At 40.0% G+C, this 569,553-nt stretch overlaps 2 protein-coding genes and 2 long non-coding RNA genes across 6 annotated transcripts; 2 read left to right on the forward strand and 2 right to left on the reverse strand.

Annotated features, from left to right (window-relative positions):
• The first annotated feature begins 15,322 nt into the window (after positions 1–15,322).
• On the forward strand, positions 15,323–21,762 carry FOXC1 (forkhead box C1). Of its 3 annotated transcripts, none has more exons than XR_009724455.1 (2): positions 15,323–18,038; positions 21,427–21,762. XR_009724455.1 is itself a non-coding variant. In XM_061346621.1 (2 exons), exon 2 carries the CDS (start codon positions 16,199–16,201, stop codon positions 17,873–17,875), a length of 1,677 nt encoding a protein of 558 aa, XP_061202605.1. In that variant the 5' UTR covers positions 15,323–15,677; positions 15,754–16,198; the 3' UTR covers positions 17,876–19,613. The 3 variants fall into 3 exon arrangements, 1 of the variants encoding a protein (XP_061202605.1); XR_009724454.1 differs by having other exon boundaries at positions 21,430–21,762; XM_061346621.1 differs by lacking the exon at positions 21,427–21,762 and having other exon boundaries at positions 15,323–15,677; positions 15,754–19,613.
• A 7,154-nt stretch (positions 21,763–28,916) lies between these two features.
• On the reverse strand, positions 28,917–454,007 carry GMDS (GDP-mannose 4,6-dehydratase). Its single transcript, XM_061346622.1, has 11 exons — positions 453,706–454,007; positions 387,044–387,088; positions 383,327–383,414; positions 378,919–379,028; positions 287,857–288,049; positions 286,898–287,002; positions 258,650–258,777; positions 111,837–111,955; positions 101,891–101,987; positions 30,294–30,362; positions 28,917–29,922 (listed from the first exon to the last, which is right to left on the reverse strand). Exons 1-11 carry the CDS (start codon positions 453,811–453,813, stop codon positions 29,860–29,862), a joined length of 1,125 nt encoding a protein of 374 aa, XP_061202606.1. The 5' UTR covers positions 453,814–454,007; the 3' UTR covers positions 28,917–29,859.
• Positions 46,277–49,660, forward strand: LOC133208404 (uncharacterized). The gene is made up of 2 exons (XR_009724365.1): positions 46,277–47,580; positions 49,371–49,660. It is a non-coding gene; the product is annotated as an uncharacterized LOC133208404 (long non-coding RNA).
• LOC133208617 (uncharacterized) lies at positions 442,464–448,504 on the reverse strand. Its single transcript, XR_009724456.1, has 3 exons — positions 448,451–448,504; positions 446,170–446,348; positions 442,464–443,083 (listed from the first exon to the last, which is right to left on the reverse strand). It is a non-coding gene; the product is annotated as an uncharacterized LOC133208617 (long non-coding RNA).
• Positions 454,008–569,553: the final 115,546 nt, after the last annotated feature.

A 569,553-nucleotide genomic window follows, 5' to 3' on the forward strand; every position in this document is an offset into this window, starting at 1 on the left:
TCCAGACATGGCCTGACCCACAGATTATCTTTGCAGTTGCGTGACCATGTCAATTAAGGACAGTTTACTTAGGTTTTTTTTAAGCCAGGAGAGTTAAACCGTCCAGGGGCAGGTTTATTCAGGTATAAATATGCTTTGTACAGGTACAACATATTCTCCCTCCCACATGGCAATACAACTGAAGCCAGCACCAGCCTTTTTGCTATATGTGCATCAAGTGTGCATGGCTTTTTTACAGACACAAAACCGAGGCAATCGCGTATGGGGCCTCCTCCTCTCAGTCACAGCCACTCAACAGTGGGCAACAATTTAATGCATCGTCTCTCAGCTTGCAGATGACGGTAACCAGCTAAAGGCAACTTGAACAAGGAACAGATTTACTCAGACTTCCTCCACTCCTACCTTCTACCCAAATTAATGTTGGAGTAGATAAGGCTGGAGAGCATTTCCCTTCCCTTTTTTAAACCTTTCCTTAGCTTAAATGGTCTGACTCATCAGCAACTAAGATGACAAAATGTCTATTCTCCCCACCTTCACCCCCCCCCCCAATATTTTGGCATGATTTTGCTATCAAATTAGGGTACTCAATCCATGCCAGTTGGGAAAAAAAATAAAATATGGGCTCCTAGCACACCCATTGTATATGATTAGGATTTGGGGAGGGTGCGGAGCATAACATCATCATAGGCAGAAAGTGAAAACAGCCAAAGGAAACGCCTACACTCTTCCTTTACAAAAGCTGCTTGTTGTGTCTGTCTGAACAATTGTTAAAAAACCTGGAGGCGAATTAGAAGGAAAAAGATAACTGACTTTATTAAGAGCAAAAGATTGATTGAGCAATTGATTGCACTTAATTGGAACTGTGTGAGCAAGGGAGCGGATTTCAGGGTGCTTTTTTTTCTCCTGGTCTCGCAGACAGTCCTACCATAGAACCGTACAGGCAGGAGACTGAGTTACTGAAATGAGAGCTTAGGTCTGCTTCTTTCTCCCAGCGCATTGGTTGCCTGGAAGCAACTGTCTTGAGCTGACAATCGCAACATCTGAGGCCTCGAAAAGAAGGAGGAACTTAAGAGTCACAAGGTTACTCTTTAGAGATCGGTTTGTGCATATGTTTCTTTCCAGAGCTTTTTTTCTTCTTACATTCTATTTACATTCATAGGATGCTTTCTGCTGTAACAACAAGGTCTAGAAACTTTTTAATTTATTTTTTGTTGTTTAAGAGAATGACAAGATTTGCATCTCATCCATTCATTTCAGCAGTGGAGACCTTGACAGAAAAATATTGTCCAATTCATAATAATGAAATCTGGAAGAATTATATGACTAAATCTCACTAACCAGAGGGACAGACACAATACTGTTATGGGGCATATTTTCATGAAATACAGACTTTATTTGCTGGAGTTATGTACATAAAAATGAAGCCGCAGCACAAGAGAGCGCTAGCTCGGAGTTTCATAATCTTTCTCCCCAAAACAATCCTCAACAGGAAAATGATAGTGTGCATGAGCAGTTAAAAAAAAAAAAAAAAAGCAAAACCCAAGCTAACCCCTTTGCATGAACCAATTCCTGTTCATGTATTGTTATTACCTTACAATATAGATTACCTTAATTTTCCTCTTAAGCAGCAGGAAGGACAGACATTCACACTGCACAGATAAGAGTGTGATTTCCAGTGAAAACAAAAGTTCCAACAGTTAGGTTTGGATTTGCTTTGTTTAAAATCAAATCGCAAGGTATGTGGGCCTCAAACTTATCTAAACAGTACAGTCAGTACACAGGCTCACAGAGCCATTGCAGTCAGAAGGGACCAGGCCAACACAGCCTTTGCTTGCCTGTGCAATCACTTTAGATTAATGAATATAACGCCTTTTTACCTGTGAAGGCAAGGAGTGAGACTGGATGGTCAGGATGTCCTGTGTATGGCTATGCTTGTTTCCTAGGTGCTGGCAGCCGGTACCTTGTAAAGCAGCACGCTCTGGATGATGCATTTCACATCTACTAATCTCATTTGCCTACTCTAAGAAAGAACAAAGGCTTTACCTAAGTACTTTTGGATGAGCAAACTTGGTAAGAAAGCAAAACAAGAGAGAATGCATGAGTGATGTTGCAAGAGCAAATGGCCAGTTTTGCAGATATAGGCAATAAAGGATGGCCATAAAAATGGTAGGACTGAACAGATGTCTTGTGACCTTCCTCCTCACAAAAAAAAAAAACAACTGTAGAGCTGTCTTTTACCCTTCCTGCCCACAAAATCATCTGAAATTAAAACAAACAAACAAAAAACAACAAAAACCCGACAAACATTAAAAGCAGCACCAGTTTCTCTATTGCTCCTTCTAGTTTTCCAGTGTGATGCCTTTTACTGTGAGGCTTCCCATACTAAGTTCCTTAGGACTCAGAGACAAACCAATGGAGGAGGAAGCAGCATGCCCTCATCTCTCTGTCAGATGCACACATCCTGTGCCAGCTGCCACAGCTGGAAGCCTCCTACAAGCCTCTCCACATTCACCTTCTTTACTTCTCATCTGCTAGGAGTTACTACCTTTCCTAGTTCTGCCTGCTGAGCTGCTTGTTCAAGCACTCTCTCATCCATCCCAGTCAAAACAAGCCAGGTCAGTGAACATGGCTTGTCATATAGGTCTTTCATAACCAAATTCATTTAGACTGAGATGGGTTGGGAAACAGTAAGGTGAGCAATTCCACCAACAGACCAGAGAAGTCAGTAACCTCTGGCAGGAGGGCAGTGACCAATGGTAGGAAAAATCAACCCTGGCAGCCAAGAAAGTCCATGTCACTGAGCCTTTACAGTACTGTTTGCACAGTGCATGGTGTGCCCACCCTGCACAGGACCCTGGAGCAGTCTTTCACACAACTATCCTCTTTATTGCAAACAGCCACATCTCTCTGTAGCTACAATTGCCTGTAGCTAGTGCCTGTTAAGTGCTTTGAAGATTAAAAGCTCAGATACAAGTGTTAAATATTGTAATTATTCTTACTACGTAACATTGCAGCACTGAAAGTAGGGAGGGGTTGTTTTTCCATGTTTGTATGTGGGAATACCATGACAGCTGCTCCTTTCTGTATGTGAATTGCTGCCAAGGACCTTGATAAGGGGTTGTGCTTGAAGGAAAAGGATGGAGTCTGGGAGTTTTCTTGGAGTGCTGCATACCACAGTGAAATTAAATTGTGCTATTACCAGGCTTCCCCTGTCAGAGCTTATTCCTATACATGCTGATTACCCCGAGCTGCCTCTGGCTCCAGGAGCAGCAGCAGTGACTCTCAGCAGTTTACCAGGGCTTGATCCTACAAGCAGCACACAGAAGGAAACATTTACCAGAGAACACACCTCAGACAAACAACTGCGGAGCAGCCCCACAAGCATCAAATCTTGAAGTCCATGTTTCTGTTTTATTCAGCTCATACTTGGGGCTTAGGAAAGAGCTGTCCCTGAATAAGACAAGGGCAGCCACGAGTTTGGGCTTTTCTATCAAGGACACTTTTTGACTTTCCAGCACTGCAAAAAGGTGTAAGACTGAATAGTTTCCCTGTATATTGTGCTGTTCCTCTGCAGTGCCTGCCTGGCACTGCCACCACAGAGCCCACAGGGCCATGGGGAATAGCTGGGGTAAAAACCTCTATGCTTATTCCTTTATTCTTTATTCTCAGAAACAGGTGGAAGGAGGAGGAGGTTGAGAGAACATCGTATAGTTCATTACCACCTTGTAAGTACTCCAGATTAGGTCAGGTGCTAGGCTGGCACCTCACTGGATTTCTGCAGCCAAGCACAGACAAGGCTATTTTGAATTTGGGTCATGTTTGAGGACAAAGCTGTGAGTGACCACTTCAGTTTGTGATTGCACAGAGTTAAGTGTATTTCTGTGCACCTCTGGGCTCTGTGACACAGTACATACAGCCAAGGGCTGTAGCATTTATTGAGGCAGCACTACTCTATGTGCACTGGGAACTCATTTTAGCTAAGGTTGAAAAGAAGTCCTGTGACTTGCTGTTTCCATGTTTCATACCTTCCCTCCCTTGTCCTGCAACAGCCCTGACCAGCTCTGAGCCTCCCTGCATGAAGGTGCAAGTAGATCACATACTCCAAGAAGAAATGATGCTGTAATACAACTCCTTTACACTGTCAGGCAGCTTTTGGAAACAGATGAGAACTAAGGAAGCCTGAGGAAAACAACTCTTGCAAGAGCAGGCAGCCATCACATAGAAAAACCCAGTTTGCCTCCCCTTTCTGTGCTCTCACATACAGAGGCAGTTCTGAAGAGGTGAAGCCACAAAAAAGGATGGGCTATTCCACATGAGTAGAAAATATTGACCTAAGTGTCTGAAAACTTACCCCCTCAAAGAGCTTAAGTACAAGCAACAACTGCAGGTGATGGCATATGGAGGAGGCCTGGGCAGGCACCAAGCTGCCAGGAACCAGGTCTAGAGATGCTCAACTACCTACAGCTTCCCCGACTCCCATGGGGCTTCCAAGGTGCCTGGCACCTCTCTGGGAACACGCAGTGCAAATCCACAGTCATATTCCAGCCCCACAGAAGCCCTCACCTTATTCTTATATCTACTGACAGCAATAGCATCAAATTTCACATCAGAGAGGTAATTTGTAGAAGGAGGCATGCTCTTGTACTGCTGATGTTTTGCACAGAAAGTAGATTTAGCTGAAGTCTTTCTGAAGGGGAGAGGAGGACGGTAAAATATTTTAAAAGTTATGTTCATTTTAGAACATTTTTAAGCTCATTTGATGGCATGGGAGAAAGTAGAAAGGTAGCAGACAATGAAGGACTAACAAGAAAGAATCCCGGGTGTGTCATAGGGGAAGGGAAAAGTGGAAGTGTAGGAGGTGATGCAGAGAAGCTCACTAAATTGCAAGGCAAAACATGGATTTTGTCCCCAAGCAAAACACCTCTGTACTGCTGTCAGGTCAAACTAATAAGGACAGCTCCAGAGACTCCACTCTTACTTCCTCTCTCGCCAACAGAAAAAAGAATTAATAAGCAGCTTCTGTCTGGCAATGAGCAACTATTTGCATCATCATATATGGAGATGGCAGCCTTCCTGATCATGAAACACGCCTTCTCTTTAGCAGTCGAGCTTCTGGAGCAGTGGAGCAAAGAGGTGGCTGGTCTCTTCTCCCAGGTAGCAAGTGATAGGACAAGAAGTAATGGCTTCAAGCTGCACCAGGGGGATGGTTAGACTGGATATTAGGAAAAAAATTTTCACAAAAAGGGTGGTCAGGCGTTGGAACAGGCTGCCCAGGGCAGTGGTGGAGTCATTGTCCCTGAAGTGTTAAAAAACATGTGTAGATGAGGCCCTCAGTGACATGGTTTAGTGGTGGGCTTGGCAATCCGGGGGTAATGGTTGGACCTGATGATCCTAAAGGTCTCTTCCAACCTGGCTGATTTTACGTTTCTGCTCATTTAGCCCTCTACATAGCTGCTACCTACAATACTGCACATGACTTTGAAGAAGCCCCTTTTGGAAGGGGCTGAAGGCAGGCAGCACCCCCTGTACAGGTTAGGATGTGAAACTCAGTAAGGTTTCTGAAGTCTCCGGAGGTTGGTTGCAGGCACAAAAGCTAAGCTCTGGTGTTTTCAGAGTCTTTACAACAGGTTTTGCTATAGAATATAATATAGAATATATGTGGGTGAGATACAAATTCACAACGAATTCAGTAACTAATAGATCAACTTCCTTTGTTTACTATGCAGAGGACACAAGAAAATTAAGTGAGTCTGGTGCTAGTCCAAGTCACTGCTAAAAACACTTTTGACAAAAGCTGACCTCTTTGCTCCTGAATAAATATTAGCAATTTGTTTGCGCATTGTTCAGCCAGTTTTGTAGACAGCCAAGGAAAAATGAGCAAAGAACTTATTCAGTCATTTTTTTCCCCACCAATTGTCAAATAAATTATTCACAAATACAAGCTTCCATCATTCATCTAGCACTAGACTAAACACTTTCTACTAAACTTAGTTTTCAGCATCGTGTTTCAGTTTATAGTTACATTTTTCCCTGGGCAAAGTGAGCCAGTCATTAGACAGCTCTCATAGGTTTCTACTAAACATGCTTGATTAAGTCTTTTAAGAAGGAGGAGGTGGAGGAAATTGTGCTTTAAAGTCAACGGGAACATTTCCATTCACTTCAATGGGAAGTGCATTGGAAGAGATAACATTATTTTGAAGAGTTAACAAGCACACTTAACCCTGGGGAATAAAAAAACCCACCGACCTATACTACCATTGCACACTGCCCTTTGCAATGAACAGTTTTCAAACTGAACAGAGTAAGGCATCATTTTAATGCTCAAGGGGCCCAAAGCAACAGTTATCCCTACACCACCACCCCATGGTGCTATTTGACACATATAACACATACATGAAATCTAGCAACATCCAAGCTCTAATCGTGCTCACTCTCTGGTGACTTAACTTCTGTGAGAGCCTTCACCGTGGTGGTGCTGAGCTGGCATAGGTGCTTGCCTTTAATTTCTCCAAGCCAGAGCCACAGCTGATGCAATTCGGCTTAATGGCTTGAGGATCTGGCCTCATTTGAAAGGGAAAGCAGAATATGAAAAGAAAAATAAAATTAGAAAAAAAAATCAAACATGAATTCAAACGTGAACTTCTGGACTGATTTACTGCATACCACACAGCCCTACAAGGTCAGGATGACACACACACAGGAGACCTCTGACACGAAATAACTGCATGAAACTACTACATTTGGAATTTCTATGGGTAGGCAAATTGAAAAACAGGCACACCTCAAGAGCACACCTTTGCTGCAGGTCAGCAAGAAAGCTCCATGTCATCTTTCTTCAAAGAGGTTTAGAAGGCTGTTGCCATTCTCCTAAATTTAGAAGGAACACGGACATGATGTACTATTCAGTCTATGCAAATTCATGTTGAACACCACTGAATGCAACAACTGTGTTCACCTCTACAGCAAGTGATTGTTTTAATCAAGTAGTTACCATAAGTCCTCTTCCAAATGAAATGGTTTGTTTTATCCCCGGTCAAATCAGTTCCGCATGAAACCTTCAAGAGTACCCCCCAATGATAATTATGCTTATTCATCATTAGCACATCAGCTTGAGATCCTGGGCACAGTCAGGAGCTAGACAGTGTACACATGTTGAACAGAAGGCAGTCTCTAACCTGTTGAGATTACAATCTCAGAAGTCATAGGGGGAAAAAAATAATAATAGACAAACAGGCTCAGCAAATGTTGAAAGCTAGAGGTGTGGTGGAGGGCTTGCGTTCTTTCCCTTATTCAGTGTGTAGATTCAAGACAAGCCCAGCCTCTGGAAGGAAATTCATGCATGGAGAGACACAAAACCATTCCCATGGGCCAGGAAGGCCTGTCCACTGCTACCTCCTTTCACAGAGCTCCCTGATAACCAGAAGAGTTGTTTCAGTTGTGACTGTGCCCATGGTGAATATCAAGGACAGCACAGCTAGATGTAAACCTAATACCCTTCTCTCCTTCTTCACTCGGCACACTTGGCAGGTTCAGCTCAGGGCTTTCAAAAGGACCAGCACTTGGAAGTCTTGCTGTCTGCATTTTTTTCCCTCCAAAAGCTATGCTGTAGACCTTCAAGCTCAAGGCCCGAGTAACAAGGAGAGAAGCGATGGTATAAAAAGCTATATAACTAGTGCCAAAACTTGTCACCCTGTGTCACTCCATCCAAAAACCATGAGGCTCTGGCCTGAGTTGAGACCCATAAAATACAGATATGCAGTGCAGAACTGATAAGGACTTTCCTTTCAAACTTATCCCAGAGCCCAAGACATTATCTATTGGATCAGCCCCTGTGGGTACTTAGACGCCACTCTGCCTACTTTTTGGATCCCATTGGGATTTAGGCTGAAAACAGGTGCCAAGATGCTCTGACTCAGGCAGTTGCAGGCATGCCCAGCAGCAGAGCTACCAGTGCTGAGGGAACATGCAAGTAACAGACGGAAGCATCGACCATGGCTGGATGCCTTCGAGGTTAGATGGTTGCTCAGTGTGGGGCAAAGGGGCATTACTGTGACTTCAGGCTAGGCAGTCTGAACTCCACTTGCACCCTGTTGTGAGTGACAAAGCCCCCCTCTGAAGCTGGCCTTTGTAAACACCATCCACATTTCCTCCATACTGTTCTCTCCACTTCAGTGCACCTAATCAGGAAATCTACCTAATTGGAATATCTCTTTTAAAAATCAGGGATGCTTACTAACAATGACTGCATCTTGATCGGGATGGTAATATCACTTAATTGGGATGCCTTCAGGTATCTTAGTGGTTTGGGTTTTTTATGTCTCAAGCTCAAGCTAGTCTTGTCTGTCTGCTCCTCATAAAACAGCTTTCAGTTCCTCCTTAGTAATGATACAGGCAAACGATGATGTAAGTTGCTTTAACATTTTTTGCTCCTGGCTGTTAGTTGGTGTAGGAGGGGCAAATTACCTGTTTCTGTGGGTGTTCTTGCCACAGGGATGGTTACGGTAGCTTCAGTCTCCATCCCATGTAAACCCTCCCCCTGCTTCCATGGGCCTACCTGTCATACAGGGAATGCATCGCAGCTCTCCAGAAGGCCTCAGTGTTCAGTGAAATGCTGTTCACTGCTATCTGGAAAGCCCATCTAAACTGGGGGAAAGCTACAGACCAGAATGTCCTACCACGAGTGTTCTGTTAGTAACTCTCTATTTCAGTGTTTGCAGCATCCACAACTCAAGAGAGTAAAAAGTGTGCATTAAAAGAAAGCTACATATCTGCCTATCTACCCAACCAACCACACTTATACCCCACAGTTAGACACATGCAACTATTTTTAAATGTAAACCTCAGCTAAGAATCTCTGGCTCTATTTTAGATGTTTTCCAGTTAAATAACTTTAAAAAAAATAAGTCATCAAGTGTCTTTTCCTTCCTGCTACATCATCTTGAAAGACCTGTCTTTGTATTTATCAAGTGAAGCACCCCCAAATTGATCACCTAACACTGCATAGGGATTTGCAATCCCTTCTGCTTTTCAAAATAGGGGAATTGACCTTGTTTGGCTTGGCTGATGCCATCCTCACACACAAACCTGAGCTGTGTTGCCATCACAGTTGGCTAGCCAGTCTTGCTGGGACAGGATCTAGGGCATGAGCTGCAGTGTGCCAGAGCCACACATCCAACATGCAACATGCTTCGATCGAGCATTTGAGCAAATGGGGTTAATGCCACCTGAACAAAAAGGAATGACTGAAAGCTTTGCTTTTACTTGGTCTTTGGAGAGCAAAGAAAGGATGATGTTTGAGGGGATGCTGAAATACATGCTGCCTAAGCTCTTTTCTGCTTTAGTGCAGATTTTCTGTTTCAAATCACACCTACCAACCTGATGACAGACTTGCAGAAATAGTACTGCATGTGGCCTTGTGGCAGCAGGATAAAGAATTGGAAGCTGCAGAAATCACATACTGAGGAACTGAATGATAGCTTGTTTTACCTTTAAACAGCACACTGAAGAGTTCTGAGAATAGAGACCTTCTAGAAAGGGGGACTTGCATCAGATCGTAAGCCCATAGATCTCCTGCAGCCACAAGTCCCTTGTCTTTGTTATACAGGGTGCATTTAAAACTCCATGTTTTGCATGCATTCCCTGTGTTTTATGGAAAGCAACTGATAGATCTTGAAAGCTCTCCTTTTTAAACTGTTCTTTCACTTTTTTATTATACTCTACTTTTTGCAGAGTGAGACATTGTTTTCTGTATGTAACCAACTCTAATGTGTTGCTTCCAGCAGTGTGCAAATAACTGTGCAAAGACAGCATTTGTGGCTTCATAAAAGAGCATATGCAGATACCCAAGTTTTACTGCCTGTATTACCATAGCTCCTAGGAGCCTCAAAGTAGACTCGTTCTTTGGTGCGATTGTACTTAATACCCATAAATGCCTTGTAAAACTCTAAAAACCATGCATGCATTTAGCTGTCCGTATATATTAGCTTGTGTGCGTGCTCATGTGTGTATTAACACACCTCTGTAGCCGTACAACTGTGCGAAGGCATCTGCCTCCGGATTTGCCAGTTTTATGAAGCTGTTCTTCGGAGGTCGAACACATCAGTAATTAGGCAGCAAGGGGGAGGTTAAAAAACAGAAGTGCTTTTCCTGGAAACCAACACTTTTTCGTTCACAAGTTTTATTGGCAAACCTGGCAATCGGTAATGACATTCCTTGGCAGAGCGATGGAATTACTGGCCGGGACAGAGCCGGCATCGCCCCGGCGCTCACCTCTAGAAGCAGCAAGCCGTGCCTCACCAAGGCGGCACCGCCTGGCCGCGCCTCCGGCAGCGAAGAGGCGGCGGGACGGGTCTGGGTGGGTTTTAACCCCCTTTTCCCCTTGAGGGGAGGCAGCGGCGGCTCCGCCGGGGAGCAGCCATGCTACGCGCGGCGGAACCCGGGGAGCGCAGAAGAGCCGAACGGCGCTGAGCGGGCGGCAGTGGCAAGGGTGGCCCGGGAGGGGGCGCCCGCAGCCCGCGCAGAGCCCTTCTGCCTCGCAGGTGGCCGCCAAGCGCGGGTGCGGAGCGGTGCTGTGCGCGACGATATCGTCGCCCCTTTCCCGGTGGTTGGGGGGAAACGGATTTGTGGCTTCCTTTCCCTGTCTGCTGTCCAGCTCGGGCCCCGGAGGCTTGAGGGCCGGGAGGGGCTTCCTCTCCCAGCTCTGCGCAGAGGACGGGGGTCTTTCGATTCTCCTCCACCAAGGGCCGTCCGCAGCGGGACAGCGCTCAGTGGCAGCCCTCCGCAGGGCTGCGCGCCCTCACGGCCAACCCCTGTCCCGTACCCCCGCCTCTGCCGCACACCCTCCCGAAAAACCTCTCGGCCCTCAAAAACGAGTATACAAAAGGCAGGGAATAATGTATCCAGGGGCTGATCTCTATCTGCTACCTAATGACTTGCCAAGTACTTATCACTTCCCAGACTAGGAACTGTCGCTTCATTCTAATGTAAATAAACCCTTTATACAAATAAGTCTCTCTCTCTCCTCCCGTCTTCTAAGGCAAGAGATGGAGATGGAGCAGGATAGGGCTGCAAAGGTTCACGCTCCCAGATTCATTGCTCCGTGTGTGTTTTCATTTATATGAATCCAGAGTATCCAGTGGATTCAGCCCCCCTCCGCCCTCGCTGCCCCTCCCAGGGAAAGGAAGGAAATCAGGGAGGAAAAGGAACACAAAAGGGACAAGGGACCTTGGAAAGTAAAATAAAAAGAAGAAAAAAAATTCACGTCTGGCTGTCTTCTTGTCGGTTTAAGAGTGAGTTTTTAACATCCCCAGCCCCCCAGATGTTAGTATTCTACTGTGAGATGCCAAAGCTAGAGGATCTGCCAAATTGAAGGTTTCTTACGCGCTTGCGGGATTTTTCTGTGTGCATGTGTGTGTGATAGTACTCTACCTGAATAACAGAAACAACACAAATAGTTTCCTATAGCCTGATTTCTGATTTTAATCCTGGTGCCGCGACATCTCTGGGACGCAACCTGTGTCACCGAGACAAGCCGTAGGCACAACCGCAGTGATTATCACGGGAAGACGAAACGCGCGGGCTCCGACCTCTTTATGGTCTCGGTCCTCCCTTGTACATGAAACGCAAAATTCGCTTTTAGATACCGAATGTGAAATTAAGGCATTTCTCTTGCGAGTTAGACGAAGTCGGTGACCGCTGCCGTATTTTACTGCAAAGGATAATTTAATTCTCATTCAAGACCTACAGCCTAAAAGATGCCAAAGGGAATGGAGCTCTCATTTTCGTACTGTGTTATCTGAAGATAAAAGACGCCCTAGATTGGAAAACTACCTCGGCTTATTTATGGAATTGTTAACCCACGTAAATAAATAATCACGCCTGTTGGCTTAACTGAGTGCCACGCAAACAGACCTTGCATTTAGAGCTCGGCTTAATTGTACAGGCTGAGGTGTTGGCTGAGAGTACGGGAGGGAAACAGGGAAGGAGGGAGGGCTGTCACCTATGTCCAGCGGCTGTAAACAGAGAGGGGACTTTCGGCACAATAGGTTTTTCTACTAGCGAAGCACAGATTTGATGCGCTCACTTCCCTCCCTGCCCCCCGAAAGGATGTCAGCGGTTTTCTCCTGCGGTGTTGCCCGCTGTTTAAGGAACATGGAAAGCTGCATCCTGAGATGCAAGAGGCGGGCTGGGTGGCTGGTTTCAGAGTTACAGGGACACTGCTGTGATGTTGGAGCCAAAAGAGAGGGAGAGAAGCGAAGCTCTGACTACGTCTAAACATAAACAGTTTGGAAAGCAGTTCACCTCCAGGTCTTTGAGAGGAGAGAAGAGGGCAACCCGCAGCGAATTGTGTGGGTTCACCTGGGCTTTGCCCAGGTCAAATGGTAGCCCCTGCTCCTACCGCTCCGATGTCATCTTTCTTTCTGACATCTCCGTAAATAAGGTTGCAAATGACCACACACGCGAAGCCTCAGAGGGTTTCAAGGAAAGCGCGGCTTCCCTGTACCGGCGCTGCCGCCGAGGCTCCCACCCCGCCGCCAGCGCCTCTCGCCTGGCCTCGGGCCGTGGCCGGTGCCCGGGGGTCCGCAGGGAAGGGGTGGGGGGCCACGGTGGCTGCGGCTTCCGCCGTCCTTCTCCGTTCCGGCGGCAGACCCGAGCGAGTCAACTCAAGGCGGCTCTCTCTTTCGGAGGCCGGGCTCAGGAAAGGGGCAAAGGCGAGGAGGACCGGCGGCTTCGTCGGGCCACCGGGCGGGTGACACCCCAGCGCTGAGGGCCCTTTCTGGGTGGTATCCAAACACACCGAGGGGGAGAACTTGATCTTCCCGCCCCCCTGAATCCGTTGTTTCCCCTCACCACGCACACACACAAACCCCAGATCACTCTGTGAACCTTCACAATGGTGACTTTTGTGCCTCGACGAGAGAAACCAGGGTCCTGCTGGTTTGAGGTATGTAACTCAACACACGTTAGTTGCGTCAGTTCGCAATTACAGCATCAGAGTGGCTATTACAAAATATATTAGATGCAGAACACAGCGGATTAATGCCCCCCTCCCTCCCCCTTCACTGTGCTGAAACTTCTCGGTGTGGCTCCAGCCTCTGCCCGAGAAACAGCTTCGCTGTTCTCCAGATTAAATGAAAAAGTCGGTAAAGGCTCCGCGTCCCAGAGCGAGCAGGCAGCCCACAGGAGCTGTTTTTTACGGCAGGTAACACCGTGGGAAAACAGGATGACCTGGGCTACATTGAAACGTGCTAAAATGCCTCCTTTCTTTTACATTTTCCTCCCTTCTTTTCAGCAAAGCAAGAAAGAGGTTTTTGAAAATATAAAGTGTTGGAACTGACATCCAGTTCAGTGCTTGCACACTGATTAATTCTGCCGTGGTGGGAGGAAAAGGAAAAACGTGTAATTAGGCAGGAGCAGGTGAAAGATTCCAGATGATGAAATACAACGGGCTAAACGGGATAATGTATTCACCATTAAAGGATTGACATTTATTACCAAAAAGAGACCAGTTATGTTTGGATATGAAAAGGAGCAGATACTAGGCTATATAAATTACCTCCTTCGCATTACTCGCATCTCATTTAAAATAGTTTGTTGTTTTTTTTTTTTAATAACCCATGGATTGGTGTTGCAGAGCAAAAGCCATACCTGCTAAAATACCACCAAGCAAAAGATGCGCCTTTAACACGTTCCAGTGACACGATCCCCAAAGTCATCGATCACAGTGAAAAGTGTGGAAAGGGGGTTTGAAATCAATGAAGCCAAAAGGGTCTTTTCACATATTTGTAGTGTCGCAAGATCAGGGTGGGCAATTCATTTCACAAACACACACAAGTCTTTCCCGTACAAATTTCACCCCTTAAAATAGATTTTAGCATGTTCTTTTCAACCGGGATGTTATTAACGCTAATGGAGCTTCAGAGGTATCAGCTACGAAATGAATGAGGAGCACTAGGCTGTATTTTGGATATCAGAAGTACTGGTCAAATACACTGCTGTGCAAATGTGTATCCCAACCCCTCCGTGTTTAAAGTATGGGGGGAAAAAAATCTTTCTCAAAATGTAACAGCAAATTTGAAGGAAAATTTTTAAAACAAATAACCAAACCCTCACTCTCTGCTACCTTTGAGCTCCCGTTAAAGCATAATTCTGATTAGAGCTCAAACATTCTTCCAGATGTTTAGGTAAAGGCAACAGCAATGCAAATAAATTCTTCATAGCAGAACCAGCCAGTTTAAGAAACATTCATATCATTGGACTTTTTTCCTTCCTTTTTTTTTTTTTTTCTTTTGACACACCTGACATATCACGGAGTTCACTGTGAGGCAGATTAAGAACAGAAGTATTTTCCCTCTCCATCTCAAATAAACAAATGAATTAATAAAACAAGTACCCGCTTTTCCGTATCACATCCCACCAGGTCTAGTAGAGACTACCTGAAGAAGCGAGCTAAAGACCCCGTGCAAAGGACCGCACCCGCGTTGACGAACAGCGGGGGCAGCGGTCGCCCGTTTTGCAGGCGCATGGTGGGGGGAAGCTCTCGCTGTGCCTTATTAATAAAAAGGAGCTTTGGAGGACTCGTCAAAACCTTGTCAACCAGAGGAATGCAATCTCTTCAGAGGCGTTTGGGCAGGCAGGCAGCTGGCTGCAGGCAGGGTGGTGCTGCTGGGGCAGGGGCATCCCACCCCGCAAGTACACACACACACATACACATACATATTCCCTGGTCCGGCAAGGCGAGGACAGAGCCGGCACATCGGCGTGGAGCCTGCCCGCCGACACCGGCGGCAGCCGGGAGGGGAGGGAAGGGGACGGAAAGGGAAGAAAGGAGAGAGCCCGGCCGGAGAAAACAGACCAACGATGGGGGGAAAGAGAACAAACATAAGTAAAAAGTGCGTGAGCAACACGCGTGGCAGAGCGCGGCGTGGGCGCGTGGGTGGGAAGAGCTCCGGGAGAGCATATACGTACATGTATATAGGTACGTACTTGTGTGTGTGTATATATATATATATATATAAATATATATGCGCATGTAGATACAGATAGATATACACACACTGGTGCAGGCATGCATGTCGTGAGTGTGCCCAGGACGCGTGTACAAGGGTGACCGCGCGAGTAAGGACACGAGTGGGCGGGCGGGCACGGGGCTGTAAGACTTGCGCGGGTCGGCGCGCACAACATGCGGGCACCCTCCGCTCAAGGCGCCCGCGTGTGCCGGCGAGCGTGTGTGGCCGGTCCCCGAGAGCTGCAACTCCCAGGGCTGCGGCGGGGAATTTTTTTCCCCTCCTTCTTTTTTACTCTTTTTATTTTTTTTCTCGCTCGCTCCTCTTTTTTTTTTTCCCTCCTCATTCAGAGCCCCGGGTGTCTCCCGGCCCTCATTGGCCGCCCGGCTCGGTGGGGCGGAGCTGAGGCGCCTGCAAAAGGAGGAAAAGAAAAAAAAAAAGGGAGGAAAAAAAAAAATAAAAAAAAAAAAGGAGACCGAGAGAGGAGAGGGAGGGAAAAAAAAAAGGGGGAGAAAACTGTAAGTGCGTAAAAAAGTTCTCGCCGTGGTGACGGATGCTCAAAAGTTCAGGAGTTTTTCCGATGCTTCCCAAAGCAGCCTGCGACTGAAAAAGAGACTGAAAAAAAGCGAGAGGGAGAGAGAGAGGGAGACTTTGCGCTGGGAGACCGGGAAGGTGGATTTTTTCTTCTTCTGCTCGCTTAAAAAAAGCCAACAAAACATATCCCTCTACTTTTGTCCCTCCTTTGCAGACAACTTGTTGCAGATCCCCGTGGAACAAGGAACTGGGAGCGTGGGAGCCTCTTTGCAAAGGTTTTATTTTCTTAATACTCTTTCTGCGTTTGGAAGTTGCTTTCTTCGCTGCGATTACTTTTTTTTTTTACCCGATTTCTTTTAAAAACCATTTTTTCCCCTTTTCCTCCCCCCTCCTTTTTCCCCCCCTTTTTTGACTTTTTTCCCCCCTCCGCGCGGAGTGCGGGAGCTGCCGGTGGGCTTTCCCGGGCGAAAAAGAGGAGACGTTCGGCGCTGCCGTCGTTATTCTTCCTCCCTTTTTCCGCGCTCCGCCGGGGGGGTGGGGGGGTGGGGGTTGCCCGGCCGCCCGGTCCAGCTCGGTCCGCGGAGCGGCGGAGGGGTGGAGGGGGAAGGGACGCGCTGTTTGGTCCGGCGGGGAGGGTGGGGGAAAACTGACGGGAGGACATGCAGGCTCGCTACTCCGTGTCCAGCCCCAACTCCCTGGGAGTGGTGCCGTACCTCGGCGGAGAGCAGAGTTACTACCGCGCCGCCGCAGCGGCGGCCGGCGGGGGCTATACGGCCATGCCGGCCCCGATGAGCATGTACTCCCACCCGGCCCACGAGCAGTACCCGGCCGGCATGGCCCGCGCCTACGGGCCCTACACGCCTCCGCCGCAGCCCAAGGATATGGTGAAGCCGCCGTACAGCTACATCGCCCTCATCACCATGGCCATCCAGAACGCTCCCGATAAGAAGATCACCTTGAACGGGATCTACCAGTTCATCATGGAGCGGTTCCCTTTCTACCGGGACAACAAGCAGGGCTGGCAGAACAGCATCCGCCACAACCTCTCCCTCAATGAGTGCTTCGTCAAGGTGCCCCGAGACGACAAGAAGCCCGGTAAGGGCAGCTACTGGACCCTCGACCCCGACTCCTACAACATGTTCGAGAACGGCAGCTTCCTTCGCCGTCGCCGCCGTTTCAAGAAGAAGGACGCCGTCAAGGACAAGGAGGAGAAGGACCGCCTGCACCTCAAGGACCATGCCCCGCCGCGCCCGCCGCCGCCCGCCGCCGAGCCCGAGGGCGGCCCCGCCGGAGGCAGCGCCGCGCCGCCGCCGCCCCCCGTCCGCATCCAGGACATCAAGACGGAGAACGGTACGGCCTCGCCGCCGCAGGCCGTGTCCCCCCCCGGCGCCGCGCCGCCGCTCGGCGCCGTGCCCAAGATCGAGAGCCCCGACAGCAGCAGCAGCCTCTCCAGCGGCGGCAGCCCTCGCAGCACCCTCCCCTCTAGCCGCTCCCTCAGCCTGGAGGCCCCCGAGCCGCCGCCGCCGCCGCCGCCTCCGCCGCCCCACCACCACGGCCCGGGCTTCAGCGTGGACAACATCATGACCTCGCTACGAGGCTCGCCGCAGGCCTCCTCTGAGCTGGGCGCCGGCCTCCTGGCCCCCGCCGCAGCCGCCCCGCGCACCGGCATCCCGCCCGCCCTCTCCCTCGGCGGCTACTCGCCGGGCCACAGCTCAGTCTACGGCTCGCCCTGCGGTCAGGCTGCCGCCGGCGCCGCCACCGGCACCTACCACTGCAACATGCAGGCCATGAGCCTTTACGCGGCGGCGGGAGCCTCCGACCGACCCGGCCACCTGCCCGCCTCCGCCGCCAGCCCCGCCGAGGACCCGCTACCCGATTATGCTATGCCCACGGGCGGCGGCGGCGGCGGCGGGGCGGGGGGCAGCGGCGGTGGCGGGGCGCTGGGGCACGGCGGGCTGGGCGGCGCGGCGGGCGGCCACCAGGAGGGGCACCACCCGCACCCGCACCAGGGCCGCCTGGCCTCCTGGTACCTCAACCAGGCGGCGGCAGCGGCGGCGGCAGCGGCGGCGGCGGCAGGGGAGCTGGGCCCGCTGGCGGGCGCGGCGGGCTACGCGGGGCCGCAGCAGGGCTTCGCCGCCGCCCCGCGGGAGGTCTTCGAGGCGCCGCGGCTGGGCCTCAGCGCCTCGCCGGGCGGCGGCGGCGGCGGTGGCGGTGGGGCGGGGGGCGGCGGCGGCGGCGGGGCAGGGGGCGGCGGCAGCTGTCAAATGGCCTTCCCGGGCAGCCAGCCGCTCTACCGCACCTCCGGGGCCTTCGTCTACGACTGCGGCAAGTTCTGAGCGGGCCCCGCCACGGGAAGACCGCGTGGATTGCGCGCAGCACCGCGCCGCCCGGCCCCGCCGCGCCCGCAGAGGGAAGCGGGAGAACGAGAAAAGCTTTTGTACAGAGGCAGCCCCAAATCATGTCTTGGTTTGTTAAAGGACAGTGTTACTCCAATAACACGTAAGTTTTGTTTGTTTTGTTTTTTTAATTGCTTTGAGAAGTACTTTTTTCCCGCACCCCTTCCCCTTCTCCATCTATTAAGGTATTGCCATGCCCCGTGTTTAAAAGGGGGCGAAAAGTCCAGCGTAGAGTACCAACTCCCCCCCCCCCTTCCTCTTCTACAAGGACTTGTTTTAAAATGTAAATTGCGACATAGTAATTTATTTTTAATTTGTAGTTGGATGTTGCGGACCAAACGCCAGAAAGTGTTTCCCCCTTCCATGAAAAGTGACTTTAAAATTGACTGAAACGCTGATTTTTTTTTTTCACTATATATAAAAAGGGAAACTGTATTAATCTTATTCTATCAATATTTTTCCTTTTTTTGTTGAAAATATTCTGAAGGTATTGCATTGTTTGTTTATTAATAAATTACCATTCAGTTGGAATGATCCTTTACACGTCTGTATATTTTAATAATTTCATTTAGACAGAGGCAGAGACAGAAAGAGAGGGAAAAGGGATTTTATAACTAACTTTGTCTCTGGAACAGCTCGTTCCCCTCCGCACAAATTCCAAAGACCATTTAGGAACTGCCAGGTCGAAAAATCCCTTTTCAGTCTCTTCTGCAATATGTTCCACTTAGTCAGCTCGCCTTATCCGCTAGGAAAAAAAGACTTTCCCATGGCAGCTCTGAGTTGGCAAATAAACAAACACGTTTTCTTAGCAATTAATGGGCAAGACCTGGAAACATTTGACCATGCACAGTAGTATGACAACATTACGGCTTTTTAAATAATACGCCTGTGTAAGGCTAGATGAAGCGGTAACTCCTAGGTAGAAGTACATGCACTACCTTCCTGCCCTTGTGTAATAACTGTGTATATATCGAGCTATCGATCTCTGTGTATTTCAAATGTATTTATATGTAAGATTTACATATGTTATCTATATTTAAAGAAGGATTGCATATTTATTTATAGCTACGTATAGGCGTTGCATATGTTTCTAAACTCCACAGTGTATAGTAGATGGCAGATACAGTACGTATATTCTTAAATGCAATGTAAGCGTATAAATCACTGCTTCCTAGAATCGATAGCAATGCGCACAGTCACATCCGTGAAGCCGCTTCTGTAACAGATGTTTTTTAAGAACTATTTTATTTCAGGATAGGAACCTGCTCATACAGTTTACCCTCACACCATTATAGCTCTGCTTTACTCCTGTCCTATAAGGACATTACTGGTCTGTTGGAAGTGCCCTGATTGCTGGAGCTGAAATTATTTTAGAAAGAGGTTGTGTGGGAGAATTCTTCGTATTTCTTGTACAGTTTTGTTTGTTCGTTTTGCTTTTTTTTTTGTTTATTATTATTTTGGTCTTAATCCCTCACCTTTTTTTTTTTTTTCTGAAATTGGAGGGAAAAAGGAAAATATTACCAGGGTAGCAGATGAGTGCTGCACAGACTGACGTCTTGTCAGATCAAGAATCTCACCTCCTGGACAATTTGCAATTAAGAACCTACGGGCAATGGGGATCACCTTCCCCCTTTGTAAATAACCACCAAAATGCAATAAATTCATTAACTTGAAAGAACCTGCCTTGTCAGTCAGACTTGGGAAGAAGATTATTTGATTACAGATATTTAAGGCCTAAAGTTTGCTTTCAAGATAATAGTTTCCTATCAGTATCTCTTATCTAAAAGCAACACTTAGCGGTAATTGCTGTTGCATTGTTAAGGGTTACACTGTAAATAAATACAAAGGTATTTACAGTTAAACCTTATTACCTCGCTTTTGAGCTACTCTTCCCCTCCAAAACAGTAACATTCAGAAAACACTTTCAGCAGATCGAGTGAACTGGAGGGGTGTGAGAAGTTATTTTTTTATGTTGGCTTAAAATATCCTTATTTCAGTATCGCATAGACTTTGCTCTTTTTTTGCGCTAGTACCTCTATTAAGATTACCGGCCTTATTTATATTTACTTGTTTGCTAAGTTGGGTGAGGGGAACTCAATCATCCGGTTACGGTGAGGCTGAAGTGAAGGACGACCGGAGCTGGTCGCCTTCGCTCCGGGGGCACGCTTTGATCGCTGCTCCCAGTTTCTCACCAATAAAGGGAAACACAGTGTCATCTATTCCCGTTCGGGCTCACCTTCTGTTCCAACAGCCCATCTCCCGGCACTGGGCGGGTCGGGCTGGCGGCTCCCGCCTCCCCTCTGCCTGTGGCCGGGACTACCGGGCCCAGGGCCCGGCGGGGCTCTCGCCGCCTGGCTTCTTCACTCCCCGTCCTCAGGAAGGGGGGGGGCCCGGCGGCTGCTCCTTTGGACCCCGGCTCTGCCAGCGAGGTGCTTGCTAAGTGCTAACGGCATTCCCTCCTCCTCTTCGCCCGGTATTTAAAGTACAAATTAAAGAAGGGAGAGGGACCGCATGTGTTATTTGCCTATTATTTTTCGTTGCGATGAGGCGCCGGCTTTCCTGTCTTTAGGTTTTTCTCAGAAAATCAGTAAGAGGGAAAGCAGTTGTTCACCACCTCAGCTTGTTTAATCACACATTGCATTGGCAGTGGTGCTGCTCGCTTTGAGGACTTGGAGGGGCCATGTGGAGCTCCAACAAGTGCCCTGGGTAATTACTGCTGATGTCCCGGCCGCATCGGAGCTGCCCGCTGCCCTCCGCAGTCCCAGCACGGCGGGGTGGCCGCGTAATTTGCGCTCCCTGCGGCCCTCGCTGCAAAAGGGGCACCCGGCTGGAGGGGGCTCGCAGCCAAGGAAAGGGCAAACGGAAATGCCCTGTTCGGCCGCAGGTAGGTCGTGGGGGGATCTTCTGCCTCCGGAGGAGATCCCTTTCCTGAAGTGACGTGCGTGGTGGTGGCTTAGGTCACCTCCCGGTTCTCAGTGCGACGGGCTGGCTCACCACAACGCGTGCTTGGGTTTTAAATAAATTACTGTATTATTACAAACTTTTTTTCTCCCCATCCACACAGAAATTGTTCGTAACGAAAACAAGCTTAGCCATGCTGAGAGTCCCCCCCCCCGGTAGGCAGTGAATCGTGCGGGCTTGGCAGCAGAAGGCGGCCTGGTGAGCGCGGCGCTCAGGGCAATGCCGCGGGGTCCCTGCGCGGCGCTGCGTAAAGGGGGCCGGGGCCGAGCCCCGGCCCCGGCCTCCGGCATGAATCTTTGCTGCTGCTGAAGGTGGGGGGAAAGGCCTGACGGGCCCTGGACTACGGCAGCACACCGGGACGGGTGCGGAGCGGGGCATCTGCCTGAGGGCAGCGCTCCTGTGTGTAAGGCACGAACTGCGGACATCGGGGTGCAGCGCCGGGCACGGTCCCTTGTCCCCCTTGCACTTGCCTTCCCTTAAGAGCAGGAGGCAAATTCGAGTGTCCGTTCTGACCTGTGATTGTCTCCCAGCAGAACTGGGCCTGCCCCGAACGCCAAAGGAGACGCGGTCCGACCGTGAGCGGAGCCGGTGGGCGCAGGACGTGGCCCCGCAGCAGCTGGAAGGTGCCTCCATCAGGCCACGGCGTCTTTGGTGGCAGCCCCTACAGCGAGCGGGGACGCCTGGCCCCAGCCTGGCCTGCGGAGCAGCCCAGTAGGTGCCAGGTTAGCACGGTGCTTTGTATTGTATTTTTAGGTCAAGCTGATTTCCCACCCCCAAACTATTGCTTTGCTTTTCGTCTAGGAAAAAAAAACCCAAACAAAACCGCATCACTTTATAAAAAATAATTAATTTGAGGGTCAGTTCCATTTAGCTGGTTCCGGTGGTTTCTTGTGTTTGCTCATCTCTCAAACTAAGGAAAACGTGAATAGTAGTATCCTCCCTTTTAAGTTTCCTCCCCAAAATTTATTAAAGCAGTTACAGTTCATATTATATTATGCAAAGGTCATGACCAAAAATAGCAGAGAAGTGCATGCAAATAGTTTAAGAGTTCATAGGTTAAACCCCATTCCCTACCTCCACAGGCCAGGTCTGATAGGGAATGTGGTGGTGCTGTGTGGTGCACGGGGACATACGGGAATGTTACCATACTGGCGCTTTACAGAACTGGGGCTCTTTCTGACAGCCACGAAGTTGGGGAAAGGAGCTTCGAAGTTAAAACGGGAATATTTTCATAGTCGGGCTTAATTTTGTAACGCTACTGGTAACCCTGGGGTTACACCTATTGACCAGCCGGCTGTGCTGCGGCAGCACGCTCACCTCCCTCAAAAGTACCTTGCTGGAGCAGGGCGAGCTTGAAGCTCCGCTTTGGGTTCGAGGAGAAGGGGGAGGCTTTCCTTGCGCGGTGCGGGTGAGCAGCAATTTGCGTATGCCAAGGCCGGTGTGCCGCGCAGCAAGAAGCGGCTGCGCACGGCCGGGGGCTGAGACCCCCTTGGCGCCCACGTGGAGGTGAGCGTGAGGTAACAGTGCGCACTCTGTATTATATCGTCTTGATTGCGTAGGCAAAAGCGTGCAGCGCCGATGCACGCACGTGGCCGCTCTGCGGCCAGGCTAGTCCAGAAGCGCTGCGGCTCCTAGAAACGCTCCCCCATCCTCTTCCCGAAATCAACCATTTCAACAGCAACCGCTAATTGCACATTAGCTTTCAATTAATTTCGCTTGTAAAGTAATTCAAGCCCCTCGGCGTGGTCAGTGCGCGTTTCACCGGTTCCCAGTGTTGGGGCTGGTCACGTTGGCTAAATGCTTCCATCATTTTAAGGCGCGCGAGTGTTTTTTTCGGGCAGAGTAGGTATGAGGAGTGCGGCGGTGGGCGCCGTCGAGGGTGGGCTTCCGCTGTGCGGAAGCGCAGGTGGCACGCCCAGGCGCTCAGCCGGGGCAGCGCGGAGGTCGCGCACAGGTTTACGCGGCAAGCTGCGCAAGAGCTGCGCTAACTCTAAATAGCGGCCCTAAAGTAAGGGAGCTGCTCGGTACTCCCCGGGGATCTGCACGGGTTTCGATCCAGCGGCATCGCACACACGAGCTCTCGGGCTCGGAAGGTCCCATTTAAGCTTCCCGCGTGAGGTGGTTTTTCCATTTATTGATTTTTTTGTGTTCTTTCATATCCTCATTCTCATGCCTCGCCTCCCCGGCGGCTTGTCTGTGTGGTGAATCCGCCCCGAAGGTGGTGGCGGTGCCGCGGTAAGCGTAGCCCTCCTGGTTTAATTACGCTGGGGCTCATAAAGCCATTCGCTTCTTTCCAAAGTAATAAACAAACGTCGCGTTAGGTCAAGATTGATGGTGCCCATGCAATAAAAACGGGCCAGGTCAGGAAGGAATAAAATTCAATCAGAGCTTGCGGAATCATTTTTCAGGGGACAGAAAGACAGAAAAGGGAGACTGGGGTCAAGGGAGACGATGTCGCCATTCACAGCACACCAGCCGGGAGGGAGGAGGGCGAGGGTTAATGAGCGATTGTTTTTTATCAAGCGGAGCCTAATTGAACTAAACAATAGCCTCACCGGCGGAGTGGGGGCAGGCTCTGCGGGGCCGAGACGGGCACCGGAGACCCCTCGGCAGCAATGCTGCGTGTACTCTCCTTACAACTTTACACACGCACCTGTGGCCAACAGGCTGGTCCCCTTCTATCTAGTCCAGGGGCTGGCCGTGCAGACAGAGGTAGCAAACGGGACGGTGGTTTAGTGAGAAGAGTGGAACCCCCTCATTTCGCAAGAAGGGGTCCTAAAAAGCCTGCTTGAGAGACGCGAAAGGCCAGCTCCGACTCCCCCGAGGGTCGCTCCCGCTGATCCGGCGGCAATAGCTGCAAGTGACACCGAGAGCCCCAAACTAACGACTCTTCTCGTTTAGTTTGGTGGGAACGCTGCTGGGGTCCGGAGATCTGGGAAGCGGCCACGGAGGTGGTATTTGCCGGGTACCCGGCGGGGGGGTGGCCGGGTGCGGCCGAATGGGACCGTCGGGGTGCTGCGGTGTGAGGGGAGACGGTGGCGCAGCCCCGCGGGAAGCCCCTGCGGTCCCAGGGTCTCGTTTTCGTCCCAACCCGGCCTCGGCTTCTTCGCCAGCCCGCCGGCGCTCTGTGCGGCGCGGACTGGGGAGGCAATAATCAAAGGCTCCCTCCCTCCCTTGGGCCAGCAGGCTGTTCACGGGGGTCTCTCTCTTGCCCTCTAAGCAAACGCGTCTTATGCACGCAACAGCGACCTTTTAGGCCGTAACTTGGTGCCTTACTTTGTATACGTGTTTAATAGCAAAATAGTAACAATATTAAAAAGAAGTGGGGTGGTGGGGAAGGTGGCCCGAGCTACCGGTGAGAGCTCACAAGCTCTCCGGCTGAATGGGAATTGGGTGGTCGGCAATTCTTTTTTTTTTTTTTTTTTTTTTTTTTTTGCCCCCTAAGTAAACACAGCTTGAGACGACTTGGGTGGGCAGAAGGGAACAATCTGAGAGCCAAAGAGCAAGTAAGCTGGGCAGGCAGCCGGCCCGCGACTTACCTGCTGGAGACTTTCACCTGACCTTTAGATGTCAGGGGGCTTGGGTGTGCAGTGCCTTACCCCGCTTTCGGGTCAGCTGCTTTAGGCTGTGTTCAGGAGAATTAAAACAACAATGAACCCCCCAAACTGGAATTCCCCCTCCTTTCCAGCCCCCATCACCTCTGGGGAGAATGCAGGAAAACCAACACATTTAGAATCATTAACTCTTAAAATAGCTGAATTTCCTCCAGTAGGAAAAACTCAAATTATTACACTCATGAGTTCAGGATATTTATATAGTATATGAATCGATGAATAAACAGGTCATATCGCTACAGCACTTGTCCCTCAGAAGGCAAACACTCGGTTTAGAAAAAACACCATAGCTGTTGCCCTTCCCCCCCCCCCCCCCCCCCCGTTCCTGGAATTTATTTACTTGCCAGAACATTTAAGCAGCCGAGTATATTTTTTAATTTAAATAAATATTTGAAATAAGGAAAAAGGAGACTGTTTTCCGTTAAATGATAATGTTAAAGAACTGATAATATCGTCCAAAGCAGAAGAGAATTCTTTAAACAATGTCTGTGCTTGCAGGATTGCCCAGTATAAATACATTCACACTGCCTTTTTGATGCAAGTCTCTACTGCAACTCTTTTTTCCGTGTGAGTGTATAGCTATGTATGTTCCCGCTCCGACTGTGTGAAACAGGCCTGCAGTTGCAGGCCAGCGGAAGGCCGTGTCACTTTGTCAAGCCCCTTCACCCTTGGACAAGGGTACAGGGGAGCCCAGTTGCACGGTGCTCACATACACTTCTGCCAGCTAGAAGCTGCTCGCTGCTTTCCCTTAGCTCTTCTAACTTCGCCTCTGAGGGATGGGATGGATTTAAAACCAAATAACGAATTGCATGAATATTACGGCTCTCTCTCGACGCCATTTCCCGCCCCCCAAGCGGTCTGCCGGGGAGGGGTGGGGGGGGGAACGCGGACGGAGCGCGGAACGAACCGGTGCGAGTTCATTAGTAAAGCAAAGGTTGCAATTAGCTTCTGCTGCTGCGAACCGATCTCTCTCCCGCCCGCCTCCCCTAGCCCCCATCACAAAATAATTGCAAAGTATCTGTTGATGTTTTTCTTCCACCCGTCAAAACGTTGGAGCTTTGCCTGCTCCAGCACTGCTTTCTGGGTTTGTTGTGTCTGGAGACAATGCTCCGCCAGTGAACGATCAGAGGTGAAGGGGGGTCACTAGGGGAGGCAAGGAGCGCGGCTCTGCGAGCCGGCTAGGGGCTTCCCTTCCCCTCCCACCGCTGCAAACCTGTCGCCCACAGGCAATGGGGGGCGGCAACCCCTGGTTCCCCTCTTTCTGCCCCGTGGCAGCCCGGTGCCTTCCCGGCCGGGCCGGCAAAGGGAAGAGGATGTGGCCCTCATGTCCGCCGGGGGGGGACGAGGCTGCTTTATGTGCAAGGGGCCGAGGAGGGGGAAGGCAGGGACCGGACCCCCAACTTACACCTAAGTTTTCTACATACACTTAACAGCAGTCGGTGGGTCTCCGTGCTCCATCAGCTGCCCGCGGAGCATTTCCCTCTCCACCCACCCCGACGGGTGCGTACTCGAGTAGCGGGTCTTTTCGCCCCTCAACCTCCCATTTGCTTTTACCCTTCGGGCTGACACTGCAGGCAGGAGGTGTATATTTTTAGATGGCGCTGGCGGTTTTACTCCGTGACCCCGAGGAAACTCCCGTCGCTTTGTCTCGCTGGCCTTCAGCTGCGGGGCCGGGCAGGAGGGCTCCGCCGCCGGCGGGCCCTGGGACAGAGTCGACCCCCTCCTTCTACCCTCCGGCCCTCTGGCAGAGGTAGGGCTTGTGCTCCTGTGGCGTGACCCCACCGCAGGCCTCCGCCGCGCTGTTTGGTCCCTGAGGGGATTCTGCAGCCCGCGAGTGTCCGGTGGTCCCGAGCGCCCCTGAAAATGGCCTCAGGAGAGTGATATTTTTCTTTTCTTTCTGCTTTTTTTTTCTTTCTTTTTTTTTTTTTTTTTTTACACCGGCTCTCGTGGCAGTTCTACTTTCGGCGAGACAAGCTCCGGAGGAAGGGCAGAGGCCCGCACGCGTATGGGAGGGGACGGGTTACGGTGCGAGGTGCGGGGCGGCGGGTGTGGGTATTGAGCCCTGCCTCAGCTGCTTGTAACTCCTGCCGCCGCGGAGAGGGAGCTGCAGGCAGGGCCCAGGCCGGGCGGGCCAGCTTTCCCTAGGGAGCCCCGGCCCTCCTCAACCCGCGGGGCAGGAGCTGGGCCCGCTCTTCTCTCCCTGTGCGCCTAAACCCCCTTCTCCCCACGGGGTGCACGCCCGGGGAGCCCCTGCCACCCAGCTGCCTGGGCACTGCTTTTACTATCCCGCTTTTCCCCGTAGTGGCGCAGGGTAACCCTCTCCGCTTCTCTGGCTGGCTGGGCGGCCCCTGGCCGAGACACCGGCCTTTCCCCGCTGTTGCTGCCGCTCCAGAGCCTGCGAAGTTGGACAGCAAAAGCAAAATCCGCCGTGCTTTTTACTGTTGGAGCTGCCCTTTAAATTAGGGAAGCTGCAGTGACCCCAGAGACAAGACGGGCAGAGACGGGGGTGCGTCTTTCCGCACCTACACGCACAAAACAGTTGACATACAGGTGAAACGGATGAACAGATGTACAGTTAAATAGCCTGCAACTGATGTATTCTCTGTATATACAGATATTATCTGTGTAAATAGCATTATTGTTATTGTTTTTGAGAAGTGACCTCACGGTCATTGCAAAGAGCAGTGCTTTCGGAAGAATTAAAAATTGCAAAATCGGGCAGGAAGGTGGTAGTAAGGGAACCAAAAAGCAGTTCACACCTCTGCCAGATTGTAAAAAGCAAAAAGCAGTGGGGCAGTGCTGGGACGCACATTTTGTCCTATCCCGCCCAACAGCAGTTGTAAATAATAATAATTAAAGCAAAAATACATCTGGCTCAAAGTCACCGTGGAGGGACTGCTCTGTAACCAAATTTTGCCTTCCCAGCCCTTTACCCACACACTCCCCAATGTAGAGGCTGAAAACGGATAATAAAAATGCCAAAGCAAAAAATCTGTGAGCTCGAAGGAGAACTGGCAGTTTATATAAAGGTTCCCAGCCCTCTGTAGAGATGTGTGAACTAATATTCAAATGTAGCAGCAAGCCTCCCAAGTGAATCACTGTAAGCAAGAAATAGTTCCCAGCAATATAAAAATACCTTGTCATAAGAACGCTTTAATACCTTTTTTTTTTCTAAACTATTTTATTTATTGTGATTACGTGTGCCCCCAAGGATACTGCTGCCTGGGACCACTTGCAAAGGGGACAGACTTCGGTGAAACTGGGGAGGCAGAGCTCGCCCTCTCTCCTCCGCCGACCACCGTGTCCCAGAATGGGGGATCCCCTCGGTTGTTGGGGTGTGCGGTGGCAGCCCGCAGGGCACAGCCACAGCGTGAACACTGCAGGCAGAACAGATAATGTAAAGGACACGGGGAGGAGGGGTTATTGGTATTTTACCCTTCAGGAGAAACAAAAAAGGACGCAGGCGCAGAGTCATACCCCTTCGGGGGGGGTAAAAGCGCCTCCAGCGGCTTTGTGTAAATATACCCACTCAGGGCAGTGTCCACGCCAGGAGTGAATAGCAATGTGTGCCTGCCCCGGCCCCCCGGCGAGATCTAGGCCTCCCCATGGTCCACAACCTACTCAGCGTGTAGGGAGGCCCAACGTGCCATGGAGACCATATGTGGGGATCCTCACACGTGTGGGGCGCTGCTTGGAGCGAGTGCAAGCGGGACACCTCTACCTCTCTGCTGCTCCTGCTCTTCTGCACCCCGCGGGGGTGCGGCTCCGTGCACTGGTGGGAAAGGATCCCATGCCGTGGCCAGGCTCCCTTGTTTCCCTTTCCCCGTGTCCTGCGGTGGCCGTTCAAGTTCTCACTCCTGCGGGACAGTCCTGAAGGAAGCTGCCGGTCAGCCTGCCCGCGCCAGCACCGCTCTGCGCAACGTCTGTGCTGCATATTTCTGCTTCTGTCTCGGGCAAATTCCATCTTTTGGGCCACCGCAGAAGTGGCCCTCCACTTCCTGCCGGCAGCCTGGGTCCTCACAGGGGGATCCTGAGCCCCGTCCTGTCCCCCCGCACAACTGCCATCAGGAAACCGCTCCTGGCTCTGCACTCAGATCTCCACATCCCATTGTCTCCCTTCTAACAAGGATGCCCCTTCCCCAGAGTCCAAAAGCAAGAGGTGCACTCGGAGAAGGTGTATAATCTCCTGTGTATCTACCTGCTGTATACCTTGCGCTTTGCTGATTTCGAGGCATAAAGCTAAAATGATGGGATTAATTGGTGGGTGGAAGATCCTAAACCAGCGGGAAATGTATGGGCTCAGCGACCTCTGGATAACCCGGGTACCTTGGCATGAAAAGTGTGAAAATATTTACTCACCTTGAAGCCTGGGTGTTTTTTTGGGTTTGTTTTTTTTTTTTAAGCCTTTTTATTTATTTTAATTCCTCAAGTCATCTTTTGAGATGATTCAAGCTCCCAACCGAAGACTAATTATAGTAAGCAGGAAGAGGATGGAAGTGGAATGGGTTGATTCTGGGGGGGTAAAACCCAAAACACCCTAAATCCCCAGATCAAGAAGGTGCTGGACAAAAAGGCTTTCTGTGACTTTTGCACACTCTGAAATGAAGATCTGAAAAATGCTTACAAGCCCTCTCTGACTGGTTTGAAAGCAATTCCAGCAATTAGGAATTAATTCAGCATGGTCAAGAGGCGATTCCACTGTGAGTTACATCAAGTTATCTAAACTTTTACAGAGTTCAAGTGGTGGAAATGGACCGCTGGGGTGGAGGTAGGGCTGCAGTAAAGAAAAACAAGGAGTGTTCAGGAAAGGCAGAAGAGGGGAAGCCGTGGAGCAAGGGCTGGAGGCATGGTGAGCCCATGCTAGCGCCAGAGGTTTGCTTCTGTTGTTGCTGGAAGAGAGGGGAGGTTGCAGGGTGGAGAGCAGGGGACGCTTTTGGTTTTCAAATAGAATAAAGTACTAAAAATGCACTTGCAGTCCTAGCTAATTGATGAGTTTTAATTAAAAAAGGAAATCAGTAGGCTTGTTGGCTGATCAGTACTTCCATGTGCAGTATCGGTCAGGGGTGACCTTTCCCCAGTTAATGGCAAAAGCCAGAGGTAGCCCAGGCAGGGCTGACCCTGGGGTGATCTGTGGGGTGAGAGGCACAGGGAGTGTTTGGAGGGTGGAGTGGGGGATAAAACTGGGCTCTTCAGCACAGGCAGGCCAGCAGTAAAACCATCACAGGGAGGGGCAGACAGCTGGCCAGCCACCCTGGTGGCTTATGGTGGTGCTGGTTGTGGGGTGCACCTCTGGTATAGGTCACTCTGGTATGGGTCACCGCTGTGACGCCTGTTGGGCCCAGCGAGGGATCAGGCATTGGGGTTGTTCCTCATGAGCTCCACGTCGGCATCCACCATCTCCCTCACCAGCTCCTGCAAAGAGGGAGAGAGGCAGATGAGTGCTCTAGCACAGGGGATGAACAGCAGGAGTGCCCTGGAACATAATGAGACCCTCTTGAGCCCCTGCAGCAGGACAAGGAGGGGATGAGGGTTTGCTGGGCTCTTCCTTATAGCAGCTCTGGCCCCACTGTGTGTGTCAGTATCCTGCTATGTGCTGGGGATGTCCATTGATGCTGTCATGGCTGCTGTCTTCAAGAACCTGGGCATGGTTACTGAAATGGTATTCTTCGGTGTGCCTGAGTCACCCCGCACAGAGGTCCCCCCCTCCCTTCCCTTCCCCATGGATTACTTTTAGAAGACACCAACACCTGGCAGGTGCAAAGCATGCCAGAAAGGCCACTCACATCAAACGTGACTCTTGGCTTCCAGTTCAGCTTTTGTCTGGCTTTGGTACAGTCCCCTTGCAGAAAATCCTGCGGAAAAGAAGAAACAGGCTCTGTGAGAAGCATACACCTTCCCCATTTCAATGGCTTCCCCATTGTGCGTGCTTTCCTTGTGAGCCGAGCACACCCAGGACCACCACTGGACTCTTCCTGAGAACAAAATATTTTTCTGTAAGATGCCATTTTAGTGGAAGCTCATATGCCTATGAATCACCAGGAGGCAGCATCCTTTCACCAGGCTATTTCAGACCAAAAGAGTTATTCTTTGTTTTTTGTGTGCGCTTGGGGTTTGAACTCCAGCCTTATGGCAGTATAATGGTGAACATTTTATAAGTTGTCATATGTCTTAGTCATGCCACTGAATGAGCTGTTTCAAATTCTTTTCCCCCCATTTGTTTAAATAATGTAAATCACAGAGCAAACATGGCAAGTAGTCTCTTTCAAATAAAAACGTGATCACAGACAGATGATGCTGAAAGTCTGTTATGAATGTGGGTAACCATATGCAACAGTAGTAAACATCCAGCTTTTGAATGCGTACATCTTTTTCCTGAAGTATTTTTGAGCATCCATATGCAAAGAAAAGTCTGAACACCTCATAAATGAAGTTACCTTCCATCACAGAAACCAAGGCTTTGGTCATATTCACCCTACTGTTCACGTATTTTAAAAGTGCTACCACATCAAAACAATCCCACAACCAGTCATCAAAAATAACAAAAAAAAAAAAAAAAAAGAAGGAAAAAAAAAGAAAAAAAACTTCTTTGACTGCATTTCTAATTGAATGAAAAAAATGACTGTGTCTTCCTTTAAAGTTCGAATACTGTGCTTAAATAGTTTGCTTTTTTCCCAACTGTATGTGTTGATTTAATAAAACATCATCTCTCCTCACAAGCTTTGTTTCTGTGTATCAGTAAATACTAAAATTACATTTGTCTAGGTTTAAAGAAAGCCAAACCCAACTTTTTCACTGAACAACAAGGCTAAGGTTGAATTCTGCTCTTGCTTTTGACTTTATGGTGGTAACAGAGCAGGCTTTCCAGAAAAATGCATGGATTTGCTTCTCCCTCTCCCTCTCTCTGGCCAGCGGTGGAGCCAACGAGCATTTTTCTGGCTGTAGTTTTTTAGCCATGTTGCTGCACAGTACATTTTTCAGATGCTGTCTTTTGGGCATCTGTAGTTCAGGTCATGTTAACTTGCAAAATCACCTCATCCTGTGCAGTAAAATGTAGGAAATTCTTCATAATTGTGCTCCAGAAAGCTAGACAGCTCGCTTCCAGGAGCAGAGGATATACACCAAAGGAAATACTGCACCAAAGAAAGGGATGTGGAACAAACACGTCTGCCGAGACTATTCCAGGCAGCATTTTTACTAGTTCAGTCTTCAGGCTAAAAACATTTTATCCTGCCTTCAGAAAAGAGTAAACAGATGGATCAAAACAAAATGATATGAAAATAAAAAATGCTGTGATTTCCTTAAATTAGACTAAATTATTTCCTACTGCAGCCCTGTAATGGGTTTTTAGAAACTGCAGCAGATAGTTTAGGCCAAGTCATTCAAAACCGCATCAACTTGAGGGATCCCCCGGAGGGTCGTGTGAATATGGATTGCAAAATCTGGTTTGAAACGGGAAAGACGCCCACTAACTTTGATAAAACTTGGATCAGACCCTAATGTGCTCATGGAGGTATGCCTTTTATCTGGAATTTGGTTTAATTTACATTATATACGTGTGTATGTGTATGGAAACAAGGAAATCCTTCTTAAAATAATAATTTCAGTATAAAGACAAGTGCCTTTTATTCAGTCCTCATTCAAACCACTAGTTAGAAGTGTTTTAAATACCACCTAGTTTTAAGTCATAAAAGACACAGCATAAGACTTGGAGTTCCATTTTTTTCTAAATGCTGTTTAATAATTTTAGACCCACAATCTTTTATTGAAAACGTCATTTGAAGCTTGAAGGATACCGGGTTTCCATTAAAAAAAAAAATGGATGGGGGAGAACAGAATGAATTGTCATCAGTTGCTGTATGTAGCTGCATTCTGCTTTTGAACAGCTTGGGAGCAGTCTTTTAGCTTGCTTGGACAAATGCTTTTTGTTAAAACAGTTTATCTAAAAAAATACTTTACCTAATTCCAGCCCTTCATTGAAAAACATAAACACTCAGCTGCTGAACAGGCCAAAATAAGGTTGGAGGGAGGTTGCAAATCAGTAAAAGTGAAGTTATTTGCAGTGCTGGATTATACACAGAGATAATGCAAACAACTAGGGTATTAAATCCATTTAAGCATATAAAGAAGTATTTTTCCTTTAAAAGTTCACATGCTTTAACAATGATGCAGCAAAGGTATTATGGTGTAATCTGTGACCAAAAAAAAAAAAAAAGGGAAAAGAGAAGAAAGAAGATTTAATATATATGATAATACAAATTCCCCAGCTGACTTAGGTTAAAAGATTTTAAATGGCTCTCCTGAAGATGAAGTCTCTGTACTTCTGAGAAGCACTACTTTGTAGATAGATTTATTTGAAAATAGCATTATGGACACAATGTCCCCTAAGCACTTTAAAAAAGGTTCTGTTACAGAAGTTACTAAGTGCAGAGATCAAATGAGACTGTAATATTAACACCATATTACATCTGGATTCAAGGTTTGATTGTATTCTTATTAGTGAAAGTTTCAACACTGAATGGAAATGATGACTGGAACAAAGCTATTCCTGATTAAAGGATTGTATTGCAGTCACATTTCCTGTATTTTTCTACAAGTAGCTCATAATATGAAAACAATAAGGTAATTACAATAAATTAGAATATTAAAAAAAGCTTCTCTTGGAACAGAATGACTGCTTGTTTATATTATTTAAGTCTTTCACTGAAACCAGAGATGCATCTGTTAGGCTTCCAAAAGGAAAAAATCCACAGAAAAAACCCCACAGCCCCCTCGCCAGAATCCTCTGCCGTGCCAATCATTAAAGCATATTGATTTTTTATCGTCAAAGCCTCACTCTCCAGAGGTACAACCAGATCAGAAAGCAAGGAGAGAAGAAGTGAGGTTCCACTGGAGAAAACCAAGTTTTTTTTAGGGGGGGAGAGGGTGGGTTGGGTCAGGAGGAAGGTTCTCAACAGCTGCTGTTGCTGAATGCAAACTGCTCAGTATCCCTCTTCTTGATGGAAAAGCACCTGAGGAAATGACACTGCTTCATGTTTTCTATTCCTGTGGGATAACTTTTTCTGTGGTGTTGGGCTTTAAATACTGACAGGAAAACAAAGCCCTTTGACTCTGAAAACCCCGAGGATTTAGGTACTGAGCAAGTCTGCGAGCCAGAAAACACTGATAAAGGCTTTCTGGTGTTTTTACAGTACTCAGATCATGAACATAAAATTAAGTGTCTGCTTTTAGTTATCTGTTTTGGGAGGAACAAGCCCGTACTTTCTATGCAAATATAGTTAATATAAGTGAATAGTAATGACAAGTTTTACCTGCAAGCTGAGAGTCAGAAACAACATTCAGTTAAACATTTAAATGTAAGGAAGATGGAAAAGACAGCAGTTAAATTAGCTGCTGCCACTTAATACAAGAGTAAATTCTCCTATGGATTTATATGCACCTCACTGTCATATGACTGCCTCTCAGAGAAAGGAACAAGTTTATCCAGTGAGTCTTTCTAGTTTACCTTTTCTGTAAATGAGGCTGCATAACTGTGTAGAAAATACCCCATTATTACTAAATCTGATTTCATGGTTATTCAGATTTATTGTCCAAATGCACACATACACACACATACAGATAAACAGAAAAATTTGTTATACAATGTCTTCAGGCCTTTTTAAATTTAGTTTTAAAGCCATGAGACAAAAATGTAAAAAATTTTAATGTAAATATCACGTTTCCCAAGTTCTTGCTCTGAGTGTCGTCACAATTCCTATTTTCACTTGTGCAGTGATTGATCTGGTTTCACTGTGCAATGTATCACTGTCTCATTCAATTAACTTTGACTGAAAACGTAAAGCCTCAAGACAATGTGAGAAAAAGGAGATAGCATGGCCTGAAAGAAGGCCAAGGCTTCCCTTATTACTACAGCTCAGCTGATTCCCTTTAAAATTTGCCTTCACTGAAGCCAGAGCCCAGTGCCAGCTTTTGCTCTCTCTTATGGCAGAATAAAACTGAGATCAAGTCCTCAGTAAAACACCTGTGATGGAACTGTGCCCAGATCCACTCAATGCAGCAGAGACAAGGCTTTACCTCTAAAAATAAACAGACTTGATCTAAGCACACAACAGTTTTACTGCATCTGAAAAGCAGCCAGGGTTACGTTCACAATCAGCACGACTGCTTGGAAGAAGATTTGTTACATCAGAGCTCCCATAAGCAAAGAGCGCAGACCCAGCTCGGTGGAGGCTCTGGCTTGCGTGTTTAGTCTTGCACTCTTTTGCTCCAGAAGTTTTGACAGGAAGGATTTCAAGAATCTAGGGGCCAAAGTTTCCTGCAAACCCTGTTGTGTTTTATTATCCTAATTTCCTTCTTAAAACTGTTGCTTTTCAGCTTTAACTCATCCCATTAAAATAAAAACTAATAAACATAGCTACTTGATTAGGCAACATTAGCTTGCAGCTCGTGTTTTCACCATTATCATAGAGTAGTCTGGGTTAGAAGGGATCTTTAAAGGTTAGTCCAACACCCCTGCAATGAGTAGACATATCCTCTACTATGTCAGTTTCTTCAGAGGCCTGTCCAGCCTGACTTCAGACATTTCCAGGGATGGGGCAATCTACCACCTTTATGGGCAACCTGTTCCAGTGTTTCACCACCTGCATTGTAAAAAAATTTCTTATAGCTAGCCTAAATCTACCTTCTTTTAGGTTAAAACCATTACCCCTTGTCCTGTCGCAACAGGCCCAGCTAGAAAGTTGTATCTCAGTAATGTATATATCAAAGTTTATATTATGAAATAGTCTCCCCTTTTTTGGAGTTTTTGGAATGTTTTTCACAGCATTTTTTAATGAGGGCTCATGTACTACATCTCAGCAGTAACGTACAGGTATCTGCTGCAGCTCATTGATCAGAGAACAGCCTTGTTGCAAATAGTCAGAAGACTGCATTCATTGTTCACTAGGCAGTTCTACCAACACCCTTATCCCCCACTTCCTAGCATTCTCTTGCTAGGACCACAAGGTCCTGTCTTAACCCAGATGTAACATTGGAGAGCAGTTAGTGTGACTTCAGCTGTGCTATTCTCTGGGCACTCTGTTAAGAAAAGTAGTAAGATCTTACTAAATCCGAGCTGCAGAAGCTGTAAACGTGCACATTGCTGGTGCAAAATTGAGTGCAGTGTTCAGCTAAGCTTGGATAGAACCCCAGAAGGAGTCACAGTAATAAGCACTGCATCTGCAGTGTGCTGCTCTGTAAGTACTTACGGAGATCCACAAGGCAGAGAGCACTGGCTTGATTTCCTTGTGAAGAGTAGTGTTTGCTATAATATCTATAGTAACAGGGAAAGAAACAGTATAATCAAAAAGCAAAAGGCTCCTATCTCCATAATAAATATAAGGAGACTGAGATAAAACATGTCAATGAGCAAAACCCAAGCCTAATGAGGAACACAGTAAACATCTTCAGGAATTTAAGACAAGCCAGTGTTGTCTCTCAGTTTTCATTTTTTCTTTCCAGTGTTCTTAGAAAAGCAAAGTTGCGGAGCACTTACGGTACCAAGGGAATAAAAGAATGCCAGTGAATTTGGTTCCTGATCTAAATTTGTTTTAATGCAGCATGAACAGACTGCTTTCCACTCTTGGGTCAGCAGTCTTTTGCAGAAAGACAGTATTGTTTGCAAAGAACCACAGGAAAAGGCAAAAGCAACCAATAGGCTGCAGCTCACGTATAACTAAATGCCATTTAAAATAGGAAGCATAATGTTTTTTTCCCCTAGCGTGTTTTCCTATGCAAATCCCCTCCCTATTCAGAAAGCTCTGTTTTCACTAAAACCATGTCGAGGGGGAAAAGGAGGGGAAAGAAGACTTGAGGAAAGGGCTGGTTCTGCATGGTGCTGAGCCCCTGCACATCTGATAGACCTTGGCAGGCTGCGAGTGCTGGGCATCGTTAGGATAAGGCTTTATCTCAGGATTCCACTGCACTGCAGCCATAAGGTGTCAACACACGCCACATGGTCAATAAAACTTGGGCAGAGCCTTTGCTTTTCTGCCAGGAACCAGGGGTGCTAGAACAACAGCTTTATCTTATCCGTTTGATAATCTTTAATTTGACTAGCTTCCAAAGGGTTAAAGCAAATGAACTCAGAGCAGCAATAAACATTATGGTGATAATAATGGTAGTGGAGCTCCTCTCCCTCTTCCTCGTCTTCCCCTCCTTTCCCTGTGCTTTTTCCACTTCAGTGCTGCCTATCAGCCCAAACCGAAGCTGAAGCCAGACCTCTCTTTTCAATGACAGGGGGTGATAAGAAACACGAAGAAAACAGCAAGCTGTCTGGTCTGCTCAGGAAGTCGGGGACGGGTGGTATTGTCCATCAGCGGGGCCACGCGGCGGCCGGAGGCCGGGAACAATGCTCCACTCTGGGGAAATGGGCTCGTTCAGCGCCGGCCCTGGCAGCCCCACCGACACCGCAGATAAAACGGCAAAGCAGGGGGAGCTGGCCCCGGGTGCCTCGAATCCTAATCGCTGTGGCAGAGGCGGTGCCCCAGTTAATTGACGAGTGGCTGTAGCCCACACATCCCTGGGAGGAAAACATGTGCAGACCTCAGCCATGGTGCAAGTGTCAGTGGAGCTGCAGGCGCAAGAGCCCCTTGCAGGGCTGCACAATACTCAGATCTGTCCATTTGCCAAGTGAAGCCTGAGAAAACGTCTTGGCCAGTGCCGTCCCTCGAGCCAGATAAAATTCCTCCCGAATTACAGCCCGATATCCCTGAAGCCAGTGCTGAATTTCACTTGCTTTGGATCTGGAGCTGAGCTCGCTCATCAGGAGCCATCCCACACAGGGATCAGTGTAGCTCTGTGCCAAGGCATCCTCCTGCAAGTTGGGCCATGGGTACTTTTCAGGATCCCATGTGTGAGGCAGGCTGACTGGTGTTACCCCTGCAGCAGGGAAAGCCCCGCTGCTGCAAATGGCAAAATTCCATCAGCTGGTTGAGATGAGGTGGGTGCTTCCCTCCCTCTTAGATTGCCCCAAGGCTTAATTCTGTGCTCCTAGGAAGATCTGGAAGGTGTTCTCTAGCTTGCATACAGGTGTAATTGTAACCTTAGTTCATGGCTTTCCAAAATCCCAAGCAGGCTGCTGAACGGCAAATTGTAAAAAAATAGTAAAAGCAGGGAACTTCTGGGGGAGAGGAAGAGATCACTCCATTTGCCGTGTATAGGCCATAATTATGATGACGCTGGCATTAGCACTAGACACATAAACACTTTCTTTCTGATGTGGCATAGGCAGTCATCCAAACGTACACATCACAGCTAAAAATCTTTACCATGTTAGCTAAAATGCAAACTCAGATGCTATTATGAACCAAACTAGGCTTTTTACAACTCCTCTAACAAAACAGAATTGCTCCTTGCAAGTGCTGGTTAAAAGTAGTACCACTCTCAATGGCTGTCACTGCCCTGTAGCCTGGCTGCTGATAGGAAATGATGAGTGAGTGGATGTTTGCATGCTTCAAGCTAACCTGTGCATAAAGGGGTGTCTGAATAACCTGGACTTTGCATGACATGGGTTAGAAGCATTTGAGCACTTTAAAGCAGATGTTTTGGAAAGATTGTATGTGAGCACGTTTCTACAGGCTTCCTGGCCAGGTGGTAGAGAGAACGCCCATGTGTCACCTTAACATCACTAAAAATCATGTTTCTGCAGTGGATGAACCTTTTTCATATAGGTGGAGATCATCTACAGGATAGGGAAAGCACAGGTTCTTTCTCTTTTCACTGGTACCTCCAAGTCCTGCTTTTGTTCACTATTAAATGTGTTTGCTTCTTGCTCCACTGTGGCAAGAATTTTGTGGAGGAGAGTAAGACAATCATGTCTTCATCGTGCCAAGTTTTATTGTCACAGAGTGTGTACTATTCAGGGAAGGATATGGTACCTTTTAAAATTATTAAATGTAATTATCACAATTTTTTGATCTACTCTATTTTTCTCATCACTCCCTACTCTTCACATTTCCTCCAAAGATCAGGAAATCACTCTGTGAAGCTGTTTGATTTCAGTAGGTTTTATTGTGCAGTAACAGCTGCATTTCTTACGGGAAATGGAATATGGCCCCTAGGGTTAGCTGTCTTCAACTGACTGACATGTCAAGGTGAATAGGAAAGCTGATAACACCAGAAATCCATGCTGCAAGGCTACTTAGTTTCTTATCTTCTTCCACTGAAAAACGTTTAATTTATAACAACTTATATTGGAAATGTTAATAGGTTTAGTCAACACTGCTGGTCAAGTATCAAATGATAAGCAACAAACCAGTAAGGATTAGGACAGTGATCTTGTATTCTAGCTATAGATGTTTATCTACCCTTAGAGCACTAAACAGCAATTTAATGAAGGCAGGTCTGTGACTAGTGGGGTACTACTAATTCCATAGGATAAATTCTTTATCTGCTACAGGATGGATTGTTCTGGTGATTTTATTACCCCTGTGGATATTCACATCTCTGGAAAAATCAAGGCATTATGTTAACCTCAAAATTATATGAAAAGTCTTTTTGAATGGTGTGCTCTAATATTTACTCTAATAAAAATATTAGTTTACTAAAAATGTCATTTTTCATCTCAAGAAGATGATGGAAAATTCTAACTCACCTGTAGCAGCAGTTTCTGTCTTCCCTGCATCCAGTGCTCATCTCACTACTCTGAAGGCTTGGCTGTGACTCGTGTTGAGTGGAACAGACAACACTCCTTTCTTACCTGTATATTGATATATGAACCTCTTTGCCCCTGAAGCTTGTGGTAAGACTGAGGGAGGAAAGGACAGCCTTTCACTGCTGGCTGCTTTTTAGAGCAGCCTCCCTCTACATGGTCTTAAACCTAACTTCATTTATAGGACACATCACCTTCTGTCTCTGCCCCTGCTCTGCCCTGCATTCCAGTTTCTGACTAAAACCCACACCTAATTTGAAAACCCCTTTCAAGACAGAATATACGGACAGAATTTAAGCTGTGAAAGACTTAAAGGGAGCTCATGAGCTGAGCTTTTGTTGTCCAAGGAAAAAAAAAGTAATTTCAAACACAGTATATGGAGCAGACTCAGGAGGCAATACCATGGGGATCCTGTCTGCAAAAGGGAAGCTATCTTTGCCTGGATACCTGTAGTTACAAAGGAAGCAATGGTCCACAAAAGGGTTAAATTAAAGCAAGGTAGGATAATTTCTGATTCTGAGTATGTCCCAAATGTATTCTCCAGCGCACTTGATAGAGAAGGAAGTCCAAGCAGTGGCCTTTCACATGACATCATAAAAGCCTAATTTATCACCAGCCACCAAACATCTAGAAAATCATAACATCCTTTCAGGAAAACCATGTGCAAAATAATCAGAGTTACTTTGATGAAAGCTTTAGTGCTTGAGTCCAAGTAGGACACTACAAAGAATAACCCTTTGCAGGTACTGGCATATAACGAAGCAGGTCACATTTAATGCTTCAAACTCATGCTTTATCCATGAAAAGGCTTATGCATTTCCTGCCTATAAACAAACATATTTCTATTCTGCATGTGTGTTCAACCAAGACTGCTAAGATAAAACACTGGTCTCTGATGAGTCCAGGCAAGGTAGTCAGCTAAATATTTCCTTTACAGATGAAAGCATGCTATTGCTGCAAATAAAAGCACTGTGCTCCACACTCCCTTGTTTTACAATCCCTTGCAAGTGCAATAAGGATGTGAGCTGACTACTGCCACAGCATCTCACAGCTTTTGAAAGGATAAAGCTCTCCCAGTACATTCAGCATCATGGCTATGCTGAACTGAGGGGAGCATTCCACCTGAAAACCTCCAAAACCACTTTGAAAAATACACTCCCTTGTGTCTATCCAAGGCTTTTCAGCATCATCATTTTTTTGGTGGCTGGTATAACTTGACGGTCTTTATGGAAAAATACGGCTCAGCAAGCAGTTTATCTCCGTAAAATCAATTGGTTTCACATTTGTAAATGAAATCAAACAAGTCTGCTTTTTCTGTTGATTAGGTAGACAAAACAGACCATAAAGCAATTAATGAATGGCTACAAGTATCATCTACATGGCATTCAAGATTTTTTTTTTTTGTCTATAATGTAAGTTGGTTGGTGTGTATTTAAATGTGCAGCCCTTCAGTTCACTGAGTCCAGTTCTTAATAATCTGACCCTTAGGCTCCTGCTGGTCAATGGCCACAGGTTCTTCTGGTCTGACTAGAAAAATAACCGGATTTTCCACACCATTCTTGGTAGTTTGTTGTTGCATGTTCTCTGATCTTGGTTAATAAAAATAACTTCCTATTACATTTCCTGCACAGGAAAGCCTGGGGAAAAAAAAAATCATAATTTTTCCTACTCTATCTTTCACTTTCACTCAGAGCAGACATCCAACCCACCACAGAATCTTCCAAGAAATCAATAAAATAAATACAACTATTTTGTTTCAAAGATCAGTATTTCGTTCTCTTCCATCCTTCTGTTTCCTGGGTATTTCATTTCTCTCACTTTCCTTTTTATTTGAGTCTTTCTCATGTGTTGTCTGATTTATTTTCTGGTAAAATCCCATTTATCCCTTTTTTATTGTAAGACAGTTTTCTTTCCTGATATGATGTCTCTCCCAATCTTTCACTCAAGCTCCTCCGATTTCTCTTTTGAGCATCATTCTTCCGTTTCTTACAAATATCTTCTTAAACCCGGCTTTATTTCCCCATCTTTCCTTCACCTTCAAATGTCACCTCACACTGAGATTTTGTTCTTCTCATTTCTGCTACAGTGATCTTTTCACTTGAATATTTTTCCATTTTTTTTCTCCCAGGTATTCTCTACGTAGTCTCAAAGACTTGTTCCTTCTTCTTTTCCGGTGATAGTCCATCACGTACTAGTGCCAGCTTCTCTTCACTTGGGTTCTGAATTTGGTGTAGAATAGTGCAGGGTTTGGGAGACGATTTATATTACCACCAACCCAGAAGAGTTTTGCTGATAGGGCTGAAACTATGTTGAAATAAGTTTTAAAAAGAAAAAAGATCTCCTAAAGCACTGTAAGTGCCAGTTTTAGTAGGGGAAAAAAGCAGATTCATTTACTGCTGTTACTGCTCACAGTAGCTGCCTATAAAATTCCACAGATTTGGCAGTGCATTTGTCATATATACTTAAAAAGCATGCATAATATGCTCTGTTTCTTTCCAAAGCATCACCGAATGCAAATACCACTTCTTGAAATCTGTCCTCTCAATGACCTTCTTCTCATAAACACTTTCAATTAAACAAGAAAGGAATTTTTGATCTGTTACTAGAAAATTTTTCATTATTTCACCCTGCAGCAGTCAAATATGAAAGAACATTATAGAAGGACACAAATATGAAAGAACATTATAGAAGCTAGTATTTTCTAATGGTCTTGCCCTACTTACCAACCTCCTTTAGTTCCACAACTAAAAAGCAAGCAAACTACTCAGACCATACACAGCAGCAGGCATGGGCTCAGAATACTCCAATGCTTTCACCTGTGTAACATTTAAAATGCAAGATGCCTCATCCATCACTTGAATTCTTTACAAGGAAAGTGTCTCTTGAGACCATTTACACAGAAATCATCTATTGCCAAGTTTTGGTACGGAAGACAGAGCTGTTCCTCAGACAAGCAATCCTATTTTTCATTTGTATTATGGCAGGGTAGAGACTCCAGGTAAGGGTCTCATCACACATTGCACAAACACAGAAATGGCAGCCTTTTCTCTGAAAATCTATCAAAGTCGAATACCAGCTCCTGGAATATTCTGTTAGAATTCATCTACAGCTTGCATCTCTTTTCCACTACAGGTCGCCAATAAACGTTACAACTTGGTTTACTTTGATATATTCCAATATACCAGACAATAAGTAAGAACACATAAAGCCATGAATGACAGAATCATTGTGTATCTACTGAGAATCTAAAAAGCACCTGAAGAAGCCTAGATAAACATCTTGGCAGCTTCATTTCACTTGTAACCTGAGCAAGACTTCAACTAGATGTAATACCATTTAGACAAAACAGAACTGCTTTACAGCAGCGCTGCAATGACTACGAAGGACCACCAGAGGAGAAAGATACAGATCTTATATCATTAAGCAATAGCAATAAAATCACAATGGCAAGAATGCAATGTCATCCCCATTTTACAAAGCAAAGTGAGGCAGGATGATTTAGGGACTTGACCAACAGCAGGAATCAGAGGGAGAAGCAAGAAAAGAGTCTAGGCTGAATCCCACAATTTCCCTCTGATACATAGCTTACTATACTGGTAAAACAGCCAAAGCATTCATATCAATAATCTAGCATAATTTGCCCTGGATAGGTCCTTGATGTTGATTTGTAGTGAGCAGCCCACCAGCAGCAAACTGGTCCAAGGATGAATGGACATATAGCACTTAATGGAGCAAGTGACTTATTTAGCTACATGTTGCCTGTTTTTCTGAAGTTTCACTTCTGTTTCTACCCTTGGATTTTCTTTTATAGCTCCTTTCACATAAGAGTCAAAGACTCACCCTAGTTATCCTAAAAAACTATAATTGTTTGCTCAACTTTTCCCCTCCAGCCCCCTATTATTGACTTGGGAGTAATAGTACTCATGAGTATATAGTTTTGTCTTCTGTGCTCTAAAGAGTTAATTTTCCGATTTTCAAAGATTTTCTCTAAATATAAATGTCAGAGCAAAAATTTAACATGTCGAAGAGTTGAGATTCGTTGTAATCACAGGATCCCAGCACTTTCTGTTTTATGAAAACAAGCTACCAAAAAAGATAATATTAATTACAGGACTACAAAGGTTGGCAATACAGAACAGATTTATTTCACTTTACTGTTGTTTAGGCAGGGGTTCACTCTCTCATTTCCAAAGAAGGAACCTGCAGTGCACTGCTGCTGCAGCCTACAGAAAGCAGAATGCTTTCCTTTCACCCGATTTCATTTTCACTCCGGAAGACATAAGACTTCATCAAAACTTTTTAGGAGCACATCATCCCATGAATTATTCTTTAAATTAAATATAAAAGCATTAGAACTTATCACAACAGCTGCTCAACACTTTATAAACTTTGGCCAAGGTATCCACAAATTCATAATTAAATCTCCATTTACTATTTAGAAAAAATACTGGAAAAGACTTCACATTCTGATGATGTACTATTACTTGTTCAACAGTGCTACCCACAATATCTCACTTCACTAGCACACGACTGAAGCATGAAACAACCAAAAGCTATTGTAACCAGAAAAACCCAAACCAAAATGATACTACAGCTTCTAAATGAGCTTCAAATACACTAGCACGTGGTATATGGCATAACTGGTAATTTCTGTGGTCTTGAGGTTTGATTTGACAATATAAAGACTAAAATTGTTCACTGATATATATATATTATATTAACCTAGATGGACTGTCTGGCAGTTTACACTAATAAAGACCCAAATAAACTAATTGTATCTTTTTAAAGTAATGTGGTATGTATATACTGCAGTGAAGTCTCATGAACTTACTATTTCATACAGGCAGTAAACTGAGAGAGCTCTGACTTTTCATAGCATCTTTTGGCATAGTTTTTATTTAAATAATAACAGTCAGGTTCATTTTCATCAACATGAAAAAGAAGTTCAGATCTAATCAAGAAACAGCACTGTCTCCTGACAGTGTCTGCTCTATGCTTGCTTGAGCACGTAGGCAGCACCTGGCACTTCCATGGCTTGATCATTACTATTGCTCTTCAAATTATGCCTGTCACACAGGTTAGGAAAACATGAGTAATTAAACATGAACAGCATCATAAAATAATAGTAAGAAAAAAATTAATAATCATCCAAAAGAGTGTTTGGGGCACCTCCCTAAACCACCTTGGATTTCTGCCCCTTCTGCTCAGACAGTTTTCCTCTGTGTACTTTTTAATTATTTCCTTCATGAGTCCTTTAAGGCAAAGAAGTTTGTAGAGGTGGGAAAAAAACCCCATGTATTAGAACTGATGAGAACAGTGATATGCAAAAAAGAGAAATGCCAATTAAGTCTTCTCTGAACTACTGCAGTCTGATTTTGAATTGCTTACGGCAAAGACTTATGCCTCATGATGACACTGCTAGCTCAAGATGTGTGCTATTTTAAATGCAAAATTTCAGAAGCTGTTTGTTCTTATTTGAGCCATGCACTACAGCTGGTCACTGGATGCAGTATCTCTCTTCTGATCCATCAGCTCATCATACCAAGGTCAGTATTTGAACCATATGCAGGTGAATGCAGAATTCCACAGTTCTGGAGCCCCAGCAGTACCTGCAGATGTGTGCTTTCTTTTGCTCAAGTAGTCAACAACCAAACTCATTCCCAGCTCAGTTCTCTTACAAAACCAGCATAAAACCCCACAGAAATAAAGACTGAGACTTTGGACCATGTTATTAACAATCCTAAGCAGACTGTTGCAGCCTATTTTTGTGCACATAGTTACTGGAATTGAGCACACAGTTCTGGTAATTGCATACAAAAATGACCAGCTACATGAGTAACGGGACATTGCCTTCTGCAATTATTATTGTGTAGGAAATGTGTGATCCTTCATGTTAGTAGACATGCAAATATTGGGTAAAAATAGCATTGTTTCCAGCTGCTTTACATCCAGAATAGTTATTCAAGTACCTAACCAAAAGGTGCAAGCAACTCAATTCACTCCTTCTTGGTCCGTGTTTTGCATGGGTATGAATTAGACAAAGCACACTGTAGGGGAGACTCGTGCCTGTCTACATAAAAAAAAAAAATCAGTGCAGCAACATGCATAATGTTTAACACATTCAAATCCACATATTAAAAGCACATTCAGAGATGGTTCTTGTTCTCATTGAGTAATTTTTGCTGGAGTGTGTGCCCTAAGTTACGTATTTTCATACAAACTTCAGCACCTCTCTGAGATAAAGCTCTTGCCACCAGTCTAAGTGCTTCATTTTCTATATTCAAGATCAAAATGGTTTAATTTACCACATCAGAGGTCCTAATTGGTGTACTGAAAGTGCACCAGCAGTTCAAGACACCTGCTCAAGATACCTAACGAAGTATCTTGGCTGGGAATTCCCATTTCTGGGGGGAGGGACTTGCATGTTCTCATGTAAACTCCCACTGAAATCCACAGGACCCTGGCCAAGCAGTAACTGAGTGGGTTAAATACAGACAGACTTTGCAATGTTCATTATCACTGCTGGTAGCATCCCACCAGGCTAAACTTACAAATTTGGCAGTTGGAAGAAATTAACTGTCTGCATCTGTCATTATTCCTGCTCTTTATATATCTCACTGATTTAGTCCTCTGTCCACTAGCTTGGAGTAAAGACCACTAAACTTACATGCAGATTCTCTCTAGTTGACTTCAGGGTTTAGTTTAAGCTCTTTTTTTCTCAGCATCAACAGGTAAGATAGGATGCATACCCTGCTTAGTTTGTTCTTGGACCAGGTGTCCTTGGACCTTCTTAGTATGTCCAATTTATAATTCTTTTTATCTTCCCTCTGTTGTTTTTCTACTACATTGTTTTTTCCTTTTTCACCATCAACTTCCTCCTTATCTCCTTAAAGTCTCCACCCCTGGCCTTCCTATTCACCAGCTCAGTGCAATCCCTGTCTTCTGCTTCTCCAAGTCTTTCCCACCTTTCCCATGTATCAATATATATATATATATACACGTCAGTCTTTAGTCACATCTCTGGAGAGGATGTTTGGTTAAGTTGGCTCCCTCCACTAACGAGCTTTCCAGCAGAGTTTGCTTGCCAGGAGTGAGGCAAATTATACTCAGATTCATTAATTAAGATATAATAAACTCCACTTGCTCTTTACCAATGTGCCATATGCGGTGAAAAAAAAAAAAGGGTATATGAAACCAGGAGACCCTCTGGCTGGTTTATGGGCCCAAAATCTTTCTGGGAAGGTCACAAATCTCCAGATATCTCCACACATTAAGTTTTGCACTTGGATTGCTAATTTAGCTGAAAGATGTGTAAAACCACATGCAGTCAGACAGCTCCTTGGCTATACATCTGAGGAAGCACAAAGCATAAGTTATTACTTCCAAAGTCAATTGTAACTTATGCTCACTAAATTGGCTCCAGATCCACCCTTTTCAGACAGTAGTATTGGAATAATTTATTCTTTTGGTGAAAAGCACCCATTTTAACTAAACCACACCCCCAGCTGGGAGTCTCACCAGCAGAAGTGCCAAAGGCAGAGGGATTCAGAGGCGCACAGGGCTATTGGAGGCCAGCGGAACAGGGGTGAATAAAGCACAGTATGTAATAGTGTCTGTCAGCACGCTGAAACATATAACCTCTCCCTAACATAGGGGGTCTGCAACAAAAATTCGAGAGGAAAATTTGTTCCTGCGGTTCAATCATCACGTTAGACAAAGAGGTTTCCTTGCTTTTAACATCCATGCAATTTATACCAGAACTCTTATGGATAGTGATGAAACCATTGCAGCTTTCTGGGGACCTGATGTTTTGATCTAAGCCTTCAGTGTGTATCTTGTTTTCTCCCATCAAGAAAACGCTGTACATAAATATGGCACAAGGGGGATGAAAGCTGTAAGTTTAGACATCTAACCCAGATGCCAAGTTAAAAGCCTAGCCAACGAAGAGGTACAAAATCTACATAAACTAGGAGCTTTTCTTTCACTAATTACAGTGGCAACCTGGGTTAAATGGCTTACATGAATTCATCCCCTTCCAATGGCAGCAGTGATTTGAAGCGGTTTGCTTCACCAGAGAGTTAACTTCCCCATGACAGTTTGCTTCACAAGCTACCTATGTAAACACTGACCTACATACCTTGCAAAGACTTTTCTTTCCCCAGGTGAACTGCTGCATCACCAGATACCGAACAGGAACCTCCTCCTATAAGATCCTTAATAGCAGCAGCTGCTGAAGGAAAGGGAACTGCAGAGACACACTTGTTGCCAAACTGTGCATTTAGATGGAAGGAGGAGAAACAGATGGGGAAATCACTCTTCAGACAGTGTTTACTAGCACAATCAGCACCTGAGGCAGCACTTACTCAGGTGCTGAAATTACAGAGGTAAGTTTTATGATGAGAAATCTATCCCTCATGTGACAGCTATATTTTTCATCATGGATCATTAAAAGCAGATGATCCGTCAGATAACTACTTGATTGTAATGTGCATCACAGTAAAACCGTCAACTTTCTGTTTTGTTTTACAACCCTGGTTACATCTGGACTGCTTTCAAGAAAGATGCTGATGTTCGCTTTGGGTACAGACTCAGGGCACTTGTGGACTGCTACCTATGCAGTAGTAGATAACAATAATGAGAAATGATAGCAATATTACCTCCAATTTTGCTACTAGGAAGATCCCTATATTACCACCAATATAATTTTGTTCAATATTTTTCTTGGACTGGACGACAAGGAGGATTCTTAACTGTCTGACAACTTTGTCTTCCTTTTCAGTCAAACAGATTATTCCTTCCAGTCCTACATATCCTCTTACATTACAGATCTTTTCCACAACTACTAATTCAATAACAATAATAGTAAACCAAGTATTTGTAGTAAGTAACATAGTTTCATATTTCTATAATAACATCAATAATTTCTTATCTTCACATAGTATTTGTTGTTAGGTCATTTCTAATTCTTGTCCTCTAAGAGGTAGGCAAAAAGGTGAAACTACTTTTCCAAGGTTGCAGAGCAAGCCTCAAGTAAAATTCCTGATTTATCTGAGAGTACATAGTGGAAATGTGAGCTTTGCTGTAATTGGACACCCCAAAGAGACATGTTACCAAAAGCCATTTTAAAAAAGACTTAAAGATCTGCTCTTGAAGATTGTTATCTCAGCAGAGCACTAAAATTGGAAATAAGTTGTCCTTACTGTTGTGCAGTCTGCCTTTTTGCTTGGCAAGGTTACAACCCCGTTAAACAAAACAAAACAAACCAAGCCTCTGGTCTTGCACAACTCTGCCAGGAGGGCTTGCAACTTCTCTGGACAATTGAGGTTGCTTTTAAATTGTGGGGTTGATCCATCACATGTTGAAATCAGCAACGCTGAACCATAGCTCAGTATTCAAATGAGTTCTGTATGGAGGAACAGCATTTCTGTAACCAGCCAGGCCATTGAGTCACTTCATTCTTGACCTTAACCAAACAGGTTAAAGCAATATATACTTCATATTGCCCTGCAAAGCTCAGCTGTGCTTGGTATTAGCAAAAACTTTCATTCTTTCCAAGTATGAGACTTCAGCCACTTTTGTTCTGACTGCATGATAAAATTCAGATGTTTTAAAAAGATCCTTCTCCTCTACAAATGCCCACCCAAGCAGCACCAGCAGGGTTTCTGCTAAAACCTGACAATGACATTTGCCTTTGGAGAAGGACTAAGAATGGAAAACTTTAGTGTAAACAACAATTGTTTCAGAAAATTATGAGTGCACCAGCCTGAGGTAGAGGAGTTGTAAAGGAATGTATTTTGTCAGCTCAAATTCAACAGACCTTATCAAGCACTTAAAGTCCCTTAGAGTCTCTTACTGTACAGTTCAGGCCTTCTCCACTGCACTGATGGTGGTCTGACCAGCCCTTCACCCCAGTCACACAAATGCAGTTTTCTTTTGCAATAGCAGAGATACAGCTAGCTCCTAAGGGGACTCTGTAAGTGGAAGATAACTGTCCCCAAAGCCAGCTGTGCCTATGTGTCTGCTAAATCACTAAACTACTTGAACAGATGATCTTCAAGATCCCTTCCAAAACTAGCTATTCTACAATTCTATGGTTATATGATTCTACTTGCGCTGAGTAGCTAGGAACTGATGCGACTGAGTCCATCTTCTTCCTTGATACCTTACTAGACAGATACTGGGGAGGGGCACGGAAGAAGAGAATCAAAGATTAAGTGATGGAGAAAAGTGCCATGCTCTGAATCCATAAGGACAAAATGGGCAGAAATAGGGACTGCACTTCCAAAATAATTGGGACATCTCTCTGTTGTGAGGTAGGTGTTCTCACTGAAGGTCCTAGAGATGTTTATGTGTCATTAAGATGATGAAAGGAGCTTTAACACCTGCCTGGTTGTAGGGAAACAATGCCCCATCAAGACCTAGATCATGCTACCTGTAATAAAGTACTTATGGGATGAAAACGAATGTGCTGGGGTGTGTGTGTGCATGTGTATGTGTCCGTGTGCCTGTGTGTCTGTGTGTTGTGAAGTAGGGCTTGAATTGCAGAATGAAAGACAGCAGGCAGTACACCTTCCACCCCCCCCCCCCCCCGTTTTTTCTTTTTCATTTAAAATTACTGTATTTAAACTAAGGGGTGTAACTAGAAACCGGGAGTTTAAAAAAGCAACAAGTATCTTACCTGTATCCACAGAAGGTAAGCAAGATACATGCAAGTGTTGCTACTGCATTTCCACAGTCTTCAGGTTATCTAATAAAACTATTATTTCATTTTGCAGATAAGGCATTGCTATTTCAAGTTAAGTAATATTTCTGCTTAAAAATTCATATTTCATTGTAAAAGTAATCTTTGAAAAACAGGCCTATACTTGCAAAATCACGAAATACATTGGAAGCACAAGTTTTTAGATGCTTCTGTTACTGCGAACATCAGATAGCACAAAAAAAAAAATTAGCTACTCTTTTTTTTTTTTAATATGGTTATTAATTTTTGTATTCCAGTAGCTCTCTAGAGTATGTCCTCACATATAGGAAGATAGAAGCTCCTGTGCTTTGTAAACAGAAATTCTTTTTGCCAGAGAATCAAACTGGGATTTGATGGTTGTCCTACAACACTTTTAAGGAGTTATCCTTCATTTATCTGCTTGTGTCTTTAATTGTTGGTATGATAAAAGTTTGGATAATCTCTGAGGAAGCACAAAAAAATGTAAAAGAAATTTGTATTTTATTTATTTTTTTAAATCATTATATTACCTGATAGTCCTTGCAGCTGGGGAGGGTCCTACAACTTTCCTTCTAGTACAACATACGAAATATCTTTCACGATAGTTAATTTCAGTTCCAAGACGTTCATTTAAGTATTGTGAGATTTCACACTAAGGTTTACTACTACATTTTCTCCTTGACGACCCTCTTCCCATCCTTGCAGCAATATCTCTCTGCCAAACCAGCCCGATGTTCATATTTGAATTGAGGCTAATTGAATCCATCTGCTGCATGACTCAGGGGTTCCTCTGAACCGTAGAGAAAAGTCTATTCCTATGACAGATCTCAGAGATTTCAGCCTCGCTTTAAGAGAATGTTGTTTTCTGTTAAAATTTTTTACAAAGGAAGTTTAGATTCTAGCACAGATGTTTGCACAGCAGTGAAGAGCTGAATGAGACACTTGACGCATCTCTGCCAAGCAACCTAAAGTCAAAGGTAACAAACATACGGCTACTACTCTTTGTGTCATAGCTTGCGTGCTCTTACTCATGATGCTGAAATGTCATTTTTACAACTTGTTATGTTGCTGTCCTTGAGTATAGAAATAGGAAATATGCCAAGAAAGCACTTAAAATGGGCACTAATGTGGAACGTATTTCTACTTTTCTTTGCAGCCAAAAAGAAGGTAGTATTTAATAAGTAGGATCTGTGAGTGTGTTCGTGAACAATTCTCAAATAAATTGGAGTGTATGATTACTTTTTCATTGGCAACTGAAGAATCACAGTATTATTTTGACATAGTTTGGCCACTGACATATTTTTAATTGAGGGATAAACACATAATATCATATTACTTCAACTGTTGTTATAACAGTGCATACAAGTAACTCCTGCTGATTTAACAGTGCTTGGAAAAAATAATATAGCATTTGTCTCCATGGAACAAAATTCTTCAAGATCCTGGCAATTAGTTGAATGAAGTAACAGAAGCAACAAAAGTACTAAAAGTTCTAAATAACTAATAGGAACCAAACTCAAGCAGCTTCCCCTATGCCAAGAACCACAGAGACCTGATCCTGACTTTTAGCAGTTCTGCCTTTAACAGAGCTCTTAGTGGTTTATATTGGTCTAAAAATTAGGATATGTTTCCATGAATTCAGTCTTGTCATTCTTCCTAAAATGCAGTTTGAAGAAGCCTTGAATCCAAATAAATCATACGCTGTGGGAGACACCACTGAATGATTTACTAAACGTGTGAGAGGCATCTGGTATGTCCTGCTAAATGTCTTGGTCTGGACAAATCATGGTGGAAGAATTTTCAACTCCTTGTCAAGTGCTGAACTGTTCCGCTCATCACTACAGATCTGTCTTCTATACTCTCCAAATGGCTGAAGTACAATGACAAAGCATGATGGACCTCTCTAAATATTTAAGCAACAGAGAACAATAGTATGAGACAATACTGCAAGATAGTGTTGCATGCAGGGAGTGCTGCTGGCCTTGAAGTCACCTTTGAATGTGGCAACACCCTAGGGTGTCTTCTGCCATTGCATCATTCAGATATGAACTGGAAAAAAAAGAAACCTCAGACTCTTAAAGAAACCTGTTTTCAGTGAGGAATTACTAGTAGATGGAAGCTGGTGGAGAAAGGACCTTGATTTCTGCAACTTTAATTCCCACTTGAATTTCATGTGTGTTCAAAAAGGTAGCTTCTCCTGAAGGAACGGCAATATGTGAGGTCATTGCTCAGCATACAGTCACTTCATCTTCCCAGTGGGCATGTCCCACTTTGGGTGGCATTTGCAGACAACTCCCTGAAGCAAAGTGGACTTTGGTCACTTTTCTTCTGTGTTTCTTTGCATGGCCCTTTGGCTATCTATGGCTCTGATCCACCATGAAGTTTACATTAATACTAATATAAACTCTAAGGTGAATCTAGCCAAGTATTTCAAATGTCTTAATTCCACTGAGCAAATATTTTCAGATATCATCCCAACTCAAAACTTTTCCATGTTTGATTCCAAATGAATCTTTTCTATAACAATGTTTATATTTGGCTACCTGCCGAACCAAACCAACCAGTTTTTATGGAGCTATGCTGGGAAGGAATTTGGCCTATTCTCTTTCAAACATACTGTGCCTGAAAAGATGTGACATGTGATGCCAACTGTCTGTATTTTATCTTGAGTTGTTTCAGATAAATAGTGCCTGTTTTCTAGTAGGCTGAAGTACATCCATGGGACCACTGCTTTACGGCAAGTGGAAAAGAAATGCTTCCCTTTCAACTGCAGCCACCTTGAAACCCAAATACTCTGAATAGCACTGTAATCAGAAGCAGTAGACACAAAGGTTTAAATTGTATGTCAGATTTTAAATAAATGTGCAGTGGATTGCTTTGATTAAGGGAGCCATATTTCACCTGCTAGTAACTGAGGATTGCATGCCCCATTCTTCTCCAAATACAACTCTGACTGTGCCTTTTGTTTGCTGAAATCATTTCGAGAATGCCTACTCTGATAGTGGAATATTGCATACAAACTGGGAAGTAAACTGCTGTTTCATCGTGGGTGTTCACTGCTATTCATTTGGAAAGGCACACAGCATGAAGCCCCCATTGCTGTGAATAGCACTGTTATCTGATACAGCAAGACATGACACAACCAGTCATGGAAAGGGAATAAGTGTTTCATCAAAACCATAAGTACACAAACAACATAAGTACATTTACATAAAAGTAAATGCTAGGATGTCTGTTTAAGTGTGATTTTTAAATTAGGCTTTTAAGAATGTGATGAACTACGTTGTGGTTTTTTTTTCTGATGTGACTTTGTTTCCAAGAGATGCAGGTTGACGCTTTTGTCTAAAGTCAAATGCTGATGGGACTGGTGGATTTTGCTTTGTCACCTTCATGCAACCAGGTACATCTGGCATTGTGTGCCACAGAACCAGAGCCGAACGCCATTGACTCTAACAGGTCAGGACTCTGGCTTGATTTAAAATATAAAGCTTGTTGGACTTTCAGGTATTTCACGTATATTGTAGACTAATCTTACATGATATGCAACTTCATGAGCTCTAGCAGTTAACTGATGCACAAACTTCCTTCCCTAAAACTGATTCAGAATTGCATAGACAGGTACTTCATGTTACAGATTGGCTTTTCTGAAGTCCTCAAAGTGGTTTAAATTGATACAATTTCTGTTAGTTGTGTTGAGGGTTTTTTTTAAACAACCCACAAACCAATAGGTCTTCTGTTTAGCTGGCAACATATACATTAACATAAGTTAAAGAAATACACCCTGTATCAGAGTCACATAAGGCTAAAGTCATGTACAGAGATATAATCAAAGTAGTAAAATGATACAAGCATGTTTTAGCATATTTCTGTTTCACTTTTCAGTTTACTGAACATTAGCTGCATATATAATGAAAAGAAATTGCTTGGTTTTGGTCTTCATTAGCTAATAAAGTAGGCTGTAGCGATACAAAGCTGTTGAACTGTGTGTAATACATATACTTTGTAGAGTATCAAGAAGCCAAAAAGCCACAGCACCATGACAGAAAAAGATAACTAGGCAATACTTACACGCTAAGTGGTACCAAGAAAAGATATATTCTTGACCGGGATTTGTAATGTTTCAATGCTGTTCTTTACAAGGGGACCCTAGGCACAGCTGAAATGCTACTTATTATTTGCAAATATATGTACAGTTGATAGAAAATAATTTCCCATAATAATTATTTATTTTTATGATTCTTCAATTGTAATTTGTAAATAAATAATAAACAAAACCTTGCAATATACAGTTGTCCGTGGACTCTTCTCTGTTAGCAATTAACATATACATACAGAGGCATTTCTATTTACAGAGAAAGTGCTTGAAGAAAATGGACCTGGATCATTTAATCATCTTTGGCATGAGAAAAAAAGATTGCCACGAATTCTAACATTTATTTGCAAACACGCAGGCAGTCCTGTATGACTATTATGTGTATGATGCCAGTATGCTTTTAAACTGTAAAAGATATGAATGACTTAGCATATAAAATAACCTCAAGTTGTCATTAGGAAGCTATGACAGTCATTCCCTCTTTAATTTTCCACCAAAAACACCAGCTGAAATGGTTCTGGAGCAGACAGCTATGAAAACAGAGCGGCAGTGGGAAAGCCTGCCTTTTGAACTCATGTGAGATAAAGGATAATTATACTGGCTGCACTGTTGCGTTATTTTAACTGCTTGCTTAGCATACAAATAGTGTAGTCAGAATGAGGCTTGCTGTCACCCTGGTAGGCAGACAGGTACATTGGCTGTACAAAATACACAGTTCCTGGCCTGTCTGCTTGGATTAAGATGCCTCATTGCGAGTTGAGACCTGCACTGTCTTTGGGACACACCTCTGTGTTAATGCCAAGGGTGGCAATATGCTCCATTTCATGTAAATACAATACAGCCTGTGGGCTTCTGGCAAGCTGCCAGGGCAGCCCATGGCTCTCTTACGAAGATAACACTACTGTGATATTCTACAGAAATAAATCAAACTGCTGCAGCCACTTGAGTGTCATCTGCAGCACGTGCGCTCCCCTAAACTAGAATTCTTAAGTATGTTAAGACTTATATATTTATTGTAGCCATATGCACATATGCACAAAAGAGCTGGAATGGTGTCAGTATCTTCTCCTAACTGAAAGCTGAAAAAAATGAAAAGATTAATGCAAAGACTTGGAATTGGATTTTAAATATGTTTTACATAGTGGGACCACTATCCACAGGTTAGTGGGACCACTTCCACCACTGACAAGAATCCAGTCCTGGAAATCTGTCTTGTTCTCTACAGTTTTCTGGTGGTCCCTGTGTGATCTTGTCGGGTTAATAATTTCTTTTGGCTTTTTCTCCAGGCAGAGCCATAAGTTTCTCTAACATCACAATGGGCTGTCATGGAAATTAGCATACTACAAAATAGGGGTGGCAAATAACTCCATTTTCAAATGCTATGTTCAGCAGCCAGATGTATTAGCGGATTTGGCAGTATTTGCCAACTCCTTTGCAAATGAATAACTCTACTCACATGGTTTAAACAAATGAAATTAGGATAAATGAGATTAATTTGCCAATAGGAAATTACATTCTATTTAAAAATATGAATAAGCCTGTACCGAATCCACATGCTTTTGTATATTGTCTATATAATTTTCATGCACGTAAACACTACAGCAAACTATCCAAGAGCAGAGGCTGCAGTACACTCAAGTAGCTGAAAATGAGAGGAGTGTCCTAGAGCAGGGGTACCTTTCCAAGAGCCTGGAGATCACAAACAGGTATGTCACAGGGACCTGACCAAAGCAGAGAAAGTAACCATGAACTTCTTTGGAAAGAACTATGTGTTAGACTGGCCTTAGTCAATGAGCACAGCTCACTGACTGAGGAGAACATACAGCTAGATTAACCTGCTTTGCAGATTTTGTTACGTATCTAGCCATAGCTGGGGTTGCTGGTTATGCTGTCCAGTGGAAGGCAGACGCTGCTGTAAACACAATGTGAAACGTAAACAGGCTGTGTCTCTTATTGTCTCCTTTGTTTGTCACATATTCAAACTGCTTCTCCAATCTCCATTTTGTCCTTAATGATTGCATTTCTCAATTTGCAATATAAAGTTAGTGTAAGTATGGCACTTCAGCTCTTGCTAATGGACAGTGAAGATTTTTTGATTAATATAACTTTTTAATTCAGTGCCATGAATACTCTTAAAAAATGTTCAACAAATACTCTTTACAAATGTTCCTATTTCCTTCCCACAGATCTTCATGCATCTTCCCTTTTGAGAAGGGAATCACAATCTCTCATCTTCCCTTGTCTTTTTGTTTGCATTGTTGCACACCTCTTTCCAAATTGCCATATTCCCCTTTATCTATCCCTCTCTATTTACCCCTCTCCCTCATATGCCTTTCTTTTACCATCTATTCCATTCATCCTACTTTTGCTGTTTCTTCCCCTCTCCATTTCTCTGAAGGGCTTTTCTTCATGCCCCCTTATCGACTGGGACTTCTCCCACCCTGATTTTTGCCCCATCACCCTTATATAGCAATAAGCAAGACTGTCTACTACATACTCTCTCTCCCAAGTGCAAAGCCTTCAAGATGAGGCCTAGTAACAATAGAGACAGTGGGAGCACAATGACTGCCTTCTCTCCTTGGTCCTTCACCTGGAAAGAGACACTTGGAGCACAAAACAAGAAAAGGGTCAACAAGGTCTCCTTACTTGGAGCTGACAGCATGGGTTAGACCATCCTGAGAAGAAACTTCTTCTCAGTGAGGGTGACGGAACACTGGAACAGGCTGCCCAGGGAGGTTGTGGAATCTCCTTCTTTGGAGACATTCAAAACCCGCCTGGACACGTTCCTGTGTAACCTTATCTAGGTGTTCTGCTCCGGCAGGGGGATTGGACTAGATGATCTTTTGAGGTCCCTTCCAATCTCTAACATACTGTGATCCTTCCTGCAGATAGCTGCATGGGACCATTCACCATGGGACCAGTTGCAAGACCATTCATCACAAGCTCTCTTATCCTCTTCTTTCAGGCAAGGGTAACTGAGAACATGATGACTCCCTCTAGTGATGAATCCTTCCACACCCTTAAGGACAGGCAAGACCTGGGGATGGATGACAGCTTCCCTTGATAAAGTCAACTAACTTGGAGATGGGATGGGATCATCCTTCTCTTAAAAGAAAAATAGGCCTGCTTTAAAGGTTATCACTTATCACCAGGAAAATTACATGCTGGCTATTTAAAGACTTCTTCTTCAAAAGCAATAAAAAACAAATAGTAGAAAAGTGATGTAATTTCTGACACTCTCAGTGTGGAAGACCCCAATAGGAAGTATTGTAAACCATTTCCCAATCTGCTTTTATACAGGCCTAGGAATTAAAAAGAAAACATTAGTGTTTAATGCTTAAACCAAATGTTTAATTTTGAATATCCCCATAGAGTCACACTGCAGTGTGGAGGTTGCAGTTAAAAGCCCGGATTCCTTCATCTTCCTGACATTGAATCTACAGTATAACAAAAACATTTTGAAACTAATGTAGAAATAGTTCTAACTGGAGCATTAACATAAATTACTTCAGTCATGTTCATCAGGATCATTTATATTTTACACATGTGATATGTAAGTATTCACCCTCCCTATACATATACTGTTGGATTTTATGTATTATGTATAAAAACACTCTTACAATGTATGATTCATTGGTTTAACAGTTGGTATTTTAGCTTTTCCAGTATGTTCAAAAGAAGTTTATACATTTATAAGTATGTTGTATATAATCATTATTGCTTTAAGTAGGGTCTCATCCCATCTGTATGAGAAGACACATTACACGTGCTAAGCTAAGCACTGAAAACTACGGAGACAGTTAAATAGCTGCAAGCCAAGCTTTGGCTGATTGTTTCCTGTGCCATTAGAAAGCACTTTACTACCTGATTTGTAATTATCCACAGTAAAATACACATATCCAGACAAAGAATGTAAAATGCTACTCGTTATCGTTATCGCATGCAAGAGCAGTTCTTACAACAGGGCATGCCTTGGCTGAGGAGCAGGACTATGCTACCTCATGATTAGAGAGTAGGTCTGGTAGTCAGATCCCATGATCTGTCCTGCCACTGATCTGTGGGCAAGCTGTCCAGTCTCCCTGGGTTTTGATATCTCAAAAGAGTGGCAAACTGTATCAACCTAATTTGAATGTCTGAAACACAGAGAGATCTGCTGACTGCTAAGAATTACCCTATTTTTGTTTGACATGAATGAAAGGCATCCCCACTGAATACACAGTGAATATCAGCAAACCCAATGTAAACACACTATAAAGAACATCCTTACACAAACATGGAAACAGTTCACATGCATGTGCAGAGAAAATGGAAAAAATGCATGCCCTCATCCGGAGTAAAGCTTGTGTCATATGTGATTACAAGGACTTGCAGGCTGAAATAAGGCTGGGTATGTTCAACATTTGGATCCCACATTGGCTGTTATGGATCTTCTTCATGTTGTCACTGATGGACAGCCCACCCACACATGCTCTTTAAGACAATGGAGAGTATACTCCTTGTTTTGGTGACAGATGCAAATGAGAATCTGTTTTCCTGTTTTGTGTGCAACCAAAGAAAATTTCATAGGACCTCTGCTGAAAACCTTTAGGTCAGATAATCACTAACCTGCTGGGCTTTGAGGTCTGTGATGCTCCAATGTAAGCAGCATACTTGGGAATAGAGACAGTGATTATCTTCTGTACCAAGTGGTTCCTCTAACCACAGAGAATGCCACGTGTTGGCTCAGATTCATTCCATTCAACTTGATGGTATTGGCAGGGTGGAGGGAGCATGCTTGATGATCCCCAGAAATACCACAACTCATTTAGCATCATCAGAAGTCTGAATATGTTTAACATGAATTAAATGTTCTGCTATTTTACCTGGAAAAATTAAAGACTTTTTGCTAAGTGTGTGCAAACTGCGATTTCTTTCTAAACCTCATAACATGATTTTTACAGAGAAAAAAAAAAAAAGTATGTCAATGACACACAAGCCACATCATTGCCACATTTCAAGCCCCCACCTCAAAGCAGGGTCTTACAGATGTCCATTGACAACCACCTATTTTATTTTTATTTTTTTTTTCCTGGAATGATTATTGGGAATTATTTTAGCTTAAGTTTCTCAAATCCTTCAGCTTGGGATAGACATTTAACATAGAAAATTCCAGCCAGTGTGGATCAAAATCTATAAAATTGTTCAGAAAAGAAATATAAAAAAATAGGAAATTTTGCATTGTACAAATAAGGCAAAAAGACAGTACCTTTTTGTTGACTTATTTGGCTGGCAAACCTAGATGTATTCTGTGTGCAAAAACCCTTCTCAGGCCTGAATTAAGATCAGCAGACCAGACTTGCCTATGATTGAAGTCCCTCAGGCTTTCTCCTAACAACGGTATATTTTGGGACCTGTGTAGCAGTAATCTCAAGTATTTAGGTTGCCACACACCAGCTTGGATAGTAGGAGACAGGAAATATATAATTGAACATTATGCTTTCTCATGTTAGAAGAGCAGCACAATTCATTATTCTGTCTAGCACATTTCCTCAGTGTTGTCCTGGGTCACTCAGCACTCGCTGAAAGCAATGCCTGACCAGCAATCAGCCGCACAAGTAATTTTGTCCTGGACCTGACATCCCCCGAAAGCCCTTGCAGTGGACTGCACAACTTCCCTTGAGGAAGACATCTCTGGCCAGGTTATGCTGGAGAAAGGGTCTTCATCAGGTGAATTGATAACAGGAGTGATCAAAGTCTGACAGTTGTACCTTATCTATTTGGGATCATAATTCAGGAATGAAGCTGCCCTTCAGTTTGCTCCTCCCCACCATTAAATTACATTCAATCACTGCACAGAGAATGCAGTCCATGCGCTTGCAGCCAGATGTTATCATTACAGGCCTTTTCTTATAAACTGATGCTGAAACCTGAGTGGTTGATGAGACTAGCTAAGCAGTTGTACCTTTGACCTGACTGCATTAAACTTGCCCTATCAATTTAAGCTTAGTATAAACACCATTTCCCAGAGTCCCTCATGACTTCAGTAGTGAGAAGAAGCTGACTAAGCCTAAACATTTTTTAACAGCAATCTTGTCTTACAACACCAAGGGGATTTGCCATGTATCTGGGGCTTTATAAAACCATATGAACATGCTGAAAGAATTACAGTCCTTTAAAAAAGCAAAATTGATGGTGACAGTCCTTTTAGAAAACCAGTTTGCAGAATGTCAGCACAAGAGGAGCTGGAAACAGGACTAAAATAGTTTTAAAAAAGACAACAGATTTGTGTTTATTTTACACAGTTTTTCCTGAATACTGATGTTTAGAGTTAAAAGACAAAACAAAGGAAAAAAAACCCCTCCCAAACTGAATTCACTGTGAATTAAAAAGAGCCCCCCAGCACTCTATAACTCAAAGCCCTTTCAGATCCATCCATTTGAAATCTCCCATAAAACATAGAGCATCTTTATCCTGCCATTTCAGTAATAAAATTTGGTCTATTTCACATTGATGATAATTCAGTTAATCCTCCCAAAAGTTTCTATGTAGCAACACATGAGCTATATCATATGGCATAGCATATGGCCAACAAAGCTTGGCTAGATTGAATAAAGGGGCACATGCTTATAACTAAGCATAAGAATGAAAGTAGCATCATGCGTAAGTCAGCTGTATTGTCTCCTGTGGAATGATAGAGCAGTCATTTGGTACTGCAAAGGTTAGCAAAACAACAGGAGATAAACCAGCAGAATATGGATCGTCACCTCACCAGGTTGCAAGTGCTCTGGACTTGATAAAGAAAAACACAGTTGAAGTTGAACAGACAAGTCTTCCTGCTAATTTTAGCAGAAGTGCAGAAGTTGTCAATGCTGTGCAAGACTGAACTTCTGACCCAGAATTAAAAAACAAGAAAAAACTGAAGAAATATCCAAGACTGGCACTCATTAAAAGAAAAAAAAATAATAAAAGAAGAAGCTTTGTACTGTCTGTTGGTTTTAGTAACATGACAAACCAGACAGTGGATCTGCTGCTAAAAGTGCAAAAAGGGAGTGCATTAAACAAAATGTAATGATTTAATGCTTATGGAGAACATAACTCAGAGCACTGAAATATAAAACACAGAAAGCCAACAGAAAATTACTAACTTGGTTTACTGTTCTGAAATTTAACAAAGCAAGAATACGCATGCAAAAACCAAACAACTCCCCCAAGACAAACATAAAACTCCAATGTAACCAACAACTACTGCTACTTCAGTAATTATGGAGAAGTTTTTTCAAGCACTAATTTACCTGAGCTTGTACCTCAGTTACTTTTAGCAGCAGCATCATCTGAATTTTGTTAAATTAAACAAATGATAGTATTCCCTGTGGGAAGAAAATGCAGGTAAGGAAAAAAAATATCTGGTGCATAATTTTACATAATACAGAGGAAGAAAGTAATCTAGAACTTCATGCACAGTTCTTTTGTGATTCAAATTAAAGCAGGGTCCTCTTTATGCAAATAAGTAAAGTACACATTTAAATGACAAAACCTAAACCCATCTTTTAAAGACTTGCATAAATTGCTTGCCTTACAGAAAGCATTTTTTTGGAATCAAGACAGAACACAGAGACCTTGAATCGCAATCCAGAGTAGAATAGAAACATAGAAAAGAGTATCAACACTTGCCTTTCTAAATTAATGTTGATCTACCTAGCAATGCCTTGTCACTACAAAACTTACTTCTGTCTCATGACTTACAGCACAATGTGGAAGCATCTGTGTAGCTTTCACCCTACATTTGCTATTAAGAGTGATCAAGCTGTGACGTGATAAGGCACAATACAGGCTAATACATTTTTTGAGTAACTGGAGTAACAGGTAAGATGGAGAAGATGAGGTACAGCAGAACAATAATAAAATGGAGAATGGAGAATGGAAACTGGTCAAAAAAGGGGAAGCCTTAAACCAGTATGAAGTTACTGGTTGGGTTTGTCATTACTGGTTTTAAGGATCAGTACAGGCACTTTATATAATGTCAAACATATTTCAAACAAGCTGAAAAAAGTATGTGATAGCTTGAGAAACATCAGTACACAGGAGGCTTGAGTTAGAAAGAAAAGACTGGCTCAGCAAGATGGACGCCGTCATGGAAAGGAGTTGAGAGTCAAGAGGAAAAGGCCTGAGATAATTCACTTAGAAACCCACTGTATTTTGAAATACTTGGTGTAAAGAACTTGGAGGTACCAGCTCATCACAGGTGACTGAATCAGAAGCATGATGCAACCACGAAGGGGAACACAATCTTAGTATGCATAGTATGAGGTGTTTCCAGCCACAGTAGGGAAGATTTACTGCTAGTGTATGAGACATTGATTTGTGTCCATTATTTAAAATACTGTGTAGTATTTAAATACTACTCTTGGTAGTGTTGTTAAAAGAAAACAAACTGGAATTGAAGCAGATAAGGAGAAAACTTCTAGGGATGGTCAAGGGGTGCAGAAACATCTTTGAAGAACACAAGGATGAATTTTGTTTGTTTAGTCAACCGTACTAAAACCTGGGAGGTAATATAACTGTATGCTATACAGCCACTTGGGAGAAGATGTTATAGCATCACCAGTGGAAAGAACTATTTAAGTAAAGACCAGTGGTATAAGAGCAAATGGATTTAAACTTGCCAAAAATACCAATACAGTGTGATGTTAGAAAAAAAATTCTAACTATAGAGATCAGACAGATCAGATAGATCCAACAGCAGCTGGATTAGCTAGGACTAAACATCCTCCTGGCTTTTAATGTGCAATTAATAAAAAGGATTTTGTGATGCGAGACCTGCACCAGAGATGAAGTGTAATATCTTCCAACTTGCTGTTAACATCATGGTTATAACAAGAGGATCAGCATCTGGTAATGCTTTTATTCTTCTTAACAATTTAGTATCTTAAATTTATACCATACTTTTCACCCCAAAGGATCCCAAAATACTTAAAAAATTGCAATTGATGTGCGTTCTGTGAAGAGAGGGCTTCATTCCCTGCAGAAATAGAGCTGCAGCACAGGTGAGAGGCAACAGCTGTTTAAAGTGTGGTTATACTCCAACTATAAAGAATTGTTTACATTTTATAACAGGGAAGACCAAAGTGGTCTTCTGGGGGAGAAAGTATTTTCACTGGAAAAATGTAAGTACTCTGTGTTTCCTATTTTCTTCTCCAGGCAGGATTTCTGCTGCTGATGTCATGGAAAGATCAAGATGCAGCAATTCTGGTAGAATGAAGGCAAAAAATATTTCCTCTGTTCATGCTTCTATTGCCCTTGAAAATATTTTTACTATATGTAATGTTGCAAACCCATCACTCTCCTCTTATTTTAAGGGACTTTCCTGCCTTCTTCAGGGGATATTATCTCAGGAGATTCATTAGGACTTGATCAAATTAATTCCTCTCAATCAAAGAGGATACAGAAGTATGTTTGTGCAGGGTCCCCCCTGTGGGTGAGACAACTGCAGGCTACCTTCCCTGAAATGCAAGAAAACCCCCAAAAATCAGAATGGATGATTGCAGGCCACATACAAAGGCTTGGCCAGCTGTCAAACCCAAACCTTAAAAACTCATGAGACTGGCTTATGAGTAGAATGATGCTTTGCTCCCTCCAACTTGACTTTGGGATTGTTTTGATTTGACTGCGTTAATAAAAACTGAGAATTCTGTTTTTTTTCAATGAACACATATGATCACACTGGGTAGAATACAGACATGACTCTTAAGGACTGTCATGTGGCTATCTTTCACCAAAAATGGCTGCAAAGTAATGTGTGAGCTAATATGAACAGTAGTTTAATAGTTAAAACTTAGTATAATCAGATTCTGCTTGGCTTTGGGAAACAGGACAGCATACTGGTCATCCCATTACCAGATGCAAGTGAAAAAGACATGTTTAAGTCAGTGCTCTATAAACAGAAATCCCAGAGCAATTGTGATTCTTTACAGCTATAAAATACAAGCAACATAGAAACTGGAGAGGACTATTGTTAGTGGTAATACCTGAAAAAACAGGCAGATTACTAGCAATCATAGGCTCAAGGTCTATTGCTCTGGAAGCTGCAAAATAAGCAGCAAAAGCAACAAAAAAGAAAAACTCTTCCTGAACAGTTTACAGTAAAAGCTTAGCATACTTGGATGCTCAGAACAATTTGAAACCCAGATAAAAAGAAATCAATGCCATGTCAAACTTGGAAATAACTGTCTAATAATAAGCCAAATAACGAAATCTTCCTTTTAACTGTAAGGAATGGAAGTTTCTCTACAGAACAGCTGAAATAGTCATAGATGTGTCTCTTCCATGTCTTTCCCCCCCTTTATTGTGCATTCCACAGTTTCGAACGGAGAAGTCATCCGCAGGTCATGCTGCTGCCTCAGGTGCTACTTAAACAGTTTCTAAAAATGTATCTTCACACTGGCGATACGCACAACCTGTGTAAGCTGGATTTCCATGGCAGTTGTTACCTGAGCCCCCCGCTGCTGCTCCGACCCCCCAGCCACTTCCTCCTCCTGGCTCCCGCGCTCCTGAGGCTGGCTCAGCTCAGCTGCCTAAATGTCACAGCCCTGCCATGGGGCTTGGGGAAATTTTAGACAAGCTCACTCATTTCCAGGAGGCTTTCCTCCCAGTGAACATATACTCCTGAGATGACTCCAGGGCATCGGCTCACCTGAAGTATCTGACACGAGCTTCCTTGTAAGCAGCAGTAGTTGCTAGGAGGCCCATAATGACAGTACTAACCACCGTGTCACTCAACAGATTGCCAAGAGAGCTTCTTACAGGAAAAGTGCTTGCTTGTTTTGGACTGCTGGTGGGCTCATCTTTCTCCCATCACAGAGCTACTGGGGCCTTGTCCAGCCTTTAATGAAGGCTGTCCAGTTGCATCCCTGCAGCCCTGGAGCATGCGTGTCCACCTGCACCTCCTTTTCCTCTCAGGACACTGGGTGAAAAGCTACCTCCCACGACCTACTGTATTGGAAAGGTCCCTCTTGCCACCTGGCCCCTTTTTGTCTCAGCCTGGGTGGAACAGAGGAAGAACGGGATCCTGTGGCTCGGTCCCCAGCTCCTGGGTGCCTCTCCTGGGATGTTATTTCTCCATAATGCCTCAGCTGCTGCCACATAAAAACTCTGGACTTTTTAGAAAGCTTTAGCCCTCTTGTGCTCACAATACTCTGGGTATTGGCTAGACAAATGAAGCAGCTAACGCCCCTCTCAACATACAGAGAAGAGAGCCAAATTAAGATCCTGCAATACTTGCATTGCCTATCTTCAAGCTATTTGACTTTGTAACTTAATAAATTTCTTTTAACTCACTGGTGATTTCAATTTTTTTTTAATTTCTGTTTTTCTGGTGTGTAATACTCTCTGTACACAAACAGATAGACAGACATGCAGTTTCTGTTTCATAAAGCATGAGGTTCTTGCATGCTCTGCTTGCATTACAAAGAATCCATATTCAAGAATGAACTGGCAGACAATTCAGTTTCTTGGTTCATAACAGACCTTGACTGCAAAGGGAAGATAGGAAATCTGTGATTTTGCCTAAGGGAGCCATCTTAGGTACGGAAAGAAGAGAGAGAAAAGCAGACTAAAAACCTTTAAAAAACCTTTCATTTTGGAACTAGGAGAAGAAAAGTAATCCCAAACCATCAATTACTGAAGCATGTGAATACTATTTAGAACACATTTTAAAATCTAAAAATTAAATACCTTGGACCTAATTTTAAACAGGTTTTGCATGGTGTAACACCATTGATGTCAGCAGAATAATTTCCAAGTTATAAATTTGTTAACATGAGGTTAGTGCAAGGTTGCAGTACCGTGGATGAGAATTGCTTTGAAAGTACAGTACGAATGGAAGACTGTATGCTAATGTTGAATAATCGGCCAGGAGATTATTTGCTTTCTGCCTACACAGCCAAGCTGCATATTAATTAATGCTACCACAGAGACTGTCATCTCCTAAGGCATAAAGCAAAGCAGTAATATTCTAATGTTAATAATAATTAATATTCTCTCTTAGGAATATTGTTCAAATAAAAGGATGTTGTATTTTAATACACATTTACCAAGACCATCTAAAACACAAAGCTCCTATTTTACTTGTTGTTCTTCCACCAAACACAGACAATGATTAATAAATACCTTTGAGCTGATGAACAAAGATAGGGGGTTACGTATTTAGAAAGCAATAGCAACCTCCTCAGAAATTACATTTGGCTGTAGTTCAAAAGCCAATGTAAACAGCCTGGACACCCATCTTAAACAAGGCTTATTCCCACTTTCAGCCAACAAGAGCTGATGAAACAGTCTTTAACAGGCTGGTTTTGCCTTCTCAGGTAGACACACACATGCAGTGCCAATTGTTAAATATGCAGCAACAGCCTTGGATGAGGCATGGTCAGGAAGCAATTCTGTACCATAGGCATCAACTGGGCAGGTGTTTTACAGGCAGCTAGCTTGGTTGCCTAACTCTTTCCTGGCTTTGGGTAGCTTCAGGTACACCTCCAGTTCTTGCAGACTTCTACATCAAACCAATGAAATAACATCCAAAATAAAACCTCAGCAGCAATACTGAACACTGGGAAAACTCCCAAGAGTTGAGCTGGACCATGACTCAGCTCCAGAGCCATGAGGAGATGGCTGAGCCTGGGACAAATACTAGGCCACAGAAACTAAATTAAAAATGGAAAGTGGAACAGAGTTTCAAAGCTCAGTTGTCACGTATGTAAACTAGGGCTACATTTATTACTTAGGAATGAGGAAGAAGGTGGAAGGACTGCGTCTCCATCAGTGCAACAATAAGCAGAACTGGGAACAGCATATTGACCTTGCAGGGTAAAACATGCACAGGAGCATGGAGCAGAGGGTGTTCTAGTAGGCTGGGGTGCTCACAGAAATAATGAAGGAATTAAAAATAGATAGCAAACAAAACACTAGCTTATGCAAAGTGAGAAGAAAAAGCAAAAGAATAAATATCTGACACTGATGTCATGGGAGTAAACAGTAAATCCTAGAAGAATTGCATGGTAAGATAAACTGACATCTCCACCCCCCCACCCCCCCCCGGGCTTGTATGGTATTTTCTATCATAATCTTTGCATAAGTGACACTGACATTTAAAATAAAAGATAGTTGTATTCACAACAGTACATATAAATGTAACACTTTGAGGACTTCTAAACAAAGAACGCCTTGAGGACAACTGCAACTGGCACATCTGACATGCTAATAATGTTATAGAAGTCAGGGTGGTGGAATATGATGAAAATGGAAAGACATTACCAGCAAAAAGTCATTCAGAGCAATATAAAGAACTAATAAAGAATTAACTAATATTATCTCATAAAGGAAAGACTAGGAAAAAATACCAATCTCACGGAAGATTTGAAGAAGTGGATAGTGTTCTTGGATCAAGAATATTACAATACCCAGTGCGATACACGAGATCCTCAGGAATGAAAAATAAAGGGAGATTCAAGAAGTTGTGGAGAAATATGATGAAGAATGACATGTAATACAGAGGTACAGAGAGGAACAAAGCTCCAAATCCGATAGACAGCAGAAAGTAGTGCCAAGGTTTCATTTCCACCCACTGCTACCACAAACAGTAATTGAAATAAACAAACAAACAAACCCCCATTCAATTATTCAGGCCAGTTAAATTAGAGTTGTTTGTTTGTGGCAGAAAACCAAGATCTTTTGTTGATATAACTGAAATCATGCCAGTTAAAGGTTAATTCTGCCTGCTAGACATAACTTGGGGTATGGAGAATTACTTTACATGTCTCAGAGAAAATTCAAGCCTCCAAACAGCCCTCAGAGATCCCATGGCTGGTGAGGGCAACTCATACTCTCTGCTGCACTCTCCTGAACTCATGCTGCAGCTCCTTCTTCAAGAATGCCGCCTTGAATGCAGATCTTTCTGAAGCCTCAAGATCTCATGTCCCTGTACAGAGGCTGTAGCTTCTCTTAGCACTTTGATGGTTAGAATAAATTTTGTTTTGCATTTCCTCCATTGTATTTTAGTGTGGTCTGACTTATTTTCTTTCTTCCTCATCTCTTCTATATGCTTATCTCTTCCATATGCATATGCTGCATGCTGGCTAAAATGTCAGGATTACACTGTATGTTGTCTTTGATTGAAGCACCATGCTCTGCCTTATCAATAACAAGTTCCTACTTCGTAATTTCCCATTTCTAGTTACAGACTTCTAATGCCTATCTGCTTTTACACTGAAGTATAATTTGGTGAATACACCTCAGTATTCTTGCTAGTTGCTAAAAATAGTGAAGAGTATCTGACTGTCTAGCAGAGTCATCCCACACTGGTGAGTAGTCCATCTGAGAAACCTCCTTGGAGACAAAAGAACAACTGCTATATGTTCATGATGTACTAGTTTGTGAGTGTGATTCACTATTTCCCCATTCCACCTTTACACCAGTGTAATTAAGTCAATGGAGGTTACATCAAGATAAAACTGAAGAGCATAATGCAAAGGTGCGTCAGATTCTACATGCTATAAAATGTAGAAGGACCGTTCCATAGCAGGATGATGAGAATTTGAAAATTGCTTATTAGAAAACACTCGGTGTGATTCCTGATTATTTTGGAATTGCCATTACAAAATCAGCATAAGTTGCTCCTGTTGCTAGTCACAGTTGGGCAGGAAACATGCCAGTGCAAACCTCTTGAAAGACACTTCATATTTACTCTTGAACAATGAATTGGTCTTCCAGAGGGGAGAAAAAAATACGAGATTGACAATGGACTACATTGTTCTTTGATGTTGCAGCACGGACAAATCACAGGTGTATTACGTAAATACCTGTCAAACTGACAATTAATATAAATTAGGCTTTAATCTGACATATTACATTGGGTGCAGCAAATGCAAAATCTGTTCAAAGTAGATCACAGATATGTACCCTTCAATTAGACATGAGGGCGGAGGAAATTCTACTCTCTGGGAAAGCACAGCATTTAACTCCTGAACTGCTAGAGATCTCTATGGATTAAATTATTACTTGTGAAGGTGGCCAGTCCAAAACCTTTCTGAGTTGTAGCAACTTCATGTATAAGTGACATTTAGGTAGTCAGAAGGAGCTGTTCCTCCTCTCTCTACGTACCCACATATTCAAGAGCACAGCGTTTACCAGCTTCTTTCTTTGACACATAAAAAGGACAGAGTAGAGGAAATAAGAGAGATCTCTGTGGAAAAGACCTCCTGAAACAATCCCTTTGGAGCCAGAAAGTAAGAGTACTCACAAAGCTACACAAGAGATGAAAACAGGCACTTTCATGATGTGTCTCAGAGCCAGAAACTGGACTAGAAGAACATATATCTCTTCATTTACATAGAGAAGACCTACAGACATAGCTTTCCCAGACTAGGAATGTATATATGAAGAACTCCCTGTACAACCATGTTTGACACACCTCTATTTTCAGGTTTTACAACATCAAACAGACCTGTAAAACACTACAGTCTAAATGGCAATACAGTAATCTCTCCTCAAAGTTTGAAACTGCAAATACATCACCAAAATTGACCCAGAAGATTATGCTACAATGGACTGTTGTGGGGTTAATCAGGCACAGAAGTAAAACACAGTAGCTAGCTTCTCAGCAAGATTCTCAAGCAAGCCACAATTGCTGTCATGACTTAATACCTCAAAACCTCAAAAGAAAGCAGATGTGAGTACAATAAGTTGTGGTATGTGAAGAATACATAATTGAAGCAAAAATCTCATTATTTATATTTCTTCTGAAGAAAGCATCTAATCTGTGCAGTACTATTTCTACTGTTTCATAGCATTCCTTCACATATGCTGCACCTGCTTTGCCATTTGGAATTAACCTTTTCATTTTATTATCTCATGTATTGCCTTGAAAATACAATGCTGTCTTAAATTTTATACAGCATTTTTTAAAATGCTGTTTAAAGCCTTTCTTATTTATGGACTTTCAAATAGCTGGCTGAAAAAAAAATGCCTACATAAGTTCTCACTAGTCCTCAAATATGAAGATAGAATTCTGTCTCTTGCCAGCTACCAACATAAGTAAAAAATTTAATTGATCTGACATCATTTGATGCCGCAAATTCCTATGAAGCATTCATCGGAATACTTTTAAACCAGCAGATATGCTCTGTAACAGATATTTGCAAAAGAACTACACTTTTAAATAACTCTACTCCCATTTAATAAGCATTAATCTAAATAACTTTAATGAGAGCTGAACTAATGAATATTACTGAAAATTTCCCCTTGCATTTGAGAACATAAACACCTATACTCCATCCAGCGATTTCATACTCTGAGATGATACTACATACTGCTTTCTGAACCCAAAGATGGGAATGACTTTGTATTTCCCATCTCAGAAGGAATGAAAGGGGAAATATCAGGGGAATACATAATAGTTTTATTTTTAATTTAAAAGAAGGAGGAAAAAAATGTGACTCCTGGCAATAAATTCATAGTATTTATTAGATCAAAACTAGATTTAAAAAAGGAGTAAAATTAGAACTCCACATCTGAACAAGAAAGCCACTGCTATTCAAGAATATGGGCTCACATTTTCAGGTTTGTGTTTCTACAACAGAGGCTAATTTTTGCTCTCTTTGCTTGTGCAATGAAGTGCTGTTGACTTTGGTGATCTCCTCATGTGAAGGAAGTAAAGGAGAATTCAACAATTCCCATGGTTGTCTCTAGAGAGGTTCAACTCATGTCATGGGTAACTCAGATAATCATTGTTCTGACATAACTCATGAATTCTCGTTGCACTGCTTTAGGTACATACAGGCTTTCATTCACCTTCACAATAGGCCTTCTACTGCTGCCATATCATATAATACCTTTGACAAAACATTCAGGAGAAAGAAAATCCCTCTCCTTTCTTCTGGCTGACATTCCTAACTTCACTGCTGACTTTCAGTAAGGTAGAATACCTACTGAGATGTTAATTTTTTCTGCCTTTTAGAATGTGAAGCTCTGGGATATCCACAAAGCTGCCAAGGGAGTGTGCCTGCACCTCTTACATTTCTGAACATGAATAGCACTGGGATAATTTGTGGTACCTTCTTTTGGAGATTTTTCTACTGTAGCATTTGAAAAGCATGGGAGAATCTTTTCACTTCAGTTTGCATTTTCACAAAGCATTTCAAGTTGCTGTCCTGACATGTCTGAGTGAAGCAGGAGGAGGCCTCCTGCCAGACAGCCAACCCCGTGGTATGCAGCCGCCCGCCGCTCCCTGCTCCGGGGCGCATTTACAGTCAGGTGGCCAGCTGCTGCCAATGGTGTGCACACCTCCTGAACTGTAGAGATCAATGCGAGGACAAGGATTGAGAAACAGGCCACTGCTTAGTTCTGTCATAAACTTGTATGTACAAGGAAAAAGAAAAGTAGAAGAAAAATGAGAAGAAAATGAAAAAGATAAAAGTAAAAAAGGAGAAGAAAAGAAAAAGAAAAATGAAGAAAGAAAATGAAAACAAAAAGGAAAAGGAAAAAAGGAGAAAAAAGAAAGAGAAAAAAAGAATAAAAGAGAAAGGATTTTAATAGGACCACACATGTCTTAGAGTCCCTTTTAAATAAAAATCCCATTCAACTAAACAATGAGCCACCTAACAAACATTTGCATAAATAAAACCAGTTAGAGTTAACCTCAGGATCCCAGTCCTGGTCACAGAAAAGCTAATGATCATATTTTCAGTAAAAATAGCAGTAGTTCTATCTTAGTATTCCCAAAATCTTTACTTTTCCAAAGCCACTATTATTTCTCTTTCTGTCCTTTGCCTGTTGGTGTTATTTTCCAGTATAAAGACTATGCTGTTACTGAATTAAGTTACATTAAAAAAAAAAAAAAAGAGCTAAGTCACATGTACTTTACGACCTTTAGATGTCAAATGAAGAGAAGTTACATGATACTGCACTATGACAGCAGTCTGACAGAAACAAAACTCAAAGTTTGGCTACGTTTGTTAGAGTGATGTGCAGCATCAAATATATCTATTCTTACTGTGTCATTCCATGGCCAAAAAGTAACCTGAGGAGGATTCATACTGCATACTTCACATGAAATATGAGCACAAGTCTAAGTAATATCCACCCTTCCACTCCATGAAGAACAGAAATTTTGAGAATCCCAAAGGCCTTTGAGCTTTGCTAGTGAGCCGAGAGTCCAAAGCTAATGGCATTCCCAGGAAACACCCACAACATGGGACATGCAGTCTGGCTTGATGCCTTTTCTCCCCATTTACAGATATATGCTAGGTCAAGGTTCTGACATAGGTATGTCATACACCAGTGATTGATGGTAACAAGGAGTGAGCAGTGGGCAAGTCTGTCAGAAGGAGAAAAGAGAGGATATAGCAAGGATATATTTGGGGCGGAGAGGAAATCAATTTTTCTAGGTAAAACAGACCAGAGGCCACCTATTCAAAAATGCAGGCAGATCCTTGGATAAACACTGTGATACTGCGTGGCCATTCTCCATTGTTACATTATCAGGACATGACAACACAATGCAAGGGCATGAACAGCACAGTGCACCTGAGTGACTTCACCTTAGTGTGAATTATTGCATTTATATTACTTTTTTTGGGAGGGAGGGGGGGGTTGTTTGTTTTTTTTTTTTTTTTCTGTCAGCTGTAGTGGTCATATTCTGAGTTCACCAGCTGCTGTTTGTGTCAAGCATAAGCTACAGTTCATAAAATGATGAAATCAGTTCACCAAAAACATGAACAGTCTAACATGGAATTTTTAATGTACATTACCACCAACTATGACATATAGGTCAACTAGGTTATGTCAACTAGCTCTATAACATGGCTTATTTGAAACCTTGCTACACAAGCTACTCTAACAGAGCTATTATATAATTTTTGACTGCACAGATCATAGAATCATAGAATAGTTAGGGTTGGAAAGGACCTTAAAATCATTTAGTTCCAACTCCCCTGCCATGGGCAGGGACACCTCACACTAAACCATGTCACCCAAGGCCTCGTCCAACCTGGCCTTGAACACTGCCAGGGATGGAGCACTCACAACTTCCTTGGGCAACCTATTCCAGTGCCTCACCACCCTAACAGGAAAGAATTTCCTCCTTGTATCCAATCTAAACTTCCCCTGTTTAAGTTTTAACCCATTATCCCTTGTCCTATCACTACAGTCCCTAATGAAGAGTCCCTCCCCAGCATCCTTATAAGCCCCTTTCAGATACTGGAAGGCTGCTATGAGGTCTCCACGCGGCCTTCTCTTCTCCAGGCTGAACAGCCCCAACTTTCTCAGCCTGTCTTCATATGGGAGGTGCTCCAGCCCCCTGATCATCATCATGGCCCTCCTCTGGACTTGTTCCAACAATTCCATGTTCTTTTTATGTTGAGGACACTAGAACTGCACACAGTACTCCAAGTGAGGTCTCACGAGAGCAGAGTTGAGGGGCAGGATCACCTCCTTCCCCTCTACTAGATCTAAAGACATCCAAAATGATGGATTTAAAGTAGTCCATAGATTGCCATCCACTAAACTGGCTCCCAGTAGTAGGTTCTAGTGGTTCCCAGTAATAGATCCTAGCCCACATCAACAGCTAACTGAAGTACATTCACCTAAACCACTTTCACATCCTAAAAAGGAACTGGAAAGGAAACATGGTTAATGTTGTTATAATTAAGTTCCCTTTTAACATTTAAAATACACTAGTAGTTAATCTTGAGCTACCTAACTGGTACCACCAGTTCAAAGTATCACCTATTCTGTGGTTTTGCGTACATATCCCACATCCCTCCAAAGCTTTTAACCTTTTACTAGCTATTATTTTAGAGGAATGTGATACATAAATTTAAACATGTCAGACACTGTGTTCAACACTTCTAATGATCTATTACCCTTGTATTATTGAAGTCCCTGAGGAAGTTTGGCAGACGTCATTCAATCATCAAGCTATCATTACTATGGTTTAGCTTTAATCTAAAGTGCCTAAGAGCTTTGTGCTGCTGAATTAATATTCTATCATTGTTAGCAAAAACAAAGGGGAGGGGAAGTGGGTGGAAACAGTTCACCTTAACTGGCCTACAGTTTGTCATATTTGGGGAACAGAGTCTGATTTTCCAAACTAGATTAGTTGTTCTTGTTTTAGCTATATATGTATTTCCCCAAAAGCTTTAGTGATATATCGGTAATTTACTTAATATACATCTGGATTATGACAAATATAACATACTACAGTAACAAAAAGGACTTCAAACCAAGAGAAGAGTTGATCCAAATCTTCCCAATATATGAAGAGTGCAAAGTTAAAAGCTTATGCACAATACATTATTACTTATGACTCTGTCTTGCAGTACCTCTGCATTATAGCTCAGCTTCTGATTACCTCTCCCAGGCAATTCAGAAGCAGGACATTATTAAGTAACAGGATGGCTTTATGATTACCCCACTATTTGAGTACTTTGCTGCCTCTGCTGAAGACAAGATTCAGGCTGTTTGTTGTAGGCAATAATACCTCAAGCAGTGATTCAGGATGTCTATTTTCCAGAGATCTAATTCACCCAGGCCAGTGTGGGTGTGTACGAGCCCAGTTGCACTTCTGTGGGCTGGAACATATTCAATTCACAATGAAACTCCATCTTAAGATAGCTAAGTGCCTAAATACAAGGGCCTTCATGCCCTATGGCATATATGCATGGTTGGCATGTGTTGACCAACATGAAAACAGCTCATAGCAGTTGCTGTGGCCACAAGAGATGATACTCAGATTTTGTGCAATAGCTGAACAGTTACAACATATATTAAACGACATGAGAGGTCTGGATTCAGTTCCCTTAACTTCCCAGACAACCTTGCAGAGGGGAACATTTTTTTCATATCTAAGTTAAACCATTTTTGATGCAATTTAGGCTGTTATTTTTTGTCCTGTTCAGTCAATCCAAAGAATAACCTACTCTTTTTCCTTTTATAGCATCCTTCTGCTTACTGAAAGACATACCGTGCCTCCTTTCTATACTAAACAAATCAATAACCCCATCTTTCTTTAAAATGGATGTTGTCTAACCTTTCAGTTGTTTTTGTTGCTTTACCCTGAATCAATCAATCTACACCCTTCTGCAATGCAGTGCGGAAAACCATCATGTGCCTTGCCAGCACCAAACAGAAGGATCACTTCATGTTTTAGACACAATGTTCCCGTTCATCAGTTCCAGTAGGATATCTGCTTTTCCACAACACTATGACAACACTGACAAGTTTTAGATGGAAATTCCCTATAATATCCCTAAACTCTTTTCTGGAAAATATCTTTTTAGCTTTTGGTTTTCATCCTATACTGGCAGATTTGTTATCTCCTCCTTAAGCATAGTACTCCACATGTGTTCTCATTGAATCATACCCTATTCATGTCATACCATTTCTCCAGCAGTCAAGATCACTTTGAACTCTGAGCCTTTCCTCCCAGACTGGTGTCAGGTAGTTTTCTGTCCACTAATCCCATCTAACACTCTTCAGATTCAGCAAATATGCTGCCTATCCCATCACTCTGAAAATAGTAGAGAGACTTTTGTAAAAGCCTATTTGAAACTTGCTTGTAGACTGAAACTCTATACAAAGGCAGAGTATTGCTTAAATATTTCTTTGTATAGATCTATTTTAAGATGATACAACTTCTTCAGTAAATCCTCTTCCAACCTACACCCTACCCTAATCACAAATGAGTCAGGATGCCACTTAGTCAACCAAAAAAAGATTCTGGCAAAAAGAAACAGGATTTATTTTTTCTGGATGGAGAACATTCCTATGCAGGGTAGAAAGCTAAGTCAACAAAATGGTACAAAAGCCCAGTGCTTGCCCACAGCTATCCTTTATATGCAGACAATTGACACCAGGGTGTGATTCTTGGGAATGGCCCACTGGATTTGGCTCCCAGCCGAGCCTAATAAGGTACAAACACCATTCACTCACCCCATCTTCCAGAGCAGCGTACAAACAAGCAAAGCTTCACAGATTCTCTCTTGCCACAATCACTTCCTTTCAGACAACTGTCCCACTTTGCTCTCATAACAGGTATACCATGCAGACTTGAGACATACAATTCAAAGCCAAAAAGAAAGTAATGAGTTGAGCACTGAAGATCTCTTTCCATGCTTATTGTGGATAATGACAGGGTACCCACTTACCTGACTGAGTAGTTCACAGGGCCCTGTAAAGCTAGATTTCATTTTTTAATTGCAATCTAAATGGAAAGAACAAAGCTGGTTGTGTGTTAAGAACAGCTTGAACTCCACTGAAGCAATTAGAAATAGTATGTTGCAAGAGAAAAAGCAAAATCCAAGCACAGGTTCCTTTCTAGCAGCAAACTGTGTAAGTCATGAGAATCCTTGGGGTTTTATGGTTTCCAGTACTCTTTATAATGATTTATTCAATTGGAATTTAAAGATAATGGAGACCTATTATTTCAATTGCTGAAAATCATGGAAAAGAAATTAAAAGAATAGGTTGAATTTCTTTTTCTTTATATTGATCAGTCTAAGGCAGAGTCTTTCAAAGTTGCTTCCAACATTCAGTGCCTTTCAAGTCTTCGTGTGTGTGTGTGTGTCTGTAAAAATAAGCATTTATTTTCAAACCAATTAAAATGTATTGTAGGATTATATTATTGGGAGCTGAGGCCTATCTGGGGCCACAGAGAATTTATTCGCACAGAGTGTCATTTTACCATAAAGGAAAATAATTTGAATTTAACTACAATACTTCCTGTATGTCCCTTCATATGTCACATTACCTTTGACTGTTTTCATACCAGGAGTTCTTTACATGAAGACATTCTTTACTTTTGTTTTGTGTGATGCCAAATACATTGCCAGTACTTAAAATAAATAGCAGTAATACAGGCTCATTATCATGCAATTTAAGCCCTGGCAATCTATACTTGATCCAGGAAAGCCAGTTTTTTTCTGACACTATCTGTGCTATCTGGGGAGGGACTGTGCTAATACCTTCCATGTGTGTTAAAACAGCCCTTGCTAAGAAGGTTTTCATGCTGGCTCTGAATCCGATTTCACATACCCTGCTTCACACTGATGTAACCGTTTTCTTCAGTACAGTCACACTTCATACAGGGCCTTCTCCCAGTGACCCTCCAAGAGCCAGGGTGAAAATGTGAACCATTGTTTCTTGGGCCAAAGTGAACAAAGATTACATGACTTTAATTTTAAATATTTTTTTTAATAATAGATGCTGCAGCTTTGTGATTACTTTCCAAACACTGGTTTCATACTTCCCCTGAGGCCTCAAGAAGCTTGCCATTTTTCTATTATTCCACTTCCCACCCAGTGCATTGGTAATTTAGGCAAATTTTGCCTTTGTGGTATTTAATTTAAACTGGAAATGGGTCTGTGCTGTGTAGATTTTGCTGGAGCACAAATGTGTTTGCAGGAAAACAGTCTTTACAGTGCTTTGGGTGCCCTGAAGCCACAGACTACTGAGACAGGAAATCACAAAATTAACTTGATGATCAAGCTAGAGACAGCAGCATCTATGTGCCATGGGATTCACGGAATTCTAAGTAAAAGGCAAAGGCAACGGAAATGGATTAAAATACAAAAATCTGCCAAATCAAAAGAAATCTGTCCCATGCCGCTCTGTTCACATGCACATATCAAACTTATACAGATAAACATATTCTCTTCGATATATAAACAAAAAGGAATGATATAAGTACAAATAAGTTTTCGAATTCTCACGGAAAAGAACTGCATTCTGAAATGATTCATATTACCTTGTGGTGTGACAAGGTATTATTTAATAGTAGTATAAAGTGATATATGCTATGAAGGGGCTATGCTCACAAGAAAAGCTTCTTTTCGAGTCAGTTGCATGCATTACATCCCTCGTGGCCAGTGGCCACATGTGAATGTTATTTGTGTATGTACTCTGAAACAAAATAATGGGGGGTAGACAAAGAGATGTTCCTCCCACACCCTGCATGCCAGAATCTCGTTTCCTATCCTCAGCTGGTGCTCAAGAGTCTGACTCCAGCAATAACAGTCTCCCACTGAGATTAAAGCACTGGCAAACACAGCTTATCTTGGTTAATGTATACTTAAGTTTTGTGTGTATTATACATACATATATTTACATATACAGGCACACACGCACGTATGTATATATCTTTTTCTCCCTCTACTGATACACATATTGTGTTTATATACATTTATAAATATGATATGTAAGAAATCATTTGCAGAGAAGAGAGTCCCTGGATGGAAAAAACACTAGTAGATCTGAGCCCGAGCAGATATGAAATTTGACTTCAGCAGCTGCCCCCTGTTCCTGTGTAACTCTATGGACCCAACTGCTCTTGAAGATCTCTGGCTCCCTGCCATGGGGAATGCTGGTCTCCGCTCCTCTTGTAGACCTGTGGCTCCCACTTGGCTGATCCTGGCTGTTCTTGTCAGTACTGTTTGCTCTTCTGCTTCATGCAAACTGTGCTGAGGCTGTCATAAAGCCCAAAAGGCTCAGAGACATATGGCAATCAAAGCAACAGAGAGCATTGCTGTGGGATCGTCAAGAAACTTTACCTGAAGTACACAAGACAAGCCCTGAAGATGTTGCTTGGTTATTAGTTTGTTCAGCATTTCTTGAGGCATTACAATATTTACCAAATTTCTCCATAGGGACAATCATGTTGGTAAATGTGGTTCACTTGATGATCCTCTTTAAGCTTAAATTAACCTGCCAGACTAGACATGAGAAAGTGATCCAAATTTTGTGGATCATAAATTGTTTCATGGACTGTGACCAGTAGAAGATTTAGTGGGACATGATTAACTCTTACTTACTCCAGGGTAAAGCAATAATGCTCATAGAAAAATAATAAAACACCTCTGCTAGTGAATGATAACTCATTAGGAGAATAAAGATATAGGAACATATGCCTATGCATGTATAATGGTCAGCAGTGGTGGTTTTGTACTTCAGATTTGTGTGGTATCTGTTGATTACCAGAGCAAACGAATTTCCCCTAAACCTAAATGGATCTCTACAATGTGTGCACACTGGTGTTTAGAAGATACAAACCAACCAGAAACCTTCATACAAGAGAAATGCAAAACCTGCCAATTCTTACTATTGCATCATTTTGGCACAGAAAAAGGTAAGGATGGGATGTCCATAAATAAAAGCTGATATTTTAAACCTACTGAAAAACTTGGGTATAAATATATACCAGTGAGTCAGAAAAGTGAGATGGAAGTAGGTGGAGTTTGATCATGCCCTGTTTTAGGTGGATACAAATCAGATGGAAGCAGGGAAGTTAGAGCCTTTAAGTGCCTGAAATTCCAAGACCCTAAATTGCAGACCTGTAAAGCAGTAAGCCAAAGAAACCAAGCTAATATACCTGCTGGAAAGAGAAATAGCATACAGCAAGAATACTTCTAAGCTAGGATCAGCAAAGGTTGAAAAATGAAAAGTTGTGAAGGATGCACAAAAGAGGAAATACTATGTAAAGGTACACAGAAAGGGAGAAAAAGATTATGGAAAGCAATTGCTGTGTAACACCAACAAGTGCAATTCAGGTCAATAAAACAGGTGAAGTTCTTCTGATTTTACACAATGCAACTAGAATACTTGGGGGTAAATATCTGTACATGAAGCACTTCTGTGACAAAGTATCAGCAAAATATTTTTGGTATCTGAAATACCTACATATGCATAATATATTTCAGTAAGAAGCAGTCACATAGTCTGAGAACATTTAAAATGAACAGCATCAGATGTATTGGTATAAAACAAGAAAACCAAAGGAGGAAAACCTCAAGCCCAAGCACATTATACTCTTGAAATGGTTTATTTTCAGCAGTGTGTCACTGTGCTCCTAGTTTCTTTAAATGTTTCCCTGAGCTCAGACACTAAGGGAAGCATCATTCTACTCAACCAACCATTTCAATCTGAGAACAGTATATTCACTTCAGTGGATATGTGTTGGCTTAAGCACAGACCAAAGTTTGCTTCTGGAAATGCATTTCTGAATGAAACCTGTGTTGTCACAATGATCCTCACCACTCATGAAAATTCCCAATTCCAGCACCTCGTGCTAATTCATATTTTCAACAGCATTTATATGTCTATGAGCTCATTTTCTGTGGGGCTCTGAAATCTAAACTTGGCCTAATGTACATTACTTTTCTTCATTGAAAGGTTTGTCAAGCACTGGAACAGGCTGCCCAGGGAAGTGGTTGAGTCATGATTCCTGGAGGTATTTAAAAGATGTGTAGATGTGTCACTTCAGGACATGGTTTAGTGGTGGATTTAACAGTGTTAGGTTAATGGGTGGACTCAATCGTCTTAAGGGTCCTTTCCAACTAAACGAGTCCATAATTCTACTTCTTTGAGACATTCAGGGACAGACTTTCTGAGGGTGTAACCTGAGCAGCTCCTTGACTAATACAGCTTTCTGTGATGAGCACCAGCAAAGATGCCCTCCTCACATCCACTGAATGGATTGGTTCTCTTCCACCTTATCATACAAAAGATTTTCTCCATTAGTCTACAAAGATTAACAACTATGACAAAACTTTGCTACTGATAATTTTTCAGTCTGTTCATGTTACCACGTCAATCCAGCTGCAAAAGGGGACCCTTAAGCTGTCAAGTCTCAGTCCTCATCAACCTTGCCCCTTACAAGCCTACAGCTCTTCCATCCTTTGGAATGCCCGCAACCTACTTTGAGCTCAGCAAAGATGCTCATGTAGAGACGTACTGCCAAGTTAACCTATGAAGTAATTTCTTTACACAGCTTTCCACAGGGTTTCTTTAAGGTTCTTATTCTTCAAGTGATAAAGTGAAGCTGCCAAGGAGAAAGGTCACACTATTGAAAATCCCAGCAAAGATATAGGAAAGATTAATGGCTTGCATACATGGAAATGGAATGGCAAGCTTGGCACTTAGAAGCAGGCAGATTTGGTTGTACCTTCTGAAGGCTGGAGGTGTATTAAATACAGTCTGCCTCAATCTGATCTGAATTTATCAACACACTACAATTCAAGTAAAGAATAGCTTTAACTTTTATTTTTGAGATTTGTGTTACCCTTGAACAGCATTTCACTCCAGGCTGAAAATGTGGACAGATGCCCCTCAAACACTACCATTTTACACTGATTACTTAATTTATTTCATTCTGAGAACTGGAAATCAAACTATTAGCACATTTAGAGAAATAACTGGATTAAAGCAGAAAGGGCCAGCAGGGTGAAAATTCTCTATTCTTTAAGTAAATCTTAGTGACAAAAGCAGAATGTGTGAAAGGCATTTAATGCTGCTCCTTCAGTGCAGCTGAGCCATATGAAAGAAAAATTTCAATTTTACCATGGGCATTGTGCCACCAGAAGGGATTGAGAAATGAAGTTTAGCTAACTAATAAGTTAGGGCTCTCCAGTTTTTGACTGAAAAGCTGCTGCTTAGTTAAAGATAGCGGTTATTCTCCCAGGACTGCAGAGATGAACACCTCATGAAATGAATTAGTGACATTCTTATGGTTTGATTTCTAATGATCTGTAAAATTTTAAACCTGATCCCAGTTCCTACATCTTAGTTTTTGTGCCAGATTTACCAGACAGGAAAATATTATTCTGCTGGGATTTTTCAAGGAATTTTCTGCATCTACAGATGCTGAGAACATGTTCCTTAAGGATCAAATAATAGCTATACTGCTCTCCTCCTTGCCCTCAAAACCACTTTTCACCTTTGCAGTCTATAGTGCTGTACCACTCAGTAGCCAATGGCTTTTGAAGGACAGGAGTAGAGGTAAAAGTATGCCAGCTTTTTCCATTAAACCACCCATATAGAAACCCTATTTCTCTCTTCTCGTTCCTCTCTTGGCATCAACAACAACCTTCCCTTTTTGCTACTTCTTCTCAGTGCTTAATCCATCATTGGAAAATGCTGTCTCCACAGAATAGGAGCAACTTAATTGGTATTCCATGTGATTCCTGCTTGGAACTTAGTGTCACTGCTTTGACTGCCACTTCCCTGGGATTGCTTTGCCCCAGAGAGAAATAAGAACATGCAGTGGAAAGGTGCAGCTCAGCATCCATCTCTGCAGTCCAGAACTCAAAGACAAGAGCCTTGGTACAGAAAGTGTGAAAAGCAGTGGCTAAGTCTCTGTAGCTGTGGCCATCTCTATAATCCCATAGCTACTTTGGATCCCAAATACTCTAGTCTGACTCCTCTGCATCATTCAAAAAGAGGAAAAAAATATTTGTAATAAATATGGAACAAATTGATGTCTAAACTCTTGTAAGGAGAGAACACCCAATACACCCAAGTGACACTCTAACATTTGTGCAACTGGGAGGAGGCATAAAGCGTTTAATGACAAGGTTTACAAAACTTGCTCAGCCTGTGGATATTTTCCAGGAAGAGAAGCTCTGAATGGGCTATGTCAACAAATCTATCTCAAATCCTTATGCCTGCCTTTAAATCTGCACTGAAAAACAAGTCAGAGAAGGTACAGCAATTAATACCGGCTAAAGATGCTCAGATTTCTTCAAAAATTGATTGCACTTACTTATTTGTACATAAGGTGATACTTAAATGCTACTCTCCGTATAATAGAGAATTGCTACAGAGTGGTAGTCAGGCTGACTTTTGAGTCAAACATGCCCATCTGAAAATAATACAAAAAACTAGCTAAAGGTTAATCCTGATAACAACATTTTGCCTCCTCAAGGCAGACATGATGTTATAAATGTAAAATTTCCAAGTTTTGTGGGGTGTGGGGGATTCCTTCAAACTGACGCATCCCTTCCCTTGGGCATTGTCAAATCTTAAACTGAACTGAGGAGCCAACACTACTCTTCCTACACTAGGCAGACTCAAAAGAGAGAAGATTCTGCTGGAAATATCTATGTGAAGCTTTGCTAATAAAGTGTGTTTTCTCAACAAGAAATGACACTATTTGATTGGTCTCAGACAAGTAAACAAATTATTAACTCTTATTATTTCAGATTTTGGACATGACAGCAATCACAGCTTTGATAATCAAACTCTTTTGCATTTTGGAGCTTTTAGCTTGGGGAGCCCCACGAAATGCATAATAAAATATCCTGGAGCCCATAGAGGAAATTCAGTACAGCAAATACCTGGAGCAAAGATTATAATCTATTTCCCCTCCACAGAGTCAACAAGACTAAAGACTGCCCACTTGATTGTGTCTCTTTCCTCAGGGTGAGCCATAGATGCAAGTCAAAGTTACTTGCTTGACAGAAAACACAGGAAGAAAGGCAAAAAAAAAAAGAAGCCTGAATTTACAGTCTGGATGGGTCAGGCCTGGTGGCAGATGTGGTGGTCTGGTGGTATATATGGCATTTCTAACTGTCTGATTTAGCGCGTGTTGAGGCTAAAAGCGTAGAGCCTGGACCTCTTTCTCAGCAAGTCAAATTATGCTCAACCACATAGCCACACTGCCCCATCTGTGACCTCTTCTCAATCTGTAACGACCCACCCTCTCAGTGAAAGACAGTTAATTGCATCTCCATGATAATTTATCCTGAAGACTGCTTGTAAGTAGAGGCTATCAATTGTGTTGAAGTATGACTGCTGCTTTTTGTGTTCCAGATTACTATCCACCAAGGATTTCCTAACGCTGTTGGACTCTAGCCCATATATGCAAAGACAATCTGAAGTGTTAAATGAGATGCTTGAATTGTAGCTCTTGCTACGGCCAATGCAGATTATTTCCACTGAGGAAACCACCCCCTTTCTTAATTACAGGGAGGTGTTCTACATGCTCACTTTACCGCCAATGTTTGTATCGCACACGAAGATAGCTGTGAACTGACAAATGTAAAGTAAGAATTAAAAAGCTTCCAAGACTGCAAAGAACATGGTAACTTAATAAAAACTTATTTAAGAAGCCAAGCATAAAGTATGTTATGTTACACCAAACCTAGATCAAGCATTTAGGACTGAATACACAGAGAACTTTAAAGTCACAAAAAGGTTCTTCATTTGAAAATCTTGCTGAAGCAATAATTATTGTTGTGCTTTCCCAAAGTACATTTTTATTTTGGAGAACCATTACCCCTTTCATCTCAAAATGCAAGTAACTTGGACACTGAAAAACTTCCATCAATTTAACTCTGAAAGTATGCAATGACTCTTCTCACCTGTCTGCACAAATGTCACATTTCTCCAGGCCAAGGCCAGAATTGTCACTGAGTACACGTATGACTTTTTACTTGTACAGTTCTGTGTCACCAGAGTAGAATTTGTTATTCTCAGCTCAGAGCACCCCCAAATAAAACACCAGCATTTAATCTGAAGGAAACTAAATTAGGAAATCAGCAACAGTTAGTTGCCACCTTAGTCACTGTTGAAGGCAGTCATTCTTGGGCAAGGTTACTTGCAGTAAATACACTGTTTTCCTTTATCATGTCAACAATGCCCATTAGTCAGTATTAGCTAATTTGGAAAACCAAGGTCACTTCTGACATTGCTGATATTATGGACCTTTGAATCAGATAAGACTGGTGAAATAAAATACTTGTTTTCCACAGATGAAAATTTACAGCTAAAGTAAGCTTTCACTCAGTGTCTCCGTCCTTCTGGCTGTGGGGGAGTATTTATACCACAACCCTGCTGAACTGCAGACCTTTTCATAGTGCTCCAGCTTTGCTGGCAAGCATTTCAACCCTAAGGGCCAAGACACCAACCACCCCTTCCTTCCTCTGTGAGTAACCCTGGAGGGCATGCCTCTCTCACAAATTCCACCCTAAAGCAGAAGGCAAGATCCCAGGGATCTGTCTGTAGCTCTAAGGTTCAGTGTCCCTCTAAGACTCTAAAACTGGGATGATTACTGTCAGCTACGATTGTGGAACTGAGTCTGGGAGTGAATTAAGCATGGTATCACTTGCTTTTTTTTGCTTTAAAGCTGATTTTTTATTGGCCACCCCACTGAAAACCCTCACTAAGGGGCATAAAACATTTTGCTGAGAGCATTCACTCTCCAGGCAGTGGGATCCCTTTTGTGAAAATACACTATGCAAATTAAACCTGGGCTCCACTGAAGGCTGTGGCTAGAATTTCAGCCTCCACCTGACTGATTATTTCCATACTTACCTCTTTGGCCTCTGTAGGCTGCAAGGTGGTCTATGTCAGAGCCAGCACCATAGTACATGAAAATCAATTTCACCTCAAGAACCAGTGGCTTCATTTGTAGCGTATGTCAAGAGATTTGTTTCACAGCCCACAACTCAAAACCATGCCAATTCAACATCTTTTCCTAAGAGGATGTACACCATTTGTAAGGCTAACTTCTTGTTCTCCACTAACAATAATTCCCAAGGCTCTTATTTCACCAACCTTTCGGTGCACTGACTTGGCAAAGATTACAAGTGGGAAGGGTAAATAATGGGATGTACTTAATTCAAAATGCCAAAGTCCAAATATCTTTGTATCCGGGTTATAACTCATGGAATCATCAAACATTTCCTAGATCTGCTCTGCTACAGCACAGATACCGATCGCTTTGTCATTTTTGAGCATAAAACCAAAGAAACCAGGTAGGAAAAATCAGTACTAACAGCTATGATATATTCAACACTCACCATTATTTATTGTTGTTTATCTTTTCTATTGCTGAAGCTATTGCTGCTTAGCATCTTTTTTAGTGTTCCACTCATTAGCCTATTTCCATAAACAGAGGTATTTATTTTTAATAGTGCTCCTTATTAAAATTCCCTTATAAAATTCTACAGTTTTCGACACTAACAGTCCCTAGTGCTTTGTTTTACAGAAGTGTTAGGATGGAGCTCTGGGAAATTACTCAATAGCATTGGAGTACAGGAGCTGTTAACCTATGGCTCTGAATCAGCAAAGCTATAAATATACCCTAACACATTATTTAATTAAAAGAATGGTGAGCTTCCAAACATCTGTGCTTCTTGAGATAGCCTTCTTCAAATACACCCACACAGGGACTTTAGAGATGGGTAATGGAAATACATATCAGAAATAGAGAACCAAGTAGAAATATTCACACTATTGGGAATTCTGGCAGGGGAAAAAAAACATTTCCTTCAATAAAAAGCAAAAGATTTTGTTTTTCTTTCTGTGTAGTAAACAGCAGATTTTTATAGGTGCTTGCAGTCTGCTTTGAAGCTGTGTGAAATACCTTGTCAAACAAATCTGAGAAAGTACCGATTTGGCTGTGAAGTTCCGTAATTTTCTGTTTGTAATATTGTTCGGGGCTAAGCATAAGAAACTGTACAAGATACAGACTTTGTAGTTCTTAAGAGAGTGTAAGAAACACTTTCCAAAAGGCACTGACGGAGTTCTCATGAACCCCTTTTTCCTTTTTTATGACTTCTCAGCAACTCAACTGGTTGCAGATCGCTCTGTAGAGCCGTCCCTCCAGCTGGTGTTTGCCTCATGACAGAGTTACACATGGATTACAACTCCCAGCAGTCACTGAGCACTGTTTAAATGGGGTTTAAACAGAGAAGAGAAAGAAAGAAAGCACATGTATGTGCGCAGCACATGCATCTCATCAAGAATGAACACAAAATCAAGTTCTGTTTCACTTACTAATATCTGAGAAGAAAAAAAAAGATCAAAAAGTTGGCCTCTCTCACCTTTTTTTTGCCTTTAGAGTACTTCCAGGCATGTGCTTTTTTTGCCTTTGTTCTGGATAAGCATAACCTGGGATTCTTGGGGATCTTTTTGAAAAGAATCTCCTAGAATAAAACCTAAAGTTCTGTTTCTGTAGAAAAAACAAGAAAACACTTGCATGTTCAACTAGCTGGGCAGCAACAGCAGGGAGCAGCAGTAGATGCTAGGGAATAACAGGAGCAAGGAATTTGTCTTCTGGGGCAAGAGTCCCATATTTATTTTAGGAAAAAAGAAGTTTTAAGTAATGCAGAAATATTTTAGCTCTGATGAGATGTAATTGAGTAAAAATTCAATGTCTAAATTTGAAAAGATAGAACTGAGTGATAACAATTGTGGGGAAAGAGGAAGGAAAATACTAGAATAACTAATGATGATCTAGGAAGATGGGTGATTAGATGATCACAGCACAGAGTTAAGTGGAAGGTTAGGGAGAATAATAATGTATGGTAACAATGTATCTCAATAAAGAGGTATAGTCACCCACACTCAAGGACATGGTAAGAAAAACCAGGACAGGAGAGAAGCCTCAACCCTGCAAAAATACAGTATGCTCTATATAAAACATGTGCCACTAGCAGAATTAAGCCGATACCTGAGCCTTCCCTCAAGTAGTTTAATAATAACAATAAGCTTCTCCTGTAAAGCCTATTTTAATGTAGAACTTTAGGAAGGTCACAACGTAAATGAAAATGAGTTCCCAACCTCTGTATACAAAACTTTGAGTCTTTAGCATCAGAAAGCGTATATAACTCACCCAAGGGGACACAGCAAGTAAGTGACATAAAGCCATCTTATCCTTAACCCTGAATTTTTTATTTTTAGTAGGAAAATTACAGGATAGGTCTATTTGGATCTATTAGATACTTAACTGCATCTTTTTGAAAGAAGAAAAAGACAGGCGGCATACTACCTATATAAGGGCTAGATGAAACCACATCTCCTATATTTTAGTAATTTTGAATATAAAATGCTTCTTTTTAAAGTCACCACCAGGAATGTTTGTGGATACTTTGCAACTGCTGAAAATGTGCACTGGTTTTAAATTCGTAGTAACGCAGTTACCAGTATAACACTTGTAAGATACAGCCAACAAGCCACTATGTCATATTTTCCGCAGGAAGGTAAATAACATTTTTTCCGCATGAAGATAAAACGCATAAAATTGGCTAATGAGCTGATAGTGGAGACCTGAGTGCCAGATATTCTCATTTTCTTTGGATCTTCCTTTAACTGCAGACACACAAGAGCTTTATATTTAAAAAATGTGTCAGAACAAATATGTGAGCTTACAGTTGCAGATCATTAATTTGAAGCTCTAAAGCAAAGAAAAAAGGCCTAAAATTTCAGAACAGGCTTCCATTGATCCACTGAAGAGTGGTAAGTACTAAGAAACGTACTGTAAAACATTTAAAGATGGTATCCAAGGAGTTTCCAGTAAGAGGATGAGCTCCCTGGGTCTCAGGGCACTGAAAAGCTGTCTTGATACCCAGCCAGTGCTAGGTTTGGTATGCTTGCTTCAGCTGTTGCATGCAGGTGGAAGTCTGCATTTATGGGTCAGAATCTTAACAGGTGTAATAAATGTTTTCGCACATATGTCTCTAAAATCTTTGCAAAGTTATAACAGTAATTATTACAGTTAGTGTCTAAAACTCTCTTCCATCATCAATGATCTTCCTGTTATAGCTGTGCTGCAAACCAGGACCAAAAGAAACTTTCCTGCACAAAAAGTTCATAGTCTAAGGCCATGTTGCACATTACTAGCTAACAGCATGAAGCCATACTGCTACCATGACAAACACAGAGTTTTATATGAACTCATTTTCCTTGCTTTTGCTGCACTGAAGCACTTCAAACTCTTGTGACTAGATTTTTTTCCTTTACTCAACCTAACTCATTAGGTCAAGTTGCATGCACATGCCCTGAGCACATGAGGCAGAGCACAAATAAATAGAGATACAGGGCAATGTGAGAAGACAACAACAAACAGTGGTCATCAGGATGCGTAAGAAGTCATAGCACACCACTAGTATAGTGATTTTTGAGGGCAACAAGAGTTTTCAGGAGGGATCTGAAATTACAAAAAGAGGAAGCTGCTTTCATTGCAGCAGCATCAATAGGATGCTTTGTGGAGGAGGCAAAACCCAAGCAACAAAACAGTACGCTCATAAGCTCCCTTTCTCCAAAGCATCACCTTATTAGGCAAAATAAAAATTAATTTGGGGGGATGAGAACAAACCAAAGCAAAACAATATCGGGGACATAAGCAGATATTTTTCAGCATGCCTGGAACTTACTTTTGGAGGGAGCCACCTCTATATCTATGCCTAAGGCCATCTGAATGTGTGAGTCTCAAGGCTTTATGTATTTTTATTTTTTTTTTAAGAAGCCAAAACTTGCAGCTGAAATGTACTTGAGTTGACACAAAAGCAATACAGGAACTGTTTATCAAACAAGAATATTAGTCCTTTTCACAGTTCTAGGCTTAACTGTACAAGTGTTTCTGGAAATGTTTAATAGAACAAAAGTATGTGAAAAATAAAAAAGAAAAAACTTCAGGCCCAGCTGATGTGATTATTATTATTTTTTTTTTAATAATCGGTTTTATGTTGTCTAAATCCCTAAAGTCAGTGTCTGGACTCTGTCTGGAGACTTCCCAAAAATCACTGCTTGTCAACAGCATTTCCACAGAAACAAGTCCGTTTACCTCCACCAGTGCATTGTCAAGTAATCTCTTCCCATTTGAATTACAGTTTAAATTGGTATCCTTACAGAAAAGTCTAACCCTCCCTCTCCTTATCCAGGAATCTCTTTAATATATAAAGGCCATGCTAAAATAATTTATATCAACAGAATGCCTTTCTTCAAAGTGCCTCTCTACAGAGATCACTGTAAATGCTTAGACAGTATTTAATATGAGAATGCCAAAATTTGTCTAGTTGATATCAATAAATGAAAGGGAAATTAAAAAAGTTCTAATTGCATATTCATCCACTGTGAATCCTGGTCCAAAATGACCATCTTCCTGAAGAGGAGCTTGATACAAAGTTTATTGTTCTGCCTCAAGAAGCTACTGATGGCTTTTGGAAGAGGGACATGGGTGTGGTACAGCTGATAAAGCATGTCAAGAAACAGTCTTTTGACAGGTTACACAGAATCTCTTAGAAACCCTTAACCAGTGTTTGACGGCATTCTTGATATGTCTTCTGAAGTTTTGTCCACTGGCAACTGCAAACAGTGTCAAGCTGGAGTCTCAGCAGTTAAAAAAGAAACTGGAAGACTAGAGGGACAACGCAACTTCTCTAGGCTTTACAGCAAAAAATGTAGTCAGTAACAAGGAGGAAGTTGATACACAAACCAAGGATGCCTTCACATCTAAGGCATTAGGCTCTTTCTGCCCCTAGCAGTCACTGCCATTCATTGGTGTGCAGACAATGAGTTATTAATAGCATCCCTCCAGTCAATGCACACATGCCTTCACCACTTTCCTCTTATTACCACAAATGGGACAATTCTTGGCAGTTCCATACAAAAGCAACAGCGACTCCAACCACTTGTCACATTTCTAAATGGTCCCTGCTAGCTCAAAGTCCTGGTAAGTCACAGAATCATAGAACGAGTTGGAAAGGACCTTAAGGTCACCTAGTTCCAATGCCCCTGCCATGGGCCTGGATACTTCCCACTAGACCAGCTTGCCCAATGCCCTGACTAACCTGGCCTTGGACACTGCCAGGGATGGAGTCATACCCAGATACATGAATGTCAGCTACCTATATTGTCCCAGTGCTGTAAACCTTCCAGTCAGCTGTATGTATGTCAATGTACAAAACACCCATGATGAAACCTGGCATATAATGGTGATACTCACAAAAAACATGGTAAGTACATCAACTTCTATGTACCTACACAAAGTTTCTCCAAGTTTTCCCCCTTCTTCCTCTGAAAGTGAATCACTGCTGATGTAGCTGCTTGATGCAGATGTTTGAATCCAGGGTACTCTCAGTCATAGTAAGCTATGCTATCAAGGGTATCAAAGATAATTGTTCCAGGCATTAGTCTGGAGTAGGAAATCCTTCACAAAGCCATATTCAAGAATTTAATTAAGTCAATCATGTTGTGTGGTTTGTTTTTTTTTTTTAAACTCCATTCAGCAGTAAAGCCAAAGTAGAACTAATTGCGGTTGCTAATACTAGAAGGCAAAAATAAGAATACTTCTTGTGAGCTTTCCAGCACACAAACTGCCTGTCATCCATCACAAACTCCCTTTGGCTGTTCTTCAAGTGCACATAAGTCTTTGCTGTTGTGAGTCTTTACTGTTGTGAATAATGAACTTTCCCGTATTTCTGTTTTTACTCCTGTGTCCACCTTCCCCTTGCATTCGTTATGCCGCTCAGCTATTGAATTATTATAGAGGTGGGTGGTTTACCTTTAGGGCTAGTCAGATTTTAATCATGCCAACTTTTTGTTTACAGTGCCTGAGCCACCTGATTCTTCTGGGATTCACTTCATCCGTCAAGATTAATTTTGGTCTTTATTTTAAGCCTAGAAGCCATCCAGAAGGCATCTAACAAATATGTGAAATACAGTGATAATACCAACAAGCAACCTGGGGAGAAGACAGAGAAAGAAAGGTCAGGAAAAACACCTAAATACTAACTTGGATACTGATCTGCAAGCCCTTTCAGCCAACTGTGTGTAAGATAAAAGACTGTAGTAACCTCATAGGATTAGCACTACAGAAGTGAGGAGCGAATGTCACAACATGTGATCAGTGGTGACACTGCAGTATAAGAAGAGGCCCCAGTAGGCTTTGTTTCATAGCTATGAAAACAGTGCACAGAGCAAACTTGGCCCTATCACTCACCTGAGCTCTTCCTAAAACTTCACATTTCCTCTGGTTCCAATTTCACCTTCATAACCTCCTTTTTAATCTCCCCCAACACATGGAAACAGAAACTAAGATCAAGAGGGAAATGCTGCCAAAGATTAGAGGTTTGGAAATTTACAACTGTTATCTAAGGGAAAACTACAGTGGGAGCCAATTGCTTTAGTCAGAAGTCTTTGTTATTGTAAAGAAGCTTTAATATACGTTTTTGCTTTCTAAATCAGACGGTGGAAGTGTAGTATATTTTGGGCCAAGCAGAATTAAAAATAAAAACAAAAGCAATTCAACTCCTAGTCATCCAATCTGGAAATTTGTACAACTAAGGTCTGCAGAGCACTAACGCGGTGACAGATGTAGTGAATTATAAACATGAACTTTACTTTCACAGATTACTGTAAAAAAAACAGGCAGGCATCATATTTTAAAACACATCTTTTTGTTTTCATTATTGCTAATCCACCTTTCCCCTTACAGCTATTCAATACAAAGCATGACTGCAAAGTCACACCAGTTCAGCAGTTTGAAGGAAGGAAAAAAAGGCAAGAGTGTTTTCAAGAATTACAGAACAGTGTTCCAGAAGAAAACCTGATTTAAAAACTCATTCCTGTTCAGCAGTCAAGTGGTCTGTTTTGAATTTTAATGGCTATCTATAGCACTGAGATTTCTGTGTCATTGCATACAGAAAAATCTGACAAGGAATGGTGCTGTCTTACTCCACTCCTAACCACAACCCAGTAGATAAAGTCTGAAGTCACAAGTCAGCTGAGAGCTCTACTAAGACTATTAAAATGTACTGGCAAAGCTGGAAGGAAGAAATTCAAATGAGGCTAGGTTAGAGGTTTCAAAGGGATGAGTGACTGATCCTGTTTTATGTTATGCCAGACAATGCTAATAGTTTAAACACTAGCTCTGTCAAGTGAGAAATAGATGTATTATCGTCTGTGAATTATTAAAATTGACTTCACCTACTCACCTTTAGAATTTTCTGGCTGAAAGGAAAAAAACCTAAGAAAAAAAAAAAAAAGCCTTGCAAAGGAGCATGCACTTAATCTATTACTAATGTCTTCTTGAGTCCTGTTAATATTTTTCATATTGTCTGCTTTGGTGAGCTCAGACACTATATGTGAGGAATGAGCAAAAATTCCAGCTTATCCTAGGTATAAAGCTCTTTAATGTTTAAGTCTTCTCTGCCCTGCAGATAATTACTGTCTCCTCTTTCACCCATTGAGCTGGGACATCAGACAATTTGGGAAGCATCCAAGATGGGCATGAAGAACCATTTCCTGGTTCATGTCAAGTACTGTAGATCCTTATGCCACAAACATAATTTTCTAGGGTTTTATTCAGTAACAAAAAAAAAACCCAACCAAAACCCAATAAACCCAAGCAACTTCTAAAAGTTGTTTAGACCTAAAACGCTCAGTTTTCCCTGCAACTCAACCATACAAGGTCTCCTTGAATACTATGGAAGTATTAAGGATATTAAAAATAATTAATAATGCAAAATGCTTTCAAGCTCTGATAAGCTCAGAATCATTGCTACAAGCTCTTAGTGTCACGCAAAAATGAGACATGAAGATAAGGATGGTGGTTGAGTACTCATCAACATTATCATCCCAGGGAGCAACAATAACAAAGGTCCCACCTCTTCATGCCTCCATCATGAAGCTGTTAATGATGACTCTAAAGGTGATAGAGGGGAAAGGTGAAGGCTTATTTATTTTTTAAACAACCACTTCCAAACCTTCACTTCCTTTCAACCATTTGCCTCATTGAGAGAAATTGTAAATGGTGAAGGACAGACATATGAGTCTGAAAAAATCCTCTTGTGGATTTTATGGGGGAGGCAGAAGACCTCTAAGGTCAATCTAAGAGAAAGCCTGACTACCCCTGAAAAAAATTTAAAAGCCACCTTTTTTTTCATTTTTTTATTTTTTTCCCCCTTTTTTTTTGAGTAGAATAGTTTTGGACTTTTTTTTGTTCATAGGTAAAGTTAAAACATTCCACATTTTCTAGGAGAATAAATTTCAAATAACTAAAGAACTAAAAGAAGAAAGTGAAAGAAACCTACTGTCAATTTTGGACTGTGAAACACTTGAAAAACATGAAATGTAATCTTTTGGAGACAAACCCCCAAACCCATCTGCTTCCTCAGAACTGGCTACCTTTGCATTTCTCCTAGCCTGGTCCATATGGTCCTTTCACACTGCCCTGGGACGTCTCTCAGAGGGACAAATTCATTCACTCTGATAATGCCTTCAGCAGCACCAAAGTAACACTGATAAATACTTTGTAGGAGGCGGCACAGGATTTTGAGAATCAGTGGCTTGAAGTACCACCTTTCAAGCAGGAAAAAGTATCAGGTGTCATGGCATACTCAGGCTCAAGACAGTTATGCTCCAGCATACCAGTGACTGGAAGAGCTCATGCTGAAAAGGCTAATGTCAAGGCATCTGTTGATCCAAACTCAGCAGCACATGAACACACTGTGGCTGTCATCTTCCTTTGTGCACCCACTCACCCATAAAATAAAACACAAACAGCTGAAGGCAGGCAAGCTCTTGTGAAGGCTGGAGAAATTAGACAGGAGTCTAGCCCTTAATGCCAGATTTGTTGAAGGAAACCTCACCTCTGTCTCATATCCTCTGTATTCAAAAGCCATTTTTATTTTCGTATAAATCATGTCATTTAAGGTTCTGTGCTGCCATTCTAAAATCATTGCAAGAGTTGAGTTGGCACACCACACTTAAAAGAAAAGGTTACAACGAGGTGGGAAACAGTCAAAATGTGAACAATATTGTTAACGTATTCCTTGACTTTTAAAATCCCATTGTAAAATAAAATAAACAGCTTCTGAAAGGGAGACGGATCTTCAGACATGCTCCCACTTTTGAATGTGAACCAGCAATCAGGTCTGCAAGTGACCTCAACCACCTCTGACTCCAAGGTCTTCAGAAATCCCTGGTGCGAACAGTTTCATGCTGAGCCACGCTGTCACAATTCCAGTCTCACTGGGCACTCCAAAGTGTGGTCTGAGCCACACAGATCAGCTCTTTTGAATGTCTGATCTTGTGTAGGAATGGGAAATAGGCTGTAGGCAGTGGAGACCACTGGCAGGAGGGAAAACTTGGCAGTAGTGACAAATGGGTCTTTGGTGTTGCTTGAGCCTGGACTTCTGTCATGGCTTTTGCCTGCTCCAGGCTTTATCCCACCCCCATAACTTCTTTTCACAGGCTTTGCATTTCCTACCACATCTGCTGGAGCCCAGGGAGTGTTTGTATGGGACAGGCATAGGACAGCCAGTGATAAAAAAACAACGGATGGCCCAGATGAGGGTGTGACAACAGAAAGAGATAACAAGGAGGAGGAGGAGGCCAAATGGCAGGCCAAGAGAAGAGGGAGGCAAGAGGATAAGAGGTGAGATGAAGAGAGACCTGTGCATGAATAAACATGAGTAAGTGAAGAGGGGGCAGCAAGACCCCCCACTGCCAAGAAGGCAACAGAGAATTAAGGGCAGGAAACGTCACTGCAGGAGCAGTTGATTAAAACTACAAACTGCATGAACTTGGTTGAATTCCCTTCCTGCAGAGCCACACTAAGAGAACCTGGTTAAAGAAATTGTCTTGAGCTATTTCAGCATCTCTGCTTCTGAGTACTGTGCCCATGTATGATGGGGCAGGCAAACAAGAATAATCAGCTGGCACAAATGTCTGACCATCTCAGTTCCCATCACAGATGAATTGCTTTACTTCATATTAAGATGCAGCAATGCACGTAAGCACACTCTTAGCTCCGAGTAAGGAAACTGTCCCTATTAACTATTCATGCCCTTGAAGTGAAGCACTTGCTTGGATGCTTGGCTGAATCAGGGCCTAATTAAGGAGGTAAACAGCCTCCTATCCTCATTTACCTCTGCCTCAGCCTTAATCCTCCAGTCACCTAAGTTTAATTTAAAAATCTGTTTTCAGGAGTTGAGCCTGGATCTGTCACATCCAAGATTGCTACTAATTGCTATGTGTCAACAGCATTTAGAAAAATGAGCAATGAATTAAATCCACCAACCTTTCTGCCTGGATGACAGCTTTATCTTTACACCTTAGCTTTTCAAGAGGGTTGCAATCTCTTTACCCACCCAGAGTGGAAAATTGCATTGCCCAAAGTCAGTAAGAGATTTCTTCAGATAATCCCAACATTTCTGAAGAAAAACCACTGATCTTGTAAATGAACATATGGTGCAACACCCAGGGTGCAAAAGCACGCCAACTCAGACCCCAGGAGGTGAGGACACCCTCTTCCTCTGGCTAGTCTTGTCAGATAGTTGTGGTATTAGGGGATTAGAAAGCAGACTCGGAGAAACAGGCTGCTGTTCTCAGAAAGATCAATGAAGATGTGAAGGTCACAGATGACACATGGCTGGTTTCAAAACCTCAGGAATGACAGCAGCGAAAGAGGTGGTGAAGGAGGAAGGGGAACAGAGCCAGCTGTAGAAGTTGCCAGAGAAATATTTTGTTGGAGGCACAGCAGAGGAGGAGCAGGATGACGCAAAGAGAAGCAACTGAGTAAGGCACAGCATATGAGGACTGCAAACAGTGGTGTCCAGAGGGATTCTTTTACTGGCTGAGGCTGTCTAATACTGATGCAATGAGCTAGTTATGAAGCAAAAAATCAGAAACCAGTGTGGGAGTGTTGAAGGGGCACATATTAGGTATCTGATTCCACAAGAAAGGAGGTAAGCTAGGCCTCCTGCTAAGAGTCTGTTAAGAGGATTAAACAAGACAGTGAGCAAGACTGAACATAAGCCTGCTGAAGATTCTCATGTTTAGTGACATATTGAGAGGAAAAACCTAATAGCAGAAAAAATTATCATACTATCCTCTAAGGAATAACTAAGATGAACTAAATGAGGGTGAGATAAAAAAAGTAGAAAGCTACCTGTGGAGGGATGGTTGTGTCCATTAGGAATGGCAGCAAAGTACAAAGTCATCAGGCTTCCCTCCTAACTTTGTCACTGCCTCATGATCTCACTCAAACAGCATATTCTGTCTGCTCTGCTCTGCCATATATGTGTTTCAGAAGCAGAAACACAGTAATACTGTTTAAAAAAAAACAAAACATTTCTCACATGCTTGTTGAGAAACATTTAAAGTATGTTAAGTGCTCAGTGCTTTGTCAATGCTACACAAAGACGAGTTACTACTAATCATTATTTTACTTGGCTGAATTTGCTATGTATGTTTTCAGAAATACCTCTAAAATGCCTGATACGTAAGGCCTTAACTAAAACAAACAAAATCTACAGCAGATTTTATTAGCAAGAGGGACAAATAAAAGGAAGAGGGTGGCAAAGCAATGCAGAGAGAATGTTGGGTTTAAAGTAGGGAAAGAAACATTTTGGCTGACACAGCAGCAAAGTCAGCTTGGAGAAGAACTAAGGACAACAGAGGTAATCATTTACCAAGGCAGTAGTTTTAAGATGCTGACATATATTTTCAGACCAAGGAGGAAAAAAAAAACCAAACCAGATAAGACTGTCAGAATTATGACAACTTCTTCAGCTGACTGCTAGTGAGGAAAGTTGACAGGAAAGGCATCTGAAGATTATTCTTCCTCAAATGCTCCCATTTAATTTTCAGGAGTATTAATACAGGCCACATATTGACACTGATGAGCAAAAAGATTCTTGAGGAAGGGAAGCACATGTTTCCTCGTGCAGACATCTGAACAGCATACAGTCACAGGCGGCTCTGAACTTAAAAGTAGGAAATGAAGCTTGTATGAAAATTAAAGTGGAAGTGTGCGGCATTGAGGGTTTTGTGACCATGGTTTCGTTAGACTCTAAATGCTCTTTAGGCCAGGAACACTTAGAGGAATTCAGAAATGTTTTTGACTTTAAGAAAGCTGACTTTGGGAGAATGTGATATGCCCCAAGGAATTTTAGCTGGAATCCTACGAAACATGGGAAACATAGAGCTGAATTTTTAAAAAACATCTGAAGAGACTAAAATTTAAAGCCATCCTTCTTAATTCCAAGGCGAAAAAGGGTAACTGAGGCAAATTCAGTAAAGTGCAGGTTGTGAGGATATAAGGACGAAGTTCTGTACTGTAAGGGTGGTGAGGCACTGAAATGGGCTGCCCAGGGAGCTTGTGAATGCTTCATACCTGGTGGTGTTCAAGGCCAGGCTGGACAGAGCCTTGGGTGATGTGATTTAGTGTGAGGTGTCCCTGCCCATGGCAGGGGGCTTGGAACTAGGTGATCTTAAGGTCCTTTCCAACCCTAACTATTCTATGATTCTTAAGTAAAGATGTAAAGTTTAGTGTAGGTGTCACATAGAAAATTTGAGAAATGTCATCTTCATCTCTCTCTCTCTCTCTCTCTCTCTCTCTCTCTCTCTCCATCTGTGTAGATAATTTCGATACAATTATCTGTAGATATAAATATCTGTAGATACTTCAGATACAATAAACAATAATTTGAAAAGCAAAAAACCTATGTGGGAGGGATACAGAACTTCTCAGGAGTTAGAAAGAGCACTTTTAAAGAAATGATTCCAGGAGGAATAAGTAATTTTTTTACATTGTCACACATTTTTCCTCCTAACCATTACATGGGATTTAATTTATATCAGTGCTAGAAAGACCTGGGAGAAAAATGTTTAATTGCTTAAGGCATATAACAAAAGGAAGAAGAAGTTAGCATACCCTTTTTTCTTTGAAGAATAATAAGAGGCCAGATGAAGGCTTAAATATTAGCATCACATTCTGACGGAGTTTCCAGGGCTTGCTTAAAGGAAGGAAATTTGCATTGATGTATGTACATCCTCAGAGTTACAGCCACACCAGCCCACAGCAAATGTGATGCATGAATAAAACCTGCAGTTCCTATCCTAGGCAAGCTGTATGACAACTACAGAAACAGGTGGGAAGCAAGGGGAAGAATTCTCTGCAACATATGCAGAGCTTTAGATTCAGAGAAAAAACAGTATTTAGGTATGGTTGAAAGAATTTTTTGTTCCTTTTAAAAAGTAACATAAACTTCTAACTGAGAGATATATACATCTTAAATTCTTTGGTGATAAGACAGATCAGTGAGACCTGGAGTTAATCTTCATTGTTGCAGGAAAGGACAATGCAATGAAGCAAGTTCCTGTAGAACTGTTAGCTTAATATCTACATGCAAAAATAATAGAGGTAATTTTACTCAAACACCTTAACAGGCAAAATTTGATTAGAAGCAATTGTGCAATTCTTAGAGGGAAATTTCTGCATACAAATGAATAGCAATTATCTTGTTGAAAGATAAGAAAATGAAAGATGGGCCCTAATTCTCCAAAAATTACCCAACTTCAGGGGTTGAGAGACCTGGTATTTCCGACATCCTGTGCTGCAGGGCTGCTTCTTTCCAACTGATTGAGATGTCTCATTGAATTTCAGTTTTAACTTTTAAAAGAAATTTAAAATTAATTCTCATGTAATTTATTGTAAATACCAAATAGATTATTTAAATCCAAGTATAGATAAGTAGCCTACCTACAATATGAATGTTCTGATTGCACCAAAAATAGAAAAGAGTAGTGAGATGATTTCTGAAGTATCTACATTTTACAGGTGATTAAACTGTAGTAGAAACTTATCTTTCTGTACTGAGGGCAGCAAATGAGTATAAAGTATGACCTTACTAGCCATGTGCTAAAAAAGGCTGCACAATGTATGAAAGCATCTTTCACACTGTATCAAGTTCAGTAGTTTGCTTTTTAGGAAACTTGTCATGAAGCTTCTGTGAGAAACTGTTGATTATAAGGAAGACAGAAGTAATAATTTCTCCCCAGTCCTTGCAGCAGGCTAGAGTCTCCAAATACAATTAAAAAAGGGTCAGAAAAGATTTTGATAAGAATTCAATAGAAGCTGAAAGAAATAGTACCGATTGGCTTGCACTTGGCAAGATGCAAGGAGGGAAGGAGAGAGAAATGCATTAGAAGCATTAACAGGAACAATTCCCAAGACCAGTAACTATCAGGGGGCCCCAAGGCAGTCAAAAGTAGAATGAAGAGATTCAGAGTCAAGGCATGCAAAGGGTCTACTTAGCTAGACCAGAAGATAGTCTCACATTTCAAGGTTTCTTCTTCAGTACAGCTAAGCTTTTCAATGGGAGGCCTTGACCCTAGGGATCACTAACTGAACAAAACAAATGTGTTTTCAAATAAATGTATTGGCACTGTCAGAACTGACTGTACACAAGATTAGATGATATTTATTTTCACTTTTCAGAATACCATGTTTACTTTTAGAGAGACAGACAGACAGACAGGCAGAAACGTTTCCAAAGAAGACATGAGTATCTGAACATCAGATTTTCTGTGTTAGCCGAGATTCAACAGCAGAATTCCTGCTAACTGATCTGGCTAAGCCTCCTTCCAAAATGTCAGCCTGAGGTTTTCCTGCCTTCAGGGGTCTTGGTGAGGGTGGTGGGAGGGGATGCATGCTGTGAGTCTGTTTCAGTTCTCTCATTGCTTTTCCTCGCTTTCTTGGAATGGATTGGATTTTGATCTGGTATTTTGGAATTGCACAGATGTGATTCCCTGACTGAAACACACTGAAGTTTGCCTGCCTTTGGAATTGAAGGAGGAAAGGAATGAGGGAAAGGAATTAAAAACAGAATTAAAAAAAAAAAAAAAAAGTGATTCTGGTTACCCATCCTGAGATACTTTAAAAAGGAAACTTTTATTGCAGCAAGTAGATGCCACATCTTTTCACAGAGGAATTTGCTCACAGTTCATCTGCATGTTTCTTGAGACAAAGGTACTTATAACCCCGTTTTGTGCTTCTACCTGGATCATGCTTGAGCAGCTTCATGGCCTTCTTGGGTTCCAAAGGATCCAAGTAGGGACTGTGTTAAACACAAAGCAAGATAGGGGTAACGAAAGACAGAGATGGAGCCCAAGGGAAGGTGGTCTATGACAGACCAGATAATTTCAGATAAACATCAGATTCACTATTTCAGCTGAAAATGTCTCAGCACATGAATAAGGTGCAACTACAGTGAGGGTTTCAGAAGAGCTATGTACTACCCATGAATTTTGAGGAGTGAATATGTACTCGTTAGTAAGAGGTATGACAAAGCAGGAAAGTGGGTCTCACAAAGCACAGACTTGTTGGGTCAAGTGTCCTTTTCCTGTTTGGCAAGTCCTTTTGTCTCTGTGTCCTCCTTATCATCCTGACACCTCACCAAAGGCAGAATGATGGACAGCTCTTAATGACTTCCTAGTGTTTGATTCTGATACAGGGCCCAGCCCTTTTATGCATAACATAAAAGTCTATTCCCCCCCTTGAATTTCCACCTTAGAACCCATGTCCACTTCCACACATGCAACTCTCCACTCCCACCCTGCAATCTGTGTCAAGACAAACGTGTTCTTGTCACACCTTGCTCGAATCAGGCAGCTGAAGCCAGTACTTCTGAATAGACAAACTGACAGCCAATGCTATGCCAGCAGCCAGTGCGACTGGTATCCCCCACCCCAGGAGATGAGAACATCCTTTCCTGGGCACACCCACTCCCACAGGGTACAACTGGGGCTATTGTTCCCCGTGTCCAGAAACCAGGCCCTGTCCTGTGTCCTGCATCATCTCTGTGCACTGCTACCATCCTGCCTGACTTGGAATTACGAGTGTATGTTTTATTTTTTTTGTTTTGGTGGGTTTTATTGGGTTTTTTTGGTTGTTTTTTTTTTTTCCTCTCCCAGCACGATCATTAACATCTGAGCACAGGGGTCAGTGGTTTGGTCCTGCCGGCAAAGCACCCAAGAAAACAAAGCACATGTGCATTTCTAAAATGGGTAGCCACAGCTATAAAGACCGAAGCTGAACAGCGGATACTCACGATATGGAGTTGAAAAACACTGTCATGAAGACACAGACACTTTAAAAACCAAGCCTATTAGTACCCATCTTCCTCGCTTTCCCTTTTTGCAGATGGAGGTGAGATGACCACATATCCATTCGAGACCAGAAGGAACAAGAAGTTGCTTTACACTTTTTTTCCCCAGAAGATGACGTTTCACCCCCCTAAGAATCCCCTCTGCCGTTCAGAGAGGGTGACTGAAGCAGTCATGTCTCTGTGACAGGGCAAACCAGCTCTGCCTGGGCAGTGCTGCCTGCCCGCCTGCCTGTTCCCAGGGAGCTGGCTGTGAGGAGGCCAACAAGCAGGCTAATTTAGAGCTTTAAAAGCTGGCAGCAGGAGCGCAATTAAGCCGTTTTCACAGACTGCTGGCCAAATGCAGCAATTTATTGGCTGAGTGATTGGATTATTCATTTGCAAAGCTGAGAGAGGCATTTTCTTACCACTTCAGTTGGCCTGTAGTACTTGTGATTGACTGTCACATGAATCTTGCCAGTCTCTTTGCATCGTCCTACTTCATTTTCATTCTTCCCTTCCCACCTGTAAAGAAGATAAACATTTAATGAACCCATAATTACTTTAGTGCTCTGATCTTACCAACATTTGGCCTGCTTTCATTTACTTGAGGCTGGTGTCAACTCTCCCTGCAGGACAGTCTAAACTCATTAGCTATAGGAACAAAGGCAGAGTTTAGACTTGAATGGAGCAACAATGGCTTTTGAAGTCTCTTTGTTTTGGTTTTTGATTCAGTGGAAGATCTCAAATGCAGGACTTCCAAATTAAATACATAATGTTAGGGGAAAATAAAATGTCCTGATTTCAAATGTCTCATGTATCTGCAAATAAATATGACAGTGAGGATTTTCATTTCTGGATTGGTTCAAAGTTGTTTTCTTAAAATATTTTTAATTCTTATACTTTGGCCAATACTTTCAGGAACTCTTTAATCTGTTAATTTTATGGACATGAAGCTGTGTTTGAACACCATTAAGCTGCATAATTTAATTTGTGCTTAACTAGGAAAACCAAAACAAAACCAGTTCTTGAGTTTTCAGTTCTAGCTCAACATGGCACTTCACATACCTGTACTGTAAACAGTACTTACTACCTGTGATCTGAAAGCCAGCTACTTTGTTCAAACTAGTTTAATATGTGTTGAATGGCCTGCAATTTGCTGTCATTTATGTGATCTATTTTGTTAGCAACTGTCCTGGTCTAACATTTTGGGAGCAGCAGAAGAGGAGCAGTTTGGTGGGTAACTAGCTCTGCCTTTGGTGAGGCCAGCCTGCAGCCTGGAAGCCTGAGGACAATGCTTCCTTTTAAAACAAATAGTTCAGATGACACATGTAGGGATGTACATGTGTGCATCAAACATAATCTATTGAATGCATAAAATCCAGAGTTATGATTGAAACTATCCTCTCTTTGCTTTTTACCTCCAAGTATATATCACTGGCTCTGAACCAGCTTGCCACAAAAGTGTGTAGTGATGAAGTCCTTTACTTTTTTTGTGTTTAAGTAGAATCTATGTCATTTAAATCAGCACTGTGATTTAGGCTATTTAGCTTCAGTTGCTAGCAGTGAAAGAAAAGCACCCCTTGCCTCTCACTCACTAATGGTACTGCTAGCTCTTGGGATTTTGTCACAGGTTTGACTTCTTGCTCCCCTGCCCTTTCCACCCCCCAGAAGATTCTAGAAGACTTTAATTCTTTCACAATCTCAGCCTTCATTTTTGAGTTTCTAGCCCTGAGGGCTAAAGGGGAAAGTCTGAAAATGTGACCTCTGTGTACCAATGAAGGTTAAAACACTGAAAGGCAGAAGGAAATACCAAATATGCGTTATTACTAGTTTTTTAATCCCACAATTTCTTAAAGCACAACTCATGGCTTCTGGATGACTAGCCAGCCTTTAGGATGCTTGACACTGGGAACACTTCACACTAAAATAATTTCCAACAGATAATAGCCACAGTGAAGTCAGCTGCTAACATTCAAGCCATGATGCTAAAGATGATTTATAATTTAAATTTTCTTTCTTTCTTTTTGCAGTTGCTCTGTTTGAAGCCTGAACTGCAAAGTTTTCATTCAGAAGCCAAAACTAACATTAGTCCCTCCCTTTAAAGGGCAGAGGGTAAAAATGTGCAGGACTCAAATGAGCTTAATAGAAAACTAACCGTCACCAGTAAAACAACAGGAAGCGCTTAGATCAGGAGACGTCAGTTGTTGTTGGAGGTCACTGAGCAGAGAACCCCATTTAACACCCAACAGGCTCCAGAAGGCTTGGCTGAGCCAATAAAGACTCACTTAATGTTGCTATCAAAGTTATATAACAATAGAAATAGCTTAAGAAGAAATCTCCACCCGTTCTGTTCAGCCCACTAATGTGAAAAGTTCACAAGGAAAAAGAAGTACTTCTCATTGTGAACAAAGTAGCATGTGATAGCCACACTTCTAATTACTCCTGGCACCTCAGCACTCAACAGCTGTGGACACCATACTGCTGATAAAAGGGATTGCGCAGGAGCCAGCCTGACACCAGGAGCAAGACATCCATTTAGTGAACCAACTCCCCTCTTCCTCTAACCACAAGGAAGGGGAAAAAACCCCACAAAACCCCCCTTAGTTTATAGTCAAGTTGCAATCAGAATTGGTAACTGCCAAGTTATCCTCGAGCATGAGCATTATGGAAGATGCATAAGGAACAGTCACATTCCTGTGCTTTTAGATACCTCAAGCCACAAGGACTACTCAGCTTTCTGTTCCTCAGGGTGGACACCAAAGTAGGCAAGAAAACAGCCTTCTGTAACTTGGGGGAAATGCAAAGGATCCCTGGCTAAAGAAAGTTTGGCGAATCAGGGCTGGGCTAAATTTGTAGAGGTTGGGGAATGGATCCCCCTGACTCCACCTGTGTCAAAGACCAGGGCTCCCAGGCAGGTACCTCCTGGCCTTGTGTAGGCTTTTCACAAAATGCTGATCCTACAGCCTGCAGGCAACAAGCCTCTACAGCAACACCATTGCCTGTCCCACTGTGGGAAGCTTCATCCTGTCACTGAAGTAAAGGATGGGATGCCCTCATGGGCATAGCCAGAATGCTCTGCAGACAGAGAAGGATGTATGAGACCACATGCTTGATACTGACAAGGTGGGTTTGATGCCCTCTGCAACTATGCTTCCACAAGTGCCTCACTGGTGGAGATGGCTGCTTTGGGATTGCTTAGGACAATAGTCATGGTCAGCTTTGGTGGATACCACTGCTAAGGACTTGGAGGTGCTGGTCGATGAGAAAATGAATATGAGCCGGCAGTGTGCGCTTGCAGCCCAGAAAGCCAACCGAATCCTGGGCTGCATCAAAAGGAGCGTGACCAGCAGGTCAAAGGAGGTGATCCTGCCCCTTTATTCTGCTCTTGTGAGACCTCACTTGGAGTATTGTGTGAAGTTCTGGTGTCCTCAACATAAAAAGGACATGGAATTGTTGGAAAAAGTCCAGAGGAGGGCCATGAGGATGATCAGGGGACTGGAGCACCTCCCATATGAAGACAGGCTGAGAAAGTTGGGGCTGTTCAGCCTGGAGAAGAGAAGGCTGCGTGGAGACCTCATAGCAGCCTTCCAGTATCTGAAGGGGGCCTATAGGGATGCTGGGGAGGGACTCTTCATTAGGGACTGTAGTGATGGGACAAGGGGTAATGGGTTAAAACTTAAACAGGGGAAGTTTAGATTGGATATAAGGAGGAAATTCTTTCCTGTTAGGGTGGTGAGGCACTGGAATAGGTTGCCCAGGGAGGTTGTGAATGCTCCATCCCTGGCAGTGTTCAAGGCCAGGTTGGACGAGGCCTTGGATGATACGGTTTAGTGTGAGGTGTCCCTGCCCATGGCAGGGGGGTTGGAACTAGATGATCTTAAGGTTCTTTCCAACCCTAACTATTCTATGATTCTATGATTCTATTACCTACCTCATAAATTTCCGTAAAATTAATCACATTTTAGATGCATGTGCAAGTTTACTTATTTAAAATGTTCGCTGCAAGAACTTTTACACTCTAGATTTATAGAGGAATGGACTGCATTTAATTTAAGGCTAATTCCATATCTGCAGATCACTACTGTTACAAGGCTTACTATCAGCAGTGGTGAATGCTCCTTTGCCTCTTCAAATCTGGAAATTCCAATTCTTTCTAATTTCCTATAACTATTCAGTAACACAGTAAGTTTCCAGATACAAAAACATCCACAGATACAGAGGATTTTCTGAGGGTGAAGAGCCGTGGTACCCATGCAGCTGGGTGAGGGACGGGCAGGAAAAGACACAGGGGAGCCACGATAATTGAGAGGGGGTGGGAAAAGCACTGCAGTGAACTAAATGGTCTGAATATCTGTAATGTTGAAGCAAACAAGGCAAAGTATATATATTTTTCATGTGAAGAAATCAACCAAAAATGAAACCTTTCACAAAAGCACAGATAAACTGAACAAGTATATGCTTTTCATCTCCTTGTTGATTTTTACACAGAAACAGAACTGACAGCATTTAAAAAAATACTCAAAAGCCACCAGTAGCTACAGCTGCTTGACCTCTTTATAGGAAACAAAACTATCATGTACACTTTTAAAATCAACTACATGTGAATTGAAAATGTTTTGACATTTGAAAATGAAAAATAAATGAATTAAAAATAAAATTTCATGAAAATTATGGTCTTCTTCCACAGCTAACACCGGATACCATTTGTGCAGACTTCTCAGATTTGTGACCTGATTGCTTGTACACACACAATTAAGTCAAAGCACTTTATTCTGTCTTGGCCCTTTACAAACAGCAAAACTGACACTATGTAACAGACCATTAATGTCTTTTGCAAGTAGTATTTTGTAGGGAAGCTTTAAATAGGACTCTTCATTGGCCACCAGCTCAACCACCAACCTTGCCAGCAGCTCTGATGCATCAAAGCAATCAAGGATATAGGGATTGCTTAACCACAATCTTAAATCTGAAGAACAAGTATATTATCACAGAGGGATGTACTTAAAATTTTTTTCAAATGCTCTGATGAATCAGGTCTTCAGTGTTTGTTCACTAAAGGAACACGGTAAGAACAATGCTGCTGCTGTTCTTATATTCCCAGCACTGTCAACTTCAAGTTTCTAAAATTTAAATTGTTATTCCCCACATTATGAAATTTAAAAAAAGAATACATACTAGACTCCTTTTTTCTTTTTTTTTTTCCAATTAATTTTAAATCTTTTGAAGCTCTTGTGCATTTACTCCAAATTGTAAGTTTGTGTTGAGAAGAAAATGTTTTCTCAAAGAATATTAATGCTTCTGTGAAAATCAAAACAATCTGGAAAGAAAAGTTTTAGTTTCAAGTGAGTTCCATTGCTGTCAAGCTGAAACAAAATTCTATTAATAATATCTAAAAAAGATGCTTTGACATTTTCAGAGCTTTTTTTTTTTTTCCCTCTGGAATGTGTTTAAAAATTCTTTTTAAGTTATTCTTTTCTAAAAAGAAGGTTAGAAGAGAAACAAAGCAGTCCAGCTGACCTGAAAGCAGATATTTTTCCAAACTGCATTTGTGAGAATTGTTTTCATTTCATTTTGGGGGGGGGATTTGTGGAATTTCCACTGAAACACCACATTTTATTTTCACCCAGTCTTCCTTAGAGAAACTCTTGTAATTCTTATGATGTATGAAATCCGATAATTAAATCGTTATAGTCTTCAAACCTTAATTTAAATTCTGAAACAGTCATTAGTTCTGTCTAGAGATAAAACCTTGTATCAATAAGAAAGTAATAAAGGAATGCTCAGCTGTAAGAGTTAATTCTGCAGCTGAGGTGGGTTAAATGCCTCCTAAAACATATGTTCTACAGTGAGAATGCTGAAAGAAGCAGAGCAGTCCTAGGTGAGCTCCCTTGCTTGTGTGGGTTCATCCAGGCCAGCATTCTCCACCGACATAGCTGGGTTCCTTTCAACTATCAGTCTTCAAAATGCCTCCTATTTCTGTATGAGATTCTGTTCCCTTCCTCCTCATCTGAAAGCTTCTGATTTTCTTAAGCTGTTAAATACAAGACACAATACTGGTCAGCCAGCAATTTTTTGGTGGGCAAAGGCCAGACCTGGAAACAGTAGCTGTTTTGATGATGACTTTTGATGGCTCCCCTTCCACATTTCCCCAGTACCATTACTAATATATTGTTGGCTTTCCATTCTTAACAGCAATGCTTCAAATCTCATGTGCTTCTGTAACCCAACCTTACATTTTAAGGTAAAGGGAAAAAAACCCGAACACAACAAACCAGTAAACCCCTCCTTCCTCAGTTCAATCTCAGTTCAGCCTTCACTGTCACTGAAGAGGCCACTTCTCCATTTTCTGCTAGTAGTTCACCTCGTTAGACCTTATACCTTATCTCTAAACTTCCCCTTTTTAGGGTGATCTTTTATAAGACCAACTGGCATGTTAGTTAAGATAAAATTTGTATGTAGAGCCAAATGACTAGAGTAAAATATTCATTTTTACTGAATTAATTCTGATCCTGGAAGCAATGAATATTTCTGTAACAAATGTGCATGTATTTTTAGATTAATAAAACCACAATAAATCTTTCCACTGCTTGAACTTTTTTATTCTTTTCTTTTTTTTTCTCTCTTTTCTTTCCACATTTGCAGACAGCAGTCTTTGTAGCACTCTGCAAAGAACTCTGAGTGCTGCAGTGGTTTCAGGCTATCTTTGCAATCCTGTTCTAATTTAATAAGATTAATGACAGAAAATTAGTCAAGACAAGCATTTGCCTGTTTCGTTTACCCTGCTGTAGTTCAAATTATAGGTGGGAAGTATTTCCCCCAAGTACTACTTAATTAGTAATAAGTAGAAGGGAAAGTTAAAGAAAAAAGTGTAATCCTTACAGGGAGAAAATATTTGTAGCTCTGAGGCTTTCCTGTTAGTACAAAGAACTGAATTTGAGTGATTCAGAGGACTATATAAATACGATTTGAAATTTTGTCCTTAAAAAAGAAATGTCAGAAGTAAAAACCCACACAAGGTAGATAAACTTCTGCGTACACTTCACAGTCATTTTCAGAGACAGAATCAGTCTTCTTGCAGCTGTACATTTCATTAGTTTCAAAAATGCAGTAGAGTTTCTCTCTCTTGTTTTGGCTAGAACACATATTCCTGACATGTGCTAATGACTGGGTATGACAGAGTATTATGTTATCTTCTTTTAGGCAGTCCTGGATTTTCAGCTGTATAAGTTAATGTGAATTGCTAGGAAAACAAACAAACAAATATTTAGTTGTTTGACAGGGCAGCAGAATTGCTTCTCTTCCTGTTCTCTACTGCAACATCAAGATGTGACAGCTAAGACTGTCAAATTCGCAACTTTTCCTGCCAAAACAGAAAGCAGGGATGGTTAAGAGCCCCTGCACATGTTTGCTGTGTTCTCAGATGTGCTATGAGCTCTGCCAACTGCTCATTCTTCCTGGCCATTTACTCCATCATTCCACCAATTTTGAAATGTTCATTGTATAGCAATACTGGGAAGCCACGCCATCACTTAAAATAGTGGAAAGGGCTGCTGGAAATTTCCCAGATAAGTTTTTCAGACCGCAAAATTTTGTAATACCTGCAACCCTGAAACCAAACCAAATGACCCCAAACAACCAAACAAGCAAACCAGACTTTGAGGAAGGGACATAGGCAGAAAGCAGCCAGACTCATAGAAACTCATTTAGCAATTGCACTCTGGTGTGCTGGTTCTTAGTTGCCTCATAAATTGTGAAGAAACAGATCAATAGGACTCACCAGTGGGTCCCACAATGTTAAAAGGGAGGATTTTGCTGCCAGGCTACTCCCTGAAGAAGATATATTCAAACTGGAAAAGGTGGGAGTAGAAAATCCTTGGGGGTTCTGAAGAATGTGAGAGGTTACCAGCCGGACAGCCAAGAAAGCAACGAGGGTGAGAAGAGAGTGACTGTGAGCATGGGCCAGCTGACACCTAGAAAAATTATGGAGGCTCTCAACAAAACTTTCAAAATTCTGAGAAATATTTTATATCTGCTGCAGTTTGAAAGATGAATGATGGCTACGGGATGAGTAGTGGGTCTGTGGTGACACTACCCCCACCCTGGGAGCAGGGGGAAACAAATGGCTGATTTATCTGGCTAAACTGTATTCAAAATGATCAGAATTACACCACTGTCAAAAAGATCAGCAATACAATTATCTTTAGCACCTGAATTGTCACCTCAGTCGCCATATGAATAGCTATTTATGTATCACCTGTGAATGGCTTAAGGAATTAATAACTTCTTGACAGTGAAGAAAAATTTCAGAAGAGCCACGGGGATTAGCAGCCCAAGCCCCATTTCTAAAGTGATTTAGGTTCCTGAAAATTCATGTCATTAGATGCATGTGGATTCTCATATTATTTTTGAAAATTACTTGTATTGATCGGTTAAAAAAAAAACAAAACCAAAACAAATCTGCCATTGTACACGCAAAATACCTGCCCTATCTCATCACTTGGACTTATACTCCAAAGTTTCCCTGAGAGAGAAACTTGTGACTGATTGATTCAATTCAAACACTGTCTGCATTAATCTCCAACATGAATGATATGAAGTCCACCATATGGAGCCATATGTGACCAAATAATTAAACAAATGGGACACAAATTTTTGTGTGTTAGGACCAACTAAATCTAAAGTAAACCTTTAATATCCTCTTTATAACAGAAGCTATTCATAAAAGTACTTTTATTTTTATTTGTGTAGTAGTTGTTCTTTTCTTTAGGTTTTCTCAAGGGTTTAATTTGTCTTCTGAAAAGATACATGCTGATTTGTCAGCCTTGGGAAATGCTGTGACTTCTTAGGCCAGCACCAAAGAAGGGAGTTTAATTTTAAACTAATGGATAAATTTATTGACATAAAAAGAAACTGCTATGTTGGGAACACCTCCAAATAGAGACATTCAGCTAGGTACTGAACTACAGGTTTCAGTTTCTAATTTTAGGTAATCAAAATTAAAAAGAAAAAAAAGAAAAGAAGTTGTTCTTGCTTTTGCAAACAACAATAGACAGAGACAAAAGAGTTCTTAAATCACAAGAATTCTTAATTATACTGAGCAACTGTATTCACAGCATATTCTTATCAATGCTTACTAAGGAGAATTAACTTATAAACACAAGAAGCAAAAGCATAATAAAAGGAGGGAAAATAAGAAAGACAAAGAAATTACTAGAGCTCCTAGTACTTCGCCTATACTCTGTCAAGCCTCACTACTGCTAAGGCATATGGGACAATGTGTGACCATACAGAGACATCTCACTAACAAGACATGCTAAAAATATGAAGAGCTTTGGGGCTAGAAATTCCATTTATACAGTCCCTCTCTCCCCCATCAGATTTTTTTCTGGAAGTTGATGCCAAAAATTGAAACCAGACTAAAAGCTCATTGAGGAGAAAATATTATTACCTCCCCAGCCACCCACTGGCTGTTCAAATAATATTGTATATATCTGTGCACTTCTGCATATTTACTGAATTTGTCAACTTTTTGTTCCCAAGTAAAACTTATTGGCCCTGTCAAAAGTTCACCAGCTGCACAAGTGACTTCGATGGCCCAAGGAACAGCCCTGGCTCTAGCATCATGGAAGAGCCTGTGGCTTTCCTCTCCCTTTTCCAGCTGAGATTGGTATGTTGGTGCATGGGGCCTGGAGAAGATACAGAAGGAGGGAAATTGAAAAAAGAATAAACAATAAAAATATAAATTACAGAAACTGCTCACCAAGCCATCCTGGTTTTATTATACGGCCTTGAGAAGGAATTTTGTATTTTCAATCAAACTATGTGGAATATGTATTGTAAACATTCTGCACCCACTGCTCAACATTTTTATGGCTTAGTAGTAGAAGAGCTAATAGGAATGTAGAGTGGGTTGCTACATAATCCTTGTGGTGTGGCTGATGGGCTGTCATGCAGAAAGAACAGGGTTGGCAGGTGTCATCTCTTGAAATTGCAGAGGCTGGGAGCAGGACTGTGGGGATGTGGAGGCACAAAATAGAGAATCAGGCAGAAAAACCTCTTTTGCAGCAGTGCAATGAACAGCGTCGTGGTAATAATATCCTTGGTGGGGCATCTCTTCCACGAGATGGAAGATGAATGGGAGAACAGAGAGTGAAGACTTGGAACAAAAAATTAAGATGTATACACCCACATGTTTTTTCTTATGATTTAGAGGACAACACTAGACATATCTGCTGTGGCAGTCATTCATGCCAGGAAATCTTAAAAATTAGAAAGTGAGGGGAAAAGAAGAACGTAAATAGACAATAACACAGCAAACAAAACAGACTGGAAATGTTCAACCCATGGCTGCTATCTCACATTCATACTTACACAATGGTTTTCCCGATGTGCTTAAATGACTTCTCCACAAATTCACGGACACTATGGACCTCCCCAGTGGCTATGACGAAGTCCTCAGGCTCATCTGTTTGCAACATCAGCCACATGGCCTGTGGAAAGACAAAGTAAGTCAGATTCAGTGCACATGTATGCAGCCTCTTCTGTACATGATACTACATTACTGCATTTTTATTTGGACATAGCTACACATACACACACATACCCCAAGATGGGGAAATTAGCACTTTCTTAACATAGTGGCTATTGACCAATTCAGTGCAACTCTAAAATGAGTTTAATTATTTCTTACTATAGAAAACAATCCTGTATTTGGTTTTCAATTTGTTCCATAGCAGGGGTTTCTGCAGGGGAGACTATAATATGTTTACTTTTAAACACTGAGGCTTGGTTTAATGCTCTTGAGCATGGATTCACTTGTTCAAAGCACTACATGAATTGACACAGATATGGGGAAAAGAACAAAATTTTGCAATGTTTCAGGCCAGCGTGCTGGTGTCAGTCTGTTAGGGAATGGTGTCAAACATACTGAATCATGAAAATATGGGTCTTTTTGGCTCTTTCTTCTGTCACATTTGTTTTGGCTAAGTTGAGATTTTAATTAAGAGTAAGCAATTAAAAAGGTAACTAAGAACAGTCAACAGTATATTTGACAAAATTAATCTGCTTTTCCTGCTGAATATGTGCTTAATGTTACATATCAAAGCACCATAGCAGAAACTTTTGACACAGGAACACAGAAAACACTGGTGGAAAAGTGAGACAACCATGAAGATCTCTTTCAGTGAACCATTTGCACAATGGTAAAAACTAAAATAGGTTTGGAAGCCAAACTTCACATAATTGTCAACATATCTGCATTTCAGGGGGGCAAGTTTACTTCTCACAGTGATATCTTTGACAAGTCCCCTCCCACAAACATGTAGTGATGGATGAGCATCTCAGAGGGCTGGCCAGCTAAGTCAGCATGAAAGCAGGAAAGCAGATGGAAAAAGAGGCATACAAAGACATGTGTGACTTGTCTGAGGTATTATGGCAGGTACATTTCAGGGTTTTGATGTGCAAGCCACTGCTCTAGCAACTAGACTATTTGACTACCTAGGAACTGTAGGCAGACAGAATAATTATTACTTTAGATCAATCAAAATGATGTAAACAATCCATTTCCTTTAGAGAGGCATAGGGAATACCTGTATGGCATGATCCTTATTTAATAAATAACCAGAAAAAGAAAATAAAATAATTCAACTTTTTCTCCATATGGTAAAAAAGACTGTAATCTTCTCACAGTGTAATCCACAACGCTATTTGCATTGACCTCTTCACATCAGATTTAAAGAAAACAACTTTAGTAGGTCCCTTGACGGTAGTGGATACTCTGCAAATCAGATTAATAAAAGCTTTGGGGCAGCTCAGTTTCTCTTGGTAAATACCACCTGAAATATTCAATTTTTCTCTCCATATTTTTAATAAATCAGTGTCCAGCATAGCAAGGTGATACATTCCACTTAAATGGTTCTATTTGCAAGTAATTTTTCTTCCCAGTAATTATTTTATGCATCTTCCAAAGTTTTGACAAGATTTTATTAAGATGTTCCTTTCAAACCTTTTTGCTTCTTGAATGTGCATAGGAGCCTGAGTTTTGGGAAACTGCTGTGCAAGTCCTTGACATTAATTGTACTTTAGGGATATGACCTGCTGGGCAGGACAATGGCAGCAACTTTATTTTTCCTTTCCAGAGTTGAACAACCTAGACAATGACGCAAAAATACCCAACTAGCTGATGAAACTCCTCTTGTGGGAAGGAGATGTCTTAACTCATATCTCTCATATGAGCTTTCTTGGAACACTAGGGTTTCCCTGCTGATTTGAGAGGCTACCATAAATCATCAACTCCTGTTTCTTCATGGACAAGCTTGCAGGATTCAGAGTAGTAGCAGCTTCACAGAAGGGTAAAAGGAGTATCTAAAGTAACTGATAGTTCTGGTTCTCCTAGCCTAGTCCCCGATTTCACAGATCTTCAGCTTTCATTAAGTAGCCCAGCTGAAAGCAACAAACTTCCTCAGATGAGAAGGCGCTATTTGCATAAATACAGATTTCCAAGATTAGATAGAGTCAGAATTTATAGCTGTACCCCTCCTGACTATAGTGGATGTTTGCTCTACATAAAGAATTCAAAGTCTCACTTTTGAAGTGCGGACAGCACTGCAGTGTCAGTTACATATGACAGAGGTATAATGTATAAACCTCACTGGTTGGTAAAGATTACCCCCAGCCGCAAATGGCACGTAGGTTGACTGAATATGCAATATTAGCATAAGGACTTGCTATTTACTATGCACATCTGTAAAGTAGTACTAATATGTTCAAGTAGAAATAGGATCAGACTTACAATATATCTTTTCCACTCCTCCACTTGAAAACACCTCAGTATTGTAATTTGTTGGATATGATTTAGCCCAAGTGCTTATGCTGAACCATTCACCAATCCAGTGAGAATTTAAAATATTTACACATTTTGTGTATTGACACAAAATAGCATTCAAAGTTTCTCCTTAGTCTAAAATGTGCATTATACTGAAGCAGACAGCTACAAAACACTAACAAAACCCCAGCCTTTGACAATTGGTCGTACTGAAGTGTTTGGATATATCAGCTCTTGTCTACTATCTTGAAGAAAAAGTAATCACCATCTTAAAAATCCAACTTAAAATGCAGTAGATTTCTACAGGAATAACTTAGAAACAAAAAATGCAAATAGAGTTGCTAAAAGAAATTTTTGCTTCAACTTCTACCAGGAAAGAATGTTTAGATTAATGATTACTTGAGAATCTATCACTGCTGGTTCCTTTATTTTTTTCTGGCATTCACAATTGTTGGCACTTAAAATTACCTTAATCAAATCAGGTGTGAAAACAAATTAATTAATAGTTCTTTTTGCTTTGAGAAAAGTGACCAAACATTGCTGCTTTGAATGGGTCTGCATAAACAGTCTGTAAAAAACCACAAGGCAGAAGATAGAAAAATCTTTGACCCAGCTCCACATTCAAACCTTTAATTCCACAGGTACAGTCCATGACAATCAATGAGAAGTCTGTGTACAAGCAGTAGCTATATAATTTCCCTACAACAAGTGCCAGGAATTGATGTGATTCCCCCCACATCAGACTAATAAGGGTCCTTGACCTATCAATTTCTAGGCATTTCCTTTAAGAGTTCATATTGTACCAGACTCCAGAGGAAAGGGGGACATACAGCTCCAGGTTTATTTGTCATTACTGAATGGCTTACTGGTTTTAACAGAGGGGAAAAGCTTTGTTTAAATTTCCACTGAAAGTAATTAATGGTTATTGACTGGCAAATGAAGAACAGGTGACACACTGAATTAGAAGATAAATGATCTCATGTTCTAGCATGATAATGGGTTAGTAATTGCTACAAAGCCTCAGCCTAGTGCGTCCCATCATAATGCTAGATCATGTCCAGAACACAAAGGCCTCTGTGTGAGAGGTATTCAGCAGTTCTCCTGATACAGCTGCAGAGCGATTTGCTCCATTTATTCTCTGATGGACTGCACAACTGAGGGAAAAGTTCACCCATTCTCACCTTCCTGTTCACATGCTGAACCACATGACCCATGACATGGCTGAACTGGGATAAAAACATTGCCCAGCTTTGGCTCTTGGCTACCTTTTAACCATCAGAAGGTCATATATTTTATGATTTTTTTCTGGTGCACAAATGGACAATCGTCGATTTCCCTTTATATCTTTGTAAAGACTTTCTTGGCTAGGCTGACAGAAAGTCAAGAAATTATTTATGTTCAGTTCTGCCATCCCCTCCTAATTTCTTGCTTGGTGCAATTAACAGAATGTAGGCAAGTACTGAAAAGAAGACGACTACTGTGGAAACAATTCAGGCTTGGTCTATCTTAGAATAATGCCGTTCCTTTAATGGCAAATGAAACAAAACATATTTTTCATATTTGAACTCTTTTTGGCTCTGGTCTAGTGACTCAAAGTCTAAAGGCAATACTACATTATTTACATTTAAAGACAGAAACCTAACCGGAGAGAGATACGTAATAAGTCTAGCAAGCGGACACACTTTTATGATTATGTGGACTGGGATATCTGTTCTGCATGCCTGAACTACAGCCTCTGCCAAAATCTTTCCTCTTTCATCTTTCCCCTTTTCCCTTTTCTGTTTATAAACCCCTGCCAGTAGTACACACCACTTTTAAGCACCATATCCAGAACATGAACCAGTCTTCTCCGTGCCCAAATAATATAGTTATTTGTACCAGGGCTAGTCTCCTTTGGGTAGAATCCAAGCTGGACTAACACAACCCACATACAGATACATTGTGCACATGTCACTGCAGTTATGGTTGTGATGTGTCTGGTAGTCTTGAGCATCTTGAGTATGCTGTAGATGTGTTTCACCATTAACTTCCAGTCCAGCATCCCAGTGAGAAGACATTTATTAACTGGTCTGTCATCCATGGATAACAAAGACTTCGTAGTTGAGGTTATGTTTAACTCTATATATTTGATACTTCTCTTTCAGTGTCTGCTCTAGCACTGTAAATTCATAAAATGGACTCATAATCATGTATTTGCCTATTAAATAGGGAAAAGAAACATAAATCCAACTTCTGAGACAAAGTGCAACTGATGATTTCTGCTCTCGAAATAAAAGATGATTTTTCAAGAGAATTAGTAAAGCCTTTTCTTATGTCTCATACAATGCAAGACCCAAACCAGATATGACTGAACAGACATACAATGTGATAAATGGAAAGTGATCCTGTTGGTACTAATTGCTATTACCTTGCGTTGCTACACAGTATTTTTTTCCAAGCCTTATACTGTCAAAAAAATCTTTCACACGTGTTTTTAGGTATTGTGCAGAGAACTTACGAGTTTTTGTATTTGTTACACAGACCAAAACACAAAGAAATTGTATCAGTAATGTTTACTTTAGGAGATGGAACAGATAGTTGCAGCCTGATGCAGGGTGCATTGTCCATGCATTTCTGAGACAAGCAGAGACTGGTGAATGTCTAGCTCTACTTACTTATCATTTGAAGAGGGCATGGGTTACCTCAAGGCTGTCAACAATTAGGGAGCAATTTCTGACTAAGTCAGAAAACATTACCACACAGAGAGACCCAAGAGTACATTATCACCATTTATAGAAATTATGTCTTTACAGTATTTCATACGCTATTGTCTAGAAGTGGGCAGAAGAATTCAGTGGGTTGGACATGCTACTCTCTAGTGATCCCAAACTTAGCTATCCTGCTGGGGTGACCACTGAGAAGGAGAATTGAACATTTTGGGCCAAAGCATGATGATTCTTTACAAGGATGTGGCAGCAAAGGAAAACCTTCTCCCCATATGGCAAGCACAAAGGCCTGTCATGACTGCTGTTCCAGCATGCATCATGAGGCACTGTTCCCTTTGTGCCATAGCAGACAGCTATTGTATCACCTCCCTCTCTGCACTGTTCCAGATCAATTGCACTGGAATGGAAAGAAATGGCTCGGCATCTTCTGCACTGCGCGATGTGGGGAAATGTCATGCCAATGCACTTCCTGCCTGCCTGGATGTGAAGTAGTTCCAGATGCCATCACCCAGCTCCTCCTGACACAACCCAGCTGACTGGCTGTGGTTTCTGAAGCTGCTACAGAAATGACCACAGCCAATGATTGTGCTTTAGAAAAGTGAGACTGGGGACATCGACTCAGAACTCTGAACCCAAACCGACTTCCAGTTTATCTATTTACTTTTGGAGGGGCAGGGAAGGAAGAACAGGTACTGTGCTGGCTGAGTCACCTGTATCTGATTGACTTCTGTGACTGTTAAAAGTGTAGGTGTGTACTGGGTGTACCAGAGAGGCATGACAGTGTGTTACATAAAGAAGGAAATTATATAAAGAGACAGTGATACATAAATATAATAAACAACAGAGGGGAAAAAAATCCGCTTTCATGTGCTCTGCACAAAATAGGGGCATAGCATGCATGGCTGAAAAACACTACAAAGCTCAAGTGCAGCAAAAACCTCTTGTGTTTAGAATAAAGTGTAAGCTGCCTCTGCCTGAAAGCTAACACAAAAGTGCTGGGCATGATCCCATGCTCCCTGCCACAATGGGAGTTCAGTCTAAGTAATGACTATTGCTTTAGTATTTGTTTCTGATGATATTATAAGGCAAAGCAAGCATGGCAGGGAGCCTTGCCAAAGAAAACCACATGGATGTGCTGCCAGGCATGCTGATACTCTCATGAAGCCAGTGACAACAGGAATATGGGAGTATGAATAATCAATGTACTCCTGTGTTGTTTTTTCACCCTCTTAATATACAACCCTTCTTGATCAGTTACTTAAACAGCAATGGTGCGTACCCAATAAACAACAACCTTACTACGCTGTTACAGTTTGTATTTGAAAGGCAAACTGAAGTTCATGATGGAGGTCATTGTCTACCACTGCAACAATAGTAGCACTTTCATAAACTCCCAAACCTCTCTCAAAATGTAAAGCAAATGAAGTACTGCCCAAGGAGAGCAGGACACATGCCTCTTCCTTTCTCCTGAAGACTCATCATCTTGTTTTCTCAGATCAGTAAAAATCATAGTATTGGTACAAGACCTGTTGCTCAAGGAACCTCCATTCCTGGAAAAACCCTTCTGAACACCATTTAAGTATCTATTAGGTCTCATAAGTTTAAATACATTTTGATATGCTTCTTCCTTAACAGCGTAATGCTGAACATAAGGACTCTAATGTCTGTGTACAAAGCTTTGCCTTTAGCTTTGTCCTTTCTGCTCAGGCAGAGGAAACATTGAGTACTTATGACATGGCAGCTGCTTCTATTCAGAAGAGTGATGTCTGCAAACCATAGACAGTTACATCATTGACAGAAAAGGTATAAAATGAGAACAGATTCAAGATGAAAATGTTTTCCTTCAAGAGGAAAACCACGTCATTTGAAAAAAACAATGGAAAATTTAACTTAACAATCCTAAGAAAGTAAACAAACAACAAAAAACACTTTTACTACTATACATGTTACAAGTCACCTAGTTACAGAGACAGTATGTTGCAACTCATTTTATAAACTTTCTCTGAGCATTTTGAAGTTACAGTTGGTAAATTGCCACAGAAGTGATTTGAAATATGCTTCTGATTTAGTCATATCCTATGGTTTGGCTGTAGATGTGAACTTGTTAAGAGCTGAGCTGTGTTCAGATCCACGTTTTTTTTCAAGTTAAATAGCTGATACATTTAAAGATAATAATTCAAAATTATAAAGTTACTAAGATAATAAAATACCTGATAATCTTTGTGGAGCATCTTGAACAAGAACAATATCAATGTCTTCTGAAACAAAAGCCCTCACATCTGTAGGAAATATTAGGAAATACTGCCTAACTTTTCTCTTGTAAGCAGATAGATGAATTGTTTTACAGATCTCAGGGAGGACTTATGAAACTTTAGTAGGCAGTTTTATTAATAAAAACTACAAGAATTATAATCCAGATAAAACTTAAAGGTCAACCTTCCCTGTTAACACGATGTTTCTCGTGCACCTCAACTGAATACAAAGTTCTCATTGTGTTGTCAAAACCTAGATTACTGCTTTCTTTTTTTTTTTCCCACTTTTTTACTTGTGCCACTGAGTGTCAAAATATTGTTCTTTCAATAAACAGAAGTATTTGTATACAGTTTTATAATTGATCTTTAGTTGCTAGCTGGAGGCAAAAAAGAAATAGTAAAGCTGCTTGTTGGGAAAACTCACCAACAATGAAAATTAATATAGTTCTTATTTTCTTGCCAAAAAAAATTTGAACAGATTTTTAGGTCCACAATGGTTTGTTTATTCTTCAAATGGTTAAATTGAAAGTGACATGTGTGACACAAAGTAATTTAAATGAAAAGATACAGAAAGGATGCATATATGGTCTGTTTCTTTCATTTTAATTTTGGAGGATATTGTTGCAATTGCTAACAAAGGGGTGTCTTAAATTCTGTTTAAGAAAAAAGGAAAGACATTCAAAGCTAAACAGAGAAAAAAAGAGAAAAAATTGCATTACAGAAAGTACGTGAGAGTTTTAACCATTCAGATCTGTATTACCTAGACAAGACTATAGAACAACTACAATGTTTCCCAGGCTCCACCTAGCAGACAATTCTGAAAGATATTTGACCCACTTCCCCCTCCCTTTTTTTCCCTTCCAGAATTAATTTTCCCTGCTATTTTTATATGAATGAAAGACAAAATACCTCTTCACAAAGAAGCAGGCTCCCATTTGACAGGATTACTCACCGCTAAAGTAAAGGGTTGTACTCAGGTTGCGGTGAGGGCAGAGAAGTCTTAGGGACCCATGCCAGGAAGGACTGGTTGGGGCCATGAGCTAACCACAAGAAAACAGACTAGGCTTTCAAGTCAAGTACTGGCATGTTTACTGGAGCAAAATGATCAGCCCTAAAATCATGATCATAATGTAGATATTGATCACAAAATGTTTACAGTTGAATATTTGACTATAAAAAGATCCTGGTTCGTGCTTCTGACACCTGTTTGCCTCCTATTACTTTCTTTGATGGCTCAACCACTTACAACTAAGCACAGGCTAACGTGTCTTTTGATGGGGGTCAGAGGAGTAGTATGGATCAAAGTACTACTGAACTCCACACAATCAAAATGCTGTTATTTATACCATGATTCAGGTAGTTAGTTCCTCTCTCCAAACCTTCCTTTCTTTTCCTCCCATTTGTGAACATTGCCTCTTCAGCTTGCTAGCTTCTCCACTGCAGCTTTGAGTTTTGCAGGAATCAGCCCAGTGCCTATCCAGAAAAGGGTCCTGAGTCAGGTTAAATCACTAGTAATACTGTAAAAAAGTGCTAAAAGCAGAAGAGAACTGCCAGAGCACAGGCAGATAGGCTCAGAGATAACAAATCAGTACTTCATAGTGTTTATACATGTTTGAGGGTATAATTGGAAGGAAGAAGAACAATCGTTTGAGATAGTAAAAGTAACAAAGAAAGAGCATGGAGATAAAATATATGAACTGTGTTATTTTTATGTAAAGACATATGAGAGACAGAGTGAGTTAATAATATAAAATTAACCATAATTCTATATAATAATTATGTTTGCCCCTAGATTTCCAAAATTCTGGCTTCACGCTTCTGAACACTAAGGCATTTTCTCCTCAGACTGCTACCAATTTCCAAATGATGTTACAATCCTGAATAATAATCTAAAATGACTGACTGAAATATGAATTTACTCATCGTGAGGAAAACATTTACTAATAATTAGATTCTTTTAAATTAGAGTTATTCTTGTCTAAATAGTATGTGTAAATAAGGATTGTGCTACCTTTATAACAACATTGAAACTTCACCTTCTTTTATTACAGTTTTCAGCCCACTGGAATTCCTTTACCAGAACATTTCAGGTGATAATATTTTGGAATTTGATGCTAAATTTTCTCTGTGGAGTACAGACAGAGACAAGAGCAATGCCTTGGGGATACGGTAATGCAATACCGAGGGATTTATTTTCTTTTTTATTTTTACCTCATGTCACAAGTTCAATTTTAGGCCAACAGTACCCAAAACAGCTGCCATGTGATATAGCAGCTTATGCAAAGAATCTGGTGGTTTTAACCAGAACCCTAGGACAGAGGAATCCGCCTCACAGATTTGCTGCCACAGCGTTAGCATTACTGTTGCTCTGACCAAGTTGCTCCATGCACTGGGTCAGACAGCAGCTCATGGTCTATGCCATCTCAAATCAGGGCATGGGAATTTCAGATAGAAAAAGTCAATAGTAAAATGATTCCAGAAAATAAAGGACATATTTTAGAAGTCTGTCTGTGCAGCACATATGTGAAAAAGCAACAGGAAAACTTCTTTTGAGCATGCTCAAAAATACATTTGGAGGGCACTTCACACTGACCTCCCCTTGGCTTGTTCTACTCTTTCCGATTCCATCATCATTAGTTATTACTACTTCTGCAATGGCAGTTAGCTGCTCTGAATCCTGTCAGGGGAAGGGAAGAGGCTGCATTAAAACTATAGATATGGCTGCTCTCCGTGGGCTGATGTCAAAATGGAACAGAAAATTTTATTCTGTTTGTTCCCAGCAATAAATACAGTCCTGGCATCCTGGATAAATCCTTCACATAACAGCATGTGTTCTTTTATGCACCCTGGGAGCGATTCTATTTAAAGCCATGGAATTGTGGGTGTGAGACTGTAAGCACATCCACTTACCCAAAACAAAATTAAAACCTGTCTTATATTAGAGTCAGGAGAGCTGTTACGAAAAATGCAAACCATATGAAGTTTTAAGTATACTTATGTTTTTTATCTGTCTCTGTGTAGCATATACAATTGACTTTCACTGCCTGAGATGAAGTGCTGACAAGTGTTTTACCATATTATTACAGAATACCCCAGTAGCATTATCACACTTCAGCTTTTGCTTGCAATAAATCTCTGTTACATACATGTCAGAAGTCATCGCTCATATCACATCCAACAAAGCAAGGGCCCTCGCTCCCTAATGGACATGAACAAGACTCTACACACACTAGGTATTCTGCCATTAAGGCTGGAATAACCCCCACAGGCCAGACACCAGGAACAACATTCCCACAAGCATTATTTGGTGAGGGCCAGAGGTCTATCCTCAGACAAATAACAGTGGCACAGGCATGAGTCACTGCAGAATGCAATGGATTTATCACCACAATGACACTATCATCCCTTATAGGCTGTTTTCCATATGCAAGTCTCTTTCCATTCTTTTTTTTTTTTTTCTTTTCTGCAGAGATTGTAACTCAACTGCTGAAACATATTTTCATGAACAAAATTCTCTGCTCTGGGTATTTTTTTTTTAGTAGCTATACCATAAACTGCATTCTAATTGCATGTGTCCTGTTTTTTGGTTTCAGTTTGGTGAAAGCAAATGATGAGCAGACGCAATCTCCAGTGTCCCAATCTCTGAAGTGACTGACTCTTTTTGTGCCCTTGACTAAACCACTCAGTCTTACTTGTAAGTTTCACTGTCTGTGAAACTGGAGTGATAATAGTTATGCAACTAGAGTGCTGTAAGAAAATTAAGGGTAGCACAGACATTAGTGAAAATGTGCATTATTTCTTAGAGGACAAGATGCCTTCGTATGCTCTTTTATAGTGCAAAAAAGTTATTTTCCCTCTAAAAGGTATGAATTCAAACATTATTCCTTAAGACTGACTGGACTATTAGAAATATCAATATATTAATAACTATTATTAATATATAATATTAATAATAATAAAGTTGTGGACTAATTAAAAAATAATTCAAGGAGCAAGGAAATCCAAGGATGAGAGTGCACGGAAATGACTGTTAGATTACACATTTCAAAACTCAATAAAATAGACATTTCTCGAGATGCTGCACATTTCCATTGTGATGCAAGAGCTAGGCAAGATAACTACTCAGGTGATCTAGATACTAATAAGCAAGCTACAGTGGTTTCTAGGTGTTTTTTTCCTCTCTTGCTTAACCTTCAGCATTTTTTTTTCTCTTTTACATGATAATTAAGGGAATCCTGGAAATAAACTCTGAATCTTTTTCCATAGAAATGAGCTTCACTCTACAAACCATGACTGATTCTGACTTCACATGAGAGTAATTCCATGAATTTTTACAGACTGTCAACATAAACGAGAGGGAAGTGGGGCTTGTAGTTCATTTTAGTGTAAGTAGCTCTCTGATGCTGCAGGATTTTCTGCATCAGACCCAAGAGGTGGTTGTAAACCCAGGTATGAAACAAACTGTTGCATCAAGCGGTGAAACAATAACTGAACTTACCATGAAACCTCTTCACTTAGTATTCTTCCCTTTTCCAGTACAAAGACAAAAGTTTGAGGCCATGTGGGAAGGGAACAAAACCATCTAGCTGCACATCCCAGAGAAACATCTAAAGCCTGAGATTGCTGCAGTCGGACCTCCCTCAAATCCTGCTCCTCTCTAGCTGCCACCTCTCCTCAGTCCCCATGCTGACCCCCTGAATCAAGCCAGATGGGACTGGCGGAGACATGTCAAGGAAGTGCTGAAAAGGTGACTTGGGTCTCTGGCAGCTAGTCTGGAGCTCGTTTCTATGCGAAATCTCTGGGGGCTGCTGCTTTGCAATTTCTCAGGAATGTTTAATTCTCCTCATCCCTTTGCTGAGTCTCTCTGGAGAGGTCACAGAGGCCTGTGACATCCCTGGAGGGCACTGCCTAACTAAATTAGCATGAGATAACTTTGGACTCCCTTCCAAACAAGAAAATACAAGGGAGAGAATTTCATTAAAAGCAGAAGACTAGGTGATCCAAGTTAATCCCAGCCCAGAGCTGCTGCAGAAATGTTCCCTGTTTATATTTTGTCTTTACTCTCTGTTACAGAGTTCACTGACTATAATGGAAGCTGTGTTAAGTGCACAACTTGACCTCAGTTGACCAAATCTTGGTTTCATAATAAAGACAAAAAGCGGGTTTGGCGGCTCTAAAAGGTTTGATTAGTTGCTGTTTTGCCTGTTTGTGTGTGATTACGTAGGGTGCTCAGTAAATGATACAAGACAAACACTGATGTACTTCACTCCTTATTTGAACTTCTAAATGAGGAAACATGAATTCTCTAATAAGCAACAGTATTATAATATATCCATGTAAGTGTGTAGGCTTAGCATTTGTTAGCAAAGGAAACACGACAATAAAGTACCAAACTTGCCTTTTTTTTTTTTTTAAGACCTGTGTGCACAAAGTGTTGTTTATGTTCCCTCAGTGGATGAAGGAAAATTCTACCTTGGGAGGTAAAAAGAAAAAGACAACTTAGAGAAAGAGAATGCCAACATCTGCACATGCTTCTGCAATACCGTGTTCCCCATGCAACTCAAGGGCAGAGTAAGGCAAAAAGGTAGCTCAACACACCCAGCAGTATCCCACTTCATCTTCCAGCAGTGAAAGGGATCACAGCAAACGCTACACCAAATGCCTCCAAAACAAGGATTTGATTCTCTGTGTACAAACAGGATGGGGAGCAAATTAGAAATTTTTCACTCAGGCTGAGGTTGTAATAACTGACTCAAGGAAAACAGGAGATGAAATAAAAATGTACTAGATAAACCTCTTTGCCTGAGCTTGATTTACTGGAAAAACTGCGTTTGTAAGACCCAGGAATTCATGCTTCAAAGTATTATTAAATACATTGGCAGTAATAAACTAAGACCACCTAACAGTGCAATATGAACGAAAACCATATTCTTCTTAACCAACCTGAGATTAGAAAGTGAAATCTTACTTTATTAAATGCTGTTTATAAGCCAGTTCTGGAAAACAGCACATTTTGGATATACTGGGACAAATACTCCTCCTTCTGAGAAGACAAGAAGAAAAGCAAAGGTACAAAAGTTCAAGCAGTTCACATTAAGGACAGCCCAATGTGCTCTCTCCCTTCAGGAAGGAAATATTAGCATGGCCTCTTAGCTACAATCTGAGGGCAACAATCTGCTGGGAAACATGACTTCAAGCCAACAGATCTTGGGGCAACAAGAGGCTAAATTAGGTTTCTTACTCCTGTCATAATTGTCTGTCCCTTTCACAGAAGGACTGCTGCTTTGCCATGGTTGCCACTGAGTTTGTACATGCACAGCTAAAAATCAAAGCAAATTTTCCTGCTGAGCTTTTCCAGAAGAACTGAGTGTCTGTTTAGTAAGTGCTTTTCTAGTCTTCCTCAGAAAGATAAAGAGAGACACCAAAGGAGAGAGTTATTCCAGCATGGGAGAGAGACTATGAAAATCAACTCTTCCTTACACAGTGAATACTCCTTCTCCCTCCCTAAAGCTTGTTTCATCACCAAAATCATACCACAAAATCAGGCACGTGGGCCCAAATCCTGCCCCCCTGGAGTCAGTAAAATCTTTGCTATAGACTTCTGTGAGGATGGAATTACATTCCAAGTGCAGAAGCCTGTCACAGCCAAAGGCAAAAAAAAGGGTGTTTTCCACACAGGCTCTGCTTTTCTACTTCGGAGCCCCTTGGGAACCTGGTGCAATTAGATACCTATTATTATATACTGGAAGGGCATGTTTGGCAATGCAAGTGAGTTTATGTACTTTAAAAAGTTTATGTACTTAAAAAACAGAGAGAAATTTTAGATATAAGTTACTTTCTTTCAAACACCAGACTTTATATATAAACAGTTCAGAGCTGCTATAGTCTGGTAAGTGAATAATTATGAAGAAAAATGCATGTGAAATATATGATAAGCTGGCAGAGAAAGACTACTAAATAAGATTCTTCCCCCTTTGTAATGCCAAAACAAGAGATAAAAATTCATATTTGAATCCAAAAAAAGAATCAAACTAACTTCAAACATTTGAATGAGAACCACAAGGAAGGAGACCTACATTTATAGCTATAAGCTTTTGTCTTTATTGTAGGGCTTCCTGAAAAGGTGAAAATAGAAAAAGTAATTCAAACAAATTAAAAGTGTGATCTCAACAAAACTACTTATAACTGCATTAAACACCTCCTTGGTCAGAATGAGAGTCCTCCCTTTTATATACTTGAAGTCAGGACACTTCGGTTCTGAATGCAAGCTCATGTTGGGGTTTGATGCAACTGATGTACTTTACAATTTCATCCAGGCTGATTTTCCTGGACCAGACTCATCAGTGTAGTGCACTGCAAGGAACAACATGCATGATGAGTGATAGGCTCTTGGAGTTCTTACTATAAACACTGAATTTTCCTGCTTTTATTTTCATCTAAAGATGGCTGAGTTTATGCTCTGCTTCCTTAAAAACCTGCTTTCTCCTCCACAAATTTTAAGTAGATACATTAGTTTGCATTGTTCTAAATTATCAGCAATGGGATTTTGAAGTGTTTACCAAATAGCCTGGTTTGTCTCCTAAGGAAGCAGCAAGTCAATGGTGAAGAAAATCCTCGCATTTTCAAATACAGCATGCACAGAAAGACATGCATAGACACTACATACATATCCTCGTGTATCATATGCATATCTTGGTATGTTGATTAGTGTGTAATATGCTTTCAGATTTTTCTGGGTAAAGGTACCACAGAAGCCTAAATAATTTTCATCATACCTGAGCTTTTAGATGCCTTACCAGAACAGACCTAGATAGTGAGGAAGGATTTTGTCTTTTATGTCTCAGGGCAAGAAAGGAAGATGCTTTTTTCCCAACTCCCCCAACAATGCCTGGAGGAGCAACAGGAAAGAAACCATGGTGACCTCTCTGAACTTACGGAAACAGCTGCCAGCTCAGCAGGAGAAGCCTTGCTGATGGACTGTAGTATCTATCGCCAGAAGAAGCCATTAAGCCAGATCTTTCTCTCTTTTACTTCCTCTACCCCTAAATTATACAAATGGAAGAGCAAGAGAGGACTTTTTGAAACCTCAGGAGTCAGCTTGTTATTAAACTGGATAAAGAAGTTGCCAAGATAAAGTTTCCAGTTATCCATACAAAATCAAACCAATGTAATTGCTATATTGAGCAAGCAAGGCATAACTTTATTTAAGATATGATTTATGTATTACTTCAACCTTCTCAAACACCTCAACTTTTGGAATATTAATGTCCTTGCTCTCTGAATTTAAACTTCTAAAAAAATATTGAAACATCTAAAAAAAAATTAAACTTGGCAGATGTGAAACAAACCTATGTCTCATATGTAGAGAAAAATAACACACAAAAGGAAAATGCTGACTTTTCTAATTCTAGTTTTAAAGGCACCTTTGAAAATCTTCTAGCCAGTTATCACAATGGAGTTCAGCAACAACTCATTTCCTCTACTATTGAGAAACTGAAGTTATTAAAAGAATAGGAAGCAAAAGAAGCAGAGATGGTGAGAGGAATTTTTATTTTTAAGATTGAAAGTGTGAGAATGTCCAAGAAGCCAGAACACATCTGACATCCTGACCCTGAAGAGTTTAATACACACGTATTAACCTTAGGCATCAAAGAGGTCTCATGCACATATACATGGGAAAACAGATACATGTTCTTATTGTACCAACACCAAACAGAGATACCACATGGCACTGACAGCTGGTCTGTTGAAGTTTCTTTTTTCTTTTCCAGTTGTGAAGCTGATGTAAATGTGTGGTCTTAAGATGCTATTAGAGAGCTTTAAGTGAAAGCACTTTCACTCATGATGGGTTAAGAGGACACAACAAATCTGCTATCCTGGCTCAGCAGCTACACAAGGGAACTCACTAAGCTGCAATAACTTGTACATGTAATCACCCCTAAGTGCCTGTCCCTTTATTTTTACAGCCCAAAATCTAGGACAGTCAAGCACAGGCCCTGGTTTTGCAAATACTTCAAAACACGGGGCGTATATACACCAGGAGTGGCTAAAAGTTTAGGCTCTGCAGTTAAACGAAAGAGCTGATAGAGGGTTTAAAGCAAAAGGCAGAAGAAAAGGGAGGGGGAGGAGAGGAGGAGAACATTTTCTGGCATCTGACCCAGGTTTAAAACTGTACTTAATTTTCTTAAACAAAACCAAAACACTCCTCCAACTTTGGGAAATCCCTAGAAAAATAACAGAAAACATTGTTTCAGAAAGCAATTACGGTTACTAAAATGACACATCATTTATGAATGGAAGTACTTTGAAGAGAGTAAAGTAATTCTTAAGGACAATAGCAAACATGCATTGGACCTAAATTTGCTGTTTCCTTGGCACTCTTACATTGGCAATTCAGCTACTCAAGATTTGCACTACTGTAACAAAAAAGCAGACCCAAGCCCATTATTTCCATCAGTGACAAAGAAATACTTATCTCCTAACTGTGCAAAAGTCTTAATAAGACTACAGAATGAATCATGTAATCAGCAAATGAAAATACAGACTGATCAGAAGAGTCCTAATAGTAGTAGGGGTAGTAGTATTAGTTACTGTGCAGGAACACAGTCTTTGTTGGTTGTTTTTTTTTTATTTCATTTTAAATGTTGTTGGCTTGCATAAGGACTAACACATAATAATTACAAACAGACAGGCTGAGGTTTGCTCAACACACCTGAGCAGCAGAGCAAATCTTTTTGTGACCTTCCCCAGCAGCTGCTCCCACCCTACCAAGGCAAGTGCATGAGATACTGGCAGGGAAATCCTCTCTCCTTCTAGTCATCTGGATACTGCAGCACCGGCATCCCAAAGAGCAGATTAACCTGGCAGAGGCTGAGACTATGGTTGCTCTGGATGGCCTCAACAATAGCAAATTTCTTCCTGCCAGGAGCAAGGGCTAAACCAGGAAACAAGCTGTTGTCTTACCACTGCAGTGCATGCCCAGATCTGCTGATGGCATCTGCTTGCTTGCCTCTAATTCCAGGTAGCACAGCCCCAGATTTGACACCAGAAGTGCACCCAGTTCTCTGCTTTTCTAAGTGGATTGACATCTAGATGTAAGTTTGATCAAGATGAGAAAATGTAAACAATAAAATGTAGCCAGTTCAAAATGCTTTTAATTTCCTAGCACTCATCGATGAAATTTGTTCAGAGAGACTACCTGTTTCGTACTCCCCACATGTACAGAAAACTCTCAGTCACAACAGTCTTACATGTCGTACTGTGGCTCTGACTGTGGCAGCTTGACTGGACAACAGGAGCCTGTAACATCCTTCAACCACAAGGGGAGAACAAATATCTGCCAAAGTCCCAAATAAGCTGTCATCAAGGCCCTTGTCTTAGATCAGCCCTGATCTCACCAGCAGGCATTGCCGCTCAACTGGAACACAAACTCTTTGTACATGTGCCAAGTCATTTCATCTCCTAATTGAAGTAAAAACGTCCATCTACGTGGGTCTCTAAAGGAAGCCATTCTTTCATTGTGCAATCTCAACATATTTCTTTCTAAACACATCTTCAGTCATGACTCAGACTCAGGAATGCCACTGAGGAAGAGAAAAGATGTACTGCAGCACAAACACTTGATAATCCAGCCAGATTACTGTGGCCTACTGGGCAGGTGGTTAGAGACAAGAGAAACATCTGAGAGTATATCCTGTCTTTGAGGTAACAGAAAGCTGTTGAATCTTTAGTATCACATTATGGTATCTGCCAAGATCCCTTTGGAAATTTTTACAATTAGGTACTATATAATATTTTACCATACATCAACAATGAGAACAGAAAGTATTTATAGCTGCTTGGAACTGTAAACTGTATTAGTCCTATGAAAAGCATTAAGCAGTCATCTTTCCATTATCATTTCACAAGTAGGCTTGTAAGTATTTTTCTTCAGATGTTGTCTCTGTGTGTTCAGTTTGCAGCTCCATGCCATTAAAAGCATACAGATGTTCTTGCCTCTTGGTAAACACTATGTAAATTTGTTCCTATGATTACAGTACTTGCTAAAATGAGCAAAATAATTAGGAGGCAATCTTTACTTTATGAATTTTCCATAGCAGGTTTGATGCTCCAAGATAAACCTCCAGTTCTTCAAAATAGCTATGCATGTGCTTAATTTTAAACCTACTCTTACTCCACCACAATTAAGCAAAAAACTTAAGTAAATGCTTGTTGCTTGAAGGGGTTTAAATCTTTTGACTTTAATTAGATTTATGTCCAGACTGAAGTTCTTTCCTGAATTGAGGCCTGTGAAGTACAGTGCTTTGAAAGAGGAAGTACTGAATGAAAACTAAGAGAGCCTATTCCAATTGTCATTTTAATATGAAATAATACTATTTTTACATGCTCCATATGCATTAGCTATTTAACACCTACATCATCATCCATAAAGAAGATAGTAAATGCTTTTACTTTATTTTATATTATCCAACTCCATTGTAAAAAATCTCACACTTATATCAAGCCTCGTAAATAGCAACTCAAACTACAAAAAGAAATTCCTTGTTTCCTTGTGAATTATTCCTAGGAGAAGAGACAGAAAGATTGTTACAGATAAAATAATCATATGCTTCTTATGCAATTACTTGTGGCATTTCAGGAAACTGTCTTTATGGACACTTGCATATATTTTTAATGGTTTGGTGGTAACTTTTCTAAATACATACTGCATTAAGTCTTCTTAAGAATTTTCTTTAAAAAATACCTTCTAAATAATGACTAGTGAAGCAACCTCCATAAGAAAACCAGATACTAATCATAATTTGAAATCAGACAGACAGGAAATTGCCACACCCAACATTAGTGAATGCATCCAGGTCCCATGGTAGTCTTTATAGTGAGTTTAGATTGTCTATGGGAAATGAAATCATGTGCCAAAGGCCAAGTAAACCCAAAATTAAAATTCACAGTAATGACTCCCAGTTGCATTCATAATCCTGCTTATTACCTCTTACATCATTATAAAGTGTTCTCCAGAATTAAACAACCCACTGCTGTGCTATGTATATCACTAATACACCATAGGCTGTCCAAGTTCTGCTCCAAAGGCCAAATATCACCCACTCAGATTTAAAACTTGTGTTCAGGGTCATCACTCATGTCTATGTGGTGGTCAAACTGTGGGATACTGTGTGCCTTGGAATTATTTGCTGCTAATTCCCAAGCTTGTTTTATCACAAGCCTTCTAATTCACTTTTAGATATTACATTCTGCACAATGACTACAGGAACTACAATCTACATGCTATTATGGCAATAAAGGGTGGCTCTTCAATTCTAAGAAAGTTATCACAGTAATTACTTATTGTGGTGTTTCTGAACAGTGTCTTCGTGGACACATGCATATATTTTAAATGGTTTGGTGCTAACTTTTAACTTTTATATGGATTTACATTACCTACCATCTCTCCAAAGTTCATATTCAGTGGTCTCAATTCCTTTCACTGTTATTTGCAAGAATGGGAATTAGAAACTTTGATGACCCGGTAAAGTCACTCACTCAAGAAATTAAACCAAACAGTAAAATTAAGTAGCCTAAATATTGTTTAGCAGAAACATGGCACCTGCAGTCCATTACTGAAAGAAGAACTCAGTACCATGAAATACAATGATTAGGTTTTGAGATAGTGCAAAAGATGTTAGTGGAGAATGAAAATAGAGTAAGTTTATTTTCTTCTGGCTTCTAACTTCATTTATATTTAATAGTTGGCAGCATGTCAGGACCAACAGGCTTCCGGCAGGAGATCATTATTTTAAAACATTAACTCCCATGTTAATGTTTGATTTTGCTAATGTTTAAAATGGGATATATTTCTGAGCAGGAGAATGGAGGGAAAAAAGGATCACACACAACGTTTATTCTCCAGTAAAAGTAAGTAAAAGTAACAGAGGTGGGTTACAGGGGGTGGGAGGAAATTAAAAAAAAAAAAAAAAAAATCACCCAAACCCAATTTCTTCCTTCCTTTGTAAGACGCATTGTCTGCTTAAAATTAATTGTTGAGTTTACACTCAACCCCACTTTTAAAACACACTTAAAACATACTTACTTAAGCTAATATAATGCAACACATAATACAATACACACAGGCAACTGCTAAATACAATGTGCAGGAAACACAGGAAAATAGAAAGTGTTTAGTGCTAACAGAAGCAATTTATTGGGCACAGCAGCCTTTGCCAGATTTCTGCTATCCTGTTATTTGAGGGAAGGCTCCTGCAGAACATCAGCCTTGAAGTCATGTGTCATCAGAGGTGCAGTGTTCTGGAGAAGACCTTAATCTCTGATGACTACAGGAAGTCATCAGATATCCCATCATACTTTTTCTGATAAAAGAGGTATCAGCTCCTGGTAAAACAGTACCTGGGTTAAATAGCTGGCAAACTGGCATGGTGAGTGTGGGAGTGCAAAGACAGAGGTGAATCACAAATAAAAGGCAGATTGTGCAAACAGAATTTCTTGACTCTTGGGTTGCCCTCAAATTTAGTTCCATAAAATAGATGATGATCTCACATAAGCTCACTAATGCATTCTTCAAAATAAGACACAAAGTTTTTAATGAACCTCCACTGATTTTAGTGATAACAAGGCACCAAGGGACTCTGAAGTATCTGAGCCGAGTTGGCTGTGGCAGGCACCAGAGTACACAGGATCCACTGTGTGTAGTTCCCTACTGTGTCATCCACTCCTGAAGACACATTTATTCCCATCCTCCTTGCAGTTCTGACTACATCAACAGAGAGTGCATATTTCACATTCTGCTGATGGCCTTGTGTAATACTACTGTCATGCCTTAAAATTCATCTCACAACTCATCTACTTTCCACATTTTTTCATAATAGAAAATGTGACTCATACATACCTGTAATTACACGTATCAGTGTAAACCACCAAGCTGTTGCAATAGCAAAGCCTGGGTACCAAAACTTTTCCAAAAATTCAGGGTGATTTTACAGAAGAAAGGATTTCAAGCCATGATTTTCCAGTGACACTTCATGGGCTTTTCAAGGAGACCAGGTCTCCAATATTGACATTCAGCTACCAGCAGCTGTGAGCTGTTGTCCTCTGCAAGCAGAACTTTGTTCAGAATTTCATACTTCTCTTTCAATAACAAAGCACCCTGCAGAGAGGCACTGAATTTATATACAAATTAGGCTTCATCCAGGTATAAGAAAACTTAAAAATTTTGCTGAAGCACCCTTACGAGCAATCTAACCAACAAAAGACAGTATAAAAGAGCAAATTAGAACAACTACTTCTGAGATTACATAGGTTATTCCCATTAGTATAATCAGCAGAATGAAAAACACAAAAAACTTATCTTGCACTGAGAGGAAAAAGAGCAAATACAATTTTCTTTCTTACCATCTAAAAGTAACAATGCAGATTTTCATTCCAGTTGTGCACTTGCAAAATGAGATGACTGATTTTTCACTGTACAAACCAGCAGGAAATCATAAAATTAAAAGTTAAAAAATTAGGGATCAGATAAATACAGGGTACTGTCATTTTTGAGGATTTTAATTGCCAGCGGTATAACACTAACAGGCTGTCTCTACTGTAAAATAACTGGTTTGCGTAAACGTATTCTATTAACTCCTCAGTAGCTCAATTATTACTTTGTTGTCTTGGGTCTAAATAATGGAAGTAGAAGTGTAACTTAAAACAAGAAATATCTGTCAAGCAGGAAAGCTCAAGATACCTTTTAATAACATACCAGAGAGCTGCTTTACTGTGCTGCTGCTTCTTTTGAACTCCTAGATAATATCAGCTGAGGAACATTATACTGTTCTATGTACATTTCCCTCATCACCACAGTATCTGAAAAGCTTCCAGTATTTCATTAAGCAACATGACTAACCTCTCCCATTTGCGGTTTCTCCATTCTCTCTCTCATCCTCTCCCCAAGGGAAGAAGAGCTTTCTATGTGTGTGTATGCAGTGTTTAGGTTTATTGCGTTGGTTTGATTTTTCTTTTTAATTTTAAATTTTATTATGTGCCTGCTACTTTGCACTTATAACAAAGAGATACATGGTTTTATCTCACTTAATTTCTGGCTTTGGTACTTCCGTATTACCAAACGTAACCTACGTTCCTTGCCCTACCTCTTTGTTTCAGTACATGCTACCTTCCTACTCTTCCATACACCTCAAGGACACACAGCAAGTTGATGCAAAGTACAAAAAAGATCAACTAAGTCAGACAAAAAGAGTGGAAGGGTGGAAGAACGGTCTCATAAATTATGCAGGCCATGACTTCAGGCTGCTGAAAGGTCTTGTGTTTTGTAAGATGAACTACTGAAAAAAATGCTTGTCTGTGCTATTAAAGTGGATAGTGAGCATATGAGAGTCCCCAGTAGGGGTGCACAGGGAGCTGCAGAATTTGTCTACTGTGCATGAGGCATGTTGTATAGGTTTTCTGTTGTTGTTATAAAACTGCATGAATGGAGATAGCTTTTCACATATAAAATGCAGATATGAAAAACTTCAAAAAATTAAGCCTGCTTCTCCTCCATTATGCTAGCATATATGGACCATGACTTCACTAGCTCAGCATATACCTCTGCAAGAAGAGACGACATCTTGGTAGCACGTGTCACTATTTTTTTTGAAGCCTGGACTGAAAGACATTATGATAGGTATTCAAGTTAGAAAAAGACAGCCGTAAGTATTGTGGAAAATTGTTTCAATTTTTATGCATCCACCAATTTTGTATCAAAACACCAGGCATGGTCTCAGTTCTCCTAGTCAACATTTTTGGTATCATCACCTCTCTCATTAAAATTTATAGGAAAGTCTAGCTCTAAAGAGCAATATAAAAATGCATATAAACCCTATTTCAGCAGTGCTTTTCCCCAGTATATTTTGAAACAGCTCAAGAAAAAGCAATGCTGTTGTTATTTTATTGATGGGGAAAGTGATAGAAAGAAAAGCAATGGGTCTTGTGCAAAGTCCGTCAATAGATGAGGGCTGAGACCAGAGTAAAACTTCAGGGCTTGTATATCCTAATACACCAGTCTGTTCCCAAAGCAACATAGTCACACAAAAGTCTACTAACCCAGCAGAATCTGCTTTTCAAGGAAAGCAAAAATTACTGGTGTGTATACAAAATTAGCTTAACTTTTTTATTATTTTTTTCCCCTAAAGGCGTATTTCTGTGCAAGTTATTGGAGATCTGCTCCAGCAGTATCTGCTGTTTGATTTCTGTCATTCAGAATAGTTGCAGGTGAACTGAGATCCTATCCTCTCTGATAGAAGTCAGCTAGTAAAGGACTGGATCTTTAGTCGTATATTGAGGACATTTCTGGAAGGCTTTACTAACCCAACACTTAAAAACCAGGAAAGCCAGAGTAAAGGCTAATGTGCCTTAATACAAAAAAGACTGGGAACAGAGCTAAGCTGTCTGGCTGATGAGCACGAGTGTTACGTCCTGTGAGACTCTGAATAAAATCTTCAGGGTTTGCCTGCTGCCTTCAGACAGCAATGCATCCAGAAATGACAGAGAGAGCTGGGCGTCAGCTGTCATTGCAAGGGTCTTGCTGAACGTTAAAATACTCCCTGCATCAAGCAAATGCGATTTCTGGCATAAAACCAGCCACTAAAGAGCCAGCTCAATTCCCTCTCAGCATACTGCTGCCAGTTAGAGCAGACGGAGAGGAAAAGTAAGGGGCCATTTTTTTCCCCTCATGGTGGCTTTCCTGCTTGGGACTCAGCAAACTGCAGTACTGATGTCAACAAGTTCCACAATAAACTCAAGCTTGCTCTTTCCCCAAAAGCTAACAACATCATTCTGACATTGCCTACTTCAGAACAACATGCATAAATGGCTTGTTTCTAGACAGATTTCTTAATTGCTCAGGGATTTTTGGCTAAGCCACCTGATAATTTGGCTTGCTTTTCACCTTGGAACAGTTCTGCCTTTCAGATACTCTCCTGGTCATAATTTGCTTTATCAAGTTGTTTTTTTTTATTTATTTTTTTTGTTTTCAAAGAAGTTTTATTGGCAGAAACCTTTTTTATGGTTTTAAGATGCTGCCAATTACCTGAGAACGTAAGAGTGGGTAAAATTTCAGATAGCTGCTTCTTTGGACAAATACAGAGTTTGATATGCACGAGTATGATGCAGACTTTCACAGCTTTTTCACAGACTTTCTTGGGTCCTGATAAAGTTTTCTGTTTTCCTTTTTAATGTTTTCAAAACAACAATTTTCCCCACAAGTATAACATCTCAGGCACTAACACCTTCTTTTGGTCTACACACACTGGAGAAGATAGGCTAATCCTGCCCTCTCATTCCCAGTCATTCATCAGACTTTTGCACCTAGTGGATGATAAAGAACTGCCTTCACCGAAGGTATCAGGAAAGGATGTTACAAAGGTTAAGAAAGTACAAGACAAATGATTGAGTGGGAAATATGTTGTTTTAAAGCAATACAATAACTGATGCAAGGGCAATTGTTTTCATAAATAAGTGGCAGAGAAAGGCACAAAGTTTCGTGATTAACATTCTATTATTTTTTGTGTGTGTCAGTTTCTTGTTGTTTTACTATATTTTTTTAAAGAAATAGCAAGTTAAATGTTGTCCAGACACTTGCTGGCTTAAGCTTAAGAGCTTGTGTGCAGAGTATTCACACTGGGACTCCACTCTTCTCTCTCAATAACATTATTTCAACTATTGCGTTGTGCTGCCACTGGGAAAATAGGAACATTTCAACAAAGAAAAATAAATTGCATTTGTGTTCTCACTTCAACTCCCGGTTTCTCACTGGAGTGGTGCCAGGCCAGTGTTTCAAGGTGCTGACTATCTCCTTCTAGCAAAACAGAACACATGGAACAGGGGAGCAAGGCTGGGACTTGGAGCTAGATGAAAACATGTTTAAGTCCCATATCAGAGCAAGGCTCTTTTCTCCCTTTACCCTCTCCACTTTGAGTACCTTGGATTTCAGAATATGTACATCTAAACACAGAAGCTAGGAGGGAACCATGACACATTTGGTTTATGCATTGCACCATGTGCTGCTGCAGTTGGGGCACAGCTGGGAAAAACAAGGTTTGCTTCCCTCCTTTGCCACCTGTGACCTTGGAAAAATCTATCCACCACTCCCAGATGTAGTTTCCCACCAATGCAACTGGAATAATCCCCTCTTCCTGGATACAGTTGTATACCAAAGGCTCCGAGATGGCCTGACACTAATACTTCTAGGTCATGTAAATGAAGCAGTCTCTACAATTTGTGCCTTTGTGTGTGCACTTCATGTCAGTGGACCATTCTACTCTTCCAGCATTTACAAGATGAGCACAAACAAGCACATTTGTAAAAATAACCCTAGTATGCATCCATGCAAACTACTCACAGAAGCTAGTTAAATAAAACATGGCATTTGGTGGCCATAGGCAGCGGAGGGGGGGCAGGCACGAAACATGAGCCTAACCGGAACTGGGGAGTTGAGGTGAAGAGGGCTACAACTCACATTTGCAGAACACTTTTTGAATACCAAAGCTTTCCTCTTTATAAAACAAAAACTTCGTTCAGTTCACTCACCATGAATAATGAACTGGGGAATTAAAAGCTTTAAACCTGTTAAAGAAGTAATATTAACTTAGGTATAAATATAGCTGAAATAATACAGACAGTTTTATGACCTTACACCCCCAAATGAAGGTGAAACACAGAATTCTTTCCCCAGGAATAGTGGTAAACACAGCTAACAGATGGAAGAGCTGAATGGAAATTTCAATAAAGCAGGCCACAAAGAAGCATTTGTAAGTGCAGGGGTGTTCACTTAAAAAAGGGGGGGAAAAAAAGGGAGGCTAAAAAATGGAACTTTGTTTTATTTTGATAGAGTGCCAAAACAGTACTGCATTCCTTAAAGAGCAGAATAAAGGATCGAGTTAGACTGGCCTTCTCAACACCTCAGCAAAAGCCCCCATGGGTCTCATTTTGCTAGGATGACTATTTATATGACAGGTAAGGGAATAATTTTGTTGGATTCAGTTACACTAGGCCTCCATGACCTCTGGGTCAAAAGAGCAAATGCAAAAGTGACAATGTGGATAATTGCCTGTTTAGGATAATGGAATACTGATTGAGGGTCAATTATTATAACACCTGAAAGATAAATGAGCTGATTTGAAAGGTTCAGCAGAGATAGCAAACAAGGAGAACTGTCTGTGTGCACCATGCCATGGCTAATAATACAGAGTACAGACTGCTGCGTTTGATAGGAGAGAAGCATATTTCCTGAGCTGAATTACTAAAGCCGTGCAGTTTCCAACTCCTAAAATATTTTAGTTTGTAAAACATGCCATAAAACAGAAATTCAGCTCAACTGCCTAAAGCTGCAGGATTAAAGTAATATTATTTAACATGCTACACAATTAATTTCCATTATAGCCCTTGTCTGTGCCTCACGTCCCAGACTCATTCTTTCTTCTGTCTCCTGAGTGAACTTTCTTCCATTGCTACACAAATAAAGAAAACCAGCTTTGACATTTGTGTTTCTAAATCCAAGCAAAGGGGAAACACCATTCAGGCTGCTACTGCAGAGAAGCACTGTGGTTTATGGGATTTTTGAAGAACTGAATTTTGCCCATTAAGATATTTTGAAACATCTGTGCATGTGGCTAGCCTGATTATCTTGCCCTGCATTGCTTTTGGGTGGTGTGATTCTTAAAATGCGCATTTCTCACCTTAGTTTTCTTCCTATTTCTTGTGCCCCATGAAAGACGAAGATCCTTCTTTCCTCCTCTAAACATCATGATGGTTTTGGTTTGGGAAAAGCCATTTTCAAGGGGAAAGCAGAACTGACCCCTCTTTAAGTTTACAGTCCAATAAGTTTATAGTCCAACAAGAGGCCAGTTGCCATTCTCTCCACCGCATGAAGGCACATCAACATGTGCAGTGCTTTGAGGGAGCAATATGCTTAGAAACTGTCTTCCACAGAAGTGTACTGGAGTAAGAAAATGGCTAGTGTTCAGACACCTAGAAAGCCCACCCCGAAGTGCAAAAAGTATTTCCAGATCATTTGACATTCCCATCTTCTTGTAGCATCAAATGAAGGGGCAATAGGAAACACATTTCCTTGAACAGCGGAGCGGTGATAAACAGCTCTCAAGATGAATATTCATGTCTCAAAGGTATGCAACAGCAAAAAATGTTATTTAGAAGATATCCCACGCAAGTGAGATGAAAAGGTCTCGGGGAATCTTCTGCAATAAACTCACAACTCAGTCTGAGCCTCTCCCAGTGCTCTTCCACAGTGGCATGTGAGGAGCTTGCCTGCTTTTTCTCTGCAGCCTTTGTGAGAACATGTGTCTTGGAAAGTGCAGAATAAGGCATGTCTGGATCTCTATGACAATGTCAACAGAATACACTAGCCTACAACAAGCTGCCAATGCAAGGAAAATATGAAACTATACCACCTTCAAGAAACCATACCATCTTCAACTTAAGAGCCCAAGTGTCCCGCTAGAAACACCCTTGGATGGAGAGTAAGTCACATGATTTTGGGTAAGAAAACAAAACAAAAAATCCCAACCCTGGGCCACCGATCAAACACTGTCTCACAGTGACTAATTTCTGACTAGAACCCTACTGCTTTGGTTTTCCTTTCCCTCAAACAAGATGAATCACTGTGTGCAGGCTGACAGAAAGAGAAGACATCCTTTTCCTTCAGCTGCCAAACCCCTCATGATTTTCCTGTATGACAAAAGTCTATCCAGCAGTGATGAGAGATTTCTGAAACCAACTGAAGTTTTCAAGGCTTGAAAGATTAGAAATCTCTTCCAATACAGTGTATTTTTTTTCCTCACTGCATTTAGCTTCTGCAGCAAGTACACCTCTCAAAGGTTCCACATTTCAGGAATGGCTCTCATTTTAGTCTCAAAGCTATTTATCTTCCTTGCAAATTTTCCACCTCTGTACTTTCATTATTTAAAACTCCTTGTAGCAGTAAAAACAAACAGAAAAAACTTCTGCAAGCTCAACTTATAGAAAAAAAGACACTCAAAGGAATAAATCTGAAGATGTTTTCAGTTCCCACGCAAATGAATGCTTCCTATCTCTTTTCCCCTCATTTGGGTATTGGCACTCTGGGAGGTACTCACAAAAGTTTCTAGCACAGAGATCCAGTACAAGTTTCATGAAGACCCAAAAACTCAAGGCAGGCTCCTCTCTTCCCTCCCACTTATGTCTGAGGGACCCACAGTGCTACCGGAGCTATCCTAACAAAGCATCCCCAAGCAAAGCTAGTTCCTGAAACCAGCTGTGATGATCTAAGCTCAATATTTCAAATTTGCATAACCTGTGCTAACTCTTAAACACGGGCCCAATTTCTCAGAAATTACAGGAACTGATTACTATTGAAATGCAGCACAGAGCCCTCTGGAAAGCACCATGCAGTTTCATTCTATGAAAGTCCCACAGGGGATTCTTGCTCTGAGGCTGCTTGTACAATATAACCAAGCCTTCAAGAACAGCTCTGTGCATGACTATTGCATATCATCTATTAGGTAAGAGAGGGAAAGTGACAGTTACGATTACATATGTATCTTGAAAGAAGTGTTGCTGCTGAATGAATAGAAAACCAAGTGTGAAGGCACCTTCAAAAACTGCAAACCAAATTTTCCTGCAATGAGACAAATACCTTAGCATCAAAAGAGACCAACAGTGATTTTGCAAAGGATGAGAGATTTGGTGGTGCTCTGATTTGGTGCAATAGGGATCTGGGGCCATAGGAGATGCCTCTGAGCTTTGACATTTTGGCTGGCATTGATTCCTGGCTTGACAGTTCCTCTGCATGATACAGATATTGCAAAAGAGTCACTGGCTAATGTCAGCCTGCTTGCACAGCACAAGCCTCATCAATCTGAGTGAAACTAACCTATGGGATGTTTGCTTCTTCTCAGCAGATGCCCACAATATCCCTTCCACAGGAGAAAATCTCATAAAGTCCAAATGACTAGAACTCTTATTATTCTATCAGAAAAAATTGTGAAGGTGTCTTTAAAAAGATTCAATAGATACTGTGTGGAAAAAATCCCTGCAGAGTAATGGAAAGAGAATCTGTAGTGACAGTGAACCAGAAATCTAGTATATGGATAGGTAATGAAGCAAATGAACCCTTCAGTGTTTTAAATGGAGAACAATATATGCCATTTAATTAAGAATGAAAGAGACACATGATCTGTTGTATAAAAAATCCCACTCAAATGAGTAACTTTGGAAGAGGTTGATAGCAAACACATTTGCAGTAACAGTGGATATAACTAAGTCAGACCAAGTGCTGAAAAGCCAGCAGGAAGAAAGAGACTTTCTGCATAATAGAAATAAATTTCGAATGTTATCCCATCTTCAGCTAACTTACATAGCTTGAAAGATGGGAATAGATCAAAATTGAACTGATCTTTATCAGCAAGAAGTTGATAAGTCTACTCCGTAAGTTGGCAAAATTCTGAAGATCACTCATGAGGACTTAGCTCACCAAACATCAAGTTAAAATAACCTCATATTTAAGGGTTTTGCTGAGTATGTGGCAAAAGACAACCGCTTAGTGTATTTTTGAAAGAGACTCTGCAGAATGATGGAAAGGTAAAAGGGGCTTTTTCCTTAGGTTCCCACCGCAGGCTGTGAAAATTCCTTCCCAATAATTAGTTTAATGCTGTTGGGCTTCATTGTAATGCTAATTGTCATGGGGTGTGAAGTTTGGTGGGTTTCTTTTGTTTGCTTTGGTTTTGTTTGTTTGTGGGTTTTTTATCATTTTTAAAGTGCATCTTCTCGTTTACATTTCAGTAAAGGCAAACGTCTTGGGCTGTTAAAGCTGAGATGTAAAAAAGCATATTACAGTAATTTAGGTGGTAAATAACTGAACTCAAAAGAAAACTTACTGGAAGCAACCTACAAGGCACTAAGAGCTGATCAGATGTATGTACAAGAAAATGAGAAAACATTTTTGAAAAACATGTTTTTTTCCTGTATCTTTTGTCATATATGTTTTTTTTTCTTGTGGAATAATTTTACAAGCAGCAGCAATGTTACTGATAACTGAAGCTTCACAGTCTCTACGTGAAAGCAAATTTAAAAGCAGATTCCTAAACAAAGAACATGCTGCATTCATTAAAAAATTTAAAAAGACTGGAGTCAAAGCAGAATTCGGATTGCTTTTAGATAGGCTACCAATACTCCACACTTTTCCCCTTTTCACAAAAGTGAACAGCTCATATGCTGTTGTTGTGCTAAACTACTAATGTAACCATGATACAGTGACAGGGAAAAGATGCATATCTGACTCAAATGATTCTTAAAGACACCCTCACACCCCTTATGTGAAACCAAAAAGTAAACTGCAACCTGCAGTCAACCGTGGGAATTCTCAGTCAACACCACCATAAACAGCAAATGCACACTGACAGCTCTCTGAAGCTTCACCATACGAAACACAGATACATGAATAAAGAGAGGTCATCCTGAGCAGCATCCCAATTCAGCTTAATACCTGGCATCACTGCTGGCCCCAGGCTCATGTGACATGATAGGTTTCCCCTCTCATTCTGATCCTTATAACCATACACCTTATACTCACATACCTCACCTGCTTCTTCCCAGCCTGCCTCCCATGACCCTTGCATGAATGAGGAACCCAGAAGCCAGGATAGACAAGTGTGACTGACAAAGGAGGATTTGACTTGCCAAGGTATGGAGAATCAGGAGACTAAACTTGAATTTGACATGCACGACACCTGAAACAAAGTTTTCTATTAAGTTATCTTGTGGCATCTTACGGGTTTGGGGGCTGTGATGACTGGGATAGGGAGATGGAAGGAATGTGAAACACCACATTTCAGAGGAAGAACTAGAATTAATATTAATATCTAAACTCTATGATTAAAGGGAGACTTGCAAGGAGAAACATTAATTAGCAGTTTAAGCAAGCACTTGAGACTTTCAAGTTTTTAATATACAGATGAATGATACATCAAAGACACCTTTCCTGTTGTTCTCCATGAGGTTAATATTCAGACAGCTTAAAAAAATGGTGACCTACTCCTGTTTGGATATGCTACACAAATGCAGAGAACATGTAGGATAGGGAAAAAAATAGTTAGCAGTGGACACCACTGTCACCACTGTATTGCTGACAGTGACAGCAACAGAAAAATCTACTGAAGCATAGGCTTAAGTTTTCACTGAGAAAAAGCTTAAGGCTGTTTTCCCTTTTCTTTATCAAACTAGTATCTTTCAGTGGGTCACAGCAATCCCAGGCACAGCTACAGGTTTGGCGGAGAAGAGATTCAGAGCAGCCCTGTGGAGAAGGACTTGGGGGTGTTGGTCAATGAGAAAATGAACATGAGCCGGCTTCAGTGTGCGCTTGCAGCCCAGAAAGCCAACCGTATCCTGGGCTGCATCAAAAGGAGCGTGACCAGCAGGTCGAAGGAGGTGATCCTGGCCCTCTACTCTGCTCTTGTGAGACCTCACTTGGAGTACTGTGTGCAGTTCTGGTGTCCTCAACATAAAAAGGACATGGAACTGTTGGAACAAGTCCAGAGGAGGGCCACGAGGATGATCAGGGGACAGGAGCACCTCCCGTATGAAGATAGGCTGAGAAAGTTGGGGCTGTTCAGCCTGGAGAAGAGAAGGCTGCGTGGAGACCTCATAGCAGCCTTCCAGTATTTGAAGGTGGCCTGCAAGGGTGCTGGAGAGGGACTCTTCATTAGGGACTGTAATGATAGGACAAGGGGTAATGGGTTCAAATTTAAACAAGGGAGGTTTAGATTGGATATAAGGAAGAAGTTCTTTATTGTAAGGGTGGTGAGGCACTGGAATGGGTTGCCCAGGGAAGCTGTGAATGCTCCATCCCTGGTGGTGTTCAAGGCCAGGTTGGCCAGGTTGGGTGACATGGTTTAATGTGAGATGTCCCCGCCCATGGCAGGGGGCTTGGAACTAGATGATCTTAAGGTCCTTTCCAACCCTAACTATTCAATGATTCTGTGAATGGTTTCTGAAATAAATAGGAGAATGTAACGTACAAGATGCAGATAGTACATGGCCTTCATTGAAAAATCTGAAATGGACAGGAAACTTGAAAACGGAAGGCATGGGTTCCACAAATCATGCCATGTACCATTTTAATGACCCGGGCATGCCATAGTGAAGTGAGATAGGCAATGACATACTAACTTATACTTCACACAGGGTTTAATCTGCCATACCAGAAAATGGATGACCAGTTTTCCCCTAAAGGAGAAAACATTTATTTTAACAATAGTAATTTGCTTCAATAGGTCTGTATCAATTCCTTTCCTTATTTACAGAGAAATAAACTCCTTGCTGTTTAGATAACATTCTCTTCAGGGCAGGCATAGCTTATCGGAGCTGCCTGCTGTGAGCCAACTGCAAGTTGCAAACAATACGCTTTTACCAACTCTACTGCCTTGAAATCTGACATAATAAAGCAAAGCACAAATTGCTTTCCGAGCCTTTCTTCAGCTTTCCTCAGTATAGCTGGGAGAGACTTGGCCCATTTACACTAAGAGTGAGAGAGAATGAGAGAGTATGAGACTGTCAACTGGCTCCTCCAGGAAAAATCCTGGCCATGGGCTGAGCATCCTGTAGAGGAATTTAACCACTCTTTTACCACTGTGTGACGTGCTCTTCCAATGGACTTTTATTCCGTTCACTCAATAGGATGCACAGAGATAAAACCAGCAGAAACCAGGAGCAAGAAAGTAGTACTTTGTGCCACTCTGCTCTTTCATCATTTTCTAGTCACCCATCTGTAACTTACCCTCTCCCATGAATTTAACTCGACCACTTGGAAGCTCAATGCATGCTGAAGGCATGTGAAACAGCTTTTCTCAGTTGCTCTGTATTTGTATGCACATGATAACATGCCAATGTGGTCAGTCTCCTGCCCCAGAGGAACTGCTCTCCCAACCTGCCCCTGTATGGAAGGAAGGCAGGCAGCAGTGAGGCAGCAGCAGACTCCATCTGCCACCAGCACCTCCTTTGCCACAGAGCCACTGTAAACACATTATGGACAAACAACATGAAGTAAATGACACTATGTGAACTGTCTGATGTGCCTGTCTTGTTTTCATACCATGATCCAAGACAGATTGGCAGCTTTAATTATAATTTTCCCTTTGAGCTGGCCTACATATACTCAGGTTTGAGGCTTTGTTCTGGAGCAGTCTTGAAGTTTTGAGAAGCCCGTCTCTCTCCACAGCTGACACCTCTGCAAGGTGTCTTGAAAAAACCTCCAAAACTTGGTTGAAATCCTGGCAGGGCAATGAAGGAGGGGTTTGCTAGGAGAGTTCTAGTTCCACTGGCATTAAACTGAAAACATATCACCTTTTCTGTGAGGGAAGTCCAGCTGTAAAGCCCCTTGAAGTCCTGCAGTAAGAGGCACTGTTTCAGGGCAAGGTGCAGTGAGTGAGGACGGCCACTCTGTAGAGTTCTCCTCCCTCTGACAAACAGTCCAGTCTTTGCACCTCCTGTACAAGACTAATAAACTCTATAAAATATCAAAATTACCATTACCAGGGGATACATCTATAATCCAGGGATTTCTAGGCTGGCTGTGTACTGTGGCCCACTGCCTTCAAAATTATAATCACTTCACTGAATGCAACACAATTAAAAATAACAGAATATTTCAAAGGACTAAGTGCTCCCATATGGAGATCAGTTCTTTAAGTGTTGTAATTTGCCAACTATAAATACGCTGGAATTGTTTTAATGAAATATCCTGTGCTATTATGTAAGTACAGTATTGTTTCCATTCACACTTCTGTTCTACACAACTATTCCAGATGTTCTACCCACAATCTTGAGATGTTCTTTAGGCAAAAAAACGTATATACACATACTTACACATTTAAATATCTATGTCTATAAGCAGATATACGTGTGCATAAAAATCAACTTAATAAAATAAAATCTAACATTGTTTTTACATTTAAAAGAGGTTCTCTGTGAATGCCTTAATCTTCTTTTAACAAATCTGCCATCATGTAACTCAAACCTTTAAATTATTATGTTCCTAAGTTGCAATAAAAACAAGAATAAAAGTTTACTACAAGGTCAAAAACTGTCAAATATAAGCAAGAGAAAATGCAGAGATGCAGGAGAAGCAGTGAGGTCAAGTGCTCCTGAAAAAATTCAGGTACTGTACCTTCAAGTATATTGCAGCAGTAGGTGACTGGTTACTGCTGTTTTATTTAATAAGACTTCACATAAATTCCAGCTGCTAACCATGTGATAAGTCCATCTCAGAACAGAAGGGCTTCTATTCTCCTGCCACGCTACGATCCAGACTTCCACCCACCTCACTGGGAGTTACAGCCGTACTGAGGGCTGATCCCATGGACCGTTTTCCTGCATTCGCATTTGATTATAATGCGTGAGCTGTGTGAATGAACAATCTTTGGATTTAAGAAAAAAACACCTCATTTTATGTAACCCTATATGTGGTATGGTAATAATCCTGGGGCTTGACTGCACAGCAATTTTCTCAATGCTTTAATGCAGTGATAGCACTTTTCCAGAACAAGAAGGACAGGCAAAGAAAGAAATAAAAGGAAAATGCACATAGGACAAAGAATGAGATTAAAAGATTAGTATCACTGACTTTTTCTCCCCTTGTGCCTTCTCCCATTCATTTTTTTTCTATATGCCAGCTATCCTGTTTTTTATAACATAACTTTTGCATCTGTAGAAAAGGTCCAATCCTTTGCAAAAAACTAAGGGCCCTAAACTCTCATCTTTTCCTCAGCAATTTTACACAAGAAAAATACTTTATTTCTGGGCAGTGTGTGAAGCTGTTCTATTATTCCTATTGCAGCCTCAGGTGGTGGTAGGTTGTGCCATACAAACAAGTATTTCCCCATGTGAGGGGGAGGAGGTGGTGGACTGGAAGATCCACATGGGAAATTGCTGTCCAGCCCTGGCACTATGTGACTGATAAGTACCACAACTGAACAGAAATGGGTGGAAATAAACAATGCAAATTGTGTTTGATTAGCAAAAAATTACTACTTCTTTCCCCCTAAAAAAAGGAACTTTTGTTGCTGTCTCTTCAGCAGTCTGTTTCCCTTCTTCCATGTTTCCCTTCTTCCACGTGTAGCTTTTGTACTCTTGGGTGGGAAAGAAAATATTTACAACTGGGGAAATAAGGAGATTCTTTCTCCCTGGTTTATAATTGAGGTTTTTGAAAATAAAAGTAATAGCAATTTGGGTGATGTTTTTCCTCATAAAAATCTTATTGAAAAAATTGAAAATCCTGATGACGAGAAAATGATTCTATATAATGTTCAGTTGCAAAAAGAAAAAAAAGGAATACTTACTATTAGTGGATGCTTATTTCAGAACAAAATAAAGGTATAAAATAAATACAACATTTATTTTTTCTCTTAATAGTTTATACAGACAGCCCTTTATATTAAAGCAGTATGCACTGGTTTTTCACTTTAATATTTTTAATCTCTTTGCAATGTAATTATTTCTCATCTAGTCTATAAGCCTTTCTCTGGAGACCTACATCAAGTATCTGTAACACAAGCTGAAACTACATTTAATAATGTCCACTCTTTAAAAAGCAAAACCTTTAAAGTCCTTAGATCATAAGTGTTTAAAAAAACATGCATACAAATGGCAGACTTTTAAAAATGCTGGACATTGCCCATGTAACTCATCAAGAAAGAGTATGACAGCCTGGGATGTTGGTGAGGATACCCCTGACCAGCGACCATACAGTCACAAAGAAATCCAGACCTGGAGACGTATCTGAAGCCAGCTAGATGAAGCACACCAAACGTGTAGGTGTGAATTAAACACTAGTCCCAACTATTTGTAGAAACAAACAAAAACCCCCAAACAAAACAAAAAATCCAGGTGCTTTTCCAGATTTGTATTTCTCTGCTGCAATCTGAGTTAAGGTATAGCTGCAGCCCTTTTGCCTGTGGAGTCAGCACCCAGGCAGCCCAGCTTCAACTCAGGTGCAGCTTCAGCTAGGTGCTTTCAGCATCTCAGAGCATGAAACTGACATTTTTGCCAGGCGTGATGCTCGTTTTGCATTTTTTAAAGGGTCTGCAAAATAAGCAGCTGCAGACCATAGGGTAGCCTGGTGTGGAGACATGCAGGGAAGGGGTGGGAAAACCGAAGGAGGCTTGCTGAAAGGGTGACCACAGTAGCTTGGGATGATTATACAAACAGCTCTGCATCTTTTGATGTTTCCTCTTTTCTAATAATAAGATGGTCATCTGCATGCTTTGCTTTCTGAGAAATGCTGCTTCATTTCTCTCCCATAAAAACGGCCTGTTCCCTCTCAGCAAACAGTTTAGAGGAAGAGACCTACAATAATTCACAGTATATTAGACAGTTATTACGGTGCAATGATATAAAATGCTGATTATAGTAAGTGAGAACTTTGGTAAAATTCATATACTGGGAACAGAAGAGTAAATTCAGGTTTGGTACCGCGTGCCTGAAGTCAAACCATCTGGGGCAAGATATAGATTCCAAATCCCAATCACTCATTCATGTAGTTTCATCATGATTATTCAGGCACTGATGGCGCGTTCATGCCATAATAAATAAAGATGATGAGAAATCACAAGGCTAACTTCTATGAATAGAGCAGGCAGCATTTGGCCTCACATGCCAATGCATCATAGCAAGACCGTGGGTCTTGCTATTGCAACCTTTGTTCGTACTGAGCAGTTGTTAGTATAGCTTAGAACAGCAAAATGAGGAGAGATAACTTGTTATTTCCTGCTTACCACTGAAACCATGAGAGGCAGAGCACTGCTAAACAGGACCTGTTTCACAGAGCTGACAAAATAAGAGTTCAACAGTGTCACAGCCTGGCATTCGCATTAAATTTTATTTTTTATTAGATAATGCGTGTGTTACATTTTAATGGATGCTAATGTAAATAGATGTGCTTATTATGACTTTAGTGCACTCACAACAGCACAATAAACCATTTTTATTGTCATCATTTATTGCCACATTCTTTTCACACTTAGAGTGGTGTAAGTCCAAAAACCCCCCTAGAAGTCATAGGTTTACCTAGGTGTAAATCTGTGGTTACTTTAGATGTTTATTGGCCTGAAAGGAGACTCTAGCTCATAGAATCTAAATATCACTTTGATTTAAGCGCTGCTGAGTTTAAGCAGACTGTAACCAGATCCTGAAGAATCACTCTAGCTCAAGAGGAGTGGAGTAGTAATTTTAAGTAGGGGAGAACTCTATTCCTTTTTACAGCTTTTTTAAACAATTATTTTAAAATAAGATGCCTTGCTTTCTATATCAAATAGCTATGAAAGAAAATGAAATTTCAGAAGGTCATCAAACCGTTTGGAATCAGCTTGCAGCTCCTCTGTGCCTTTTACTTTACTCTTGAGAAAGCATAGCTTGCCACAGTCCCTTTTCCTTGTTTCTCATCTTGACTATCAAAGTAATTAACCATCCAGCACATTGAAACACTGAGAATTTTCATCCCATGAAGGGTTTGTTCACAAGAATACATAATGAAGGATGTGGGGAGTACACAAGGCACTGCTGAAACACAACTGTGCCTTATGTGAGCACAGCCAGGTTTAAGGCAGCAAAGTGATGCCAGAGAGCATGTTATGGCCAGAAGAGAGAAATAAGGGGACCTCTCAGAGGCATGGGGGAGACCAGCAAAAGAACATAAATCATAGATCATACAAATCTACAGCTGCAGCTGCAGAAACAAAACTGGCCTGACATTTTACAAAAGGTCATCAGATTGTGAGCATTCGAAAAATGCTATTTACACATCACAGAAACAACAACAACAAAAAAATAAATAAAAAAGGGCAACTCAATGAGCTGTTCCCTTGAGCCAGAGCTGGTATGCTGATCAAGGCACCTCAGTACCAGAAGATCAAGTGCTACAAAAGATGCCACCTAACTAAAAGCACAGGTCATGCTTCTTGCAGGACACAATCAACCACAGCTGAGCATGAGAGACCTGAGGGGAGATAAGCTCAGATGCTCAGATTGACAAAGTCCTTAGTATACAGGGACATTGGAACAAATTACCCCAGCACAAACTAGGGCATGGCTCCAAGGCACACTAGAGGTACCCTGGCAACAGCAAGCACATGAAAACCACATAGAAAGCTCTATATTTGGTTTATCACAGCAAAAAAAACCCAACCCTACATGGAGGCATTTACCGTAGAGCGGCTGAAATGCTGTAAGTATCTTCTGGTAACATATTATATATCCAAGACTGGTGCTTTCCCCAAACAGTTTTTCCGTGTGTCAACAAGCTCAGACAGGAGAGCATGCTTTTGCTCTGACCAGTGAGGGGTGCTTCTTGCCTTTTTTTCCACCCTAGCTTGCTTGCCTTAATAACTTTCCCTAATAAGACTTCACCACGACTCAAAATTTAAGAGGGAAGTTTTCAAAGGTAAAAGGGCAAGCAGGTCCCTGGTTTCCACCGACTACCAGCACCTTGCTCCTACATGTGCTGTTGAACATCTCCCCAGACTGGCTCTGTAAGGGTCTGTGAAAAGGAGGCTGAAGAACAGGCAACCCAGCTGGCACCTGCTGCAGCCAATATGCCCACAGAGATGTGAGAAACTTTTGAAGTAAACTCCCAAAAATCCTCTGGATTTCAGCTTCATTACAAATATGAATATCAAGCCAATTTTGCCAAAAGGTTTGCAAAGATCTCCATATCTTTCTTCAGACCTAGTCCAAATTATGACTTCAGGTAAAAGCCATGAGAAAAACCTGTAGTTGTTATTTCTTCCAGAAGCCAGGCAACTGCTGGCAGTTTGGCACCAAACTCACAAGTCAAACACAAAATGTGAGACAGGAACAGTAAATGAAAGGAATATTTCCTATCAGCCTCTGCAGGCTAGAGCTGCATTTTGTTACATGCCTAGGAACATCAATTTGGAAGGTGGGGATAATAATGAAAAACAAAAGAAAGACAGGAAGCTGGGGTGAGAATCTCCCGATGTGCTAATTAATTCTTGATTCATTCTTCTGCTGCAGGCAAATAAGAAACTATTAGGGAATTGCACAAATGTCTGTGCAAGCTGTGGGCCCAAGTTCTGGTTTCTGCTAATCCGGCAGAAACCTTTTGTGCTGACTATGGCAGAAATAAATTATTTAAAGTGACGTCAGCCTGTGAGGTGTGAACATGCCTTACTTTTGACAGAAAAGAACCTACCAATCTTTGACTATTTTTTTAAGTTCAGAATCTCAAATAAAAAGTAACATAAAACAATGAGAAAAGAAAGCACGCTCCCAAACCCACCCTCAATTTACTGAGCTCAGATGAATCTTTTAAGGATGCTAACACTGAAACCAGGCTGAACTTAACTTTCCTTCCCATTGTTTTTCTTTTCAAAGGTAAGCAGAAATAATGGAAAAGTGGAAAATGTATCAAATCCTCAAACACTCTGAGTTTAGCAGCTTGGGGAGCTATACTCAGACCCTTTGCTTCTTGGTGGACTCAGGCTGCCCATCTCATCAAAGCATTCACACTGATTACTGGGTCTTATCATCCCACTGCAGTCAGTTGTCTGTCAACAGTGCAGAAGGTCACACCTCTCATCTGTCATTAAGTGATGAGTCTGAGGATTTCTCTAAACGAAAAATCTCTAGTCCCAAGTGCTGCTTTGAACAGGCTGTTTTGCTTGCATTCTCCATGCCACTCCACCATATTCTTGCCCCTGGAGTGCTGCAGCACCCTAATTTGAAGCAGCTCTGAATTCAAGTATTAGACCTACCACTGACAGCATGGATTGGAGGCTGCCTTAGCCTCAATGTGTGTTGCATCTACACATGCAAATAGTCTCTTTGGCAGAATACCTAAATGCCACTATCCCACAGCACAATTAAAAACTCTGAGGTGAAAAATGTTGTACTGATTCTCTGCTCTCACACCTACACAGGCTTTCTGTGGCCATACCTACTAAAGGTCTGCGTCTTAAGGAAATACTCTGTGCTTGAAACCAGTGCTGCCACAGAGGCACATTTAACTTCCTCAAAGACCTATCAAAAAGCCAACTTAGTTACACCCACACAACGCTACAATTGCTCCCTAACTCTTTGGGAATGCTGGCTTTGGCTTGTTTTTGCTGGAAGTTCTTGAGAAGGCTGCCATTAAAATGATCACCCACTTTGCAAAGACCCAATCTGGCCTGAAAAAAAATATCTATTTCACTGTTCTGTGCCCAGGCAGAGCCCTGAGTATGACCACTGTGTTTCACAGTACATGAGCACAGCTCTCACTCCACAGTACTGTTTTGCTCCCAATATCAAGAGAAAACATGTAATTTTTCCACAGATTTTGCAATAATAATTTCCCAGAAGCATACTTTATTGAGCACAATGCAATACCTCTTTCCTGCAAAGAGTCACTTATGAGCTGAATCACTGGAAATGTTTTCTGAAATGCCTACTTTAAAAATACTTCCACTGGATGACTACTGTTCAAATAATGTAAACAAAGATTATAAAAGGCATCTTCATAACATGGGGTATCCTTTAACACAGTCACTTGTTTTCAAGCCTGACTTTAGGGATGCTTCCTGAGATTAATTTTAACAGCAAAAGCAGGTGGTGTGATATCTTTCATTTTTTAAGACAAAAAAGGGACGGCCAGACAGGGAGCTGTTGCAACACAGAAGTCTCTTAATTTTAAAATTCTGCAAGCATTCATGTAAACTGAATCACATCTCCACAAAATTAAGGTGCAGGGAAAAAAAACCCACAAAAAAAAAAACAAACAAGAAAAAGTCTTTTTCACTTCCCATCTAGCTTATAAATAGGAAAAAACCCAAACAAACCCACCAAAGCCACAACCAAAAAATCTAAAACCACTGAAGCCAACACCCCCCAAAACACTGCAACACCTGGACAGCAAAATGAAGACACTACCTTCCACTACTTGACCCCAGAGTTCAGCAGTAAGAATTCAAGTAACCATTCTGTTTCTCTCCCATGTCTGGGCAGTTTTCTAGAACTAACCTCAACAGGCGACTTTCAGTCCTATCTAGGTTGCATTCCTTTGTGCTACTTGCCTGTTTCCTCTCTGTTGGCATTAGCACAAGCTACAAAAGCAGTTGCAGGGAGAGATTTATTTACAAAAATGGTGCTGCTGTGCTACCTTTAAAAGATACTTAAACACTTTACAAGAACCCAAGGAAGAAGGACAGTACTCCAGGAATCTAGAAAACAGTTACACATTTGCACCCTGAGTATAGACATACCTTTATTTAACCAACTGATCCCTCATTTCAAATAATTTCTTCTAGTCAAATAGTTCCAGTATCTCCACACCTGGCCAGATGAAAGGATGCAAAACATCATTATACCAAGTTTTACATCCTTGTCTTCTAGGATCTAATTAGTCCTTGTGTGGGTATAAAAAGGGTAGCATGCACACAAGCTCACAAAAGACAGAAAAAAAGGAATGATTTTATTTTTAGAAGAGAACACAACCTACATAGCTCAAATGAAGATAATAAGTAAAATCAATTCTTTACTTTGAACGCTTTTAGAATTTCTGAAAGAATCAAAATCTGCGCAGAACCATAACATAGCTAAGAAATTTACTTCATCTTGTGGTTTATCTAGTTTTTTCCTCTTCTTTTACTCCAGCTTCTTTATCAGGTTTGCATTTGGCTATTTCACTTTTTAAAACTCTTGTTGTTCCAATAAATATCTTTTTGTTTACACACCATATACCTAAAACCCGTTTTTCTTATGAATAAAAATACCCCCCACCAACAGAAAAGAGGTTTCTCTATATCCATTTGCTTCTAAGGCAAATCTTAGTCTTTGCAATAGTTCTTTTCTAATTCAAAACCCTTGAGGCATTTTAGAAGGTAAATGAGCGATTAGAGGCATTCCTACTGTAATTTATACACTTTGTAAACCCTAATTGTTCTGAGTCAAAGATTTCATTTTTAACCTAAAATGCCAGGTTTAGTAGGCTTCCAGGTGCACAGCAAGATGTATCCAACTGGTTAGAGTTTAGTAGATTCTGTACCACCTTGGTGTGTGATTTGCTTCATACTTTAAAATACAGAGATTTCAATTGTTGGGGAGAAAAATATATTTCAGGATTAGTAACTCAAAAATACTTTTTATCTAAATGAAAATTACATTTCAATTTACAAGAATCTTGACCAGCTCTAATGTTATGTAATTTCCTGAGGTCCTTTTTAGATGCTTCTAAAACTTGATGTATCTCATAGCAGAGATGAAAAAACAGAAACATTAGCTTCAGTAATGTGTTATTAAATTGTAAAACAAACAAAACCATTTGTATACATAAAATATATGTTGCATTCATTAATTGCACAATGGTGCAGACATAGGGGTTTCAGTGGCATTTGCTTGGAATGCTCCATAAGAGTTCACGTATAGCTACTGAGAAATAATATGGCCATTTTAAAGTCTGAGCTAATAAAATCTTCATACTTTGTCATCATGCACTATACATACTTCATGCACAAATGACTTAGGAGAAAATTCTAGGCATGATAATACCATGCAAGTCAGCAACATTAGGTGGTGGCTGTACAGCAAGAAAGAACTGGTTTGAATGGAAGAAATGTACATATAATTTATGTGTGCAAGCATACACCGTGTATAGAGAGGTGAAATAGGCATATCTCAAACTAACATTCAGGAAATGTATATGATTTAAGCTTTTGCTATATGTACAATATACTTTTATTTCAAACTATTGAATAGCTAAAAGCTCATTTCTTCAGCCCAATGTAATTTCATGCTTAATTTACAGAAAAAGAATACGGAAGGACTGTCTGAAGGGGGAAAAAACATGGATAGTACAACTTCAGTACAGGGACCTGCTACTCTGTTGTTTGGCAAGCAGAGGGGTCTGTGTAGTTTCTGCCCTTCAGTGCATCTGAGTGACATTCCAGCAAAAACACATGTTAAGGGGGGAGAGAAGGGAGGGCTGGGTGTTCAGCTGAATGAACTTACTGTTACCTTTTTTTTTCTAACATAAGTCTTCTTTTTCCTGATACTGTCTGAATTTGAAACATCTAATTTAATCCATTGAAGGGCCCCGTCTTCATTTTATTTCCTGTCTGTACTGGAGCAGTCGCCTGTTTCAATTATGACTTTCTCCAGCTCCTACATTTTTCGTGCTCCAGCTGGCTCAAAGTGCACTTCCTTGGAAGGTAAAATGCACTAACTGTGCTGATCGGAGACTGATAGCTTGAAAGCCACAATATTTAATAGCTGAGCTGATAAGAGGAGGGGTTAAAAAAAAAAACAAACCCTGCTCCAAAGTGCCCCCCAAAAACCCCAACAAAAAAACCCTCACCCCCCCCAAACACAATTTTGAGTCTAAACAAAAGCATATTATATAGCTGCATGTTCAATTAAGGCCCCATTTAAAATATATCTATATAGAACTGCAGACTGCTTACATAAATTCATACTTTTATGGTAAATTTCATTCACTTCTATGCACGCGTGTTAAATGTTTCTTTCCTGCTTTTCAGTCAGTTATTGCTGACTGGGGACTAACTTGGTGCAATTATTTCAAAGAACAGGATTGTGGGATTGATATGGCACTACTGCAAAACCCTGTCCAGCTAAAAATAAGATTGTTTTGTAGTCAAGATGCAAAAAAAAAAAAAAAAAAAAACCAACCCAAAAAAGGTCTCTGGGCTGTAAACACCAGTGAATGTATTTTTTTCTGCTTTATGAAAACCACAAATCTTTTTTTTTTCCCTTTTCTTCTTACTCATGGACAGTTTAATTACAGTTTAATCTCTTTCAGTAAGCACCTCTTGAGACCTTATTGTCCAAGTACTGTATTATCAAGGCTACAACTACAATTTACTGCAGTAAGTGGGGGCTCCCCTTAGGAAGCCCAGAAGGTACCAAAGAAGTCAAAAGAAAAAAGAAAGGAATAAAACAGAAAAGGAATAAAGAAAAAGTAGTGCAATTACTTTATTACTAACTAACAGTGCAAGTCTTCACTGGACTGCAGAGGTACTAGGTCAGTAATTAAGAGAAACACTGTAAAGACTATTGATGACCAACACTCCCCTCTCTACCACACTTGGGTCAGTAAATCCGACCGAAAATTGAAATTCAAAAAAAACCCAAAGTTATTCAATGCTAACAGTTGCTGGGGCAGCTTAGATACATGGCGATGGGAGAGGCAAGGGAAGAAGTTAATGAAGAAAATCAGGTTGTTACATGTGAAATGCAAAGCATACCTATTTTGGTTTATAGGGCAGTACTGGAAATAAGCAGGAACTCGTAATTTAAAGAAAAAAAAGCAAACAAACAAGACTCCACCTTTGCCAGATTCATTGTCAGATGAATTTGAAAGTATTTCCCTGAGATGTGAGAATGACTTTGGGTGTAGAAAACCAAACTTAACACAAGCTAGCAATGTGGACGGCACCGTAACAGCTAGTTTGTCCGGCTGTTATAGTGGTAGAAGCATTGTGAAATGAATGAAACTGAGAACTAGTCCACTGTATGAAATTACTAGTCCTACTGAGAAGAGCATAACTACATGATCTTTCAGGTAAGCTTTTAACTGCATGTTTGTGTAGGCAATCAAATTATATCCCAAGCACACAGCTCATAAATATGGTGTAGTGAAATCTAAGTGATGCATTACTAATACTCAGGAATGATATTTTCCCAATTATTTTTTGTTAAAAACCCCATCTCTACTGTCCCCTATGTGTTCTCTCACAACTGTTTACTGCACATGGCAGGAACTTGTTGCCAAGCACACAGATACAATATGGTATGCAGACAGTGACCTAAAGGGAATACTTATTTCTGCGCAGTGTAGTAGGTTATGGTTACAACTATCAAACTGTTTCAGTCACTGATTTATTCACCCAGAAGGACAGATACGATATTATTTCTAAATCTGTTTCCTATTAACTTTTCCTCCCCCCCACTATGACCACCCCCCTTCCAGATTCCTAAAATGGATGAAGTCTCTTCTTTTCTCAGCCACAAACCAAGGTACACTGTATATAAAAAGTTCCTCATCCTTGAGGCGATGATCAAGCAACAGGATATCCTGGGTAATACTAATGCAGGAAGAAGGCTTGCTCGTTCTCACAGACTTTTCAACCCACTGGTGCCTTCTGAACCAGGCTAAGGCATGCTTTCCTTTTCTTCTTGGGGGATGGTGGGGAAGTGAGAGGTTGGGGCAGAGATTATGTTAAAAGCTAAATCTGCCATGGGATAAGACAGCATGGCACTATGAATGTGTGCTTCATAACAGGCAGCACCATGTTGGGTGGCAGTGAGGAGCCACATGGCAAGTGCTGGCTGCTTCCAAAGAGCCGTGTTCCCTGAGCCTGCACCACTTCTGGGTAGAACTATGTTTTGAAGCCAATGCTACTAAAAGTAATAACCACAGCCACAACAGAAGATATTAAAAAAATCTGGATGCGGAATGTGGAGAGGTTCCCAAACAACCTGTAATTGCAGGTGACAAAAAACTCCCACAAAAACAATCCACAGAAAAGGTAAGAGATCTTCTAGCCTCTCTTGTTACTTCTCACGCACAGAACTGGCTTCTCAAGAATGGAAAAGCAATCTGTGTAAAGAAAAGTCAGAAGAATGCACCAGTGCAAGCCATCCATTTTTACACATACAAACACATTCCTCACCATTTCAGTATCAACTATCTTCTTGTCTCCTGTCTTCTGTTAAAATACTGTCAATTAAGATGGACATTGAGGAGATAAGGCTTTTAATAACTGCTTTTATTTCCCAGAGCGAGTGTTTATGCAACTAGTGCAACACTTTGTTATTTTAATTTATTTTAAGGCATTATGCAAATAGCAAGATCTAATCAAATGGCAAACATTAGCCACATGAATAACCGAGCAGCCTTTGGTCTTACTCCTTTTTAATACATATGATACAGGTAGGTTTTGGTTATGCTTGTTTTATATTGGTATAATCTCACTAACTGAAGGGGAAATAATCTTGATTCATATCCATATGAGTCAGGAGGGCAAGAAGAACCACAATCATTTAAGCATTAATAAAAAGCAACAAACAGAAAAGCTTTTCCTGTTAGATACAAATCACTGTGAAAGAAATAAAGCCAAACTTATTTACGTACACACACAACTATGAACTCATGCAATGAGATTATATTAATTCCCAACAACGTTGTAAGACTTTCTTCTAGTGAGTCAAACAATTCTATTAGGAGTATTTGGTTGGGAAAAGAAAGGAATTAAACTTCCACAATCAGTTTCGTAACACGTTGAATTAATTCTCACTTATCACAGGGTGATAGATAATTTTTTTGCCTTCAATGCTATTTTCAGAGATTATTTTTATGCAAGCATAAACCACTAATATTTCAGCCTTTCTCTTCACTGCCTGGACTTACTAAATACCATGTCTCATAAAACAGGGATTTAAATCTTCCCAGAATAAATACATTTAATTTCTTGCACTGCCCCCTCCTTCCCCACCCAAGGTTTCTACTATAAATGGCTGCTTACAGCCCAATCAAGAGCATAAAAGCAATTGAATAAATAAAACTATGAAGTAAGTGTAAAATATTAGTGTCCAGACATGCAAGATGTATGCAGGTACTATGAAACTTCCACAGCTGTATGGGCCTGGAATTCATGCGGTGCCACAGGTTTAACAGGACCAATAAGAGTTTTATTTGCTTAATAAATTACATTCAAAAGCACAATAGTCCAGGCTCTTAGCTGTAAAATTGCCAAATATTGTCAATGACTGCTCTCTGGTTATAAATGGTAAAATAATGTACAACTCATTAGATTTTTGATTCCCTATGCAATTCTTTGTAACCATTACTCAGAAACATAAAAAGTGACTCTACATGACATTTTATAGAGGTTATAAATTGCTATGAGGAGATGACATGGGATAAATTTGTAGGCAGGGTGAAAGGGACTCAGCCAAGCCAAATGTGTAAATTAAGAGTTTGGGCAAAGTGTGGGACTACATGGAACAATACTGAAATCATAAAGATAGACGGATAAGGATTAACTGCAGCAAAAAGAGGTTTACACTGATGGAAAAAACACTAATAGACCTCTCCACTGATGAGAGATGTTAGCTCTGCCTGGTTATTATACAAAAATCTTAAAATCAAATCAATTTCAGGTAACTTTAATATTCAAAGTAAGATTCATTAAACCTGAAGAAGCATTGTACAATAGTAATTCAATTTAGATGAGCCAAAGTTGTGGGATTTTCTATTTGCTTTTCAAGATGACTTTTGGCAGCTTTACAATACTTTTAGTGGACCATGGGGAAGATAAATGTTCCACTGGACAATATTCCCGGAAAATGAAACAAAACAAGTTCCTTATTTCTTTTTAAGTCAGTGAACTGTTTTGGGGGGTAAGGTTTTTTTGTTGTTGTTGTTTTGTTTGTTTGGGTTTTGTTTTTTTTTGCTTTTTAAGACACACAGATTAATGTTTTTGTATTATTGATTTACATCCTCAATCAATATATGACAAAATACTTTACTTAAACATTGCCTAGCACAAGCATGCAGGCCTCATCACAGTATCTCTTTTTATCATTAGGCAGAGAAACCTTTCCTTCATCACACATCTCAGTCTTCTTAAATGACACTAACATTCAAGAGGATACTGCATAGCAATTCATGCAATTTTATGAAATTCAGGGTGCTTTTCACAGGCTAGAATTGCTTCAGCTCCCAGGATGTAATCCTGAGTCTGTGGTCATTCTCTTACACCCTAATGGTGGTCAAAGCCAGCAGTGCATACCCATGAGGTTCAACAGGAGTAGGATTTTACCTCATAGTTGAAGCACTCAAGTCACTTGCAGTGTCATGTGCTGAGGATGGTTTATTTGGTTCTTCTTGGGTATTAAACTGACTCAATGAAATGTGAAGCTTCACAGAGCAGCAGCTATAGTGTCTCCCATGCTTCTCACAGAGACTTTCAAAAAAGAAGTTTTGCTTGTTTCATCTGTACAGTACTAAAGACTCCTTCGCTAGGGCTGAAGTTGGCACCTCCTGACCAAATGACATCACATCCCTAGTGCTATACAATAAATGTGCACCTGAACATCTTGAGATATATATATATATATATATATATGTCACTGTTGGGACAATATCTAATAAACAACCCTCCACTAAGAAAGGTGCCAATTCTCTTGGACAAAAACCATGGAAGAAAACTGGAAGATATTTTGACAACCTCTGTCACAACAAAAGCCTTCATCAACTAATACCTCTACAGATGTAATGGTGTAAGAATAAAGCAAACTAAAGTTTTTAGGGAGAAGCAATGGATTTTATGAAGCCAAATTATACAGTCTTGACAACCCCACCCCCAATATTTTCACACATATAAACCTTTTTTCAGGTCTTGATCCACTTCAGTTAGTGCAATAAATGGTACTATCCCCTCACTACAAACTATCCCTCATCTGCATCTTTCAAATACATTTTCTCATGCATTCTCCCCCTTACGTAGGGGTAAACTACCTTGCAACACAGAACATTTCTCTCTGATAAATTAACACAGCACAGGAAAAGTGCTCCAATGCAATCACAGCAGCAGGGTAGTCTAGTCCAGTGCCAGAATATCAGGCTCAATGTCCTGTATGTAGCCCTGCCATGATTTGACCTTTGGCAACTTTCTAACCATTCCCTCTTTCATCCTTTATCTGGCCTGTCTATATAACAGATTGACAGTCCTTTGGGGCAGAGTCCACTCTCTTCCTACATACTTGTGTAGCGCCTAACACAAAGGAATCACAATCTGCTTTTAGCACTGTGCAAACACACATCTAAAAATGCAGTTTCTTCCTCTGGGACTTTAAAATCTCAGGCAAGAGACAACAAAGACATACAACAAACAGATGAAAAACACCAGTTAACTCAGATCTCCTGTCTGTTTTCCAGACAGAGCGGTCTGTCTGAAAAGCAGAAGCTGGTTTGCTTTGCAAAAGATGGCTTTTACCTAATTCTGAAAGCCCCCACTAAAACTCTCTGAACTTTCCACCAGTGGTAATTTTTCTATGCTTTTTAACTGAAAATAAACCAACTTCACAGTCGGATAAATGGAATCCCTTCTCTGTAAAGTTCTATTCCTTTTAAATACGCATATTAGAACTCCAAAACTGAAAATGGATTATGGCCAGTCTTTTTTTCTATTTGAGCAATTGTGTTCCCATGTTACTTTGTTGGGTGGTTGTTTTCATCTGTTGTCTCTTAAATCTAATCTTCTGAGAAAAGACTATCCTGTTGTACACATACTGTGCACATAGACCAGAGATCCTGGACTAGGAGATAGGTCCCAAAGCACTACCTCAACATAAAATGAAAAAGGCAACAGTTTATAAACGAGATCAGTGAAGTATCAACCACTGTTCTTGTTCATATGTATGTTATAAGAGAACTAGATCAGCTCTGTGAAAGCTGGCACAAGAGCATTTGAATTCCCTGTGAGGTACAATGGTTATCTAAAGTTTAGAAACCCCCAAGATTTCTGACAAAGGAACTCATGGAGAATGTGTGGCAGATTTATTCTAAGAAAAAAAAAAAAAAAAAGGAAAAATCTCTGGTGTGAGCTGGGACGTTTTCTATGCTTACACGCATGCCATGAATCCCAACTGAGTCAAGGGCAGCAGTATGGCATTTCTGAGGGAAGAATTTTGCAGACTCCTAGTCAGCTAATGTTTTTTTTCATGTCTGAATGAATTGGGTCCTGTGGCTTAAGACCTCTAAAAATCAGGACCTTGTAGAGCTTGCTAACTGATGTCTCTCTCATTCATGAAAAGTGTAATCTGCTGGGCCAGTAAAGAGCTATAAATATAATTTTTACCCTGCTTCTTTTTCATATTCCTGGCTCCTGGCCACCTGGATTTGAATAAATCCATCACCGGAAGATTCCACATGTTTGCTATTTGAGCAAACATCTGTTGGTTAAGCTGCTGCTCCCTTGGGAGTATGGCCTGGCTGCTCCACCAGTCGGTTTTTGGTGGCTTGGTTTCCCTTGTATGCAAATGCACATTGTTTTTATTAGCTTGTTCATTTTCTCTCCAGCTATGGCAGAATCCACATTGCACTCTGACGTAAGCTTAGATGCTTGGTGCCCTTTTGTTGCTCTGTTTAGCTCAGTCCTACTATTCTTTCTGGAAGATTGCTAGCTTGCTGATTGCCCTACTAAGGACTTCATTGGAAATCATTTATTCATCAAGTATTTTGTGAAGGGTTTTTTTATGTCAAGGAACAGTCTAGATAAAAGTCTTTCTGTCACATATGGTTTCTTTTCTCCTTTTCCCTTTCCTTTTTCCTTTCCTTCCCTGTCCTTCCCTTTCCTTCCCTTTTTCCTTCCCTTCCCTTCCATTCCCTTCTTCCTTTTTCCTTCCTTTCCTTTCCTTTCCTTTCCTTTCCTTTCCTTTCCTTTCCTTTCCTTTCCTTTCCTTTCCTTTCCTTTCCTTTCCTTTCCTTTCCTTTCCTTTCCTTTCCTTTCCTTTCCTTTCTTCCCTTTTTCCTTCCCTTTCCTCTCCTTTTCCTTTTCCTTTTCCTTTTCCTTTTCCTTTTCCTTTTCCTTTTCCTTTTCCTTTTCCTTTTCCTTTTCCTTTTCCTTTTCCTTTTCCTTTCCTTCCCTTTCCTTTCCCTTTCCCTTTCTCTTTCCCTTCCTTTCCCTTTACCTTTCCCTTTTTCTTTTCAACTCAGGTGGACCTGAGTACCACCCTCAGTATACCTTGATGACTGCTCCTAAGATCTTTCTGCCCTCTTTCACCTTTCCACCTTCCTTTTTGTTTCACCTGAGGCTTTTCCACCTTATTATCTATCTGCTCCTTCCTTTACTTTCCTCATAGCCTAGCCTCTCACTAACCCTCTCCCACCATCTAAAATAATTGGTAATAAAATAATCCTAAATGAGACACACACACAAGTGTCTTTTTGAGGTATAGCTTCAGGTCATCTGCAGACCCAGGAAGACAGCGTAGAACTGGTTATAAGCTGTGCATTCATGACTCATATCACTGGTCTAGACACCACTGCTTTGAATTTTCCTCTGAGGATTCAGCTGTCTATGAATGAAGTTAGTCTCTGTGTAGGAAGACATAGCACAAAGGTTTGTACTGGTTTTCTGGTAAAAGAGGTAGGGTCTAGTGAGAAAAAAAAAACCACCTAATTTTATTCTTCGGACTGATTCTATCCAATCTTTTATTGAATAATCTATATTTACTGTCCACATGCAATTTCTTCCCCTGCTCATTCTATCTTTTCATATATGCTTGCCCATTTCAGAAAGCTCTTCTGAAGAGGATTATGACCATTTCTAAGGATTAAATACTTAGAAGACCCTGTTTCAGACAATGCATCTTCCATCTCTAGTTACCCAACATGATTTTCAGGTTTATAAACCTGTTGGAATATTTGCAGATTAGAACTGGTTTGGACATACTGAGACTGTCCAAAGTGAAATTTAAAAAAAAATATTATTTTTCTCTTAATGAGGCAATGCTGGTTATCATAATTCAAGGCAAAAAATCATTAGATCATCTCAAAGCTGCTTCTATTTTAAAAAGGAGTGACAGTCCCCTTTTGATGACATCTGGAAGGAAGGAGTCCTCATAACAGGAGTCCCTGCGGGTCCTCAGATCAGCCTGCATGGGAGAAGTTGCAAGATAAGGACCAGAAGTACTGACTGTAGAATTTGTTTCATCAATCAGTTTATCAAACCAAACTCTTATTTGGGCTTGAGGAGACCAAAAAGCAGGATTTAATCTCTGTCAAAGAACTACTTTTCTGTTAATTTTTTGTAGTAGAGGAAAATCTGAAGGAAAGCAGATCAATTAACTTTACCTTTTCTTTTTCCTTCTACATTCAAAACCCTAGATTCTGGATTTTTCAGGGGGCAGAAGTGAACTAGGGAAAAAATTCCACCAAGTATTGACTCAGGGTTCACATTTCCTTTAGCTATCAGAATACATCTGGTAGTAGCCTGGAAAAGAAGGCTTGTACATCTGTGTGAAGACTGAATCAAGCATCTCTGAAGACATGTGTCCCCCGTTGAGAAGGATGTTTCCCTGCTTGATTCCTTAGATTCATGGCCTAATTTGCTGTTCAGCAGGGAGGGATCTGTATCCAACTTCAGCTAATCTCTGCTTGTCACAGTTTTCATGTAAGAAGCCAACAGCTTTGGATTTCTGGAGGCACCCCACATTTCCTCTTCTTCATGTTAAGTTGCTTTTTGGCAAAAGGTCTTATGACATAGCAGAAGACACTGCATTAACCAGACAATTAGCTGAATTCGAAAACTGACTGAGCAGGCAAAAATGAAATGAGAAGCCCTCACCACCAGCAATGCATTTTGCGAGCTGAGTTGTCCATTAAGCACTGTGGCCACCTGGGCTAAACTGCAAACAGTGCTTACTGCCAGCTGGCCTTGTCATCACTTTCCCTCTGTGGGCCATGGTCCATGCAGCCAGAGGAACAAACAGATGATAAATTGCAAAAAGAATTAGAGGACCTGTTGTCTCAGCAATTGATTTTTTTTCAGACCAAATAAATGGACATTTTTCTCTTTGAAGGAAACAAGGCAGCACATCTGCTTCAACCTAAGAGCAAGAATAACTGGGGAAATCTCACACCCTCAGCATGTATGCGTGGTGTGAATGGAAGGGGGTGCACCTATCAATCAAACACAGCTGTCTTTGCCAGGGGTGAGAAGCTGTAATGGCTAGCTCAAGGAGTCTTTTTCTAAATTTGTGCTAGATCTTATACTATTTTAAATAAGACCACTGTGGCCTTGTGAGTTGAGCAGCTTTAAACCTGTTTGGCAACATCTTCCCCCTCCACCCATGTAAGGCCAGACCCAACAAACTATTTCTGCTTGCCCTTTTCTTTAAAGGTCTTGCATGAGTCCTTTGAACTCAGCAGACTATCGTGCTTAAATGCTTTGCTGAACACCAACTGGAACAGCACCAGCTCAGCACCAATACAATCCTCCAAGGGTTGCATGGGGTGTAAGCATACCTTGCTTGCTGACATTACGTTGGATGGACTCCTGGTCATCCCTACCATGAGAAGACATAGGGAAGTCAGAAGATGAGCACCTAATTTTAAAGGCTACATTTTTACGTGCTTAATTGGTCACTACTCACGCTACAACTTACACTGCTGTCAGACTGCTGTTTTTTTTCCCCAGACTTCTTTCTTCAAAAATGCTTTGGCAGAAAAGCTCGCAGGATGGAAAGAGACACAGAGCCAAACTCCTAGAATCCAAATTCCTAAAAGGTGTGTTATGGAATGAAATCTTAGAATAACAAATGAGTGTGGCTGCTTTGGAGATACTTCCCCACAGCTTGAAACGGAGTTGTGGGAATGTCTACGCTTGTACTCAAGCTGTTTGCATGTACATTTAGTAGAACTCTAATATTCATCACTCAGCAGAAATTGGGCTGATATTAAAGCAAATATTTCAAGAGAAGATTTATGCCCAAATCTGCTTCTACTTAGATTGTTTTAAAATATGAGTTCATTCACCACGTGCCTTAGGCAAGAACCAAAATGAAACAGCTGGCGCATGGACCAGAGAAGAGAATCATATGCTCGATGGGATGTGTTACATCAGTACTCTTTTACATATGACTGCACTAGTGAGTGTTTTTCCGCAGACCTGACACCAGTGGTGTAAAATCAGGTTGCTTCTGCTCCTCTGATTTTATTAGAAGGTGAGAAGGGAGGCCAGAGAGCACATGAGGAAGGTGCCACCATCAGGCCCTCCTGCCGCTGGAGCATAGCGGAGAATTCAAGCCAGAAAGATCCATGCACATTGCGAAATGACGGACTTGCTCATGCTTCCAGCTGAAATTGATGTGAATGATTTCATCCCCAACAAGGCTTGTTCACTCAAAATGAGAAGAAATCACCTCATAACTCCCTTACAGTGGTGAGATTTACAAAAGAGACATAAAACATGCATATGGTGCCAGGTTCTTATTCATTTAAGTAGGACTTAAGCCCTGCAAATGGTCCCAGTAAGTTCATGGGGCCGCTCACAGAGCAAGGCACACCGCAGAATAAGGAACTTGTGTTACTTCTTGCCTTAAATTATCTTGCACTGTTTAATTATGCACAGCACTGGTAAATTACTGGCCAATTCATCAGATGTGCATGCCTTTCTACTATCTTTTATAATTATTCTCCTCATAACATCCACCACCAACAAAGTTTTTCCAGGTTACAAGTTAACCACCTGCTGAGTGACCAAAATGCTGGCCCAAAACTTCAAACACATTCCATTACTTTCATATGTGAGTAATTTTGTGCTCAGGAATAGTGTCACATGAGTCATAATACCCTTTGAATTCACTGTCTGAAGGATCAGAGCCCAGAAGTATCCTCAAGTTCAACAGTTGCCATGTTTTCCTCTCAAGGAAAAGAAGAAAGAATGGACTGCCTGTTTGCCTTTTTCATGAAAATGGCCAGAAATACTGTTTTTTTAATATTTGATTTTTTTGATATAAGTCATAGCTAGAAAAATTAACCTTGTACTTGGAAAAATTCCCCCTTGTTTATATGGATAAAAAGTCTCCACAAAGAGCAAATTTGATTGCTTTCCTTTAGCAACATAAAACTCAACTCAGTTTCACATATTAACACGGAAACAATTTTTCAAAGTAATTCAGGCAAGCATTTAACTTATAATTTATAAGTTATTTTGGCATTCTAATGGGGAAACTTTAATACAGTCATGATATAAAATACTGGAAAATCAGCACTATGCATGCCTGTAACAATATTTATTTATTTCCTGTAACTTATTTGAAAAATTGGAACAGATTTTACCTTAGCTAAAGGATTATTCTGCCAGTAAGTTATCTCCTCTAAACACATAAATATTTGGTGTTATTTCCAGACCCGTACTGATACAAGTTGTACCGCAAATTCCAGAGCAGTAGTGAGAAACAGCAATTAATGTGAAGAAAAAAATAAATAAATTAGTATTGTTCTTGTGAGAAACCCATTCCAGCATGACCTGCCCTGGCTCTGATTCAAGTCAGTCTTCAAACATGCAGTTAACTACAAGTACAGATGTTGTAGATAGGAGAGGAGTAGGCTATCCCATGAGAAATGAGTAAACTTCACATTGCTCAAACTTAGAAGCGCGTGGACTCCCTTCACCTGCATTTGCCCTGATCTACACCATGGCAAATACAGAAGCTGGCTACAGCGCAGGGCAACTAAGATGATTAAGGGAGTGGAGCATCTCCCTTATGAGGAAAGACTGAGGGAGCTGGGTCTCTATAGTTTGGAGAAGAGGAGATTGAGGGGTGACCTTATTAGTGTATATAAATATATAAAGGGGGAGTGTCACGAGGATGGAGCCAGGCTCTTCTCAGTGGCAAACAATGAGAGGGGTAATGGGTACAAATTGGAGCACAAGAGGTTCCACTTAAACCTGAGAAGAAACTTCTTCTCAGTGAGGGTGACGGAACACTGGAACAGGCTGCCCAGGGAGGTTGTGGAATCTCCTTCTTTGGAGACATTCAAGACCCGCCTGGACACGTCCCTGTGTAACCTTATCTAGGTGTTCCTGCTCCGGCAGGGGGATTGGACTAGATGATCTTTTGAGGTCCCTTCCAATCTCTAACCTACTGTGATACTGTGATACTGTGTGATACCTGGGACTCTAAGCCAGCTTCAGCTCCATAAACCAGATGGCCAAGTTGGCCAGGAGACCATCTTAAGAAAGCTTCAAGGTTTAGTGATGCAGTCAAAGGACAGTCAGTGCTACAGAAAACCTACACTGTTTTAGCCAAAATGACTACACAGCAGCCACCCCTTGCAAGGATTATGCTGTTACCTAGAACAAAGTTGACTTAGAAGTTCATTAGCCACAAATTCTTTTTAATAGCTACTTAACAGGTAGCAATGACAATATTAATAGTTATAATTAACTTAGTTACAATAGCAAAGCAGTCTCCTAAATCAATCATCTGGAATCTCACTGCTTAGTTCAAATAGATCTGGACTTCTTCAAATAAAGAGGGGTTGAAAAATTATGGTCCTTTGCAATGTGTAATACGTTGACCCAAACCAGCTTTCCTTAAAGATTCGTCTTCCTCTCTTTCACCACAAACTGCACAACACAGCTTGGCAAAAGGAAGATTTCCCTGCCTAAGATAATGACTTGTTATTCAGATCTTCTGAGCTAAGTTGCAAGTGGGCCTGCCAGGGATGAGAAAACAAATTGCTAATCCTAATGCCTTTGAAACAACTATTTTTTTATCATTTCCTTTCCAAACTTCAATTAATTTAATATTTCAAGAGATATACTCTTCCAAACTCAACACAAAATAAATGCGTTTGAGTAATGGTCCCTGCATACTGGCTGAAGTCCCTGCAAGAGGCAATGTGCTTCAGAGAGAAGCTATGGTTTACTCTGACACTTGCAATTGAAACAATATCTAAACCCCATGATAATTACAGATGAAAATTCATTACAGACATTTTATCTGTAGTATAAGTGTGTAACTTTTTCTGCCCATTTTTTGGGCAGAAAATGTTCTTACAAGCCAACATTTACCAATAGCCCCAGGAGGCGCATGTAATCATCACTAATATGCAGCTGTGACATTAGCTTCATGTCAGAAGTGGGTGACATTATCACACAGTGGATGATTCCCCAGCAGGCCAGAGGTTCAAATTGGTCACTGGCTGATAGCTAGACAGCTGTATGAGACAAGACACACTAGACATTGTTTACGATGATGCTGGCAAACACCAACCTGAACATACCCCAGGTTCTAGAGGAGGCACAAGCAAGGAGGTTTCAAGTCATGCTTGTGGTAAAACTGGAAAAAAGGGAGTGTACCAAATGCTTCCCTGTTTCTCAGAGCATTTGGCTCCAAGGCAGAATTCATCTTCATGTTAACCAGTATACCCTTAACAGGGTAAATGAAAATGTCGCTATCACACATTCTGGATGTAACATGCCAATTCTGTGATGCAAGCCCAACTGACCTTTTAGGAAATGCCTATCTAGCATTCTTTCCCCTAAAGCTATTCCAGTAGAAAAAAACTTCTGATGAAATTTAACAGTCAGCTGTAGATACTCTTTACTTAAGAGAGAAACTAAGAAGTGTTTGGAAATAACACCTTTTTTTCTTTTTGTCTAGGTGCAGCATTTTAGTGCTGCCAGTTCCAAGGGTTTTCCTAAATAAAATGATGGCTCTACACAGCCTTCCTGAATGGGACAGCCTCTGAAGTTCGTACACATGTCTGGTTTTTAATCTGTGCATTGCTGGATCAATTTTGTGCGTTTAATGCTGGTTACATTCAATGCTACTTTTTCCTGTCTTCTAAGGCAGATTACAGGTTTATATTTGGCAAATAGAGACAAGAATATGATTTCATAGGTGACTAGCAGGCTAAATTAATGGACGAGAGATGACAGCAGAATTTACTATCAATTGATTATCAAATTAATTCAAACTGTCTTGCTTGTTCCAAAATTCAGACTTTGAAAGGCTTAGAATTAGCCTTTACATTAAAACGTATCTCCTAATAAACAGTTATAGTACCCTAATACCCCTCCAACTACCTCCAGTCCAGGCACTGTACCTTGACAACCTTTCTGGTTATGAGCTGCACCATTAATACCCAAGTTAAAGCTTTATCAGTGGCTTCCAGCAAATGTCCTACACATAACACCTACATGCAATTTTAATTCCATAAAAACTATTTACAAACTGTAGTTATTAACAACATTTTAGGCGGAATGACAGAGCCTCCCATTGTGCTCCAGACCCCAGGCCTAATGCTCTCATGTTACATGACCCATTACCACTTGTAGCAGATAATAATGAGTTTAAAAGAAAAACAGTTCACCCATGTACTCTAGCATGTAACTGTTGTACATAAAATGCAACAGTGACAAGTACCTGTGATTTAAGACTCTTGATTTTCATTTTAGCAACAAGCAATGGAAGAGAAAGCATGCTCAGATCAAAGTGCACAAGAACTTTTCTTTTTTTCCACTTTGGTCTCAGTGGATGAAGAGAGCTTTTTGTGTCCATCTAGGAAACCTCCTCCTTTGCAGAGATGTGCAAATACTTTTGATGATTGTCTTGTAGCTGCTACTCTGTCACTGTCTTCTTCATTTATTGTTTGCACCTCTTTATATTTTTGTTTTTTGCTTGTAAATTTTCTGGACTGTGTTTGTCCATTTGCATTGAGTTTAATAGTGCTAATAATGTCATTTTGGTCCAGGAACAGGTTCCCAAAACAATTACAAAACAAATAATGAATTACGCCAACTAACTAGGATAGCGATCTGAACACAGTTGCGTTCATGTCCAGGATGTAGGGCCCATGATACATGCTGCAAAATGAGATAGGATGTTTTACTTGACCATTCTTCACAGTAAATATTTTCTCTAACCTCCACAAAAAAATGGCTCAACTTGGTGTCTCAGAAATTTGAGAGATTATCCAGATTATGCAGGAAAAATCCAGATTAAATACTTTGAATGCAAAAATAAAAAATCTGAATGGAAGGCGCCTTTTGACATATAACCATGTTTTTCAAAAATGCATGTCCCTGGGGATGACCAATATTACATTGTTGCCAATAATGCCACACTTTACACGTAGTCAGAATGCAGTGGATCAGACATAATGGTGATAAGGCTGGTAATAGCCATAGTGGGAACTTGATGATCAGACTAGAAAAATAGATATGGCAGTAGGAAGGACAGAGGGGGGATGTGGAGAAGGTGCAGCAGGAAAAGAACTACACATTTTTGATAAAAACAACAAGTCAGAATTCATAGACTATGAGAGACTTCGTGAGAAAGTAAAAGAGGTAATTGTTCACATTCCAAACATTTCGATATATAAACTGCACAACCATTGCCCGTGAATAGCCCAGCTGTTAACAATTTTTTTTCCAAGATAATAATCAAGCTTCATGCCAAGCAACTTTTCTCCAAGTGAATGATGTTTTGAAAGTCTGGTCAAAACATAGCTGTGACATAGTAAGTTTTTAAAGAGAGCAAGTGACTGAAAAGATCCTGGTCTGGGTTTGAAAAAAGACCCAGTTTATAACCCAATTAGGAAGAAAGCACTTTCAGGCTTTCACGCTAGTGGAATTCTCAGAGAGTCTCCCAAAAAAGCCAGTCCTGAATGCACATCTGTTTCCAGTGTGATGCTGGTATGCAAACTATTGTCTATTGGAAGTGTGTTGTGGTAACGTTTGCCAGGGTTAAAGACTGGGTCAATTTGATCAAGAAGCTAAAATTAGCTTCTGTGTGTTTTCCTGAAAAGGAAGAAAAAAAAAAAAAAAAAAGAAAAAAAGAAAAGAAATACTGTAAAGCTCTTTGTTTTCCTTTAAGTCTTGTTCTCAGATTTCTGTTTGGCTATGTGAACTACCATAAAGCAGACAGTTCCAAAACCTACTTCTTCCTTGCTTGTTCTTTTTAATTGATGTAACAACAGCAGTAGCCCTTAGCTTCTACAGAAATGAGCAGTCTGATTCCATATTTCATTCATCTCAAGAGTTTAAAACTCACTAAAGCACTCAAAATCCCTACAGTAAGACAGAGTCAAGGAAAAAAATTGTCTAGCGAAACCAAATCAGAATAATTTTAGCTGTGAACAGAATTTCGAAAAGAAAACCTTTTACATTTCTTACAATGATAAAATTGAATGTCTCTGGACATTCAATTTTGCCTTTTAGTGAAATGCACCTTTAACTATCCATTACTATCTGCTGTATTACATAGGAATATTTTTATGTCTATTTTCATAAGAAACAACAGCTAATTTATTCTTAAAGCACTTAATTAAAGGAAACTTCTTTATATGGAAATATTTACTAAATTAAATGCTGGTAATATCATGTCTTCTTATGAAAGGTTTTAATTAAAAGTATTTAAATTACTTAAAGATGGAAAAAATTACATTAAAAAAAGCAACCCCATACTAAAGCTGTACCTGTCAGAGATCATTGGGCTCAATCTTTACTGACCTCTGAACAGCAGATTTAGTTTGGGAAGAAGATCCTCTGTTTCTTCACCTCAATCCCTCTCCCCCACCCCCCAGAAAAAAAAAAGCAGGAAAAATAATCTTCACACATTTTACTTACACACACACTCTAAGTGAGACTGCTACAACGAAAGCAATTTAAATGTTCATTTTAAAGCATTATAAAGGCAAAGATGCAAGGATGAGAACATAGAATAGATTAAAAAGAGCCCAGTGAAAAAGTCAGCAAAGACTCTGATCCTGCAAATGTCATCACATGAATACTTAAATAACTGAATAATCCCAAGAACTCCAGTGGGAACTACTTTAACTATGTAAATGTTTGGTGCACCAATGCACCGAGTATGAGAGTTAAAAGTTACTGTAAATACTTGTTTATTGGTTGGAATTTCTGTAAATTAGGATACAAAAAATCTTGATTCTCTAGGACTTGCCATTCTAAAGCAATTGCTCTTTAAACTGGCTTGAATTTTTTCAATATTCACGGCCAAAACCACCCAGGAGATCAGATTTACATCATCAGAAAAATCAGTGTTATTACATGTGCCCTGGGAAGAAAACGAATTACTGGAAATGTCTTTAATTTTAGACACACTGTACAAAGCAGCCTGAGACAAATACTGCTTCTTTGCTGTGGAGTCTCTTCTATCCACAGACATTTCCCTTCTTTCACTAAAGACTAGCTAATCTTTTAACATTTAAAACCTCAGAGGTTCTCATAAGGCAGCATGGAATAATGTATTACTGATAAGTAGCAATTTTAGAACTCATTTGCTTACTTAGCATGAAAACAAAATTATGAAAACACTATCTTGACCTATTGTCAGTGTTAACAGGCCACCTTGAATTTAGTGAATATGTTTTCTGTTTAATCAGCTATCGATGCAGGATCAAACTGAAGTCAACTGAGCAGGAGAGAGGTCTTCTTGAAGACTGTATGCTTATTAACAGGCCTGTGATTGTCTTTGGTTTTGCATTAACCGTCCATGGGGGGCTACCTCTGTTGTTCCCAGTACAAACTTTCACCCCCCCAAAAAAATTTCTATAAAATTTCTGACAGCCCTTCAAAATTTGCAGGAAGTCTGTCTTTTAAAGACAGAGAAAGCTTAACAGGCAAGAAGTTATGTATTTTCTGGCTTTTCAAACTGTGTTCACTACCTTTTCCTGAGTTTTAACTTTTTACTCTACTGATATCTAAATCTAGTGTAGGGATGTGACACACTATCTATGTTAGCTTCATCATCCTTGAAAAGAGAATTAAAAAAACTCCCACCAAAACCACATTGGAATACACCAGTATGTGTATTCCAATAAACTGGATTGAGAAAAGTTCATTGGTATCAGAGATAAGGATTCTACATCTGATATCACATTTCTATTTCTCCCTCTACCTCCTAAGAATAAACGATAGTTTAATTTTCCGCACAAGTCTTCTTGTGGTGAGTATTTTATAGCATACCTCCCTCTTAGACACCAGTTACACTCTCTGGAGGTGATCAGATAAAGTCACAATATTCTTAGTAAAATCAAAGGCCACTTGCTTAAGGGCTTGAAGCATCTGGCTCTACATGAAACACTTTCATGCAGAGTTTTCCCATGGGTTCTCTGGGCAACAGATTGTAGCTGAGAGGAGCTTCTGCTTGGGAAACAGAAACACAGGCAGCTTTCTGCTTTCCTGGGAATGTTCACCATGTCCCTGGTTTAACTGGAGATGAGCATATGAATGTTAAGAGAGGCTGAGGAATTCTGCACTACAGCAAGTTCAACTACATGCAAATGTCTATCCAGAAATATAGCAACATCTTTCAATTTCCCCAGTCGAGATACATTTCAAGCAAGAGATGAACTTTATTTGTCCTTTCTATGCCTGGGCCTGGCTCAGGAAAAAAGTCCTGAGAAGTATGTGCAACACCAGTGACTTTTAGAGCTGCTTTTAGGAAGAGTCCATCTTTATTGAGATGAAAACAGTGTATAGCACTGATGGAAAACAGGAAATCAAATGCACTCCTTCACATTTGGGAATGAGTTTGTGTACATGAGTGATGTATACCCCCATTTTCCAACACAGTCTCACTTTATTTATCTACCTCCAACTGGGGTAAGGAAATCAAGGGGCTCGCCTGTTTCTTCCACTGATGGCATCACTTCAGGTAATCTCAAGACCTTTACCAGTTTCCTCCATGGACTGTGATCATGCTCTGGGAAAAGTACCAGAGACAGCCACGGACAGCCGGATCACTCCCCAGTCACTTGGGCAGAGCATCATCCAGGTGCTTCATCGGTTTAAATCATAGCATGGTTTGGGTTGGAAGGGACCTTAAGATCATCTAGTTCCAACCCCCCTGCCATGGGAAGGGACACCCCAAACTAGACCATATCACTCAAGGCTCTGTCCAACCCGGCCTTGAACACTGCCAAGGATGGAGCATTTACCACTTCTTTGGGCAACCTGTTCCAGTGCCTCACCACGCTCACAGTAAAGAACTTCATAAAGAACTTCTTCCTGATACCTAACTTGAACTTTCCCTGTTTGAGTTTAAACCCATTACCCTGTTCTATTGTTACAGTCCCTGATGAAATGTCCCTCTCCAGCACCCTTGTAGGCCCCCTTTAGATACTGGAAGGTTGCTATGAAATCTCCATGCAGCCTTCTCTTTTCCAGGATGAACAGCCCTAACTTTCTCAGCCTGCCGTCATACAGGTGTTGCTCCAGCCCCTTGATCATCCTATGCACTTGTTCTAACAGCTCCATGTCTTTCTTATGCTGAAGACACTGGAAGTGTACACAGTACTTCAAGTAGGGTTTCATGAGAGCAGAGTAGAGGGGAAGGATCACCTCCTTTAACCTGCTGATCCCACTTCTTTTTATGCGGACAAGGATAAGTTTGGCTTTCTGAGCTGCAAGCACACACTGCCGGCTCATGTTCAATTCCCCATCAACCAACACGCTCAAGTCCTTCTTTGCAGCAGAAATTCATGGAGCTGGCTCTCGGGTACTTTCTGGCTGTATACTCTGCAGTTCATCTCCTTGAGAAGTATACTACCCAATGAGTTTCCAAGACCAACCATGATCTTTTTGCAGCTTTTTCAGGACCAGCTTTTCTTCCATATGCCACAAACAAGGTAGTTGGACAATCAAGGCTTAATACCATTTGTGCCGACCATTTTTGTAGGGAAGTAAAAAGAAACTTTAAAACAAAACCAAAACCTTTGCTACTGCTTCCAACTGTATTAGATTGCCTCAGAAAAGCTTATCTATACATAAAGACCTTGTCTGAGCTTAAGGTAGTGTTTTAGCTAATGAGACATGCCCTTATGCTTTGTCCTGCATTTCATTATACATTTCCCTCTTTTTCAGCTGCTGAAGAGTGTGCAGCCATTATTTGCTTTGGATAAGATACCTTCTTATTATGCATTTCTCATTGTGTGCATTGCCCTGTTATTAAAGTAATTTGAAACATCCTCATGCAGAGTAACAGGGGAAATCTCTCTCAGTCAGTTGCCTCATCCTATGGGCACAACTGTGTTCTCATTATTCAAGATGACTATTATGTTAATACAGAAATATTCTTGTTCAAGTGAAACTCAGTATTTTTTCTTAAACAGGCAGGTTATTAAAATACAATATTTTAAGAGCAGTATATGTATAAATGCTAAAAGGAAGGGGGGAGGGGAAGTCTGTTAAATTAGGTTTTGCTGTACTTAGCTGAAGTAGAGCTCAGTGGAGCATCAAAGGGAAAACTAATGTAAAACCTGCTAAGGAAGAAGAGTTAACATTTTCTGTCTCCACAGCCACAATACAGATCACCCATTTATACAGTAAGGTGTGCGGGCCACACAAGGAAGGAAGCCTTCAACTACCGAAGATCATTAGCAGCAATGAGGGAGGCTGCTGTCAGTTGCTTTGGACTCATTTCTCTGGACACTCATACAAAGGACGGAAAATTATTGGCGCCGCTGGGCCTCTGCCCAGGTCATCCTACAGCTGAACACATGAAACGTTATGCCATGAGAACGAATGCCCTGGAAGAAGCTGAGGGGTGGTTTAGCCCCTGCATACATTAATCACCCTGAATGTGGCCTCATGCTGGGATTCACAGCCAAGGCAGCCAGCAAGGTTGACTCCTCTGAGAAGGGGAGGCGTCAGAATAATATTAGAAGCATCATATGTCCTCCCTTTCCCTGGTATGGAAAGCTCATCTAGGAGGTGTCAGGATAAAACATGAGAGCTGCAGTTGTACTTAGGGACATGAAGGAGTGATTCACTGTTTCATGGCACAAGTGGAGGAGGAGGCTGCAATAAAAACTTTTACAAGGCGAGATCTAAACCCTGAATGCAGCACAGGATTACAAAGCCTTTTTTGTCTTCTCTCAGTTTTTTTTTTCTCTCTCTCTCCCCGAGAGCTGAGTGTGTTGTAATTAAACTGTAAATTTCTTGAAATGAAAGCAGAAACTATTAGGTTCCTGACACACCTGCTTTATGAAAGTTACTGACATGCATTTTTGTTGACCTGTACTCTTTAAGAAGGAATCCAAATGACTTAAACAGGAAAAGTATGCTGCAAACTGCTACCCATGAATGACCATCTTTTAATAATTAAGGAAGATAATATAAAAGATGGAATGAAGTAGACAAGACATAGTAGCATCTCCTTCATGTCTCCTGGGGGGAAAACAGCCAACAACCAAACCCTTGGTAAATATGCACTCCTGAGGAAAAAGTAATCAGTTAAATTTTATAAATATTAAAGTATAACCGTGCTGATAGATTAACTCTTTACAAATATATGCTAATTAGCATTTCCTGTCTGATTTAGTTTTTTTGGAAGGTACTAATAATGGCAAGATCTCTGATAAGATTGCTCAAAATTTAATGGGTCAAGGCAGAAATATATCTGCCTGACAAGACCTGATGAGCCAATAACAACATGTTAATATTTCACATAAACATTCTATTCATTCAGGAATTAAATAATTTAATGACAGCTAAAAATCAGAGGAAATCATCACAAAATGACAAATTACACAATTAAAGCACTAAATCTGCTACAGAAAAACAGAAGAACCAGAAAAGGAAAAATCCTATTCCTATGACCTGAACATGCTCACTCCTCCAGTGACAAATTCAGGATTATTTCTTATTTCTGCTGTTAAAGCAATACCAAATTTCAAACAATTCTCTGTCTTGCCCAAATCTAATAGAAATTTAAGATTAAGCCTGGTTTAACCCACTTAAAACCCAAAGCTAAAATGTACCAAGAGTCTACTTAGAACACTCTAGTATAAGTAGGAATATTTTTTATTGTGGAAGAATATTGCTTTTAGGACTGGTGAGAAGTAGAACCAAATCATACCATTCTGTACTTCATTGAGCTGCAGAATAGCTTAGGGTATCCTACAGTGGTTAAAAGAAAAAAGTTCATATTTAGCATTTGCTGCATGTGCACCATGTTCTCCAAGATATGTACTGTATCTACTTTATCCGCTTCTGGCTTTACTGCCATGTCACTCAGACAAATAGAATATCTTCTTTTGCATAAGATGCTCCTATATCTGTTTTCTCTGCTCAGATAATATTCCAAAATCTTGGCTACAAACAATTATGTCTTTTTTTTTTTTTTTGGCTTCACATAATCTCACAGAGATTTTGAAATATAATTCTATACCTAAGTGCTTAAACAAAGTCAGGCCCTTGAAAAATACACTTGCTCATTGCGGAAGTTGAGAAAGATCACGTATAAGCTTGCCTGCCTTGTCCCTCTGTTCTTTCCCCAACCTTTCATTATTGGCCAGTGACATTGCTTGGCAAGATGAAATTCTGGTTTGAGCTAGCATGGCAGTTCCTACGAGTAGTTAATACATGGTTGAAAGTTCAGTATTTTCATACTAGTTACTCTCAAGATTTCCTTGCAATCCTCTCTGATGGCATGTTTCTCTAATCCCTCTCATTTCATCTGTAGACCAGCTGGAGTCTTAACCTGATATATCCCTGATCTGATGTTTCTTTAGCATATGTATAAACTGACTTGCATACAAGACTTTGGCTATTTTAGCTCACCTCTCTGTATTTTCCCTCTGGGTAGGAAAGCATTGGCACTTCACGTCTGTCACTCTGCTGGTCTTTGTTCAAGCAGGTTTCCAGAAGAATGCTCTGGAAGCCAACTGACTTTCTTTGACCAGTGGGTCTTGTTTCTACCTCCCAATAGAAAACAAACTCTCTCTCTTTTTGTATTTCCTTCCTGTTTCCACTTAATGTTTTTAGTAAGAACATTCCAACCTTTTCAAGCTGTCACTTGCCGTGGTGCCAGGACCAAGAAGAGCAAAGCACAGAAACCTGGTTGATGAGTACGGATTAATGAGTCCCAGCTGAACTCCCCCAGAAAGAGAACATTGCTTTGGGTGATTTAGGACACCTGCTGTCCCGAAGTCCAAAAGCTGTTTCCATCAACTGTATATGGACCCAGACTCAGCTGGGTCACCCAGACTCAGTCTTCATCTCACATCTAAACAGGAATTAATCAGCCTGAAACAGCAAAGAGGAACAGAGCACAAGGAAAGCCTGAGACAAATAAGACTTTTAACAAAAGTGAGAAAATTCAAAAGGAGAGATTGAAGTGGTATGGATTTCAGGATTGACATCCTGACAGAAGGAACACGCAATTCTAAAATCACTTAGTTCTTTTAAAGATAGGACAGGTGCACCGCAACATTTTCAGACTTCCGAGTACCTCTTTGGGTATGATCTCTGTTTCCCAACTTTCTTTACTTTGTCCCTGAGGACTTTTAAAGGCTGAAGAGCTGTCCTTGAATATATGACTGAGCATGAAATGACAAAGACTTTCAGAAGAGGGTCTTGGCCTCAAGAAGTTTGCAGCTGGAGTTTGGCAGCCATCAGACCATAACATGCTACATCTGTTGAGGAAAGTTTTCAAATGAATAGACACAGGAATCGTAGTGTGGAAAAAAAAAAAAAAGCAAAGTTAATGTATTATTGATCATCTGGCCTCTACATGATGACAGTATTATGTATTTTATGTTTATGAGGCATACAAATACTATTACCTACTTTAAAACATGCTAAAAAATATAAGTAATTACACTATGATGGTGACAGTTTATTGTTTGCAGGTGCACAGTGCTGGAGGGTCTGGCCCTCTGGATTAACAAATGGCAGCATTGGAAGACAAAGACAGCTGTCAGTCATCTTGCCTAAACTAGGTAAGTACCTAAGAAATGATGCAACAACCAGAACTCAAAAGCACAGGTGCAAACTGAAGAGTAGATGCACAGGAATCCAAAACTCAAGGAAAAGTCTTAAAAATAAATATTGTTTTGGCCATCCTTGAAAGGATTTAGCCACAGGAAATGCAACTGCTCAGCCTGGTATTGTCCAAGTCTTGTGTAAGCTATCAAGTTACAGTCAGAAATTACTCGGCAAGTGGCAAGTACAGGCTGTGCTGTCACAGCCTAGAAAGGTGTGATTGTCCCACAGCTGATGGAACTTCCATGAGTATGGAGACTAGCAATTCTCCCTGTGAAACCCACTCTGGCAACAATTCATTCTGTGAGCAGCAGAATTAATAATGCCTATCTTGTCACAGATACTTACTTTTTTTATTTCCTTCCCCATCTCAGCTGCTCCCTCACTCCTCCAACAGCTCCTGCTCATTTTACATTCCCTGTAGCATCTCCTCAAGCATAGGACAGCCTCTGCTAGAGCCAGGTAAAAGCATAGCTGTATGGTGCCCAACCAGGCAACTCCTGTTAAACGGAATGGACAATAGCAAAATTGTACTTACCATTCCCTTAGTGAGGCATTAATTTCAGTTCCTCTCCCTTTCCCAGAGACAGATTTTCAGACTTAAAGAAAAGTAATTACTTTTGAGACTCTCATTTGAAATTGTCTATCAGGTTCAGAAACCCCGGGGAAGAGGAAGGTACAGAAAAAGTGTGACTGCTTAAATGCTGTTTCCTTAGGAAACCAGTCTGAAAGGACATTCAAATGAGAAACACCAACTGTTGGCTTCTTCTGGACTGGTCTCTTTATCAGCAAACATTAATACTTGTGTGGAAACAGAGGGGAGTATAAAGAAGTTAATTTCCAGTGAAGTTTTTTCACCTTAAGATATCACTACTGTTCACTGCTTCTTTGATGAACATCAACATCACCATGTGCTGCAAAAAGGTCTCTCCTGGAGCACATTTACAGTAAGAAAACACTCTCAAAACAGCTCCAAGGGACGACCAGGGTGAGAAATCACTTTCTTGCTCCTTTCTGTTACACTAAGGCTTTCCCACTTTCCGCAGGTATGAGCATAAGCCTCTTGAACTTGGGAGAGGGAAGGCAGAACAAAATAGCACCCCCAGGAAAAACCTATCTTAGAAACACCTCTTGCCCAGTGTGCAGGGAGGCCTCACCTATCTCTTAGAGCCCTAAGTCCACTGAAAACATGTCAGGGGCTTGAAACCTAGCTCTTCAGATGTGTCCTTTTAATATCTTGGTGGTTATTCTCAGGCTGTCCCATGTATTTTATTTTTTTGGAGTTGTGACACTTCATCATAAATATTTTCCTACCTTTTGGACCAAAGAGCATACAGCTCTACAGACCACAGACCAGAAGTTTCAGGTGGCATATGAGAGAACAGAGTTAAGTCATTGCTTGCAAAATGATTCCTGTGGAATAGAACTGTAAATTCCTCTTTTAGAATATCCAGCAATATGGTAAAATACACTGCTGTAATGTGGAACTGAACTTTGATTAGTCATTGATCTAAACCTGGCAGTGCTGGTGGAGGTAATGACAACATGAACCTGTTTTTCTGACTACCACTGAAATTTGTATGCTCCTCCAAACATACCATTTAAACAAAGCAATGCTTTTTTATTTTATTTTATATTTTATATTATTTTTATTATTATTTTATTTTATACTTTTATTTTATTTTATTTATTAAATATTTATAAAATATTTAAACAGAAAAAATCCCAAAACAATCTAGTCATTGGGAAGTGGAACACAAACCAATGCCTTCTCACCCTGGGGAATATGGGTAACACTTGTCCAGCTCTCCCATGATAGAGGAAAAAGTGAAAGATGTAGTTTGCTTCCTCTGGGGTTGAGTGCTCTACTAGTAGTGCACCAGTATTCTGGCTCCAAATTTAAATTACTATTTAAATAAATTAGAGACATCAAATACAAACATTAGAAGTTAGAGATTAACCACATCAGTTTATCAGGTAATGAACAAGAGTGTGTGCCATTTTTGCCCTAACAGGATTGCACCCACCAGATTTAGTTTTAATGCACACAGAAACCACAAACAGGTCTGCCATCAAACACCTTCTCTGAACCAAAAAAATAGTAGTCCTCTTTCCCCGACATGAAATAATGGGAGGAGAGATGATTCAAGGCAGAGCCAGAGAAAGGAGAGTCATTAAAATCCTTGTATAAATGCATGTTTTCCACTAAACTTTGTACATTTCATCTTTTTTTCTCCCATAAATTTCTATTGATGTTACTTGTAAACCCCCTCATTTCCACTCATTCTGTTCCAGCCATGCTTTAGTTCAGAATGGAAGACAACTAAATTACATAAATCTCCAATACAAAGTAACATCTTTTGTGCAAAGTAAGAGCTGTCATGAAAAAGGTAATGAAGAAGAATAGCTCATACAGAGGCCTCTAATGCTATCCAGCTGCTGCTTTATGGGACTTGCTGATAAGACTTTGTTTTCACTTTACAATAGAGAAAGTTTGGGAAAGGTTAAAAATCAAAATACAGGAAGTAAAACTCTTTATACTTCATCTGTTACATTTCCTCTTCAGTAGCATTTATTTTCTTACATAATATAGTTTTCCACAGAGAACATGTATGTGTGCCTTTTTTTTTGTTTTGTTTTTTTTTTTGTTTGCTTGTTTTTAATAAAAAGAGAAGCAGCATTTTAAGTTGTGCTTTTTAGGTACGTATTTTTAGGCAGCATTCGCATTTTTTTTGGGGAGGTTTAAAGGAAAGGAACGTGGAAGAACGGAGTAACCCAAAAACGCCATCAGAGTTACAAAAAGCACAGTATGAGTCAGAATTATGTGTTCGCGATACTGTAATCATGGTGTCACTGCTAACAACCTATACCTCCCATTACATTTTTAAAGAAAGCTATCTCATTCTAAGATGAAAAAAAAAAAAAAAGAAAAAAGAAAAAAGCCAGGAATGTGCAAGTAAAGCTCTATTAAAATGTTTATTACTTTTTATTGTTCAGGCACCAACCACTGAGAACATACTGTTAAAAGACATTTTATCAATAACCATGTTGACACCTACATTCGCAAATCAGTTCTTCCACAGATCTATGTAAATAAGTTTTAAAAACGGGTCTGAAAAATAAGCACAGATGTTAAAACAGGATAAGAAGGATAAACCCAGCCTTCCAGTATTACAAATGAAACACTTTCTTTTCATGTTAAGATGCAAATACGGTTATAATGGTGCCCAGCCCCCAAAACTAGGATGACCTCAGTTAGAATCAGACTCTAAACAAAAGTGAAACCAAGTATATTATTTTTGTTTCGAAGGGGGGGGGGGGGGGGGAAACAGCAAAAACTGAAAACAAACAAAAAAAATGCCCCTAGAGAGAACTTGTAGTGTCAGTATTTCAGTGACTATATCATGAATGGTTGGCATGCTGTAATAAGTCTAAAATTAACCATCTCTTCAAGTGGCTCACCCTATGTAGCAGTGATAAATATATATCCCTTTTCCTTCTTCTTTTTTTATTTTTATTAAGAGAGGCCAAAAGAGGCAGTTCTATCCTCCTTGTCAAACATGAAGCAGGCTGATAGCAATTACCATAGAGCAATGAGAAGCTCCATTCTTCCCTTTCAGTGCACGTGTGGCATCTCATTAAGTTAAATATGTAGGCTGAGGGAGGGCAAACCCCCAAGGAACAGAGCAAACTACACTCCAAAAAGGTTAGCATGCAACCCCCTTTGCACATTGCAACCATCTACTAGTAGGCCAAACTAACCTGTTGATACTATCCTTTAAAGTGTTTTTATTAACCTTGATGACAGTCAAGACATATTTCCAAACACTGAAGTCAACATCAGTAATCTCTGAATCAAGCATTACTAACATCTCCCTGGGGAGAAGTGGGAAAAATGCTGTTGTAAATGCTCCTAATGGTAATCCTCTGCTAGCAATTATTTCAAGAGACGATGAACGCTTGGCCAAAAGAAAGACAAAAGGCAAGGCAGCTTTGTTGATGCAGCTTAATGATGCAGGAGCCAAAGAGTTAAAGAGAAGCCGCGAAGTTGTGCAGACCGCCGAAACCTTCCTGTTGGGAGTTCCTTTCAGAAGGAGTGGGAAAGGAACAGTATTAATAGCTATTGCTGGGCTGCACTTTCCCACAGGTCTGGACAGGATCTCCACACTGGCTTTTGCCTTTCTGAAAGGAAGACCTGAAACGACTGCAGACGTTGGAAACCTCTGGGCCTCACAAGGAGGAAACAGGAGGACCTCAAAGACAAACCAAAGGCTGTGCCATGCATTACGACTGCCCACAGCTGAATGGCTGCAGAGGAGAGAAGGGGTGTGTGTGTGTGAGTAGAACAAGCAAGAGGAACAGCAAGGAAGAGGACGAGAAGAAGGCAGCAAGCAAGCAACAGTAGAGCTGATGTCAGTAACAGGTCGCTGTCACTTGGAGGCCACAAACACAAACCCACTCTTTCCCCAAGGAACCTGGAGAAACTTTCTGTCCCAGCAGGAAGTCTGCTGGTACAGGAAAGGATTAAAAAAACCAAGAACCCTCAAAACAAGCAACCTCCCCCTAAGCAAATAAATAAAATTGCTCAAGTTTGTTACAAATCACCTAATTTTGCACACTTGAGTCAAGGTTGTTCTCAAAGAGTTTTACCTCTGGGAGGCAAGAAAATACAAGGTGTGTCCTCTATTACCGTAAGTAGGAGGATTCTGCCAAAAATGTAGAAAAGACCTGCAAGCGTACAGGGATTTACTTCAATTTATTCATGCTGCTGACAGTAAATTGCTTTGTCTTCACTGCCGCTTGCATGACTACCACTCCAGTTAACTTAGTCCAAATTAGTGTTGTCAACCTCCAATACAGCACAGACTGCGAGAAGGAACTGAATTATTGAAGACCAACACATCCTGCTCCATTACAAGCAGCAGTCAAGCTTTCAAGTCATTCCCCTACCTCTGTCATTACTGGTCAACCCAGGTATAGAGACCTATGCTTAAGACTTCTTGAAAAGGGCTAGGATTTTTTTCAACACTACACTTCAATAAAAAGCTGACTGAAAGTATACATGTCACTTTCATGATTACATAAATTTGGCTTAGTTTGCATTCTTGCTCTCAAATCCTGCTTGGTATACATGCGAAAAATTATTCTTCTTGTACATATGAAAAGGCATTTGCTTTTTCACCAAAATAGATCATTCTCTGCAAGTTGAACATTAGGGACTGTAGTGATAAGACAGGGGGTAATGGGTTAAAACTTAAACAGGAGATGTTTAGATTGGATATAATGAAGAAGTTCTTTACTGTAAGGGTGGGAGGCACTGGAATGGATTGCCCAGGGAAGCTATGAATGCTCCATCCCTTGCGGTGTTCAAGGCCAGGTCAGACAGAGCCTTGGGTGACATGGTTTACTGTGAGGTGTTGCTGCCCATGGCAGGGGGGTTGGAACTAGATGATCTTAAGGTCCTTTCCAACACTAACTATTCTATGATTGCAACAAGCCTTCCGTGATTCAAAATGCTAAAGGGACAACAGGTCAAATTGGAGTAGAGAAGTTTCTCTTCCCAGCTTCTCAAAACAATGGGGTCTTCGTTACAGAAACTGCTTGCTTTAAGAAAGGAATATGAGATAGTTTTTGGGGCTGCCATATCACTTGACTAAGCATTTTGAAATCTCTTTCAGTATTAAATAATGTTCCCACCTCTGCCCTCAAACATTGCAAATGTATATTTTCTACAGACAGACCTTGTTAAGCACTTCCTTCTGCAGGCAAATATAAAACCTACTGAACAGTGGGTCTTGCTGAGAAGAAACTGGTATCTAGTTTAGGTGATCACCTAAAATACAACACAGGAAACTTTACACTAAAACCTGCATCAGATTTGCATTGTATTGTGTGTATTGTATGCACAATACCCACCTGTATTGTGCATCAGTTTCCAGTATGTGAAACCACATCAATTATCAACTGTGCTTAAATGTATATTGAAAATTTTAACTAAAAGATTCCATACATGCAAGGTCTTAGCAGATTACCAAGGAGAGCTTATTCAAAGAGGTTTATCCAGTGGTAAAAGTCTGCCTGGGAGCAGAGGCAGGGAAAGAAAGGAGCTTGTCGCAATCATTAAATGCAGACATATCTATTCGTGTTGCTTTCTAGACGTAAAACAGCTCAGAAAAATAAATTACAAAGCCACTTTTCTATTACAACTTTAACTTTTCTTTACATTCAACTCCAGGAAAGAGTTGAGGACATTGTATCATGATTACATTCACTTTCAGGATTCAAGCAGGAACAGCCTAAGGATGTTTATTTTAAACAGTAAAATGCTGAGTGAAGTAAAATGAAGTCACTGTAATGATTAGCGGGCTTTTTTTAACAGACAGAAGATTTAGTTTTGCTTGGTATTGTGATGTCTATGAGTAAGCAATCATTCTACCTATTACTATTATGTTAACAACTGTAAACCACCTACAATTACTAGCATGATCCCTAACCTCTGAGAGGTGGTAATCCAGTATTGGTTGTTAGCTGTCAAATTTATTTCCCTTTGGTGAAATATACCCTGGATTTAATTACCAGTCATTCTTGATACTTTATGGAGTTGAGCTCAAGTACTGTGGCTCTGACATTTAACCCATGACCCTTAAATATTTACCAGCTTTACTGCTTGTGTACAATTATCCCTTCAAGTATATCTCAGATCCATCATTCTGCCCATGACTTACTACTTCAGTCATTCTAAATCAGATACATCTTCTCCCACCCATGAAAGGGGAATGTTTAATTTCCACTTTAAAACATAATCTTAAAAAAAATAAAATAAAATAATATACTGTTGTACTGAACTGTGTGGTGTGGTCAGTATCTGCTAACTGCACTTTTACTGTGTTAGAGGATGACTTGCATCAGAGGGACAATAAACTCCATTATGTGCAATGTTTATTAACAGGAGCATCAAGCAAGATTTCTGTTACCGATTATGGGCTCAGTGTTCCTCTTTGGTAACAAGAGTGGAGTGCAGGGTGAAGAACAACAATTCTCTGACATGTTTAAATGATGACACTGAGCCCACACAGCTTTTCGATGAGGTCAAGTTCCCATGGGTGAGAAGATGACAGTGCCAGGGAGTAGCCATACTTCAAACAACACAACTTCTCGGAGTTAATGTTTCTTCAAGTTGCAAGAAATCCTCCAGATGCTTCTCTCTACCCGCTAATGGCCCTAGAAAAGCCACCCATGCAGGGGGGGAAGGGTAATCTGTATCCTCCCAGAGGCAAGTCTGCCTACAAGGATTCCAGGTTTGGCAGCAGGATTTGAAGCATATACCTAGGGCCTTTGCATGGCCACCAAAACTTCCTGATTCTGCACAGAGCTGGAGAATTCAGAGAAGTAAAATCTTGTGCAATGGTCTGGGTCTGCTGTGCTTCACCCAAAAGGCTTTTGAGAGTTAGTACAACATGATCTTTACTTTACATGATAGCAGATTACTAGATAACCTAAAATCTTCCTTCATGAAAGCAGCCTGCCTAGTTTAAGATACATAAAGTTTCTGCTGCCAGTGCTGCTATAGCCCACGCTGAATATAAAGAACCTGGTGAGCAGCAAAGGAAAACACCATTCAGCTGTAAACAGGCATTTTAAAAGCATAGCACACGGCAGTTTACAGTGATTGCATATGTTCATGCACATACATGAATCTAAAAAGACTTACAGGTACCCTTGATTTTACTCAGCACGAGTTGTCACCTTGAGGGGAATACTCACATGGAGCAATATTAAACATATATGCAAGTCTTTATAGGAGCACAGCCACTGACATACATAAGGCAATTTATAAATAGTGTTCAGCAGATGTATCAGCTTCAGAATACTCCTTGAAGACAGGTAACCAGCAGCCTGGCTCAAGACTGTGCAACCTAACCTCTCTGCTTCTCCTCCAAAATCCAAGCCCCTGCACAAAACATTTGTTAAGAAGTTTGCAAGTTAAATATTTATTTGCACGTAGTCATCTTCCAAAAGTGTATAATTTTCAGGTAATTTGCACTCTCTACTATGTGTTTTTAAAAAGCACTAGAGTCTAGATACTGCTTTTAAAATTGCATATTAATTGTATGTATTATCTCTAAATTAAAAGTATTTTAATGTAATTTTTCTTTTCTCTCATAAATAAATACATAAAACTTCCTTCCAATAGGTAAACGAAATGCCTTATGGCCCTCAAAAAAAACCCCACAAAAAGGAAGATGAAATGATTATTCAACATCACTGGAATGTATCAGGGAATTCAAACTCTGATATTCTCTGCTGAGAGTGACTATTCATTCCTCCCTTCAGCTATTTCTAAAAACCACAGTAAAGTTTAAAAAAAAACTGTAGAACAAGATGACTCTTACCCTACTGAATTAATATAATTTCCCTTCTTAAGATACAGCTTCAAAGAACTACACTGTATTTGATAGTATGTTTTTAACACACGACAGGAATATTAGGACTCCAATAAAGTGTATGCTGTGTGGATACTTTTTCAGAGGTATTTTAACGTATTGTTCTGGGATTTGATCCTGTATTCAATAGTTTGCAAGGCAGGAAAGGGCATACTGGTTCCATGTACATAGTTAAGAAACTGCTAGTGTTTATAGGATCAAGTCCTTCAGTTAAATCAGTCTTCATGCAAACACTAATATAAGCCTCACTCTCCGAGCAAGAAGTTGTAGTTTGGAAGCCCAGACAAGCCCATGAGAATGCTAAAAAAAATATTGTATTTTATTTCCCCAAGCAATTCCTTTCATTCACCAAGTTTTAAGAAAACATCTGGATTACAAAATTATCAGAGAATTATAGATAATTCAGATTCTAATGTACCGCTGGAGCTCATTTAATCCTAACTGATCTGGTGATTTAATCCTAACTGATCATATTTGCTATTCAGACATTTTCCCCTACATCTTCCTTGCTTCTGGTTTCTCTTGGTTCTCTTGAAAGTGTCTATGCTACATGAATCTTCTGGCTTATATTTCATTCTTAGCAGGATAATTTACAGCGTGATGATGCCTTTCTGGAAGTCCAAGATAGGCTTCAGACACAGGAACACAGACAAAGTACACTCTGCTTGTTCTGCAATTTCTGAATTCTATATATAAATTTATTAATGGAACTACTTGTATTCAAAGCCACATTTGATTGTTCCCCCTGCCTTCTAATGTGGGCACAAGTTTATTACTGTAGAAGAATGAATTATTGGCAACTATGCTGCACAAGCATAGCTCCCAGAATACATGGCTTTCATTTGCCAAGATTATAGTGGCTCTCAACATGTTACAGCACAGACACTTCTGAGGTAATTTAGCTGTTCAGTCAGTAGCCTCCATCCCAGTATTGCTCTGCATGAGACTTAAACATCAATTTGAGGGAAAAAACCTGAAGACCTGCAGAGTATTTGCAACATTTAAGTGACCCACTACTGAAAGCATGCACAAAATCAAGTCCCTTATTAAAGGCAGCAAAACCTGCTATCAGCTTTTATTTGCTTTGGTTCACTACTCTTGCAGAAAACACAGGTAAAAATCACCAGTTCTGCAAAGCATTTTGCATTTCTACAGCAAATAAGTGCATAAATAGGACTAATGTATGTAATCGTCAAGGCCTTAAGAAGTGTTTTGATGAGTCAAAATATTAGTAACAAAAAAAATCACTCAAATACATATCAGTTTGGCCATAAATTTCTATAAGTGATGTTCCTGTATCTATAGTTGTGTGTTCAATCTCTAATTATAAAAATGTAAACCATACCACGTTTTGTTCTTTACAGCTGGAAGAAATTCTTGACTGAGAGGATAAAGTAAACATTATAGCAAGGTTTGAGTCTGGATAGTACACAGAGCAATAGCTCTGCAACTGAACAGTGTCCATGTCAATTTCAGTGATATATTAATTGACCTTTCTGACATCTAAATGAATTACTTCATGGTGATCAAAAGCATGAAGGAAAGCATGAGGGCTCCAACAGAGATATACTTTAAAAAGCATTTAATTCTAACATTAAGGAGATTGGCAATTGACATGCTTTTACCTCTGTCCTGGGTTTAGCAGTGGCAGTCATTTTTTCTCTTTCTTGGTAGCTGGTGCAGGGCTGTGTTTTGACTTTCAGCTGGGAACAGAGCTGAAAAACACTGATGTTTTGGTTTGGCCAAGGACTTTGTGGGCCTCATGCTCTGCCAGGGAGGAGGGGAGCCGGGAGGAAGCAGAGACAGGACACCTGACCCAAACTGACCAAAGAGGTATTCCATACCACAGCACGTCATGCCCAGGATGTAACTGGGAGTTAGCCGGAAGGACTAGGTGGACGGCGGGGTTGGAGGAGGTATTGGTCGGTGCTTGATCGGACTGGGGGGCAAGTAATCGGTCGGCTGGTGATGGGGTGTTGTATTCTCTTCCCTTGTTATTTCATTTATCATTACTATTATTGGTGTTAGCAGTAGTGATTTGTGTTATACCTTAGTTACTAAAACTGTTCTTATCTCAACCCGTGGGAGTTGCATTCTTTCTGATTCTCCTCTCCGTCCCTCCGAGAGTAGGGGGAGGGCAAGAAAGGGGGGGGAGTGGGTAACAAGCTGTCTGGCTGTGGGTTAAACCACGACAGTTCTTTTTGGCGCCCAACGTGGGGCACGAGGGGTTGAGATAACGACAGATCTGACCGTCACAATGCTGATTTATTGGATCTCAGAGCTTCAGAATGTTGTAACTTACTTAGAGCCGGTATTTGCTGTGTTAGTGTTTATCAAGTGTGGGGCTTGGGCTAAGGTTCTTGTCTCACTGTACTTTATGGCAATAACTTGTAATACGGGCGGGCTCCAGCAGCAGGGCAGGACGGACGTGGCCGTGGACTGGTCCCTGGCCATCCGGCTGCTCCTCACCGTCCTGGCCCTCGCCCTCACCTCCGTCTGCGTGAGGCTCTGGGGAGCCGAGGGGGCGCGGTCCCGGGAGCCGGCGGCTGCTGAAGCGGCCCGGGAGAGCGGCCCCGGGCACCAAGCGGGAGCGGGGCCGGAGGCCGGCAGGGAGCGGCTGCCGGTGGAGGAGGTCGGGGAGGCCGAGGAGCGGGAGGAGGCGGCTGCCGCAGAGGAGCCGAGCCCCGCGGCCGAGCCCAGACCCGCGACGGCCGAGAGCATTCCCCGGAAGCCGCCCGCCGAGCCCCAGGAGGACGCAGGAGACGCCGCAGCATTTCCCAGCAAGGCAGAGGAGGAAGATCTGGGCTCAGGAAAAGAGAAGCTGGTGGTGGGAGAGCCGGCAAGCACAGCAGCTACACCAGCCCCAGTGACAAGTACAGCAGCTACACCAGCCCCAGTGACAAGTACAGCAGCTACACCAGCCCCAGTGACAAGTACAGCAGCATTGCTTGAGAGTTCTGGTTTTGAATGGCGTTTGGGTACCCTTGGGACCTGCCTGCTGATTGTGATGGTGTCCACTATGTTGGCACACATGCAGAGTGTGTTTTACCCACCACCATTGTGTCTGATCCCAAAATTTAAGCAGAGTCGGGTTTTGGTCTTGTCTGGGGTTAGACAACAATATGGGAGGACCAAGAGGTTTTCCCCAGGGGTGGACAGCCATGAGTGGCAGGGCATGAGGGACAGTATGGGCAAGTATCTAGTCCACTGGGCCCCTCCAGTGCTTTGGAAACATTGGAGATGGAAGGACAACGAATTATTTTGAACCTGATGGGACCATGACCCTTAAGGCCAACAGAGCAGAGATGCAACATCGAGATGGACTCATGATCAAGGGGTGGACCTAACAATGGACACTACTGCCCAGGTTATTCATGTGTGTGAACACTGCACACAGCCTCTCCTGCTCTGAAAGGCTGTTACAAGAGATGGAGCCTGGCATCATGGACCAGATGGACTCAGCAGCTTTATAGGGACTGGTCCATGCACTAAGATAGAAGTGCACTTAGATAAGAGTGAGGGTATATTGAAAATGTGGGATCTGAGCATGACGTGAATGGTATGGAATAAGGGGTGGATAATGTCCTGGGTTTAGCAGTGGCAGTCATTTTTTCTCTTTCTTGGTAGCTGGTGCAGGGCTGTGTTTTGACTTTCAGCTGGGAACAGAGCTGAAAAGCAATGATGTTTTGGTTTGGCCAAGGACTCTGTGAGCCTCATGCTCTGCCAGGGAGGAGGGGAGCCGGGAGGAAGCAGAGACAGGACACCTGACCCAAACTGACCAAAGAGGTATTCCATACCACAGCACGTCATGCCCAGGATGTAACTGGGAGTTAGCCGGAAGGACTAGGTGGACGGCAGGGTTGGAGGAGGTATCGGTCGGTGCTTGGTCAGGCTGGGGGGGGCGAGTTATCGGTCGGCTGGTGATGAGGTGTTGTATTCTCTTCCCTTGTTATTTCCTTTATCATTACTATTATTGGTGGTAGCAGTAGTGATTTGTGTTATACCTTAGTTACTAAACTGTTCTTATCTCAACCCATGGGAGTTGCATTCTTTCTGATTCTCCTCTCCGTCCCTCCAGGAGTAGGGGGAGGGCAAGAAAGGGGGGGGGAGTGGGTAACAAGCTGTCTGGCTGTGGGTTAAACCACGACAACCTCTCTTTACTTATCTCAAGATGAAGCCAACTCTGAAGCAATTACAGTTCTAAACAGCACCTTGAGTAACACAGGGATGCCAAGAGAACCATGCAGATCTACTCAAACTTCACTAAGAGTAAGAGCATTAAAGGCAAACCAATATCAATGAACCTGGTGGAACACAGAGCTATGCTATAAAAACTACAGAAATTTTTAACTTGGAGACAGAAGCAACCTCTTATTCTAGCATTAGAAAAACCTGTGAAGTTGGAAGCATACTTAATCCCTCCCCACCTCCAGTCTGACCTTATCTGTAAGGAAAACTACTGTCCTAACTTTTGCAGGTATACCTGATTCCCTCAGCTGTTGCTTTTGTATTTTAAGTAGCTCATCAAGTCGAAACAACCATCTGCTCCTTTCTGGTGACCCTGATCACCCAGGCTACAAAATCAGAACAGAGGCAACCCTTCTTTTATGTCCTTTCTCTTTTCTTCTTCTTTTAGTAGGAATACTCAAGTAATCTCTGGAACAACCTAAACAGGAGTTAAAACCAATAGCAGTTTTAAAGATTATAAACACAGGAAATGAAGTAACAGAAAAGATAAAATTATGCAAGAAACCTGTCAGTGTAGGTATAAGGAGTGGAGAAATCATAAGCGAGGAAACATCCTATTTATCTTCAGCTAACTTAAACCAATTTGTTCTTCCACAACTTTCAGTGCAACCTACACTGCCACAGGAACCTGCAGGGAAGCACAGATGTCAAAACCATTTCGGACTTGCATACAGGAGAGGAGAGAGTATCCTCAGCTGCTCCACAGTGCAGTTTGTCTTGATCATCACGACTACTGATACTATTGGCCAAGAAAACGGAAATGTTGTTCTCCCTGCTTAGCTTCCCGAAGTCAACAGAAACTACAGAAGGGGAGACCATCTACAGCCACATTTTCTAAGGACTAGTTTTACAGACCTGCACTAGCATCTGGAATGCCTAACCACACTTTGGAAGAGGTTGTCAGGCAAAGTCCAGGTGTGGAGACCAAGGCTGAATACTAAAGGCAATGCCACCATTCAGCTTTTCACCATGAAGATATTACTGTCATCTTGATGTTTCAGTCCTACTCCATTCTCCACACTGCAAATAACTCCAGAGTTTTAGATACTGGAGGGCAGCCCTACCTATTGCCCCCAGAAACAGTAAGCCAGTCAATGAACACTTACAAGTAGAGCACAGAGAAATGTGGTTTTGGAACTGATGCTGCTGCTGCTACCCACTGACCGTTTGATAATCCATTGCAAAATCTGTTGACTATCAAACATCATAAGGAAATACCCAAAGAATTCTTGCATCTTCCAGAATATCCTTATCTGCCTAACAGAACAGTAATTATTTTCCGGTCTTACTGAATTCAGTTTTCTAAATGACCATTAAAAAGCTCTGATGCCACAGAATCTGACTGAAATGACAGATTATTACAAGGTCACTAAACAGCTCGTCATGAACTTCCTGATATTTTATAAACTAGACTGCCTTCATGTATTGTGACACATGAACGATTACAAAACTTTCAACAAAGAACATTTCAAGGCCTTTTTTCTTTAGTACTATAAGTGCTTGGAGGGAGACAGTGTTCTCTAAAAAATATGAGGTTTAGGTTTTCACAAGGAGGAAGGTGAATCTCAAAGACTTTTTTGTCCTACAAAAAAGCCTTTGGATATAAAGTGGAATTGGCTAGAATCTCCTGTAACTGACCCCTGGATGAAGACATAACACAAATCATGATGTATTTCTTCTTAACCTTTTCACCCTCTGCTCTGTGCTTGCTAAATTCTTCCAGATTAAATCAGGCAAATGACAGCAAATGCACCTTCATGCATGTTCAACTGTATCGTAAATGATGAATGTCTGTCAAAAATCAGTATATACAGTGGTAAAGATATTTCTGTGTTAAGTGTTCTTCGTTTTAAATAAAAGAGGAACCACTCTAAAGCTGAAAAGTCCTCTATGAGTGTCATATTGTCAGGTAGGCTGACAATGGCTCCAAATGCTATGACTCACTAAAAAGTTATGCTGTTTTGTTTTTTTTTTGGGGGGGGGTGGTTATTTTTTGTTTGCTTGTTTGTTTTGGGGTTTATTTTAGTACTACCTCCTCAAGAAATCTGGATCATTAGTGTTTTTTGTCTCCACCATAGCTAACAAGATCCTGACATGGAGAAATGCCCTTTTTAAAATGCCCCTCTGTCCCAATGAAAAAAAAAAAAAAAAAAAATTTCAAAACTATACCTGCGTGTTAAATGATAGTTTCATCTTGGTCAGTTTTCAATTAATTTACAATACTGTTTTGTTTATCACAGTGGGAGCTGAGCCAAGCCCTCAGCGCATCTGATGAGCCTCACAATAACCCCAAATGCACCTGTTAATTTTGCCTCTGGGTAAACAGTTGAAAACTCCTCAGCTATTTCCTCAAGTTAGGTGGAAACAAAGAAACATGAGATTAAAAAAAAAAAGAAAAGGCTAGATTAGGGAATTGGAGATGCATTAATTTATGAAAGGAATAGGGTCAAACTAGGGGCTAGGAGGCCAATAAGCACAGAGCACACAGCAAGAAAGCTCACAGCAGGGTAAGAGTTCACTTAATTTATTCAAGCGATCTATTCCAGACACAGTAAATGATACATTATTGGATCCAGACCTGCAACTGCTTACTAAGACCAACCTCACTTAAGTGTCATTACCCTCCCCTTTAGAAATATTGCTATTACCCAAACCTGTTCACAGTGAGGGCTTTACTCAGCTGGCAATCCACTAACTTTTGTTCTTTATGATGCTCCCTTTAATTCCCCCTCTCTGCTGTGGGAATTAGGCATAACAACCACCATGCTAACCGCAGAACACCCAAGTTGATCCAACTCCATGAGATTTTTAGTACTTTACTGCACCGAAAACCAATCCCATGGATAGCAGACTATAAACAACAGCAAATGCTATATCAAGCAAGCAGTAAGTGGTTAAGGGCTTAGAGATTTACTAGGGGGTTTCAATCAATCAAAGTCTCTTTCATACAAATTAGAGAAACCTGAAAAAAAAGCAGAGAAACACTTATCATGGAAAATGTTAAACTAACTTCAATTTTATGTCTTTTTCTTTGCACAAAAGAAATAAAGGGCAGATGGTTTTACTATAACAGAGTGGTGTTTTGTTTTTTTTCCCTGCTGAATTATGATTAATGCGTTTATTAAGCAAGAACAAAAAGGAGCACTTTTATGATGGCAACCTTTTCAGTAGCTGGCTGTTGATATTCTTAAGAATATAATCTCATCCAGTGGTCAGGTTACGCAAGATTTCAGAGTACATTAAAACTGTACGGTGCAGACAGAAAGTACAGGGACTGTGAAGCACATGGAAGGCATAAACCTTTGCTTTCTTCAGTTCTGGTAAAGTCACACATTAAAGACTACTTCTAACTACCTGACTTCCCATTCCAAAGTGACAACCAAACCTTCTGGTTACCCTGTGAGGGGCTCCAAGATGAAAAGAACCACAAGCCCCTGCAGTTCTTGCTCTGTGCTTGGGCAGTCCCTGAAGATGGACAGAGAGATGATAACCTACCGCTGCATCACTAAGGGAGACCATGGTGCATGTTGGGCTGAGCTTTCAGATCACACCACAGGTTTGCCTGCTTTTGCTTCTGCACTGTATAGCTTAGATGGCACCCCCAGTGAGATTCCACAGCGCAGAGAAGTCTCTTTTTTAGGCGCCTGTTTTAATTTGTATTTTCCACATGGCTGGGGCAATAATGTTCTTATGCTGATAGAAAATGAAAGGCTAATCAGCCATGAAAAAGATAACTGCTGCAAAACCTACAACGCTCCTCCTGCTCTCCCCGAGCCAAAATTAAGTAACACTTAGCTTGACACCAAACACGGAACAGCTGGAATAGTGGGAAACTACTGAAGGTTTTGTTTGTTAAAAAGTTAATTGACTGAAATATATTCAGCCATTTGCTTTCCATGTTTGTTAATTTCCCACACTTAATAGCTTTTGCAAGGTCCTTTGCATTTCTCACTGGGAGCAATCAGTTCTTTATCTCTGGAAATTAGCACCTCTGGAAACAAAACAATAGTAACAGTCTGCTCAACAGAAGCCTTTATCATGAGAGTGTTATGTATCTTTCAGATTCAGTGTCCATTTGCAGAAGTGATTCCAAGGCTAATGATGGTGTCAGCCACTATGTTATCTGTAACAGAAGCGCAATGGCTCTTCATAACGTTTTAAAGGACATACTAAAAAACCCAACACTTTTTGGTCATCTTTCTCTACTATAAAGTGTTATAGATTACCCTAGATGCTTTTGTAACAAGTTAACAAAAACAAACCTTGGCTCACAGTGTGAACTTTCAAGATGGTCCAGCTCTGGGATTTTAGTCTGGGACAAAGACAATTCCCAAAGCAGAATTCATATTGGTCTCTGAATGTAAGAATCAGAAACAGCTAGCACTAGGACTTTGCTTTTCACACCTCTAGGTGATAGAATTAATAACTGGAGTGCTGGTGGCAGTTTGCATTCCAAGCAGTTCTATTGAAATTGATTATATTCAAAGTATTGCCACTACAAGCCTTTAGACATCTCTGCAAAACCCACAAAACCATTCAGAATTGAAGTTTATAGGTTTTTTTTTTTTGTTGTTGTAGCTGTTTATTATTTTTGATCTTTTAGCATCCAGATTATAAGCCTTTTCTTGGAAATCTCAAGGGCTGCAAAGCAAAAAAAAAAAAGCTGAGATTTTGAGGTAATCATCTAGCTCCAGAAGCTGGAGTTTTAAGAAAACATTAGATATTGCAAGGCCACATTAAAATCATGAGAGCTGGAAACACTGTGTGAGGCTTAGGTTTCTCTTTCAATAAAGTACTGAGGAAAACCAGCATGTTAAAAAGGTGATTAGATCCACCAGTCAGATTTATAAATGTAAGGGGGCTTAAAATACTCAAAATATATTAGATTGATAAAGAATATTTACTACATCTGATATATCTGTAAAGTAAAAAAAAATAATAAAAAATTGAGTATCATATACATAGACCCAAAGTAAAGCCATTCATTTAAAAATCCCCCAAGTTTCTATGACTCACGTAAGGGGAATTTTTAATTTTAAATTATTTTTCCCTTCTGATATCAGTGCCAATTCTCCCTGACCCCTTAACATGATTAGCAGCAGACAATGCCACCACTGTTTCCAGAGCGAGGACATAAGCTAGGAACAAGTAATATAACAAAGCTGTTTGTGGCTCTACAGTTAAAGGTTATGTCAGCATTTTCATGACAGAAACCCTGTTTCAGAGGTCAGTAACTCTTCTGGAAAAGCTCACTCCATTTAGAAACGTGGTGCAGAGAGTTCCCGCCGTAAGACATGTTCTGTCAGGCAAACTTTAACTACATGCATGTATCTCTGTGTATATATATATATAGAATAATAGATATTATGGGTAGCTACAAAGAGACCATAATTGAGGGTGCAGAATGTTCTCGGCTTAAAGTGGAATTCTGTTTCTTCTCTAACATTCAGACACATAGTGTGATTTGAAAATTGTTAGGTCACATCGAGGCCTGGGACAGTTCATGGCAATGTGACAGTTCATTGCAATTACTTGGTCAAAGGGTTCCTACTATATACTTTCGCTTTTTGCTTCCCATGATCTGGCTTTTTAAAATACAACATTTGTGGAACTTTTTAAAATTTACAAACAGGGCTATGGAAATCAGCCAACATGGCATTAAACTCCCAACACTGAAATCCTGGGCTAGTATCTTCATCAGTGACCTGGAGGAGAAGATGGGGTGCTCCCTCATCAAATTTTCAGATGGCACCAACCTGAGGGAAATAGTTGGTATTTATTTGCCATTCAGAGGGATCTTGACAGATAGAAGGAATGGTCCAAGAAAAATCTTGTAAAGTTCAATAAAGTCAGATGCAAACGGGACGACCAACTGTTGAAATATAGCATGGCTAGCTAGTATCTATGATGAAACAGACCCCAGGTCCTGGTGGCCAGTAGGCTGAACACTGTGCCTTGGCAGTGCTGAAGGCTAACAGCATCCAGCACTACATTAAAAGTCCTATAGCCAGCAGATGAAAGGAAGTGACAATTCCCCTTTACTCAGCACTTGTTATGCTGCATTTGGAATGCTATGTCCAGTTTTGGGTCCAACAGCACAAGAAAGATGTTGAAAACTGGAGTGAGTCCAATGGACAGCTGCCAACTTGGTCAGCTGGAGGTGAGAAAATTTTTTGTGATGAGGCGAGACAAGCAGTAGAACAGGTTACATGGGGAGGTTTCACAATCTCTGTCCTTGCAGATTTTCAAAACCCAACTGGACAAAGCCCTGAGCAACTGGAGGTGAGGTCAGTGTTGACCCTGCCCTAAAATGGAGGTTGGATTAAGGCTCCCCTTCAACCCAAATAGTCCCTTGACTCCACTCTGAAATGCACTGTTGAGACTGGGACTTCACCATCCTGACCCAGATAATGGACAGTCATGCCAAATCCAAGTTGGAGTCTGGTTCATGAACACATCTTCCTCATTCTCCTTTTACCCTTCTCCATAGGCTTTCTGATCACGCTTTCTAATGTGTTGCAAGGTGGTGGATGAACTAGTGCACAAGCATTAGAGCTATCATGGCATGTCTATTGCTTTATTAATACAGGCTCTTGGCATGGAAATACCACACTCCGTAATAAGGAGGAAAGGTTATCCATACCTCCAAACGTCAAATATTTCAGTTTCATCTCTCAACTTGCCTCTACAGTCAAGTGGGTGAATAATACCAGGTGCCTGATTCAGTATTTTTTTTAAATTTTGTGGATAATCTCTACCAACCAGGGAGGGGAAAACAGGGAGAACAACTGATGCACATTACCAGTTACAGTGGGTGTTGTGAAAAATGTACAGGTCTTTATCCTCATTATCCCACAAATCAGCACTTACACAGATAGCAGTTTCACACTTGAGTATGTGTCTTGTCTCCTATCTGCTCTACACCCAAGTAGCGATGTAAGTGTGAGACTCTTAACTCCAAGAGCCCCACAGGCAGTGTTGACATGCAGGTAGTTTCACAAGGAACCTTTGGCCTGGCATAAGGCAATGAGCAATGAGGTAACAGGCACATTTGCCAAGAGAGCACCTGGCTGGTAGGAGTATTTGGTGCAGCACTTCCTGAGACTGAGACTGAACCTCTGACACAACCACAGAATTACTTATTTGTATCACTGTGGCATGACCTAGCCTGGGTAGGCTACAGCACTTGCCATAGTAGCTCATGTAGTAGTGGCACACACATGAAACCAAAGGTCTCAGAGAGATGAAACCGAGACAGACAAGAGATTTTCTTCAAGTGACAGTGCTGGAAGAAGGATGCGGGAAAACAAGCTTGACTGTCTTGTCAGGCAATGGTTGCAGTACATCAATTGTGAAGATTCCTGTTGGCATCACCGGCTGAGATTTGAAGCACAGCAGTGTTGAAATAGCTTTGAGTGTTTATAGTGGGTGCCTCCCAAGCTTGACCAGCAGCATGGGAGAGAGAGGTGCTTGCCTGAAAATTTAAGAAGTGGGTGTTGAATGTGGGTGATGGAAGCTGGCTGCAGGCAGGAGTTAGACAGTTGATAGTGAAGGAGAGATGACAGGGTGAACACAAGGCAGGAAAGGCCTGTGAAGACAAGTAACACTGGTCTGACATGACAGAGGAAGAGGAGCTAGCAAAGACACATGTGACATGCTCCATCCCTGGCGATGTTCAAGGCCAGGTTGGACAGAGCCTTGGGTGACATGGTTTAGTGTGAGGTGCCCCTGCCCATAGCAGGGGGGGGTTGGAACTAGATGATCTTAAGGTCCTTTCCAACCCTAACTATTCTGTGATTCTATGATTCTATGCTGAAAGCAGCAGAGGGAAACATTCTGAATGGATATACACAATTCTGCACGTTCCATTCATCAAACCTACAGAAAAATATGTTGCCTCACTTAAGATATGAAATCATGATAGTCTGAATGTGCTAAGTAGATAGAAATGAGCATTTCTTAAAGACATGATGCACAGAGACTCAGCAAAATGCAGACTTAATCTGGTCCACCTCACTTTGTCCACCTCTTTGGCTGGAAAGCTTCATATAAGCTCATTTAAAAACTGATTCTTCCCACCCCCCCACCCCCCCCCGCCAGGGAAAGGATTGTAGCCTGGCCTGTCTTCTTCACATAAACATACACAACATAACTGCTTCAAAACCCCCTATGACAGGTCCACGTAATTAGATATGAGAAAGACTTGAAATTCACATTTATTTCCTTGACAGATTTGCTGTTTCCTCCTCAACATGTGGACAGTAATTTATTATTGATGAGTTGACAGTACATTCTGTCTACTGCCATTTGTGGTTGTGTGCATGTGTATATTTTATCTCACCACTGAAAAGTATTGTATGCATTTAGTCTGTATCTACATCATTGTCTCTAAATTTGGAACAAATTTATTAGAATCTGCTGAGATATCACCATAGACTGCAAATCTTGAACATGTGTCAGAGGCTACAGTTGGACAAACTGCTCTGGCTATTGCTGATCTGAATGCTCAATGCATTCCCACTCCTATTCTGCCTAGGACAGAAGTTTCCCTCAGATCTACTGGTTAAATTGTCCATTCACTAAACAGGATTCTGCTGCATTTTGAGATTTCAAAAGAAAAAGAGAAAGTGGGTTCCAGTTATTCCAACAGAACTACTCAGAAGAGTTAAGGTTAGTATGTCTAACACAGTTTAGGCCAACTACGTTGACAAGGAAAAGCTCAGTTTAAATTGAAATTAGCCAGAGATGTCAAAAAACTACAAGAAAGGGCTCTTCAGGTACCTAAACAACAAGCTGAAACAGAAGAAAAACATTATCCCACAGGAGAGGTGAATTAGTCACTAAAAATTCAGAAAAGGCAGAGGTTCTCAACACTTCCTTCACCTCTGTCTACCAGCACTGTTGGGCCCTAGGCCTCGGGGACAAAAATCCAGGTCGATGCAAACACGGACCCACCATCAGTGAAGGAAGAGTTGGTATGTGAACTATTACAGGAGCTTGACCCCTACAAATCTATGTAACCTAACAATACCCACCCAAGGGTGTTAAGAGAGATGGCTGCCGCTGTTGCAAGGCTGCTCTCTATAGTCTTGGAGAAGTTGCGGAGATCAGGGGAAGTTCCAGAAGACTGGCAGAAGGCAAATGTCACCCCCATCTACAATACGGTCTTAAAAGATGATCCAGGAAATTATAGGCTCATCACTGTTACTTCAGTCCCCAAGAAGATTATGGAGCAAATCCTCCTGGGGCTATCACAAGTCAAATGAAGCACACTATTAGGAAAATCCAGAATGGATTCACCAGGGGCAAATTTTTATTTTATTTTTTATTTTTTTAACTCATTTGTTCCTTGAAATGGCAAAAATAGTACAGCATGGAATCAAAATTGAAACAGTGACTGTACTATGGAAGGAGTACCTGCTGATAGCAAGCACTAGCAACCACCCATATGGTGTCCCGGGGCTGTTCGCTATTGATGGACACAGTCTCAGGAGAGGAGCACAGTGCTTGACAAACCTCATTGCATTCTACAACAAAGTAATCTGCTTGGTTGATATGGGGTGAGCAGTGGACAGTCTACCTCAATTTCTCCAAGGCTTTCAGTACAGTTTCCCACAGTGTCATCCTAGAGAGGCTGATTCATTACAGTCTAGACAAGTGGTCTGTGCAGTGACTGGGGAACTGTCTGACCAGCCGCACCCCAGAGGTGGTGGTAAATAGCTCCTTTTCCAGCTGGCAACCTGTCACTAGTGGGTTCCCCCACGGGTTAAGATACTGATATGCATGTAAAATATTTTTTTCTTTTCTTACCATCTACAGGGGCATAACATAGAACAGAATGTTCTTTTTATGCAGGCAGCTTTAGGAAATGACATCCCAATCCTCAGGCAGTCAAAAACAAAGTCCAAGATTGTTACTTTGAGAAACTACACACTATTCATTCAAACTAGCTCGGCACTGCAAACATAAATTACACACAATAATATGTGTATATATATGTATATGTATATATATATATATATTCATACCCCAAAATTCACAATTTCTATTTTGAGGCCTTTGTAAGTTCTAAAGCCTAGAATTTGCATGCAGCAGGTGTGGAATATCCGTATTACTGGGTTTTGATAGATTGAGGATGGATTACGAGCAAGTTCCAAGACAGCAGTGTGAGTGGGTTAACCCTGTTACTATTGCACCACTTAAGTGCTTAGCAGTCAGAATTACATGTTAGGTCCCCATGGTAAGGTCACAGGGTCTAACAAGAGACCCTCTCCTTCTGCACTATGAAGTGGGTGAGAAGCTAAGAAAACAGGCAGTGGTCTCCCACCAGGGGAGAAGGGTGAGAAGATGCCCTTGAAGACAGCCGCAACAGTAGCAGAAAGCCAGCCAGGGAATTTGTGAATAATCTGGGACAAACTGGCAAAGAACTTCTCAGCAGAGGGTGTTGCAGGCCCTGAGGGACAGTGGAAACAGCTGTGGCATGCCCTGAGCAATGCCTCCAAGTGGGTGTTCTGCTCCTTCCTGGCCTTGCACAGGTACCCTGGGCTAAACTATTTTCATTAGGCTTTACACGGAGATGTGAGTTCCACCTTCAGTGCCAGCATATGGAAGCTACGCTAATCCAGTAAAAAGAGAATGGGCTTTCCAGGAGCCACTGTATTCTTAAAAGTGGAGGCTCTCTTTGCATTGCTTAACACTAAATAGTGACGCAGCAGGCTACTATATGAGAGCACCAGAAGACAGGGTTTGTAAACAGCAAGTAGTGGCTTCAGAAGCTTTGAGGGTTTAAATGGCCCTCAAACCCATCCTCAAGTCACCCCCACCTGATTTCTCTTCAACCTACTAGAGGGCAAAGGAAACATATGAAGCAGGAGGAAAGAATTCATTCATAGTCCAATTTTTATTTATATATTTTTTAAACTCATTTGTTCCTTGACATGGCAAAAATAGTACAAGCATGAAACCAAAATTGGAACAGTGATAGTACTATCAAAGGAGTACCTGCTGACAGCGATCACTAGCAACCACCCATATGGTGTCCCATGGCTGTTCGGTATTGATGGGGACAATCTCAGCACAGGAGCACTGGTGGAGAAGGACTGTTTCTGCCAGCACTACACAGAAGCATGCAATGTGACACAAGAGTCAGCTTGCTTCCTGCACCTCCACAACACTGCTAATTTCTAGCAATAATCGTAATATCTGGGGGACACTTTCATCCAAAGTCCAATTCCAGGAACAAGTACACAAGAAACTCAGTTTTCAAAGATTAAATGCATAATCTTTCAGGTTTGGTATTGCAGAAAAATGCCTGACAGCCTAAACCCTAGAGGCTTATAAAGCAATAAGAAGTAAGAAGATTCTAAGCAATATTATTTTAAAAAACTTCTCATCTTCAAGCCAGTATAATGTTTTTGGTTTTTTTTTTATTCTGATCCATGGGTTTGCAAACATGGGTGTTTCCAGTTACATATGTACCTGAATTTTGCTTTGAAAGACAGTGCGATATACATACAGGTATATGCTTTTGCAAATGGAACATCATTTTAATACCCTGTCATCTACCTCATCCTATAAGGCAATAGTAATTCTTTTCAGCACAATATTTTGCTTGCCTTTCACTATTTGTTGGTGATTTTTTGGCTGCCAGACAGAGACACTAATATTTTAAAAAGAGCTTTTGCTGCTTGTGAAAATCTTTAGTCACCAGAGAGATAACACACAGGTAATGGACTTAACTGCTAATGTCAAGTCATATACAACTGCCATTTTATCATATACTGTTTTGGTTTTTTTTAATATGTGTGTATAACTATAAAAACCCCCATATTTCTAATCCAGACTGGGATTGTCATCCTTACTGAGACCATGGATTTAAATATCCCTGTTGAGCACAAAATGCAAAAACAGACAAAATGCAGCTATAAAGCAATGTAAGCCCTTAAGCAATAATAAAACACAAAGAAAAGTACTTGAGACGTTACCCCTCATTTCTTGCAAAGTAAGCTCATATTTAAGTTCAGATGGACCAGGTTAACAATCACTATTTTTAATGTTAAAATGCCCTGGGGAAGTTATAAACTCACCAAATATGCTGTTAAACTTACTTTATATTGTGTGCAGCTGTATGGCTTCATACCAGTGACCAAACTTCCTAAATGGGCCAGTGAAGTAAAAGACACTCTCCCTTCCCCCCTCACACCCTCCCTCTCTAACAATGACTTACTTGTCACAGGAATTTAATTTATTTTGGTAGCATGTCAGGCTACTATTCAGTTTGGATTTTCCCTACCTCTCTTACCCTATGTTTTTGCATCTGGTAAGATCAGGATGAAGACAGATAAGGCATGAAAATTATTAAACATGAATGACTCTTTCTCCCTCATAGCAGTCATTGCTATGAAACATAAAGGTCAGATCCCACTAATTTTTAATTATGCTATATGTATTGCTTAATACAGATTTATTTTATATTCACATTAGGAGACTTTCTCTTGAACTATCCAGCATAACCAATTTCACTGAGCCAGCTATCAAGCTAAACCCCACATTTTTCATTTGTTCTTTTTTTTTTTTTCCCCCTTCTCTATAGATCAACCCTATAAGCCCACAACATTTATTTCTTGCCATAAATGTATTTTCCTGCAAATGTTTCTGTAGCCTGTACTGGAGGTCTTAAAGGAGGAGGTCTAGCTTGCGGATTTGGATTTTGTGAACAAGGAGGCCGTTATGAAATGGAACTTTGGCAGGCCATGGCTCATTGGCATTGATTAATTGACCGACATAGTTTCACATGATCCATTCTGACATCTAGACACAGACCTCACCTAGGAAATCACAAGTGGATATCAATACTGCATCACCAAACTCAGCATCACAAACTCTTTAAGGCTATTTTAGGCTTTGCTGGCAGAAGCTCCTTCTCCTGAAGCCTCAGCTAGGATAAATGGTCATCAATGAAATAATTACTTAAAAATGGATTTCAAGCTGGATAATAAACAATAAGTTTGTGGAGTCAGAGCAATAAGGAAAAAAATGCCATGCTGAAATGTCTTTAAGAAAACCAGGCTCTTCAGTAAAAGAGCAGACTAAATACAAATTAGCAAGATAACTACTATCAAAAGCACAGCAAAGGGAAAATGCTCTCCCCAGTGTGGTTTGAAAGTCTGTATTACTTTTGGCCACAAAACATTACAAAGTATAACTATTTTTGCCCCCCCCCCTTTTTTTTTTAACAGAATTCATACAATACACTTTCAAAGCTCTCAAGAGACATCGAACCACAAAGACAAATGTAGCTAACCAACTTCTAGCTAGGTCCAACAGAGATGCTTTTTAGATCACTGGTCAATTGCTGTACTTCAGTTAAAGCATAGAAGAAACAATTTATTTTGCTGCATTATAGTATAACCATTTTTCGTTGTAAAGAGATAGCTGTCGTATTCAAGAGGAAACCTGATTAAAACCAGATTTTTATTATGTTTTTTTAAAGTCAACATGTTTAGATATACTATTAGTGCTTTAACTTGACTGGATTAGAAGCCTATAAAAATCTTCCCATGATATATACACATTTTTTTTAAAAGTAATTCCCTGGATTTCATGTATGAGGTCAATCAGCTGTCCTGTCCATTTGGTGACCAGATCTGCTCTACAGCATGCTGTGAAGTGAAGGAGCTGGGCAAATTTAAGTCACAACACAACATCCTGCCACTAAGTAAACAGTGTTGCATGATGACATCAGAGGAAATGAAGGGATGATGAAATAAAAAAAAACAACAAAAAATTGCCACTATTCCAAGTCTGCCTATGTGAAAACAAGCAGTGGGGTCAGCTACCTTAACGTCCAGTGCCTGGGGTTAAGGCAGGATCAGATATTTGGGCTAATTATCCAAGGGGCACTAGTACAAGGGGATACTTCTCAGATTCACATTGACCTGATTAGCAGTTAACAGGTAAATAAGGACAGCAACATTGGCATTAGCATTAACAGTGAATATATAGTTTAGCTCGGGGCTGCTAGTAATGCAGGCCACAAAGGTCAATGTGTTGATTCTTTTACATTGTAAATATTCCATGATGGGCTCTGTGACATATGTAGTATTTATTTTTTTATCTATTTTTATGATTAGCAAAGCTTACATAGCAACAAACATCCCACAGACCTCAGGTATTACTAAGAATCACTTTTGGGAATACTGATCGTCTTTGTTCTGGGTCTCAGCTGAATCAGCATTGCTGGAAATGGGCTCCCTCATCCCCACTCTGTTCAGTGCTGTAGTCCTACAAAAACATATTCCTATGGTCCAGAAACCATTTTCACCCTGTACTATGGGTGAACTTATTTACTTTAGAATACCTTTTATTTTAAAGAGCAATATTTCATGCAAATGTATCTGTTTCAGTGAAAGTATCCGGAATGGAATTTCTAGTGGGTGTGAGAAAGAGTTCAGCATCAAAATGAACACAAGTCCCTAAGCTCCTCTCCCTTCCCTTAAAATTAAATTGTTGCGCTCTGACTAGCCTTGACTCTGGTGGAGCTCTAATGGGATAATTGCACATTTGGAAAGCTAAAACACAGAAACCAGTCCATTAAATTAGATTTAAGGTATCTCTCAGAAGAAAAGATATGGTTATCCCAATATCTGGTCACCATTTCCATGAACTAAAACCAAAACCTCCATATAACATACTCAAATGATGCAAACCCTAATTGCCTCAAACCAGAAACCAGTAATAAAAATATGAGAGCAGGCTTATACTCAGTCATGCCCTACTTATAAGTGAACTGTATCTTTCACAGAAAATCTGAATCCGCAAGCAGGCACTCAGGTCAGTGGAGTGGGAGCTTATGGAGCCCAGGTTCGGGCGCAAGACAAAGCTGAGGACTCACAGTTCCCTAAAAGAATATTACAGGCACTGCTTCTAACATTATACCATTACTGTATTATACATAGATGTGAAAGTACCTGCGTGATGTATGGAGGAAGGAGAATGATCTGGAGTGTAAACAACTGTGCAAGAAAACCAAACAAACAACTTACTCTATAAAGTCTACAAAGCCCAAAATAATTTGTTTAGTTTTATGATGCAAATTCTTCCACTAATAAAAAGCCTCAACATTGTGTCTTTTGCAGCTCTTGGAACTTTACAATGTCTAGAAATTAAATTGGGATTAGAAGATATTGAATAAATTTAAGCATGAAGGGCAATACTCCCTAGCTAGTGGAATCCCTGCTGAGGGCTACTGTGCAGGCACATGAATGCATGAGAACTCTGTAATGTGCTCAAGCAGTAGCTAATAAAAATGGAAATTTCTTACATGTTGTAAATAGCTCTTGCATGTTGCAACTTGTTATAATTTGGGGATTTCACTGGCTATTCCCCATCTTATTCAGGAAGAGTGTGAAAAGCAGTGTGCAGAAGAAAGTTACAAGGTCCTGTAGAAAGTAATGGGCATTTTTTCCATTTTCCAATGCATAACAAGAAAATAGTCTCACTTTGTTAGTGAATGTAGTGCGCAGTAATGAACGCCCCAGGCTGTTTTTGGTTTGATTGCTATTGCTCTTGCCTGCCTCCCTGGTATTAGGCCACCCCTTCATGTCACTATTAAGACAAAATGACAAAGGAAGTTCACAGAATCATAGAATGGTCTATCATAGAAAGATCTTAGTGAGGACTGTGCAGTTCTGGTGGGATGCATACTGCCATCTCCACAAGTAGTCTTCAAATCCAACTTAATCAAGATAGATAAATTAGGATAGAGGACACGGATGTTTTGAGTCTCTAGAAGAAAGGGTTTATTTTGCCAATGTGTTCCCTACTCTCAGCCAGGTATAGGGCAGGCTCAGTTTATTTTGCTGATGTGTTCCCTACTCTCGGCCAGGTATAGGGCTGGCTCCTTTTGCCATATACTTGCAGGTGCATGAGCACAGTGAAGTATAAGATATTTTTCAAACTGTCTTCCTCTGCCTACCTGTTCCTAGAGGCAACATTACTTTACAGAGAATAAAAATGTTGTTACATTTGAAAACATTAAACAAATCTGAACTTAAACAAGGTGTAACAGAAAATTTTCCATATACAGCAGACGATTTCCAACTGATTTCAGCAGGAGCTGGATCAGTACTTCAAAAAGTGACTAATGAGTAGGGAGGCAGTGATGACAAGACGAAAGAGTGGCACTGGTATAGAATGCTCATTCTTTGTAAGTCAAACCAGTGAAAACAGTGTTCCATCTGATGGCTGAAAATACGTCCATTCATTAAGCAAGCTCCAGCTTATACAACAGTACTGCTGTAATTATAAAGTGTTAGAGTGAGAAAAAAGAAATTCTCAATTCAGTGGCTCCTTCACTATGTAAAATAACCATGAGCAAAAAGTAATGGGAAGAGATATGCCATACAACTTCAGTACAGACTTTAGACTTGCATAATGGTTTTGGAAGCTTGGTCTATGTTAGCACTGAAATCAGTCTGACAAACACTGAATCTAGGTCAAACAGTTTGAACCTAGTTATAAGAGGAATAACAACCAAAATGTCCTAGCATAATTCTTTTTTAATATTTATACAGAAGTATCATGTATGCAGTTGCATGTATTTAGGAATTATCTGTTCCAAAAGCTTGATCCAAGAGCATTTTTCTACAGCTAGTTAGATATAAAAGCTTTTATTTTACAATACCTCCCCCAGTTTCTCCTGGGACTCAGTAACTGTATAATTAGCAGAGCTCAAACACTACTTCTGCTTGCATAACATTAGAGAAGTTAATCTATTGAGGGTTCGTGTCTAATGTGAATATTTTAAACAGAATAGTTGAGTCAGACAGGTTCTGATAGAGTAGCATTTGTCTATAGCAGAAACACAATGGCTGTAGCAAACAGAAATATTAGCCCATAAACCATTACAATTTGAATTCTTCTTTGCTAGAGAGACTTATAAAAAAAAATTGAAACAATTACCATCTACAAATAAAGGTTTCCCCTAAATTTTAAAATTCATCAAGATGGTAGAGGAGATATTTACACACAGTTCTGCAAAAATACAAACATTCATGCACAGTATCCAGATGGATAACAACAAAAACTACTCCTAGATGAACCAAATTAATTGTCTATTCCTTGAACAAGATAAATCACAATATAGTATTGATAGTGTGATTAGTGTAAATCCAAGGAATTACTACTTCACATAGCAGAAAGAAAAATGAGGAAACTCTGATTTTAGACACTAAACTCAACAACTTCTAATTGTTATCTCTAGGTCTTGATAACCTTTGTTACCTTTATAGCTTTCAACTACGTGTACCTAGGACCTGGAAAATGAATTAGAGTTGCCCATTAGTCATTTTCTGGTCTCTGAATGTTAAATCATACTTTTGTTTATTCTAACCTTCACATGAAAACCCTGTGTTAGAAATGTACAGCACAGTGTTTTACGCTTAATAGTAAAAATGAAAAAAGTGACAGGTAAAATTAAATGTTTCAGATGTTTTCTTTGGAAAGTTACATCTCAACTATTTTGTGGGGGAGGATAAATGAGGCGAGATCATTTTAACATATCTCAATAACATATGCAGAGTGCCTCAGGAAATGTAAGAACTGTTGGCTCGATAAATGAAAAATTAAGAGGAAGACAACTATTTATTTCATTAGTCATCTATATTTCTACTTAGGAATCACTGAATAACCTGAAGGCTCCAGCTGGCTAAAGATTCCTTGTGATCTCAGAAATCAGGAATACTTAACCCATTTTTAAGATAACATTCACTTTATTTTTCCCTCAAGTCACAGTTGTATAAGTTTTCTGGAATTTGAGAATATGTTAAGATATGTCTGAATTGCCACTATTTTTATTTGCAAAAATGCATAGTAGCTTGATGGGCTAGAAAACTGTATTCCTACCCCTGTTTCCAACATCCAGCCATATCTACTGTGCATTTCCAAGAGTAATTCAGGAAAGTCTCTCTTTTTCTAATTGTAATACTTGCTCATTTTCCACTCCCATTTTTTGGTATATTTATCAGTATGAAACAGTATCTTAAGCACATACATCCACTATTGAAATCTGATGGGCTCCTTTGCAGTAAGAACTGTGACTGCAACCTCCATTCATACTAGAGTTAACTACTGAGATGGGCAAACACCTTCAACATCTGTTCATGTCTTTAGTTTGATACTTACTTTATGAAATTACTTGTCAAAATACAGTTCACCTTTTCTAAATGTCAAAGAAGCGGGCTGCGATAACTGGTTTTGCAATCAGGTATTTCAAATGATCATTGCAGGCTTTTTGTTTTTAATGAGATATATTTATGCCTGTCTGAAAACACAGACCAAATGTTGCCATATCTCTTTCAATTTTTGGTCACAAGAACATTCTAGTCAGTAATGAAACCATCTGAATTAAGCCATATTTGGTGGAGTCCAACATTCTGATGAGTCTTTCAAAGGGAAAAAAGATACCTTCTACAGCTCTTAACACAGTAATAATGATTTAAAAAATCTATAAACCTATTTGGAATAGCCAAATCTTGTAAGAAAAGCATGATCCAACTAGAACTCAAAAAGCAAAACGAAATCTTATCATCACACTGAGTGAACTTTGTCTTTACTTGTGTTTTTTAAAGGTATGCTTATTGCAAATTACTATTTGAAAATGACTTAGGAAAGGGTTAAGTGTTAATGACTACAACCTATATTCAGAATATTATTCACAGTTATAAAAAATTAAAGATGGATTATACTATTTAGTTGTGGTGGGAATCATATAGATTTCCTTTTTAACAGCTATATTCTGCACCACAAAGAGCTTCATAGCTCTTGGCCTCATGGTCAAGAGACACATGTGCATCCATAAGAGATGAAACTTGGCACTAGGTGCCTTGTGTAAAACATATTATCATGACTTTGGAGCAAAAAAGGAAAACATATTGTCCTGGGTTCAGCAGTAGCAGTCATTTTTCTCCTTAGTAGCTGGTGCAGTGCTGTGGTTTTGACTCTCAGCCTGGCAACAGCGCTGATAACACCGATGGTTTTAGTTGCTGCTCAGTAATGTTTACTCTGACCAAGGACTTCCTGAGTCTCATGCTCTGCCAGCGAGGAGGGGAAGCCGGGAGGAAGCAGAGACAGGACACCTGACCCAAACTGACCAAAGGGGTATTGCATACCACAGCACGTCATGCCCAGGATGTAGAACTGGGGGCGGTTTACCCGGAAGGGCTAGTTCACTGTTCGGGTCAGGATGGGTATCAGTCGGCAGGTGGTAAGCAGTTGTATTCTCTTCCCTTGTTATTTCCCTTATCATTATTATTATTGGTGGTAGCAGCAGTGGTTTGTATTATACCTTAGTTACTGGACTGTTCTTATCACAACACGTGGGAGTTACATTGTTTTGATTCTCCACCCCATCCCTCTGGGAGCAGGATTGGAGGGGGGGGAAGGTGTGGAGTGAGCAAGCAGTGACTGCATGGCTCTGAGTTACTGACTGGAGTTAAACCATGACACATATCCAACGCTGTATTACAAACAATAAACTCAATATTCTGTGGTATACTCAGAACAAATTATACAGACTTTCAGGATCAGGCCCAGCAAATCTCTATCAGGCATTTTCACCCATAGTCCCACTGAAGTTATGGGGCCTGTTCTTGAGCACAGAATTACAGACACACAAGCACTTCAGTATCTTTTTTTTCACAGCATCTCAGGTACAAAGGTGTCTGCTTCTAAAAGCTCACAGGTGTTGGACCCATTGAACTTTATGAGTCCCTACCAGCTTGAGATATTCTATAATTCTATGATTTTAATCTTTTTACAATACACAAGACTAATGAAAGAGAGAGAGAAAAAAAAAATCTAAACCAACTAAACATCACAGCACATTACACAATCATAATCATACAAAATCTACCCAAATGAGGGAAAGTCAAGAGACAGAACAAAAAACTGGTGATCTCACCACGAAAAAAGAGTAAATCTTAGGACTTTTAGCACCACTTTTAAAATGAGAAAGACTTGTCAGCCGGTACTCCTTGGATACGCACTAACCTAATAAACTAGAAATGTGATCTCCACCTTGGCCTCTACTCTATTGCCTGTAAAAGAAATTCCTGTCAAGATTCAGGTAGTGAATCTCCTGTAATTTTCAGCATGATGGTTTTTGCCTAGATAAAGAGCACAGTGATATTCTATACACTGCACATTCAGATGATCTTTCCTCTACCCTCTCTCTCCCTATTTTGAAACAGGGTTGTTCATGTACAATTTCTCCAGTTTCTAACATAATTTTGATTTGGGTCTTTGATAGAAAAGCGCTTGTTTGCTCCTATTGCAAATATGCTTGTACTAATCGTGCATTATGGAGGAATGGGAAAGTTAAGTTTGAAAAATTTATCTTTCAGAAACTCAAGATCAGCCGCTACATACTTTTTCACAGCTTTAATACTAACCATTGGTTTTAACAAACTTTTGGGTGATTATTATCTGAATAATGCCTATGTTTGGGATTGTGTTTTTATGCTTTAAAACTAGGAGCAAATTGTGCCAGCACTTATGTTTATTAATACACAGCCCCCTTTTAGCTGCAGTTCTGCACAGCTGCTTACCCCCTTACTCTATATTTGTGTCTTTTCCCACTACATTTGTATCCCTTTTGCACTTTTTGCGTGATTCTTTTGCATTCTCTTTTATTTTTGCACTAGTCAGCCTTGGGAACACTGACAGTGAAAGAATGAAAGTGTTGTGAATCATACCTAAAAACGCCTGGTAAAGTTTTATTTTATGGCATCAAATAAAAATGCAAGCAAGAAAACTAGAAACTTGAAATACAGTGAAGCAAAAAAAGAGGTGCAAATTTACAGGAAGTTAGGCAACAGTGTAAAAAGAAATTTTGCAAATGGTGAAAAGAAAGAAAATAAACCCCAAAAAGATTAAATGACATTAAAAAATATCCAAGTCTTCATTTGATTATCTTTAATCTAATTATAAAAGGGAGCTGCTTAGTTCCCTACAAAACAAGGAGACCTTAGATGGTTTAGGCAGAAAAAACAGAGGCTAGAGCAGCAAAAATAGTGCTAAATTAAAGCACTTGGAGGCCAAGGGCTTTGAACCTGGGTTTAAGCAGTCATTCCAACCTTGTGAGGCAGGGACTACAGAAATTTGGGCTTCTGTTAACAGAGCCCTCATTGTTCCACCAGGCAGCTAGAAAAATGCTGCTTTATATCTCCTCACACCACAAGCCTAGCACATAGAGCCTAGGAGGAGAAGGAGTCCGAGGGTGTGCTATCCATTGAAAAGCCATTTTTCCGCTATAAACTACCCCATGCTCCAGCCCTGGCTCGCCAACTGCGCTAACGGCATGTTATGATGGTGCATAATTTATAGCTGGAAATTTCTGATTTATGTGGGATTTGGGGCATTTGTGTGCCTGCCCTCCCAACCTTCCCTTCTTCACTCAACCCTGGGCACAGCAAGGTGAAACCTTTCAAACTGCAGAGCCAAGGTATCCACTGCGCTAGTAGATAAACATTGCACAGTTGAAAGTTCAGGTATTCCACACCTGTTTAATATGTTTATCCAGTAATTAAAGATTAATGCTTATTCCAGACCAGGTAAATATATACTGTACACACGCATGCATTCTGTAAGGAACAAAGATTTTACTGTATTGGGCTACTTAAGGGTACTGAAACATAGAGTTTAAAAAAGTCCTAGCCATGTCACATTTAGACCAAGTTATAAATGACACTACATACATTGGTAAAAGATGCTAACAGTATGTCAGTCCGAAGAATTACTGAAGACAATTTAGAGACAGCTCACTATTTATTCGTATGGCTCATAATTATGGCTGTTTGCAGAGACAGCTATGGTTCATTGCTATTCTGCAGCAAGCTCAATAGAAGACATGCGTGATGATGTTTGCATGATTTAGACTTTAATAAAATGTACTAGGCTGAAGTGTTCAAAAATATTTTATTTATATATATGCACATATATATAGATAATACGTGTATATTTACATAGCTACACACAAAAATATTCTTCATATGTGTTTACACAGAGAGAATTTATATACATGTACACATAAATACACACAAATAAATGAAGAACTCTTTGTAAGTTTAATACATATTACACAATGAATCCCATCTAATTTCTTTCTTTTTTTTTTTTGTTTATGCATAGGCAATGGAGATGCTCTGCTTGCATCCTCCTACATTTTAAAGGAAGTTGTACATGTACCACTCATAAGGCTTGTTCAAAAAAGGTCTGTTTTCCTGTGTATAAACTCACTGTGCAGTGTACCATGAAGGCTGGAATCAACATCTTTACAGTCATAAATGGCCATGGGAATAGCTTCATGGCTGTCTGCTGAATTCACACAAATTTTGCTAATTCTATAATTTCAATTATTTGAAGTAATAAAATTCATTTAACTCTGCTTCTTAGAAAGTTCATAGGTTTATAATCAGAAGCATCTGAATAATAAAATATTTTCTAATTATATCATTTGGGATGTTATTGTGCTAAATTAAACTTACAAATCTGGTAAACTAGTATGCTTGCCATGCTGGAACTAAACCACTGCTAAGAAACACATCCTTGAAATATATTTTAGGTGGTTTTATTATTTGTAGCTTCAGATCACATCAGCAGCTAATGATGTTCTTAAGGTTAAATCAATAGTTCTTATGCAAGACCGAAAGGATATACTTCAGTGGACTTAATTATCAGCCTGTTTAACCTGTGCTGTATGCTGGACTCTGTTTTGCCTCTCACAGCTGTATACATCTTGCTTTGTCTAGTGTTTTCCAGAAGGCATGTTAAAAACTCAAAGAGGACAGCATGTATGAGTGCACATGTTCAAAAAGGCCATAAAAATGAATGTAAGAATAAAAATTGCTAAATCAAAGCCACAAAATCGCAAACAGCAGAATTACTTCATGTTCCAAATTTTGGAAACAACAAGCTTCCTTCCATCACTTCCACAATGTGGTGGGCAGGAAGGGAGTCAAACAGAAAGGAATTGCAGATCACATAGCCCTGACCTATTCTTGGCTTTCACAATGCCCTTAGAACTGCACAGAACATCAGCAACCAGATGCAAAGTAAAGGTGCTGCAGATCCAAGTCTGAAATCAAGATTTTGGGGCACAGAAGCACAGGCTGGATTAGAAGGTATTTGAGGTCATCAGGTCCAGCACCTTGCTCAAATCAGAGTAACTTCAAAGTTAATCCAATGTCTTGGTTAAAGCATGCAATCTAGAACAAACCAGCTTTACCATTCTAGTCAAGCAGCAATGTGTATCATTGCAGAGAACAAAACTACTTGTAGTAGGGTATGTGACAGTCATTGTCAATTTATAAGCCTTGTGTAAATGCAACAAAATTAGTTGTAGAATACACAGTTCAGAACTGTAATGTATTATTTATTATTAATTAATTGAATAGCATGAAAACATCTCTACTTATCAAACTACGGAGATTTAATTATAAAAGAAACACAATGAGGCACAGCTTAAAAGGACACTGAGATCAGCCCCATGCTAAATTATTCCCCACAAAAAGCACCTGGTATTATTTTCCAGGTAAGAGAGGGCAGGAAGGGACTAACATAGTTCTGCTAAGCTAACAAATATGACAGAAAACATTAAAGCAAATAGAGATCTCTAGATGAACAGGTATACTACTCTTCTCCACCTTGAGCAAATGCCTCCTATCTTGCTTCCTTTGCAGTCAGCTACACTGGATTAAACAGAATCCTGAGGTTTAAACAGAGAAATCACTCTTCACACTAGAGAGGTAATTTGAACAGGCATTTAATTACTGCAGCCATCTAAACTGTAGTGAGGTAAAAGTGCAGTCTTAATGGGAATTAAAAAAAAAACACCAAACTAAAAACTCACGAACCAGTCAAACCTACAGCAGCTGGGAGCTGTTTGTGACTTCTCTGTTTCACTCCTTTAGACTTTCTGGCATTTTTATTGCCTGTTATCCCAGTGATAATATGTAAGCATGCAGATATATTAAATTGAGAAGGGGGAAAAATAGGGGCTACATAGAAAGCTGCAAACTTGCAGTAACTGATAAAACATCAGTCATTTTCTAATAAACTAAAAGTTTCTAGAAGTTTGGAAGTTAGCAAATAAATGTTAAGACAATATTCTGATGGAAAGCCTAAAGGGAAGTTTAATATTTGTAAGAGAAAGCATTCAAAACCCACTGCTTTAAGCTTCCCTACTCTACCATGCTCATTTGAAAAAAATAGTGTAATTAGGTTTGGAGTTTTTTTGCTTTTCTTCTTGTTTTTGTGCTTTCAGGCTTCACCCTAGAACCCTGAGTGCCATAATCCTCTCTCTTTTTTTTTTTTTTTTCTTCCAAACTGCAACTGGGATTTTCATGAAATCATTTCATTCCTGTGCTGAGGTTTTCAGAAAAGCAAAAAAAGGACACAATCTCCAAACTAATGAGAAAAATTAAAAAGGCTGGAAATGCCAAGGTTTGGTTAAAAATCTCTCTCTCATTCAGAACCAGATGTTACCATAGATTTCACATAAGTCTATGAAAGAAGGATGGGCCAGATTTCAGTCAAATTACAGGATTTAGACATACTGCTTTGCAAAGGTGAACCAGCTAGAAAATTCACCATGGTTGTATTTGTGTACTTGTTCAGCTAATGAAATTATGGAAAATTCTTTCATAAACATAAACAAGTTTGCAATGCCTGAAAGTTGGCTTTTTGCCAAACTAAAAAAGAAGATAAAATGAAAGCAAAGCCTTAAATAAATCAAGGCCACATGGGAAGAAATTTTGACCTCACTGACTTCACGGGTCCCAGCATTTCACTCCTATATAATGAGTCCATTAACAGTGAGGAGAAAGCTATTTTCATCATTCTCCCCAATTCAAAATCAGAAATGGAGTGTCAGCTTCTTGGTTCAAGAAAAGCATCTTTAAAAAGTCTTGTGTCTCTCATTCAAACAGTGTAAGGCCAAAGGTAAAAACACTAAGGCAGTCAGTGGAAAGTAAGTATCTATTAGTTGTCATCAGGGCTGCCTGGATCCTTATCTGAAAACAACACTAAGCTTCCAAAGCCCTCTAAAATTAGATAAAATCCTGAAAGAATCCCACAAAAGATTTTCAGATAAAATCTTCAAGCTCTTGTGCATCAAAACAAACAAAACACCTTTCCCAATTTTCCAGAGGAAACAGACAAAAGGTGCAGTGAAATAGCCAGGGCTCAGCAGCCTCTCTGGGAATGCCAAAGACAGAGGCACAAGTTTCTGTGGTATTCCATTGTGATCAGATGTTTGAACATCTGTGTCCTGCAGCAAGTAGCACAAACATTAGTTCATTAATTAAGGCTGAGGCTGATGGGCATTGGCCTCTTTTGTATATTGACCATAACACTGTTGTCAAAACTGATATGACCAATCCATCAACAGCTTTCCCTTTTGATGAAACAACACATCAGAGTAATTTCTCCTTGTCAAATCAGCCAGAACACACCTATGTGGTGAGAGCTGCAAGAGAATAAAGAACTGTAGGGAAGCTCCTAGCTTGGAAGTGTTTTGTTGGTTGGCTTTGGGGAAAAGTACAACACATTTAGAAAGAGCCATGGGGACCACTGGGATGTTTAGCAGAGACAGCTGAATGGGTGTCTTCCCTCACATAAAGCAACTGCAGTGGGCTCTGCTGAATTAACATGACTGAAAACAAAGTGATTGCCAAGTTGGGAACCAGTTTAACAGCATAAGCACCTCAAAGTTCAAATAAGAGGAATGCAATACCAGGGGTCACTGCAGGAACAGGCTTGTAAGGGACTGGTAAGGTTTATTAAACACCACTCATCACTCTTTGTTTAGCACAACTGTGGGAAAATGAAGATTTTCTGGCCCAGTGATCCAGTCTAAAACAGGAGTCAAATGTGCAAGACAAGTCCTGCCTCTTGGGAAGAAATCACCCTTTAGCTGTGAGAGAAACCACATTCGCTTCTTTGGCAAAATGTTGGGGACTCTCCTCCCACGTAAAAATCAGACAAGACTCCTATTTAACTGAGGATGCCAAAAACGTATTAGTATATGTATACGTCACCATTCTACCACATTCTTTCTAAAGGCATCTCTAGTATTACATGTGCACAACCACTTACAACAGTACCATATTTATGTTTGCAAATGAAGTAGCCCAGCTCCTGACAAGCATGCTTATGGAAATGTGCCACCGGAAACTCACAACCAGAACTGAGAGTGAGGCTCAGAAAAATATGCCCTACATATCCAGATAAGCTGTAGAGAAAGAAATCAGATTTATTAACCCACTCCAACCATATTTCTGAACCTACTTACAATTTGCCAAGAGGATACTCCAGACTTCATCAAAGGATGCAGGATATTTTCAGTAAGGAGGGAACAGTTGCCTCTTTTTTCTTTCACAACTATTCCTACATAAGTTGAAGTAAAGATATTCTGCTACAAAATTACCCTCACTTTTAATTAGCTAGTAAAGAAGAAAATTACAATCATGTTTTATTGAGAAATAAAGAAATTACTGCGATTTTCATTATACCTCAGGAGGTGGGGTTTTTTGTCTTTCTTTTTTTTAACCTGCTGCCCTGTCAGGCCTTATTATTTTCACAAAGATCTGACAATTGTGGGGTCATATTTGTTAGCTGCTTGTGACAACATTCAAAAGGGCCACTATATATCACCAAAACAGCTTACAAACTGGCTAGTCACATTATTTATTATGAGCCACACATGTGACAAATTATTTAACTCAGTGACTCCTAATAAGTCAAAGAGCAAGCAATTAGCTAACGCAGTATGAGGGCTGTTTGTGGCAATTTATAGATGCTCTCAAGCTGTCACAGCACTTCAAAGTACCATTGGGGGGGGAACCTCTTAATGACTCACTTGAGATGACAAGCATTACACAGCACACATGGCAGCGATGAATTTGGCAGCCGATCCTGTTACTTGAAGCTTCCTCCCCTTCCCCCAGCAGCTGTTTACATGTTTGCAGTTCGCATTTCTCTCTTCCAAGTTGTTCGTCACTGGAAATGGGTAGAGGGAGGCACTGTGTTCCTTTGCAACAGAGCAAGTGCTGTTCAAGGACACTCTGTGGCCAAGTCCTTGAGATGGCAAAAATCCACAGGGCTGTATGACTGTTAACTAGGAGAGATACCGCAGGTAAAATCTGCTGGTTGCATGATTTTTCTAGCTTACAACTGGAATGGATGAAACCTTATGGAAGCTGCGGTGCTTTTCCAGTTAGCTGGGATTACTCTTCGTAATAATTATTCTTTAAACAAAACAGGGACATTTTTAGGACATTTGGACAAGATGACCTCCAGATCTTCCGATCTCAACCAGTCTGTGAAACCAAAGATTATCACTTTGCATTCACTCAGGATCTGAGAAAGATCCATGCTTTAGAGCTCAGGCCAGCTTCTAAAGCTTAGTCCCTGGCTTACTGTAAGAAACTGCAGCAATTGGTGACTAACTTGCATTTTCGTCTTTGCACTCCATTGACAAAGTAAGCATATCCCTTTGTCCTGAGTCCTTTGTATTTCTAGCTGCACGCAGCTTAACAAATCCCCCTCTGTATCAAACCTAGGCATCCCGGTGAATTATGGACTAATGCTGAAGCCAAGATTGCCTGGGATAAATCTAGTCTGGGTGTTCCTATTCATATGCGGTGACAGTGTACAACAAGTGTAGGAATTAAAAATAATCTGGCAGCATCACGTTAAAAAGCCTGGTGACAATTAGCAGAGATTGTTGGAGAGGTGAAAGAGGGAACTCAGGGAGGGAACAATTAAACGCTTACTTTGCAGAAACACTAGGAGATAAAACAAAGGTCAAAGAGAAGAGGAGGAAGATACAGCTTGAAGCCACCATTACCCTAAGGTTGTACCTTTAGCTGTAAGTGCATGACATAGCTATGCCTGGTGAAGGACAAAAATTAATCAATGGAATGAATGGGTGACACTGAGAAAACACAATGTGCTGCCACAACTGGATATGACTGTACTATTTCAGGAGGGCAGGAGAGGGTAAAAAAAGCACATGTCAGACCCACATTCAAAAGGAGTCATTCCAAGCCATCCAAGCAAAGGCTCCCCCACACTATAAGACATTTAGCAGGAGCAATTAAACCTCTCTCTGCCACACACATTCCTTTTTAAAATACAACGAATCATTGACTGTGCTTTAGCATTCCTCAGCAGCCACAGCTGTATTATAGCAACTCTGTTATTCCACATAGCTTGAGGGGAAAGTACCTGCATAGAAGAGCATTAACCTCTGCCTTTAATTGCACAGTGACATCATCCATGAGATTTAACTTGTGCTTTTGACACAACATCAGATTTTCAATGAAAAAGCTTAATCTAGCACACCATGCAAAAGGGTTGAAATCCTCTTCAGTAGTACAGAAATCCATAGTTTCCAATTGAGACAACACAAGTCTAAAAATGTAAAAAAAGTTTTGTCTATTAGAAAAGGTTTCTATTTCCAAGCCTGATTCTGCATATTGAGATTGTTTTAAAATGTGGAAAGTAGAAGTTAGAAATTATGTTCAGGTGGGGAGGTTGAGTGACAGCAATATCTTTATGAATAGCTGTAGCGTAAGCGTGTATTTTCCAAAAGTACTTTATAACCACTTCCCAGTTACTTGGGAAAGAAAAAGAGACACATTCAAATCTTTATATAATATTATAACAAACTTCAAATAATACACTTGGTGTTCTCCCCTCAGTGCTCACTGCAGGCCTTAACTACCTGGCATTTCATCAGTCTTCTGGCACCTCGTCTTGTCTTTTTTTTTCTTTTTCTTCTGGTATCACTTCATCTTTGTCAACTTTTGCTTTTCTTCCCATGCATTCATGCCATGCTGCTGAGCTTTTCAGAAGTGACAAAGTAGAACTATCCGAACACCGCACTGGAGATCATTTTTCTGCATTAATGTAATAACTCATCAATCAAATTTTGGATATCCAGGTATTACTTATTCTGTTGTTCTAACTTATAAAAACTTTTATACTCTGAGGGAAAAGTATTTCTAGACAAGCCAGGTGTGGCTAGGGGGGGAAACTGCATTAGTTTACGTTAGCAGAATGGCTAAGTAGAAAACAGAAGAGGTAAAGAGAGTGTTTCCTGAAGTGGCACTTCTAAAACTGATGGGTTATCAGTTCAACTATTTGACTAGAAACCACCACAAGTGGCAGAACACAGATTTTATGTGTTGCTGGTCTCAGGATCTTTGGTGTTTTCCTTAGAGCTCTTTTCTTCACAGTCATGAGAATGCAGAGGCCTCCCAGCTTTCTTTTTAAAAGAAATAAAAATAAAACAAAAAAAAATTAAAGCTTCTCTAGTTCCAAGGGAAAATTTAAAAGCAAAACTTGAGTATTCCCTGAAAGCTCAAAACCCCAAAAAGGCAAATAAATCAACACTTACTCTTTTTAGGTTAAATAAATTGTGAGGGTTTTTTTTAAATCCCATTCTGAAGGTCTGCTTCACTTTCCATTTATTTCTTTATTTAAACACAACGAAGAATCCACAGTGAATATAACTAATCATAATATCATGGGTAACCTCATACTCCTCATAAGTAATTTCATCAGGATAACAATTTCCAGTGAGAATCACAAAATTTAGTCATATTTTTAAATACCTTCTCTTGAATCATCATGACTGCTTTTTCCCAACGTGGGATCTCCTAGTAATCAAGGAAAACAAGCAGCTTTCTTTTGCAATCCTTTTCTAATCTGTGGAGGAAAGGACTAATAGTACAATGGTGCCTATTCAGTAACAGTCAAAATACTATTCGAACACTAAGCACTAGGGCAGAAATCTTTCAGGCTTTCCTGTTTTCTGATACAGAGCCACAACTTTAGCAAATGTATATAAAAATGCATTTCTGAGGTAAGCAAAGCTAACCTCTCAACCTTGGTTTTGAGATGCGTATAGTTTAAAAGCAGAAGATAGCAAGCATGTATAGAAGAGTAAGTTGAAAACCCCAGGACTTGCGGAAGGGTAGATGGCCATGCCCAGGTTGAAGCGATGATATTTTACATAGATAATCATCACTCCATTCTTATTTTACACTTTATATTTTGCTACTTCTACTTTACAGGTATGTGATTGCATCCATGGTGATTTATTAGAAATGTCAGGACTCAGTAAACCAGGCTTATCCTCTGAACTAAGATTTAGTGCATGGATTAAAACCTGTCATGATATAAGACTGCAGCGGAAGCCTTTTAGGCAAGTTACAGGGGGCAGGTTTTCAGTGATGACAGCTCTGGATGTGGGATTCACAGTTGGCAACGGAAAACAATTAGAAATCTACAAAACTGTGCCTTAAGTTTGTTGGAGTCTTAATCTTCTTCAATGAGCTAAAATGAAATTACAGGGTCACATTTCCCAATTAATACATGAACAGATTAAGGCCCTCTCCCTGCAATTAAGGTGTCTAATCTTGCCAATATTCCTCTAAGCAGAATGACTTGCTGTAGTCAGTGATGTGTTCCTCAAGGATCCAACTGCCTGTATCTTCTGCCTTTGGAGTGGAGAAAAGAACAAGCTGTTCACAGATCAGGCACATCTATAGCCTTTTCCAACAAGATTTTCATCACTTAAATCATATTTCTTTCCTTCATCAGGATTTTTCTTAAGTAAACTTCTTCCTTTTCCCACTCCTCCATCTCCTTTATCCCATTTCCCCTTGAGCACATTTTAAAAAATGGCCAGTCCTGAATGTTAACAGCATCTCATACACCTGTATCTGTTCCTTCCCAGCTCCATTACTGTGATCAAATTAAGTCTTCACCTTTCGGTAACTCTCTGGATATTTTTTACTCCATGCATTCCTGAAGTGTGATGCCTTTATCTAATGTCTACTTAGCTCCCTTCCATGCTGCTGACTGTCTCAAATTACCAGACTGGTGTGTTCTCTGGGTATTTGTCATACCAAGGTATTATGTGCATACAGAAAACACGTTGAAGATCAGGTTAAGGAGACACAAAAGATACATGGAAAGCATTTTAAATGATGTTAAGAAAAGTATCTGGTCAAATTCATGCCATTATGACTGAATCCTGAGAACCTCAAAATCCTTAGCACTGTGTGAGAAGCAATTCTCCCACATTGCTGTGATAGACAGCAATTCAGCAAATTGAAAGAACAAAATATTAGTCACTGCTCAACGCAGATGGCATTTAGACCAAACAAGGTCTCTGCTTAGCCAGCCGGCCTACATTTGAATTAGCTGGATGCGTCATACAGCCATGTTCCCTTCTCTTTCCCATCAGATAAAATTTGCTACCTTCTTGCAAATATTCAGGACAGTCAGCCACAGAAAACATTAAGTTTGCTACCTCAGTGCTGTGCAGAAACCCATCAGGATGCTAAACTACAGTAATAAAATGTAAGAGTGCCCGCACAGGAGTTTATTTCCTGCCTTTGCTGGCCCAGCGAGGGCAGAATCTGCATCTCATTTGTGAGGAGATGTCTTGCTGAATGCAGCTGTCAGTCCTCGGACACCCCGCTTACAAGAAGTCATTGCTGAAATGAAATGCTGTGTGCAGTAATTTGGTGCTCAAATGGGTGTTGCAAAAAGCTTGCAGAGAACATTGCAAAAGTCACTGTAGAAACTTCCATGGATTTTGAGAGCTGCTCAGCACTCAGCACTTCAGCACACAGCCAGGGTTTAGGGTATAACTTAAGTGAAGCATCCTAGCTAGAACAATGACTGAAGTCAAAACACAGAAATCACTGACAAAGCTAACAGAAGCCCATATGCAACACTTCTGAGTTGTTAGTATTTTTTTTTTTCTTCTTCTTCAACAGCTTTGGGTAAAAGAGAGACTATCTTCATAAGAAACCCTGTCAGGTCAAACTGAAATTTGAGGATTCAGATACCACCCTATGATCAAAAGCATCTGCTTTCATCTCAGGCACAGCAGGGACACAGCAAGAGACATTATTCAAGATCTGAAAAATGAATCAGCAGCAAGTGTGGTGCAGTGAGGGCTCTAGTGGGAATGGAGACTGAACAGAATCAGCAAATTCTGTTTTGCCTGTTTGCTTTCCTGCTTGCTTTTAAAATAAAAGAATCTGCAGTATTTATGTGTATGTGTGTGTGTGCACACAAAATTACACAAAGCATATTCCAGCTCAATACATGGAAGAAAATATAAGAGTAAAAAAGTCAAATCAGTGTCAATTTATAGTAATTGCAAAAAGCTCATGTCACAGAAAACGTGCATCCTCAAGCACTGCGGAATTCTTTGCAACCTAGTCATATGGAAGAACTGCTTCACCAAAAAAACTGCCTTGGAAGGGACTGCATGGTTTGAGAGTACACTGTGCACAGACACAGCTACTCTCTTCACTACACAACTACCCAGTAAATTTCAAGAGCTACTAGATTTTCTTTCAAAGAGATTTGAAGGAGGTCCATTGATAGGTAAAACTCATAAATGTAACAAACACCCAGCCCCCCAAGAAAGAGAAGAAAGTGATTTCAGCTACTGATCTGTCCTACTTGAACATGGAAATTTGAAAGATTTCTGTTTTCCAGAGATTCTTTTTGCTCTATATGACAAAATACCTTTTCTCTTTCAACTCATTTGTGCTGATATTGCTTTGCCCCTTTGAAGGTTAATGGTAGCCTTTATGATCTCATTATGAATATTAAGGTATACCTTGCACACTGATCCAACAAATGGCTCCAACAAGGGCACATGGCACCTTTTAGGTGATGAGTTGTGACATTCATGCAAGATCTTTGCAGTAGCAGCAAGGAGTCTGAGGCACCATTTGTGTGGGGATTCAATTCTACCTGAAGTGCTGTGATAAGGGACTACATTTTCAAATCTTAAATATTGGAGTTCTAGTTCTGCTTGTACATATAAACCTCAATTCCTCATACTTTCTAAAGAAAGAGAGGTGTTATTTATAGGGAGGTTATTTAGCTCTATCAGATCAACAGTATTCAAACCTAGACTTTCTATAATGAATTTTTAACGTATGGTAAATGTGTTAACACAGAACAGCTGATTTCCCTTATAATGCCTGACCAGCATTAGCTGTATTTAAAAAACATGTAATTTTAAAAAAAACCCCCCCCCCCCCCCCCCCCCCCCAAAAGCTTGGCTTTGAGCCTTTGTGCTTCAGGGCATAAATGAAACTCTAAAAGAGGGAAAAAGGAAGACATTTCCCCTGTGAGGCATTTATTCCACAACTGCCCACTCCAGGTTTCTTGTCCTGTCTCGGTAGGCAGAGCGAGCTGGCAGCTGTGAGAGATGCTGGACAGAATGATGGCTGTGCTGGTCAGCTATAGAAAATCCGATATTTAAATGTACAAGGATTTGTCCCTTCAACAGCCTGAGTCAGAGCTGCTGTACTCAGTAATGCAAAGAAACTTAATTTTGCTCTATTTTTAAAGAACAGGAGCATACACATGTAGGTCAGAAGGATTTCTACAATAATTTGCAACAGTTTGTGGAGCAGATTAACTAGATTCTTCCCCACTGAAAGGATTATATAAAGCTTAAAACATTCAAAGTAGAGAAAAACATGTAATACATTAGGGCAGTTTACGCTAAACCCATTATTAAAAAGATGAACACATTTAATTAAATTAAAGAAAAAAGACAAAACCTGAGTCATGAAGCAGTGAGGTGATACCCCTTTAAATAAGAACAGCCTTCAAATAAAGCTGTGGTAGAAGTTATGTCTTCACCAAAGTGGCATTTTTGCCAACAAGACTCTTGGCAGCCTTCAAGGGTCAACACTAGCACAATTGACCAAATATGGTTGGGAATTCGAAAACATTGAAGATATTAGCATTTGTTCCTGAGTCTAACATAACACAGTCCAGTCTTGCCACCAGAGCCTATAACTATTAAGTGATAACTTAAGCACTGGAATGCAAATAATCCATTGGTTCACATTAGTGTCATTTCCATTTGTTGATGTTCCCAGTCCCCTTCAAATCCTGGCAGTACCTTACTTGACTTCTGAGGGGAACAATCTACAGGAACTGTACTAAAAAAAATGACGAGAGCAGAAGTCAGTAGTGGTTCACTTGCAGAGAAAGGAAAAAAGATGATACATTAAACTACACTGCGCAGAGTAACTTGACCTCAAACTGATTGCTGTTAAATTGCTTGAATTGAAGTTAGTCATTTACCTACTGGCAGATACTCAAGATTTATCTTTACAAGCTACAAGGTTTTATCATTTGTCCATAAACTCACCGCCAAACGTTAACTTTCAAAATACTGGTTTAACTGTGAAGTGTGTGGAAGTTTTGCTGAACTCAATGGAAAATTAACATAAGAGTGTGATAAACCACTAAATAAATAATTTGGCACCTCTCCTCTGAGAAGTTAAAAAGATGCTCTGAATTCTTAAGGTTAAAATAGAGCAGCATACTAATTTTTAAGGAAGAATCTTCAATGTGAAGTCATCAGACCCAGAAATGTCATAATGGGCATCTGTGTTGTAAAAATAAAAAGGGTCTATAATTTATTAGAACATACTAGACAAAAATAAATTATGCGGGAGATGAGATAAGCTTTATGTTACAGAGATAAGTACAATTACTACTCATTTTAAAGAGAAATAAGAAAAGTTACCCTGGGAAAAATGAAGTCCTCCCACACTTTTAACTACACCTTTATCTAGCACATATATCAGTTTAATGTGTCTAAGCATCCCAGCAAAGAACTGCAATGTTTAATTTAAACCTATATTCAAACAGATACAAGAAACAGGAAGATAAGCAGTAAACTTCCAAGCAAAACCCCAAACCCAGATTTCAACAAACTTCGTAGTTGTCATCAGGGTACTTTTTATTTGGGGAAAAAAAAAAGAAAAAAGACAATGAAAGAATCGAAAAAAATACAGTGACCTTACAGAAAACCTATTGTGCTTTCTTAAACACTGTATTTTTATGGAGAGTGAGCAGCTGCAGGAGGACTCCAGCACTTTGCTGGACTGGGTCCTGAAGCTATGCCCCCAAGACCATCAAATTATTTCCCTTAGTCAAGGGTAAAATGTAAGTAAAATGAAAGACACTGAACTCTAAACAAACAACCTCCACACCAGCCCAAGCTCTCCCTCCCGTAATTCAGCCAAATGGAGCATTAGCCAGAGGGAGGGCATTACAGTCCAGCCCATGGCAGGGCACCTTAGAGGAACTATCCTTGAAGAATCCAAAATTACAAATATTTTCACAGTTAGATATATTTCCCTAGCCAGTGCTCCCTCTGGAGTCGAATAGGTCTGACAGATCTCCATACCTGAAAGAGGTACAAACGCACACTTTCCAGGCCCAAGACAAAACGTCCTCAAAAATAGGCAAAACTCATTTTTTCTCTCTTCAAAGATGTTCCACTGCATGTTAGAAAATGAGTGTTTACCTGGATTTTTTTTTTTTTTTAATTTTATTTTACTTAAAAGCAGTAGGGTAAAGAAACAGCATTTGTGCATTTTCAAATGTTTCTTCATTTTCAAAACCAGCCTGTTATTCTGGGCACCTCAGCTCCTAAATGCTCAACTTCAGACACCAAAAAAAGACTCAATTTCCTGAATTGAATGGACCTCACTTTTTCAATAGGCAGACTGAATCTGTACACCAAAATGGAAGCATTAAAGATCTAGAGCACTAATCTCTTTTAAAAAAGAAAATGTAGAATGATTGCTATATTTATGTTCTGACAAAATGCAACTAAACATATTTCATCTGCCCCTTCATAAGACCACTGAAAGTCAGCATCTGCACTTCCAAGACGCATCCCATTCCAAGCTCAGGAAAGGGATTTCACAATTTCCACGGACATCCAATGACTGTCATGCTCAGCCTGGAGAAGAGAAGGCTCTGGGGAGACACTTGAGCAGCTTCCACTACCTAAATGGGGCCTAAAAGAAATCTGGAGAGGGACTTTTTACAAGGTCATGTAGAGACAGAACAAGGGGGAATGGCTTTAAACACAAAAAGCATACTTTTAGTTCCCTCTTTAACTGAAATACGTTAGATTTAGAATAGATACAGGGAAGAAGCTCTGCTCTTTACTGTGAGGGTAGTGAGGTGCTGACACTGGCTCCCTAGAGAAGCTGTGGCTGCCCTATCCCTGGAAATCCTTGAGGCCATGTTGGGTGGAGCTTTGAGCAGCCTGGTCTAGTGGAAGGTGGCCCTGCCTTTGGCAGGGGAGCTGGAAATAGATGATCTCTAACGTCCCTTCTAACACAAACTGTTCTATGATTCTATGATAACTAAAAAAAAACAAAAAACACCACCTTGCAGTTGTCTGGATGTCTGTAAAGACAACACAGCTCTTCATGGTTCAAATACTGATGCTCAATGTAAAAACTCAAACATGAAAGGTACCTTGAAATTACTGCTACCGTACTTTCCTGCAAGCAACATTTCATCTAATTTCAACAGAGTTTACAAATAAGCTGTGAATGCCAGCAAGGACCTTTATTCATTGCTATCAGATACTTCCATCAGATGGCACTATGCAGATGAAACAGCAACTTTTGATACAGAAATTTTTGCAACATGAAGTCTAGGTATTTCAGGAGGCATTAAAAATGATCTCTTAAAGTGAGCTTTGTTAACAGATCACACTTACTAAATAATGTCTTAATAAAAATGAAAAACAGAAATTGTTGTAAAAGTAGAATTTTAGATAAAAATTATGCATCCTCAGATTAGGTCAATAGTTTATTTGATCTAATAAGAGAAAAATACTTCTGTTATACAAGTGTAGTTTTAGTTAAGTTACTCAAGAAGTACTTACTGAAGAGTTACTACTTGAGCAGTAACTCAGCCTTTGTCTCTCCCCCCCCCCGAATTCCTAGAAATTACTTCACCATGATATCAGCACACTCACTACAAAGCAGAAAATAACATTCCCATGGAAAAGGTAATTCTGCTTGATTTCTTAACTAAGATACAAGATTTGAATGCCTCAATAGTCTATGTAAACTTAGTTGTGACAGTCAAAACCAGGGTTTAATTTAAAGAAATGATTATTTGCATAACATCCCCCTTCCTCTTTGGCATAAAAAAGAAGTATATGAATTGTTTTTCCATCAAATATGCAAATTGGCTTTGTCATAGTTATCTTCCTAATCTGTTAGCAATTATTTTTAAGTAACCTTGCTCAATGCATTAGAAATAAGATAAAGTGATCACATACATTTTGTATACAGACTTGTAAATTGCTTTTCTCATTTCTTTTTGGCTCCAACACACTATTCAAAACATTTCTAGAATAACATAACCATATTTCATAGATAAGTAAAAAGGGTATGTGTGCCTGAGTAGAGAGAGAGGGAAAAAGCATAGCAGTGTTTTAACGCCAATGTTTTGACATTCTCCAAGGAAGACAGGAAAGGGTATTTGCCCACAAAATTCAATGACTCTTGCATTTCCACTTCCCCCATTTTCCTGTCACATATCACAGCTAGAAAAAAATATTAACTTGCAAGAAAGAAGGCAAATGGGAAAACAGACATGAACTCCACAGGAAATCCAAATTCTCTTTCATTTTGGTATGCTTATCGAAACAAAGTCTGAAGTTTTACGCAGTTTAAGAAACAGATCTTAATAAAAGAAAAGAAACATAAGCAATATTTGGCATAGAGTTTCTGAAATACATCTGTGGCCAGTGTCTTTTGTCGCAGGCAATTTAAGGAACCTGCAATAGAATCTACATGGTATTCAATGGCAAAAACATTATGAATTAATGACTTATTAACAAAACCAAAAGAACATTCAAAGGCAACCAGGCCTGTGGCAAGTCACGTAAAGCCACAAACTCAGTTCTTAAATAAAATATAAAGCCACACCTCTGCTCTGAACAGAGTTTTCAGAGAAACAGTAAAGAATCTTATTCTTGAACCTATATTTTAAAATTGAGACTGTAGTTGAACATTATTTTATCCTGTCTTCACACTGCTTTTTTCAGAATAATGGTTTGCAGTATGCAACTACCTATCTTTAATTAAAAAGCAAATAATACCCAACTATGGCTTGTTGCTGCTTTGCTATTTCTGGATTGAAACATCACTAGAATTTAAAGAAGCATTATACAACACATCTTCTACTAAGAAAAATTCACTGGAGATCCCATTTCAGAATCACCAGAGGTGAAGCAGCCTTCTCATTTCCTTTGGCCATGTGAAAATGAGGAAGAAAAACTGCTGAGAGAAAGCCAAAAACTGAGCTGGCAAGATCCATGACAAGCAGCTGAAAGAGGGACCTTGGGACCACAATGTCGTCATCACTGTCCAACTTCTTTTTTTCTTTCTTTTTTTTTTTTTAACCAGCTCTCGCATTTTTTCTCCATGACAAATAGCTGTTTCCAGAGGTCCCCTCCCACTCCTCCCTCAGTCTGTACACATCAGTCCTAGTCCACATATCTGCTATGTTCTACTTCTTCATGTAGCATTTTCTAACCCTATTCTCTTTCCAGTCCCTCCCATTTCCCATGTCTATTTAAATGTCTCATACTGTTCAAGCTGCTCAGTCTGGCTGTGTGAAAGTGTAAACTCCTTCAAGAAAGAACTTGCCATGATCTCCTTGAGGAGTTCCTGCAGAATTTGGGCTCTGATCTTGGTCTGGCTCCCAAGAGAATGGGCTCACATAAAATAAACAATCTATTTCATGATCTAAAATGTTTGCACAATCAGTAATTGCTTCCCACACAGATTCATACTTCAGAAACCACTCAGTAGTAGGTAGCCTACACTGAGAGCTTGTTGAGTGACGGGGAGATCTTTAAAACATCTGGGGACATAATTGGATGATGAGCACTTTTGAAAACCTGTCTTCAGTGCTTTTCCCTCCCTGAAAAAGTGCAGACTATCTGCAAATATTTTTAAAGACGTTGATTCCCACAGTGTACACAGTTGCACGGGTCAGCTTCTCAAAGACGACACTGAAGTTAACAACTAGAATGAGTCAGCTGTTCCTAAGTGTCAATCGCCCCGGCACTTTTGCAGCAATATACTAGATGTCCATATAATTGAGATTACATGGAAAACATTCAGAGATCATCGTACTAGGCATTTTTGCAAAATTACACTTCTTCACTGGTGAGGGGTGTTACCAAAATCCTTTAAACTCTAATAAAAATAATGCACACAGCACAATAGCCAAAGTCTCTTCTCCGCAAGTGCAAGAGCCAGAATTAACATCATTTACCTACATAAATTTTATATAAAATTCTAAAGAAATAAACCTGCAGTAGCATTTAAGGCTGTCTTATTTTAGCATATCATACATTCCTAGACTAGTTTGTTTAAAACTAAACAAATTTAGTTTAGTTTAAATTTAGTTTTAGGGGACAAGAAGCTTTATTTTAAATCCTGCTTTATTTTAGTTATAGTGATTTAAGTTACCATATCGTCTTTTACAATGAGGTTGTACACTTGAGACAAACAAGGGTTTTTTAAATTTGATTAAGGAAAAAATATCTTGAGCAAGCACTTATGATTAGGCAAAGGCATAAATTCACTTCATTAGAAATGCTCATCTACTTAACATGACCAGATGGTCATATTTTTATAATTCTTATTTTACCCATATACAGATGCTGACATGTAATTGTCATGACCCTGAACTTCAGTTTTTGCAGCTGAGACCTAAACTGATGGCAACCAAGATTTTACAGGGAATGTAAGTTTTAGAAGGCAAAGAAGGACATAAATGTGCATGTGGTGAAGGTAATGATGCATATAGGCATACATTTAAAGCTATTAGTTGAATTATCAGTAGCAGACAGCAAGAATTCTCTTTTCCTTCCTTTGGAAGTCAAGTAACACTTCGTAACTAAAAATATCCAATGGACCAGATTTTCCTTTCAGAGCTCCATTATAATCCTACTAATATTTGCAAAGTGTTGGGGAAAAAATTCCACCCACACGTACAAAAATGTATGAATGTAGCTAAGGATGCTCCTACGAAAAACTGTGTTTTCCTTCTTCTCCCTCCTGATGGTATCTTTGTGACTTCTATTAGCCTCAAAAAGATATATGCCTCTCCTTACCTTCATTAAGTTGCAAATGAGTTATTTACAACTAATAATAATATTTTTAAGACTGTGATTTTTTTTTTTTTTTTTAAAGGATTCTACTACAAACACTAAGAAATAATCCCTTTCTGTTAAATGCAAATATGGTCTACTGGACAGAAGTGTTATGTGTGCAAATAAGTCTCACGCTCTGCTCCCTAATTATTGTGATCTATATACAGGATCAAAAAGTATTTACATAATCACAGTGTATATGTATACTTTTCTTCTTAGCTGTAAGACCAGACTTTCTGAGTGTTGCCTATTTTGCAATTCAAGGTTTGCCAAAGGGCTTTCATTAACATGTCTGTCTCTATAAACTGCAAGAAATGCTAAGGTTTTCTATAAAAGTGCAACAATAAATCCATGCTTAATCAACTCTTTGTTGAGCTGCACACATGGACACTGTAAAATACATTTCGGATCTAATGGCAGGACCACTGTTCATAGCTTCAAGTTCAATGGCGTTTAAGACATGGACGTGTTACTATTTTTTACCTTTAGCCATGTAAACATGAATATTTGATGCCTTAGACTTCTTTGATTAGACATGCATTCTCACCACACAGCTGCAAACCTTTTTTTCCTTCCTACTATTGCTCCCAGATAAAACCAAACTATTTTGCCTCAATACTAAACTCAATCCTGGTCTTCACTGCCAGTTCACCTCCAGCTGCCTGTACAGAGTTTCACACTAAGCCCCTTGTTTATATCAGTGCTGCAATTAAGCCCAGGCCAAGAAGAGAAGTCCCTCAGAGGGTAGCAGAAGTGCAAGGCTAAGAATTGATTTTCAACTTCTGCAACGTAGCCCATAGACATCCTTTGACCTAGGAAAAAAAAAAAATCCCCAGCCAAATTGCCTCATGCCCTACCTTTCTTTGTGTGTGGGGTTTTTTTTGGTTTTATTTTGATTTCAGTGGCCATTTTGGGACATTTTTTCACAAATTGAATCCTGTTTCCAAATTGGCCAGTGAAAAGCTTTAGCCATGCTGAAATCGTTTCCAGGGCTAAATTGGGAAACCTGAGGCAGCTGGGCAATCTTACAGCTGGCTGAACTGTGGCTTGCAATAAAAGGCAGTGTGAATAAGGTATATTGAAGCTAAATTGGATTCGTGTGAAGGGACGTTTATTCTGAAGGGGGGTGTGTGGGGGGGGGAAGAATTAATGAACAGAAATTAAATTAGCTCAACCAAGCTTTTAAAAATATACTGAAAAGTACCTGACCTGCTATGAACCTTTTAACAAAGCAGGAACTTGGGCTAGCAGGACCAGCTCAGCTCAGTTTCATTTCCCTACCAAAGGTACAGATTTCAGAGGATGTACAATACTACTCAGCCTGATAAGAAAGCAGGTTTACAACGGATGTGGTAGGCTTTATTTCTGTAACCTGAAGTTCATGCAGCACAAAGTTACTGCTTTGGGAAATCCAGGGTAAACCAATATGCAGCCCAAATACAGAATTCATTGTGGCTGATGAAAATATTTAATTAACTAATCAGCAGATACCTACAGAAAAAATAAACATGGCTTTTCATCCTTGTTGCCAAAATTCTCTTTACTGAAATAAAAAAGAAATTGCAGATTATCCTGTTTTGGAAAGATTAATGATTGAACTTACAAGTATTAATATAACAATTAACTAAAATAATATTTTACTCACACTCTCTAATCTAATATAGGACCTCTTGCCATGAAAGAAATGCTATATGGCTGTACAAAGTGCCTGATTTCAGAACTGGAATACAAAATTTCTTTGGCAGGATTTGTTTTGAGTTTTTTTATGGGGCTTTTTTTTTGTGGTTGTTGGGTTGATTTTTGGTGGTTTTTTTTTTTTTTTTAGTTTTGGTTTTTTTTTTTTTTTTTCCATAGCACAATGAAATAGTCAAACTTCAAATTCCTGAAAAGCTGAAGCCACTTCACAGATGTAGTTAAATGCACCATAAAAGCCATTTGGCTTTCACGGTTTCCCTTTGAATTGTAACCCATATTACGTCTAACTTTTATATCTATGACAAGGGCTACTACTTTTTCTGAAATCCTGCAAATATGTACGTGTAACTCCAGAACAACAGTTATTTGTAATTAGGTATAATTACACCTACTGATGTGACAATTTACAGCTTAACTATCATTCTTACTGAGCTTGGATTTGTAACTGTCTCTCTGAGGCACCCAGACTGTGTTAATTTTACAGATGTAAAAACAGAGAATGAAGACTTAAGAAAATCTTCCTTGGACATTTCTGACCTTTTATCTGTAGCACTCCCTTTGGTGGCCATAGCATCCTAAAACAGAAAAAAAAATCTCCTAAAAAATGTGCTAAGGGATCAGATGTTCTCAGACACATTTGTTGAGCCAATCTTCCAGACACACCGGTATTTTGTGCCATTTTTTTCCCAAGTGTGAGAACTTTTTAGGGTGGAGTGATGGTTTGCCTGTTTCTTCTCTCTTCTTGCCAAGACATGCCACCTTCCTCCTCCCCTCACCCCCTCCCCGCTTTTTTTTTCCAACTCTGAGTCATAATGTTATGAACTCAATGATGGGAGAAATCAGATTTTCCATCACTCCACTGTAATCTTGACCTTGGTATTATTCATCATCCTCCCAGCCCCAATTCTAGACACAGGAAAGTCAGTTCCTCCAAAGTCAGTCACAATAGAGGTACCTACAGTCTCTCTGGAAATAAAAATATCATTTATGTGTCTGTGAAGTGACATCTTTCCTGGTATACGAGTTAAAGATCTGCTGGCAGCACGGGCACTGAGTTGCAGGCATCACAAGCCAGATCAGCAGCCCAACAGCCTCCTTGCAAGTTACGGTCACATCATATCTTAAAAATGTTTAAAGTACTTCACTGTAGAGATGTTGCTACAGGCTGAAATCTGGAATAATAATTTAATCAAATAAATTGGGTCATTCTGCACATGGAAAACACACTGCAAGTGAGAATAAGTAAAACTTAAAATGTCTTAATTTTATTCTGTTTATCAATGGAAATGTATCATTTGTGCATGAAGTTATTGCTTGGGTTTTAACAGTGGGCAGGAAGGAAAAAAATGCTTTCTAAGGGGCTCCACTGTAACTTGCATTTATTATACTGATTGGTTCCTATGGTCACTGTTACCTGGCTGTGGCCATGCTTACCCCTTTCACTGCCTCAAACTCAGTTTTAAAGGTTTTGTACATTTTTATTTAGAAAACCAGAGCATTTTGGGTATGCTTTTAGTGTGTTTGAGGATCCTTTGATTTAAATTCTTCTATATTTGGTGCTTAATCCAGTATGTCTAGGAAGAGGCTAACATATTAGGCATTCTATGCTGTATTCTGGAGGCTACAGATCCCTACTTTGAGATGAGAAGGAAGAAACAAAGAACGAAGCCTTGTTGCCAGCTCACCTCTGTGCGATGCTTCAGAATTTGTGACTGGTACCCTAAGTGAACCCCTAGTCACTTTAAATGCAGCACAATGCAAAAAGTCCACATGAACCCACTGCACATTTCTTCCAAATAGATTTTCAGTGTAGATCCTGTGTTGTGGGGGCTGTGAGACAGAAATCAGTCGAGCTCTATTGCAGAACTGTATAAATTCACATTGGGAGGTTGCATTAACCTCTGCTGAAGTTTCTCCATGTTTCATGTTGTGGATTTTAAATTTCCTTCCCTTGAGTAAATTCCAGTTAAAAAAATAGAATTCATAACAACCTGAGCCAAACGCAAATACGTCCAAAACTGGAACCACCGTATGTGAAACCCATGATGTATGCACCAGCACATGTGCCATACAGCCTAAAGAACAGTGAAGAAACGTTCGGTCTGGCCCACCTCTCTGGTTTTTGGAAGGAGCTGCAATACTTTCGAAGGCAGAATAGTGGAGCTAATAGATCTTATCCAGCAAGGAACCCCTATCTGGTGGCTTACTGACTGAGTTGACTGCCAGATTTTCTGTGCCAACAGTAGACTGGTATTTAATTCAAACGACTTTTTTTATCAGTTTATTAAAAAAAAATATAAATCAGTACACAGCAAGCATAGGGGGGTCAACTTCCACAGTACTGCAAACGGGACAGAAAATCTGCTGGGCTGACCTGAAAATAGAAAAAGCGGAGTCTCCTGGCATCACAGAGACCTCCAAGCAGCATCATTGTCCTTGAGGAGCCATGGTGCCTGAAGGAGGGCAAGAGGGAGAAGTAAGCAATACCTGATACCACAAATCATCTGGCTACTGAAATGAATGCAAGGGCCCCAAGCAACTTGGGAGTGGTGCAGTCAGTAGCCAGCCTGAAAGTACTGCTGCAAATAGAAAGACGCTATTGCCTCTTCCCTGTGACACAGCTGAGCAAATTCTGGGCACAGCCAATGATCCTGACTGTATGTTGTACACTAACTATTCATAATAATCACTTAAATGCTGAAAAATTACATTACACATTGCAGAGTGTGAACGCAGGCTGAATTCAGTATAAAACTTTACACCTGGACTCTGAAATTGTGTGTCAAAAAATGAGCTGGCCTTCCCCCCCCCCCCATTTTCAATGTTCAGTTAAAAACACAAGAAAACATTCTCTGGTAATGGAAATACCAAGAGACCCCTAATTATAATGACATGAACAGGCAGCACCATGTAAAATTTCTGAAACACATTTAAAAAGCCATGTTACTAAATCTAAACAAAGTTAACAGATCTACTTGTGTATTTTTCCTAATCCCTACGTTTCATTATTTCACCCAGGATAATTTTCATCACTTATTCTCTGCTCTGAAAGGCATTTTTTATTTTTTTTAATAAAATGCATTACAATCAAATGCACTGATGTGGTCCTCTTTTTTCATCTTGAGTTACCTTCTTTTAACTGTTGCAAAGTTTCTATTTGTAAAGATATTATTGCAAGGAAGGGAGTCCTCACCACCCACTCAGCTCCCAGAAACCAAGAGAACAAACCCAAAGATATTGTTTTTCTGATTTTACACTGATATACTCTTTGGCCCTAAATTTTTTTTCAGGTTTAGTAAGCATTTTAAAGGGATTTATAAATTAGCTCAAGCAATGTCAAGAGCTAACTTCAAGCTTGTATCACTTTTTTTAAACATGGCATATAGGACAAATGATTCACTAACTGCTTTCTTCCTCTCTTCCCAACTTTCACATTTAAAATGCTCTGTGTCTTTTCTTTAGGACAGAAACATTCAAGGGCTGTGAAATAAACTGATTTTTACTGCTTTTAACACATATCATCCATACTATGGAATTCCAGTGCTAGAAATATGAACAATCAACCAAAAGATCTCGGTCAACTTGATTTGAAGCAGGAACGTGTGGATTGTTTTCTTTTTTCTTCTTCTTTCTTACTTCTAGCTAATGGTGAATTATTGTATTAAAAATATATATTCCAACTTCAAAGAAAAGCTAGGTTGTTATAAAACACAGGCATTCAGAATTAAGTTTGAAAAGACTTGACCTTTTGCACACAAAAACTAACACCTACATGAATGAAGTACTGTAGTAAGTGATGATATATGATGGATCATTTAAAATGTGTGTATGGAACCATGCACATTTTTTAAGGCAGGGGCAGATGGTGGTTACAGCACATCCAACATTTTCCAGCTACTTTGGGTTTTGAAAAATATATCCATCCCATAAAAATATTAGCAGAATACTTGTACTTTCATAGAAGTAACACTTTCAAATATAAAGCTTTAAAATATATTTAAGTTAAAATTTAAGTTCAAAAGAGTATCTTTGGACAATGCCCTTCTCCCTCTCTTCCACAGTTTAATAAGTAGTAAAGGAAGAGAAAATTATGAGGTGCTAGACCCAGAGTTTTATCCTAAGATGTTAACTAGAAATTTATCCCACCTTCTTAAATGGGAGATAGGAACTACATCCAGCCTGATCTGCTTTGAAGACAGGGCTGATCAGATGCAGGGCTTTGGTTTTGCCCAAATGTGAACAAAAAGATAGGCAATTTGAGACTGAAGATAACATGAAATCTTCTACCTGCATGAAGAGATTAAAAGCAAAATGGGGAAGAACAAACACAACACTATTAACAGTTTTATATAATGAAATGAACATTTCTTCCAATCTTTATCCAGTTAGATAAAACTCTAGGCTAAAATTTCAACAAAGGGAACATTGGGCTGACAATGGAGAACAAATATTTTCAAAACAAAAATCAAATAAGAAATGGAATTGGACCCCAGTGTGAAGGGAAACAAAAGTTCACAGCTTCCTTCCAAGTTAGGCTGTAAACCAGGAACATATGGAGAGAAGAAAAGGCTATTTGTATTGTTCCAGGAAACTGGACCAAGGATTATTCCATAATTGCATTAAGCAAATACAGTATAATATCTTACATAGTGAAAAATTCAGACTTCACAGCGACTGGCTGATCACAGTACACTGAAATTCTGTAAGCCATTAATTCCTTGACAAGCGTTTTACACCAATATTATTGTGCTCTATATCAAGGAAATAGAGAAATAGTATTCTGAGTCATTTTACTTTAAGTACCACTTTTTTAATACATTCGTTTTCAATTTAAGGTCTCATCACGTCTATGTTGAGGATGCTCATGAATTGATTGGTTGCACACAATCAAGTTCTTAAGCAAAGATAAAAAATAGTCTTTAAAAACTATTACTGATGGAGTTGAGACTCACACTGTTGTTTCAAGATTAATATAAGTTGCCACACTGAGCAATTTCTATACTCTAGACATTATTTAAGCCTTCCAAAACCTCACATTATTACTGTCCTTACTGACACGAAAACTCAGGCAATGCCTTTCCAGGGGTTTTCAAGTCAAGAGGAACTGCTGTGCACAATGTCATCAAGATCCTGAAGAGAGAATGAGGAGGATTTCTTTCTGCTTCCAGTGCTGCAAAATATTTCTTTGGTGACTATAACAATTACAAATCTCCCAAGATGTTTGGCCTGTGTGTATATCCAGGACAAGACCTACCATACCTTTACACAGACCTAACCACCTCCAGGCTGCAGGGAAGAGGGGATGAAGTACTGCAGTACTATAATTATTCTGATTTGAGAGAGGCAGATCTCTAAAGTAGATACAGCTTGACCTAAAGCTGCAGTTGCTTTCAGTGATCCACAATGACAACAAACCTGCCACACATTACACATAACTTCGTTGTCTGCCTGTCTTACTGTCGTGGTTTAGACCCAGCTCATTCACTCACTCCCCCCCTTCTTTCCCTCCCCCTACTCTTGCCGGAGGGATGGAGAGGAGAGTCAAAAAGAATGCAACTCCCACAGGTTGAGATAAGAACAGTTTAGTAACTAAGGTATAACACAAATCACTACTGCTACCACCAATAATAGTAATGATAAAGGAAATAACAAGGGAAGAGAATACAACACCTCAGCATCAGCCGACCGATCACTCCCCCCCAGCCCGACCAAGCACTGACCGATACATCCTCCAACCCTGCAGTCTTCTAGCCCTTCCAGGTCACTCCCAGTTACATCCTGGGCATGATGTGCTGTGGTATGGAATCTCTTTAGCCAGTTTGGGTCCTGTCTCTGCTTCCTCCCGCCTTCCCTCCTCCCTGGTACAGCATGAGACTCACAAAATCCTTGGCCAAACCAAAACATCAGTGTTATCAGCTCTGTTCCCAGGCCTAAAGTCAAAACACAGTACTGCACCAGCTACCAAGAAGGAGAAAAATGACTGCTACTGCTGAACCTATGACACTTACGGACACACACTGTCCAAGCTAATAAACTTTCTACCATTCAAAAAGGATACAGAAAAAAGTCCATCTGTAGGTCATTGATCTTGCCTCTACCTGACTCTGGAGAGCTATGCAGCCATTGTAAATTAGCACGATATTATTGTTTTGAATGGGATCCACTGACTCGCATCAGCTAAATAACCAGTTCTCTAAGGAAGAAAAGAAAGGTTTGCTTCCAATAGTGCTAAGGACAAATCACCCAGCATCCCCAACAGCCAGGGCACTTTACTTGTGCTATTCATCTAGGCCCAGCTTTGAGAGGTTCAAGATTCAACATTATTCCTACACTAGAAAGCTATCGTCTTATCTTCTGTAGTACTCGTCTCTCTTTGGTTCTGCAAGTACAAAATAAAGAACATCGCTGGCTGGCTCCCAGAGGGGTCTCAGCCTTCCCAGCAGGAAGGATGGTGACTGGGATGAGAGGGCCTCCTTTACAGGGAAGGCAAAGATGGGGAAAGAGGGGGGATGGGGTCTTAGAAGAACGGTAGGGATGGTCGGGACCACCCAGGAGATAAAGAAAACATGGTTTGAGGGGAAAGCTGGGGAAGCTCCTGAGCATGTACAGTAGCTAATTGTCAAATTTTAACCACTTAGCCTTTCAAATACATATTTTTTTCCCTTTCCTTTACACACAAACAGAGCAAAGGCACAGTTCACGTTCAGAAGTAACAGCTTGCAAAGGCATTTAAAACTAAAGCAGATATTTAAATTTAGCACAGCCTTCTCAGTGTTTTCTAATCCTGGCTCAAAGGCTGAACTTTGTTAAAATTTGTTACAAACAAAAATGTTAAGAAGTTCCCAGACTTTGATGGGCTTTTCTAAATTTAAACCCATGGTGAAAGTTTTATAGGAAATTACAGACTGAAAATGATATAGCCATAAGGAAAGATCACAGCGGAGCTTCTTGTACATGCTTCTCCCTTGTAAAGCTCTGCAGTATTAGTGTCGCAAAACCTAGCTCCTTGTGCAAGCAGTCAGTTTCTCTCCTCTGGTGCCTTCTGGTCCAGGCTCTCCCCCACACAGTAGTGTATTCCCAAACGTGACTCTACACCAGCCCCAGAGAGGAGAGGGTAGCTGGAGCACGGGGGCCATGATGGACACCTGAAAGCCACCCACTGTTCCCAGAGGCAGACAGCCCTGCAAGGCACACTGACTCCCTGTCTCCAGAAGGAATGCTTGCATGGGGCTTCTCCCCACTGCCCAGTATTCTGGGGCACAGTAACACTGTCTATTTCAATCCAGACCCAGACACCTGAATCTCGTCTGAGCTGTGCTATAGGCACACCTTGGCACTGTCCTGTCCTCTGCTGTCCTGGCTCACTCAGTGGTGTTCCCGGATAGCCTCCAGACCCTTCTGTTGCTCCTGACTGGACATCCTGGAGAGACACTGGCCCTAATTCATAATATCACCTTGGTTGGAGCTGCTGACGGAACCTTGTTACTTGCACCCAGCCCTTCCCACACAGCTCAGATGCTGCAGGACTGTGCCCTGGTTGGTGAGGGCACTGCCTGTGCTGGGGTGTCTGTCAGCACACAGCCTGTCCCTCTCATGGTGTAATTCTGCTCCTGCTGCTCCCTGATACTAACAACCACTGCAACATAACAGATACCTTCTCCTCCACTCTCCCTTGCAACAGAGAAGCCACCAGTTAAGAGTCCTGGCATGTTTACTCTTTTAGAACCTATAACTAGCAGCAGTAGTATCAGCGATAGCAGTGAGACCCATGAAGGGTCTTCCATGTCTGCCAGATCTGCCATCTGTATACTAGATATGGGGAACAGATAGGAGACCTGAAGCAACATTCATCTGGGAGCATGAGGCCAGAAGAGACCAGTTTTAAAAAGGAACTGCTATTGGAAGAAGGAGGGTATGAGGAGGACAGCATAGATGATGTCTGATGGAGAAAATGGAGACCATTTCAAAATCAGGACTCTGCAGAAAACACAGATGGGCTGTGCAAAAAGACTTAAGGTATGAACAGGGAGCTTGAAGGTTGCTAGAATAATGCTGGGGGCTCCTTTAGAGAAGCACCATGCATGAGGCAATCTAACTCCTTTGGTGAGCTCTCAAAGAGTATACACAACCAGCATTGCAAGTTTCTCTGAGGCACAATGACTCTGCAGAGGAAAGGTATCAGGATCACCAAGTTTCTCCTCACTGTGCAGAAGGAAAGACTGAGGAAGACTGCTGTTACTCACTAACCATCTGACATGTGTTAAAGTCAGGGCTCATCATGGTTCTGCTATGCTAAGGTGGTACAAACGCGCATCTTCCACATGCAACAAGGACAAGCCACAGAGGCAGCAGGACTGTGAAGCCTGACACTCAACTTCCCTTAAACCCTGGCTTTCATCAGACCTTCTTCAGGCCTTAACAAAGAACTATTATACTCTTGGCTCTTAATTTGCAGAAATAAGACTTTAATCTACTCCTCTTGTCCAGCTCCTTATCTCCCCCTTTTCTGCCTGTTTTGCAAAGTGGCACTCATTTATTCTGGGCAGAGGAGAGACTATAAAGGGTATCACATCTCCAAGAAGACAAGCAAGTAAATGAATATGGAAGTATAGGCATAGGAACATCCCATGCCTAAGAATATATAGAGCATCAGAACTAACTGCTCTGTAAGTAGTGTAGACTCACTGCACATATATCACTACAGCAGGCTGAAAAGCATAGGACAGCCCTGTGCTGCTCAGTGGATCTCTCCTGCTATCCCAGAACCACTTGTTCAGGTCTGTGAAATTTTAACACTGCATCTCATCAGGGCATGTATGCATGTTTATTATTTGCATTACTAATAAATTCGAAGAAACTGAAACCGATTCTGACAATAAATGTTGGACTAATCCTATTCATGCATATTATTTCAATATAATATAAACAATCAGATACTATTATTTTGATTTTTTCCCCCAATAAATTGTATTTCTATGCCTGCAAAAGAAAGTGAGCACAGCCATATACCGTGTCCGAAAACCATGCTGCAACAGTCACAGTGCAACAGTGCTTGTCAATTTTTTAAAAGGCGTCATTCAATTTAAAAGGGGTGAATTCCATTCAATCAAACTGACGTATCTCAGTAAGTGGAGTTTTACAAAGACCATAACACAAGCAGCATGCAATTTAGGTGTATTTTAAATTTTTATATTAAAATATACTGAAGTCAGATACATGCACGTTTCCATATCTGTCTCTATCAGAGCCTTAGGAATATTCACCTAAATGATTTTAGTCTATATGACTTTCAGGAATTTAACGTAAAACAGGCACTGAGCAAACTCAGTCACTGGGCATGCCATATATATTAATTTTTTTTCACCATAAAAAGTGCAAAAGTTCACTCACTGTGTTAGTTTTATCCCACTCTCAATTACTGTTGAACATTTTCAACAATTATTTTCTCTGCCGCTGTTAGAAATATACACATGCATGCTCTGTATTTTTTTCAGAGGTGCTCTAGCATAGAGCTTGTCTTGTTTTCTGCCAACATAGATGCTATAAAATCATGCTTGATTCAGTTTACTTCTTTCCTCCCCTCCCCTCCTTTCTTCCCTTTTCTTCAGCCTTATCCTCCTCCATGTTCTTGGGTGGGCAGATTCATGGGGAGACTTGGGTTTTAGTATAGCCACCACCAGGCAGTTTGCTACTCTCTTGAAGCACATCTGGGCTTTATATCAGGCCTTTAATTAATCCTCAGTGAAAGCCAAGCTATGACATTTTGACTGGGCAGGCTCCAGTTTTGGACAGGTCTTGATTTATTGCGACTGAGTCTCAACCTACTTTGATTTATTTCAGCTCTGGGGAGGAGGGCAAGCACTGAACAGAAAAAGCACTGTTGGATGCAGAACATGTGATGCACGTAAAGGACCTCCAGAGTACTGCGGCCCAAATGACAAACAGCTCAGACAATTTGCAATAAAAATAAAATAAAAAAAGCCCAAGTGATGAAAAGATTTTGGTGAAAGAAATCACTTCTAGCAACCACCACCACCAAAAAAAGCAACAACAAATAATAAAAGGCTTAGTGAACTAGGATCAAACTATTTGGCAGAAAGTGGCAACGAAGGAAGCCCATGCCTTATCTCTAAGTAAACAATAAATCCCTAGTTGATCATTAGTGTTAATCATGCTTCTCATCTGCATTCAGCTGAATACAGAGAGGCAAGACCAATGCTTTCCTGATGAGTTGCTTTCAAAGAAAAGGATGTTCTGCTATTGTCTGCTAACTCGCCTTGGGTGGATGTCCTTTTGCAGGTCCCTCTCTCTAACCCTAAGGTGCACGGCATGGAACATGCCAAGTCTTCTGGACAGTGGGAACAAAGGCAACCAGAGCCAAACTGTTCATCTAAATAAAGCTACAAACATCACAATAATAGGAGCCACTGAACAACAAATCCAATCTGCTCAAAATGTAAAGTTTCATCATTTGTGAGCAGGCTTACTCTCTTCCTTACACCCTTTTCTTGTTCTATTTTAATTCACATTCTGGGCAACAGATCACTGGGCACATTCACTCTGAATACTACTGTATGTGTGTGTACATGCAAAGAAACTCAGCATCTTGAAAATTTCACTGAAAACTAGTAATTTTATTATTTCCCTTTTTTTTTGTTAGAAAATCCAAATATCTTGATTTCTCCCTCCCTTGTACTTCTTTTTTATCAAATGAAATTCATTTTTTGCTTGTTTTCCCCCTCCCCAACTATAGAAATGAGGGGATTTATGGCCCAACTAAAGAGAAGAGTCAATTTCTAGCAACTGAAAAGCAGAAAATTTTTCATCTAAACAAACTGGCAACTTTTACTTGTTGACACCCATCAGACTGGTTCCTAGCGAACCTCTAACAGAAAGGATGTTTTTGTTAAATACTTGGCACCTGCTGCTATTAAAATTTCAGTAACACCTCAACAGTCCCCATACAAAGCCCTGGGAGGACAAATCTTTGCACTCCTGTTATTCCCTGCAAAACCAGACAGAAGGACCAGCAACCCATACATGCACATGCAGGCTTGCTCCACGACAGCTGTAAGTATTACAAAGCAGAGAATTACACAAACCAGTATGAAAATATTATATGGGTCATCTTTAAAAACATTAAATCAAATTACTTAAAACATTAACAAAAATATATGTGTTAATTTTTAAATTTCAGGGTAAAATCTGGCACAAAGGTCTACCATACTTGGCTGATCAAAAGGCCTGTGGAAGTTAAGGTCACAGTCTGGCTGTGCACTTTGCCACCAAGCAGGCAAGCAGTAGGATGGAAATGACCACCTAGCTGAAGATGATTAGGGTCTTTTGCTAACTGAAAAGCGACTGCAATGGTGTTCTTACACCATTACAATGTGATCTGTGTCACACTGACTAGTTTTATCATCTGTAAAGAAGATGCATTTATTGTAGCAGTGGTAGGCTGGTAGGCCTGTATGTGCCGGTAGGCTCCACAGGGAACTTGTGGTTGTCCTGCCCGTAACTAGGTGGAAAGGCTGAGCTGGATTTCTGTGCCCACCACAAAATTACTAATTCTGTGGAAATGCAGGATATTCACATGCCAGTAAATGGGATCCTACAGAGCCAGTCCCTTTTATTTTCAGGAGGAGAAGTCTAATTAGTGTTAAAGATAATTCTCGTCAAACTGTTGTATTAGCACATCCTTTCCTCACCTCTTTACTCTGTAAGAAAACAAATCTTCAACATCTAACGGAAATATTTGCTATTTTCTATGTGTGTTTTTGTTTTGTACCCTACTAGAGAATTTCAGGCTCCTCTCACAGGCAGGATCAAGCACAGTGACAGCTGGTGGCTCACTCTGGCCAAATCGCAGGTGACGAGAAGACAGCATTTCCCTATCAACTGGGGGCTTGTTTTGTCCCCCATATGAGGATGCAGTATCTTGCCATTAGCTGAGCTCCTCCTGAGTATATATTTCTCTTTCTCTGCCAGACAGCGCTCCTTCTAGCTGGTGGTTCTGAGTTGGATTCCAGATGCTAGCTTTCATCCAGAGCATGAACACCACCATTTTATTCTGGTTACAGGCAGTTTTATTTTCTAGGTTTTATCAGCCTTCATGAAATATAGAAGTCTGTGTGATTTTTCCTTCCAAGAAAGTGTAGTAACAGTGTAAGATCCAGCAGTATCTTTCAATACAACACAGCCAGAATTTGCAGTAACAAGTTGGTAGGCTGTTTCAGTGAAAAGACTTTATACAAACCAGCATCCCAGTGAAACCCCGTATCTAGGCAAAAAGGATCACTTTAAGATGCTACTAATAAAACTAGCTTAGTTAGGAGTCAGCTGTTTTACAAGCAACTCCAGAACATAGACAACTATTTGAGACATTGCTAAGATTGCGTTTTCAGAATTTGGATTATTTTTACCCCCAACTTGAAATATGTATGACACACTGTATTTAAATTATCAGACTGCTACAAATCAGTGCAGCTAAATGCCTATCATCAGCATGCGATTTCATTACACAGTTTACAAACCTCATATGAATAAATTAAACCAGGGGAACTGAGGCTTATATTTGTTTACCACATAGTGTATTTTAAAAGTAAATGTTAAACGTGCATGATTCTGCTATCATTTAAAACTAGTTTCTGTAATCACTCCAAATGAATGTGGTAACAATGATGATTAATTTACTTTTGTTTTGGGTGGACTTTTTAATAAAATTTGGGGTTTTTTTGCCAGCTACACTTCTACGTATGTGCCTGTTGGTTTTACACTGCCCCTATTTAGATGTGACCTTATGAAAATCAGCAACAAAAAAGACTTCTTTGAGGAAGGACTAATTTACTTAATTACAAGGAGTGGGCAATCGTGCACCAATTTCATCATTCTGTCATACTTGAGGCTGAAAACAGGAACAGTAGGCCAGGTGAAAACCCTTTATTATGCTTCCTGTTTATATTGGTAATGCGTTAAATGGAATTTTAATGTCTCCTGAGGTCACTTTTAGAGACAAATAGGCAAATTGTGGCTGTTCCTATCACAGGTGCATTGGGTAACTCTGTGTGGGCACAGAGCCTCTTTCTCTTGTGCTAGCCTCCACCTCCCCAAGCAGAAATGTGAGATGCAATGGATAAAGTCAAGTCCCACTGAAATCGATAATCATATTATTAGAACAAGATTCCTCTCCAAACCAATTCCTGAAGTTGGTTTGTAGCATGCTTGGTCCTCAGGTGTGCCTGAAAGGCAGGGAGGAAAAAGCCCTACAGTCTTCTTGGAGCTTGTGCATTTCATGCATGTGCTCTCACCTTTTCTTGCTATCTGGTGATAGCAAGAAACATTATAATGTTTCTAAAATGTTTTCTCAGCACCCATATTTGTGAGACTCTGTCAAAATGCAGTACGTTATAAGAAGTGCAACGTTAGTGTGCTTGGACCACAAGAACTTACACAACCTCCAGTGAACACCAGCTGTAAATTGTTACTCCCCTACTCCTGAGTTACTGAGTTTAAAAAAAGAAAAAAAAGATTCCCCTAGAGATGAGGCACCAGATATCACAGTTAGCCTGGAAAAGCTCCTTGGAAGACAAGCTCCTTTATGCTCGATGTTGTCATTCCCAGAAAGCAAAGCACAGTCGGGCCCTGCCCCACATCAGGCTCCTTGTTGCAAACCAGTATAATTTCTGCTACCAGTACTACCAGTCCAGAAAGTTACATTCCTGCAGTGATGGCTATGGCACACCATGGCTATGGCACACAAGTCAGTGGAAAATGTTTATGAGGTATTATGGGCTGAAATAATATATCAAATAAACAACAAATACATGGAACATGCACAAATAGGAGCAGTGGTGATTAGCCAGCTGAAGCCTGAATATGGCACTTAAAATAAAACCTTTTCTTGGCATGGGGGTTCAACAGCAAGGCTGCCAGCAGCCAGGAGATGATAGTGGAGGTACAGTGCCCAGCAACAGCCAAACACGTCTTGAGCTTTCCCTTGGTGAGGGACAGACCTGTCATGTCTTGGTCTGTCACATAGCCTAAAGACCATCCTATTTTATGTGTCCTGACACGTTCTCAATAACTTGTAGTCTGGAACATGAACAGTTTTAAATCAGCAGTATTTTTAATATATATCTACCTTGGATATCAATAATAATACTGGCAACAAAATGAAAAGGGTATACTTAAAATATTTTTCCCTTGTCAATTATTTCCCCTTAAAATGAGTATGATATATTAAAAACCTGATGCTTGTTGAATTTAAAACACCTCAGAGGAAGAGAAAAATTCCCACCAGATATGGAAAAGTAGGGTTTGTCTGGAAATAAATGCAGCACAATAAATTAATGGTGAGGGGGAAAGTATGCCTGTATTGCATAAGTAAAAAATATTGCTTTAGCAACAGAAAGCATTACTTTTTCTTGTAAAATAATGCACACTACAGCGAAATTGCATGATCTGTACCAACTTTTCATTATGTCAAAAGCAACATGTGTGCCCCGTATTACAGCATTAGGCTTGCCTTGATAAACTGTTACTGCATAGAGTAACATCTCACTTGATAGAGGTTAAGGCAGAAACAGGAGTTAAGGCTCTACTAATGCAATTTACTGTTCCTTAAAGAACTCCATAAAATGCACTTGGAAGATATTAAAAAAAAAAAAAAATCAAACCCATTTGCAGATCAAGGAATAATAAGACACAACTTACACCAGAAATACCAGCTTCTAAGAAGTACAAAGCTTGTTACTAAGAGCAAATTTAGGGAGTAAGCATATTTCCATTACAGCGCTTGTTTTAATAGAAGCTTTTACTAGAAGCACAAATGTAAGTAAGATGAAGTCAGTTCAACACCTAACACACCTATGGACGCAGCAGTTTAGGCAACAGTTCACAGTAGGGGCTTCTAGCTGGAGGTCACAGTTCTTTGAGGTTTGAAATGGTTGAGTTTGCCCTGCTTTCCTCATGCTATTGACCAAAAGAAACAAAGCTGGGCAAAATGTGCCTAGGCTGCACTCAAGACTATAAAACCCCCTAATAATTTGTCCTCGCAGACAGACAATGTTCCATAATAACAGTTAGGGATCCCCTAATTTTCCTTCCTCAAATCCAATACCAGATCCTTTAATCCCACTGTACATGGGCCTACTTACTCAAGAAACCACCAAAATCCTTATTTCACTAGAAGCAATGAAATAGCCAACAAGGTTTCTAGTGCCAGGAGTTGCCCTGTGCATCAGCAAGACATATGGGGACCAAAAGCATCTGGGCTCCCTGCACCAGTCAGCCTCAATCTGCACAAAGGAGGAAGTGTTAGGGCTTGAGAGAACTGCCAGCCCTTATATAAGCTGCAGACACAGGACAATGTCAGGGGCCCATTATTTAATTCATTCTCCTCTTCCATGGCTGCAGGCAACTCCAACCCAGCCACACTGCTAAGCTGACTGGGGACAAGGGCTAAGAAAATGCCAGTGTTGCTCACCTACCTTGTAAGTGTAATGCTCCTCACCCTCCCGAGGAAACAAACAATTGTGCCTGTTGCAGAAATCACATGGATTTTGAAGGGAAGAGAGAGAGAAATCAAGCACATGACAGCAATAAACTTTCTTCAAGTACTTAACCTGGTAACCAAGCCAACTGTCCCCAGGGGAAGCTTAATGTCAGCCAAAGAAGGCTAACTGGAAAGTTCAGCTGCTCTATCTTTGGCCCATTAATGCTGATTGTTAGGTCAAGGCTTCATCCCAAAACACCTACAGCTAAAATTCAAGTATTTCTGCTAAAACTAAAAGTGGCATATTAAGTGCACCCTGTGGGTTTAGGGAATGTTTCCCAGTCAAACAAACGCAAAAAAAAAAGGTATTTTTTCTCCATACCTAGATCAGGAAAGCACAGTTACTCTGCTGATAAGCAGTCTTACTAATACACACAATATTAACAGCTAGAGTACAACAAAAGTGAGCCCTGACATTTTAATTTATGCTATGAAATATTTCTTCTTTCAGTGGAATGACCTGAAATTGTTGGAGGGCTAAAAACTTTGGCTCTGGGAATGCACTGCCCATGATGCAGTTTTACTGCCTTCATTTCAAATTAAAACAATTACTGTATAGTGAGGATGTTACCACACAGACATAACAACACTATTAACTATTTTTGACTTCCAGTGTAAATTGAACCATTATGGGGTTTTAAAAATGTCCTCATTAAATTTTAATGATCTGTTTTAAGGGATTTTTCCCCCTTATTAAAATTAAAACCTACTATGCTATACAGCTTTCTCAGAATGTGGTACATTACTTTAGGATTCAAATAAATCTGTAAATCATAGATTAGTTAATAAAGAGAAACTATCTGGGTTATTACAGGTGGGGCTGGTAGCAGTACCTGTTATTAATGTTGCCTAGCATTTACCAATAAAAGACGCTTCTTCCTGTTCTTTAAAATGCTGCCAAATTCCATTTGACGGGATAAAAAATTTCTGAGTTCAAAGGTAGACACACCTGGCTGTGGGGTTTTGGTTTTTGTTGGGGTTTATTTGTTTGGGGGGTTTCTTTTCCTTCTCTTTTTTATCCCCCCAACTCATGACAGGAAAAAGAGCAAGGAAAGGAAAAAACAATTAATTGAAGTGACACAGCTGATTAAAAAATATGTTTAATTTGTGTTAACTTCCCCATAAACCTCAACTTTTTTTTTCCATAAACTCAGGGTTTCCTTGTTGTACAGTAAGTGCAATTTAAAATTTTGCATATAGAGGGCTAAAGAATGTTTATGAGATTTCCATCAGATTTGCCCCAAACTTGCACAATTCATAAACCTTTTGTGGACTAAATTGGAAAAAAAAAATATTGTGGCTACATATGCTTGAGAGGCTTGTGGAATCTTTGCTGCTAAATCTGGTGACGATTCACTTTATGGTAAACACACTCCATCCCATGATGAGGCAGTGGTTGCCCTCCAGTCACAGCTGCAGCCTGCAGCAGGATGTCTGGTGTACTTGCTCCCTGGCAATCCCATCTACCCCGTGAGATTCGCCTCTTTCCCACAGTCTCATCTGAAGTTGTCATAAGGTAAAACCACCATGAAACCGACTGGAAGGTGGAATAGACCTTTTTTTTAAAAAGTCTGTGGTTTTTTTCACCCTGTATGGGGTCACAGTGGTGTTACATTGCCACCTGCTAATGAGTAAACACTGTACTACAGCATGCACTGGCACAGACTGCAATAATGGTATACATATTGCATTATATCGTCTTGCTGCTGGCATCCAATCTTGTCTCAAGTATAAGGATAGCTCCTATACATGGACTGTCATCATTGTACTTGTTTTTCCACACATTGTCAGATAGAGCAGAAAAATAAAATCATAGGAACATAGCATGCATATAAAGTTACTTCTGTAAAGTGCCTTAATTTGCTAGTCTACAAGAAGAAAGTGCTGCAAAAGCAGAATTTGTCAGAAGGACTCTTGTAGTTGTATTATTTGAAGAGATACTGCATTCAAGCTACAATGGCATAATAGGTCAGTCTCAGAAATACAACAACAATACATAATTTATCAATCTGGAAACCTTATACTTTAAAGAAGCCTTAGTCTAACCTTTCCATCATTCCAATTGAATTGTAAGACCACCGCTGTAACAAGACCACTTAGAAAACCACCGGGGTGGCCTTGATAATAATACATGTATCACTGTTGAGGCACAGGAAACTAAACCAGATGGTTTTGCCGAGGGAAGCAGTTTTTTGGCTTTGTAAAGCCTAAAAACACTAATAGGTCAAACACGAAAGTGGTGAAAAAGAAAGCTAAAGGAAAATTTATGTAAATAAGAAAAAAATCTTTTTACAATTATATTCTCTCACATAAAAATGGCTACAAAAAATAAACAGGGGGAAATGGTGCTGTAGTTCTGAAATAGATCAGGATAGTTTTCCTGAAAGGAAAAGGTCTAGCAGCAGCCCTTACAGTAGGTACTGCTGCTGGAAATCAATACCATATGATGTGCATTAGAAGGAACACCTACATATTGTAATTAAACTCCTTTCTTTCCTCATTTTTATGTTTTAAGCATGGAGACCATTCATGTCCATTGTAATAAACTACTTTCTTGTTCAATCTTTTACTAGCACTCATACCAAACTGAAAGAGAAAACAACATATGCATGCACCTCTTAAAAAACATGAAATTGAAAACCATTTAAAAAAAATCATCCATGCAAAAACAGAAACATACATACGTTCAAATTAACACAGAAACACACATATACACATGGTATGTGTGCACAGGCAAACGTGTATAAAGCATGTTTGAATTCTCACTTATACTGTAGCTATTTAGAATCACATTATCTACAGACTTCAGTATTTCAAACATCATGAAAGAGTTGTTTTGTTTTGTTTTTCTTTAATGCAGACATCATCTTTTTGAGTGGAATTAAGATGATAGTATGTTACTCTTCTGGGCATTGCAATTATTTGTAATAGTCAAGAAGTCTAATCTAAACTACACACACTGAAAGTATTATAAAGTCATTTATTGTGTGTGCAGCCTTATTTACCAAAATGTAAGCTTTTATTTGGCATTAAAAAGTAAAACTTCTACTTTCACAGTTGTTCAAAACCATGTTCTCTTTTTATAAGTTAAGATTTGCCCCTAGTTTCAAAATCTGAAAGATGGTATTTGAGAATCATACCTACTTTTTGCTGGCATCAAGTCATGCTCTAACTGAAATAAAACATAATTATTTAAATATCAACTCGTTCTCTGCTTGTATGGGACAATGGAGAAGAAATGTACACTAAGGAGAGCTTCACCATATGCTTATTGTTTGTGACAGTTCATTTTGATACTGCACAGACATAATCTTCAAGAAAATGTTTAAAATCTTCAATCCAAAGTTCGTAACTAGAACCAGACAGTTAAAAGAGTGCTTTCTGAAGCAAGAAGTGGGACCACAGGTGCCTTACTGAGCCCGTTGTGCTTGATGGAGTCTACCTGGACAGCAATAAAGAGCAAGAAATGACAGTGGGGTCACAGGATCCTATTTTAAGCCTGCATGAGAGACATGCCAGGGAGATGCCTGTTTTGTGGCCTGTGATGCCCTCTACTATCTCATATCAAGCCTTGAACTCTTCTGTAGATTAGAACATTTCAGCTGAGGTCTAATGCATGTGAAGTATTTACTGGAATAATATCATCCTGAGTCAACTCTGGCAGTCCACTTATCTATGTCTTTCCCCTACAGACTCAACTAGAAGGAAGAAAATAATCTTTACTTCTTCCTGGACCTGCTGTTCCAGTGCTCTTGTGTCACTCTATTGCAAATGCCAGTGCCTGTGGGTCAGTACTGCATGTAATTCACAGAACAATTTAGCATCTTTCATTTGAATCTAGTTACTTGCTCTGTGGCCACTTACATTTGCTGTAATGTATCCTGAGAACTGGATCATTATTTGCATAGATGACTGAACATACTACCATGGTCAAATGCGACCCCCTTTATCCTGGACACATCATACCTCCACATGTCCTAAATATTTATATGAAGAAATCAAAGAATATTCTGCTATTGGTTAAGCCTGTACTTTCTTTAGGAAGATGTTGCTTTCTCAAAAAGCATTTCAGCATGAGGCTTAGTTCTATATCTTATAAAAAGGACAACAGATTTTTAAACTATTAGAAAGAAACTAAGGTGGAATTGTCATTGTCTCTGACACAGGTCCTTCTTGAAAAGACACTGCTCTAGCAAGTACCTGTCAATGTTCAGTAGCTGTTCCAAAGAAGCACAGTCCATCAAACTTTTCTCCTAAAGGTTCATACAAGCCCTGCTGCTCTCACAGTTACTTCACCTAGATGGCAGCAATAAGATAATCAGTTCAGTGGATTATCACATGAATCAGAGTAGATTTGATATAAACTTATGATTGATTTGCCTTAATAGAGTCATTAATTTTCCCAGCTCAAGCAAGCTGATGGAAAAGTTCTCATTCGGAAATACACAAAATACACTTAAGTACCTGAATGGCTCAAAATTCTTTACACTCATACGCAAAGAAATCCAACATTGAGGATTTAAAATTATATGTTAATTTTTATTAGAAGTGATTAACATCGAGCGTAGAAAGTAAGCAATAAGAAGAGAAAAACATTTTTCACTTCAGTTCACAACAAAAGGTAATCCTTATTTAAAAGCATGACTTTAAGTTCACAAGCCAATTTCATAATTATATGAGGTATTGGTAGTTACAAAGACGGATATAACTGACTTTGCTTTTATAACCAACAATCCTCAAAAAAAGGAAAACTTTCACAAGGAACTATTCTGCTGCACTGATGAAAAGATGTGTCAGAAAGAACTTGATGTCTTATCAGACTGAGGTAAAACTTATCTCAAAAGACAACATATCCTCAACAATTCAGGAAAACAAAAAATGGAACTAGAAGTGCCTTGGCCAACAGTCTTGCTGGCTGAATCAATTTCTTATGCACAAGAGGAAAGTAAAAGTTTAAATAATACTGTTTGGCAAGATTCTTTATATTTAAACATGCACACAAATATATGAGAAGGGATTTCCCACAACAGAATGGTAGCAGCCATCTCTAAGGGTGGAGTCTCTACCTATTAGAGTGGTGAAGAGAAAAATCATGAATAAAAGACCCACTGATGCTGAGTGGACATTAAAATGCAGACTGCATCACTATAGATTAGATTTTACTATCTCAATTTCAACAACCACAAAAGGATTAAAGACAATAAAAAAGACTGCGCGTTTTCTTGTGTATTTTAATTACAAAGTAAAGTACATGCCATCATCAGTAGCAATTTAAAAAAAAACCCACTAAGATGGAAAGTCCTTCTTGAAGCAGTTTCTTAATGTACTTGGTTGGACTGTACAATAACTTAATATATTACTTATTTATAAACTGCTCATAGCTTTTTTTTTTAACATTATTTAAATACAAGTTAATGGAAGCTGATTGCCATACATTTAGAATATCAAATGGTCCCTGATTTCACCATGAATTTCATTTGTCTAGACCTGCAATTAATAGGAGTCAATTATGACCCAATTGTGAGTCCTCTGCAATTATTGCCTGAAATACTGCTGGATTTCTATTGAAGGCAAAAGAAAATACTTCTGATCTATACAAATACTTAAAAACTATAAAAACTGTTACCTTTGACTTGGTTTTTTACTTTTGTAAGGTACACATTGACAGGTTTTTCCACAGCATTCATCAGTACAGTATTTCTGCTCTCTGCACAACACTGAGGTGTGTGCAGTCCAACTGCAGAAGGCAACCTGAGCAGCAGCATGTGATAAAGAGGAAAGCAAAGGAAAGGAAGAAAAATCTGCAGCTGTTGAACTCTAATATGAACTTGTTCTTTTCCCAGAGCCACTCTGCAACATGACTTATGTTTCTATTTGTTGGCTCTCCCTCTACATCTTTACACATAAATGTGTCTACTATGTCCCCAAGAACAATACTTTGAGGTTTCTGTTGCAGGTATGACTTCATTTACAGTACTTAGCATCTAGGAAATTAAAAAAAACCCAAGAAACCAGTGGTTAATGTAATTTTTTTTTAATGGACCAGGTCAAATGTTTCCGAGTATCTATATTTATTTGAATTAAGACGCTTGGGTGAGTGTCTGAGGAAGTTTGTATGATGCCTTGTGTTTTATAAATAGCATAGAAATGAGTCAGACTGTTAATGCTTGCTATTGTACTAATACTTGAAAATATCTAGCAGATAGCTTATTAGAACTTTCCGCAACAAAGAAAAGGTATGAGTTATCCTCACAAACAAAAACGGCACACAGAAGATTCATATATCAATAGCATTGATATGTTATTTTTCCACTTCCAACTCAGCAGCATTGATCATCATCTCTAATCATCTTCCCATGAGACTTGTGCTCAACCACAGTAGGGTAAAACTGGAGAAAGGGGGAATGAGAGGAAGCAGCAATTCGTGCAAAATTGCTAAGAGCTATTTATTTTAGGATGAACTAATAATCCCTCCCTCCCATTTTTGATGCCTACTTAACTTATTTCTATTTTGTTGTCTTCAAACTGAAAACATTCCTAGCGAGTTAGACTTCCTAGCCTTCATTCACTAGCACAATGCCACTGTTCCTGCAGGTGGCAGTTCAAGTACCAGCTCAAAAACCTAATTGAACACATATTCCAGCTATTCTCTGCTACAAATCTGTTTAAACATCATGTATACTGTGATCGTATACTCAAAAGTCCTGACTTCTGCTTGTGCTTTGTGACTACTATATGTTCTCTACTCCAACACACACAGGATATAGTCTTTCCACAAAGTCAATGGGAGTTCGGTCGTCAACTTTCATGAGATCGGGAATTGACCCATAATGTTTTATAAAACAACAAAAAGGAATGTATTTATGGTTTTATTATTATCCCTAATAAGGAAACAAGGAGAAAGAAAACACAGTACGTGGTCTAGTCTATATGCACATGTGTTACTTGTATTAATATCAATGGGATTTAAAAGTGCATATGGAGAGGATAAGCTATATCCCTATGTGTTCAGCCATATGCTTAAGGAAGCTCCCCAAATGCTTGTAAATATGATCATGCTTTCTAACATAGTATGTATTTATTTGAACAATGTTAAATCTCTAAGCCCTACTTTCCAGTCCATTAAAGCCTCAAATAATTGTTTATTTCCAGCTTAAAGTTACTCTCTTTTTTATCCATTAAAATGCTGCCTGTAACCACAATTCCACAGTATTCAGGGAATTAGAGAATTGATAATAACTTTCCTGTTATCCAAAGGGGTACCTCTCCGGGAAGAGAAATACTCAAGATGAACTATACTTTAGCAAGGAATTCTTTCCAGAAGATTTTGGTACAGGCCCAAATTGTGTAGCTGAAAGGTCTGGAATGCTACTTACACAACAAACGTGTTTGTGCCGTAGACCTTGGACAACTAAATTCCTTCTGGAGGCCAAAGGCCTTGAAAGCTAGTCATTCTTCTGCATGGACTTGTTCTCGCTTCCTTTTTGCTTTTAAAGGTTTGAACACAGGACAAGGGCCTGACCCACTAGGCACAAGAGTGTTATTCTGGATTACCCTTACAGAAGAAGACATCAGAATTCATCCCATGATTTATGATCTGGTGCAAGTTGTCTTGGAATGAGATAGCCAAAGCATTTACGGAATATCCAATGCCTGTTAGCAAATTATGCTCACTATCTTCCTGCAACCAATCAGTTTATTTGGCTTATCTTTTACTTCCTTTCAGTTGAAACTTGGTAACTGCCTTTATGAATACTCTTGACTATAGTTTTATCCATTAAAAAGATGATTTGGACAGTTTACTGCATTAAATGCTTCAACCAATGTTGTAGCCACAAATATAAACCAATATTCATGGAGGCATAGTCATGACATTCACGGTGCCCATATTACACTACATACAAATACAGCACAGAACCAAAAGCCAACTTTATTGTAGCCAGCTGCCAAAACTCACCTTCTTCGCTAACTTGATAGTACTCTTTTAATGCCAAAGCAGTATGGCTGTTTCCCCTATTTTAATATAAGCCAGAGCAAAAGTTTACATTCTGGTATTACAGTTTTGTTTTCTTGCTGTTTCTTTTTGACTGTAAACAACATTTGAAAGCTCAGCTTTTATTGTACCTTTCAAGTCTCAATTTACAATAAAAATTCCAAATTCGACTTTTCCTAATGAAATACTTGTTTTGTGATACAGAAAAACAAAACAAGCAGTCATCATCTTTTTAAACTACATCAATGAATGGTGAAGCCAAATCCGGTTTCCCAGCAAGGAATTATTAAAAGACAGAAATAGTCCAATGACCACAGGAAATCTTTAAGCACCAAAATGGGGACAAAAGTCTCCTGGGGAAAAGACAATATTTCCTACATGGTCATTCATGTCTCCTTGTAATACAATACAGGGGTATTGTTTATTTGTCTGCTTAAGCAGATGCATAGAATAAAATTAGAAACAAATCCTGAGTACAAAAACATTTCAAACACTAGATGCAGGCACATGTGTTGCAGTACCTGCTGTCAGAACTATGTTGTGATGCTTCTATGTAATATATAACTAGCTAGACCTTTGATCATCAATGTACACATCATTCTTGCCTTGTTATAATAAAGGCCACCAACCTCCAGCAGGATCTTTGACTTCAGGTCATACTGCAACTTGCTGCAATCTTAATACTGGTCATAAAATTTGTGAAAACAATAGAAGAAAAACTCTAAAACAGATTCACTTTATTAGTCAGCCACCTCCCCCAAGGAATTCAGTCAAGGAATGTAAACCCAAAGATTTATTTTTCTGTTCAGGTCACGCCTGGGGTAGACTGCTGTGTTACTAAATTCTCTAGTTTGAAATCAAGAGCAAGAAAACTTAACAGGCCTCAATAAGCAAAACCATGTTGAGATAGCCCTCTGTGGACCGTGACCTGAAGTTACAGCAACAAGCATTATCCCCAACGCAAAGATGGTTCAGAAAAAGGCACATGGGCCACAGCTTACCTCGACGTAGTCCCTGGCATGGCCCCAGTCTCTCTTGGCGTCCAGATTGCCCAGGCTGAAACAATCCAGCTGTCCAAGGTGAATTTTTGCTACCGATCGGCTAATTTTTCGAGTAACAAAGTTAGCTCCTGAAATGGAAATAAAAGGTAGTATCAGCATAGTCACAATAGCAGAGAACTGGACAGAAAAAATGCCTTGTATGTACCAGCATATGGTACTTTCAGTCTTCATTCACAATTCTTACACTACCTAGACCCATGCCATCTTTTATCATTTAAATAGGCTAAGAAGCTTCCAGTGCAAGTGTCACATTAGCTGCATTTTCACAGCAAACATCTTTCTTTGTGAGACTTCTTAAGCATTCCTAATTTGCTGCCTCAGTATTCAGACCAGGCATAAAGCCAAAGAAAATCATTTGGAATGTCAGTTCTTAAACGCAAAATGCAAAAGGTTACATAAAGAAGACAGGCATCTTAGACCACCCTCAAGTTTTTTGTTGCTAATTCTTTTTGGTTTTTTGGGGGTTGTTTTTTTTTGTTTGTTTTTTTTCTTTTTTAGGAATTCACTTACAAAATAAATAAGTTTATTAATAAAAAAATTTGAGACTATATATTCTCCAAAGGATTGTAATGGTTAAATGCATTTCACTTTTTAGTTAGTTGGGATTCTTTGTCCCCCAGGTTCAGTGAGATCATGAAAATGTAATTTCAACCTCATCAGTTGAAGGCCACACATTATTTTATCCTATTTCTGTATTTTGTTCATTGTATCGCTGTAGCAATTTTGTGTACCCATTTCTTCTCCCTGAAGAGTTACTTTAAATAATACTTGTTTCTATTATTTTCATATCTTGATTTTTAGATTATGATGGCTGTGATTCTAAAATATGCTCAACAGTCTCCTCAAAAGCAGAGGGATTTGAATTTAGACCATGATTCCAGGCTAAACAAGCCCAATGGCATTCGCCCACTAATAGGCCACAAAAATTAAAATTTCATGCCTTTTAAACAGCTAAAAAAAAAATAATAAATTATTGACTGGTAGCAGATGATACCTCATCCAAATGGAAAGCAGGACAGTTAGTGAAAACAACTGCACTTGTAAAATGCTCTTAGCAAGTTTCAAAAGTCCTAAGTAGTACAGCTTGCAAATTCAATGCATGTATGTAGTCTTTTCATTATGGAACTCTGCTTTTGGGATATGCATCTAATTTTTCTCAGTTTCCTGTCAAATTAATGATAAGCTGATGAAAAATTATTAAATAATATGAAGTATCTTTTTTTTAGAGTACTATTTTTCCCTGTAAAGTCAAGAGCAGCACAGCACCTTTTAGGGTCGTCTGACTCTGCCAAAAGTAAAAAAAACCCAACCAACCAACAGGTTTCACCTATAAGAACCATGTGGAATGAAGCAATGAAATAATTCAGACCTTGCCACAGGATTAAGATACAATTTTAATTTTCTGTCTACTGCTGAACTAATTGGAATTCCAGTTATTAGACATTTAAAATATATCCATAGTATGCACTTGTTTTTTAAAAGATGAAAATCATGATTTCTGTATTTCCTGAAAGAGTGTAGATATGTAAAGGAAGCTTACAAACGAGTGGTTTGCAAAATTTCAGAAACAAAATATATTGGGGAATCTTCTTCTTATAGCAATATTCCTCAAAAATTGAACAAATGAGTCTGCAGGACGAAAGCCCAAGCCCTTCTTTCAAACTGCACCCTCCATACTCAACAGGAGAGTTACGATTATTTCAAAGATAAAGCAGCACAAACCACAGGACTGACACTGTGATTCTGCTATTGCAATTTCTGAAAGCAAAGTACTGTGGTTCCCCTGTTCCTGTCTGGATGGGGTTGCAGAGGGAGTAGAGCTCTTGCTTAACAGAAACCAGTGACAGTCTCTTTGGCTTAGTCAGACTGGTACTTCTCCAGTTTGTTTTCATTTATTGTATTATCAAATACAATACTTTGAGTTCTTAATACAGATTATTACTAATTAATTAAAAATAGAGTCAAACTATTACAGAAACTTAGTAGGAATAGCTCTGAAACTTCCTAAACTTCTGCACTCAAATAATTTCAGTTAGCATTATTATGCAGTAAATAATAGTTGAAGGAGAAGCTTTGTTTTCTAGGATAAGGTATACGGCTTTATGTTCCACACACTGCAACTGATAATAAGCAAAACTGTCCACTTTCAACACTACATTCACATTTGCATTAAAAGCAGTGAGAGTTCTAGCCATCATCTGCAGTTTTATTGTCAACCTTTGTGATGAATGAACATCACCTTTCATTTTGGAGTAAACATTTTCTTAGCATAAAAAGAAGGAAAAGCTATTAGATTCTGTGTGAGGGAGAACATTTATGCTATTCACTTAACTTGAAATGTATGAAAGATACTACACAAGAAAAAGATTTGTCTAGCACAACACAGCATATTCTCATAACTGCCATCTTCTTGCAGAGTCACTGATAACGAGAGAAATGATCTTCAAAGATCTTCTCCAAATAAAATCCAAATACTCCTCAAAAGCATGAATTAAAGAATTAAGAGAGCACAACAGTGAAAACTAAAACCCTTTATTTTCCAGAAATATTCCACTAAGGGTTCAACAACATTATACCAATCTTCTTCTTGGAAATACCTCAGCATTAAAGCGGTGGAAGAAAACCCTGCTACTCTTCATCCTGAAAAATGTGATTAGAATTTTTTTTTCATGCAACCAAGGACTGAATGCCACATTTTAGAAGCATTTAAACGATATGGTTCATAAATAATGCTAAAATACTGATTATCTTCAAATACAGTATCTTAAAATATCCCATTACGCTGTATGTTTGATCCCATGCCATTAAATGCACATCATAACTAGAATTTATGGCTGATACCCATTGAAATCATTCAGAATAGTTAGGGCTATGTCAGCATTTCCATTATAATGCCCTGTCCTAGGGGTTTGCAATCAGGCTATAAAATCTTGCTTTGGCGTGAAACTTGGCAGACATAATGTCTCTTTCCTCAGGAATGATTCTATCTAAAAGGCCTATGCATACTGCTACAGATACCCTTATACAACTGAATACAAAGTACCTTTTGAAACACAGAACTGGTTAGCTTCCTTCTTCCTCAGCAGGTATTGAGGACTTGCTAATGTTGAACCTGAAAGAGCATTTTCCTCAGAGTGGCCAGTTAGTGCCAGCAAGAGTATCAACAGAGCTGGTGTGTTAACCACTTCCACTTTCATGTTGATTTTCATCAGATCAGGATGATGCAACAGCTAAAATGCCACCAGCTACCAGAGCTGACCACGACCTACTTTATTATGCTACTAATATTAATAATTCACATGGAAATGTGTTGGTGGAAGCAACAGAAACTGGCTTAGATTGGTGAAGAGAGACGTTGACTCATGCGTTTGTTGCCTGCCTTTGTACTGTTTCCACAGTTCAGAGAGGCTTTGTAAAACACACCTCACTGCTCACACCTAGTACAAATGAACATGGAGTGTTCAAAACTCTATTAAATGTGTGATGTATTTGTTACTTATTCAAACACTTTTTCAAAATGTGTGAGGATGGCACTGTTCTGGGACCTAACTATCCTACAGCGATCAAGAGTTATTCCTGCTCCCTCTATAGGGCCAAGCATGCTGGGCTAACAGCTTTGCATAGTTATCCATACAGCAAATACATCCAAATCATGATGGGCCATGTTATGTTCTGGTTTGCATTGCTACTGACAGCACTGGAATCGCTGTACAGCAACAGCAGAGATCTGGACAGATGTTGCAAAGGATGCTTTGGTGTTTCTGCACATTCCAGCAGTTCCATACAGCCTTGTTTTAGCAGTGCCTGACAAGTTTTTGCATTTTAAAAGAGGTCTTAAACAGGAGTTTTCATTATATTAATAGCTCATTCAGGAAGCCTGGGCATTAGCTTAGATTTGCTTTCAAAACCCAAGCCCTCCCTCTAAGATGATTAGCATTCCAATAGGAACGATAAGGTCTGATTTACAAACCCGATTTTAAGCAAGGACTCCTCATCAAGAAGACCTAATCTGTAAAACATATAACTTGTCAGCAAACCACTATAGGAACAATAGGAACAATAGGAAAAATACAGTGAAAAGAAATAGCAGAGGTATAATGCAATAGCTTCAGCTCTCCAGCCCAGGCCTGTTGCCTGCTGCACTCTCTGGCTCAGGGTTGAAAATAGCTTACACAGCTCATCCCTCCAAGAATGACACTGCCTACATCTGGCAAAGATAAAAGTTTTGAAAGCTGGACACATCTCTCAATAGCACATATTTAAAACTATTGCTTTAGGAAGCATGCTGTCAATGCACCTACAGTTCCAAAGCTAGATGCCCTGACACAAAAACAATCCGGGTCTCTTCACAGGTACCCCATTCTTTTTATCAGCACTGGGATTTCACCCTTTGTGTATCATCAGAAAACTGGCTGTTTGAAGTAGGTGTTATCTCTAGAATCTGCGGTGTGTAAGAGACAGGCAAATGGATGAAGCAGCTTTAAAAGACACTGGTATGGTAACTATTTTCAAGAACCCTCATTTTCCAAGCTCTTAAGGCTACATACAAAACTCAAAAGATGACAAAACTGGGGTCTTAGGAAGTCTGCTATCCCTGTATAACACTAGTTGTTTCATGCATCAGAAAATCCATCATTAATCCTAGTAATATCATGGAGTAACAATCAGTCTGACAGCATTTAATGGTGATATGTATCAGCTGAAATGCAGTCCTAGCACAGTCTATCAGGTTGCCATAACATCTTTGTCTTTGTTTTGCATAAAATATGATAAAAAGGTTTCTGTTTCTAAAGGTGCTGGCACAAGAAAAGGGGTAGTTTTCTTGTTTGGTTTCTTTTCTTTTTCTTTTTTTTTTCTTCAAGTTTCTACGGTTCTGGCATGGATTCTAGTGGAAGCCTAACATGTTCAAACACATTGTGCACCCACTGCTTCTACTAAACCAAAGGAACGTATTTCTTTTAACATACATATGTTGTAAATGACACATTTAATGAGATCATTAAAATGTTTTGATTGCCTGAAAGTCCACACTGCTCATAATTTCCATTCTATGAGAAGCTTTTCCATTTTTGTAACAAGTTGAAATTAAAAAACAAAGCAACACCCAATTTTTCTAAGAAAAGAAGTCCTGTCTCCTTTACCTTATACTGCTGAAAGTCAGTATCAACTATTCTGAAGTCAGTGGAGTTACGTTAATGTAAAACAGATAAAAATCAAGTTACAGACCTTTAAATTACCCTTCCATATTTTGGGTTTACATGCAATTTTCAACTGTATTTTGATCAAAACAACTGACAGTGTACTGCATTTTGGTAAAACTACTAAAGCAGATAGTGTATGCTAAACAGTCATATAAACTTGTGACTCCGTTCTCAATTTGAAATAACAAATTGCTCTCACAACAACAATCATACCAAGTAGAAATATTAATGGAAATAAAGGAAAAAATTACTGTTAAAGGTGTTTTTTTTCTTTCCCAGCTCTTCACAATATCCTGCAAATTTTACAAAGCAAGTACAGCTACATTTGGATGAGTTTGCCAAGAAGTCCACAATCAGATTTTTTCAAAATGAAATATATATATGAAATAAGGGTGATATGATTCATAAGCAAATCATTGTAAAGTCATGCACTGCATGGGAAACATCTTCCTGACTGAGCAATAAATCATTTTATTTCCTGAAACATGACATAGAGTCAGCTTTAATCCTCACATTTTAATCCTGTATAGCATAGCTGGAAATACTTTTCTTCATCATAATATTTCCATCTCTTTCTCTGCCTTTTAAAATAGCAATACTACCTTATATGACAGCGGGTTTCTCAGATTTTTAATACATTTGCAATGTTTTTAGGATGTTTTCAGTTTATGTACCCCCAACCATTTTCCATGGACACATGAAATATCTAAACAGGAAAGATAAAGCTACTGATAATAGGCTTGTTTCTAAAGATCATTCTTTATCAACTCTGTGGGAAATAATCACGTGACAATAAAATCCACAGATCATGGATTGAAAGCAACAGTCCAATAATATGAGGATAAAATTGTCCCTTCTTACAAAGTAATCTTCATTTGGTATTACTTTAAAATGTGTAATATCAATAAAATGAAGTGCTACTATTTCCTTTAAATATTGCTAACAAAGACATTAATTGGCATATCAATTAAATTATTTATTTTTATAAAATATTGACACACAATGCAAAAAATAAAGTGTGTAAAATCTGCTTGGCCTCATTTTCCACTTGCACCACACTTTTCAATGGAATTCCTTGGGTAATGGAAAAATATACTACTACCTGTATTTTAAAAATGAGCAGATTGAGGCAGAAAGGTAAAGGCATGCAGAAGTAAGAAGCATGAGCAGCAGGAGGGCAGCACACTGGAGTGGGTTGAGTATCTTCAACTCAAAAGCACCTCTGCCCCCCACATCCACTTGCATGCTGAGAACATTTGGAGAGCTGAAGGCAGCAGGAGGTTTCATGACCTAGGCACAGAGGGAGCAAAAATAATGATTTCTATATTCTGAGGGGAAAATAGGAGTGAGGAATGGCAGAGTACAGAAACTGGAAGGGAACACAGCAAATGGAGACTCTTCCCCCATAGTCAGAAAGATAGCATGAAGCTTACCTGGAGGAACAACTAGTAAGCCCTGTAAAAGAAGGTCATGGAAATAGGATGAGAGAGTAGGTGGCATTTGTCACAGCAGAGCCATGCTTCCCTGTGATTCAGTGAAGCTAACCCTACACTGGGGATCTGTCATCAGTGCTTTAAACTCTTCATGACTGTTCTGCACCTCCCAAAGAACAATGACAGGATGATTTCTATGACTACACACCAGCAGTTCTCTAAGGTGACTGAAAAATGACATTTAATTAGCAGACAATATGCATGTGTAACGTGTAACACAAAGCTATTCAATTTCACACAACACCCTCATTCGGGACTAATTATACATCCCAGATCTATTACATGGGCCTTTTTAGAAGGACAGGGTGGCATACCAGCAATAACTGCTGGGCAAAAGATGCTATTTTAGTATATTTCCTCCGCATAATTTTTCTTAAAGTATTTTCCCCTCAGGAACTGTACACTGAACAGGAAAAGGTGAGGCATCAAAGATTCTTATAAAGGAAAACCCAAACATTAATACTGAAAACAATATGTAAAAGTGTTATTCCTGTTCCCAAGTTTATGATGTTAATGGCACTTACATAAACAGAGCTGTGTTTCGCTTACAGAAAACTTAACCTTTTGCTCCAAACTATTCACTTTGATTTCATAATCGCAGTTTATACACACTACATTGTAAAACAAAGGTAAATGCCTTTAGCCCTTTAGCCACTCTGATTTGTTAACACTCTTTTAAGCTGTGTTTTCTAAATTCTACAACTACCTCTCATTTAAGCCTTCACAGAACTAGACAAGCCCGTGCATGTGCGAGCTATTGGTAAGCATGAATGTGCTTGCCCATCAGCACAGACCTTTTATATTCCTTAAGCACGTGTAAACAATTGGAGCTAAGTACATGCTTTGCTGAATTGGTGCTACAATAGCTAGAAACAAACAAAAAAAAAAAAAGAAAAGAAAATGTAGCAGTTGTACAAAATGGAAATATGCATTATAAGGCAACTTGCACAAAAACAAATTTCAACTTATCTTGTTAAATACCTATCAAAAGTTCAGACATCTGTGCCCTTACATTTAGCGCCCTTTCCTTTTCTCACTGTCTTTCCCCTCCTCCATCCTCTCAGCAACCAGTAGCACATCAAAAAAGGTGGTGTTTGATGGTACAAGCTGAGACATTCAGATTTTACCCTAGCACTCCCTTGAGATGAAGCAGGCAAGGTTTTTAATTTTACCTGGTGACACATGACTGACTAATACAGTTTCTTGGACCTTCTGACCTCTGAGGGACTAAGTCTGGCTAGTTTCTCTCCAGGTGGCTGGGACATCAGCTTGTGGTAGGTCACAGTATAATCAAAGTCTTGCATGGATCTGTGCCTTTCTGCGCACCCATCTTAGTGCTAACTTTTAATGTGAACATTTCTGAGTATAAAATGTGTAATTTCACTTCAAGTCAGGGGTAAAAGAACTTTCTTTACTTCTGCTGAAGGCAAAAGACTGTAATAAAAACTAGCCTTAAAACGAATCACAGTGGCATACAACTTTGCTGAATCAGTGCTGATGTATTTTCTTGGAGAGAGAAAAATTGTCTAGCTACAGCCAAATAACTTACTTGAAACTTTGCCTCCCACACAAACTAATAAGCAGTCCTAGATGGGTTTGACACTTATACAGTATAACTCAAGATGTTCGTAAATCCATGTACCTCCCTTTGGAGCTTTGTTGCTCAACTGTTTTTCTCTTAGGACTTTCTTCTGGTTAGCTTTGCGACAGTGGTAGTCCTCCAGGCACCCTTTAGTCCCTCAGTGCATCATTTGGTAAACACATTTAAATTTTCATAAACTGCCTTTGCTACAGGAATCCTGGAGCCACCAAGAGAGGTCCTGAAACACAGTTGAACTCTATTTTCAGAGAGCTGGAAAGACCCATTGGTGAAGAGCTCATTAAGAAGTAGCAAGGTGGAGATTAGTGAGAGCTGGAGGGAAAAAGGAAATCTGAGCTTCTCTGCAAACACAGGCAGCATATTTTCTTCTAGTACTTCAACAGGGCATATAAAATGCAAGGTGCTACATTTCTTTCCATCTTGTTATGAGTAACTAGATTCTCAGCTAGGATGTGGTGAGTTCATCTCCAACATCAGTGACGATCCCAACAATTAAATGCTCAAATTAATTGTGATGTACTGTCAGTATAAAGATGAATTGTTCCAGCTACAGAACCCCTTCAGAATCATAACAGACTTGATCACTTATCAAGTAAATGCACAGCTCTGACAGAAGAGTCAATAAAAATCTTCACACTGTGTGCTGCTGTGTGCAGTCAAGCTGGTGTGTGACCAGGGGTATGAAATCAGCTCACAATGCTTTCAGCCCCCTCTGATTGCACCAACTGTCCACATTTCGTGAACTCCGCTTTTGAACAGGGACAACTGGGGTTGCTGGTGACAGAACAGGACAACACTGGAAGTCATTATCTTGGATAAAACCAAAGAAACACCCCTCAAATGCAGATTTTAACAACAAACCCCCTTGAAACAGGCTTCAAAGTAATTGGGGGGGATGGGACACAACACACGGATGGACCCAACCCAACAGTTTAATAAGAGAATAGGAGGGAAAGGCTGTAAATACAGCAGGAAGACTGCAAGTCAACAAAGACAGTACGTTCATTTTGCTCATGAAAGACTTGGATATGTTTGGCCTTGCTGTGTTGACCTCCTGTATTCAGAGAGCCCACAAAAACATTATTTCACCTAGCTGTGGTTACTGCTGGTTGCTTAAACTTCCCATAAAAAGTAATGTCCTTATTTCAGAGCAGACCATGATCACTCTCGGGGGACCGTGAAGTTAAGCAAGGGTGCTCTGGCTTCCACACCCAGACCCTGAACTGGAAATGCCACCAGGCAGAGGAGCAGCTCCACCACAGGAAGAAAAGATACGTCAGGAGGTTGCCTAAAAGCCATTGCTGCAATCGAACCCCCCTCTGTGACAAACCCCAGGTATGTTGCTAGTTTTCATTTTAAAATGAAAAAGGCACCAAGGCAAAGAAATGGGCACTGTTATTTACTGAGAAAATCACTTGAATACAGGAAAACAGTAAAATTACAGTAGCATTTTGAAATGTACATATTCATTGCAATGAATATTTAATTTTCCTAACGTCGCTACTGAAAATGAATCCCACTCCTGCATTTTTTTTTCATGTGGGAAAGTGTTTTTGTAGCGTAATTAATAAATTAAATAATAATAATAAAAAAAGCAGCTATAAACCCAGAGAACTCAGTTTCCTGGAAAGATAAATCAGTGCAGTTTCACTGAAGTCAGATGATTTAAATTTATAAAGAAGAATCCAAAATTAAACATTTCACCATTAACGTGTCCAATCGCCACAAAAACTTTGCATAAGAAAATATGAAACAAAATATTTGCAAAGTGATTAAATGGCAAAACCCAGAGTGTCTAACTAAAATGTCCATGTAACGCTGTTCAACCTGTCATGCTCACTGCTGTTTTAATAGCAGTATTTTTAAGAACACTCCTTCCTTTGTGGACTCCTGAAATTCATTGTTATCCTGTTTTTGTGATATTTCCCATTTAAGTTGGTTTACACTTCCTCTAGGAACAGAAGAGGCAGTCAGATCACCTGCTGTTCTGAGATGCCTACAATGCTTCAGCACAATGGGGTGAAACCAGGACATAAAGTTAGCCGAATTCTGAATTTCCTGGCTTTGTATTTTTAGTGGGACCTTTCACATAATTTTCATATCCCCATAGGTAGCTAGGCATGCTCTCAGTAAAAACATACATGCACATGTATTCTGTACATGTTCAGGAGCAAAGCTGTAAATTCTAGCACTAGAAGTTAGGATTACGTGTGCCAGTGTTGTTTTGAATGTACAATGATACATTTTCACAAAACATCTCTAGATGAATTACATACTGCATTTTGTTTTCCTTATAGGATTGTCCTCTGTTCAGAGAATAGGCTTTCTCTGAGAGTAGAGACTACTGTTCTGTTAGAAACGGAGTGCAGGGGCCCTGTGCAGTCTGAAGCTAAGCAAAGAGCTGTAGAAAAAGAAATTATGGATTCACAATTCAGTCTGATTAATGCTGCTATGGAAAATATAAATATCAGCCAGTTTCCTTCTGCAAATCTGAGAAGGTGCTTAGAAAGTCACTTAAATCAAGGCTCTCATTTAGTCACTGCTGCATATTCCTTTGTGGGCTTGACTACCAAGCCCTCAGATGCAAACAGATGGGAATTTTATTCTGAACATCAAACTATCAATCAACCAATGTAGACTCCTCCCCCTCCCCCCCATGCCTTAGTTTCTCCCTCCAAACATGGGGATAAAATGCAATGTTTTACAGGAAACTGAGAAAGTTAAGTATTTGTAAAACAGTAAGAGAGAAGCACCCTGGAAGAGTCAAAATGGAACGAAATCACTCTTAGTGCAAGGAAAAAAAGTGGCCATGAAAAAGGCGTGGAGTAAATCTGCTGCCAAAGAGCTCCTTCCTTGCTCTCTGTCCCCCAGAGACTGAACAGCTAGTCATTTAAGTGAGAATTGTCCATCCTGTGCAAGGAATAAGGAAGGGCGTTATCAGAACATACAGGCACAAGTCTGAGTTAAGTTTGCGGGAGCATCCCTCATTCAGTCATTACACAATTTTTGAGCTAATCAAGTTTGCAATGTTTCTTTTTCGCTCCTTTCGTAGTTTCCAGGATGTACTCATATTTACCACATTTCTTATGCCCAAATGTCTTTGGATGGTGAGGAAGATTAACTGCTGTGGCCACAGAATTCTTAAATTTCCTGCTGCAGTCTAGAACACACTTCCAACACTGGACAAAACAGAATTTGAAATAGCTTCCCAATGCACACTGATAAATTCGCCTCTCAAAGGGCAGTTTATCAAGGCGCTTGAGGAGCAGGGAGGAAAGTTGCTGAAATTTAACCCTGAACCCCATGTGAACCCAGGGATTGGGACTGCATATTTTCCACTGTCCTGCCATCTGCTGCTTCACTGCACATGGTAATCTTTGGCAACCCCACTGAGAGCTGCCTGGGCTTATGGCTCTGTTCAGACAGGGTGTAGAAAGAAAAGACACTGAGAATGTCATGGCTGACTGACCAGACTACTGAGATCAGAGAGATTATGCCTCATTTGCTCACCAAGCCCTGCCAAAAGCAACACCATTTAACTGCAGGTACTCAAAACCCAACAGGCATGTTTAAAGGAATTCTAAGCTTAAAAAAGGACCATTCATAATGTGCGTTTGTTGGGGATACTGCAGCTACCACCTTTTGGCAATTATTCACAAGAGTTTTAAAAGAAAGTTTACAGTCCCCAGCATCTCAGGTACAAGTGAAATCTGGCAGAAAATATCATACCTAATTTACAGGACACCCAGACCTGGAAGACAACTCAATGCAGGAATAAACTAAAGGGACCTAACAGCCCAGCAAACAGAGGAAAACCATAGCTGTTGTTTTAAAACAGCTACAGTCTGTTTATCTCCCAGCTGTGAAATGCTGCACAGCATGGGAGCATGAGGGCTTGGTACTTCTATGCATAACTTTCATATGTCATCTCATGACAAGGACCTCCCTTGAGCTTCAACCAAATCTACCTTTGTTCCCCAGAGTACCCCCAGGGGATTCAGATGCAGCAGGAGAAAAATCAGCCTCAAACTCTGATTTCCCTTTACCACACTCTTCTGAATAAGGGCCCTAACCCCTTCAGTGATAAAGTACCAAATGATTACCCACAGAATTTACTATTTCGAAATGATGACTGTAAAAGCTAAGGAATATTTCAGAATTGTCTTAAAGCTGCTAAGGGATACCATCTAAGGGTGTTGGACCTGCAAGAAAATTATGGTACAATACAGAGTGACTGTAGGATTTGAAATCATATCATGCTGACACTCACTACCCGTTACTAATGTATCTTCCTCATCCTCACTGCTTCTGCCAGAAGTACTACAAATGCAGATGTAATTGTATATGGGTGTACAACAACATCCTGCCCTATTTCTTCACTCAAATACTGATCTTGGAAATGACAGTCCCTTCTCTTATCTGCTTGGGAAAACAAAGGCACTTCAGTAAGATAAGCTTCTCCAGGGGCTGCAGAACTATGGTTGGCAGATGTCAGGATTGACAAATGTTCTTCTAATTGCAAAGGGACACTACAAAATTGTCCTCTGATGTGGAATAGACAGTCGCTGTCACCCTTTCTTCTTCCCTGCTGCTCTACTGCCTCCACTCTGTCTGCCTCACAGGGAGATTGGAAAAGAGAAAGAAAAAGCAATGTAGGAGAGAAGGAACAGGCATCTTTTTCCTAGCTCCAGCTGTGCTGGAGCCAAGGCTCCATTGTTTTGATGATTCCCCAATCCTTGCATCTCATTTCACCCCTGCTTGACAGAAGTGCACAGCAGAGGTGGGAACGGCCTGCAGACATACACAGGGAGCTTCTGAAATCTTTACTCTGTTCCCTCCTAGAAAAGACTCTTCTCTCTGAGAGCTGGAGCCAAATAATCTTGACCCAACCTCTCATGAGTAGGTTCCGCACACAGGTAACCCTCACAGCTCGCATGGGAATTTTGCTAGTACTGAGCTTTGTAAACAAAAAGCAAGGTAGGAGCAATGTGTTAAAATAAGTATGGCAAAGACATCAAACATGATTTCCATGGATTTTCCTTTTGATACAAATGCATAACTTAAAAAAGAGCAGATCTGAAGTAAAAAGCTAGCCATTAACACTCTCAGCTTAAACTGCTTCTTTGCTGCTGAACTCCACTGAATCAGAGTTCCCCATTCCCGCTCTCCTTCTTGACTCATGACCTCGGTGACAGCCACGAAGCCAGGCAGAGCCACTTCATAAAATGCACTAAATGAAGCAACTTTTAATAATAACAAGGACTGGCAGGTAGCCATGGTAGAGGAGGAAAGACCTAGTAGGAATGTCCTGCAGCATAAAAGTCTCTGTTGTTCTCATTACTGCAAAGGAAGAAAATCTCTTTAAATGCTTTTGATTCAAATGATCATTTGACAGCAACAACGGACAAGACAAATGGCTGTAAAACAAGGCAATTGGATTTCCTACCGCTACAATATCTTACTTGGCTCCCATGACACAATTTCTCTGTTATTCTGCCTTGCCATGGTAAAGTAAACTTACAGGCTACCCAGAAAACAGATGAGTGTAATCAGTCCTTTATAAATTATATCCCTTCAGTCAAGGAAAGCAAATAACTTTGCCTGCTCTATAATAACTGTTTCTAATACTTCATTTATTCTTTAAATTGTTTATAAAACACTTCAAGAGAGGTCAAGACAAGAGGGCAACAATAATTGGAGATTAAGGAGACTCTCTAAGTATTTTGTGCCTGTGAGTAAATACTTTGGCAATTATTATGTTACAAGATAGATCTACTAAAAAAAAAAAAAAACCAACCAGCTTATTTATGATTTTCTTGAACACATATATTATTTCATCTAAGAAACAGTCCTCATTTTTCCAGTTATTTCAATTCAAATTTAAGCAGCTGCAGAATTGGCTGATGTCATATGATGGGCAAATAACAACAGATTTAACCTGCTTTCGTATGGAAGAAGCATAAAGGAACAATGAGATGAGTGCAACCAGTCTTCCTGCAAAGCTTTCCCCAAGTGTCCTGAGGAAACAGGGGCTTTCCTCCTCAGAGACAGTTGTGTTAAAGCCCACAGAGTCAGGAATGGGCAGAACTGAACCCAAAGGACAGGGACATGAATTCACATGCAGGACTGGTGTCTTTGGGTGAGGTTTTAAAAAAAGCTTTCAAACAAAAGGGACAATCATGTCCTTTTGCAGCCCCTGTGGCATGGCTCTGCAACATCATCTCTTGAGCTTCTGAGTGTCAGAACTATGCAGATGCCTAATGAAGCTGAACTGTGACACATCAATTAACACCAGTCAACATCATCCACGCTTTGGAGGTACATATGGATAAAATTATGTTAAATCTTTAAACTGTCAACCCACTGGTTTCTTTTAAAATGGTTAAAATGCATCACATTGGAAAAATATGCTTCATAGTCATGTTTCTGTATAGCTTGGAAGATGTTGCTAAAGAAACCACTCATGTCTCCTGACATCTCACCTGCCAATTTAAAAGAAAATGTAAACCAGGTTGCTGAAAAAGAAGAAACCATCAAATTCTGGGTAATTATACAGAAATACTAAATTTAAACATTACAAAAATATTTGGTAAGGGATCTAAAGGAAGACAACACTATAGGCATACCAGCTTCCTAAAATGGAATTCTTCTGAAGTGTTTCAGTGGAATTTAGTGACAAGTATTTTACTCATGACAAAGGAATCTTCTTATCTATTTTATATGAAAAGGTTATAAAAATGCAGGTTCAAGATTCAGATTTTATACTGAATCCCTCTTCCCCACCCCTTTTCTTTAAATACCCATGTTTTCCTGATGTTCTCAAAAGCACAGTGTCATCTGGATCTACACACAAACACAAGCTCTCTCCAAATTACTTCAGTCTAATACCAAATTATACACATTGTTTCCACAATTTATTTTAACCCCATTATAATCTTTCTCCTTGAACCTACACATTCCTTGGCACTACATGATAGTAAAACACTGCAGCACTGCACAGCTCACGTGTCAGCCAGGGACATACAACAACCAAATAAAGCAGTTTACCCAAGCTGAGTGAAGGGCACAATGTTGCTAAGCTGCGCCAAATTGTGAAAAAGCTGTTTATTTTTTCTTTCCCCAGAGTTAAACTGAACTGAAAATTGGTTTAACTGCTTCAAAAAAAAAAAAAATAAAATATCTAAAATGGGAACTGAACCACAACTGTTGCCTGAACCAAAATCTTTGTGGAACCTAATCCAGAACTGATCCAAGAAGAAAATACCTGATTATTGGATCAGAATAGTTCTTTAACAGAGAATTTCCCAGAAGAAATTCCTTTATTGTATTTCAAAATTTTGCATTTTTCAGCTTGAACTGATTCAGAAAGACTAAGCAGATAAATAATTATTGATGAAACAGAACTAACTCGAGTAAATAAAAAAAAAAATCAGATCTAAGCTAAATACTTACTATTACTTCATGCTGTTTTACTTGTTAGAAAATTATTTGTATTTTTCAAGTGTCATATGCCCATGTTCTCATATTACAGGAGTCACAATTTTTATATAATTTTAAAATGAATTATATTAAACTTAGATGTTTTTTCCCACAAGTATTGGTTTAGGGTAAAGGGGAAAGGAGGCTAAAGAAACATTTCCAGGTAGCTTCCATCATCATTACATACATGACTACTTCTGCTTTTAGATGCAGAGAATTATCAGATCCTCTTAAAACTATTAACATTATGCTTCTGTCTTAAAAGCCTTCCATAAAATGCTCACTTTTTCAATACATAAGCCTCTCAGTGCTTTGAAAAATTTGAATGCTCTTGTCATTTATTTCATTTCAAACAGCAGGTTTGAAAATCTGATCAAGACAACTGAGCTATTATTCACTTACCAGTAATAACTTCATTTTTAAAATCAATACAATCAGAGTCAGAGCCTGTAAGCACCAAGGTGCCTCTTTAAATATTTGTAGGATTACGGCTATAATACTCTATGTAATAAAAGGCAGAAACATTCAAAAATAACATACCATATCATGTAGCTACATAAGCATTTCTTTTCAGGTAGGCTACAGAATAGGAAGAGGCATTTCTTTTAATCCATTGAGGATTAATGCTCTATTTTTTCCCCTCAGTACTCTAGAGGAAAAGCATATTCTAAGTGTTAAATCTTACAGGATTTTTTATTCAATAGCAAGACTTTGTATTAAATATTAAACTACCTGATTATAACCAGTAGAAACAACATTAAGTTCAAATGAACCCTCAAGTATATTACCAATTTGGATAACTTTAATTTATTCTGCCTTTACAGCAAATTTTACTAAACATACTAATTCATCAAATTTGCATGTACAGCCAGCCATCTTCAAGCACCATCCACGTACTCACACACACGCACACTTCAGGAAAAAATTAACATTCCCTGGCGACTCTGTGAGTTTCTTCATGGGTGTTGATGCCTGGTTATCACTGTCTATAAATGTGACGGTAAAGCAGATGATATCACCATAACACCAAACCCACAAGCAACCTGTAGAAGCAAAGTGACAGGAGACACTTAACTTACTTGCTAGTAGCGCAAAGTTGTGCAATAACTGGAGCACTCTAATGAACTCAAACCCAGAATTGCTTCATCCCATGATTTCAAAACAAAGAGCTTATTTTTCCTTTAAGTGCTGCTCAAGATTATGATACTTTTCTTAAGAAAAGCATCATTATGAGACACAAGTATAATTTAATGAAGACCTGTTATTTATCGGTTACTTTTCTGATGCTACTTTGGTAATAGAACTTGGATTCACAAGCATGAAAAAACTGCTGCCAGTTCTTTAGTAACAGCAGCACTTTCAGAACTAGGCAGCAAAGGTAGCATTTGCCTACTGTTGTTACATGAAATCAAGCTTTAAATTCCCCAGCTTGAGTTACTGTTACATCAATCTTGTTGTTTTTCTTAAATATTGCATGGTCTGTGGGGACCATTAAATATGCTAAAAATAAAAGAACTGTATATGTGCTACACTTTCTGTTTGAAACTTGAACAGGTTTAAAGAAAATTGCCTATTATCTGTACTACATGCTCAGTTTGCCAGTTCATGACTCATTCAAACTAGCATCCTCACCTGAAGATGCAAACGAAACACAAGCTACCTGGTGTCCATTGCATATCATTTAAAGAAATGGGCTTGAGACTATGAGAAAATGAAAACTATGTTAAAGAACAGAGTATCTGAAACTTGAGGAGCATTGCAAAAAGAAACCATGAACTAGAACACAGAAAGGATGGTGATGCTAGACCACGCTGAGCTGAAGGCAGAGACACTCTCCTAAATGTAAGAACACCGGCATTTCTACAAGGACATACCTAATATAAAGGAGACTTATAGAGCTACTATCTAGCCCAGATGCATGACAAGCATATATAATTTTCATCAATGCCCAAATGATTCAAATCACTACCTGCAAATCATAGTATACCTGGACAGGTTACGGCTCAGAAGACACAGAAGCACTCTATTCTGCTACTCAGAAAAGGAGAAGCGCATACACTGCCTAGTTTTAGACCTCACAGAAGGCAGAGGTTTGTTCATGATACTTAATGACTACCCTAAGAAAGCATGACAGCAAGTAACACTACTATTGCCAGTCATCCCATTCTATTAAAGAAGGGACAGAACACTTCTGCCACCTCCTGCCTTCCTTACAACATACCTAGAGGGTATAAAAATATATATGCAAGGATTTGAGACAAGGAAGTGACATTCCTGCTGAAAAACATGTTAAAATTAGCAATTACTGGCCTGATTTTCAATGACAGACACATGTGATATTAATGCAAGCAAAGAGCGTGGAAAAAAAGGAATATTTGCAAACTCAAATGCCTGGTATGATCACAAGATTGGCTTTGCTGAAGATTCAATGGCACTCCAGAATAAATGCTTAAAATAAAGTTTATCGGTGGTACCATCCCTAACCAATAAGTCATTGAAGTCCAGATAAACTTTTCCGTTTTCTTAATTTTCCAGAATTATGTAAAATTTAGGAAGTTTAAGCACTGTTCCTGATATTTAAAGGTGCTCCATATATCCTGAAGAAGTATAATAATGGCAACAAAAGAGCTTGTAATTTTTTTACAGTCTGCAGCAAATAGAAACTCAGTATAAGTGAAAGCACATAGCATACCAGGCAACTCAAGTAGCCCTAATAGATTCACACATGCCTACCAGTGACTCAGAATATGGGCATGAGGTGGGGCTGAGAAAATAAAGGTGTCAGCAAGAAAGCACAAAGATTTATAACTTAAAAGCAACTGTTTCAGAAATTTAAAAAAAGAAATGCAAAGCAAAATGTTTCTGTGTGTTACTGATGTTTTGCACATGACATCTGGATTTGTTTTAAACCCAGAATGAGCTCTGATTTTTCCAGATTTGCACCACCTAGACTTGGGATTACTACAGGATTTTATTTTAAAGTTTCTGGCAAATATTCTCAGTCCATCAATTGATTGATATAGATGCAATGAATAAACACCTTAAACCTTTCTTAACACAAGGTTTTTAATATAAATGAGAAAATCCTTTCTTATGTTCTTTAAAAGTAAACTGGAGGTCTGAGTCGCTTTGTCGGACACTTCTTTCACTACTTGTAAATTTATTCACATTTAATGTAATGAAATCAAGCTCTCACCATCAAAACCACAAATCCATCAGCATTCCTGCAGCATTTCTATAGAAGTGGTTCTCAAACTCACATGTCCTAGGGCGTAAATTAAGAGCAAGTAGAGAAAACATGATATTGTATTCTCACTGTTGGCTTGGTTTTAATTTGTTTTCCCATGCCAAACAGCAACCCTGAAATGTTTCATATGAAACCTGCAAACTGTGACCTACAACCCTTTGTTTGAACAACTATCATTCTGTAGGGGTGAGATATGATACAGATCAAAATCTGCAAAGGATATTGCAACAATCTATATAGCATGTGGTATCAGGTTTAATTACAATAAATACTTGCAAGCTGTTTGAGAATACTCATGCTTTTGGACATAGCTTTCATTTGCCAATTGATGCCTAACAATTACATAGAACATATAATTAAATTTTAAGTGTCTATGAAAGGCAAATCCTTGAAAAGGAAATATTTCAGCATGGTTGGCAAGGTGTGCACACATGAAGAGTGTGGGAAACACATAAAACTGACAGTATATACTGCTATAAACCCTTGTAACAGAGGTTAAGATCTGCTCAAAAAACACCTGCAGTTAGATGAACAAGACTGACACAATCAGCAGTCTGTCCCACTGTTACGATTTTTAGCTGTTTCAAAGTGACATTGCTTATGTTTATAAATGTAAAGCTTTCATGCACCCCCCAAGAAGTACATAGCGCATATAATGGTCTGAAATTAAGCTACCTACACATGCAATATTTCTCTGTGTGTTTTGCTTCCTATTTTTAAGCACACCTTTCTGGGAACTTTCAGTGAAGACTTGGCACAATTGAGGCAGAACTCCCTGGCCATGTTCTTAAGTTCAAACCAAGCTTTGATCAAATGCGCTAACCTACTCTCTGACCTTACAACTGGTAAAAACCTGGTATAAAATCCCACCATATGATGAATCTTCTAAGAGGTAACATCTGAATATACTGCATTTCCCATTAATTTATTTTTAACGAATCCTGAAGACTTTATTGAGGAACAATCAGTTGACATTTTCTTCTGCAATGTTTTCTGAACCGCTAATGTCGGAACTTTTTCTTGTGAATTAGAGTCTCTACTGTTAAGTTTCCCAGACATTAAATGACTGAGTAGGTTAATTTCAAATAACCGTCTCTGAACAACATGCATTTTTAATAGATCTATTTTTAATTTTTTCTTTTTTTTTTTTTTCAAAATATAAAAGACAATGTAAGCAGAGTTCTAATAAGAGGGAAGTGATAACGTTTAGGAGAGCTATTTTAAGGAAAATAGGATGACACTGCTGAGAAAATGTTTCAGATACTAAGGCGGGCCTGGTAAGTGTGGCAATCAGCATATATGTACAGCTGCATGTATAAACCTGCTTTCAAGTTTCTGCTCCTGACAGATGATACCCAAAATCTGCAGTGATACCCAGCACTCTGAAGATGAGCCATAACCAATTTCTAATGGCTGTTACTTCATACTCCTAGGGGAACACTGGCACTACTACTGATGTTGGGTTACACACTAGGAAGCAGAAAAAGCAGAATTATACTAGTATATTTCAGAAGAAATGTATATATTCCAGAGAATTTATGTGAACAATCATATTTAGACACAAGACTTCAAAAGTTTAGGGAATAATTTGTATGTTAACAATGAATAAAATAATAAACATTCATTACTTACAGAATATTGACAATGTAAGCTAGATTCATTATACAGTATAACTCTTGCAATAATAATGTGATATCTGTTCCGTGTGTGATTTTTTTCCTCTCTTGCCTCTGACTATTTCAGAAGGACAATGACATTATTTAAATTTGAGAGAAAAATGCAGGAGGAAATCTCAGTGAATCTCAACAGAATGAAATAATAATTTTGTAGATATAACTGCAAGAAAAGCAACTGCAAGAATAAATGTTTCAAATGACAAAACCAAGAAATATAGAAGTGGTTGAGTGTCACTGAGTCTCCACATCTGGAGAAACAGTATCCTGCACTGTGCTCTGCTGTCCTAGGCTCTAGATTGCCCTGAGCTATGACTTAACGGTGATTTCAAAGGAGGTGTTATTCCCTAGCCAAAGCGGTTTCCTTTAGAAAGGATCTCACATGCAGCAGCTTGGACTTAATTCTAAGATCTCTGGTCTGAGGGAGCAGTGGACTGTGGCGTGTCCCTCATGTATGGTCTCTTACCCATCAGCTACTAGGGTCTGAGATGACCACTCTGTAACTATACCATGTCCTATACTCCCCTCTAATATTCCAGCAAGGAGAATGGAATACTTAGGTTAAATGGACTTACGGGTGAAACTGCTATGGCATTTCTGTTTTGACCTTCTGGAAAATCCACATACAAGCTATTTTGTAACATTCAACATATAAACCTCCCAATTCTTGCCTGTGTTTCGTTTCATGTTCTCATTTATACATATGGAAAAAAGCAGAATGGTGACATTTTCCATTGCATTATATTCAGGGATAGATAAATGTAACAAAGGGAAAAAATGGGGAAATAGGCACCTAAACCACATTATTTCTAAAATCCTGCTACAAGTTTGTGCTTTAGTGAAGCCGTAAGTACGTTACAGGTAAGGTACGTGCTCTGACCACTCTGTTCACCGTTACTGCCTTCCTTATCTTCCACAGCATTTGATTTCAAAATTCTGAGCTGATATTTCATTGGAGAAAAAAATGTCTGCAAATTCATAGGTTAAGAAACTAACACTGATATCTGCTAATAGAACCTGAAATATGTTAAGAATTGCATGTTAAAGTTTTCTAAATTTAGTACTTTTGACATTTTGTAAATTGTGTGAATGATTTGCCTTTTTTTTAGATTAAAATACAGTTGAAATCAATCATAGAAAATAGCAAAAACTGTAATCTACTTTCTTCTCAACACAGTATAAGCCACAAGGGAGCACATGATTTAATGACAAAAAGATGCATCTGATAAGATAATAATTTGCTCAAGGAGAGATCTGGGCTGTGAACACAGCTGTTTCAAAAATCTAAAGCCACAGGCAAGAAATTACTTAGTTTTTGTACATAGATAAACTGGTGATAGACCCCAGAAAAGTGCATCAGAGAAAGAAGTACAGAATGAGGGCTACTTCAAGACTGAAAAGAAAAAAATTCTTTTTTTTTTTTTTTTTTACCATTAATCCTTACCATTAAGAGATGGTAAGGATTCCCACAAACTATTGTTGCGAAGACTGAATCAAAAAGATTTTAGTAATTAGACTGTTCAACACAGCACCTTTCTTTAACAGTGACTCACTTGGGAAAATATCTTTTTATAACCTGGTTTATTTCACATTCATGACTGTTTTGTTCCCATATGTGACAAATTCCATGGCACTGACCTGGGCTATCTGAATGTCCAAAGCTATGGGCATGCAGCCTTCAGTTACTTCCAAAGTCTAGTACTGCTTTTAAAACACAGGTTCACAGGGGGAAGCCTACTTGTATTTTAGTGTGATTGCACTGCCTTTGTATATCAGTATTGGCTAGTCTGGGAAAAGTGACACAAGGAGTTTTAAGATGACATAAAATGTAAAAATCAGCAAAAAGTTTCAGTATATTGTGATGTGCTCAGATCAGTACTAGTTAGTATGAGGTTCAACATTAGCAAAATTAGCTAAATTAACTTACTTTGTAACATCACATCTTTTTCAAGGGGAAAACGTGTACTCAAGACAAAAGAGCAGAGAGGTATTGCCTAGCATTTGCATATTATTACGGTCAATATTACTGCAAATCCATCTGTACAAGTAGACCCTAACACCCACATTTAACCCTGCTGATGTTAAACTGCATGTGTAGATAACGAAACACCTGCATGGATCACTTAGCAGCATCCGTCTCACAGCAGGGAGAAAAAGACAGTAAGAATGCATGTCTTCAGGACACTGCATGCTTTCTCTGTTGAAACACGCAAACTAAAAAGCATGAAATGATCTTGGCTGCTTTATAGCACATTAACTGTCTGAGTAACTCCTCTTACAATGGCCATGGTACCTTGCCATCAAGTTTTCAATATGCTAGGCAGACGATCCCTGATGATACTAGCCAACCTGCATTCTTCTCATCCAGCAAGAGGTCAGCAAGACACAAGCAGCACTCTCCTGAGCTTCATTATTCCGATATACTTGTGGGCTGGGAGATTTTGTATTAAATCAAAAAGACATATACCCACAATGAAAATTCTACACGTCTTTCACAGGACTAAACTTAAAAAACGATCACCAGCAAAAGCCCTTAATGGGACCAGGTTGACCAAGCTCCTCCTGCATGAAAGTGTAAAGGAGACTACCAATTAGTCCCCTCAACAAAAGAAATAAACGGAAATCAGTCAGATGTTGGCTACATCTCTTTACAGAAGATGCAGAAGAGCAGCTGTTACAGTAGGGATTGTTGGGATTTCTTGTGAAAGTCAGTAGCAGATGTCACCATCTGCTTCTGCCTTCTCTGTGCCACAGGGGCAAAAGGGAGACTGAAAGCTTATTAAAACTTAACAACAAAAAAATATATCAAAAGATACCCTAACATATTTACAGTGAGTAGGGGAACTTCTTACCCCTTTCCCCCTGGAAAACCTGTGATGCAGATGCACAATAACAGCAAAGAACACTCCCCATTCTCTTTAAATCATGATTTTTTTTTTTCATTTTAATCTTACTACATGTACTTTGACAACATTCAGCCTGCAATCTAACACCTAGCCATTTCCTTCTTGGCTGAAAGAGATCACAGAAATGAGCAGTTGTATCCTCGCCCTCTGGCTATACAGCAATAGTCTGATGACAACTGCTTTACCAGGGCTGGTATCAGACAAACAAAAATTCCCTGCTGAACGATCTACACAATGATGTCATGTGTGGAGGCAAAGTATTTATTACTTAGGGAAAAAAAATAAAAAGAAACCCAACAAAAAACAAACAGAACTTCTGCTGAATTGTGTCAGGAAACACGCTGTACATGTTTGTACATCTTGGCAGATAAAGATCAGATGAGGCAAGCAATGAAGTGGTTAACCAAATCAGAAAGTTATCTCAGACATCCAAAGGCACATCTTGTAAACCTAACATAACTTCTTACACAGAACTAAGAAGAAAAAAAGTAAGGGCTTGTCTGGGAAGAAAGAAATGACACTGTCAACAAAGAGTTTGCTTTCTCAGACAGAAAAGAAGGTATTAATGAGATGCAGAGCCCAGCAAAAGAACAGGAATCTTTTCCAACGGTGTATAAAAAGTTTGGATCAAGCCCCAGCTTTCCTGAAAACTAGACTTGCTAATTGCCTCACTCTTCCACTGTCAAAACCACCACCTCAGTGAACAGAAATACGCTTCCAATATTGCCAAAGGGCAGACATTTCCACACCGGTAATACTGGTAGCCATGTTCAACCACCACCAGCAACTTGATGGCCATCACCTCCCCAATTTGATATCTCATGGAGAAAAAAAAAAGAAAAAAAAAAAGAAACCAGCATTTTGGGAAAGGTTTGTAGATTTTCTTTTGTTAGTTCATTTTCAGAAGCAGAGGCCACCTTGTAGCTTACTACCATAGTACAGAGCATTGTGCTTTTCATCTAATGTCATATTTAGATAATAAATAAGATTCAGAAATGAAAGATCACATTATCCTTTGGCATTGTCAGAAATCAGCGAATACTTGAACTATACCTGGATAAATGGATGGAAGTAACTGAAGAGAGCAGCTTTAGCAAGGTATTTTCCCGAGACTATTACTGGAAGTACAATGCCAGATCCTCAGCTGGCATAAATCAACATGACCCTATTTACTTCGCTGCAGCTGCGTTGATTTATCTGAGCTGAAAAGCATGTATTGGTCAAAAAGTGACTATTTTGTCTTCCAAAACTATAAAATTGACTGAGAAAGGAAGGGTAGCATATATAATATAGAGAAAAAATTAGAAAGTACTATAGAAAGGCTCAAAGTAGATGTATATTTTATTATGATTAGTCTAACATAGCCACTTGTTTTACTCCATGTGAAATTTTAAATAATATTATCTGTTACATATATATATATATATCTTGAGTATCGACCCAAGTATTCATGTGATTTAATAACGCTGTACCTTTACCAAACTAAGATGTAAGGCTCAGATAGTAGGTTTAAACAACTTGGAATTTATCACTGGTGTTTTTTGTAAAGTCACTGTGGCTGTCAGAACATGAAACATCAGACTTAAAAGCAGGCTCACAGAGCAAACTTAAGTGCTCAGATTTGAAGTATGGTGTCGTATCTCAAGAACTACTCCTGTTACGGTCTTTTTCTTAGGGAGCAAGATAAAAGTGGAAAATCAAACAAACTTCTCAAAGCCAGCACTTCTCTCAAGCCTTGGTAATTTTGAGAAATTGGAAACCTCTCATATTAGACTTAAGCACTCTTTACCCTTATGAACTCTGTAGACTTCCCTATTATTGCACAGGCTACATGAGATTAACTATTGCTGCTCCTTTCTGAGTTAAAACTGAGAAGGCTAAGGAGAAGAATTGGTATTCTGAAATAAGAGGTATATATTCCTAAATTCCTTTGTCAGGGAAGCAGCTCTTGAGATTAGACAGTTCTTACTTTCACTAGGCTTGTATATTGCTGTCCCAGCAGTACAATATCTGAACATTATATGAAGAGAGATCATGAAGCAAACTCTTTATAATTGTCTGTTTGAATCAACCTTAATGACCAGCTGCTAACAGGCAGGCAACTGAAATTCATCATTCTTCACAAAGAGTACTGGTATGACAAATGCAAATACTGCTGTATTTGACACAGTCCACAACACAGGCTGCCAGGTACCAAAAATGCGTTCTGCTCATCCTTATCATTGCCTTACAGTGTAACACACCTCACAGGTCCCTGCTTACAAGAAATACTAGGATTTGTCTCTTCACAGTATTCTCCTATCTATAGGAGAAGACACTGTAGGATGCTTACATGAATTTTCAGAAGTATGATTAATACTTAAGATATGGGGAAAAAATATGTACTATCTGCTGGTACAGATCAACTCTGCACCTCAGCAAGTGGCACTGCCACACACAGCCTTTTGCCCTCTGCTGATTCCCAGGTATTTTGTTTTGTGCAAACAAGATGTGCTTAGTATCACCATCAATTGGACACTGCATCTCATCAATTCATTGTAACACTAAATCAACTGGAATAATAGCATGTAATTGCAATACTGGAATTAAATATGTACTGGTTTATTTAGGTATTCCCAACCTTTGAAATAACTGAGTGGGGGTTGGGGAGAAGGAGGCATTTTAAAACTTTCATGTGGATTACCAGCCCTGCATAGAAATTAGAAATCCCAGTTAAACTCTCTTTTCCTCCCAAAGCACCTTTGCAGTCTTCAGAAACATTACAAAAGTGATGAATGCCTGAATGGCTTTTAGGAAACAACCTCAAGACTACTTTTCTTCCATTTACTTCTCTGTATAAATTTTCAGAGTTTCTCCCATAAAAATACCACAAAAATGGCACTGGGCTGTGGTTACAGTTGCTTTCATGGCATGTATGCCTGCTAATATATGCCTGCTAAGGCACACAGAGCCAATCAAAACCATTTCTAAGAGAAGACTTATGGCACAAGAGGGTTAAAACTGCACCCAGCATATGCACACAACAAAAAGTACAGCCTGAGACTTCAAAGCACAGGTTTGTGTTCTCCATGGAGACATCAAATGTGCTGAAAAGAGACTTTGGATTGGTAGCTCCATCACAGCAGTGTCAAAGCTGGAACAAATGTGAGAGGGCTCAAAATAGCAATGAGCACTGAAGTTTTCCTCCTTCAAAATTTCACAAGGCTATAGAGAAGCAGCAGCAATGGTAAATGTGTTCCTACAGTTTCCATCTCATCGCTCCTTAGTGTTACTAGAAATCGTGCTATTTGTCATTTCATATTCCTTCATTCTTTATGTTGGTCAGAATGTTTTAGCTGCACAATGATAATTCAGAGCAATTTGGACGTGAGTTTACAGCTCCCCAAGAATATCTCTCTAAAAGAAAGTACTACGGCCTCTAAATGAAACAATCATCTAGTGAATCTGATTCCTTTTTCTAATTTTGAACTTGTACTGTCACCTGCTCCAGTGTACCAACTTCTACCATCAAGTGTTTGGTGCACCACCTACTGTAAATGCTGCCTAGTCCGTGTACTATGAAGTTTCGCAGCTATGACTCCCAAAGACTGAAATCAATATTTAAATCCTTCTGACACTGACTCCTTTTTCATCACCCATCTTTTTTTTTTTTTTTTTTTTCAGCAGAATTGCAATTATGGTTAATTTTACATTTGTCGGTATGATTAAAACTATTATATTTTTTGCCAAACTATAATTTATATAATTGCATTCCTGTAAAACTTGAAGTCATTTTCCATTTAGAAATAGACCACAATACCAGTTTTCTGTGTTAAAGTTTAATTTTAGAGCGGTATCTAAAGTCACAGTACTTTAAGGGCAGAGGAAAACTGTCATTTTATGAAAGACTTTTAATCAACCATGGACTTACTCAAACTAAATAAGAGTATTAATTGTTCCTAAAGTACTGCAAGAGGAAAAGGGATGATTAAGTGGCATTTAAGCTGAATTGCCATTAAGGATTTAACAGCTATTTTAAAGCCATGTGTTAAAAGCCATCCTGTCACAAGTTACAGGCTACAATTCACAATTTTTTGAAAGTATACCAAGCTGTACTCATTAGCCTTATGAATTTAGAGGGTCTATTATTTCTGCCTCTTAATGTGACATTTATACACAAATAAAAAGCTTGAGTACAAGTCACACCTGAAATTGCGTCTGTTACGCAGTTGCCCTCCTAAGTGTTCAGAAAACCTGCCTTTTAAGGTGTCTTTTTAACATTTTAGCCATAACTGATTATCAAGACAGAAAGAAAACTCAGGGATGTTATGGTATTGTTGCAGTCTCTTGAGAGCACTGATGCACAAAATCAGATACACAAGCCTCCCTCCATCATCAGAGGGTTACAAAATGATGCTTGAAAGGGAAAGGTGCTGTTCTGCAGGCTCTGAGACTGCCAGAAGTGCTATATTAAACACTGATAGCAGGCTACAAATGACACCCTCCCTACAGAATTTTGGCAAGTTTAAATGAAACCTGTGGATGCATTGTTTCATTTTTCCGGTCAGATGCACACAAAGTTGGGAACAGTTTCACATGGATTTTCTAACCTCTCCTGGGGCTTTCGTGATTGAAGAGGATGCCATTCACAGCAAAGAGATTGTAGGCCTCTCTGAAGTTCACCACAATCCAGTAGGCATAGAGTTTAGCTGCTCCTACAAAAATAATTTTGAAGTGTTACATATATCCACTGTGATTGTACACAGCTCAGACAGGCATACACATCTCTCTCACACACAAGTCCACATTTCAACAGCAGAGTGCATTAGGATTTGATTCATTCCCTAAATGCATCACATTTCATATAGAAAAAATATACATCCCAATAAGCAGCATCTGAATGGGAAAATACTCCTATTCTGTGCAGCCCCTGAACTGGTCAGGAAGCACTAGGGCATTTTCTCACTGTTTTCTGCTGCACACTCAGGCACTTTTTCTTTTACAATATAATTAACACAGCCAGAGCGTGTGAAATACACCACAGTGGTGACCTCTGTTAATAAAAAACAACAAAAAAAAATTGCTTTGGAGGAATAAAAGCGAAAATCTGGTGCCTTAACACTCAAATTGATTTGAAACTTTATCACCAAAGTCCTCCATGCACATTGCTTTAATAAGTGTTTCAAATTTCATGCGAGTTCATGAAGGAAGACGTGAGCTCCTGGGAGTTTCTCATTTAGGCAACAAAAAATATGAAACCTTATCACTTCAGGGGTATCTCACAGCCCTTTGTGAAGGAAGAGCTGCCCTTCCCCCTGCCTCTACAAAAGCTCCCTACCTCTGTGCTGAATGAACATGGTCTTGTGAAGTGAGATGCTAATTTCCAACCCACAGGCAATGGCAGCAAATACTTTTTATATAGTAATTCATAAAGGCATGCCTCTTGACATGTCTAGTCACTTTAGCTCTATCGTCATTCTAATCTCACACCCAAATGACTTCAGCTCTGAGACATGAGCAGGGAGAGTAGACAGACAGACACCACACACACACCGTCACTGATCCTCACCGTAAGGCGATCTTGGGTAAAAAGGGGTGGTCTCCTTTTGTGGGATTTCTTGCACTTTTCCAAAAAGTTCACTGGTGGAGGCTTGGTAGAACTTCACAGAGTTGATAAGGCCACAGGTCTTAATGGCATCTAGGAGCCGTAAAGTGCCAACGCCATCAACATCAGCAGTGTATTCTGCTAGGTCGAAAGAAATCTTGGGGAGAGAAAGAAATAAGGAACCACCGATTTTACTAGGGGACCAGAACATGCTGTGATCACGTACAACCAAGCAAAGTAAATACATCACTTGTAACAGATTATCTAGACACTTTAGTACAGAGTAGATGCTCAGTTTACAAAAGTACCCTCAAAGGATTTCTAAGAATAAACAAGAATTCCCTAAATAGCAGAACCAAAAGGCTGGTGTTCCCTGATCTCTCTCTCAGGATTATTTTCCCATGTGAAGTAAGGGGTAAGCCTTCTCACAGTGGAAGCACTATCAGGCACTGCCTCACCTCCACAGCTTCTAATTTTCACAACATTCACTTGGGCTTAATATCTTTGACACACTTGAATTTGGTTAAAATTGTCAAAAAAATGTTAAAAAAATTGACAGCACAATAGCACAAACATGTATTAAAAAAACTCACAAACTTGAACAAGGTCCAAAGTTTTGGAATTTAAACACATCAAAATGGAAAGAAGACTAGAAGTATCTGCTGTCAAATGACATACCACCTAAGGTGTGCAAGAGCTTTTGCACAGAGGTTAGAGGGATGATGAAGTAGGAGAGCAAAGGGTGGAGATATTCAAAAGAAACTTGATATCTTCTACAGCTGACATATGATAATAAACAGTATGAACTCACGCACGCTGCTGGGCCAAAACTCTTCTTTCTCTCCTTGCTCCAGTAGTTCTCAGTTATCTTTATAATGAGCTTGATTGTGGCAAAGGCCACAAGAGAATGATTGTGTTTTAAGTTTTTGGAGTGTTTCAAAAATATATTAGTTCTATTCCTGACAGTTATAGAAGAAAACAAAAAATTAGAAAAGGAAGCTGAAAGTAAGAGATGTGTTGTGTCCATTCTAATTTGTAGGCAGGAGTGAAAAATGCTCGGAAGGGAGCTCACTCTCCCTGTTTGATGGGTACAGGCTGGCTGTTTGGATGTGCTGGCTATGCTGCTGGACTCTAAAGGATTTTCTCCTACCAGTGCCCATCCCAGAGACATTTTCCTTCTTCCTTCTACATCCTCTCTCTAACCCAGAGATTTTGCTTATGCCAGTTCTTGGAAAAAAGTTCCCTGTTTATATTGCCAACATTATAAACAAGTAACAGAATGGACCTTTAAGGCCATTCTTGCCACAACCCAAGCAAGAATTAACCTACCTATGTCCCCTCTGGCTTATGACTGACTTTCACGAATGAGCCCTAGGGTGAAGGCAACATTACAGTTTGTTAACATGATCTAGGCTAAAGGTTAGTGAGACACTACCAAAGACAGAGAGTACAAATCCATGATCCCCCCTTCATTAGTCTTCAGTAATAGGGTAACTACTATTACAATAGAGAGTAAATGACCATAGCTGGACAAGCTGAGCTAGCACTGTGAAAACTAACCTGTCACCAGCTATATTTTCAGGCTCCCTGCAGATTCAGATAGATAGTTCTGTATTAATTTCTCCCCTTAAGCCACTTCCCTATTCAGCAATCACTACAGGTTTAAGGCTTATTTACACAGCAGATGACATAAAAATAGTAAGATTAATTTGAATTTGCACTTTTGGTTAATTTAATACAGGTATGAAATAATCTAAATTGTGTTACTGAGCACCAAAATCAAAAAGGATCTCACACAGTTTTGATCTGAAACAGCAAAATGGTATGACTGAAAACAAACTTCACTTTTTTGCCTTTTACTAAAATAAAAAAAAAAATAAAAATAAATCTCACATTTTGGTTGGTTAACCTGGTATGAACCAGCTGAAACTGAGAACTGATCTATTGAGAAATGCTGAGCATTTCTTGTTTTAATCAATCAGACATAAAGATGACAGCCACTTAAGGTCTTTCAGCTTGTCCTGGGTTCAGCAGTAGCAGTCATTTTTCTCCTTCTTAGTAGCTGGTGCAGTGCTGTGGTTTTGACTTTCAGCTTGGGGACAGCGCTGATAACACCGATGGTTTTAGTTGCTGCTCAGTAATGTTTACTCTGACCAAGGACTTTCTGAGCCTCATGCTCTGCCAGGGAGGAGTGGCACAGGAAGCTGTGAGGAAGCAGAGACAGGACACCTGACCCAAACTAGCCAAAGAGGTATTGCATACCACAGCACAGCATGCCCAGGAGGTAGAACTGCGGGCAGTTACTTGGGAGGGCTAGATCACTGCTCGATCAGGCTTGGTGGTGAGCGGTTGTATTCTCTTCCCTTGCTATTTCCCTTATCATTATTATTATTGGTGGCAGCAGCAGTGATTTGTGTCATGCCTTAGTTACTGGACTGTTCTTATCACAACAAGTGGGAGTTACATTGTTACAATTCTCCCCATTCCTTCAGGAGCGGGGCGGGGGAAGAAAGGGGGGGAGTGAGATTGAGACTGCGTGGTTCTGATTTATGGCTGGGCTTAAACCACGACACAGCTTCACTGTCAAAGTCTTGCAAAAACATCTTAACAGGTGATACAAGTCAATAAAGCACTAATGAACACAAAATGTTTATTTACCATATAGCTAACACCTTCACATATTCCCAGCTCTCTAACTAAAGGCAAAACACTAATTGCAGGAGAACCAGGAATTTACCTATATTAAGGTATTCTTTCCATCAACCACCTGCTAAAAACATCAACCCAAAATGCAAATTATTGTTCACATATTCTACTACAAAGTATATGACACATATAACTGAGATGGTCTTAAATCAAGAGATCCCAGATTACAAAACCTCTTAATCAGAGTGAGCAATGAGCCTGTGGTAGCAGCCCTGAGAACTGCTCTCCTTGGCTGATGCAGAGACCAGTTTCACAAGAGATGTTTTCCCCTTTTGCCTTATGAATGACCTCAGTCTTCACCTAAAAAAATCACTCACTGGGGTGTGAGGTAATTGTGCCTCCACACTGGCTGGGTCTGAGTGACCCTGAGAAAAAAAGCACCAGCTTTGTGCCTGTTTGGTGGTTTTGTGAAGTGAGCTGTTGATCACAAGGGACAGGGCTCAGACCACTAAATAATTTCATTTGGGAGTGCAGGTTAGACTAGAATGGCATTCATGAAAATAAAAAATGGTTTTATCCACTGAAACCTCCAACACCAAAAACGCTGGACTGTTAAGACACTCGGTGCAGTGTAGGGGCAGTAACATGGCAAATACAGATCAGTGCACACTTCATTTTAATTTGATTCTAATTCAAAGTTAATAATATAAAAGAATTTTATAAAATACTAGATTAAGTAGTTACAAATGAAGCGGGGTAGGAAAAGGTGCTGAGTTAATCCGTTACCACAGTTTTTGCCTCTCCTTCTGAACATCACTTTGTGCAGGACCAGTAGAAAGATCAAGGTAAAAAAATAGTAACGTAGAGACCTCATTAAGAGGGACGTGCAAAAGAAAATTGACATGTATGCACAACACACATACACCCACAAAAGGCCATGGTCTGAGCTATAGAAAACAAATACAGAATCATATTCCATAGATGTCACTCACAGAAATCATCTTTGCTGGTGCACTGATCTCAGTGGGACTTCCTGAGAAAGAGTAAAATACAATCATAGAATAGTTAGGGTTTGAAAGCACCTTAAGATCATCAAGTTCCAACCCCTGCCATGGGCAGGGACACCTCCCACTAAATCATGTCACCCAAGGCTCTGTCCAACATGGCCTTGAACACTGCCAGGGATGGAGCATTCACAACTTCCCTGTGAAACCCATTCCAGTGTCTCACCATCCTCACAGTAAAGAACTTCTTCCTTATATCCAATCTTAACTTCCCCTGTTTAAGTTTTAACCCATTATCCCTTGTTCTATCACTACAGTCCCTAATGAAGAGTCCCTTTCCAGCATCCTTATAAGCCCTCTTCAGATACTGGAAGGCTGCTATGAGGTCTCCACGCAGCCTTCTCTTCTCCAGGCAGAACAGCCCCAACTTTCTCAGCCTATCTTCATATGGGAGGTGCTCCAGCCCCCTGATCATCCTCAGATCTTCATGGAAATTATTGTAAAGGCAGGTGTATGAAAGCTAAAACCTTCCACTTTCTGGAAGAGTAAACATTTATTCAGTGGAAAAAAAAAAGAAAAAAGAAAAGCTTAGGTAATACCTGCAGATGAGAGTTTTCAAACAGCCTAATTTGTGACGTCTTAACTGACTGAATTAGGAAGATCGTCTTCCTGTACAGTGGTGACTCAAAGCAGAAAGCCTAACAGCTTTTGCTCATGCTTTGCAGAAACCATATATACACTAGTTTTTGAATTGAGCTACCTGAGATAGATGCTTCATTTTAACCTCAGAATCCAAAACTATCAGTTATTGTCAACTGCATAAAGCAAGCCATGAAACTAACAACTTTTTTTGAAGACACCACCAGGAGTTTTTGTAATGACTGGAGTAGGGAAAAGAAGCTTCGTCTGGCAGAAACTTTAAGCCTGAAAGTTTTCTTGAAGAGTATGGAGGGCATGGATTCACTACTGCTTTGCCCTCTTTGGACAGACTTTGTGACAAAGGGAAAAGCATGACATACCAAAACAGAAACTGTCTACTTGGAACATATTAGCCTGGGTAACCTTGGCCCTCCCTTCCCATGTACAATGGAAATACTCTGCTTTTGCAGTTATCATTATCATTATTCTTTATAATCACTAGATCAATCTCTACAAGAGATCTGAATTTAATAGGGCAATGTTTTAAATATGATGTTTCCCAACTGATCATTCAAACCCAAGCTTAGCAAGGTCTTTAACAAGATTTAAAAGCTTGCTGAAAACTGTCTAAATGAAAACGTATGGGTCTTACCCTCCACAAGAACACATTCCTATCATGTCTATGAGTACTATATACAAGACTGCAGACAATAATACTTGCATCTGACCAACAAGTTGTCAACAGATATTCTGAAAATTATCAATTTAGCACACACACAGGTTTGGCTTTGTGAGATACTTCATCTCTGTTTTGCCATTTGGAACAATCCAACAGTTGGGCTTCAATCATATTAACTGCTAGCTTTCAACCAAAAATAGTGTGTGCTAGCAGAATATGCTTCAGCGCTCTAACTAAGGAATATAAATAATACTTTGAAGGTTCATCTACTTCTTACAGCCTTCTCAGTTTCAGAAGATGGGATTTCTGGAAAGCTGGTGTTACGAGAGGGAAGCTTATATGAAGCCCCAGGAGGATACAGGATAATATAAACGTAAATTGTTGTTCTTTAACTGTAAAAGCAAAGGTAGCTAACCTAACTATAACATTAAAATAAGCATTTTTGCTCCTTAAAAAAAATCACAAAAAAACAGCCTAGAGCAGATTCTTTTATTTATCAGAGTAGAAGATATACCAGGTCTCTTTAGCATTAAGAAAGGTTTACACTGAGAAGCAAATCACAAAGCAGAAAAACTGCTCAGAAACGTTTCAGGTCTCACAAGTTTCCAGCGGTTACTTTTTTGTATTCTTTAAGATCAGTTCTGTTTGCTTTGAATATTCAGTGTGCTTTCCACTGCCAATAAAAACCACTGGGATCACTTATATCATCTCAGTAAACAAACCTCTCAACCCATAGGAACAGGCATGTAAAGCATAACATTCCAGTTGCTAAATCCAATAAAGACTATGGGCCAAGCATTCCTATCAAGTCCTAACACACTGGAAATAAATTAAAAAAAAAACACCAATCATACAAATTCTAGGAAATCTTAAGAATTTGGGGGAGCTGGGCACTGTCAACGGGATGGGGAAGAATTGATATATCTACAAAAATGTCAGGTAACCTACTAGGAGTATAATGACATTTTTCTTTGCCTCAACCCCTTAATTCATAATGAATGCTTAACTCATTGTTCTCTCACCCAATAAAAATAGTTAAAAGATACCAAAATCCACCAAACAACTACATATATTTTATTATATAGAAAAATAACCAATTTAATAGCTATAAACTGCTTATTATTAAGCAACACCATTTATACGTTAAGGACCTATTCGACTTCTTAGCCAAATAGAAAATGACTGAAAAATAATGACTGAAATTCTGGATAAAATAAATGTGCATTTTGTAGATTTATCTTCTTTCCTATTTCTTTCCCTGTTATCTCATTAATAAAGCAGAAAAAAAATAAAGTGATCTGTATAAAATTAGAGTAATTTGAGAACATGATTATAAACAGAGAATTAGGAAGGAAGAAGTTCCACAAGTGGAAGCAGAAGTCAACAATTTTCCTAAAATTCGTGTTAGCCCAAGCTATTCACAATATTGCTGCAGCACATGAGCTTGGATAACTTGCATTTTGAAGTCATTCATGATGCAGAAGAATAAGCTGTGCAGCTGATAAAAGATGTGCTTCTCTGCCAGTGCCTACATTGAGATCCCAGTGGGTGAGTTCCACTGCAGCACCATTGTACTATGGACCATAGACTGAGTGACTGGAGAGACTTCTTGATGTAGTTAAAAGTTTGTTTTTGACATCAGTGAGCCAGTACTTCACTTTCACCTCTAAATGTAGAAACACAAACTAAAGTGCAGAAATAAGCTATTAGCTGTTTAGGGATCTTAAACAACTCTTTATGATCTTCATGTTCAAGCAGTCTGCCATAAACCACAACAAACTGCTTTAGGGACCAGCTCAGTCTTCTACAAGTAAGCCCAAAGTAGTTTTCATTATACACAAGAAAGAGGAGCTTGAATGTAAACCTGTGCATTGCCTCAAACGCACATCTTTGCACCTTCAAAATGAGCACAAATGAGGGGTGAAGCACAGCTGAGTTCATTCATTGCTCCCCAACATCCATTTCTCCATGTACACTGAGATCTGGGAAACGCATGTCACGAAAAAAGGGGTGATATGAAGCAGACGCATCACAACAGAAGTGTACTTTTCAGTCTGAAAAAATTATTTAGGATAAAAACAGCAGCAAAGACATACACCACCTTCCACTACATCCCCAAGCATCAGGCCCTGCAGAATCCAAAAGCAGCTATTATCTTTCAGCTCCACTAGCACTAAAAAATTAATGAACAGCTAAGTTATATTGCTATTGCCCACACAAAATAAAACCAGAGTGTGGCTAGTCTGAAACAGCCTGAAGTCCCCAGCTATCTTGCAGCTGAACTATCCTGCCGGAGAATCTTCCTTAAGCGGCAGCAAATTTCTTTGTGCAGCTGAAATAGGATTAGGAAAAAGGGCTCCCTGATATACTCCACAGTATGTATTCATATGGCTGCTGCTCATGATTTGGCTTGGGTAAGTTTTTCTTACAACTGTCCTCCTGATTAATTTCAAGCTCTTGATGAAAACGGTCTGAAATACTCTAGAGAAACATAGCTCGGCATTATTAAAACAGGATTCTTTTCCCCTCTTTTTGGGAAAAATACTTTTTTTTGTTGGGGGGGGGTGGGAACTAAAAAAAAAAATAAAAATAAACCCAAAACAGAGTACAAGCATGAAGAAATACTCCTTGAGTAACTGAAGTTTTGTATTTGTTAAACCAATAGGGGTTGATAGCTGGATTCATCATTCAGTGTCTTTAAAAAGTGACTCCTCTGTGGCAAACTGCAGGTGCTGTTGTAAATCCAGCTCACGAGGTCGTCATATTCACCTTTGCCTCTAAAGCATCCCACTCATATATGCCTGACCAGTTAAGAGGTATAGAAAAGCCACCAGTAACCTTGTATTTTTGAAATGTCAATGCCACAATTCTTAAATTGAAATATCCATGCTTCATTTGAATAAAGCAAAGTCCTGTACATCCTGTACAGTTGCCTTGGCTATTGACTATTGACTGAAAGGTGTGGGTATGGAACACATCGCCAAATAAAGGTGATTTGTAAACTGTTTATTCTTCTGTTTATTAACCAGCTAACTTAGTGGATTAAGAGAATTTAAAAGAGTTAAAGAGAGTTGCCCAGAGACAGGTCTGAAGGAAAGTTGAAATGTGAAAAATTACAATTAGATATTAGGAGAAAATAGTTCTCAACATGGGTAGTCTAACACTGAAACAGGTTGGGCAGAGAGGCTGTGGCATCTCCACCCTTGGAGATACTCAAAACTCAGTCAATCAGACATAGCCCTGGGTCACCTGCTGCAAGTTGCCCCTGCTTTATGGAAAGAGGTGGCCCAAATAGCATTCAGAAATGGCTCCTAAACCAAATTATTGCACAATTTTAACACAACAAGGGATTACAGAAGTGTTTTTTGATGCTTAGACATGCAGCACCATCCAATGAGTAGACAGTGGTTGTACAGTGTGCATGGTTTTGTAGGACTGGCTTTGTAGAAAATCAGTGATTTTTCTCTACTGGAGGAGCAAAGAGCTGTTCACAGCAACTTTTCAGAGGCACAGGGTCCAACTTGCTATTCATCGTATCTCCTCCACGGAAGAGCTTCAGATAGAGGAATGCTCAGATCTGATAGTAAAAAAATACCAAAGTGGAGGAGGAGAAGGAGGGGGGATATCGCAGAACATGAGATTCAGTATGGCCATAAACCTTTGTCACAAAAATGTAACCTCCCCATTAGTTTTGCTTATCTTCTTATCCATTTGTTATTAATTTGATGGAACTGGGGAGTTGTCTGGGTTATGTGATGTGAGGGATTTATCTTGCAGAACAATCTCCAACCCACTGTTCAAAGTCTTTGGTTTCAAATTACAGAGATTAGAAAAGAAGCTTTACAAAAAGAACCGTTGATTCTTTATTCCTTTTCTGCATGATATTGTTCAGAGGTAGTTTGACAATATACGTATTTACCCAAGCTTTTAAGCATAAGGCACACGCAGCAAAGTCAGCATGGGTTTTGATGCTTTAGATTTTGTAGCTTCAATGGCTAGTGACACTGTGATACCCTAAAAGCTTTCTTACATGCTGAAGTCCAGCTGTGCCAGAAGCTTTAAATACTATTTAGTAGAAAGACAAAAAAGGGCAACTCATAGAGCCACTAGAGAACATTCAAAGAGGGATGTAAAAAGATAGCCAATTCATTTCGCTTTATATGTACCAGGGGAATAGAGAGCTATGAATAAAATGCATGCAGGGAATGCAGTCACTTCGAAAGAAACAGCATCATTTTTACTCACTTTCACATATGTAGAAATTAATTTAAAACATACAGGTTATTTAAAACTCTAGCATGAAAACTAGTTTATAGTTTTATTTTTTTAAGTTCTGATGCCTTTTAAAAACTTTTATCTTTGCTTCCTTGATGCTTTCAGAACACGTAGAAAGATGCTCTGCACAGAAATGATAAAAACATCACCATAAGAAAAAAGAAAGAAAAAAAAATCCCTCGCAAAACCCAACAAACCTTCACCACCTGTTTGCTTTATTATTTTGATGGACTTTCAATGGATGGCAAGATAGATAATGAACTAAAGCAATAATCTACTATGGCACAGCTTTGTTGACAGTAGTCTCTACTCTCTTTGCCTTCCTAGCCAAAAAGATTGCAAAATATGACGTAACGCAGTGGACTCTCCCAAATGTTGATACAGCTCCCATGTTGCCTAGAAGTTAGCATTACCTGAATGTTTTGCAAACGACTACCTTTCTTGACTGTCATGTAGGTCGTACTCACGCACAATGTAAAGTTTCCCCCTCTTTACGGGCCATGCCATAAGCCTTGCTTTTCCAACCAGAGAGAAATTATATGTTTTCAGCATTTATTATTTATTAAGAAGATTACTTCCCAGACTGCAACTTCTCATACCAAATGCATTGTTTTAGAAAGCTTAGAAGCAGTTCAAACTGTTTTTCAGGAAGCCCTGAAGGACAAGAAATGCTCCTCCCTCCATGAGGAAATAAAACAATATTTCACTTTTTTGTTTTGACAGATTTGAATATGGACTAGGGTCTTTTTTTTTCTTAAGGGCATTTAAACTGGAAATAAATTATACTGAAGAAATGCAGAACCTTTGCAGAATAATTTCTCATTTTTTTCAAATTCAAGTAAGCAAAAATTTAAAAATTGGTATAAAATTAAACTCTTTTTAACCAAGTTATTTTGTTGTTACTTTTCCCCTCCTGCCCACACATTACCTACTGAACATTGTCTGATCAGTTCTCCAAATCATATTTGTCATTATTTTGGGTTAGTTCTCTGGAATATATTGACTTCGTAACTGATGTAGCACTGCTCATGATAAAAAGATGAGAAAAACCACTGACTGCTGGTAGTCCTATAGCTCATTTAATTAATTCTGACCAAGCCGCACGCTCTGAATGAAACATCTATTAGAGATATGACACACACTTCATAAAAACACACTTTCTATAATGTTTAACAAAAGCTTTCACCTCTTACTCTATGAAAATCTGTAAATTTTAGCTTTCTAAAATTAAAAGCATTTTCTCCTCCTCCTATCAAGAATTGCTATCTCCTTCCCTACAGTTAACCAGGGGTTGAAAGAGCTTCCCTACTTCACAAAGATATTGCAAGAAAAAAAACTAACTAGATGAATGTGCATGTATTCCTTATTAATGGGACCATAAACCTTATTAGCTGGATTGCCTGTAAATATGCCTGACTTGGCCATTCAATTTGAAAGCTAAGGGTGCAGACACAGTCAAGTCACTGCAAGAAAACAAATTACTATTTCTCTGTGGAGCCAAGGTAACTTTATCTGGACATGCTTTTAAACCACAGCAAATGCAAGATAGAGCAACCTGTCTTAGCTGTCGCTTACTGTCAGCTACTCTAGAACCAAATCACTTCATTCATCACAGCCTAAGAGTGGACAGGTACCTCAGCTCTGATCACACATTGCAGCTTGTTACATTGTGGTACTTTGGTTGCAGCTGAGCTTTCAAAACAGGTAGGACTTCACGGAGACACAGGAGAACATGGAGTTTTGACAAAATAAGTATGTGAATACACATGGGAAAAAAAAATCATGCCTTCTCTCTTGGGCACAAGTATCTGGGAAACATGATCTGCCCTGAGGTACCCGGGGTGGAGGAGGATGGGGAGTTTCAGAGCTCAAAATCCAACACCTGCATCCATGTGGCAAAGGAGATGTGCATACCATGTCAGCAAGCAATGTCTGCCCCCATTTGTGCACTTGGTCTATTCTTCAAATAGTAAAGTAACAGATATACCACTGTTAAAGCATCATAAAGCCACATCTTCTAAACAAATTTCAGACTTGTTCCTGTTCCACTCACTCTCCTCAGTAAATCCGTATCTTCCTTGTTCACCATGGGGACTAATCACTTGCAATTCTTCCTAACATTACACCTCCACGGACTTAATTCTACTTTCTGGTTTACCATAAAGCAACCGAAAACTACACCAACTCCTCTTTAGCTAGAATGATTTCAGCATAACCCAGACTTCTATATAATCAACTTCTGAGGCTTTTGTTCATTTTTATTGCAAGCGTGTTAAATTGGGATGGCTAATTGCATGGGGCAAATTTGGACGGATATGTATGTACTGAGAAAAGACATGCTCCCACAGTTGCCACATTCTCAGTCCCTGCTCCAGTACTCCAACAGGAATGACTGGGAAAATGAATAAACATGCAACAGCATGTCAAGAAATAAGTCACCAGGGTTTGGGGTTGTGGGGTTAGTTGTTTTTTTTTTTTTCAGCTTTCTTTTTTGAACAGGGCAAATAATTGCTTTTTCTTCCAATGAAGGTTATTTGTGACATTTTACTTCAAAATCTTACTCAAAGAAAGGACAGCAATTCCAAAACCAATCCTTTTCTTTTTCTCCACAAACCCAGCAGCATTCTTTTCCTTCTACTTGTTCTTGAGAGCAGCTGACATTCAAAAATGTTAAGTAAATACAATAGTCTGAGGTTTGCACTTCCCCTGAAAGAAAACCACTGAATCGTTTATTAAAATTACAACCAACAAACCAAAAGAACCCACCACACCTTGAAATGCTAAAGCTGGTGAATCCTAGTAGACGAGCATTATACCCTCACCTGCAGTGCATGTACAGACACTTCATATGATTAATTTTAAAATCAGGGTATTAATAGCATCCACAGATACAGTAGCTGATGACGGCTTTGTTGGGAATGATGTAATAAACCTGTAGAAACAGCTTTCAGTAAACTCACTGTAGCAATATTCCATTTCAGGCAAGATGGGGATAGCAATAATTACACACCTCAAAGTGGACTGTGATAATTCAACCTATGTAGGAAACTATAGGAATGAAATACACTTTTATCACTGCTACCACTTAGATTTTAATGTAGTTATAATACTTAAGAAACCATGTGCCTTACATCTTCTTCAGCTGAATCCTTTCAGGGAGAACACTGCTCTTTCCTATGTGACAGTGAGCACTTTGAACCCAAAGGCGATCCCCGCATAAAACATTCTATTTAATCAACTCAGCTGCCTCAGAAGGATGTGGGTGGCTAGATACAAAAAAACATGTGTCTTGACAGGTATATGGGGATAAGGGGGAAAAGGCCAAGGGGGAGAAAGCTGAAAGGGATGAGACCCTCTGGTTAAACTTTATTATTTTTCCCCTTTTGGAACAAGAAGGATGTTACTCTCTGAAAAGAAATCAGTCTGTTAGATCTTCTGCTGGCATCACCTTCACCTTTACTTTATTCTTTTATTTATTATTGACTATTAAAGCCTCTCCACTACAATTCTTAGAAAGTAACGAATAAGCATTAATTTTAAAAGGCAGCCTTGGCACTCATAAGGCATGGTGATCATAAATCAAAGCAGAACACTACAATTGATTTGGGTATTGTAATCTACAACACTAACCTCAGCACTGTTATTCACTTATCTCTTGGGTTCTGACAGAGAGAAGAGGACTAGGAATAATAGCTGCTTTTCACTTAAACATTAAGGCAAATTACTGAGGAAATGGAGACTTGGTACTGCATAAAATCAAGAAGTTTGGGAGTTTCTACTCTCGCCCCTACTATATTACTTTAGTCCATCTGACTGTGCCCTAAGACAGCATTAAACTTTTTGTCTCTTCTAGTGTTAGAAGTTACAAGCAACCATATTGACACTTAAAAGGCAGTGCTCCTCTAGTGTAGTCCTCTATAACTGAGTGTGGCATTCAGTATGCCAGCAAACGTCACGCTCAAAGCAGCTTTGAGTAAGACTTAACTGGCACATAAAAAGCTCCCTCAGCTTTCAAAGTGAATTTTGCAGCATCAGAATGAGGCATGTTGGAAAAGCAATGTGGAAAACAAACCTAAGCTGCCAATACATAGTGAACAAGATCAGTGGGAACATGAAATTTCACAAATAAGGTGAAGTCTGTAAAACTGTGTACGGCTGCATTTTAGTTTGAAAAGAATGCATAGCTCAGGCAGATGCCATGTCTCTATTGTATGCAAATATTTTATTTCAATTAGCACTTTTCAATCATGCTTTTTCTTTTCTGAATGACTCACAGATATCTCAGTCAAGAAACGGCAGGATCATAAAACACATGCCAACAGGGTGCATTTATCTTACAGAGAGGTAAATGTGGAAGGAAACAAGTAAATTTACCTTGGGATTTTTCTAACCTGTCTTCCCATTCAAATATGTTTTTTCTACATGCCTGAAAGCCTCTATAACATAGCACACTCAGTTTTCATATCCTTCCAAGCAAGAAGTATTCACAAGAATTTAACTTAAACTAAGGAAATTGTGTTTCCAGAGCTTGTCAGTCAGGCAGTGAAGTGAGGAGAAACCAAGTTGAGCCTACAAGTTTTATCACACCGTATTAAGCCAAAGAAGAGGTTGTAATACTAAGCTGCCTGCAAACACACATAAGAAAAGAGGGAATCCTTAGAACTTCTGTGAGCCACTGAGAGAGTCCTGCTGCACAGGTCAGTATGAGTGGTGATTGTCCATGAGGGAGATGTGCTGAATAGCTGTGAAGTACGGCTGGATGAAAAAATACCACAAGCTAAGATCCATGACTGCACACAACACTGACATAAGCTAAGAACGCTACGTCTCGTGGCTGCAGTAGGAGTTTAGCTAATTTCCAGAGTGCTGACCCCAAGCTGCTTTGGGGCTCTGAGCATCCTCACCTGGGATACAGGAAGTTCTGTCAAGGAACCACAAGAACAGGAGGAGAAACATACTGGTTGCTGCCTGTTAGCCAGAGAAGCAGAGGAAACTGCTCGAATATCTTATGGGAGTTGGAACATTAGTTAATTTTTGACCCTGCATCACTAGTATATACCAAACAAGCTGTGCTGGCAAGTCGGAGAAATATAAATAGTCAACGTTGATGAAGAATTCTATAATTGGTAAAAAATTAAAAAGTTTTGGCATGAAATCAAAACATCAGCAAGTGTTTCACTTTCCTCCTATAGATTTTAACACCTCTCATGCTGTAGGAGTGCTCTGTCTGCACACAAACTAAAGCTGATGTTAACTGCAGTTGCATTTGAAAATACGTATTTTTAATACCAGTTAGATTCTAGGAAGTAATCCCTTTCTCAGAAACTGAAAGATTTAAATGAAGTCATGTTGCTAAGTGCACTAGTCAGCCATATATCATGTTCTCAGAAGTACAAAGAGTACTCAAGGGTGAAGGGTTTTTAGGATAATGTGCAATTTCTGCATTAAATACAGAACCGCCATTATATAATTTTAGCATCTTGCCAACATTATTATTTATAATTTTTTTTTTTTAGCTGGAGAAGGAGGAAGAGGCTGAATGAAACTAGAACAGAACTGTTTGTACCCTGGTGAATATTAGGGAAATGATAAATGATCCCTAAGCACACAGACTGATTTATGCAATAAAAAATAAAATATGATGGGGTGGAGCCTTCATGTGAAAATCTCATCCTTGGACAGCTACAAGGTATGAAATGCACCCAAGTGTCTCAAATCCCTCAGGGTTGCAATTATCTCAGGATAACCACACCCTCGAGAACTGTCTCTTTTTGCTCCTCTGTTGGGTGGGAGGAAAAGCGAAGGGAAAGAGGTGCATTTCTGATTATGAAAAAAAGAAGATTGACAGTTTACATTAGTGAACTCTTTAAGATCTACCTGTTAAGAGTTCCTGTTTTTTCCTAATTAACAGAATGAATAAAAAAAAGTCATGTCTCATGTCAGGAAAAAACAGAGATAAAGAAAAGCCATTAAGGCAAATACAAGTGAAAAAAAAGCCACATATACACATAAATCAAACTTGTCAGTAGCTCTCAGTTAATACAGTAATAGGTTTAATAAACACAACGAAATTCGATCAAACCTGCAAAGGCCATTACTCAGAAAATTGAAATAAACTGCTAACCTTAAAACTGCACACCATTTGTCAGTCCCACCTGCATATAACTGCCCCTTTTTTGTCTGCTTGTACTGCTAGAAGATATCATTAGACAGTACTGAAGTTGTATGCACTTTCTACTAGATTGTACAAGTCTGGACTCCTCTAAGAAACTGAGTGGATAATGATCGGATGTGTTTTATCTGAAAAGGTGAGAGTCAGACCATTTTAAATTACTGAGCTATGCAGATAATCCTCAGTTTCAGGTAAACAGACTTAGCTAACATATAACTCAATTCAAACCAATTCGTACCTACTTATATATTCAGCGTACAGAAATACAGATGCCGACACATCTTTTCATGCTATAATCTTGCCAAATTTATGTAGACAACAAGTACTATCCTCGCAAAATATAGCAATGTATCAGCCTAATAGCATATCTACAGGGGAGTTTTAATCCTGCAGAATGAGGAAATAAAAAATGTGTTTTCTTTCTCAGATGAGAGGACGCATACATACTTGATTCACTTTACTGCGCTGATTGTATTCACTCTCTGCCAGCAGACAGTAACACAACATCTTATCACCAGGAACTTATCATATGTAGGTATGAGATCTGATTAGATTCCACATCAAAATAAATAGCAATCTGATCCTAGAGTATTGTACACCCCCAGCGCTACCCCAAAACTTTAATTCTCATCAGCATTTAACAGCCAGTAACTCTTTTGAAACTTCAGCTTCCCACAAAATTCTAAAGGGAAAGCCCATTCAATTAATGCATTTGCATGATATACAGTATCTGGAAAAAATGGTATGCTTATAAAATTGTATGTAAAGACATTCCAGCACACAGTGAAGTCGAATATACACTGCATCTCAGAAGTCTGCTACAAATATTTATTTTCTTCAGATCCACTAGAAATGGCAAAACGGAAGTATTTTAAGAACAGATGAGATGCAACAGTTGCTCTAAAATGCACAGTACAAGCAGTTTTACACAGCACAAGCTTTAGTTCAGATTAATTGTCTCTTTAAAATCTGCAAGTTTATCCTTGAAATCTCTCTCAGCTGAAAATTATGCTGCTTTCTCTGGGAATTCTCACCTAACCTTAAATATATAGAAAAAAATTACAGTTCAAGGCAGTGAAGGAAGGGATAACAAAGTGCTTTTAGCTGTCACACTACTTTCCTCATATTTCCCTTTGCTATTTATCAAATCCTCGAATGAAGTCTTTCACTGGAGCTGAACTATGACTCCACAATGTTATTTCTATTGTCACAAAAGAGGATGACTGCCTTGCCAAGGAGGGTTCGGCTTTTAAAATGAAATAGGTATTTTGAACACAGTGAGTCTACATTTCATCCATCATCTGTTCACAGCTCTGTCTAAAAGAGGGAAAAAAATGTGATGTGCTCCATGATAAAGGTGAACTAAAAATTTCACAGCCAGCAAGCCTGAGGTACTATTTTCCCTGCAAAGAGTAAGGTCACATACAGAGAAATTGACTGACTGCTTACAAGGTTTCTCCCCTCTTCTCACTTTACTGCTTTGGTCATGAACTTGATAGAAATGTGTTAAGTACAGGAATTTTAAGTTTTATGATTTGGTTTCTTTTTTTTTCTTCAAAACTATCAAAATATTCATACATACAAAATTGGGTTTGGAATTAACTTATGATATTCCAGTACATTTTGACAGAAGTATTTCACTGAACTTATTGAAAATTCCATTTATGTCGTATAGGAACATATTTCAGCTCCCTTTCCTTGCAATCTGAAGTAATGCTTTTATTTCTGGAACAAAAGACTGAAGATATTATCTCTGATAACTAGCTCCAGATCTGTTCAGTGTGTTGTCCAGACCACAAGAAGTCCTCTTTAAAAGTTTACATTCATATGTGATATGCTAAAGAATGATAGATCAAGAGGCTTAAGATCCTCTAAAATTTCTATGTGTCTTATTCTTTATGTGTCTGTATCAGCATATTTTTGTTGAAAAATGAATAAATGTTGTAAACATAAATAACCTCAGCTTAATCAGAGCTAATTTTAAACCTCAAGTGTGCACACAGATTCAGCAAAGTTGAGAAGTTACCCATGGAGACAGGGTTTCATCCTAGTGGAACTGCTGGTTGTGTCAGGGACTAAGTTTATGAGCCTTCACCTTTTTAAAGAAGAGGAATGTGATCACCAAAACCATGGTATGTTTACATATGCTATGGTGATATCACGTATGATCAAAAAAGCTTTGGGTGGGTCTATACTTTTAAACTACCACTGTAATCTGCCCTCCCAAACCCATTACCATTCCCCATACCCCTCTCCCCCCCATAAGAGAAGTTAGTAAATCTGAATCCAAAGCCTGGAGCCATTAGATCATGTTTTGGCAGACCCTGATGTTCACAAAGCTGGTTGGGCACACTACCAGCACTATGCATTGACGGGATACTGCCAACCACATTTCAGAAACACAGAGCTTCACAAAAGAGCTGTATATAAATAAGTGTACTATGGAAAACACATACAGCTACGTGAGCAGCAGGAGTACTTTCTGGAATGTGTGTAACTTCACCGTATCAATGCACGTACCGAAAAAAAACCTTAACTGCATGCTGATTAAGTAACTCCCCAACACTAGAACCATCAGCTGCTCAGAATTGCAGCATAAACCCCAGAGAGGTCAGAAATAGGACTATAGCAAAGATCTTAATAACAGGCATGAAAGAGACAAACTCTACATGACTTTACCAATCCATGCCTCACAAAATGGTCTTTCCTATTGCTTCAGTAAAGTCCCAAGAATTAAGAAAAAATAGCACTGCATTGTTTCACATTAGTCTGTCTTGGCAGCCTATTGCATTCTGCCTGTAGAAGTGTCTGCTTTCAAATTTTAAGCCCTCATAGCAATTATCCTGTTCTCAGACTAAACCTACAGAACATATTTCAAAAGAAGTTACATCTAAACAGACGGAATTCAGCAGTGATCAATGTTCAATGGACCTCAGTGGCAATAAACTATTTACTGTCTTAACCTTTTAAGTTTGCACAACTGAAGCACTCAAGAGCCCTGTGATGAATTAGCTGAAGTGTTTGGTTGTGAGTCAAGCAGCCGCTGGTTCAAATCATCTGTCCAGCGACACTGCCCGCCGAATAGCCCCTGCAAGCAACAGCTGGGTGCCAAATGAGTGTCTTCTCATCCCTTCTGGAGTTCCATTGGCCAGCCATAGTTTCTGCCAACTTTTACTATGTCCACCATCCCTAATGGAGTCATTTTGGAAAACAAAGCACATCAAAAGCTGGGCATGATCCTAATCGTCTTTTAATTACCCGCCTGATTATTACTTTAGAGAAGACATAGCACAGAGAGAACATCAAAAAGCATTCAGCGCACTCCCTGCTACAGTAGCTGATTTAGATCTGCTACCCTCCTCTTGCAAGATTGCCAAAATAAATTGAAAGGGAAGAAAGAATCACGCCTATTGCATAAGCATCATCACCAAGGCTTTCTCATCACCACACTTCTGAAATTCAGTACGGGGACGTAATCCAGGACACCTAAGGCTTGGCAATGTACCTTTGGAAAACCTGTCTTTAGAGAAGTTAGTTTCTATGAATTTTGAACAGAATTACTTTGCCTGTATTGAAAATGAACAGGTAGCTCTCTTAAAGTTGCAGTTGTAATTCGGTAGGCCTTCTGTTTTTCAGTTTCAGAAGAATTCGATTTCTATCACCATTACTTGGAAATAAACCAGGTGATCTCTACCTTGTCTTTTCAGCTAAAATATCTTTAGATGTGTTCTTTTCTTTACATAGATGTATGCATCTGAAATCTGTAGAGTAAGATCCTACATATACACACCACAGATAGTTCAGGTTTTCTAAATAATTTAAGGAAGTACAGAATCAGTTTTATGTTTTGATTTTCCATATAAAATGTGGAGATATTATTTACACTTTTATTTTAATTTCAAAAGGAGATGGTATTTAATCCTTTCTTTTTTTTTTTTTTTGTGGGTTTGCTTGTTTATTTGCTTGGGTTTTTTTGTTAAACACTACTTCAGTGTTTATAATTCACACACTTGATTATGAAGCATGATAGTGTAAGAAACTGGAAGCAAAACCAGAAACATCCATAACTGCTTAATTTCACACTGAGTAAACCATAAAAATACATAGCTGATATTATTTAAGTTTGCAGGTTAGAAAACTGAAAGAAGCATCAGCTATTCTGACTGATACATACAGAAACCCAAGGAAAACATGATTACTAAAGGAGAAGGAACATATTTTTTCTGGTCCAATTACTATCTTAAGTAGCGATTACAGACACATAGCTAATACTACTTACAATTCTCCTTTTCTAGCATAAAAAAGTCCTTCGTAACACATGCCATATGATTTCACTCAATGATTCTTATATCAAGCTGTACAAATAGCTAGTAGTTATGTATATCTCTTAGGCAAGTATCCAATCTTGATTTTAGGACTGCAAGTAATGTAGAATCTTTCACATCCTTTGGTAAGCCGCTCAAATGCTAATTGTCCTCACTTTTAAAAATTTGCACCTCTTCTCTAGTTTGAATTTGTTTAACTTTAGTTTTCAGCACTGGATCTCCACATAATTGCCTGTGAGGTTAAGCACCCTGTAATACCAAACATCTTACTCCCTGTGCGAACAGGATCAAATGGCTCCTTCACATTCACTTTAATGAGGTAATTCTAGTGGTCTCCTAACGTCATTTACTGGGAAGGCTCTTTTCCAGTCCTAAAAATCACTTTTATCTTTCCTCTGAGTTGTTTCCTATTCTCAACATATTCTGAAAAAGGAAGACCTGAGGTGTTCTCATATTAATTTATACAAGCAATATGGACTCCTTATTTCTACTAAATAGTTTCCTGTCAGGCTGTAACCCTCACTGCTTTTCTGTCATGTCACTGCTCTGTGCTCAGCATCTACTTCAACCTGTAAATTCTTCGACAGTTCTTACTGTCCAGCATAGGAACCTTCCACACCCCAACCCCTCCTTTTAGGTGACTAAATGGCTTTCAGAGACAGAAATGCCTAGTTCTGCAGAGAATGAAGCCCTCTCAAAGCCACCTTGGACATCCTTACTCAATATTCCCCAAACCATGGGCACTGGGCATTGACAAGCTCTAGACAAAGTTAGCCTGTCACCAACGATACTCACCATCTTGAGCACAGCACACAAACCCTGCTGTGGGTGCTGTACCCACTGGCACTCTCAGGCCAAGTACAGCTGTTATGGAAGAGGTGAGGTTTGCAGTGGGAGGAGAAGGGGAAGTAGCATGAGTCATTGCACCACACACCTCAGCGTTCCCGGATACTGCATGAGGGCCTGTCGTGTTGCAGAAGCAACACAGACCATACTCCACAGGACGGCTAAGATGCTACTGAGCTTCTCAGGGACCCAGAGCAGATGCTCATGAGCTCTGTAGCACTGATCCCCTGTCTCAAAGGTCTCTCTATTTGTGCTTCCCTCTGTGCCTCACATCAGCATGCCCCACTGCCTTTTCCTAGACTACACACTTTATCTTACCCCAGGACATTTCCCTTCATCAACCAAGGTGAAATACAGTCAGAGGCAGCATTAAACTAGTTTGGTTAAACCTTTTTGTAGCTTAAGAAGTCGGAAACTGCAAGCAATTTTATTTGCAAACTGTAAAGCAGCTCAAAGTCGATAGCAAGTTTCTAAGGAACAAAACACTAGATTTATGAGTGACCCGTTTTGGCAGCACAAAAACATGATTATGAAGAAGGAGATAAAAACAGAGGATGTGAGAAGGAATAAATAGGAAATGTCTCAGTATTATAATTGTCTGATTTTCAATAAGCAGTAATTTTGATGACAGCAGGAAACCATCAAACAGATAGTTAATGATTCCGCAGCACTCACCTTAAAAAAAACCCAGTAAATTTATAGGACTTTCTGGTTGTGAGCATGAGAAGTGGGAAAGTATAGTTAAAGAAACTACTAGTGTTGTTTCTCTGAGGTTTCCAAAAGGGAAACTAGCCAAATGGAAGTACTGTTTTCTTGTGTTTTATAAATTAAATGTTATGTTGGAAAACTTAGTGCCTTTTAGATTTGTGTACAAAGCACATCCATTTAAAAGGCAGTTCCTATACTCTATCTCTGCATTAAAGACAGGGGTTTACAATAGTACCTGGAAGATCTGAGGAAATGGGCCTTGAGCTGAGGACCCAAGGCATGTGCGACACAGCAACAGTGACTTACACAGCTGTGGACAGGAAGACCAACTTCCCAGTGCTCATGACCCCTCTCACGGCATAGGCCTTAAGCAGAAGTCAAAGGCACATTACTGTAGGCGTTGAAGTTTTGCTTGCTGCTGGACCACACAAAAGCTGTGAGACACAGATAAGCCCTTGTTGTGCCTCCCAAAAACTCAAAGTGGACAGGAATAAGACCCCAGCAAAGACAGCTGCATCAAACTAACCTCTCTTTCTGGCTCTGCTGGCACCAACTAATTACCCATTCACAAGCAGATGCACTTTCAAGCCTCTGGAGCTGATTTGCCAGATTAAGCTGCAGTGATGAAGACAGTTTATCTCCATCAGCATCTTTACTGAATTAGGGACCTCACTTGGAATGATCCAAAATGAAAGGAGGGAAAAAAGACATTTCCTAGATCAAGCAGACAAGATGGCCCTCCATCCCAGGCTTGTGTTGCAATTATGCTCCCGCATTTATCTCCAGAGTCCCATCTCAAAACCCTTCATCCAGTAACAGAAAGAAGTAGCAGATGAACAGGACAGAACTGCTGAAATTCATTAAATTTGTCACAATGCTTTATAAGACCAAAATGTTCAATAAATCTATCCCAAATCCTGTTTAAGCAAGTAAAGTTTTACTACAGTTCAGGTCAATTCTGCTGTGTCTGTTCCAATTCAATTCACAGAGACGAACACAGTGGAAACAGCTTTTTTTACACTGTAAAAGCACTTCATTAGAGTTAACAGTAATTTCAAATCAAATTAAAGGTTTTTCCAAGCACAAGACACTTTTCACTTTTACTGACGTGTTCCTCCTTTCATTTACATTAGCTTTACTGCAACCATGTCTTTGCCAACATCACAAAAACCTTAATTATGACAGTTTAGTGATTTACTACCCTACCAATAGACAAAAGAAAAAAAGAAAAAAGAAAAGATAAAGAAAAGGTGTTTGGTAGTATCATGGTAGTATCAGGAGATGCACTTATTTTCTGAATTAATGGGAGGAAAAAGCTCCCCAGAACAGAGATAGCCATGTGGGTTTCTTGGGAAAAGGCAAATAAGTCATAAGAAAACATAAGAAACACTCCTCTGGCTTATCTGGGGACCAAGCATTGTAAGAGTGAAATAGTAAGAAAATTGTTTTCTCCTTGTTGGCTTTATGTCTCTTGCATGAAGGAATCTGGAGAACACAAATGAAGTAAACTCTGGAATGTCTGTAATGTGGCCAAAAAGCATTAAAGTTATTGGTTTATATATATGACTATACATAGAGGGACTTGATTCTAATTTACTGAAAGCAATAGCACACCACCTTTGGGGTACAATCTAGAATAAACCCTAGGGAGAATGTATAAAAACATAATATTTATATTTGCATATACATGTGTGCACACTAGCACCCCTCAAATATATTTGCTTGTCATAATCTGACACCTGCACAGGTCAAAGAATTAATCTGTGTGAATCTGCTAAAAATTATTTTGAAAGATTTTTAAATAGTATCATCCATTGATTTTTCAAAATATTTTCCCAGGTTAAATATGAAAATAAATTTGTTGATAACAATACTGTTTTTAAACCATAATATGCATTGAAAAACAGAATACCTACCAAATCCCTTAAACTACATCATCTAATGTAAAACCTTAATAAACTTATTCACAGATTTTGCATATCCTTCTTCAAAAATACAGTTTCAATGAAGGGCAATTAACCTCTAATTATTGGTGTGTTTTCTTCTGAAAGCATTATTTTTCCACAAACAAACTAAAGGGGGACGTGGAAATCAGTCTTGACACATAAGTTTCCAAAAGTTGTCTCAACCTCCAACATCTGCTTTGGGCTTTAAATATGGATACATCTAAGAATACATAATGATTTTGTGTTCCAAAATAGCAGCAGGCAAGTTCCATTATCTCAGAGAAAATGAGTGCCTCTCTTGATACTTTGGAGCACCTTTTTTGGCACTGCAGGATGGGAAAAACACATTATGTGATGAGTAGGAGTTTAATTGCTCCAGTTTTTTATCTTTGCTTATATAAATACAACCTGTCACATTGTCATATGTAGTGTGAACAATAATTTATGAAGAGTTTCCTAAACTATATTAGAAAAGCACATTACGAATTAATAGGCAAGCTAGGCTATACACTGTCAAAGGAAAAAGAGAGTAATTTGTTGCTTTCTAACAGGTGCTAAAAGCCATAAACAACAGAATGATACCTGCGAAACACTGAAATGTGACTGTTTTCCTTAAGCAATGCCTGCTTGCTCAAAGTGGCCATTTCACCTCTTCCAAGGGGCAAAGCCCTCTGGTTGCACAGACAGAGCAGTGGGCCAAGACAGACACCTACTCACTGTTCTTCCCTTGAAAGCCATGTGAACGTCATCCTAGCCATCCTAAATCCTGGGTCTCCCAGAAAAGCCAAGAGAGGAACATGGAGTACCTAAGGTTTCTATTTCATAGCACAAGTTTTATGGAGGTGTCCTTTTGTTCTCAACATCCACAGAGCTCTTGGCTTTCCAACTGTTTATACTAAAGTATCACTTTTCTTTGCTTGATGTAAAAAGATACTGTTTTGGTTGACATATACTAAGATCTTAAACACACAGCCCTGGAGGTCATAAAATTTGGCTGCAGCTATTCTCATAGTGCCATGGTAAGCTGGTGACAGCCCCAGTACTCATATCTCAGGCACACCGTTAACACCAATTCTCACAAAACGGTACCAACACTAACCTGGAAATTTGAAGAAAAAACAGACATAGAAATGGAGAGTCTGGCAAGCTTCAGTAAAGAGAGGAGAGAGCAAAAGTGGATGCAGATTGAGACTTCTTCAGGCACATTTTCCTTTATTTGAAGATGCAAGAAAAGTGTTTCAGGGACATTTTTAAGAAGAAAAGGTTTCTTTTTTTTCTGAATTGCCTGATTCTCTGAAGTATTAAAACTATGGTAATTTCTGTGATCCCCTGGCAGCATCGATGCAGAGAGAGAATGGAGCTGAGTGGTAGATGCCATGACACTTAAGTGCTATAAGTAGGAGGCCTGATCCAAAGTTTAGGGAAGCCAAGAGGAGTCTTGCTCCTGACCCCATTGCTTGTTGGATCACACCCAGGGCCTGCACGAGCAAACAGCCTGTGCTATTGACACAAGGTACAGAGAGGAAGCTGAGCATGCATAAAGTAGTTTCGTGATAGGAGTGCAAAAAGCCCAGGAGTAATCACATAAGAAGTTACTTCAAGAAATGTTAAAGAAGGAGCTTTGTTTTAAGGTTCTTGGAAGATTTCTGACACTGAAGTAATTCCTGTATTTTAAGCAGTAAACCACTGTATAACTTACTGTATCTATAGCATATGCTACAAAACGCTTATTTTTTTGTGCTTGGCTGTAATCTGCAACACATTCTACAACTGCATGGGGAAAAATAACTGCTTAACACTTATTTGAGGGCATGTGTATACTCCAAAGCTTTAAAAAGCTGTGTTTTCTTATGGTCTCTCAAACACAGGAAGAAAGCATTCACATAGGTTTTACATTTTTTTTTTCTGTTTCCATAAAAAAAGAAAAGAAAAGAAAAGAAAGAGAAGCACATTCATGGAGGGGCTCTGTGTGAGCATGCAGCAGTGAAAATTACCACGGTGATCCAGATGGAAAATGCATCTCTATCTCCATGCTGCTTCTATAGCCTTTGACTTGCTGAAGGTGGGTGGGCAGAACTTGGAGAACTTGGCACCTGCACGATCAGAGTCTGTAAAGTTAGCAATTTGGCTATACTATGGTGATGAGGAATGTTGAATAACGTTGTGACCAAAATTGACTCTGCCTAGGCCAGGCGCAGACACATGTAGCTTTTTCCTACGTTCTGTACACTGTACGTGGATTCTAAAGGGTCCAAATACCAGAGGAAATAAGTGCTTATCTGTCAAAGAGTCAGGAAAACAGAACAACAAAGGTGGAAGGGATTTAAAAAAATTCTTTTGCTGTCCTACCCCCAACTGAGAAGAGCTTGGCGCTTCCTCTTATTCCCAGCTGTTCCTAGTGCATTTGGCTTTAATCAGGTGCAGGGCAGGAACTCAACATCCTGTTGCCTTGCTCTGATTAGGAGGAGTCAAATTCTACAAATTGGCAGATTTCTTCTTTTAGTGTTCCTTATTTGATGAATCATTTGTTTTAAAGTATTTGGAAAGGGCCATTACAGAGGCAGTGGACCCAGCTTGTTGCTGTTTCCAAGTCTATTTATAACTGCTGCTCTAAAGAGTTTCAGCAGAATGCAGTTTCTTCTCCTTTAGCACACAGAAAGAATTATCCTGTTAAAGCAATGGCACAAAGGAACAGTGATAAAAGGCCTGAAGTGTCTATAATCAGCAACATGCTAATAAAAACATACAGAAATGGGATGTAGAAGCTGTATCTTTGAAGTTAATGATCTCTCTAATGTCCATTCTAAATCATTTCAGTTTAAATGTTTAAGAAATCTATGTTATTTCTACTACCAACCTTGCAAACCCCACTTCAGGTCTTAAATTCATGGTCTCTAGCTTTCATTTTACTCCTTTCTCATAATAATTTTTCAGTCATAATTAAACTGACTGGGCACAAACTGCTTTCCCACACTGTTACCAGTAGCAAACCTGTAACTCTAAACATTTACCTTTTGGGGTTAGTTGCTAAATCAGTTGATAAAGATAGCACACAAGCCATTAAAAAAAAAAAAAAGAGTATCTTTTTGTACAGGGCAAGATAGTTGTTTCTTTAATTGAAAGTACAGTAGAAAATACACTTAGAAAAGGTGTAGAAAATAAATATTATGACTGTCTAAAATATTTTCACTCCTTCAGTACTGAAAAGAACAAGAAAGACAAAGGAATAAATGTTTTACTACTACTCCTTTTCACTTTTCTTTTTCCTGCTGGTTCAACTTCAGAGAGCCAGTCAAAGAAGGGATCCCACTCCACCCTACCCATGCACAGGATTTCCCCTTCCTTCTTTCTTTCTGCTTTGCATTTGCTCATTTTAAAAACATAAAAAATTAAGATGCTGACCAGACCAGAAGTGTATTAGATTTGGGAATAAACTTTCAAAATTACCCTTATCACTTATAGAATAGTCTTTCTCCTCAGGGAGGATTCACATTCATTAAGGGAAGTCTAGAAACTACGTATGTCCGAGTTCGATTCAGATACTAATCAGTCTGGGTTCACTACAAAGCAAGAAGTTGCTGGAAAGATCTACTTTATATGTCACTCAAATTCATTGGAGCGTTGAATGTCAACTATACCGTACTTCATTTTCAGTTTTTATCCACTCCCAGTTACAAGCTGCTGCCCAATTTTATCATAAATCATATTTTATGATTCAGACCATCACCTGGCACAGAGAAGTCTAGCTCTTATGTTTGTTAAGGAGATCTCAACCATGAAATGCAATTCTGTACAATAAAAAGTAGACAAAAGAACTATATCTATCCTCCAACAAACCAACAACAGCTCGTAAGAAGCCAGCTCCCAAGAAGTAAATATGCTTGGTGTCACTCAGTGGCCAACACCTGCTAAGCAAAAACCCCTTGGAAGAAACCTGAGATTCAGACCTCTTAGCAGCATCCCTCTTCTGATGAAAACCAGCTGCAATACAGAGACAACTACACCCAGCAGAAGTAAAGCTTTCTAGATCCTGACCTGCACTCTCAGCTGGGTCCTTCATGTTTACAGAGGCTCAAAGTATGCTGTGGGGCAAAAAGGAAATCAGCATGGTGCAGTCTTTCAAACAGAAGCTCAAGTGACTTTCAATACCTGGATCATGTCTGTCTCCCCAGTTTCACATACTGGAACAAAGTACAGCAAGATCTCCCAGTACTACATCCACAACTTATTGATAATACAGGGTTGGAGAAAACAGACTTTAAAAGCTAGGGGGAACTTAGCACAAGTAACTATATGAGAAAGACAAAAAAGGACTTGGGGGTGTTGGTTGATGAGAAAATCAATGTGAGCCAGCAGTGTGCGCCTGCAGCCCAGAAAGCCAACCACATCCTGGGCTGCATCAAAAGAAGCGTGACCAGCAGGTCAAAGGAGGTGATCCTGCCCCTCTACTCTGCTCTCGTGAGACCTCACTTGGAGTACTGTGTGCAGTTCTGGTGTCCTCAACATAAAAAGGACATGGAACCGTTGGAACAAGTCCAGAGGAGCACCATGAGGATGATCAGAGGACTGGAACACCTCCTGTATGAGGATAGGCTAAGAAAGTTGGGGCTGTTCAGCCTGAAGAAGAGAAGGCTTTGAGAAGACCTCATAACAGCCTTCCAGTATCTGAAGGGGGCCTACAAAGATGCTGGAGAGCGACTCTTCGCTAGGGACTGTAGTGGTAGGACAAGGGATAATGGGTTAACACTTAAACAGGGGAAGTTTAGATTGGATATAAGGAAGAAATTCTTTACTGTAAGGGTGGTGGGGCACTGGAATGGGTTGCCCAGGCAAGTTGTGAATGCTCCATCCCTGGCAGTGTTCAAGGCCAGGTTGGACAGGGCCTTGGGTGACATGGTTTAGTGGGAGGTGTTCCTGCCCATGGCAGGGGGGTTGGAACTTGGTGATCTTAAGGCCCTTTTCAACCCTAACTATTCTATGATTCTGTGATTCTAAGGTAACTGGTAGGAGATGCTTCCAACCCCTCCCCCCTTTTGTTTAAGGAACAGCTATAAGAATAAAAGGTTGGTTGCTAGTGCTGACAGTCTTCAATCAAGAATGACATTAAAAAAACCTATTTGATCAAACCCCAGTACAGACCACCTGTATGTAAACTTTAAAAAGTCAACATCAAAAAAAACTGAGTAACATAATTTCAGAATAAAATATCAAGTTCCCTCCCCTTTTTCCCCAGCCTCTATGTCAGTGAAAGCCAAACAGCTGCTCACTGCCATTTAAAATATCCTATTTATTCAGCTCACATATAGGGCTGGTCAGGAGTATAATACCAGAATAATTTTATTTGCTTCATATTTGAGCTCATTTGTTTATGCTACATTTTCATTACATAAAGTTGGTATTTAATTTTGGTATCTCTATTTCCAAGAGTAACATTTCCTCATTTCAAAGCCCACAACTGATTTCAGTCAACTTATAGATAAATAATATCTAGACTATATTTTAAAACTGTTTGTCTCAGGCATCCTGTTGCATCTAACAAAATCAAGCGTAATTACAAATTATATCCCCAGTCACTCTCAAAATGTGCCTGATGAGTTTTTCATTCTGAAGCTCCCAGTAAAAATAGGTGGGTGGGGGAGTGGGGGTGTGGAAATCACAGGAGAGAAGGGAAGAGCTGCAGGAGCTTGGGCTTTTCCACCTGGGATAGGGCCTTGAGAACTGGATGGAAGCAGCGATGGCTCTAGTGTTTCCAAGAAGGTTGAAATGTGAGAGATTTGGGAAGCCTTTGCTACTTTGTATTCTTTTTAACATGGCAATAGAAATTACAATTACAATGTATTCTCAGCCTTATTATTCAAATTTTTATTTATTTTTTAATTAAAGGTTTCTTCCCTGTTCTAAAAGGTATATTTGAAGGTTTGGAGGGGTTTAATTTGTTTGTATTTTTTCAAAAATGCATAATTTAAACCTTCAGAACAGGTATGTATTTCTTCCCAGAAAAATGTGCCTGAGCCTGTACATGATCAGATGAAGCATTAAAATATTTACTGACACATATCAAAGGGAATGTATTCTACAAAGCCAGCACAATGCAGTTGGTAAACAAATACATCATTTCATAAATGTACCTTTTTTTTTCAATAAATCTCTTTGCCAGTGGAATGAACAGTCTCTTAGCCAAGACATTCAGTTGGATACATTTTTACACCCCTGAGCACTAAGTTATTTTTTCACAAGGACTGAAAAAGCATTTAATACTAAAATTATCTATTTTTACCAGTCTAGGTCAAGTCCAGTGTATGGGTTCAACACCCTACACACTACAGCACAGCTCCTATTCTTCCAACAGCAGCAAGAAAAACTACTCACTGCTATCCTGATCTACACGGAGAAAGCTTTCTTGCTTTCTGATTCATTGAAGTGACAGCTCTCCCACTCATAGAACAAGCCTCTCAAAACTGAAGCTTATGTTGCAAGCACTGGTAATCTTGGTTATACAAGCTCAACTACCCTGGGCTTTTTTTTTTTAAGGATATGTACTCTAAAAACATGAATTTTCCTGTCTTTAAATCTGTGGATAGTCACTCCGAAACCTACATATGCTCACAGCTAGGTGCATATGGTAATGATGCATTGCTGTACAAATCCGTATTACTTTTACACATACATACACCATAATATACAAATACAGTGTAATTCCATGTTTTAGTTTTTTTCCACACTGAATAAACTGCCTACAATAAGTAAAGCTCTAAGTTAAATTGAGCAGTCTTTACTCATGCAAGCTAGCAGTTGCTCCGAGTTGGCTCTTTCCTTCAGGAATCAGAAAACAAAAAATAACGTCTTCTACAGGAAATTACTGCAATACAGCTTCAGAAATTGTAGCAATTTTTTTTTTTTATTAAAACATTCAGAAGTTTTTCCCCTTACACATATGATGGAAGATGAATCCCCCTTACAGAAATTTTAAAGAACATTTTTTTTAAGGACCTCATGTCACAGCCTTAAAAATTGGGAAAAAAAAAAGTTCCATTCCCCTTTTTTCAAACTTTCATTTTCCACTAGAGCAAAGGACACCAGAAGTTTTAAGGTCATTAGCCAGTTGGTTTTTGCCTTGTACACATACACTCATTAGTCAAACAGGATCTAATAAGATAGCTGTCTCAACATCTTTCTTAGAGGTGAAGAAAGGACAGAAGGGCACGTGAATTTCCTTTGCTGCTAGCATCTTAATTAAGTCCAGAACAATTACTCACTCAAACTTGTTAAAGAAACATCCCTGCTTCTGCAAACAGCAAATTTGAACTACCTGCAATTAAGTAAGGCTCTCGCCCACAACTTAGTCACCAATTACCTGGTCATAAAGGTGCCGTCCAAACTGTCCATGCAGAAAGCAGCTGTTCTAAAAGGTGCATCACTGTCATTCAAGAAGGCTGCCATATATTTTGTTGCAATTTCATGGAGGCATGCGTGTGTTTTATCATTCTTATTTTTCACTGCTTTAAACATAGTTCTGGAAGACTGGCACCAGGACTCAGCCTTCCATTGCAGATTTGGGAAAGTCACTGTAAACAACAGATAAAAGGTTTTGCATTTAACGACCATATTCCAGGTGACTGCAATTGGGATATAAGATTTTACCCTCCATCACACTGGGTTCTCAATATTCCCTGAAGAATACAAAAAATTAATTTTCTTCCAGCTTCTATTTCCACTGCAGTTTGAAACCACCTTAAACCATCTTGTAATTTAATTTTCTTTTTTTATACCTCACCTAACCTAACTCAGTCGTAGTGTCTTTTTCCCTGTAACAAACATCCTGAATTCTTGGCTGAATTCACTGGAAAGCAGATCCCACCTTGGTGTATCCTCAGAGATAAGCGCATTTCCTGTGAAGCACAGGCAATGGTGGGGTTTGAAGTCCTCTTGGATGAGGAAGATTTACCATGCAGGTTTCTCACTTATGGGCAAGTAACTTGAGCACTAGGCTTTATACAGAAGAGTAGGAGACGTGCATCCAGGATTCTGAATAAAAGCAGCTATGACTATGTAGTCAAAAAAAAAAAAAAATCGGGAGGGGGGCAAGGTGTGAACAGTCCCCTAGAAGTCGACAGTATCACTCACGATTTCTTTGGGAAAGAAAGGATCATCATTTCTCAGAGGAAAGCTCTGGGAGTCCCAGTCAACTCCACAGAACCTGACCTGAGAGCAGCCACCAATGTTGGCTGGCTGAGTTCAGTAGAGCCCCTTTTAGAAACTCTTTAAAGAAAGCATTTACCAATTGCCTACAGATATATTCGATAGGATAAACAGGATGAAAACCTAAAAAAACCCACCAACCCAACCCCACAACAAATTGAAAACCTGAAATACCAGTAGTAACCTGCCAAATTTATGGAAAATGACCAAATGAAGTTAACAAGTTTACATTTAATTAACTTTCATCTCTGATTAGTGAAATACTGCATCTGTCACTAAAGAGAAACTACCTACGACCAAACTTCTATGCATTTAATTTAATAATACTATAAATCCAGTGCCTGTAAAATTAATATCTTTTCCACAGCAACTGATCTGTGACACTGTCAGGAAAATCAAGCACAAGTATTTCACAGAAAAAATAACTTTCTGTTAAACTTAACTGCAATAAAAAGTAATAAATAAACAAAAAGTAAATGAAAATAAACATGCAAAAAGTACACAAACAAGCACATGCACTGGAAAAGGCATCTGAACTTTCAATAGAAATGTTGTAGTAGTACCTGTGCACACCTTGCTGCTTACACACAGAAAATGCATAGACCTATAATTTTGTATGTAGTTAAACATATTTTGACAATTTTTGGTCATATGGATCAAAGGAAAACAAATATAGTATTTTATCTGTATGAGGGATTTAGAAATCTAAAGGGCAAAGTTCTGTCCAAATACGGTGACCATTCTTTGAGAACCTCATGAAAAAACCCTACTTTAGTTTCCCAACAGGCTACCAAAAGGCACGACGCACTCGACTGAGCTTTCATTTATGCTTTATAATTGGAAAATATTGCATGTCATATTTCCCAGTTTAATTAGCAAAGAATAAAAAATTTTGTTCATTTCCAAAGACATCTCATGTAGCTGCACTGACCAGGGAGTCGACTAAACAATGCAACTCACTAGCAGAGGACAAAAGGTCATTTGGAAGGGATGTGCCTTTAAGGACTTACAAAGGCTTCATCCTCACTCCTGTATTAAAAGAGGAAACATATCTCAGTAAAGGAAGGATGCCCACTTTAAATAAGGAAATGAGTTTGCAGGATGTACACATGCTGCTTTCTATTAACGATAAGCAAAGTCTACTGCAAAAGCAATAGACTTCTTCAGCTTTGGCAGAGGTTGTCTTCTTGTGGATTACCTGTAAAGAGCTTTAAAATAAACAGACTGCAAATAAATGTCCTCTGCTCTTTTTTTAAAAACTGATTTATGTATGTCTAACGGTGATTAACAAACACTGATTACTGTACTCGGCAGCAAGAGACATAATTACTGTCTGCCAATTTTATATGTAGGCCAGAGACAATAGCAGTGGTTTAGGGCAGCAAGAATGACTGCTTGCAATACTTGACGTTTTCTTCTTCAAGCTAAACTTTCCAACTACAGAGACTAGCCAGGTTTAAGGTCTTCTAAGGATTTGCAATTTTTTCTCTTTAAGCTTAATAAACCCTCACAAAGTGATTATTATTTTCCATTAAAAATCTGTCATTTGTTTAAACATGTAATAAAAACTAGATTCTACTTTGCAGCAAGGATTGAATATCTGACCACAAATTTTAAATACAAATAGAAAGTATAGACTGTTTTGTTATACTCTCATTTCACTCCTCTGTGAGCACATTATTTGACCGCTGAAGCTCAGGAGAACGCATATCATGCACATAAACCCTAGACAAACTGCTTTAAGACTGGAAAAGGCAGATAAGTAATAATGTACAGAAATCCTAATGTAATTTAAAATATACACATATGTTTGTTAGATAAACATGTAAATCTATTTACATGCACATTCAGATTCAGGTACAAGGGTAAGCTCAAAAGTAGCTTATTGCCTTAAAAAAAAAATTCCCAGTTACTGCACACAATCAAGTTTCCCACTGCAACTTCAACAATTCCAGGATTCAGTGTTTCCATACATTATTATTATTACTTCATAAAACATTTTGGGTTTCAAAGGAGGACTTTTTTTTTCCCGCCCCTAGAGTCTTTAAGACGACCACAAATTCTGGCTGGCTTAAAACACTGAGCAGACATTGCACAGTATTAGCTTACAACTGATTGAGAGAAGCAGGCACACTCATTTGCCACAGCTTGGACCATCGCATCCCGCTGGGCCCCATTCTTGGTGGTGCTCATTTTATTGTCTGCAAGGTACTCAGCACATCTAAGCTCAGAGCCAAATAAGCTCCTTAGCAAATGTTACACACCGTTTCCACGTTGAACATCAATGGACATAGTTAAAACAGAAAATCGTCTCTGTATAATTGGCCAGAGCAAGGGTTACACTCCATACTTGACAAAAATCAGGCTTTTTCTGACAAATCCCCCAGCCAGTCTTCCAAACAATAATAAACTGCACAGGGAAATTGTTGTGGCGTAACAATGCAGTTAGGAATAACTGCTGTAATCCTTATTTATCCTCTTCCACCACGTTGCGGAAACAAGTGTAACAAACTCAGGCATGTAGACCACAACACACAACAAGTACTAATACCGCTAGCTTTTTCTTGGGTGCCAGAGCCTGTCAGTTCTGGTGGTGGCCACATGTTTTTTGGAACACACGAGACGTTCCTATTCTATCCAAAGAGGTTTGGTTTTGAAGAAATAGTTTGAATAAAACTTCAAGCTCTAAAAAGCAAAAGTCTCATTAAACAAAAATTATTTCTTCTACTGGCCTTGGAGGTGTCAACATTTCCATCATACACTCATGTGTTTAGTGTTCATTATTCAGCTGTAAAAATTTGCTGTTAGCCTGAAACTTGGCATAAAAACATTTTTTAAAAATGTGTCGAAAGTCAAGACTGTGCATTAAATTACATAAGTGGATACTTTTTAAAAAGAAATAATTACCAGGATAAAGCTCTTCTGGGTGCTTGTTTAATTCCAAAGCAAACAATTTTCCTTAAAAGTGTCTCTAGGTATTTATGGGGGAGAAGGAAAGAGGGAAATTAAAACTGACCAAGCAATTTCAGTTATAAATATAACTTTCTGTATATATTTTTTTTCAATCAAGCATTTGTAAGGATTTTCAGCAAGCAGACTTTACACACATGTATGGCAACCAAATGAATATGGATAGACCACAAGAGGTCCCAAGAGCTGTTACTGTCTATTGGGTCAATAATATGCAAACTGAGAAGGATTTACAAGCTGGACCATAATGGCTCCTCAGGACCCATTACTTTCTGATGGGTAAATAATACATGTTTTCAAAACTATTGCCATGCCAAAATAAGTGTTTGCCCTTAAAGCTGTAAAGGTTCCAAATAAACCAATAGGATTTATCAGATAAATAATACATTACAGAATACATGTTTGACTAAACAAATAATGCACTTAGATGCTGACTGAAAGATGAATAGAGATGCTCTGAAATATTATACATATTTAGAAGATTATTGGAAACCAATGAGAAAGAAAAAGGGACTTACAGTAGCTAAAACCAAAACAGGCAGGGATGAAGGGGATTTTCCCCCTTTCTAAATATATTTGCAGCCAACTGTCTGAAATATCTGTCAAATTCAAACCTGTATTCACACAAAGTTAAAGATACTGAAACTGTGTGCATACAAGAAGCAGCTACAGAAGTTGCAACCTTACGGGGCTCTAAAGGCTGTCACACTTCCCAAGTGGTTTGCATTTCATGGGACATCCTGTTATTAAGCCATTTTCCTGACCACATCCCAGGACACTGCTCTAACATCATGCTTGTTGTCTCTGGACTGTCTGATCTTCTCACACTTTCCTCCCAGCTTTTGCTGAACCATGTGAGCAAACCTAGGAGGGAAGCGCTGATCAAAAGCAAGAGAATTAACCTAATGATGTTGGGAAACACTAAACAGCAATACCAATGCTTGGGAAGAGGAGATAACACACAGGCACGGTGTAGACAGCACCAAGGAGGAAGGAACAACGACAAAATCTGAAAGGAAAGAAGCTGATGGCAAAGACAAAGGGAAAGGAGGAAAGGAAAGATGAAAGGACCACAGACAAAAAAAAAAAAAACAGAAAAGAAAAAAGACAGAAATGGAACAAGATGTCCTGCATTTTGCTTTTCAGATTTTGAGATTCTGCAGAGAAAGTCTCGGGAACTGTGAGATGTGGTTGAACAATGAGAAAAACCAAGCTCAGGAAGTACTTTAATGGCCCACCTCTACTTTGAACATGCATTTTCTGGCAGCATTTTAAACACAGAGCTAGTTCTGCTTATTTTACGTGATGCATTTGTTAGCATCTATCTGATGACAGGAATGAAAGAAGCTGCAACACTCCCATCTCACATAGGGTCAACAGAGTCTAGTCATGATATTACTGGCAAATTTCAATTAAAATTAATCAAGTTACAAAACAGTGGCTTTGGGACTGACAGCAAAAATCAATCAACCACTAAATTTAAATAGCAGTAAAGAACAAAAGATGGACTGTAGCAGGGAAAGGTGCTGTGCTTGAAGACTATGTGAAATGAGCACAGGTGATTGAGCCTCCGAACCTCCACTTCCAGGAGAGCTAACTTTAAGCAGCAGCAGGCATCTAAAAGAAAGTTTGCAGTGGTTGGCAAGGGATTCAGTGTTATTTTTGTCCTGCAGCCCAGGTAAACCTTGGGTGAGGAAGGGTTAGATACTGAAGCAAGCCAAATACTTGAACAAGACCTACATTTAGTCACAGCAACAAAAATGTTCCTTTATTTCCCTTCGACTGTTTGGAGAGCACTTCCTAAAGGTAAGGTGGCAAAGCTTGTATCATTACCCTTTTTAAACAGGATTCTGCTGAACAAAGAATTTCTTTCATATCTGCAGGAATGACAAAATGAACAAGATTCTCCAAAGGGCACTTTGCAACCTTTTGTTTCATGAAACAATAGGCCTGGGCAAATCATCGCTTGTTCACTGCTCCAGATACAAAGGATTCAGTACTCAACTTCCTTTAGCAACATGGCTCAAGGTGTACCAGACTGCTACCATACCACTTGCCTCCCAAGGCTGTCACCTGGCCATCTAAATACTCAAGACTCCTGACCACAAGGACTTGCCTTCTCTCTTTAAGGTACAACTATTCAAAAGCACACTTCCTTCCCAACACAGTCTCTATTGCTCTGAAATTTATCATGGGCCTAAGCAAGTCTGACTCTCAGAAGGGAAGTCCTGCTCAATCTCTACTGCTGCAGAGACAATCACATGGGATGCAAGATGAAGCGTTACACCATAGCCTGCCAAAAAACACTGCTTCATCACATTAAAAAATTAGTTGTTGGTCAAACAACTAACTTAAAAACCAAGTTTCACTCCTGAGGTGAGTCCTAGTCTAGAATGTCCCTCTTACTTCTGATTTCCTGTCTGGGACTCACTGCAGGGAGGAAAAACTGCTGTGACTTGCCTGAAGATGGTCACGTCTTAATGCTCTTTATCTCGGCCACCTGGACTCCCCATTTGGTGACCAACTGGGATATTTTCCTTTACAGTTCTACAAAGTCTAGGATATCTGTCAGTTTTAATTGTGCTATATGTATATCTAGCCTAAACTATTTTTTATTAAAATCAGTATCTAGTTAGTTGTATGTGCAAATTCATCAAATACATGGACTACTGAACTGGACAAATTTTTGAGGGCAACGGTGAAAGAAAACCCCCAAATTAAACAGTCAAACCTGCCTTGAACATAGAACCCTACTGAGGTAAAAAAAAAAAAAGGAAAATAATTCTTCATCCTGGTTTTGCTAATGCTTGAATTTTGGTAACACCGTTCCTCAGAACTGACAATACTCACTTGCCTCATGTTTACGTCCTCCCGTATTTGAGTTATGATTCAAACTTGTAAAATGCATTTGAGAATCTGAAATAAAAGAGCAGTAGAATGATTTATGGAAAGTGACCTCATCTCGGCATGAGGCCCGCTAACAACTCTCCCATGGCAACTGTTTCTCTTGGACATAAAAGAAGGTCCATACAATTTATAAGAATTAAGTTGAACACCTCCATCAGAAATATAAAAGCCTACTAAACTGATGAATGTTGTTGATAGCCAGGTGAAGCCCTTTAAGTCTACGAGAGAACACAAAAATTTCCACAGCACAACTGCTTTCCAGTACTTCTGAGACCACTTCCTTGCAAAGGCTTCTAATCACAAGTACTGTGGTAGTTGTCCCACGTATGATATATTCCACAAACACTTTGAGAAGTTAACACTGGGCAAAATACTGTATGAAGCAATGTTTCAGGAAGTCTCTAGTTAGTAATTCGCCAGCAAAAATAACATCTTACTCAGGTAAGAGGAGTTACAATAATTAGAGATGTTTGGGCTCTTTTTTGAATACAGGTTGTATAGTACTTTATCCCAGGTAATACTTTAGAAAAGCATTTCCATTGTAGCTGTGTAAATTCATCCTGTCCAGATTTAGCCACTGGTAACCTCAATTACTGTTTCAAGCTGTTGTAAGCACATTTGCACATACGTGCACATCTTGCAGAATACAAGGTTTATAGAGAATCAGATCAAATAGTTCTTGTAAGTTCTTTGAAGGAATATAAAATAAGCATTTTAGAGGGTTTTTTGAGTCTTCTGGATCCAAGACATTAAATAATGTTATTTGTTGCACTTATAAGGAAACGGATCAAATAATCAGTGCAATTAAAGTGCGCTTCTCCACTCTTCCACATTTCTTATTAATTTGCTATGTTTAAGAAAAGGAATGAAAACAGGGTCTGGTAACAGAACCCATTGCACAAGTTTGAAGTGTGATATATAACTCATTAACAGGATTTGTCATTCTTCTGTCAAAGTAACCATAGTAAATTGTTTCTAGACTCCACTTGTATCCCATGCAAATGCTGGAATTCTGAACAAGTTGAATATTTAACACTCCTTCTGCCTACACTGTTCCCAGGAAAAGCCTTCTAAGGACAAAATTTCCTCACACAGAAAGGCAGTTTTGGTAACTCATCATACAACTGTTCTAGAAGGAACTGTGAACCACAGCCTGAGACTTAGCTGTGCCATCAAGATGACCGAATAGAAGGTGCTCAGAAGACTGCAGCATCGTGAGATTCAAAACACTCACAGTGGTGCAGGGATAATCTCCTGGGATGCCTGTGGTCTGCAAGGTGAAGCCTTATGCTGTAGCCTGCCAAAAATCAGCAGTTTTCCAGTGTACTTCACCCCGCTGAGAGACACAGAAGCCTGACAAGCTTCAGAGAGACACTGGAGCCAAACCTGGCTTCATCACTGCCCCAGCGGGATTTGCCCTGGCAGAATGGCATTCCACTCCTGCTGCTTTCCTTCTGCAATTATTAATCTCCAGAGGACTCGCACAGCTTGGAATTTTACAGTGTATTTATGAGCTCGATGCCAGTGTATCAGGTAAGCAGGAGGAACAGGGAGTGGAGCAGCGGGTGCCAGGGCTACACTCACGTCCTTGCTCTAGTGAAGACCCCAGGTGCTGTGAGCACCCACTGAGAACGAAGAAGGTATTTTCAGCAAGTTACATGAACTTTGCTGGGAAGTAATCCTTCTGTATTAACCTGTGGCTAATACAGGAGGTGATGAATAAATACCCAATACCCAGTTCCATCCCGTATACCTCCCTCCAGTGCAGAACTAAAAAACCTCCTTGCTATTCCTCTGTTTTTTAAGCCACCTTGGACCCTCTTAACTACTAGGTGGTCTGTTAGTCTACCCTGCCACCCCACAGGCTCCCAGCTGCTTGGGTTTGGCTTTGCTCTGCTGATCCCCTGCTTCCCCCACACTGGACTTCTGCTTTCTAGGGTCTCCAGGCCCAGCAGCGGCTGGAAGCTCAGCAGTTTCACCAATGCACTTGGAATATGAAGAGCAGGCATGATACTTATCTTTCCCCTATGCTCCCCCCAAACCTGCACTAAACCTATGCATTTTTAGAGGGTTATGTTCACCTCCATGAAGGCCAGGTATTTAACTTGTGTTTAAGTAAGAAGGAAAGCAGTAAACAGAGAATTGGTTTTCTCACTCTAAATGTGCTGCCTCTCAAAAATTGTTCAAACTCAGTCTACCTTTGAGTCTATTTTTATTTTCCATATACAAACAGAGAAAAATAGAATGGAAATAAACAGAAATATAGGCTGAAAGTAAACAGAAATATAGACATATATATTTCTACCCTGTATCTATATTAAGGATATACCACTCTCAGAATTACTGATTGATCTGGTTTGCTATATTAGCACTTGAAACAGATATATTGACACTTTCCAGGAAGGGGAGACAACAAGGGCTACTTTACCAGCAAGCAAAAAGCCTCATACTGGTGCTCTGAAATCCGCATTTTGGCCACTGCACATTCTGAACATATACTCATAAGCATATGCTTCACTGTGATGGGGAAAATAACTTTCAAAAAAGGAAAAAGCAGAAGCTTGAAGCCACATTTGGATTCTTTCCCCTTAAAGCTTATTGGAAACTAACCCCAAACTTGAACAAGCCCCATAATACAATGCCGTTCTTGTCATGAGCTCTGAATCAGCTCCATAGCACATAGTGTATGTACTGAGAAACAGCTGTTGGGTGACAGACCGCTAGCTGGGAAGTTTGAGTTGAGTGAAGTGGTTAACCCACATCCCTTCCCCACTGATAAAGTGCTGCGATAAGCAGGCCATACTGGTGAAAGCTAGCAAAAGGGCCAGGGCTGAGACTTTCAGGAATGAATGTAAGACTTGTTTGGTGGAGCAACCTGAATCTCTTGCACAGCCTCCTCCAGTATTTTACCCACCCATCCCCAGTTACTTTTAGTACGCCTCCTTCCTTCTGTTTGCAGCAGAACCGATGCTTTGATATGTCAAAGCAATATCCTGTACACATGGGAAATAAAACCAGAAAATTCTGCTAAAAAGACTCCCTAACTGCAATGTTTTACAAAGTGTTTTCTGCAATTCACAATGTTACTAGTGCTGTAGCACTAAAAAGAGGTCTGTATTGGAAAAAGCATATCTGGACTAACCACAAGCCCGAAACACATGGGCCTTTTTTTTTCCTTTTTTTTTTTTCTTTTTTATTAACAGAAAGTAATTCAAAGAAAATAAAAGGTTTATTTGGATTAATTTCTGAGCTTCAGCTAAGCACTTTTAGAAATAAACTTGTTAATTAAGTACAGATGTCATGCAGACATGTACAAAAATCCCCATTCCTCTTTACACAAATCTTACATTCTAGAAATATGTCCACAAGCTGTACTTATTATAAAAAACTCCTACTAACAGAAAGATATTTTTCTCTTAGTATGTCACTTAAGTTGTTTAAACAGTTCTTATACACACACAAATTTATATAAGGGTTTTTATCCTTCCAATGCAATAAAGTAAAATTCCAGTTCAGTTGGAAGTATGCATATTCCAATCTCTCTCAAATAAATCATATAATGAGGCTGAACGTTTGTTGTACTGGAGATGTACACTGGTACGCTCTGATGTACACTGATACGCACACTCTGAATATTTTTCTTCCACAATCTTCTGGTCTAGGTGTCTCTACAGGCACTCAACCCCTTTGAAAACCAAAGGAATAAATTACCTAGCAATAGTTGCTTGACCCCAAAAGAACCACAATATTACTGTAACTTAACGTACAGTTATTCAGCTGGCTTTGCATCAACACGCATGTTAGCCTACAGGTGAAGTAAGGCATATTCCTAAATAAAAAAAAAAAGTTTAAAGCTTCTCCAGATGTATGCTTCTACAAAACCTTCTAAATTAACATTAGATTTTCCGGTGCTAACTACAGAGGTGACACTAAGACAAAATCAGGAGGAACTATTTCAGAAAATTTTAATAGTTCTGTGAATACAAGACATACTTTTCTAAAGTATTTATTTGTTCTTAGCATTCTGACATACTGCTGCCTGATCATATTGATCAGAAGCCATTTTTCTGCCTGTATTTAATCAAGCAAACAAGTAATTCCTAAATATCTCCATTTAGAACATTTTCAAAGGGTCAAAAGATTATTAAACGAGGAATACAGCAATACAAGTGGAATTCTGAAAAGCCAATTAGGAATTGTTTAAAAGAAAAATCCTTCTAAGTAATAGAGTATTACCCCCTTCACAACAAGTAGCTAACCAGAATTGTTTCTTAGCATAAAGTGTGTTAATTTTTCAGGAATGTTAAATAGAAGTGTAAATGAAGAGTAATAACAACCCTCCCTCTGCTTTAATTACAAGCATATTGATCTAACATTCAGAACATTTACAGTATTTGTTTTATTTTGTTCTCAGCAAGAAAAGGGAGTGGTCAATGTTTTTACTTTCTAAACCTTTTTAACTACCTTTACTAAAACCACAGTGCAGCAAAACCAGAGAATGTTCTGTTTTGCAATAGAACAGAAGTCTGAAGAGACTGGGTTGTGTGCAAGCCTAATTTGAAACCACTTTGTTTATTTAGGCAAAATAAACCCCTACTAAATTGATTATTATTACTATTATTAAAGCCAGAAAATTAATTGAATCAATTTTATATTGCACAGAGTAACAGAGGACTCATTGTACAGACAGAAAAACTGCAAGGGTCTTAATACTCCCATCATCTACAGATGGGAAAATGACATAAGGAAAAAACAACAGTCCCACACAAAGTATTGGCAAATTAAGGTTTACTGGGACAAAAAAAAAACCAAACCCAAACCCAACCATATAAACAAACAAAAAAACCACAAAAAACCCAACCACCCCTAAAAAGACAGTACCCCAAAAACCCACAACCAAACCTCAAACCAAATTGAAACAAGAAACAACACCACCCCTAAAATCTCATCCAAAAGTCTTATTCACCAATACATTAAATAATTTACTGTTAAAGCTCATGGTTTAAATGAAGGACTTGAAAATGGAGGAGGACTTGAAACTTGTGTTCAGCCAGGAAAGCAAGGGATCCTAGAGAAGAAGGGAACAGGCTAGGCATAATCAAAGAGCTGGTGAACTTTCTCCTGTGTTATCCACACATAGATATAGCTGACACAGCTGCTGAAAAGCTAGAGTTTGTGACCTTTTCATTGATTTAGCCTTTTAGAAGCTGTTTTTACACAGAATCTCCTTATTGGAGTACGTATGTGAAAGCTACAGCATGCACAACACCCAGCGAAAATCCAGTAACTTTATTTTTCCAGTACATTATCTTGTTTTGAAAGAATGTTATCTATTTCAGAGATATACAGTGAAAAATCAGTATGTGTTTATAGGGCTACAGCACAAATCTGAGACACATGTGCTTCTGGTTCCTGAGTGCTTCAGGGTCCAGAGAAACTTCTCATTTCACAAGAAGCTTAGAAAAGCCCTAAATACATGTCACCAGAGCAAAACCGAAGTATCACTGTAGCCTGGATACACAAGCCCAATTTGAGCTGGTATGGATAAAAACAAAGCCCTGAATGTAAGTTACAAACTAATATTTGCACCAAAAATCCTTGGGCAAACCACCGTGATAACGGACTTTGATAGACAGAAAGCTTGCAGGCCCAAAGCACAAGTCCATGACATCAAATCTCTGTTTTTACCTGTCCTTGTGTTGATCAGGTCAGCCCTTAAAAAGATGCAACACCTTTGCTTTGCGTGTGTTTTGTAAACCAGGAACAATATCTATACTTTACTATATGACAAATAACAAATGGCCTTATCAACTGCTTATAGGACAGCTTATATTAGCAGACAGGATGCTGTGCTGTTCTTGAAACTAAGTGGGATGACAAGCTAGGAAGGACAACCACCAAACTCTGCTACTCAGGGAAGAAAATTACTGCTTTCTCAGGAGATAGCTGGTCATTTTGCTATCAGACTGATTCAGCTCCTTCCACAGAGTTGGAAGTTGGTTGTGCTGCACTAAAAAAGTTACTCAACATGCACCTATCTTCCTTAAGTAGGAGATGCAAATGTTCACTTTAGTATTAAAAAAAAAAATAGGAAAAAACTCAGAACTAGAAAACAACAGGTAATTCTCCAACTGCTGTGCCAGCAGATTTTTAAAAAGAAAACAACAAAACCGTTCCTAAACAACCAACCAAAACACCTCAAAAAAACAACAACAAAAACTAAACCAAAACATACAACCCACACAACTACAATGTGTGTCATCTTCCCAATGTAACTTCTCCTAACACAAATGAAAACTGCATAGGAAAATGTTAAAGGGAAATTGGATCTCTAAATATTCTGTCATCTCAGCATTTAACAATTTTTCAGGGATAAACCAAGCAAGCAAACAATATTTCAGCTCTCAAAGAGGCAACGTAATTTTGTAAAACATATTCTGATAGATGTATCAGCCTGTATTGTCTTACAAAAAAAGTAAGTCATACTAAGCAGGTTTTCTATTACACTAGTGGAATGCACATCTTTCAGCTGCTAGCTCTGAATTTCCAAGACAAGTTTACATTGATGAGAATATTACTTTTGGGTGTGAAGCCTGCTCTCTACACATCATCTTGCAAAAAAAGCCCTCCACCACCAATCCTACCTTTCTTCTCTGGCAGCCAAAGAAAAGCTACTTGCCCGCTTACTCTGACAAGAGTAGGTTTCAGTACTGCAGTAGTTATGGAAGAAATACATAGTAAGCAAGGTCCAAACATGATAGAATAAGGATTTCAGTCCATTTTCTTACAGCACCCTTTTAACAGGAACTATGTTGCAGCTTTACACATATTCAGAAGGAATTAGAAACCATTTCTTTTAGGAATAGTGTGCAGAGATTGTGTAAAGGCTATAAATACCTACCCAGACAGAGACACCTTTAACAAATTATGTGCCAGGATTGTGACATAACTGTTGGGGTGTCCATGGGGATTTCTGGAATTAAGACTTGGAGGAAGAAATATCATATGCTCTTAACGAAGGCATAAAATCAGTCAGGTTATGTGAAAAAAGTAGTTTCAAAGATACAGCTACATATAATTAAAATCTCGGTAAAAAAAAACGACTCTAAATCCCACTGAAAAATTAGCACCTCTAGTTGTCTCTTCCTGATCTTGTGCAAACGGAAGCACACAATGCAAAAGGAGCAAAAGAAAGCTCATTCAGTCCACAAAACAGACACAAACTAAACTGCATACAGAATACTGAATATATACTAAACTGAATACTACATTCTATCATGTAGCGAACTGCATACATAGCATTCCCTGTCACAGTATTATCAGTATTATTATTATACAGAATATTCTAACTTCACGCTTCATTTCTGATTTTATTTTTTATGAAATTTTATGCACTGAACTTTATGAAAAATTGTCCTTGCTGGCCAAATTAGAAAAAATTAGGACATGAGCAGAACCAAGATCTTCTCACTTCAAGTGTGTTGGATTCATGTACCCCATGTAAACTTCTACCTATGCTCTTGCTATTTCTTAAGCCAAACAATTAATGATTAAGCTCTTGTTACATTCTTAATCCTTCATGTAGAACTAAGGGCATGTGCATGTTCATGTATAAAATCTCCACTGCATCAATATTTTGCAATGGAAGAATAAAACAGATTGGGAAGGATCTCTAATGCTATGAAAGCAGGACCAACTTGTATCAACCACATCTTTTTCCAGGTATATTCTGAGTATCTACAAGGACAGAGTATCTCTGTAACAGAGATAAATCCTATTTTGTGTCTTTGAAAGAACTGGAGAAAGATGCAAGTTAGCCACATAGAAAAGGAGAAATACATACCTACAAAACACAAAAGCAGTGCTACCTGGCAGTGAGATCAGATCAGTTCCGATAATGAATATTGACTTTGCCGTCTGATGAGCATCAACGCTTCTGGTCCTCTGAAAACCTGTGACTATGAAATTTATCTGAAACTTCAGAATTCTAAGTCTAATAAACATTATGTCCCAACACACTGAACTCAATCAGAGCTGAAAATACTTGTTTTAAGTGTTTAGGCATTTTCCCCTAGAATAAATGGGTACTAAAGAAGCAAGGGGAAAAAAAAATAAATAAACCTAGTAACTTGATTTTATTACTCATCAGAAAAAAGATTGAAAATTAATAACTCTGTTACAGCCTACTGTAATTATCTACTTCGTTATTCAAGTCTAGATCCTAGATTCTCCAGGGTACTCACACACCTAACTTCTATGGAGATATGATTATTTTTACAAATGTTGCTCTACAGAAACAAACTTCCTCCTGAAACTGAAACTTAGCTGCTAAAACTCATAAACTCATTTGAAATCACACCTTCTCTTACTGCACCACCAATGAGAGCACAGCATGCTCACATTCACACAAAGGCACAAGTTTGCCCTGTCTCAAGCTTGTCTTGTATACTCCACTGTAAGCTTTTGTTTTCAGCTGTTCGTCAGACATTAACCACTTATGAAGCCAGTACTTTCCATATTAGTACTCTGCCTAAGCCTGGGGTTTTGTTTGTTTTGTTTTTCTCAACTTTACCCTAAGATACAGTTCAAGATTTTTTTCAAAATTAAAGCTAGGAAAACATTTGTCAATGTTTTTAAAATCCAAAACTACAACGATTTTAGAAGAGCTACACTGCCTACAGTATTTCAAGTAGCAGCAACAAGATATGACTAGGTGGTGTGGATTTGCTGATCCTACAGAAATATATTCTTGCTGACTTTTAAAGCTTCCCAAATACTAGCACTTACTTACAATTAACAAGCTTGAGTATTTCATTGCTCCAGAAAAATACAGTTTCCAAAAATCTCATCAAAACAAGCATGAACTTGAGCATTAGACCTAACTAGCAGGTGACAGTATACCCCAACCAATATGTTTGTTGAAGCCTGCAGAGTGACCAGATTAAAAGAGGAAGATCTGGTGGTGGTCTAATTTGTCCAAAACAGATTAGCTTCTGTGTACCTCTCATACTTGGAAGGTGACTGCTACCCTACTCTTCCTATTCCTAATTCAAATTATTTGAACCACTGTCCCTGAATCATTCAAACCTTAAAGAGATGTGAAGTCTTCATTAGGATTAATGGAAAAACAAATTTTATTACCAGGTTAGGTCCTCTTCGTAGGACCTTAACATCACACCATGCCATCACACCTTGGCATGATTATGAGGAATCAATAGATGAGCTGGAGATAACCAGAACACTCTGCACAACATCACCACCTCTCTGCACATGTATTTTTCTCTTCCCCTCATCGCTGCTGCTGATCAACTGACTTACACAGAGGTGGTCTTTAGAGCATGACATGCCTGCACAGTTTCTACTTTTCCCATGTCATGAAGCAGGCACTTTCTTCTTGCACTCCATTAAAACTCTCATCAACCTTCAGCTTTCCAAAATCTGATTGCCACTGTTCTACAGGAATTCCAGCATCCCCACCACTTCCTGAGCTCCCACCTATCACCAAAGGACAATGCAGGATTATAGACAGAGGAGAGAAACGTGGTGAACTTAGACTTATAGAGCAGTTAGGGTTGGAAAGGACCTTAAGATCATCTAGTTCCAACCACCCTGCCATGGGCAGGGACACCTCTCACTAAACTTAATTGGACTGGCAATCAGGAACACAGCAGGAATGCAGATGTCACACGGAATGGAATTAGTGCTGCTAGGAAAGGAGTTTGGTCTGCTTGGCTCATTTGCCTCTTCCTTTTATCATCCATACAGCAGTTGATTTAACCTTCCGCAAACAATTACTATTATGTAGAAAGCAGTAGCATGGAGAAGAATGGAACACCTTTCACAAAGTTTAAAATTAGTGAAAAGACAAAAATTTCCCTAATTTCCCTGCTTGCATTCTATTACACTTTAATCTTCTTCAGTAATTAAAATCCTGAAATTTTTACTAAATGCCTGTAAAAACTGGAATCCTGTTATTTCAAAAAAAGGAAGATTAATTATCTCAATCAAGACAGCAGAATTACAGGTTGGAAAAAAACATGCAAGTAAACAAGCCACAGTCCCCAGATTAACATTTTTGGTCACAAAATGAAAACATTTGCTGGATACAGCATTATTAGGCTGCCACTTTACAGTGACCCCTAATCCCTGTGCAGTTTAAAACTACATTTACCTCACTGTGGGGAGATGCTTTTCCAGCAGACACTAACATGGGTTGTCAGTACTCCATCCAAAGCAGGAAAGACATTTCTCCTTCCTTTCCAAAGGAAATCCCAGACAGAATCCTTTTACTGGGGGGAAAGGGGTGGGGGGATAGAATCAGCCTTATACAAGCCTTTCAATTCTGATACATGCCTCAGTTACTGGCAAAGCAAGCCACAGAGAGTATGAATTGCCTGGTTTTGTTACATTTGGAAAACATCCAGGGATTAAAAAAAAATAAAAATAAAATTCAGAAGTAGTTTGAATGTATAACAAAAACGATACTCAAGTCACGCCCCAGATTACTGCCCTTATGCAATTGAGATTGGCCAGAATCCACATAAAAACATATATCTCCTGGCTCCGTGCTCTAAAATGTGCTTGATTCAGTTTGAAATCTGTGTATGTATTCTCATAGCCAAAGCAACATTATCATATCACTGTGAAAATACCTCTGCAGAAACTCAATATAGCGTATTTGCAAAACTATCCTCCCTTTTCACACCCAAAAAGACATTATTAAATTATACACCTCCAGTAGGACTAGGGAAATAGTTGTAAAACACAAATATAAAAGGTAGGGGAAGAACACAAACAGATTTTTTCTTTTTATGGAACATCTGCAAAAAGCAGCACCGGTTGTCTGGCAGCTATGTTTATGATGCAGCTTTAAAAATCACACTTACTTTTAAAATATGGATTTTGTTTTACAAGTGTAAACCAACAAATCTTTCTAATCAAATGCAGAACAGTAAATAGAAGATTCAGTCTGCACATTTGTTCACTTATTTTGAGTGAGAGAGTTAAGTATTACCAAAACTGGAATATACAATTCATGCTGATAATAATGCATGGAATTTTTGTACTGTCTCATGGACTACTTTTATTGACAGCTGAGGAAAGGTTTTGAAAGATATCAGCCCTATTGTTTTAAATACATCCCTACAACATAAGGAAAAAAGAATTAACTACCAACGACATATTCAATTTGTCATATAAATTCATCGATTGTGCATTACAGTTAATATGATTCCTGAATAATTTTACAGGATGTGAAATTTCTTTGCTGTGAACATTAGTGGGTATGATTAATAACAATTATTTTAGAGTATTCTGTGTATCGTACTGTTTTCAAAATTACTGCATGTAACACTGAAAAAAATTAGGCATTTCTACAGAAGAAAGCAACATGACTTAACAAGCAAGCTGCACATTAAAGGCATCATCCAACAACATTTCTAGCCTTCCCTAAAATCATACTAAAGGGAACCATGATTTTTCTTGGAAAGTAAGAAAACTGCTTCATATTATTTTCCTTGGAGAAATAAACAGGTATTTGTAAGCTTTCTCAGGAAAAGTAAAATACATAAAGGCCCAGACTTTTAAATGTGTGGATGCCCACTGCCAGGCTTGAAAGTGTCATTTTTAGCACTTCTCTTTCTGCTCTTCCAGTATTGAGAAGATCAGGGAAAGAGAACAATGTTTCTATAAGCATGCGATTTGCGATATTTATGGTGACATTCATATTTACATATTTATGGCTATACTCAGTTGACAAAAACCATGACAGTCATACAATAAAACATTTACAAAGGCACATTAAAAAAAAAAAAAAGGGGAAAAGAAAAACAAAAAAAAGGGCAAAACCAAACCAAACAATAGGAGGTCATCAGCTGATGGCAGAAGACCAGCTGTATTTTCTTCTTAACATAAATAAACAAGCCCTAAATTTTAACATCAAGCAGATATCCAATTTCCAAATTATAGAGCAGAGCATCTTCTATGCAGAGGCAAACAAAAAATATTCTTTGAAAGTTTTTTTTTCAAGCCACATAATATTTAAAAGTAATCCTTTGGAAGAAAAGGTCCTAATAAGCTGAAGCAACTCCACTCTGCCTTCAACACACTTTTACAGAGGGCAAAAAATGCAAAGGGAAAGAAACAGCAAAGTGTTACTGAGTATTTTCTAAGGTGGTGAATTGAAATATGAGAAGGACTCACTTCAGCTAACATTGTATCAATTACATTTCTATAGCTCAGAAATCACAGCATGGCCTTTCAAACATATAACAAACTAGATAACTCTTAGCACAAATTAGAGTGGAAAAAAATAGATAACAGATTTCTAGCATTAACAATTCATAGCATAGTCATGCACTTAAAAACAATGTGAAGAAAACATTTTTGACACATTGGTACCGCTATTTCTTGTTCTTCAGACAAATGCTAAACAAAAAATAAGATAGTACAGAAGATGCAGTACCAATAGATTAGTGAAATTTCACAGAAAAAAATATTTAATCATTCTGTTATTGTGCTGAAGTAGGTGAAACTGGAAAGACACCCCATGCACAAGAATGATACACAGGCCTTCCAAAATCAATGAACTGTCCTCTCTCACGCCATTCGTGATCTTTGCTATCAAATCCATGTGGTATTACACAATGACAGGAAGGCTACAACTAACGTGCAAAGAATAACTTCGCTCATAAAATGTCTTAACAAATATTAAATAGGTATATTTTATTTCCTATGCCATCCTTCAATGTGTATTCTGTTATTTAATAATCATTGAGTTCTGCACTTTTACTATGGGGTATCAAAGACTTAACCAGTTTGTGTAAGGCTTGGAAAACCATTTCTGAGGTTATGGCTTCAGTGATATCACAAAGTAGTACCAGTCTGAATTCAATTAATAAGTAATCTAGTTAAGCTATTTAACAAATTTAAGGCAAAATATATTTTGAGTTTCAGAACATACACATGCATGATTAGTTCGAAGTGTGCACTTGTGTACCTCCATACCACCAAACACTGAGTTTGTTACACAGTTCGTAAGCATGACTTACACAGTTTAGAATCTAATCAGGTAGAACAAATGGCTCTCTTCTAGGACAACCAACAGACAGTCTTTATTATTATTATTATGTGTTGTATGTGTAATATCTACATTACAAAACATAAAGTCAAGTGTCATATACTACGGAGAAAATACAGATCAATGAAACATGCCTTCTGTTTTCTCTGCATATCACGAAGAACATTAACATTCAATAATTACTTGACAACTTCTTGCCCTTCCCAATCTACCTTGTTTAAAAGTCAAGATTAAGGTCTGTCACCTTAATCTATGAAAGTCTCCACCTATAGACACATACAGAGCAGCAGGAAATCCACACTGCGCACCATACCAGAGAAGGACATCCAATTCATAGCCAGCAGCTGCAAAACTAAAAATCAGCCCTAGTCAGAATCTGGGACGAAGGTTACCAAAGGGCTAGCAAGGAAATTCATGTGACAAAGAGAGCCAAAAAGGATGTGGAAAGCGCAACAAGCATCCATTCTGGCATGTTGGCAAACAAATATTTCACAGCGCTTACAGTGTAATAACCTATAACCAGTACATAATGTAGCCTTTATGCATGTCTCTCTCACAGGGAGTTTTTGTAGGTTTTAAGTGTAAGAAGTCTATTTCTTACTTTCCCAGTGTACTACAATTACCTTATTGTCACTCAGTCCACTGTGCATTGTAAGTCTGATTTCATGTAACAACCTTGCTGCGTGCTGTCGTGTCTGGGTATGAGGACTGTGGTATTTTCACTGTTCAAAACCCTACCTCAGGATGACAGATTCCCCCCTGACCCCTTTCGCCTTCTTCTTTCCTTGTTTCCCCCTCCCTGGATGGCAGGACATTTTAATCCAGGCACCCTCACAGCAGAGTGATGACATCATGACCTTTACTTACATTCTCTTCCCGAGATGGAGGACTTGGCCAGTGGTTTAAGGTGTTGAAATGTATCACTGGTTCACTTCAATGCAGGTGTTTCAGAACTGATCTATCACATTTACAGGGCCAGACTCAGTGAAAAGCCAGTCACTTAAAATATTACATTAAAATGTGCTTCTAGTCATCATTTCTAAAATGTTTTCCTCAAATTCTATTGGGAATAATTTGAAAGGTATGTTTTATGCTCAGAAGCAATAGGCCACCAGGTGGTTTTAACTTTTCCTGAATGGTTTGGTTTCTATTCAGACTTTGTTTCTGCATTGGTTTATGCTCCACAGTTTAATGACAAAGCAAACCAGCCAAGGAAAAATAAACACACCACTAATTTTTTTCCTCATCTTTTTAAGAAAAATATAGACAAATAGCTAACATTTCAGGAGTTTACTATGAAACAAGATTCCTTTTAAAGTTAGTATTATCAAAGCATATATATATATTTATCCAATAGCAACAGAAAATAGGATATTCAAGCAGGTAATAATCCTGCCAAAAAACAGGCTGGAAAACTTAAAAAGTTTTTATGAGAAAGTTCATGGTCTCAATTAACATTTGGCCAAAATCCTGCTGTAGAAGTAGCAGTGTAGACTATACTAATACAGAAGGAAAACTATAATTTTATCTGATTTTCAGATTATAAAAATTCTTACTAAATGTGAACATTTAATGAGGTCATTTTGAAGATCAAGTCAGCTTCCAATCATTTTCTTTAAAAGATTTCATGAAAACCAGTGATAAAGAATGAATCAAGCACCCAAAAGCAATTCCTGTATTGTTTTGTCCTACAGGCCTATGGATTGCAAACCATGCACAGTAGTAAGAAGTTGCCTGTCTCTGTTCAATTTTGGACTGCTCTAATCAGAAAAAACCAACCAGAACAACACAAACAAAAAAAATCCCAAAACAACCAGACAAAACAAAAATCCAACCAAAAAACACACCCCCCAAAAAAAAAACCCCACCAGAAAACCCCAAATAACAAAATCAGAATCAACTTCAAATACTGATTTCTAACATAAAAAAGTATTTTGAGTCTGAAATGCCAGTCTTGAAAGCATACATCTCTCCCTGACTTTTGCTTGAACAAAGTAAGTCTGGAGATTTACCATGCAGATTACTGTACTTTATCACAGAACACTGCCTTTTTTCCTTTTTTCTTTTATTTTTTCCTTTGTTTTTTCTATTTCCTATAAACAAGGGGAAAAAAGACTAGGCAAGAAAATATGACAACTGCCTTTTCAGACAAGTGACAAAAAAGATGGGGTTGACAGAAAAGTTAAGTGTATTCTGAATCCTTGCATACTCCTCATCAGTATTAGGATCTTCTTTTCTTTCAGTGAGGAAGTCTATTCATAGTAAAGATTTCCAAAGTTATACCTTTTGCACTTAATGATCTTAAAGGTCTTTTCCCATCTAGTTGCTTCTATGATTCCATGATCTTCTTTTGGAAATCTACCTATTTATTAGATAAATGAGATAAATTAAAGGGGGAGTGTCACGAGGATGGAGCCAGGCTCTTCTCAGTGGCAAACAATAATAGGACAAGGGGAAATGGGTACAAACTGGAACACAAGAGGTTCCACTTAAACCTGAGAAGAAACTTCTTCTCAGTGAGGGTGACGGAACACTGGAACAGGCTGCCCAGGGAGGTTGTGGAGTCTCCTTCTCTGAAGACATTCAAAACCCGCCTGGACACGTTCCTGTGTAACCTTATCTAGGTGTTCCTGCTCCGGCAGGGGGATTGGACTAGATGATCTTTTGAGGTCCCTTCCAATCTCTAACATACTGTGATACTGTGAAATTGAGAGCTCCAAAGAAAGTATAATCCACAGCCAAACACAGCTAAAACCATGCCTCATAACAATGTAGGATTCACTCCCCTAAGACAAAAATTAGGGGAAAGGTGTCAGCAGGGGTAGGCTGAAGCTCTCCAGTGAGATGGCAGTTCCACTGTCCAGATGGCACTGCTTTAGATGGCACTTAGTCTTCTAAGTCTGTACACCCCAAATTCCCTCTAGTTTCCCAGCAAGCATTTTACTGTCTTCACTGAATACATATGGAGCTTGGGTACTTGGTGTGCATCTCTTGATTCACTCTCAAGTTAGATGATCAGAACAAAGCAACAGGGCTACTCCCCACTCCACAAAATTCTCAAGCAATAGTTGCAATGCAACTGCAAAAAAAAAAAAAAAAAAAAAGACACTTAAGACAGGTTTTCTAAAGAATTTAACCATCTGAAAGAATTAAGGCTAATTTTGGAAGTAATCATGCCCCTACTAGAGGTCCTCTATTTAATTGAGTGTGATTTTTCCATTTTTACTCAAATTTGTACGAGTAGGAACATTTCATTTCAAATGCTCAAAGAGATTTCAGTTTGGTTTTTAAACAGGACACATTACTCAGTATTTACTGCTTGCAGTTATTACTGCTGAAGTTCCTTTCAGGCTACTTAGATCAGAAAGGTTGTAATACAGATTATGTTACAATCCAGTGATTCCATTGTCCAGGATTTAGAATTGTAATTGTTTTCTTAAGTCACATAGTGGTCTTACTCAATATTGTAAATGTCTATATGGCTGAATATCTCTAAAATATGGCCCCAAAGTTTTAAAATGTCAGACTTCTAAACCTCCTGATTTTGACATTATGCTTTGATCTGGAAGCTGCATTTTTCATAGCTGTCTCATGAAAACATCATGAAAATAAATCTCACTCTCACTCGTGCACTGATATTTCTGGGAAGTACAGATGCGATGTTAGATATTCTTTAGAAAGTCCTCTGCTGAGAAGACAATCAGGTTAAATATCAAAAGTGTTATATACATATTAAACAATGTCTGGGACCTTATGCTGGAGAAATTTACCAATTTAAAATTAACAGGAAACCTGTCACTGGACATGATGCACCATGAAATTATGGTTTTGTTGCTCTCTTACCTCAGAGTAATAATAGAATCATAGAGTCATAGAATCAACTACATTCGAAAAGGCCTTTGAGATCATCAAGTCCAACCATTATCCCAGGACTACCAAGACCACCACTAAACCACAATAATAATACCTCATGGTATACGCAATTAATTATGCTCTTTCACAAAACACTTTTATATTGTATCAAAATAAGTATAAAAGAAATGCTGATATTTTAATGACTTGTGATTTTTCTTGTTTTCAATATGACTATTAAAATAACATACAAAAGATACTTCTCAACAGGTAGCTTTAATCACTCCAGATCGCCTTTCCAAGCCAACTTTCTGCCCAAAACATGCTTCCGTAAATTAAATACATAGAATCATAGAATAGTTAGGGTTGGAAAGGACCTTAAGATCATCAAGTTGCAACCCCCCATGCCATGGGCAGGGACACCTCGCACTAAACCATGTCACCCAAGGCCTCGTCCAGCCTGGCCTTGAACACTGCCAGGGATGGAGCATTCACAACCTCCTTGGGCAACCTATTCCAGTGCCTCAGCACCCTAAAACAGGAAAGAATTTCCTCCTTATATCCAATCTAAACTTCCCCTGTTTAAGTGTTAACCCATTACCCTTTGTCCTATCACTACAGTCCCTAATGAAGAGTCCATCCCCAGCACCCCTATAGGCCCCCTTCAGATACTGGAAGGCTGCTATGAGGTCTCCACGCAGCCTCCTCTTCTCCAGGATGAACAGCCCCAACTTTCTCAGCCGATCTTCATATGGGAGGTGCTCCAGTTCCCTTATCATTCTCGTGGCCCTCCTCTGGACTTATTCCAACAGATCCACGTCCTTTTTATGTTGAGGACACCAGAACTGCACACAATACTCCAAGTGAGGTCTCCCAAGAGCAGAATAAAGGGGCAGGATCACCTCCTTCGACCTGTTGGTCACACTCCTTCTGATGCAGCCCAGGATACGGTTGCCTTTCTGGGCTGCAAGCGCACACTGAAGCTGGCTCATGTTCATTTTCTCATCGACCACACCTCCTCCTCTGCAGGGCTGCTCTAAATCTCTTCTCTGCCCAACCTGTAGCTGTGCCTGGGATTGCTCCGACCCAGGTGTAGGACCTTGCACTTGGCATGGTTAAATTTCATGAGGTTGGCATCAGCCCACCTCACAAGTGAGTCAAGGTCCCTCTGGATGGCATTCCTTCCCTCCAGCATATCAACCGAACCACACAGCTTGGTGTCATCGGCAAACTTGCTGAGGGTGCACTCAATCCCACTGTCCATGTCAGCGACAAAGATGTTAAACAAGACCGGTCCCAACACCGGTTGAAATAACTTGTAAAACAAGTGTTAGAAGACATATCCTAACTGTTTTTATGGAAAGATTTCTGATCTTGTTTTAAGATGTCACTCTAGATTTAAGTCAGTATCTTTTCCTGTATTCAACAGGAATGTGAAGCTTTGTATGTCTGCAAACATAAGAAAATACATACATAAATTTCTATTTCCCCTGCTTTTTAGTTCCAGCTTATTTTTTATCGGCATTGTATGCATTATGTGGAATCATTTAGGCACATTTACTGACACAGACGTATATATCATCTTGTATGTTTTTCTTTTCACGTAGTGATTTTCATGTTATTGTGGTAACTTTGGATGTTCTTTTGATTGCTAACATATATCCCACATATATAATTATATAACACATGTACTACATATCCTTAACATAGGTCGCATGGAATAGCAAACAGGCATTCCAACTGCTTCATTTCACTACTTTTTTTGTAAATATAACAATTCTGTTTTAAATGCAGATTTTTCCCCACTTGATTATATTTTTCACTGCATATTAAAATGAGCTGTTTTGTCTATTGAATTTATTTCAATGAAAGCCAGAAAAGATTTCTCTACCAACTGAAAGGCCAGAAACATGCTGAGATACTTGCCCAGCTTACACAGCACATGGACAAAAAAAAAAAGTAGCAAGTTAAAATGGCATAAAGTGAGTACAAACTTCTGCTGCATCAGGTCTTTCCACAGCTTGCCATATGCATCAAGTGCTTATTTCCCATTCATTCAATGCCACACCAGTTCAGGCAACTTAAAATCATATAAGACAGCACCCAGCAATTAAGAAATGCATCTTAAGTCCAAGCACTGGCTTATTATATGTTAATTCACTCATCTGCCTACATCTTTGTAAGGAAGACTTAGAAAACAAAATATGTAAGGTCGAAATTAATAGAGACAACCATCAGATGTACTTATTTGTGGTATTCATCCTGAAGAGAATTTAGACCACCCTAAAATACAGTATCAGAAACCCAATGCAAGACACATCCTAGGCAGCAACTACTGAAAACATGCTACACAACAGACAAGAGACAACAGTAAAACTGTATTATAAAGTGACTAGACAATTACACAGAAGCCAAATTTGACAACAGCAGTTCAAATTTAAAAAGTCTCCACAACACATTAGGTTTGGGAAATCACCAATTCTCTGCCAATTTCTTTCTAATTCAGTGACTTGCCTGGCTGGGACCTCCTTCCAGTTCCTTGCTAACTCAATTATGTATTTATTTCATGCTGAAGATACAGCAATTAATTACAAACCCTGGATTAAGTCCATGGTATCAACATTGCACAGTGTTTGGTCTTGACATTCACAGATCCAGGACAGACTGTGTTTCCTGTTTCTGTATTAGTGTCTGCTTCCTGTATTGCAAATCAAGAAGTTTCTGGTTTGCATTATCTACTCAGGATTTTTATTTAACTCACAGAAAAATGGGTTCTTACTGTCAACTTTTAAGCTTTACCTTCTTCCTGTTCATATGTTGAGAAACTGAAGAAGATAACTCTACCCTGAAGTCTCCTATAGTCTAGGTATTCAATATCCACCCAACTCCTCGAGACTGCCCCTCACTGCCTCTTCTGCTCTAGCATTTCAGCACTTTTTTTTTTCCTTTAAATCTACTTCTCATGTTTATGTCATTACAATATAGCCTAACATAACCTAAGCACAAGGAGTCCTGAGTAGGTCATTAACATCTCACTAACATCACTGAACTAAAACTTCACGGTTTGTCCATTTTAACAAAAAACAAGATCCTAATTTTTATACTTTCTACCCCAATTACATTAAAGGTTTCAAGATACCCAGAATTATTCAGGTAATCCTTCACTTTATGCCGTGTATTTTACCTGCCTGAAAACTTGAAGCTATTAAAAAAACCCAACAATACAAACAAACAAACAAACAAAACCAAAAGAGGACACTGCTTAATGCAATGCTAAAACAAGGAATACAAGAGCCCAGCCCACTAGGAAAGGCATACACAGTTTTTCACATGAAACTGAGGTTCACCAGAATCTCCTGGAGTACCTCTAGACAGACTTGCTATAGCCCCATTGCTGCAGTCCACAACATACACTGGGTGCCTATGCTTTACGCAAGCTTAAAGGTACCTCAAGTGGTGCAGAAGCAGGATTTTTGGCTGCACGGGGAGCTAGTGGAGAAGCAGCTGTCTCAGTGCCCAGGGAAAACTAAGTAAACTGGTCCCTTACCTTTGGCAGAAGACCTTCTCTTTAACATGTCTTTTCAATCATAATATGCAACAAAGAACTCAATATGGGAACACCAACAGTCTAAGAAACCACATAATGCATAAAAATAACAGTATTTGCTTAATCTCCTGGTGGCCAACAATTCTTTTCTACTTATACTGTTATAAACATGACATCATAGCTTGTTTCTTGCTGTGATACTCTTGCAAAGAGGTAACAAATGTGCGCTCTGCCAGTGCCAAAACCAAAATCAACTGCCAGACCCCCCCAGAAAGAGGAGACAACTCCAAATAGTTAGTGAACAGATGTTAAAGTTGTAATAATTTTAAATTCCTTCCTCACTATTAGACTCCATTTTTAGAGGCACTGTTCTAATAAACATTGCTGAAGTAAACAGAATTTAAATATTTTATTTATGGCTGTATATTCCAAACTAAGGGTGAAAAGGAAAAAAGTACGTACACCTAAATATAACAGGTAAACTCCTGTGGAAAAATAGCCAAAAGGAAAACTTTTTAACTTCTATTGTAGGATTCGTTTTAGAAACATCAGTCTAGGAAAAAAAAACCTCACCCCACATCAATGCCATTTTTAAGGCTAACTCTCGCAGGCATGTTCCAAGTCCAATAAAGAAGGTTAATGCTACAATGGCAGTCAGAAACATGTAAGTCAAAACACAATTTAGGAGGAACAAAGCAGCCCATACAGCCCAAATTTCAGCAGCACTAAATAATATCCCACCTGTCAGCATGTCAAACAGCTTGGCGTGTTTCCATTACAAGACAAAAGTCACTTTTGTTTGTGCGTCAAATGGGATCTGACCAGAAGGAGAAAAAAACCAACTAAAACCAAAAAGCCAGGAAGAAAAGCTTTTGGAGATTAGAGACACTTCTGAGAGGTTAAAAACCCATAACTGATAAACAACCATCATGCTTACCACCTTTGTGTTTATGTTCAAAAACAGAATTTTGGCTAGCCAGATGTTACAAATATAGCTACAAACACACATACTGAACAAATTTAGACATCACTGATGCACAGAAGATAACACAGGGTGGAACATGCCCTGCAACTTAAAAAATTGTCTGCCATTTACAAATGGGATCCAAAGAGAAATGTTTGCATGTTAGTACCTCAGTTTCCATTTCTTTAGGATTGTTTGTGTGTGTGTAATTATATTTTTCCTATGATCAGGTAAATGTGGGAAGGGCTGAAAGCAGATGGACAAAATGATTTGCCATATTTTTAAATTTTTTTTAAATAATCCCTTACATTTATTTTAAACACAAGCATTGAACTTGGACAGTGACATAACAGATCACTTTTGTCTTAATATGAGGTGCCTTACTAAGGAAGCTGGCTATCTGTCACTGCCTTTAAACCCTCTGGTTTATTATAGTCTTTATCAATGGCAATAATTAGATCATAGGCTCTTGGACTACTTGGATCAAGGGACAAGAGAAGAGTTCGAAGAGTTGGAAAACGTAAATGGAGAATTAGGTGGCAATACTTTGCTATTCTGCCCCTGATGTCAAAGAACTTTACAGCTTAGAATTACAAGCTCATCATGGTTAAGAAGCAACACTGAATTATTAAGGTATTCCTAGTAAGAAGACAAAAGCAGCCCCTGTCCCAGTAAGGAAAAAAAACCCAACCAACACACACAAGGAAACAAAAGAATTTTTAGAATTACAAGAAAGCATTTTAAGCAACCTAAAATTTAATACACGTGGCTTATCCTTGAATAACCAAGAATCCTGTGGTTGCTCTGTCTCCTTTATCACAGCCGTAAGTTTCTACGTGAGCCTCAGGGAGTGTTCAGCTTCAGCTGAGCCTAGACTTCTCTGTCAAACGAGTGGGCAGAAGGTGCAGTAGCTCCCTGTTCAAGAAGCTTCTGCAAGACCCAGTAGAGAAGCCACCTGCACAAGTAGAGAGGTCCTGCTGCATTTAAGGCTGTAAAAATGTGCAATGTAAGCTGGCATGTAGAGAAGCTTATGTTAGAAGAGGAACCTCTCTTGTCTTTGAAGCACCTATCTTAAATTGTCCTCAATCTGGTTCACTCATTCTGTAAATTTATTATGGAAATGTAATCCAGAATCCTACTCTGCAAGACCTGTAGGTATTAAGCAGATTCGTAAATGTGTTAACTGGCATAATCAAACCCAAACTTTCCCAGATGCCTACTTTAATTTTCAGACTGACTTTTCTCTCTAAAAGGCTACTCTAAGAATTTTAGGTAATATTTCCTACTGCTCTTTTAATTACTTTTGGTGGTTTTCAATAATGGGATTAAGAGTTAGAATGTGATATTTACAGAAAAATGTATTTTTTTATTTGTGGAAATATAAAAAAATTCCAAAAATACCTACTCAAATGTACAGTTCAGTATTGACTTCATTCAGCAGAAAACTGAGAACTAAACAAACCTGAGATAGCCTTGAATATTGACTCAAATAGTCTGCACGAAGTGTGTTAAAAGATAAAAATGCAGGAAAAAAAAAAAAGACAGAACCCTAGAACCTGTAAATAAGACAACCAGCCACACAAAAATGCAATTTAACCTTGCAAAATAACTGGACACAGCTTAGGCAAGTCCTTAAAGCAGCTAAACACCCGGACACTAGAGAGTGTAAACTGCATTTCATAATATATTATGTAATACTATGCAAGAAAGCAGGGGTTCAATAATAGTGCTCAGTAATGAACAAAATCCTTTCACCTTTTTAGCTGGATGTTTTGCCTAGAATACTTTCAAAACACTGGCAACCAAAGGAATGCTTCTGAAAAGAACTCAGCAACAAATGCCTGATCTGATGGCTTTATCTCCTGTGAAAAGGTGGCATGGGGGAAGTTAAGAAAACAGCTACATCCAGTGGCAGCCACTAAATGGCTAAGCAAGGTGCTTTCACCTACTTAAAATAAAAGCTAAAAAAAAGCTCTACATAAATTAATGTACAAGTCAGCTGCTAAAGCAAAGGCAAAACTCTTTGATCATGTAGTTGCTGCACAGGAGCTCAACTTGTGGCTGATTTATTTATGTTTATTATTATTATTATTATTATTATTATTACTATCATTATTGTTATTTATGATTAGCAGGCAATTCACATCACTAAACTAGATGAAATGGAATAGGAATGAATGCGATCACCAACTATCTCATAATGGCAGTCAAAGCATTTACTCCATTCAAAAAGAAAACTACAAAGATCAAGAAGAGAGAGTGATTAAAAAGAAAACAGAATAAAAGAACCTCAAAACATTTGTGTCCAGCGCAGGGGAGCCTTTTTGGAATAACCTCATCTTATGGGGGTCTCAGCCAGGAGGAAAGTTTGTCTTTTTGGAATTCAGACTTCGAATCAGAAAAAGACCCCTATGGTAAGACACAATTAAATTCTGCTTAAATATTTTATTGGTTTTTTTTTTTTTTTTAAACTGTCACATATTTATTTGCACACTCTGGTACCCTGGCTGAGTCAGGAGGCAGGCTACTTGGTATTATAGAGTAAAAATACTTTGAAACTGCTATTTTGAACCACATTAATCTCTCTGTGCCTATATGGAGCCATATATTCACTGCATGTTAAAAAAGTGAGAAAGTGAAATCCTTGGCCCTACAAGGGTCATTGCAAAGGAGAATTGTGGGAGGGAGGGGAAGGAAATCAGAGGAAAAAGGGGAGAGCTAATAAAATCTAAGGTTTAAGGAATGACACTGGAGCACATCCAAGATCAATCTCCATTCAATTTCATAACTTTTGGGACAAGCAGCAGGTCCTTCGCACTGCATGGAGTAAGATCACAAAATGCCAAGAACAACAGGCATAATTCTTTCAAGATCATTCCACTAGGATTTTCCAAACGAAAAACAGATTGAAATATCTGAACAAAAGGAGTTGCTGAAGAGAACAAAATTTTCACTTTGCTCTTCTCTCACCACCAAGTTGAATCTACTTTCCACAATCTCAAAGACCTTTTAAAAAGCAAGGAGAGAAGCTGGCAAGTGAACACCCAACTACCTCAGCCAGGTGAAAAACAGAACAGTTCACTGGTCATCTTTTTAATGTTTTATGTGAGCCTTCCCAAGATTTTATTGGCTCTTTTCATGTACTTTTACTATCAGACGGTCCCTGATCCTCCAAGACTGGCTAACAGTGGTTTTACACTGCAATGTTTATATTAGGCTGTCAGTGCACAGAGTAAATGAATACAACTCCCACCTGCAGCCACTGCTGTTAAATTATGCACATGGCACATGAGTGCAGGATTCACAAGAACACCTCTGCTGCAGCTCTGGGTTCCCCAGGAGGCCTCTCTCCAAACATCTCCAGCTACATTCAGTCTCTGTGGTAGCCCAGTGGGGCAGAACCACGGCTGGCTTTAGTCTAGAGTTGCAGATTGCTGGGGAGCAGCAAAAAAAGCCCAAGTGAGGGTATGCATACCCATATATTGCGTTATGTCAGGCAGCTGGAGAGCCAAGTGGGCTGCTACAGCCCCAAAGGGAGAGGTCTGGACACGGCAACAGCCTTTCCTGACTCCAGCAAGAGATGCAGCCATTTCCCACTCCCATCTGTGCTGACAAAATTAATTTCTGCCTACACCACACAGAAATTTTGCACCATCTCTAATAGATCAATATACCTGTAAGTCCTCAAAGAAAGAATCAAAGGACAACAGGACCCAAAACCATTAAGTAATATGTATATCAGAACAGGTACAGATGAGACTGCTCTTACCCAGTTTCAGAATGCCCTTCTGTTTACTACCAGGAGGAGTTATATACTATCAAACCCCCTGGGTTTTATGCCCTTTCTTGAAATTCCAGAAAGTTGTTACTAATGAAAGTCTTCAAAGTTTTATTCAGTTATGGTTTTCTCCCTTTTCCCAACTTTATATTCTTGTAATTTTCAAAGTTTGTCTTTCTTTAACCAGATTCATGATGTTCAACCGCATGATACCGTCCATATTGTAACAGTTGTTCAAGGCTATCTTTTATAAGTGATCAGAAAATGGAAGCAACTAACCAGTCTGTGTCACAAGTTTTAATGTAAGTGTTCAATTCTATTGCTTTGTTCCTTGAAAGTGAACTAGGAAAAATGAAACACAGTTTTTAGTCAGAGACCTATTCTAATGTTGAAGTTGTGAAGAAAAGAACTTTCATTAAAGAATTTAATGACTTACCAGCTGTGACTGTCAAAAGAAGTACATGTCTGTCTTCATTATTTCTTGGTGCAGAGAGGTTAATCCTTCCTTTGTCAGGATTCTTACACTGCATACACTATCTTACGGTATGCTTTTAAGAGTAAATTTATGACCAGACAACACAAACAACAACCCCAGCAAGCTAATGGAAGTCAGCTGAAAGATATGATACGCTAAGACAGTCAAATGAACATTCTGAGTTTTTAAAAATTATTTTATTTGTAATACAAGTTGCTTCATAAAGTTCAATTAGGACCAGAGCTGTGACCACAGCAATAGTTTTCATCTCAATACAGATCTCAGTTTTTTTCTATCAAGGAGACACCTTTTCATGACTGGTCTCAGCTGGTTTTGAGATTCAGAAGAAAGTTAACAGGTGTTTTTTTGCGTAGAAGAGTGAGCAAAAATGTATTTCAGCAGATAAAAATTTAATTCTTAACATTTTTGTCAACAAGCAAAACATAATCACCATGTATCTGTGAAAACAGTCATAGGAGCTACAATATATGTTAAAAAGGAGTCCCAGTAGTAGAGAACCGAGTTAGGCTGTGCATAGAACATCTGTGAAGAGTTTAGCAGATCTTTATAAAACATTAATCCTTCCTAACATTACATTGAGTAGAATAGCACCTCTGACAAAAAATAGGGTGTTCATCTATGACAGTCTGTAAAAAAGCATTATTTAGACACCTCAAAACCAGATGATTAATACTTACCCAATTTTAGTGCAAAACTCCAACATCAAACTCTCTTGAGTAAATATGGGGGTAAATGCAAGAGAATGGGGAGACAGATCATTGCGTTTTAAACACCATGTTCCTGGGAGTCCCATTAAAAAAAATGTGTTTCCTTCATTTCAAAAAGTCAGCAAAATATTGTATCTACTCTTCAAGACTTCACAGAATCGTTCTAAGGAAGACCATAATGCATTAAGGTCTTAAATACCGAAAGACAAAACACAGCTACAGCTAAAACCACATGATTTTAAGTAGATGGCTTGGTAATACCAGAGAAACTACTTCCAGGTATGCACAAATGGCCAGTCTCTAGCAGACCCAGCAGGAGTACTTACAAAGCAGAAGAGGGGCACCTCCCCAGCATGAGCACTGGCTTAGCAAACACTGGTGAATAAAATTTGTTTTAAGCGTATCTAGAAAAAAAAATGGTCCCAGGGAAGGAGTCCAGCACAGTGAGTGGTTCTACCTGAGTATGGCAGAAACAAGGTGGCTATACGAGCAAACAGAATGCATGTATATAAGAAAAACACCTCTAAAACATGGAAACTTTTTACACAGCATTGAAATCATGATCAGTTTTCCCTAGCAGAAAGATTTTTTTTGCCTCAGCAGACAGAATGCTTCCTATAAATGCACCCCTGAATCCTCACTGTAGTGCTGGCCAAACCACCCCAAGAGAGGCGTGGTTTGCTCTTGACTGAATCTGTTCTGCAGATATGGCACTGCTGCCTTTTACCCATCCTTGAGGTAACAGCCTATGGATACCACAGTGCAAAATCCATGCTGTCCTACACATTTTACTGCCAGCTAAGTATGTGCTCCAATATTCCCATTTTGTCTCAGTGAGGCATGAATTTTAGTAATGGACTAGGACCATATAAAAGCTATAAAACCACTGTTCAGCTATCCTTTCCCCTTTCGCACACCTCCATCCTTCAAAAACAAAAGGACTGGAAAATGAAGAAAACTATAGCTAGCGTAAGCTACTGTTTAAGGAAAAAGCACAGAAAAGCAAAGGAATGCAAAACTCAGTCATCCATACAGTGCACTGATAATATCAGGTAGAACACAGTATTTACATGATCAGATGAGCATTAATCGAACTTCTATGACTGACTCAGAATGACATTTGCTTACAAGCAGCATCAAGAAACACGCTGTCATATGGCAAATTTACTCTTGCAGATGTTAAACTGGAAACTTCTTTACAGTAACTTTGAACATCTATAACTTTGCACTTTAAAGGCAGTTTTAAGGCAGCATTCCATCTGGTGTATTAATAGTAAAACCATACTTGTCTAAACACAACAGCTTTGGCTGATGACTCAGTATCATTTTATCCTCTAAAGAAGCTTGTATGCTTTTCTTCACCTGCCATGTTGCAAAATACCTGCCAGACACTCTCCTAGTTCTCTTGGCTGTATTTTTTCATGAATGAACTCAACAGTACATTTCAAGTTGATGTTTTGTTTTTAAATCACAAGCATAAAATTGTTTTAAATTTCCCACATCTCCCTTTACATACATAGAGGTTCTCTTTACTCCCTCTTCCCATATATATAATTTGGCAGGAGAGGAAGGGGAGTTTGGGATATTTTTTTTTTGGTTGGCATCTGTTGCAGTTTTACTCGAAGTGCCAAACATGGAAGTAAACTGTGGATCTGATCATTAGTAGCATTACAAGCTTACTGCTTACTTACAGAGAAAAAAAATATGTAACCTGACAAACTGAGTAATATCAGAAGACCTAAAAATGCATTTTTCTAATGAAAGGAAGGTGTATGCACTTATTTAATCCCCGAGAAGTATTTTCTCCATACTAGCTTGCTCCCTGAACAGCAAGCAGCACTTTGTTTTGATTTTTGCACCTGAGTGAACTGTACTAACGCTTTCTGCCAATATAGAAAGCTCAGGGGAGGAACTGCAGTCTTAATTAATATCATCATAATTAATTGGTATGCTAAGTCACATCTTAAGGGATTATAACAGGTCATTATAATTGATTAAAGACAAAGGAAAATATTTACAAAATTTTTAATGAAGCTTTCACATTTACTGGTGAAAACTGTAAGTATTAACACTTTACAGTTTAGGATAACCATTTAACATCTGTGTGTTACAGTTAGAAGAGGGATCAGCAGTGGAGTGGAAAAAGCTCTTAATTACATCTTCAAGAAATGAAGCCAAGAGACAAAACAGTTGCTGCTGCTTATTAAATATACTGGCTCAGCTATATGAAATTAATTCCTTAGCTCACTGCTTTCCACACCCCAGTTTATAGGTCTCTGATGATCCCCAAGCTCAAAGCTAATAGTCTACAGGACCAGATTTTGTTTTAGTGTTTTTAATGAAAAACTCAACAGAAATACACAGTCCTCCATGAAAAAGGCAAACAGTGGCTCATTGGTACAGAAACCATGTGAAACAGTATCCAAGAATAATGTCAAAGGGTACCATGAAAACCATGAAAACCATGAAAAAATAAATACCAGTACAAATTTCACGTGATAGACTGATGTCAAGATCTTAGCCACTTCAATTTTAAGAAAAGATGGGCTTTATATCAAATACCCACAACTAGCTTCTCCAAACTACTTCAGTAATCGCAAGACACAATTGTTTCTTGTACTAATGGTTGGATACTGTCACAGCCTCTTCAGGTCCAGTAGAACTTGTCATCAGTAACAAGCCAAGTACACATGAAAAGTTGTGCTGCTCATATACTGGCCACCAGAAAAAAATCCTCATGAGATTAATGATGCCCACTCACAAAAAGCTTTTTCTCCTCCAGGTAGCTTTGCAGCAATTGAATCAAGCATGCTAGCTTTCAGGGAATCATGAATCAACATCCAGCAAGCCACAGATGTCAGTTCATCACAAAATTTAAAAAGTAATAGTATTATAGCCAAGAGATTTAGGGCATTATTTTAAAAACACTCTAGTTCACACACCCAGGTATAACCAGAAAAATGCTTGCTCATCCAGTTATTAAATCCATCTCAGCTGCTTTACTAAAAGCACATTTTGTCTGCTACATTCATAGAGCTTTACCTCAGTGTCATAGCCAGGGAAAATATATATCTATAATAAACTCCTTGTTCATGGAGATATGTATCATCAACTCTTTATAAGTTCACAGAAGGCCAGAATTGTAACTGGAACAATTGTCACTGGAAGTGACCATACAGTCCACTTCACTACGAATAGCCAGAACAAGAGTAAATTGAGTAAATCAGGAACTGTGACTTTCTGCAGTAATTTTCAAGTGTTTTTTTGTCCCTTAAAAAAAATACAAGCCACTTCCCCTTCCCCCTGCAAGCCCACAGAAAGAAAAGTACTCTCCAAAAAGTACTTAACTTTGCAGTCCTTCAATTCAGCTCCCTATTACTCAATTAAATTCTGTCTTTAGATTTAAAAAGCTTGAGTTTTCTTCCTTAAAGCTCCAGGCAACAAGCCACCAAGTGCCAGACTGCTCTAGTGATCCTCTCAGCAATGAGTGTCTTATTATTATCCAAAATAAGGACACAAATTCTACTAAGAGTATGTCCAGCCCCAGGCTTTCCAATTAGCTACTGCTCTTCCCAAAGAATTAATAAAAATGTGTGAATTCATCTGTGGAAGCTCTTCTGCAGGTTAGTATAATAGAAACCACAGTCCCTTACCCTCCTTAATTAGTTTTTTTTCAGGATTTGTCAATCTGTTCTCGTGTTGATTTGTCAAATCCAATCACGGCATTAGGCAGCTACCTACTCCACAGCTCAGGCTACAGTCACAGTTATCTACATTCTCATCCCAAAGCAATAGCAACATTAGAAGCAACAGGAGGCAGTACCATCTCAGGTAAATACTGGGGCTAAGTCCCAGATGGGTTGAAATAAGGTTCCTAACAGATTTTTGCTCTTTAGAGCTTCCAAGAGGAGAACAAAGGGTGTCCTGCTAGCACTGTCACATCAGGAAACCACACTGGGTCTTGTTAACAACAAGTTTGCTCCTTGCCAGATCCGTAGTACATGCAGAGGTAGGGAAATGCTAGCACAGCTTCCACCTCAACTATGTCTTCCCACACCTGATTCGAACAAGATGGAGGAACTTTAGAATCAGTCCTTGTACCTCAATATGACACAGACTGGACTTGTGAAACTGGGAAAAGCAGGGCTCTTTAAACTTGATTTTTGGAGCATGAGGCAGCTGCTTGTAGATGTGTGCCCCCAACAAACACAAAATTTTTATCTGTGAGTCCATATCTTTCATAAATATCAGCTTTTCCAACTCTAGGAAGTTTTTCCTCTTCTAGTTACTCAGGATACCAAGATTCCCCATCATTCATGAAAAAAGTTTGGGCTTGTTTTTTTTTGTTTTGGTTTGGTTTTTTTTTGCTGATGATCCACTGACCACCACTACATTCTGAAGTTTAAGTAAACACCACAGCACTAAGGTAAGACCAGCATACTATATCAGGTTCTCATAACTTGAGAGCTGTCTACACACTGTTTGAGTGACCACTTTATTTGGAATTTTGTTAACAGCTTGACATCTGTACTTTACCATGCCCATTGCTGACGATAAACAAGGAAAGGAATACTAAAAGATTCTCCAAGACAAAGTGAAACAACAGAACAGAGGCTTCTATGATTATTTTATCATCTGTTCTTCAAAGTCTGAATAAACTTTTGTAATCGCAATTGCTTGCATACTGCAAACAGAAGAATCAATGAAAATAATTCTCAGTCTATTTACGCACACCATAAATCAGCTAAATAGATCATAAGGACAAGATTTTCTATCACGAATTGCAAAGATTTTAACAAGTGAGCATTGTACCACCCTGAGTGTAAGAACCTTAGCTTGTTCTCACTTCCCAACAGCCAATGTCAAGGAAAGAGTGAAAAGCCAGCACTGACACTTTTAGCCTAGTATTTTAGCCATTAAGAATGTGTTCCCTACTAATCTCTTTTTTGCTCCTAAATATTTTTTTCAATAGTGTTGATTGCTCCAAGGCTCGTATCTGCAGAACCATAATGAAACTACAAGAATTATTTAAGCTTAAGGTTGAATTATCAAGAATTTTCAGGATATAGAAAGCAGGAAACAGCAACACATTATGTAATACAGCCATTATATACCGCCATAATAAATATTTAGAAATTCCAAGACTCTCTAAAGAAGCCTTTCGTGAACAGTATCAGCATTTATCCCTTCGGGGTGTAACATGCAGACTACTTCTCCACAGGGAGTTTTATCTTATTTCATTTTCATACCGCATTCCACCTCTATGTCGCCAGCCAAATTGTTTCCTGTTTTATTGTACAGAAGACCAAGAAATGTTTAGGAATCACTATCTACTTTTAATGCATACTGATGAAATTACCTAGGGCATCTAATATATCTACTGTTATTCAACCATAGGAAGTCAACAGGGTCACAGAAGCCCCAGAATACCATATTTTTACACCTAATATGTAGAAACATTTTAACATGCATTTTTTTTAAATAAAGTTATACCAAAATAATGATTTTGTTTCAAAAAATTTTCTATTGCCACTTATAAAACACGGCAGTGTAAGTTGTGGGTTTTATATGTATGATTCACAAATAGCCAATAATTAAAACATGAATCAGTAACTCCTTTCAAGCAGCACATTAGCACATTACTTGAAGGTGTAATGGAAATAACAGCCCTCAATACAGAAAAGAATTAAACAAGCTTATGACTACTGTACATAAGAGATGTTTACAGCTGAGAGCATTTTTATGCCTATGCTTCTGAGAAAAGTTACTGTCATCTTGACTGCTTGAATTAGAAAATTGCTATTGGTACAGTAAATAAAACAATGTCACCGCCTAATAAAACAACCAGTGTTTTGTTTTCTATGCAAGAGACATATACCAGTTCTCCTGTTAACACTACAGCAAAAAGTTCTCCCTCCTCCTGCCTAAGGATCAGGCTCTAGCTATGATCAGAAGAGGAGCTCCAATCTAACCAGATATACCAAGTGCTATATGCACCTGTAACATAAATGGAGATATACGCTATTGTCCAGGGGGGCAGGACAGTAGGAGGAAGAACAAGAAAAGGACAGCATAGTGGCTGGAACAATTAAAAAATCCAATTACTTTTTTGAAAAACAAACCGAAAAAATCAGCAATCCCCATGAGCTTGGGGTACAGCCACATCATGACTGGAGTGTGCTAATAATAGTGCCTGACACAGTAAAAACAGTTATCACATTGCAAAGACTGAATTATTCCCACAGAACACACTTGAAAAAATCCTAAAGGATTTATTTTTCCAGAGCAGTTTTATAAACAACTTAGTCATTAGAATATGCAAGTATACTTTATAAAGTAACCCATGCAATACTTATTACAACTAAATGGCTGTAACACATACATTCTGGTGGGGAAGCATATGTATGCACTTCTGAGACCAATGCAACTGAACCTTTACACTGCAGCTCATGCTTTGAAGTAGGAAACCATAAATGGAAGTTATTGCTTTCTTCACTTCACATACACAGTGAAAGGTCCTTACAAAATGCCCAGAGAATGCCACAACGACAGATCTTATTAGAAAGGCTGTAACACAGAGGAAGTACAGTCCTTGCTATGTGCAACTAACGTCAGATCTATATTTGCAGCACAGTCTAAAGGGACACCCAACATACCATCCTACCTTGTTGATGCTGTTAAACTCTGCTGCTTATCACTGTGAAATAAAGCCATTTCTTTAGAAGCAGATGGATACTGTACCCTTTAGAAGCTTGTTTTAAATGAGGTCAGAGAACAGCAGTATCTTCAGTACAGACGTGCTGAAACATGGCTCAAAAGTATTGGTCTGTAGAGGAAGGCTCTGAAAAAAGTTAGCCATATAGGTTAGAAGAGACGAGGTTCTGGTTTAAAAGTTTATTACACATGAAGGCACTCGTGGTTTGGGGGTAAAAGAGTAGAAAGGTAGTTTGCATCCACTGTCAGCTGCACAGTAACGATCTTAAGTCATCACAGGTGAACTGGATGCTAGCTGTTGGTAAAACAGCCTGAGGGCAAGCAAACAATTTAAACTCAACTGTTTTCAGCTTTCTAAGAAACATACTGTAACAATTTTTTATACATGTTTTTATTTTTTTTATTAAAGATTTTACAAATCTTTTCATAGGTAGAGAATGAAGAACTCTGAGTTATGGGACAAAACTACTCTAAATCCAGTGGTACTCAACCAGGAATTACGCAGTAGACCTTCCCACTTACAAACTTCAAATTATTCGAAGACAAAATACCCAGAAATAAAAACATGTAACTTTACATGTAGCTTCTTATAAAAAAAAAAACCCCAACAAAACAATATCTCCCATCCCCACAAGCTCCACTAAAAAACCACAAAACACATGCAAAAAACCAACCAACAAAAAAAAAAAAAAAAACCCCAAAAAAATAAAAAAAACAACACCCAACCCCCCCCCCCCCCAAAAAAAAATCAAGAGAAAAAAAAATATTCTTGTAGCATTCCACAGGAAGTTGTTGCTTCTGTTTTGGTTTGTTTTAAATATAAATCCAAAATCAAAGTAGTGGTAGTATTACTACAGTAAACAGGCTGTGCTACAAGCTGTCGAAGGGACTGAAATAACAGTTTATACAGTTAACAACAGAAGTTGCACAGCAGACAAGTTTCTGCATGCTTGGGATCTTCCAAACAGGTAGGCAAGCACAAACACCATTTAGTTCAACAAGGCCAAGTGCAAGGTCCTGCACCTGGGTGGGGTCAATCCCAGGCACAGCTACAGACTGGGTGGAGAATGGATTGAGAAAAGCCCTGAGGAGAAGGACTTGGGGATGCTGGTTGACAAGTAAGCTCAACATGATCCAGCAGTGTGCGCCTGCAGCCCAGAAAGCCAACTGTATGCTGGGCTGCATCAAAGGGAGTGTGGCCAGCAGTTGAGGGAGGTGATCCTCACCCTCTACTCTGCTCTCGTGAGACCTCACCTGCAGTGCTGCATTCAGCTCTGGGGCCCACAACACAAGAGGGACGTGGACCCGCTTGAGTGAGTCCAGAGGAAGCCAAAAAGATGACCAAGGGCTGGATTACCTCTCCTATGAAGACAGGCTGAGAGAGTTAGGCTTATTCAGCCTGGAGAAAAGAAGGGAGACCTTATAGCAGCCTTCTGGTACCTAAAGGGGGCCTACAAGAAGCCTGGAGAGGTACTTTATTATGAGGGCATGTAGTGATAGGAAAAGGAGGAATGGTTTTAAACTAAAAGAGGGTAGATTTACATTTGTTCCTTTGCTTTTGTTTTCATATGGGCTAGTGTTTCTACCTGGATTATCTCACTGACCCCTACAACTAATTCAGATGGATGCTAAATGGCAAAGACAGAAATCTAAGCTGTGGACACTATACACACACACGCGCACACACACACGCATATATATGTACATATATATCTCAGTAAAATAGAGCTTTGGATTCAAAAAGACTGACACAAGACAATAGCTCCAAAGAGTCCATTTACCTTTAAAGTCACCTTGTCAGCAAAAGAATTATTCAGTGATCAGCCATATCAAGGAAAAGGTAAAGCAGGATGTTGATGGGGGTTTTGTTCATGAAACCACCCCTCAAAAAGCATCATCCCTACACTGAGCCTTGTTTTGATGCTTGCATGGCATTTACGTTTTTAATATTTTTTAAGAAGGTGATGTTCGGACACCCAACTTTTAGTCCTAAATGTGACATAATGGAACATTTTCCTGACTTGGTCTGAGAAGAGTAATGTGTGGAATATTGGTTTCTCTGCCAAAGTGGAAACATGTGTATGTGGCAGATGACACCGTTCTTTTCCAAACATCATCAAACCAGTGTCATACAGATTAACACGCAGACAAACAGGTAGCTTCCCTCCCATGCGTATCCTATATTCTTCCCACTAAGGAAGTCAAGCCTGCAAAACTATCCAGAAGCAAGAGTAGGCTGCTACAGATCACTGAGCTTTCAGTATCTGTATATTTGTATTTTTACATCTTATTATTGTTGTAGATAGTTGTATTCACTAGCCCCCCTGGGATAACGTTTGGCCTCTTTTTCAAGAGCAACTTGAAGATTAGGAGGTGGGAACAGATGGTTCTAGTCATAGCCTTTTAAATCAGTTCCAAAGTGTAATATTTCCACATACTTCCCATGCTTACCAGTCATTAAAAAAAAATATATATTTAATCAAAAAGTGAAAGGAGAGAGAGAAAAAAAAAAAAGATGAAACTAATTCATTAAGTCTCACTTTTGTACTTTGACTGGTATGTTTTAATAAGTAATGAAACACCCAATCTACTATACTGGTACTATTATCATTACATTTAGCACATGATGTGACAAATACTTGAAATCTTTAGCATTATTAATATATGGAAAATAGCTTTGATGGCATTCCAAGTAATTAATATGTGGACACAATGAAACTAACTTATAACAGTGCAACTCAACATGCATAAAATGTGATATCTAATAATAACAATCCAATGAAAAGTTAACAGAACACTCTTTTCTGTTATCCTATCTCTTAATATTTTCATGTGTCTTTTGTGTTACTGTTTCCCGCATACTGCTATAGAGAAACAAATCAGGGAAAAGAAATAACATAAAAGTTAGGAGACAAAATACATCTGATTAATAGTCAAAAACAACAGTACAGACAACATAGCCTCCAGATTTCATTGCTTGTCAGACAAGCAATTTCTCACTTTGAACACAGCATTTTAAAAATAACTACAATATGTTTCCATGTTAAGAGAAAAACAGTAATTAAGAGAGAACTACCAATTTATGAAGATCCTTTAAATCACAGTAATTGACAAAAATAACTATTACCCTATTACTGTCTCATTTTCAATCACAATTCTTAAAGCATTTTTTTTTTTTTTTAAGTAGTTCTAAATGCTATGTGACGGAATGGGCAAAAACAGTAATACGTGTACTAATAACAATTTCAGTAAAGAAAACAAAGACTGGACAGGCTACCACAGACTGTTAGAAAAAAAACCCAAGCAACACAGACACATAAGTTTACCCTTATTTATAGGTTATGCTTACAAATAACCATACCCGTGCTTGAATTTTTAAAATGCATCCACCCACATTTATAGCAAACATTTTTAACTACAATTTTATAACATATTGACAAAAATGGTATCCTAAATGAGCAGACTTAATTTAGCAAGTATATAGTTTCTGATTTTATGCAAATATAATCAGGTTGTACAAATTGCTTTATGTAGGCTGAGAGCTAAAGAAAGCAAAAAATTAGCATTGATTCATGAAGATCAAGAATCCACTACAACCATCAGCGGTGCTGGGCAAACTCCAGTTCAACTGAAGCCAAGAAAAAACACATTAGAAAGCTTAGTCTGAAGTAAGGTGTCTAACTGTGTTAGTGGAAGGCAACCAAAGATACATTTCTATTCAAATGCTTCATTTAAATTATGTTTTAATATTACAGCATGACAGTGCCACACAGAAGTGATGCCAAAACAGCAGAGCCTATTTAAGGCTTAGAAGATGCATGAAGAAGTAGCCTCCATGCTGGAGGTCCTGCAGCGTATTTGATACAGCAAATATAGATTAACACACGAACTGAATGGCACGTAACCAAAGGTCTAGTGAAAGCCAAGTTTCCACACATCCATGTGCACCTTAGGATGCTCTTTTCAAACTCATAGGCATACTGCATGAAAGCCACTTCAAAAAGTTTAAAAGTTATTTGTGAAGTTGTATTCTTAACATATATTAAATAACATTTAATTACATTATGGAAAAAGTTCCTCCTCAAATATTAAAGACAAAATGTTCATCTTTCCACACCCCATAAAACCAAAAGTGCCTGCCTACTTAAAAAAAAACCAAACCCAACCATAAATTAAAATTTAAGCTACATTTAATTAAGGTTCAACTGCTCCTTTGCCTTGAAACACAATTATGTTTTCAATATATTGTTCTTATAACCTTTAAATCTCCAAATTATTTACACTCCGTGGCACTAGAAAGCCATGTTTCACTTTGTTAACAGTGAAGTTTGTGAGCATGTTAAAATCTATCAGTAAATATGCATATGTAACATGTCATTAAGAAAGATACCCCTCCTATAAAAACGTTAACATTTGCTTACAGAAGTAAAGTCAACTTTAATCTATACTTGCTGACAGAGAGGATAATATATTACAGACAATTCTGTTTTATCCATGGGTCTTGCTATATTAAATGCTCTTCTGCTTTCCTTTCTCCTTATTCTTTTGTTTTGTTTTAAAGCAAACTTTTCTTGGATTAAAAATATTTCAGCTTTATTAAGGAAACCACAGAATCAATGGAAAAATTGCCCCGTGAATGAGGACAGGTTTTCATGTTAGATAGTGTTACGCATATTTTTCAACCATTAAATTGAAACAATATTACTGTTCTTAGATTACTAAATCTACACTGACAGTATCATATATTACTGCTATTGATCAGTTGCATGTCATTATTGTAAAATTTTGACTTCAATATGACTCGATGCTAATCATCAGATTTCCAATTATTTATCTTAAATTGAAGTACAGGAGAGAAGGTTCAAGTCATTTGCTTTGATTTATTTAGTATAAATAAAGAATACCCTACACTAATATTTATAGAGGAATTCTAGTTCAGTACCTTAACCACAAATGTAAGGCAACAAATTACAAGTAATAAACTACTTACACAATTTAAACAATGTTAACAGTACCCAATTCTCCAAAACCTACCCAAAGGTTTGGTCTTCAACTGACTTGTATAACGTTTTTTAAAATCTTAATTAGCATCCAGTGTTTACATTTCAACTTTCTAAGGCATAAGTTTCATCACTGTAAGCTCTTTAACAAAAATAAGGCAGTGGTGAATATAGTAACACTCAATGGATTCTGCAACATTCATTAATGTTACTCATACATCTAAATGTGATCTGTCAAAAAATACACAACACCTAGAAATACTGATACCTGAAAAAAGCTGAAGTATTAGACACAAAACAGTAACAAAAATCTGCAAGCATTAAATACTTCCAGGCACTGTAGAGAATCCCTTCCAGTGACTTGAATTGCCCCGGGATCAGACCTCATGCCAAATCAATCATTTTCTTTCATTAAAATTATTGCTACTAGCTTCAGGAAAATCTAGTACATGAAAAACTAAACAAAATAAAACAAAAACCCTGAGAGGTTTTACAGAATTTCTTGTTTGAAAAGAATTCTCATTTATCAGTTATTTACACACCATACTGTTTCAATTAAGTTGTACCATTTGAAATCTACAGGAAGAATTATATACCATTTTATTTCAGATAAAACTTGCAAGGACTGCTAATATAATTAAAGTTGATACATGGAAAAGATTACAGTATAAATAGATCAGCATATAACTAATTAGCATTTTACATTATCCTCTACTCAACACAATTTTTAGTTTATTTTTTCAGTGGAATTGGTATTTTAGATAATGTGGTCCTAGTAAACTAACTGAATTTTTTACTAGCTCCATAGACTCAGGTGTGCTGAATGTACGCAATGTTTTCAGGAGCATTTTTCAGAGCTTTGCAATTAAGTTTTATTGCCCAGCTAACTAAATACATAGGTTGTATATCCCTTGTAATTAAAATACATCATTTCTGGAGGATGTTCTTTGCCACACTGGAGTTTTAGAGACAAGTCAAAGGAAAAATATTATACCAATATAAGATTAGAAAAGCCCCACAGTACTCATGGCTTGTTACACACATACAGGTTTAAAAAAAATCAAGAGTATTATGCATATTAAAATCTTTAAAGCAATACTTCAAACTTCTAGCATCCTTTAATTTGTTTTTACATCTTTGTTTGATGCTGTATCCTTTGTTCTGATGCTATGCCAGTGAAATTGCATCACCATGAAGCAATATTATGCAAGAACGTCTGGCTAAAATTAAAATGCGATTTCTCAGCATCACATAGCTACATGAAAAATGCAGTTCAGGCATTCACAATGTGATTATGCAAGCCAGTATATTCAGTAAATACTTAATGAAAAAGGAAAGTAATGAAAAGCTGGTATGGATAGCTGTGTAGGAAGATAAACCACCAGTCTACTCTTCCTGTTGCTGTAACTACACTTCTGAAGTCTCAGTGTATTGCCAAAGATGCTCAATATAGCTCCACTTCAAAAAAGTCAGATTGGTAAAAACTAATAGAAGTTGAGGAGTTCCTCACGCCATAGCAGACAGCACTGAACTAAAAAAAAAAAAAAAAAAAAAAGAAAGAAAAAAGCATTTCCAACCAATCTGCTGTTATGAAAAACATACCCAACTTGTCTGCAAAACAAATTGTATGTTAGGGCACAAACACTGGCAAAGATGTCCTCACTCTTCAGACCCAAGTGTTTCATACAAGCAAGTAAAATGCTCAGTTGTTGCTAAGTTAAAGCTCTTCATTATCTCTGACGAGAACTGAGAAACTTCTGAATAACTTTTCTGCCTGCTAAAATAAAACACAGCAGCATTAAAATATGATTAAACTGCGCCAACCAGTTTTTAATCGTACTTTAAACCAGTACGATTCCTAATTTGGATGGATTACCAATAAATACCAGATGCAGACTGTCTACAATGTAAACAACTGAGCGTCTCCTGTGAATGAGATGATCAAGACACAATATTCCATACAGATTCCCTCAAGATCATTGCTATAAACAGAAAAGAGAACAAGTGACCTTAAACATCCGAGAATTAAAACTTTTTTCCCCGATATATTTTTCAACATGGCTAAATTGAACAACTATGCCCATTCCCAACACCCAAAAAATTTATTAACTCTAATGAAGTAGCTGGAACTCAAATTATGTTTCACCTTCAGTTTCTAAAAAGTCCAAGGAAAAATAGAAATGTGTGTCCAGAGACTATTGTAACAGTGGAATTAATCCTTGCTGACATAAATGTGCTTTGTCACTCCTGACCACACACCCTTTCTAAATCATAGGTTCTGTGATCCTAAACGTGCACGTCTCACTGCAACAGTTCTTTGACAGAAATGTTTTGTGTGCTTTAAGTTATCTCTATGCTGTTTTACACTCTTAGAAAAGAAGCAAAACAATTTGTACCACAGAAAATGTTTTATTTCTCTTTTCAAATGCCTGTAAAACATACCAAGTAGCTTTAAAACGCACAGTGCATTTCTTCCACAGATGAAGGAAGTCGAGAGGATACACATACATTTTTAAAGCTGCATAAACCACAAAGCCAAACTTACACAGAACAAAGAACAAACATAGTGTTACTCAGCAAGAAGACCAGAAACATGCACACACACATAAACCCCAACAGTCCTAATAAACCTACAGGAAAAAAAGAAACACTGCTTTGTTATGCAAATACACCATTTCAAAATCGAGAAAATTAAATGATGTCATTCAAGCTAATATCCTTACCTCAATGGAAAAGAGGCAAGAGACAAGAACAATCCTCTCTCCCCACCAACCCCCTCGCAAACACTTATTTCACTGAGGTTTGGCTTAAACAGGAGTCTGTAGCACTTAGCCCCAAGAAGATTTACAAAGAGGGTTTTGAAACTGCTTATTTTAAGAAGTTTGTTCTGCCCACCTAATTTATCTGAATAATCAATGCAATCCATGTATAACTGCTTATTCAGATTTTTCATAGATATAATTTCTAATGTTTAGAACAGCAATTTAATAGATTATTTCTAAAAACATAAAAGCACAACCACAGTTTCTTCAGAGTTTAATATGCCTCCACTGAAGAGTGTTCAGAAGCACAGTAAAAAATCTTAAAACATGATATACCAAATTAATTTCATACTTAACAAGAGAAAAAATGGATTAAGATAGCTTCATATTATTACTCATCCAGCAAATCACATGTATTTCCTCCATTTAATAGCAGTGCTTTACCAATGTTTGAATAGCAGACATTGCATTAACTGTTACATCAACATTCTCCTTTAAATTGTCACTTTAATTTTAAGACCATAAAAAACAATAAAATATAAAATACCCCAAACGAAAACACATGCAGACCCACTCATACAGCTGCATGAACAGTAATTTAGCCACAAGAAAGATCCAGAAGTTAGTTATTATATTAGCACTTTCTATAGTATATGATGAATGATACTGAAAATCACCTACTCTTCTGTACTGCTGCATCACCCTCTGATCTCAGTAAACTGTAGCAGCTAGCATGAGCTACAACACTTCAAATGAATCAAATATGCTTTTCTTTAAACCTGTAAGAAATAAATTACATGATGGTCTGGTTTTCAAATAGCCTGCTGAAGGGGGGTGGATGGATCACTAAAATATCAAATTTCTGAAAACAAAGCATTGCATGAACAAAATAGAAACCTGCCAGGTATCACCAAGTTATTGTAACAATTTTTCAGGCAACTGGGTTAAAAAGCATTTGTTTACGGAAAGTAAAACCCTAATGAGGTCCATCAGAAATGTAAACTGTAAAGCTAATGCTCAGACAGGATGGTTGCCCTCAGAGCTGTAACAGAAATAAAATGTTTTGTAACTTTAAGATAGCATCCTACATTGACATTTCCAGCCTTGACATAATTTCTAGACTACACTAGTCACACAAGAATAATAATTTTTCAACTTCTTTTCTATCCTCCTACTATGATATCTTTAAATCCCAGGTCCTGAACAATCATTGACATCAAAGCTTCAATTCCACCTTTTATTTTGGGATCATCCTACTACAAAATTTTAGATGCAGATGAGCACACAATATATGTTAATGCCTAGATGACTGCAGCTCTTTTGCAGCCATTAATTTTCTACTTAATAAATACCAAGTCAAACACTGTACTACTTTTAGTAATCAAACACTTCTAGAGACGGATCTGCAGTCTGACTCATTTTATTAGCAAATCCGATTTTGGGGATCAGAGCAGAACAGACTTCAGCTCTTTTTCTAAAAACACTGACATTTGAGCAAACTTTACCAAAGAATGCTTGCCTGACTGAGGACTGACATTTCCTTTCTCTAACTTGCTTAACTAAGAAATAGGCAATCTGGCCAACTCCTACAGTACCCCAAGGCAGCTGTATATCACTTTCAGTTGCAACCTGTGAATACTTTCTTTTTCCTTCTGTCTCTTTATTTTGACATGCATATTATGTTAGCTGATTTCAATCATGTTGCATGAGTGGATGACATACCTTAAAAGATTAAGTTTTGCCACCTGGGACTATTCCAGAAATTCAGTACTTTATAGCATCTCATACCCTTCTTCATCCTCTATGCGCCTGCATTATCAATAGTAGCTTTCTTTCCTATTTTATGCCTAACAAGCTGTTCAAGGCTGAAGTTGATACAAGTCAGCTTGAAGTGTCATTCCCCTCTCATTCCCATTTCAGGATGGAGCTGCTTCATTGTGTACAACGCTCTGCTGCCATCTATTTGACGTAAGAAATACAACGCTGCAAATGCCGTGACTGCTTCTGCCGTCCCTTTCCCCCAGCTTTCTCATACCCTGCAGCAGCTGTTGGAAAAAAACTACCAGGGAAGTTTCTGATCCTTCCTCCCCACTCCAGCCTGGATGTAGAAATCACTTCAGCATTTACTTTTACACTTCAAAATAGCTACAACTACAGCAGAAATTTGGTTCTTGACAACAAAACCATAATTAGAGAATAAACAACCCTTCTCTAAAAGGGAATCCAATTTAACAACCTTCTTCCATTCATAACCTCAAACGAGAGGCCAGTTCTAAAGTTTGTTTTAAAGCAATTATTTTAGTACTTGTAATTATGTAGCAAAAGAGCTCATCGAGGGCGTGATTTCAACAGCTATCCAGAGCTATACGGGGCCATGGCATTGAATGAACATGGATTCGCCAGCTGCCTGCCCTCCCTGCGTTGCATCAGACTTAAAATTCAGAAGTCACTTAGGAAGTCAAATTACTGAGCCTTAAAGCAGAAACCACACACAAGGCATGAAATGAAGGAGGTGGTACTTTATCCATCAGCAGGGTCACGAAGATAAACTCCACTTCATTTATCACAGTGTTCAGCCTGCTTTGTATGCAACTGCACAATACAGGAACAGCAGCTAAAAAAATCCCTAAGTTGCATTCATAAAACTTCATGCAAAAGACAAACACCAAAGCTGCAAAAAAGATCTAAAGGAATCTATAATCTTCAGCTACAGATTCATGACAGCCTACATTCTGCTCTTTAATTACCAAGCCATATGAAATAGTCCTGTTTCAGGGCTTAGCTGGGCCCTTTTCACATCCCTGATTAAGTACCCAAATACTTTAATTTTTTTACATGGTTGCCTTTGCAATGCACTTAAGTAACACACTGGTAGAAATGTGCTTCAGTATTTACCCTGGAAATGATCCATATGAAAAAATAACAAAAGGAAAGACTGAAAAAAAAAAAGCAAAAACATCGCAAGTTAGTCACACAAACTATAAGTAAGGTCACTGTGATCCAAAAAGCATATGAACTGGTGTGTATTTTTCCGGGGGGGGGATACCCTACATCAGAGCAAGAAAAGGAGTGGGGTTGTTGAGGGACGAAAGGGGCAGGTAAGGAGAAAATGAGAAAGGTGGAAGAGGAGGACACAGATGCAATATCAGCTTGCAGCAGAAGTCGTGTGATATCTTCTGCGGTGCTAAAAGATAATCATAATACCTTAATTTTCTTGTTGGTTTTGACATAAATAGTACTTGGTTTGGTGAGCAATTTGTTAATGCTTATATTTGCTAAGACATACTAGTACCACTGAGTGTGATATTCCATTGTTCTTTTTATGTATTCAGAGCATTTACAGTCACAATACATTGTATTTAACTATTAAAGCTAATTTGTCTAATAAAAGTTGCATTAAGTTCCTCAGGAACATTTGGTTTTAAATCTATTTAGTCTGAAAATACAAGCTGCATTTACAAAGATTGTGTAAAGTTGCCATAAACATTTAGTTAGAAGACACATACATGTTCCAATTGCAAGCAATTACTGGAATTACCTTTCTTCCCAGGCCACATACAAAATCTGTTTGAACAGGTACTGCAAGTATTATATTTAAAACATTGCCCTGAATAATTGAAGTGTAAAACTACCTTAAACTTGATTGCTTAAAAGGAATTATATTACTGAAGTGTTTAAACCACACGCAGCAGGGCACCACATACAACAGTTTGAAAGAAATGCTCAAGAGGCTTATTCTGCCCTCTGGTGCACTCCATCCCAAAAGGACAAAACATCCTGAACGAACCCCAGGAAAGCACACAAGCAACTCCAACAGTGTGAAGTAAAACGGGTTTGCTAAGCTACATACACTAAGGCTATTCAGCACCTTTCAGGATTACAGCCTGGATGATACCAGCACAAGCAATAGCAGTAAAGTATTCACCAGGACAGAAGACAGAACAGCTAATTTTTATGCTTTTGTAACTAAGGCAGTGCACCTAATTGCATTGGCTAAGGACCAAGACCCCATCATGTGAAGCACTGTGCAAATAAAGAATTTACTGGTTTGCATAACATTTTTTTAATGATATTATGTTCATAAGGCTGATGTTGCAAGCTGCCACTACCAATAAACAGATGACGAGAAATGAACAGGCATCCGAGCATGCCATAAAACACAATACCACAGGCCCTTACAGGGATCATACACTAATCAGATGTAAGCTAGTGCAGCAGGTTCTATACTTATAGCCCTTCATAGCGCAAATCAGGTTTGGAAACTCACTGTTTGGCTAATAAAATGAACTACCCTATATGCTAAATTAGAGGTAATTTGGTATCATCTTGAGACACTTGATATCCTTTTGTGACATAAAATATTCAATAAAGCATAACAAAATTCTCTAACTCCATAAAATTAAGGTTTGTTAGGCTTATTTTTGCTTATGAGTAAGTCTTACTGCATCTCAGAGTGCTGTTAATATTCTTTACACTGCTACACAGAAAAGCCAAATTGCTTGTTTTATAAAACACACAACCAAAAAATCCACCAATTTTCTCATAAGCTGAAAGATTCTGTAACATTCATAAGACTAAAACCTGTGCCATAATACAACAGCACAACAATCTACACTGCGTGGCAGCAACCATGAGGTATAGTATATAAAATATTTCTTAGGTAAGTCGTAATACACTATTCTAAGCCTTGCTACTAATGCAATAGTAGAAAAGTTTTACAATTAATTCCTTGAACTATTTAACTTGCAGTGTGACACAAGAAAGATTGTATCAAATAAAAAAAAAAAAGGAAAAGAAAAAACCCCAAAAAACCTCCACTCCCCTACAAAAAAACCAACACACCAAATAACAAAAAACTCTTGTCATAAGGAAGTATTGCAGAATCAGAGCAAAACAAGTTAAGTAAACAGGTACCATGTAAACTAGTAAGTAGCATAATTATGATCAGAAATTCGTATCTCCCATGATAAAAAAAATCATGAGACCTATCACTGGATGCCAGTGAGAAGAAATCAGCACCTCCCTCTCCATTTCCCCTCCTTGACAAGAGCTACAGAGGACAATGAGGTCACGTCTCAGCCTCCTTCCCTCCAAAGTAGACAAAACCAATGTCCTCGGCCGCTCCTCACAGCACAGGCCTTCCAGCCCTGACACCAGCTTTGTTACTCTCCTCTGGATGCACTCCAGGACCTTCACGTTCTTCTTAAATGGTAGGGCCTAGAACTGCACCCAGTACTCAAGGGGAGCCTGCACCAGTGCTGATTCCAGCAGGAAAATCACCTCTTCAAAGTGGCAGGTCACGCTGGGTGTAATGCACCCCAGGATGCAGTTTGCCTTCTCGGCTGCCGAGACACATTGCTGGCTCACACTGAGCCCGCTGCCAGCCAGCACCTCCAGATCCCTTTCTGCAGGGCTGCTCTCCAGCCGCCCCTCTCCCAGTTTACACTTGCGGTTGGCATTTCTCCATCCTGCGCACAGAATTCAGCATCTGCTCTTCTTCGGTTTCATGCCATTGATGATTGCCCAATGCTCCAGTCTGTCCACATTCTTCTGCAAAACCTCTTGTCCCTCAAGAGTCAGCAGCACCTCTCAGCTTAGCATCATCAGCAAACTCGCCAATGACGCGGTCAACTTCTGTATCCAGATCATTGATAAGAAGATTGAACAGAACTAGACCTAGAATTGACCCCTGAGGAACACCACTGATGACCAGTTGCCAGATGTAGCCCCATTCACTACAACCCTCTGAGCCCTGCCATTCAGACAGTTCTTCACTCAGTGCACCATGTGTCTGCTCATCTCACAGCTGGACAACATGTCCAGGAGGCAGGGACAGTACCAAAAGCCTCTTTGAAACCGGCAAAATCTAGATCCACCACCATGCCTTCACTCACCAGGCAGGTGACCTTGTCACAGAAGGATCTCAAAGTAGCTACCCAGGTCTTTCCCTTTGTGAACCCATGTTGACTGTGCCTGATGGTCGCATTGAGTCGCATGCCAGTTTTACACTGCCACGGTAAAGGAGATGCTATAAACAATGAAGTGAGGACTAAAGATTCTACCAGATGACTGCACTGTAATTCGGGGCTTTGTGTCCACTGGATTGTTTACCGTCGTTTCATACAGTTGATCTGAAACCAAAAAACCTGTGGGCAAGCTTTAAGCCTTCGCATTTCAGAAAAGCGTCTATTGGTAAAATCACAGTTACAGAAAGGAAACATCTTTGCATAACTGAGAGCAGCAACAGCAGCAGCAGGGCTGCGCTGGGCAGGGCTGAGGGGGCCCCATCACCCGCGTGTCATAGTGCCAGCACGTACCAAAACAGCATCACAATGTCCTGGGGCAGTATAAGGCCAGTGTCCTCCGGCAGTGCTTTGGAGCTGCAGTGCCAGGCACTGCAAGGGTTCTTGCTCCCAGGGTAGATGAGGCCAGCAGCATTTTGCTGTTGTGGGAAGCCCCTGAGATGGCTCTGGGTGGAGGCAGAAAAGGTAGGTGCAGTGTCCCCTTGGAGGCATAACCAGCCCGTGGACCAGGAGCAGGTCTTGCTGCCGTGCTCAGGGAGTAGCCGATCCCCAGCGCTGGGGTCAGGAAGGAATTTTCCCCCGGGGCAGGTTGGCACTGGCCTCGGGGGTTTTTTGCCTTCCTCTGAGCACTGAGCATGACCACTTGCCAGGGCTCCTGTGCTCCTGGTGCTCTGGGTTATCGCCTGGTGCTCATGCACCACGAAGGTGGCCCCTCGTGTCCTGCAGCTGGGGGGGGAGGCTTTTTGCCCCCAGGCTGGACTAGCAAGTGTCCCCGGGGTTTTTTGCCTCCTCCACAGCCGAGCACAGCCCCTTCACAGGGCTCCTTTGGGTCATTGCAGCCCAAAGGCAGCGGCTCGTGCTCCACGCAGCTGGCTCTTGTGCCCCGCATCTGGGGTGAGGCAGCCTTCAGCACTCCCAGGCTGGCCCCTGAGTGGCCCCGGGACTCCCAGGCTGGCCCCTGCGTGGCCCCGGGACTTGCTGCTGTCCTCTGTAGCATTGAGCACCACCCCGAGTCAGGTCTTCCCTGGCCCTTTCTGGCTGGGTTCTTCCACTGTTCTCGCCCCACTACGGCACCGGCACCGCTCCTGCCCCGGCTTTCCTCTGTCAGCCTGCAAGGGAGGCCTTTTTCCAGAGAAACTGAAGGATGCGTCAGCCTGCTCCTGGCTACGCATGTGCATGGCTTTAATGCTTGTGACCACCAGCTCTGACAGATTTAGGAAGAGGAAATAGAATCTAAGCTAAACTAGACTGAAATTAACTCAACTAAACTGAGATGAATAAAACAACTTGATTTATAAATAAATACTCTTTCCACCTGTAACCTCATTTGTGCCTGATTTGTGTCTTTGAAAGTGTTTCTGGTGCTGAAAACCCCTTGGCATTTCAGCTAAAGAACAGTCACATCCTTGTACAACTCCTCGTGAGTGCAGGGAATGCAATGGAACAGAACAGCTATGCTTTGTCATGCATATAGTTCTGCATGACAAGCTCTGATATAGGCCTGAGGGGATATCTGCAGTGCGGGTCCCAGAAGGGGGCCAGTCCGAGGCATTGAGGCCTATGAACACTCTCTGCACCCTGACACAAGTAGACCTGCACTCCTCATCTACTCTCCTTGCAACACATCTAGGATGCCACTGGCGAGAGAACACTGGGCCAGATGGACTCCTGGTGGAGTGTTGTTGTTCCCAGGATCTTGTGATTTGCTCTGTTTCTCCAAAAGAAACAACGCAGGCTTTTTTAAACACTAGTATTTGGGGGAGGAGTGGGGTTGGGAGTGGAGGGAATCACAAGGACATGAGCAGGTATTGCCCACATGAACAGGATTTGCAACCATTTTGTTCAGGAGCACATCCTGCTTCAGGCTGAGGGCTTGATCTTTGTTCTGTTTGGGAAAGAAGGGAGTAGGGAGAGAAAAAATGGAAGTTGGAAGAGACCTACACTGATCATCAAGTCCAGCTGCTCAACCACTTTGGGGCTGGCCAAAAGTTAAAGCGTGTTAGGAAGGGTGTTGTCCAAAGGCCTCTGAAACACTGATGGGCAGAAGGCATTGGTCACCTCTCTTATGAAGCCTCTTCCAGGTTTTGGCCACCCTCTAGTTAAAGAAATGCTTCCTAACGTCCACTCTAAACCTCCCCGGGCGCAGCTCTGAACCATTCCCTTATGTCCCATCACTGGATGCCAGCAACAAGAAATCAGCACCTCCCTCTCCATTTCCCCTCCTTGACAAGAGCCACAGGGGACAATGAGGTCACGTCTCAGCCTCCTTTCCTCCAAAGTAGACAAAACCAGTGTCCTCAGCCGCTCCTCACAGCACAGGGGACACAGAACGGTCACATCCTTGTACAACTCCTCGTGAGTGCAGGGAATGCAACGGAATGGAACAGAACAGCTATGCTTTGTCATGCATATAGTTCTGCATGACAAGCTCTGACGTAGGCCTGAGGGGATATCTGCAGTGTGGGTCCCAAGACCTATGAACACGCTCTGTTGGCAATGGCTAACAGCATCTGGAGCTGCATAAACTGTCACCAGAAGAGCAAGGAGGTGATCTTTTTCCTTTACAGCGCTGAGTGGTAACAGCACTGTGAATTCTAGGCTACCAGAATTATGTACAGACATAACAGACCCACAATGGGCTGAAGGATTTGAGCATGTCATGTGAAGAGTGGTTTAGAACTGGGTTTGTTTGCCTGGAGAAGGCTCAAATGGGGCTCTGACTGATGTGTTTAAAAATAACCTGATGGGTGTTGGGAAGAATAAAGATGACCCAGACAGACTCTTCTCAGTGGCTACCAGTGACAGGAGGTGAGGCAAAGGGCAAGAATTGAAATACAGGAAATGCCATTAGAAAAATATGAATAATTTTGTGGTGGTGGGTGTTGTGTTTTTTTTTTTTACTGTGAGGGTGATGGAACTACCAAGATGAGCAGGATGTTCATGGAGGCTAGGGAGTCTCTATTCTACTTAGAACTTCAGTGGACAAGGTTCTTTGCACCCTGCTCTAGCTGACTCTTCTTTCAGTAAGGAGCTAGAACTACACACTCTCCAGAGGTCCCTTTGAACCTTCAGCCATTCTGTGATTCTGAGAAGTTTACATGATAACTCTTGATTGTGTACTTTCATTTTCTTCTCACTGCAGCAATCCCACTTTCCTACCGCCCAGCCTGCAATCTGTAACTTTAGGATGCAGCAGAGCCACAGGTAAGTACAGGTTTTTACATAAGGTGGAATTTTTGTCCATGGGCTCTGAAGATGTTGTTGCTTTTACTTTTATTTATTCATCTTCCCTGCTGCCACTTCACTCTCCATGCAGCGTGAAAACAGACAGTCACATTAACAGGTACAGTGATGAAATGAGGTAGTATTTCATAATATGTTTGGTTCACAGCGATTAGGTATCAGTATTTGACGCAGATAAAACCACAAAATAATCAGAAATTAGTAAGGTCTTTAATTTTGCCAGCATTGGGAAAGAGAAGTCTAAAAGCCTCCAAGACTGAGGGCCTTCTCCTTGGAGAGCACAGAAATACAGAAGCAGAAATAGAAAAGACAAAGCTGAATTCAGTAGACAAGTGTAAAGGGATATTTAGTCAAATGAAGGGTTATATGAAAAGAGCCCCTTGATTTTTCCATTTCACCTTTCAGGTAGGCTTTGCTTCTTAAACTTAGTTCGCATGAGATTCTAAGCACCCATATGTCTGTAAGACCTTAAAACTAAACAGAACTTTAATAGCCCCTAAACTAAAGAAGAACTAATAAAATACATGTGCTATAAAATTACTGGCAACAAATGCCAGCAGTAAGTAGGCAAAATAACTTTCTACTACACAATAAGATTTAAAGAAGTAAACTAGACAACTGTGGCTATCTACACTACATCCAAATTTACTAGGCTATTTATATGACTGCTACGACAGCAACAGCCATAAAACTGGAGCTGTTTCTTCAGTCCTATTATGTTTAACTGCTAAGTGCAATAAGTTTCAAGTGCTGAAAGCAAGTAATCTTTTACTAAGGTTGCACTGCCTTTTTGCTTCAGAAATTTATAAAAAAATATTTACCAACTTTACCAGTTCAACAGAACTCAAAAAATCTTACAGGTCAGTCAAATACTGATGAGATCACTTTTCCTTCAGAAAAAAAAACAGTTACAAGTTCACATCTCTGTGTGTGTGCATGCATCTACTGAAATACTGTGCAAGAAGAGACTTTAATACAATTTTAGCCTACCTAACATTTGAATAATTGTTTTTCAAGACATCCAACAGATAGAAGTATATGAGTATAGTTACATACCACAATTTAGACTAAGCAGTCTGCAAGCTGCTGATACACAGTAATGGCAAATCATAGTCAACGCACTGGACTCCCAAAGCACCAAAAGCCAAAGCAGCAGGACATGTAAAGACTGGAGAGAAAAAAAATGAGGCTAAACTGTTTACTTAGTAACTCTGAAGTGAATGTGCTACTGTTTTCTGAACATCCAACAGAGAAGCTACAGTGCAAAGAGCTAATCCCTGTTTCTCACCAAAACAGACAGGAACACACACTGGATAATTTGTTCCTACTGATGATATCATTCTGTTAAGTTTACTGTTTTTAATAAGGAGCAAGTTTAAGTCTTCTCTCACTTTCTCCCATGAATAAGATCAGATCAGCCTCTCAGTGACCTACTTTATGAGTCATAGTCCTCACTATTTATGATTCAGAAAAATGTCTTCTCTGACAGTATTTCCCAGACTACTGTGGGCTCATTCCAAGAACCAATTTCATCTTCATTGGTTTCCTACAGGAAACCAGATCAACTTCCTATTATTTTATTTTCCTTCATTTCAGCATAGCTCACATAAACTAACTGGAAGTGAGAGTGATAGAAAACTTTATTCTGCATAAAAATAAGCCAACACAAACACCACCAAAAAATACTGAACACATCACTGGTTCAAAGTCACCAGAATGTGAAGCAAGCTAAGATTAGAAGTTCTTTTCCCTCCTTCCCTAAACATGATACACAAAGGCAAAACCAGTAAGTTTACATACCAAAGTGGTAAGAGCTGTTCAGGTATCTGCTAAAGACATTTACCCCTAACAGATCACCAAGTTCTATTCCCTCTTCTAACCCTGGCAATTGTTTCAAAATGCACTGTTGAACTGCTTTCAAGTCCAACTTAAAATACTATAGTCAAGTTCCCCAATCACCTCAGTCAACAGACTTGGGGTGCCTAGGTTCTCTCCTCAGCTGTAAGAACAGAAGTATTACTGGAGATGCCAGGAAGTATAATAAGCACACCCTCCAGAAGTCCATCTAGACTTCCAGCAGGACTCCAAACACTGCCTAACTATTGGGCTGCCACGTTCAGGCTAGCTTCTAAGAAAGCCATTTTGATGGCTCCTCACTGTGCTCATTATATCCCTAAGGCACACAAGATCTCCAAAAGCCAAGACTCGGTGGCTGATCTGCACTGGTTCAAAATGTTCACTCAATGAGATACTCGAGGAATAAACTTTCCCAGAGCTCATGGCAATGTCATGCAAGAACCTATAGCAGCATCACCACCACCCCTTTATGCCCTCTCAGTGGAGCACTGTGATTTGAGCTGTTAGCAGCTGCAGCAGCCACATGGAGGTAGGTCAGGACTAGAATATTAGCAACATGCTAGCACCACCTAAGGGACACAAAGTATTTTCCCTGTGGGTTGTTATCCAATGCACTTTTTCAAGAAAAGAAATGATGGAACATTTAGCTGTGGACTGCAAATACCCAGCAAAGTTTGCTGGCTCAGGTTTCACGCTGAAAAGCAGAACTTACATTGCCATCTGGACCAAAGCCGCCCTTGGACTCATGCAGCCTTGTTCTTATACTGCTGTTCCTCAGCTAACAAACCAAACCAGACTAATGCTTAGCATGGAGAAATCAGATAATTACCAGTTAAGAATACTTTCACATCACACCCAATAAGGACAGGCGATAAGACTGACACACAATTTATTGTAAAGAGAATTTGCTGCCTGACCATCAGTTTCAGCTGGTAATCATGAATCGAGGCAAGAACAAGGTTTTCACAAGTAAATATAGATCAACTGTTAATAAACCAAGCTTTTCCATGAGACAGCAATATAGCTTAACATATGTAAAATACAAAGTAAAGTTACCCTCTCTATTATTCTTTTTTCCTTATGATGCTGCAGGTTTGCCAGGGTCGTGTTACCCACCTTCAGCAAGTCCTTTTTTTTTCAGTTTCTGTAACTCTTTGCCAACCAAAAATCCAGAAATTTTATAATATCACTAGTAGGAGCAAAGCTGTTTTCTCTATTTGTTGGTCAATCTTTCAAAGAATACCACCTGAATGAAAACTGGTATAGGTGAAGCCCTTCTAGAAGTGATACACTCTGATACATGTATTGATTTTAATGCAAACAGAATAATGTGGTTCTAAGAACCATTTGACCTAACAACACTAAAAAACTTCTCCAATAGGACATGTCAGCGCAAACTCCACAACAAAAGTTGTTTCAAATGGTAGAAAAATCAGATTCTTAAACCTGTGGATTTTGTTGAAAATGACAACTTAGCCTTACTTAGTCCGACATCTTAATATATTTTTAGTAGCAAGGCTCATACAGTAATTCAGCACTGCAGCAAACAACTATCTGGATTTAAGGCAGTGTTTACCTGCTAAAGTTAGCAGTTGTTAAACCAGCTACGAATGCTGCAGTCTAAAATAATTAAAGCAGTATGACACTGCCAATGCATATTCATAATTCTCAGTGCTAGAAGCTACTCACCTTGACATGGCTCTGAGCTCCCAGGTTGTATATCTCAGTGGGTTTGACTTCATTAATGATCTTCACCAGGCAGGTGCTGTCTGTGAGATCACCGTAGTGCAGCTTCATATCTTCAGAGTTTAAGAACACAGAGTTAATACACTTTAGTCCCATAACAGTATGGCAATTCTTGGTCCAAATGCTATTCGAGGTTTAAAACTCAAGTAAACATTTACTGGAAAAAGTTAAAAGATCACCAGCTGAACAAAGTTTTGCTTGTTGTTTTTCTGTGCTTTAAGCACAAAATACATTTCCTTGCAGAAGTAATAACTACCATTTCAAATTCTCTTTTAAATAACCTGATTTACCTAGCAGCATTTAGATTTCTTTATACAGCTTACACTTCATTAACTCAGGTAGTATAAATCAGAACAATGTCATATACAGAATTTCAGCCACAAACCCTCACATTATTTTAATTAAGGTTTCTAATATCACTCACAAAGACTTTTAATTACTGAAGCATACTCCAATAGCTTTCTCCTCCTTTCCAAAATGTCATACATGTTTACGTTCCTCACTGTAAATAATTTCACAACACAACAAAAATGTCTGATACAACTACAAGATGAACGTTAAAGTAACATTACAGTACTACGTGCTGCATTTATTACTATTGTTTTCCCATTTAAAAATATCAATAAACACCAAAAAGGAATTTCAGAGAACATTGTAACTGTCAATGAAACATACTTCATGATACTACACAGGAAAATGTCAAATGGGATTAGGTAAGTCCATCACAGAACTGTTATTTATTCTTTCCTGACTGAGTTACTTTCCAATCTGAGTGTGAAAAAGTAGGTAAGAGCATAAGACCAGCTTTTCTTATGGTATGCCTTTTTGTTATTTTTAACAGTTTAAGGCAGCAAGGAGGTACAGATCACAGAGTTCTCAGGTGTTCCGCTCTGCACATTCCTATTTAACATGTGCTTGAGGTTCCTCAGGTTGATAAAGTGACACAGCACAGCAGGTCACAGTGTATTCTTCAAATTTGCTTTTACATCTGCATTGTTTGAAAAGACATCTCTGAAAGGTCTTCAAGACCAAGATGAAGCTGTGACTAACAGATAAGTGAACAGTAGTGCAACTCTGCCAAAAAAGAGATAACCGTGATTAAGTATGAATGCTGGCAAGCAGGTTATGCCCCCTTTTGTGCATACACATCGATTATCCATGGCGGGGGCTGCCTTCATTACTGCCATCAGTCCTATACAAACTGCATTGGTATAACACTTCATTTCCACTTGTATGGAATGCAACTGTCCTGCTTTCCAACAGAAATTCAGCGCGTGAAACCAGTTCTGCCTGTGGGCCACAGCATGCACAAGATCCCAAATGGTTACAGGATAGAACTATTTTGATACTGGTTTTAACCTGCAATCTTTAATACTGTTGGTGTCCAGACTGCCTTAACTGCTGCATTTTTCTTACAATGCTAAACAGACATCCAGAGCAAGCACTACCTAACCTATTTCTCTGATGGCAGTTACCACCTTTCTTAAGAACCATCTGGGCTGGTGGGAGTAGGGAAGAACTCAAATGCACTACCCCTTCTGTACCAGAAAAGAAAGCTTCCCCTAGGCAACAGGAGACCCTCTTCTGCTGCTGCTAACCTTGGATGGGAGTTAAACAAAACTGCAAGCTTAGCCATCCTTTCAGAGAGAATGGAACAGATGACATTGTTATAAGAGGTCCAGGGAGCAGCAGAAGCTCTGTGAGAGCCTTAGGGTCTGAAAGAGCAACTGATTCCTCTCCAGTCTAAGCAGCAGCTGAGCAGGAAAGACAGTCAGGCTCTCTCTTCCTACACCAGAGACATTCAGTTCTGCCACCATTCCCAAGCCAGAGAGTAGTCTCAGAGCTTCCCAGGGGAAGGTGGGCTGCCAGCCATGCTAAGCCAAGCATCAGAAATACCCTCCCATGATTACCTTAAATTTAAAGGTCTCAAAGGGGAATACCCATTTTGGTCTACAATCAAGTCTTTAAGATTCTTGCCCAAAAGGGTTTTTTTGAATGGGAGCAGGACATGAGGCTTTGCTCATTTTCTGACCAATGAAAAAGAGATCCTTCAGGAGTAACAGGCTAAGTGGAAAGACTTCCTAGAAATGGGGTTTATTTGGTACAAAGATTTATAGACACAGATTAAATGTCAAAACCTTTGGGGCTTAGCAATATTATCCAATCTATAAACCTCCTTAGCAAGCAATAGCTGAAGGGCTTGCTTCAGGAAACAGCTTGCTTTCCTTCTTGTTCTCCCTACAATTTTTTTTGTATAAAGAGGTTCACTGTCTAGGAAGATCATCATCATGCACTGTGTAATCAATTCCTCATGGGAAGAACACATACAGCAAAGACAAAATTAGGGTTTGCTCACATCAACCACTATTGCTTCTTTGCTTCCTCCAGTACTGCCTGGAAACCCATTGTTTCCAAACAGTTTCCATGGAGCAGCTTTTCCTGAGATGGCAAGTCCAATTCCTCCTCCTCCTCCCATTCATATGGCTGCACTCCTCAGCTAAACGAAAATTAAATAAAAAGTGAGGAAAAACATCTAAGGTCTGCTTTCTTTTCCTTTATTCCATGCCTTTCCTTAAATGCTCATTTACACATTTATTATGATCTCCACTGCCTTTTCAAATCACTTTTCATAGTCACACGATGGTCCTCACAATGCAAAGTTCCTATTTGTTTTCTCTTACTTCATTTTACCTTGTAAACCCTGAATACAAGTCATAGGAAACAGTTCTTGCATTGTCCTTGACAGAAGCACAGATTTCAGTATTCTTCATGAAGATATTGTATTCAGTTTTACCCCTCTCTCAATCAGATATTTTAAGGAGAAATGTGCAGTAAGTAGCAACTATCTACAATTTTGGGTTGGTTGGTTTTTGTTTTTGTTTTTGGTTTTTTTTTTAATTACAAGCAAAGATCAAGTGAACTCTAAAAGTAGCATTATATATTACAATTTGATAAAATTAGGCTCTGTTCAACCATGGGGGAAGCAGACTTCAAAATACATGAGACTGCATAGAGATATTTAGTGTTAATAATAACTTGGATTGGACTATTTAGGACAGTGTCATTCTGTAAAATCTACAAAGTATGAATAGTTTAGAGAACTATACGCTTGTTAAAATGCTCAATCCTGCTGAACTGGAGCCACCCAACATTTAAGCTTCTCATTAAGTGACCACTTAACCTTCTTAAAGTACTCAAAACAAAGTACAAAAAGTACACCAAACTGCAAAGTGTACACTGAAGGCATTGATTTTACCTTTCAAAATTATCGTCCGTAACAGAATACAGTGAATTGTTAGCTAGTTTCTAAAAACAAGACCTTTCCTTCAGGAAAAAAAAAAAGTTATTTCCTTGGGTGCAGAAATTCAGAAGATACATTTTTCCTGTCATCAGTACGAAGTGACTGTCTTATTCATGCTGTCATGCAGGCTGCCCCCAAGCCTTCACCTCCATCAGGCACCTCCATCAGGCACTAAGAAACTCATGAGGATACAGAAGTGGAGTACTTAAGATAACTGCCTCAAAACCTCCCACACTTTACTATTCTGATAGCTCAGTGTTTTTAACCTCCTGTAGCTTTTTGCAGACTCAGCCATTTTCTAATTGTTACTGCCTAAGTACATGTGAACTGTGTCAGCATTTCCACACAATTTCTTATAGAATCATAGAATAGTTAGGGTTGGAAAGGACCTTATGATCATCAAGTTCCAACCCCCTACCATGGGCAGGGACACCTCACACTAAACCATGTCACCCAAGGCTCTGTCCAACCCAGCCTTGAACACCGCCAGGGATGGAGCATTCACAACTTCCTTGGGCAGCCCATTCCAGTGCCTCACCACACTTACAATAAAGAACTTCCTCCTTACATCCAATCTAAACTTCCCCTGTTTACACTTTACCTCGTTACCCCTTGTCCTATCACTACAGTCCCTAATGAAGAGTCCTTCCCCAACATCCTTATAGGCCCGTTTCATATTTTCCCCTCTTGGTAACACACACACAAGAATATCTATGTTTTGTGTCACATTTTCATCAGAGACAGTCATCGCTTTCTTTCTGAGAGAGAGTAGCTAGCTAACGCAAGCAGAGAAAAGTGAAGCTTAGCTATCAAGTGTTTATTTTTCACTTGCTTGTTTGTTTTAAATAACCAATCCTAAATCAAGCAAAGCTTAAAAATAACTACTTGTTACTACCATTTAGGTAGAGGAAACTGGGATTCCCTTCCTGCTCCAGCGGATCTTTCTCCACCAACACACACCACAGACTAAAAGCCAAACCCCTCACCCCAAAAAAAGACACACCAAAACCAAAACCCAAAGTCACCTTAAATTTAAAAGCAAAGTCTTACTTCCTTCAATGTGAGCCTGTGGGTTCTTATAGAGATGTTCAATCCGGCCTGTATTAAAAGAACTAGACCGACGAACAATGCCATGCACCTGGAGGGTTGAACAAGGAGAAATACAAAAGGTAAGCATTAAAAGAAAAGTGTTCATCATCATCACCTCTCTTTTCACATACACAGGCCTAACCCTTCTATAACGTAATCAGAGCTTGTCTCTATTTCTAAAGACAGACAATTATCCAAATCATAACTAAACAGTTGGAGGAGAGCTCTGATGCTGTCATTTACTTTCATACCTCTGAGTGGTTTCACCTTCTCTCCTGCTGACACCACTAGCAGCCCAAGCATCACAAACAGTACAGGAAACACTGAATTGCCCTAAAGCACCATCTCCTAGTGGGTAAGACTTGTCAGCACTATTGGAGTTGGAGACGCAATATGTGAATCCTGAGATAATCACTTCTCCCTGGCTGCAGAGAAGCCTTTCTGGAGCCAGAGATGATGGGCATGGAAAAAGCAGCAGCAGGAGATAGGTCTAAGGAAAGGAGAGTGAGGGCAGAGAAGAGAGAAGTGGAGAAGAAAAAGACAAGGGGAAAGAATGGGCAGCAGCTACAAGGCCCAAAATATTTTAGAAAACAGCTGTTATACACTTTTTGGGGTGGTGGAAGAACAGCCAGAACAGTCAGTGCTTTTTTAATGGACCTCATGAGTCAGGGTTATCCACTGGGTTACAAGACACACAGGCAAGCTTAAGGCTGAAACACAGGTTGGGGCTTTCCTTTAACCAGCCATGATAAACAAGACTGTAAAAAACCCCACTGGTTCTGACTAACATTAATGAAAAGCTCATTTGTGTTTAATACATTAGAGAAATTGTTCAAACACTGACCCTCTTTCTTCCTTACGTCAGCTAGACCCATGACCGCTGACAAAATTCATGTTAGCTTGGGTTACCAGCTGCAGAAGTTGTGCTTGCACAAGTGAAACCAAGCATCAGCATCTGACTGTCCTCTACTTCCCCCTGCCCATTATTTCTGAAAGTGATTCCTTACACTTTGATGCATCCTACATTTGGCTGGGTTGGGCCACTGCTTTACTCTCTTACTTCAATGTTAACTTGTACCTGTGAGAATATACCAGTAGGAACAGAGTTTTCAGGGTTTTGGTTTGGTTTTATTTGGGGATTTTTGTTTTACACATAACACAAGCTATGCTTATTGACACTTCTTATTCCATCCAAAGTCTGAAACTTAACTGAATAAAAAGGTATGCATAACCACAGAGTGAGACCAGTCGACAGCTTTAAGGATGACATTTTGTGGCAAGATCTCTAATAACAGCTGAATAGCTTCATCTTCACAACTTGCAAGTCATATTTATGATGCCAATTTCTTTCCATAAAATCTTGTGTGCCCAGCCACACGATAGGCTTACAACATACCTTGTTCTACAATTCAAATGCTAAACTTTCTACAACTAAAATATTTCCATTTTGAGGATCAATGGGAAACTGAGAAACACGGCCTGCCAAAAGAAATTTCCTTAAAATAATGAATTTATAAAGATAAATTTTCATAGTTACGTGGTTAAAGTTATGTGGATAATTTATACCAACAAAAGGTTTACAGAGAAACACTTTCAAAAAAAAGAAACTTCTATAACAACTTCACTTTCACAAAAGATGCTGGAAGTATTTTGAATACTCAGATGAACATCTGTGCTGCTGAGTAAAAAGCAGACTTTAATTTTAAAGCATCAGATTATTCTAAAGGAAGCTAACTGAAGTGCTCTACAACTCCTCCAGCAAAATTAAATATTTTGGCTTTAAGTCCCCATGAGAGTCATCCTGAGCTCTCAATTATCTATCTCTGAATGAAGTCACGCTAAAATTCAAGTTCACACAAATGATTGACCAATACGTCAAATTTTGCCAGCTCAAACCTTGATGAAAGACTGTGCTTGCAAGAGCTTTGTGTCAGCTGAATGACAGTGATACCGACATTTAACCAATGAGATGTGCTAAATGCAATCACCCCAGGACTGCAAAAAGTTTCAGCAAACAAACAGATCCAGAGAATCTGTTGCATCCAGCGATAACAAGAAAACATGCAAACCTAGCTTCTTTTTTCTGTTCTTTTTTTCCTCCCACTCCTTTTTCTGGTATGCACACACAAGAGAAAGAAAACCTGCCAAATGCTTAATCCATGACAGCAATATAACCGTAAAAAAACTGATGAAAGATACCTTTGTCTGTATGGGACAGGTGAAATGCAAACTTTATGACAAACGAAAATGTGTGCAAGCTGGTTAATCTAGTTAAGAATGTAAGATCAGTGGGGTTTTCTTAACAACAACTGATTTTTTTTTTTTAATTCAAATTATTTAAAGAAGTCAAACGGACCATCTTTGTTAGGGAGGCAATCAGTTATCACATGTATTCTTGTGTTCAGTTCATCAGGAACGGAGGTCTTTAACTGGGAACACAGGAAAGAATTCCAGCAAATAAACAGAGTTAAGGAACAGGAAAAAAATTATCTCCACACAATTATTAGAATCTTTCCACTATGGAAAGGGTTATATTTCATTTTAGTTGCAGTTAGCAGTTCCCAATTTCATTGCGGACTAGGACAGAGCATTGTGTACTAGGAGACAGCAATCACAATGATACCTCTCTTCCCCAAATGAAATGGAGAAATAGTAAAAATAATCAATTTACAGCAGACACATCAATAAGCAGATCAATTAGCAAACCAGAAGAAAGGATGGAATGAACAAGGCAAGATTAACCATGTGCAAAAGCACAGAAAGAACACACTGGCTGAGAAGAGACGTCTCACTAAACTACGAAGCAGTATTAGAACAGAAGTAATAAAATACAATATTAGAACAAGCATTAACTTTCGTTAAAACCCCAGAAAATACTGCATTGTAGGGAAATCAATCTGACCAGCCCTTTCCTTTCATTATCATGCATTTTGGAAGAGTCTTTCATGACTAAGAATGCAAACATTCTTATATATATGCCCACAACAATTCAAAACCATCAGATCATACTATAATAATGTGATTGTTGCTTTGCTGGGTCTCCAAAAACATGATTTTACCAGGGAAATTTTTGCAGCAAGTAGTTAGGAATCGGACTCCCTTTATTTTAAGGAAAAGGTAAATGAAAATAATAATATTAATCAAGAATACGATTTATCTAAGAAAGGGGGTGGAAAATAATACTATGAAAACATATTTTGAGGGTTGGTTTGGTTTTTTTTCTTTTTCCCCTTTTTTAAACAGAAAAAGCAAAATGCAAGGTTTTCATCGCTGAAGTGTAACTGCCAAAATAAAAGGGCCTTTAGGGTGGAGAGAGTGGGGGAAAAAGAACAAACAAGAGATTCTTATTCCTTTATGCGGTACATTGCATCATAAATTATTGCCTAATTCCTTACAGTTTTGGCTCACACAGGTCGCTGCTTATCTGAGTTGGCGGGAAACATGCAAAGCAGCTATACCCTGAGGAGAAGAGGGAACCCACCAGTGGACATTAGATGATAAATAGTACAATAAGCTGGCATGATTACAGGCCATGTTGCACATTCCTCTCTGGAGTTTTGATTTGTTATCTAGGGCTGGAGTGGAAAACATACACAGAGAAGGACAGAAGCAGAGGAAGCTGGAGCTGCAGCATCCAATCGGCTCCATCAGCCTGCAGCCGGTCACCGAGTCACTCACCTCGTAGCCTTTTTCCAGCAGGAACTCAGCCAAGTACGAGCCATCCTGAGAAGAGTAAGATATGGGAAAATGTTAGAAACACAGTGAATAGGCCTGGGAGATTTGGACTGGTTAAAGTCTCAAAAAAGGGAAAAAAAAAAAAATATATAGTGAGCTGAATTGGTAACAAGCATATACTTCGACTTCTTCAGATTCATATACCAACCTAAATATCCCACAGACACTTTTTGGTTAATTTTATATTAAGAAGTAGTATACTTTAAAATAAGTTGCTTACAAATAATGTTTAAGAACTCCTGTCTCTTAAATCTCTTCCCAAGTTCCATTATGAAGTGCCTGGGGACATCTTTCCAAAATAACCTAACCACAGCTATTGAATGTGAACTATTTTGGACACGGGGAAGGAAAAACATTCTAAAAAAAAATTGGTACAAGCTATGCATGCTCTGCAAGCCAACGTGCCTCTGTAACACTTGGTCTCTCTCACACCTCCCTTGCACACGCACTGCTTCCACAAGCCCTCTGGAAGCAGCCAATTATTCTACCTGACCAATTGAGTTTTCAAAAACATCTCTAGCACACTGTATATTTATACTACAGAATCCAAGCCACTTTCACATTTTATATATCATTGAGGGTTGAGAATCTGGGTTGTTCTGGTTTTGGGTGTTTTTTGTTGGGGTTTTTTTGCCCCTCCTTTTTTTTTCCCCTTTCTTTTAAATCCTTGTCAAACTTAAGCTCGCAAAACTCAAAGACTTCAAATCATACGTTTTTCTGAAATAAGATGATTTTCTTGGCATCATTATTGCCAGGACTACTAAATAAAATATAATAAGGAATCAGACACATTTGGTGTGTATAAATATTATGCTTATAAATGTGTACACACCATCACAAACCCAGCAAAGTTTACCCCTCCAGAAGAGTGGTCACTAACCAATCCAGTGAATATTACCCATGCCCAAAGAGTCTGCACCTTGTTCACTGATTTTTTGAACTTGTTCTTTTAGCATGTGAGAATATTCCAGAGTCAATTGACTTGCTACAGAAAGACCATAAAGAACATGGGATACCACCTATGCTTACATTCTTAAACCCCATTTTGTGGATCTTCTCTGCTTTGATCATAGCCAGAGACATTTAAGTGCAAAACTAAACAGACATCTCTCTGGTCCTTTTTTTTTACAAGCATGTTTCTCAAAGAAAAATCTCTCACACCTCAGATTAAATGAGCTTTTCTCATCTCATAGACAGGCTAGGGAGAGTAACATATTGAAGTAAGAAATATGAGATGCACTAGGAGGCCCTAGAGCAGCAGGACTGCCAGCAGAGACTGCTTACTACATTGATGGGAAAATCATGCACAAGTCTGTGCAAAATGGCACAGTACAGTGTACAAGGGGCATGTTGCTGTATGTTTAAAATTGCAACATTATTAAAACTATATGACCTTACCGTATGTTTCGTAAACTCTTAGTCCAGAAAACTTGAAACCAAGAAAGCGAGCCTCAGCTTACATACTTCCTCACTACATCTATATGTGTGTGTACACACAGCTTTACAGATCCATAACCCAACAGCTGTCAGTCTATCACACTGGTTGGTCTGGAACATGACTAACCATGTGTGCCATGGAATCACTGGAACAGTCTATTTTCTGTGTATCAACTGAATGGAGAAATTCAAAGACTACGCAGACTCCAAAAATGAAACTCTGGAGGCAGCTGATGACAACTACCTTTACTGTGGTTGTCATCTTTTTCATTAGTAATTCCCCCAGTATTCATCACAGGTGGAACAGGGGGAAGAAAACTTCCCAATTCTCCTTAGTTGTTCAGTTCACTAAAGTAAATATATAAAATAAAAACAAGGTGAAAGAGGGAGACCCGGAGAGTACAAATGAGATGAAAAAAGAAAGACTATGATTACTTCGGAAGTTGACGGGAAACAGGCTTGACTAGGACTGAACCCTGTCAATAAGGTCTTGTTCTTCTCACCCAGGCCATTGCTCAAACTTTCCAGTCGTCCTGGAACATTTTGAACCAGCAGTGGCACTCACTTCCTCTCCACTTCCTTTCCAGGTCTATCAAGTGATAGGGCAGGGCTTTACAATGAGTGGGAAACAGGCAGCAAGTGTGAAAGCTACTGGTTTCTGGCTCTGGCACAGCACAGCTGATTTACTGTCTGGTAATCGCACACAATGCAGATTCATGCCGTCCTGCACTGTGATACCGTATCACACATGGCTCCCAGGCTTCATGTTTCCCTTCCTTTTCAGTACAGCAGCTGTCGATACGAAGGGTAATCAGAACAGTGATCAAAGTGTCGAAGTGTTTGCAGCTTGCAAGGATAGTACAGTTTCCATTTTTTCCTAATGAGGTCAAGGAGTAAATAATATGAAGCTCTATTAAGTGATTTAATCTTTTATCCATAGGAGATTGCATTATGCATATAAATTCTATTATCAAACCTACTGATTTTCATTTATATTACAAACAGAGCTTTCAAGATTCAGGAATCACCGAACCATGGAACAAACGTTAGAGGAGCTTGGCATTTAGAAACAAATCTCAATTTCTTTGGAGCTAGTACATTTTGCTTTGAGCCACATGCTGCCAACCATATCCATTCCTAGTTTGCATCTGAGTAGGAATGGACCAGCATGAAGTGCATGACTTGGTATGATTCGTGAAGGTGGGGACTGGGGAAAGGGTCTTCCCTTTCGTAAGGGATGGTTATAGTCTTTGATCCTTTCTTGCTGAGTGTTTTACCGCAAGACTATAGTCTAAATCATCTTCTCAATACTGAAAGAAACCAATACCAGCTTAGATGGCAGTGAGCACATGGAACCAGAAAAGCATTAGCATACCCAGAGGCCAATCTGCTCATTAAGGTAGCTATAGGTACCCTACTCCCCAGAGTCAGCCAAAAATCAAGGTGAAAAAGCAGTCTACACAGATTAGAGCGCTTAGTCACTGTGCTCCCACCACTGGGCAATATGCTATTCTACTTTAGAAATGTTGTCACATTTGAGAGTTTACCTCTGCTAATGTAAAGTACTCAGCTATTGCTACTCAGTTTGAAACAAATCAGCAAAATGAAGTTTTGCTAAACCCAAAGACACCTCAGACAAAAGTAGGCACTTTTGTCCATGGCCAAAACACCAGTCTTAAAACAAAATAGCATACAAACTGCCTTTAAGTAGGATTGCAAGGAGACCTGGCTCTGCAGATACATCAGATCAGCTTGAACTGTAAAAACAGTTTAACAAGACTGACTAAACAAACCACCTCAGTTAAAACAGTTCCTCATCAGCACACTCTGACATATTAAACTTGAAGAATCACTATGCTGTCTTTAGCCAAATAGTAGTTTGAAAGGACATACAAAGAATGATACTTCAACTGGCTTCCAAGACACAGCAGCAGGTTTCCAACTGCAGCTGCTTTATAGCATGTCTGTAAAATTCCCAGACAAAAGAAAACAGTCACATAAATGAGAGAGAGATAACTTACGATGAAGCATTTCATATTTAATACAGTAGTTAATGTCAAGAACTTCAATAAGCTTCGAAACGCTATCGAAGAAAACCTCTTCCAACAGAGTGAAGAAATCGAAACATAAACAAGAGTTAGTGCTCTGCCACAAACATCTCAAAGAGAGTATCAAGTTTGACTTGATCTGTGAGCAAAGAACAGGATCATTAGCTGGCAAATGAAGTTGCTAAGCCGCCGGCCAACACATTTGAAAAATCATGGAGGTCAGGTGAAGTTCCCAATGACTGGAAAAAGGGAAATATAACCCCCATTTTCAAGAAGGGGAAAATGGATGACCCGGGGAATTACAGACCAGTCAGTCTTACCTCTGTGCCTGCCAAAATCTTTGAGCAGATTCTCCTGGAAGGCATGCTAAGGCACATGAAAAACAACAAGGTGCTTGGTGACAGCCAGCATGGCTTCACCAAGGGGAAATCCTGCCTGACCAATTTGGTGGCCTTCTATGATGGGGCTACAGAACTGATGGGCAGCAGTAAAGCAGTTGATGTCATCTACCTGGACTTGTGTAAAGCATTCGACACTGTCCCACACGACATCCTTGTCTCTAAATTGGAGAGACATCAATTTGATGAATGGACCACTCAGTGGATAAAGAACTGGCTGGATGGCCGCACACAAAGAGTTGTGGTCAACGGCTCAATGTCCAGCTGGAGACCAGTAACGAGTGGTGTCCCTCAGGGATCGGTGTTGGGACCGGTCTTGTTTAACATCTTCGTCACTGACATGGACAGTGGGATTGAGTGCGCCCTCAGCAAGTTTGCCGATGACACCAGGATGTGTGGTTCAGTTGATACGCTGGAAGGAAGGAATGCCATCCAGAGGGACCTTGACACGCTTGTGAGGTGGGCTGATGCCAACCTCATGAAATTTAACCATGCCAAGTGCAAGGTCCTACACCTGGGTCGGAGCAATCCCAGGCACAGCTACAGGTTGGGCAGAGAAGAGATTTAGAGCAGCCCTGCAGAGGAGGAGGTGTGGTCGATGAGAAAATGAACATGAGCCAGCAGTGTGCCACTGCAGCCCAGAAAGCCAACCGTAGCCTGGGCTGCATCAAAAGAAGCATGACCAGCAGGTTGAAGGAGGTGATCCTGCCCCTTTATTCTGCTCTCGTGAGACCTCACTTGGAGTATTGTGTGCAGTTCTGGTGTCCTCAACAGGACAGAGAAGGCTACGTGGAGACCTCATAGCAGCCTTCCAGTATCTGAAGGGGGCATATAGGGATGTTGGGGGTGGACTCTTCATTAGGGACTGTAGTGGTAGGACAAGGGGTAATGGGTTAAAACTTAAACAGGGGAAGTTTAGATTGGATATAAGGAGGAAATTCTTTCCTGTTAGGGTAGTGAGGCACTGGAATAGGTTGTCCAGGGAGGTTGTGAATGCTCCATCCCTGGCAGTGTTCAAGGCTAGGTTGGACGAGGCCTTGGGTAATATGGTTTAGGGCGAGGTGTCCCTGCCCATGACAGGGGGGTTGGAACTTGATGATCTTAAGGTCCTTTCCAACCCTAACTATTCTATGATTCTATGATCATTCAGACAGACAACTGAAAACAAGTGAATTAAATAGACAATCCAAAGTCTCCTTTATTTTGTACTGCTCTATATCAGGAAATTCCATTTGCAATGGATTTGGTTTGGATTTTGCAGAAGGCTGCAAAAGCAATTCCAACTACAAGACATCTTCATCCTCTTGTTATTGACAGTTCCAACATGCTCCTGCTGACTCCTGGATTCAAGAACTAGGTTACATCCTACCTGAGCGTTCATAATCTATGGAAGGGGACTCCCTCTTCCCTCCACAGCTCCTCTCTGCTAATAAAAAGGAGTGGAAAAAGTACTAGGTGGCTGAACAAAGGAAAAGAGACCAAGAGGAAGAGGAATAGGATTCTTCTTAGAACTCCAGCAGAACTATTTGGACTGTTTTTTTCCACGGTGGGGGAAAGGAATTAAAATCATAACATGAGTGATGCAAGTGTATTAAGACTGCAACTCAGAGAAGAAAGGGCTCCCATTGCAGGGGGTTAGTATAAACATTTGAGAAGAAACATCCCACAGTATGGTGGTAAAAAGGACATTCCCTACAAACATGTAATAGTAGGAAATCCCAAAGCCATGCAAAAGACAGCAATAAATCCTACTGCAAGATCCCTAAAGAAACTCTCCACCAACAGCCCAACTCTCTATTTTCTGAAACAACAGAGCTGATTGTATCAACCAGACTCCCAAACCTGACTCCTAGCCACAAAAGATACAGTAATTCAAAAAACCACCACTTCACTGGATAGCACAGCAGAGAAGGCAGTCCAACTACTGTGTCATCTCCCATACTCTTCATACCTTTGCAAATGGATTAGCAACAAAACCTGAAAATATAAAAACACAACACACCGTCAGCTACACTGTTTGAAAGAGGTGTTGGCTTTTGATATTTCCACAATGGGCATGTGTGATGAAATATCTATCCTTTTGCTAAACGCCTTACTTCTCTGCCACCAACACTAAGTTTTCAGACAACTGCTCCTTGGAAAAAAGTGACATAATTTTCCACATCACACAAAAGACCAAAGTTGGTTATACTTATACAATTCAAAATCACATTAAGGTTCATGCCATGCCCTTAGGAATAACACTACAAAGGTGAGTTCATGGAATTTCAAATTATAGATGGTGTAAATTATCAAGGTCACTCACAGAGATTCTAAATTCCTTTTGAACTACAAACTACGTCCATGCTTTGCTGAAGTTAAATTTGGGTAGGTTCAATTAATCTGTTTGGGGGACTGTGCGTGAAAAGAAGGTGCACACATTCAGCTACAGGACATGGGGTTTATTTCTTACAGGGAGCTTTCTGCAGTAACATCATCAATAGTGCACTGTCACCCTTTTCATTTAGCCTTGTTTCAATGAATAACCTATACCTCCATTAAAAATGCAGAGCTATGCCAGTGTGCTATGCCTTGCACAATAAATTGCTGCTTCATGAAATTTTAAGCTTTTGCACAGCTATCAGCTAACACTACTTTAGTGACTTATTAAGCTGGAGTATGGTGACAGATCCTTTGAAGCAGGGAACTCACACTACACTAAAGCAACACCTGAATGATTTTAATTACAATCCATAATAACAACTATTCATTTGTTTGTAGCACTCTGAAACAGGCTTCCTTAAAAAAAAATTAAAAAAGATCCATGAGTACTACAGTGTAATGTTATTTTTGCTGAAACGTGCATACTTCTAATGATTTCCAGTGATTTACACAGGAAATCAGTAATTTTTTGCAGCTACTATAAACAGAACAGTGCTGCACTTTGTCTCAAATCTTCAAGGCAATACTCAAGGTAAAGCATTAAAGCATTCATAAAAAATTCTCTATACTGAAAAAAAGGAAGAATTATGAACTCTGAAGTATTCAACTGATTTATTAAAGCTGCCACCCTCCAAATGCTGTAGTTATTTTGCTATTTTGATTTGTATTCTGGCCAAGTAAGAATAGGAAAACAAGTGTCCCTTTGTTCCTGCTGTCAAAATAAAAAGTCAAAAGGCAATAGATGTTTAAAAATAATAAATAAAATCTTTCTTTGTTTAAAAACATTCTTCACTTAATTGAAAGGTTTTTGTAATGCATTAACTGCAGAACAACAAAAGAAATTAAGTCATCATTAGCAATAACAACAAAAACATTCTAATTATATCACTCTGATCTTTTTCAACTAAGAGTTTTGTAAATAGTAAAAGAAAAGTAAAGTTGCTTTGGAAGAGTGAATCACCTTGTTTTTTCCTAGTCTGAGCTCTATCTGACCTCACACACTATTCCACTGTTAAACTCTTAAGTTATATTAAGAGCTACAACTTCAGTTACGAACAACAGCAACAAGTTTTTCTTCCTTCCTCCCTCCAGTTATCTTTATCCAAAACAACATTATTCGCATCATCAATAACTATTCTACTGTGAACCTCACAGCAGACACTTTCTAAAGAACAAACCTCTGAACCACTCTGAAGCCAACTTGAACAGAATAAACTTGTGTAATTCAAATTTGCTCCTCAAGAGTAGGAGCACCAACTAGTTATTAGCTTTGGATTAACTTAAGCCAACAATGGTAAGGTATGTCAGTGCAATACTGCTGTTTAGTGCTTTTTAAATGTTGATATTTAAAAGAACTACAAAACCTTCAGTCTAAAACACATATGAAATTCTACAATAAGCAAATAGCTCGCATCTATCACACAACTCCCACAACATCTCAGCTTGGGAAAAACAAGTTACACCATCAAACTGAGTATACAAAGAGCTTTTCCTTATTGAAGGAACCTGGGACACTTAATGTGTTACTTCCAAATACACTTATGTTGTGGTCTCCCAGTGATAACAGCCAGGTGCTTGATAGATTTTTATGGAAAACTAAAAAATTATGCCCCTAAACTCTCAGACTGTGTGCTTTAACAGTCAGAAATTCAAAATAACTACTAGTTTTTTTCAGATACATCCAAAGAATTATTTTTGTAAAGAGGAAGAGCATCAGTAGAGAGCCTTTTTGAGATTTTAAAGAACAATGAATGCATATTAAAATCTGTAATACATACCTTTTCCTTCAAATTTGGAAGTATGTAGTACATTGATATAAAAGAAACCAGTTATGAACTCTAAATTTGAGAGAAACCTAGCTATACTTTTCTGTCTCACTAATGAAACCACAAGGACTGGAGGAATGTATCTACAAACATGGCAATGCACCTCATACGGACAGCAGTCCACAAGAAAATTAAAACCTCTACTTGTAGTGTTTGTAATTGAAAATCCGTAACAGTTTTAAAACCCACAAGATGATTGTTTTGCCCATCCCTATTTCCTCCTATTTTCAAAAAAGCTACTGGCATCAGATGGTCTTTCACTTTTCCAAAATAGTAACAGCAGCTATGAGCATTTTGGACATGCCCATCGTCAAGGACTCGGACTAACCCATCAAACCCATTTGGGAACTAACACTGTTGCAGCCAACTCATGGAGAAGCCCCTCAATCTGCAATGAATGCAAGCTAACCCCAAACGCTAACCAGTGGAAACCCAAACATGCAGAACCTAGGTGGGGAGAGCAAAGAAACCAGGAACTCAGAACTAAGCTGCAGCACATGCTCTCAAAAGAGTATTTTGCACCTCAGATTTTGAAAGTTCAGAGTTGTCACAGTTACAAATCATAAAGCCCAGAAACATCTTTTGAAGAAATAGCATCTGTTGTGTTTAAGATATGTGAGTGACTTTGTGAAGTGACACCAGGAGCAAAGCAGGAAATCTTAGCATGCCATCTTTACCTGTAACCTCCTACAGAGGAAAAGTGAAACAAAAGCAGTAACCTGGCTATTACTATAACTGGGGAGGCTGCCTGAACTTACGACTGTACCTCAACACACATCCTACTAGAAATTGTGGACCCACCTCACTCCCAGACAGAGCTTAATGGGTTTCAGCATTTGTTTGTGGTGGTTTTTGTTTGTTTCTCTGGGTGTGTTCTGGCTTTGTGGGGTTCTGTGGTTGTTTGGTTTTTTTGGTCTTTTTTTGGTTGTGTTTGTTTGTTTGTTTTTCCCTTCAGCAGCCTAGCACCGCTGCTGAGGTTGAAGCTTTTACAGTCTAGGATTTATGTATTTTTTTGAATGCACCATATATGTTCTATAATATAATTGTAAATAAATGTGGCCCCTGTGGTAATACCTGACTGAATGAGAAGAACTATTAATTAGACAGCACCTACCTTCCTCTCCAAGCAAAAACAATAGTTGGTGGAGATGCTTAATTGTATAATAAATGAACTTACATTCAAAACATTACAGTATAGATTGGAAGTGGACATTAGATCTGATACCTCTTTTCCACATGCTGCTGTTGCTAATCAAGCACCCCAATGACACACAGACTGAGCTTCCTGGTGGAAAGAAGCCAAGTAGGATAAGGATTATCTAGGTGATAGCAAAAAGATGCAATGTTTTTTCAGAGAAGGTTGCAGAAGGTCATCCTTATATTTACAGATACCGCACAATGCCTTGTGTACCCAACTTCACAGCTTTCCCTTGTCAGCTTTGAAAGGGGAAAAAACTCACCCAGCTTCATTAATTGCCAAGGTTCTTGTCTAAAGGGAATTAGAAAGGGAAAGCAAGCAGTGACCTTTGCTTATCCTATCTGTCAGGAGCAGGATTTTGAACAGACAACTACCACAAAACCACCAGCAAAATACCTTTTCCTTCAATTTATACAGTAACAAAATCACCTGCAGTTTGAGTTAGCAATAAGGAGTTGTATCATCTTCAAATGCAGTTATCAAAAGATTTCTTCCAGCTAGCTAGCTGTCATGAACAGCTTCCTATTTAAGATCAGGACAGAGATATATCAAGATAAAGCAACTATACAGTTTAAATATTTCCACGAGTTTTGTTCCAATGAGTTACACAGTTTTGCACAGATCTCTGAAAACAGAGCAACTATTTAAAACTTTCACAAAGCAGCCTTTAAGAAAGCATCAAAACAGATTATTCCAAAAAGTTGTTACAAACATGTCTTACTTTAACGTCTTTCATTTGCTGTTCCACAAAACCTGAAACTAGTTACATGTAACTGACTTTACAAGCTGCAGAGAGACTAGTACATAGGACACATTTTAGTCATTTTGCTCTGTATTCATAGTAACTTCCTCTAATCTCAAGGTTTCTTCGCAGTTTTTTTGAACCGCTTTGTGCCCTAGGAGCTACAGGAAATACTAGGGAAACCTCCCTGTCTCTCTCACTTTGCAAACTGTTCTGTTACATTTGCTCCTGGTTACAGCTCACCAAAGCCAAGCATCACAGTATCACAATGCTACTTTTTTAAAATTCATAAATTCTTTAATTGCCAAGGGACATGAGGGTGCACTGTAACTGAACTGCAATGAGGCAGTTTTTGCAAAAAGGCAAATGTGAAGACAATCATATCTAGTTTTTAATACAGTCATCCCTGGCACTTAAAAATGACAACATCCTATCTTTATGAAACACTTTAAACTTCCATAGCAAGCACAGGAAGAGAACTCTGAGTTTTCTTAATCATCAAACGTAAACTTAAGAGCAAAGTGCAAGACAACCTCATTTTCACAAACACAGGGACTCAAAATGGCCCTATTGTTTGAACACTAACACTAAGCCCCCTCTTAGAAGGTTCTCAGATATGCACATACATAAGCAGTTCCTAAAATGAAGTACGCAGGTTCTCTTTTTAATACTGTTAAGAATTACAGATTAACACCTGCAGCTGACCATTTGGAATAGTTTTCATGCTTCCTATTTGTGGGCTCACCTGTTTTCACCTGTGCTGAGCCTCCAGCAAATAAAGACAAGAAATAAGACAAGAAAAAAATTTAACTGACAAGTCAAGAAATTGCACCTTATACCATATGAATCTTCTTAAATGCTTATGCACTGAATCACTACAATATACTCAAAGTAGACAGAAAAAGGAAGCTTGCATACTGAACTATATCGCACATGGAAAACTAATCTGGGCAGACCTTAAGAAATTCTTCATTGCCACATCAACTAAGGTACTCCTCATCAAACCATCTGTTTTCTCCCTCTGCCTCATTCCAAGAGAAGAATCATCATCCATTTTCCTCCTATCCTTCCCCTTGAAAGCTTTTTTAGAAAGCATTTAGAAGCATAAAAACAGGACTGCCATACATGCACATTATATGACTTGACCAAACTATACTATATGGTACCCTTTTGATGACCATCCTTACTCCTTAGGGATTGATTGCATTTATTTGGGGCATCTGACACTACACTGAACAAGGTTGTGAGAGTACTACTGAGTCATGCTGTACTAGTGATCATGCTGACAACCAGTAGGTGTACATAACCAAACAGCTAGTTTAACCACTCTACCTCACAGAAGACTGCTTAAATGACCCTGCACCTACAGACCTTTTGGAGGAAGATATTTGATTTATTGCAACCCAGAAAGAAGTCTACAACAGCTCTGAGTTGATGGTAAAACACCTTCAGGATACAAAGTATCACAGCTACACCCCTTGTCTCCCTCTGAGGAAAGTCATGCTGCCTGATTCACAGCACTAGATCTCATTCATTCGGAGCTGCAATTAGTCCTGCAGCCATCTGCTCTGCACAGACTATCCACAGACGCAGGCCACAGGCATGCTGCTCCTCTGGCAGAACTCCAAAGCAACTGTGGCTACATGTCTCCACATCTTGTTTGTTAATACTGCTTTTGCAAACTGACTGGCTAGAAGGATGCTAGCTGGCACAAAGCTGCTGCTTTCGGCTGGATGCCTGCAGAGCAGTCAGCCAGCCACCTGTTGCAATTCAAGCATTCTGTGTGCATCTCGATGACCTGTGATGGGAATACCAACTTTTCTAGATCTTTCATAAAATTAGCTTGTTTCTAAACATGACAGCAGTCCTAAATCCATAAGGACAATATTCATGGGGGTTTTCTAGGCATTTCTATTTCACTCAGACAATGGTTTACATGAAGGGACATACAAACTTGAAAGAAAATGTTCCCAGGTGTTCTCATGTACTTTTGTAGGGCAATCTCAACCTGACAAATTAATTTAGCAATCAAGTGACTAAAATTTGCGTCTGAAAGTAAACAGCAAGGGTCTTACGGAGGGGGCAAACAACTCTAAGCACAGGCAGACAAGGACGGGTGCTCATCCTGCTGAAGTGTGACATAAGAATTTCTCCAAAATTACTGGGATGGCACAAGGAAACACTGAGCTTCCTGCTGACATACAGGAAGTTAAAACTACAAGTTGCAAGCAAAAGTTTTTCTGCAGACCTGTTCAGTGATTGCCATATTTTCCCACAACTATTGTCATATTTTGATTTTGTTCTGCAACTTCCCTTAAAAATTTTACCCAAAGATGTTGGGGACAGACATCTATTTTCTCATTCTTAATGCATTTCATGCCAAGCTATGGAAGCCAAGCCGTGTTTTTGTCTGTCTATCCATGCTTACATAAATGTGACATGCAAGAAGCTCGTATCTAGTCAGTAAAAAGCATTTGATGTTACCTTTCATAAGAACAGCTTTCCAAGTAGCTCATTTACATAAAAGCAGGAGCTAGGCACAGTTCTTGAACAGTATCAGGGATCATATATGCACAAAAACAAGTGGATGTATTTCTCACTGGACTACCCATACCCCTGACAGCTTAGTTGTTTTATACTTCACTGATGCAGAATCCTAATGATTCCTTAGTATCATGCTGCTGCCTTCCCCCTTTCATGAAAGCTAGAAATCTGTAAACACTCAATTTTTATTTAACTTTCACATCAAATGGGGAAAAATTCACCATGTTGAAACTCAGTGGTCCTAATGATGTTTTGTGGAAGGTGGTAGGGAACCAGCCAGCAGCACAGAGGTTGGCAGTCCCAGATGCTCATAGGAAAGCCAACGTAAACCAGTATCTTACACACTCTATTTTACAGTCTTCTCCATCCTCAAGTACTTATGCCTAGAAGTTAGTAACAAGGTTGATGACATCTTTGTGAGATAGTTCTTGACTTTGCCTATCTTTATTTACAGCTTGAGGAAAATCCTGATAGAAATGCATCCTCCAGTGCAACTGGCTAGACTAGTAGGGCAAGACACTAGAAAGAATCATCTTTCTTCTCTTTTTAATGTATAGCAAGGCTGAGTAAAACAAATTACTCTTGCTGATGCCATCCAGTTCAAGTGCAAACTGCAAAGTTGTGTCTACATTTTTTTGTGTCCTTCTCCTGAGAACTAAAGCACTAAAGATGCTGTTGTAACAAGAGTTAAAGATTTAAATGCACCGTCTCTGGTGGTTTAAAGCATGCAAGGAACAGTTCTGTAAGGCCTCGACTTCGTCTCTGGCGTGATTTGTGTTTGAGCTCACCCAGCAACTTAGATTTGGTTTTAAGCCTTTTTTTGTCATAAGCATAAGATTAATGATTATGCATGGCACTGCTTATAAAACACTCTCAAATGCTATAGCAAATCTATGCAAATAGTCCTGAAAACAGGTATCAGGAATGAAAACTGGTTAAAACGTGTATACAAGCACATGTCTCAGCAGAAATTCATAAGCACGTGTACCCTGTTAGAAGGTGGAAAAAAGCAAAGGATTTTTAACTGCAGAAATATTAATGAGTGGCACATTCATATGTTTTTTACACAACAGGAATGAACAAACTGACGTTAAGATTTCTGGAAACAGTATAGTAACTGCACCAGCACATTTTGAGTTTAACAGATTTGCTGAAATCCAGAAGAAAAGCTCGACTGAAAAATGAAAATGCTATTAAAGTAATATTAACCTCACCAGTCTCTACTGGATCCACTATCCGTAGCTCATTCAAGGATTACTCAGCTAACTGACCCTTGACAGTGTTTTGTGGTACCCTCCTTAATCAATTCACAGTTTTAATGGATGATTATACTGACACTAATAATATTTTATAAATAGAGCATGGAAACAAAGGCAGACCTATGGGGTAACCAAGTCAGGGAGCAATAGTAAATCAAATGCAAGGCTCCGAAAGAAACATTCAGCCTCCCTGTCAGCAATCATCGAATACATTGTATAGCAGCTGGCAAGATCTTCTATTGCTTCTCACCACTTCTTTCTCTGGCCTTCTCCTCTATAAAATTATTTCCTCTTGATATCACCAGACACACAATAACTGGGATAAAAAATTAAGCTTGCTGTCTAAAGGAGTCCTCCCACCTCTTCTCTCTATCTGGAGTTCAAGCCTATACAGGACTATTGCAACATTTCTGGAGGGTTTTTCTCATTATTTCTTCAGAGAATAAGCTTTTTAACTCTTATGAGCAAATTGTCAATACCCATGAATTGGGAATACTTTATTAAAATAAACCAGCTAGAATTTATATAGCTTTACTGCTACATATGCTATTGTACACTGTATTTCTTATGCAAATAAAATAAATTTGTTTAGGGCCTAGCTTATGACAGAAATGCTACAAGCTATTACCAAAAGGGAAGAAGGAATAGAGAGAAGTCTAAGCATGCCAGATAACTACACAGGAATGCCTTATTCTTAGAATTGTTCTAATTCTCTAAGCTTCAGAGTGTCATATTTTCTGTTCAGGGAAGGAGTTGTGTAATACTTCATAGTGATTTATGTGGAAAAAATGTTATGGTACAAACTATTCAGCTTCATTTTACTTTCTATACATTGCATAATTTACAAGAAAAAGACAACACAGATGTGAGAAGAAAGTTTAGCATGTATTTAAATTTCTCTTATCTGTAACTACCCTGAACTGTTCTTAAAATTTCAGACCTATGGAAATTCTTTGCAGGGCTTTAATAAGAGAAAGACTATATAAGCCTAGCCACACATTTCCAGTTTGGGGAAAAAAAATGATCCAAAGTACTTTAATTCAGTTATGCCTCCCAAAGATAGGAACTGCTGAATGTTAGAAAACAGCTCAAGAATCCTTCAGAATTACCAAATTCTAGCACCATAACTATGTTTTTACCGATCCATGAACTGTAGATACACAAACATGATTTCTGCTACAAAAAATTATATATGTGAGATAACGGCATTAAATACATTTCTAACATTTACTGCAACTCTCAATCAAAGCTGATTGAAACAGGGGGTTTGTACTTTACTATTAGTCTTTGAATGATTATTTCATTTCAACAACCTAAATGTAAGCGCAATAAATGCATTTTAACTTCCCAAGTTGCTGTTAAACAAAACAGTTTTAAGCATTACAGTATTCCAAAATAGTTCAAATTGGTGTGGTCTCTGAAAGATACTAGTCTTCATACTTATGAAAAGCGCAACCTGAAGAGAAACTGATGGAAGGAAAAAGGAAGGGATCCTTAACTTTGTTTTTTTTAATAGCACACAAAAAGGCTCTTATCCCCAAACCCCATGAACTAATTAAGAACCACACAGCATAGCACAAACACAATCCTTCAGACTGAGTATCAGTAACTTTTCAACGTTTACCCGCAGCATTAGCTGACACAAAGACATAAATTACTTTGTACTGCCCCAGAATTTTTTCAGTCCAGGATAATTAAAATGTGCCTATCTACTTCTAGCTCAGAGGGAATGCACTCCCTCAAGTTAAAGGCAGTCTTAAGCAGGCAAACCAAAGGCTAAGAGCAAAATTTAGTCACATTAGGTTAATACTCCAAGCAGAACAAATTACTTCGTCTGAAAGCAATAAAACCTTTCCTTTGATTTTCAAATTATAATGCGATGATAGCATAACACTGGATTCTTCAGTACCATGGTAGGTTGAAATTTTTAGACAAAGAGTTCCACGTCTGAAATAATCTAGAATTAAAATATCAACACTTACTGAAGCTTGCAATTGAGTTACAGAGAGCACAGCCTGAGTTATCAGAGGCACTACTAAGATCCAGTGATGGAAATGCACAGCATTTCCCAGTTTAACAGGTCTGCAACAGAGGCTGCAAGTACCTTCCTGCAAGGCATTCATTGAGACATCTGAAGTCATTAGTCTATTTTAAAACTTGAACAGACTTGACAAAAGATTATCCCACATACCACAGAGTAAGACATACTTTAGAACCAATGTCAGATCACAGACCCTTAAAAATGGTTCCTAAACAATACACAAAAAAGGTGTTCTCATTTAAAAGATGCATATGAAGGCCACATTACCCCATTTTGAAAGCCTTCTTCAAGATGCCAATTTAACCAGTAACCTTCAAACTGTACTACAGTTAGTTCCTACTTTATAGTCAGGATTAATGGAATAATGTACCAACAGGATGATTCATACGCAGTTAATCAAGTAGCTGTATCTTCCAAGCATTTGTTTTGGGTTTTAGGGGGTGTCTTTCACACACACACACACACACACACACACACACACACACACACACATACATACACTTTTTCATTTTAAGCTTCTTCATCAGCTCTAGAGCCCGGGTTGGAAAAGGCATCAGTAGACCATGAAAAAAAAAAATAGTAATTCTTCACTGATGCATCCCCAGAGTAGAAAGTGGCTACAACTTGATGTGACACCTTTGGTTTTGGCACAATATAACAATCTTTCAGTCACCGTTTAAGTCACAGAAAAGCAATGTGCAAGCCGAAATTTATCTGTAAATTAACACTCCTTTAATAAAAAAGAATTATAAAATAATGCCATCAGCTGGCTACTCTTTTGTAGCCATTTTCTTACAGCTGCAAATATAAAATACACAACAGATGTTGGAGAAAAAGGACTAACTTCATCCCCTCCCACCCCAACCGAAATATTGAGTCTCTATAGGAAAACTTAACACACTGTCACTGTACATACTTGCATACATACTTGTATACTTCCATACTGTAAGTACATACTTACATACTGATTACACTCATATCTTTTTTAAATGTTTGGCTGTGCTGGCACATATCTCAATATAAGAAATCAAACTTGCACATCAAAACAGGTCTGAAAACTTTGGTACGGTTCTGGCTCCAGTTATAGTATGAGACAGGAAAACTGGAGAAGTCTTATTTGCTAGAAGAATGTGTTTGCAAAAGCTTCTTAAAATCTTTGAATCCAGGACTTAAGGAAGATTAAGTCTAAAAGAAACAAGTCATTTGTAAAAGACAGAGGAAGGTTCACAGGCTCTAAGTCTCGTATCTTCCTTTTATTTCTGTTGTATCATTTTACATGTCATGGTTCCCAGGTTCCAAACTCTGACCCCTTAAACTAAGGGCTAAACCACAAGCAAATGCTGACATCCACTCTGAACCACACATAGCACAGAAGAACAAGGTATTAGTCTGAAGTCATTAATTCCAAATTAATCATCCAAATGGGGAAAAAGCATAAAGCAGATACTAAACCCATTTCTAGTTACTTCTTTTTAATTCCAAAAGTACCACAACTATTTGAAAACTGCTAGCTTTCCCTAGAAGAGGGTCACAACAATGAAGCCGGGGATTTATGCATTTCCACATTATTTTTTTCAACGCTATTCCCCAATCTAAAAGCTTGGGTACATGTTTCTGTTCACTTTCACAAGTAGGAACAGCAGGAGCAGTTTAATCACGTTCAGTACCGCTCCGGTAAGGCCATCCTAGGCACCTAGGACCCTACTACTCACAAAACTGGCAGCTGTCAGTTCCACAGTGCTTTCATGCTTTGGAAAGCCAAAAAGCAGCAGAATTAAAAAAAGGTCTCCATCCATAGACTTTAAATGGCATCATTATAACCTTCTGCACTCAGGGATTTAATTTCCAAGAAAAAGTAAAAATCATAACTGCATTTAATATCACTGTAAATGAGATTACAATGTTAACAGAGAGAAGCTGCCAAACATACCACCTCTTGGCAACTGTTGGTGGAAATCTGCAAACTAGGGATGCCAGGGTTTGTTTATTTTAAGCATTCAAATTAGATTACTGATTAGGATCACCTGAGGATAATACCCTATTAGTTTCTGTAAGAAAATTTACAGGTCTTTCAACCATCTGCACAATCATCTTTGGAATATAGTCTACATCCATGGCATTTAGTGCATACACACATATACTCTATATATAGTGTATATACGGGACAGGCATTAATATTTTCAAGTAAATCTCAATTTTTTTTTATTTTTAGAATATAGGATATCTAATATTCTCACAATGCATTTAAACCCTGTAAATTTTACAAATAACTTAAGCACAGGAAAATGGAAGCATTGCAGCAAACATGCCAAACTAATCCTCTTCATTGTTTGGTATCTTATTATTAGGGAGTAAAGAATTCTCATAAAAAGGGCCTATAAAAATAACTGCTTTGTTACAAGCAAATAAGCTAATGGTTTTATTAGAAATGTATGCTACAATGTTTATCTGTTAGGCAAGAGCTGCTCTTTTTTATGCAGTGTTTTAAAAATATGATTGAATCACTTCCTTCACTACTTAGCCACATGCCATGCATATAACCTGACACAGCAATTACTTCTATGATATTACACCAGTTTTCTTATCCCTGATCCTCCTCTGTGCTTGAAGGTTGCAAAAAAGGAAGCCAACGAAAAGTCTGATTTTTAGTAAGTTAAGATGAAAAAGACAAGCAGAGCGTAAAAATAAGAAAAAGCTAGCTACACTGGGGAGGAGGTTAAAACTTTCTAAATCCCAGGTTTAGTTCCTTCAAAGGCAGCTAGCAATTCCTGAGAATAAGCCAAAAACCCATGTACACTGGATTTCAGCTTTCATACCTGTCTGGATGGGAAGGACGTGGTTACATTTAAAGGTAAAGCCACCACAGCAGAAACAAATGCTAGAAGGAACTGCTTTTTCAATAAAGAAGTGCTCGTAAGATTCCCTTGAAAATAAATCTGACAAATTAGGCACTTGCTAATTGTTCAAAGAGTGACCTGCCTGAACTGGTCAAGTGAGTGTAGCTGCAACATTAGAAATACAGTATGGTTTTATTCTACAACTTGAGCTTCTGGTGCTTTGGTGGTGAAGGGGTTGCCACTTTTGTTTTTGACACTGTACAAGGCCTGCCATAAGTTATTACAGAAATTGAATATAAGGCTGTTGTCTTCAGTTACCTAACATGCACACACAAAGTGATGTTCAAAGAAGCTTCAGCTTTCACCAGCAAGGAAGTTGATTCCTCTGTATTCTTCCCTGGACTCGCTAAAACACCAACGTCTGCTGAAGGTGCTCAAACCATCCAACTTTCTTCCCCCAGGTTGTTCTTCCTTTCTGATAAAGCATCGTATGTCTTGAAAAAACTGATGTTCAGAAAAGCTATTAGTCTCGGATTTAGCATAATTATTTATTAGCAATTTATTAGGAATTAACAGTACCTGTTTACCTTAAGGAAAGAGACTATAATTTCTGTTTCCATACAAAAATATAATTGCCTGGTTCCATACAAAAAGATTGACAAAAATGATACTTCTTTTCCTTTCAAACTTGCTTCATAGCCAGCTTCAGAACTTTGTTATCAGAGCAAAACTTTCAGTACCTAAAAGTTACTGGAGGCACATTAAATACTAAAACATTCACTAGCTGAAATAAGCCTGGCTATTTTGTGAAGAAGGTGAAGTGAAAACAATTTCCTTCCAATGAGTTTGCTATTGAACCATTTGAGAACATAAGCTTGCAAATTACCTCCATGTTGCTAATCCTGAGCAAGTATTTTAAGTATTCTACAAATGGGAACTCCCCACTGGAACTGGAATAAAAAGAGAGGAGAAAAAAACCCCCACAGCTCACACAGTAGCCATTGTTTGAATATTGGAAGGGGAAGCCAGCACTGGCATAACTCTTGATCTGCTGAACTACCAGTTTATCTTGATGAAATTTAGCTAAACTATCAGACTGCTTTAAAGGTGTATGCTAAGAAAGTATTCAAAAATAAATAATAATAATCAGCAGCAGCTTCCAGAAAATAGCTTCCAGAAGACTAAATGCAGACCGTAGATACAGCTTGAAATGGAAATTTAAGTGCGCCTACACCTTGCAAGGCCAAAAAAGAAAAAATATTTAATAAGAAAACTTAAGTCTTACTAAAGAAACATATGTACCTTTTTCTTTTTTTATATCTACATAAAAGAGCATGTTTTACAAAGACAGGGATTGTTTCTGCAGCTACTGATTCCATATCTTGATAGAAGTCTAATACAAATATTATCAGTTAAACTTTTGCCAAGGTGGAGATGCTGGAGAGAAGGAAGCACAGCCATCTAATCAAGCAAAATAAGATTAATATTCAACAAGATAAGTCATCACAAAACAGTACTGTCTGAACCACTATTCTCAAACACATCAGCAGTTGATTAACTTCTTCTAAAAGAAGCATTTATTTGTAGAAGGCTATTATACTCAGTAAGAACAATGAAACAGTTAAGGGACCAGAGTTTAAGTTACAGTGCAGCATCAAGAACCTACACATATGCTCCAAAACAGGAACAACCAAATCTTCAGTGACTCATAGTCATTAGTATCAGATTTTGTAGTTCAGTAGAGACTTTAATGAGACAGCAAATCCTTACAAAAATTGCCAGCTAAAAAGACTTCATAAAAGGATCGGCAGCATTTTCAGACTTAATTACTAGGATTACAATAGAAAAAACACAACTAGCACTGCTACTTAACAGCATTTAATTCTACCGTATCTTAATGCTTTAAAAACCTCATCTTTTCAGGGGGCAGATTCAAGTGTGGCACACTCCAAGATGATGAGGCTTAGGAATGAGTCAGTTCAGGAGGAAGGGAGGAGAATCATGGCCCAAAACCACCAGAGAAGAGGGAGCCAAAGCAGGGTTGTTGGGTTTGTAACCACAAATATTTTGTTTTTCATTCTCTCCCACCTCACCTCAATTCAGTAATCAGACACATTGGTCAACTCAAGTTAGGAAACAGGAAACAGCCCCCCTCCCCACTCTAACAACAGGTCTACTCGAGGTATAAGTAAAGTTGCTAATCCTCATCCAGCACAAATGGACAAAGAGATTCATCATGGTAAGAACAGTCACCTTGAAGTCTGACTGGGTGCTTGGGAGGGATGGAAGTAGATAAACATCCATGCAACTCTTGCGCCTTACTTGCAGCGTCAGTTGGGTGCCTACAAGGTTTATCAACAGCAGCAACAAACCTCAACCCAACATTATACCATTCTCTAGTGCTGCAGTTGAAAGTAAATCCTTTCCCCATAGCTTCAGCTAAAGGAAAGAAGACTGTTTCTGGTTCCTACAGGAATGCCAAAAGTGATACCATACAGAAACTACTCTATTACAGTTCAACCCGTTGTTTTTTACCAGTGGTATAAAATAAGCCTGTAGTCTGCCAGTGCTTGTACGAGAATCGTTCTTCTGATAAGCAGGCTGGTCTACACAAGTCAGAACAGTGTATGTAACAAAGAAATAATTATTCTGGTTAACTAAAGTGTTAGAAGAATCAAGTGTAAACCACAATCATTATTTAGCATCATTACTCTTATTAACTGACTTGATTTTTGATAGAAATTTGAGATTGCCTTTTTGTTAAAACAATATTGAGGTATCAATCTTTCAAAAAATAAAAATCACTGTTAGAGAAGGTTGCAGGCATCACTTTGTTAGTGATGCAAATACCATCTATCAAGCTTACCTTTTAATGTTTTATCTAGTATACATGAAGTTTCACGCCTTTTTAAATAGGTAAAAATCAGAATCTATCTTCTTCCTTTTTCTTTCCCATTATTCACATTATTGCCAACATAATTTGCAAGTCACATCACCTTAACTAGTTATTGGATTAAAGGAAACAAGGAAAAGAAATCCTTCAACAAAAAACAGTTTTTTATGGTGTCTTCTATAGAAGCCTTCAGCACTTCAGTTTTCCTAACACAGATTAAAAAGAGATTAAGAGCCATAAACTGTAGGCAGCTAGTTGATGTTCTTTCAATAGTATCAAGATGACTAAAGACCTTTATATATTCAACCTATACAGGCCTACCAAGGATTATTTTTCTCTTCCTCTGCCCTTCAAGAAGTCAGATCAAAGAGAATAACTTAAATTTAAATTCCAGCATTAACTATAGTAATCCTATTTTGCTATATTGACCAGCCTTTTGATAAAACTTAAACTTGAGAATTAGAGACCAAGTCACAATCCCCATTAAAGACCTTCCGATATTGCCTCTTTTCAACTTACATATGATAATTCCTTCATCAAAATACAAAAAACACCATCAGAATAGACACCCACTTGACACTGTTTCCTGTCCCAAACACAAAAAAACCCCAACATCCTAACAAAAATTCCACACTGACACAAATACTGATACTCATGCATGGAGTAGTACTTGCAAGATGTGTCAGAGTCCCATCTAACATCCAGAGCCAGACTCAATGCTTAATGAAATTAGTGACTACAGGGTATGATTTTTCCCTAAGAGAAAAATTGATAGAAATTATTTCAAACACTTCATTATAAAACAACCCAACAACCCAACAACCAGAAAACAAAACCAAACCCCAAACAAGACAAAACCAACCAGGTTGGTTTCTTTTAGTTCTTGACACAGAAGTGTGTATCTCACATATATTTAAATTGGGGGGGGGGACGACCTTACAACGAGGAGCAGTAAAGCAAAACATCTTTGCTTGTGAGGTTAACTGCTTCACATCTATACCATCATTATTTTGAAATAATACGTTTAATTTGTCCCCAGAGATCAGATAGAACCACCTGATCCTGAAGACACTTTTTTGTATTTTAAACATACACAAGTAGAACAGCACTACTTCAAAGCACTGCCCTTTTAACCAGAAAAAGATGATACAACATAACATATCTTTGCTGTATTGATCATACATCATAAGTATTTACCTAGTGGTAAATACATCTCAGGGAACATAGAAGCAACCTACTTTATAAGGAGGTGATGCACCTGATACTCCAGGTGATGCACCTGATATTTTAGTTTCTCCTCCTCACCACCCTCAGAAAAGCAGAGTTACTACAGATATCTACTGTTTGACTGCAGACACACTGTAGTGGTGAACCAAGTTAATATTGTACAAAACAGCAGCAACATATGAGTCAGATAGGTTTGCCTACCAGGACACTACTGTTAACCTGCTTATCCAAGATCAGAAACCTGTTTGATACTAAATAAACAGAGAACATTTCTTTGCAGGAGGAGAAGGGGAATCCCCATTCCCTCCCTCACTCCACCTTTTCCTATAGCACCCTTTCAAGTCTCATTTTAATACTGGCTCTCTCCAATGCCATTTTTTCCTTTCTTTTTTTGCCAAGAACTTGTTCCCATTTAGCAGACAAAATAGAGGCTGGGAAAATACTCCTTTCCACATACCTGCAACAGAATATGATTACCACACTTACAAGGGCTTTGGACCTGTCAAAACTGCTTAGGAGCTACAAAATGCAGTCAAATCTTAACATCGAGTAATTGAAAACCCAGATAGGACAATTTCAATTTCAGAAGAAAGAAGATTCCAAACATTTCTGCCACCTTTCTCAGTCTTCAGTGTAAGAAAAGAGAAAAAAAAACGTGATTTCACCAGAGGTGAAAGATTTCAGGTTTCCGTAACATGGTAGGGAGGCATGATTAACCAGTCACCTATGCAAGAGATGCATTTTCTATTTTCTCTTAGAAAATAGAGAAATTAAAAGGCAATTATTCTGTTATGCCGCAGAACACAAGTATGAGGCTCCGTGGTTAAGAAAAGAGCTGAAATAATTTCAAAATACCTTTGCCAGAAGATTTCAAGCATTTCCTTTCAGGAGCCATTGTACAAACTAGGCACACCTTATAAACTCCACCCCCATCCCGGCCCTAATACATTCAAGTTTTTGCTTCATGAAAGAAAAACAGCTGAATACTGTATGTATATACATGCCCAAGCATTTGCATACATTTGTATCTTATCACAAAAAAGCCTGATAGTACTACTAGAAGTAGATGTTCACTGTGTTTAAATGCAAGCATAAAAGTATGTTTTCACTTGCAATTAAAGCACATTTACATGAAGGCACTGAAGGAGACAGGCCCTGGATCAGTGAGTACAGAGTGTCTTTCTCCATAAAAGGCATGAAAATTTTGTTATAATTTGTTTAATAGAATCATAGAGTAGTTTGGGTTACAAAGGACCTTAGGATCATCTAGTTCCACCCCCCTGCCACAAGCAGGGATTGGAAAACAGTGTTCCTTCTATTCCAGGTACAAGTTAACAAGAGATAGTATCTGGCTCCAGTTCTAGGTCACTCCATCTTCAACACTGGAGCAGACATTTGCATATTACTTGATAAAGGGAGGGGTGCCGGGACAATATAAAATGCCACCACAACAATATTGCCTTTTGCCTGGAGATACCAGTGGCCTCCAGGAGAATATTCTGGTGTGCTTACAAGTTTGGGATCTTGAAACTGTTCGTTCTTCCAAGTTTTAGGTTTGCATTCTACTACTTCCTTAGAAAAACTGGTTTACTTAAAGCAAATAAGTCTCCTTATTGGTATCAAAGCCCCAAATCTGTTCTGAATGCAAAATCTCCAAGCAATGATTAAGGAGTATATATCAATACACTGCAAACCAATGAGTTAAAGTGATACATTGACATGATTAACTTTTTCATCTAACCCTGTGATGAATTTCGAGTAGCCCAACCAGCAGGATTGTATACAGAGGCCTTAGTGGCTACTAGCTAAGAGGAAATAAATGAAGGGGAGGGAGCAGAAGAGAAGGATGACTGTTTATTTTAAATTACATGGAGTAGAGCTGTATTAAAATTTGCTGTTATGCATTTTAATAGGAAGAAACAGCAATTTGTGGCTTTGACAGATATGTAGCTGTTAGTATTGCCAAGCAACTTCCAGCAAAAGAGTGTTCACATTGGAGGGATGGGGAAGGAAACACTTTCTACCACATCAGACTCAAATACATAACCATTTACCTTTCATAAGTTTCAGCTGAAGCTTCTTGCCAAGTTTGTAAACTTATGTTGAGAGACCACTTCCTTTTACCCCCATTAGAATCCCTATTTTGCTCTTGCCTGGGCAAGAAAGATGAGACCCACTCATTTTTGGGACAAATGTGGTTACATGGCAGCAAGTACAAAAATTGACTTTCTTTGCCTGCATCCTGAACAAGCATCTAAAATAACCTAAGCTGTTAACCATCTCACCAGTCCCTCCATTTCAGGCTTGGGTTGGGTTGGCCACGTCAGAAGTGGTTTAGTCTAGACACTGCATTTCCCCTTTGCTTTACCATGGTCCTGCTTCCAGCAAAGTTTCTTTAGTCAGTATGCTGTATGCAGAAGAGACTGAAGAGCACAGGGCTGTGAAAAGGACAAAAAAACCCAAACAACAAAACAAAATAAACCCAGTTAAACAAATTGCTACTTCAAAGAGGAAGAATAAAGTAATGAGAAAAGCAGCTGTAGTACAGTTTGGTATTCACCTTATTTCCTATCTTGAGGTTTTGTCTATTCTTAGAAAGACAGCACTGAGCATCCTGGATCCTCCCTCCCCTTACAAAGATCTGCTTTTTCTTAACTAGTCCATTACATATGGCAGACAAGTATGCACATTTAACCAAGCAAGTTCCACCGCAAGCGCTCCAGTTCTACAAAACTGCTCTCAGCTTCCAGTTCCTTTGAGACCCACCCCTGTTTCTTGGACATTCAAACATCATGGATGCTAAAGCAATTTTAGAGCATGCATTCAGATGGGGCAGCACAACCATTCTTTAAACGTGGGCACTGTCCTCTACAAAGCCTTACTCATGGGAGGATAGACTACCACAACATTCTGCAAGGGACTGCTGTCCTGCTCTGCCAGGGTGCACATACTGCTGCTACCTGCCTGCAAGCTGGTATAGAGCCATATAAGCTCTGCTGCCTTCTGTACAATCCTCCTGGGCTGTTTTTTGTTGGGTTTGTTGGGGTTTCTTTAAATCTTTCCATAGTTCAAAACGTAAAATTGATCTAGAAGAATGGGGTGAGCTTCATCTTAAGTTCTGACTACAGCAGAAAAGCTTCTTTGGAAAAATACTTCTCACTACTGCTGGATGAAACTCCAGATACACCCTACATATGCATTCAGCACCAGAATTTAAAAACAGGTAACTAATCACTTGTTTCTGACTGTACTTCTAAGCATCCCACATCAGTGTGATTAGTGAAACATGTCCATCATCATCTTATATTAGAAAAACAGCACAGCACTTTCAGAACACAAGATGCCTTTGCTGTTCCTTTCCTCCTCTTTATTTTAATCACATGGGCTTTAGCTCCTAATACGGCAGTCTGTATCAGATATAATCACTTCACTACACTGGTCACTCTCCACAGCCACAGGAAAAAAATTAATTTCATTTTCTACAAGCTATGAAGCCTAAACAACCAACTATATATCAAAATACAGTTCAAGATTTAAGGGGTAACTGTATCATACACACCTCTTTCAGCCAGACTTGTTCTGGCCTGCATTCCCAGTCCCAGAAAGATCAACAGTTGGCCACAGATAGATCATCATCTACTTAGTAATATGCTGACAAGATGTAGTCACAACATGGAGAAGGAGAGGTAATGGAACCCAGGACTCCCCAGCACAAGTCTGTATTTTCACAAGATCCACAAGATCTGCATCTTAATACTGGAAATATTCAATTTTTTCCTGACTCTTCAGCAGTCAGTCTCCTGACTCTTTCCTGACTCCTCCCCACCTCAGTGGCAAAGCTGTACCCCTCTGCCTCACACCAGCAGCATTAGGAAGCATTAGCTGCATCCATTCTAGCTTAGGCACCACTGCCATTTATGTTTTAGCACTGGTAGCCAAGCGAAAATTAAAAAGAATTTTTACTAGGTCAAATGGGAAATTGCATGGGCTGAAAGATCATCTTGTTCTCCCAGAACTTCCCATTTTCATTTCAAAACAAGATGACATTTTTATAGTTACTTTTTGGTCCTAGGCATATTAAGAAGATAAGAATTCCAGGTATCATGTTTCTTTCTGCAGCTGCACGGTCATTTGTATTTTAACTTTTTTTGGAAAGAGTTCACATTTCAGTGTCATGAAAATACTACGATTTCCATCTTCTCTCCCTACAAACAGTAAGCCAACTTTGACAGGCTTAAAAACAAAGTTTCACTTAAAGCTTAAAAAGTGAATAACAAATTCCCTTCAGATGAATCAATTCCAAAAAGGCTGCCTGAAATACAAATCTGATGTAATACCATGCTAAAAGAGCACATAGAGGTCACCATGCTGTCTCTCCACTTCTGCAATACAGACCATTCAGTGATATGCTAAAGAAATTATGTATTCCTCTAACTCGATAGCAGGTTGCAGCACTATGCATAACAAGTGGTTTCATGTCAGCGCTGAACTGTAGTGAAACACTGCCTTGCGAAGCCTACCAAAAACTTCAGAAACGCTTGAGGTGCTATATCGTTGAGCCACCTTGTGGCATATTTGCTTCATTACAAGTCCTACACACTAGAGGACAAGGGGGCCGTGATCTGCTGAGTCTGTTCGAACTCAGGCAAGAAAATAGCACGTTAAGTTCAACTACAGCACGCTCATGAAGCAACACTTCCTTAGCAAGGAAAATTTCAGTGTTGGAAGTTAAGCTATGTAAGACCAGCCAAATGCTACTGCAATCAAATGTTTTAAAGTACTTGGTTATTTCAACCAGTAGCCCCTTAGAAAGCAACCTGGTATGCAAGCTCTTCAAAGCCACATTCAAGCTCTGCATATAGAACTCCTCGTGGATGAGACAATGTTTGTCTATGACATAAGCTGGAAAAATACTCAACAAGATTAATAAATTTCTCCCCCAAAGACGTTCAAGAAGAGGCATTCTTCTATTTTCTGAAGACTAAGTGTGAAATACTTTCACATGCGGTAGTTTTCATACACTTTCACACTTTAAAACAAAGCCCTACAATCCAAGGCTGGCTGTGGAATTGTTGGGTTGATGTAATTTTACGGAAAGTGAAGCAAAGCCAGAAAATAATGAATGTGGGTATTCTGAGGCCTCAGATAAAAACACTGTACTTCAGAAGATTGCTAGGCATTAGTGAACCCATGGAACACATACATATGATCACTCCAAACTCTCTGCACGCATGGGATAACTGGATTACTGCCAGGCCAGGCACAGGTGCTGCAGGTCAGCCCTTATGTAACAACCTATTTGATTCCACAGTGATCTATTTCCACTTCTAAACCTTAAGACAGTACCAACACACAACGCTGGTTTCTGTACAAGGTGAGCATCGCGTGACCAGTAGCAATGTAATCTTCTCACCACTCCACTATTAGTTCAAGAGAGCCTTTTTGGAATTACAGTTTCCCAGTTTTGCCCTGCTGACATCACAGAAAGCCAGCCCACAACAAACCCAACACCTTCTGTATACACATTACATACAAGATTTGAAGAAAAACCAACATGCTATCTACAAACACTTTGAGTTCCAAGCCTCAAAATGCAGGAAAACCCAGACTACAAGATCATGGCAGGATGCAACACACACACCACTTCTGGACAAACAGATAATATAGCCAATCTCAACACAGTACAAACAAGTTACATTCTTTCCATCAGCCCCAAACGTTTCAAAGTAATGGAGAGGATTTACAAGGCCTTAACTGGTTTTACAGTCTTTTCACAGACATTAGGAAAGTACTAAGTAGCACTGTTGGCACAAGGCACACCAGGTACTTCACTGCAACACACATACTACAGTTGACAGAACAGTAAACCCAAGATTTATTTACTGCCTTAATTGTTTCCCACTCTTATCCTTTACTTAAGTCATGAAGCCACAAGTCCTAGCCTTGACTCTTAGTTCCTCAACAGTCTTGAGAAAGACAGGACATACAGCATTTCTGCATTTGTCCTGTGGTTACCTAACCCAAGCTCTCACCCATTTCCTACCACCATTTTCATTTTGCCCATTTTCTTCCTTCCCTTACCTGAAAAATACCTACAACCTTTAAAGTTTCAGGCTTCCCTACTTAAGCAGCAAAAGGAAACTAAGGTTGGTACAGGCAAGAAGACTGGAAGCTGCAATACAGGTTGGTTTAAAGCACACAGCTGAAGAAAATAGAATAACTAAGGAATTCAATCTAAGAAAGCTCTTCTCTCAAGTGATGGCTTGAAAGCTGTTGAGTGAACAATAGTTATTAATAAAAAAATAGGGACAGGTCTTTAGGTGGGCTTGAGGGCAGCCCCAGACATGTCTCAGCCTCAAAACTTCAGCTCATTCACAGTGCTTTCAAATCTTTTCATGTAAACTCGACTTACAGCAGTGAAATTCTTCAGAATGTCTCTACCTGCATCATAAATTCAGTTCAGATAACCAATTTGGAAAATCCACCACAGCAATATCTACATCTGGGATGAAGCCACTCTGGACAAAACCAACTGAAAGAATCCATAGTATGTTTGTGGATTAAGGCTTTAACTAAAATATTATCAAAAAACCACTTTTTTTATAAGGCTAGAAAGTACATGCTTCTACATTTTCAACTGGACTATGCCAATGATTTACATCCTTAATCAATGAGGTTTTAAAGATATATGCCATGAACACTGCCATTCACATATTCAGTAACTGATGCACCATTTTCTCATGCAAAGTATCCACAGCAATATCCGCACAATTACAACTTTTCCAAAAAATACAGTTTTCTTAAGATCAGCTTTGCAGTTTATCTCCCCTTAAGAGTTTGAGTGAGGGAGGTTGTGAGGAAATTTTACGTCTTCATAATCACTTGGCTTGGAAGACAGGATGCTCTGTGGGAATCTGGCAGATGCAAACTAGTTAAAGGGCAAAGAAAACAACAGCACACCTTTATTTGGCTTTTTATTTACCTAACATGATAGACAAAGGACTAAAGCAAAGGAGTTTGAGTAGTCATGTTGCTGTACAAGTTAAAGATACAAAGAACTAATTGCAAGCATAACAATAAATCTGACTAATGGATAGCTGTCTGCTGCATTTCATGAAATAGCTCTACTCTCTTATAAAGATTCAGGGTAATGACTACAGCCAATACTAATGCGGTCACTTCACATTCAATAAAAGTTAGATAGCCTTAATACCAACAACCAAAGATTTTTATAAACAGGATCACATATGTGTTAAGCAGTGAACAAGTTGAGAGTTTCCAAAGATCCAAATTTTGCAAAGCTGAGAATGGCATTACAGCAATTACTCAAGTTTGGATTTTAATGTTTGAGCTAAACCTGAATCTGGTAACTTTTCTCATGTGAGCAGTAAAGCTTTAAGAGCTTTATGATGATATGTAAGACAATCTAAATAACCCAAGAATATTTTAAGAATGGCAATGCATGTTAATTTAAGTCAACACTGTATAATGTATCAGCATGGGATTCTGCACTGGTCTTGTTCCTAAAATAATAGAAACCATGAATATTGATAGAAGACATGTTTAGAAAAAGTAATATTAAAGTGCTACAACATTAGACTTTCACTATTTTCAACACACTCCTCTGTCCTTCAGTTAACTATTGAAATAATGTTATGAAATGCACTGAACAAGGTCTGTGTAAAAAGAAGCAAAGAATATTCAATAATAGTACAGAAAAAGAAAAATCTGAAACATCAGTAGGCTGATCCCAACTTAAAACCCTTCAGCAGACAGATTCTGAATTCCAGAGCAGGATTAAATCAACATAAAATATACTGATCCACCTACATAACCATCACAAAAAAACAAGATTAGGTTTAACCAGCTCCTTGCAAAACATATCCACATTTCTCATAAGCAAGCCACAGGCAGGCATTGTGAGGGCTGCTTCCAGGCAAAAGTAGAAATTTGTTTTTAAATCTGTAACTTGGATAGCACTATTGCTCAGGAAGGAAAGGGGTCCTAAACACAGGGCCTCTGCACACAAATAATTATGCCTGTTAACTTTTCTAAAACAGCTGATTCACATCTCATCTGCCTGTAGTCTCTAATCTAGATTTAGAGAGTATTCAGCTCTCTTCAGTAAGGGAAATGTATCTCCCCTGTCTAGACATCCAATTTAAAAAGAGAGCAGTGCTTTTTCTATTTCAATTAAAGAACACATATGCCAGAAACTTTTTATCTAACATTTTTGAAACTCGTACAGTAGTTTTATTCATTAAGCCAAACCTGTAAATACAAACCAACTATTTATTTCCCCCTCAACTGCAACAGTACAGTAAATTTAATGACCCATTTCATGTAAAAATATCACATAATCCTATATTGTAGGCTTTTGCTGTTCATGGTTGTATAAATATTTGTCTTGATTAATTTACTGTGTGTTGTTAACTTCCTACTTTTTTGTCCACATTACTTAAAATTATTACTTTTATTCCAGAACTGAGATATTCCTAGAACTCATTTGATGAAGAGTCCTAATTTGACAAAGAGTATTTCAAATGGACAATTCTTTGTAACGCTACTTGTGTACAACTGTTCTGGACTTGACCTTCTGCTGGCAGCAGTATGGGTTTCTTCAAGGCTGAAGTGTTAATACCAGCATGCATTTGCACTTTGGGTCAGGAATAGGAACACTCAGCTCTGAAGGGTTAAATATGGAAAGAAGCAGGCATTATGAAGGGGCTACCTGAAAACCAGTGATTCCTACTGCCATGCTTTTAACCACGACTTCACTGTAGCTCTGGAGGGGCACAAGCAACACAAGGTTAACAAATACAAGCTATTGACCTTATCAAAAGAATTCAGGTTGGGTATTTTTATTTCTTTTTTAGCAGAAATAAACCAACCAAAAGACCTATAGTCTGAAACTATCCTGAACTGTAAATCACCATAGCAGTGAAAATCTAGTTGGTAAAGGCATTCACTAAATTAAACAATCTGATCAAGATTATGGTCAATCAAATCACTTAACTCAGGGGAGCAGAAAGAAGATACACATCTGGGCATTTAGCGTGGGTTTGGGGCTTTTTGGTTTGTTTTTTTGGGGGGGGGGTTGGTTTTTTTTTAAAGCACAAAAGTAGGAGTGCAACATACCAGCACTGTTTCTTCACATGTATGCTTCAGAAAAGCAACACTGATAATTGGTTCAAAGTAATATACCAATTTCTCTATCAACAGGAAGATAACCCAACAATGATACATTGTGACATGACCACAGATCAAATTTCAGAGAAAATTTTGTTACTTGTTTTTTGAGCAGCACCCTTAGAGTTTTAATAATGCACTGTTATTTTCCATTTTAACATACCTGCTGAATTGACGCAAAGTTCAAGAAAAGAAAAAGTATTTTAAATTTCTATTTTCCATGTGTAATCTGAGGGAAGCCAGCTAGGTTGGCATACATACTTATTTTCAACTGAAGCGTATTAACACTGAAAAGTAGTTTTATTCCATTGTAAGCAATAAAAGGAATCTAGAAACAAGTTTTCCCTTTAGCAGATTATCCAAACACAACTGATGTGTAAGTGCTCAGCAAGAGAGCTGTGGTATAGTCCCAAATCAATGCATTTAAGAACAGCTCATTGAGCACACTTATTACAATAGTTCTGTCTTCATAAAAATGTTTTGGTAATAAATCTGATAAAACAAGGCTCAAGCTAGAGACAAGTATTTTAAAAAATATGAATGCTAGGATACATTTTAGCAAAGTGAAATCTGCCCACAAGGGACCTGTCAAACACGTAAATCACTTCCAAGGCACCTTAACTGCTTCTAGAATTATATACGCCATTTGAACTACCTATTTTATTAAGACCGTGCTTGGGTTCAACATTATGTTGTATGTGTTACACTGCTAGAGTACTGAAGCAGTATGTTTACCAGATCAGTATTTTTTAGGCACAGCCCTACTATCATGCTAAGAACTCAAAGACTGCTAAAAACGGCAATTGAGGAGGGTTTTTGTGGCAAGAATAAAAAGCACCGCTCAAAGACTAAGGTAATTCTGCCCACAGATATGGATCTTGTTTTCGGAATTGCCTAAGGTCTAAGGTATTCTTTGCTGCTAGAAACACAGGCAATAAATCAGTTAGAGGAGAGAAAGAAACCAAACACAAACCCTTCCAACCACCACCCCTCCCAATACAGAATGCATGTTAGAATTATCTGGTTTATCCCTGTAATTGCTAAAGCTTATACTCTCACTCATATATCAAATATTAAACAAAAAGAGCTCGTAACATGGCCATTTTGAAAGTCCAACTTCAGAATAGTTTACCTGTAAAAAACCCCACCCAACCAACCAAACAAGAAAAACCCCAAAAACACAACCACAACAAAAAAAATCTAAAACCAAATGGTTTCAAAAATTTGGATAGAAGGGCTGTCCAGCGTCTTCTTATATTTAATAAGAACCATATAAGGTAAGAATACTGGGCAGTTACACTTACTGGTAGGGATAACTGCACTGGAAAAAAGGTTTCTCTTAATTGAAGTTGTCCATAGCTTCCAGCCTTGAGATAGCTTAAGTGATTATTGTTTCTGTTTTGGGTGTCCACCCCTCCCAAATCTCTTCGATAGCATTTCTTAAAGAGCAACATCCCTTGACTGAGAGCTAACAGTGTCTACCAAATCAAAGCAGTCTTCAATCTGGATCTGAACCTCACTAGGTGACAACCAAATCCGCAAGTTACCTGCTATTCCAGAGCAAGCATTACAGCTTCTGTGCAAGCAGTGGAATTGTGGAAGTGTACATACATGATCTGAACCAAGAATACAAACTAATCACCTGTAACTGCATGAGTGGATACCTTAAACAGTGGCCAGTAACATTTTTCAATGTCCAGAAATATACAGATAACCTAATTTTACTCCTGGAGAAGCTTAATAATGAATAACTTCCTAAAAAGAAATATTCCTTTAAAGGACTAAGCTTCAAATCTATAGAATCCACTAGGGCTATAACAATACCTGTATATGGCCTTTACAGAGAACCACTAAACACAGTATTTACCTGTTTAACCAGAGCAATCAGCACACGAAAAATAACTTGGATTATTATCTGAAAGCTTGTTTCTGAGATACTCTGGTGAAAGATGAGGATCAAGCTGCAAGTTACACCGAGCAGACATGAAGTAAATAGCTAGATCTTAACATTTTAGATGCCTGCAAGGAAAAGAAGAAAAGAACTAATGGTTATCAAAATGATTACCAGATCCCCTTAAAGCAGGTCACCTCCACTCCAACAGCCAGGAGTCACCAAATTCCAGTTTGCAGACTGCATAAAAGTTATAACACAATTAAAAAAAAAATCATCATAAAAATAGAGCTGACAGTACCACCCACATAATTCTTCATGGTTTAATCAAGTTCAGTTCATGGTTACTCTCCAGTTTTAACCTAGGTCCTACTGTATATGTAATCACAGACTAATGAGATCCTATACCAGATGTTTCTGTGATTCAAAGTGGGCATTCCTTAGATGAACTATCTCCGATGAACACACTGTGATAGCTTTTAAAGGCTAAATGGAGCAACTAGCCTCAAGCATGGATAGGAACTTGTCTTTTTAGACTACCAGACAGAGATCTCTAACCACAAAGTATTCTTACTGCAGTGCTGCATCTCTAATTATACATTCCTTCTGTAGAGAATTTTGTAATATACAATCATAAATTTCCTGTGTATAGATCTGTGAGCAAATCAACTGTGCAGACTGCTGAAGTTCTGTACTACCTTATGACACTCTGCCAACTCAATCTTCCTGAAGCCTTAACATTTCCTGCTGTAGCAGGGGCTACATTCCCATAGTTCACAGGCATTTCTCAGGAATATAGGAAAAGGCATACCCAGTTGGATGTGCTGTCAATCAACTAAAGGGTGCTGGGTATACATTTTAAACATAACAGGTACAGTATAGACCGCAACCTTAAAGACCGTCATACCCCGCACTGAGCTCAAATTCAGAAGCTAAGGTTTTTATTTAACAGCCTGCAAGCATACGGAAGTTGACTGCAACAGCACTGAAGATCAAGACCTATTAAAAAAATAAAAATAATTCTTCTATACAAGAAAAGCAAAAAGTTGGGTTTTTTGCTTTCTCAGCACAGAGAATATTTGACTATGTTGAAATTACCCTAAGAAATTCATTTAAAGACCACAAATCTCTAAAAATACTTGAAAGACAAAACACCGCTTCTACTGATTTAACTTCAGATTATTTGTTACCTCAGAATCTTAGTTACCAAGTTAGTTACCTCTTAGTTACCAAGAGGAAGTATCTCTTACCCAGTCAGTAACTGTTCAGAGCCAAAGAGATGTCCCATCTTTGTGGAGATTTAGAGCAAGGAAGGTACTCCCCCCCAGAAGAAAGGAACAAATTAATGAGTTCAGCAGGATGAACTTGAAGATGCTCACAGTGCCTAGTTTTTCCTGGACTGAAGGAGTAAAAGAAGGTGAAACTTCTGTGACATATCTTTACTAATAATAACTTCACATTATCTGTACTTCAACTGTGGTAAAATTCCAGAGTCCAGTGTATTACACATATATTCATGAACCAAAGCGATTATGCATAGTGCTACAATAACCAAAGTAAAGAAATGTGGATAAATCTATGGAACAGTTGATGCTGAACACAGCTCTTAGTAGTTGCAATGCTTGAAGAACTTGCATCCAAAAGTAAGGGACAGAGTTCTTTTTCCATAATTCACCTGCATACATACAGAGGCAACAGAAGAGACAAACACTAAAGAGCAAAAATACTAGACTTCTGATGCTCTAGGATTTCTGACAATGGTCTCAATCCCCCATCAATTTTTCTCCTTAACTGGAGTCTTTCAACATCTGTGAAACCAAAAATAGTACCTTCACTATGTCCTCAATTCAGTATTAAGTGTTTCCAATTTGAAAATGCTCTTCTGGGAAAAAGTAAAATGAAAAATGATGTGAGAATCTGAATAATGCCACATCACTCCATTTCTCATCCCATTATACACAACTTGTTAAAAACATTAAGGGACAAACACAAAGAAATTGTGCTTATAAAAAAACGTAAGAAAATGTAAACCTGTAGAAACCTATTTCATATTTCATTCTGCAAGTTTGCTCTCCTTTAACATACACAAGAGAGTTCTACCATGAAACTATCATGTGCTTTACAAAACTCTTTACCCTCCAGTGCTCTTTCATAGGATGCTGTCAATAAATCCTTTCAAGACATGATTTCAACACAAGAGTTTAATATTACTGAATAAAACCAAAACTTATGCAACAACGTTCAAGTTTTAATATCGTACAACAAGTCTAAGCAGTGATGAAGGTATCAGCTGAATTCTTGAATTATAAGATCCAATTTCAGTTGGAACAAAATTTTAAAGTTACATAATTTGAGTCAGTTTTCAAGTATTGGACTAGTTCATTAGGATCCTGTCCCATGCTTTGCCTAATCAGGAGACTGCAATTTAAAATTCTGCAAGGCTCCTAGATTAAATAAATTATCAGCTACAGCCTCTGTTGTCTTGCCCTATACATGCTATAACAACTGAGAGCAAAAATAATGGAAACCAATCAAGCAACAATAACCAGCACAGCAGGACATTCATTCCCAGGTAAGACTGGAGAAAATAACCATTAATAGTGGCACAGCAATGAACACAGATTGTTCATCTGGTGCTTGATCAAACTGTAAAAATTCAACGTTATATTCTTAAGTTGTTATAAGGTATGTTTGCACCCACAAGTTACTTAGAAGTTCCTGTATGAACACCTGCCTATATCTTCCTGTCTCTTCTGTTTCTGTAGAGAAGTTCTGATTGAAATAATATTCCTTGTGCATACCGGCATCTACTTACATAGCTCATGGTTCTGGTAACAACTGAACAGAAAAATCACACAGCTAGCACTTCAAAAGGATACAAACTAAACCTCTTTTTTCCCATAGTAAGTTTCTCTGCTTTTATCAAAACTACAACATTACAAAAACTGTTACAATAGCTCATTATGGCTATTTAATATAATTCCTTAACAACCCTCCACTTTTTTGAGGAAGGTGTTACCCAACCCCCTAGTGTCCTGGGTTCAGCGGTAGCAGTCATTTTTCTCCTTAGTAGCTGGTGTAGTGCTGTGTTTTTGGCTCTCAGCCTGGGAACAGCGCTGATAACACCGATGTTTTTAGTTGCTGCTCAGTAATGTTTAGTCTGACCAAGGACTTTTTCAGTCTCATGCTCTGCCAGGGAGGAGGGTAAGCCGGGAGGAACCAGAGGCAGGACACCTGACCAAACTAACTAAAGAGGTATTCCATACCACAGAACATCATGCCCAGTATATAAATTGGGGGCAGCTACCCAGAAGGGGTAGACCACTGCTTGGGTCAGGCTGGATATTGGTCAGCAGGTGGTGAGCGGTTCTATTCTCTTCCCTTGTTATTTCCCTTATCATTATTATTATTCGTGGCAGCAGCAGTGATTTGTGTTATAGTTACTGCACTGTTCTTATTTCAGCCCGTGGGAGTTACATTCTTTTAATTCTCCTCCCCATCCCTCTGGAAGCGGGGGGGGGGGGGGGGGGTGGTGAGAGAGCAAGCTGCGTGGCTGGGCTTAAACCAGAACACCTAGACTTACAGCCTTCCTGTAAGACTGAACATTTGGTTGAACCCCTGATTTTGTTTCCCTTTGCTGTATATGTGGAAACCATTAGAATATGAGCAAGACTATCATTAAGAGTACCAAACACCTGCAATTAAAAAAACCCAAACATATCTTCAGTTACAGATAAGCTAGCTAAGATTAAAGAGCTCAGGGTGACACTTTGTACAGTAAGCTGTTTGTTTTTATCAAGGGTAGGGCTCCAAATTGAGTATTTGCAAGAGAATAAAATAAAGGTGAGGGGGGAGATGTTTACTGTCTGTAGAGATATTCTTAACAGCTCTGGTGTAAGGATCCAACTTCAGCAATGAATCTGAATAACTAATTTGCTTGAATAGATGCAGGATGCTGGCTGTAGGATATCCTCCACCTTTCATTAGAGTGCAAGCAGTGGACAGCAGGAAAACAAAGTGCAGAGTCTGGTTATGATAGGTGAACAGACCTGTACAGCAGAGGGTAAAGCTTACTATTTACCGCCTTAATTCCTCTCACTCAGATGCACACACCTTTATCTAATTAAAACCCACCAAACCCAACCAACAAAAAAAATAAAACCCAAACAAACCAAACAAAAACCCAAAACCAAAACAAACAAAAAACCCCAACCCCATGTGCCAGATTTCACTCTTAATCGAAGGCAGAAGGACTTCTTGTTGGCTTTAAGCTGGATTTTAATGAAATTTAAAAATACATACCAAAGCATTTACAAAAATTAAAGCAGTACACGACTGCTACACACTTGAAAGACTAAGAAATCCCCGAAATGGAGGAAGCTGCTGGCTAGACACCTAGGATGGCTTTACTTAAATCTCCAACAACAGCTTCTTTGGCAGGTGCACAGAGAATACTTTCTTCACTTGAATTTATTCAACTTGTTAAATCAGTTCTTTCAAAGTTGAGAGCAACTTTAAATAAAATATCTGGAAGAACTACAAGCTTTCCAATTTATAAAACATAACTAAAGAGATGATCTTTTACTTGATGGCAGGAAGATTTCCACTCTGACCACCTTTAAAAGGAGTAGAGAAGGAAACAAGCCATGGAAGAAGCTCCTGCTCACTGCACTTAAAACCACTGGTGATTACCTAATAGGTGATACCTTCCCTTTCTGTTGTTTTTGGTTGTAGCCCAGCTTCCAGGCTGGAAATGGCATCTTCACTCCTCTCCCTCAGGAGAGTTAAAACTGCTCTAAGTAAAAGGGTTTCCAACTGTGCTTCATTCATTTAAATTAACTCCAGTTTGGCCTCATGTCACAGGAAAATATTATTATGCGGTAAACAAGCAAAGGACTATTAATTCATAATGCTAAGAAGAATAAAACCTAGTGTGTATATATATATATATATATATATATTTACATTGGTCAAAAAAGGTATAACACATGTTCCTGGTTAGTCTCCTAGCCATATTTAATAGCCAGCATGTTCCCTGGTGTGCAGGCTTTGAAATTTATTTTCTAGCTTATTTTTTAACTAACTGAGTACAGAAATACCAACAAAAGCAAACAAGATTTAGTATCCAACTTAAAAATCAAGGCCCTTTACCTGCATGATTGCAACTGTGATTCAGGTCAACACACACTGGTTTTCTAGGAACACATATTCCAGTTCAACTCCCAAATACCCACTGTGTGGATAAGGAGAAAAGTAAGGTACAGGCAGCACAGAAGGATCTGTTGTAATTTATATTTGGAAGAAAGCATGCCCATAAACAGGGCCACTTTTGCCCATAATAGGACACCTAGCTCACCACAACTACAAATTTTTCTAACACGGAGAAGCTTTGAATCAAACATTTAGATCATTCAGGAACAATTCCAGGTCTAAGAGGTTTCAAAGTAGTACTCAAAGAAAATTAAACACTTTCTGCATGGTGAGCTACATAGCACCTAATACAGGAAAAACTACAGTGAAGTCTTAACAGCACTATATTGTGGGAAAGTATTCAAGTGAAGGAAGCCTTCAACACTTTTTGAGAAGCCAGAGATTTTACCTTTGAAGTTAAAATAAATGTGGCTCTGCCCATCCATGAATTAGTGCCTAAATGATTCTTATAAAGTGTGGCAAATAAATTACTGTCAATGCCACAGCAAGTGTACTTTGCTTTTCTACTGCATTTTGATTATGCTATAGACCACCTTTTTTAAACTGCACCAGTATTGCCAAAACCAAGCCTAAACAGCTAAGCCACTCTTCAGCGTATTAAAAAAAAAAAAGAAAAAGAAAAAGGTCATCTCTCTCATAATAGAATTGCAAAAATATTTGTAAATGTTCTTTTTGTTCCACATCACCCAGCCCTGTTAAGACATTGTGTTAAGGTTGGTTATTTTCTTAAATCTCTGCAAACTCCATGTAAGAGCCTGGGAAAAAGAAAATAATTAAAAAAAAAATTGTCAAGAAAATAACCCTAGAAATAGGAAAAAAAAATAATCCTAGTTTAAAAATGTCAAGCCAGCATTCATACAAGTCTCCCACAGTGGACCTACTGTATTATGTCTGGTGGAGTTTGGCATTTTTCTCTAGAGCCAGTCAATAACAGGAACTTGTTCATAAATGCCCTGCTTTCCGGCAAGCACAGCAGCCTCAGCTGCACAGCCGAATGAGCCAGGGGCACACCAGTTTCCGTAACAGCCGGTAGACAGGTCCACCAAGAAAGGCTAAAACTTTTGTTTTTAATAAAGTCAGACTTATTTCTTTGTTTCTCTCAACATTAACTTATTGAAGATGCAGCTCTTCCGCTAAGAATCCTTGTACTTTGAATACCACAGATCTGGTGCAAGTTATCATGCTAACATGAACACATCTAACTGATTTAGGGAGTTACCAGCCTTTCAAATTACAAAGATACACAAAACAGCCAGTCTTCCATTAGCCTAAACATATTTACTACTGTGAAAAAGCAACCTTCTCTTAAAATTTTCTCTAATATTCTTATTCCTTTTTACCTCTTAACTCATTTCACATTTCATAAATGTAGGGTGTAGGGGGAGAGGGACCTGGGGGTCCTGGTGGACGACAGGGTGACCATGAGCCGACACTGTGCCCTTGTGGCCAAGAAGGCCAATGGCATCCTGGGTTGTATTAGAAGGGGGGTGGTTAGTAGGTCGAGAGGTCCTCCTTCCCCTCTACTCTGCCCTGGTGAGACCTCATCTGGAATATTGTGTCCAGTTCTGGGCCCCTCAGTTTAAAAAGGACAGGGACCTGCTGGAGAGAGTCCAGCGCAGGGCAACTAAGATGATTAAGGGAGTGGAGCATCTCCCTTATGAGGAAAGACTGAGGGAGCTGGGTCTCTATAGTTTGGAGAAGAGGAGATTGAGGGGTGACCTTATTAGTGTATATAAATATATAAAGGGGGAGTGTCACGAGGATGGAGCCAGGCTCTTCTCAGTGGCAAACAATGAAAGGACAAGGGGAATGGGTACAAATTGGACACAAGAGGTTCCACTTAAACCTGAGAAGAAACTTCTTCTCAGTGAGGGTGACGGAACACTGGAACAGGCTGCCCAGGGAGGTTGTGGATCTCCTTCTTGGAGACATTCAAACCCGCCTGGACACGTTCCTGTGTAACCTTATCTAGGTGTTCCTGCTCCGGCAGGGGGATTGGACTAGATGATCTTTTGAGGTCCCTTCCAATCTCTAACCTACTGTGATACTGTGATACTGTGATAAAGCAGATTCATCTGTTTATTGCTTTTTGAGAGGAATCCTATAACATTCATGGGGGAAAAAGAATATATATCATTGAGGAAGCATTAATATATAGCTTGCTTTGTACACAATATGTTTAAGACTTGAGATGTGAATTAAGAAAGCCTTTATATGAAGTTCTCTCCCTACCAGAAGACCTGCCATAAATCTAAGAATCTAGAATTTTTTTCTTAGTGAAAGTGAAAAATAATTGGTAATTTTAATGCATACATAGGTTTTGGTTTTAAAGATGTTATCCTAATTACAATTAAAGCACTGAGATAATTTTCTATAAAAAAGCTGTTCAAGTTTATTAGTTTAGTGGGGAGTTTTCAATCTCAGTCTTAAATGGAGAATCAAGATTGAGAGCAAAGTAATTTTCTGTGGTTAAACAAAGTCTTACATTCAACATGCTGCAGTCACTTGATTCAACACTATAAATCTACAAGAAGTTTCTGAACAGTATCAAAACTGATTAGACACCTGTACACACACCTCATTTAATTTAGGCTAGAAATGCCTGTAGCAGTCGAGAGCCCTCAAATATTTGTGTGGCTAGAGCCTGAACCTAGTTAAAACAAGATAGTTTTTGACACTTTTTTGATTAGCATATGAATTCTCTAGCTCACATCTGTCAGCTTGCAGTGATTGCTGAGAGGTGTTCAAATCCCAGCCTCCACCTGCACAGTTATAGTGAAATAACCAATGGCCACCACATATGCCAAATTTAACCTAGAAAAGTAAGGTTTTACATTGTTACTGAGCTGACAGCTCAACGCTTCCACTGGAAGCTGGCATCACCCACAAGTATGCCTAAGTCCCTACCTCATGCTTCATTGAGGCTGATCCCTATGGACTCCTTCCAATCTTCCAGTTTGCACAGGCTCAGCAGCCAAAATGGAGCAACACAGCTTTGTCCACTTTTGGCAGGGAAAGTTTCAGACAAACGTTTGCAGTGGCCATTTGTCTTACAGTGCTCTGGAGCAGAGCATTGTATTCGCTGTATTGTAACCTAAATAACGCTCTGGGAATACAAGCTCTGGAAAACAGATACCAGAAGATGACATGCAATGAAAGAAGACACTGCAGGTCAATGCCCCAAGACCAGGAACTCTCTCCCTGATCAAGGCTCTCCAAGCACCTTACAGAAAAGTTTGATAGGGACTACAATTTCTTTTCCCAGAAAATTAAAGAAGTGCATGCACCAAGATGCATTTCATGTTCCCTCATTGCTGAGAGGATGAGAGAATAAAGGAACAGACAAGTTGAGAGAGAGAGCCTCAGCTGGATTCAATATCCATCTTGTTGAGGAAGAAGTCCTTCCTCTCTCTTTTCTTTCCACATTAGTTGGAGGCTGAAAGAAAAAAGGGTCCTTAACTTCTAGAGACAGATGGGGAAAAGTACAGTGTCTTTATGTTCTTTTCACATTTATTTCCAAAGGGCCCCTGCTCAGCTCCCCATCTATACATTTATTACACTTGGGAGAAATCCAACATTTCCAACACTGTTCAAAACTGAAAAGGTTACCAAGAACCCCAGTGCGTAAGATGACAGTAATTGTACTACAGCACAGACTGTATTTGGCCTAACACACGCACAGAGAACACAAGGAAGGTTATCGCTGTAGCACATGTGGTACTTGCAGGAGTTCTGTACTTGAACTGTGACAATCAATGTCTGTTTCATTTTCTAAATAGTTCAGAAATAGTGGCAAGTCATTGTTTTTTAGCAATAAAAAAAAATGTCACAAGCTGTTGTATAGAAATCAACAAGTCTATTCCAGGCAGCTTTCTGATGGAGACTGCTGTTTCATTTTAAACTTCCATCAAAACAGAGCATTACATAGTATCAAGTCAATTGTCACATATAAAAAAATTTAAGTGATGAATTTAAACATTTAGGCCATACACTTGATAGAGACACGCCTCTGCGATGATAAAACATACAGAATGAGGCCTTTGGCTTTGAGATTAATAATTAACAAGATGTCTTTATACTGTCAAATTCAAACGGCAACAAAACATTAAGTATAAACCCCCACTCTTTCAATGTAAGTATTAGCATTCTGCAGACTAATCTTCTCTAAAAGACCAAAATTTTATCTCCTTCACATGCCGAAAAAGGAAGAAAATCACCTCCATAAGTTACTAGAACAGTAAGGGTGATAACATTTCTCCACAGTCAAGAATTTGAGTCTAATTCCATGAAGAAAGTCACCTGCAATTAAGGTTATGAAAAAGATTAAAGGCTCTGGGAAGACCTTCTAGCAGCCTTACAGTACCTAAAGGAGGCATAAAAGAAATATGGAGAGGGACTTTTTACAAGGCATGTAGTGACAGCAGAAGAGATAACGGCTTTAAACTGAAGGAAGCTAGATTTAGACTAGATATTAAGAAGTTCGTTACTGTGAGTGTGGTTAGACCCTGGGAACAGGTTGCCCAGAGAAGTTGTGGCTGCCCCATCCCTGAAAGTGTTCAAGACTTTGGAACTAGATGATTTTTAATGCCCTTCCAACCTAAGCCATTCTAAAATTACTTCTACGTAAGTTTTGCAGAAATAAAACTTGTGCCTTAGTTGCTTTAAAATAAATTAGCATTGGAATAAAGAACGGCTGGAATTTTGCTTAACTAAGCTCTTCCTTCCAGAAAAGCGCAAGCTCTGAAAGAAAGTGATAGCTATGGAAGATCTGGGTGCAAAATGCCCAGAAAGGTACTCCTCTCCAACAGACAGTCCTTATTTCTGCCACTAAACTCCTATACGGTGCAAATCACATGCAAGACTGATGAAGTCATTCTCCACGCATACTGAGGTGGTATCTTCAGGGCCATCAAGTGGGAGAAGTTCTGAACATGCCAAAGCAACAGCTAAAGGAATCTTGCTTTCCATGTACCAAATACCTTTGAAACACCCATAAAGAAGCCATTAACTTCTGGCAAGTGAGGTTCAAAAACCTCAGTATGGAATCACCTTCAACACAGAGAACAGCTGTCCTCTGCTCTTCATCCCATACAAGAAGGCATGTAGCTACAAGGCAAGTCAAAAACCCAGTGAAAACCTTTTTCCCCTTACCTTAGGTCAGCTTGTTGATCTGACTTCTCTCTAAAGAATTCTCTTTTCTTACACTATATCTGCAGCAGAAGCCATGTGTCTGGACAAGGGTGGCTGATGATTGAACGATTTCACTAGCACCACAAAAAGGGTCCTGAATTTTTGGTCCAGTTTCACCACGTAAACTCCTGTACTGCCCTTCACTACAGCTATTATCTGCACTTTCTCCCTGACTACTATCTCCATATCCAGCACCAACCTTCTTGTGCAGCCTCTTCTTCAGCTAGGTCCTCAGTGGTCACTTCAGATAAACTGTCTCAGTTTTAAAAGAAAGCTTCCAGTGCCATTTCTCTTCTAAATGATGCTGACCCACTTCTAACAGCCCTCATTTAAATTATAGCACAGTTTTTCTGCCTTCTCATCCAAACTACCTAGAACACCTAAATCAGAGAGATGCTCTCAGATTTCACTCGTCTCATCCAGTCACATCCTAGCTCACTGAAAAGTCTTGTCAACCCTCAGCTATAAGAGTCTCAAAAACACTTAACAGGCCCGCAGAGATGCCGAGTGCTGAATAAAAAGCTGTGAGGATATAGTCAAGCACAGAGAAAACCTCAGGAATCAGACAGGCAATACCACAAGTCCCTACTTGACTCCAAGGCCAGGACTTTCTCAAGAGTTTATGAATATAGCCCAATCCAAGACAAAATCCATTGTCCCAGAAAAGATCTTAAGATCATGTCAGCCCATTCCAAAGTCATACAAAGATTATTCAACACTGTGAAACATCTCCCTTCCTCACACTTTGCTTTCTCTTAATAGTTGGCTCATTTGGCTTGAAATATTATTAAACAGCAGCATCAGAATGCAACAGAAGGTCCCCACTGTTCTGCATCGACACTACATTGTGTTGTCAGACATAAGCTATGTTAACTCATCTATGGTTTTCTTCCCTGAAGGATTAATTCAGACACCAGCAATTCAAGCCGATTTAGTGAAAAACTGTTAGAAACAATTACTATTCCCAACAGCAGTAGCAAACTTTAAGCAGTAACTCCTGTTAACAAATATCCCATACACTTCAGCAGTTCCCTCTAGATCTGCCATATTATAAAGTAATACTTCATTTTGTCTTCCCTATCCTCAATTGTCATGTCAATTATCTGTAAGCAAACTCTTCTCACTGAGGCTGGAACAGAAAAAATAGCTCAGTTCATACGAGAAGTCTGAAAGTCCATACGCCAGTGCTGCAAAACTAGAAGAAATTGAACACATCGGAAAACAGAAGATACTTCAGGCATACATAAGAACACAAGGATTTCATCATATTCATATTAAAGTTAGTTTCCACCTTGGGGAAAAAAAGTAAATAGAGAGCAGGAAGTTTTCTCTCTTTGTCAAGACAACATAGCTATAATCTTTATAACATGTATTTTCCACAAGAACTAAAGAGAATATATTTTTTGCCAAAACCCAGAAACACGTATTTGCATTCTTCATCAGGGTCCAAAATGTTTAAAAAAGGTTACCACTATGCCAAAGCAATAACCGATTTTGTATCCAGGCAAGCAAGATATATATAAAATCTTCAACAGTAACATTCAGCAAGCGACTTGAAAAAAGACTTTTCAAGAAGGTAAGAACAACTTTCTGCTTGAATGGAAACCTTATCAGCTCCTGAAACTACCCTTAGATGCAGCAGTTCCACAGCTCCTCATGCATGGAGGAAGTATGTAAATGTCTGCACATCTGGACAACACTAAATCATTAATAGAAAAGAACAAAACTGTTGTTGGCTAACTTTGTGGCTTTTTTTCAAGCATGCAAAAAACTCAAGTCAGGGAATAAACTGGCAATTTCTCAAGTCCCAGAGTGGGTCAAATAGAAGTATCATGCATTCCTTTGCTCGTTACCCAGCACTACATCACCACACAGCATATCATCTGTGATACAGTGAAACTGTTGAGAAAGATACATACTTCATAACTCCAAATCTGGAGAGAAGACTGCTCATTGAGGAGTTTTTCTCCCTTCCCACTCAAATTGGGAAGCTGAGGGACTTACATCAGCTCTAAAGTTAGCCATCAGCTTCTCTGAAAGCTTGGAAAGGGAGGGGAGAAATGGTGGCAGCTACAGATGCTTGATGACAGTGATTCTGGCAGCCATATTCCTAATAACCAAAACCCGACAGCACAAGAGGTGGGCAGCTAATTGTCACTTAAAGCCCAAAACAGAAAAGCCCCAGTGGTACAGGAGATCCAAGAAAGAGGTGCAGAAAAGTAATATATTGGAGGGACATACTGTCTTGCTGCTTACAAACAAATCCTTTCACTTGTGATACAAAGTTCAGGTTTAGGAACAACCGGGTCTGTCCTGCAAGCACAGCCATATATTCAGAGTGTGCAGAGAAACACATTACTTCAAGTATTGTCTTCAGCCATAGTAAGATGTATAGCTGTTCTTTAATACCTGCTTTCAAAACAAGGAATGGGCAAAGCGAGGACAATAGCTCTAAGCAAGTGATGCCTTCCAAAACATGAGGACTGTTATGATCAAGTTTGTATATAAACTCTCTTACTGACTGAAGTCTTGGGGTTTTACTGGATACAAAATACTAACCAAGTTATCAGTTACTTTATTTATCCCTTTATCTAAACACCTTCACCATCAGTATCTCCTTGCAAAGTGCTGACCTTCCAAGCCAAGGCAGCCTGGCCAGCCTTGCTCCAGTAGTCACCTGTAGCTCTTCTGCCTCCTTCTTCCAGGCGGAGGGCTTTACTGTGCCACCACTGCACAGCACCTTCCTGCTGGGAAAGAGGGAGAGTGCACTCCTACTGCATCATCAGCCTGTCTGAGAATAAGGGTATAACCTCCACTGAGTATCTCTGAGGGTCCATGCTGCGGGAGGTGGGGATAAAGACAAAGGAATGGTGGGTGCTCTCTGTTGATCTTCACACCAACATGAAATAGTGTTCTTAAAACAACAGTCATTATGGGACTTCAGGGTCAGGAGGCTCATGATCCTGGAAGTTAAAAAACATAAACACAAAGCTTCCCCCCAGCCCCCATCATAAAGATAGAACAGAAACTTGACAGAAGTTTTCACACACATCTCAAGATTCACTATATTTAATGCATTTCAAATAATAGAGGAAGTAGTATGGAGCTGATGTACTCCTCTTCAGGCTCCACTCAGAAGAGGCCTGGACACTCAAAAGGTCCTCTCACAGCTGTCCAGAACAATAGCACTCCTTTAAAAGTGTTTCAGGAAGAGACCCAAAGCACCTTCTCTCTATATAAAAGTCTCATGACTTACTAAAAATGTATTAATCACTACAAAATTCAACCAGTAATGTCCATACCTTGTTATGAGGAATTCACAAGAAATAGTTCAGCAGTAGGAGCCTAAGAAGAGTCAGGTACAGCCCAGGTAATGAGAACAATGACCGTGATGGTAAAAAAGCAACCAAGGAATCAAGTGAAAATTTTATTTAATAGCACTGATGATGCATAGTCATAATACTGAACTTCAAGCAGCTTGTCACCTTTCACCATTACTTCAGGAGTATCACGTTTATTCACAGTACACCACAATACCTAGATAAAGCAACTTCTTTAAACCCATAAACAATCTTTCTCGAAAAATACTTACTCTGTTCATGACCAGCATGCAGTTTCACTCAGAAAGGGGCCATCCTACCTTTATCTTCCATTCCCACTGCCAGCTATATATTCCTCCCATTTTCTCAGCACTTGTCCCTGTGTAGCCAACCAAGGTCAGCCATTTCTGAAGATCAACCCAAAAAAAATATAAAAAAACAACAAAAAAAAAAAAAAATCCTGAAAGAAGGCTTTCAGCCAGAGCAGATTTTAAGAGTCCTCATCTTTTCCTAGCAGGTAGTTTAGTAGCAACCTCCAGCATTAAGCACATGTAATCGTCCATTCCCTGCCCTAAACATACTCCTGCATCATCTGTCTCTCATCAGCTGAGGATTTTGATTTGGCTGGGCTGGAGAGCAGCAATGATGATAGGGTCATTGGAACAACCTGAAGCAAAAGGCAGCAAAACCAGGAATTTTGCTTTTATGTTGTCTTCTCCTCACTCTGTAGTTTCCTGCACCTCCCCAACATTTCCACTGATTAGTCAGCTTTTTTCCATGTAATTAATGAATTAAGTGTGGCTAAATGCATTACCAAAGATAACAATGTGTTAGGAGTGTTAGTGCTGCAAGGCTGGTCTCCATGCTAATTAAGCCCTTCCTCCTATGAAATTGTTTAAAAACCTAATAACAACTTTCAGCTAAATCCTGATCAAACACTTCATTACCTAAACTGCTTAAAGGTACAGCTATATACATATGGCTCTTACAGTATCTGACACATCCTTGAAATCCATATTAAAGCATTATCATTTGCAAATAAGTTTTATATGCATTTTTCAGATTACAAGCTCGGGTACAGGCCAGGGAGAAACAGTTATATCAGTACCATTACACGTCTGCTAGCCATGTTTCAACAGCAGTCCCAAAGAGGTTATAACTGTAGTTGAACAAAGACTTTTTCGCTTTACAGATGCCAGGAGCCACACACTGAAAATTGCTCACTTCTGAAACAAATTACTCTCAGTTCAGTCTCTCCAGAGGCTGAGATAATTATGTCCTAGTGTATTACTGCATTAATTGGCACTACCTGGTAGAGGCAATGCACCAGTCCTCAGATGCTTTAAAATGGGGCTCAGTGATAACTGTGCAAGAGAACAACAGGTTTTACAGTTCATTCCATAGTGGGTGTTTCTCCAAGCTGTCTGGAGTAGTGACTTGCCACCTAAGTTGTTCCAGATTCATGTTGTGCACAGTCGCTCCTTTGTCTTCTTAACCCCACCACATACACCAGACCCATGGGGGAACAACTGAAAGCCCTGCAAGGGGAACTCTGCCTTCTGTCATCTGCTTTGCTAAAAGCATGAGATACCCAATATACATCCAGCAACAGCTGAGGAAAGCCTTTACTACCTTATTTTGTTTTCCTTGCTGGTGCCTGAAACAGAAGCATGCAGGCTTACTGTGTGTTTCGCACACACAGTATTCCCTCATAGAGGGTAATGTTGCAGCTACAATTCCTACCCTGCCTTGCCAGCTGAGCAGCAAGGGCAGACCATTAAACAGAGAGCAGTATGTTTCCCAAGAAGACTGACAACAGAAACATCAGATCAAATCAGGGTGCCCATTATCACAGGCAAGCCAATTTCTGTTTCTCCTTTCCCACAAAAAAGTGCAACACAAAGCTGCACTTGATAAATTCAAAGTAATGAACATTTTCAACATATGTATTTTTATCACCAAAAACCTCAAAAGGAAAAAAAATAAAAGAGTCAAAAGGTCTCCCTGCAAAACTTCATCCTGGAATTAATGTGATTCATTTGAAAGCTTACCAAGTGTTGTCTTATACAAGTTACTATACACAAACACCTGTAAGGAGCCAGCTATTCATAATACCAGTGAAACTGTCGTACAAAAACAAAGAAGTGCTACTTGTGGCACTATGATTAAGGCTGTGTCAGCAGTCTGATTTTCATGACTTTAACACCCAGCGTAAAAACGGCCTTCAGTATAAGCAAGCATATTGCGTGAGTACCTATAGCGAACATGGTCTCTGTTTTCACTGGGTAAAATGCAAGAGTCAAATATATTATAATACACAATTTCCAAATAGTAAGATACAGAATTTGCAAGTCGTTTTTTGGAGATAATCACTGCCAAATAGGACTATAACTTAAGACAGTTTAAATACTACAAGACAGAAACTTGGTACAGTGCACAATTTACTGTACTTGGTACAGTAAATACTACAAGACAGAAACTTGGTACAGTGCACAAAACTGAGAAATAGGGTGTGCGATTTTCTATTTTGGCGTATGTTCTTCAAGAATAAGAGGTACACCAAAGAAACTGTGTGCTAATACTTAGTTCACAGCTATAGATATTTGTAACTTGGCCACCATTTGCTTAAACGCAGAACAGCATTAACAGATTTATGTCTGAAAAGGCACCTTGAGATTCTCAAAGCAAGGAAATCTGTAACTGAATAATAAGCAGTAAGTGATTAGCTCTGTGCATGTACAAAATTAAAAGCCCTTTCTACACTGACACAAGACCCACATCTGTCCCAAACAAACATGAAAAATGCAGCATTTCAGACATATTTTAGGGATATACTATTGAAGAGCTCCTACAATTAAAGACCATCTTCTTTTAAATAAAGACAGAGTCAAACCACAAACAGAATGTGTGTCCTCAGTGTGGAAAAGCTGTAATGTCCGCAGTTGTAATATTTAGTAAGACTGATTCCCTCCTCCACACTAATATATAAATAGAGCTGTGTGTCTTCAACATACATAATGTCAAAAGGCAGCACAGCCCTAATATAAATATAGAAACAAGAACAGTTTTTCCTCCTGGCCTTTCCTGTATCTTTTCCCCTTATCCCACATTAAAACAAAGCCTCTTCATGAAGATAATCAGAGGTACATGTGGAACTAGGAAGACCTAAAGGTAACACACCTAACAAATTCTGCAGACTTATAAATCCTCTCTTCTTCCATCTTTCCCCCAGTCCCAAACATGTTAGAGGGAAAGTTGAATACACACACACGAAATGTTAAAGAGAAAAACCCTTATGTTCAGGTAAGGGTTAAGAGCAATCTTCTAAGCCTTGTTGAGAGGTATTTGGGTTTGGGGTTTTGCGGGTGGGTTTTTTTGTTTTTAAAAAGAGAGATTTGAGTTGATACCTAGCCAATCCCATTCCCATAATTTCAGATTATTTCTTAGTGAAAGCAGTTAAAAAACCAAAACAAAACAAGCCAACCACCCACACTGAGTCAAGAACTGGTCAGGATCAAACTGGTGACATTATTTCACTCAGCATATTCAACTGCTCACAAGATTTCAGACTTTCATTAGGAATGTAGGTTTGTACCTCTTTCAAAAGAATATCTCCCTAATTAATTTTTGGCCACCCTCTCGCTTTTCCTACCATCCAGGGCTATAAACTGGCCCTATCCTGTCCTTCAACACACAGGCTATACAGTAGGTGCCAACATTTGTAAGTAATTATAGGGAGGTTTTACAAGGGGAACATGGACAGTCATTAGCTTACACCAAAATGCCACAGCCTTAGTGAACCAATACACAAAAATACCTGAACTCTCCAGAGTGTTCTGGAAGCAAAATCATTACATTTTTGGCTGCACGCACAGTTTAACAAAGTTACAGTACACACACGATAGAGAGCAATGTAAGACATCACTGAGGCCAAGAAAGGTTGAAATCAAACATGCCAGTCAGTTCCTCAAAGAGAAAGACTAGAGGGTCATGGATGGAAAGAAGCAGCAGTGGCAACATAGCTGCAGTGGTATGCAGAGGTGTTCAGGACACAGGTAGAGATCTGGGCGGACCGTTCTTCTTCAGATCAGCTCCAAAGCAGCAGTCTCACAGGAACAGTACCAGTAAAAGCACTCAGTCCCCATTTCTTTAATTGCATATACACGCACATTTATTGCACAATATGCCCTTCTTGTTATAAGAAACAACATAAATAATCAAATTCTGTCACCTTTAGAGCACCCCTGTAGAATGCTCCAGATAAATGCTTCCTCACTGCAAGATGAAGTGTTCGTCAGGACAACACAAGCATGAGCCCTATCAGGCAAGCACCACAGGCTTGTGGTGACCCTTCACAGTCAGCAGAGCATATATGCATATAGCCAATACAATTGACAGCACCCAGTCTTCTTATCCCAAGGTAGACACCTGCTTTTGATCAAACAAGCCTACACTCTCAACCAGCTAGCAGATTCTTACCAAAAACAGCTGTCTAGACAACTTGCTCAGGTACAGAAACAGTTAAGCAAGAAGGCTCCTGCTCAAGATGACAGAATCCACCACCAGTAACATCCACTCATACAAAGGAAATGAAATGGTTTCAATTAATTAGTGAAAATTCACCATCCCGTTTTGAAATCACAGTAAATAATTCCCAAAGAAGTTCAACCTATTTACCCAGTGTCAAGAGTAAGCTGCTTGTCCACCACAGCAAATACTAGTTGTATATTTCAAATGCGTATGTGCAATTATTTCCTGCTTGACACACCTTCATGTTATATAAAGAAAAACCATCCTGTTACAGTTAATTCAATTTACCAAAATTGATAACAGCATCATTGCTTAAGGATTTTTACTAGTCTTAAGGTTCTGTTTTCGGTTTGCCAATTCTGTTATACTTCCCTTTAATTGATCAAAACAGATGATGCGAGATGCTAGGATGTAATTAAAACTGACAGTTTGTGCGTGACAGATCAGTAGCGCTGTAAAAGGAATCAGCAGTCAGTATTTCCCAAAAATGAGTTACTTTCCAATTTTAAGTCAATCTGATTTCTCATACTGTTTAAACAAGAAAAGCAACAGACAATGTAATTATTTGAAATTCTACCTACATTTTTCACATCAAGAAAAATCACAGCATAATAATGCATTTCCACAAAGGTATTTTCTATACAGATGACTAAATAGTGATCCAACATAACTGCATATGTCTGAAAGTACAAAGATATTACCAACAGAAATGCAACAGCTGTCATTTTGGAGACACAGTCAGTATTAAGACTCCTTTTTCATTCTTGAATAATGAAGAACCCAAATCAGACAAAAAAAATAAAAATCTCCCCATTTTAAAAAAGGACTGAAACAATTGTACATATATTCAACTATAAAGGGTTGCAATAAGAACACAAACATTTAATGCATATCCGGTGACTTTCAGAATTTTAAGAAATCAAATACATGAAGCAAAATGACACAGTTGTAGGAGTATTTCCCCAAAATGGATGGGCAAAGGCATAAACTGAAGTTTAACTCCTAGTCTTCAGGACTTCTTCGCCATCACATCTTCAAGATGAGTTATACAACTTTACTCCACCTTCAAAACTGAAATGATGTATGCTGCTGAGCCTGCAGTCCTACAACCACAGACCCCCCAGCTGCTGTTCAAAGGCCAGCCAGATTCTGAAATGGTTTCCAGCACCCCTGCAAACACTGAAGGGAAAAAAAAACCAACAACTTGTAAGGAAAGAGAATGTGAAGTTTTGCTGGTATAGATCACGCTTAGACTTCAGCAGAGCAGCACTTGACCACTAACAGCCAAACCAGCACCAGCAGAGCTTCTGGGCTGTGTCTTCTTAAGTATACTCCTTCCCTTCTATGATTTCTATGATTCCCATGCAACACAAATACCTCACAAAAAATGGAAGAATATAATGTTCTGCATGCAGGTCTGAAGAGCCCAGTATGCCTTTTATACTATACGTCTTGTACGATTTAATAGTATTTTAATTTTGGAGGCAAACAGCATGCTAAACTTTGGCAGGAATACGTTGACAGAATACTACTGTGTAATCATGGAAAAGTTACACTGACATCAAAACCACAATTATTTAGTTGTATGAAATCCAGAAAACACAGCCAGAAATTTTAGCATTTCAAAACCAAACCTGCTCCACAGTAATGCTTATGTTTCCAGAGAGCAGTATCAGAGCTAAAGGAGGCAAAGACACTGAACAGCAGCCAAAGATAGAGTAGCTGTCCCTCATCTTTCTAAAAAAGAAATTACCATCAAGAGGAAACTATGGGTCACCACCAGCATCACTGATGAAGCCCGCCATTGCTATGGTAGCTTCAGCACTATCCTGGAAGGTGAAGCTTTAGAGATTTGTATGTGATATACATAACACAAAGAACATCACCTCCTCAGGAACTTGGAAGAGGAAAAAAAGCCAACAGGCACATAATTAATAGCTGTGCAAGTGTCAGATACGTAGCAGAGACAAGGTGTCTTCTCATTACAGCGAAAGCACTCATCTGGACATTCAACGCTGCAAAATTTTTCCTTCTGCATTAGATTTTGCCACAGGCTGCAGGAATTCTGCTTTGAGAAGAATTTTGAAGCAGCAATAAATGTGCCAAATGACAGCTAAAGCAAAGCCCTGCAGAAACCTTTCATAAAATTTGACTGTATCTTACTATATTAATAGTCAGATTTTCCCAGAGCAAGCATATTTTCTTCCTGTTCCTTCAAAGGTGCTTAAGCACAGCAAATGCAGCACAAGCTGGTTTATCCACTTGAAAGCTTCTTGCAAAAAGCCAAGATCTGTGGCATCTTACACCCAAAGTAATTACATTTTTATGGATAACTACCTGTTGGATCACTAGACAATGTCACAATTTTCTGACGCTTAGCTAACTTCAAACTAACCAATTTGACTGCACGATGCAAGCTGGACCATATTCAATGCAATAGGGTTATCTTAGGGGACAGTAGCAAATGCTCTTCAATAGTACTTGACGGTGAACTAACTGCAACCAAATCATAAAGTCAATTGACTTAAGTCCTTAGACTTACTTTGCTTCCCATGAAATAACATTTTTGAGTTACAAAGCAAAATTCCAGTTTCTCATCTGAAAAAGAAAAAAAAAAAAAAACCAAAAAAACAAAACTCCAAAAATAACCCCCAAACCTTTATAACAAGAAATACTCTTGAAGAAGGAGGCCTGCCTTAAGGATACTACTTCATGTATATATATTTGTGAATAAATGAAAAGAAAAATTGTTGCAACATTTACATTGCATGTGAGGAAGTTCAGTTGCTTAACACATGTAAAAAGCACAGGTGACAACAGATAAGCTGGTTTACATCAACATGTTTGACAGGCTTTACAAAAGCTTCATTATGAATTTACATTGTGAAGTCTGTGCACACCCTAGAAACGGAACAAGCTTTCGGGACTTTCCAGTCCCTATAGCTGTAATAGTTAGAGCAGACTAGAGAGAATTATGCTCTTTCATCTCGCCTCCTGTAACAGTTTTGCTTAGCTGAAAATTTTGAACTGAATCCCTCAGTTCATATACATATAACACAAAGAAATTCCTTAGCCAAGGTCCTAAAAAAGCAATTAGTGAATTCATACAAAAGAAGCAGGAGGAAAAAAAAAAACAAAAAACAAAAAAACAAAACAACAACAAAACTTTCATTTTGCTTATCAGGCTAAAAAGCAACCAAAGTAGCAAGAAGCAATTTAGAGAAGAGAGAGCACACACCTGTGAGAAAATATTAGACATTTAGCACGCTGCTGACTCACTCTTGTGTCACTGTTCACCTAGTGCTTCAAGGAACCCATGGTTTCCAAACTGTGCCCAAGCTGTGGAGTGTAGGAAAAGCAAAGCTGGCAAGCTCAAAAGAACAGATACTTAATCACGACCCTACTCCAGAACCATAAGTCTGAAGAAGCTGGCATAGAAATTTCTTCTAGGAATTGTCAAGAGATAGAAAGCAACCACCTTGTGCCTCCTAGACTAAATAAAAGCATATTTAAGTACAAAGAAACTTGGTCTCAATACTCCTCAAAGAAAAGTGTGGACAACAGGAAGCACCACTAGGATGAATACCAGTATCACAACTGCACTGAAAAGCCTTTTATTCAGCTTCCTTGGATTACAGGGACCAGAGTGGTAACCTTTGAGATGCTCTTCACACAGGCCATCAACAGGTTTAAGTACTCCATTTTCTTTGTCCTTCTGCATAGCTATGTATTTCCTAAAGAACTTACTCCCCTGTGCAGAAAGCTCAACAGCCAAAAGGATCTGAAAGTGAATCAGAGGAGAACAAAAAATAATAAAAAAACCCCAAAACTTAGTAGGAGAGGATGAAGTCACAGGAGAGGTTTTCACAGGAGTTCTCACTTCAGTTTTGATTGGCTGTAGGTACATAAAGAAGAAGATGCTTCAGTTCTTTAAAAAATCTTAGGACATAAGAGAAATACAGATTCTGTCTACACTGACAGTTACCGCTCTTCATTAAATTAATAAAACTCTGTCGTGGTTTAACCTCAGCCAGACAGCTTGTTCACCCTCTCCCCCCCCCTTCTTGCCCTCCCCCTACTCCTGGAGGGATGGAGAGGAGAATCAGAAAGAATGCAACTCCCACAGGTTGAGATAAGAACAGTTTAGTAACTAAGGTATAACACAAATCACTACTGCTACCTCCAATAATAGTAATGATAAAGGAAATAACAAGGGAAGAGAATAAAACACCTCATCACCAGGTGACCGATAACTCGCCCCCCCAGCCTGACCAAGCACCGACTGATACCTCCTCCAACCCTGCAGTCCGCTCTAGCCCTTCCGGGTAACTCTCAGTTACCTCCTGGGCATGATGTGCTGTGGTATGGAATACCTCTTTGGTCTGTTTGGGTTAGGTGTCCTGTCTCTGCTTCCTCTTGGCTTCCCCTCCTCCCTGGCAGAGCATGAGGATCACAAAGTCCTTGGCCAAACCAAAACATCAGTGTTATCAACTCTGTTCCCAGCCCAAAAATCAAAACACAGCATTGCACCAGCTACCAAGAAAGCGAAAAATGACTGCTACTGCTGAACCCAGGACATTATCCACCCCTTATTCCATACCATTCACATCATGCTCAGATCCCACATTTTCAATATACCATCACTCTTATCTAAGTGCATTCTTGTGTTAGTGCATGGACCAGTCCCTATAAGGCTGCTGAGCCCATCTGGTCCATGACGTCAGGCTCCATCTCTTTTAACAATCTTTCAGAGCAGGAAAGGCTGTGTGCAGTGTTCACACACATGAATAACCTGGGCAATAGTGTCCATTGTTAAGTCCACCCCTCGATCATGAGTCCATCTCTATGTTGCATTGCTGCTCTGTTGGCCTGAAGTGTCACAGGCCCACAAGGCTCAAAATAATTCACTGTCCCCTTCAGCAGTTTCTGCAACTTGTAGCTGGGGACTCCATACAGCTGCCTTCCATCTCCAATGCTTCCAAAGCACTGGAGGGGCCCAGTGGGCTAGATACTCGCCCATACTGTCCCACACACCCTGCCACTCATGACTGTCAATCTCCTGGTCCTCCTATATCGTTGTCTAACCCCAGACAAGACCCAAACCCAACTCTGCTTAACTTTTGAGATCAGACAAAATGGTGGTGGGTAAAACACACTCTGTGCGTGTGCCAACATGCTGATCCCCATCACAATCAGCAGGCAGGTCCCAAGGGTACCCAAAGGCCATTCAAATCCTTCAGAACTCTCAAACAATGCTGCTGTACTTGTCACTGGGGCTGGTGTAGCTGCTGTGCTTGCCGGCTCTCCCACCACCAGCTTCTCTTTTTCTGAGTTCAGCTCTTCCTCCTCTGCCTTGCTGGGAAATGCTGCGGGGTCTCCTGCGTCCTCCTGGGGCTCGGCGGGCGGCTTCCGGGGAATGCTCTCGGCTGTCACAAGGCTTGGCTCCTTCGTGGGGCTCGGCTCCTCCGCCGCCTTCTCCCGCTGCTCGGCAGCCGCCTCCTCCCGCTCCTCGACCGCCCCGACCTCCTCCACCGGCAGCCGCTCCCTCACGGCATCCGGTCCCGCTCCCGCTTGGTGCCTGGGGCCGCTCTCCCGGGCCGCTTCAGCAGCCACTGGCTCACAGGGCCTCTCCACCTCGGCTCCCTGCGGCCTCATGCAGACGGAGGCGAGGGCGAGGGCCAGGACAGTGAGGAGCAGACGGACGGCCAGGGACCAGTCCACGGCCACGTTCGTCCCGTCCTGCTGCTGGAGCCCCCCCGTATTACAAATCATTGCCATAAAGTACAGTGAGACAGGAACCTTAGCCCAAGCCCCATACTTGATAAACACTAACACAGCAAATACCGGTTCTAAGTAAGTTACAACATTCTGAAGCTGTGAGATCAAGAGGAACAACTCTGAGAGTCAATAAATCACATTGTGAATAGTGACTATTAATCCAGTCAGATCTGTCGTTATCTCAACCCCTTTGAGCCCCACATTGGGTGCCAAAAAGAACTGTCGTGGTTTAACCCCAGCCAGACAGCTTGTTCACCCTCTCCCCCCCCCTTCTTGCCCTCCCCCTACTCCTGGAGGGATGGAGAAGAGAATCAAAAAGAAATGCAACTCCCATGGGCTGAGATAAGAACAGTTTAGTAGCTAAGGTATAACACAAATCACTACTGCTGCCACCAATAATAGTAATGATAAAGGAAATAACAAGGGAAGAGAATAAAACACCTCATCACCAGGCGATCAATAACTCACTGCCCCCAGCCCGACCGATACGTCCTCCAACCCTGAAGTCCCTAGCCCTTCCAGGTAACTCTCAGTTACCTCCTGGGCATGACATGCTGTGATATGGAATACCTCTTTGGTCCGTTTGGGTCAGGTGTCCTGTCTCTGCTTCCTCCTGGCTTCCCCTCCTCCTTGGCAGAGCATGAGGATCACAAAGTCCTTGGCCAGACCAAAACATCGGTGTTATCAGCTCTGTTCCCAGCCCAAAAATCAAAACACAGCATTGCACCAGCTACCAAGAAAGCGAAAAATGACTGCTACTGCTGAACCCAGGACAAACACACACACACAAAAAAACCCAAACAGGACTAAGTAAGTAGCATGCTGCTGGCAATGGTATACATTCTGCTCTTGTCAGTCTGGGAAGCAGTGGCAATAGCCCTCTCTGACTATCCATATCATTAGAAACTTCAATGAGAAATGTTGCTTGGCGGAAGTTAACTTCCCAAACCAAAGCTGCGTACCATGCTTCTGTTTCACATCTTAGTACTGTTAACATGAACTTTATAGTGTTATTTTTCCTGGAACATTCAGAATCTTATCTATTTTCACAGCAGGTACAAATCACCATATATAGCACCTTAGAATTACCTGCTGTTCACAATGTTTTTCTATCCACATCCTGTACATATCCTGTTCAAACACAAGGAATCAGATTGCCTGCACGGGTCCTTTTGTTAATACTTGCCAGCTGAGTCAGGCTACCAGAACTCTCTCCAGTAAGCAACTAGAGAGTAGACTTCAACAGCAGTCACAAACACTGAGCAAAGCTGTGCAAAGATGCAAAGAAAAAAGGGAAGTTAATACATCAAGACACATATGAACTAATCCTGCATCTGCCATACCTTTTATCATTAATATCTAGCTCACTTATACTTGAAAACCACCACTAATTGCATTATTCTGAAAGGCAATGGAATACAGCCAGGCAGGCACAGAGAACAGTCAATATCCTGGGCTCTCAGTCCTTCAAGAACCCAAAAGCCCTACCAGTCCGCACATACTGTTGTAGAGTACGAAACACAGAAAGAAAGACTAAAACATTGGACCACATATTTATAGGTTGCTTTTGTAGAAGGTCCATGCACTAGCTGAATTAGACTTCCTGATAACCCTCCTCTCTTCAACTGGGGAGCTGAATCAGAATTCAGGCATCTTTCCAAAAATATGACCTCTGTTTTCAGATAACATTCTAATATCCCATTTCAGTATTTGCTCTACTACTTTTGAATAAAACACCTTTTTCTCAGGGGTTTTGGATGAAACGCAATAGCAACACTTACTTATATCCTGTAAGGGGAAAGACCTGGAATTATATTTTAGGCAACCTTGGGTTTCATGCCACAGCCTCTATTCATTCATTGCAGAGTTTTCAACAAGCCCCTTATGCTATCTTGTCACAAACTGCAGGTGTTCAACTTCTGATATTGAGGAGGACTCAGAATCACTGAAGTTTATGTTGAAAGGAAACTCTGTGGATCACCCAGTCCAAGATTGCTGCTCAAGCTAGGGTCAACTAGAGCAGGCTGCTCAGGGACATGTCCAGTTTGGTTTTAAATACGTCCAGGGACAGACACTCAACTTATCTGGGCAGTTTGTTCCAGTGCTTGATGACATTCATCATGTAAAATAAAATAACACCCAAAAAACCACAAACAACAGACACCCTCTCAAGTGAAGTTTCTTGTATTTCAGTTTGTACCCACATGAGCATTCCTACACCTCCATGTCCTCAAACTAAGGTAAGGAACTTCAAGCATGTGAAATTCTCACTCAAGACAACTCTTTGCTACTCAGCAATTGAAGTAAAAGTACCTGGTTTCAACCAATACAATATTTGTTTAAATGAAAATGCAGCTATACTAATATTTAGCTTTAGCCAGAAATCAAGACAATATTTATTTAAATGAAAACGCAGCAATGCTAATATTTAACTGTAGCCAGTTTCAGCAAAAGCTATCCTCTTGCGTCTATGCAGAAAAGCAATGCTTTGGATTTTATCCTTCACCTGGCAAACCAACATCCTGTTTCTGGTGCAACAAGCTATAGTGTTTCTCTACATCAAATTTCCATGTGTACATAAAGTCCCCAGTGACAAAGATTCTCCCGTCACCACTTCATCACAATACCTGAAAAGCTTTTCTAAAAAGTTGTTTAACTGGTTGCTTTACACCTCTTCTCCAAGAAATTAAATTTCTAGACAGACGATCAAGGAGTTTTATGTCACTCTCCATACCAGCTATTCATTACTTTTCTTAGTATTAAGCAATGAGTCACTTTCTCTTACTAGTGGTAGTTTGCTCCACAGAGTCTGTCTTGCTTGGTTTCATTCTCAACAGCCACATTTAAATAAAGAACATCAATTCACAACAGCAAATCTTGCTTTCTCGGTTATCTTTCCACACCCTTGATACAGTTAGCCCTTCTCAAACTATGAACCATAATACCTGCATAAAGCTTGCTGTGCTACAGGAATAGCACAAGCTGTAAGCAACTGATTGAACTTCTGATACCAGAAAGGCAGAGGCAGATCCCATTTTCTACCTACACCAATTAGAGAGTGTTCTTGCATTTCTGCATGCACACTTACTTGACAGTCACACTATCTTGGGGTTTGGCCAAAATTTCTACAGTCACTACCTGAAGTTTTGATAAATGGCAGTCAAGTCTGACAGAACTGCAGGCAAGGGAGCAGAAGCTGGTGCTAGTACTGCTGCTAAGAGCTCTCAAGGCACAAACACAATTGCGTTCTTCATCTAAAACTTCCAATAGCCTCTGGCCATGTACTGACAGTCAAGTTCTGGTGTATTCCTTCATTCAAAACTGAGCTTGACAAGTTCCTCTTGAACGACCTTGGTCTACAAACTCTTACCTTACTGCTTCTCCAAGCAGGACAGCATCAGACAAGATGAACATTATTCACTGCATTGGACATATCCAGCGACTAAAGGGGAAAACTAGAAATGTCAACATATAACCTCATAGGCATTTCTCAAGGAAGTCAAATATCTAAATACTCTTACAAGCATCAGCATTCAGAAAGACAATCAGGCTGATTGCAATGCAATCAGACTTTCCAGAAAGATATTTAAGTGCAATTTTAACAGACACTTAGTCGTAGTGCCTAGAAAACAATACCAGAAGGTATCGATTTAGTAGCTTGCCCAAATAACAGTCAAGACATATATCCATATACAGAATTGTTATACTGCTATTTGATTCAAAACTCTCATTTTTACAGAGTAATTCTTCAAGGTTTCAAAGTTTAAAAAGTCCAGCACATCTACTTCACATTGTGAAAACATTCTTCCAATAAAAGTCGTGCTCTAGTTTTGCAAAAAAATATTTTCATTTTAAAACACACAATAGGCCTGTTTAATTTTAAATACTTTTCCTTAAAGAAAAAAGTGCTATGCATTACTCATAAGTACCAGCTATACCTACGCAACACTTACATGTTTTATCCATCAAACCACAGCAACTGCCCTGCTCTGGAAGCAGTTTAGCAAAACAGAGACGTGTGGTACCTCCCACTGCTGTGGTGGAAATAAGGGAAATTTCAATACTGCATAAGCAGTATACATGTCCATTGACTACGTGCTTTCTCTTATCAGTAATGCAAGTTGTACAATGATACTGATTTCACTCTAACCCCACGGGTAAATGCAGAATCTGTAGAGGCTCATTCATCTGCTTTGATTTCATAAAGACCTAGGTCCCGCCCTTGCAGCCAGAATGCCTTTGATTCTTGACTATACAGTTATTGAATTTGTTTTCCTTTGTGACTTCACCATGCATATTGCAAATCCGTTACTTGGCAAAAGGTCACGGAATCACCCTCCTATCAGTAACAAATTCACCCTTGCAGGGAATCATCCTTTTAACACCTTGTTAAAAGGTGTATCTGGAAGAGAAGCAAAACACCTTAACTGGTTAACTGGTGCAGTAAGCTGGCATAAAGCAGGAGCCTCCAGTCACTCACCCTACTTGTGCAGACAGCTCATCCTCTTCTGGCATCCTGTAAAGTTTTATGAATCCCATTAGAAGTCCATAAATCAGAAGTTACAGCTGTGCACATCTCTGTAGTATAGTACAGGGAAAAGCTGAATCATCAGTCAGTTGCCCCATTGTTGAAATATAGCCCTACCTGAGCTCAACTTTCTCCACCATAGCAGAAACAAAATCCTATCTTTTGTCACTAGAAAAAATGGACAATCCAGATGTTCACAGCTATACAGATGTTCTGAAAAATAAAGAGTTGTCCGATTTCAACACTACGATGGAGCACACTTCTTGTGGCATCATCTCTACTCAGGAAGGGCTGCTACAGTTCCAGCAGCACTTTACTTGGCCCAAGTACTGTGAAGAAAAAAAGCACAGTTCTGCACTTGCCTCAAATTGCCACAGTCCAGTTAGTTTAATACTTCTTTCTCATTTACCCTTGTTCTAGGAACCAGGCACTGTGGGGCCTTAGTTCAGCAAATGCTCTCAGACTACACTGGCCACACAAAAACAAAAGCAGGTTCTTGACACAATGCAAATGTGCCAACTCATTTTTAAAAGAAATCTTCTGTAGCAGAAGTGGCCCAGTTTAATAAAGGGAGTTTACCACCTGGTTCTGTTCTATGCTTTCCTCAGCCTGAAGGAATCAAAGCCTTTACTTCCCACCTTGGAAGAGCACAGGTTCCACGGAAGAATGTGAAACACACCAACTCTCTCTAGCCCGGTAATTAAGGTAACCACCTGGGAAAGACAAGCCTGAGCTCTAGCTTCCACTTCAGCCTATTTGTACATTTTACACATGGTAATTAAGTTTAAAACAGATGGCACTTAGGACATTCTCAGAACAGGTGGGACATGAAAGTTGCAGATAAGAAACAGAATGCAGACCTCCCATTTCTGGGCAAGGCCTTTCCAAATAAAAGCTATTATGTAGAATAAAAGAAAAGGAGTGAAAGAGGGGCAAGGAACAAGTACTACAGTGACTTTCTTTGAAGTTAAATTAAGAAAAGAGGAACAAGGATTCCCAGTGGCAGATCTCATAACAATAGAGGAGTACAGGACCCCAGAAAAGGTCATCCCTAACAGAAAAGCTTCCATCCTACAAGAGTTGCTACAGTCTTGTCACTAAGGCACCCAGCCTCACTGGCTACTTTTCAGATATCCCAGGCCTTTACTAGCTCAGGTTCTCCTCACCTTCCAATGCTAAATATGCCTGACACAGGTTAAATTAAGATGAAAAAGCTGCACTGAAAAGAGAGTTAAATAACAAAGAACACAGTACTGAAAGAATCAGGGGGTTGTAGCTATAGGCCTACTAACTTACTATCTCTAACAAGAGACATCTGTCAACAAACTGGAAGACTGATCACACAGCAATCAAAGTAGCCCTTGGAAAAGCTCCGAATGTCCTCTTGCTAAAAATAAGAGCATCAAGCAAAAATGTTAATATACACAGATGATTGGTTTTCCTCTTCTCAGACACAGTTATACAACCCTCTCAGACAGCTGCTTGGAGGGGTTTCCTCAGCCCACTATTGGCAGACAGCTGCTAACTCACAGGAAGAGTGCACACCAAGAAGTGTTGCAAGAACACATGAGAACAGACATAATGGGGTAACACACAAACAGCAGGTGAACATTCAAAGCACAGCACAGGCTCTCTTGGATAAGAGAGGAAATCTGCTCTGAGTCTACATTGTCTCTGGATTTACCCCCTCACAAAAGGTCAGGTGTCTCTGCCACAAAAGAGAGAGCATTGACTAACACTGTCTCAGCATAAAAGAGCAGCATGTTTTAATATGTACTTCTCCACAATGCTCATGGTCTTCCAAACAATCTACACCTGCCTCACGAGTTGATCTGTAAGCATAACAGAACAAATCACAGTTGAAGGGAAAGGTGCAAACATCACGAAGCTCAACAAAGCGAAGGGCAAGGTCCTGTTTGCAACTTGGGGTTGGGGCAATCCCAAGCACAGCTACAGGATGGGTGGAGAAGAGATTAAGAGGCGTCCTGCAGAGAAGGACTTGAGGGTGTGGGTTGATGAGAAAATGAACATGAGCCGGCTTCAGTGTGCGCTTGCAACCCAGAAAGCCAACTGTATCCTGGGCTGCATCAAAAGGAACATGACCAACAGGTCAAAGGAGGTGATCCTGCCTCTGTACTCTGCTCCCGTGAGATCTCATTTGGAGTATTGTGTACAGTTCTGGTGTCCTCAACACAAAAAGGACACGGAGCTGTTGGATCAAGTCCAGAGGAGAGCCACAAGGATGATCAGGGGACTGGAGCACCTCCCATATGAAGGCAGGCTGAGAGTTCGGGCTGTTCAGTCTAAAGAAGAAAAGTCTGTATGGAGCCCTCAGAGCAGTCTTCCAGTATCTGAAGGGGGCCTATAAGGATGCTGGGGAGGGTATTCATCAGAAACTGTAGTGACAGAACAAGGGGAAATGGGTTCAAACAGGGGAAGTTCAGGTTAGATATAAGGAAGAAGTTCTTTACTATGAAGGTGGTGAGGCATTAGAGCAGGTTGCCCAAAGTGGTATATGGCCCATCCCTGGCAGTGTTCAAGGCCAGGTTGGACAGGGCCTTGGACAAATTGGTTAAGTGCAAGGTGTCCCTGTCCATGGCAGGGGGGTTGGAACTTGATGATCCTTTCCAATCCAAACCATTCTACGATTCTAAGATTCTTTCCAACCATAACCATTCTATGATTCTATGTATGAAGCTGCCACTGACTGAATACAAGCCATGAAGGAAAACAGCTCTTCAAGCTGGATTGTAAAATAAGCAATAATGCTTACTATACATTACCTACTTAATAGGTTATACTAATCACAGTCCATACACCCAGCACATGCCAAGTGATAAGCAATGTGCAGCAGAGCATTTTTTTCCAGGAAATGGGCAACACTTACACCGTAAATAAGGTGTTTGGCAAATACAACTAAGCATGCCCAGGACAGATTTTATTTAGCACCCACTTGCCAGCAAAGACACAACAATGAAAACCTCTTTGTGGACAAACAATCCAACCAAATATCCAAGCTGCCTATTGGGAGTGTAGCAGCAAAAGCCACAAACTGCATACATCAAAACCCCTGCAGGTCTCACCAGGTTAAAACTCACCACTGACACACCTTTTTTTTTCCCAGTGCAGAAGTTGCTCCAAGGGAAACGGACTGTTTGTTTGTGTGTTTGTTTTTCCTTTCCATGCCACCTTTCTCCTGCACCTTCAGCTCAAAGCACCAGGACTGTGAGAGCATCATTATCCCTATGAGTAACACAGCCAAAGAGAGTGAAGACTACAATGAACATACATGAATACAAAACAAGCACCCTGGAGAGATGTTTTTCTCTGGTTATAAAGCAGGTACTGATGGTGAAAGTAAATGAATGGCTGCTCAGTATGGCAGAGAGACAGATAACAAAGAGCACCTCTTGAGTAAGGAGCCTGCTCAGATCAAACCCAGCTTCAGGCTGCCCCACACCTGAGCTGGTACCACTGCACTGCTTGCCTTTGCCTCTTCAGACGATCAGGATGGAGGATCCCAGCACCAGCTCCTTGTATTCCCTTTTCTACGTTCGGTTCCTCTCTCAGGGATGCTTACTTCACACCTCATCTCTGCATAGCTTTAACTGACCTCGTGGGAATTCCTGGTAAAAGTTACTATAAGACAGTCCAAAGACGCAACATGAAAATGATATACCCCCCATCATACAAACCTAGTGGAAAACACCTCAAACCCCGGGGCAAACAAGCCTAAGCCACGCGTGGGTGATGCCAGGGAAACCTCTTCCCTCAGGGCAGCCTGTACACCTCTGCGGGCTGTCAGCGAGGGCTCCTGCAACCCGCATGCCACGTACTGCGAAGGAGGGCGGGTAGTCGCCTCGCTAAGAGGTGCTTGAGGTGCTGGGAACGCACCCGCAAGGATGTGTCCCCCGGGGCCCGGGAGGGACGGACAGAAGAAGGAAGGGAGGGTGGCTGCTGCCTGCGAACGCGCCCGACAGCTCCTCCGCCGGTGCTCGCACGGCTTCAGCCACGGCTCCCTCCGGGCGCCTCATGGTGGGTTTCACCACTCCACAGCGCGGGGAAAGCCCGGGGCCGAGGGGAATCCCCACCGTTACCTGCCCGGTGATGCCGGTGATCAGAGCCACCTTCCTGCCGTTCAGCTCCTCGCCGTCACCTCCGGCTGCCGCGGCGCAGGCATGCGGCTCCCCCGCCGGCTGTGCCATCCTCCGGGCGGCAGCAGGCGTAGCCCAGGTGCAGAGATCTCCCCGGGTGGATGCTCACGGCGCTACGGACGAGCAAGGCGAGGAGAATGCCAGCTGGCACACGGGCTGCCGCCACCCGGAGGCTACCTCTGCTGCCCCGGGCACCGCGGCATTTCCGCGCTCCCACTCAGCCCGCAGGTGTAACCCACCGCCACCGTCTGCCCAGCCCCCGCGCAGGCGCGCACCAGGGGCGGCCCGCGCTCCGCTTCAGCCACCCCGACCCTCCCCTCGCCTGGTCTCGCCCGGCCCCGCTCGGCCCCGCAACCAATCCAGAGCCCCGGCGCTTCCTTAAAGGGACCGCAGACGCGGCTCGCCGCGGGGCAGCTCCGGCGCGCGAGGGCTGAAGGTGAGAGCTGTCATTGGTTGAAAGTGGGGGGGCGTGGCCTGTGCGGCTGCTGCCGCGGAGGCGCGGAGCCGCCGACTTCCTGGTCGCGTGTCGGAGAGGAGGATGCGCCGCCGTCACGTGAGAAGAGCGAGCTCCGCCCCCCCATGTCGTATAGCGCCCCCTGCGGCCTGGAGGAGCGGGCAGGCGACGCTGGAGGCACCGAGAGGTGCGGCTTAATGTGCAGGTGGGGATTGAGAGTTCCCGCAGCCTCTGCACTCGCTACCTGGTCCCCGATGCCTGCTGGCTCTTTTAAAGGCTCCGGATCAAAACTGCAGCGAGTTCAAGCTTAAATAGGGGAAGTTCAGGTTAGACATAAGGAAGTTCTTCCCTGTGGGGGTAGTGGGGCACTGGCACAGGTTGCCCAGAGAAGCTGTGGCTGCTCCATCCCTGGCAGTGTTCAAGGCGAGGTTGGACAGGGCTTTGAGCAGCCTGGTCTAGTGGAAGGTGTCCCTGCCCGTGGCAGGGGGTTGGAACTGGGTGAGCTTTAAGATCCCTTCCAACCCAAACCATTCTGTGATTCTATGACTCCCCATGAAGCGCAGAATCCTCCAGGGTAGCAAAGCTAGTCCTCCTCAGCTTTCCCACCTGTGGGAATACTTACTAATAAATGATCCAAAGGCTTCTGGAAAAGGGATTCATAATAACTCTTCTCCTGATGGAACACCAACCAGCAGCTTCTTTTACTGAGGCATCATGTTGCTGTGTCTACAAAGGAAGAAGGGGCCTGCCTTTATTTTGCTGTTAATCATACAACCACAGTATAGTATGCTTGAATGGTGGGACCTCTGCATGTACACACAATTGTATTACTGTGATTTTACTGTTATTATGGTTTATTACAGCGTGTGGTCAAAAATTACTTAGGTTCATTGAAAGCCCAGAATATATTTAAATATATTAAAGATGTGGAGCACACTGCTTTTCAAGTGGAAATGTACGCTGGAATCCTGATTGCTTTTTTGCACACTGCTCCCCATGGTCTCAGTTTAAATCCCCTTTTTGCAGCCTCCTTGTCAGTGATAGAATGGAAAAACTGTATTACATCACAGTTACTCAGTTACAAGATGTCACCCCAGCAGTACCTTGTTTCCAAAGCTTTTTCCTGAACGCATGCAGATTATTATAGTCAGCAACACTGGCTACTTCTGCAAACTAATTTCATTCCACTAGTGATTTTTAATGGGTGTGTAGAGGAGGAAAACCACGAATAATATGAATGCCAGCCTCTCAGTTTTGTCTGAGACACCAGAGACATAAAAATATATAATATAAAAAATTATAAAATGTATATTAAAAATATATAAAATTCTGAGAGTTTCAGGACTCTGTACACCAGCAATAAGGCACCAAAAATATTTTTATTTTAAAACTCAGAATTTGAGATTAGAGGGAGTTAGGAGCAAGTTTTCTTTATTTACTTATATAGATCATTCCTTCTCCTGCTAGCTCAGAGCTGCATGAAGCAATGCATGACCTACAATATTAAAAATTTTCCTTTATGTGGCCAGATAAGCTTGCCATTTCTAGCTTTTGCTGGTAGTCTATTAAATGTACTGCAAAGTAAAGCTTGCTTTATTTCTCTATTCTGCTCATTAAAGCGGCAAGTAGGGGTGACAATGCAAGCCCTGAAGCTGGGCTAGAAGAGCCCACATCACTGGGACCTCCATATCCAACTTACTTAGAGGAACTTTTTATCACTTTCTCTAACAGAGTTTCTCCTACCCCAGTTGTCCAACATCCCACAAGAGCTATTTTTCAGATGTAACATTTTCCTTCACTGTTATTCTCAAAAGGACTCCACCCGATGGGAGAAGCCAGTTCACACCTTTCATAACTCACCTGATTAATCTAGTACATCAGTTCAATGACCACCTTTTCTTATGACCTTATTCTCAGGTGACAGGCACCTTCACCTTGGGTTTTTCTCCTGTTCAGAGCAATAGCTTTCCTTCCTACTCAGCCTGTGCATTTCTGAGTGATTCAGAAGAGAAGACTGCAATCTCTGTTGCTTTTGCAAGGGGAGTGTCTCAGCCACTCTGAACTCAGAACACTTCAGCAGGGTTCATATTTGTATTTTTAGTCAATGCTAATACTAGAAACAGGCAGATGAAGCCAGACAGGATGTAGCCCAGTTCAGGTTCTAGTTGACTGAAGCAGAAAAAAAAAAAAAAAAGAAAAGAAAAGAACAAAAAAGCCTTTAACTTGTTTAAATTTCTATTCGATTTATAAGTCTGGCAGTGGTAGTTGCAGTCACTGTTAGCCAGCTACCATAATCCTGCTAGGTCTGTCCCTGGCGGGCACATTCCAGGTTTAATGCACAAAGACTGTTCTGTCACCAAAGACTTCCAAGGTACATGTACAGAAGAAACTGAAGGCTCAATTGTGGCACAGGTACTAGATTTTACCAAAGTTGCTCTGGTGTTGACAGCACTTTAAGACAGACCGCAGCTGAAAACTGGACCAGCAGCCCAAGGGACCCCAGTATTAATATTCATTCTGAGCACTAGCCTGTGCTGATGTCTTGCTGCCCAGCACCTGTACTATTGCATGTGCTACCTAACTTAAAGCCAACTTAAAGTCTGCCCACACCATAATCACTTTTTCATGCATCTGCATGGACCTGGCTATACCCTCTACAACTGGCAAGGCCCTCATATGAAAAGGAGATGGCAGATGGCAGACTGACACACATCTGCAACTCCAGCCTTCTCAAATCCTTGTAAGAGCAGATGCTTGTGTGAGCATGGGTGTCCGGTAAAGGTTTTATGCCCAGAAGTGAACAGACCAGCAACTTCTGAGGAACTGCAAAGAACAGCATGTATGGCATTAACTTTAAAGCTGCCACCCCATAAACTGGGGAGAACAAGATGGGACAGAAGTGAAAAAATTTGCTTGGTTTTGGTGGATACAAACGCAGAAAGAAGGATGAAGAGCACAGCTGATGGAAGTCAAACTGATCAAACTAAGAAATAATGGAAAATGAGCAAGGAGGAAGCAGAGAGCAAAAATTACAGAGAAAAAAAATGTTGCTGAGAGTAAGGAAGAAGGGAATAATAGGATGAAAAGATGGAAGTGTATTAGATTACAAAAAATGCCACCTTAAATATTAAGAGAAAGGGAAAAGGAGGCAGAACATCCACACAGAAATTTTGTTACGCTTGAATACCATATGCATTACAAACCTGATGTCAATGTCTGAATGGGGATGTGGCCATACTGCTGATTTGGATTTGGATAAGTAACTGTGAGGTTTAATAATCACATGTGAATCCAGTGTAAGTGCCAGCAGGAAATATGTAACCTTACTTTAACTTCACAAGTAGAAATTACTGATTTATTCACTGTGGGACAAAGGTATCCCTAGTATTGTTTCATTAATAGTGTTACCCATACTAGGACTTTGGTAAAAGCTGACTTGACACCACTGTATCCTGTTCTATATGGGAGTTACAAGTTATTGCTGGACCAAGCGGAGCTCTTTTTCTCTGAATCACTCGGTGCAACAAAAAGGAAAACTGGTTGTCTTTTGACAACTGAGGCTCTTCTGAATGCCCCACATCCAATAGTTTAAGCAACTTCTACATCATGCTGACATGAACTCCATCAAATCTGTGTCCAGTGATCAAAGAACCCTGGCCAGAATACATTGCAATTTGCTTACCTTCAGCTACCAAATACATTTGATCCTGTCCCTGGCTGCAAAGCCGATGGTGACATCTGCAGGTTGTTCAAAACCCCACCAGGTCTGGTTTGGAGGCTGCAGAAAGGATGGATAGTGAACCTAAGGGCACTTTCCTTCCTGAGGATCTCTTAGTTTATAGAGGCAGACAAGTGAGGCAACTGTAGTTGGCCCAGAAGAAGGTAGTCTAGAAGAGTTTATTTTTCTACTTTGATGTTTTAAAGTAATGGCACAAAATTACAGTATTTGTTGACTTCACAGAGCTGGAGAGCTGTGGAAAGGGATGTGGAAGAGGAGGGAAGGAGGACTCAAGGGGAAATCCATCACAATATGAAAGAAGGTTCAGATGTTGGAGTGAGAGTAAACAGTCACAGAGAGGAAAAGCACCAAATTTTGTGAGGAAACAAAGTGAAGAGTGTGCAGAGACAAGTGGATGAATGGAGGGGAAGTCTCATAATTGTTTTTCTACCTGTTGGCTTGAATATTTGAGGGTGTGGGGAGTGACCTACAACTTCAATGCCCTGACATGGCAACTGGCAGGTGGAGCAGAAACAGGAGGATTCAGGGAATGGTTCTGGACAGTAAACCTTGGAGCCAGAGCCTGGAGATAAGCAGGACTCTGGCACTCCTTGCCTTTCAGGTGACTCTTGTGCATCTGACAAATCTTGCATTTCATACGTCTCCCTACAGGCTGTCATGTATCTTTCCACTAGGACCTTGCTGGTGGCAAACACAGTCCCAGCCATGAGAAGCTGAGACATCAGTGCTGCAAGTCAGCATTACAAAGCAGGGGGGAAATAAATTCCTGGCAGTACTGGCTCCCAGCTGGAGCTGTTTGTGTTTAACATGCGTGGCCTGTGCCCAGCCCACAAAGTATTTGCAGCCTTCTTTCCATCTTTGAAAACACTCCCCTGCTTGGTTTTGGAGGGGTGGGTAGGATTGGCCAGATTTACTGACTTCTTGGCAAAGATGTATCCTTTGAAAGGCTTAGACCCAGTTCCTGCTGGTGCACGTCCGGGTGTGATTTCTACAGCACTCTGCACTGCATGGTTTTTCGAATGCAAAGGCAGTGCCAGTGCCACATTCCTCTCTCATATGTATCTGTAACGCTAGAGTGAGCTGGTGCTACCCTGCAGTAAAACTGTGGAAGAGCAGGATCCAGGCTGAGCTTTGTACCACTGTTTTGTTTCCAGCCTAAAGGTTTGCATCTGGAAGTTTTACTCAAGTCTGGAACAGCATCATGACTGGGCACACAAATCTTGATCCTTCCTGTGCTTGGTGCAGGAACAGCATGCGCTTGAAGAAGAGGGGATGTTGGCAGAGCTTTGTGTGGGCTTTGCACTTCTGGACCACTGAAAAGGCTGCTCTCTAGCTCATCAGAAGGGAAGGAGCCTGCCCGTGTTCACCATTCCGTAAGAGAAGGCTGGGACAGGCTTCTTCCTCTCAGCCTTGATTACATTTTCTGTGTGGTCAAGAGTAACCTTGCAGCAATGGCGAGCTGTGTTTGGTAGCCTCAGGCAAGTGGGCAGGGCTGTGAGTAGCTGGAGTCCAGAACTTCTGCAGTGTCACAGGGGCAGGGGCTGACATGGGGTCCTGGTCCATGAACAGGGTGGCAGGGACAGCCAGGCCTATGGGTGCTAGCGGGACTTGGGCATTGCAGCCAGGGCCCCAGGCCAAGCCTTGGCTCAAAATGAAACATTGTTTTGCTAAAAAACCCCAGCATGGCAGTGACAGTCCAGTACCTCTCTGCTTGTGGCCTACAAGCAAGCCAGCCCTCCCTGCAATCTGTTTCTCCAGCATGCGGAAATAATTAACAATTGTTCCTTTGTATATTGGCCAGCACTGGAGGTACCTAATTTTGGGCATTGTCTCTGTAAGAAACACCAAATAAATGTTCCTTTTCATTCCCAGAAGAGGGCAAAGAGCCATGAGTACAAAAAACATCAGGCCCAGGGATGTGTTAGTTGTATGCAGTTGTCCCTTATAGCTTTGTAAGCCAGTGATAACTGGCCTGGGGCCAATGGAGTTAAAACACCTGAGAGAAGAAACAGGTTCCTAACTGGAAGGAGAAGGAGAATTCTCCATGCATGACTAATTAGAAACATTTTTACCCAACATGATTATTTTGCTATGTACAGGGAGCCACGAGACTTTTAAGGGAGGCGTTGGCAGCTCACTGAGAATTCTAGTGGTTGAAGTTTAGAAAACTATAAAACCATAATTTTTCCTGAGTGCACTAGCATCTTTGCATTTTTTAGGGAAGGTCCCAAAGAGGGAAGCTGAATCCCAAGCATCCCGCTTCCCATGAGGGTCTTCACATCTAGTGCTTCCAGCAGGAGAGCCGTGATACAAAAACATACCCAATGAATGCTGTCAACATGTAACAGGTTTGAAAAACAACAAGAAATCACTGGCCTGACTGGAAGAGAAACCTCAGGATGAAAGCATGGCTAATTAAAATCTTATTTGTTGGATTTGGTTTCTTTTTCCCTGAAGGAGGTATCAGAGAATGAACTAAAAGTTATGGGATAAACTTTAAAAGTCTACCTAAAGGAAGAGAAAAGATTAACTACTGGAAGTCCAGGGTTTTCACAAATGCCACTACTCATATTACACCTACACAGTTACACTTGTGTATCTCCATCTGTGTCTCTGGCATGTGTGCCAAGATACATTTTTTTATTACTGACATTTCGGTTTTGCAAGTATGTTTGAACAAAGCAGAGTTTGTACCCCTGTTGAAACTATTTAGTCTGTTCACTAACACAAAGGAAGACAGCAAAAACCACTTCTCTGGAAAACCGTCAGAATATAGTACAGGGGTTTTCTTCTTTCTTCTGGCCTTATACAAATATGGTCTAATATACACCCAAATCCTTAAGTAAATCTTGTCCATAAGACTTCTAATCAGAAAAGAAAACAACAACCCTGTATTTCTCACACTATAAAAAGACCACCTTGGAAAAAGAACAATGCAGTCACAGAGTGATGTGCTGTCTGTTAAGAGAGTTCACATTAAGCAAGCATTAGCTATTCAAAGAATTAACTGAAACGGGGCAGTAAGTGAGCATCTGTTCCTTGTCACTGAACTCAGGGCTATAGCAGAGAGAAGAGAAAAAGGTAAGGTAACAAATATTTTTAGCATGGAAATTAAAAAGAAATTGCTTCACTCTCCCCTAGTCTGGATTATTGTTTTAGAAGTTAGATCAAAATATCAGTGGCTGCTTTTCAAAGTTGTCTCTCCAGTCACAGAACAAATCAGTAGCAGAACATAAGAGACCCAAGATATGGACCAGAGGGGACTCCCAACATTGCTGGATCTATATTTTTTGTAACAGCATATATATTTGGCTAGATATATGCTATTTACACTCTTTATGTATCCCTTTGCATTTTATTTGTGGCTAAGAGGTAAGGTAAGAATGCTATAATTTTTAATGCACATATTTCAAGCAGGTAAAAGCTGTCTCATAGTCTTGTGTGCCTGGGATAAATCATTCTGTGACTAGTTGCAACCAAACCCAGAAGAATGATATATAAAATTACTTCTTTATTACCCCTATTACAAAGCATTAACTGTTTGCTAGGTGCTGACAGAGTCAGACCTCCATGGCCCTTCTGTTGGTTTGTCAAAAAGACTGCTGGCTTCAAACCTACAGAGGAACGTAATAGAGCTGGTCAAAGAGGAACTTGGGTGCCAGTGACGGGGGAATGACAGAATTCACATTTCCTTGGGACTGGAAAGAGGCAACACTACAGTAAAAGCAGACAGGATTTCAGGAGGACAGATTTCAGTTAGCCAAAGGGTCATTAGGTAACATTTTCTGGAAAGCTGATCCAAGGAAAAAGGGGAATTTGAGAAAGAAATTATGTAACATGGAAGAGATGGTATTAAAGGTGTAACTGCAAACTTTCTAGGTACAGAAGATGGTCTGGAAGCAGAGTAAGTGATCAACTTGGTTAGGTCCCTTTCGTCCCAAACATACAAAGAGGTTACACTGGAGGTAGAGACTATGTGAGAGTATGAAAGACAGATTTTCAATGGCACGCAAGAGCAGCATCAGAAAGGCCAAAGAGATGTTAGTCCTTGTGACCATTGCTTGTGAGATCATTCTATCAGTGCATTAATAATAGGAAAAAACAGGATTAGTGAACTAGTCAATGGAAGAGTAAGTCTATTAGCAGATGACATTGAAAGACAACTTTTTTAATGTTTGTTGCTGAAAGTGACTAACAGTTAAGACCAATGGGTCTATACGTGGTGGTGTTTACTTAAACAGTCTAGAAGATGGAATAGAAAGGTTTCCGTGAAGCTGAGGAGGAATGCAAATAAATTAGATTAGAAATCAAAATTATCCCCAAAGATGATCCTGAGAAAATAAAGAAATTGTCCGTAGGAAAAATCAGATTAATTGAACAGGGATGCTCAAAGTCTGCATTTGTGGGGGACTCAGTTTCAAAAACACAGGACATAGAAAGAAGTATAAAGTTTGTAATGGAATCAGTATTTGCTGGAATAGGTGAACACAGTTTAGAGACAGATAAATAATCCATTAATACATGAAGTAATCCTGGTGTGTTAGTGTTAAAGTCTCAACTTGGGCACTGTGTTTGGTGCTGGATGTCAAAAGGCTGGAGAACCATGAATATTATCAGAATTCTAGAAAACAGGACATGGAAACACAGATAGGAAAAAGGTAGCCTCTTTTAGCATATGAGGTGATGATATTGTCCAGGAAGGAAGGACGATGACCATCTTCAAATGCATAAAGGCCTGCTACAAGGTGTTAGGGAGAAATCTAACATTTGTACTCCTCGTGGGTAGGGCTAGATGTAGTAGTTTTAAACATGGAAAAAGTCATTTTAATGTTAAGAATTAACAATACTGGAACAGATTTGCATAGGCAGGTTATGGCAGCTCCATAATTGAGTTCTTAAATAACAGACTAAATAAACATTCATCAGGAATGACCTGCCACAGTTGACTCTGCCCTTGATGAGTGTCATTCTACTTGATGCTCAAGGTTGCCTTTAGCCTTACAGTATTATGATTGGAGTAGGATCTTGACCTCCCCAGAGTCAATACCAAAGAGTCCCATGGACTTCTCACAACTCTTCAAGAGCCAGACAAGCTCTCGTAAGTGGCACTAGGTAATCCTACTGCAGCCAAAGGTTTATTCTGCTCTTTGAGGACTTTTCTGTTCAGGAGGGTAGGGTTGCATATAGGTAGCAGACCTGCAATCAGAGAGTAGGAGACTGCGTCCCATAGATTACTCTTGCCTCACCCATTTTTCCATTTCCCTATTGCTTGACACCACACTGTTTTTTCAGCAATCAATTTTATGGATGAACAAACAGTTGTGACAACCCCAGTTTCAGGGAGTAGCATGGGTGAGGCTGGGAGCTGAGGGAGACAGCCTCATTGACAAGAGGTGCAGTACTACACCACACAAAAACAAAGAGCAAAGCAGGTCCTGTGGCAGTAACCAGGGTTAGCCAAGTCTAGTTCACCAGACAAGTCTGTAGTGGTAAGGCAGAGCTGAGGTGAAGCCTGCAAGTCAGAGCCCGTATCCAGATCAATCAGACATGTGGCCAGGCACAGGAACCAAGAGTGAGTACCTTATCTTGAACAGAGCTTCTATGCAAAGGAGACCATACCCCCACTTCCCACAGCTTTTTCTCACCCATCTCTTTCCCCATCAGTGATCCAAAGTCCTGCAATGGCACCAGATTTGGGCTGGCCTGAAGCACCAGCTGCCAAGTGGCTGGGGAGGGCAGTGCCATTACAATCCATATAAAAGCATCTGTTGTTCATCTGCCACAGCACCAAAAGAGCAAATTCCCCAACGCTCCCCGAGAATGACAGGCCCTTATTGCATTTTAAAGGACAGCCATGAGCTGAGGTAGGAAAGGCCAAATACATATTTTCAGCCTCAGTGGCTTGTTTTAACTCATACTCTCAAGGCTATTGCCATAAGAATTGTGAGTATGTTGGTTTGGGGGTTTTTGCTTGTTTGTTTTAAAGGGCGGATTAGCAGTGACATTTCTGATGCCCTCATTTCTGGCTTCCACAGGCTCCAGAAACAAGATCTGCTGACCACAACTCTCTTTTCAACACACATTCTGTATTGTAGGCCACTGCATCACCTATAACCTCTCTGAGTATAACTGAGGCTGTTACCACTTTTTATTGCTACAACCTCCTGCCCCCATTAGGCTCTCCAGCAGTAAAGGACCACCAAAGAATCTGGCCCAAAATTTTTGGTATTTTTATTTGTGTATTACAGTCTCTACATGATTATTGAAACAAAAAAAAATAATTCTTGGTTAACTGTGAGGAAAGATTTGTTTGGCAGTGCCTGAGCCGTCATGCTGAAGTGTTTGACTATAGCCTTGGTGACACAATTGGCCCACGTGTGCAAGGAAGTGACAGCATCACCTAAGCCTGTCCCACCACTGACCATACCAACAAGTCTGACAATTTTGGAGACTATAATTACTCGATCATCTTTGTCAGATGCTTTCACTGACTCATGGGTTATAGACTATGAGGTAGTGTCTCTGCTTTCTGGATCAAATTAGCCATTGGGGTGGTTGAGCCAGATGGTTAGCAGAAGCATCTGCTTAATTCTGGTGGTTAATCTTTCAGAATCCCACCCTGCTCATCATCCAGCCTGTTTTCCTTTCCTTCAAGGATGTTTCTGAAGAGCTGCCTCTTCTGGCCAGGCAAACTGCAGTTGTACGGAAATCCCTTTCTCTTGGGTAGAAGGGCATGCTTTTGTAATCATGCCTTTCTCACCAGGATATTAAACTCACTGAGTCAAACAGGGAAAGATATTTCATCAGACTTAGAGAAAGTTCCTGTAACCACTTCATGATGAGCACTCTTTTGGCTGTTGGGAAAACAAGAACTAAGGGACAGAAAGAAGGAAAAGGAAGCACATACACAGGAGAAAACCAATGGTTTTCTGTGTCACGTGTGCAGGAACTTAGCCAAGACAATACATATGCTTTATTCTCCCTGATGGCAACTGAGCCAACATTCATTTAAATGCAAAGCTGCCTCAGTTTAGGCACTGGTTTTCTGCAGAACCGGGCAGAGGCTCCCAGGGCAGAGTCTCTGGAGTGGCCTCAAACTACTTGGGATAAAGTTTGCTTTTTTCCATTCCCAACATCACCTCTGCTTTGAATACCTAGGGATGTTTCTGGTTGCCTCCTGGCAAAATGGCACTGGAAAGAAATTTGTTAAATTAGCACTTCTTGCCGCCAGAAAACTTTCTGACTGCAAGGTGGGAATGTGAGAAACCTCCCACTCTGCACACGGGGCTAGCACATTCAGCAGCTATGCTCCACTGGAAAAAATCTGCTGTAATTTTAAACAGAAACCACAGAGGTCTGACAAAGCCCGTAGGAGACTCCTGGAACTTTAAACCAAATTGTTATTATATTTCTAAGCTGTTGGAATTTTACTGCTAGCCTGCAGTATTCTTCTAGTAAAGTCCTTATCATGTTATCCAGCCAAATTTCCCATTGACTAGGATGAGGTGGTCAGCAATGCACATTGTAAAGGACAGGATCTGTACAGAAAAGGGTATTCAGGTTTTTATGGGGTCCTCATTTTTTAAAACAGGATTTTGCACCCACATTTTTATGATGTTTTTCTTTTGGCAGATTTCTGTGAGGTGCAAACTCCACCCATGGAAACAGAGGCTTCCTTTAAAACTCAGGAATTAAATTATTTGCCATAAATAATTAGGTTATGTGCATCATCTTTTTCATTATAAGAGAGCAAGGTATCTTCGTTTATATTCATTCTCCATGTATCTCAGTGCTCAGCACAGCAAGCATAGTCAGGCTTGCTCTTTAGGTTATGGTGGCTGTACACGCTTAGGGACGAATTGCAAGCCTGGACTCCGTATCACACACTGGTCTAGATTTATCACTTCCTGAGCTCCAGGAGCTTTGAATCAGATTTTCTCTCAAGTTCACCAGAGAAGTGATCAACGAAAACTACAGTAACCAAAACATTGGTTGGCAGGCTGAATAAAAAGGAATAAATAACATAGTCACCTCATTTCATCAACCCAAACTTCAGTGTAGCCATTTAAGTAGTAAGCCTGTGAACCATGAGGTTGGAAGCAAACTACTCCAGTCAATGGAAAGACATTCATTAAGCTAAATGGCTTTGTATCAAGCTTTTACTGGATAGAGCTCTAAAATATTTCCTCCCGAAGTTCTGCAGGCTATTTTGGTCTGTCCAAGCTGTAGGGAAGGAAACTAGAAAACAATAGCTGGCCAGACCGGCAGAATACACATAAATATGGGTAATTGAAATACAGCGTGAGTTAAAATCTCATTGGTATATAGCTGAAGTATGATCAGCACGCTTAACTGTAGCTTGAAGAGTGCTCTCCAGTGGCTGTTCAGCTGTACTGATCCATACCTCTGTGCATGGAAGTTCTGGAGTGTTCATACTGTTTTCTAAAAATAGCGTTAAATGAATCCTAGGTGGGGTATTGGTGAAACAGCAGATTAGAGCTGGAGTTATAAGAAGGCTTAAAATAGAAAGTAGGAAGCATAATGCATCCCATTTTGTTAAAAGGGGGGCATTTAATTTTTTGGGGTTTTTTTTAAAGAGCAGTCAGTTGGCCGGTCCAAAAGACATTGGTCGTACTTTTGAATCTGGATATTAGCACATATAATTTATTTTTAGTTAATTAATTCAATAACCAATTAATATATTGTCTTAATGAAACACAAAGTGTTCAAATCAACTTATACAATGTGTAAGTGTGAGTGATTCACTCTTTCAGTCTGCTGGGTTTGACTCTTGTTTTAACACCAGCCACGTCTTTCTTTTCAGCTAGAACAGCAGTGGTTTATATCGCTGTGCTAATTACGTGAGCCTTTAAAATGTGGTTTGGAAAACATTACACATCTGAGGTATTTGTGCAAATTAGGGGATTAATAACAAGACCTATTTTCTTTCTTTTTAATGGAAACCTTGAAAGGAGTGTGCATGCGTGAGACAGAGCTGAACCAGGACTGGTGTGTGTTTGCGTGCATTTCTTTTCCCTCCTCTTTTCCCTGCTCTTCTCCTCAGCAAGATACTTATCACATCGTGAGTCTTGTCAGCCGGGTGACAGGTTACATTCTCACTTGCCTGTGGGATCATATCCTCCAAGCTAAAATCTAGTTCTCAGAGGCTGAAAAAGAACACATAGGTACCAACATATGCATTCAATCACATAAACAAAAATAATAGTTTTCTGCCTCTTTATCATTCAAATGCCTTACTGGAAGCCAGAACGCAAACTGTGCTTTAGTCAAATAAAAGTTATTGAGCTCAACAGGGAAACTGAGTAAAATTTAATGGCCTGTGACTTACAGGTTACACCATATCATCTAGTCCCTTTTGGCCTCCAATTCTACAAACATAAATGGAATTTAAGCCCTGGTTGTTTTTTTTTAATTAGAACATTAGTGAGACTGGAGGGACCTATCTCAGGAAGGCTTCAGCCGTGCGTAGGTGTGGATGGATAGATGGCTGTATTTTCATTGGGTAAAAAACTGCCCTTCTGCATTGTATTTGGCTTCATTTTTGAGGTGGCTGGATATCCAGTCCAAATACAAATTGGCCCAGAATTAGTTTCCACTTCCTATCCTTCCTTTTGCTGAAACAAATAAAAACTGGGATGCAGTTTGTAGAATTCTTGGCTTTGTGGTCAGGGTCTGCAGACCATTTGATACCCAAAGAGCACAGTACCTAAGAAGCATTCAAGATGCATCCAAAAATTCTTTGGGATGTTAATCTGACTCAATACCTCCAGTCAAGAATGTTAATAATTATTTCCAAGTAACTTTTGCCAGACAGCTCTGCAGTTGCTTAATTGCTTATTATGCTGACTCAGGAATGAGACCTGAAAGGCATTTCAGAGAAGATCTCCATGAAGAAGAACATGAAAATAGATCAAAGCAGATACTGAAATACACATTGTGTAGTTCCAAATGTAGCTTCCAGCTTAAACTGACACAGCAGAAACCCTGGCAGTAATGAACTTCAGTTTTTAAGTAGCCATCAGAATTCAGTTCCTTACCTGGGTGTAGTCAGCTCTTGAAATCTTATTTCCAATTACTTTGCTCTATGACTGTGAAGGACTTATTATGTGACAATCATTAAGCATCTAACTTGGCCGTAAGGCAGAATTTGCCTGATACAAATCGTGCTCAGAAGTTAATGAGATACTTTATTCATGGAGCAGTTTATTCATGACAGCTCCACCTGCTTACCAAAAAGCAATTGAAGAAAATGTTTGAAGACTTGTCATCCGCTGCTCATACCAATACATGTTCTCTACAAAATACTCTTCTCCGAAAACTTCTGTGTCAAAACTACTACCATACTGTATTGAGGATGCATAAGCACCTAATGCTTCCTTCAGTGTGGACTTCATTCTAAAATCAGGTCATATTTTAAAAATTGCTCCTGGAATTAACAGGATTCCTTTCACAACTGAGCCCTGTGATTCAAACAGAATACTTTCATTTGCTCTTTGCTTTTTTCCAGGTGGAAACTAAAAGCAATTGGAAAACATACAAAACCTGCCAGAGAGATAAGGCAGCTGCAATTTTTAGCAGTAGCAGCCTGCTAAAACTTTCAATGTTCTGAGAAGTACTATAAAGTCATAGAGGAAAAGAGCTGGAAGCCATGGTATAGCAAAGCTAAGGTTGTGGAAGCTCAGAAATTTCTACTACTTGTGAAAACCAATAGACTTGGATGTGTTTGCATCCTGACTGCAGCATATCAGTTGGTGAATTAGCTGCGTGTAAAACTGGGTGCAAGCTAGTTCAGTAGCTCCTTTGCTGCTAACATTGAGTAGCAGCAATTAGGAAATATCCTTACATTCCCTGATTTTCATCTCCAGGCTATCTTCCCTTCCTTCTTGCACTGGTAACTCCTTCTGTGCGAGCAACTGGCTCATCCTCATGCCCACGCTCTTCCTTCTATGTCATGAATAAGTTACCTACCCTTGTTCTGCAGCCTGCTTGCTATTGCCCACAAATATGGGATACCTATATTTACATTTCCCTTTTTAAGTGACTACAAAACCCTGTTAGTGAGAAAATTTGTCTTAACAGTACTGCTTTTATTGTTCAATAAATCCATCTTCCTCACCCAGGGCAGATGCATCATTCTTGCCGTAACTACTTCACCTGTTTATAGATACAAGATTTCCATCCTGTTCACTGCTGTGCTCCCCAGTACTACTCTGCTCTTCTCTTCTCTGACAGAAGAGAAGCTTTTGCTGATGCCCAAACCAAATGCTTCTTGTTGCTGTTTAAGCTCAGTGTTTTCCTTTCTAATCACCATGGATGAAAGGAAGTGATTATTCCCTTCATCACTGCAACAAAATGTTGTACCCTCAGATTCTTATCATGTTCCCTCCCAGCCTTTTCTCCTTCAGGCTGAAGAGGCTCAGTTCTTTCAAGTTTTGCTTACAGGTCATGTTTTGTAGAGTCCTGAATATTTTTACTGGAGATAGTTCAGGAAACAACAATCTGTATGAACCACATTTTAGTAACATCCAAAATTAAACTCACATCAGGCTTTCTTAATACTCTGTAGAGCAAAGGATTACTGTATGTACAAGTTTTACCTGTGTTTCTGCAACCCAGCACCACATTTTCCTGCTTTGCAACAGCATGAAATGTTAATTGTTGCTTGATTTATCATTCACATGTACTCTCCATCCCTTTTCTAGAGTAATAGCACTTGTCACTTTATCCTGCCTGTGTCTGATGAATCCTGCATAACATCCTATCTTGCACGTACCCCACTGAATATCATCCCTTTTTTACAAAATATTTCTGCAATTTGTTGAATTGTTTTCATTTATTATCCTCCCCAGCAGCATACATCCCCTGTCCCCACCTCCCATCCTGCTTTACTTTTTAGTAAAACTGCTTAGGACTGTCTTGAATAGGTCTGATTCAAGGGCTGACCTCTGTGAAAGCCCGTTCAGTACATCTTTCTAGTTTTTATGGTCAAACAATGAAAACTACTCTCCAGGTATAGTTTTCTATTAGTGAATCTTCTGTGCTAAGCTACTGATCTTCACAGGTCATTTTGACAGATATTGGATACAACTGTAGTAGCACTTTTACTCCAAAAGCAAGACTTGTCTTTAATTTTAATTAACTGCCAAGAATGCCAGTCTTCAGAGCTTACTGATAATATGTTTAGTGCTTAAATGGATACCATTTTAACTTCAGTAGCTATTTGGTCAAGCTGTTGTGGAGCCTCAGAGGATCACTGAGGCTTGTGGGTTACTGATCTGCAAGAAATGATGTATCTGTGGTTTGCAATATGGGTAAATAGCATGTGATTAATTATTTCATTTTTAAGAATGATCAGAGGATAAGATAGAGACATGATTTTCAAGATTGCTACCAAGATTAAAAAAAAACCCCAAAGTAAAAGCCCTATATTCTGATAAAAATTAAACTCACTGTGTTGTTAGACATTAATAGACTACTACCCATAAAATTTGGAAGAGATATGTATCAGCTTCTATGTATATTACAAAATAACTCCTGATAAATGTGCAGAAATATCTTTTATCCTTAATTTTAAAACCATGTTATTTTGCATAGCCCTTTCTTTTCACACTTGTGAATATTACTGAGACAATTATTCTGTTTGAATTGGAATTCATTACAAAGCAATGTGTTAAACTTAAAACCTTTGTAAATAGATTCCCCCCCCAATATACATTGCCTATTAAGAACCATTTTTCCAGCAGTATCAGCCCTTACAATTTTCTGATTTTTCATCTAGTTTGAAAAACACTTAAGTGAATAGTGTAGCAAAGTGAAATACTGCTGCAGATGCAAGCATGAAAAATAGGATTAAGAACTCTTTTAGGAGTCAAAGTAAACTGCACTGAAAAGAAGACTGGGGAAAAGCAGGTGGTCCAGCTGGACTGACTGGGTGATCTTCATCTGAAGACTCCATCAGTCCTTTTTCTGTGAAGCAGGTTAGCTGGGAAGTACTGAGATGCTATGGTGACCAACATGGCATAAAACCTTACCCTAGTGAAAATTGCTCAGAGAGATTTTCTATAAGCCTCTCCTGAATGGTGTAAATGAATTGGGAGCATATGTTCAATGTTCTTCAGTAAAATAGCTCCTTGTGAGGCCAGCAGCTCTAAGGTTAGTGGTCTTGGAGTCCTAAATGACTTTTGGAACTGGAAATCACATAGATACTTTTTACTGCACACTTACTTAAATCATAAATAGACTTGGGCCTGAACAAATCCTTAAATATAGTCATGAAGAAGTACCAGCTCCATTTCCTTTTCAAGAGTGACAGTCTTTCCTGCATACAGAAATGCTTTCACTTTTTGTTTTATCTAAAAGGCTGACTGTGCAATATATGTTTTCTCTCAAGTGATTTGTTGCAAAGGTTTGAACTGTTTTACACAGAGGGTATGGGTTGATTTCTGCTCCTGTAACTCCCTTCCCAAGGCTTTAAGGAATAAAGCGTAGTTTTTAATGGTGTGCAGAGATGTTACTAGACCCCAGTTTCCCTGGAATTGCAGTAGGAGATGGGGATCCAATGCACAGGCTCTTCAGGAATGCTGGCACCAGTGAAAGCTAGTGGAAATGCTGAAGTCTGCTTCTTTGAAGGGGTAGAGGGGTTAGATTTCAAAAAGAAGCTGCATTGTCCTTACTAGTGGGAGGCTTCCAGAGGAAAAAGGTAGTCCTTTGAAGACTCTTCTTGTTTATTATACAAAACTGCACCATGGTTCATTGCTAACAGAACTTCTCACTTGGGCTCTCTGCTCTCCTCCTCTTCCTGCCCCACAATTCTTAGTATTTATTTCTTTTTATGCCTTTAGTGCAAATGGAAACATTATGCTCTGATTCTTGTTATTTCAAGATTTCCGGTAGAGCAACATAAAAAATGAGTCTGAAATTGCAAAGTAGCCAGTATATGCCTCTTTCTGCTCTTTACGACTTATGATTTCTCTCTGCTCCCTGCAAGCACTGCACCCATTGGACACCCCAGAGCAAGATGTAACTGCAAAGCACAATTGCCAATGAAAAACTTCTCCTGCTCAACAAATAGGAGACATAAGAAGTCTACAGGTTCATTATTGCCATCATGCCAAACTGTAGATCCTTCACTCTCAGGAGGAAACCCATTACTGAGGTTACCTGAACCACTTTCATGGCAGAAAAAAAGAGTTCTCTCATACTTTGGTGTGACATCGGTATCCCTCTTGGTCTAAAGATGCAGGGTTGGTAGGATGTGTTTTTTGAAGGTATTAGAAGAAGTTCTCTTTTTCCAGGGGGAAACATCCTTTTGTTGTTCACCTTCAAGGGATGCCACAACATGTGACAGATTTGTGCAGCTCTCTCTTGTCAGGGCTGGAGATAATGGGAATTTAGCTAGTATGGAAGACAGGACCTCTATTGACACAACTGTGGTAGAGTTCTGCACTCTATCAGCAATGTAAGTTACCACCTTATATTTTGTTTCAGTTCTTACTAATGGTGGCATTAATACCATGAGTAGGTCTCCTCTGTAGAGTAACCTCAAAGAAACTTTAAACTAAAAAAATAATAAATAAAATCAGAGCCCTCCACATCTCTACTAATGTGATGTTGAGGTGTTATTTCAAGTTTTAGTTTATATTTCCTCTCTATGTTTTGTATACTGATGTAATGATTTGCTTTCATTAGCTATATCCTTTCATCTTACGCCATCTGAATACAAGTTTGAGTGTGCATACATTCCCATGTTCCCTTCTTGCAGTCCTTCATGAAGAGCTAGATATATTCCTGCACTTTGCCTTCCTAGAAAACAGTTTGGTCTTCTAACACAGTTTAACTCTGGGTGGACAAGGACTTGGACAGTGCTAAAGTCTCTAGACAAGCAGGAGCCCAGTGCTTAAAGGAGGTACCATAAACACAGTTTTTCACCAGCCAGCCACCCCTGGGGCAGCGTACGCTGCAAAAGGTATAATGGGTTGTTGGATGTGCACACTACCTCAGTGGGCCATCCTGCATTCATCCTGGAGGTCCAGTCAAAAGCAGTAGAAGATGGGGTCAGAGACAGAGCTGTAAACAAGATACAACATGGGTCTAAGAAGTCCATCCAGAAGACAAGCTGCCTACTGCAAAGGTCCAAGGTCCAGCCAAGAGACATCCAGAGGCAGGACTGGAGCCAGAATGGCAAACCTTTGTGCTAGATGTCTTCTCAGCTAAAGGAAGGGTAAACTAGAGGCATTGGCATTATAGATTACTAAACCCCACTTACCCATTCTGGCATAGAAATAGCTCTCCTTCCTACTTTTCACTGTTTCTTTCCCACTTTAATTCTATTACCCTATTTGAAATGGGCCTGAGCTTCCAAAAGTATACCAAAATCTCAAAACCAATACAAACATACTTCTAAAGCTCCCATTTTTCCAGCCCAGGTTCCTCTGTGTAAATACAGGTGTTTTCATGTTTTTTCCCTTTCTGCCACCATTCTGATTTCTTGTAAAGAAGGAGTGTTTGCCAGGGTGAACGGTAGTTTCCCCATTACCCATGGGAATGGTGAGTATCTAAGTTGGTTTAACAAAATCCTGACAAATCAGAGAATTTCCTTTTATCTCCCAAACAAGACATGCTGCCAAAAGCAATATATGGACAATGCAGTACTTCTGAAAGAGGGCTTACTTTGGTATGTGACATAAAGAACAGTATCTTTAAAACTAGCAAAACACAGATAAGATTGATTTACTCATTTCTTGGGAATTACACTTTCACAGAAAAGGAAAGTTCATCTTGGAGTTTGTGAGTGCTCTGGGATAAAGTCAACACTCCCCCTACTGGTCTCATGTAAGAAAGTTTTGTCTCATCTCTTTTTCCCTTTTTAACCTTTTTTCCTCTTTTTAACCTTTTTTCCTCTTTTTATTTTTTCTTTTCATTTTTTTCTTCTTTTCCTTTTGTATTTCTTTCTCACTTCTTTTCCTTTCTACCTTTCTGTTTTCTCTTTTTCCTTTATGTTTTACTTTTCCTTTTTTTCTTCCCTCTGGCAGATTGAAGTTCCTATTTTCTATCAAAGGTTCTACAGATTCACACAACTAGAAATAACTGCCACAGCAAAGGCATGGTATTGGAAAATGCACATCTTCAGAATGATGTATTTGTTCTTTTTGACACTTGTGAAGTAACTTATGGGTGTCTTGTCGTGATTGGAGCACTTTTATCCAATCTCTGCATTCTGATAGAAAAAGTAATGATACAGAATAGACAATGTCTTTAAAATAAGACAAATTACCCTTTGGCTCATTGTTTTCAAATTCAGGCTTGCCACTGTAAGTAAGATAAATGGTCTAACTTGGGGAATTTATTTATTTATTGTTAATCAGTGGCAGTCAGCATCTCCAGTGTTTCCTAGTTCATGATTCCACAGTGGTTCTAGTTTATTCATAAGGAACATTTACAACTAAGTAATACACCCTGCCTGAGGATGTGTGGCAGAATGTCAACTTCAAGCAATTTTATTTACTTAATTGACCACTTAACTGACTTTTGTTTTCTTTTGCATGTAGACACATCTCTTGTAAATGTGGGCTATAAAAACTGCAAGGCCCCACAGAAATTATTTGCTGCAGTTACATCAGAATCATCTGTTATACATACTTACACGTTCATAACGGTGCTAGTTGTCCCAGCTGCAAGACAATGAGTAATTCTTACTAAGAAGCTCAGCTCAGCAGAAAAACATTTTGCAAGTAATCCTTACATATGCAGGATATCTCCCACACACCTTCCTATGTCCTGTTCTTATTTTTTGCATATTTCTTCTGTGTTTTGATTTTCTTCACTTTTGGTGCAAAAGCCAGTAAAAACACCAAGATACTCTATACATGAGGGAAACATAGTATTTTACCTCAAAGCGCTTTGACTATTTTCCCTCTTTGTTTCCTCATTTTTGCAACTCTTACAAAATTAGAATTATTTTTAGAAATACAAGGAGAGAAACAGAAACACTGTTTTAAAAAACCTCCTAATCACTTGTTTATAATTTAATAGTAACTACTATAAATGACTATTATTATTTGTGTTACATTAGTGCCTATGGGTTCCAACCAGGAAGCACATGGGGATGAAATGACTTGCCCAGATTTGCACTGCAACCAGAGCCAAACCAGTGACCAAACCCACAGCTCAGTCTCAGACTTAGGGCCGAACCTTTGGACTGTGCCTCTCCCCTCCCAGCCAAGAAGCACATTTCCATAGGCCTTAATAGCTGGTTGTGTGAAACCAGTCATGCTTTGGTTAATGAACATGAACTCAGAGCAGAGTGCTGATGCCTAATAAACTGTTTCATTTAGAATACTTAACTGCCTGTAGAAGGTGGCTTAATCACCCAAGAGCCAGATTTCCAAAGTTATTTAAGCATCTAAGTGCACAAAAGACCATTGACTGGGATTTTCAGTAGTACCTCCCTGTTTCACTCCTCTGGGATATTCCTTCAGCAGGTTTGGGCAGCTCAGTGCTTTTCATAGCCTGATGGGAGTTTTTACTGGGAAGAGAGTGAAAAGGAGGCCTCCATATCACAAGTATGGTTTTCAGGCAGTGCCAAGGGATACTGGGGCTTCTGCATACCTCCCCATCTGCTTTGCCTCTGCTAGAATTGTGAAGATCCATATTTTGACCACGTTATGCTCTCTACAATTCACTTTGTGTGGGCTTTTCTGATGTGCTTTGAAGTTTGGAATGCCCATTTTCTAACCTGCTGTTTGCCATGGAACAGCATTGACCTCTTGGTTGGAATAGGCAGGCTGCTTTGCTTCCATCTCCTCCAAAGTCTTGGTTTGGTTTTTAATGGCTCAAATAAACGCTACAAGCAGGATGTGATGTCCATCCAATCTTGCTTCCCACTGCCAGCTGGAACTGAAGACACACGTGCTACAGGAGATGCTCAGGGTTGCAAAGGCTCTCACACTCGTTGAAATGCAAGTGCCTCTGGTGACAATGCTCATGCAGGCATGATGTCAGAATCACACAGACTTACTATTTTGACAAGAAAAGAGATATCAGCCCACCATTGTCTATGCAGTCATAGTATGGCTTCTTGCTGCACCATTAGTTTCGTTTAACGCAACAGTCTTATGAACTGTTTTTTCATATCTTGCTGCCTTTAGCAACGGTTTGAGCACCAGTCTTTCGGTGACCTAACACAAGCGGTTCAATTGTCCCATCAGAAATCTCTACCTTGTGTGAACATTAAAAATATCAGTAAAATAAAAGTCTTCAGTCTTCTTAACAAGCAAGACTTTCCTTATGTCTGTTGGTGTCAGTAAGTATGCTGGTATGTGTGAAGTGCGTATAACTCTGCATCCCTACTGTGTGCTGTGGGTTCAGTCTCCTGAGCACGCCCAAGAGCAGAGAGATTGTAGAAATAGCGTATGGGTTGTAAAGAGCTCCAGGATGAAAGGTATCTGGAAGGCAAAATATTTTGTTTTATTGGATAGTCCTCCAGCTGTATTAATAAAATATTGGTTAGAAATGTTTATACTTAAAGATTTATCATGGTGAGATTAATTCCAAACTTAGATTTATTGTGCAAGCAAATGAAGAGAAATCAGTCATGCTGTCAATCCAAATACATTTCCTAGCACTTTTTCTTCTGAACCAGACTGACCCCTGGAAATACACATTTCTTAACCAAAAATGTCCTTCAAACTTAGCCCTGACACCAATTTGAGGCTCAGCTTCATCAACTATGATTTTTGTGTGTGTGTGTGTGTGTGCTGTTTAAAACTCCAGTGTTTATGAACCAATTCAAAGGGAATCCCTGGCCCTTTTCAAAAGAAATAAGTTTGCCCAGCAATGTTCTGTTGTTCAAAGAAACGCATAAAAAGCCCTAAGCATGGACTATTCCTGTACAGTTCACTTCCCTACTCTACTGCTATGCAACAAGCTTTTAGCTCAGTACTTTGAGAAAGAAATATATATTGAGATATGCATATTCCACCACAAACCTTTCTTTGTGAAACCACAAGGTTTTTTGCGTTTAACTGCCAAAACCCAGGAAAAAGTTTCCTAGTTCAAGGAAATCCAGACTTTATAGTACAAGCATGCACAGATATGGGTCACAAACAACTTTGACTTAGGTATTCATTGATATTTTGAAATAATCGATGCACTGCCGTACTTGTGGTTCTAAATGAAATACAGAAATTTTTAAAGACTTTTTTTTTTTCATATTCACCTTGGTTTCATGAATCTAAATCACTGCATTTTTATTTCTGGATTTCAGGTATAAATACTGGGCTACCTTGAGGTGGAAAGTCTGTTGCCATTGAAATGCTAAATCATCATAGAGGGAAAAAGCTCCCACATTTAAAAAATATTATTCTTTATTCTGCCCATTCCTAAGACCAGCAACTTTGCCTATATTCTTTTAGAAATGTTGAATTAAATAAAAAAGACTAGAGACAGTGAAGTTAATTGCTAGAACTGACACATATGAAATTGTTTAGTCTTGACTCTGACAAGGATGTCCATCAGTTTTCAGTAAACAAATACGGTGGGTATTATTTCTAGGCAGGATATGTCAAGTTTTATGCGTGCGGGTGCCTGTGAGGGCTCATTCATCAAATTGGCGAAGGTGCAAAAGGTTTTAATGACCTCCTAAATCTCCTTTTCTGGCTGTCATGGCAGGATGCCTTCCAAGGTTAGTCACCCAAACAGGCAGGTTCACTTGTTTTGTAAACTATCATAGATCAGACTGAATGATAATTGCTGGTGGACCCTGGAGCAGAGACAGCTATATATATTGCAACACTTTCTTGTCAGGGCAGTACAGGTCAGTTGTGTTCGTTCATGGACATATTAGACTTTGATTTTCCTGAGCCTCTGCATCTTTTACAGTGGTCTCATTTTCCCATTGTATTTGCTGTCTGGACAGGATGTTCTAGCAGAGGAAGCGTTCCATGTGGAAAAGGCAGCAATTAGTTGTCTAACTGACCCTCATTGCTACTAACCAGCTCACAGACACAAATTGATTTATTTATTTAGGTATGTGCTTACGTTTGTGTTACTGCTTTGCCATACGAGTAAAGCAGTAAGGCTTAAAACTTGCTGACTAAAGCAGGCATTAGTGCAACTTTCCATTTCCATAATAAATCATCAGCTATTTATTTTATATATAAGATAGGTTTTGGATGGAAGAAACATTTAAAAGGGCATGGCTGGTCAACAAGGTTAATTAATTGTTGTGTTGGCAGGCAGCTTTGTTTGAGAAGGCCGGGATGCTGTAATCATCTGAGACTTTCAAGGTTTTGTGGAGGAAATGGGTCATTGAAAAAATACAGGATTTTAAGTAAAGTGTCTGATAAGTAAAAGAGGGGGGGGAATCTTTTTCATGATCTAGTGAAAATACTAGCTATCAGGAACGTGATACATTAAAACACATACATGTTTTGGGTTCATTTCCTCAGAATAATCTATTCCAATGCAGAGGAAAGCAAACATTAGAATACCACAGGCAGTTTTTAAAAGACCTCTTGGTCCCTGGGCAGAGTTCTGGCAGGCAAGGGGAAGCTCTGCTTGATCACACAGCATGCGTTATGAACTGCATATGATTTTATAGCTTTCCAAAAAGCTGTCCAAAAAGGAGGTTGGCTGTTTTTTTGGGTTTCCCCCCCTTATTTTTGAAAGGGGTCTCAGCCATCTTAGCGTGTGTTTTTCCTCACCCTGTTGACCCAGACCAGGGAGGTATTTGCCAAGAGGGCAAGCAGCTCCCAAAGGCAGTCACTAGCGTACAGAGCTCACTGGTCCAAATTGGAATACTTGGGCTTTTGCTCACCCCTCTCTTCTGGGCTCCTCATTTCCTCCTCTTCTGCCTTTTAAAATTCTCTTCCATTCTTCTTTGTTTCTTTACTACTACAGCGGCTGAATTTGCAACTATACTGTGATAATGGCATTCAAAATATCTTTGAGGATGGCCGCTCTACAGACATTCCTCAAGTGTTTCAGAAAATAAACAAGTGAAAACCTGATATACAGGCAATGCCATTTGAAACCCCATACCTATTGCCACTGCTTGGAAAAGAAAGATCCTTTGTGAGATAAAGATCCATGAAAATGAAGCAGGATATTCCACCTGAGTGAGTCTCTGTGGAGGGGTGTCATTAACTTGTCCCTACAAAATTCACCCATGCCTTTAACAGTGTAGAGGGATTTCATCTGCTAAAAAAAATCCAATTGCAGCACTAGCTGAAATGGAAACTGCTGAAATACTCAGTGACATCAACAGCAGTGTTTGTCCATGGTTGCCTAAATGACATCTGTCATTACCACATCTGAGGAATGCTGGTGGATTCTTATCCTCACAACACCTTCCTCACATCAGAAGGTTCCATTTTACAGACAGGACATCAAGGTGCTAGCTTAAAGCATGTGCATATGTGTCGCATCACCGCTGTGCCTGTGGTCACACAGCAATGAACACAGGCCGCTTAGTCCTAGTAAAGCTGCGTATGGATCAGACCTTCCCCTCTGGTGTAACATGAGTGTAGTAAGGCAACCTCAGGCACCATTTATGGTATGTGTGGAAAAAACAGGCCCAAGTAAGAATGATTTTGCTTTTAGGAGGACTGCCAAATGGAAATCTTTTAGAGGATAACTCTTTGATATGGCTTCTGTAACTCAGGTTTTGTTTGCTTTTTTTTTAGGCAGAGTGTATTTAAGAGCTTTTGAAAATAACAATGTGGAAGAAATTAGGAAAATAAAATGCAATTATTTGTTGTTTGGGTTTGCATCTCATGTTTCAATTGAATGTTATCAGTGCCCAGGCTCATTAGAGAACACCAAATGGAACAAAACTGCTGAGAGTTTCATGTTAGGCTGCAAGACTGCCCTTACCAAAGGCAGCAAAGTGTGCAATTTTATAAACACTTGGAAGACACAGCAGCTCCTGGAACATGGTGTGTCTACTAGGAATTTATACACCTCAATGCTTGTCTCCTAAGGCAATTTTTTAAAAGCTCTGGTGTTTACTAGGTTCTGCTAAGTTTATGAAAGTTACATGATTTAAAAAATGGGAACCAAAAGGACCTTCTTCCCACAAAGCTCCACTGTTGGCAAAAGCCAACAGAAAAAAAAAGGGTGCCATAAAGATGGAATGAAGCTGTTCTTCTTTGGCCATAGAATGTCCACTTCATCAGCACACACTGTGAAATCCCTTTATTATAATTCTACAGCGTGTGTTGTTTGCCATTTTGTCGTTATTTTATTGCAAGGCCTTTTCCCTCAAGTCCCATTTGCTCCATCAGTGGTTTCTGCGCATTCTGGACAATCTAGCACAAGAGTTTGTATTTTTACCAAGATTTAATTGAAAGTAAGTAATTCTATTTGTTTTGTTCTGTTACCACACAAACGCTTTCAGATGTCTCATGTAATTATATGAATTGTTTAAATGCAGTGCATGTTGCCTCCCAAAGACCTATAATGCCTTCAGAAGTCAGGCCATTCTGATGTTCATAATTTTTAGTTAAAGTACATTTCACTCAGCTTTTAAAGATACCAGTTTTCAGGTAACTGACCAGATAATGTAACAAGGCTCAATTTAAGAGTGCACTCTGAAGGTCGAATTGTTTGGGGGACACACAAATTCATTAGTTACTGCCCTCTATAGCACATTTATAGTGCAAAATTTAAATAAGAAAAATTTGTAAATCTGGGTTATTTCTTTAAACTCTTACCAGATTCTTTATGACCTCTCTAACTGCAAATAATAATAAGGTAAAACCCTATTTTCAGAGTGTGATGGACCCCCTTGCTGTTAAGGCCACTTTAAAAAAAATCCACTGGTTTTCATGGTGGGAATTTAGATTTCCAAACCCTCTTCAAAGTCACCTGAAAGAGCTCACTCAGGCTATTCAGAATGACACCATTTATAGAAATGGTCCAAAACCTCCTACACAGAATGTCATGGCTTAGGAATGAAAGCTGAGCAAGTCAAGCTCAGCTAGGCAGGTTCCTCTTGGAACTTGGAAACTCAGGCATCCAATGAAGCCAGTCATGGAAAAAAATTAATTAAAAATTAAAAATTGACAGATCTTGCTTTAGCTAGGTGTACAGGCTGTACAAAACCACAGGAAGTGTCTTCTGGATAGCTATGGTTGCGGCCTCTAAGTGTACAGGCACAGGGAGACAAATACAGAATGCTCATCTTTCACTTCTGTATCTATCATACTTGTGCATTACTATTTTCTCAGTTATCCTCTCTTGATATTAATTCTTTACATTACTTAAAAAGCACAGGAATAAGATGGTTTCATAAAGGCTTTCTCTGCACTTATTTTGGAAAGTGAGAAAACAGATCTGCCACCAGTGCCTGCCAAGCTGAAGTTTGGCTCTGGAACTATTTATTGAGTAGACAATGTCCTAAAAATATAATTTTTCATAGCAAGAAATTTAACACATACACACTGTACTCTGTCCGCACTTCTCAAACACAACAACTAACTCATACACACTGCTCTCTGGAGACTTGATAACAACTATTGGATATTGGGCTCTTTCGAAAGCTTGACATGTGAGCCTGTGTGTGTTCATGTATGTATGCAAACACATAAGATGTGAAAGTATGTCAACTTTTATTGATTGCTTGTGCTTGCTTCATTATGTACCTTTGCATTTCTGTCTAGTTGCATTTTCTACACATGCTTTGTACCTGCTCTGCGCTCAAGTAAATGGTGTAGACAAATGGTGTAGACAGTGCAGTGATGAGTGATGCCTAGAGTAGTGAAAAATAGCAAAGTTACATTTCGATATTTAGGACTTCTGTCCCATGTCTTCTTAGGTAGTTTCCCAAAAATAGAGAATTATGAACCATTACAAAATACTGGGGGAAAAAAGTTACATAGCTGCATGTGATGCCAACAAAACTGAAAGCATGTCATCAGTATATACTTAAGATATATTTATAAAATCTGGGAATTTCCACTTTCCTTTTCTCATAACATATTGGTCTTCCTGAGCATCTCATGACTGAATGTTGAACACTACAGCTTGCTGAAGTGTGTTTAGTGAAAGAAAGTTCAGCCTGCTGCTGCTTAACAGTGATAATAACTCAGTGCATGATGTGGAAATAGAGTGTACCTGAAGTGCTCTATTACAGGCTGTACTCCCCTCCTTCATGGATGTATAGGTCCTTTTTATCTTTCTTTCTAGTTGCAGCCTGCTAGTAGGCTGAAGCAATTACGGGTATAGAAATTTGCAGGGTGGGGGGAAATAATATTACTTTAATGAACGGTCAATTGAAATTTCCTGACCAATCATTGGTCAGTATATTTAAAGAATTACTACAGAAATTATATTTTATGAGCATGAGTCATTTTTCTGTTTTTAAAAGAGTACTTCACTTTACCCATCTCTTTTAGTACATTTCCATTTGGTGTGGTTTGGCTGCATGGAGAAATGCGGCAGCTGGTTACTTGAAAATGTTTAACAAAGCACCAGATTCCTTCAGCTCTGGCATACCTGTGGACCACATATATGGATATAATTGCAAACATCTGTCCACCCACCCATGTAACAGCTAAGAGGAGTCATTTAAGAAAAAGAAGGCTAAAATAGTCAGCTTTGAGGGTGAGGAAATGCAGAACTACGTATTTGTATATTTATTTATTCATAATATATCGCCAGCTAATGGTCTTCAGAGACAATTTCCTCAGCCATTTTCACAGGAGGGACATGACAATGCAATATATTGCAGTACCACAATATATACTCACTAAACCAATCAATGATAGGTTACAACAAAAGCATGAAAATGTTAAGAGCCTTCTTACCATTTAAAGGACTTTCTATGGTATGTGTGAAACAAGAGGAAAATAAAAAGCCCTGAAGATGCAGTAGGAAACTCACGTTGGAGCCAGTTGTGTGAGGAATAATACAACTTAGATTTTGTGAATCAACGGAATTACTTTAGCAGGCAAAACTGAGACTCCAGATTCAAACAGACCTTCTCACCTGCAGTGAATCGTGTACCAGGGAGCATTGATGAGTCCTTGCTAGGCCTGGTTTAAGCTTAATCCCTAAAAAAGCTCATCCTGACCCAGGCAGCCTGAATTCAGTGGTTGCCATCAAATTCAACAATAACTAGAATCACCTCAGTGTATTTCCTATCCTCTGAAAAGGGTTATATTTATGATCTATATTCAGATCCACTTCTGTAAAGGAGTCTTTCACAACAGTGTGAATGATCAGAACTAAAGTCCTTGGCTAATATTCTTCGAGCTCAGAATGCTCAGATGCCCAGAATCTAGATCCACAGTAAATTTTGCTAGTTTATATTATGCTCGTATCAGTTATACACACTTGCTGTCACACTGAAACCATCCCTTTCCTCTAATCCACCTTCCCTCTGCTAGCTATTCAAACAGCATAATGTCGAACTGTTGAGATCTGGGAACTCCTCAGAGCTGGTAGAGACAACAAAGCCAGCACCATGAACCCTTGAACTGTATGAATGGAATACCTGGAAGTAAGATGATTCTGGGAAGCTGGTATGCTTATGCAGGAGCAGAGAGGAAGGTGTTGCTTCTTGTAGACTCTGAGCTTCTGTGTGTGAGAACAGGGTGCAGATGGGTAGCTTATAAGGTAGCTGCTTTGTGTATCCTGTATTAGGATACACAGTGAACATAGGGCACATTCTATCATTGGAGCAAAAGTGATTTGCAACCGTCCTCCTCCGTGCTCAGTTAATTTTATATATATTACATACAGTCTTTGTAGAAGTTAAGCTCACATTTATTTGTTTCAGTGGAAGACTCCTCCTTGCACAGCGGTGCTGCCCTATGGATCAGACAGGAGCTCTTGTTAATGCATCTGAGGCAACTTAAGACCCTGCAATGTCCAGCTGTCCACACTGCCTCACTGCTAGGGACTTCTGCCCCTGACAAGGGGGCAGTGGAGTGGAACACCCTAGTAAGAATATTCAACCCCCTTCATGCTTAGACTTCATCCATATGCAAATGTTTTAAGGCTAAAACTGAGTGCTCGGTTTACTACATATGCAACCAATCCACAATGAATTACTAAACTAAATGCTCATTTTTTCCTGCCCATTTGTTTTCTTCTTCTCTTGTTGTTAGACTCCAGGTCCTCCTGAAAGAAAAAGGACATCTGTCTGAAAAAATTTACCCTGGGCAGAAAAGAGGTTGAGCACATGGCTTTCCCTGCTATGTCTCAAGGCTCTGTGAAAAACCATACAGGTGAAAAAAGATCTGTCAGTGCAGTGTTACAAGAAGCAGAGCATGCATTCACAGCCTGAACAAAAGTAAAATTGAGGATGTGGTGTGGTATGGTATTTGCTTGGACTGATAACTTCTGGCTGGTCAAGGTCCGAATGCTTTGAATGGACTTCATTTGCCATTTGGATGTGCCTCATGGTGATTTACAATTGATATGATACTGTGATACCATTACTCACTGTAAAGCTCCACAGACACATAATATGTAAAATCTGCACCATGTTAAAAGGCAAGCTGAAAATCAGCTCCAAGCATTTATTTTGTGGCACAAATTCTAACTTTTTACCAAAGCCAATATGCTGTCTCCTATCATAAATGCTACACATAAATACTGTATAATGGGAACAAGGTGTCAGCTAGAGGCTTGCAGGCTCTGCTTAGCTCTTCATCTTTTTTCCTAGTTTCTTGACATATAGCACCACAGTTGTGCTACTATTAGGCTGACTAAAATGTTATTTTCAGGACAGATGCTGTGAGACCTAGATCTCTATCAGACAGAGGCATAAGATCTGAGAAAGGGCATGAAAGCCAGGCACAGATTGTTACTGATCCAGTGACTGCAAGTTTCTTTGTAGAACTGAGCTTCCATCATTGTGATTTCCGTTTATATAGAACAGCAAGTCAACCTTCACCATCTGACTCATGGATAATTATCACTAGAACAACTCCTGGAGAACAATAATTACACCTCTGGATAGATATCGAAGCCTCTACGAAAGATCATGTCCTAAGTACAAATTGGAGCTGGGATTTTTTTCCCCTTTGCTTTGGTTTAGTTATCTCAGATGTTCACAGTTAAAGAAGCAATAAAATCACTGGTCAGTAATATGATGTCAACCATGATTTAATTGTTAGTAACCATTTCATTAATAGATAGATAGGGATAGCATCTGGATAATTAACTGTAAACTCCAACATCCACCTATTGTCTGAAGTCTGGGGGTTTGTGCCAATTCTCCTAGCACATGTTGCCCTTTGGAAACTAAACTAAAATGTCATGGCATGAGAAAGTAACTGGGCTTGAAAAAGTCTGCATTCAGTTAGAAACTCCTAACTTTTCACTGCAGATGTATTGTGAAGAAAGCATCTTGCCACCCAGAAATCCATACACAAACACTACTGAAAAAACTTTCTTCAGTGGGTGAAGGATGGTCCTGTGGGAGCTGTGAGCACAGGGCATGGGTTCAACACCCTGCTCTTCAGGGACTCTGCGTAAATGGGCTGGGCCAGGAGGTGTAATAATTCTTGACATTTATCAGTAAAATAACTGCTTTTTCTTTGTTATAAGGTATTTTCCATCTCTCACTGGCATGTGGATAAGAATCTTGAAGTCTCTGAGGTCCTCTGATGCCATTTCCAGAATCGCAGGAGACACTGCTTTGGACATTTCTCTTGAAGTCCTATCTCTTCATTATTAAAATAAATATATAAAATAATAAATAATAATAAATTAATAGATAAATAAAGAAATAAATAATAAAATATAAAGCCTCATTATAGGGGTTTGGGCTGACTTTTGGTTGTGGTGAGAGAGGCCCCTCAGATGCCTTGGGAAAGAGGCTGGTCCTGAGGGTTCCTCTCCAGTGTGACTCATTTCTTGGCTACCTTAGAGGACTCTTCCAGAAGGAAAGTTTCTGATGCATTATGCTACATCAGCTGGGTTTATCATTTGTTGCTTGGCCTAGTATACTTCTCTGAGTAAGGGCTGAGCACCTCTCCTCACAATTCTTGCTCTTTTCTGTTTGGGAGGCTTTATTCCATGCTTAGGTTTGTTCACCTGCTAGCGCCATTATTGGTCCACTTGGTTGGATATTTAGTCACTTTGGAAATAAGGTGCATAAAGGATCAGATGACAAATCCTACATAATCATGAAAAGAAAGAAGCAAATTCTCAACTGCTGTACAGCGGATTGGACCCACTGGCTTCAAATGAGTTGTGCTAAATGATGTTCTGGCCTGCCTATTTTGCATAGGGGTTGGGACTGAGAAAAACCTCATAGGTACATGACTCCAGTCCCCTGCCACTGCATCAAAGATTCCCTTTTGTAGTCTCACCAAGTTACCAAGAAACCTAAACGTCTAGGTACAGTTTTTCTGTCCCCTCTGTTACTGGAATTTCTGACTATCCTGCTTATTAGAATATTGCTTCCAACCTATATTGATGGATATTATATCCATGTTATCTCCACAGTCTCTTGTGGCAAGTCTCTTTACCCTAATTAGTTTTCTACTAGCCGGTGCACATGCAGAAGTAACATAACTGCTTCTAGTACTTAAGTTACTGGATTGAATAAATCAATTTCATTTAGGTTGTGTGGCCTCTAGACAGCAAAGCCCCACTATGCCACCATTAGCTGGAGCCCTGGAAGAAACATAGCTGCATTTGGCTCTGGCAATTTAGTCCCGCAGCCGGAGCATGCTGTTGATGTGACTGCAAGCTTATTCGTGCTCAAACTAGGTCACTCTGAATGTTCATGCCACAATTTTTATCTGTGTCCGCAATCCTCCTCTTGAAATAGGTTCTCTACCTCCTTCTCCATCTTCACAACACTGTTCCAGCTTAAATACTCTTTTCTTTAACACAAGTAATGGGAATTATACATTGCATTTCAGGTGAAGACTTAAAGTTGGTTTACACCTACCATGGAAATATTCCACCTGCTGCATCCTAAAATCACAATCACACCCAACTTGGGGATCAGTCATTCTACATTTAACTGGTATATTCAGGTTTGGTTCCCTCTCCTCCATTGTTTCCAGCTGTGTTTCTTAAACAGGAATTATTGTTATTCATCCCGAAGGGCTGGATTTTGCAGTTTGTGCTTTTCACTTTCATTCCATTTCCATTACTTCTGTCCTCAAGCTCATCCAGTTCTCTCTGCATGGTATTCTAGTCCTCTGAATTGACAGTGCCTTCCAACTTCATGTCATCAACACATTTAATAAGCCCATTCCTACTTCTTGAGCCAAAAATAGTCCTTGAGGGACTCCATTAATAGCCTATCTTCAGCCCAATACTTCCTCTCTTGACACAGTCTGCTGTCATCCCTGCTTTGACCGGTTTTCTAGCCACCTTAGTGTTTCTCTGCTAATCCCCCTTTTCCTTACCTACACAGACACTTTCTCACATGGCACCAAACCACCTGTTTTGCTGAAATCCAGAACACTGTATTTCCTTTGTCTAGAGAAAACAGTCATCTTAAAGAAAGCTATTATGTTAGTCCAGCATGACCAGACTATGACCAAACCAAACTAAAAATTAGTTTTTCCATTTTCCTGCTTATCTTCATTATTTCCTGCAAAACCTGCCTACAGACTTGAATGCTGTTGCAAACTAAATGACCCCAAGATAACCAGACTACCTTCTCTTCTCACCCCATTTTGAAATATGGGTATGGTGTTTTCAGTTCTTTAGTCATCTCCTCTCTCTCAAGTGTCTGTGAAAGGAACTTTCTTATGAGTTGATGCTTTCACATGATGCTTCCACAGAATTCTGGAGGTTAACCTGTGCCCTCCAAAACAAGTTTGATGTGGCACTTTGAGTTCTGTTTCTATCTATCTAATTCCTGTTGGCCATACTGTGTCTGTCTGTGTTGTCATTGTGCATAAAGAAAAACAAAAGGTATGGTGTGTCAGCTGTAGGAAAAATCATTATTAATCTCCACCCTGGCCTACTGCATGGCTGTTCTGTTGCTTCTTTTGTGCTCAATTTCTAGTTACATGGCTGAATGATTTTTGGTATTTGTTTTATTTCCTCTCTAAGGTCTAAAACAGTTTGACTTTTGGCAATTCATACTTTGTTTCTGCACTTTGACCTCTTAAGATGCTGCTTTCTCAGCTGATTAGTCTTTCTTCTTGTTCCTTTTAGGCTTTCTGTTATTATCCATGCGACTTTTAAGGTGGGTTTTTATTCAGTTCCTTCCTACAAAGTCCCCTCCTATTTTTACTCTTACTTAAGAAACAAGTTCCAGATATTTTTTGGACATCTGACTCAAAGCAATTCCTATTTTAAGTAGCTGTTGTTTTTCAGCCTATATCAAGAACTGAATAACTACTTTGTGAGGTAATCCATCTCCATCTCTTTCATTAATCTATCACTATCATTCCCAGTCTTATTTTATTCCTGACTTTTCCTGATCACTGCAGAGGTTGAAATACCTTTGGTCCAGTCAAGCCTCTGTTCTATACCTTTACAGAATGAGACTCCAGAGACATGGAACAATGCCACAGGTAGTAAAAATCCTAATAATAGTCTTATAAAAACATATTCCTCTTTTTGTCAAGATATACATATTGAGAGACAGAGAGAGCATGTTAATGCAAGACTATCAAGCTTAATTATTTAAATCACATTAACAGCACTAAAGTACGGTAATGGATCTTAGCAAGCCATTGTACCAACAGAAACTTGAAAAGAAATGGGAAAGGGATCCACTTCTCCACTAGTCACAGAAAAAAAACCACATTTTTTCTTAGAATTACAAAGTTGGCCAGGTGGGACTGAAAACCTGCCTTGAGCAGACCAGTGGGCAAGGTACCATTTTTACATAGCTATGTTTGAGAAAAGACCATACTTAAAGAATACTTAATACTTATACATACTTAAACCTCTGATAGCATTACTCAAAACACATTCTCAATGTTTATCTTCTACTTTGCCAAAAAGCAAAAAAGCGATTGAAAGAGTCATTTCTTCTGCTTGACTTGCTGCTGTTCAGAAGTTGGAATAAATATTGAACATTATCAAAAAGGAAACTGCCTGGGTACTTGACAAGGGCCCCTATTATGAGACGTAACTAATGATAGCAATAAGAACAGTTAATCTTTGCTTTTTACATCTAGACCTGATCCAAATTAGAGCAGTGGAGAAAGTCTGAACTGCTCTCCATCTGAAGAGAATTAGCACAGGCTAGGACACAGAATGCTAAAGCCCTAACAAATAGGTGCTATTTTCAGTATAAATTTTTAAGTAGAGGTGTCTGAGGTGAAACATTGAGCCTTGTCATATGAGACTAAAATCTACTTGGCCCATGCCCAGTGGGAGTGAAGTGTAGGGAGACAACCTTTAGCAAAGCTGATGTCAGGTGGGGCAGAACTGCATTTATGATGTTTGTAAGAATGCATGGGCTACACCCCTTGAGCTGTACAACAGAGAGGAAGGAGGAACATAGCGTTGCTTCCTTCCAGGCACACTGTCCAGCTGACCTGCTTGAGGCTTTTCCAAAGAGTATACACAAGGGAACACTGGGAGACATCCTGCCTCTCTGAGGTGAAGCAGTTCACATGCACAGCATGAAACACAAGGGCCAGGACAAGGCTGTGCATAAAATGAGATGTCTAGCACCAGAAGAATACCCCCGATTAACCTGTGCATTTGTGTGAATCATTGCTCCTTATTACATGTCATGTCTTTGGAAAGATCGTGAGTCATTAGGTTATGGATTCCAGACTCCTATCAATAACTGCATTATAGCACCCCAAGTCATCATGGCAATGTTATTTAACACAATTCCCCCTTAATTAAGGAAAACATTATCTTACCTAAAGAATGCAAGACAGTCTCTACTAAAATGGATACTTACAACAGGGCAGGCTTTTTCAGGCATTTTTTAAAAGCACAAATTGAGGTTCAGCTCTTAAACCTCCAGCAAACTGATGCTTCTATCTGTACTGCTTTTTATTTCCTGACTGTAGCATTTTTTCCCTTCACTAAATGTGGAGAGAGAAACAGCACAGAAAATACAGTAAATTTTGCCCTATTGCATAGACACCCATTTTTCATTTGCACCCACAATATGCAAAAAAGCTCTTGCTGGTCTGACACTGGCAGCCACGTGAACTTCAGACAGGCTGCTGCTCTGGATCACTCTATGGTGAAGTAGGCTTGAGTGTGTGCAGTAAGTTTTCCCTTCTTTATTATCCTCTCTGCCAGCGGAGGCAGATGCCAAATTCAGGATACCAAAAATTTTTACGTGTGTGCCTGCCACCTACTGAAATTAATGGGAGAAGTTTGAGTCCTTCCCTGGTTAGAGATAAGTGTGCTTTTAATCGTGCTTCTGATTTGTATTAATTCAGACCTATGGCAATAATAGGTTGTGTTGATTCTGATCCCAGGCAGCCTCCTACAAAAACGGAAACCAGCTACTTTGCCTGGAACCCAGGATAATGATTTGCACTTGGGAAGTTAGTTTTGTGGTAAAGGAAAACATTAGGTTCTGCACAGTTTGAATCTATCTGCATGTATCTAGCCAACCTGCATGTCATTCACATGTTCTGGCTGTGGAAAGCCAGTGCTGAGCTGCCATGCAGTACCAATGACATAGGGCACTTCAGTGACGGGTGTCTCCTATGTCTTATCTGAGTGAAGGAGATATATTGCACAAATATTCTCACTCAGATGATGTCTGAAAGCAGGGAAAAGAAGCCTGACCATTATTTGTCTATCTGTATTTCTGATTTATTCATCTAAGCTTTTGATCACTTTGAAGGCCGCAGGCTTCGAAACAGTGCCAACCATAACTCCTTTAAATTTTAGGAAACATGCTGAGTGAAACGAATGACTGCCAAATATGTTTTATTTGTTAGGGATCACCTTAACTCCATGCCATGTGGAGCGCAGTTATTTTCATTCAGAACTTGACCCTGGCTGAACATGAGCATGTGCAAATGCACTGTATGTACTAAACCTTCAGCATTCTCCCAAGTGCCTCTGAAGCCTGAAAGGTTTAAACACCCATTTTTTTCTCACCTGAAGGGCGGAAAAAATTTTGTGTCTCATCTGGCTTTGATTTCAGGCAGTGTTAGTAGAATCTCCAGCACTGTAGTGAGGAATTGGCTGGAAACATCCCCATCATGGCCAAGGACACTACCCTCCCGGAGATCGGTTTGACACAGCACAGACTTTGTGTGCAGCTGATGCAAAACACTATTTGAAATATGGAAACATCCAGCATTTTTGCACTGTGGCCAAGATAAGCCTTCATTTCTGCCACTTTGCTGGGACCCACCCTGTGGAATTGATGTGAGAGTTTAGCTCAAGTTGTGGAGTGAGTTGGACAAGTCCAAATTCTGGTCTGGGATGTACCCACTTAAGTCTACTGAGGCAATGTAGCTGAACAGGTGTAAGTCAGAGAAGAATCAAAACCCAGCCTTAAGTCAGTGTTCCAAATCCAAGGCTTGATTTTACCCTGAGTTTTCCTTTTGTGGACCCATTTTGCTAGACACCGAATGACTGCAGTTCTGCTCAGGTTCAACCACTGTGCATGGAGCTCAGTGTAGCATGAGAACTGTAGTTAGGACCTCATGTTCTCCTGTGCCCTAAGGCTGACCAAAAAAAAATCCTCAGGGACAACTTTTAAATGCTTAGTATTCAGCCCAGGTGCCAGAGTCTTATAAAGTGCTCATTATAAATCTTGTGGAAATTCTGACAGCATAGAGAAATGACAGAACTGGAGCAGATCTTTTCTAGAAGTTGGATTTGAAGTCTGCCATGAACTGCTCTATTTTCAAATCATTATTTTAGGATACTGGATTTTTATCCATTATTTGGGAGCTAATTAACAGACCTTTTTTTTTTTTTTTTTTTAATAACATAACCTCCACCCCGTCTAAGTCATCATCTGAGGGAGGAGCAGCATCAAATTATTTTCCTTCATATGATATGTCAAGTGGCAGGTATCTTTGCAAGCCAAAGACATAAACACTAACTCACCCACATAATTTTATTACTGACTAAAATAAAACCATATGATATTTCTGTATCAGTGCCTGAAAGATTAGTTCACTAGATTCTGGCAATATTAAGTGTCCCTAACACTTTTGTTCACACACAATATAAAGTCCAATGAAAAAAGGGTGATCGTTATTTTCAAGAAATAGCTGGAAAGCAGCTCCCCCAGAACAGAAGTTGCCTCAGCTGTTTGCCATTACTGCCATTGATGATAACTCAGAAAATGTTCAAATTACAGTGTATACAATAAACTAAATTTTATAGGTCTTATTCAAAAGGCAGTGAAGTAAATGAAAGACTCAGATTAAGTTCAATGGATTTTGGAGCTGTCACTGTGCTTCACACCTAACATTACAGCTACCTGTTCAAGCAGTACCAACACAGTGTATTTACCAACACAGTGTATTACTCACAAAACTCAGAAATGGTGCTACCTAGCTTTAGGAATACCTGTACAGACAAGATAACATCACATAGTATGGTTAGGGTTGGAAAGGACCTTAAGATCATCTAGTTCCAATCTGCCTCCCATGTGCAGGGACACCTCGCACTAGACTGTGTTACCCAAGACTGTCCAACCTGGCCTTGACCGCCGCCAGGGACAGAGCATTCACAACCTCCCTGGGCAACCCATTCCAGTGCCTCACCAGCCTCACAGTAAAGAACTTCTTCCTTATATCCACCCAAAGACAATTTCTTCCATCTGTTTAAAAGAATTACATTGTTTAGTTATATGTACATACTTTTATAAGAGGAATGCCAGCAGAAATATATGAATTCTGGCTACAGTGCTCTTTTACAAAACTACTGTTATTTAGCATAGTTTGATTTTTCCAGGCAATCGAGCAAAATACAAATTACCTACTAAACCTGCTATCCCAACTAGTGTATTTGAAAATAAAATATCATGATTTATGTAATATTTGTCATCTAGGGATCTTGAAAAACTCTACAAGAATGACTTTGAAATATCCTCTCTTATTAGCTCCACTCCACAGAGTGAAAGTGCAGTGCTTACTCTGTTGAGCAACTTGCCACGTTTGACAAGCTGAGCCAGGAACGGGGTCTGTAATGAAGTTGTCTTACTGCCTTTTCCTTCCGTTGCCTATTGCTTTCAGCCGGATTGGTTAATGCTCAGAGGCCAGCAGACAACATTTTTTGCTATAGATTATATCTACTATAGTTAGAAACATCTGTTTGTGCACAACACCTTAAAATTAAAATGATCAGAAAAGTCAGTAGGACTGACAGACCCGGAACAAAAGCCTTCAGTGCCCAAGATAAGGAAATGTATTGTAACTGTCAGGTCCTATATCCTGTAGGTGAAGCACTGGAAAGCAGTATCACAAAAAACTGCAGGGCAAAATGATGAAGTCAGAGTAAGTTTTCAAGCTGCAAGTCTTGACACCTGAGGAAGGGGTTGGGATAAATCAGTTGTGTGACATATGCATATGAAAGTCGAGCACCCCTGCTCCTATGCTTGCGTGGTTGTGAGATCTGTTATATGTCCCACAGCATCCACTGAGTCTCCTCAACTCTGCCTTTGGCAAACCTCTTGCTTCTCATTCCTCAGCTGCTTGGTGCCCCTCAAACCAACGCTCACACGTGCATACAGACAGCCTGCTGCTTGCCTGTTTTGTTTACTTATGTTCTCATGAGCTTGAATCAAGCAACAAGAAGCCAATCTGTAATGAGTCCATAGATTATAGCAAATTGCTTCTTTTCATGGCTTCTCCAGGACTTCTAGTACTCTGAGCCTTGAACCTACTGGTTGAACTATTTCTCAGCCATGACAAGATGCTGTCTACTGCCTCCTGTGATTAATGGTGGTGTCCCCCCATGGCTATGTAGTAGAGAGGACAAGAGGTGTCCTGTTGCTTTCACCCTAGGCAAATGTGGCCATGCTATCAAGTGGAAAATCCACATGTTTCTTAAAGCTAAAGTCTATTCACAACTCTATATACTTAGGTCATTGAATACCTGTGGGGTTTTTTTAGAGAATAATTTTGATTGCAGCATATTGATTTGCTGGCCATTTGCAGCTAGGGAAATGTGGGTGTGATCTGCATCCACGGCTCCACACAGGCTCTGATGATATCTCTGTGCATCTGGTTTGCCTTACTCATTCTCAGATGTCACTGGCTTCCACATGAAATGAGAGATGCGATGTTTAAGTATGTATGAGAAAACCATCAGTTTCAAAATGCAAATAAGATGTCCAAGGATTCAGAAGAATTTATAGGGTATAAAATCAAACAAATGCAGATATTTTTTGAGTCAAGAAGGTACAAGACAGATGGTATTGACAAGAAACAACAGGTTTGTAATTCATAATACTCAGTAATATAATTACAGCCAAAAGAAACCTACACATGTTTCAATGCAATTATTTAAAAGAAAGTATGTATTTTTTTCCCACCTGATCTTTGGCTCCAAGATATAATTGCACTTGAAATGAAGCAGTAAAACACAATTAGCCATTTTATGTAGCAATGGTTGTTTCAAATCCATTCAGCTTTAAAAAAATTTGTGGAGTTCTTGAATCAACAATAAATCACAGAATGAGATTCCTACCAGAAACAAATACCAATTCTATATTTTTAGAAGTAACAGCTGATCTCGTAGCCTCTCTGCCTGTTGTTTGGTCTCCTTCTTACCTTTCACCCCATCAAGAGAGTTGATTTATGTCACCACGGTCAAAATTTCATTACCTGCTATTTAACCCAGTGGAAATAAACCCTGTCTTGAGCAATGTGGAAGATGTGAAAAACCAGTTTGCTTTTTGATCTTTTACTTTAGGATATTGAACAGAAACCCCTTTTATTTTCTCTCAGAAGCAACTACCTTGATTTTTTGTATTTCTTTAAGCAACAAGGAATGGAAGATTAAAGAGACAGGGTATGGTTTATAGAACTTTTTTCCACAGGCGTGCCCTGTATGACACTCTGTGTCCCTGGAACACCTTGGCTTAAATGTGGTAGCTGTGGGTGTGGTGATTATTTCCTGGCGCAAGGAGGGATTTCAGGAAAGCACTGACTCTGCCTTCTCCACCCAGGCAGGTTCCTGACCTCTACTTACAAGTGACAAGAACCCTTGCATGCATAAATCCTACAGGATCCTTTAGGCAAAACCACTCACAGTGTTTGCATTGTGGGACTGTTCTCTTAAAAATATAAATGTATACATAGCATGCCTGAGGGTACCCAGTTTTGAATTATAGAGTGCCTTGTGAGCAGTCGTGGCATTTGGCTTGAAGATACTCCCCCTGCCTCCCTCCCCATTTCCCACTTCTTATTTTAATATCAGCTTTTCAAAAGCTTGTTACTGAAAATATTCTGATAGATCTGTGGTGGTGCTGATTAGCAATAGCTTTGCAAAAGAGAGTGAAAGATCACTTTATAGACTTCAGCTTCTTCCTGGAATTGCAGCTTTTTTCCTTTTACTATTTTTTCTCCTTTCTTGGCAGATATAATTTAAAAAGGAAAAAAGTAAAAAAAGTAAAAAAAGTAAAAAAAAGAAAGTGTGTGAATTTATTGCTGTATGGGGCTGTTAGATGGGTAGCCACAAAGATCAAAGCGCTCTCTCTGCTGAACAGGTGTGGCATGGAAAGTGCCAGTTCTCTGCATGTCTAAGCCCTGTGCTGAGGGAATATATTTAGGCAAGACCTCACAGAGCCAAGCCTGGAGAGAGCCTGGACTAGAAAAAAATTACACTGAATAGGGAGAATGGACACAGGAGCTGTGCATCCAGATCAGGCTTAGATAATTGATCTGATAGAGTTTAGAAGCTAATTCTAGCCCCATTCTTTTCCACACATCTGGCTTCTCCTGGAAGCTTTACAAGGCAACCGTGATGGTAGTAAGTAGATCATAATTGGGCTAGTGATCTGACCTGTGTGGTATGTCAGCAGTGGGTTGGGCCAGGAACTCTTTTTGCTTTATGCACGGACCTTTTTTTTTTCTTCTTTTTCTAGAAAAGAACAACAGAACACCAACTGTAACCAATGCCAAACAGCAAAACAATGTATCTGTTTAACAAATGACCCTTACCTCTTCTCTGTAGAGAAAGACCCAAGCATTCTAATTAATCTTGGTAAGAATGTGGGGGAGAAGGAGAGCCAAGGACCAAGAGTAGCAAGAATTGGAAAAGGAAAGACCCTGGTTTAGGCACCTAGCAGACTAAACCTACGTACGTCTACTTGTGTACTGGTACCAAGGGACTCACGGTTTAACCCTTGGCAGTGGGTCTGTTGCTGAGAGTTTTGAAGTTTTAGGAGGAGATCGTGAGACATCTTCACCAAGCAGAACATGGCGTAGAACAGCAAGAGGATTCATCAAGGGTGAAAGAAGCCAGCCAGCGAGCCTGGTCTTTGGAAGCCTCAAAGTTTAAATGAGCCCTGCCTCTGTTTAACCAAGTCTTGGAAAAGGAAAAACCTGGAAAGATCAGGGCAGAAGTAACTGAGTCTGAGAAAAGGAGGTTAAGGAACAGCAAATATATGTGAAGCCCAAAGGAAAAATCTGATATTCCTTTGGGTGCAGATCTGCACCACATTCCCTGCCACACATCACACTAACTCAAACCCCCTGTTGTAGTGATACTATTTACCATTACCACAGTTTACCATTATGCACAGGTAAACTTACACAAAAGTACCCCATCAATTAAAAGCCCATTGTTGAGTTTTGAAGTCAAGTGTTCAAAAGCAAGGAAATTGCTGAGCAGACTACACTCACACCCTTCCTCACATGGACAGATTATGACAGGGCCTTTAATTGCATCATTGAAAGCTATCTTTTCCTTCTTGAGGCGGAAGTCAATCAGCCAGAGGGTTACTTGGTGGCAATAGTAGGGGTCAACAAGCTTAATTGGCAAACAGGTATTTGATTCACACCCCCCCCCCCACTGTAAAATGTCTATCCTTAGGTCTTGCTTGTTTGTGAGTGATTCAAACTCAAAATTATGAGTATTTCTGTGTCAGCCTTACCCTTACACAGCCTGTGGTTTGAATGCAATGGAAGTCTCTGTGGTCAAATCTCTGATGTTGGCTTCTTGCTCTGAACATTTGAAAGGTGAGATGGCTATAGCATCTTCTGTTGCACTTAGCCCAGTCCTGCAGGTAAAAGCAATCACCCCCAATTTAGAGAAGCAAACAGGAACACAAAAAATGGATCAACAATAGGTAATGTAGCACTGTGTGTGGATATCCACAACAAGAAGCAATATAGTTGCATTGGAAAATTACTGCACAAGGGCTACCTAGTTCTAGTAAGGCAGTCCTCCTCCTTTATCCCCTTTCTTCTCATGGTAACAAACCCTTTATCTTCTTCAGAAAACAAAGTCATTTCAGAGTTTCATTTGCTTCACAATATTTATTTATGGGTAGGTGTCACCTTGTGCAATGAAGGAGGGAGGAATCCACTGAGGAAAAAAACCTGCATGCAGATGCCTCATTTAAGAACATCTTAGTTGATGTACATGTGCTTGATGAAGACCACTCAGACCAATTCAGTGTACCTTGAAGTCTCTTCAGAACAGAAAACACAGGCCAGCAAGGCATGTTTTCTGAAATGATGCATCAGAGACAGCTGAATGCACAAAAGTCCTGTCTTCTTCAGGGGCAAGAGCATCTGAGTTCTGATCTCCTTCACTAAAAGGCATTGGGAATATATGTCAAGCATTCTTCTTTCTCACCTTTGTCTTGATCTACCAAAAATTTAGAAAATATGCTTATTTTCCTCAGGCATTTTAGCTTAGATGGGAAGTTCTTTTTTTTTTCCCCACTACTTTTGGACTTTTTTTTTGTTATGGAGTGTAAACAGAATGCACCCAGCATAGCACCTAAGACCATACTTAACTTCAGGCTTCAGTGGAACTACTCATGTGTTTACGATTAATGGTACTCACATTATGTGGGTGGAGTTGTCAAAGGTGCCTGATGGAGAAGGGCCAAAAACTCTACTGAAAGCCAGAGGGAGTTGGGCATCTGACTCCCAAAACTCTCTTCTAAGCACTTTTAAAGTCCTCCGCAATGCTGGGTTGCAGCCCAAGAGAGAATTTTCAATTCCATGCCAGTACCCTATGAATCAGTGGTCAGATATGATGTTGTTAAGTGAATGAGGCAGCTGTGACATGTTTATTTGCCATGACTTACAAGAAAAGAAGAAAAAAACCAACACTGCATGCAAATGCTTTCAGCATTCACTTGGTTGAAACTGAATGTTCATTAAGTGTGTGTGTTTATTGCACAATTACTCTGTTTACACATAACTGCACATACAGGTTTGTACAGCCACTTTGACTCTTCTTTGCACAACATTTCTGCACAAGGAATGCATGCCACTGTCATTGAAAACATTTAATTTCTAATTAAAGTAGAAATGAATGGAAAGAAAACCCAGAAAAGATAGGAAACTAGGTCCAGTCATTGGTCCTTTGTTTCAGTTTCTTCATTGGAAAAAATGGGAGCGATGATTCCAATTGCCTCTGAGTATTTGTGAAAAATCGAACAAGAAATAACAAAAATTACAAGAGTAGAGATGAGTTCTTATTACAAAATAATTGCATGTAAGTGGAAATTAGTTTTTGAATACATATGATTTGGCTAAATCTGAATCTGCTTTCAGAAGGATGTTGGAAGGTATCTTTTGGTTTTATAGACAGTCTTCTGCCAAATTTTTGTCTGAATAGACTTGGCCATTATACCTATTCCAAAGAAACTGCAAGATTTGGGGGAAATGATAGGAAAAGTGTATTTTTTGTTAAGTTCTGTTTTTGCTTGATTCATGCTCAAACTTTCCCAAAATAGTCACTCTTGGAAAGAGAACAACCCTGGAAAAAGTTCAGCCAAAAAGGCTAAAGTTTATGAAAATAATAAATAACTGAAACTGGGCCTTTAGAATGGAAATGTTTAGATGAATTTAATATTAGTGCTTTCATATATAGGTGCTTCACTGGATTTTTGAGTCAGATATATAGAATGCAGGAAATGAGTGGGAGAAAATAATTGGGTTCTTTTTTTTACTTGTGTGTTTTAAGGAAAACAAGGAAAAATAGAAGAAAATGTCATGTACCTTATGTGACGCTGATAGAGTTGTCTTAGACCAATAATACATCTTTGTGTTTCCAGGGACTCATCTTTGGTGGATTAAGTGAATTAAGGCTGAAAGTGGGCAAGTTTTGTACAATTTATACCAAATGTTGCAAAAGATCTAGTGCTCCACAGTCAACAGATTAGTTAGATTCAAATCAGATTAGGTTCCATTGAAAGCAATAGCATTTAACATAGTACTTTCGTACATTAGTATATAGTAACCCCTCAGTCAAGTGCCTTCTGCAGTTATGCAATGCGGGAGGTGAAAACAAAGAGTGAAATCATTTAAGTATTTTAGCATGCTAAGGGTTGTAGACTGACAATATTGGCAATATTGGTGACATAGGCATCAGTAAAATTTGGAGAAAAGTGAGGGATAATAGAACTAGATCTCACAATGTTTTTGAGATATTGTTTGATATGTTACTACTCTATTTTAAAGCAAGTTCTTGCTTACTTGTGAAGAATGGTGCTTGGAAATACCTGTTTTTACAGTTTAGTTGATTACTTAATTTTCACAGAAATGCTCAGGTCCTCAGCTGAGGAACTCATAACAAACCCAGAGATTCCAAAATGGCCATCCAAAGCACTTGATATACATATACTATGCTCAGAAAACTAGTGTAAGCTTCCTTCTCCTATTAATTTTCTACTGACAAATATGTTCACAAACATTAATTGGAAAGCAAATAGAAAAGAAGTACCTTCCTGAGGTACTTATCTTCCTGAGTTTTCTTGATATGAATGCATATGAATATTATTTGTAGTATTTGCCTTTGCTCTGGCAATGCTGTTTGATGTTCCACAGATCAGCATGAATAATCCATCCAAAAGGAAAGACCTCGGGGTTCATAATGGATAAAAATGGCTGAACTCTGTGTTCCTCTGTGTCTACATTAGTGTCTTGAATAGAATAAAGCATGGCCAAAAAAGCCCTGAAAGATTTTGGTTTGCAGCCAGCGGCCAATCTCTCTTTTGCTTCTCACTCCCAGATGGAGGAGAGGATAAATCTGCATGGCACTCCGCACAAACTCAGCAGCTGCCAGGGGAAAGCAGGTTATAATATGAAATCTCAGTCACCAATAAACACTGCCTTGCCTCTGGAGACACAACAGATGTATGCAATAAGGTTATGGCAGTTACCTATCTTCAGTTCAGGACTGTGCAGTATTATTAGCACAGCTTGCTCTTTCACAGGACTTGGAAACAATTATCACCTGTCTGTACAGAAACCACATATTTCTCATGAGTCACCGCTTTGGTTTCCATAGTGATAATCTTCTCAGAAATTAACACTTCTAGTGAATCATTCTTGTCACCTTTGGCAAGGAGTGGAACTCCCATCTTCCCTAGGTGGCCCTCAACCTGGACCCTGATCTTCCCTTTGCTCCTTTTGTATGGACTTCAGCAAGAAACAACCTAACTTGCAAAACATGAGATCAAAATCTGCTCTTACCATTAGCGTTGTCAGTGGTATAAACCAAGAATAACCTGCCAGAAGCATCTGAAGGCCTTTGAACCTGGGGCCAAAATGGCAGGGTTGGAGGTCTAGCTGTATTCATACACCCATGCATAACCAGGGAACGGACTGAAAGCCCTGGCAGCTCTCAGGAAGGCTCCCAGGCTCCAATAGCTATAAGTGACCGATGAGTTAACAGCTGTCATGGAGGTCCAATTAACATGCTCAGGTTACTTGGTCAGATTGCTCAGATTAATTGGTCAGATTTTACTAGCTTCACTCAGAGGGTTCTGAGTTTTCCTAATAGATTTAATGAAAAATTTTTCAACATTTAAGATACATTTTGTCTGAAGCAGGGATAACTGTTTCTATCGGTTACTAAATTGTTAGTGACTCAACTGAGAGTGCAGTTCATAACAATAGGTGTGAGTAGGAAGGGCTCAGGTCACTCATCCTTCGTCGACAAGGAGGAGGTGGAATCAAAACAACATAAGCCAAATATTGCAGCAGGGGAAGTAACATGGCATTGGGAAGAGAATAAACCCTCAAGAGAGTTTAAGAGAAAAGAAAGAAAATAAAGAGAAATAAGAGAGTAAAATTAGGAAATTTCAATCTAGTAAACTAAGTTAGTGAGGCCAGGAGAGGGGAAAATTTGAATCCAAGTCCAGTACTGGCACTTGTTCATCTAATCCTTATGCTGCTGAACATCGCGCAAGAAAGCTGATTTTTTAAGCTTCTGAAGGGATGTGCATGCACATTCCTGTGACTTTTATTTGGAGTTCAATGTCTGAATTTCTTGCAATGGAACTGAAAATGCTGCTCAAAGTACTCAGCTATCCTGAAGGCCAAGCAGCTTGCATGGTAGTGTAATGCTATGCAAATACAGTCAGTAAGAAAGATGAGTAGCAGAAACAGTAATTTGTTTGGGGGTGGTATCCTTCTGAATTTCATAGAAATAAAAATTCTTCTTTCCCCTCAAATACTATACTGTCCAGTCAAGACTTTGTGGACTGGCCAGTATGGTATCAGAAGTTAAATGTCTATACATATACACAAAACTGCCTTTTCTTTTTTTCCTATTTATCTTTTTTTTCCTGCTGGGTAGACCAAGATGTCAAGGAAAACGTCACTTTTAATCTAATTTTAAGGAATGTCAGACTACTGGGCAAAGTAAAAAGGCAAGATATTTCTGTGCTAGAACTTTTGAAGTCATGTTGCAAGCTTTCTTCGTATGATTACACACAGCATAGGGCACAGAAACTTCTGCCACAAAGCAGAACACTGCTAAGACTGCCCACATGGATGTCTGAGTGATTTCAACTTTTGTTCAGATTAATAAACTTTCCTACATTTGCCTGTGAAAATCCTTTGCCTATGCACTATGCATGTAGTACATAGGTTGCAAATCACTGCATTTACATGCATGTTTATGCCTGAATTGACCATTTGTGATTGTGCAACCACTGCCCAGGAGAAGGAAGAAGCTCAAAGATGTTCCAAATGAGTAACAGCAGACTCTTTTCCCTACCACCTTTGAGATTTTATAAGGTCCAATCACATCCTTTGTAATTTTTCTTCCAAAAGATATAGCTCAGCAGGGACTGATTGCTTTCCCATTAGCTGTTCTGCATTTACAAAACATAAATTAATACAGACCACATTAGCACACAGTTCTGTTAGATCCATTACAAACCCTGGAATTCATTCCAAGGCAAGCACTAGTACTTTCTTTCAGATTACTTTATATCAAGACTGGCCCATTTTGCCTTTTCATTGAGGGGATGTGATACAGGAGATGACCTTTGATTGGATGTGTTCGGATCTTTATTCTGACTTTGGCTACTGTTGGGTCTCCTTGCAGCAAGAACCAACAACGCTGCTAACTTCTGCAGAAATTGCTTTCCTCTCCGATTCTCTCATGGTGCTCAAAAGCTGCAAAGAGATGAGACCATGCCAAAGAGTATGCTCTCAAATGGTGGAAGTACAAAGCTCTCAGACAACAAGACATAAAGCAGATACACAAGACTCAAAACCAACAATGTAAATGCTTTATTTTCAACCGTGTCTTGTTTCTAGCTTCCAGAAGCCCCACACATTCTACCAATATTACTTAGTCTTCAAGATCTCTGGAAATAACCACAACATTTCAGTTTTCTTTTGCAGGGGCATAGTTTATTTGCTTTAGTATGGTGCAAGCCCAAGATCACTCCTTAGAAATGCAGTCTATAGTCTGACACAGATGTCTTAGATAATCCTCAGAGTCCAAGAAGTACCATAAGACTGAGGAGACAAGTCTTCAAATTCAGTATGTGTTAAAGCCTCTAAGGGTTGTTTTGTATTCATGAATGTCATAACTTGTGACCGCATGGAAAAGAGATTGAATGTTTATGAACTCTAATATGGATTGTGGTAGTGATAAGAACACAGAGGCATTTTTATTAATGCACAGATTAACCAGAATGATTGTGTGTGAGTGCAAGGTCCAAGTTTACCCCTAAAGCGTGACTCATGCACAGCTACACAGAGTGAAACACTGACATTTTTCTGCTTTTGAGGGTGTGTTGTTTTTTTTCTAATTTTATTAAGTATTTGTGCAATCATAACCTAATGAAATTGGTTTCAAAAAAGTTACTTACAGTACTTCTAACAATCTTAGAAGCTGTTGAGGTTGCGTTTAATAAAGAGTGAATCCCAGGTTATTTCATGTAGTATATCAAATAAGCAAAGACTTTCTGAATGAAAGAGCAAAACTATTTGTGTATTTCAAGCCATCTCTGACTTTACATCCTGGGATTGCACAGAACTGGCTCAAGGCTTTTCTGAAACTAAGCAAAACTCAGCTGTCCAAGGGCAAGCCCTCAGGACTCACCTGGCTCCAGACTGCTCCTTCCATGAGAAAAAGGAGAAAAGCAGGGCTGGGAACTGAGAGTACTCCTAGGAGCCAGGCTTGTCCCTCCTCCTGCCACCTGGGGGAGACTGGAGTAACCCAGCACCACCTAAACCTTGCCTCTCCCACATCTGTAAGCATAAACAAACCACTAGAAACAGCTGTTTTACTGCCCTGATAGGACACTGTGCTAGACAGCTGCCAATTGCCAATTCCTGAAGCTGATTTGCTTCCCATTACTCTATTCTCACATGCACAAGACTAGATATGTGGTATCCTGGGAGGCAAATCACCTTCTGTTTGCTTTGTCATAGCCTTTGAAAGTACAATTTCTCAGACATCTATGAATGGATAGACTCAATGCCCTAAAGAAATTCCAACACAAGCCATTACCTTGTGTTCTTCCTATGTAAACTCTCAAGTCATTTTAGTTGGCCATATTACCCTTTGCTTCCCCTGCTAAAAACAGTTTTGCTGCCAGTGCTGCTTTTCCTGAGTGGAAGTAGCCCCGTTTCAATGATGGGTGATGTGTGCTGTGCAAACACAGAGCCAAATTCCATAGTAATGCAAGAGTATGTATTTATGACAGCAATGGATTTGTGCCTGGTCACACTACGGCTGTATGAGGTAGACAAATGATAAAATCATCTGGGGTGAAAAGCATTATGCAGTATTGCTAACGTACCTGTGTTAGGTAAGTTCCACCATGAATCTGTTTGTCTCATGCTAAGTCTTGCAAAATACGAGGTATTTACACAGATTTATTTCAGAGTTGATCAATGAGTATTTGCCTTTCATCCTTCATTACTTCCATTCTTAATTCATTATTTTTAAAGCACTGCTTTCTTTATTAAGAGCTATGGACAACTGGTCACCAGTGAAACACTTCAAAACACAGCATATTTTTTGAAGACTAAAGGCCATACGTGCAGCATCAGCAGCCCTGGCTTGAAGCTACACTGATATAAAGTGTGTCCTCAAAAGCATGTGTGTATGTGTGTGCAATGACCCAAGTGGAAAAGGAATTTTTGACATGTAAATAACAATTTGTCTTCTGCACTCTCGAACATAGACCCATTATCTTATCGTTCATTAGCAGACTATTGAATTCACATAATCAGTAATAGTTTCTGGAAGCTGTTTGGCAAGCAGATATGGAAATTACTAACTCACAGCTGGGTAAGAAAAAATGGCAAATACACACGCTGTGCTTGCTCTCTTCCCCCTCCTCCCTCCGCCCCTCTCTTCCTTGGACACTGTAGATTTATTGCCTCACAGTATTCACAGATGATGTTTTCATAGTCACTAATGAGGTCCCAGCAGCTTTTTAACAATAACAGGACATTACTACTCCTAAGATATATTATGTGTTTTCCCCATTTTTCTCCATTTCGGTTGAATACTCAGAAGTGCGCTAGCTTAAAAATCTCCTGGTTTATTATTATTATTATGATTGATAGCACAGTCATGTGATACAAATGACTGCTGAGGTGTAACTTTTAAATTGTTAATTTGTATACAACTTCAAAATATAACCTTTTAACATGCTGTTCATGGATTTCTACAATAAAGTGCCAAAATCCTTGTTTGACTGTTTTTGTTTCTACAGGCAAAAAGGCAACACAGCAGAGATCACTCTTCAGTACTGTTGTGCATTCATTTTTCCTCCCTGCAAGAATCTGGCTTCAACCCATCGCTGTTTGCAGTGATACAAAAGATAAGGTAAGCTGAAAATATATACTGCTAATAGTTAAAATTTGTTTGTTTGGAGACCTGTAGTTCTGTGTTTATTCAGCAATACCAACTCATTCAGACCCTAATTCAGGAAAGCGTTTAAACATTTGTTTTATTTTATGCGTGTGTTTAAGTTACACTACTTTGAGATTATTCTGAGTATAAGGGGTTTCTTTTTCTTGAATTTGCGCTTTCATACATACCTCTTCTACAGTAAAAAAGTAATTTTAATTTAGGATAGTTGGTAACATGCTGCTTTCTGAATTCAGATCTAGAAGTTGATTTCATTTAAGATCATAATGTTTAGAAGCCGTTAAAGATTAAGTCATGTTTTATATGTGAGTATTTAATAATCTATAGTATGTAAATGTAAGCAAAGCAGAATTTAAGAGATGAGCCTCTTGTTCACCTAGTTCTCTGAAGTACAAATTTGTTATCTTCTTTGTCTATGATTTAAATCTTTGCTCTAAAGACTGTAAGGAGTCTTCTGTTAGATACTTGCAAGGAGCACCATTCATAATACTGAAACCGTCCAAGGTCCCAGACAATATCTACACACCTTTAGCCTCAAAGAAATCTTCACAGTGACTTCGTGGATACAGGACCGTACATACACACACCAAAAGTTAACTTTGCTTGTAGCTTCTTTCAGGTTTGGGACCGAAGAAGCTATTTGGTGGGAATGAGTAAAGCTGTGGTCAGGAAAACTCCCACAGCTGCAATTTTTGCAATTAGCTCACACACCTTACTTAACACTTTCCAACCCCTTGAAGTCTGTATGTGCACTTGCTCTGCTCTACAGAGAGCATCTAAACCAGAGGGCAAAGTCCACACCCACTGAAATAGACAGGAGCTTTGCCAACAGGGTTCATGTGACCAGAATGCCTCCCCAAGGAATATGCATCATCACTTCTTCGGGTTTCATTTTTTATGAAATCTGGGCATTCACCTTTAAAAAAACCAACAAACCAGCAAAAACCAACACAACAACACCCCCCCCCCAAAAAAAAAAAAAAACAACACCAACACAACAACAAACACCAAAACCAACAAAAACTAAAACAAAACCCACCAATTTTCCTTAGGCTACGTTCATCTTCCCTTCTGTCTTCCCTGTGCAGATGATTTGGCAGCAAAGTCTGTAGGCACAATGGATAAAAGAGTTTGTGGGATAGAGGAGAAATTCTCATAAGTTGGGAAGCCAAACAAAGATTGTATTTGGTCTAATTTTTGTTCCTTTTGGTGCCAACTGGGCTTTGCCAGGAATTTGAATTAATTCAGAATACTTTATGCTGTAATTTTGTTCTTGAGAAATATAGGGATGAGAGACTGTAGCTTTTGTTTAGCAAGCATTGGTCCTGAGTCTGTAAGGGAATCCTCCTGGCTGGGCACTTTCTTCTGTTGAAGTTGGATTGGATGACAGTTAGATTTTAATGCTGTAATCTGTAAGCAAGGGCTCTTCTGTCCTGCACTCTTTTTAACCAGTTGCCAGATTCATTCAACACATGGTTCAAATTTTGCCCCACCTCAAATTCTTATGATATAAATTTTAATGGAAAAATGCCACTCTGAAAATCAAAAAACTCTGTCAAGGAACTTAACATTTCATCAGGAGATACACTTGCAGCCCTTATCGGCAACTGGCTCCTGGCAATGCCTCAGGGCACTCTCTTAGATACAGTGGATGTCTGCCCCTTGTTAGATGTTAAAGCTGTAATATTTTCCTTGAAGACTTGCAAGAGTCTTATCCTCAAGTCCTTAGTACCTCCTGTCTTGGAACTGTTTAGGCCATTTCCAGCCACTGAAAAGGAGCCAGTCCTTTAGAGTAGATGATGGAAAAGTGTAAAAAGGGGAAGAAAATCACAGAAACAAGGAGGAAAATGTTGGTTTTTTTTTTTTTTTTTTTGAATGATGATGTCTCCATCTAAGTTCTTCTGTTTTCCCTGGACATTACATTCTCACCGCTCTTGATTATCTCACCTGCCTGACAGTGTTCAAACACACACCAGAAGGACCAAGGTTTCCATTCCCATTTGGGAATCACTTTTCTTTTCCATGAGACTCAGCTACAAAAGAGAAAAATAAAACAGAGCATCTGAGATGCTCAAAATGAAGAAAATAACAAATTGTCCCATGAGTGGTGGAATTAGTGAAGCCTTGACTCCTACAGGGCTATCCTTGTTCTGACTATCATGCCCAAAACTTGTTCATATTCCCTATGACAACTATATCAGAAATAAACAGCATTTACTGTGTCTAGTTCATGTTAATGCATGAGCAGACTGCAATAAAAGAAAATGCATAATGGCTATATAGCAAATGCTTTCCCTTGTGGTGTCAGGGGTGGGAGCAGAGAGGGGACTCGTTTCCATCCAGCTGCCATATTTCTACCCCTCTTCTACACCGGTTGGGAAATGTACAATGGATTTAAAAGCTGTTTAGATTGGGAAAAACTGGCAAATACTGTGGTTGCAAAATCCTCATCTTTATACAAATCCATGAAGAAAAAGGTGGGTATACAGTTCTAAGTGCACCAGGTGGCCCTGTCCTTCGCAGACAGCTGAGGATATCTTGTTTCCAGGAAAGGCAGAAACTGGTTCCTGCTGAAGTCTCAGCTCTGAGGTGGAGAGGAGATGCTGTTGCTGCCTCCTTCCAAAACTGCTCCCCCCACAGGGGCTGGGGCTTCCTCTGGCTATGAGCTGGTTTGAGAGAAGTGGCGACATGCTGGTGTTTCAAGCACAAAGTTGTAGTGTGGCAGTCATCCCATATAGCTTCTGTCTTGGAGCACAGAACAAAACACCAGGGAAAGCAAGGCAATGAAAAAACATGGGTTCCTTTCCCTGTCCCTTATTCACATGTGCCATAAAAGGAAAATCCCTAGCTGCCTTTTCTCCTAAAGCAAGCTCCGCATCTCTCAGAGAAAGGCTTTGAAGGACTACTTTGGAGCAGGATGAATTGTGGTGGGTTGGGCACTTGCAGAAACTCAGAAGAGCAAGGGCTTGAGGCAAATGTTTTGTTGGAAACAAGACCCTCTAGAGCCAGGGGTCTGGAAAGCTTTTGCTACAGAAGGATGTTCTAATGGACAGAACCTATCCAGATCACATCTGGAGGAAATTTGATGTATCACTACTCTGTATTTTAAATACGAAGGGTGTTTGGAGGTGGATGTCTTCCTCTGGGTTCTATGACAAAGATATTCAGGGGAGGAGCTCTTAATGGTGAGGTCTCTCTGGGTGGCATGGGAGGTGGTATCTCCCCTTGCAGGTACTTTGCTAATTACATGAGCACAGAAGATACACTGCATGAAGGCTGCAGGACTGGATACAGTCCTTCCTCAGAAAGCCCTGCTCCTGTACAGCCTGGCACATGGGCTGCCTACTGCCACTTGACTGTCTCATTCACAGTGCACAAGGGCAGAAGTTGCCATCCCATTTTAAAAAGTAGGCTTTATTAGCCTTCACAGCTTAATAATGCACAGCTGCCACAGCATGCTAGTGGGTAGAGTCCATGGTGGGGCAGCCATGGATGCGGAGCTTCATCCTACCTCATGTTCTGTCCTGCTTTCCAGGGCTTATCAGCCTTATCCAGAGGTAGAGGAGTGACAACAGCCCCAGGTTTGCTGCAGTAACTGCATGCCTTTACCTACGCACCACATTCAGCTGCTTTTATTGATTTCTTAATGCAGTCACAAGTGCTGCCTTTCCAAAATCCTGCTGCAAAACCTGCCAGTGGCCTCTGAGCAAATTATTCTTGCCTGGAGACGTGTCAGCCGTGAAAGTGGTGTCTTGCTAGGCAGAAGCAATATTTCAATTGAAGTCAAGCAGGCTTTTCCTTAAAAGCAAAGAAATGATTGTTTTTCATGTAAAAGCCTAAAAATGTATTCCCTTGGTCCAGGTGCCTATGTGTGATCCTGACAGAGGGCTCAGTTAATTTGTACGAATCCCTTGCAGTCTCAGCAGAAGCAGCATGGGGACCCTCATGAGCAGATCCCAGTGAAGGGCTAAGACCCAGATTTGATAGACAGAGCTCACCCCCATTGGGTCATTTGCGAGCAAGTGCTCCTATCAGCCCCATCTGTCCCATGAGGAATTGAAGTCAAGAAGTACAGGCTTGGATGCTCAGAATGTACTTTAAACTTAAATGCCCTGATTTGGAGAGGAAAGGCATCAGCTCTTCCGACCAACTGCAGTTGGTAGTATAAGGCCCTTCACATGTCAGATTGCTTATTTAGAGCCCTAAATTTAGAACATGAACTCCCAGCAAGATGGGAAATATTAGCCATGGGTTGTTACTGCTATGTGCATGGTGAAAGTGTTACAACCCAGCCACTGCTTGCCTTCAGGCAGTTTGGCCTTCTTTGTCCTTTCAGGAAAATTTAATCCTTTCAGAACATTTGTTGTCTTTGATTAATACCATTTGATGCCTATAATATGATTTCTGCTGTTAACTACCATCTCTGCTATCAGACAACCTGGTGTTATAAAAAGTGTCCTAAATGAAACTACATTTTTAATTCCAGAATCTTGTTTTTATCTTCAGAGTGCAACTTCCTTGTGCTCAAAGCTAGGAATACTATCTTAATTTTAGAGCTACAGGGCAGGCAAAGCACAGTCTTAGACTCAAAGATTCTCTAAACTATGCTTTTCCTATTACAGAGTCAATCTGTCTCCAAAGCTTTCGCTTTTGTTTTAACTGGAACAGAGGAGAAAAGATTAATAAGATTAGAATAGAAGAATAATTTTCTCAGTTCATTTACATCCTCTCTTTAGTTTTCTGTAATGATGGTGAACAAGGCAGTTAACTTGTTCTTACCACCACAGGAGTACTCAGTACAATAAAGTATTACCCAAGGTAAAATCTTTCATTTCAACTACTCAATTATTTTCTAGTTATGTCCAGTTTAAAAGAAAAGGCGAGAATGACTTGGCTCGGTTTGAAGTACTGAACGTGAATTGACTATTTGCAGTTTTGAACACCGCCTCCCCTGCCATGCACAAATCCATAAATATACGGATAATATAATAAAGATATCCACCGATCACTGGGAATTCCACATAAATTCTACTGGTAGACCTCTGGTTGGGGATTTTCTTTCCCCAGCTGATTCAATATGTGCTGTTACCTAAAATCAAAATCAGCCTCATACAAAGCCGCTGAAAGCTTTATGTGCTCTGAGAACACACCACACCTAAACACAGTAGGACATTGTTTCCTCACCGTAAGAGAGATTGCAGAGAGTTACAAATAATAGTTCAGTTGCCCAATGTATTTTTAATGGATTAGCAAAGTTAACAAATGGTATCTTATTTCTGGCTCCTTCTGATGTAATGCAATTCTTTAAAAAGCATACTAGATGTTCCAGTTTAATGACCCTTCCTCTTTGCACGAAACAAATATACGCGTTCCCGTTACTCAGTCCTTCACACTAACATGCCAAAAAACAGCTGGAGACAGGCTGTTTGTCCTAATGGGATGAGAAAAACACGGTTCTGACTTTCATTTCTGATGAGAAGAATTTTGACAGCTAGGGGATAGCTTTAAGTAAACTGAATTAGATAGGGAAGATGTCAGGCTGCCTTCCCAGAGCAAACCACAAGCCTGTCAGGGACTATAGCTTCTCTTATGGTGGTGCCAATTCAGCATTGCCATCGTACGTGTTTCTGGCAAGGATTACTGGTGTCTGTGTATAGGTTACACCCAGACATGATGATCCTAGCAGGGTGAGGGGAAAGAACACCTTTTATCTTATCCCCCCCTCTTTCAAACCTGACCTTCTTCCATTTTAGTGACTGCTTTAGGCTCCCGCTTCTGCTTCTTTAGGCTCCCACTTCTGGTTGGAAGGGTGGGGTGAATGACTTCCTCTTCCTCCTCCCTTCCTGTCCCATTCCTTCACTGCTCCCAGCTCTGCTGCACAGATCACTTGGCTAGGAGAGGCAGAGGGGAAGGGAGTTTCTAATGCCAAGAGCTTGAAAAGGACTGTAAGGATATTTTGCATGATTCCTGTTTCAGGCAGGAATATATGCAGAAGCAAAGCACAAGGCAGAAGAGAACAAAACGAAAAATCTCCAAGCCCCAGTGAGATGCTGAGGCCACAAACAAGTTCAGCAAATAACAAAGACATCCAGAACAGCCTGAACAACAGCGGGGCTCATCCCTCCCATCAGCTGTCCCAGTATGAAATCTAGGTCCTGTTTCCCAGTTAGAGTGCTACCAAATCCTTTCCAGGCTTGCTGGTGGGCTGTCCTCAGCATCTTTCAAACCAGTGAGAACTAATTCCCTCATAGCCCACAGTCCAAAATTTATGAGAGCTGAGATGAGTCCAAAAGAGATCAGAGCTGAGATGCAAGCACTGCATGCAGCATGAAGTATTTTAAGGACAAAGGGCAGTAAGAACACCCTCATTAGAAGAAGGCAGAAGAGCATCCTTATTTTCTCAGCAAATGAAACTGAGGGGACACTGTTGACTGCTTTTGCTGGTGGTTTGAATGCTGTATGGCAGTGGAGAAGCCTGGTGAATCTTACCTTCACCATTCCTGGGCAGCTGAGGTGGTGACTTCCCTACACAGTCAAATAAAAATAGTTTTGTCTTAGACCTAAATAACAGTTCTCCACTCGTTTTCAGGTCAGCCTCTTACAGTCTGATGCAATCGTGGCAAAACTTACTGGCTGCTTCAGTGAAAAGCAGGCTGTTTTGAACCGCCTGGATCAAAAATACCATGCTTTTGAACACGCACTACCTGTTCCCGTCCAGGAACCCCACCAAGTCCTGTGCACTGCTGGGGATGATATGATCACATCTGACATGAGAAACAAGGAGTGACTACCGGAGGCTATTCAGCTATTTCTGAATTGCTGAAACAGTACCACTGTCCCCTCAGATGCCTTTTGGGAATGCGACCACACATTAGAAACGTGGTCCTTGTCTCAGTCCCAGTCCCAGAGGCTGTTGGAGGGTTGTGCCAAGGGGAAATCTGCTCTCACAGCGAAGCCAGCACAGCTTGCTCTCTTTCAGAACATGATGGAAAATGCACTTCTTTGTTCAGCACTTTTACTAAGTGTCAAAGTGTAAAACCCTTGATGGTTTGCCATCTGGATGGAAACTGCTCCCCGTTCAGGGAAAGGCAGGTAAAACACAGAGCATGTGGGTACAGCCTTTTCTGCTCTAAGTTTTGATGTGGAAAACATTCCGTCTCTCAGGTGATTACTGCCATATTTATGTGTAATAACAGTAAATAATATTAAAAGAACAACAGTAATCTGAGAAGCACCACCACTGAGCAGTGTTCCGAAACCAAAGCAAATTGGCAGCTCTGTGAAAGAAGAGGCTGAAAAGGCACCACACGTTAGGTGCAAAGCGACTTTGGAAATGCATGTCTTCAGTGGAAAGTAAAAAAAAAAGAAGGTAGAAAAAAACCCCTTTGTTTGTTTGGAGACTGGGTTGGGGGCAGGACAGAGGGGTGGTGTGAGAGACCTCGTGGGGAGGAGGGCAAGGAGAACGGGAGGATGTAAAAAAGAGCAAAGGACTTTTGTGAGCTTTCTGGCAGATGCTGGAGCAGGTGGAATGCAGAGTGTTTACACAGTTCATATTTCAATATACTAAGAAAACATGGGAGTCAGGCTCTAAGCTGTTATTAAGCTCCCCTCCCCTCCTTCTCCAACCAATTCTGTAAGATCTGCCTTCAGATCTCGAATGAAACTGCTCTCTGCTGGACTGATGGCGCTGGGGCAGTGACTGTGCCACCAGCTGAGAAAACAAATTTGAGAAAGAGAGTGTGCGCTCAGGTTAACAAGCCTTGGGCAAGCGAGTTCACCCCCCTTTCCCTGTTCTCACCTCCTATTCCCCAAAGCCCCTGTAAATAGTGTGCTTTGGTAGGAGAAGCTGTTAGGCATTGAATGGTGGACGGGATTCAGAGCAGCAAGCAGAGAGGAGAGGGGAGATTTACAGTGTTTCAGTTTTGACTTTTTGCATAATGAAAACCAGAGGTCTAATAAAATACAGCAGCAGTGACACTGCAAGGAGGGGGGGGAAGGAAAACAAACTTTTAGGATAAAATAAACACTGTGTACTCAAGTAAGGACTCTATCTCCATTTCCATCTGTGAATAAAGACATAAACATGCTCTCATCTACTAATTCAAGCTAAGAAGATTAAATCCAGGCAAACTGAACACAAGATAGATAGAAACATTTCTTGTTATCAAATCAGTCCTCAGCAAAGCAGCCCAGAAAGGAACTTTGGTGACAGGACTGTATGAGTGGCCTAAAGTTGTTTTCATACCTCTTTGCCATTCATCCGTGTTCTGAATCTGGTTATTTCAGAAAGGGGCCAGAACTATAGTTTTGAAAAGTTTTTGATTCATTCATAATGATATGGGAGGGGAGAGAAGTGGGATATTTCATTTACACTTTTATTACTTTTTAGGGTGAACTTTCTTCTTTCCAGGGCTGGAGCAAAAGAGAGAGCACACTTGAATACCTCAGGGGGCTGGTTTACATCCTGTGGAATGAAAATTACATTGTGCAATAATTTATGTCACTGATATACAAAGTGTTTCCCATCTTTAAAGCAATGTGGAAACGTTATGATCAGGATATATCAGCCAGTTAGAGGAGCTGGCAGACCTGTGCAGCACACAGAGCAAGTTGCATCCTTCAGAGCTCCTGCATAGTGCATTCACTTCAGCATGCAAAGCTAAAATTTCTCCATGGTTCTGAGTGTGGAGCAAAGATGAGGGTGGAAAGAAAGGGGTCATGGGCTGCACCCTCTGCCTCTTCCAGCTGGTCTGGGAACTTCAGTTTCTGAGTTTAATTCACAGGTTGGTTTCATTCTCAGCCTGTGATCCTGGGAAAATCATTTAACTTCTGTGACTTCTCCAGTTTCTCATCCATAAACCAGATAGTTTTACTTAAGACAAGAAGCTCAGGTAGAATTTCTTCTTAAAATTGCCTGAACAGCAGTAGCTGCAGGTCATATTTGCAAATCACAGAGGGCTTCTTGTTATGCATTTGTTAATTCTATGCTATTTACTTGGGTTTTGAAATGACACATCCTTTTACTACATGTCATATTATTAATGATATATTCACTAATAAAGTCACAGAGCCCTGATGACAATGAAATACAGCACTGGAAATTCAATAACTATCCTGCATCCTGTTTAGGACTGTGAGCAGACAGGCTGACTGGCTTGCTGAGCTCCTGCTCTTAGGTCACTGCAAGCTCAGCTGAAGAGCACTAGTGATGGCTTTGAGTGTTCTAATACAATCTCCCAAATTTGAGAGCAAGGCTTGCCATCCACGGATTTAACATGGCTTCATGACTTCTGGCCAGCACATTGAAGAAGATGTACTGCGCTCTGCTTAATTCAGAACATACTTTTGAAAAGCAGCGAGCACTTAATGGACAGACTCTGAACTCCTCTAGCCAAAATCCAGATTCCCTTAATTCCTCCTCTCCCTCCTCCCCCTTCTCTCTGTGAGGAATTTAGTAGAAAATATCATCTGTGGACAAACTGTTAGGGAATACACAGCTGTACAGTCAAAATCCAAAGCTGCATTATTACATACTGTTCTTTGTTCAGTGCCTGGACAACTAACTGAGCTGACACCTCATTGTCCTGAGCTGTGTATGAGTCCTGATCCTGTCACCCCAGTAAAGACAGAACTGGAAGTCTCTGTCTGCGAGCTCTAAGAAGCTATGAAAGCAGCCGAGTGAGCTGATCCCGGGTCCCTTCGTGTGACCACCTTAAATACAACAGCACCCTCCACTGTCTGCTCGGGGTAAGGAGAAGTCTGCCCGGGTAATTCCCTCTGACAAGATGATAAAACCCAGCCAGCGGAGATCATTCTAATTACGACAGATTATCCAGCTGTTTGAAGAACACAAATTAATATAGATGATGGTTAGTAAGTGATTGGAATGCAGCCATTCATTTGAAAACGTTATGAAAGGGAATGACACTTTAAAAAAATGCAACCCCCTTTGGAGCAAAATTAAAGATGAAATTGTAATTAGTCTACTGTGTATATTCTTCTATGATATCATTCCAAAGAATGTAAAATTCTTTATGGTTAGTATTTTTCCCTTACAGTCTTATTGGATGATACTTTTTCAGTCTCAAGGAAATACAAGTCAGATGTGCTTTCTCACAGTAAACCTCAGCCATTTTAAGTTAAAGTGGCTTATAGCCAGAGAGCTATACACATTTATGAGTCACAGCTCTTTTCAGTCACAAATGTAGGACACTAAACATGACCACCAGCTACTATTTCTAGGTTGGGAGGCCTTTCTGGAACAACAGTGGCAGGAATATTTGACGAGTAAAAATAGACTGGTTCACTCAATTTTTTCTTTCCCTCGCATACATTTTTTTCCCCTTACTTCTTTTTGTTTCACATACTTATCTTCTTAAAGTACTCCTGATTCAACTAAGTTAGCCATTAATGTTCACTGGTGTAAATGAATGGGACAGAATTGCCACTGTGGGAGAGTTACCTGGTAAGCAGGGAATGAGGTGCATGTACCAAATCTGTTTGTAAAGGGGCTGAGAGGGCAGGAGAGTGACAGGCAACCAATGCAGTTAGAAGAAGAGGGAAAGGATGGAGACAAAGCAAAAAAAAAAGCAGCTTTCTCCTCCATCTCTGTGGACAGCCTCATAGCTTCTCCTGCCAGACCTGGAAGCTTTCATTTTGGTTGTGATTTCTGCTGTACTGCAACCATACACTCCAAGTCTTGTGCCACACATGCTGCAAACCCCCAGTACCCCAGCAGCTTCTCAGTTCATATGGCCAAGGAGTGGGAGCATAACACAGATATTGCAGATGGGCCTGAACACTCACAGATTGCCTGACTTCCAGCACAGAGCATCAGTTCCCAGCAAGGCAGACGCATCTCACTGGGGAGGCTTCCCATTACCAGGAGCAGGAAAATGCAGGGAAAAGTCTCTGTGCTGCCACATCTGGAAAATCGGTTCAGTGCCCAAATTAAAGATCTTCCTGACTTACTAGGGTGTTCTTTGTTTGTTTTCTTTTTTCCCTTAATAGCACTGCTGGAGCTGGTGACAGGAGTGTAAAGAAGTAAAAGCAGGGATTTTAGGTGGGGGTGGTAGATAGGAAAAAATGAAGGGTTCAGTGGCCACAAAGAGAAGGAGAAGGAAGATGAGGCAGCAGTACGGAGGTTTATTTGGAGAGTCTTGGAGGATCTGGACCAGCCCTTCCCAAAAGCAGAAAGCAGTGAGCTTCTCTGCAGAGTGGATGCTTTCCTTGGGGACTCTTGGCTCCAGGAGGGTCATACCATCAGCTTCTGACACCTCAGCCATTGCTTTGGTCTCAATGACCCTGGGAAGGACTCTGGGAACAATGTGAGCTCTTTGCAAAGCAGAGCAAGAAGCAAGGTATGGTTGGGGTGTATGGGATGGTAACAGCTTTTGACAGCCTTTCACAAATGACCTGCTGCAGGTGTAGCAAATGCATGAAAGAAAGTCTGCTGCCACAGCTCAGTGATTACGCATCTTAATTCAAGGGGCTGGTGAATAAGGTCTAGGGCAGGAGCAGCATAACTGTGACAGTGTCTAAGTACGTAGGGGTGTGCAGCTGTAGGGGCAGACAGTGGGGCTCCTTTACAGACTGATAGCTATTTAGCTGCAGAAATGTATGGCTTGGTATGGTTGCTTTTTACCAGTGTAGTCAGAAGAGAAAGGGACTCAGTTCATGTCTCTCTGGTGACAGAACTAGGTTACTACTGATACCAAAGACAAATAGGGCATCTCTACACCAAACCACAGTTTGCTCTTTCGTTAGATTTCTGGACTGTTACTTAAATGCTTATCATATACCCTATTAGGATTGGAATTATCATAAGGATCTCAACTTCTATGGAAAGTGGAAGAGAACTGGGAATACAGCTCCCCTAAGCAGCTTCCAAAACTGTCAGCAAAAAAATAGTGTCCCATTATTATTCATTCCAGAAGCTTTTAACATATGCATAGTGCATCCAAAACTTACTTTCTGCAACATAAAAAGCAAAATACAGAACCAAAACCTCAGGCTCAGCCTGAATTTTCAAAATGCTGTTGTACAAGTCTTTGGCAAGACTTTATCCAGCTCAGGTCACTCACACTCAAGAACTAATTTATTTGGACTGGGACAGTTGTGGAAGACTTCAGGCTTAGGGTAAGAAAAGCCTGTCTTTCTGGATGAGAACAAAAGAGCCTGTCTTGTTTAGTCTAGCAAAAAGAAGGTTGAAATGTGTTCACTTTTTATAAATATATCAAAGGGAGTAGACACCAGGAGGACCGATGAGCTATTTAAGCTGAAGACTGATGTTGTCAGCAGAACAGATGGCAATGGACTGGTCCTGAATACATTCCCACTGGAAATTATGAAGAGTTTTCTAGTAGAAAGGACAGAAAATTTCTGGTAAAACATGAGTAGTAGTTGCAATGTGAAGCTTGATCAGTTTATGAGATGGATTATGTGACATAATTGCCTGCATTAAGAGGGGACTGAGTTAAAAATGACTACTCAGGGTGTCCTTTCCAATCCAGGCTCCTCAGCTGGGTGGTGATTTGGATGCCTTCCTTGTTGGGTTCCCACACACAGATGCACTGGAAGGACGTGCTTTCCAGAAAGTGTGAAGCTTTTCTGAGTATTTTGCCTGGGCCAGCCTTGAAGACACACCAAAAAACAGTCAGCACTGACTTAGAAATGCCTAATTTTTTACACACACACAGAGCAAAAAAAATAATCTTTTCTTGAGAGCTATTATTTGATCATAGACTTAGGACAAACTTTCTCAGAGAGACTCTGACTTGAAAGGGGAGTACCAGGTACACTATTAGGTAGATACTAACTTCTTAAAAGCAATGTGTTCTGCTATAATACTGAATTATGTATAGCAGCTTTGAAACAGTTTCATTATAAACTGCATACATACAGAACTGCCTCCAAGCCACCTCATTCTTCCGGCTTTTCTGTGATTCGTTACATGCTTCTGTCAATAATTTGAGTTACAGAATGATGGAATAAGTATCTGGGCAAGGTTGAAGAAAGGTATAGCTATGAGTCACAGCTTGGTAACATAGTGCTTGTATCGTAAGACTACTACTTGTAAAAATACAAGAAAGCAGACAGAATAATGCAGTTACTATCCCTGGCATTTAGACATTAAGGTGATGAAGACTGCGTTTATGCAAAAAACCACACATACACAATAATTGAACATATAGGTCAATATGAGACAAAATTACTGCTGCTCATGTCCTTGATAATCTATGTAGAAACTGGTTGCGAAAGCCAGAGAAAAGCAACTCATTTATAAAAGCTGAGATTACCACTGCAGAAAGATCACTATTTACTGATTCAGTTATACTGTAAAACTAAAGCTATTCATAGTTGCTGAAGAAATGCCATCGAAACATCAGCTGACTGTAGGTCTCATTTTTCTATCAGCAAATGCATGCGGTTGGATGCGCTACAACATGACAGTCCTACTTTATGCTCAGGTCAGATCTTAAGAACAGTAATATATCTGCAAGCTAATCAAACAAAAGGGAGAAGTACATAAAGGAAGTTTATTTCTTTCAGACAGCTTTTCATGCATTGCAACTACTGCTTGTTTTATGTCTACCCTGAGGTTAACTAGCATGGATTACCATTGAGCACTATTTACCGGAATACCTGAACTGGATAAAAAGCTCCAAACCTGTAATTTCTACATATTGAATTAATGGGATTTCAGAGCGAACATGGCAACTGGTGCCATCCATTAATAGGAAGATACTTTATTGTCTTGAAAAGACAAGAAGTTAGACATAGCTTTCTGAACACCACATGTATTGTTAGATTTTCTCCTTAAACCAGCAGTATTGAAATATGATTTACAATGTGAGGGGTCTGTGGTTGAATCAACGAATAACCCAGCTGTTTGCAAGAACTGTATCTGTCTGAACAAATTACTTATATTGGTGAGATCTTTACATTCTAGAAAGAAGTTCCCTCCTTGTGAACATTCATCTTTTAACGGGTTGCAGCATTTATTCAGACAGGAAAGCAGCTGGTGAAGGTTGCCTATTAACTACAGGCAATCTGGTAGATGCAAGGCACTGGAGACTTTTGGTAGGTTGTAAGGCTCTGCAGTGAACTGTTGAAGTATAGATTTGTTTTTTAACCAGCACTGTGCAGATGATTTGCTCACTAAGAAGCACACATGCAAAAGTAGCATTAATTTTCAGCTACCACTTGTCGGCTTTGTCTGGAACAAAGCAAAGTATAAAAGCATTTTCCGCTGGAACGTGTAAATATTTGAGGGCTTTATTTTCTTTTTATAATATTGCTTTAGAAATTTAATTAGGATCAAACCTAAGTTCAACAAGGATAGGGTAATTTAATGAATATGTTTGTACCAGCCTGAAAATTATTTAGGCAGGTAATATTCCTAGGGGAGCTGTTTAGATGGGGGTTTTAACTTCCAGAAAAACAAACAGCTACCTCTCAAATGATACCTGCATTGTTTCATCAGGTTTCTGCCCTAGTGGTGGTCACTGTTGCTCTGTCTTCTGGAAACACTGTTATCATCTTCTATATTGTTTTCATTTTTCTTTACAAATTAAGAGTGAATCCAAGCAGAAGGAGGGTTGTTGCTATTCCTATGTGTGGGTAAAAAAAAAAACACAACAAAAACAAAAACACCTCCCCCCCCCCAAAATAAATTATGTGCAGAATAAGAAAAAAATAATAAGAAAAAAACCAAACAACCCCCAAAATGTATGCAGCATGTGTAAATGAGCCATAACTTCAAGTGGTCATTTCAAAGACCTTCTGCCATGATTTGTATTTAAAAACACAATCCAGTGACAATTGTTGAATCAGGTGAGCTGCTAAAATGCAACTCATCTAGGCCCTGTGTCATATATGCTCATTACATTGTGAAGGCAAGATAAAATGTCCCATCTTTCTAAAGGATTTGCCTTGCTGTCTAGTCGTCATTTTTGCACATCGGAGGACTGATTGAATGCTCATAGCTGAAGCCCTATGTGCAGCCAATGGACCCAAAGGACTTGTGTTTATATTAATGCTGTCCTTTTCAACCTTTCATTTACCAAGTCTCTCCTCCCCTGCCAAAATACGCACGCATTCAACAGCACAATAAATTCTCACTTTTCAGTCTTGAGAAATATTCTGTAAGTCAAACACTGTAACATTCAGTTGGAAAAATGGAACCAGAGAATGTTTGCCTCCAGAAACAAAAAAATCAGATCCCTGTAAAACTAAACTGTGTCTGAAGTTGTACGAACAGAGAGATTGGATTTGCTGGCTCATGCCAGGCTTGTTTAAGACAGTGAAACTTCACGTCCATGTAAAAAAAGTGATTTGGCAAGTTTCTGCTAAAACTGACTTCTTTTTGCATCTATTTTTCTAGTTTCCTCAGAATGATGGCTCAAACCAGATCAAACCACAAAACAAGGTAGTCAGCAACCTAGGCTACGCTCCAGATACAATTTCTCTTGACTGTTTTGCCCAACCATGGACTTGTCCCTTCATTAGGCTCTTAGAACATCTCAGAGTTAAACATGAACAGGCAGTGGGATCACGTTCTCTGTGGTCTGTGGACCTAAAATCAGGCATCAGCTCCATTTCTTCACATTTCATTTATTGCTTTCTTTGGTTATGGCTTCAATAGCATTTAGAAAAAAAATGGTTTAAGAGTACGTTAAAAGGGGGCATTTAGATTTAGGCTTCCCCACCCCCAGGTGTGGATATGTGGAATCAAAGCACCCAGAGCTTCACAGAGTGCAGGACCCAAGGCCATTCTTCCTTCATGATGCTGGCTTTTGTTCCTTCACTTTAATAAAAGATACTGACTAAACAACAATCATAATCCTCTGCTTGTGCAATCTGAGGAAGTGAATGCTCTCTCCAACCTCTCGTGGAAAATGTGGGACCACACACTCGGTTTTACCTTTTTTTTACAAAGTAATTTCATTCCCCCACAGTCTTTTATAACCCTTTTATCTGTCCACTAAAGACAAGGTGATGTGGCAGAGCTCTTATAATTGAAAAAGTACTGTGGAACTGATTTAAAGCTGCATTAGTGATGAAGAGGGCACAGTGTCGCAACTGAAGGCCAAGTTCAGAACCAGTATTGGCATAGGGATTTGCACTGACTGCTTGCTCTGAAGTATGCTTTCTTTCTGAATTTGGCCCATAGTCTCTTTGGCTAGGGAGTCAAGCAACAAGTAAAAACCCAGTGTTTCTGAAACTGCAGTCTCTAAGAACTCAGCTTCTAACATATTCTAGTTGTAACAGCAAAAAAAATATTGCAATCTTTGCCTAAGTTACTTCACGTGTTTGACAGCTGATTCCCATTAAGGGTTTGTATGGATCATACCAGTAATCTTGATAAACCTCTGATAGGGTGTCCAGATGTCCTGCTTTTGCCAGTTTCTAATTAGCAGTCCTGGGGTCCTGTCAATTTAAGTTGGTGTTTGCTGCCCAGGGCCATGGAGTGAAAAGTTCTCTACATCTGATGTCAGTTCTTCAAAGAAGGACCCCCTCCTTACTATTGGATATTGAGTCCCAGTTGGAGAGACAGCAAATTTGATCAGCCTAACAGAAATTACAGGCAAGCCTGGAAACAATATTCTCATGTGTATGTCCTAAGAAAGTACCTTTCTTCATCCATGTTTTTCCTGCACCTCTGGACAGATGTGCCATAATCTTCCTAGGGAGAGACAGGGCTTCCTCTTATCCTGCTCATCAAAACCCCACACCGCTTCTCCCTACATGCTGCCAAGTTCTGTCTCTCAAATGTGGCTGAAGGAGAAAAATTAAAAATGCCAAATCTTGGCTAGGTAGGGCTTATTTTCTCACAGGAATTCATGGGGAGCCAGAAACAAATGTGAATGGAGAGGAAAACATATACGTGAGGCTCCTCTTAAAGCCTGGTGTCCAGAAAGTCCAGTGGCTTGGCTCTGAACTGCTACTCCCAGGATGGTGTTTTCTAGTCTAGAACAGGAAGCACAAGTCATCTCCCAAGGAGATCATGCTTTAGGGAAACTTGGGAGTCTATATTTAGGCATGCCGCTGCCTCCTTTTCTTCTTTTTTTTTTTTTTTTTTTAGCAATATAAAGTTATGGAAGCATGCAGCTAGAGAGAACTCCACCAGAGGAGAAAACGTCCTCAGGTACTTCAAGTGAAAGAAACTGGTAGCTGGGGTTTTGTCCCTTCCCTAGCACTGTTTCAGTAATGATGCACATTGCATATTGCTAAGAGCATACACCACAGGAACAAAAGCCTCCTCACTTTGTCATGCTGAAAGACAGCCACTGGGAGGAGGTAGAGGTTGACGGGGAGACAAACAACGGAAAAGGGAAAACCTGAAGGTGTCCAGATACTCTGATTAGTCTTTCAGCAATGGGAGTTACGGCATTTTGCTCCCTAACTAAAAATAGCATTCATTTATGCCAAGCAATCTGAAGTAACACCAGCTACTTATCCCTGCATACAGGGATCTCCAGATGACACACCCTAAAAGTGGGACCACGTAAATTTAAAAGTCCCAGGCCAGTAAACTGCAGTTTAAAGACCGAGATGAAAAGTGCAGGTTGCTTGCCACCTTTCAGACAAGTGCTGGAAAACGGAATTACATGTGACAGTTCTGGCAGCAAGTTCAGCCAGACCTGTCTTTGCTCTAAAAGCCCCTTAGATCCTGTAAAACCCTCATCCTTTTCTTCCATAACTGCAAAGGATAGCATTTCAAGAACAAGGAAACTATGAGTTACCGAGGTGGGAGGCAATCTAAAAGTTGCCGTAGTGGTTAAAACGTAAGATTTTAGCTTAAGACATAGAGATTTCTCAGTTGCTGTAGGAAGACAGGCAGGAAGCAGTAGGTATAATCTTTCTCACAACAACAACAGAGGTGTAACCCCTCTGTTTTAGTGTCACCATTTGCTCATCCTACAGTGCCTTCAGATTTTTACGTCTTTTCTCCTGCCACTATATGTGTATGCACATCAGAGTTACAAATTACAGGGCTGCTAGAGTCTTCAGAAAATACAAAAGCAGCTACAGAATCATAAAAATATCAGTTCAGGCACTGCTTTTTCATCCATATTCAGGAGGAGAGAGCTTTTCCTGAAAATTCCCCTGTGTTTTCCATGTTAGGGGAAGGCATGATCCCAGGAATCTGCCAGAACAGCTCCACTGCCACCTTCTCCACCCTCTTTCCATTCTCCTTATGTCTGCAGAAGAAAAGCAGAGATATACAAGAGTGCAGAGTTGTCACTAAGATTATCAAGGGTGAACCCGCAGAAGATTTCTTAACCAAAATGTTAACAAAGGTATTAAATTGTCACGGTGAGAGGTAAATCTGGGTGCAATGAAAGCTGTGCTGTGAGTCTGGACATGCAGCAAAAGGAAAGCTGCCGCGGTGGCTTCCTGCAGGCACCGACTGCTGCCGAAAGCACAGACGCAGGGCTAGATACAGATCCGCTCAGCTCAGGGGTTTGGTATGCTTCCCCACAGACCGGAGTTGTCCCTGTTTAGTTTCAGTGAAAACTTGCCCAGCCGACCCCACAGAGGAGAGCCTTCAACACGGAATGCAGTTTGCCAGGAAAGTTAAGCGGTCATGTGAAATCTCGGCCGGAAAATGAGGAACCCCATTTGTCAGAATTATAAACTGATAAAATTGGAACCTTGCCTCTCAAATAGTATTAATGGTAAATAAAATGCAGCTTTTCACCAAGCAGGCAAGTTAAGCAAAAAATAAAACAATGAAAGTAAAACTTCTGGGTGTCTGTCCAATTAATGGCTCTATGAGACATTTCGATGAGGGAAGCAGAAGCCCTCCTTTGCAGAGATGCACTTTTTCACTCAGTGCCCACTAGACTTTATTATGCCCTTTATGTACATTTTATGCAGCGCAGGGATGTTACTGAGCAATTTCCACTCCTGCTGCTCCTGACTGGTGTCAACCTTGCACCAAGGTTTGCATTATTGGTTTCTTTAAGTGCAGTAACCTATGATAGTTCAGGCCACAAAAGACTATTGTTGGGTGTATTAGAAAAAGAAGGATTTAAAGGATTTATGGGATGTGCCTTTTTTTTTTCTGTTTGAACAGATAAACGCTGACACCAAAATTGTAGCACGAGCTCTTAAGGTCCAATAATTAAAGGTTAATCCCTAGGCAAGCAGTACTGAGGTCTGTAAGATGTCCTTCAAATTGAAACCGACCATGCAGCTCACAAATAATGTGGGTACAAATTAGCTTTATGTGATCATCCACTTCTGTTTATCCAAAGCATATTCTTTCCTTGTGTTTTTTGCACACATTGCATTGACAGTGTGAATGACCCATACTTGCCTACTGTTTACCATACAGTATTTCACATAAGGAAAATGGCAATGAACATTTTGGATTAAATTCAAAAAAATATTCCCTCCTCTCTGTACCCCAGTGCCTGATTTCACTCTGAAGAGAGCTACAACTTACCTTAGAGCAAGAAGGAAAGAAACATCTCTAAAACACAGTACTTCTCTCAAAAAATATAATACTCATGAAAGCGGAGCTGCAAAAATCCATTAATGCAGTGCTGGAAAAAAAAACTAAATCATGTAAAGACTAAAACCTGTACTTTAAAGTTTGTCCAGTGAACTGACTCCTTTTGATGTACAAATTAGGCTACCCGTCAAACAAGACCCTGAGAAAAATTTCTTATGTTTCCTGATTTCAGTGGCATATGAAACAAAATTTCTCTGGCCATTTGCAAAGACATAATTTGTAATTTGGACAAAATGCTAAAGACCAGACCTGGATAGACTTATTCTTACTATGCTTTTGACTTTCAATAAACAAAAGATGAATTGCTTTTATGGTATGTTAGTATTCGTACATCAGACCCTTGATGGAGTCAGGGAGCAGAGAGTTACTGAGAAAAGCTACACAAAACACAAGCAAGGTCAAGAAGCTTTTTGCAGAGCTCATGAGCATTCATGGGGGAAGATTCTTGCTGATTTGTGTATTGGCTGAACGCCCTCCCTAGTGTCTCCAGTCTGCAGCACACTGTGGCGCACATACCAGGACAGTCCAGTGCCTTGGCAGAGGTTTCCACCACTGGCGGCTGGAGCTCAAACCCTGGCCGAGGTCAAAAGGAAGAGTAACAGTGGTGGTCTAGATCTGTCCCCTGAGGGAACTTTGTCCAAGTCATTCACACACATGCAAATACACGTCATTCACACACACGCAAATACAGCCCCCAGCACACATATGTGGGAGTCAGAGCTTTGGAGAGTCCCCGACCACTCCCTGCCGCACTGGAGCAGCAGGGCTGCTGCTGGTCAAGACGGCGTCATGTTAGCAGAGCTGTGTGGGAGGCTGGCACAGTCCCTGCTGATGCTCTGCCTGGTTTCAAGCAAGCCTGCGAGCCCCTCCTTTTCACTTGCATTGCTCTGCCACAGCAGATTTAGCCATAACAAAGTATTCTGGCAACCCCTGGTCAAAAAGTCCCCAGTCCTTTAGCGATGACAAGCAAATTGTGCACAGGAGGTTCTCACCGAAGTGCTGGGAGCTAGCTGCACAGCACAGGGGGATATCCACTAATAGCTAGTGCTGGACAGTGAAAGCCTTCCCATCTATTAGCACTTCTGACTGATCCAACTCATTCCCAAGGAGCTTTTCCTGGGGAAACACACTTAACACACTCATACATACACACACTGGTGCTTCACGAATCCCTGTCTGCTAACAGCAAAATAAACATGGCTGGTCTGCAAGGCCAACAGGGGCAAACCGAGAGTGGCAGTCACGTAGCTCCTGCAGAAGCACATGCCCCACTGCTGGGGGAATCAGACATCCCCGCTAACATCCTTAACTTCCCCTCACCCCTTTCTTTCCCACCCCTTTCTTTTCCCCCTCCCTCACATATTATTTTTTTATTGACACTTCTCCTTAAGTACCCAGGGCTTCTTCTTTGGCCTGACTTCCCTCAGGAGCACCACCAGCCCCATCTCCTTTATGAAATACTGGACCTTGGCATCCCTCCAGCACTACAGAGTTAAGTAAGACATTTTCTATTCAGCAGTTCTGACTCCATCCCATATGCCTCCACAGAGTAGGTCAGAAGGCAAAGCCTGCAGAGTGCAATAATATTTGTACTGCTGTCTAATCCTAGAGGGAAATTCGTAGGAGGGAAGCAGAACCAGTTAACAGAATGCCAAGTACCTCCAAACGGCAGGGCTCTGCAATAAAAAGGGGAACAAAGAAAGATGGCTCTAACAATAGCCACAGTGTTTCTTAATCTAATTATATTTTTACTCTCAAGTTTGCCATCATAAGAAATTCCCTCATCGGCTTTTGTTATCTTTTCCTTTTCAAAGGTAAAGCTGCTCACCTGGCTAAATAGAAAGCTGTTAGTAAATCAGTCCAAATACATAGCAGATGCATAATCATACCTTGAGTTATGATTGCTGGGGACATAAAATCTGACACAGGCACTCCCCCCCACCCAGTTCTTCTCTTCCTCCTGTGGTGAAAATGCACCTTTCTCAGAAATGTCTGCTTTGTCTTGGACTGAGGGGTGGTGGTCCTGCTTCGGACTTGAATTATAGCTTCACAGAAAGTATTTAAACTTACATTTTTATGAGCCAAGAATACTATAAAAGAGAGCTTTTCCTTGCTTCATGGAAAAAACTTTACCCTTTCCAACACCCAGAGTGAGGAGACTTAACAACACAGCTCACTTGCCCATTAGAAATATTTCAGCTGACAAATGGTACTCTATCAAAGGCTCAAAGTAAAGGAATGAGCCCCAACCAACAACAACAGCTCGACTACTACCCGTTGTTTTCTGTTCTTCCACATCAAACTTAAAAAAAAATCCTACCTAATTCTTTCAGGACAAAAGTTTCACCTCTAAGTAACAGGGGTCCTAAGTTAAAACCATCCCTTTAATTATGATGGCTTAAGAGAAAAAAATCCTGCAAAAAAGAAATAATGCAAAACAATTTCTATCATGAGAACTTTCCATAATTACTGTGAAAATGCTTGCAACAAGGTATTAGAAGGTAATATCACCTCAACTTAGAATCAGTAAGCATATGTGACCTTGGCTTGATCTTAGATCACCCTTCCTTGGAGAAAACAGCCAGAAATGGTGAAATGACACCTCCTATTTCTTCTCATTTCCTCTGTAGAGTTATTCTTTTGGTTGATCTCAGTAAGTCATTTCTTTCTAGAAAGAGCAGAGAAAGGTAGTTACTGTTCTTCGCTCAAAATCAGTGTATCATTTCCCATTTTCACTTATTCTGATTAAAAAAATACCCTGGGATCAGCTCAGCTGCCCAAATGTCTGCTATTCAAGATGCCATTAAGCATCCTGCTTAGCCTCCTGTGGCTGGAGATCTCAGCCAGACTTTGGAGCTGTGTAGTTGTATAAATTCTCTAACCTGCTCAGTGAGTTATAACCACTTGGGAGAGAGCACCAGTCCTGAGCTTCTGCAAATAGATCCTGTCCCCCTGCAGCTACCAGTGGCTCCAGAACCACACACTACTTTTGAAGAAAGGACAGCCATGACATGGTTGCAGATCTCTCAGGCTTTAGAGACTAAGTGACCTAAACACTTGTGTACTTCATCTCTGCTTTTAATAATGGCAGCAGGGCTACCCTTGGGTTACCTTTCAGGTGTTTTTCAATATACATAGCATTATAGAACAAGACAAGAGGTCAGTTTGCAAGGCGTATACTGAAAAATTGCTGCAGAAATAGTGAGAATCAGTGCAATACCGAAAGAAACAGTTTGGTCTGAAGATAATACGTGAAATAATGCTGTGGTGGAAATAGATTAACAGGTTGGGTTTGGTTGTTGTTTTTTTTTTTTTGAAGATGGTGGTGAAAAGTAATCCCATCATAAAAGAAATAAAACATTGCAACTAACTAATTTGCTTCCTTTTGCAAATGAATTTATGAAAACTAGATGTAAACTGTACTGCCAGTTCTGAGAAAGTTTGGTTTCCAAGAAAAAGAAAAAAATAAGGAAAATAACACAGTACACATCATTATTCAAGAAAGATGGGGATCAGGGCGCCGCATCTGAACACCCATGTGCAATATTACTTGCATTCAAATGCAGGTTCATTTTTTATAAAGTGCTGTTCTACTTTCATTGATGCTGGCAGATTATGTGATACAAGCTTTGCTGCCCCAGCCTGATGGATGGAGCTAAAAAGCTTTCTACTGCTTGAAAATAAATCAAAATAGTAACAGTAAAACTTGTGGTGGACAGAAAAAAGATTTGCTTGTGGCTAGATGCAGATCCAAGGCAGGTATCATACCTATCCCACTGCAGAGCTTGTTCCTCAGCAGCATTCATGGGAATCCAGGGATTGCCTTTCCTTTTTGCTTGTTGACAGTCTGAGTAGAGACCTTTGACTACCTGCCAGGGGAAAACTGACAGCTCTGAGCTGTCTTGGTCTTGGCCAGATCCCCCCCATTGAGAGAAAAACTCTGCTGTTTTCTCAACCTAGATGAAGAAGGCTGCTCCCTGCTGTCTTCCTGACCTGGACCAGGAAAGCCCTGTTGCAGATGCCTTCTCTAAAGCAGTGCTCTACACATCTCACAGGGTGCCAGCACAGCCAAAATAGCACACAGAATTTATCACAAAACAGAAATATAGATGAGGTTGGAGGGAAGCTGCTGTAGTGCTGTAACCCAGGTAAAAGTCAGAGCCCTGCCTGCCTATGCCTTGGATCAAGCCAGACTTTGAGGGGTGCAGCCCACTCCATTATGACTGCATAAAGAATTTCAACTTGAGTTTTGACATGGTTCCAGGCAAGATGAATGAGACTACTTATTGACAGATTTTTGCAATATTTTTAAGATTAAAATATACATTTATGTCATCTATGTCCTCTCAAATGATTTGATTTCTTCGGTGTCCTGATAAAACATTAAGAAGGCCTGGTGGATATACACAGTTTGAGTTTTCAAAGATGCTCTGTTTCTCACAAAAGAATTGCCCATAAAGCTAGAATAAACACAGAAGGAACGCAGGCAAGAGAAAAGAGTCAGCTCAGAGCTAGGAATTACAGTACACAGCAATCAAACACAGCATAGGATGATTTAACTAGGTTTTCAGATATGCTAGAGTGGTTGCTCATTGGAAAGTCCTCACTATTTTTGGTGATCTGCTAGAGCATCAGTATCACCACATAGGCTAGCACACTTCTTTATTCTAGGAATAAACTTGCTTCCTAAAGGTCTCAGGAACAGCTTTTCCTCCTGAGTGCTGCATCACATGATGGTTGGGGGGTATTTAACAGCTCTGTAATGGGATGCCATGTAATGTTTCTTTGCTCAGTCACCTCCAGAGGGTCACACAGGAGTGTTTTGTTCTGTTCTGCTACTTTTTGTGATCTCATTAGCACTTCTCCTTCACAGGCATCTCGCTCACCCACAGAAAATGTAGATGCAGTCTAGTCATTATCCTATTTCAGTTGCCTGGATTTTAAGCACTGCTCCATTCCTACTTATTCTGTGATGGGATCAGGCATAAAACAAATCTGCTCCTGATTCTTCCTGTCAACAAATGAACTAAAGGCTGTAAACTATCCTCTTTCTAATCTACAATTTCAGCATATTAGCCAGCATAAACCTGTTCCAGTGACCCATGTAATAGCCACACTGACATTTTCTGCTTGGTTTCTCAGTTCCATATGTATATGATTAAAAACTACAAGGGATTTCTTTATACAAATCTATTAATAGCTTGGGGATTTTTTTGTTTACTTTTTAGGGTAACATATTTTGAGCTTGAAGTGCAGCGTGCATAGCAGTGGCTGGCTTCAGAAGCCACTGCAATATACATTTCAGTTTCCTTCGGCCAGCCACAGCAAGAAAATTGATGGCCTGTTCTCTGGGGCTCATGTGTTCTTCCCTGGCTGCTGTCTCCCACGCTGCTGGTGTATTACTCTGTTTTCACTCTAAAAGAATGCAGGACATTCAAGCTATTCCAAGCAGCATCCTTGATGTCTGGATTTCATGGGAATGTTTCACACCGCAGTTATTGCTAACTGTTAACTTTCATACCTCGGACTGGTTTTTTTGGCAGCTCCCTCTGTTTTGCTAGCCGGACAGATGTAAGCCAAAGCAGCCTCTGCTGCAAACACAAGATGCATCGCCATCTATCATATCATTGCCAGCAGGGAGACCCAGCTGATGGCACCCTGCTATGTGGAAAAAAAGGAAGGAAAGAAAAAGAAATAGAAAAGGACTTTTTAAAAAACCATCTTTGCTCTGATCTCCAGGAAGGGCTTTCAACTCCTTCCATGAATAACTTGGAATTTCAGCATCTTAGTGCAGTTAACAGGTATTTAGGCAAATGTGTGTGCATTTACAGGAGCATGGAGACAGTGTCTTTGTCTGAGAAATTTTGGATCTCTTCATGATCTTCTACGTGTTACCAAAAAGATATTAAAGCAATTTCTCCCTGAGGAGTGACTGGAAAGGCTTGGAAGAGGTAGGGGGTTCATAATGCATACCCTGCCATCCTTATCACTTCCATATCTCTTCTGTCACTAGTACTGTCTGCTGTTAGGAGGTCACAAGCCAGGCTGAGTTAACCATCCTTTATGGTCTTAGAGCTGGCAGCATGTCAAAATGTCCTCAACAGTGGCTTGACATTGCAAGAATGAAGAAGGGGCATGGGAAGAGAAGGATTATCTTTGAAGCTATTCCTGTAGTTGATTTGATTGATACCAGAGAGATAATACAAAGCTTGGACTCAGACCCAGAGTCTGTCAGAGTTCATGGATTTTCAGATGGAGAGCTTGATTCAACTCCTCAAATTAGGGGGTAAAAAAAGTTCAGACGCTGATCTTGTTTGCAATTTCTCTCATGTAGGGTCTGAAAAATTAGGGCTTTGGACTGAGCTCACATACCGCACAGAGAATTAATGGTTGTTTATGTCACAATGAAAAAACAGGATAATTATTATTAGGAACCTGAGCCTATGTTCTGTTCAAAATCTCTGAAAATCACACAGACTGTGGTGAATAGAAAAACAGAGCAAGGCAGGACTCTTTCAGCAAATTATTTAGCAGGCATTTAATACTGTTTTTCTTTTTACCTGGAGTGCTTCTATATAGAGAGCTGGTTGCAAAGAGTCGTAGGAAAACCTGCTGAGCACAAAGTGTTTCCTCGAAGCATCTCAAACTTGACAGCAGCACCTCTAGGGGTGAGCCTGCCTCCAGTCCTGGCAGGTCCACTGCAACCACAAGCCAGTTGCCTGCATTCCCCCCCATCGAAATTTGAAGAGCTGTCATCCTGATCTTCCCCTGCAGTCCCTGGAGGGAGAGGTGCCCACTTTTGGAAGGCAAGACAGATGTTTGACTCTGTTGGAGAGTAGTTCAGCACAATACTAACTGTTGGATTCAGAGGGTGCTTGGGTAAAAAGCATTCCTTAGAAAGACAATGAAGGTTCCCCAAATGAAATGCCATCGGTGTTCTGTAAATACTGAATTGATTAGGCATCTTTGTCAGCCAGCAGTGTAAAACCAAAGAATATCAAGCTATAAGGAAGCTACAGATATGAGAAGGGAAATAAGACAAGAAAAAAAAGAAAAAGAATTGGGTTCAGTCCAGTTCTGCTAGTATAATCATCATCTTACTGACAGAGAAGAAAAACACAAAGGCATTAATGGCTTGTTTGAGGCCACACAGGAAGCCTGTGAGAAGGCTGGAAACTGAGACTGTATCTTCAGCATCCAAATCCTTAACCACAAGGCCATCCTCCTTTTCATAGCTGTCTGTCTTGGGGAAGAGAAATAGAGTAATTCTGAATCTCGGGGGCCAATAAATTATATTACCATGACATGCAGAATCAGTGCTTTGTGCTGGCATATTCTTTGCTGCTTGCAATTACCTTACCAGGGATCACTGGGCTGCGTTTATTGGAAGACCAGTACGTAATTTGGTGAGGATAATGTGTCTTGCTGTTTTGTTAGACCTATAAATGAGCTCTGTGGCCTCTAAATCTATTGTCCAGTGAGTAATGGCCATATTGCAAAATCCCTCCACAATTTATCATCATCTGCAATATATTTTGAATTGACTTCTGACTGGAAAAGCAAAGGCTGCTGCAGATGAGGCTGAATGACACAGCTGGCTAGAGGAAGCTCTGACATACGGCCAATACGTCTATCTGGTAATAGTTCCTCATGTTTCTTATCACTTCTTGTGCTTTTAAAGATTGTATTGGGGAAGAAAGGACTGAGGGTTTAGTTTTGTTTTGTTTTGCCTTTTTTTTAACAGAACAGTCTAGGGATCAAAGAAGATGTAAGACGAGGCTGGTAGAGAGACTTAATGCCTTACTTTAAGAACATAAAATAAAAACATCTGGCCTAATAAAAGATACTAGCTCTGCCCTGTAGTCTGGCTGCAGGTCAGTAACAGAGTGCTGCTCTGGTGTGGTGTATAGCCTTAGCTCGCTGGTGTTGCAGTCATGCACACACCAGTTCTTCACAACACTGGCCCTTGCAGAGCTCAGAGATGAAAATAAATAGCTTACTGTTTCCTTTACCTCTTAACAGAAAATATTGAGCATTACTGCGTAGGATGTCTGAAATGTTAAAGTGAGTTAATGTGCTGTGAATGGAGGATACGGAACAAAGAAGTCATGTGTCTTACTTTGGACTTTTAAATGGTGGAGATTTGAGAATTGCTTTTCATGGCAAAGAACACAAATGGCCATCTAAAAAATGTTTCATCATTCAAAAGCAAGAGAACATAAGAGGAGATGGGAAGGGAAGAGCACAGTAATTCATTATTATGAGTGGGATCCACAGTGTGTTTTAGTATGGGTGATCTTCCTTTCATTTCCAGAGGACAAGTGATGAGGTTGTCTGCACTCTTCTGAAGGGGTTGCAGTCATGCCCTTTGTACTTTTCCCACAGGTGCAGGATGAGCCAGGTGAGACAGCTGCAACTGGACTTCTCATGCTGATGGTACTACAAGAGCTGCTCACAAAGTCTGAGCCTATTCCTTTCCACAGGTGCTAATACCACCAAGACCTTGTTGGCTAAGCCTGGGTATAGTAATCCTGCCAAGCTGTTCCGTGCAACCCAACAGGCCATACTGCAACTAATAAAGGAAGGATGTCAACCTCAGGAGCAATTCAGGATACCAGAAAAGGTTAATTACCTTGCTACACTCAGTCAGCCTTCCCTGTGGTTCCCATTTTAGAGCATTTTGGAAAGTAGTGCTGTGGCTAAATGGGTATTCTCAGCAGAGGCAAGGTGAAGCCCTATTACACACGTTTCAACATGTGGATCAAGAGGTACAGTTTCAGAAGTCCACATTGTAAACTAAGCGTGTCAACACTGCTCATGAGAATGATGTCTCTTCTTCAATGCCCAACTGTAGAGTTAGAAGTCTTGTCAAGCATTTTCCCTGAATTTTAGACAGAGACACGTAGTGATGAGGTGCTGTCCAGATACTCTTTCCGTTAAGTGTCCTATGTCCTTGTCCTGCAGTAATTAATAGGTATTTCAGGACCTTCTGAAAATTGTGGAGATGCTGTGACTAAATGTCATTAACTTTATGTAAATATGTGTGACTGTGAAGGTCACTTATGATATTGGGCTCGCTGATAGCGTGTGACTGTGTCCACTTACCAGTGAGAGAGACTAAACAGTTTAACTCTGCCATAAACCATTCCTATATGTTGGAAGTACTAAGGGAAATGATGTGAGATGCAGTGAGAGAGATGGCATCAAACTTTGCTTACAAGGAAGCATTTTAGACTGAAACAGCTGACCTTCATGTTTTCTGAGGCATGCAGGTGGTGTACTTTACTTTTGAAGCCTTCATCTCTCTAGTCTTGTGCCTGTTTCAGGCTTCAAAGCTGCTCAAGAAGGACCTGCCCAGATGCAAAGTTATTTGCTAAACATCCTGAAAACATGCAGGTTTGTGAAAGTTGTGCCTGGCAGCTACACCCACACTGCCTTGCCAATGGAAAACAAATCTACGTGCCAGAGGCTGTTCAGTAAAAGTTCACTAATAAACTTTGAACTGTGTGTTATAGGTGTTCTTGTTAGCCAGTGTGTGTTATGTTTGGCTGTAGACTTTCGGCTTTCATTTTATGCAAATGAACCAGAGACATCTGACAAAATCTTGGATGGCTTGGTAGTATGGCTTTCTGGTCCCGGCTGCACCTCAGAGAGAGGGAGCATGCATATATATCAAAACAGAATTCATCAGAGGCTGCTTTCTCTGCTGACATGAGCTTTGTGGAAATGGAAGGCTTTTCCACGTAGGTTTCTAGAAATGTGACACACTGACACCTGCTCTGGTCTCAGGTTAAGAATATTTAATGTTGAAGAGAAGCCATCTCACTGCCAGCCTACTGCAAGTTTAATGTCTGTATTTCCCATTAACTGTATGATATTGAGTAAAGCCTTATAAATTTGAAGCAATCTGTAAAGGGACGGTGACTTAAATAGTTGTAAAATTTACATCAACATAAAAAAACTTAATCCAGATGTTTGTGACTGGATTAATTACTTGTAAGTGTTCAGGTAGTGCAAGTCAACAATTTCTTGCTTGTAAGTTGTTCACAAGGGAGCTACTTTCTCCACGCACCATTTCTGCTGTGTAATTCATCACTTAGGCTCCATAATCATGTTTCTGATTCCTGGCTGAGTAACTAAACACTTCTAGTCCTGTGGACACATTTAAAACAGGAGCATAAGGAAGAAACAAGTGAACAAATAGTGAACAGACAAAAAGCATTTTTCGAACACAGTAACATCCCAAATTAAAACAGTCATGGCCCAAATATTTAACGCTAATAAAGTCTTTGTGCAATCACTGACATCTGTATCATCAGTTAATCAGAAGTTTGGTGCAGCTAGACAAGAACACAAAGAATTTGGTTACAAATGCCACTTCTACTATTCTACTAAAATCAATATACCCTGATGTCAATCCTATTATGCTTCAGCACTGGGTGGTCAGTATAGCTATCTTTAGGCAAAAACTGAGAAGAAAATCATTACCTTTCTTCTGTGTAATTCTCTCTCTCATTAGACTTAGGTGTTTTGTGTTACGTTGATTGAAAGGTGCATTTGAGAAAGGTATTACTTAGGTCTTGTTTCACTATAAAATGTCCCTGGCACAAGGCTAGCTATAACTCTTCTAAAGTATCCATCTTGAATGACTGTCATTAGGAAAGAATTTAGTGGCTTTGCATTTCATGCAAGGTAATAGTTTCTAGAGGATTTTGGGGCAGCAAATAATAACTTTAAACAGTCTCAGGAGAAGTCTGGATCACATACAACATTCAAAGCACCTGAGGGAGTCCATCTTTTACTCACACAGTATTGCCCTAAGATTGTCCTCTCACTTACAGTCCACACTAATCCTGCCCAAGTTACTACTTAAGACATGTATGAGCTGGAAAACAGTATAGTGGACACTCCTAGGGGCATTTTGAAAGAAACCCAAGTTTCTTTATAGTATTACATTTTCAGTGGACACTTCGCAATCCAACGGCTGCTGTTGTAAAACAGAGGCAACATTGTCAGAAGGTCTGAACCCAGCTCTTGTAATGATGTAAATCAGGATAGATCCAATGACTGCCAGTTTACACAGCCTGCAGACCTGCCCAATAGTCTTCCATTGAGGAGAAAAAGTACTTCATGCCGTATGCTGCCAATGGAAGGATTATGTAGCTTTATTGCATGCTAATATTAGCATTCATGGAGAGATTACAGAAGGATCCAGTGCTCTGCATGTGTGGGCACATGTGACTTTCTTTGTATCAATACAAATCACATACAGATGAAAGTTACTGGGAATAAAATCTCATCAACTCAAGGAGAGTCAAGTTTTCCAGCTGAGTTCAGTTCTTTCCTTTGGGGAAGAAGGAAAGTCAAGGGGAAGGAGACAGGTGTAAAGGGCCAAGTTCTGTAGTATTCAACTCCAGGAAGTTTGCATGGGTTGAAAGTGAGGGCAGAATTTGTCACATGGATGAAATCCTGGTAGTGTTTCCGTCACCTCACAGCTCTGGCCACAATGAAACTGGCAGTAAGCACTGAGGAGCCTTCTTCACTTTGCATTGCTTAAATTGCTGTTAGTACAGAAAACTCATAATAAGATAGATTTTTAGTGTTTTCAGGATGCTAAACAGGTTTCTCTTTTGAGACAGAGAGAGAGATGAGTGGGGAAAAAAAGGGGAAAAAAAAGTTTGTGTTCAAAATCTCTCTACTCAAAACCACTTACTCTTAGTCGTACTTGGAAGACAGATAAAAATAAGGAAGAAAATAACTGGTTTTGGAAGTGCCAACATGTTATTTTACTAGTTTTCAAATACTTTAACTAACATAGCTGGATTCCAAGAGCACTCCAGCACAGGCCACAAAACCAGAATAGGCTACACACAATTTCTAAGTAGAGCCAGATAAATAGATCCCACTACAGTACACACTAGAATTAGGATGAAAACTGTATCTCCCCCTCACTCCACTGTTAGAGTCATAGCCAGAATATCTGTCTTCTCATTCTGTCTTTTCATGATTTAGTCATTTTAATCCTCATATAATGTGGCATAACTTAAAGCAGACTGGAATTCAGTATAACATTTCTCAAGGAAGAATATTTGCTCTGAATCAGGTAAAGATGTGATATGAACTTTGTTCCTCTTAGTTCCCTGATGAGTAACCATGGCCCACTCTGCAGGACATAGATTACAACTCAAGATTCTACTTTCTGTTTTGCCAACTATTCAAAAAATGCACATTCATTTTTAGGTCAGCCCAAGACCATTTATTTCTTTTTTTTTTTTTTCTAGTTGGCCAGCACACCCAAACCCTCCAAACCTCTAATTATTTATGTTTTCCTATCTCCAACACTGTATCCCACCAGAGTGAGCAATACATCTCTTGGGATTACAGTGTTGCAGTGACCCAGTCTTCCTCCATGCTTTATCTAACAGAGTTCAGGAGAACAGCTTCTAGGAGAAATAAATTTCAGATTCTACCAAATTATTTTAAAAGAAAACTTGAATGCAAAATGAAAGTATTTATCATACCCAAGAAGCTCAAAAATAACCAGAATAACTTGTAATATGGCTATTTAATTTATTGTGGTTTTTATTAAGCTGGATCATGAAAGTGGAACAAAAGAAATAAACAGTGAAGTCAGAACCAGGGGTGCAAAGGAAGCTTTTCACTAATGCTCATATGTGTTTATGACCTGTCTGCAAAGAACGCTTTCAAGCAGAAAGAAGATGCATTGGGGAAGAGGAGAGCAGCAGGTTACAGGAACAGGCAGTTGTGGATAGAAAAATGCTTTTGCCGTTTTTTTCTTCTCATTCTTGGCCACAAAACTCTCAGGTGATTTAAGATGGCTCTAGAGTTCCAAGATGTAATATGCTCTTGTACTGGGAATAACACAGTTAACAACTTATGGCTCAACAAGTAGTTTTCTGTCTTTGGAGATGTTCTCTATATGACCCGTTGAGTAAAGTTTTCTATGTCTTGACATTTAGGCACTTAAAGGCTTTATTATTTGAGGCCATAAACATATACCATTAACAAAACACTGCCACGTGCACAGCTGAAGAAGAAACAAGAAAGTTTAAAATGAAGTATCATAGTAAATAAAGAAAAAAAGAGAAGCTGTGCTTAATTCTAAGTAACTGTACTTCAGAACAGAAGGGTAAACTTATAGTGACATTGCAAGACAGATTTGCATACCACTGCTGTGTGCTTGAAGTTCTCCATCAGTAGATGAGCATTCAACCTCCAGAGGAGGTTCCTTTCCAAAGTATCCTTCAGTTCCACCTTGAAAATTCTCACACAAGAAAGGGCCATTATTCTTAACTCATAACAGAGGGTTTTTCACACTTTAGGTTGTATCCCTATAATTGTACCAGTGCTCCATTGCTCCCTGGGTTCATGGACCATCTTTGCAGCAATTTTTCAACCAGATGGCTGTCCTCAAATGTGGTTACTGAAGAGCACATTAAAGAGTTCACAACAGAATATGAACTGCATGTATAAATATGACCATGAAGAATGGCTAGGGATGAAGCCAGAAGGAAATAATACTGCAGCTGAAAAGGATGGTCCCACTTCAAACCTCACTTCTCTCACCCTCCCTCCACTTCAAGGAGTGAGAAACAACCTCAAATATCAAGACAGAATGTTAATCTTTATGTGAGGCATTTATTATTTTTTATTAGTATTTTAAAGTTCAAACCTCCAGACTGTAGCCAACTCTTGTTAATTTTTATTTGTAACAAAATTCATACATGACAAAGTAAATAAAAAAAAAATGGAAAGCTATGAAGATGTGGATAATTACAGCTGAGTCTTACTGACATCATAAATCACGAAAGACCCTAGAAGTACTTGTAACTATGTCACTCTAAATTTCCCTTTGGGCATTCTGTGCATTATTACACACGCTCTTTCTATAAATACAGATTTAAAAACCCCATGAGCTTCAAATGGCACTTTATTATGGAGCATTTAAATCATTTCTGAGAGCAAGATCAATTTAAGCATGCAGATTTTTTATTAGTAGCACAAAAGAGGAGTACAGCTGTTCCTATGGAGCAAACGTGTGCGAACCAGGCTTCAGAGCAATTTCTGCTGTGCCAGCCACAGTGTTAAATGTTGGCCTAGAGGGACTTCTGCAGAACAGAGAGAACTGAGTCTGCAGCACAGCTGAGGAAACACTGCCCTACATTTTGCATTTCTTATTAGAATGACCTAGTCCTTGAATCACCCAAACAAGCCAGTCAGAGATCTTGATCTCACGGCAGCAGGCACTGTGAAAAACACAATGTTAAGAAGCTTCTCAGGTTCTCAGTATATGAGAGAAAAAGGGTGGGTTGTGGGAGGTGCCAAGTCTAAAGTATTTGTCCATCTAAGAAGAGCATCCATGTTCTGGGAACCAGTGAGTTTGTCCATTGCAACTATTGTAGATTGGCACATTATCTGGTTTAACCAAATTTATGAACACTGGATTGTTGATTTCTCAGTCAAACGCTCACTCTTCACCACTGGATTATACCTCCTATTTTGGGAATCACAGTGCAGGTAGCTAAGTCACCACAGGGCACCCACTGGAGCTACTAAGGTTTATACCAGTTATGAATTTATCTACCTCTGGAGCCATTATTTTTTTCCAACAGAGCACTCTTCTCCCAGTGAAATATGTGCTTTTTTAAACTCATGAGGAACATTTACCAGAATAATTGATCTTTTTCTCTGAATGCTACCAAAAAAAAAAAAGAAGTCAGACAGAAAAATGAACTAGGTCTGCCCTGGTTGGCCCCTGATGGAAATTACAGAGAGAAATGTTTTAATTGCCAAAAAAAGTTCCTTTTGCCAAAAATCATGTATTTATGGAGCTTGTCAGAAGTTTTCAGTTTCTGTCCAAAAAGCTGCCAGAGTGAAATCCAATCACTAATGACAGCAGGATTAAAAGTGCACAGACTGGCTGTCTGAATAGCAGTTTATAATACAATGAAAATGTTGTGGATTTTACACAGTTGATTCATTACAAACTTTTTTATAGGACATAGGTTTTGATATCAAATGCCCATCATTTTATCCCGTGGCATTTCCTGAATACATGGAAAGTGTTGGACTGGAATACTGAAAACCTGAAGTATTACTTAAAGTACATTTCTTTTTCTCTAGGAACAATTGAACAGTTAATAAAAATAATTAGACATGGATATTATTTGAAATACAACGTTTGATTCCTTCCCAGTGTGGAGCAGTGACCTTGACTCATACATTTACCCAGGCTTCTTTACACTCCTTTCTCTACAACAGGGGACAATGCAAAAGGACTATAGTGGTGCCCTTCCATGTGCTCTAACCCTTGAATGGATTTTAAGTGCAACTCAAAGTTATTAGCTAAGCATTGTATGATATTAGTTTGCAGCATATAAAAGTGGAATGCACAATGTGAAGACTTCATAAATATTATTTATAGAAGCAAGTAGTATAGGAGTTCTGTTTTCTGCATCTTTAAACACAGGAATTTCTGACCAGCAGAATAATTGGGAGGATGTGAAAGAAGTTTACACCTCAACAGAGTATTAAACCTTCTTCCTCTCTTCGATGACTAGATTACCTTAAGTTAGCTAGACTGAGGTTACAGGTACACCTGTCTGTGCAGCATTTTTACTTATTCAACTGCACATGTATGCACATGCATGCACATGCATACACGTACACAAACACTCAGAGCAGCTCTTAGCCCCCCAGCCCATCAGCACAAACAGGTGGGGCCAAGAAGATCCCACATGCAAACCTTGGAAAAGATATGTCAACCCTTCACTACTGTTAGAAGATGATCTGTTAAAAAAAGCACTATTTCAGAATCTGGGTCAGAGCTGTCAGGACAAATTCCAACATGAACCACTGTAATAGAGCTGCCCCATCATAAATCAGCCAGTTAGGTATATTTTGACATTTTATAAATTCACAGCTTAATACAAGAATCTAAATCGCACATCTCCTTCATTCATTTATGGAGCAGCAATTCCACTGCATATTTACTTGCATGTACACTGAAGTCAACTATTTGGCTTAAATACAAAATCAATTTTACCCATAATTTTAATTCATATTGTAATAGATACCTCAAGTATGAGACCCTCCTGAAGAGTGAAAAGTATACTTTGTGACAATAGTACATCAAACAGTTTGGAAGTGAAAGCAGCTCTTTTTGTCTATTTTACTGAAAACATTTGACACTTTTCTTGTCCCTGTCAAATCAGAGTTAATGCCTGTGGATTTTATTAAATTTGTTCCTTTCATGTGAATGTTCACATTACATCTTTTGGATGTCTCATTGTATGCATTATATGTATATAATACAATAAGGCACAGGGACTATTATTTTGCATTTAGAACAATGTGAAAAAGTTCCTGATGTCATTATAGCGTCCCTTAATACTCTCTGAGGCACCATTGTCTTTAGTGACAATGTATTCCTGTTGATGATGATGATTCATGTTCACTATACACCTAGATTAAAGAAAAGCACTGTTTGGATAGAACACAGTGGTGGTTTTGACACAGAAGTCTTAAAAACTAAGAACCAAAATGAAAAATAGTGTAATTAGTATCTTTGGACCTCGTTGTGTCTGCATTTATTAAGCATTCTATTGTTGATGAAACATTAACAGATAATATTGGCAAGCTTTTCTCCCCCCCATGATGAAGTAAAATAGCAAAATGATGAAGACCGGAAATAAATCAGTGCTGAGCAGCAAGACATCCACTAAACCCAAGAATATTAATAAAGACTTATCTCTTCATTTTCAAAAGTATACAAGCACCTCCCTCTCGCCCCCAAAAACCCTATAACCAAGAGCTCCTTTTCCTCAGAAGCAGATTTTGGAGAGATAACACTGATTATTGTGAAAAATTATTGCACAGGTTGATGAAAGATGTATATAAACATAGAAGGTCCTTTGGGCCCCATTAAGAAGAATCTCAGCTGTTCTGGAAAGTTGAAAAGAAATAAAAAGACAAAGCCCTGGCTCCCTTCATGTCAATTGGACTGGACTCATGGCATAAAAAGCTATGACGTGCTATACTCTGGGGACACAAAAGTTTTGGGCCCTAGATTTCAAAGCACTGAAGAAAACAAGATAAAATATTCTTCATGAAGGCTGAAAGAATTTATTCCTTAAAAACTGTGAAGAGATGGAGGGTAACTTTAAAGTTTCTGCAAAGGAGATAATTAGATACCAAACAAAAAGCAAACAAGAAAAACAGAAACCTTAATGATACTTTCATTGTTTTGGAAATTCTTATTTAGCAGCTGAACTGTTTTCAGCCCAGTAGGCAGTTTCATCTTCTCTCTGTGTTTATTATTGTGATTGCCACAAAAGAAAGACAGAGGTTCCTTATTTCTGTTTTTAAATGGAAAAATCATCGCAGAAACTGCATGTAAGAATCCGCAGAACTGCAGTAGCATTAAATACACAATTGGTATTAAATATACCAATACATCCAGTAATTTCAGTTTAGAAGTGCTATACAAATCCCTTTTTTAGATTCATCTAGTCTAAACTAGCACCATATGTTTTCAATAAGAGACTTTGTTTTTTCCCCTCACTCTTCTACATGCTTTAATTATTTTAATGACAGTAACTCACCTTCCACCTCAGAGCAGATTTTGGCAAATGATGATTTTGCTGAGCAGTGCCATAAAGCCAATCTGCTATGCCATTTGTAAGTAATGGCTGCTGTTACTTCTTGTTATTTTACATTACACTTCTCAAAATAATTTAGCCAATCATACACACCTCCTTGTTCAGTCTTTTTCAGTCTTATAATACTAGAATAACAGCTGTCAAGAGATTTCTTCTTTTTCTAGGCCTGTCAAACTAATCAGTTGACAACTGTTAGGAGTTGTCAAATACAGGTTTTGGAAAAGTGATTAAAAAAAATAGAAGCGACAAAGTGATCCAGGTACTTTGCTCTTATAAAAGAACAAGTAATTATAATCCATAAGAGAACTTTTCCTCAGCCATCCTGCTCAAGCAAAGCGTTTTCTACTTATCACTTTGTTGCAATACCATGAAAGACAAGTCTGACACATGAAAACCATCACAGCTAAACAGTACTGCTCTTTGCCTGTCTTTCAGATTGTTGATATCTCAACTGTGTTAGTTGTTCCATGGAAAACACTTTCCTTCTCCCATCTTCCTTTCAAGGGTGTGTACTAGAAATGAAGACCAAAGAGTAATAATTGTTTTTAAAATAAAAATGAAAGCCAATATTTTAAGCATTTGACAAAGACTGATCTTGTCAAAACCCAATGTGTAGGGAAATGCAAAAGATATTGCCTTGATTCAGCAAATAATTCTTTTCCTATATTGAAGTGTCTGGCTGTCATTACTGTATGATTAGGCATTACCTTAACCATTATTAGATGACTAGCATCTTGCAACTCCTCTCTTTCAAAACTATTCAGAGCTGTTTAAGTAAAAAATCTTGATTCATACATCTGAACTGCCCTAAAATTTCTCATACATATAGGAAAATGAAAATCTTTTTCCTCAAAGTGTTTTGTCGAAATACCTCTCTTCCCCTGCCCCTTATCCCACCTCCTTTTCTTGGGGGAATTCAAGTCCCCCTTCAGTCAACATAAGCTTTGGCATTGACCTTGGTGGAGCCAGGATTTCAACCCTAAAGGGTCAGAAAAGGAAACTAAAAAAGTATTAACCTCATAATTCTCAGTCTGAAAGACAGACAGGAAAATAGACTAATGAAGTCCCAGCTTGCCATTAACCAAGATGACGTATTAAGCAGAGAAAGAGACAATTCCACGCATAGTACTTCCCATTATTAATCAAAAGATGGACCACCATAGGAAAATAAGTGAAAATTTAGCTTAAAGGGAAAGTGGTGGGAGGAAGAATAACATTAAATTCAATTGAGTTATTCTCTTATCCATCAAAGAAAGGACTGAGTCTGTTGTTTATTTCAGTCTGGTCTATTCTTTGGCCTTTCAGTTTTTCTTAACACAGTGCTCACCCTTACAGTTACAACCTGTGCACAAGACAGAAACAATTCATATTGATCTTACTGAATCTTATTGCCACATTTTTTCACATCTCATTAGATTCTCTTGTCCATTTGCTCCCAGTGTACACTATGCTTTTGTATTATTCCTCCCTGCACATTTGAAAATTAAAGTAACTGGAAAGGTCACATTCTTTTTTCTATGAGAAATCATTTTTGCTAGTTACAAATTACCATTTCCCTATCTAGGGAAAATCCCAAAGCAAATTCTCAGGACATTTCTAAAAGGATTTAGAAATAATCATAATTAACTGTCTAATTGCCATTTCACTTGCAGAATTGGTAATGTGCTATAGACCCAATTTTGCCAAACCCTCACTGACTAAAAGTAATATTGCTCATTCAGACTAGCAGAGGAAGCACTTGGAACAGTGTACCCTTTGCTAGTGCATCAAAGAAGCAGGTCAATTTCCAGGCTCTGCTGTACTTACTTAATGGCAATTAAAAGGACCAATCAGTCTCTTGTTGTTCAGTGATTGATCATTTGCAGGCGCAACACATTATTTAGCTATTTGCAACTCTTTCAGCTAAACTCTTTTATCAAGGTAAAGAGAGATGACTGTTTATAAAAGGCTTCCGCTTTGTAATATAACTCTAGAGGATACACAAATACACTAAAGAAAAATGGTAGTAGAAACAATGGCCATTTTAGAAGTGAACGTGTTAGTCTCCATTGGTTTTCCACTACAGTGCAAACTTTATCAGAGAGATGCAATCATACCTGCCACATCATTCTATCGAGACCAAATAATCTTATTTTCTAAGGACATAAATGCAGCTCCTTTGAGTACTCGGTCAAGCACAAGTCATGCAGTTCATCACAAGTAAGAAATTCCCTCTTCCACAGTCAGAACACACCTTCCAGCAGACTCCACCACAGATCTATACATTTACACACATCTCTTTCCAATGGCAATGATCTCTGTACGTCATATATACACTTTCAGTCTTACTACAGCTGAGGAACAAATGATCTACTTACCTATTTCTTAAAGATGTGATATAGCCTTTTTAAATCCAAGGCACTTCAAATGAACTAAGTACTGAAGCAAAGAGTGGATTAACACTTTTATTAAGGCCTTTCAGCATGAAGAATATAATCAACAGAGCCACAAGAATTCTTCAGGTAGAAAGTAGGTATCTATCTCTGGTAAACCAGTTCTTTTGTTATACTCCACTGATTGTATTGATGAGCTCTTCATTAACTATGACAGGAGCTTAGATACTAGTTCACATTTACATAGCTACATGCAGAAACCTTAATTTGTGTTTTAACATGGAGTTGTTTCCATCTTGTGACAGCTGATCATCACTTCAGCTGTGCCCTGAAGCGACTGAGTCCCTCTCCTGCCTCCTCACACTTCCTACTACACCTTCTCAGGAAAGGGCTGGTGCCTGGACTGAGGGTTTATCAAGCCCAAGCTCTTGTTGGGCAAGCGTCACATCCAAGCCTCAGGGGCTCTAATAGTACTGCAGCAGTTATTTACTGAACAGTGTTTTAGTAGGCCTTCAAAATGATCTAGTACTCAGTAAACACGTTAGTGCCTTGTTTTTTCACAATGATCTCAACACTGTGAAAAGCCAGTTCTCTCTATAAAGCTCAAGCTACATTCTCACAGAGTACATCATCACTGTATCCAAGCACAAGATATTTCAGAACTTCTGAGATGACAAACGCTTTGGGCACTTGTCCCAAAGTGCTACTTAGCTGCCGGCTGGGGCATAACAGGACTGTTTAAGTGATAGACAAGTCAGCACAACCTGGAGACAAGACTTTGGACTGCATGATAAATAGCGTCACAATGCCAAGGGAAAAAAAGATGACTATGCTAAGATTTAGTAGACCTAAACACCAATGTGCAACAGCTTAAGGGACTGATCATTCTGAATAGGCCAAGCCCTACAATGAGCAAGGCCTGCTGTCAGTGATGTGGCCCACATGGAGCAATGGATCTGAAATCACCTGGTTCGCATTTCATTGCTTTTGGTGCAATATACAGTCATCTAGCTTGCTCTGTCACACCACTCATCATATCCAGAAATAGGGTCCTTGTTGAGCTATTTTTCATTTTCAGCTGTTTCACTGCAATAATACGATCTTATGAGGCATTTTTAAATAATGTTTTCATATAATAACCATAGTTTTTATTTTCTGCTTTTAGTCTCCCAACAAAGAATGGTTAGTCTGTAACATAATAAGAGCTATTTACTGGTATTGAAACTCAGACTTACTGTAAGTTATACAGCATTCAAAATGCAACGTAGCTCTTCTCTTTTTTTTTAACCCCAAAATTATTTATTGTCATAATCACATCAGCACTCTCATACTGTTAAAAAAAAAAGAAAAGAAAAAATTGTTAAAAAGCAGACTGTGAAATACTTTTATGTTACTATTTAAATTGCTGTTTAATAGGTCAACAACAAGCTAGTGGCTAAATACAATTTAAGTCTGACTGGCAGTTTAATTGTCCTTTTCTTTTTTACTGTTCTCTACCTTCTCTCTTCTGACTCAGGTTCCCCAACCACACACATAAACACTCTCAGTAGTTCACATAATGGTACTGACTGCTGAAGATCAGAATTTCAGCTCTGTGTCTTCACTGCAGCAAGAGACAGAGTCTTTCTTCCATGTCTGTTTAAAGAATCTACCCACCTGGCTTTTCCTTGTGCAGCAATGTAAGGTTTGGGAGGTAAGCCCCCTTACCCCCCAGCAACAACAACACAGGAAAAACCCAAATACCACACCCCAAAGAAACCCAAGAAAACTCAGATCTCAAAATCCAAACCCTTTAATTTCTAAGTACATAAGAGGCATGCTTATTGTCTGGGCATGTTATTTTCTAGTTCAGACTAAAAGAGACTAACTTTATTTACAGTACATACCTGAAGTCTGATCCAAAGCTTTTTAATTTCCATGGATTCACTCCCACTGCCAGTCCCACCAGGATCTGAATCAAAGGTTTTCTGTGGCTCTCAAGCCAGTCTTGTACAAGTCTTGCCAGCTCTGTCTGGACCCAAACCTTTACAGATTAATCCAACCTCTTCAACTCTGTAGATGTCACTGGGGAAGCTTGACTCCTCCAAACCAAATCTGTTTAAACTCTTGAAACACTTATCTGGACTCACAATTTTGTGTGACTGACACATCTCCAAGCTGTCAATTTTCTTCAGGACCCCCCCCCCCCCCCCTTGCTCCATATGCCACCTTGTCAGGGGGTATAGAAGATTAAGGAGACCTCTTTATACCACTCAAATTACACACCGCACCCACCCCAAAGTCCCTGTAATAAGCAAGAAGTAACATACAGAAAAGCTTACTGATTTTAGAAACCCTCCTCTCTGGCACAAATTATTCTCCTTTAATTATGGTGCAGAAGGTGTGCTGGTCCTTATCAATTTACTCCTCACAGAAGTCAGCATTGGCCATAAAAGCATTTAGAAATTTATATGGGTATAATGCTGAAACAACATGGCAGAGAAAATAATGCTGAATGGCATTGTATACAATTTACTTAGTTTTAAATTTATCTGGCCTTACTGTTGAGGTAGTGCTGACACTGTGTCACAGGATCAGAGGAGAGGCATGGATTCTTATTTGTTTTACACTACAAAGGGAATGCTTTTCATATATTCATCAGTCCAATCTCTTTCAACACATTTCACATAGGAAGATCCTAAGGAAAATGGGATTTTCAGAAGTGAGTAGAGACTCCTAAAGCAGACTTACTGACAGAAAATACTTCTGGTCAGTTTCTCATGTATTTTTAAGTTTCTTTTCCTCCAACCATTTATTTCAGCTTCTTTTCTCCTTTCTTACCATACTCATTTTTACACTCTTCAAAAGTTCCCATCCTCTCAGTTGCAGCAAATGTTAAGCCAGTTATTTGAGTGATTGCATGCTAAAGGAGGAGAAAGAGTCTAGGAAGGTTGATATAAGGGATAAGGGATGCTGTCAGAAGGAAGAAAAAGGAAAGAGAACTTCTAAATGTGATTCTAAAGCATTACATTTACTGTCTGCAAAATTAATCTATGAGGTTTAACTTCTTCTTACAGATCCAATAACATGATCAAACAGATTGTATTTATACTAATTGTAACCAGTCAGATTTTATTCACTTTGCATGGCTTTTTCTGGTTAGAGCGTGTACGTATAAGACCATATTTGTATTTTTTACACTTGAATTTTCAATAAATATCTTTGTTCTGTCCCTAAACTTGCTACATTCTGATGGCATAGTAGGGACTGTCTCTTATAGCTTCTTGTTGTGCAATCAAAAAAGTTTCCAGTAATCCTTCAGGTTTACACTGTAGCATGTAAAGTCCCTTTATGATCCTTGATTTTTCTACCACCTAATACCTTGGCAAGCATTCCACATTTTCTTGAAAACTATTTCCTTTCTTAAGCAGTCAACCTAAATTTAGTAAATCTGGGATGCTGATGACCTCTACTCCTATTTATCCACAATTAGGTAATTCCACAATCACTTTCAGGGCTCTTTCACCAAGTTATTTATCTTTGTGTCACTGTGTTATACACTTGGAATTAGCTGTTGTCTGCTTGACTATCCAGATCTTGTCTGGAAGAACAGACCTATCAGACGTTTTAACATCAACATTATTCAATCTTAAGTCAGACACAATGGCTATTAGGAAGAGGCCTTAAACATTTTAACCTCATAACATGTGAGCACAATTTGATACTGAGGTAGTTCAACCTTTTTTCCCCACCCAACTCTCCTCAACGTATAAAACCAGATCCCAGATTTGCAGTGCTCAACCAAAAGCCAGAAAGATTTTGCTAAACCTATGTATGTATATAGTCACATCATAACAAACATAGTGAGCGAGGGGAGAAAAGGAGGAAAAAAAAGCAAGAAAAAAATACAAGAAAACAAAGAAAAATAGAGAGAAATTTAAAAAAGGAGCAAGACTTTTCTTTTTTTATAACCATATAGCTTTCTTATTTAATTCCTATCCTCAGTAGCAATCTCCATAGGGCAGGTGGAGGCAGAGAAACATATTTCAAAGCCTCAGCCCTATCCCAAACTGAATTAATGAACCTCAACAGTTTTATCTCAGCCCACACGTAGCATGTTACCTAATAGCACTGCATGTCTGTTGCTGTAGGGGACACGTAACAGGGTTCCTAAACTCTCTTCCAAACCAAAGGCTCCTCTTTGTCATCTCCCCTGCGGGAGGATCACCAGGGTGGCAGCTGAGAAAGTCACAGATGAAAAACTTGCACAGAATAAGAGAAACCCACATAGAAGCAGAGACATAGAAGAAGTGCCTATTCTCAGGACACAATGGGCAGAATCACTACAAACTCAGCCCTTGGTCGGAAAGGAAAGAACACCAGGGAAAGCTGAAGAAAGAAAGAGAGGGAAAAATGGAAAGGGGCCTTTCTTTCCTGAAACAGAATTTTTTCTTAAAGGATTCGATCTTTCACATTTGCAAGCTTAAAATCATTTGACTCTAATGCGGTTCTGCCCAAGAGGACTTCAGGACTTGACTCCACAGCCTGAGAGCAGACTTGCTGTCTAAAGGACAGCTTGTAAACTACATTCAAGTCAAGACACAGAAATATGATGGAAATGCACATAGTATCCGTAACATTATGGATAACATCTCCCAAATATGCATCTAGGCCATTTTCTAGACCAGTGATTTTCAGTGGTTTAGTAATACAAGGCAGCAAAAATGCACCAATTACTTGACTGATGATTTCCAGCAAGGATTTCTATCACTCCTGGAGATTATACTCCTGACAAGTTCTTTAGAGCAAGAAATGGGTATTTTAACTTCACAGTGTTCCCAGAATTTATCACACCAGTATCATCATACAGGTTATACCAAACGGGCAGCAGAAAATATTTGTGATTACAATCAATTGATCTCAATGCATAGAAAGACGACAAAAAATGTGTAGAAATCTCATTCTGTGAGGAGCAGAGAGAAGAACTCTCATTTAGATTTTACGACTTAAAACACAGGAATGGAAAAGTAGTCATATTTATTGTACTGATGTTTTAGTGGAGTTGCTAATTTTTCTCTTCAGCTGAGAAATAACTTTCAGTCTACCTAGATACACACAATCTTCTCTTTTGGGAAGGACTCCAGCTTCTGAATGAATTCAAATGTAAGTTATATTTACCCTGCAGGACATGGAAGCAGTAAAGTAAATTACGTTAATCCTTCATTTCCAAAGCCAACTGTAGTCAGTGGAGTCTTTGACTTCATATCAACAGCTTCTGCTCTTCTTTCCCCTGTGGTTTTCCAGCCCAAAAGGGGGTTATATGCTATCCTCAGTAGGGCCTTTAAGGATCCTAGTCTTCACCAGAGTTTCACAACTCCATCACGTAGCAAGTGACACAGGTGAAAACTTTTACCCCATGTAATGTGACAACAGAAGGGTTTCAGAAAAAAATGTAATCTTTTCAGCTGTAGAAGGTGACTGATGACAGTAAAAAGTCTTAAAGAGCTGCCAAGGTGGGGAAACACCCAAACACTGAGCCTTTCTTCTGAATCAATCATATTGACAAGCAACAAGGACATGTCCACACGAGCTGCTTTAAGTTGGTGCGTCAAATATTGACAGCAAAATTAACCTTTGCTCCGCTGGAGTGGAGGCACAAGGAGATCATCAGCAGGTGCTTCTACTCAATGCCCTGTTGCAGTGATCAAAGAAAACTGCTGACACCTCTCCCCTAAGCTCCAGCACAGAAAGCACTGGACAATGAAGCAGGGTAGGGGTACCACAGACCCCTCAAACCCACTTGTGCCAAATACAGCTTGGCTTCCCCTGTGCCCCAGCTGCTCTTTTAGGACTCTGGTTCCACAGGAGACCCAAAGACCCCTTATGCTAGGTGAGGAAAAAAGCCAAAAATAAACCAGCTCTGATTCCCAGGTCTGCACGAGGGCTTACTGTAGGATGAATGGAAGTCATTCCTTGGCAAGTGGTGCCTCTAACAGGGGGCTTGCTGAGAAATAACACCTGGGTGCACTTTTATTCAGTTCCTGGAGCTAGGCTCCCTTTGAAAGCTATAGCTATTGCCCCCACACTTGAAATGTCCAAAGCTTTGAATCTGTCACTAGTGTAAAGCTCACCATAAGCTGTATAAGTACAACAGATGTTTGCAGAGGTCTATGATGTCTTATGAGCGGTATCTTACGCGTACATGTATGAAACTGCATTACCAAAGCAGTCAACACTCAAAGCTCTCATGCAATCCCTCCTCAACAGCTTGTTCTCCTTAAAAAGAGAAACGTTTGTATAAAACCTCCACATGCTATTGATGAGTGGCAAGGAGAAACACAGAGAGATCAAGGACACAATCCAGAGACGGGGCAGTGAAGTTTCACCATGTAGGAACTTAAAACAAGCTTGCTTATAAAGAAATGCTGATCATGCCTCAAGAGAAAGATCCAGTCTGCAGCTCCAAAGGAGGTTAAGGCACCTCCAGCACCCAAGAGAAAGGAGCAGGGTTGAATACTGACCCTACTCCACCCCAGACCCTACCAGCAAAGTTCACGCATTTCCCTGTTCATCAGGGGGCAGAAGAAAGGGGGAATAAACTCCTTTTGGAAGGGCTGTACCGCTCCCATACACCAAATTGGGAGAACTGGTTCTTAATATACCATTTTGGACTTCACTTCTGCCAAAAGCTAAGCTTTTCGACACCTGACTTTTGGACACTTAGGTAGTTTTTTGGATCTATCTTTACAAGTTTTGCCAAGATTGCATTGGAGGGCTCCAGCAGTTCAAGGTCTTCAACCTCTGGCCTCCTGTAGTCCATACTGAAGCGTTAATCACTGTGTCATTCTTCCTCCCCAACAGGTTCTTTTTAAGAGTTACAGTCACTGAAAGAGAGGAGAGTTATATCCCATTATAACATACATGACCTACCATATAGCCCAAATTTAATATGTAGAAGTCACTTACATCAGCCTGTCAGTGAGCTTGTGACAAAGAATTATTCACAAAAATGGCAACTGGCCCAAACTGGCAAATGCCTTCGAAAACAGAAGCTGTAATTACATGTAGCTTGGTTTGGGATAATTAGCTAAATACTAGTCTCTTCTTGGAGAGGTACTTTCCAGCAAACAGTGTATTTGACCTAAACAGCAACTATGAAACAGTGGAGTACAGAAAAACTGTGACCTCTCCCCTCTTCTTCCTGCTTCTAGCTTTCAGCTTCAACCCTCATCCTGCACCACGGAGCAGGACAGCACCACCTCTGTCTGTCTCCATACATGCATTGCCATCCTGTGGCCAGATTCTGCCAGCACAAGTGACTGAAAGAGAAGCAAAAATAACTCCTGTAAAACAAGTGCTATTTCTAGAAAAGCAAGGTACCACACGGCACAAGCAAAATAGGGTTTTATTAGTAGACATAGGCTTGCGCTAGAAAATGTAAATCCAACTACATTTTGAACCTTTTCAGTTCAAGGTGCAGCTGGATTTATGATTCAGCAGACTTTTGAAAAATACCTGAATTATATTGAGATGCAGGTAAGGATAAAAGGAACTTGAGGGAGGGGGCAATGGAATGTCAGGCTTTAAAATCTTCAGCAAAACCAAAAGTGGCTACGATTGACTTGAACCCCACATGGACCATTGGGGAACAAAAACTAACCAGGCAGGATAAACACAAAGAAAAAGCCTCAACATGACAGATGACCCAAAAGCCTCTGGAAACTTGACCTCCTACCAAGAGGCAGCCGGAAGGAGGGCATGATTTGATTAGGATGAGTGGTAGGAGAAAGAAAGCAGAAGTTGGGTGGGAGCCTGAGGGTTGGTGGGCCATTTCAGAAAGTTATGCTGAGTGTTGTATTCAGCCCTCTATGACCAGGGCAAGGGGGACGTGCAGTTCTAGTAAAGCTTTGTTTTGGTTGCCCAATTCTTTTGGCCTCCATGGAGGAGGCAATATTCCCTTTGCAACTGCTTAGGAAGGCAAAAGGAAAATGTTGATTAGCACTTAGGAGAGGAAGTGGCTTATTTGGCCTGATTATAATCATGGGAACTCTGTTCTCTCTGCTCCAGTGACCACATTGGTAGTGTTAACTGGAAAGCCAAGTAACTGGTAAAGAAACTGCTGAATCAAGCTTAGTTTCATACTGCTTGTGTAATTTTCCTTGAACAGACATACAAGGAACCTTAACTTTCTTCTTACGTTGGGCTTTTGGTGGCTTTCTCTGAAAAAAAGCCATTTCAGAGCTCCTTACTGAGTCAAAACCTGACTCTCTTTCCCCTGGGTGGCTGCTTGAACAGTAATAAGGTTTCAACAGGGGTGCCTGAGAGCAAATTCTGGGCCTGGGATGTACCGTAGCTATTGGTTTATCATTGTGAAATATGTTGAATTTGAGAATTATGTCTTGGGAGCCTTATCTAGGAAAGGGGTTTCCTGTATGTGTTTAAAACAAAAATTTACAGTGCCATAGACATTCATTTCAGTTCAGGGTCATGCAGGCCAGAAGCAATAATGAAATAGTATTTGTATGATTGACATATTTTATGGATGTATTATTAAATGCTGGAAAGACAAAGTGAGATTTTCCTTAGTTCTGTTAAATTAACAGCTTAAGTCCATGTACTTATCAATTAATAGGCATTCATCTCAGCACGGGCTGAAATCCTTCAACACAGACAGCTAGAGCTTTTCCAGGGCCTGTTTACATGTCAGTAGAGCAGCCCAAGGACTGATTAAGATCATATACTTTACACTTCATTTTGGTGGTGCATTTTAGCTACACCATCTTCCTGCCTTAACGTGTTGCATGTTCCCCAAGTTAACACATGCTCTCTGAGACCCTTCAGGCTGGGTTTCTGTGGGCTGTGGATGATGTCTGGTGTGGGCATTTCCACACTTCCTGAGATCTTGTTGTTTTTTGGATTATTACTATAGTTGAAAATCAGGCCCACTGGATCTGAGCACCAGAAGCAAAACCCAGGAGAAAGATTAGGTTTCCACTTCATAACAGAATAGCAGTGTTATCCTTCAGGACTGTAGAACAGGCTTCTTGTTTTCTCTGTTGTTCTCGAAGGCAAAACAAGAAGAAAAAAGGTAGTGAATTGGCAATTTCCAGTGAACAGAACAGGTTAAAAAAATAGAAGAAACCTTGCTATGCAATTTTCAAGCCTGGTTTTGCACAGTGGAGAATACTGAAGCTTATGAGAACACCATGTGGGAAAATGATATTGTTTGGAAGATGGAAATAGAAAAGAATAATTAAAAGGTAACAGAAGACCGGTCCACTTAGTGCTGAAACAGACACCCTGGGCTTAGAAGCACCAAATAAAATTACCCTGAAAAATATCCACATAATCCTTCCGTCTTCTCTTTCTCTTTAGATAAGAGTGGGGCAGAATATTCTGGGGATTTAAAGCATCATTTGTTTACATGGTCATATTTTAATAATCTGCAAGAAGCTAGGGTTACACAACCCCAATGTTCAACCGCAGAGATCCCCTACCTTGCTGTTTATAAGAAGTGGGGCCTGACATTCATAACGTTCCCGGGCTTCTCCAAGGGGACAGGAGGAGAGGGATGGGGAGGGAGGAGGAGGGAAGAGAGGAGAGAAAGGTCAGCTCCCTTTTTAAGCATTTCTGAGCTTGCTGGAAGCTTTCAGTGTGTGGGTGGTAGGTGTATCGGCTGACACGGGGAAGTGTAAGCGTGAAGCTGGCCACCCAAGACCTCAGGGTCACTGCTGACTCTCCAGATCTCCGAGCTGGGGAAGGCACCTGCTCCCTTGCCAAAACAAACCACCTCCTGCTATGGGCATACTTGAAAAGACCTGCTTTTGTCAGACTGGGGGAAGAGGGAAAGGGAGGAGGGGAAGGAGGAGGAATTAGAGGGATGTGGGGGCTTTTGGTTTTACTTAAACAGTCTCAAATAACCAGTTTACAATGCAGCGATGTTCTTCAGAATTTATTAAAGGGGGGCAAAAAGAAAAGGAGCTGAGGAGACTTGACTCCAGATCTGGTGAGCATTAATATGCATCATGCTAGAATTTCATGAGGCAAGCGAGTTTTGTAGCCCTTGCTCTGGTGGTCCTCTGCTGACAGGATCTCAAGCCGCTATTTGTTATCTTTAGGCCTGATAAGTACATCTGGTTTTGATTCAGGTGGCCGCGAGCTTGTCTCAGAGTTGAAAAGGGTGCTTTGCTCAAATTGAATTTTCTCACAAATTTCAAACTGGGATGAGAACCAGAAGAAGCTGGGCCCTGTCACACAAAACTCCTGTTTTGCTAGGTTGGCCCTTGGGCTCGTAAAAACCTGGCACAAATCAGTTTCACCTGTTTGGCTAAGTGAGTACATGCTAAAAGTAATAAAGCTATTAGTGCAATCAGATATTTCTCCGCATGTGTTCTGATGTAAAAAGAAAAAAAAAGAAGAATTAAAAAGAGAGAAAGAAAGTGGGGAAGTGAACTCTTCTCAACCCTGCCTCTCACAGATCTTCTTATGCCCCTGTAAATTAGTTGCAGAGAGGTTGCTGCTGTTTCTCCACACCTTTCTGCCCGGGCATCTTGGGCTGGCAAGGAGACCTGGCTGCAAAGAGCTGTTCAATTCTATCATCTCCTTTGAGAAGCAATATAAGTCTCTGTCTGAGATGAAGAGGTGGATGGGACTATTTTTGTCATTCACCGTGTCGTACTTTCCAGCTCTCTTTGTACCAATACCAGACATGCCCTCACTTTTAGACAGCAAAGTCCCACCTGGCTCTCCATTGAGGACTGCTTCAGTCTCACTGAAGGTTGCTTGACTTCAGTCTCAACTCAGGTTTCCTGAGCAACCCAAGTGTTCCTGCCCCCAGACAGTCACTTCCAGTGGCAGAACATGACCTGGGTGATTAGCTCCTGGAATGCTGTAAAGTTTGAAACAGCTCAATTCTGACACCATTTCCCAATACAGTTATCATCATGTCCTCACAGCTGGTGTCTTTCATGGCTTATGGAAAAGATTTGTGGGCAAGCTTAGAAATGAAAACATTTATGAGGCTTCTGGCCCTAAAGACCAGTGACATCTCTAATTAACTCCATTCTGGCGACACATTTTATTATCTGTAAACTTGTGGCATTCCAGTGGAGTCCCTTCCTCATGTGAGATGCTCTGTGAAATGCTCTGGGAACCTGCTGGACATAAAATACCATAGAGGCATACTCTGTAACTCTTCACCCAGCCATTTGTCTATGCTCTGCCTGAGGAGCCTCCAGGATAAATCATGGGGCATTTCTTGTTTGATCTATTATCTGGTTTTCATGTCTGTTCTTTTCACTGTATTATACTCTGGTTTATTGTGCATTTTACCTCACAGTGTCTTCTGTCTCATTTTATAAAAGTCTTCACCTGCCGTGGAGATTAAGAGCTTGCATCTGTGATACATATTTGTCATGCCATCTGAATGTAGATAGTCTTACCGTAACAAAATGAATAAAACAAGCCCCTTTGTATAAAATAATAATCTTCACAGAGGTATTTTAAAATTGCATTAAAGCAGCTCCCTAACCTAGATCCGACTGAAGGAATAAAAAGAATGATACTGTTGGCATTTTTCGTAAGTATTTCTCCATATTTTCCAACACTAAAATGCTGTAAAAATATAAAACATCTGTATAGCTTCTTTCAGAGAAGGGTGTCATTCTTAAGGAAAAAATTACTGAGTTTCCCTTAGAATGCTTTATGTGTTAACATCTTCTTTAAAAAAATAGTTGACTGGCTGTACCAGTTCCCTCTCCTACACCTCCAGTGAAAGAAAACTGGTTGCTTTCTGACATGAAAGACCAAGAAAGTGCAAAAAGCCATGTGATACCCATTTCCTCCTATATTTAACGCCAATATTTAACAGTCAGTATTCAACACTCTAATTCATGTAGTCTTTGGGGTTCTCAAAAAAGGTACCCCATTTGCATGCTTCATCTGTGTAACCCAAGGCGTGCAAGGAGCTCACATTTGAAAAGTGTTCTCATAATTTATCATGGCCCCTTTTATTCATCATTATGTAATAAAATACCATACCTTGCTACTGTGGGTGTTCACCTGGAGAAAGCATTTCTGCATAGCATATAAATGGCATAGCTCCCAATTGCATGGTTGAGCTTTGCACAATGGAAGAGATGTGAAGGATGCTGAGAAGACCACTGGCCATAAACTGAATGCTAGAGACAAAGTATTTCTGCACATTGAGACCAATCTTGTTTCAGGATGATTTTTGTGAGCATCATATTATTAGACAGGCTGGTGAAGACTGAAAATCACAGACTATTTGGGTGTCTCCTTCAGCCAATTCTCGCCCTCTCAGGTGATTGAGAACATCTGAGGGACCTCTTCTCATTGTCTTCATGGCTGTATGAGTTCCTATGACAGTTTTCTACTAGATAGAGACTCTGCCATCTTTGTGGGATCCCGAGCTTCATAAATTCAATACGATGAGACATGTCTGATGGCATTTGGAGAGTACTGTGGAAATACATTTCTGTGACTGTTCTGATACCACCAGGAAGGTCACCAACCCAACTTCATCAGACAAACACAAAGATGGAGTTTACAGCTTCTTCCCCACTTCATCAGGCTGTAGCTTTCCTTTAAAAAAAAAAAAAAAAAAGCTGAAACTGCTCTTAGCTATATATCTATTTGTGTTGTTGGAGCAGTCACTTTGAGCCTGTCATCAGGCTGACTGAGCCCACGACATTATGTAGGTCATGGTCCTCCACTCACCTTCATTTACTTTGTTGGGTGTCACCCACGTCTGGGACACATAAGCAAGATGTGGATGACCACATCATACCCATTTAGGATGTGGTTCTTTCATCCCTATTCACACCAGTCAGCTCTTCTAGCATTTAATGACTTGCATTTTTTACAGATGGGAGTAAGGCACTGGTCACCATAATGGCAAGAGTCACAACAGCAGCCTTTGTGACTGGTTGGTACAATATTTATTGCTGATTTCCACACTTGCTAACCTGAATACCTGCACCTATTTGTTCCTCAAACTGACAGTCTGAGTTTTTCAAACTGTAAGCGAATGCAACTTCTTATCTTTCGTCCATTTCTGACATCCTGCCTAGCCTTTGCACTCAAGCTACCTAAATTCTCTTCATTCTTGCGGTGTTTCTCTAGGCTGCGAATCATAGAAAAGAATGGGAACAATCAAAAAAGAAAACATGCTTAATTTCTACCAGTGGGATGCTTTCCTCCACCCACACCGGCCCTGTTTAGGTGGCTGTGCACATAGCATGGCTCTGTCTAAGCTGACAAAGTTCATGCAGGAGCAGCAAAACCAGCTCACCACAAGGTCACCATCAAATTAACATTCACAGTGTTTCTTTGCCCCTATGTGTGATCTTCAGGGAGGAGACAGATCAAAGGGAAAGCCATCAAGTTTGGGGATTTTTGCCTTCAAGTCACAGGGACAGAGCATCACTGGCTGAAGAACAGCAGCAAAAATGTTCACAGTGCACAGACTGAGGAGAGAAGGAAAGGGTAAAGCCCTGTAAGCAAGTTGATGCCCCTGTCCCTGCAGGAGCTGGGGATCACAAGAGCAGAGTAACATGGGGTGGCTCATTTGGGTTTGTGTTGCAGCTGACACAACTCCACCAACCACAGTTTGTCACCTGCCCTGTCTCAAAACCCACACTAACGCTCACAGCAGTTCAGAACAATTTTTCCTAGCTTCTTTCAATTCTCTCAGCTAAAATACAAGAAGGTAGAATTCATTTAAAAACCAAAATCTCAGTACCTCACTGTATTTTCAGTAAGCTATTTTACAATAATGTATGCTTTTCCTCTTTACCTTTCTCATCTTTCTTTCCACCAAATATTTTCCGACAGCCACAGTCAAACAATAAAAGCAAAATATTTCAAGTACCAAGGAAAAAAAAATCTGATTTAAACTGTTTGAAATATATCACAGGCACAGAAAGCACATAGAAGCAGCAAGAGTGTCAAACCATCAGAAGAAATATATTTTAAATATGAAGGAGTTTAACAAAACTGATTAGAATAAGTTATTTTTTTTTTTTTTAGAGGTCCTGGTTTCTAGGTTTTCTCTCTACAAAATCTTGTGCTGTTTGTCTTTTGTTCTTTACACAACATACAATTCTTATGTGAAATTATGCAAATTTTGAGCTATAAAGATATGTTTTCTATTTTGCATATTTTTGTTTAATAAAATAAAAAAAGATAAAGAAAAAATATCTGTTTTAATTCAGTGCGTAAGAAAGATGCTGGAAATGGCAAGACACAGGATAAAAGCAGAAAGACAAACACATTTACTTATTCTGTAGAGTGATATATGCAGTCAGTAGCATTATACTCATGTTTTTGAAATAATTTTAATTCCAGGAAGTGCTTAGAAAATTTAATTTTATTTTATTTCCCTACAAATCCACAGAAATTTTACTTTTCTCCATTTTTTAAAATAGATCTTTAAAGTTAACCACAAACATAATTACTTTTAAAAATAGGATTAGTATTCGAGTGATTTACAATATTTAGAAGGTGTGAAATAAATAAGAAGTGAGTTTTTGGAAGAAAAGACCCACTTGTACAATACTAGATATCTAGAAGGTCAGAATATAATCAACCTTTGTTTACCATATATCTATTTTTGTAGCAAAAGGGCAATGGATAACTTAATATTTCTAAGAGAACTATATTACAACAGAAGGCACTCTATTGCAAAGTAAAGAAATTTTAAGTTATGAAAGCAAAGAAAAAGTAGAAAGAAATTGGTTTCAAAATGTATTTGGTTTCTTTAAGGATGTATATTCTTGGTGCAGTCTTGTGGTCTTAGGAATTTTAGGATCTTTCAGTTTAGTTTTCTATTTCCTTTTGTCAGCCAGCCCAAAAATAATCTTTACAAAGACAGTGATTCAGTATATATTTTGCTTACTGATTGCAGAAGAAAATATCCCCTCACTTCTAGAGACATTTATTATAGTGTAGATCACTCTTTCCTCAAAACCAGTTGATTTTCAGAAATGTTTGTTTTCTTCTATTGACTTGGATAAGCTGCACAACCAAACAGCGACCTTGGTCTCTTGGTTACGTGGGAGCATGCTCAGAAACAGCTATTATGCTGTTTCACAGAGCTCTGTGAAACAACTGTGCAGACTAGCCAAGAATTTACCTGATGTATCCATATGAACTGAGTAAATCAGACTATATTTGGATGAAATACTCAGCTATTTATCTCCATTTTACAGGAGAGGAAATAGCCTCATATACAACCACCTGAGATGCACAGACAGGAGTGGAACCAGAGCATCCCAACCTCACCTATGTTCTTTGTGAAAAGCATGAAAAAGATGTGCAATGGATGCACAAATTTTATTCAGTTCTTAACCCCTACCCATACCTTAATATATTCTTCTTGGTGCTTTGACTTAAAAAATATATATGTATGTATTTTTTGCTTCCTTATGCTTTCCTTTGCACTCCCCATGTTCTGAAAGCACCAATCAAACCCATAGGCTTTCTCTATGAGAATTCCCAGCTTACCTGGAGTTGTCTAGTACTGGGTATTGGGTAAGAATTGTTTTTCCACACTCAGGGACATCTATTATTCAGAGAAACTGTAAAGGAACACCTATATTTACCCTGTAAGCCACACCTGAAAGTATCATTATTTAGCCTTGGAGCTTTGATTCATGAAGGGCTGGCACGGCTGCTGCAGTTGAGAAGAAAATAGTCCCTGCATGTATTCCACATCCTATCTGTGGGGATGGTTCATCTTCCCATGACCAGACCCCTGACTTGCTGCAATTTCTAGGGAGGTATTGGAAAGCAAAGTTAGATGTGTTAGGGTTTACCTTAAAATACCGTGTAGCAAAGCACAGCTGTTCAGCAGCTCCTCCACAAGCACATTAGCCATCTGCACAGTAAATGGAAGTGGTAAAGAGCTGCAGCCTCTGCTAGTGTAACAAATGCCCTCTCCGTGTTGTCAGTCGGGGCACAGGCACAGATTTTAAAGCCAGGAGGGAACACTATTACCATTCCAGCCTGACCTACTATGTGTACTATTAGCCAGTCTGACTTAGCAGTCTTAATGCAATCAAGCAATGGCTTTTTTTCATTTCATCTTAAACACTTTCCCCCTCAGAAGAAAGTTAAGTATGTTGGAAAAGCTGCTGTTCCTACAAGTGTGAAATGTGGTGCAGAGTGGAGCAGGTAATAGACACAGGAGTTTCTTATCATTCCTGTATTCAAAATACCCCACTTTTGCTGATGTTTTTTTATGCCACTGAGCAATTTCTATTGTCATTTTTGCAATTTCAAAACACTAGAAAAAATAAATGTAGACTGACCGACAGTGAAAATGGTCCAGAAGGTAGACAATATGAAGCAATAAAGAGCCCCTTTAAATCAGTGCCTGTTGTGGCCTGAGTATGCTCAAAGGCATGGCATTTGTGGGGGTTAAGGCTGAAAATTAGGGTCCTATGAAAGTCTGGAAGATTTTGAATTCAAACCAGTTCCATCCATATACCCACTAACCAGCTTCTACAAGAGGTGTACAAGAACCTGATGATCACTTTTGGGGGAGCCGGAAGAGAAGTAGTGGAATAGAATAACTTGTACACTATAAACCTGTCTAGATATTTCTGGCATTATTGTGAAATTAAAGTTATATTAAAATGAAACACTTTACTATTTATCTTGCTGTCTGCCTGGCAGGTTTTGCTACATAAATCTAGTTGGAAAAAATTGGCCCATTTGAATTGGAGATTGGATATGGCATTTCTGCACCATCAAGAAAGTGGCTTCATATTTTTTTAATTGTTTCCCTTGCATATAATTTTTAAGCAGCCTTATAAAAATGTTTTCCTTGTTTCACTCCCCACTGAAATAAGAATGCATATGAATAGTTGCCAGTTGGCGCATACGATAGTCATTCCAGCAGGCAGCAATGAGAAAGTATGAAGTGGTATTTGGAAGAACTACCTTCCTTTGCAAAATGCACTAGGATTTGCATAGTTTGAAAGACATGCTTTTTGTTCCCTGCAGACCACTTCAGCTCGAGAAGAAAGAAGAATTTCTTAACCAGTGAACATAAAGGATAAACCTAAGTTTTGCATGGACTACTTGCAATCTGCTTCACAAGTAAACAAACTTTTGCTATTTCATTGAAATTTAAGTGACTTATATTCCCAAAGTTCTTGACTATGCATGGATAGAAGTCTGTTGTTGCTGAGAGGCACGTGTGGTGTTTAATTCTCTCCCTGTCCCCTCTAAATTCTGCCTTCCTCACCAACACACAAGTGCATACACATATCCATCAACAAACTGGTGACTGCCATGTAGTTGTTCAGTTATAGTTGGGTTTTAGGGGATTAGCGGGGAGTCACATCATCATACTGACAAAAAAAATGTTTGAGATGAGATGGAAAGAAGGACAATGATCAAAATATTTTATGCTGCCAGGTTATCAGACAAAAGACATATGAAAAGATGAAAGTTCTGCTTCCATCCCGTCACAGGAGGAGAGAGAGGGGATGTAAATTCCTGCTAGAGCTGCACTCACTGTTGATGTACCTAAACCTGTTCAAAGTGAGCAGATAAGGAGACAGCTATTACATTTCATTGTATTAAAAACAAAAGTAAAGCAGTTTTCAGATAGGAGGTTTGTCAGATGAGGTTAAAAATTAAAAACAAGGAGGATGCCTAGAAGCGAGCGCAGGCAGGATGGTTTCATGGTGTGACTGAAGGCACCAGCACTAGACTGGGCTGCAGGAGCTCCCTGCCCTGCCCCACCGACCCCCTGCCTGGGGGGTACAGAGGCTTCCCGGGGCCCCCAGGGCCACCAAACAATCGCTGGTTTGTTGCAGGGACCGGCTGCCTGGGGCCGCCAGGCCCAGCTGGAACAACACTCCCCGCTCCCAGACTGGCCTGGGGAGCTCCTCCGCTGGGTAACGCCAGGCAAGACTACAGGAAGCGTGAATAATTGAAGGGGTTTAGCAAAAAAATAAAAGGAAAGAAAAGGCTCACAATTAATTTTCCACTCTGGTGCTCACTTGATGCTTTCAGATCTTGGGTCGCCTTGAAAGGCATCCACACCCCAGGACCAAAGCCCGATCCTGGCCCCAGCAGAAGAGCAGGGCCATCAAACTGGTTTTTAGGAGCCCCTGCCACATAGGATCACCTCCCTGCACTGCTCAGCTCCTCACACGGTGAAGCTGATCTATTTGTGAGCACAACAGGGAGAGTGCAGTGCCCACAGGGGACACATACATCTGTCCCAGGCTCTGTCTTGAGCAGATCAAGGGTGTCCTCAAGACTTCCCAGCCTGCAAATACAGGCACCATTGGTTTCTTCCATCTTTCATGAAGCTCCACATGGAGATTTCAAAAGCTCTGAGAGAAATGCCAGGGAAACCTGGAAAAGACACCTTTTATAATGATCTTTCCTCATTTCTGCTTTTGAGGATTTGGTTTCTTTCAGTGTGTTCTGGACTGTGTCATCTGGCAAGAGCTGGCTTTGTCTAGATCTAATTGTTTTCTCAATTAAGCCTAGAGAGAGAAACATTTTCCCTCTTGGATTACTAGGCTCATTTTAAGAAGATAATTTAGTGGCTTAATTTAGTGACATTAAAATTAAATTTTAACTTCAGTTTTTTCCCCCATGCTGAGGTGTGTAATGAATAATTTGCCTCCTGGGAGGACTGAATTTCTCCCCTGTTTTACCTTAATGGAGAAGACACTGGGGGAAGGAAGCAAGAAGTAAGTTGAAAAAAATGATATTTAAATATTTGGATCCTGATTCATAGAATTAAGACTAAGCTAAGAAAAATACAGGTTAATCTTGACACCCCAGCATGTAATCAAAAGCTGCCACCAGGCTGCTTCTACACGGATCAAGCTGTGAGGAAAAAACAAACTGTGAAGGTATTTTTTATCATGTTTAGAAACACAGCACCCTGTGACCCTTTTTAATAGTAGAGTGGGTAGACCAAGGCACAGGTAGCACATTCCTGTCTTTTCTGGCTTTACCTGTGAAGGTGGTAGGGCTGTGAAGGGCTGGGTGGAAAGGCAGATGTCACAGCTCGTTCCCTGTCACACCAAAGGCTTTCAAATGAAGAAGAATAACATTGTTTAGATGACTCAGACTAAATTAGTTTTACCTCTCACCCTCTTTAGGTCCTGTCTCCTGTTCCCCTCACACTGAACCCTTCCTCCCTCTCTTTCCACCATCCTCAGCACTGCCAGCTCCCCAGCAAGACTCTGCACAGCAGCCAAGAGAGAGGTCCTGGCCTCATCAGCACAGAGAAATCCCGTGGGTAACTGGTCATCCTTGCATAAATTCTACTCCTCCAGAGAAGCTTGGTTAGTATTCATTTGAAATTAATAATTTCACTGGGATTTGCACAGTGTCCTGGAATTTTCCAGTCTGAAGATGCTGCAGATTATCCAGACCAAGTGCTAATCCCTCCTGTGATTGATGGTTTTTAACGATTCTGAAAACCACGGGAGGAAGGCACCAGTCTGGAGGAGCAAGCAAAGAGAGCAGCAGAGCCATCCATCCACTGCTTCTTCACAGAAGGACTGGAGTTTTCAGGGGATTTATACAGTTATAAATTACTTTCCTGGATCCTATTCAGACCTCCTTTCTCGTGCTTTGCACAGACAAATCTGTTGACTGCAGCTGAGGTCAGTGTGAACTTTGTCTCACAAGTATGTTAGGAACATTGAATAGGGCCTTTTGTTCCAATATTCATTTTTATTTTTCAAAACATAAAGTGACACTTCATAAGCAAATGAAAAAACAGCTTTAGGAAAAGCTGGTGAAGGAATAACATGTCAAAAAATCTGTTAAAACCTGTTAAAGAATGGCAATTACATCAAGAAAACTAGCACCTGAGAGTTGAAATCAAGTGATGCGATTTCACTAGTACTGCTATCAAAGGACTGTAAAACACTGAAGTGACAGCTATGTTATAAGGCACATACATTGATCACCAAATTTGTGAACTAGAAGATTTAAGTCTGTTGGGCAATTATTTTTTTAGTAATGAAATTATGAAAATGTAGATGACGTCTTTTCTGCCTTACCTGAGTATTTACACATATTTTTAAAGCATTAAGACTGCTACTACAGAATTACTAGCAATTTCATCTAAGAAACTTTATCTCTTAAACATGTGTCTTATCATATATCCAGTTATTTCCCTCTCCTCACTCTACACGAAAGTTCCTTTTCACAGCTCACGTGTCTCATACACAACCCCTCATTTGTACCTCACACACTGATGTAAAGAACAGCACATAAATGGCAAAGCAGGCTTTTTCTTGATGTCAAGAGTAAAAAGCATTTTAAAAAATTTCACTAAGGAATGTAATAAATTTGATCATTTTGATGCCCTAATATTTTAGAAAGAAAAGCATTTAAATTACATTTTAAAACCTTATTTTACATTTTACTAACTGAAATTACTGCTTTCTAGAGAAGTTTTCCTCAAAAGTTGGATAATTCACAATGGATCCCTTCAGTAGTTAATAGTTTTTTTTTAACAAAGAAAAAAAGGCAATTGCCTTAAAAAAAATCTGTAAGACTATTCCTTCATAATTCTGTTTGTCAGTCTTGCCTGATCCTGCTTAGAGACAGTTGTACTTTATTTCTACGTGTGATTCTAGAAATGATACCCATGAACATTTAAAATTGAAAGTCTAATGCTGTCTGCTGCTTTCACACTTCACTGCATAGCCTGAGCCTGTTTCGTGTTGAGTGCTGCACAGAAAATAGGAGGCAAGAAATTCATCTCCAGTGTGGCCCTTCAAAGGAGCCCCCGAGATGGTTCTGCCCCGCACATACGGCCGTTGAGTCAGTAGTGAAGGATTCAGAGCTGCAGTGAGGCCTCTGAAATGCTTTTCAAATATTTTTACAAGAAATTGAGAGATTTTGTCCTTGAGAATTCCATGTGCCTTGCGGAGGACTCATAAATAAACAGCTTTCAGGATAATGTTTCACACTTCAGCAAACTCAAGAAAGCAGAGTACATTACTCCAACCATTTCTAAGGAAAAGAGTTCCTTACAGAGCCACGTAAAATAAAAAAATGCTTTCCATCAAGCTTTGCCTCCATATGACTGTGTTTCCTTTGGTGTGAATTAATTACCCGTATTCTTCAGTCACTTCAATCACCCAAGTCATATATGTACCTATGACTTTATCAGAGTTTTCAGTGTTTGCTGGTTCCACCCTCACCCACTTCTGAAAGGGTTTCTCAAACTCCTCAACACTTCTTTTCTAGGTTTTGCTTGGTTTGGGGTTCTCTTGTTCTTCTGAATTTGTGTGTTTTTTAAACATTTCCTGTTTCTGTGAATTTTGAATTCACAGCTCCATCAGAATAGCAGAAAATGCACCGTAGTCACAGGTCACACAAACATCTGTTCCCACTGTCATGCACAACAATATACTGATCAGAAAGGTCTCTTCTCATGAACTTATAGTTTAAGCAGCAGTTTCAGGAAACGCTACAAAAAATCCTTACTGCAAGAACTGCTGATTGCCCCCTTAAGCTTTCATTTTGTCCAAGTTATTCGATCTCTACTGTTATAAGAGAAAAAAGGGTTTATGCCTCACCTTGCTATATAATTTTAAGAAACCTCTATGCCACGCTTGATGATCCCTTTCAGTTTACTGTGGTCTCTGCTCAGGGGTCCAAGCTACAACTTCTGAGGGACTTCTATCCACTTTTTATCAGATTCTAAATCAGGTTGAAGGTATGAGCACTGTGTTTTTCTTTGCCGCATACCACTGCTTCTAGAGGGGTTTCCTGGCAGCTTCTCAGCTCCTAATTCAGGCTACCTATGAAATGCACATAAGTGTGCTGTGGGGATCAGCTGGCCACTTTTTTCCTCTAGGATGAAAATTAACAAAACCCATTCATTATTTCTGACCAAACCCAAATGTTTAATCTAACCACGAAGGAAGTCCTTGGCAAATAAACGTGACAACATATTGTTTTGTCCTGTGCCTTTCTTTTCTGCTCTTTCCAGTTTTACCTTCTGGAATTTAAAATCTATTCAAACTATGTTGTCCCATTACTGTGGGATGATATCTGCATATTACAAGCAGCTGCCAACTTCTTTGCATTAAGGGGTAACTTGGCTCATACCTACGTCACTGCAGATATAGCAATCCTAATTAACAAGTAACCATAAAGCTATTTGATTTTTCAGGTTATAGGTAAAAACTACAATATTTCTTCTGCCATTTTAATCTTGTTCTGCAAATAATATTTTTCCACCTTATTAAAATAAAAATTTAATTCTGAACAAATATTTTATTCAAATCATCTAATTTCCTGGATTGCCTTGTTAATTAAAAATTCGTTTCAATAAATTATATTTTGAAATATTTTTATTTTGGAAAAAAAAATGGGTTGTTTTAGTTTGTCAAATCAGTTCTCACATTCTTTGGAGTTTCTCTTTTCCTATTCAGGATACTTCACCAAATTCAGGACACAGACCAAACACTAAGGATGTGGCCCATGGCCACAGCACGTACTTTTAAGCTCTGGCTAAGCCTTCCTGCAGGAATTTTCACACTATTCTCCATCCATGGGTGAGCTATAAGAGGGATTTTTGATGGAAAATAATAGTTTAATTTGAAGAACAGAATTGTTGAAACCAGGGGCATCTCATAGGGTCAGAGCAAGGCTTCACAGGGATGACTCTGATGACAGTGAAGTTTAAAGAGAAAGGGGGGTTTTCAGTAACTTGGCAGCTTGCCTGTCTGTTTTCTAAATGACTGCTATATCCATACCCTGTTTTACAGGGGCAATAGGGTTGCTTACAACCCCAAACCTGCAGGAGAATTTGGAAAACCTGCCTGAAGCTCCTTTTCTCCCTTAACCCATGGCCGGGATGTGGAGAAGGGAGAGGGGCGACGGGGGCTGCTGCGGTGACAGTTGTCACCATCCTTTCACCCAAGGTAGGATGAAGGACCGCTGGTGCGGTGGTGGCTGTGGCTGGCTGGCTGACCTCCCCCTGACTCAGGGCAGGCAGAAACAGAGAGATTTTGTGCTCCGGCAGAGCTGGGCCTTCCCGTGACCCGGGCGAAACCCTCCAGCCGCTTTCCCACAACGCCGCGCCAAAGCCTGGCTTCAGCTCTCCGTTTATTTTTTCAGGTGAGTAGAGGCTGTATCAAATACTGGTTTCTCAGTTGCTTTTAATTAGGCTTCTGGAAGCCGCCCTTTCATCTCCGGCAAAGCCTGCGTCACTTTGCTCCAGCTATTTTCGGTCCTAAAGCCGCGGGTTCGCTTTCATGCGGCTAATTGAAGGCACACGGGAAAGCAGAAAAGAGCTAATCCCAACGATCTGAGATGTTTTACGGTTAGGGTAAAACCACACGGTTTTTAGCTGCAGAGAACCACTTTCTAAATTTTAACCTCACAACTGCTTCCCTGAGGGGAATCAGGATGGCTCATGGGAGAAACTGGCTGCAATGACATGAGAACCCCAGGGGGTCCTGCATGCTGTATGGGAAGGCTGAGCAGGTGACAGAGAGCTGATGTGATATAATAGACTGTCTTTGTTCTTAAACTCCTGCCCTTCTGGTCAGTTTCTCCTTACCTCCCAGGTAAGCAGGTGAAGAAAGCTGAGGGGATTTCCAATAAATTGCCAGCCAAACTTTCAAGGTTCAGTGCAGGGACAATCAAGGCATGTGACTGCCATTAACATCACCAGGACTCCTGTGGATAGGAATTGCCTTCATGTATGAAAATTAAGCGACAAAAAGTATTTCACAAGCTTACAGGAGGTATTCAAAGTTACCGTCCATGTTTTTGGCTACAGCAGCTGTGCCACATGCGGCCTTGGCATTCATCAGTGTCCTGCTCAAATCTGATGCATGACCATGACACCTTGGTGCACGACCATGACACCTTGGTGCACAGAAGGACATCAGTACTTTGTAGCTGCTGCATGTTGTGGTGTGTTCCTGCATGTGTTGCTGCATGTGTTGCCATAAGTTGCTGTGTGTTGTCTGTTGCTGGTCCTCCCGCACGCACATCCACCTGCTCCCTCAGGCAGACACGCACACCCATGAGGCAGCTCCTGAAGACTCCTCTGCTGCTGAAGTACTGAATGCAGCACACCTTATGGACAATCATCACTAGCAAGAAGTCCTACCGTTTCTGTTTCTCAACACATGAAGAAATAGCTGTAATGACAGGTTCGGAGATACGCTTACGGACACATGGACTTCAGAGGCAACTAAGTGAAAGCTGGTGCTAATGTTCTTAAAATACATGTACTAGGTATGAGTTTATAGCTCAGTCTGATGCACCAGAAACACCTTCTCACACCAAGTGCATAAGGTCTTTTGACAAGTGCTTCTCCCATAACATCAGTGTCTGATACTTAGTAACCAGCATTTCTCACTGAATTTCGAGGCAGATAACACAGAGCAATGCTCTTGTATTGATTTTTAAACACACTCATATATATAAGAATATATACAGATATATATACTAGTATATATACACATATATACATATATACACACACACATATATATATATACCAATTTGCAATTATTAAAAGATACTGCTACTGAACATGTAGGTAGCACTACTTTTTGTGTAACAGTTGAATGAACAGCACAAACAATTAGGAGCAGAAATCCCTCCACCTCAAAAAGGGACAGTGCTATGAACTGCCAGAGAAGGCCCACAAACAGTTGAAGAAACAGCCATTTTCTGCCCTGGTCATTCCACAGGCTTTTGATAGCTTTAGTCTTCTATGCTGGATTCACGTTTTGGTTTTCTGGTTAGCTGGTGTAGTGCACAACACATTA

The sequence above is a fragment of the Neopsephotus bourkii genome, unplaced genomic scaffold (genome assembly GCF_033783945.1).
Source record: "Neopsephotus bourkii isolate Nb327-2 ecotype Australia unplaced genomic scaffold, CSIRO-AGI_Nbou_v1 NB_272, whole genome shotgun sequence".
In the NCBI taxonomy this organism is placed as follows: domain Eukaryota; kingdom Metazoa; phylum Chordata; class Aves; order Psittaciformes; family Psittacidae; genus Neopsephotus; species Neopsephotus bourkii.

Coding starts and splice junctions, on each gene's coding strand:
- FOXC1 (XM_061346621.1), top strand. CDS start 16,199: ATGCAGGCTCGCTACTCCGTGTCCAGCCCCAACTCCCTGGGAGTGGTG.
- GMDS (XM_061346622.1), bottom strand. CDS start 453,813: ATGGCACAGCCGGCGGGGGAGCCGCATGCCTGCGCCGCGGCAGCCGGA. Junction 288,050..378,918: donor GAGCTCAGAGCCATGTCAAG/GTGAGTAGCTTC, acceptor TCTCTCCCCAAG/ATTTCTTTCGACCTAGCAGA. Junction 287,003..287,856: donor TTACCCAAGATCGCCTTACG/GTGAGGATCAGT, acceptor TTATTTTTGTAG/GAGCAGCTAAACTCTATGCC.